Source organism: Bombus huntii, chromosome 17 (assembly GCF_024542735.1).
Source record: "Bombus huntii isolate Logan2020A chromosome 17, iyBomHunt1.1, whole genome shotgun sequence".
In the NCBI taxonomy this organism is placed as follows: Eukaryota; Metazoa; Arthropoda; class Insecta; order Hymenoptera; family Apidae; genus Bombus; species Bombus huntii.
In genome coordinates, this window is record NC_066254.1 from 4,068,502 (window position 1) to 4,556,088 (window position 487,587).

The 487,587-nt window shown below is 41.3% G+C and overlaps 11 protein-coding genes, 3 long non-coding RNA genes, 1 other non-coding gene and 1 pseudogene across 68 annotated transcripts in view; 12 read left to right on the forward strand and 4 right to left on the reverse strand.

Annotated features, from left to right (window-relative positions):
- Positions 1 to 156,090, forward strand: part of LOC126874937 (zinc finger protein rotund) — a 406,667-nt gene extending 250,577 nt beyond the window's left edge. For 16 of the 25 annotated variants that reach the window (XM_050637446.1, XM_050637443.1, XM_050637448.1 and 13 more), the window contains one exon: positions 148,456 to 156,090. In XM_050637446.1, coding sequence (XP_050493403.1) covers positions 148,456 to 149,712 — 1,257 coding nt within the window. In that variant the 3' untranslated portion in view covers positions 149,713 to 156,090. Of the gene's footprint in view, positions 1 to 29,495; positions 29,949 to 97,359; positions 97,822 to 146,666; positions 146,813 to 147,362; positions 147,429 to 148,008; positions 148,370 to 148,455 lie in introns of those variants that run through there. The other 9 variants (XR_007693127.1, XR_007693126.1, XR_007693129.1 and 6 more) reach the window with 7 other exon arrangements.
- Positions 22,381 to 29,948, forward strand: LOC126874943 (uncharacterized). Its single transcript, XR_007693132.1, has 2 exons — positions 22,381 to 23,171; positions 23,719 to 29,948. It is a non-coding gene; the product is annotated as an uncharacterized LOC126874943 (long non-coding RNA).
- LOC126874941 (uncharacterized) lies at positions 137,986 to 147,253 on the reverse strand (annotated as a pseudogene).
- Positions 156,091 to 157,455: 1,365 nt separating the features above from the next.
- Positions 157,456 to 162,089, reverse strand: LOC126874935 (fatty acyl-CoA reductase wat-like). 5 transcript variants are annotated; one of them, XM_050637441.1, is made up of 7 exons: positions 161,969 to 162,089; positions 161,328 to 161,464; positions 159,737 to 160,901; positions 158,892 to 159,411; positions 158,596 to 158,791; positions 158,233 to 158,475; positions 157,456 to 157,837 (listed from the first exon to the last, which is right to left on the reverse strand). In XM_050637441.1, exons 3-7 carry the CDS (start codon positions 159,974 to 159,976, stop codon positions 157,483 to 157,485), a joined length of 1,554 nt encoding a protein of 517 aa, XP_050493398.1. In that variant the 5' UTR covers positions 159,977 to 160,901; positions 161,328 to 161,464; positions 161,969 to 162,089; the 3' UTR covers positions 157,456 to 157,482. The 5 variants fall into 5 exon arrangements, with proteins under 5 accessions (XP_050493398.1, XP_050493394.1, XP_050493396.1 ...); XM_050637437.1 differs by lacking the exon at positions 161,969 to 162,089 and adding an exon at positions 161,617 to 161,821; XM_050637439.1 differs by lacking the exon at positions 161,969 to 162,089 and adding an exon at positions 161,617 to 161,821 and having other exon boundaries at positions 159,737 to 160,931.
- Positions 161,940 to 170,712, forward strand: LOC126874932 (importin-5). Its single transcript, XM_050637429.1, has 14 exons — positions 161,940 to 162,083; positions 163,088 to 163,237; positions 164,120 to 164,346; positions 164,435 to 164,531; positions 164,863 to 165,428; positions 165,744 to 165,852; positions 166,160 to 166,459; positions 166,536 to 166,718; positions 166,829 to 166,955; positions 167,063 to 167,425; positions 167,513 to 167,766; positions 167,844 to 168,364; positions 168,450 to 168,669; positions 168,761 to 170,712. The coding sequence occupies exons 1-14, from the start codon at positions 162,003 to 162,005 to the stop codon at positions 168,854 to 168,856; spliced, it is 3,294 nt and encodes a 1,097-aa protein (XP_050493386.1). The 5' UTR covers positions 161,940 to 162,002; the 3' UTR covers positions 168,857 to 170,712.
- Positions 164,599 to 164,726, forward strand: LOC126875297 (small Cajal body-specific RNA 8). Its single transcript, XR_007693331.1, has one exon. It is a non-coding gene; the product is annotated as a small Cajal body-specific RNA 8 (non-coding RNA).
- A 1,390-nt stretch (positions 170,713 to 172,102) lies between the features above and the next one.
- On the forward strand, positions 172,103 to 177,909 carry LOC126874940 (choline-phosphate cytidylyltransferase A-like). 6 transcript variants are annotated; one of them, XR_007693130.1, is made up of 10 exons: positions 172,103 to 172,293; positions 174,012 to 174,156; positions 174,868 to 174,975; positions 175,285 to 175,393; positions 175,483 to 175,599; positions 175,680 to 175,843; positions 175,910 to 176,131; positions 176,206 to 176,373; positions 176,718 to 176,949; positions 177,212 to 177,909. XR_007693130.1 is itself a non-coding variant. In XM_050637464.1 (10 exons), exons 2-10 carry the CDS (start codon positions 174,046 to 174,048, stop codon positions 177,312 to 177,314), a joined length of 1,224 nt encoding a protein of 407 aa, XP_050493421.1. In that variant the 5' UTR covers positions 172,107 to 172,293; positions 174,012 to 174,045; the 3' UTR covers positions 177,315 to 177,909. The 6 variants fall into 6 exon arrangements, 5 of the variants coding, with proteins under 5 accessions (XP_050493421.1, XP_050493424.1, XP_050493423.1 ...); XM_050637464.1 differs by having other exon boundaries at positions 172,107 to 172,293; positions 176,718 to 176,839; XM_050637466.1 differs by having other exon boundaries at positions 172,113 to 172,293; positions 175,680 to 175,831; positions 176,718 to 176,839.
- A 1,568-nt stretch (positions 177,910 to 179,477) lies between these two features.
- Positions 179,478 to 196,302, forward strand: LOC126874933 (protein ECT2). Of its 5 annotated transcripts, none has more exons than XM_050637435.1 (18): positions 179,478 to 180,571; positions 180,641 to 181,237; positions 182,777 to 182,987; positions 183,080 to 183,215; positions 183,308 to 183,517; positions 183,630 to 183,776; positions 183,858 to 185,138; positions 185,615 to 185,749; positions 185,809 to 186,058; positions 186,339 to 186,466; positions 186,563 to 186,959; positions 187,263 to 187,703; positions 187,976 to 188,130; positions 188,214 to 188,299; positions 188,906 to 188,998; positions 190,206 to 190,380; positions 191,736 to 191,854; positions 192,915 to 196,302. In XM_050637435.1, exons 2-18 carry the CDS (start codon positions 181,171 to 181,173, stop codon positions 192,955 to 192,957), a joined length of 4,074 nt encoding a protein of 1,357 aa, XP_050493392.1. In that variant the 5' UTR covers positions 179,478 to 180,571; positions 180,641 to 181,170; the 3' UTR covers positions 192,958 to 196,302. The 5 variants fall into 5 exon arrangements, with proteins under 5 accessions (XP_050493392.1, XP_050493387.1, XP_050493389.1 ...); XM_050637430.1 differs by lacking the exon at positions 183,858 to 185,138 and having other exon boundaries at positions 180,641 to 180,845; positions 180,946 to 181,237; XM_050637432.1 differs by lacking the exon at positions 183,858 to 185,138 and having other exon boundaries at positions 179,478 to 180,477.
- Positions 196,303 to 199,746: 3,444 nt separating this feature from the next.
- Positions 199,747 to 200,954, reverse strand: LOC126875274 (uncharacterized). The gene is made up of 2 exons (XR_007693314.1): positions 200,822 to 200,954; positions 199,747 to 200,466 (listed from the first exon to the last, which is right to left on the reverse strand). It is a non-coding gene; the product is annotated as an uncharacterized LOC126875274 (long non-coding RNA).
- On the forward strand, positions 200,327 to 201,645 carry LOC126875273 (uncharacterized). The gene is made up of 2 exons (XR_007693313.1): positions 200,327 to 200,468; positions 200,846 to 201,645. It is a non-coding gene; the product is annotated as an uncharacterized LOC126875273 (long non-coding RNA).
- A 27,025-nt stretch (positions 201,646 to 228,670) lies between these two features.
- On the forward strand, positions 228,671 to 446,318 carry LOC126875225 (cyclic nucleotide-gated cation channel alpha-3-like). Of its 13 annotated transcripts, XM_050638018.1 has the most exons (19): positions 228,672 to 229,386; positions 229,544 to 231,241; positions 272,341 to 273,043; positions 275,711 to 276,138; positions 333,678 to 333,755; positions 345,000 to 345,277; positions 348,189 to 348,427; positions 350,966 to 351,180; positions 352,261 to 352,516; positions 353,318 to 353,572; positions 354,452 to 354,582; positions 427,487 to 427,627; positions 428,991 to 429,143; positions 432,601 to 432,738; positions 435,745 to 435,783; positions 439,254 to 439,421; positions 444,153 to 444,482; positions 445,651 to 445,996; positions 446,170 to 446,318. In XM_050638018.1, exons 4-18 carry the CDS (start codon positions 275,796 to 275,798, stop codon positions 445,914 to 445,916), a joined length of 3,030 nt encoding a protein of 1,009 aa, XP_050493975.1. In that variant the 5' UTR covers positions 228,672 to 229,386; positions 229,544 to 231,241; positions 272,341 to 273,043; positions 275,711 to 275,795; the 3' UTR covers positions 445,917 to 445,996; positions 446,170 to 446,318. The 13 variants fall into 13 exon arrangements, with proteins under 13 accessions (XP_050493987.1, XP_050493975.1, XP_050493978.1 ...); XM_050638021.1 differs by having other exon boundaries at positions 228,672 to 231,241; positions 350,969 to 351,180; XM_050638019.1 differs by having other exon boundaries at positions 228,672 to 230,873.
- Positions 446,055 to 457,177, forward strand: LOC126875145 (uncharacterized). Its single transcript, XM_050637868.1, has 2 exons — positions 446,055 to 446,113; positions 446,170 to 457,177. Exons 1-2 carry the CDS (start codon positions 446,055 to 446,057, stop codon positions 447,122 to 447,124), a joined length of 1,014 nt encoding a protein of 337 aa, XP_050493825.1. The 3' UTR covers positions 447,125 to 457,177.
- A 1,465-nt stretch (positions 457,178 to 458,642) lies between these two features.
- LOC126875234 (elongation factor 1-alpha) lies at positions 458,643 to 463,179 on the forward strand. 2 transcript variants are annotated; one of them, XM_050638054.1, is made up of 5 exons: positions 458,643 to 458,799; positions 460,186 to 460,362; positions 460,559 to 461,167; positions 461,365 to 461,640; positions 461,904 to 463,179. In XM_050638054.1, exons 2-5 carry the CDS (start codon positions 460,219 to 460,221, stop codon positions 462,258 to 462,260), a joined length of 1,386 nt encoding a protein of 461 aa, XP_050494011.1. In that variant the 5' UTR covers positions 458,643 to 458,799; positions 460,186 to 460,218; the 3' UTR covers positions 462,261 to 463,179. The 2 variants fall into 2 exon arrangements, with proteins under 2 accessions (XP_050494011.1, XP_050494012.1); XM_050638055.1 differs by lacking the exon at positions 458,643 to 458,799 and adding an exon at positions 459,348 to 459,487.
- Positions 463,180 to 463,505: 326 nt separating this feature from the next.
- Positions 463,506 to 464,586, forward strand: LOC126875238 (28S ribosomal protein S14, mitochondrial). Its single transcript, XM_050638062.1, has 3 exons — positions 463,506 to 463,788; positions 463,909 to 464,049; positions 464,177 to 464,586. Exons 1-3 carry the CDS (start codon positions 463,714 to 463,716, stop codon positions 464,360 to 464,362), a joined length of 402 nt encoding a protein of 133 aa, XP_050494019.1. The 5' UTR covers positions 463,506 to 463,713; the 3' UTR covers positions 464,363 to 464,586.
- A 160-nt stretch (positions 464,587 to 464,746) lies between these two features.
- LOC126875231 (gustatory receptor for sugar taste 64f-like) lies at positions 464,747 to 475,730 on the forward strand. 3 transcript variants are annotated; one of them, XM_050638041.1, is made up of 9 exons: positions 464,747 to 470,433; positions 470,959 to 471,190; positions 471,629 to 471,764; positions 472,338 to 472,534; positions 472,607 to 472,716; positions 473,574 to 473,794; positions 475,040 to 475,208; positions 475,333 to 475,422; positions 475,508 to 475,730. In XM_050638041.1, the coding sequence occupies exons 1-9, from the start codon at positions 470,227 to 470,229 to the stop codon at positions 475,565 to 475,567; spliced, it is 1,422 nt and encodes a 473-aa protein (XP_050493998.1). In that variant the 5' UTR covers positions 464,747 to 470,226; the 3' UTR covers positions 475,568 to 475,730. The 3 variants fall into 3 exon arrangements, with proteins under 3 accessions (XP_050493998.1, XP_050493999.1, XP_050494000.1); XM_050638042.1 differs by having other exon boundaries at positions 472,625 to 472,716; XM_050638043.1 differs by having other exon boundaries at positions 470,293 to 471,190.
- Positions 475,731 to 477,382: 1,652 nt separating this feature from the next.
- Positions 477,383 to 486,822, reverse strand: LOC126875230 (gustatory receptor for sugar taste 64f-like). Of its 2 annotated transcripts, XM_050638040.1 has the most exons (12): positions 485,879 to 486,822; positions 484,152 to 484,219; positions 483,909 to 484,056; positions 483,281 to 483,399; positions 482,220 to 482,414; positions 481,554 to 481,663; positions 481,021 to 481,191; positions 480,565 to 480,737; positions 480,294 to 480,459; positions 479,587 to 479,676; positions 479,116 to 479,205; positions 477,383 to 478,347 (listed from the first exon to the last, which is right to left on the reverse strand). In XM_050638040.1, the coding sequence occupies exons 1-12, from the start codon at positions 485,983 to 485,985 to the stop codon at positions 478,342 to 478,344; spliced, it is 1,443 nt and encodes a 480-aa protein (XP_050493997.1). In that variant the 5' UTR covers positions 485,986 to 486,822; the 3' UTR covers positions 477,383 to 478,341. The 2 variants fall into 2 exon arrangements, with proteins under 2 accessions (XP_050493997.1, XP_050493996.1); XM_050638039.1 differs by having other exon boundaries at positions 477,383 to 479,205; positions 480,294 to 480,456.
- Between the last annotated feature and the right edge of the window lie 765 nt (positions 486,823 to 487,587).

The window sequence follows — 487,587 nt, forward strand, 5'->3', positions numbered from 1 at the left end:
TCGGCCACGTTGTATCGTTACGTTTACGTTTTTTTAATTTCGTTATAATAAAGTCGTTGAATCGAGAACGAAACGTCGCTTCGTGGCAGATTAATCGATTGAAATTTCGAAATCGGAAATTGTCGTCGTGGTGTTGTTTGTTCTTTAATTTTCATAATTCTATCGTATTTCGTCTGTCTTTCGCGACATCTTTCGCGAAACTCGATGTATACTTGCTCTTCGTCGATCAGCGTTATGGTATTGAACATTTGTATCTGTGTGGAAATTTCTAAATTTCTCATATCAGTAGGAAATGATTGAAATTTATTGATTTTTCTGTCACAGTTTTAGCAACGCCATATTATCGCGTTTCAATTTTTTTCATTCAGAATGGAATATCATTTTATGTCGGATTAATCGAATAAAATTTCGAAATCGTCGACCTGACATCGCGGAATTGTTCGATAATTGTACTGTCCATTTTTAAGGAAACGAAACTTCATGTAAACGCTGTATTTTAGTTGAAATTCGTTTACAAACTTAAATATGCATGTTAACGATACAAATACGTTTCGTATAATACGTCTGTCGATGAACTTGGTTCATCGTGTCGTTACTTTGCATGCTTTTCTAATTTATTTATCATAATTACAAAATATGTGAAAGAATAACGAAATAGAATTCTTAGAATAAAATTGCCAAATCTTTTACGTAACATGCAACTCTAAATCTACTTTTAAGATGAACAATTTTACCATCAATGATTTTAACGATGGAAAACCCTTGCGCAAAGATGAATCTCTGTATTAGAAACGTAACTTCAATTTTCTCCAGCGGATCAAATTTCCTCTCGATTTAAAAAATAGAATAAATCACGATTATTATCACGTTATACGATAACGTGGTAAAAATTCCATCGTCGTGAAATAAAAATTCGAAACGTATTTGATCGTATCCTTCGATGCAAGAAGAATTCTCGAGATAGTCAGCTATTTTTTAAACGTAGAAATAAATTTCTTATTCCTTTCATCGCCACGCTTTTTAAAATCGACAAGGCTGCGATCGATTTTTCGAAGCAATTAAATCGATCGCCTCCAAAGCCAGAACACGATCTTTGCTCTGAGAGCTGCGTCGTATTCGTTTAATATGAACGTTTCTTCGTTTAATATGAATATTAAATAAATAAATAAATAAATAAAAAAAGAAAAATGAAAAATGTGAACAAACAACGTAATTCATTATATCCTTTTATTTCACGCAAGAAAGGTCCGACGAACTTTCGCTAATTATATTATATAATTCTCGTTATAAGAATTGCAGTAATGAACTCACAAAGAAAAGAAACATTCGATCTTTATGCGTTACACTGTGTCATCTTTTATTTAAATAAACTAAAAATGGCACTAAAATTCTATCGCACAAAACGTATGCAAGAAATTTCACAATCAGACTGTCGGTTTTAACGCGTCTGTGGCAAACTCGAAGGTGGAAGAATGCACAAACTGCACGTAATATACGAACAAACCTAAGTTCCACCTTCTAAATTATATTCATAGAAAAATATGAATTCTGCCACGATAATCATCTTTCTCGAAACTTACTCTGCTCTTCTAAGCGCCGGATATATTTCGCAGAATCGAGCGCGGCGAAGCTGGAAAAGTCGCGTCAAAAAATCGACCAGCGAGCGAAAAGAAACAGCGAATGTGCAGGATGCCCGCGCGGTCCATTCATCAGACATTTTCGATGCGATATTAAGCCGATAGCAAATGTTTGCGTAACGTGGCGCGTGCGCCGACGTGATTCCCGTCCACGTAATTTATCCATAGTCCGCGGAATAATTTCGGCCGCGGCGGCTGAATTATGAAATTACCGGCCCCGGGGGCGGTTGCGCGCGCTCTCTCGTCTCGCGAATTTCGCGCGACAATTGGCCTGCTGCGCACTGTGCGACAAAAGTCGACAGAATCGTTTCCTTCGATTTTGATGTTCGCCGCGAGAGCCGAGCGTGCTCGTGAAGAACAGTCGGCCGGTTAAACGCGGAGAATTTCAAGGCGAAGACTCGTAGCAATTTTAATTTCCACTTGGAAAGTTCCGCTCTTTGCTCGAGGAGCGATTTTTGAAAAAAATCTTGCTGCAAGTTTGATCGTCCCGCGCCAAAAAGCCATTGTATTACATCGCTGTACGACGAGCTTCTTCAGCCACGCTGTTGCTTATTTTTTTAGCGAAATCCATTCGTAATGGCGGCTCGGTCGTAGAGTGGATTTCCCAGAACGCTTGTACCGAGAAAATTTTAGCAGTTGCGCGAAACCCGCTCTCTTTACCGAGTGTCAGCGCGATACTCGACGAAACGAAACGAAAGTAAAATGATTTTTGTATGAGCCTTAGGAAGAAATGAGAAGCTCGTTCTCTCGGCATCGCTGCTGTTGGCCCGGACGTCGCCGCGTGTGGTTAGACAAAGAAATAAACGTTGGAAATACCTCGGCCGAGCCAGGGAGTAGAAGAAACGATAAGAAAGATTTGATAAACAGAATTTTACTCGCGCTGCATCCAGTCTCCGGCAAGCTGCCTATTATGCTAACCGACATTTTCGTCGCTCTTCGCTCAGAGTCGTCGTTCGATTACTGCGTTGCTTGAAATAAGAACACGTAGACGATGGAAAACTTGTCGTTTTCTCAATGGAAAAAAACGGAGAGGAAAAGGAATATTTTAATATTTATTAAAAGAGTTGAGAGAGACCGAGAGATGTTTGCTCATGTTGGAGGAACAGGATTTTATTCGTTGGTTCAGAAAGGTGTTAATTAAAGGAAGAAATGGTTTGCATCGTAGAAAAACGAAGAGTTTGAAGCGTAGTAATAATTGCACGTTTTCACGATCTAACGAGAGAATCCTTTGAATAATTTTTGGCAACTCGATAGAAAGAAATCTGAGAGATTCGCTGCTGATACTTTACCAGAGGCTCTGGGAGAAATCGATTCTTCGAAGGAAAATTCCTCCGTATTGTGATAATTTGATAACGAGGGAATTATCTTGGCAATTTAGAGACCCGTTTCCTGGCTATTGCATAAAAATTCGTCGTCTCTGTGAGAAACCGTAGTAAAGACGAACGTCTGAAACATTCATATCGCCCTCGGTAAGCTAAAGCAAGCGAGATACGTACACATACACACGTACAGGCGACTTTGTCCCGTAACAATTGCAAAGAGTGCATCGTTCATGTGACAACTTTAGAAAGAAGAAATTCGCAGACTTTCTGTCATCTGTCAGTGGGAGCAACTTCCTCCTAAAAATCTACTGTCTCTGTAAGCATTTTTGAGGAGAAAAAAATTGCCGAACATTCGTCACGCTCGCAATCGCAAAAGGGAGATGAGAATTTCCAAGTAGCTGCATTAAAAAGTTGCAAAACGAAGCGAAGTTGACGATGCTGCGATACACTCGAGATTGGAGAATGCTTCGAAAACAGCTTGAGATCCACGGCGATTCAAATGGCCATCGTTCGAGAAGATAAAAGCGAATCTCTCGATATTCCAAATTCGTTAGGGTTGCCGCGTGATCGAAGGTCTCGTGCCATTTCACCCTCGCTCCAGACTCAGCCGATTCTGTGTGCAACGCACCTACAACCGCGTTCAGACTTTGTGGCCGCTGAAAATGCGGCTGAAGGGCGCGGATTCTTAGCCCGGCTTCGATTCGAGGGATGCAATTTTAACGACGCGCGAACAGATTGCAACGTAACGTTGAAAAATTGATACCGAGCGTGCAATTAAATAAATTGTTGGGCTTGTTAGATGTCTGAACAGAGTATGGACGTGAAAACACACGTCTACTGTTTCATCTCTCAATTCTGTCACCGGCGGAGCAGTTCGTAACACAAAATGCTTGTTCGCGACGAGTATATTCGTCGGAGACAGCCAACTGGTGAAGCAAGTCGATGCACGGCGATTGCCATCGTTTCGCCGCAACAGGAGCAGAAGAGAAAAAAACAAGGACCTACCATGGCGTTCTTCTCTTTTAATTAACCACGAGACGACACCAGCGACGAGCCTGAAAGGCAAAACTGAGATCGTCGGAAGCGAGAGCAACCTGCTGCTCGCTTTGAGCCTCGACGAGAAGAGGGCTACGTTGGACGAAGAAGAGCAAGAGGATCGGAAGCGATGCATCTGTGAACAAATCCGTCAGTCTGACTGCATTGTCCGCGTCACGGCCATTATACTCGCGGCAGCGGCAGGGTAAACAGCAGTTAGTTTTGAAGCGACGCGGCGACGACGGCGCGGTGGCACGCGTGTTTGACGAATTACACGGTTGGACGAGATGGAAAGTAAAGTTCGCGTCCTCCTCTCTCAGCTGTCGCGGCCGTCCGTTCGATGGCCTGGATTTTTTCACCGACCGCAGCGTCGCGACGCCCCATTTTTCTTCCGGTCGACAGCTTCCTTCTTGCGCCCGCGTTGCGCAATTCCACCGCGGCATTTCGTAGATCGCGCTGCGAGTAATTGAGTCATCGACGAGGATTCTTCTTTACTCGTCGGACGATAATTTATTCGACGGACGTACGTGTACGTGCGTTGAGGTGGCGAAAGGTAGGACGAAGAAAAGGAGTTGCGCGAAGGATACGTTGCGTGAATTAGCCGCGTCGAAAATGCAGACTAATCGATCTTTCGTTGTAGAATAATTTGCATAAAATTGGATGAACGAAAGAAATAGGAACGAATTTGTGCGATTTTAAGTTACGTTTCGAAACCGGTCGTTTGACCGGGCCGGGTAGGGTTAGTGTCAAGGTAAAACTCGAGTCTCGAGGCTGTGCAGGCTTGGAATTATCAAAATTCCCGGGGAAAAGAGCTTCAGCGAACGAAGATTCAATTACACTCGCCTCTCCGCGAGTTTCTACACTTTTCACGTGTTATTTTTAACAAATTTCCTGCTGCAACTCTTGGAACTTGGGTCTTGCCCAACGTCCATAGGTGGGAAAGTTAAAGACGAAGCGATTTACTTTCATCCAAGGAAAATCTATCAGCTTGCAGGAATATGCAACTGCTAACGGAAAAGGGACGATATCGAACGATTAATTTCTCGCGTCTTGCCACACGCAGCTTCGCTTCGAGTCGAACAGCGGCGATAGAAGCTCCACTTGCGGCGGCCTGACCGTTCCAAATTTCAATTACACGCGCGGAACAACGCATCTGGACATGCGGGAAATAATTGGAATTAAATTAAGTGGAAATAAGTTTGGACTGGCGCAGGCTCCCGCAGCGGAGCGCAAGAAAATGGACAAAATCATAGTCTTATAGAGGTTCTCGAGTTACTGAAGTTTACACTGTATTTAGGTCTGTCAATTTGAATTTTGACTCGATCTTTGAAACCTTTCGATAGCTCGATACAGGATATCGATTCTATATTTCGAACTAACAGCAACAAATTCTATTTGCCTCGTTGCTGCCTGGAAACCCAAAGGAAATAACGCGACGCTGAACGCAACGAAACAACGTTCCCACAAAACCGTACGATGGAATTGCGTTCAGCTAGCATTGCCAATATTTTCCTATCGTTCGTTGAAGAAGAGCCGCTGTCTAACGTAAGCTAACAGCCAAACGACCAAAGAACAAAAGATGAGGAAATTTCACGCTGCGTATTGTAAATTGAACGACCGTTAAAGAGTCAGGCGAATTCGTAGCGAGGCGTGTAAATTGGAAAAATGTGCGTTCGAAAGATTAAATGGAAGATTGCTATCGTTGGATAACGTTACGTTTAACTGAATTGTCCTTTTAATAAAATCCAACGAAGCCGCGAGATTCAAATGTTTTCGCGCGCACGCTGAAAGCAGACGGTTGCCCGAATGACGAACGTAATTTTTCGTTTAATAGCACGCGGAAGGCGCGCGGAACTTTAATCTCGCGTGGCTGTCGGGTCAAGTGTCCCATTTTCAGGGTTCGCTCGGGGGTGGAATGAATTACGCGGCGGTGACACGTGTTTATTTAGCCGCGCCGCTCACGTGGGCGGCTAAGATGAATGGTCGCGCTCGGATGCGGTTGTCCGCGATCCACTTGCGTAATAAGCGCAGGCCGATTGTGTGAAAGATCGCTGCAACCGAGCGACTGGCGATCGATACGCTTTCCTTGAACTTGAACTCGAACCTCCAGGCTCGATCGCCGTCTCAATGAGAAATCTGGTTAAATGAACTAGCGATTTTGCAGCAGAAACTAACTGCATATATATTTGCGATTAGGATTATTTATCGTACGTAGAAATTCAAAATTCAAGACGCTGCATTGGATGTGATGATGTTGCTCAGAGATACTTTGACAAAATTGACAGTAATCTTTGCTCAAACGATGAAACAATTCCTGCAGAGATTTCTGACGAATTTAGTTACCGTGTGAGCTTAAAAAATCGTTCGACGTAACGGTGTAGTGGCATATAGCTATCAGTTAGCCGAAGGAAAATTCGCGAAAAATTCGCTTTTATTGAAATCGATTATCAGAATCGTTGTTCGCGTCGACCACGACGAACGAGCCGTCTCTTCGTATTCTCTTCTATCCGAAAAAAAGGCTCGACAAACATCGTTCCAAGCAACAAACATGTTTTCCTTCGCTGCTCGTTGCTAACGATGTTCCGTACGAACCGTTCAGGCGTCTCTTCGGCTTATCAATCGACCAGCGACTGTTTATCAGCGTGGGCACCAGCTGCACGCGTCTAGAAATGTCAGTTGCCGGTTAGAGAAAGATTTAGAGAGAGAGAGAGAGAGCGAAATGGGGTGGAAAGGGGAACGCGATAGTTGTTTTCGAACTAGACAACATAGCTGGGCCAGTCACGAGCATAATGAATCTGTTGCAACACGGGACCGTGCAGAGAGTTGCTGGCAACCTATTGCTGCTACCGTTGCTGGCCTTCGTGTCCTCGAAAATCGCCCATTGAACGAGCAGACCGCGTTGTTTCACGACAAAACGTGGCTGCTTGGCCCGGTCACTAAATTATTCCGCTGTATTATGCGGCGAATGAACGAAGACCAGCCATTCCGGCTGCAACTGTTCACGTTGTACACAGGATGTTTCTTGGATGTACAGCGCAGAGAGCGCCGGTGATATCGGTGTCTTGTCGCTTCGATCGTTAAGAGACAGTAGCCTGTTGCTTTAATTTCTAGCCGAAATGTATCGTGTTGTTTTAATCGTTGAGCGATAGTCGTTGTTTCTATTTAATTTCGGCCTCACGGACGAAAGATGGACTTGGTTTCACGGTATTTGCTGAAATATCTCAACGTGATATTTAACCAAACTCACGGATACTCGTGTCTTTCCGGTACTTGCTTCGACTTCTCTTTTAACTTTTTAATCTTCTTTATTTGCTAGTCTTGTTGGCTTTGGCTACTTCCATTGTGGAGTACGAGCCAGCTAACAAACTGGAAAGTAGCTGTCTGAATAACGCGACGTGTATTCAACTCTCCTTCTTTTTCTAATCTTCGTCATTTTTTACATTCCTCTTGAGATTAAATTTATCAGAATAATTTATCGTGTTTCGTGTTATATACAAATTTATATTCCATGGTTCGTCCCGCCAAATTATTTCCGCCCATCGCAAACCATGAAATATGGTACGAGCTTGTGGTAAAAAAAAGAAACAAAAATGTTTCACAGTATCGTCACAACTGGGAAATTAATAAAAATTACGCACGATTAACCGACAATGAGAAGAGTTGGCGGTAAAATACAGAGGCGAATTTAATGTGTTATTTTGGTGGAGGGAAGCTGGCCGTATTGTAATTCTAATGCAGCAGCAGATTGGAGATTGAGTAGGCGAAGTTGCAGCTAGATGACTGCCATAACTAATCAGTGGCGGACGTTTTGATTGAAGTGCGAGACGAGGGTTTTAATTACGACTAATAACATGTCTGCAATATGTTATGAATTTAAAAGACACGAGATATAGCAGATAGGTGGGAGATAACGATAATTAAGTATTTATATTTGCAACAGGCATGTTGACAGCAATGTTTCATTGCCGGTCTATTATTTAATCGATTTGATCTGGCCTTATTTTTTTAAACCCTTCGACCATTCAATATGCAATCTCTCCTGTTACTTTAGATCAGAAATAATTGCATCGCGATACGGAGACATCAAAGATACGAATAAAACGTAATGTCGTAGAAAATATAGCACATCGTGTTTAACATCAGCATCGATACTTCAACGAGCGTAAATTACAGGTTTTTTCAGAAAACTCTCGTCAAATCGCCTTTGCAATGTTCTAAAAACCTGCTCAGCGACGAGTCAGCTTTCGTAGCAAAATAAAATCGTCTTATCGATAAAATGTTAAGCAAGCAAATGTCGATTTCCACGACGAAACGTAAGAAATTCTGCTTCTCGTTCCAACTGCTTACTTTTTCCTTTAAATATCAGCTGTCTGTGTCTAATTTGTAGCCGGACCAGCTAACAGTCGAATTATTTTTAAAACGAATCGCAGTGGCGTGATAAAAATTGAAGCGTCATTTTCCCCGTCACTCTGATTTTTCTACTCACCACGCGTGGAAACTCTACACGTTTTATTTCCACCGTGTACGAATAACACGTTAATCCATCGAATCCATCGGTCTTCCTTCTTCGTCCCATAGAATCCGACGCGTTAACGATAATTATTTCGAGCAGCGTATAGTTATGTCTCTTCCTCGGTAAAAGTAATTTTGCTGTTACAAGCAGAGACAGTGTCCAGTCGCAAAAAGTATTTCCACCGCGCAAGGTACTTGTACTACGTGGAAAAAGTATAAAAACGTAGTGTCAAATGTCCCTTTATCATTTTCATAGCATCAGATTCCTGTAATCGCGTGAAAGTACAGCTGAAGCGATAGAAAATTCAATATACCGCGATCTAATCAATTAATACGTAAACGTCGTAAGAAAGGACGATATCGCGAATATGTGTGCTTGTGGCAGATAGCGAAAGAACGTCCAACACCAGTCATTTCACCGCGACGATAGCAAAATTAACCCTTTGCACCCGTCCGTTGCGAGGGGACGTCGCAAATCTAGCAAGCAGCTCGGATTTCAATTTAATTAATTTTGTGCTACACGCGGTTGTGTAATTTTCTGCTATACAATCGCAGATTACTGCTGGTTATAGAGCGCGAAATTACTCGCTATATAAGCACAGATTACCGCCGATTGTATAGCACAAAATTACCGAATCTCGCGTTTTTTCTCCTCCAAATTTCCCTCTGCGCGCTCTACGAACAAACAGCTGAAGAAAACGCAGCAGAAACCGGCTGTGCCATCTCGTCATCTCGCCGACACCCTGCGCGCGAACAGAGTCGCGAGATCCGTTTAACACGGAAGGAAAATCAGCCGTCTCCTTTAATTATTCAACATCGGACGCAGGTCCGGAAGGCCGTGGCACGAAACGGAAAGAAAAGAGAGCGAAAAAACGCACGTCGTCGACTGATTAAATACGGCGAACGACATTGAACGAAAGCGATAGTACCGCCCTCCTCCCTTTTATCCCGAGATTTTTATCGAGGCGGCCGTGGAAATCGCACGGTTCCGCGCCCATGCGTCGCAAATTTTTCCGTTTATGGATTACATTCGTTTTGACAGGACCGCGGGGGACACAGAGCCTGTCCCGCGAACCGTTGATCGAACGACCGTCCCCCAGCGAGACGCGGACGTGTACGAGCCACGAGAAAATGACACGACGAAGAGACCGTCGCCGTGCAACAGAGACAGACGAGGGCATCCGGAATGAGGTGTCCCTTCTGTGTCTACCTGGCGTGGACATAGCGCGTACCGTTATTAACACTCGCAACACGACCATGATAACTCGCTCGTATCTATGCTGCGATGTACAGGGTGTCTCATTCCGCACGAACGTCTGATCCCATCGTGGACGTCCGCGACGTGGAGAGCGGCCACGAGGAGTCTTCTTCGGAGCATCGTGCCACGAAATAAACGACGCGCGCGCCTTTGGTTGGTTCGGTCGTTACCTCGTTACGTGTCGCACACGCCGCGGTGCTCGGCTTGCGTTTCTTCCCGAACGGGACAAGAGGAAAGAGCGTGCAGGTAAATCGTACGCAGCGCGAGAATCGCCGATATTACAGCGAGGATGCGTTCTATTATATTCTGATCGCTTTCGACTAAACGAACGTCGCCGTTCGCTCCACTGCAAAGATTTATGGCTTCTCGGTTTCTCGTTCTCGTCGTGTCAGCGACTGGCAGCTCGCAATTCCAACGGGGAAGAGGCGACAGCCAGTTGCTTGTTTCCAGCAAAACTGGGTTTTTATCTACCTCGTTAACCGACTGCGTAGGAAGAAGAACGCGTAAGGAGATGGCTCGATTCGATGGAGACGAACGAATGGAATAATCGATGGACCAGAAAGATACGTCCGTGGAAATACGGCGCTTTCGTGTGCGTTGAGCGGTTAAACTTCGTATCGTTCACAGTGTTTTACTTTCGTATGATTAGAGAAGTTGATTACGAAGATGGAATTATCGAAGCTCGTTGGAAAATAGAGGTCCAAGTGGCCGGGATCGCGCCCATCGCTCTATCTCTTGTCGCTTTTTACGATAATTAGCTCGCAACGCTTGACGATTATTGGACTGCAAATGAATGGGACGATTAGAGCTGAGGCTTGGATCAGCTCGGTTGTTGAGACGACGAACTGTCGATGGCTTTGGTGCCCGAGAAAGCTACAAAGAACAGATGTGGAGTTTCCTTGGAAGTGGTGACCACTTCAACAGTAATTGCGCGGTTACATTATCGTGATTTTTACGAATTTTTGCGTTTCGAGGAAACGATCTCTGAGGAAACAAAAGTTTGAAGTTGTCGCTGAACACCCTGTAGTATTCGGACAAATTACATTACACGATATTTATTCGTTTGTCGTTCATTTGACGTGGTATATTCGAATAGAAATGGCTTTGCGAAAGTATAAATTCGCGTAAAATATTGAGAAATTGTGGTAGGAGAATTGTCTAAATCAAAAGAGAACGAGGAGAATGGAAAAAGTCAACCTTGACAGTGAACTTTCCGCCGCTACAATCGTCCGTACGACTTCAGTTTGAAAAAACTCTACAGCGTTACCTCGTATGTTATGTACAAAAATAGTCTTCAAAATTCCAAAAGGATCGGTGCAGTAGTTTTCAAGTAATTGGGGGCACCGACTTTGAAAACGTGAGTTGTGGGGGAAACGCTTTAAAGTTTTACACACTAAAGAAATCTAGTATAAAACGTTCATAAGCGAATTTTATCGGCTTACCTCTTCACTAGCGTAGCAATTGTCGAAAAGACTAATAAAAAATCAATTATCCTATAATACCTTTCACGATCCTTCGTAACTTGATCTTCAACGGTCATTCTTATTTTTTTAGTTGACGCGCTACTTGTTCAAGTGCCTTCGTACAATTTTTCTAGTTCGATATAATCTCGAACCAGTTGATTGTCTATCAGATCTAATCACTTTTTTATGCATTTTAGTAACTATTTAACACAAACCTTAATGAAGATGGAATATTTACTCCTACACTAAATTTTGTACTCTACACTGACAAAATATACAGTACAGGTATAAGGAGGTCTGTACTTAAGTCGTTAAGTACTATAAATAGATCTGGGGGTGAGATTAGGTATTATATAGAGGAAGAAACGTCTGTGAAGTAACAATAGCACACTCGGATCGGGTAGGTAATATCATCCGACATCTATAAAAATACTCGTAACTTCGTCAATTTTGCTCCAATCGACTTGAAATTTTCACACAATATTCTTAAGATGTTATGCATTCAATTAAAAAATAAGAAAATGCAAAAAAAATTTTTAAACCTTACCCCTTACCCCTTAAACCTTAATTAGTTTTCCAACGACCCTGCGATCTTTCCTTTATCCAAACTTCTGTACGGCGCACGAATTGCCGTTTGATCCTCCGCGGATGTAACGGCGCAGCGCTGAAACTTTGAAACGGCAACGAAATCGGGTTGCGTTAAACGAGCTGCAGCCTCGTAATGCAATGCGCACAAAACATGTATACACGCGCGCGCACGTACGTCGTACGCGGCTGATTTTTCCGATAATGTGAGATTTCGCCAATTACGCGGGCCCGGTTGTGCTCATAATTGGTCGCTATGTCAAAAACGTGGATTATTTTTGAGGAATTAACGCGAGAGTACGCCGCCACGGGATAAACGCGTGCAATTCGGCAGCAACAAAGTCGGTTACCGTAACGAGTTATAATTAACGAGGTGATTCTTTTAACTTGCAGCCGTAATAGCTTGAATTAAAATAAAAAAGAACGAGCTGTGCGGCCAATTAGTCGTTCTCGTATTGTGCGTTCGATCGGCTCTAACCGTATTATCATTAACGTGGCTCGATCCCTATTTTTTCCACCCTCCAATTCTTTTTTTTTTTTTCTTCCTCTTTTCTTTCACTTTTCGCTTGTTACTCCGGTCGCTTGAACGAAACGGCTGGCCGAAATTTATGCCAATGATACGGAATCGACGTTGTCACCACTACGATGTTTCCCTGTAGTCACGTTGTATTGGATTGTCCGAGAAGTTTGTTTTGTTTCAGAAGTGAAATAACAGATGAACGATATTTTTTATTTTATATCACTTTACGGATTTACGCGCCAACTATTTTTTAACAATAGAATAAAGCAAACTGCAAAGAGATACAGAACGAAAGGAAGTTCGTTTCGAACAAAGGAACGCTGTGTACGGATTGAAACAAATGCAATTCTTAGGCCAGATCTTAGACAGTTGGACGTTCGTAGATCAACCTTGGACAATATTTTCCAGCAGAAACATGAAGAAATTGTATACCGACGATGATTCGTATGGTGAAATATAGCGTGCGTAAAAAACAGGGGAAATTAATTATTCTATAGAATTATTAAAGGATGAGGCAAAACACGTAGCCGAGCGAAACAACAGCAGACTTACCGAACCATCTCTGTAATCCCTCGCGTTGCGTTATCTGATCACACTCGTAGCACAGATTACTGTCAAGATACGCCAAAGACAGATCGTATTCGTAACAAAGTTTAATCTCAATCCCTACTTCGCGTTTGACGTATAACCCTAAGGTTTATCAGCTACAAATCACGCGCAAAGACAGTGAATAATCGAGATCGGTTTCTCCTCGACAGCCATTCATAAAGTGCATCGACTTTTTTCGCGGCGTTCGATCGCGAAAAACGGGACGCGTCCGACCAACAGCGACGGAGGAAAGTAGCGTCAAATATCGTAGGAAATACGAAATTGCGGTATTTTTACAAATCTGACAAATGAGTATCTCCGAGACGACTGTAAAATACGTCGCTCGCTCATTTTTGTGCCGCACACGTTGCGATTTAGCGGTCGAGCGGACGTTAAAATGTCGTGGCGGGATCGTTCTACCTTGTCGCTGTGGGACAACTTTCGTTTCTGTTTTTTTTTTTTCGTATTTGTTATTATTTTACCATACTTACGTGTGTTTTTTATCGTCGCTGACATAATTGCACCGATTATTTATCAGCTGAACGTGGTATTTTTAACTTTGTAAAATTCCCAGCATGGACAAGCCCCAGCAGCGATCCAATTATGGAATATTGCATATTTGGATTACTTGCTTTTTACGGGGTTTTTTTCATTTGTAAGATGTCAGGATATTCCCTTACAGGATAAGAAAAAATCAAGAAGAAAGAAAGCTGTGAGATGAAAAAATAATGGGGTGGCTCGACGCAACGAATCACTTTGAGTCCCGAGAACAATCGCCTTATTTCGACTTTGTGGGAAAACACAGCCTTTATTAATCCCACTCTTCTAAAATATGATTTTATTAACAAAAAGGAATAAAACTATCTTTTGTTCGTTTTCTGTGAACACGTAATATCCTGTGTCGGTATTCTATACTCGGGTACCTGTTCCACGTTGAGTATAATTTCTTCCTATCGTCAGCTTCATATTAAAAATTTGTTTATAGCGTTGCAAATATAAAAATGGCTTTAATTTATGCCTCGAGTAAATCTTCGATTGTTCAACTACAAAAATTCTTTTTTACTCTGATTGATTGTCTAAAGAAGATATTCGAAAAACAACGTAGCCTTCCACGTTTGGGTACCTGTTCCACGTTAAGTACAATTTCTTCCTAACACCAGGTCGATATTAAAAATTATTCATAGCGTTGCAAATATAAAAGTGGCTTTAATTTATGCCTCGAGTAAATCTACGATTGAACAACTACAAAACTACAAAAAAACAACGTAGCCTTCCACGCTTGGGTACCTGTTCCACGTTAAGTACAATTTCTTCCTAACACCAGGTCGATATTAAAAATTATTCATAGCGTTGCAAATATAAAAGTGGCTTTAATTTATGCCTCGAGTAAATCTACGATTGAACAACTACAAAACTACAAAAAAACAACGTAGCCTTCCACGCTTGGGTACCTGTTCCACGTTAAGTACAATTTCTTCCTAACACCAGGTCGATATTAAAAATTATTCATAGCGTTGCAAATATAAAAGTGGCTTTAATTTATGCCTCGAGTAAATCTACGATTGTACAACTACAAAAATTCTTTTTTACTTTGATTGATTGTGTAAAGAAGATATTCGAAAAACAACGTAGCCTTCCACGTTTGGGTACCTGTTCCACGTTAAGTACAATTTCTTCCTAACACCAGGTCGATATTAAAAATTATTCATAGTGTTGCAAATATAAAAATGACTTTAATTTATGCCTCAAGTAAATCTTCGATTGTACAACTACAAAAATTCTTTTTTACTCTGATTGTTTGTGTAAAGAAGATATGCGAAAACAACGTAGCCTTCCACGCTTGGGTACCTGTTCCACGTTAAGTACAATTTCTCCCTCGATCGATATTAAAAATTGCATATCATAACGTTGCAAATATAAAAATAATCATAAATCGCGCATTAAACAAATAGCCAGGAAAATCTATCTTTATTGCGACTGATTTCGACATTGGGAATACAAAGTGGAGTTGCGTATTTGGCCGGTTTCCTTTATCGCGACCAAAGTGCCGGCAAAAATGTTGCACCATGCGTCCCGCAGAAATTAGATCCGGCTAGAAAATGCGGCGCGTCGCTAATTAATCTCGTTTTCATCGACAATGCTCGTCACCGGTGCGTCCATTCACCCCTTGCAACGCCACCCTCTCGATCCGTGTATCCGTCAGCGTTTTACATTTTTGGAAATGCGCGCCGCGGCAATAATTACGGGCTGGATCTATTTAAAGGCCGCGCTGATATCGGCGCACGCAACCGTAGTGTCCGTGCACAGTTTATACGCGCACCACATCGACGTGGAAATTGAACAATTCCCGTTACCGCAAGGCACACAGCGCATTATTTATCCCGGATAATAATGAATTGGTTCGTCAACGAGAATACCTGCTTTCCAGCACTGGCTTCCATTTACGCGTTCCATCGCGTTTACTTCCCTTCCTTTCTCTCTCCCTCTCTCCCTTTCTCTCGCAATCGCACGCTCGCTCTTTCTCTTGCACGCCTCTCTTTTCACCCTCGTTTCAACCCTCTCTTCTGTCCCACCCTGTTCCCTCTTTCCGCGGATATATGCCTCAAACGGTAGTATAACGTTGTCCTCTCGCTCTGGTATACGTGTATACAGGGTGTTCCTTGGAAGTGGGACCAGCTGACGAATACAACAAACTCAGAGAAAGCACTGCAACTTTTACGTTTTCACGTTACGATACAGTCGAGCCGGCTACGACACTACCTGTGGCATACACACGAAATGGCATTTCGAAGATAACCTTGACTCTTTATCGGAAAAGGATTTGGGAAATCTCTTTTATCGCCACTTGCAGGGACTTGTAAACCAAGCGATTTTTGTCGCAACTTCTCGCCTGATCGACGGTGCTTGGAAAATACAGGCACACCCTGTATTATCGATGTTCTGAAATTAACAATTTCTCCAGTCGTATTTTTAAACGGAAGAACCACTTTTGGGGATTAATTCCGTTCGCGATTTTCCAATTTTTGTATCTCTGTTTCGTGTCTTCCACGAGTTTCCATTCTATTGCCGATCGTGCGAATTCTTCGTGCGCATAGCGAGTCGATCTCGAGTAATTTTTCGTTTTCCCCATATTTTTGTCTAAATTTTGCTTTGCTCAGATGAATGAAGGTAACATGAATTCCTCATGAATTTTGCGGGGTTTGTTAGAACGCACGAACCTGAAAGAAACTGCGTGCACTTAAACGACCCAGTCAGTCAACGAATAAAGTTGCAGACACGGAAGATTAATATGATTATGGTTAAATATTCTATCATACTAGTATCTCCTATATTGATATTGAAACAGTCGATTTTTATGTATATTTTTATGGGGAATTTAAAGATGGGAAGATACGTAGAAGACGCGTGATGCTTTCGTACGATGCTCAAACTTCAACAGTGTGTGAAATTGGTCAGAGATAGGCGAAAATTTCGCAAGGCAAACTTAAATTGTTTTGACTAGTGCGTCGCGTGATGCACGTGCTTCCTGCGATTCAAAGTTTACATTCCTCTTTACAAAATTACGAATTTTGTATTCTCCAACCGATACATTTTTCTCTACAAAAAGACACTGAGACATTCAGCTCCTGTTTCCAATTTCCAATTTTTTCCAAAAAGAAACCTCCGTCCCTTTGCCTTACATTCCGCGTCCCTCGTGTCACTTTCCGATCGAACGTATAAAACAATCGTCGTCAACGTGTGATCTTTCGTTTCAACATCGCGCCACGTTAATACATTTTTCTTATAGAAAATCAACTGTACGTAATTCCACCAAAAAAAAAAAAAATTGTAGCGGGCCCAAAATCCTGAAAATGTCTCCTCGTTTAATCAAAATCTGTACATTGAACGTCTCCTAACGAATCCTTCCATCTTCTACCGTTCTGCAGTTGTATGAAACACCCTGTATACGCTGCGCCGCGGGACCAACCCTCGCGACAGTTCGCCCTGTCTCGTTCTGTCTCTGTTGGTAGCACCGATGTCTGCAATTGTCAGTGTTTACCGCGTACATATTATCGTGATGACGTTGCGGCGTTATGGCGATCATACGGCAGGGGATTGAAAAACCGTGGAAACTTGCGTTCGACTGTTTGCGTCTGGACCGACCGGACGCGGATTTCCGACGGAATTATAATTATTACGATGAATCGGTGGAACGTTGCAACGTTCTCTCGTTCGATGGCCGATGCAACGCTCGACGAACAACCGTAGAGGAAACGTGGACGGTTTTTATCCATCCAGGCAATCGGCTTTGCACATTTAGCAGGGAAAATGGCTCGAAGATACCAGCAGTCGACGATAGAAGCTGCGAGACGTAGTCGTCCTTGGGTTAAAAAATGCCTCTTGCCTCTGATGCCTCTGATGTTGCTTTCATTCGACTGATAAACGAAAGAAATGCTCAGGATCTTGAGGAATCTGCAGTCAAATTGTTTAGATTGTTTATTTGCGTGAAAACCTATGGCGAAGCCTGGCACCTTCTCGCGAAATTGGACCTTTCGAGTATCGTGTGAAATGTGAATTTTTTCAAGTAGTCAGTGTCATGTAGTAGGATCTAGTATCTTCCTGAGGGATCAGCGGATGCTTGGAACGTCATTCGGAAGGATTCTTTGCCGCCTTATCCGTAGCTCGACAAGCAGACAAGTCGATTATTATAATAAACTGGTGGTGTGATGTTTAAAGATGGCCCCAATCCATGCGCCTTGTACTAACTTTGAAAAACGAACTTCATCGCCTGACGTTCCACGGTAGCCGTTCCACGAGGCGTAGAATCGTCGCGAAGTCCTTCTATTTGCCACCTTGTAGCTAATTAACGTGCTGTCGCAAGTGAGCAAATGTGCACGTACGTTGCAGCGTGTCTTATTAAGCGACAAGAAACAACGTGTATCGCAAAAGGTGGAAAGACGCAAGTCGAGCAGAAGCAAGGAAAACGGACAGAGACAACGGCGGACAGCGGAAACAAAGACGGGACCAATAAACGTCAATGGAATGAAACGTCAAAGAGAAAGAGCGAGAGGAACTACGGGTGCAGGAGAAGACGCGAGAGAGGAGCTGGAGGGCGCAGGCCACGTCGCTGGGATTCGATGCATAAGAACGAGACAGGGAAAGAGAGGATTATAATATAAATGAAGGCACCTTACCTTCGTTTCTACCTGCTCCGTCAGCCAGTTCAACGAGGTTGCGACGAAGAGATCTACCATGGGACAGGGAGGAAGAGGGGCGCGATCAAGGGGAGCGGAGAGAAGTAGAACGAAAGAAGGAGGAGGGTGCGATCGGCGAAGAGTCGCAGACAAGAAGAGGGCCTGACGAAGAGGTCGCCAGAGAGGAAGGAGCGAGAGGGAACCGGAACGAACGAGGAATAAAGACGGGGTGAGCGCGTTGGTAGGGCAAAAGCAAAGAAAGTAATGCCGCGTGTACGCTCGAAGAACAAACGTGGTTTCAGCGAGGAGAAATGCCCATCGGTTGAACAAATTAATAGGAAAACTGATTTCTACTTTGGCAACACAAATACTCCACATTAGCTAACACCGGATGACGCCAGTGCACAGTGGCTAGCGCCTTAGGATACGAACGTTCGGATACCCGGGTTCAAATCCTGACTCGATTCTTAAATAAAAAGAAAATGCAGCAACACCCACAGCAGAACACGAGAAGTAGCGCACTATCGCCACGAACTATCACGGCCTATACACCTCACTACCCTTCGTACACCCTACGCCAAAAGATGACGCAGCCGACGAAGGTGTCGGTCGTTAAGGAACCGTTTAGCGTGTTATAGTCTTTGGCAAACACCCAGAAGTGTGCAAATGGCGAAGGAATTACTCGTTGCGTGAATTAAATTCATAGGAAAAAATGGTACACCCGATAAAGGGTGCGTTAGTGGGAAATTTGTTTCAAGATTGGCATAATCTTGAGAGATGCTAGTCGTTTAGAAAGTGTGGAGGATTGTGTCTGGATGGAAGTAGTGTAGTAACTTTATAACGCCAGAACGTACCAACTATCGGTTGCCTGAATTAAATTCATGGGAAAATTGTTCATAGGGAAATTATTTCCCTGCAGGAGAAAATGGTACACCCAATAGAGTGTGACCTCGTGAGGGAAAACTAACTGGGAAAAGTACAAGAATGGAAGCTGAGCCGAGGAATCTGTCGCCTACGCCTTGAGACGCCTTCAACCGCCTGCCAATAGCTCCGGCCACTACGACCACTCTGCCCAATGATTCTCGCGAACCGAAGGTGGAAAGAAGCAGAACCGATGTCGCGTGGAAAATGATGGAAATCTGCGGGCGATGGATCGGCCCAGAAAGAGGACTAAACAAAGTGCGCAATAAAGGACAACGCCAGAAAGAGGCAAGTGCGAGACGAACGAGGGATCGAGGCTTTAAAAAAGCGGAACAAGAGGCACGCAGGGGCAGGAAAAAGGGAGGAAGATAAAGGGAGAATCGAAGGGTGAACGTGGAGGACGCGCGTGGAGAACGTGAAAGGAAGGAAGGAAGGAAGGAAGGAAGGAAAGAACGAACGAAGGGGCAGAGTTTGCAGGCTGGTTAGAGAGGATGAGAGCTGGTACCCGAAGCCGTTGGGGGCTAGAGAGGCAGCAGAGAGAAGGGAAAAACAGTGTGGCTGCAGGTGAAGTGGGACGAAGGGAGGCAGAGGAGAAAACGGTGAAAAAGAGAAAGACGCAGGCGAAGAGGACGCTGTACTGATGAATATGACAGATTATAATTTTACGGCGTGGGTGGTGTGAGAAGGAGACAGCTGGAGAAGCTGGTGGTGCGCCGGTCTAACGCTGGCTCGGAGGAGGTGGCCGTCGTCGTCGTGGCCGATGGAGGTGACGCTCTGGAGGTGGAAGTCGCCAGGCGGAATGGAGGTGCCCGAGAAGAAGGAAGGGAGATGAGATGGCAAGTGCTGTCAAAGCAAAAAGGACGGGGATGGAAGGGTGAGCGCGGGGTTAAGTCGCGCTCGTGACTCTTGACGTTCCGACGCTGCGAATGCCTCGACGCCTCTTCTACGGAGACCGTTCGTTTCGCTTCCGAGTCACGGAGCCGGCCCGATCGACGCGTATCGTTTTTTGTCGCGCCGTATCGACGATCACCGACGTCGGGGCTGGAGCGGGTCCCTCGCGCGGATCTGCTCGATCAACCCTTCCGCGGGCTGTTCGTTTCTTCCGCCTTTACGCTCCGCAGCGGCCTGTTTCAACGCCCCAGCCGGACACGAGTCGCAGCACTCGCAGCTCCTACACAAGTCGCAGCACTCGCAGCTCCTACACAAGTCGCAGCACTCGCAGCCCTCGCAGCTCCTACACGGGTCAACAGTTAGGTGAAAATGTTTATTCTTTGCTTGAAAAACATCATGGACGTTGTCTCCTCAGCCTTAAAACTTGCGTCTGTTGGTCTTCGACGGTGTTTTAAAATCGGAATTAACATTCTGACTTCGATTTTCGCCCCTAAGAGCAAGTTACGTAATTGTTCAGAGTTGCAAATATTTGCAATTATAACTTGTCGATATATTCCCTATAGAGAAAGCGGAGCAACACGGCACAGCTATTTCTAGGTTTCACGAGCTTTCTCAGTACCTAGAGCTTTTCAAAGTCGATGGAAAATTTCCTCGTTCTCTGTGATTTTATTTCATTCCTTCTCGTTGGAAATTAAAATACTCGTGGCTGAAGCTTGAGGTTTTTCTTGTCCACCCGATATAACATACATATTATACAAATAGTACAATATAATTAAGATATTTGTTACGAATAACAAAATTACGAAGACGATTCGTTTTCCCTCCAATTTTACGCACCACCGAGGTGCAACTTTGATTGCCGCATCTGGCTAATTGATGATCCGGAACTCAATTAGGGACGTAGACAATCCAGTTTCGACTGGCACGTTACGATATACGATATTGTAAACGAGTAATTACTTAACGATTGTTCTACGCCACTTTCTACGCGACATACACACTGTGTTCAATTTTTTCCTACATCTATCGGGGTTAATTCAACACAGTTGTAACCTGCTACCGACAGCCTCTGTTTCTTGCATGTAGTTAGCCTTCATAGCTAAAACAAACGTAATTACACTCTCTATATATATACTTTGTAATCTTGAATTTGTCACAATCTTTGAGAACTCTAACAAACTGCGAAACTAATTATCTTGCTAACCCAAATTTTAGTTGGCATATTCTTCGTCACCGAGCGAGTAGCTTTTCCTGAAGAAAATGAGACAACGACGTAAATAAACATTAAAAAGTATAATTAATTATCTGGCGCGAATTTCCACGAAAAAATTACCAATCGATGACTTACGATGTCTAATTGTCTAATGCAATGAATCTATAGGATCTTCGTAGCTAATTAGGATAATAAGAAGTGAAGATAAAGGAGGTAAAATACAAACAATTATTAGCATACTTTATAATTAGGTCAGTAGTTCAAGGAATTATCAGGTTTAGTAACGTCGATACCAACAAATATTGGTAATATTAATTGATAAATCATTATCACGGCTTAGCTGTAGCCGCAGTGCACGAATTGCCAGCAGTATCTTTTTAAATAGCCCTTTACCCAGCTGTGGGCGCCGTTTTTTCAAAGGGATTATTACATTTCGTAATAATTGGCTTTTAATACGCCAGAGGCCTTGGCCACGCGGCAACTACCAGCCACCCATTAGAACACCCAAGTATAAAACGGCGTTAGACACGGTTAGCACGTAATGGCTGATCGTGTGTTATCGACACACACTCGCGCACAGAGGCAATGAGGAGGACGAAATGAAAAAAGGGAATTAGCGACGGATAAGGATCTGGGACATAAAAGAGTAAAAACGCCGAAATATGGACTGAGGTATTTGCGGGACAAAAATAAGGTCACAGAAACAGGCAGAGCAAGAGAGAAAGACATAACGGAAGAAGGGAATTAAGTGACAGATAAGAATCTGGATATAAAGAAACGAAAATGACACGATATACAGAGTGAAATATTCTTCGGATAAAAATAGTCTGAGCTTCCCTCGAAGCGCCGAAGAAAAGTCGCACGCACCTACACGCACGCACACACACACACACACACTCCTTCTCTATACATGGAAACCGAAATCGAACGAAGCACACGTTACCGGTGTAAAAACGCCTTAAGAATCGCGACCGCTGAAAAGCGCGTTACACTTGATAATTCCGCTAGAAACACGAGGGGTAGCCGGAACGCTGGAATCGCGAAACGTTGCGGTTTAATGGCACGGGGAAACCGGTGACTTCTCTAACGACCATTATCACCGAGGGTCTGAACTGGACGAGCTAACAAGCGGAGCGGCCACGACGCTGGAGGAGGGTGCCGAGGTCGCGGTCGCGGTCGCCACTTCCGGCTCTTGGAGGCGCGTACGCGCCAGCTCGCAGACGCCGTGGGAACCGACTTCCTTCGCGGTATGCTCTTTTTCTTTTCCTTCTCTGGTTGCCGTGCGTGGTGAAAGTAAAGCGGCCGAAGGCGTGCGCCACTCGCTCGCTCCCGTGCTTTCCTACGTGCACGCAACTCTTCCGCTCGTCCGTTTTCTTTTCTCTTCTTTCGGCCGCTTCCACCGCCGCTCTTGCACCGGAAATCGATACACCGTTAACCTTGCCGCTTCTCCAGCAACGTGCGTCGCGATCCAACGGATCGATCTCTCGCGTCCTCCGATACAAAATTCGATTCCGCGCGCAGCATTTTAATTATCGTTCTGGCGATGTCGCGTTTCCAAGTGTCATCATCTTGTCGCGTTTCCAAGTGTCATTATGTTGTCGCGTTTGTCGTTCAGCGTAGATCAATTTGTTCTTCGCTCGAATAGTTTGGCTGGCGGTTTAGGCTAATTCTTTATTCGCCTATTTGAGTATTTTGTTTGAGTATCGATGTCGCTGTGTCTGGCGTTTGCTACGCTCTCCGTAGCCGCTGTTTATTTCTGTTTATTTGTATATCGTTAAGGCAGTGGATAAATAATAAAACGTTTTATTTTTCCCTGTTTATCGTAACTATTTACGTCTTCGTTAAGTTCGAGTTTCCCATTGCATTTTCATAAAACTCGCGCGATAACAGAATAATTACGTTGATGTAATAGTATATTAAACGATTCTTTAATTTCTGCCAAAAGCGTGCCATAATTTATTATAATCAACGGTAGATATTAATTAATACTAGCATTAATTTAATCACGGTGTACCATATCTCTTGTACTATTTTCGTATTTATAACATACAGGTGCCTTAATCGCGTTCTTTTTACTATATCGTTCCTACGTTTCCACTGAATTTAGACGATACGTTTCGTAATTTCCACGCGGTTCTCGTTCGTCGCAGCTCTCGATAAACGCAACAACGATAAACGTAACGGCCAGAACTATTTCATATCCGTCGATTATAATTCCGTTAGTGGAGGGCCAATGGACACAGAAAAAATACTAAACACAACTGGAGAAGGACCAGTAAAATCGAACAAAATAATGGAGAAGAGGAGGGCAATACAAGACGAGGAAGAAGCATAAATGAGGAAGCGTAGCAAGGAGGTAAACGCCGAAAACTTGCCATAGAGTGCATAAGAGGGGAAGGATAAATATATCAGAAAAGAGAGATAGCCAAAGAAAACCATTTAGATAGATACAAGGGAGGAGGCAAAAGGGTGATAAGGCTGACAGAATGTAAAAAGTATAACGATATACGAAACCGGAAGCTCGTCGAAAGCCGAAAGGCACGGACTAAATATTAATAAATAAATAAAATAATAATATCCTCGTATTTATAACATACAGGTGCCTTAATCGCGTTCTTTTTACTGTCGTTCCTACGTTTCCACTGAATTTAGACGATACGTTTCGTAATTTCCGCGCGGTTCTCGTTCGTCGCAGCTCTCCGCTCTCGCACTTCCACGATAACAACGATAAACGTAACGGCCAGAACTGTTTTATATATCCATCGATTATAATTCCGTTAATTGCATTAGAAACGTTTCCGTTTCGAGCCTCGTCCAAGTGTTGGAATATTCTCCGCGCGATTGTACGAGCTCGTATTTATTTCTTGCATGTGAATTGTAATTGGTAGCAACAATAATAGCGTCGCCTATTTTACATGCCGTCGGTGTTTCTGCTCGTCGTCGGTTAAAAATCGATACATCGTTATCACTTGAATACTTAATGAACGTGTATTATAATTAACAAGCGCAAAATGATGATCGCCGGCTGTTCGCCAACTGTTTACCGATTGATCGAATGATCGATCTCGATCGGGAAAATGGCCCCCGAATCCCAGCCACTCGAGTGGCGGTCGAGCATTTTTGCGGCTACTTCCACTCGTGTTATTTGGTAATAGCAGCGGCAAGAATACCGATAATAATAATAATAATAATACTATCGATTGTGTTATACCGTAGAACTGACAGCGGCGCGAATCAATAAACAGAAAAGAGAATGTACGGCGTGTAATGCAACGTTGAATTAGCGTTTCAACGGGCAACTTTGCAGGATGGAAAATTATCCGCGTCTCGGATACGCACGCTGTTCGATGGTGATAAAAACGTGGCACAAAGTGGCGGAGAAGGGCTGGCCGGAAGTAAAGTTGTCGACCAGTTTCCCGTGGAATTAAGCGTTTATCGCGTTTCCTTAAATCTCGTTACACGTAGCACGCGGTAATTGTTCCTTAACGAAATGTAAACGAGTCTCTGTCGTGTAATTATATAAGTCGCCGCTTCGACTGCGATGATTTCCATCCGAGGCCGGCCACAAAGCTACGAAACACGGATTTTTTCCACAACAAGAAAGCTTGGAGTTCAACCGACGGCGAAGAGAAACCGGGTCGGTGGTGCTTTCTCCCTGCGGCAAGTCCGAACGAAAAATCGAATATCCAAACGGAACGAAACGGCCGTAAAACGCGTCTAGTTCTTTGACAGCCGTCAAAGTCGGCTCCATGGAATACAAAACGTCACAGAGAAAAGGAAACGAACATCGCGTACTCTGCTGTTCCTTCGCGAGCTTTTCCTTCCGCCGATCTTCGCCGCGATCGGCTTCCATTGGCCAAATTCGCTTCGTTTTGTTTTCTTCGATTCGCTGGTTAACAAGTGTTTCGTACAATCAGCGATACATCGATAAGATAATATGATAATATAATCGATAATAGAATACAATTATCACGATATAACAATAGAACAATAAGAATATAAAAGCTTTATGACCAGTACAGCTGCTTTAATCGTCTAATCGCTGGAGAACTTGGAAAACGATGTCGTCGCTGGTCCGAACGGACGAACGAGGATGAGAAACACTGCCACGGGATTCTGTTGTTTAGTGCGAACGTGTCGGTAAAATCGTAGATTTTGGTCGATCGTAATCCGACAGTAACCTTGACCGCTTGCGTGAATCAGGCTTAAGTCAACGATCGACGTCATGGCCGAGATCTACGGATGATTAATGGTCTCGATAAAACGTCCGGACGAATTGAACGCGGCAAATGATTGCCAGGCTGTGGATTCTCAGTGAGATGACAAGTCGATTTGCATTTTGTCAAAAGAGGGAATAATGTTAGATGGGGAAGGAAATTCTGTAGCTTTTTGTACCTTGGTGAACACAATTTTCATTTCTGAAAAATGGCATATTTTGCATGAATAAGCGAGACGAGATATAATTTCTATGGTTCTTCTATGGTTTTAACCTTTGAAAATTGTCTCGGTCACTCGAGGCACAGTTTCGTTTTGACGATCTTTGATACTACGTTAGTAGAATCTCACTCACCACGACGAAATTTTAATCAGTAGCTGATTAAGTGAACCGTCATTGTACGAATGAAGGAAGAATGACAGGTAACAAGAAAAGACGGAGAACTTCTCGATTAGGCGTACAAATTGCAGTTATATGGACTGTTCGTTCCCTCGGTGAGTTCGAACAAACGCGACTCTGCTATCTGAACAACAAGATTTTTGACACCGTCAACGTCATTTTCGTCGAACTGAGACGAAAAGAAGATGCAACGAGAAATACGAATTTCATCGACAAGCTTCTTTCGTCGCGCGTGCACAGTGTACTCTTGGCTATATCGCAATCAGAATTTTCCTTCGATCCAATGAGAAAAATTCCTCTTTATCGGCTATCAACGATAGAGAAACCGTTATCTTAACTGTTTCAGGAACATACAACGTATTGAATTAATCGAAAGAACGGATTATACCAATGTAAATTTCGAACAAGTTTCACAACACGTACGTCTACAGTTTATGGTTACGTTAAAAACGCGCATAGATAAACGACGTTGCGTATACGCGGGATGGAAGGCGTAGAAGTTAGAAACTTAAATATCGACGATGTTAAACGCGCTAAAGAATTGTCAAAAATCGTTTGAGAAGTAACGCTGTATGGAATATAAAATCTAAAACGCGCAGAATCTCTTTCTCTGCGCCTAATAAACGAAGAAAATGTAACCTTTTATTATGATAATGACGGTAATAGGAATTCCCGAGCAAGCAGAAAGACCGAGGGAAAATCGATAGACGAAAGGAAGGATAGAGAAAAATTATGATTGAAATTATTCGTAGCTTTCGAGTGAAGTTTATTGCACCGACGAAATTGTTTCGTTCATTATACAGGAATTCCGTTGGAATTGCGAGTTAATTAATACTAATTCGGTGCTGATTCGCGAAAATTCTCGCTTAATTGTACAAAGCACTTTGGCTACTTTCGGCGCAATGAGTTTTCCGGTTTCGCAAAAGCCGGACAACCGCGAACCCGCTGCCTGCTAAATGAATTTTTATTTGGAAAAATGTACCTCCTTCGGATCCGCTTGGTCGCTGTTTAAATAACGTTCCTCTCGTCGAAATGTTGTTCGGCCATCGGGTTGCACGCAGCGGCGCACACGACGCCGCTATTTTCCAGTCTGATTTCCGTTTCTGAATATTTCCCCGTGTTTTCCACTCGAGAAAGGCTAATGCGCTTCCTCGAGTAAATATCTTCGAATTTCGGATTTTTCGCCTTCGTTTTTTCGTTTTAGCTTCCAGCTCGACCGTAAACTGGCGCCAGTCCGCCAGTCGAGAAATATAGCAGCTAGCAAATTGGGAATTGAAACTGCGTGAATCTTCGTTGCCCGATGACAAAAGAAAATACGTGCCTTGCGCCAGCTTTTAATTGTTTTGCTCATCCCTGTTAACTAGAAAATATCCAACTATTTTCATCCAGTCCACCTACGTCTTTTTCCTGTCTTCTCGCTCAACAGCGTTTCGACCAACTGTTTGCCTACTTCTTCGAACACGAGGAAACGTAGAAGACGCGTCTTGCGTCTCTTTACATTTGCCGAGTCGCGTTAGCATATCGACGAAAACGCGAAACAAGCAACAGCCAAGGCGAATGGAATGGTCGATGCTAGCTGCAAGCAATTGGTCACACTGTGTGTCGATTATTATTGTGCCTAGCGTTGTCGATTAGAGCAGTTTTCGGTCAAAGTCGATCGAGTCTGGCGTGGGTGGATGGTTGTTGGCAAAAGTTGAGACGGTGATTTCAACCAAATTCAGAAGAATTACCCGCGTAGCCGGCTATTTCGCGAGATACATATGAGACAGTTGCGTGAGAACCTCGATGCGACAAGCAAACTCGCTAGAACTGACAAAGAAGAAGCTGCAGATCGGACATTCTCACCACTTTAAGGTGAGACCGGTTGCATCGTGTGTGTTCGTTCGTTCGAGACGAGAGTTCTTTATTTTCAGTCTTTAGATATGCACAAGTACGATGATCGGGTTGACAGCGGATTCTCCTTTGCATTTAAAACTCACTACCAACAACCTATGCTTTGTATTACGTAGCGTACGTAGTAACCTAATCTCTAACTTCTGCATACCTGGGTGTCTCACGGGTACCCTGCTACTTGAGTATCACACATGTACAGTCGAAGTCCACATTAAAATCCATTAAATTGAATATTAATTGATATCAAGCGTATTAAAGTGCACTAAATTTGTATCATTTAACCGATTACCAATCTACACTTTGTACTACATAATGTAGTAGTCTAACTTCCGAAGTTATCCGGGAGCCTCAGATGATTGTTTCACATGTACAACGTTACCTCTACGCACTCATTGATTAGGTCCAAGTATATTAAATATTGTACTGTATCGTAATCGACCAGCAACAACGTGTGTACTTGCTATCACATAGCGACAGTAGCCTAATCTGGAATCAAAAAGTTTCAAAACTGTCGTGGATGTTCGGATGTATCACGAGATACTCTAGCAACTTTTGTACACGCGGTTGTCTCACGCATTATCTGGACGTCTCAGATGATCAGCTGTAGTTTTGGGTGGAGTCTTTACATACTAATTAATTAGGTTTTAGCGTATTAAATGAAACATTAATTAGTATCAAGCCTATTAAAGTGCACTAAATTTGTATCATTTAACCGATTACCAATCTACACTTTGTACTACATAATGTAGTAGCCTAACTTCCGAGGTTATCCGGGTACCTTAGATGATTGTTTCACATGTACAGCGTTACCTCTACGCACTCATTGATTAGGTCCAAGTATATTAAATATTGTACTGTATCGTAATCGACCAGCAACAACGTGTGTACTTGCTATCACATAGCGACAGTAGCCTAATCTGGAATCAAAAAGTTTCAAAACTGTCGTGGATGTTCGGATGTATCACGAGATACTCTAGCAACTTTTGTACACGCAGTTGTCTCACGCATTATCTGGACGTCTCAGATGATCAGCTGTAGTTTTGGGTGGAGTCTTTACATACTAATTAATTAGGTTTTAGCGTATTAAATGAAACATTAATTAGTATCAAGCCTATTAAAGTGCACTAAATTTGTATCATTTAACCGATTACCAATCTACACTTTGTACTACATAATGTAGTAGCCTAACTTCCGAGGTTATCCGGGTATCTCAAATGCTCAGTTGAATTCGTTCGCCTTATAGCTTCTCTGGTTAGATCTCATGTCAGAAGTATGGAACTCAGCATAGAAAAATGTAAGATCTCTTTTATCGAGGGAGTTCAACAGAAATTCCTAAGATTTCCAGCTTTCTCTAACTTGGTATGTTTATTGGCCATTGATAACTGCAATTATGAGCTCTTGATGCTCCTAATAAGCTACCGTTTGCAAATCGAAGAAAGATACGTGACGTTACTGTTATTAATCATCAATTTCCATAAACCTTCCAAGAACACAAGCAGAAATAATATTCTTCGTGTCAACAATGTACGTTCAAGATACGGCTCCTCTCACCCGTTCTTCCCTACGTATTCCCTTAATTATGTCAGTTGTTATGCTGACCGCCTCGACCCTTTTTCCTGGAATAGGGTTGAAGCGTACCTTACGTAGCCTCGCTGTGCAGGTGAAGGTTTCGCATTGCTTCCTTATTTTTCAAGTTACGTTTCTGTGATTTTCATGCGTATAATTGGTGTATAATGTGGCCTGTGGCCTGTCAATAGACGATATGATGATATATATATATAGATGTCAATCAGCGAGTTTCTTCCGACTGCATTGCATTTCGTCCATCGAATCGAATATTTTGTACTTTGTGTTTTACTTTCTTTCAGCAGTTGCGATGACGAGCTTCCCCCGTATTCCTCTCGGAGACTCGCGGAGTCCCACCCTTCGAGAGGAGGAAATCAAACGATGATGCGACGGAATTTATATATTCGTGGATTTGCTGTAATGCAGGGATTGACAAGAGGATCGTTTCACTACGTGACATGGAACTGTGCAAGGTAATACAGTTTGCTGGCAGGCCAGGAGTAAGATCGTTCTCTTGTTTTGATTAAGAATATTCAGTTTTATGGAAGTTTGTTTGGACAAGTTATAAGAATAAGTGGTGCTGATGATGGAGCGTGTATGCATATTTTATCATCCTTGAGTCACTTTACAATGCACACAGAATAAGAACAGACTTATATCAGAATTTCAAAATGGAATTATATCACTGACTCATCAATTTACATTATAAAACAGATATATGTTATATGTTACGTAACAAATATATGTTAAAGCCTTACGTTAGCACTATAATTATTCACAACGATGCTCCTGTTTCTAAGTTTCTGCCGGAAACCTGTTCCGTTATCCGTCCTGTCTAAAATTAAGAAAAATCTACTTTTCCTTCGGGAGAGAAAGTAAAATTCTAGAAAATCCACGAAACAAGATTCCCGACGATTTCCAGAAAAGTGCTGAAATACGGTGTGCCTGAAACGGTATCGTGCTCTTTCCAGCGAAGTTACTCCGGTGAATCCTTTCGCGGAATCAATTGGAACCAGCACAATGTCTGGCTGATCGAGCCATTTGCACGCGTTCTCTGGTTCACGCTCGATTCGACGACAGTGACGGCGTGACCAGGAAAAGCGTGAATTAAACGAACGTAACAGAGACGACAAAAAGAAAGTGTGCGAAACGGGGGATGGGGCGGGGGTTGGTTCGCAACGCAACCCTCCTCGTCGATCGCCACGTGTAGTATCGCGAGGGACGGGTTGCTGCATGAGGCGCGCGTACGTATTCCACGCGGGCCGTGCTCCTCGTATTAGTGAAATCTGCTCGGTCGCGCGAAATATAGTTGGCTGGCCTAGTACGGTGGATGGTATACGTCGAAAGCGTTCTCTGACGGGCACGAGCACATTTCCCGTGTGCACCGCTACCTACACACTCAGACAGCGGTGCCATTAACGCTACGATCGAGTCGTAAAGCACCACACACAGCCGCAGGCTGCTACTCCCACACCCTCGCGATTCCTCTATACGTGTGTGTACACGAAGGGAACTAAATTTCCACGTTGCACGATGGAGCATTGCCCCTCGCGTCACATACACTCACGCCGTGAAACTGCGTGGATGTGACGAGGATGGCTGATTTCGGAGAGAGACAGGATAGAGAGGGAGGGTGAAGCTGTGGAGGGAAAGGGGTACGCGTATATAGGAATCCGTATGGGTGTGGACTATCATTGGTACCTCTACGTATATACACATACGTGCATTCTATACGACGTATATACCGTATGTACTTATGTACACGTACGTATATGCTATGTGTATATATAGGTACTTACATATATGTATGTATCTCTAGATATATGTGTATATATGTATATATATATATATATATATAGTAGCCGCGTTAACACGTACGACAACCCTCCCCTATTTTCCGCCGAAGAGGGGAGCTCTCTGGCAGCACCCCCACCAGACTGAAATCTACTTGTGCCACCCCTTTGGCCCACCCTTCTCTGCTGCTCGCTGTCTCGTTCATCCTGCCACTCCGTCTCTGTTCGCCGGTAACTATATAGATCGGTCGTTCTCGTCTAGCTCGGGGAATATCGGCGAACCTCGTCCTCGTTGCTCCTCGCGTTATCCAACCCTCCTGGCCAGCAGTTTCAATTTGTTATTTTTACATCATTTTACCCCCTTCCTCTTGCCGTAGACCACCATCCACCCGCTCGGCTTGGAATCTTCTCTTTTCGTCCGTCTCCCTTCCGCTTCGCCTCTTCTCTCTCGCTCTCTGTCTCTTTTTCTCGGTTTCCACCCTCACCATGAAACCACTCTCCCCTCTATCTTTCTCGGTTTTTCTCTTTCCAGCATCGGCGTGTCCTCGTCGCTTTTCAAACCCGCTTTCTCCCCGTTCTTCCCACCCACCCGCTCCCCCCAGTTCCCCTTGTTCCTGACAAGAGAGAGTAGAGTCAGAGGGACGCGCTTTAATTGTGTAGTTATTATGTTTTCTGGAAGTTTTAATTATGTCGGCCGGCGTGCTTAGATCGTCGACACTTTCCACGCCTCGTCGATGGGCCGATTACGAAAAACTTTCACGCACACGCTACCACGAACGCGGCTATACGTGAGGGGTCGTTTTCCGAAATGCGATTTCTCTACTTGCGCAGGACCAACTGGGCCGGTTCACTGAATATTTTAACGCTCGTTCACGACCGCTTCGTGCGTCTCGTCGTAAAGCGTGTCCTGTGCTCACCTTCTCCTCTCGATCCGAAATGAGGAGACCCGGTTGATCGCAGGGGAACGTGATTTGGTGGAAGCCGAAGCGCACGTGCACTACGTCGGGGACAAAAGTTTTTCCAAATGGAACACCGGGGTGGTTCTACGTGTTACGATACGCAGAAACTCCGTAGAGATTTTTGCGAAATAATTTCTAATCCGGCAAATTTCCACCGTTATTTCCTCTTCGTCGTTGTTAGCCTACGATTTCTCCAAACACACCGACGGTACTGTAAATTTACAGTATCGAGTTGCAAAAGCTTGGTTTCCACGCGCGTGTTTGTGGCGCGATTTCCTTTCAAAAATAATCCTGGACGTTGCCAACTTATTCATAGAATCTTTCTACGGTATCATCCGGGCGAGACCGAGCCTTTGGTCGATCTACAGTTTTTCAAAAAGAAGGGACACGGGGAGAAGGGGCAACGGAAAAGAAGGATAAAAAAAGTCCGTGGAAATCCAATAGGCGCCGCCGATCCCCTCCCATCCCTTGGAACACCTTAGGCAGCAGCAACCCTTACCGTAGAGCCTCGAGCGAGCGAGCGAGCAAACGAGGGTGGGTTGCGCGCGCACGTATCGATCCATGGCCAGCAATCGATCGATCTATATATATACATGTATATATAACCCCGACGTGTACGTACACACGTAGGACACGAGGCACGTACATGCATACACGCGGCCACACACGGACCCCTACGGGTCAGGAACGTGGTCGTGCGTGAGCGTGTGTGTAAGTACGTGTGTACACGGTGGTTCGAGCGTGTCTCGTATATATCGTTGGTTCGATCGATAGTTGGTGCTCAGCCAGTCGCATGGTAGGTGCTAAAGGACGAAGCCAGCACGACCTACGCAAGGTCCTTCGAACACGTCCATTGGAATCATCAATCCTCTCGATCTTATTCCGATCGTTGGCTCCCCGCTGCGAACCGTAACAGGCAAGGGCCTGTTCGCCACCGCTGTCCCTACCCCCCTTTTCCTTTTTCTTTTCCTCTTTTCCTCTTTGCCCCCGTTTCTTTCATCACGGATCGCTCGTTCCACGGCGAATTTTTCATCGTTCCTTTTTACCCTGTAGCCTACGTACGGTACCCTGTTCGTATTGTATTCCCTTTGCAAGATTCTTCTGTTTTTCTTCCCTTCTTTCTTTCTCCTCCTATTCCCCGGATTCCATTGTTCCCCTAATCCCGTCCACCTCGTTCCCTTCCCTCTTCACCTCGTCTTCCGACCTTTCGTTTATCTCGATGCTCCGCCACTTTGCTGAATTTTACATGTTCCCTCTCGGACGCGCTCCTTTTTTCCTCTCCCTTTGCCTACTCTCCTTCGGCCAAACTTTTTTGCCCGCCGCGCCATCCGTCCTTCCGGTTCTCCGTTCCCGTTTCTCCCGGTTTAATCTTCCGTCCGCCTCGCCCGACCCCTCTCGCTCCCTCTCTCGCGCCAGTTTTCTCTCCGTGCAGTTTTTCCAGCCGGTTCTCTTTGATTCCCGGTGTCTTTTGCCGGCGCGGTCTTTCGACAGACATTCGTAGTCCCCCTCCACATCCCGCCATTTCGCGCGTCCCTTTATACACCCCTCTATCGTCGTTCTACTCCGCGAAAATGTCGCCCCTCCCGCTCTTGTCCACTTTTTCATCGTGCCGACATTTCTCTGGACGGGTCCTAACAGCGGTAGAGCGCACAGCGTATTCTCCGCGTCCTTCCAGCTTCGTTCGTCCTCGACGCACACGAGGGACGGGATTTCAAGCGTGGGTGTAGTCGCGCGTTAGAAGCGCCTCCTATAGGAACGACGGCGAAAGAAGAACGAAGTAGAAGGTATAATTCCCCGTCTCTTCTTCCGTCGAACTTCCCCCGTGCCGCGTCGTGTATCTTCTCTCTCCGGAGCATACCCCACCTTCCACTCCCAATTTAGACACGCTTCTCCCTTCTGTCAAAGCGAGAAGAAGCTCCCACGTGTATCCACGGACACACGTTAGCCAGCTGCGTGTTTCTCTATGTATATAGCGACGCTGTACCGCGCTCTATACGACGAGAGCGTATAGCGCACGAGCGCCGCACACGGCCATATATTTAAATAGATTTATGGGAATATACGTGCGCGCGCACATATAGTTCCCGGTAAGTCCGTTGATTTACATCGCGCCGAAAATACACCTTGTCCATTACGGAATCTCCACGCGTTTCGAGATAAATACTTATCCAGCGAAATTAAAATCCCTCCCCGCAGCAGCAGCCGCACCGTGGTGCACGAGGTAGCAGCGTGTAGAAGAACGGAGGAACCCGGCACCGCTGAGAACGACCAAGCTAGCTGGCAAGCAGGTAAGTGGAAGAGAGAGGGCCGCGTTAATGCTCGGACACGATTTTGCGTCCTCCACTCCCTTTTCCCTCTGTCTCTTTTTCCCCCTGCCTGCGTTCGTTCTTCCTATCTTAGACTCGCGTCGCAGAGTATCGCACTCCTGCTTTTCCCTCTTTCTACGTTCGAACGCTCCCCGTCCCACCTACCCGCTTCTACCTCCCTCTCTGTCCGCCTGTTTTTCTGTCTCCTGAAACCAGCTATTGCCGCGCGCGCGTATCTGCCGTACACGGAGGTCGGAGAGAAATAACAGAGTAAGCGAGAGGGATGAGAAGTATTACGGCCGGCTGGGGCTGGAGACGCGAAGGGGGCGACTGAGAGCGAGAAAAGCGAGTAATGGACGGATCGGGCGAGTGTGTTGGTGCGAGAGTCGAGGGAATGGGACTGGGAAACGAGGACGAAGCGATGCTTGACGTACGAGCGAGAGAAGGACAGAAGCAGGAGAGAGGAAGGCATTCGAAGCACGAACAACGGAGGGAATGAGACGAAGCGAGCGACGAGGACAGAGCGAGAACGGCTACGAAATAGCTGTGGAACGAAGATAGATGTATGGCGGAGACCTAGCGAGCAAGGGAGAACAGAGAGAAATGACAGAGGCGAAATGAAGAGGGAGGAGAAGGAGGGCGAATAAACGAGTGGGCGGTGGTGCGACAGAGATATAGACAAGGTGGATGGAACGAGATAGATAGAGACGGGAAATGAAAGAACTGGTTGGACGAGGATCGAGATCGTTCTCTTCTTCTTTGCCTCCTTCTCTTTCTTGCTGCATATTCGAAGCGAACAACGCGCAGCCTGGCTGTGTGCGCGCCCGCGCACCTATATTTCTCTCTTTCTCTGGTCTTCCAGCGTCGTTAGACAGGCTTCGCCGAAGTCCCTCTCTCTGAAATATCTCTCCGAGAATATTATAGAGACGGCGATGGCGGTGTTGCCTGGACTCCTCGAGAACGATGCTGTGCCATCGCGTCTGTGGATTATTGTATTATACGCCGGCTAGGAATTTTTTTCGCGCCACGATACAGCGTCGCCCAGCGCGTCTAGTACCTTTCTAGGGTTTTTTTTCCTAACCGTGATGTAACAACCGACTCGTACGCAACGATCACCCTTCACCTCTGATTTCCCTTGAAAGGTCGTCGTTCGACTGTTCAGCACCGGGGAAAAAAAGCAATTTCCGAGATGCTGAAAAATAACTCGGAAACGTGCCGAAGAAACGGAATAGTCATTACGTTCAGCCCTAGCGCGCAAGATACGCACGCGATGAAAGCAGAGTGTAATGTAGCGTGACATCGGATATGACGTATGCTCGTAGCTTTTTTTTTTTTTCTTTTTTTACTTCCTTCGTTTCAGAACGACTACTCGACTACTTGAAACGACTATCGTATACACGATATACATCGCGAGAATCACGATAACGTTTACCTTTCGCGAAATTGATCCAGAAGATACAGCGCGGTATGAGAAAAGATTGTGACATGTTTTTTGAGAAGCCGGCGATTTTCGACGTAAAAAAGCTCGTGTCGGACCGATTGAAAACAGGAACGTTTATGAGAATCGGGGGGAATATCGTATACTGGAGAGCTAACGAGAACGCGTGGATACTTCTGCTTCGTGGTTCCTGTGGGGGTTGGTTTTCGTAGGATACGTTAGAAGCACCGAGTGCACCACCACGAGGAATGGACCGGCAGGGGAGCGCACAGGCGTGTGAGAAAGAGAGAGACGAAAAGAGAGCCAAATGTATCCACCTAACCTACCTACCGCAGGGCAAGAACAGATGAGCGGAGATCCCTCTCTGCCAGCCATCAGGGAAAGGGAACGAGGCGAGGCTCTCTCCTCGAGTCTTCCTCTTCTCCCTTCAAAGCATCCTTTGTTCGCTTGTTCACGATCCCCCGGGACCCCGCGTCCATCGTGTTTCCTTCCAGCCAGTGCCGTACGTCAAGCTTCGTTACGACCGAACTAAACTCTTTTTCACGTGCAACAATTTTCTCTAAAACTAATTTACCGTTACTTGGCGTACGTACGTTTAGAAGTTGAATTCCCTTTTTTCTCGTACCCGATATAGTAAAAAGCATTCATCGGCGATAGATGAATTTTATCGTGCGAAAATAACCGTTATTTATCATAGGTCGAAAAACGAACGAGAAATACTCTGTCGAGTATTCTCGACTGGTTGGCAGTGGTTGTTAACGAAACTGCGCGTCGGAAGACGACGATTTCGTCGGGCGCTCAATAACTTTCACGCCATTTACGTTTCAGTTGAGATAAAAATACATCCTCCGGTATCGACGGTCCGTCCTAATCAACTTCCGGATCCATCCGAGGTCGGCCGTTTTTTCTTCGATCGCGAGCCCCCCCGACATCCTACGGCCCTGCGCCTCCGTCGCACTCTCCCTGCTTTTCCCTCATCCCGCTGGATTTCCTCCCCTCCAGTCCGCCGCTTTCCACGCAGCATCCCCCTCACCCTCTTCCCCGCTCGAAGCCGGCACGAAACCGGATTGGCCAGCCGTTCGACCAATCTCGTGGCCCCGTTACGGACTTGGCGCATTCCCCACACACGTAGTTGACGTATGTCCATATTCCTAGGGTGGGTGCGCGAAAAACGTCAAAAAGTTTTGTTTCGGGCCAGATCGCGCGTTACGCGAGAGAAACGGCGACACGTTGGAAAAAAGGACAGAGAAAGGAAGAGAGGGACAGGAACATCGTCAAATACTGATAGATAGAGAAACGAGAAATCCGTAAGAGAGAAAGCGAGATGACCAAAGACAGATAGAGAGCCACGGTGAAAAAAGCGAAGGGAGAACCGGTGGACCGTTGATGGGACAGAGACGAGTAGCCGGACAATTACATCAGCGAAAGGAAGAAAAACGACCGTGAGACGAGGAGAGAAATCGTTGGGAGCGAGACAGAGAGGGCGTGTGCCCCTGTACGCTAGCTAAATGGAGACGGTCTAACGAGAAGTCCGACTGTTACGAGGGAGATGGCGAAACGAGAAGGTTGCAGCGGGAATAAAAAGGGGAAGAAAGGAGGCAAAGGGAGACGAATGGGGGGGTGTTTCTCTTTCCTCTGCGTGTGACGACGTTGACGTGAACCGGCAACCACGTGGCTCTCCTTTCTCTCTCTCTTTATCCGTCTCTCCACGCCTGTCTTCTTCCTCCGAACTTTTCTCTCCCTCTTCGTCCCTCCGCCCGCCTTCCATGTACGCGATACGCGCGTTCCTCTGTCTCTCCTTCGCCGTTGAAAAGCGTCTCCCGCTCGCACACAGCTTTCAGGCCTCTGCGGCTGGCAAAGCCTCCGACGCCACCTCGCCAGATGCAACGCCGCAGTCCCGCACTGCAGTTGCAGCGTGCCGGTGCACGTTTCTCGTCCAGGCATTCTCGCGGTGCACAAGCTCTCTTCCGCGGAGCTTCGTATGCACCTGAAAACATGCGACGCGACCCAGCCAAGGGAGAACGGATTAATCGTAGCCTGTGTTCCGACGCTCTCCCAGCGGCCCTGTTTTTCCCTTTCCTTCCCACCGTTCTGTATCTTCTGGGCATTTTCCCCAATTTTTTTTTCTTTTTTTTTGTTCGCCCCCTTTTTGTCTCCTCCGGTTTTTCATTCGCTTTCTCAACGCGATTCGTTGCGATCACGTGGACCGCTCGCTGTGTGGCTGCGCTCGCGCGGATTACACGCCGCGCGAGACACGCGATACGGCGCAGGTGGAGGTTAGGTACGGTTATAGCAGCTCTGTGGATTTAGGTGCTTCTATGGGTGTTTTTTTTATCACTGTGAAGAGGTCTTGGTTAGTCTGGTTCTTCTTCTTTTTTTTTTTTTTTGCGTTTTGTTTCAGGTACAGGGACACGAAGACTCGCGATGGGTTTACGATGCCAGGGATTGAGGACTCAGGGTCTCAGTTTGTGGCAGATTGGGCAAGGTTCCAGGAAAGTTGCGTTTTATAGTTTTGCTGTTTTATAGTAATTGCGAAAGAATAGCATTTTCCGAAGGGAGGTGTCGAGTAATTCCTTTTGCGAATCCACGTGGAAAATATTTTCGTCGTTCAAACGTTCTCCATATACGTAAACGCGAACGACGTCGGAATACGTCCAACAAGTTGCCAAACTCTCGATAAGAGTATCAATTGATATTCGAATCTCAACACAAATCATCAATACGCCTAGGACGTCTCATAGGAAAATAATTAAAAAATTCCCCCCAAATACTCGTATGTACTGCCAGCCGATCTCAAAATCGTCCATGCGTTTGATTTCAACACGAGGTGTCAAAGACACTGAACGTCATCGGGCTAGCTCTACGATTTCCGATATTTATGGTTGCAGATTATTACAGCACAGGCTATAGGTGTAATCGTACGTGCATATTACAGGTATTACCGGTTTTTCACAAAAAGCACAGTGCAGTACAGCCTTTCGGCCAACAAGTAGTATGAAAATCGACGAGCCAGCAAAAATGTCGCAACTTTTTCACTGTTCTTCAGACGCAACTGCAACAGCGCTGAAATCATCGGCGCATTAATCAAGTCTTTATGTTAATTCACGTAGATCGTAAGTTTTATCCGCGTACGGCACGTCTGTCTTGGTTCACGCGTGTTCACGCACGCGGAACATTCGCGCCAGGGGAACAGCCGTGTTTCGCTGGTTGGCAACACGGTAGCGAGCAATCCACGCGACCGTTCCACCGATCAGCCCGGATAATTGTGCTCGATCACGATGTTTCTTACGGAAACGCGACTTTTCCCTCTGATACATAATCGCGGTGCAATCAACGCGGCCAATCAACGAGCGGGCGTCTCGTAATTTATCGAGCTGCCTTCGATCAAGTGGAAAGCAAAAGGGACCTGTTAATATTATAAGCGATAGCTACCTTGCTTCTTTAAGTCGCGCCATCAAACGCATACTTGGCTACTTATCAATTACCGGCACGTTAACCCCTTAACCGGCGCGTTATGCCCGATCGAATGCAACATTTTTGTCCCCAAGTTGCTTCCGAAGCTGGTTTTGCCGGCGTAATTATGCTTTTCCCCTCGGCTACGTGCTTATCAAAAACGATTACTGAACTTTGCTCTAGGAATTGCAAGCTGATCGGAAACCGTCGCCACTCTTCTTTTTCAGCTTGCAATTAGTCAATGCGAAGTATTCTTCTATTTACTTTCGCTTTTACTCGTTTGTTTTCGTGTCGAAGGCGGCAGATTTCCAAGTGTTTGTCGCTGAGTTTGTATTAGTGTTAGTTACATCAACGTGGAACTCTTTGGCTATCTTTGAAACCATTATACTGGAAATTATCTGAATTTATTAATACTCCTACTCGAAAGTGTATTAATTAAGCGTACAGGGGTTTTGCAGATTTTATAGTACGCGAGTGTTGAGTTTCTGAAAGAGAGTACACATTGCTACGTAGGATAAAGTTAGGGTATCTAGGTCAGCTGAGCTTGAACGTCTTAAAACTCAACCTTGAACTTTGCACAGAATCAAGCTTGTAGCATATTACGGGACAGGCCTTAATATGATAAGAAAAGAATGGCGAGATATCGTGTACTTTGAGTTTAACATGAGAAGATATCAAAAACTGAGAAAACGATGCCGTAGTAAACTTGGTTGACTTAACAAGCAGATTATATGTGAAATCAAAATTTTACATTTTAATGGGAAGAATATATTTAATTCTTCTTCTGTGTCAACAAATTTCTCAATCGTCGATTTACTAAAATTATTAGCTCTCTTTCTTTTCGATTTCCTGCGTCCTTTAAAATGCATGGAAATTTTAAACCTTTAAAACTGGCATTTCACTTCTTTGTAATAATTCAACGAAAGATGATCCTATAGAGAATACTTTTTTATCTCGCTGTGAGAATTAAAGCGAAGTATTTTACGAAACAGCTATACTGTATCTTGCTAAGAAATATTTTGTGTTTATTTAACTGGTCCACATCCGATGAAACAGTATGGAGAAAAAAAAAAACACGGGATAAGTCGTCTGTACACAGTGATTGAAGAGATTAAAGCGATATTTGCGCCGGAAAGGGGTCCAAAATCAACAGCACAATGCTCGCCACGTTGACTAGGGACATTAATTTGTCTGGCATAGCGTCAGCTCCGTTATTTAATTATCAGACCGCGCGGTATCGATAGGCTGAACAGATTGCGCGTTGCCGACAATACAGATCCATCGTGTTCATTGATACTCGATCACTGATCGCCCAACAGCTGCAGACGAAACGAATTCTCAGCATATTTATCCTTACAGCCGTCTGTGGCCTGAAACTCGGGAAAATGTTGAAAAACTCTGTTTTTCGAAATTTCGAACGCTTTAAATCACAAAGAATTAGCTGGTGATTTTATTCATTAAGTCGCTAGAAATTGGCAAATAGCTTTATTTATTCGTTCGTTCGTATAATAATCCCACACGAGTTCTATAAAACGTGGCAAGTAACGAAGTGCGTCGATCGATGCATTAAAAATTGTATGATTTTACTTTTGAAAACCTGTGTGTAATCTTCATGCCCATCAATTAGGATACTAATTAAATTACTATAGTAGTAGATAGTAGAATAAATTAGCATAGTATTAGGTGGTAGATATTAGAATTAGGTACTATATATGCTATATATAGCCATATCTGTTCATTCAAGTTCCTTACGATCGAAAGCTGTCCAAAAAATTGTTGGTTAGATCTGTACAAAAATTCAATAAAACAACAATTCAGGCCCCTTGCAGAAACAGATTAGCGACGCCAATTTAATTACTATTAAATACAAAGCCGTGAAACAATTTTCTAAACACTCGACAACGTCCTATCTCGAGTATCCCCTAAAATGTTGCAATAATTTCAAGATCATACGACGAGATCGTGTAGCAAAAGTGGCTACTATTTGCGCGAAAGCAGCTGGCTGGAACCGTACACACAAATCTATAACCGTCACGCTGCAAGGAGAATCGCGTTGTCCCTTTTTGTTCGCCTATATTCTTCCCTCTTTTTTCCTTTTTTCATATTTTTTAATCCTACTGGACACGCGAACTGAACCACCCATATATCACAAGGAGGAGGTGGAACGCTAGAACTGCGCATCTATATAGACGTTCGATTAGCTCGCAGCGTGCTCGAGGTAGGGCTGACCACCGGCGGAATCGTTCTACTGACCGCGCTACGCCGGCCACTAATCAAACGAGTTCCCAGCCGTGCAAGCTTTGCGCGGGAAACTCGTGGAAATCGCGCGACTCATCGCGCGTCGACTCGTGCGCGGACTATCTGCTGCGACTTCTGCGACTCCGCGACTACTGCGAATTATTAATCGTAAATGAGGTAGAATTAAGTTACGCTTTAGGATTTAATTAATGAGAATGGAGACAGGCTACTAATGTAGTAGATTATATATAGTATGCATTTAGTTGTTTAAGATGTACGTTAACATGTTTTGGTATACTGTATCGAGTACTGCGTGTGATATGGCTATGGAAACGGGACGTTTTAAATGGTAAGAGAAGCAATATAGAGATATGTTACGTATTCTTTATTGTATGTTGGAATATCTGCTATCGCGGTTACACGTGTAACGTGAAATTGAACGTTCTACGCCTCTTGTTGCTTTATTTTTATTTAGTTATCCATGTGTTAAAATTACCTTAGCTTTTTATGTTAGAAAATGTACGTTTTCGTTTGAATGAATTTCTATTTGTAGTTAATTTTATCTATTTGTAATTTGGCTTTGATTTTGACCAGTTGGACGCAACTGTTTCGTTGTTTTGCCTTGGAACGTGATATTTTAGAGGTTTAATTCACGTAAAATTACGTCTTTTCACGAACTGTACCTGATTACTGGTGACAGAAAATTATGTCCTTTTGCAAGATAACGGGAGGACGTAAGAAAGTAGTGTAGAAGAAGTATAAACGAAGTTAACCTTATTTCTGTAGAAACCTTATTTCGTTTCAACAATCGCTTTCAACAATTCGCTGGTTGAAAACGATAAGCTGAGAAATTGCGAGCATGGTATTTTAATATAAATTTTTTTATTTATTTCGTTATCTTGGTAACAGAAGCTCGTCGCATAAAACGTTAGATTTCTATTCTTTCCAAGGGACGTTTGATCCTGGAAAAGTGTAGAAATCGCCAACTACGAGTACGTTAAAAGATTTCGAATTCCTTGAGAATTTATTAAAAAAATAAATTACATCTTTTCAACAAAACAACAAAACAAAAATCGCGAGAACTTCGCACCTTAGAATAGCAGTAGAACAAAGATACAACGTGAAGTAATGAATTATTTAATCTCGCAGATGACTTTGACACTCCATTCTCCGCATATAAAGTATTTTTAAAATAACTATAAAAACTAGCTATCAAGGCGCGTAGTAGATACGTGCTGTAGAATTTTAAAATCCTCTGTACAGTATGACAAACATAATCCTTTGTCAAATTGATTTTTTCCCTGAAAGTTATTGATGGCCGTTTTCATTCTCCACTGCCACTTCAACAATTTTTCCATCCGCCATTGATAGTGATTGCAGGTTTACCGTAATCAAAATATCACACAACCGTACGATCTTCAGCCAGCGATATAATACGTACACAGGAAGCCATAGCACTACACCGACAGCTGTCAGCTGCCTAATGAAAAGACGCATTGCCACATCATAGTTGAACAACCGTTACCGCTTTTGGAATTTTTCGATTGACACGTAAATATTGCCAATTCAATGTTATTTTCGTTCCATTCATAAGATTCGTAAGCTTCTCTGAACAAAAATACACTGCCAGTAATTGTCCGTGTTATTGGCAATTATTTTCTCCTTCGTACTCCCTTTAACGCAACCTTTTTAACCATTCATATTTATATTTACATATACACGACGATCATCGATACAAATCCCTCGTTTCCTCGAGATAAAGCGAAGTTAATTAGGCTTTCACTTTCTACGAACAACTCTGTTCCAGTTGTTCGTCGCTAGAACCACATTTTCACAGCATATACCGTGCGTGTATCTAAAAATACAAGCAGTTTCGTAATAAGTGATTTTTCGATCATTCGTATTTGTTTTATTTGACATATACACGAGAATCATCGGTAGAAAATTCCTCGTCCAGTTGCGATAAGGCAAATTGCATTACACTTTTTCTTTCTACGAGCAACTCTCCTCTGGTTGTTCCTTTCTACGACCACATTCTTACAGCATGTACTATCCACGTATTTACGGATACATATGTACAAATATATAGATACAGGCTACTTCATAATGAGCGGGCTATATTTAAGGAAATGGATTCAGCAGTTGAAAAGAATTAAACGAATTTCCGTCGACACGTTTGCTGTTTGATCTTGTTCGCCAGACGTAACTAGTATTTCGTATCCCATCGTTTGGTTACGTACCTGATCACTTTTCTAGAAGATGCTGTGAGAACCACTTCCTTGCGTCTCAACGCACGCACACGTTGGATTTTTATTTCTGGCCACGCTCGAAGTCCGTGCACTCAGCACCTAGCGAATCTGTTGAAATTGAACAAGGGTTTCGACGAACTCGAGCAATACGATAACGTTGATACGAACTTTTCTTATCGTTCTTCAAGTTCCACGAATTCCACCCCTATGTATCGTCAACTTATTACGAAACGCCTTGTACAATTAATAATCTTCCTGCACGTGTCACAGGACTTCATTCGTCCTGCCATTTTACTTCGCATTTTAACCCTTGCACACCCAAATCTTCCATCTTGCATCGCTATATCCAACATCGTGCTTGAACAAGTGCAAGAATCAACTAATCGAACGACAAATGTATTTACAACAACAACAGTGACTGTACACACTCATACGAGTGTACGTATACCTGTTGGATTCATCGGCTGCTTGTGCAAGCGTTTAACAAGCGTCGTCCACTTGCTGCACAATTGTCAAAAATCCAAAACGAAATTACCAAAAGCAGTAGCCGTTCCCCTTCACCGACGCCAACTGCTTTCAAAACCTACTTTCTACCTGTGCGAGCGTCCGTGGGTCCATTTGGCCAGGTTGCCGAGGAGACAGAGGCGAGAGAACAGTCGGTTGCATCGACTCGGACGAGACGGGACAAGCACCGGTGGCACGGTTTTCAGATTTCGGCCGCGCCAGCTGTCCTTGGCTCGGCTTCGTCGTGCTTGCACGCTCGGCGAGAAGACTCGTGACGGTCCTTGAGGCCGACCAAGGCTGCAGGATTACATGACGCCAATGCTAAGAGACTGGAAAACCTCCTGACACGCGAGAACGGCCGGGGAATACGGGAAGAATGGCGATCGCGGCTGTGAAAATATTCATGCAGCCCGGACGAACGTCAACGAGGAAACCGGTGGCCGTGGAAAAGCGAGGATCGCGATGGCACGCGAAACGCTCGCAATCGCTTCGAATCTGTTAGACGAATTCGAACCACTTGCGACCTGATTCGAATCGTAAAGCTCTGGAAAGCGTCGGTCAGTCTTGAATCATCGTGGGTCTCGAGTCTTTTACGTTTGTCGAGTGCAGGGCTTGAAACAGTTGCGAAAATAAGTGGAAATTTCGATCGTCGTGTCAGTCGTACGAGTCTTCTGTACCAGTCGCAAAACGCTTCTAGAATCGATTCTGGTGTTGATGAGCGTTGATCGTGTTGGCAGTGCCGGAGCGGCGGGATATTCGATATTCTTGGCTCGAGAGTTTGGTAGTGGAAATGATGTTTAGGTCGTAGCGCAGGCTCGCAGCGGCTTATCTTATCGAAACATAAACAAAAGCGAAGTAGCCCGAGGAATTCGTCGATCGTCGTTCCGACGATAGAGCACGATCGAGGCTTCCACAACGATCAAGGCGTCCGAGACGTTGAAGAATTCCAGGATGGCCGAGACTCGAGACAGTTTAAAGGTTCAAGACACAAACAACAGACGCTGCCGAAACGCAAACAAAGGCGACACGGCCCAAGCAAGTCTCGTCGATCGTCGTTTCGACGACAGAGCACGAACAAGACTTTCAGGACTCGCGAAAGCTCGAGATTTGTAAGGCCAACGAGACTTTCAGGACTCGCGAAAGCTCGAGATTTTTAAGGCCAACGAGACTTTCAGGACTCGCGAAAGCTCGAGATTTTTAAGGCCAACGAGACTTTCAGGACTCGCGAAAGCTCGAGATTTTTAAGGCCAACGAGACTTTCAGGACTTGCGAAAGCTCGAGATTTTTAAGGCGAACAAGTCTTTCAGGACTCGCGAAAGCTCGAGATTTTTAAGGCCAACGAGACTTTCAGGACTCGCGAAAGCTCGAGATTTGTAAGGCGAACGAAACTTTCAGGACTCGCGAAAGCTCGAGATTTTTAAGGCGAACGAGACTTTCAGGACTCGCGAAAGCTCGAGATTTTTAAGGCGAACGAGACTTTCAGGACTTGCGAAAGTTCGAGATTTTTGAGGCGAACGAGACTCATAGACTCAAGACACAAGTAAAAGACGTTGTCGAAACGCAAATGAAAATGAGGAGCACCAAAGAATTCGTCGACACAACACGGTCAACACTTGCAAGACTCGAAGACGTTCGTGATTTCCAAGCTGAGCAAGACTCAGGACATTGTCGAAACACGAGCAAAAACGACGTGGCCCAAAGAAATCGTCGATCGTCACTTTGACGACAGAAAACGAACAAGAATCGCAGGACTTGAAGACGCTCAAGACTCCGAGATGAGTAAGACTCGAGACACTTGACAGATTCGAGAAACATAAACGAAAGATGTTATGGGAACATAGACGAAAATGAAGAGGACGATCAGGAATCATTCTGACGAAGCTCCTTCCAAAATGTCCAAGACTCGCAAGATGAGCAAAGTTGAAGACAATTTCAAGATTAAAGGAACGCTTTCAAGAAGTTTAAGCTTTTAATCCCGTTCGAAATTTGGTTCAAAATTTTCGATACAGACTCGGACGGTTTCAGATCCCATCACCGAACGACTCGCCCTGGTTTGGTTCGGCGCAACGCGCAGGAAATGCCGTGCACTTCGACCTTTTTTCTTTTTCAAATTTATCGTTTGTCCCACGTTTTTCGTTTGCAAGTTTCTCCACTCTTTTCCACTGTCTTATTTCTTCGGATTGTAATGGAATAAATAATTGCAAATGATACGCAAAATGCGGATGATGAAATAAATAAGAAGAGAATAATTAGCCGAGTGGTGGATGTATAGCGATTATAATTATTTCAGCAATGCAACGGTATTTAGAAAAAAGCTGACCATATTTCAAAATCGGATAAAGTAGATTATTCGAGTTGTGTGTTTAACAGAAAGAGAGGGGAGGAGAGAGGGAGAGAGGGAGAGAGAGAGGAACTGGTTTCAATAAGCGGTTTTTCAAATAATCGGTCTAGAAGAACTAAATATGTGATAAAACGGCCGGAAATAAAACAATTTTCGAAGGCTGCACGTTTATTGCGTGATAGTGGACACAATAGGCCGAATATAGGAAGCGAAATTAATCGTTTTTTTTTCATACAGCTGGGCTTCATATTGCTCCTAAAGTAAATATTTAAACGATCGAGAAAAAAATACAATTTTCAGTCTGGAAATGAAAACGAGCGCGTCGATTATGCTGAAAATCGTGAGAAAATCGAAAGAATGACTATCTGTAAATTACATCTAGCCGCTAATTACTCCCAAGGCTGTTATCACGGAAAGTGAATCAACTGATCAGAAGATAAAATGCCAATTACGTACGCAAATACGAATAATATAAATCTAAAATATAAATATTCATTTCTGTCCGATTGGAAAACTGAATCGACCAGGGCAGCGGCCCATCTGAAATTTTCCTTCCGTTTAAATTCCAATTTTATTAGAAGAAACCTGCGCTCTTTCAATCTTCTTCTAATCGTAGACAGAATTTTACTTCTTTCAAAATTACCACCGCTGTCGATCATTGGCTCGAACTCGTTTTCTAAATTTATAATCAGACGTAGTATTTTCCTAGTATAATTCGATACAATGTCCAATAATTTCAAGCACGACCGATCACATCGATGTTTAACGCGTTGCCAGTTTATGTAAAAAGAAAGGTTGATTGGTAGAAATTAACACGATCGTCGATACGCAACTTCGACAGAAAGTCGCGTACACGGCGATATTTTTTCCCCGTGCAATGTGTAATTCTGGCAGTTTTTTGTTCGCCGGTATACCGGTTGGAATACGTGAGTTATGCAACTTGGAATGATAATTCAGCAGGTAGGTTCCGCTCGCGGTGAATGCGTTGGGACTAAACGACCTTGCCCATGCCTAAATAGGTCACCGTGTAGAAAGAGGCTAAGAGAGAAAGGGAGAACCACTAGCCAAGGTTAAAATATTCGCGCAGAAATTCATTCAGTTCTTCGTTCTTCCGCGTTTCTCGTCCGAAAACAGAATTTATATTCAGGTACAGCCGCACCTGTTCGATATATTTTACTGATATTCTCATTACTATTGTTATTATTGTTGTTTATTTTACTTAAACTCTCGTCGACGATTCTTCTATTTCGATTTAGCGAACGCGATGGACAAAATACTGGAGAATATTCAGAGGACGAAAAGTAGGAAAAACGTATCACAAAAGGCAACTTACAAATTTATTTTGTTAAAAATAGCTTCTACATATTATGCACGCGGTACGATCAACCTGAACTTCTCCACGATGTTGAGGTTATTCGATGTGTAAACAGAGAAAACTCGTGGATAAATTGTAACAGAAGCGTAATCATAAGTAGCTGTTACCCAATAACTGAAAACCCCGAAGCCAACGTCGCCTGTCTACCGTTTGTGGTCTGTCTTCGTCGCAGTCCTTTGTCTACACGCTGTCGATGGCTTCGATGCTTGAGAAAACTAAAAGCACCAGATGTAGAGTTTTCTTAGAACCGGTGGCCACTTCAACATCGATAATATCAAATAGAAAATAGAAGAATAAAATTAACACGACACCGACACCGGAAGATATTACGTTCGCGTATCGGAGCAAGCTCGCGGAAGCTTGGAGGAATGGCGAGCGCGAAAACCGAGATTTAACTTTCCTCGAAGAAGCAAGAATAGAGGCATCTCATCAAATACCCGCACGCAATTCACACGGCAACGGTTGATCGTTGGAAACGGAGCAAGAGCGATCGGCGGTTTGATCGACGCGCGTTACGGTACTCCGACTAACGGGATGGGAAAATCGCGGGAAATTCGAGCGCGGCACCTCCGGAATTCGATGGCAGATAGGGATAGGGCGATCGGGGAATCGTCGTGGCATAGCTGGGATCGCAGAAACACCGGACCGCTGCCGACAACTTCGTTCGACCTTGACTCTTGAGGAACTTAGCCTGGTCAGAGCTGGGTCGGACCTCGCACCAAGCCACCGCCGCAATTTTCAGATTCGTTGATAGGAATCGGGCTAGTCGCGATATAAAACCATCTGCCGATGGTCCGTGCGGATTTTCCGAATACCTGCACGGATCACGTCGATTCTTCGCGTTCGTGTTCAACTACAAGCGCGTAGCTCGCGCTTCGTACGACGTAAAATTCTCGCGCGATTGTGGCACCTCGCAGATTTTCGTATTACGCTCGACGTGGTGACACGGTTCGACGGATAGTTTGGTCTTAGATTTTAGTTTCTATCGGTTTCTAATCTGTCAACCGGTGAACGTCGTCCTGCTGTCTGCCCACGAAACGTCCTTTCGTCGTTTACTTGACCGTGCGAGATATTTCGTCTCGCAGGATTGACAGGTTAATAGTCGACTCGGTAATCGTAATTCGTTTCAGCTTTTAAATAGATCAGAGCGTCGGTCGGAGAGACTATAGCATTCGAATAAATACAGCTAATTTAACGCGCTCTTTTACCACTTGTTGTCTCCTCCTAAATTTGCCACAGTGGCGAACGTCGAAATGTCGTGGCGACGAGTGACGCGAGAGGCAAAATTAATTCTTATTTCTGGCCCTTGTCTCGTTTGCAATTTTAATTCTACGATGGCAGAATTTAAATAGCGAACACAGAGATATATACGGCATGCGAATACAAACGTACTACATTTAAGAAGCGTCGATTTCCCCTCGATATTAATATTAAAGATATTCGTTAAACGTAAGACGAATATATCGTGAGATATATTTACCTCTTAATGGAAGAATCGCGCTAGGAGATAGGAGGCGAAGACTTATTGCAGCGTGTACTGCTACAGTTCATCCGGAAGTGAAAAGAAGCGTACGAGCTTCGGTAATTCATCGACTGCAACGCTGCATCGAAATAGATCGGTGGCAGTTGCAGCACTTCTCGCGATGTAGCAATCCAATCTTTTACTTCCCTATTAAATATGGAACGATTTTTATACCAGAAAACACCGGTCCATCCATCGATTACCCGAATATGTTAATCTTACAAACCGACACCGAGCGATATCCCAGGAAAACGTGAGATCTTCTCTCGCGATCCTTCCAGACGACAAACATAATCGCCCAATGTTAACCGAAACGTTCTTTCTGTGCGACGAAATTCCTCGCTACGCTACCGAAAACGTTGATGCGTGGAAATTCGATAAATTAACGTCGTTCCGTGTGCTTAGAAGCGTGGAAGGTCGACATCGACCAAAGATATCCTCTTTACGTAAGAATCGTGGCTCTTGCGCGCGTCCAATGTCCACTGTTCATTCGTGAGAGCGCGTGAGATGGTGAAAACGCATCGTAATGCCGCTTTCATTGAAAGATCGTGGCGGAAACCGAGAGAAGCAACGGAAACTCGCGAGGCAAGACATTAATCGTCGGCACATATCTGCCTACCGATGCACAGCCACACCTCCGATCTCTTTCTCTCTGTCCGTGCTCGTGGCTTAGCGAACCGTGTCGCTGCCACCTTCTCTCTCTCTCTCTCACACACACACACACTACCTTCCTTTCCTTTTCTTCGTCTCTTTTTCTCTTCTTCCTTCGCGTTTCGTTCTTTTTTTTTTTCAAAAAATCGCGCCGGTCTCCGAGTCGACGACGCGATTGGCCGGCCTGGCAAAACGAGGATAAAGAAAAGGAGCGGCGCGGCGGTGTGGCACGAGCGACAGAGGCGGAGAACGACGGCTGGCACACTTAGCCGGCCACTGTGAGTCACACGCAGTGTGTTGAATCGGTGGGCCAGAAACGAACGAGAGAGGCGGTCGACACACTTCGCCGAGAGAGCAATCGGCAACGCGTCGGCCGTAAGGCACTCCCATCGTAAAACACGCTCTATCTTTGCTCGCTCCTCTCCTTCTTTTTCTCTTCCTTTTTTCAATTTCGCGTGCTGCTTCAGCGAGTCGGCCAGTTTCCAGTGCCCGGTTTCTTTCCACCGCCGCTCCTCGAATTTTCTCTGCGGGATCGTCGCGCGAACGGCGCGTGCATCCTCCGCGCTACACGCGCACATCTGCTTAGTCGGCTGCTTCTCTGCCTCCCTTGCCGTGTTTCTTCTTATTTCTTTCAGGGGAAATCCCCTCATTCGGCTCGCTTCGCCTCTCTACATCCTACGTACACTGTCAATTTCCTTCTTCAACCAGTTGGCTGTTTTTCACGAGCGTTACGTCGTTACGACGCACTGGCGATCTTCTTGCGTTACGACCAGCCCTGTCACTGGTACAATTAAAAAGTAATACAGTCGTTTCGTCGCACTCTGATCCTAACAGCCTAACAGAGACGACTCTGGGTCATCTCGAAGCATCGATGCCAACGCAGCTTCATGAACGTATTCCTAAGCTTTTCACGTGCGATCTCATGAACAATACATCGCGACCTCAAGATACCCACAGTCAAAGAGGAAATATGGCAAAATATAGCGACAGATATAGCAAAAGAGTCAACAAACACCGAAACCCCCTAATCACTGGGCTGCTTGATACGACGGACCAGATTCGCAGGCTGAAGAGGCACTATCCGCTAGACCTAATATTCACCTATTTATATTCACTTATTTATAACACTTACTTATAAATTATACTTATCTATAATAAGTATTAACTTATTACAAATAATCAGCCATGTCACTGCGCCACGCCAGAAAAATTACTGAAAATTCTCAACGCGAGAATCGATTGTAATTTTAACAAATAAAAAAAAAACAAAAAACGTGCGATCTCAGGTCGTTGGCGAGCGAAGAACCAATTATTACTATACGTAATAATTCCTGAAGAGACTACGAACCCGCCGCCTCCTGATGGCAGCCGGACCCTACGGGACCTGTCAGATAGCGAAAGTTTCTGCGGCATTTTACTATCGGTGGAACAATACCGAGTTTCGGTTAGTAATTTGTTAATGTGCCGCGTTAGTATCACCTGTTTCTCGATTACGAAAATTGTACACCCAATATATAGACTGTAAGTGCCATAAACACAAGTACCTCTATAAAAAGAGGTAATAAAATTGTCTTTTTTTTTCATCCATAAAGGGCATAAAATACGGGGCGTAAAAAAGAAATCAAAGGCCCGTTGCGTTGTAATTTACCGACTGATAATATCATCGAATTGTTCAGTTGTAATGTACTGATTTTAAGTTACGAAATTTGACGATTTTACAGCTTGCTGTCAAACGAGATAATCGAGCGACGCGTACCTCGAAAATCTTCCCTCTAAAGCTTCCTTTGCCTTGCTTTCTCTTGCTCGGCGTTTTATTATCTTACGAGAGGATTTATCGATATTGAGGCTTGTAACTGTTGAAATGTTACACGCTTCGCTCGCGCCAACGTCGCGCTGGAAGCTGCAGATTCGCAGTGACGATATCGATAATATTCGAACAACGACGCGATATCTCGAAAGACCTAAAGAGACCTAAGAGACCTAAAGATGCCGGATGAGAAGAGGAGAGGCAAAACGTGGCTCTTGCAGTTTCTAAAATACACAAACTTTGTCCGATTGATCCAGCTGCGGAGAAGTAACGCCATTCACTGCCACTGATACGTGTCAGTCACTGACAACTACGGAAATACGGCCACTGATACGACGCAAATGTCGCACGTGTCTATGACCAAACAACGACTAGTCCAATTGTTTTGCAAGTTTACGAAAAACCCTCGAACGTGGACGCCACTCGAAATAGATAAATTGGTAATGAAACCTCGGGTTCTTGCACTTGTTTCACGGTCTGTTCAATTGTCAAGCACACGGCTGCGCAACGACAGCGAGAAAATTCGCGAATATAATTTGAACACCGTAAACCACGGTCTGACAGAAAGATTCTAAAGAAACGAAAGTCTCTGGAACCGAACACGCGTGTTGGTTTCCCGAAGCAAAACCGTGGGTCGCTGGGTCCCATAATGAGAACCGGCGGTTAAATTGAGTTTTGCAAGTTAATTTGTGAGATAATGTTCGAATTGCGAAAGAAAAGTCTATATAACTTGCAAATTGCCTGTGCAGTTCGCCCACGCCGCGGATTAAATCGGAAATGTCATTTTGGTGAACGGTAGCGATGGCGTGTAAAATCGCCGAGAGTGATTTATCATAGCGATCGTTGAATCACGATATCACGGCCGTGATCCGACTTCATTGGCGCCCGTGACCGTCATTTTTTATCTCGAGCGCATTTGCTCGTTGCCATGTTAATTTTTAAGGCCGCGTCGCTGGCGCCAATTTCACCGCGCCTCCGTCCAACAACAACAACGACAACAACAACAACTTCTCGCCCAACGTTCCCGTCTCCGTCTGCCGCCGTTCTCCTATTTTTCTCGCGGCAGCGCGCTTCCTCCTTTCCTCTTGCTTCTTTTTTCCACCGCCGGAGAGATGCCCTTTGTCTATTTGCCGATTCAATGCCACCGGCAGCAGGTGGGCTCGCTTGATAGATGGCGCGTTGTTGGAATCCCCGGTGTCGCGCACACACACGCACGCGGCCGCGTGCACCGACGAACGCGCTGCCACGTACACGAGCGAAAACGAGCTCTGGGTCAAGATCGGCCGAGTACGTAAATCAACTTTCCACTTCCAGCGTACTTCCTCGTGCGCTACGTCGCGCGGCCACCTCCGCCCGCCCCTTTCGCCCTCTTTCGTCCTTTTTCCGCCCCCCGCCGTGCTCTCGCTCTCTCCGCCGCCTTTGTTTTCGGGAAGCCCTGCCCCACTCTCCGCCGCTCCAGCCACCGGAGGTCTCTGTACGCTTTGGCACAGACGCAATTCCCCCGTGTTTCAACGACCGACCGCAGCTCCAGCTCTTTTTAACCGCGCGCCGGATATCGAGGAATTGCGAGCGACGCGCTCTCTGTCGCCAGCTTCGGCTCCGTGCCTCTCGTTGCATTCTCGCGCTAATTTCTCGCGCTTCTTTCGAAACGAAGCGACGAGCTTCGCGCGCGCTACGTGGCGCCAAGTTTGTCTCGCTGAGCGCAAGACGCGCGACGGCGAAGCTGCTGTCGAGGAAGCCGCTTCCTGGCGTAGTTTTCCGCCCGAGCTCGACGGTGTTCGCCAGCCGCCGAAGGGTCGAACGTCCGCGGGCCAGAGACACACCGGAAGAAATTCGAGCTGCAGGAAGCGAGCGAGTACGACAGAAGACGCTAAACGAAAGCTAGTCGGCCGAGCCAGCTCGCCAGTGGCAGTCGGCTGGAAATGGAAGCGGCTGGTGATTTACAGAAAAGCGGGAAACCGTGCAGGCATCGGTTAGCGAAAAAAGAGACTCGCGTCAGCTCGAAAGCATCCGCAATCCGCTGGCGAAATTTCTTACGAACTCGCGATCCCTTCGGTCTCGTTTTGCCCAAGCTATGAGCTTTGCGCGAGATATACAGAGAGAGAGAGAGCGGTGAATAAATTTGCAAGGTATAATCGTGAAACAAACCATTTTCAAAGAAATCGTTCGCGTAGTTTCATGTTCTACCAACGCGAGACTAAACCGACGATACGACGAACGAGAAGACTCTTCTTCCTTTCAAGTCCGAAAAGGACTCGAAATTTCCCCTCAAAATCGTGAAATATTATTATTATACGTAGACGAGACGCGGCTAAAAAATGAGACAAAGATTTCGCTCCTGAGAAATCGGCGATTCCGCTGTTGCATCAGGAATAATAAATACAGCTCGAAAGATACGAGGAATCTGAGAAATGTGTTGCATTAATGAAAACAAACATGCCGGATAAATCGCTGTTTCATAGCATTAATGATTTATGTAAAATTATTCACGCTGTTTACTAATGTGCTCTCATAACAGCTATCCATCTAGTTATGAAGATTCATTGGTCGTAACGAATTATTTAACGTTATTTTATGCCGATAGCTACGTAATTTACTATGTCGCTGTTTGCTATTTTTTTTTTTTTTTTTTTTTTTTTTTTAACTACGAATTCTCGGCAAACTTTGCAAGCTTCCACTTGCGCTATAAATATCGCGATCGTAATAGGAATTACTTATCCCGGATATAAGCAGGGAAAAGATGTTACACAAGCACGTGTCGTGCATTAAATAATACTAACAAGTATAGAACGTAGAAAGGGACCGGCAATGAACTTGCGCCGCTTGCTACGATAGAAAGCAAGAGTAGCTATTATGCTTCGACCTGCAAGATCGCCTGATGTCACGCTACTACACTTTTACGCGTTGGCAAGTTGGAAAGAAAAAACAACAAGTACCGAACAAGAATCCGATATGAAAAATTCATCGCGTATCTCTTTCTCTACCGTTTCATCTATTCGCAACTTTGTTTCCGCCTGCGCGTTCCAATTTCCCCTCAGCTTTATCCGACGATTTCTAATTTCTCCGCAACGTCGGTCGATAGAAAAATACAATCGAAAGGATAAATTTAAGCAAGTGCCAGTTTGGCCGGTTTTCTTGTACTTGAAAATTAAGTCGGTTGTCCGCTTGTTGTAATACAGGGTGCTTGGTAACCGGTGGTACACGGGGGCGATTCTACGCGAAAAAAGAAGCGGAAAACATAGAATGACAATTTTTCGCTCGAGGCTCCGTTTTCGAGAAAATCGACTTTGAATTTTAGCTCGGTACGCCTGCACTTTATCGCGTCTCGTTGTAACGGATCTCACTGTAGATCGTTGTCTCGATGGAGAAATTAAAGAAAAAAATTTGTATTCTATATTTTCCACTTGTATTTTCGCGTAGAATCGCCCCCACTCCGCTTGTACAACTATTACCAACTACCCTGTATGATTATTATAACAATAATCGCAAGTCTCGCTTTGTGCTCGCTTCGTAGCTTCTTCACGATGCCTCTGTATTTATATAACGTCTTTTCTCGTATCCGTAACACGTTCGTGACGCCTGAACACTCCACATAGCATGCATCTAATTTCATCTTAACGTAACTTACGATCTAGTTACTGCGAGACATTTTACGCCTACCAACATTAGGCTAACAAAAAGATCAGTCGACTGTGCGTCACCTTCATGCGGCAATAAATTTCATTAACGTTAGATCACGTCGATGTTGTTTCGCTACGCGTAGCGCAGCGCTGACAACGCAACATCGTAAAAACGTGGCGACGATACGGCAATCGTAATAAAGTTTGCCCTATGACAATCATAAAAATACGTACGCCTGACTAGATCTATCACAGTCACTCGCGTCTAATTTCATCTTAACGCAATTTACCAAACAGTCACTCCGCTCTACCTGGTCTTCATGCAACAACAAATCTCATTATCATCCGCGTACGTCCATGCTCTCGTGTTTATACATTTCAAGATGTAAAGCAGACGAACGCCGTGAAATGTCCAATCGCAGCTACTCTACAGGGCCACTCGAATAATCTGCCACTCGCGGTTCTTACGGTACGCCGATCTTCGCAAGACTACGTGAAACGTAGTTCGAACGATTCAACTACCATTGATCATCGAACGCTGTCGCTTGTCCGACAGTTCACTCGCTGCCAAGCGGTCGCCTCCGAACGCACGGAGCGAAAAGTACGACGCGCTCAACGAATAATTTATTTTCTTACGTTTCCCTAAACTCTGACCAAGGCGATGAAAAACGAAGAAAAATGAAGGTCTGCACCGTTTCGCACTTGGACGAGAATCGGCCTGGACCCTACGATCTTCGGATAATATAGGACGCTGGAAAAAGCTGCCGATAATAACAATAATAATAAAGCCGGAGCCGGCGCGAATAAACGTTGCGTTACGGCAGAAACAATTTGTCAGGAAGCGCGAGCCGCTGCCAGAGGCATCATCATCGGGTCACCCAGGTATTTATTAAAAAACGTTGGCCGCTGACGGCGCGTGGGCACGGGAGGAAGGCCGCGGGGCAAGCGCCTCCGTGCGAGTAATTTTTCACGCGTACGCACATAATCGATGCACATGCGTGGAGGGCGGCGGAACAGACGACGCCACGCTTGCGCCGGCATCTTCCAAATAGCTCGAGCCACTTTGGCTCGGTGTAACGTAGCGGCACGACGAAAACGTCGGATACGTTCCGCTTGTACGGGATGCCCTACTTGGGGGCTGATTTGCGAGCCAGGAATCCGCCGTGGAACACGCGGAACAAACCTTCTCTTCGTCTTTGTACGTCGCGCGGCCCGATCGCGCTTAACGTACGCTCGTAAACAAAATTGTTGCCAATCGTCCGTACGATTAGCCTGCGTAACGTGTTAGCTTGTTGGCTCGTGCGAGAAGTCTCTTTCGTTTTACGAGAGAATCATAGACGAGACGTTTCTTTCGTTTATATTATTTCATCGAATTACGTATGGCGCACTTTGTCCCATCACTTTCTTTTTTTTATTTATTCTCGATTATAATCAATTCTCGCGTTGAGAATCTTCAGTAATGTCCCATCGTTTGAAAATTCGTTCTGTTACGATCGAACGAAGTAATATGAAACGGGAGATCTTGCTTTTTGAAGCTCGGCTCAACTGCTGCTTAACCCGACCAGGTTCGGTTTCGATTGTACGATTTCATCGAGAAATAAATTTCATTGCGTCAGATTGAGAAACATGGAAGGCATGGAAGTCAGCGCGTTATCTGGGAATAAGAAAAATCGCGCTAATCGATACAGAAGATAAAAATCTGCTGGAAGAGATAGAGCAGCCGTTCGATCGTAAGATCGCCGGCAATTTTCAAGTGGACTCGCGTTATTCGATAATTAAAATAATAAAATCCTTTCTTCCGCCGTTAGAAAATTCGAGACTGCGCCGTGGAAAACGACCACGACACCGTGCAATGACGATACAAGCGTAGAATTATCGCGGTCGAAAATCATCGAAATTTCCAGCTACGTTGAAGCTGCCGTATGGCGCAGTTGGTGTCAAATTGGAATACGAAGATCGCTGAACTCGCTAGAAGATTTGAGAGCCGTTTTTCCTGGCTTCAGCTGGAATTAGCAAATTTTACACCGCGAAACTATTGCCGCGTTAGGTCGGTTGACTAATGTACTTTGAAAAGAGTAACTCGAACCGCTGAAAATGTGCTTAAGGAACGGCGCACATCTGCAGTTTCCAGACTCGAATTCGAGAGCACGTTGTAGTACTGGAAGTACGGCATTCTTGCCATTATTGCGAAACCGGCAAGGGACGTAAATTTCATTGAAAATTCGGCGCAGCGAGCAGGTTGACTGGAGGAGACCGAAAGATAAATTAATCGGAAAAGAAAATCGCGATTTAGACGTCGCGTTAACGCAGCAACGATGCTTCTCCGCTGGTCCAAACGAAGGTACGCGAAACGCGCGCTGTATGAAAAATATGTAAAACAGCTGAAATACAGGGTGGTTGGTAACTGGTGGTACAAGGGGTGATTCTGCGCGAAAAAAGAAGTGAAAAACATAGAATAACAATTTTTCGTTCGAGGCTTCGTTTTCGAGAAAATCGACTTTGAATTTTCGCTCGGTGCGTTATTTAAATAAAATTAAATTAAAATTGATTGAAATAAAATTAAAATTAAAAAAAGAAAAACACTTTATTCTATATTTTCGACTTCTTTTTTCGCGTAGAATCACCAGTTACAAACCACCCTGTATATAAAACTCGTTATGACGTTTAACAGGTGAAGCGAGCCTCCGCGTAAGTTCCGCTTGTTCGGTTGTGCTCGTAAAAATATAAATTTGCATAAACATGTCGGATCTGCAAACGTCTTGGTTGCTCGGTTATTAATAGATCGTGCATATTTATGCGAATTTATATCTTTGCCGACACTTAACATTGTCCCAGAGAAATGGAACTTACGCGAGGGTTTGTTTTATCTACACAATTGGAGATAAAAATAAGTGGACAATTTATAACAATATTTATCCCAATTATTTACCAATTAACCTACTCGCTGCTAGGATACACAACAGGTAAAGCTGAAACGTGACACGCTAGTAATAATTTGACAAGCTTCGTTGGTACCTGCTACCTGTACCTGTGCATTTATTTCTCTCCTCGACAGTAGACAGACGATCTTGATCATTAGGTTAATTGTAGCAAACGAGTAATGCAAATTTTTCAATGCAGCCTCAAGTTTGCTTAACGAAGAATAAGTTTGTTCAATCAAGCGGTATTTATTTATTATTTTTATCGTTTATTTGCGATCCGTGTCTGCCGGCTTTCGATGACTTCCGATTACATCTCCATTAATAGTATCTTATCTTATCTTATCTACTAGTCGCACCACGAAACCTATCTTCCTATTCTTATAACTCCACTGAATTAGAATGAAAACGAAAAGTAAACTCACCGTTCAACTCCACCTGCATCTAAACACGTTCAACGTAAACATACGTCACACCTGTTCTTCATATTCCAATGTTCCAACGTTCTGACGTATCCGTAACGATCAATCAACGTGTCCAAAACTGCTAAAACGTTCGAACTCGAGCCACGCACCAGGCGATCAACGGATTCCGTCAGAGGAAAAATGTCGCAGCGATCGCAGGACGCTGACGAAGGAGAACGTTCGGTGGAATCGATTCGATTCTACGACAAAAGGCGTCGTAACGAGTCTCATTCGGCGATGTTCCGATCGATGCAACACGCTAAAGCCTACACTCGTCTTTTAATTAGCGGACCACACCGAAAATTCACCTGGCGAGTGGATCTTGTCGAAAGACGCAGCGTTTCGCCACGACTCCAAGTTACGCAAAGCAACGACAACTACGGAATGATTTGCTGTACTCTCTTCGCTAAACTCCGAGTACCATCGACAAATTTCTGACGATCAGGCGGCTGATCGATAGCTTCGCGATAGCTGCATATGTGACGTTCGGCGCAAGGACCATCTTTCGGTAAATGCGAACGCGTCTGTTGACTGTGGGCGCGGCACGCGTTGTATATTTGTATCGATAAAAAAGAATCGATGCAACTCGACGGAGAAGAAAATCGATGGAAATGGCCACTTGCGATTAGCGGGCGAGTGCCTTGCTGCAACCACTCGCTCCAAACGAGTTTCCGGTTGCAGCGAGAAACCCGTGACTATTCATTGGCGCGCGACTTTGGCGATAAACGCGCCAACAGCCACAGCTTAACCATCCGCGCTTCCACCAGCGGATACGAAGGAACACGCAGGGAACATGGAAATAAGCGCCTTCTAATCCTTATCATCCGCTGGCCCAGTTCCGGAAGCGGCTTATGTTCGCCGTTACGGAAAGCCAGAGGCGGGCCAGGGATCCGCGCGTCAATTATCCGGGCCAGGCGCACGTGCGCGCGTGTACGACATGAGAACGAAACGTCGGACGTGGACGAGGATCGATGCTGCGACGCGTCGTTGGATCCAGTTTGCGACGATGGTTGGACGAGCACGAGGCGATACTCGGGCGCGTCGATCGCGCCGCAGGGAAAAGGAAACAAAAGCGCGTGGGCGTACGAAAAGCAAAACAACGGCCAGCTGAATGTCGCGGCAGCGGATGGGGCGGGGGACGTGGGTGGTTGGCGCTAGTATGCCGCCACGGGGGAGGGACGAGGGCGAGGAAAAGCAGATTCAACAAGTAGAGGCGACAGCTGCTGATGAGACCGGCCGAGAGTGGCCAGACTTTTATCTCCTCATTTCACGCGTACGCGAGCTCCTCTCTCTTCGTCGATGCTGGTACAGGCCGCTGCAAAATACCTGCGGATTCTTGTTGCGCGTTGCATCGCTGCTTTGTCTATTCTTCATCGCGATATTGCTCGTAGCTCGTCCACGATTTGCCAGTTATTGCCGCGATTGCTTCGCGTTTTATCTCAAAACTGCTCGGCTTAGGTTCGCGCGTAGGTAATTGGGATTGAGCGCGAGGTTCGTTCCGGCTTCGCGGACAAACCGACGGATCTGCTTCCTCCCTTAATCGTACTCTTTTCGATGACCTTCCGCCACCTCTGGCCGTGCAATTGCTTCACTCGCTACCGGGCAAGGGACAGCCCATTTTCACGGTCTTCCAAAGAAGGCAAAGTCTTATCGTTCAGGTAGTTCCGTAACGAGCAGAATGAGCGATAATCTGAACTCACGAGACCGGCAGAATGCGGTAAATGGGCTACAACATCCCGTCCAAAGTGGAATGGACCAATTTTTGTCGTCTGACGATTGTCTCAGTGAACCGTGTTCGAAGTGCCACCAAAGCGACATGAAACGAGCACTTCGCAAAATGTTTCTTCCACGTTCTACGGTTCAGTGACAACTAATCACGCGAAGTTGCGTTCAGCGTAGTCCTGCGACCCTCGGATTCCTTCGGTCGTTTCTGCAGGATGCTCCTATTTTTGTTGCTTGTTTCGCGCGGTTAAACAGTCGTCTTGCATCGTCTTCAGCTTGCGCTGTTAATGTTTCTCCCTCTGTCTCGTTTCCCTTCGAATCCCTTCAAATCCCATCGAGTTTCAATCGCTTCCTTTGATGCTCTTATTTGTTCATATAAAGGATGTTCTGATAATATGTACTCTACACTTTCTTCTTTGTACCTGTTGCACGATGTGCATAATTCCTCTCTCTGTCTCTCTGTCTCTCTCTCTCTATTCTTTGCTTGTATTCTTCTTCTTCGTAGTAGTAGAATGTCTTTTTTCCCAGCTGGTCTCGGTCGAGCTATTGATCTTATTGCCTTCGGTATGTGGCGGATATTTGAGCGGTGTAATATATGGAGAAATATTGAGGCAAAAATATTGACCATCGCTGTAAGCTTATATATATCTGATGTTATATCGTACTATATTTTTGTATTCATTCTTATCGTCTTATACAGGGTGGTTGGTAACTGGTGGTACAAGCGGAAAGGGGGTGATTCTGCGCGAAAAAAGGAGTCGAAAATACGGAATAAATATTTGTCGTTCGAGCCTTTGTTTTCGAGAAAGTCGACTTTGAATTTTCGCTCGGTACGCGTGCAGTGCGTTATTTAAATAAAATTAAATTAAAATTAAAAAAAGAAAAAAATTTTATTCTATATCTTCGACTTCTTTTTTCCCGTACAATCACCCCCTTTCCTCTTGTACCACCAACCACCCTGTATATCGATCACTATGCTTCGTTCGATTCTACGTAGAGCTCGGTAAAAATCAGTTTCGCGTCAGAGGCAATTGCATTAATTAACAATCGCCTTGTAATTACTATCATAAGAGACGTAGACTCTTCTTCGAAGCCTCTGCTCAAAAATTTACGTTTCTCAAGTTGCTCCAAACACCGACACCTGTATGAAATCAACGTACAAGTATCTGTCATAGATTTTGTGACACCCTGTACAGGTTGTACGTGTGCTCGTCTCACGTGTACCTCACCCTCTCACCTTTGCATTCGTAATATAATCTAATGGACTGTAGCTGCGTGGGTGTGTGCGTGGTGACATCGTGCAACGTGTGCAGAATCGTGCGCGTTTATTGGCAAGCGTGGCGACTGTATCGAGATTGCGACTCGAAGGCGGTTCGATACAACGTAAAGTCTTTCTGTTTGAGTTTTGACCGTTAGGCGGATGAGTTGTGTCGAGATTGTGGGAGGTTTGAGCGAATGGAAGAGCAGAGAGAAACTAGGGGAGATTGAATTTAATGAAACACGCGTCTGGTGTGGGACGATGGTGGTGTGCAGGTTTAGATCGGTCGCTGGGGGTTGCGCGGATGATATCGACACATTAAACCACGTCGATGGATTAACCGATTGTTAAAACTGGCGAGAATCGCCCGGTCGATTCTATTTTTCTCCTGATTCGCCGCGACTAAACGCATTTGAAACCGCGTCGCACGATAATTCGTGCGATCGAATATCAAACACGGTGTAATAAAGGCGATTCTTATCGCGAGGCTGTTGTTTAACTATAACAAAAGTGTAAGAAAAGTGAGAAAAGGAAGCACGACGGATGCTTTTAAAACGCCGAAGCAACTGCAAAATCTCGATCCACGTTTTAGCGACAGCTGCTGAACACCCAAGAAGAATAGCATGGCTGGCAAACGTCGTCAAACACCGTGAAAAAGAAGAACGACGAGTCTGCTTCGAAAGGTAAATCAACCGCAAAATCTCAACAAAGTTGAAGTGACAAATTTCACAAAGCGGACCTAACCTAACCCAAAGCGGATCAAGTGTTAATTGGTCGCGTGGAAGAACGAGTCGAGGAATAAGAAGGTGATAAGGCGATAAAGATGAGAAGTGGAAGATAAGGAGCGCAGGCGGTGGATCATATCGGCCGCATTAAATTCTTGGAGAATCCTCAACAAAGCTAAATCCACGAGTCTCACAAAGCAAACCAGACCCAAGTCGAACCTCCATTCACCCTCCAACCGGATCAAACGATAATTGCTGGCGCGGAAGAACGAATGGAAAAGTAGGAACGTGATAAGACGCCGATGAGGACGAAGAACGAAGGATAACTGACGAAGAGTGGAAGATCATGTCGACGGACAGCTCGCATGGACGTCTTCGGCAAGCCTCGACAAACTTAAACGCGCGAGATTCACAAAGCAAACCTAACCTAACCGAAAGCTAATCCGTGCCTAACCTATTGGACCGCTGGAACCGCATCGAGTGCTAATTGCTGGCGCGGAAGAAGAAATGGAAAGTAGAAACGTGATAAGACGACGATGAGAACCAAGAGCAGAGGATCATGTCGACGGACAGCTCGCATTGACGTCTTCGACAAGCCTCGACAAACTTAAACGCGCGAGATTCACAAAGCAAACCTAACCTGACCGAAAGCTAATCCGTGCCTAACCTATTGGACCGCTGGAACCGCATCGAGTGCTAATTGCTGGCGCGGAAGAAGAAATGGAAAGTAGAAACGTGATAAGACGACGATGAGGACGAAGAACGAAGGATAACTGACGAAGAGTGGAGGATCATGTCGACGGACAGCTCGCATGGACGTCTTCGGCAAGCCTCGACAAACTTAAACGCGCGAGATTCACAAAGCAAACCTAACCTAACCGAAAGCTAATCCGTGCCTAACCTATTGGACCGCTGGAACCGCATCGAATGCTAATTGCTGGCGCGGAAGAAGAAATGGAAAGTAGGAACGTGATAAGACGACGATGAGGACCAAGAGCAGAGGATCATGTCGACGGACAGCTCGCATTGACGTCTTCGACAAGCCTCGACAAACTTAAACGCGCGAGATTCACAAAGCAAACCTAACCTAATCGAAAGCTAATCCGTGCCTAACCTATTGGACCGCTGGAACCGCATCGAGTGCTAATTGCTGGCGCGGAAGAAGAAATGGAAAGTAGAAACGTGATAAGACGACGATGAGGACGAAGAACGAAGGATAACTGACGAAGAGTGGAGGATCATGTCGACGGACAGCTCGCATGGACGTCTTCGGCAAGCCTCGACAAACTTAATCGCGCGAGTTTCACAAAGCAAACCTAACCTGACCGAAAGCTAATCCGTGCCTAACCTATTGGACCGCTGGAACCGCATCGAATGCTAATTGCTGGCGCGGAAGAAGAAATGGAAAGCAGAAACGTGATAAGACGCGGCGATAAAGAGGAGGAGTGGAGCGTAACGAGCGCAGTCGAAGGATCATATTCACAGACAGGTCGCATTAACTTCTTCGAGAATCCGCAAGAAACACATTACCCGTGACATGATCCGATACAGAGAGGGCATGAATATTCACCGACGTGCACACGCGCACATACGCGTCCCTGTTAACAGGCGCGCGTGTTTCTGTTACCGCTCGCGCGTATATTCCCATGTGCGCACACATGTCCCTGATAATCCATCCGGGCATACGTCCATAGGTACGCACACGTACATAATGCAACATAGTACACCGCGTGTGTACACGGGGCGCACATTCACCTGTGCCGCCGTATATATCCGCGATTATTGGGGGTGAACGTGAGCGACCGCGCGCGCGCTCCAGTTTAATCCACCCAGACACGCGTCACAGGATATATACGCGGCGATATAATATGGCCGGGATGAGTAGAATCGTGCACAGGTGTGTGCATGCGGCCGTATGTTGCTCGTCTAGGCTACGTCCAGATGCAACTTGACAAAGATTCTCGCAATTAGAAACGTTTGTACGAGCAATTTTTACGCATTTCTACCTGTACGCACGCAGCTTCCAAAAGCTCGATTTCACCTGTCAGAAATTACAACCAGTACATTACACCGCATGGATAGTTCTACTTCTTTCTTCTTGGCCCGTTAACCGAGTCGCTTCTTGGCTGCGAGATTCGTGCTCAACTTCAATTACGTTTTTCACATTCGTTCATTTCAATTTCAATTACATTCAACAACATTCTTATGCGTTTACACCTTTACGCGGACAGCTTGGAGCGTGCAAGTTGCATAGAGAAGTTTCTTTCGTTTTTTGAAGATCGTAACCGGTCGTTTCAGTCGGACGTTTGCTTCATCGTTTCGCGTCTTTTTGCATATCGCGGGTGGTTTTAACGAGCAAGTTTCGTAATTGGAAAGCTAAAGAAGAATTAATTTATCGATAGCTTGCGTATGTATTCGGAAATGTATACTTCGGCGAACGTGAATGAAAAGTAGAGATTAGACAGTGATCTGTTTTCTGTATTAAGGATGCTTAAAGAATGAAGCGAAGTAACAGAAAAGACATATCGGATACAAGGCAGAAAGACGTTTCGTGGTTCTTGTTTCCTGCACTTGCATGCTAATTACAATCAAACTTACACGCCGTGCAGTCAATTTTCCGCCGTCTAAAAGATACTTCACGACAGACGACGAGATGGGACGTGGAAATGAACACGACGCGTTCGACGATCGGTCAAAAATTTTCGTACATGCGTGGTATACTATCGATAGATGTGCGCAAGGATAATAAGAAACGGCGAACAAATAAGCAGCTATAACGACGTAAAATTAGCTTTGTCCATACGTTTCGCGTGTATATTTTGTGCGAAACAGCACCACGTATTTGCCTAATATTTCGCTGTTCGCAGAGTGACAATAGTAATTTTGAACTAAATAGTATGTATCTGGTAGGAATTATGGAAACGAGGGTATCTTATTTGCATGCCTGTTACTCCATAATGCGTATACAGTACCAATAATACTACGCTAAAAAGTATCCGAGAACCGTATCATTTTCCCCGTCCCATCTGGAAAAAAAAAAAGAGAAGAGACAAAAAGGAAGAGCGAGCAATTTCGCCGAAACAAGCTGAATCACCTTGAGCGTGTCTCGATCAGGTTGATTGGCCTGCGAACTTGGAAAAACAATAGAAAAGCTGCGCGGGTAGAAACGTTGGCAACGTGAGCGTACGTCGCTGCACACGGTTGCACACGTGGAAGGATAACGCAACCGATGGTGCACACGCCGATTATACGTGGCGACATAATGTAACGAGGAGACGCGAAGCGTCGCGTTGCGGTGCGCTGCAACGAGTTGCAGCGTGTTGCACGCGGACGTAGCGGCAGCCGCGTGCCTGGTGCATAGGAGAGAAGTGACGCCGGTGGAAAAGTTGGAATGCGACCGAGCGGGCAGCCTTGAGCTGGCCAGTAGTGCGAGTCAACCTGCCGTGTGCCTGAAGCCGGGTTCACACGTACTCGAATCGCACAACGGCCGGCCCTTTAGGAAATCGCGGTCATGCACGCCGAAGGAAACGTTTCTCCTTGCAGGGATCCACGTTCCTTCTCGTTACGTGCTAACGGTGTTCTTGAAACTAGTTCTTTTTTCTAATTTCGCGTTCCAGGCGTTTAGAAATGTCGGAAATGTCCGTTGAACGCGTTCACGGCGGCTGGAAATATTTCGAGGATTTTTTCAACGCGTTTACAGCACCTGGAAATAGTTCGGGGATTCGTTTAGCGCGTTTAGGAAAGGTGGAAATATTTTGAAGATTTTTTTGGCGCGTTTAAAGAAGCTGGAAATGTTTCAAAAAATTTTTTGGCGCACTTAGAGCACCTGGAGATATTTCAAAGACTTGTTTAACGCATTTAGAGAAGCTGGAAATATTTAAAAAATTTGTTTAGCGCACTTAGAGCGCCTGGAAATATTTCAAAGATTATTTTAGCGCGTTTAAAGAGGCTGGAAATATTTAAAAAATTTGTTTAGTGCGTTTAAAGAAGCTGGAAATATTTCAAAAAATTTTTTGACGCACTTAGAGCGCCTGGAAATATTTCAAAGATTATTTTAGCGCGTTTAAAGAGGCTGGAAATATTTAAAAAATTTGTTTAGCGCGTTTAAAGAAGCTGGAAATATTTCAAAAAAATTTTTGGCGCACTTAGAGCACCTGGAAGTATTTCAAAGATTATTTTAGCGCGTTTAAAGAAGCTGAAAATATTTAAAAAATTTGTTTAGCGCACTTAGAACACCTGGAAATATTTCAAAGGCTTGTTTAATGCGTCTAAAGAAGCTGAAAATATTTAAAAAATTTGTTTAGCGCGTTTAAAGAAGCTAGAAATATTTCAAAAAATTCTTTGGCGCACTTAGAGCACCTGGAGATATTTTAAAGACTTGTTTAACGCGTTTAGAGAAGCTAAAAATATTTAAAAAATTTGTTTAGCGCGCTTAGAGCACTTGGAAATATTTCAGAGATTATTTTAGCGCGTTTAAAGAAGCTGAAAATATTTCAAAGACTTGTTTAGCTCGTTTAAAGAAGCTGGAAATATTCAAAAAATTTGTTTAGCATACTTAGAGCACCTGGAAATATTTCAAAGATTATTTTAGCGCGTTTAAAGAAGCTGGAAATATTTAAAAAATTTGTTTAGCATACTTAGAGCACCTGGAAATATTTCAAAGACTCGTTTAACGCGTTTAAAGAAGCTGGGAAAAAGGTATTTGATCTGTTCTGAAACGTGGACATAGAAATGTTTGTTAAGTCTTGTATATTATGAAAAACAAAGAAGAGTTTACATCTCAGCCATAAATAAGCTCAGCCAGAAATAAAATTTTCGTATTACCACTATCACCATTGTAACACCATAAAGATAATTGCACTATTATAAAAACAAAAAGAAGTATTCCAACTTGAACATAGATGGTTGTAACGCGATTAACTTACACTATCACTGATTTGATTCTACTCTGAAAAACATTGCTATTAAAACCATCTTACGCAGACGGGCGAAACAAAATGACGAAATCATCTCTTCAATTAAGCCTTGCAACACGCAGCACACATTTTCCCTATTCTCTATTCTTCGCAAATCGCGATTCCTCCTGCACCTCCGTAAACCGTGTAAACTATAAACAATACTAAAACTTCGAACCTCGTAATGTTCCTTCAAACTGGATTTTCTATTCTCAGACCCAGTTACATTTAATCTGCGAGGAAACATCGTAGCGTGACGGGACTACGCATTAATAAACGTTATTTATTAAAAAAAAAAAAAAAAAAAAAAGAGGAAGAGAGAGAGAGAGGAACGAGGGTGGAATGGAAAGGGGAAGATAAAAAAGAGAAAAAGAGGAAGAAAGAAAGGAGAGAATTTCTTTTTATTCGCTGGAAGCACGCGAAGCGCTGATGTCGCCGTCGCGGCGCGATCGAAGTCTCTCTTGGAAGCGTCGACGGGAAGAGATTGCGGTGCCGTGGAAGCGCGGCGGGGCGGACGCCGGAAGAATTTGATCGATTCACCTGTCAGGTGAAAACGCAACGACCGCGAATAACGCGGTTGTATTTTCGCCACATGCCCTCTGTCGGCAGGTACGCCAATCGAGGGCTCTTAAGTTCGATCGATACTCTGTCGGTCGATCGTTTTCCAGTCCTCCTCCTCCTCCTCCTCGTCCGTCAATCATGCTCGCGCGCGCGAAAAAAAGAACCGCGCGCGCTCAGCTCCTCGCCTGGCGACTTCCGCTTCGTCGACGAGCCGCCAGCCACGTGACGCGTCTTCCAAGACGCAGCTGTCGTCGTGGATCGTCGCGCGGACTTTTACGACTTTTATGATGATCGTTGTCCTCGAAGACCTTGACGAGGAAATCGGTGGAACGCGGCTGTTGGAGAAATTCCGCCGGCCGAAATTTTGCCAACGCCAAATTTCGCTTCGCGCGAAAGCTCTTCTGCTCGCAGAGATTTCGATAGGTCGACACCTGTGTCGCTATATTTGTGGAAAATAGCAAATAGAAGATCGTAACGTCGCCCTGGAGGTTCGAGTCAACGAGCTCGCAGCTAAGAGCGTTGCTTCGTGACCGTCGCTTCTGCTTCGTTGTAGCATCGTTGTCGTTGTTGTTGCAGCTTACCGAGCTTCGCGTCGACGTTACACCGTCGTTGACACGGCAATGCGCTTATCGATTTTTTATTTCGCCATTATACAGGCTGCCGGTTAAGAATTGGTTCGATTAATGGGTTAGCCGAACACGATACACGGCTGGTTACGCGTTAGAACGAGCCGATTGTTTCTACGGGCAACTTTGTCCGCCGGCTCGCACTCCGCAACGTCCGACTATCCAGATCAAATATTGAATTTTCGAATCGTTCGCGCATAAAAGCCGGAAAATATGGCGTATCGTGTTTTTCAGCTGCACCCTCTCCCTATCTGATCGTACACGGCGTAACTTCAGCGGCAACTTGTTCGAATAATAATGGCGATGAAATATCTGGCCACGATAATGAATTAGACGAAGCGATATCGCGTTAATGCGTGTATAGGAATCGGCGCAACTTTCGATCGGCTAATATCGACATTTCAAATTGCAGGCTGCGTAAATATTAATCATTTCAAGTCGGATAAATATTTAGACGCAACTTCTATCGATTACGCTTTAAACTGGCAAATTCGCCTTTCGTTGCGCTTGTACAGCAGCCGGCAAGTTTCAAACAGGCGGAAGGCTAAGGTTAATTCGTACAAAATAAGGCACGTTTTTGTGAATTATGTTTGAGGGCACAGTTAAGATCTCTTTATTAAAACCAATGGTACATTAAAGTACGACGTTCGAAGAATATTGTATAAAATTTTCACGGAGAAATATTCAAAAATACGGCAATGGCAGCGATTATTCGGAAGTGTCTCGGAGAAAAAGGTAGACTTGCGGTGCCCCTGATAACTTGGTGCTGGATCATCCGAAATCAAAAAAGCAAAGTTCGTTCGTTGGGTAACAGTTTTCCCCGGGTAACGCTGGAAGGGTTTTTCGAAATTTCAATTTTTCACTTTTCTGGAACACTTTGAAGGGAGAATTAGCCGATTTTGCGAAAATTTGTTGAAAAATTTGCGGCTAATTTCAAAGCGTTCCAAAAAGGTGAAAAATTGAAATTTTCGAAAAACCCTGCCAGCGTTACCCGGGGAAAACTGTTACCTAACGAATGAACTTTGATTTTTTTATTTCAGACGATCCAGCACCAAGTTATGAACAATTCTACTTTTTTCCGAGACACGTCCGAATAATCGCTGCCATTGCCGTATTTTTGAATATTTCTCCGTGAAAATTTTATACAATATTCTTCGAGTGTCATACTTTAATGCACTATTGCTTTTAATAAAGAGATCTTAACTGTGTCGTTACGAATAATTCACAAAAACATGCCTTATTTTTGTACGAATTAACCTTAGCCCCCCACCCCCCACCCCCTTAAACGCAGGGTCTTCGCTATTCATATCGTTTTCGTCGCTTTAAAATACGAATGCCCATTCGTACGCGTTAAACAATAATTAAACGTTATCGAGGATCGTCGCTGGTCCTTCCAAATGAAATTCGCCTCTAAGAAACGCGTACTCCTCTGTCTCGCTTACTTCTCATTTTCTTTCCTTCCTTAGATTTATCTTTCCACCGCACCGCCCACGCCGCACTATCTTCCCTCGGAATTCGTGAGTCACCGTGACCCAGTGTTCAAGCATTTTACTTTTCGAAGGGATCGCAGCAGCCAACTGGTCGATGGATCGTCCGACTGTAATTTCTTTACAACGGAAACTAGAAATAGAAGACCGATGGATAAGAAGATCGGGCAGGAATTTGCGTCGCAACGGCTTGCGGATCGCCTCGACGTTTCGATCAAATCGCAACGGTGCCACACTCGCGCAACGCGGTACAACCGCCGCGTCTTAAACGAGCGCGTTAGACGCGGAAAATAATTAGACGTTTGAAAGTGCAGGGCAGGGGACGAAGCGCTATTTTCTTTCTCGCTGTCCGCGGTACACGCTCGTCGTGTACGCTCGAAAATACAGTCTTCCCTGAGCAGACTAGACGCGTACGCTGGAATTACATTGCGGACGATGCATGAATTTAATGGTATTAAGTCTATTCCGCTTATTTTTGTGGTTTGCCGGCATCAGCTGTCCCAGCAGCACTCGCAAAAATCCTACGTGGCCGCTGTGATACGGCGAAAAACAGTAAAATGATATCGCGCGTCTGTATTCCGCTTTCCAAAATGAAACTACGTTCTACCTTGTTCTCTATACGGTTTCTTCCTTCTTTTTCCTCTTTTTTTCTCTTTTCGCGTTACCGTCTTTCCTACTTTCCTACACTTTGCTTTTTACATCAAGCGACAGTCACGATGACAAATAAATTATTTATCGCGCGTTAGATTCAGCCTGCTTTATCGCACTCGCCTTCTTCTATCAATTAATCACGTTGTCCCGCTATCTCGATGTTGTTCTTCGACAATGCCGCCAATGTTTATAATATTCAATAAGAAAGTCGTCGCAGAGATGGCCACTGATCACCGTCTGCTCTCGTGTTTGCCAATCCTCGATGGTCGATACTCGTCCGAAAAAGGTATAGAGACGCGAAACCCTACACGAAACAAACATATTAAAGAGATTGCACCGCGAAGGAAGACAGGATCAGCAGACAGGATCGTCGAACACTTCTTCCTTTTATTATTATCTCTGTCGAGGTTATTCGATGAGTAAACAGAGAAACCTCGTGGATAAATTGTAAGGCGGAAAATATATTTAAATGGAAGTGTGATCATAAGTAAGAGTACAATTTGAGCTGGTGCAGATCCGCACGCTAGCTGCGTTATCCTATCGCTGAAAACCCCCAAGTCAACGTCGCCTGTCTACCCGTTTATGGTCTGTCTTCGCAGCAGTCTTTTGTCTATGCTGTAGCTGTCGATGGCTTCGGTGCCTGAGAAAACTAAAAAGACCAGATGTAGAGTTTTCCTAGAAGTGGTGACCACTTGAACGATCTTGACTGTTATACGCAGGTGTTCTATTATCTATTTTTGTAGTAACTTTGTCAATGTTATATGTTGACAGATATCGTGCGAACGTCGTGGCAGAATAGCGTGAAGACAAAAATGATGAGTAAATCGGTAGAATTGATTCGAACGTTGGGCGTAATTTTGCTAAATACTTGTACAGGGTGGCGTGTATCGACAGTCGTCCGCGTTAAAGTTGACGCTGGTCTCTTCGTCGCAAGTTGCCAACTTATGGCGTGATGATAAATTTCTGTAGGTTTTTATCCTCGAATCTTAGCCTGCTTGCCAAGGAAACAGTGGTCACGACGCTGTTAACGATCCGATGTCAACCGCGTTATCTTCGTTGGTGGACAAAGTGCGCCGACTTCTCTCGCTTCCTGAACGTTGCAATCAGCGTTCGTGGGAAATTCCACTCTTCCCTTGCTCTACATTCATCGAACTCTCGGCTCTGTCTCTTTCTGCGTGCTGCGAAGTCGGAAAAACGCAGAGTCGTTTAACCTGAACGCGTCTTCGCGTCTCGACCGAGCTGCAAATCCGCAGTCCGATGGAACGACGCGCGAAAGCGACAACGGGCCGATTCCACGCGGGAAAATAAGGAAAAAGTAAAATTCGCTCGTTGCGTCCCTGGTCTTCGAGCAGATCGAGTCCGCGAATTCGGCAGAACGTGGCTAATTGCGGACTGAGCGGCACCAAACGATCGACGGGAGGTGGTTGTGCGCGTGAAAATAGGTGGAAAACGCGGAATAAGATTCCGCCGCGGGACGCCTCGTTCGCGAGAAAAATAAATTTGAAAATTCATCGGCTCTCCTTTCCCTCGAAAGCGAAGCCCCTCAAACGGGAAAATGTTATTCCACATTTTCCACTTGTTTTCCCACCCAGAACGATCTCCTGACGGTTACTTATTCCCGCTCGGCGCGGAATTAGCCACGTTCCAGCGTACTCGATCAATTTTCCAACTCGATTTTCTTCGAAAACTAAGCCGAGGGCGACGCCAATTTCGTTCTACGTTTTCTCCTCGTTTTTCCACAGGGGTATGTGTGTTATTTGGCTGCGAAATCTCAAGCGTTCTTGGATCTTGGCGATAGTATTTGCAAATTCCACGGTGTTTAGAATTTAGCGCTCTTCGTCGACCCTCTGTGAGAACTTTAGCTCCCACCGCGCTGCTTATGTACCGGCCAATTGATTTAATAATTCTTGTTTACCGGTTGCTCGTGCAACTTGTTGTCTCTCTGTTCGTTTCTCTGTTCATTTATCTTTCAACGGAGCCTACCAATTTTGTGTTTCTCTTTTTTTCTTTCTTTGTACCAGCACGCAGCTTCTTCAATTTATCTAGACACGCTCTTGGGAATTCCTCTTCGTCCGTGTCATACATCCCAGCTGAGTAATTCGAGACATTTCTCTGTATTATTCTATCTGTATCGTTTGCTATATTTTAATTTCCATCGTCTTCTCTGGCGTTCCCTAAATTTTCTACCTTGACGTTGCTAACTACAGCGTCGTACGAAATACGAATAAAACGGCCTCGTACTACGATCCTCCTCGTTTTGCGTCTAATAAACTCGGAATATCTTTCAGATATTCGCTAATCGCTTCTCGACGAATGTTAGTCCACTGTGCTTTTTCGGCAAACGACAGTGGACATTCGACGCAATGGAAGAAGAAACTGCAGGCAGACAGAAAAGCGAGGCAAATGAAAAGCAAGGCTCCGTTCGAAAGAACAGCGCAGCTGCGAACACGCGTTTTCGCACTTGCCAGGAAGATATTATCGCGTTTATGTAGTCGACTTTCAACCATTCGTTTCCTTCCCTTTTTTCCACCCACTTAACGTTTACGAGAAACGCGCTGACTAACGACGCGAACACCCTGTATATGTTATTTACCCTCAGCTTAACGTTACTACGTCGCGTGCCATTAAGAATCTGCAAAATTCCAACGGGTGTTCCAACAATACGTAAGCAAAGATATTTTTTTTTTATTTAAAATTTCACATTCACGATTTGTCCAATTTGGACATTTGGTAGAATCTTTTATCCGTTTGATCATCATGTGGCTGGCTACCCCCAATGGGGTACCATCCTATAAACGAAAAATGAATTTTCCCACTAAGCGAGTGAAATCGTTGGAAATACTCTTTCCACCGCTATCGTCTTGCGGTATATTATTACTCCAGCTTATGTTCGCGCCTAACGTGTCTTCTAAAGCTACGTTAACTGTGTTAATAGGATAAGAAAATGTATAGCAGGAAAAGCGAGCCGCCGTGCCGGGAAACCTCCTTCTTGCGCTAAACGACAGGTCCAAGCGCGCGATAAATTATTATTATTATTATTATTATCGTCATAGTCATCGCGATACGTTCGACTATCTCAATTATTACGTTAGACATCGCGGAAATCTAATTGGCGACCCGAGTCTTTAAACCGGGATCGGAGGGACGAACCTCTGTAGAATCGAAAAGGAATCTAATCCGCCGGCTGGAACGATTAAGCGATCCATTTTTTATTTTCCATTACGATACCGCCGTAATTTTCGTCGACGCGATTTAAAGTGGACGCGATGGTCGATATAAAAATCTCGAAGCGTGGCGTATTATCTCGGGTCGATAGTCAGAGAGAGAGAGAGAGAGACAGAATCGATATCGGATCGCTGTTCTCCGGCAATATTGAAATTAATCTTGATACTTGGCGAATAAAAACAGGCTGTCGTAGAATAAGGCGCTGTTGTGTAATGCGTTGTTACGCCTACAACGATATCGAAAACCGTACGTCCGGCGTGTTTGTCAACGCGACGTATTTTGTATCGGTGCATATCGAGGATGGAAAAGAGAGAGAGAGAGAATAAAAAAGAAAGAAAGGGGGAAAAATGTTTTACGAGCCGTAAATAAACGCAGGCCCGTAGCCACGCTTTTCACTGTTTTGATTTTGATAAAACGAGCACCCCGAAAAATATTATAGATCTTTGATAACGTCTGCCGTGTCTGCCGTACGCACAGAAGCAAAAAATGATGGCCAATGAACGTTCTAGTCTCATCTTGCAACGTGGATAAATTCTGTGAAACATTGAATAATGTGATATCGCTTTTTTCCTTTCCTTTTTTTTTTTTTTTTTTTTTTGTTTTTCACCCGATATAAATTAGCACGTGCAAAAGCGCGATTACAATTTTTAATCTTTTCGATTCACCGCGAATGTCGCTAACGAGCGATTACGCGCGTGTAACGGTGCAAAGTTGTTTTCTTTTATTCCACGATTATTTATTCTTTTCGCATAAATAGCGTTCGATAGTTTCGATCATTTGACTTGACAGAGTTTGCAGGTTTAGTTCCTCCTAATATCCCTTGGATATTCGTTGCGCGTTTTCGAGTGTTTCGTTGTACGGCGTGGCAACTATTAATTTAGAAAGAAATAACGCGTGCAAACGTGCCCATTTTTATCTGTTCACGTCATCGCCAAAGAAGAGCTACCAAAATACTTAGAAGGGAGGATGAAGTGGAAGGACGGAAACGTATTAGCAAGATTCGGATGTGCAAACGGGACCAGAGCAAGGGAATACCGGGAAGAAGAGGGAGACAAAAGATGCGAAAGGAAAGAAGAAGGCCCGAGACATGTAATGGAAGAATGCGAAATAACGGGAGGACCAGAGGACACAGAAAACATACTAAACGAGACTGCAGAAGGACTAGCGGAACTGGAAACGATAATAGAGAAGCGAAGGGCGATACAAGACGGGGAGGAACGACGATAAGGAAGCACGTCAAGGAGGCAAAAGCCGAAAAGTTGCCATAGTTTTGGAAACAGAATAATTAAGGGTGTGCGATATAATAGAGTGGATAAGAGGAGAGGTAGATATATAAGAAGCGAGATGTAAAACCGAAAGCTCGTGCAAAGCACGGACTAAGCGATAACTTATAATAAACTAATAATAAATAATATCTGTTCGCGTCTGTGTGAGCTGGTAGAATGACGCGCGAGGCACAGGAAAAATAGAATAAAAAACAAGGTAGGAAATAAATAGACAAAATGACATAAACATAGAAAATGTTAATTTAAAAGCAAATAATACGCGTCGCAGGTGAAAATGTTCCTATTTATATGCTCGCCCCTGTATATAGTAGAATGTACATACGTAGCATGGGCTAACAGAAAGATATAGAAAACGTAGGAAAATAGTGGAGGATATAACATAGAAAATGATACCAAAGATAGAAAATATGAATTTAGAAGTAAATAATACATATTTCGTATGAAAATGCTGCTATCTATATGCTCGCCTCTGTATGTGGTAGAGCGTACGTATATAACGCGGGCTAATAGAATGATATAGAAAAATACACAGGAACAGTATAGAAAATCATATAGAGAATAAACAAACAAAATGATAGCAACGTAGAAACTGTTAGTCGGGAAACAAATAACACGTATCTCGCGCAAATTATATTTTCACCGTACGCGCAAAATATAGAAAGAGTATAGTACGAAACAACATAGCAAATTCTGAATTTGAATTTAGAAATAAAATACATTTCGCATCTCGTACGAAAATACTCCCATCGATACGCTCGTATCCCTCGTGCAACGAAATTATAATTGATAGTAACTCGACAATAAACTGTACTTGAGCCGATTAGAACAATGCACAAAGCGTAGACGAACAATATTAAAAAATGATACAGCAAGTAATTAAATAAAGTGACAGAAACACGGAAATTACGTTAACTTGGAAACCAATGATACGCATTTCGCGCGAATGATATTTTCACCGTACGCGCAAAATATAGAAAGAGTAGAGTACGAAACAACATAGCAAATTCTGAATTTGAATTTAGAAATAAAATACATTTCGCATCTCGTACGAAAATATTCCCATCGATACGCTCGTATCCCTCGTGCAACGAAATTATATTTGATAGTAACTCGACAATAAACTGTACTTGAGCCGATTAGAACAATGCACAAAGCGTAGACGAACAATATTAAAAAATGATACAGCAAGTAATTAAATAAAGTGACAGAACTTAACTCGGAAACCGATGATACGCATTTCGCGCGAATGATATTTCCACCGATTTCCCTGCCTATAAATGATAATTCTTTCGCTTCCTCCATCCATCCTGCCAGTCGCCAGAGAAACGAAAACGTAACTGTAATAGAAACTGATCGCGCTATTAAAACATTACGCGTCCCGTAGATCGATGAGCTTTTCTTGGCCAAGCTGAAAGCGATTGTGCAATTAAGGTTCGTAGGGGTGTTGGCGGCAATCCCATACGCGTGTTAATGGGCTTCTGCTAAACAACCGAAAGGAGGCTCTCGATACGATCGCCCGGGCCCTGATAAACGGGTAAACAAGTAGGTAATGTCGACAGTAGTATCGGCTCGGTGTGTGGTCAGACGCACGCGTCACCGCAGTTGCATCGTGTTGCGCTAATTCGATGCGAGTATAAATTGATCTCGGCGACTCTCGTTGATCGATCGTGCGACTAGAAAAATCCCTAGTGTTCTTTGATCCGTGACCAGCGACCGTATCATCCGCCACAGGGAAATTAACATTCGCCACGTATCATGGTCGTGCAACGAGAGAGCAGCAGACGTAGCGGCAAAGATGCAGAAGGAAAAATAATAATAATCTTTCGCTGGCAGTGGTATTTCCTCGTTGTGTGAACGGACTTTCGTCCATCGCCATCCTCGAATTAGACGAACATTCGAAGCGATAATTGCACTTATTTCTGCATCACGTTGCGCTCGTTGACGTACTATTTGCTTATAATCAGCTGTCTATCGATACCGCTTATTAAGTACCTAATGCATATTATTATAAATAGTAAATAGTTTGCACTAGATGTTGACGCATGTGTGTCGACTACTGTAATAATAACTACGTGTTGATAAATACGTAGTACGCGTTGGTGTAAATGAATTAGAAATCTTGAATACTACAAGGTCGAATTGTTTTTTTTTTCTTTTATCGTTTCGTGGACTCTCTCATTCGATATTTCTCGATGAAATGGAACGTACTTGGATTAAGATGGCACGCAAACGTAGAAGAATTGGACGGCAATGTTTTCGAATTAGTAGAACGCGGCGTTGTTGTTCGCCAACTATTCGTTTTCAGAGTTATAATTCTATGCTTGTTGATACTTTTCAATGTCGCGGTATCTGTAAAATCTGCTTTTATCTGTGAAAAACTCGGCGAGTTAATTGATCGCGCTTTAGAATTCAATTGAAGATTAAAAGTAGCAATAGTTATGCAATCGTGCGATAGAAGAGTTCAATATATGATAATAACAACAACGAGTATCGTTAAGAGAGAAAGCTCTTCGATCGTAATCATTTTTTCTATCGATCAACGCCGATTTGTCAATTTCGAATAAACTTACAAATACGTCATCAACATGAATTATACGCGCGTATACAGCAGACGGATGTTTTCGAAACAAATCCGCGTTGATTGTGATCATCTCGCGTCTCGAATGATTTTTCATTTCCAACGAACCTCAACCTGTCCCACGTGTTACATAAAGCAATAAAAAAAAAAGAGAAAAAAAATGTTTACGGAATAGAAATAATGATGAAACATCATTAACGCTAAATAAACCGAGCGAACGTTTTCCAAGCGAATTTCCTTCGATCGTAATTATTTTCCCATTCGTTTCAAATATACTCTGGAAAATAAATGTTTTCGTATATAGGGCGATTAAAAAAAAAAAAAAAAAAAGACAGGAAATAAAACTAATCAAATGCCATCGAGTTATAAAATATGCGGGACGAACATTTGTAAAACGAATTCTCTTTCGTTATGTCCGTCGCTCTGTTCGTCTGAAATTATCTTTTTTTTTTTCTTTATTTCGCGCGAGCTTTCGATTTTCACTGATTGTATAAAACGGGATTTAGAAAGATAAAACTAATCAAACACCGTAGCCACTCGATTTTATTTACATATAATAAAATTTTGGTATTGTTTGCGGTATAAAAATCTGTCGCAAAGCAAATATTAAAGGCACACGCTCGTGTTATACACGGTACACGAGCGATATTGGTAGTTTGCTTATTTTAGCCATTGATTTTTACGGGTTTAAGCTGCGATACTTTATATCAAAATACGTGTACATTTACATCCGATGCATATTTGTCCTGCTTTAAGGTTCAAGGTTAGCTCCGAGTCCCTGCCAAAGAGTGCGGCGCTATTTTTAAAAAGCCCGAGGTCACCCGATATACTGATAATTTCGAAATATAAACAGATAGAATGAGTTTGCTCGAATACGATGAAACGTACATATTTTGTATAAAATATTTTCCTCGGTACAATCATAATAATAACAATAATAATCAACGCGAATTACACGTACGTGTTATTTTATACGTACCAGTTACTTTAAACAACAGTTGCCATTCACCCCCCGACGATTTTTACTATCCGCGTTAATTTTTATCGTGTCAAAGTATTTAATCGTTTTTTGCTACTAAAGCAAAAAAAAAAAAACGAAATCCTGCATCGATAACATCCGCTTTCGATAATCGTCGCGTAACGCGTTTAGGGGGATTTTCCAATCGAGTTAAACTAAAATAATCTCCGTGAAGAGAATCGATGGAAATCCGGTGGACGTAAGACGGAGAAAAAATGTAGGCAAGATACCCTAAAGACGAAAGGAAGATTCGCGATACGTCGAGTATACTCGTCGAGCATTTGCTAGACGAGAGGAATGTCCGTTCAGGAACGAATTTATCGTCCATTTCGCAAAGTTCGCGAGAATATGTAATTTTTTGCAACGACACGATGCAACTGCAATTGCCAATATCAACTAATGAGAAAATCCGCATTGCTTAGTTGCGAAACCGTTAAAAGCTGCTCGACTGCATCGCCGAGCCAAGCTGTTTGAATCATTCATTCGGCTCGCCACGCCGAATCTCCATTGAATCAGATCCAAGAAAGAAAATGAAAGATCCGTGGATGGATCTGCGACCACGTGGTGGCCATGCATCGATATCCATTCTGTGGCTGCAACGAGCTCGTGTGCACGCACACTGGCCCTCCTCCGTATAAACGTGGAAGGCATCGACCGAATAACAGTGCTCGTCGTCGTCTCTCTGTTGCTCGCGCAGCCTCCGCGCTCTTCGCCTTCCTCCGTCTCCGTCGTTCGATCGAATAAGGAACACGAGATATTTGGAGATATTTATAATGCATGAACGCGTGCGACACCCGCCGGGGTGAGGGGAGGAGAGGAAAAGCCGATGAACGAGGATCGAATGGTCGACCGGCGGGTTTCGTCGGCATCACCAGGGAAAGGAGAGGCAGAGCAAGAGACATTGGGGCAGGTCGCGCACAAACGTGCCGCCACGGAAGCTTGCACAGAGAGGAGGAGCAACAACGATACGAAGATAGAGACGGAGGAAACGCGCGCAAACCATTCCGCCAACGAGGATACAGTGACTCGCGAAAGTATTCGAACGGTTGCGGTCGCTTTTTACGAATGTACAAGCTGTTCCATTAACTACGGTACGATCGGCAAGGTGGCGATTCTACGGCGAGAAATAAGTCGAAGACGTAGATCGCAGTTTGTTCGTACGACGCGAAAGCTGTATTGCGAAATTTCTTAGCTGAATATGTCGAAGCTGGTGCATGAATTTTACTCGGCACGAGACGTTCAAGGGAAAAATGTTTATTTCTTACTGTTGTTATTTTTACTAGTTCTCTAATAGGAAAGAACAACAGTGTCGATCGTTTGTTGGAACGCAAACAGTATTTAGACTTTGATTAATATCAATGCAGCCTCTGTTTCCAGGTTTCAAATTGCATCGATGCGATCAAGAGAGTCGTGTCTCGTTATAGCGCTGATACGATTTCAATATGTTTCGCGTAACGCGAACGATACAAACAGGAAAGCTTCGTACAGTCGGTGTTGAAATACTTTCGCGAGCCACTGTACCTAAAGACCGATGCAGCGAAGGAACGAAGGAGGGAATGAGGAATGACAAGATGGAGAGGCCAGGAGAGATTAGGGGATTTTTATCGCGCACGTTTGCGTAGTGTACATACGTGATTTGTATCATGATATATCGATTGATCACGCACGTACATTGATACGTGATATTGATTTGTATCATGCGTGTACAATGTGCATTGATACGTTCATCTGCGTCATGTACGTACAATGTACATTGATACGTTCATCTGCGTCATGTACGTGCAATGTACATTGATACGTTCATCTGCGTCGTGTACGTACAATGTACATTGATACGTTCATCTGCGTCGTGTACGTACAATGTACATTGATACATTCATCTGTGTCATGTATCTACAGAAGATATTGATACATGCATTTGTGTTATGTATGTGCAAGATACATTGATACATTCATCAGTATCATGTATGTACATTGATACATTCATCTGTATCATGTACATTGATGCATTGATTTGTATTATGTATATACATTGATACATTCATCAATATCATTATGTACATTATTGCATTGATTTGTATTATGTATATACATTGATACATTCATCAGTATCATGTATGTGCATTGATACATTCATCTGTATCATTATGTGCATTGATACATTCATCTGTATCATTATGTACATTGATACATTCATCTGTATCATTATGTACATTGATACATTCATCAATATCATTATGTACATTGTTGCATTGATTTGTATTATGTATATACATTGATACATTCATCAGTATCATGTACTTACAGGACACATTGATACATTTATTTGTATAATATATGTACAAAAGGCATTGGTACCTTCATCTGTAGAATATATGTACAAAAGACATTGATACATTCATCTGTGTCATGTATGTACAGAAGATATTGATACATGCATGTTATGTATGTGCAAGATACATTGATACATTCATCAGTATCATGTATGTACATTGATACATTCATCTGTATCATTATGTACATTGATGCATTGATTTGTATTATGTATATACATTGATACATTCATCAATATCATTATGTACATTATTGCATTGATTTGTATTATGTATATACATTGATACATTCATCAGTATCATGTATGTGCATTGATACATTCATCTGTATCATTATGTGCATTGATACATTCATCTGTATCATGTATGTGCATTGATACATTCATCTGTATCATTATGTACATTGATACATTCATCTGTATCATTATGTACATTGATGCATTGATTTTTATTATGTATATACATTGATACATTCATCAGTATCATGTATGTACATTGATACATTGGTTTGTATCTTCATCTTCAAATTGGTTTGAAATTCCTCCGACATAACGAAGATGATCGTGTCTCGTGACAGTAGCGATGCAATTTCAAATGTTTTACATAACACGAACGATACGTAGAGAAAAAAGATGTTTCCTACGTGCAGAATAGTAATCGTCGAAATACTTTGGCGAGCCACTGTACCTAAAGAATGGTGCAGCGAAGGGACGAAAGAGGGAATGAGAAATGGGAAGATAGAGAGGCCAGAAGAGATTAGGTGATTTGTATCGGGCACTTATAAGGCACGGGACATTTTGTTCTCTAGAGTCGCCGGTATCGCAGTCTCGCTGCAGCACGCGTGTGCACAATGGCCCGTGTGTATATTCACCGGGGACGAATCGATCGTATAGGCAATAAATAAGGCACGGGCCATTGTACGAGCCGATTTGGTAATCGCCGTTTAAGGAAGGTGCTAATGCATTCCGATTAATTGGTTATGGTATTCCGCGTCGCGTGCGACCGGAAGATGAACGATTGTTTCGTACCGTAGTTGGCAACCACGGGACCTGCTACATCGCGATATTAAGTAGGTGAAATCGTGAGTATTTTGAAAAGAATTGTCCAAATAATCGGCGACGTACGTGCACTAAAAAAAAATAGAGAAAAGTGACGACGTTGTAAGAGTTATTCTTTTGAAATTTAAAAATCTCACCGAAACCTACGATTGTTTGTACCATCTCTCTGCGATAAATAAACTTCTGAAGGTAAATCGTTAAGGAATCGTCCGAGAAATTCGCGAATCGAATTGTCGATTGCTTTGCTTTCCGAAGGAACTCGACTGATGAAAGAATCGTTGTTGGTATAGCGCGTTGATTCTGTACCGAGATTTTTCTGCAAAAATTGGCAACCTCTTGGACCATGGAAACGAGAGCGACACCGGGTTATAAAACTCGGAACACGGCGATGAAAATCTAAACGAGATGGTTAGGAACTCTGCGCGAGCACCTCGACAAACGTAAACAGAAGTTTACTAGCAACCAAAGCTGGAGCAAGTAGATCTGAATAGAGCGCTCCAATCATACGACTCGTCCGTGTGAATAATACTCGCAGTGAAAACGCCAATTTTCGCTAATGAAGTTGATAAAAAAGAAAGAATAGCGACGAGCGTGTAAGCGCGACACGTCCCCGCTCTCGCCTCGCCCAATATTCCCGCGTCTTTGTGCTTCTCTTTCATTCAACGTGGCGATCTACCAGCGTATTCCACGCGCGGGCGCGAAATTCGAATTCCACTGCAAAAGCGCGAGAGGGCAAAAGAAGAAGAAAGAGAAGAGGCGAGAGCCGCGCCAAGTGGCCAGCAAGAAGTCGCGTTCTTGCGTACCAGGTATTCAGAGTCCTGCGAAATGCCATCACGTCCCGGTTATAATTCAATCCGAGCGAGGGGGCAAGCGTGTTTTTTGAGCGCGTCAGCGCGCAAGGATCCGCCGTGACCTACGTCAAATTTCACGGCTGCCGCGCCGCGAGACGGCGGTTCGTTCACGCGGCGCTATCACTCGAGATCGTTATGCCGGTAGCGAACAATGGGTTCGCTCGGCCCGCTAGAAAACTCCAATGGCACAAGTTGGCCCCGATTATGCGAGCCGCGTCGTTACCATCGCATTCCTCGCGTTCTTTCCACGGCCACGGCGCGTACGCGCGCGTGTACGAGCGTGGAAGCGCGTCAGAGCCGCTCTTCTAATTTTCCCTTTCTTTATTTTCATCGCAGCAGCGTAAAATTCGGCGTAAATCTCGGCCGAAGGAATTAAAACTTTGCGTCATCGCGGGAATTTTCTCCAGCTCGCGTCTAACTCGACGCTCGTCCACGGAATAAGTGGAAATGAGGATGTAACGTGGGTAAAAGGTAAACGGCGTTGCGTGCGATTAAACGCGCTTGTCCAAAGCGGAACAACGTGGGTCGAAAGCGTTTGATGCGAATATAGTAAACGTTATAGGAAGCAACGAGGGATCTGTTCTGTGATGCGCGTTTACGTCGTTGATAGAAAGCGATACGATTTCCTCGTTTGGAACAGTTGGGAGAAAAGTTAAGCCAACACGCTGTACCGTATGCCGACTACAAGTTCAATGGAAATCACCTCGCCGTATCAAAGGATCGCGCCTGCTCTACGATGCTCTAAATTACCTCGAAGGCGCTGCAAATTACCTCGAAGAATTACCACGGCTCCTGCACGAAATCCGACGCGAGGATAACGAGCCGAGACTGTCGCTGATCAGCAGCCAGGTGTCGATGCGACGCGTATCTTACAACGCCAAGAAAATCTGCTTTCTAATTTCGTTCGACGGTGTAGAAGGGTTGGACGAAACCCACGCGACACCGTGGCCGAATCACGCTGCGAGGTTCGCCCGTCGAAGGGCCAACAACGATCGAATCAACGTTGTTTCCTTTTTTCCGCAAAGCGAAAGAAATCGCGAAAGATAAGCCGAGTGATTCGTTGAACGACGACAGAGACAGCGTTGAAGCGACGTCGACGCTCGTGTCGCCGACCTACGACAAATTCGACGACACCCGGCGCCTCTTTACGCTCCGGCTATCAGTCTGGATCATTAATTTATTCCGACGAACAATGATTCACGTCGCGTGCCCACGCGACAGTGCGTACGCCGCAACGCCAACGAGTGGGGATAGAGTCCGGTAACAGGAACCGAAGTGTCGTAAAACTAATCTCCCAGATACAAATTACATAATCCTCGTCTGGTCGTTCCCTCTTTTCCTCTCTCTCTCTCTCTCTTTCTCTCTCTCGCTCTCTCTTTTTCCCCAATAAATATCTCTCTGCGGACGTATGAATGGCCGTTCGTGCGCGACGTCCGACACATCATCGCTGACTCGTTTCTTTTCACTGTTTCCCCACCCCCGCTGTGCCGTGTTGCTCGTGTCGAACGTTTGCCAACACGGATATTTAAAATACGATGTTTCTTTCTTTCCTTTCTGCCTCTTCGAACCTCGTGTAAATGAACTTTCGTATCGAGCGCCGTTGACAAGTCGAAACCGACGCCAAATAAACGCCGGTGGCCGTCCAAGTTCGATAGCCAGCCTCAAGACGCTCGTTAGCTTCGAACATTCGTTTTAGGACAGTTGATACAGCGCTGACGCGTTCAACGCGTTTTCGAACAGCTTCTCTTTGGAATTTCGCTTGGGCTGTTGGTTTATGGCGAACTAACAGGCGGAACCAGAGACGCGCGTGATACGCGAGAATATGTCTGACTCTGTGTAACTGTTATACTCGTGCACGAGCTATCGACGCTGTGAATAATTATACAGGGTGGTTGGTAATGATCGTACAAGCGGAAAGGGGCTGATTCTACGCGAAAAAAGAAGTCGAAAATATAGCACTGGCTGACGATATGGAGATCGAAGTTTATGGGCAACGATATGTTGCAGCGTTAACGGTGATTCCACCTTAGCCCACTTTCCTTGCGATTTACGTGCGCACAATGTGGTCAGGATATATATCGCCGAAGTGGATGTGGCTTCTGGTCGTTCGACTAGAAAGTACAACACGCCCCGGTAGCTTGCAACTTCGTTCGACGAGTCGTTGTGTTCTCCGCCAGCTCGAACGTCGAACGTGAACGATATTTGATGCATCTTTCGAGCAGATTCGCGGGACGACACGATCGGATGTAAGGCGAAACGGACGACCATTTTATGGCAGCAGCGCAGTTCCAACGGGCAAGTGGCTACGGAAGATTTTCCTTTTGTTATACGTAGCGTTCTACGTTCCACGTTGCTTCCACAGCGGTGCTGTTCTTCGTTGGCAACGCAGCACAGTTGGCGTAGAATTTCGTAAACCTCGGGAATCGAGGAGAAGGTCTCTCACCTGTTCGGCACAGTACGATTATCGCTGCGATCGCAGAGTCAATAGGAAGCTATTTCAAAGCGACCACAACCAGTGAAAACGACTGGTCTTTAAAGAGATACCAACAATGGTAGAATATTTGTGCGTTTATTGATTTATTGCCTTGCTACGAAAACAATCCCGTGTTACTTAGCACATTTCTCGTATTACTTACTCATCAGGGACCGTGATCCCTAAACAAACAAGAGAAGGAACACGTATTAGCAAATCGTAGAACCGGTCGTTTCCACTGGTGCGATAGTTGTGGCGTTAACGACACACCGTCGGAAAATTGGCACGAACACCGTGAGCAAACCTCGTCGCTCATCCGCGTACAGCGCTGCATAGTCCGAAACGTCTGATCGAAATCCGATCCAAGATATTGCCACTGCCGGAAGAAAGGGTGAATCATCGGTGGACAGCATCGTTGGCCGCCGTGGCATTTGGCGCGGGACGAAAGCCGAGTGCCGGCCCCGTGGCGCATCCAAAAGCGGCAAAATCGTGGCAAAAGAGCGGCTGGAGACGACGATAAAAGCGGCAGGTCGCGCGCTCGTAAATAGAGCCGCGGGTCCATTCATGAGTTCGGCCAGCTCGCTCGTGCGTACACGTTGGAAAAGTCTTTTTCTCCGTGTATTTTACGGGAGGTCAGGGTTAAAGAGGCGGAAAGAGAGGCGAGCGGCGGAGTAGGTGGAGTAGGAAGAGGCGAAGCGAGACTCTGTTTTATGGGGCTACGATTCCTCTCCTTGCGCGGTACGTCGACCCTTCCGCCGGCTCAGAATTAATTGGTACCGGCATTTAGGTGAACCCGATCCGTCTCTCGTCCCGGTTGCGCTCCTCTTCGCGCCAATTTTCACTTTCATCCCCGTTGTTCTCGTCTCGAGTCCGCGGCAAAAATCTCCCACCTGCTACGCGTTTATCAGCGTGGAAATTTCTGCTCGATAGTCGTTGGTGTGCGCTGCGCGTTGCTGGCGTGCAGCAACTGGGTTAAGGATAACACGAGCGTAAAGTACGCAGGGATGAGCGAGAGGATCTCGCGGTTAGAAAAATTGCGAGCGTTTCTCGGCAGCGAGATCGAAATCGGATCAGTTATTACGTAGCGATCGTTTTTGGTCAGTAAGAGTCAAGCAACGTGTACGTAGATTGCTTGACGTTGCGAACGCCTCGATTTCTTTAAATCGAGTAAAATTGCAGAATCTGTGACGCGTTAGGCGCCAAGCATTTATGCACACAGTTTGCTATAATGTCGCGAACACTTGAATTTCTTCGAATGGAACAAAGTTGTAGAATCTAAGCGGAAGAAACGACCACGTTAAGAGATATTAAGCGGATACGACGATTGAAATTGACTGGAAAAGATTGGAAATAAATAATCGCGATGGCGTGATGTTGGCCCTTGACGATTTAATTTTGCGAGCTTAGTTTCATGTTTAGAAACTATGTTCGTAAAACCGAGCCCGGTTTCTATGCCATCCGATACAAATAAATACGATACGATATACAGGGTGGTTGGTAATTGTTGTACAAGCGGAGTGGGGGTGATTCTACGCGAAAAAGAAGTCGAAAATATAGAATAAAATTTTTTTTTTTTAATTTTTCCATCGAGACAACGATCTACACTGAGATCCTTTATAACGAGACGCGATAAAATGCACGCGTACCGAATTCAAAGTCGATTTTCTCGAAAACAAAGCCTCGAACGAAAAATTGTTATTCTATATTTTCCACTTCTTTTTTCGCGTAGAATCACCCCCTTTCCGCTTGTACCACCAGTTACCAAGCACCCTGTATAACAGCCGCTTGAATATTTATAGAAGCCGTGATACGTATCGCGCGAAATATCGTAATAAACGAAAGAATTTCTAACAAGTGAAATTTAAAAGTATAAGAATGCCGGGAATGCATGCAGCATGCAAAACTATGTGCGCAAAATATCTGAAGTGAAATAGTCATCGTAGTATATATACTTAGCAAGTGAAATTCTCATTTAAGTCTCTTTAGTTAGTGTCAATATTGAATTATAATTTCAGTATCGGAATATTGATAACGCTCGAGTACTGTCGATATAATGCGTATCAGGAGTGAAGAAACATTTATCGTGATGGCAGAAAGTACGATGAAAAATGAACTAATGAGTTGGCCGAGAAAATACCACTTGAAGCGACCGGTGACAAGAAAAATTCAAAGTTTTTCCTATTGTCATATATAGAATGCGTGGATGAAAATTTTTATCGAGACTTCCCTATACATCGAAACCAAAGGACAGAGATATCGACGATACGAATTTATCTCACCGTGTGCTTGTTATTTTCTTTGAGACACGTTGTTGTTTAGCCATCATCGTAAAATTTATTTATACCGTCATCTTTGCCAATGACACATCTGTTTAGATTTACGTAATGCTTAAGAGTAGGTAATTGTTAAATGATCGACGATGATAATCATCGGACGAATTGATAAATTCCTATCCGCTGTGCTCTCCTCGTTCGAATTATCCAACTTTCGTACACGTACGCGCGGAAATATTTATCATACAAATATTGCGATTGAAAGCCTATAGCTTCTACACAAAACGAGAAAATAAATACATGGTCAGTGTACTATAAATTTCCAGACTTCGCATTCCTCATAACTCCGATCGATCGCAACGCAACCTCGTCGATTTGATTGATCAATAATATTCGTGTATCGTTGTTTCGAACAGCTGTTACAAAATTGTCGAAGAATTTGAAAAAAAAAACGGTGTCTTTCGGTGCGAGCGATTCTTCTTCTTCTTCTCTTTATTCTCACGCTACGTAGAAATTTTACTCAACTTCGCGTTTCATTTCTTCGATAAACGTATTCCGCAAACGTATTGGCAATCGTTTAAAGCGATGTATTCGAGATAATTTTCAACTGAAAGACTCGCCAACAATCTTATCTGCGATAAAGATTTCCTTATCATCCTTGTTACAATGATAAGACGCGATCGCGCTAGTTCTCTCCTTCGGTATAGTCCGTGCAACGTACACGTATAGCGAAGTCTTAAATTAAAGCATCAAGCAGCGGCACCGATTGATGCAACGGCGTCCAAGGTCGCACGCGGCATTCTATATTTTTCCACGGAGGCCGTATCGAATCCAAGATACGCATAAACTATTACGTTTCTAACTCGAAATTTCCAAGCTTCGTGTCCTTAAATCTCTCGCTGCGTTGTGCGATCGATGAAACGTTCACGCGTTTCGCATTTCGCTTATTTCGTTAATTCGCTTTACTTAGACCGCCGCGTTTGAAACGATCGCGTTTCACGAAATCTTTCGCAATTTTCTCTAAGCGTAAACTATGGAATAACGATCTTTTGTTCTCCATATGTTTCCTCCGTCGACTATGTGGCAATGGCGATGCTTCTTTTACTACCTCATTAACGGCCAGCTGTTAAGAATTAATTAATCGCGAAACCGCGGGGTCGTCGACAAGGTTACATAAGCGGGATCCCCGCGGAATTACGCGATCGTCCGTGACAATGAGCAATTAATGAATAATAAGTTGCATCGCTTTTATCGATAGGTACATGTTACTTGGCGAAACGCATGAATGAATGGCGGAGCGTGTACGCGCGCGCGTCTCATCGAGCCAGACCTGTGTCATGCGATCGCTTTGAATTCGTGTTACGTCGATCGTAAAGAATTAATAAATGTCTCCTATAATTATATGCATGCCGCCGCTCGTTCACGTTCAATGACACGGCCGGCCGTTCTCCTTCTCTTCTTTTTCCATATTTATTTTTCATTTATCACAGGCTGACTAATAACAGCGCCGCGTGAGCAATGGCTTATTGATTTGCATAAATCTGATACCGATCGCGAGTTAACGTAGAGCTGCATTTATCTGAATTTCTGGAACAGCAGCTCGTACGCGATAATAATTCGAACAGAGGACCCAAGTTCTTGCGCCCAATTAATGTTATTAGCCAAGTTTTCCAACTTTCAAATTCATACTTTTACGAGGATAATTAAAGGACGCGGGGTAGAAAGAAATTCCTTTCATACACTACATTGTTCGAGATCTTTCGTACGGCTGATTACACGCCATTCGGTAAAAGCAACAAAAATAGACGTTCGTAAACACACGTTCTACCTGACTTTGTTTACGAGATGAATTCTTTCCTCTTGATTTCTCTACAAAGACGAATCACGCTAGAGGTCTTGTGGTAAATTTTATTATTCTCCAAAGTGCCATATTATCCTCCTAATTGTTCGAAAAGCTCGTCCCATTCTCAAGGTACCTGGCATTTCCACATTTTCCACAGGCGAATCGATCTAAGTGTCCGTAGATGAACACCTTTGGACGTGTTCCCTTTTACATACCCTGTATGCACACGGTAATTTGTTTATGTGGGGCCATTGAACGAACAAAGAGCCGAATCCCGAGACCGGGCCTATTATGTAAACACAGTATTCACTCGGTCAATAACCGTGGCGAAGTTGCCAAGCTTCTTACCGGGCTAATCCGAAACGGTTCGGTCCGAATTAATTCGTGGCACTTGCTCGTAAAGCGGAAGGGATCGCCGGTTGAAGAGGAATGGGGGATCTTATTGCCGATCTTTATCGATACCCACGATCGGAATCCGTAATGAGGATCCGATCGTCGCTATTAGCGTGACCGCCCTTTTGAACGGCGCCGCACCGCGGGCCATTTTCTTCCTCTTATTCCTGGCTAGAGTCCTTCCGTATTAATGCTGCTGGCCACGATCCTGCATCAAATTTATAGTCGCCGGCCCACGCGCCACCTTATAAACCGTGAGAGTCTGAACCGTGGCGGATCTTGACGCCTGCGAGGAGTACAAATTTTCTATCTATTCTGGTACTTAATTGGCGTGCTTCGGCGACCAGTTTGTTCGGTCGTTCAACTTTCTGCCGATTAGCTGCATATCGCGATTAATTGCGATCTCGTGTCTGGAGGCAAGGTCGAAGAGGAAGAGAGTCTCTACGTGAATGAACATTTCGAAGATCGTCGCAGGTGCCGATGCGACGAGCAGCGGAAAGCGATCTTCGGATATTTATTTTCCAAGTTGAAAAATTCGCGCGAAAAATTCTATCTGGAACGAAGGTAATGTACGAAGTAACGACGATTACGCGTAACGACGACAGCGATAGGGAAATAAATGATCTGTTTGCATCGCTCGATTGTACTCTGTGTCTTTTACTCTTTCGAATGTACGTACTTGTTGGGCATTCTCCGTAAATTTTTCGATCGCAAGAGATACGACCGATGACCACTTGTCAGGCTGACGAGCGTTTTACTTAACGCGGTAATCTTAGGATTAACGTTGAACGTATCCATCCGTAGACTTTAATATCGCGAGATACGCTGCAGGCCATTAATAATAATTAGGGCGGGTACGAGGTATACGAAAGTCACGTGCACGCACGAGTTGTCAAATTAGTTGATTAACTTACACTTACACCTGTCGATGTCGTCCGGATGTCACCGTAGAACCGAACGTGTGTTAACAGGTGTTTTTAACTCGGCCGTGCCAAGCGCTTCCAGCTGCTGGCTACCCGCTATTGGATAACAACGCGAATTCGAAGGATTTTCGATAGATCGCGACTGGCTGTCTCAGTTGATCAAACAAGGAGCAACAGAACTTACAGGAGCACCGTGTAAACCGATACAATGGCGCGGTATGCAACCACGGAAATTTTCGTTAACCGTAAATTCGGCTTAAACAAGTAAAAAAACGACATATACCTTAATCGTTACACAAACGGACTGTGTCGTTTTAATTAACACGTAAGAGAACGTATCAACGCTAATTATCGGTTAATTATACAGGGTGGTTGGTAACTGGTGGTGCAAGCGGAAAAGGGGTGATTCTACGCGAAAAAAGAAGTCGAAAATATAGAATAAAAATTTTTATTTTTTTTTAAATTTTTCCATCGAAACAACGATCTACAATGAGATCCGTACGCGTGAGGTACCGCGCGCGTACCGAGCGACGATTCAAAGTCGATTTTCTCGAAAACAAAGCCTCGAACGAAGAATTTGTATTCTATATTTTCCACTTCTTTTTTCGCGTAGAATCGCCCCTTTCCGTTTGCACCACCAGTTACCAACCACCCTGTATGTATATACAGAGAGAGAGAGAGAGAGAGAAAGTTTGTGATGTAGGTTTTGATATGTACATAACATAAAGGGATGATAATTGGGAAAAATTTAGTCTTTCTGTTGCCCATGAGAACGAAAATCAAATACATCGAGGTTTTAACAATTAATTATGATAATTGGTTACGTAATATCGATAATGATATTATTTAATTATAATTTTATACCTTTGGCATTCGTTAGCTCGCGTGGATGCGATTAAACGACCGGATTTTAGATTTCGTTTGTCGGAAGCCTCGCTTCCCGAGTTTTTCCAGCTTTTTCGTTCGTCATCTGGTCGCGATATATTTCGATCGTTGAACATGGTGTTGTTGATTAGGTTGATTAATAAATTTAATAACAAATAACATGTGAAACATAGTCGATAGCGTATGTGTAAGAAATCCAAGTTCGAGTATTATCTGAATTTTCAAGAAGAAAGGTGTATTAGCGGAGAAGGATAAATAGCGTTGTTGTATAATATAGATAAATGAACTGCCAGCGCGTACGAGTCATATTTTAAAAGTAAAAGATAAAAAGCATCAACCGGAGAGAAATCGAAGAAGGTTGAAAAAGAGATTTAAGGATGAGAGAAATGCGGCCGAGGAGCAACTTCCGGTTGCATGGAAACAGCGGGAAAACTGTCCCGACTTTCCAAGCATCCTCGGTCGGTGCACTGCTAACGTAACACGATTTTCCTGGATGCTTTTTCGGCACACTTACATACTTCCGCAAGACTTGTAACATAAACACCTTTAAACTTGCAATTTATCAACATTCCATTGCTTTTACCTTAGAAAGTAATCGGCTGCCTGTTACTTGTAGTACTCTGAATTCAATACCATCGTAATTATAATTGCCTAAAGAAATGAACATACCTAATACGTTGCTTGATTTAATTCTGCATTAAAAGTATCAAATTATACGGAATAGGTATAAAAATTGCATTATTCGTTCTCGCAGTACGCAGCAGATCTGAAATATTACATGTACAATACGATAATTTCTAATGTGATGTATAACAGTACAAATGAATCTACGCCGTATCACTAAAGAAGTTCATTCTCCTGAAGGATGTTACAAAAGAGGTGCATATATGGATGGGATCGTACGTTCTTAAAATACAGCTCTAAAATTTATAAAATAATTTCTAATTTTCTAATATCATCCGTAACAGCTTAAAGAAAGAAATTTACGGCGTATACTGTTAAACGATTAACGTTAAACCGTACGAAAGGCGTACGAAGATCGCAGGAACGGTTTTTACAGTACAGTTGCAAAACGACGATAACACGATCCCCAATTCTCGACAAAATAATGGCAGAAAGGTCGTCGCATCAAATGGTACACTATCGAGATATTTTCTGCGGTTGCTGAATTATCTTTGCCCGTCTGCGAAAAGAAAACCGCCTGAAGGTGCTTCTAGAATCGAGGCCGGAAGTGCACAGAAGTCGCAGCTTTCGAAGACGATCGTAAAACGCCCCACGAGTTCCTCGATGTTTCCTTATCCCCACCGCGAGTACCATCAACGTCTAGTTGCCATTCTGTTCTTAGATGAGAAAGTTTAGTAATCATATCAAAAGAAAGTTCAGACCAATTTTGACATCATTTTATCATCGGTACTAAAAAGAGTCTAAAAGAGAAACCACGAAATGCAAAGGATCGTAATGAAAAGTGGGAAAACCGATACGTAAATATCAATGTCCATTGGATGAGTCATGGGCGTGATAAAATTTATTTTGTACAAATTGGATGCTCCTTCCTGCTTTTATTTTCTAATTATTTTATGGGAAATCTGTTATTTTATCCACATCGTATACGATCTATAAGTAAACCGAGGATTTGTATTAACGTAACTAAGGAAATAGAAGACCTCACTCTGTCTCTCTCGATAGATAAATACAGTTTCATTTCACCCGTTCAGTATTAATAACAGCTACTTTACTTTGAGTATTTTTGCATGTTGCGTGCATTTTTGTAACTTTAAATACCTCGTTAATAGAAGTATATAAAAATTCGCGATATACGTGCAAGATAAAATATTGAATAAAATACAATTTGCTTGAATATTCCGATAAATGTAACAAGTAGTAGCTGTTCTGACGCTAATATGATATATAGTTTTCGTAAAAAAATCTCTCCGCTACTATCGAAACATCATAAAGTACGAGCAAGATCGCAGATGCTTCTCAAATCAACTAGAATCAACTTTGAAGCAGGCGACGTGGTCTCGTAGATACGCAAGCGGTTCATAATGTTCAAATACGGCTTGCTTACGTCGTCGTGGCCTCGTCCAGAGAGCAAGGACATTCATTGGCCACAATTCATCTGTCGCGCAATGTTCAACCAATCGTAAACCCGACTAGCGCTTTACTTCCGTCGTGAAGCCACGCGTTCGACTGTCCTCAGTCCTCGTGCACGTTGGCCGTCGTTGTCGCGGCACAGGTATTACGCTTACACATACGTATATTCGTTTACATACGGCGGTGCACGCGAGTGAGCGGGTTTAAACGGTTGGTACGCGCTCGTTTCCGCGGTCAGAATCATTGGCGCATTCTCGCGCCGGCAATAAGCCGCCAGTTAAAACTCCTCCTTCCCACTCTCCTACGATATTCCCATCCCTCTCTTTCCTTCGATAGCTGTTCGTTCCGCGGCGTTAAAATCGCCCGACGACCACATCAACAATAACAAACGACATCAAGCACAACGAGACACGCGACAATTCGACGAAACGTTCGCTGGACTCTCCCTTCTTCGATCGACGTAAAGAGTATCGAATCTCGGCAGCACCAGATGAAACGAGTCGTCACGGTCGGCGGTTCGATCTCTCCGAAAACAACGATCTCTGCCTGACCGACTGACTTGTCGTCAGACTCGTCGTTGTCAATCACGAACGAGACGAGAAGAAACTTCGAGGTCTTTCTTACGAATTCTCGCTTGGAGAAATTCCACTGCCTTGATCCTCGTTCGCGAAGCCAAGGAATCGATCGAAATTCAAGTTATAGACGCATAGGGACTTTCACGCGCGTAACGACAAGTCCAAGTTCCCTCTCTGTCTGTGAAAAGCGCTGCTAACTCTTAGATACGGATATATATGTAAGTAGACAGCGAGCAACAATGAAGGGAGAAAGAAGTTTGTTCCTCCTGGCGAGGAGGAGGAAGACATTTTCACCGCGCCTTCACGGAGAAAACGACTTCGCTTAGAACTGCCTCGCCGACGGCTGTGGCCGTCGCGCGATACGCCGCCGTACGCTCCTCACAGAGCCTCGAGCACGCTCTCCCCTCGGGCTGTTTACGGAATGTCGCGCAAAATTCCCGAAATTAACCGGCCTACCGGGCAACAGCGATCGACGATCGATGCGCCGGTTTGCGCGCCGTTGTTTCGCGATCGAAGCGTCCCGATGATGCGGCCCGTTTACCCGATACCGAATAAAAATGTTCGCGGTGAATTTTCTTAGGCTGCTTGCCGTATGGAAGGTGGCGCGCGGTATCCGTGCGGCGTTGTCTGCCGCTCGTTGCTGGCTCGCAAGAGCCGAGGCCTTCGAGCGCTCTTACGCTGCTCGCCGTATACAGGCTGACAGTCAGTGGCGGGTTTCGAAGCTAACGGCGTTGGGCAGACTCCCTCGTACTCGGGGGCCCCGGTGTCTACGAGTTCCCCGTTTCGTAGCCTCGAAATCGAAATCGAGCCACGGTTTCCACTGCGTATCGAACGCTTGAATTATTTCTGTATTTACAATCGCGCTAAAAATATTACAGTTTCTCGCTCGTAAATAATTTTACACGTTCGTTATGCGACTATTGGGAAATATTTTTTACACGTATAATTTTTATATTTCTGCTTATGCGTGTACGTGATTACGTTTTAAATATTGAATCGTACGATGTGGTCGTTTTGATAAATCGCTGACTATTAGGAAATCGAGCAAATTTTCAGATTATCGTATTACAGGGGCATGGAATTGTACGATACAGTTGGATGGTTTTTAGTTAGGATTTTATATCATTCGATAGTAGTATATGATTCGACCGCAACGACGTAAGAAACTTGCTGATAAACGACGCCAGAAGTGCGAGCTTCGCGAAATAGTTCTCGGTAGTACCTATCGAATGGCCTAAGTCGTTTTGAGTTTTTGCGCTGGATCAAATTTTTCATCGTAGCTCAATCCATTCTCCCGTAACTTTCATCGAGCGAGACCAGGCTATCGTGCACTTTCTCGCGCAGAACAATTTTTCAACTTGGTGTTAGTGCAAACAGTTTTATACGAAAAAATTTCTATGAAAACACCCTGCTTTCCGACGAATCTTGTACGTAATTAGAGAAAATAAAGCTGATTCTATGAAAGAGACGAAAAAGGAATATTTAGTAAATGCAAACATACAGGGTCTTCAAATCTATAGACACAGAGACTTTAAATATCTTAATACCATACCCTCACTTTCTTTGGCAAGGCTTTAAGGGCACGTGGCCTCTTTCCCCTTCCCTCGTGTTTTCCGCCTTGAACAAGTGCGTTCCACCGATGCTAGTTAGTTTTTGCGGTTTTTTAATGTCACACACGCATCATAAATCAGAATATAAATCAGGTTATATAAAAGCATTGATCACATTTCAAAATCATACATTTAAACAATGAATTTCCTTTGTATGAGCAACCTGAATGGCATAAACAATCCGAGGATATTCAATATCAATTATACAATTAATTTACGTGGCGTGAATAGAACGCACCCTTCCGCCCGTACGAAATCTACCACCGGTCGAATGTCGACAATATGCTGTTCGCTTTTCGATGTACAATGGCTTTTAAAAATAATTTATTGAATTCGAAATCCAATCGGTCGGCGTAGTAAATCATTGAAACGCGCAGAACTATTTTAATTTTCTCACGCGTATTTTGATAGATATATCGAAACAATTTAGCTAACGCTCTAATGGATTCGTATTGTCGGAGGCGGCGCCGTTGCGCACGAAAAAAAAAAAAAAAAAAATTATTCGATGGAACATCTAAATCATCGGTATGATCGCGCGTCGATATTCATAAAATTCATTCCGCATGATTTTGTATGAACAAAATATACACAATGGCGCGTGTTACTTCGACAACACGCGGACAACCGGTAGCGTGTAAAAATAAATTCTGAAACTTTCTTCGCGAACATTAAAGTACCCGCCACGCTCCCGTTATTACAACTTTACAAGCTGGAGAATAGCCAGGACCCTTTAATTTACGTTCATTCAAGAGGTGATCTTTTCCTTAATTTTTTTTTTTTTTTTTTTCGCCGACATTAGGAAATATCAATTTCCTACGATACAATAATAATGTAACGTAAATCCCTACGCGTAGTATATACGTTATGTAACGATCGATACGAATCAAAAATAATTCAGTTTGTTTTAATAAAAGTTACGATAGCAAAAATCGGTAGGGGCAGTTTTATTTTTACGCTATTTTCCTACTTCGGTGTAATTCGTAGCGTGGATACACTGGTTTTTTAATACAGAAAAGACGTAAGTTTTATGTAAGAAGATAGTAGCAAGCGATTCGAAGATAGACACGAGGAGAAGTAAAGGGCTCGACGCGACGAGGCTACGGCACTGTGTGCCGTGCCGTCGTGCTAGAGTGCAGGTGGGCCGAAGTTCAACGGAAACAGTCGAACACTCATTCGGGGGAAAACCGAGCGGCGGTACATGACGAGAACTGTTGTCAGAGTATTCAGTAATGCTTTGCATGGCCAACCAGTCACTAGTGGGCTCGTCGGTGAGAGTCGTGTCGTTCACTCGAAGTGATCGTGTGGTGTTACTCGACGAGCTAGACAGGCGGTATTCTAAAACGTGAAGCACAAGCGGACGGCGACGAATGTATCCGCGATCGTGAGAGTGCATTTCGTGAGACTGTGAGAGAGAAAACGAACAGAGCGTATTCACGGAGCGTACACCGACGGTGGAGCTTCGATTTCACGTACTATTTCTTCACTGAAAACAAAAAACCATTGCGCTACACTGTGTATGGTACACGAGCGATCCAAGATGCTGTCGTCAGTGCTAGCGAAATAATAATGTGGTGCGACGTTAGTCAGGTGAGTGAAAAGTGCTACGTCAGTTTCTTTTTCTTTTTTCTCCACCAATTTTTTTTCCCCCTTTCGAAAACTGTGCCGGCCTGTGTTCGCCTGCCTCTAACGTTCTTGTGCGGCCAGCCAAGAGAGCGTTACGTGAACACGACATCACAGCGGCTACGAGGTGGTTGTGTGTCGCTTGCTGTGAAAAATTTATACGTTGCTCCGTTCCTCGAGTTCGGTGTTCGTTACGCGAAGGGACTTTATCCTCATTTCGCCGCGACGTTTCTCAGCCATCGAACGAGAGCCGTGTATTCCAACCGTGCCTTAGTACAAGTGGTTCAGTGTGTGATTTTTCTGTCTCGTTGACGGATACCTCGGATATACGATTCGTTACACGCAACTCTGACCGCCGAAGAGAACGTCTCGTCCCGCAGCGACGAGCGCAACTTGCAATTGAAAGTTAACTTCTCGTAACGCCTTGAAAGGCTGGCGCACACGAACGGCAGACACAGCGATGAATCTCCGTGGAAACTATTTTATCACCTAGCCTCTGCGATTTCTTCTCATCCTGTGTGTGATCGTACAAATCGATCGAAAATATTGCATCAACCGTATAATCGTACTGCGAAACCGTGTTAATCGCCCGTCGGCTGCGAGTCATTGAATCGTACCGGGCATTCTCAAGTGCTAAGAAAAACCATAAACACTCGTTCGTTGATTCTTTTTTCATGCGTCGACGTCAGAATCGATACAAATAATCGCCGCAAATTTTTTCGTCGTGTTTCGTCATCTCTCTCTCTCTCACTCTCTTTCTCTCTCTCTCTCTCTCTCTCCCTCTCTCTTTCGGAGCATAACATTAGGAAACTCTGTGTACGTGAGAATCGGCGAGGTCTCACGTCGTCGACGCTATTTCCACTATGGTGTAGAAATTGATACAGCGGCGGATCAACGTCGTGCCGAAGTGTCAGATTTGACGCGTGGTAACCTCGTGTTCAGTAGTTTGAATTCGAAGCGATCCCGCGTTTCCTTGGGCTTGGGGACGAGCGGCGGAGGGAGCAGGAGGGTATAGAGGCGGCAGCAGCAGCAGCAGCGGAGCAGAGTAAGAGGAGGTTGGGGTTGGAGAGGTGGAGGAGGTAGGACGGCGGCCGCGATGCTGGGTGGCGTAGTTAGGATGGCGAGAGGTGGGGAACGGTCGAGGTGGCTGTGGTAACGACGGTGGGTCGTGGGTCGCTACGTGCGGAGAGGGGGGCAGCGTAACGAGCGAGAGAGAAAGAAGCAGCGATAGGGAAGGAATAAGAGCACGAAGGAGAAACGTGTATATATACATATATATGTGTGTATATATATACACACGCGATATGAGAGACAAAGAAAGAGTCTCGATAAAGAGAGAGAGCGAGATAGAGAAAGGTGACCGGAGGCTCCGAGGCTGGCTGCCTCTTCTTTACTTGGCCAGCGCTGTGGAGGAAACCTAGCGTCGCCTGTGCGTCGCGAGGAGTAAGGAGAAGGGTACGACGTTCACTAAGCAGCGGGCGAGGGGGGAAGGGGCACGATTATGACCAACCATCAAGGGGGCAACGTCGTCATGGTTACCGCGACGACAACAACCCGACTCTGTTCTAAGGGATGTTTTTAAAAGCATATATTTACCTTTGCTCTTTTTCTCTCTCACCGATCGCGTGGAGGCGATAGGAACGACTAGTTTTTTCCCTTCTCACTCGCCGAATGTATGTAATGCATTTGATGGCCCGGTTTCGTTAGATCAACCGAACGACCGTAACCTCTTCCGAACTGTATTCGTCTACATTTCCAACCGCTGGATCGTCATCGAAATTTAAAAAACATATTTCGTCATGGCATAGAGAATTTGTAAAACTTGCACTTTAACCTTTGTCTTCTGGCCGCCTTATTGGTCATAGCTAGAGCACAGAACATTCAGTGTGGATCGGTTAGGTGGCTATACGGTATATCTCTGTGGTGGATTGGTTTTTCCTACAAGCTATGAACATGCTCTAAAATGCTCGGTGTTAGTGAAATGCCAATGCGTGATAGGCGTATCTCGAGAAACAGCCGCGTTCGCGTGACGACCGCACTCTGTCCGACGGTGACAAAACCGGTCGAATCTGTGACTTCAGCGTTCTTGATACCTTTATCGTTTTATTATTCAGCAGGAAGTGCGTCGTAAGAATTTCTTCGTCTTTGGATCATACTGTATTCAGAGACATCTTGGCGACGTGATCTTTCCGCAAATTTCTAGTTATTTCTACTGATCTCTGTTCGTATACGAAAGGGTATCCTTTTCACCATGCAATCCTTGGAATATTTTCACGTCGAATTTCAATAATTCATAGAATATATGAGAACTTATACACAATGTACTACGATTTTATGTATTTTTGAGGTTATACCACGTCCAGTGCGATTGAGTGTACCGATCGAACGCGTCCGTCGGACAGTGTCACACGGCAGTTCTACCAACTGTTTAATCGTAACGAAAAAATTCTCACGTTTTCGCGAATGTTTCTATTGTGATAATTTTTTTTTTTTTTACAACTGAAAGGAAGCTCTAGCAGAGATTCCAAAGATATTGGCAGAAAACAGTAACGTCTTTGCTAGTGACAGATAGTGCTTGGTACAGTTATGTAAGTGAGATATTTTCTTTCGATACGCTCGACCGATCGATCGACTAAAACTGACGCGTAATCTCGACGACGGACATGGTCAAGAAATCGATCGATTATTTGTGCGAAAGGATAACGTTTTCTTGTCGTTTCCGCGAACGACTCGGTTTTCTTATTCTCCGTGGAAAAATCCAAATTAATGGAAGAATTTTATGCATCAGAGTAGCATTTTCTTGTTATTTTCGAAGGTTTACGGCCATCTTACACCTACTACTTACTTATAAATTATACTTATGTATAATAAGTATTAACTTATTATAATTAATCAGCCATGTCACTGAGCCACGCCAGAAAAATTACTGAAAATTCTCAACGCGAGAATTGATTGTAGTTTTAATAAATAAATAAAAAAAAAATCTTACACCTACATTCGATTTTCAGACGTTACAATCATTAGTATCTCAATTCAGTTGCGATAATTCTGTGATTCTTTTTTTTTACTCAAAGTGTATCGTTATCGCTTTGGATGCAAATTCAGATGACTATTTTTTTATTTTTCCGAGGCAAATGCGTTATAAGGTTGATTATTCGTGGAAGGATTTTCCATAAACTCGTGTAATACTTATTCGCAATTATACATGCTCATCCTAGGGAATTATACATTTCGGAATCACACACCTGTGTCTCTCGACTAGCCCTTTCGTTCTCATGATAGTCGTACAGCTACATACATATTTAAAATTGCGAAGTAGAATGTTACTCTTAATCATTATATTTCATATACTCGTTGATCGTTATAACGTTCCTAGACGTCAGAATGTTCGTACGAGAGTTCCTTATTTCTCACACGACACGCAGACAAATTTCTGACATTTGCTTTCTAACCAAAATATCTCTGCAACTACTCTACGTCCATAATTAATTAATTAATTAATTTCCTCCCATTTATTAACGCAAGTGATGCAATTTTTTTGTAACAAAACACAACCAACGCGATACCTCGATCGTACAAGATACATTTTTCATAAAGTACGCAAATATTTCTAGGTTATGCGATATCGTAGATCGAATGTACAAAGATCAACGACCGGAACGATCGGCTAAAGTAACATTTCTGGCACGTGTTTAATAAAATCGGACGTGCCAAAAACTCTTCAACCTGGCCAAGATTCGTCGGGATTCGAATAGAACAGACTTGTAAGGTGATCTTGTTGTTGGTTAGCTCGAACTTAGTGCGATCACACGGGACGGAAATCTTCTTCTTCTAGCAACTACACAAAGCGACACGACGGTGTTCTATACTACATCGCTTTACCATTACCGCGAAAAGTTATCTTTGAGAGACTGCAATAACCTTTTTCTACGATAGTAGATTAATATCGATCGTTCGCTAAATGGCCACGGTGGAGCAGCAGGCGTTTTTCACGGATTTCTAACCACATCAAACGAATGTTCGATAATAGCAAGACGAAAACAGACCTGCACGCAGCAACTCCGTCGAAAAATATAGTCTGCAGTGTTTTTCGCTGTTCGGTACTACCGCGGCCAACAGGTTTTCAAAATAGCGATCTATTCGGATTATTCGATAAGCGAAGAGATTACGCGCTTGTCCGTCGTAATTGTACAGAATAAACGAACGATTCCTAATTTGCAGCGCTCGGTTAGTTATCGCACTTTTTCCGGTTCTGTGAGATAAAACGACGATCGAAAGCACCGGATGGAGACAGGTCGTATCGGTGATTTGCTTCGACCGACAAACGCCGATCGAGCGTCGAACACGCGCTTCTTCCAGCGTATTATCGCCCGATCAAACCGCCTACGGTGAACGTTCTTCCTGCTTTACTTCAGCCAGTGCTCGATTTCGCGTAATCTGACCGGCCGTACAGTCTCACTCGAGCTTAAACGCGGTCTAAGCATCGACGCTGGGTCTCGGATCGGTTCCCCATTGCTACGAACGATTCCTATCCCTAAACTTGTAAAATCACCGCGATAGGACTAGTTGAGCGACGCAAGAGGCACCTCGCTGCGTTGTCCGAAGCTGGCATACTCGAGTAACGCATCTTCGTTGTAACTCGCCGCGTCACCTAGAAATTGCGAAAGCTGAACCAGCCGGAGGATCGGTGGCTAACCACTCGGTGGAAGGTTTTCAGCGGGCAAAGGACAAAGACTGGTAGCAAGCGGGGAACACGGCGTGTGCCGCGAGCACCGGCGGCATAAAGCGGAGTCCAAGTTTCCCCCGTTACCCTCCTTGGTCGGCCTGGCCTCCAGCAGCTACTCCTCCTCCGCCTCCTCGTCCTCCTGCGGCGCATCGAGCCGCTCACCCACCATCACGGGCCATTAACGAGAGAGTTATCGACGCGCGATCTGTCAATAGGCTTCTCCCATTCATAAATTCGCCCGGCGTGTGGCGGCCGCATAGTTTTGCCGCGAAAACCACGTGGCGGCGGTGGCGCGCAACGTCCTCTCCGTCGAGCTGCACCGCAACGAGCCGAGGCTCTACTACGTGATTTACGGGCCGCGTCCCCGTTTTAAATGCATGCAGAGTAACCGTGCGTATGCACGTCCTTCTCTATCTCTCTGTATCGCCGGCTCTTCCACCTTCCCAATCTTCTCCCCTCTTTCTCTGTCTCCTGTCTTCTCTGTCGTTGCTTCGCGCGATCCGTTGGTTCCTTTGTGCGCGGATCTGTTTACGTATGCACAACGTGGCAGTGGAACCAGATCTACCGAGACCGGCTGGTCACACGCGCATTTTTCTTCCGCGTCTCCAGTCGAGTAGTTCGCACTTGTTCGGCTTGCGGAAGAATTTGGAGCACGCCGCGAGTGAAAATGCGGATCGTTGACCATTCGTCCGATTCTCTCGTAGGATCGACGTGGTCGCTTCGCCAGAATTTCGGACACTCGTCGGTCCACGTAGCAGGAACTTGAACGTCGGTTCCGTTGGAAATATTTCCGCGCGAACGTGGAAAATCGCCTTCGAAGGAAAATTCTCTTCCATCCGATTCTCGCGTCCGATCTTGTCTCGGCCGATTAGACGATAGAAACCATAGTTAACGTCGACGAAGCGCTAGTAAGAGAAAAATAATGCAAGCTGCGTTGCAGACAAAAGTCGAGCAACTCGAAGCAGCTTGTCCGACGAAAACGACAGTTGACGTTAATTAGCACGAGACAGAAACAATCGAAGGTAAATGAAAGTTAGTTGTAGGAAAACTGGCCGGTTAAGCGACTCCAAGTGTGTCTGTCCGATGTAGGTTTACGCGGTGCCAGCTAAGTAGCATCGTAACAAAATTGTTACAGGCAAATATGCAATTTAATCGTCGACGCAGGTATATTCCTCGTCTGAGCGAGAAGCAGAGAAATCACAGCGGAGAAACGTTCCTCCGACACGGTGTTGAAGATACAAGGAAAATACGAATATTTTCATCGGATTGCACCAAGTGTAGGATAACGTGCGTGGAATAAAAGGCGATTGAGTATCACACGTCAATCGCGAAACTAGTTAACACGAGGTTTCATTTCCTCTTCTCATTGCAATGTTCTCACCGAAATTCCTTGTTTCACAAATTGGTGTGGAACGCGCGCAAACGCAAGGGACGACGAAGGATAAGGATAACGCGTCTCTCGGCTTCGAGAGTCGACGAGATCGTTACAATGGAATTCGCTTCTTAATCGATGCGAAGACCGAAATATCAGTCGACTTACGTGCAACGAGGATTGATGGCGAAAAAACTGGTCGCCGCGAGGGTTTGACGTTGCGTGGAATATTCTCGAGGGACGAGGCACGGGACGTCTGCGTTTCTCGTGGAAAATTGTTTTCGCAAGTTGGACGCAAACAAGGGCAGACAGAAATTTCCTCGTAACGGATTATGACGAAGATAAGGATAATAATGGACGTTGTTTTTCGCTTCTAAATTCAAGGAGACCGACGCGACCACGTTAGTTATTGAAATATTATTATCGTTGTTATTAACTATATTTCGTTATTCTGCGTCTCGCATTGCGTAATTCGATCGTTTACCAGGCAGAAAGAAAATAATTGCCGTTTCCTCGAGATATCCATCCTGCCATCGTCTTATCGCCGCCAGTTCCTGCGACCGACTCCAAACACTTATATCGGTTTACGTTACACAGCGAGATAAATAAAATGAGTTTATAACCGCGATCGGTGACACTCGACTACCAGCGATTAGTCGTTTAATCGGTCGTCGATCGTCTCATTCATACTCGATATTCCTGGCGTTACGTTACCATGTCATTCAGTGCCAAGCAGTCTGGCGAAAGAAAACAGTCGCGGATTGCTGGAAATGCAGCCTGAACAGCGCTCTCGCGATAAGATGCTGCGTGGAAACTCGGTACGCGCGCGCCTACGTTTCCACGTACAACTGTCGTATCCCGAGAGACTTTGGCAAAAGTCGAGTCTCGAGACTCGTTGGTAGATTCGTTCGTCGGTTCTCGTCCAGCGAATCCACTCGTCGTTCCTAAACTCCTATCGCGCGAATGAAAAATCGTACGTCGCCAGAGTCGGTGTATTTTTATTGTAGCAGCTGTTGTTACGAGTTGCACTTGTGTTGTACGAGCCGGTCTAGTCGCCGCGAGTTCCAGATTCCAAGCAAATGGAGAGTTTTAGTACGCTCTATTTCTTTAACCAACCGAAACGTTGGTCGCAAGTTCAGAGCTGCGACGTAGAAGCGCGAGGAAAATGGAAATCCTCCGGCGGTTCTGTACGATATCCTCGTCAAAGCGTCGTTGAAGAAAACGCGCAAGCAGAAACGAGATAATAGGAATCGGAAGTCCGGCTATCCGCTTGGTTCTCCGTCTTTCGCGATAGCGTCGGTTTTTGGAAAAACGCGATATCTGAATTTAACGAGTGGATCGGAAGCGCCACGGGAAGTTAAATACAGAAAGAAGATTGGGAATTACGCGATACGTCGAAGCGAAGCCTCTTCGTTCCTATACTTTAGGCCTTATTTTAGCGTCAACTGATCTTTATCTACCGATACGATGGGATACTCGTTACGTAACGAGTGGAATAGGATCAATTTAATATTTCGAATTGGTCGTTGTAAGAGTATGATGATCGCAGTTGATGGATAACTCGAACGATCGATATTAGAGATACGATAAGGGCTTGCGTTTATATCGATCTAGATTTGATACGGGAATCAAATTCTATAGAAAATCGTCGCTAGTTATGCAATTTCAAATTTACCTACCTAATCGCTTATCGCGATTATCTCGATCCGCGAAGCAAATTCGCAGATTCCAATCGAATTCTACGCTCGAGCAACAGACGTTCAGAGCTGCGAGTCTTTCTCGAAATCTCGAGTTGCAGCTTGCCTGGCCGCTGGCTGGCGTGAAAATGTCAATTGAAAATGGCGAAATAGACAGCGTCCGCAAGAGATCGTATTTAGGTAGGTAGAACGACGAACCTGTGGCGCGGACACCGAGCAACGAGTTGTTGGTTCACGTGTTTCCCAGCCGACGAACAAACGCGACCCGTTGCGTTCCACTACGACTTGCGCGTGATACACGCGTTATGGAAAAAAGCTCACGAGACGAGATACAAGTATGACCTACGCCACTGTTTGGCGGCCGCTGATAACATCGCTGAATCACGAATTACGAATGTTACGTTGCGTCTGGCGTCTCCCACTGTCCCCCTTTCCATGCAAAGACAACCGTAGCACGTGGCGCGTTTGTCGTCGATCGTGTGTACACGCGCAGAGAGACAAGCCCGCGTTGCACTCTGTGTCCCGTTTTGTTTACGTTTTACCGGCGTGCCTGCGGCCGATTGAAAAATTCGCAACCGGTGGCGCGCGCGCGCGCGCGCGTGTGTGTGCCGTAATTCACGCATCGACGTGACGAACTCGGAACCGTTGGCGTGTCACGCGCCGTTACAAATGAAAACGAGAGTCGGCTTCCTTTTTTTGTCTTTTTTCCTACGCACGAAAATTAAAACCAACTGCGATTGACGCCGTATCGCTGAAATAACAGTTTCATACGAGATTTTTTCCACGCCCGTTAAACGCGTATTCTCGTTTAGTTAAGCTAATTACCAAGCTTTTTTTTTTTATCTCTCGCTCGCTTTTTAGTTCGCCAACGATGACATTCGGCGGTAATGTAATTATTGGCCGTGATATTTTCTACTTCTGAATGAAACGTTCGCCGCGTACGTGCAATTTCATTGTTCGAAGCGGCTTCCTCGTCGCCAACCTCCTCGCGAACAGTCGTCGTTAAACATTCGGCGTTCGTATGCTTCGCCGCGTACTTTCGTACGTTCGAAATGCCAGTGGAAAGTTGGGTTATTCTTCTGTTTTGTCGTGGTACATTTTACGCTGGTTTCATAGTTGCCAGACGAGCTGTGCACGTGTGCTGACGGGCTGCATCGCGTGGTCAAACGGCAACGTAGAAATTACAAAGCTACGAGGACAAATGCCAAGCCAGAAGCGTGAAGAACAGCTGAGACTGAAACACTCGAAAACGTTTAGTCGATCGAATAGTCCCAACTTTCAGCCTGACTTGCAACCGGTCCTCGTTAATTTCCGATGTAACGAAAGCTGTTGTTAGCGTGGAACGACTAATTGAACTGAATCGGCAACGCTTGGTTCGGGGCGTTGGAAAAGAAGCCAGCAATTGCAAACCTGAAGACGAACATTTGCAGAACGGTTGTACGAAAACAACTTGCCGCTATCGGTCGTCGATTTTCCACTTGATTAGCGGCATTTCCCTAACGCGGCGGAAGCTGTTACCGTCTCAAAGTAGCCAAAGTGAAATCAGAAGCGAACGTTTAATTCGTCGCTCCGAAACCGACCGTCGATCGTCGTGTCGGCTGTTAAAAAAGATGCCAGTGATTAACTGATAGAAGCGAAGTGACGGTAGCAGCGGACCAACATCGACCACGGGAAGAATTTCCACGTCGTTCGAAAACAAGCTTCCCGGCTCCGTTTCCAACAACCATGCCGCGTCAATTTTCCACTTTATTAGCCGCGTTTCCCGGTTAAGCATCCTCTCTCTCTCTCTCTCTCTCGCTGGTAGAAACGAAAACCAGGCGGAACAGTAGCGAGATTTAGCGAAGAAACGGGGCCATAATTCACGCGTCTAATTCGATTGCCCGTTGCGAAGTATTCGAAATAAATGCCGCTTGCCTGCGGCTGTATAACAACCTGCTGGCATCGGCGTAAAAAGCAAGCAAGAAAGAGAAGAAAAGAAAATCAAAGTTGCCAGCGGGTGTCTAACTTTCGAGGATTCCGGCCACGTGCCGTTAACGGTACCGGCTAGTTGCAAGTATCTACCACCGTTGTCCGCCGAAAATAACCGTTAACAAGTAGCCACACACGTACCACAGCCCTCGCTGTACGTGTACAAGTACGTACGTGTCGATTGTACGTCCTGGCGCGGCCCAAAGGTGCCACCGATAACCACGCGCGTATATCGCCCCATTGGAACTGGTGTCAGGGTGAGAGACAGCTTTGCGGTAGGTTAAGGTTAGACGCGAGAATGCCCCCTCCCTCTCTGTCTTTCTCTCCCTTGCTCTCATTCTCTCTCGTCCCTTGCTTCTTTCCACGGTGATGAAGCTTTTGTACGAGCGAATTTCACGCCCACCACCGCTGATGGTTTCGTAATTGCGAAGGGAATACACCGACAGAGGAAAGCAACGAGGCAGCAGTCTTTGCGAGACTTTCGCCTGGACCAGACTTGAGAGGCGAGGACAGAGTCTCCTTTCTAATCGGGGCGAGAGCGTCTCGACGTTGAGTCGTACGATCGTTCCGTTCCTATGGAAATTGTGGTCGACGGGGACACCGGTTTCGGTGTCTCGCGAATTTAGTTCGCCAACTTACGTCGTACGCTTGCTTTCGTCAGGTGAAACGCATCGCGAACAACCGCCCACGTTGTTGTTTATCGCGTACTCGTAGGTTACAGGGATGTTAGGGGCAGCTTAGGGGACTCGACTGGCGGAATAGCACGTCCTACGGTCTCCTGTTCCATATGCTCTTCTTCTTTTCTTCCTGTTCTTTATGCTCGATGTCTAGTATATTTCCTGGACTCGTTCGTATCGCGCGTGTTACTGCCGACGCGCCTCCAAGCACTCGCGTCTAAGAACTCGCGGCTCAACCTGCTTATTAGATCCCGCTAATCCAAAGTGCTCTAAACCGAACTACAGCTTGGGCTACTTGTCTTGTCCTTTCTCCCCGCTCTATCCAGCCTTCTCGACCAGTTCACAGACGCTTCTTCTCCTGCTTCTTCGCTTCGTGACTCCTCTATATCGCGCGCTGCTCGCCTCGCGTGTCTCTCGGAGTCCTGCGGCCGCTGCTCCAAGGTCTCTCTCCCGTAGAACACGCCTTCCTTCTTCTTCGTTCCACGACCTTTGGCTCATCCTTCCTACACCGACGTAGTGGATTTATCTGTTACTTTCATCCGTTCGACCGACGGCGCCAGAAAATAATTGGTAAAAGTTTGGACACGAGGCACCGTCCGAAGCATCGGCAAACAAGGTTAACGACCCGTAAAAATTCCCTTTGTCCAGACGTTTAGATGGCTCGATCGATATAACGAAAGAAGAATAATGCCACCTGTCCGCCAGTGACCGCTCATTGCGGCTTCCTCGTAGTAGACTCCTCTCGTGCACAAGTCAGGCGAGCAGGTGTCTCTTCTAGCAACCGTGTCACTCGTCGACCCTTGTTTCGCCAGCGGCTCTGAATTCTTTTCTCCGACTTCTTTCCGTCCTTCGTTTACCCACTGATCTCCCTCTCTTTCTCTTTATCCCGCTGCTATTCGGCCTTGAACCTTTAATCCTCATGGCGTAACCCTCCGCTATGTTTCTTCCTTCTTTCCCTCTGCCCCTCCCTTTGCCAACTCTTTCTTTCTGTATTCTCCTTTTCACTTAACCAGCAGCACCCTTACATTGTACTTTTATTGGTCTTTACCGGTACCGGCATTGTTCACCGGCTGTTCGAAATTATATCACCGGCTCGTGCCTCCTTCATTGTTTTCCGGATGAATGAAAGCCGCTCGCAGCGGTCGTTGTTCCTACGACCGAGGTGTTTAGCATTTTACGATCGTTTTCTCTCGCATTTCGATCGACTCGGTGCTTTTAATTCCCTTTGCGCAGCGATCGTTCGTTTTTCGCTTTTCCATCCGTTTCGTTGCCTTCCCCTTCTCCGCTTTTCTATCGCGATTTATCCCTTTTCGAGTATGTAAGCGCGCGGCGCCGTAGTTTGTTATTTTCTTCGTTCGTTTCTTTGGAGGACAGCCCGTACGAGGTTGGACGTAATTTGCAGACGTTGGGAGAGCCAAATCGCGTTTAGCGTATCAGCCAACGATATTTATTACGCGGTTGTTTCCTGTGACGAGCCTCTATCGAGCTGTCAAAGTGTTGCATGTGAAAGCGTTGCAAAGTGTTGCATGTACTTTGAGCGACGAAAAGTCTCCTCGCACGATAATAGTTCGATTACTACGCGCAATATGTCCTCGTTCGAATCTACTCTGTGCTGCAGCTTTCAGCCTCTGTGCTACGAAATACCGTAGCAAACGGTAGACTCGTTTCACCGGGCCGATAACGAATCGAATATTTCGCCAAATGTTTAACTCGTCGCAGCCAGCCCGAAATTTCGAAGAATCCGCGTTTTCTTCGACCTCTCGTCGATATCCCTGGTGGCAAAGCGCTGGTTCGTCGTCTTCGTGTAATGCGTTTAATCAAGCGTCGGATATTTGAATTATTCGTATGTTAAACACGCTGTGTCCAAAGGTTGTCTATAAAGTGGCGTCGTACCTGTACGCAGAAGGAATTGTCGTCGATGTGTTGTTCGTAGCGCGCGCGATCAACGCGATACTTTAAGAATATTGTAAGAAAATGTAACTGGAAATGAATAAATTTGTCTGGTTGAATGGGATATCTTTTCTTGCGCGCGTATACCGCAATTTTATATGGAAACACATAGAACAGGAAGTTGCGAACTAAAAATACGTAATTTGTGGTGAAAGGGTCGAGCTTTTTATAACTTTGCGTCTAACCTGAATCACGCGTTAGTCCTTTCACTCGGCAGCTGACCGATAAAATCGTTTAACCTCTTTAAGGGTAGTCTTATTAAGGCCAAGAAAGCATCGTCGTTGTGTTTTCTTTTTTTACTTGCAGATATTTGCGTAAGAAATATTTTGAAAATACTCGACAAGAATAATTCACACGCGCGTACCCATACGATCTTTCGGAATCACGTTTCTCATCTACACCGTCGCTGATAAATCCTCCAACGCCTAATAATCGCGCACATGGCCCGTGCAAGCGAGCAATCGCGACTATAGCGGAGAAACTGTCGCAGATCACAGTGTCGGTTGGAAAGACGAGAAAGGAATTTCGCTTAGCCGGAAATAACGCAGCAAAGTTTGAAACGATATTCTCGACGGTTCGGATAATTCCCTAACGATCGTTCGCCGGTCGCCGTACTTGCGATATTTACGAAGCAAGTTGCGCGTGTTGGTCGCCTTGGACAAGTTAAACCGATAATTCGCCAATTATTTGCCGCTTAGCGGCGTTGTTCTTCGAACCGCGCGATTCCATTAACAACCATACGCGATTCCATCGTGTAGCACTCGTCGTCCGCTAAAATCGTCTCGCGTCTCTCCGCTTGGACCTACAATTTCTCTCGCAAACAAACGCTTCCGCCTGTACCGGCCGTGTACGACCGCGCGAATACCAAGGCGAATCGAACGAGTGGAAACACGTAGAACGTAGAATGACGGGCCCGGTGGCTGTTGTATCTCGACCGCGACAGCGTCCCCGGACCACGTGTCGCCGCACATACGTATGCAATACGTTCACGGACCTCTTTCTTCCCGCCAAACGCCCGAAACGAGTAGCAGCCGACTGACGACGCGTGTGTGCTGCGGTGCACACGCGTTTAATAGAAGGCGGTCGCGCGCGTCCCCGTGGCATTGACAATCGCGCGCCGCGACCAAGCGTGTGCGTTCTCACGTGAAACTGTGTGTACATCGCCGTGTACGTCGCGGACAATGCGACGCGGGGCCATTTACACGCCGCCCGCCAACCGGATTTCTCGCGTGTTCTCCGGATGCGGGCGGATGCGTTAGGCTTGGCGTAGATCAGGGATCAGACTTTGCTGGCATTTTGCAGCTGGCGTGCGTGCTACGCGAATAATAGGCAGATTTGTAGCGCGTGGCGGCACTCCACACCACAAATACCGCCACTCGTCGCTAACTAACACCGGACGACGGCAGCGCAGTCGAAAAGTAGACTACCGAAGCGTCCTATTTTTCGGCACAGAAAAAATCAAATAAAAGCAAACAATGTAACAACAAAAAAAATTAAAACAAAAAATGTAAAACGCCGACACATAACATACTATGGCCACGCCGTACCGTCGCGTGTCTTTGCCTAACGCATCTTTCCAAAATTCATAGTCAATACCCAAATGTATTAGAATGTATCTTGGTGGAATAAACGTTATTTAAAATAAACGACGACAGCGCAGTGGTTAGCGCCTTAGGTTACGAACGTTCGGGACCCGGGTTCGAATCCCGGCGATCGGAGTCGGATTTTTCTTCCACGCATTTAAATTTAGAAAAAAAAAATAGCATCTTCTACAGCCTACAGCTACGATTATCAACACTTACACCTGAGTAGCTTTCGCGTTGATCGGACGCTGTTTTCGTTGGCTTCACGTATCTTCTTCTTCGTAAATGCTATTCTGCTCGCGAAGATCTTGCAGGGCAGAGAAAATGCGTCGATCAGCGGAATCGAAATTTGGATACCGTGTGCAGGCTTTTCTCTTTCGTTTGAACTATTATTCCGTTCACAAAGATTGTGGAATACTTTGGAAGGTACAAAAAGTACGCGAACTTTCTCCTTTCGTAGTGCAAAAAAAGAGCGGAATATAAAGAAGACAGCGGTGTTAATATCCGTCGAAATATCACGCGCATCGCGAGTCAGATAGAACCGTGGAGGACAGCGGAGTTTGAAAGTATCTTCAGCTTTCCGAAGATACGAGAGAACTGTTAACGAGGTGCGTGATTTTTCTGCTGAATTCCATTAAATAATTTCCTTACGTATTTCTCCTTAAAATATCGAGTTCGAACCCAAACCGAGATCTCAAGGATCTTGCACGTTGATCACGCGATCCTCGCAAAGTCGCTGGATTTTCCTGCCAAAAATAGACACAGCGATAGAAATAAATATTTCGTAACAGTAGCAATATCGGAATCGACGGATTCACATTTCCAATGTTTAGTTAGAAATCAGGGATACGATATCGTGGTGATCTGGAAACAGGCAGATTTGCATTTCTAATGCGGCCACGTTCCCACGAAAAGTATTTTTCACGTTCGATGATTAGCGATGAAATTTCACTGTGACACGCCGTGTGATTCGGCAGATTTATAATCTTGCCAACGTACATTATCATAATAACGCGCGATCCCGCTATCGGAAATACTTGTAAGGTTTACCGTAGATTAGCGTTGTGACGTCGACGCGATTTCATACGCCGCTCTGACGTTATACGATTCGCTAGATTTATGTTTCTAATGATGCAACGCACGTCGTCGTGTGATCCTGGTATTAGAAATACTTCTGAGGCTCGGTGGCGCATCCGTAACGTGATGTCAGTGCGACTTTGCAGCGATGACGCTGTGCAATTCGGTCGACTTTACGTATCTTGCGATGTAATTGCGTAATACATACGATCCCGTTACATCAAATACAAAGATGCCGAAACATAACGCGTCGCACCGTTAGCCTGACCGGACTGTTGTCAAAAAGCTCTCTCGCTCGACGTTCGTTTCGTCGGCTATTAATTCACCAAGACTCGATATGGACGAATGCAACTTTATTAGACGCTATCTAGTAATTAGAAACTCTATATTTCGCTCTTCACAATCCTATTGCTAATAGCGACGAGCTAATCGATAGCAATATAATCGCCAAGTCCCATTAACAGCGTCGTTCCTCCCATGCACCGGCGCAGGCCGCATCTACTTAATATTTCTCGAGCCATTGCTACGATAAATGCGCGCTTCGACCAACGAAATGGATTTTATCCGAACACCCATGTCACACGCTCATATGTAAGAATCCAGAGAAAGTATTCGAATATTTGCTCGCACACCTGTACGTAAGACAGCTTTTGCGAACACCTTTCTACCACGCGCGTTCAGTGAAACGTTTCAAAGCTTCGTCGACACCGTGACAACGGTCGACTATCGTTTCTGTCGTTGGTCGCATACGGATCAGATCTGAAAATGTACACACAAGCTAGAAAATATCGGGCGCGAGAAAAAGAAAGAAAAATACTTAAACCTGTACATTGACGGACGTGGATGCTTAACGCTGCAATATTAATTTTTTACCAAGCGCGTCTGCAAGTTGATCTGAAACTTGCAGCGCTAGCAAAATGCTAGTCGCTAGCAGAGTCGTCGGCCGACTGTTCTTGGCCGATGGGAGCGCGAACCGAGTGCCTGCGTTCTCGTGGATGGCTGGCGAGTCGACGAGAGACGGCGTGGTGCGCACCTGGAACTGGTCGCGATACATAATACAGGCGCGTAGGAGAGTCTGCACGACGCAACAGAGGAAGCAACAGCTGACGATATCGACGTGAACGAGGACAGTTTATGTACTTTCTACGCGGGGCAGGCAGGCAGGATGATCCACGTGTATGCGTGAGAGGTTCTCGCGTTACAGGGGCCACCGGTTCCTATATAGCGTAAAGTACGATGTAAACACACGTGGATGAGCGAGAGAAAGGGTAGAGAGAGAGAGAGAGAGAGAGAGAGAGGGCTAACGGCGTGGCAACATATAGGAATCGTCGGAGTGTGCGTCGATGCATTGTGATGTCGCCCTCTTCTACCACCGTCGACTCTCCCCCTACACAACGGTTTACACACACCGTGTGTATGTGTGTACATACCTCCTCCTTTCACTACCCATCGCCTCGTTCCATCCCTTTCGACCACAGCGAGATCGTTGTGCACTTGGTCGCGCGCCCCTCGCTTCTCTACATACACCCTTCTTGTCCTACAACCGGCTATACGCTTTGTCCTCGTCCATTCGTCGATCCCATTCCGATCTTCGTCGATCGATCGGCTTGGCGACTGATTCACAGCTGTTTTCAGCGATCGTCGGTCTTCCGAACAGATCGCCGCAGTGGATAGGCTTGGGAAAGCGACACTTTTGGGTAGTTTCGCAGATATTCGACGTCGAAGTCGTGGTCCCCTGCTTTTTCCCAGATTTCCTAATTTCAGGATCTTCCAGCAACCTCTTGTAAGCCTTTTCTCTTGGAAAAAGCCGACGCTCACGCGGGAGAATTATCCCTGTTTTTCCTGGCTTACGATCTTCGTCGAGTACCGCGTGTTCTCGCATTTCGCACGTTCGTATCGTCGCCTAATACTACTCTTGAAACTAAAGCAAACCAGTCGTGCAACGATCCGATTTTCCGCGTTAGGAATTATAAATGGAATAATAGAAATAATAGGAATGATAGAAAATGTTTTCGAGAATATCGATATTTACTTCCGCCTATCGCAATCGACGGTGTACGTACACTACACTTGCGCTTAATATCCTTGCTACGATATTCCATTAATGTCAACAATATATATATATATATATATATATGTGTGTGTGTGTATATATAAAACTGGGTAAATTCTAGGGGCAATTTTACTCTTCGAGAAAGAGCCGATGAAACGTACTTAGAATACTTAGGCTGCTCGCGATATAAAGAAGGTGACTCGGTATATACATACGCTCGTTGAACTTGTCGTGTTTCTCTCGGTGCGAGGGCGCGCGGAAGACTCTTGAATGTCGTCGAGAGAAACTTGCAAGGTATGTACATGCTTGGGACTCGGCTACACAGCGAACACGCCACGGTGTATGGAAGTTGACCGTGAATGAAGCCTATTTGCGTACGAGCAATAACAGGTGACACTCTCCACGGTTGTTTACCTTCCCTATCGGCAAAAAGCCGGACGTGGAAATCCGCGGGGGCGAGGGAACCGATGAAAGAGAGACAGAACGCGACAGAACGACAGGGAAACATAGAGGCAGCCAGGGACCACGTGGCGTGTGTTGTATTTTAAAGAACGAGCGGGTAGTCGCGTGTGCTGTACTTGTGTACACCGTGTGTGATCCACTTTCCCACTGATCGTCGTAATCACTTCGAGGAACGTGCAGGATCGCGTACACGTCTCAATGATTCGCTCATTCGTGCTTATGTGACTGCGTCGTTAAACCGTCTTCGTATCGCGAACGTGTACGCGCGTCCAACGATGCTTGGGACGAATGTTTGTTGTGACTTACGAACGCTCGCTTGCACTTGTCGCGCCAACGTTCGCTGGCCATCTTTCTCAAGGCTTGACGTATCAGTCAGTGTTTTAGTCGTATGTTTACGCATGTGTGTTTCGTATATTTTATACGATCGTATCGTTTCTTTGCTCGCGTGGTGAAACGAAGTTTGAGAGTTGGTACGGAGCCGTGCAGATCGTTGAGGCTCCGCTGCAGCTTTCTTCGGCGAGGCGCCCGAGTACTTCGCTTCGTGATTATTTTCCAGATACGCGATATGCGGCACGTAAATAGAAATAGAACACCTGGTTGAATCTGTGGTAAATATTTGCCGGCTGAGGACTGTCGTTACAGTTCGAAGTGTTCGACGAAACCCTCGACGACGTGGGTCTAGATAGAACGAAGCACGAGCCTTCGAGAGTTAAACACTGGATCGGCGTGTCGTAAGAATCGCGTATTAAAATAATTAATTTCTCGGTACGAATCAATTAATCTTCTTTCTTCAAATATACACGCGCAAACACGTAGCCGTGATGCTACCCATAACGCTGCTACGACTCTCGTTCCTCAAACACGAAATTGCTCTCAGCGACGTGTCAACTTTTCGAAATAGAAATAGAAATACAATGGTGTGTATACCTGCTAATTACGATCGTTCGTACGCGTGTAATACAGTTTAGAAACACGTCGAACGTGCTTGATTCTATTAACTCTTATTAGAAGAGATCGTGACTCTTCGCAATGGTCGTATAAGTCACGCGTTTACACACTAGTCGTGTAACAACGTTAACGTTACTCGTACTATAAACCCTGTAAAAACAAACGGTACAGCAACAAAAACACTTAGCTTTACCCCAAGACATCCGTGCTTCTGTACAGCCGATACAAAGTCCGCTTGTTCTTCCGATCGCCAGGAATTGGCACGCTTACGTCGGTAAATACAGAAACGTCTTGCGAACCGTATATATAGCGGCGGGTACACGTGGAGCAAGATAGATCTACAAACACGTATACATTTTCGCCAGGCTACCAACACACCGGCGCGACTCACGCTTAATCGCGTTGGCCGTATGCATCTCTCCTTGTCTGTTGCTCGGTCGGGTCGCAGCGCTCACACGTACACGCACACGCACGCGCGCACGTAGAGAAACGTGCAGGGGATGTGCGAACGTCCCCCCAACGAAGAAATGCCCGGACGGATCTCCGAAGATCACGTGCTGCGCATAACTTACATTCCCACCACTCCTTTCGGGTAGCACGTGCCTCCACGGTTCTCTCTCTCTATATATCTCTCTATCTGCTCGTATCTCTCTGTCTCGCTTCTCAGCGGTGCCCTCTCCTCCCCGTTCTTCCCCCGTCGTTCGCATTTGATTCCGCGATTCGGTTCAATCGAATGGTATACGATCTTAGACAGTCAGTCGCCTCCCGCGACGCCACACCGACGGACTTGCGACTGTACCACGCTGCCTCCGCGCGATCCGGAGAAAGCCAGTCGCTGGCTCTCTTCGTGCAATCGCGTACGAGATACACGCAGCGAATACGTACGTCGACTTGAATTTCGATAAATCGTAGAACTGCCGGTCTACATCTTGCAATTGTCGCGAAACACAGATTTTCCTCTAGGAGAATGCTCTCGCTGGGGAACAGAAATGGATGAGCAGAGCAAGACGTACTATGTTTGTTTACCAGCCGTGTAACTAGGTTTAAGTTACATCGGGTAGAGAAGAATGCCGGGCAAGATAACTCTGTTGGAGTTCGAGATTTAATCACCGCCCTATCGAATGTAGTTGTCAAATTTTATCGTTGCTCGATTCACGGTCCTTTACGCGGTATTCGATGATAGGTTATGGCTATGGTCGTGGTTGCAATGGCGAGCGAACGAAGACGCATCGGGAAGCTAACTCGATCCGACGGTGGCCGCTTTCGCGTGACAAATAGATCGCCACGTGGTTCAGGTTATCCCTTGTTTCCCCCTGCGCATCTCTCTCCACCCCAGCTTCCCCCCTCGACATTCTGGCCAACTGTAAATTCACGTGCCTACACACAGGTGGCACCGCCCTCTTGCCAAGTGCATGTACGAACTGGAACGAGTACTCCCTTTGGAGGTATGGATACGTGTGTCTCTCTGTACGCGAGGCGACGATGTAGGGGGGATAAGCGTAGCCGAGAGAGAAAGAGAAAGAGAGAGAGAGAGAGAGAGGGAACTGCTCTGTCTGTTTATCATATGTAAATTTGAGGTGGCCACGTGGGTGCGACGGAGATGGTAAAAAGAGACTGTACGGACGGAGGAGATAGGAACTCTCCATTCAGCAATAAATGCATTCCAACGGGGGCCGCCGTACCGGCAGCAACGAGCCTCCGCATGGGCTCTCCGTGTCCTCACGTGCTTTACACTTGTCGTGCTTTCTCCTATTTATCGTTCCTCTAAATTCTCAAAATCTAATTCGTAGTTGGTTTCTTTTAAATGCAACGCGCATTGAAACTATAGGTGTACGTACAGATGTTTATCCGTTGTTGTATATTCGTTCGCTGTTTAGAAAGAAAGTTAGAAATCGCTATCGTTAATGATTGCAGATGGATAGTGTACCGCTGTGAGATAGAAACGTAAGGTGCAGTAAAAGTTGCGCACAAGTTGCACAGGTTGCACAAGTTGCTTTGGAAATTACGTCCTTTGTCATTCGTCGAAAGTACGTTGTATTTTATAACGTTTAACTTTATTGCGTTTAAACATTGTATCCATCGAAGGTTATGCTAGCAAGATCCGAGACAACTTCTCTCACGTTGTAATGCACGCAACTGGATCGTAATCGCGTGCGAAAGGCCAGCCACATGCGCTAGTTCGCGCACTCCCTTTCAGGTGGCAGCACAGTACGGTGCCTTATACTCACACACGCGAACGCGTACACAGTCGATTACCAATACACAGCGCTATCTACTCTTGTCTCACGCGTAAATACCCGGATACTTGCGCAAGAATTCCTCTCGACGCACGACTCACGCGCTCATGCTCTCTTTTTGTCTCCCGCATGCATGCTTATCTACGATTTCCTCCTCTTCGTTCCCCCATGGCTTTTTCGCTTTTGTAAAGAAACGTCTCAAAAATTCAGCGAATCCCGTGAAGCGTTTCGTCTCGATTAAATTAGAACTTTTGTTCACGAAGAAGCAAGATTCAGACCGATTTACTACACATTTATCATCAACTGCTATTGATAAAGTATCAATGAGATAAACGTAAACGATCAATAAGATAAATTAGAATTTGTCTTCGTATCGTATTACATAGAAAATTTCGCAAAAGGACGAAACTCGAGAACGAATCGTGGAACATTCCATCGAATATATCGCGAATCTAACCTCGTGCGGCTTCTGCGAGACACAAAATGTAATCGCGTATATTGCTCGTCGTTTCACCCACACGAGGAACGCCTTATCGCGTAACGAGGCTACATCCAACGTAGTTTGCGCCGAAGCGCTCTGGTGGGAGACTATCACGAGCAACATGCTTTCAGCTGTGTGCTCTAGGTTACGCAATCAGGCTTTCCACCTCGGCGTTGACGTTGCCGACTGTACGTCGACGTCAACGTAGTCGTCCCCGTCAGTGTCGTTTTCGAAAGGGCGCTCGACGCTGTCGCAGGTCACTCGTTCGATAACGCTCGGCGAATAGTCGACATCGATCCTCGAGCAAAACCTGCTGCCACGCAGAACGGTCTTTTTTCGAAGTTCGAGTAGCGTGAGCAGCAGTTACGTGGCATAGCAGGCGTAGAGGGGTACGGGGAAATTGAGATTACGTAACGCCGTCCAACGTATATACTTGCAAGTGCCTCGAGATTTTTGATGTAAATGTAAAGTATATATGTACATAAATAGTTAGTTGCGAACAGTTTTTGGGACTGCGTCGCGGTATCGCTATTTCAACGATATGTTTCTTTAATAAAGATATAAAAAATGTTCGATTCTAATTTCCTAATAAAATATACCATTTATAATATGTATAATATAATTTGTAATATTTTATTTCAAAAATCAATAAGTGGACATATGAAATAATCTTCTCTTTGCCCTAAATCTTAGTTTTAGGTTATAAAGAACATCTGTAAAATTTAAGACGTGCAGCTTTATGTAATTCTATCCGTCTTTTTTCGCGCGATACGTCATACAGGAAGAAAACGCGAGAAAATTACATAATCCCGTACTCGCGATCGGTGTTGCTTCCCTTCACCTGCGACGACTTATCTTATTCGTTCGCATAATTCCCAATTTTTGCAGAAAATAACCCGCCAATTATCGATACCGTCTCTTCGATTGGTTGCACGGTGCCGCTCCGTGTGCCAGCGGGTTCCGCTCGAAAAATTGCTCTCCGCCTGCGTTCGCAAAACATAAAATCATCAAAATACGTTCATCCACCTTGAAAATGACCAGACATTCTCTCTCTCTACCCCGGTGGCTGAAACTTTCCCGTAGTACCTCCCGAAATTGTTCAGCGTTATTTTCGCTGATCTCCCCCCAAAAAACGGATCCCTACCACCGGGCCACCCCAGAGAGAGAGTCAGTGTCCTTTAAGTAAGTTAGACGCCTGCGCGAATCGACGGTGGAAATTCTCGGCCGGCAGTGGTGAGGGTGGTAGGAGGTGGTGGTGGTAGTTGGATTGCGCGGTGGTGGGGATGGAAGGCGACAAAGGGCGCGTGGGCGGATGGGTGGAGGGTTAATAGGACGTTGGCGCCACGACGGCGGCTGCGAGAAGCGCGGCCACGTGCGTTCGCTATCGAACGGGCGCCATCCCCAATCTGCCCGTCCACCCAACCTCATCCACCCTTTCTATGCCTCTCCCCTACTTCTCCCTTATCCGTCACAACCCTCTATACCCTACCCTCTCTTCGAGTTCACCCTCCTGCCTCCCCGTTATCCCCCATCGTTTCGCTTCTGCCCCATACCACCACGCCCCTAACCCTTATACACGCCGTACCGAACTATGGCTACGTGCTACGTACATATAGATGCCTACATATATACGTACATTTATATATACATATATACATATATATGTATATATATATATATATATATATATATATATATATGTACGTATATACATATAGAGGCGTATATCGCGCCGCATGTACGGCTGATTCTCGTGTGGCGCTCTCTATGTACCATATATACACACGTACACGTACGTATATACAAGTAGACTGGATGCTTTTGCGTGTAGGTGAATACGTGCGGTCGTACAGCTGTATTTCAGAATGAGCTGGATATATCGCGCGAGAGAAGTCGCTGAACATGAAGTATACAGTTTATGCCATTACCGACGCTTCAACGAATTTCAGTCTCTTTTCAGACGACAGGATAATCTGATAGGAAGGTCGGGAGACTCCGATACGCCTCCGCCCCCGTTACCCGTCTGTCGTACTTGTGTTTTCGAATTTTTCGACCGGTCGGAGAACAACGGCGGTGCCACCGCTCTTCAATCGTCACCGGATAATGCTTGCTTGTTTATCTTGCTACCGTGTCTCCTCCGGTAAACGCTTAATTTCGCGTGTTTTAATTTTCATGGCGACCCCGACGACGAGACGGGGTCGATCCTCGGTCAGGTTAAGCCGGTAACTTGTTTGCGCGCATATCTTTCGCGACCCGGTTGCCAGTCGGTATCGTGCGCGTTTTATGATTCGATTTCTTCGAAATGAACACGATATGTATATACGTATTATATAGATCGCGGTTTCAACGCGAGATAACAATATATTTGAGCAAGTGTACGCTGGCGCCTGACAAAATCACTCTCCTCGTTCGCCGTCGGCACTTCGATTATCTATCTGGAATATTTTAAGACTTCAAAAATCTTCACGTTACCCTCGTACGCGACTTTCTCGATCCTCGGTATGTGCGAATCATCGAAAATACTCGTTAAATTTGACGAGTAGGCCAGGATAAGTTTCCGTGAACATGAACCCTCTATAATAAGATCCTTAGAGGATATTCCTCGCGCGCCAAAGGAATTTTCAATCGTCCACGAGTATGCATGCGTGCGTGCATGCGTGCACGCGCGTCACATCCTTCCAAACCAGTTTCACACGGACGTAACTGATACCTCCGTCTTCCTCGTGGATCGGACGATCTCTCGCTCTACGCTCTTTCTTTCTCATTTTCTCTTCGGTCTCCCTCCCTCTCTCTCCCTTTCTCTCTCTCTCTCTCTCTTTTCTCGTAGCCCTGTCCCTTTCTCGCTTCCCTTGCCCACCACGCAAGGATACATCGCGGCTCTCTCGCGTTCTAAGGCCATTTTCGAAGTCCCGACTGGCGCGAATTATCGTGCAACTGACTTGGTCACCTCGAACGGGAGGGACGAAAGCGCCGTAAGTTTCCGATCTTTTCAAACTCCGCCTGCAAATATCTATATTCAGCGATTCGGTGTTGCCTCGCGAGAGGAAAATTTTACCTCTTCCTCTTTCGCCCGGTGCTATTTTATGCCAATTTACTTGCCGCGGTTAATTTGTCGTGAGACGCAGTATTTTTAGGAATTGTAATATGCAAATTCACATGTTTATGAATATAATTAAAAAAAAAAATAATGTAAACAACGGAGAACTATATTTTAGTTTTATGCCTTTCTACTCACTTTCTTGCCTTTTATGAATTCTACTCACTTTCAAATTTCCCATAGACGTACAAAATTTTTCAATCTAATCACTAGATATTATCACATATTATTCGAATTCGTTCGTAAAGCTATTTTCATAATTTCACATAAGCGATTATCATTGTACCGTATACTATGTAATATGGGGTATACAATTCTATAAAGAATATCGCTTAATTACCAAGACCAGTTACCTGCTTACTAACGACTTCTTGTCTGCAACGTTATTATTAAAAACCACGGTCATATAGATATATTGGATAATGCACAGGTAAAGGACATAGTTTGGACAGAGAAAAGTAGTAGCGCAATAAAGTACCCTAAGGAGAAAAGGGTCTCTTAACAGTCGAAACCAGCAAATAACGAGTAGTAGTAGCCTCGTGGTTATTTGCTTAATGGTGCTTGCTGTTGGATTCACCACGACTAGAGGTAGCCCCTCTAATTGCCGACATGATCCCTACACTCACAGGTAATAATTACCCCCAAGATATCGCACGGTACTGCTCGCCATTCATCCGAACATCAACCGGTGTTTCCCTTGGTCTAAAATCATTTTCGAATTGGAACTTTGTCGGAAATACGGCAGAGGGAGATGTTACCCGGAAACAGAGCACGCGGAACGAAATATACGTTTCTCCAGTTTATTACGCGAATAGAAGTTTAAAAGCGGCGCGCGGATTTGCCTCTTGCCCTTTATATATTCAGCCCGATGAAAGGACGCGTGGCTATTAACGTTATATTATAAAATAAATTAAAACAGGAATTAGCAACTTTCCGGGAAGAGTTCTTTAACGAGGTTCATTCCGCTTTTACCCGTAGGGTAAAGCAAACTTTTGCGAAACACACCTACGCAACGCGTTACATGATGAACGCAGACCGCGCCACGCTTGTTCTCCTCCACGCTGGTATATCGGCGGCGTCGTCGTCTCTTTCTCTGTTGTGACGCGTCTTCTCGCCCTTTTCTCTCGCTCTGACGGTTTCAGGAAGGTGCGTTTTTCAGGGCCCCCTCTCTGGAAGTTCTCTGAAAACCCAACTGTACTTGAGCCACAACGGAAAATCTATACGCCGCGGGGGGAGCCCGGAACACAGCGTGGCATTCTACTGGATCGTTCAAAAATCTTCGTTTCCGTTTTTCCGATAAGATTCATTTAGGAAATTACTAAGATGTTGATGAAAGGGAAGTCTATCTTACATCGCGGGAATAATGGAGGGCGTGCAAATATTTGCGTTTTGGATGTTTAATGTAAAAAGAGGTTAAGTGCAATGATTTGGAAGATAATATGTATATATATATATATATATATATATATATATATATATATAGATCAAGGACTACAGATTTGGAAAGATTCAGGAGTAAGTTAATTAATTTTCGTTCGTGCAACGAATGCGAAATTATACATACATTGCCACGCCCATTATTATTGGGAAAAAAGAAGCACCGGCAAAAGACTTCCCCGATTTTGCTATTTCGTTGCTCGCCGTTGAATCCATTAACGTCCTTCCATCATTTTCTGCAATTTTGCATGCGGCACCAACGACGATTTCGCCCATCGCGGAATCCTCGTTTCGAGAGCGCCCGTTATTCGTCCTCCTCGAGAAGCCTCGATATCGTACGGACTCGCCGGTCGTGTGTGAACGAGCCTGTACGTGTTGGAGCGACGAGGACGGAGTTTACAGTATGTATGAGTGCCTTGTACGTGTTCTGTACGCGTGCGTATGCGCGAAAGAGAGAGAACGAATGAAACGAGAAGGAAGAAGCGAGAAAGAGCGATTGTGGGGCCGTGCAGTAGGGAGCGCGAGAGAAAAAGAGACGGATGGCTTTGGAGGGGAAGGTAGAACGCGTCGGACAAAGAGGGACGCATTACTCGCGCGCATGGGGCGTTGCCATGGAAACCTCGGCTCGTTCCACCCTCTCGCCATATCGTCGGTGAGAACGAGAGAACTAGAGTGAAAGAGGGAGGTGAAAGACTATCGGAGGGTAAGAGCGAGCGAGAGAGAAGAAATGACAGAAATAGAGGGAGTGAAAGGTGGGCCGAGAGAGAGGTGGAGGAAGAGGCGAGACAGAGAGAGAACGACCAGGATCGTGACGGAAAGAGGGAGAGAGAAAACGATACTGGAACACGAGAGTAAAACAGGAAGGAATAGGGCGGGGAAGCGCGAGGGGTGATCGCTAGAGGAAGAGAGAGAACGAGGATGAGAAGAGAAAAAGAGAGGAGCGAGCGAGAAAGCTGCCAAACGCGGGGCCGCCAGTGCAATCAACCCGTTGGCCGCCCGCGAGGGTAAAACTACCCCAAAGTCAAACGAGGATACGTATATTGCAGAGAGAGCACCATCGCTCTGTGCGACGCTATATATATAAAATATATATAGTAACATGTATGTATACGTATCAGCACACGCAAGGAAGGATAGGGATAGGGAGAAAGGGAGAGAGAGAGAGAGAGAGAGAGAGGAGCTATAAAATGATAGCATGTAAAAAAGAAATGCTTCCCTATTAAGCACTTGATAATAGAAAAGAAACTCCGTCGGTAAAACAGTCATATCTATTAAAGTTTCCATGGCTGGGGCTCGTTTTTAATTTGCATCAAGATATCGTAGCCGATCATCTTGCATAAAATTTCCTGAAATATTTATCGACTTTTAATCTTTATCGAAGCCCGGGGAAATTTATAATCTTAAGGTAAAAAATTCAGAAATTATGTTCCACTGCAAAATGCATGCCGAGAGAAAATCAGCACCTATTTGCAATTTAATCTTTATACCGTTAACTATACGAGTCAACATTCACGAAATACAGCTTAAATATCTTTTCGAATTTACGAATCGTTTTAGAGTCTAGAATATTTACTGCGTATAATGAACAATTATATAACGTGTTTCTTTTGCGAAACGGGGAAACTTGACGAGAGAAATCCAAGAACAGTAGTAGTTGCTGTTAGGGAGTCGAGCTGCGACCCGTTGTTGAAAGGCACCTTGCGGTACGTCCTTGCAGACGTTCCAAATATTCACGAGTGGAAAGGATCACGGTATATACGGGTACGAGGTTAAACTCACGCGCGAGGGTGTCGAGGCTTTCGTTCCTCGTGCTGTTGCTGGTAAGGCGCAGTTGCTCTATTCTCCTGGAACCAGTTTTCCTCCACACGCTCAAAAGAGCGTGTGCGCGCGCGCGCGTGCGCGAAAGAGAGAAAAAGAAACACATGCTAACATGACGGACGCGCATACATGCTCCCTATACGCACACAATTAACGTACACGCATATGTTGCTACAACCATGTGAGACGGAGCACACGCGTACGCGCACATACATGTACACGTACACATACACGTACACATACACGTCAGCTAAACTAGAAAGTTGCCCCAGCCAACGTCGAAGAAACAGTGGTACACGTTGGGTAGAGCCTTTCAAATTTCAACTCTGTTTTTCAAGAAGAAAAGTATTTCGTTTAGTATTTGAAACATCTCTGTTCGAAGTATGTATATAGGCTTTTCGATAGAAACGAGTAAAATTACTCGATTAATATCGTAAAATAATTTGAATAATTTTCGTTAAAGTATCCACGTTTAATATAAAAAGTAGAAAATAAACGTCTTTGATGGATGATATAATTTCATGAGGTTAGAACTTGTAGTTAATTTTATCATCTATTTTTAGCTATTACTTCATGAAATATTATTTTATTAACCTTGAAATGTTGATGGTATTCGGTCGAAGGGGAAATTATAAATTTGTATTAAATAAGAGATCAAAAAGTGCACCCTTGATATGTTGTACGATTGTTGCGCCAACAACCCCATTCTTGCGAGTAGAAAGTTCGTGTAGAGGTATTTTGCTCGGTGCAAGAGCGACATCGTGCGAGACCTCAGAGCGTGGGTATCAGTACGGAACCGAGTCTACAACGCACTGGCGCTGCGTTGCCACGTTTCGAGGTCTCTCTTTCTCGTCTCCTCTCTTTCCTTCACGTTGCGGGTATCGCGCTGTTTCGTTCTGTCTTGATTTTCTCTGGTTACCCAGCGTTGTCGAGTCGACTGGCGGGAAAACTGGGTTTCGAAACAAATTTTCCTTCGCTCACGCGGTACTCTTTTGTGGCGAACGTTGCTACTAAAACTTTTTAATAAATTCCTTTCTGCGCAGTAATTTTATATGGTAATCCCGTTTATTACGTTTACATTTTATTCTTAGAGAATTAGCAAATTGAACGAAATCAATAAGGAATAATCTTCATCGCGACTATGTACGTACATGAAAGGAAATTTTTTAACGTTGTAATTTCCTCAGCGCTTAATATATAATTAATATCCAACTTATAAAGAAAAATAGGAACTCTCCTCGAACTTGAAGTTTTAAAAACTGGCTAACTACGTAGTTAGGGCAACTCATTACCGTGGTTTTCGATAATGGATTTTTCCATTAATGTTTTTTATCTTTACTTAATTCCGAAAGTAGAAAATTCCTCATTTTGAAAATACCGTTCGAAACGCCTACTTCACTGATCGTCCTTTCTATCGTGCTCGTGTAGAAGGTGAAGAAGTAGAGAAGAGAAGCTCGTTGCTGGATCTGGCGGAGTACAGGGAGGAAGGAGGGTAGACGGTTTTAGACTACGGACTCGACGCGTCGGCGTCGAGTTAAAAATAACAGTAACAGCAGCAGCGGGACAGAGCCAGTCTTCAGCGTCTACGTTGTCCACATTGCCTGCGTTTACTGTTGCCTATTTCTCGTTACTGTTGTACTACTAGTCGTATCATCGAGTGTCGAGCTTTATCAACGCTATTGACAACGATGTAACGCTATTTCGGTGTTGCCTTGAGCGTAAACATTGCTATCAAAAACTGAAGAGCCGAGTACAGATGCCACGATATCTGTGCCATTCTTAGAACTTCTCTATATTACCATATACCGAGATATATTGCATCGATTTCAGACTCGCATCGATACATTCGTCATATCTTGCCAACGTACGACATCGCGCGATATTCTTACTATATCTGTAGCCTATATTATCGGGACGAGAACGATAAAGAGAAGTCCAGCACTCGCACTTATCGTACTTAACTTTATCCTCGCATCTGCCGTTCGTGAAATTGCTTCTTCTGTTAAAAATAAAAGTCAGACTCGTAGGCATATGTTCATAATCTAACGAGCCTCCCTAATTAGATAAAATTAACGAAATAAAGAAGTTAAACCTTTTGCACACACGTTCTAACATCGTACACGGTAAAGATGTCTATCGCGTAGACGCTCTGTAATAGATGAACGTTACCGCTAGAGTCCGTTATTGAAAACAGTTTAATCCTGCGTTTGACGTGCGTTTATCATAGTCAACTGCATCTAATTCTAAGTATCGATCGTCCATCAACAACGAAAAGCTCGAAGCGACTAGTTGAACGCAGAAAATAACTAGACATTCCCGTAATAACCTCCAACGAAATCCTAGCGAGGTGCTTTTTCCCCGCCGGAATCACAAGATTTACGTTCTTGGCGTCACTCGTACGAACTCCCCATCGCTAATTGCCAACCAACGTCGGGATCGAGCGATCGGTAAGCAGCGGCCGAGAGACGTCAGCCGTAACGGCGCAGCCTTGAAGGAACGGCAGTGGCGGCGAGTTGCTTCGTCGCGGCGTCGAAAAAACGATGACGCGCTCACGCGCCGCCAGCTGGCGCTACGGCCGCCTCGGCTTCGCGTTTCGCTTGGAGAGAAGGCGCGCTCGCGCGCTGCCACGTTCTCTCACACGCTCTCTCATGTATGTACGCGCTTTACAAATTTGACTTTCACGAGGAGACTCGTTGGTTCGTCGTCGCACGTAACCTTGGCTGCGCCGTCAGAACGAGCCGCGAACGTCGTGCAGCGATGGGACGAATTTTATTTTCGTATCGTCGTCGTTGTCTCGTTGTTTTGCTTGCCCCTGCGCGCGTGGCTGACACGCTCGTAAATTCGAATCGTTACCAGTCGTGTCTTCTCGTATCGTCAGATGTTTCAATGATTTTCGATCGGTTCGTCTTAATTCGTACACGAGATGATGACAATTAAAAGCGACGAACGACGAGCCTGCGTGTTTATAAAATCGGAGAAATCGCATCTCAGACGCGTTTCATGTTACTACGTATATAGTTGTGGGGAAAGCGATTGGGATGGTAACACCCGTAGGTAGGGCTCTGTTTAACCCCTTCAGGTTAGCCTTCGTATTATTACGTTTTTAGCGTAGTAATCTCGAATTTCGATTTTCTATCCTATTTTTATAATCTCTTATCACTTTCTTCTGAAATACAGTTTTTTATATAATATTACGAATTAATATATTTCCGTAAATCGTACGAATTAGCACGAACATATTATTATACGACGGAAATGCGAGGGCATTTGTAAAAAGGATTTTTACTCAAACACTTATTTTCTTAATTACTCGTGACATTTTCTTACGATTTTCATTACGAGAATTATCTTGACGCATTCTCGTTAAATGCGGTGAATTCTCAAGAGGTCTGAACGAAGCTTGCATTACTCGGAGCAAACAATACAATTATCGTTACACATAAATTTTATAATTTATCTAACATTGTAAAACCAACTTATCGTGTACTCAACTGTAACCATACATAACTCTTAGACGTCTTGTTAGACGGTACCGACTAACAGATATCGAAAAATGAATATCTAAATATCAGTCTCGCCTAAGAAAATTAGTTACCGGTTTAATCGTGCAATTCGAAGTCCAGCAGCGCAACGAACGTTTTCCTCTTCTTTTCTTTTTTTTTTTTTTTTTTTTTTTTTAATTCTCACATCGACGGGACAGTTGTCTTTTTCTTTTTACGTTCATCGGCTACCGTAGACATGCTGACAACAAACACTTGGCTGGTGTCGTGTTCTTCGGGCGTTCGTGTCGACCGTCCGCCTTATGCAAGCGATTTTCGCTCCAGTCGAGCTTCATTATATCGGTGTTCGGTCAATTTTGCAGCGTCGGTCATTTTTGTTGTAAAATGTGAAAGCAAACCTGCAACCTGGATGCCATTTCTCAAATATATATCGCTTATTAGCTATTTATATAAATATATATTTTTCTATATAATACAACGATACTTGGTCTCGCGTGTGATATAACTTCATCAATGTTCGCGTTATTGACGCATACGCTGTTATCTGTACTTCGCGATACTCGACGGTCTTCGAGCCAGTATCGGAGATGTTGTTGGTGCATGTAAAGACGAGAACAAGCTTTACGCTTGATGCAAATCAACGTGTAACAGGAGGACCGTCGTGACAGAACGATCTTTTAACATCTAGGTGTATAATTAGGTATATTTATGAAAACGATACACGGTACGTGAAAACCGGAGCTGGCCGTCTTCTTTCAAAAAATAATCGATTTTAATATAACGATGTAACGATGTTGACGCGTAATTTCACTGGATAATTCGCTGTTGCGATAACCCTACAGCGAAACATTCCGAGAATGCCAACGTTTACACGAGCGTATTTCTTAGTCTGTGAAGAAATATCCACCGATGGGAACACGTTTGTTGGTCTCTTCGGAAGGAAGGCGTAATCCGATAGAATGCAAATATTTTTTTATTCTAATCAGTCAGCGATATCGCGAGCGACCTTGGGCATCGCGATATTTCCAAGTTGAATGACATAACGAAATCAAACGTTCCGAGTAGCCGAGCAACGCAACATCTACGAATCTGCATTTTTTCATCATTTTTCGGACGCACCGGCGCGATAAAACGACATTGAATGGCGAGACGAGCATTGTACCGCGTGTATTCGTCGTCATTTTCAATATCTCATAATCTCCTTAATGTAGTTGCACTTTGCTCGACACGGAGCTAGGAATAGCCGAGGCAGGATACGGGAACAGTTACGACCCGGGCCGGTATTGCTCGAGGCGATCGTGCAAGGACAGTACCGCTACAGGCGAATATCTTCCATTGGCGTTCTTCCTTCTTTCGCAGGGATTTATCACGCGGAAAGTCTGCCTTCGCCGCGATAATCCAACGTAAAGACGTACGGACCGACATGAATTGTTCAAATACACCGGTTAAATGTATACTTAACAGAGTAACAGTGTATATATCCATATCTCTGATACGCGAAAATACATTCGTAGCCATCTGTTTTATAAACCGGACCATACAGTTTACACAATTTCTATGTTTCTATTAACCTTTATTGAAATCGAAAGGCTCCTCTATCGCGTCTATGTTGGTTCGTAAGACTTTCTTTTTCCGACGAAAGCGTATTGCATAATTTCTGCGTTTAACTGGTTCTAATTAAGCCAGGAATTCGTGGATCCGATGATAGTCGTCGGGAACGATTCGTTTCTCTCGCGATTCATCGCGCTTGCTACAGTCGCCGCGAGTTGCTCGATCGTTGGTCGCCTTGGAACATCTCGAGGCGCGATTTTTGGTGGAACTCACGACGCAGCAAAAAACTGCGTATCACAGCCACCAAGGCCATCCATCGGCGTACATCTAGCGTCACTAGAACGTGGTGGCCGTGACGCTGAATACAGCGAACGTTCGAAACACACCGACCAAGCATATCCTCCTGCAAGGATCAACAGGATGACGCTTGGCGTTTGAACAGAGACGCGAGAGGTCGTTGAATCCCATTAAGCGGTACTCCTTGGATAGTTCTTGACCACCTGTACATCCGTGTAATAGACGTCGTTCTTTTCGATCGATGTCTCTCTCCGTTTTCTCCTTTTGTCCCACCTATCTCTGCCCTCTCGCCTTTCCTTCTTTTCCATTCGATGCATGTCCGAGCATCGACATCGATAGAAGAAGAAGAAGAAGAAGAAGAAGAAGAAGAAGAAGAAGAAGAAGAAGAAGAAGAAGAAGAAGAAGAAGAAGAAGAAGAAGAAGAAGAAGAAGGAGAAGAGGGGTAGTAGCAATCAGGCTGCAGGATGAGAACGATTACGCCCGGAGAGTCGGTTCCCCGCGTTTCTCCAGGCTCTGCGTATTTGCCGGTGAATATCGTGTACCAGCAGCCGGAATATCGCATTCTCGTTTTCTTGTGTAGCCAACGCGGCCACACCTTTCACCAACACCCAACCAGCCGCCTAGCTAGGCTCTCTAGCCTGGTGAACGCGCGCGATGGCTGCTGGTTGTGTGTTGCTCGGTTGGCTCGTTGGCCGGTCGCACGATCAGCTACACACAGCCGATATATATCCCGTACGAAGCTTTTGCGCTTAGACACGCTGCTTATATATACTGCGTGTGCCGGCTAACAGTAAACTCTTCCACTTGGCTTCTCCGGAGAGGAGGAGGCCAGAGAGGAGACGCGCGACGAGGACGCGCCGGCGTTGATGAGCCGCAGGCGCGCCTCGCGCTCTCCACCGCCATTTTCTAGGATCTTTTCCTGTTTCGATGCTGCCACGCGGCGTGTCGTTCTTCGCGCTCTCGCCGCTATTATGTAATCGCGATCCTGACTCGCACAACAACGGATTCCTCGCTGTCGGCTAGTCGCTTCTCTTCCAAGGCTTTTTTCCACACTCGTATCGATCTTTTTCCTGCGATTCCGCTGTTTTCCTATGAGCAACGAGCGATAGCCAACTCGATACTCGTATCGATCTTCCTCGTAGAATTTGCCTCGTTTCCTACGATCAGCCATTATTTCCAAAGTTGCCGATCGATAAGCTTCCCGATCTCGCCAGATGTCCCGAACGAACAGCCTGCAAGAAGTTAGTACAATCGCGAGATTTCTAACGGAGCTATCGCATTGTCTGCTCGTCATTATCAATCGTTTCCTGTTAACAGTAGTGGCAAGGTCGGTAAAAGTTGGTTTCCGCTCGCCGAGGACGTCCTGTACGCGCTGACCTGCTGTCATCAGTCATAGGATAGGCAGGCAGGCAGGCAGGCAGGCAGGCAGACAAGTATGGCACGGTCGTCGGTTCGCTCAATGAGGGGAATTTCTCCGTTGTCGCTTCGACGAGCCAGACAAAAGAAACCGGGACCGATAGTCGACTGGCGACCGACCCTATGCCGTATAAAAGGTTCCAACCCTCGTTTGCCTGCCGAGGGTATATACGGGCTTACCCCAAATCCAACAATACGGGCCAAAAATAGTCTCTGTGGGACTCTAAGGGACCAAGGAACAAGGTTTGGGCCCCGTCTTGCTGCTTTCCATTTTGTAGCTTGTCCATAAAATTCTACAACTATTGCTAATCTTGTTTCGTTTTCTACTTTCCTTCTTTTACGATTAACCGGCAACGTCTTGGATTTTCGGCTCTGACGGAGCAGATGAAATTTGTTGTTTTTTGGTTTGTGCGTTTGCCAGATACCAGTTTTCGCTCGAGTATTTATTCGAGTATATAATCGAGCAGCTTTAAGATAATTACGGAAATAGGAAATTTCAGTTCTGCTTCTTTAATATCGTTCATCGTAATTACGTACAATTTATGCTTCGTGCGTATACATATGTGGATGATTTACACGATGAATAAAAATTTCGTAATAGATCGATCGGGGAAAATACACTCGGTACTCGTATATTTGCTTGTTTGCTATTAAAGACGATAGGAAATGATTTGAACTCGATCAGGTTCGATCGAGCGAACTAATCGGTAATTGTTTGATTTCTAGAACTTATGAAACGTTTTCTTTTTCTCGCTCGCGGAGGGGTTAGACGAAGAATGGGTAGACAGGCTCGAGTATTCCAGTCGAATAACGGAGGATCACGAAAGAAACGTAGGTCGATTGTTGATGTTAGAGAAATTTCGCTTTCGTCAGATTCCACGAAGGTATAGTCATTGTTTGTACCTCGATGACGCGTCCCGTTACATTCAGTTCTTCGTTACTTTATGACGAATACGTGACTGGTCATGGTGCCTGATTCCTGGAGCCCACGTCGCTGTTCGTCGTTTCTGCTGGCTCATTATGTTTGCCGCAACTGCAATAATTCCGTACGATATTCGGCACAAACATCGACTTACAAAATTCGCGACACACACCGCTGGCACAAAAAACCTCGCTACCGTTTCCTTCCGCAAACCGCTCGGTATTATCTACACGGTGGCAATCTCGTAAACCCCGGCCTCTCCGGGAGCCAAAGCAATCAGGCCATTCTTCCAAAAAATCCCGTTTCCTTTCTTCGACCGATCGATCGTTCGTACGAGACGATAAAAACGGGCTTCTGCGGCAGGCCTCGTACTCGCTTCTCGCAATCGGCACGATTCATCCTGCATATTATCAACGCCGATCGAGTTATCTTCTCAACCATGTTCCTCGGATCATTTTGTCCATTTGATCGTCCGCGCGTGCCACGTTCCTCCAGAAATATCATAGATACGATAGGGATATGTCGATTCCGATCAGATGAATTCCTCTTTAAATTTATTTGGCCGAAAGATCGAAACGAAAACTTGCCCGAAAGCTTCCTCGAAACGCGAGCAATTTGCCAACGATAGAACAATAGGATCAGGTGGAAAGTGAAGGAAATAACGCAGGGTTAAAGACCTCGCAGGAATTGGCTTAGCGAGATCGCCAAGATCACCGGTCATCGAAAATAAAACGAAAACATCGTGCTCAAATTATCGATCGTTTACACCGGCATACAGCAACAGGCAGACGAACGTCGTGCAGTTTGAGAGTCACTGGCCGCGTAGCGGAACCGAAGGGTATTTCTCAAAGGGAAAGACAATGATTTCCCTGATGCGGCCCAATGTCCGACCCTCGTCATTCGACAACGCGGAGCCCCTGGCCAGGGCACGGATTTCTACCTGGTCTCAGGTACGAAGAAGCTCTCCGATGAACGGAGGACGTACCCTCATCGGCAGACGCATTTCTTCAGGAATTTTGCCTGGATAGAGAAACGAAGGGATCTTCCTGGGACGAGTCGAATTATAAATTCTAACGCGGTTAACGCGCAAAACGACAGTTTCTCGGCCCTCCATTAACAACCTTCTTACGCATACTCGTCGTAATTATAGACCAGGCCGACGAATTTGTATATAACCGGGGAGTTTGACGAACCCTCGTACTTAGTTTTACGGAGTCTTCAATAGGACTTATTAGGACTTATTAGGCTGTCCGTTTCGTTTTACATGCACAACAGTTTCCTTGTTCTATACGGTTTATCGAATCACGTGCGATCCATTTCGTTCCGATAGAACGAAATTCCATTCGTATAATTCGAAAGCGAGATAAGAAAAAAAGCAGATCCCCCATGTAAAGGAAAAAACGTTGCGCATATATGGTGCCCTTAAGAAAGGAAAAGAATTTCCCGGACAACCTAATGTCATACAACACGACGATTACTACGGGGACGTAGAACGCTATCTGACGAGCAGCTCGCGCCACGTAATCGTAGAAACGGCTAAGAAACGAGCCGGTCAACAGGTTAGGGCATTAAAGATCCTCTGCTCGGCTGCAACTGAAACGAGATGGATTCTTAATGAATCTGAGAATCGCGGCCGGGCTTAAGAAGTGGCCGAAGACGGGGATGGTGTAGAGTCGTGTACTCGATTAATATTAAACGTCGCTGGTCAAGCAACAGGTCCGATCAAGAGACCCAAGCAAACGGTACGTAGGTACGTACATTCGCTGGATCCAGATTTCCGTGCGGCGGGACATTGCATAACGCCTCTTTATCGAGCTCGTTTAGTCAGCAAAGATGTACGACGTAGAACAGATAAGTGATATGACTCAAACTGAATCAAGAAGTCTATCTTATCGGCGGACGGGTATTCGTTGACTTTCGTCACTTGCCTTTTGCACCGATCAATTCCGTTTCCTCTTGGCAGCTTGGCAGGGGCTGTTGTCGCGTGCTCGCGATGGTCGGAACTCGGAACAATGGCGTTGCCACGCGATCATCGATGTATTCCCGCCGCTTGGCGAAGCAAGGTGAATCGATCGAGGGGATCAGGTGCTTCTCGATCGTCGTAAATGCATTTCTCGCCGGTGTACACGGTGTTCCCTCGCGCGAAACATGCACGCTCCCCCACGATACCTGCTCCCAATCCCCGCGATAACACAGTTCCGTGAAATCCTAATAACCCTGATTAACGCGTAATCTTTATTCGGCTGTGTCGGCCAGCATCGCGGCTGATAATGTTCTTCTACGCAACGACGCAAGCAAGCCCCGGAAATTACACGCTTCGGGTGAAATTCGAGCCAGAGGATCGTTACGCGCTCCGTACAATGGTATATTCTCGTCGCAGAGACCGCTTGGATGGACGACCCGAACTCTTAGATCGGCAGGACGCGATGTTCGCGCGAGGTCTCTTCACGTGATCGACGATTAATTCCACGGATCGATCGATAAGGAGCGAAACATGTTCGAAAATACCAGGGAAATCGTCGTATGGGACACGAGGCACTCTCGCGACCCTCGAAACCTTCTCGTCGTCCCTTCTCCGTTTCGAAAGATCTCGTTTCGTTGGACGAAACGAGTTGGATGTCGACCCTCCGCGGAAACAAAAGTGGGTCGCTCGCGTCCAAAAACATCCAACATCTTCCGGTCTTCTACGTGTTCGGGGAAAGTTCGTACGATACTCGTCGCATAAAACAAGGAACAACCAGGGGTAGACGTTCGTCGATGACTCGTCCATCGTATCGTTCAACGTAAGCGGGCGTCGAACGATAACCCTCGTAAGACGTGCAACTTTGAAGTTGCCGCGACCCTTCTAACCGTAACACCCGTGATTTATATTTACAACACCCTGTTGCAACTTGTACGCGTGGCCCGTACGCGGAGGATTCGTCACGCGAAACCTACCTGTTCGCCACTCGGCTCGAGCGCACCTTGCGACCGTCCCACTCGCGAACTCAGCACACGAGAGAGACGCACGTGTATTATTTAGCGTGGCCGGCGAAGGCACCTGCCACGTCGTAACCATCCTGTTCCCTTCTTCTTTCACTGTCCTACGATGGCCACCTCGTAAACTCGAGCCAACGCGCCCACTCGTCACCGCGAACAGGTTCCGAACCGTACGCCGCGCTTCCTCTTTCGCCACTCTCGCGGACCTCGCCCATCTCTCGCTCCGTCTAATTATTATCATCGGGTCGATCGCGTACTTCACACCTGTGCGAATGAGCCCGCGCTCGCAGCAATGCGATTCTTATGCACGTGCTCTCGCTTCGTTTCCACCTCGCGCTCGAGAAACGCGTTCCGTCCGCGTACCAATCGGTTACGTGATTTCGCGTCTCGCGCGTCCTATGCGCTCGCGCTTTCACCCCTTTCACGCCTTCGCGCGTTCCTATCTAAACTCGGTGTCATCCAAACATACGGCCGGTAAACTTTGGCGTCATCTAAACATACAGCCGGTGGCAGTTCTGATCCTTGAGGGGCCCGAGGCTAATGATTATTTTGGGCGTGAGAGTTGAGACCGAAATGTCGAAAGGTCTAGCCAGGTGGATGTTTGTCAGATCGATAGGAGATGTAGGTTTACGTCCGCAGGTCCTTTGGCCAGTCGGAGTACGATGTTCACTTAGGCGAACGTTAACTTTGGTTTGTAGCAACCAAGATACGAACGATGCGTACTCCTGTCTCGTTTACTACCTCGCCATTTCTTGCGTCTTCTCCGTCTGTGAAATTAAATAGGTTTCTGTCGTGTTTTCAGGGAAGTTTAATCATTTTCAAACTAGAGACGGAAGTAACGAAATAATCGAAGAAACACCGACCTATGTGTCTTTCGCTGAATTCATAATTTAAAAATAGAATAAATTAGCGAATATTCGATAAAATATTGAGCATACCAGTCGGCTTTTTTATTGGACTATTTACGACGAGAAGTCCAGAGTTAGGAAATTCTACGTGTGGGAAATCGCTAAGGTCGAAGGCGAAAGAAAAACTCGTAACGCCGGACAAGTTTGCTTAATCGTCTTATATTTCAAGGCGCCAGGATCTCGGGTTTACTCTGTTACTACGAACGACCCGTCGAGTATCCCGAGGGCCATTCATAAAAATTCGTCGCAGCTCACAACGAAAATCTACTCGATACTTTTAACGCGCGTGATCCTGCCAACTCGCATAAACGCACTTGCGTGTCATTCGTTCGAATTCGCGGACAGAATCGATCAAGCGTGATCGAAGCCGATCAATATCATTAGGAAGAAGCAAAATCGTCGACGATTTTTCAATCCTAACCGACGAAGTCAAAGTACTTGACGAATTGCTATAATATTCTAACGCTTCTAGTTGTCTGATCCTCCTACGTTTATAACGCGTTAACCCTCAAATACCCTAATTATTTGCCCATCTATTTTTACTTATCGCGGCAGAAACTACACGAAACCGTAGTAGACACTGGTCGAAAGAGAAGAGAGGAAAAGGACGCATCGAGGACGACGTCGTTCGCCTCGCCTGGCGATTTCCATCGATCGAAATGGAGATCCGCGCGCGAGAACGCCACGATAATGGATCGAACGATGCGTCGCACTGTGTGCACGTGTAAGCAGGAAGATGCTGCGCGTAAAAAGGCCGGAGGGGTGAAAAAAGTGCATGAGAAAGGGAGAGAGCTCCCACACACAAGGGTGCTGGCCGTTGTCTGCCATATGGCCCCTCTTTTTTTAACCATCCCTGTACGGCTTTCTTCCCACACGACAAAGGTAGCCACCCGCGTGTGCGTGCACGTGTGTGTTTACAGCTGTACGCGCGGCTCCCGTAGTTACCGGCTTCCTCGAAAGTGAACAACCTCTTTCTTCCCTTCCTTTTTCTTTTTCTTTTTTTTTTTTTTTTTATTTTCTCTTTTGTTTGCGCTATAAGTTGTAAGTAACAAAAGTGAGCAACCAGCGGGAGAGCGTCGCGTCAGGTGAATCCACTCTCCGTACACGCGTCTCTCTATCGTATCTCTGTCTGTCTATCGTCTTCTCGCAGCGATAGACGATTTTGTCCGGATACTTTGCGCGAAAGGGATAGGAATAGTTTAACGTTCGTAGTAATTTGAAGCGGAGGGTTTCGTTGAAAATTGCAATTTCTGCTTTTAGACACCGGGTTCAACGCTTCGATTTCTATTTTTGCCGGTCGAGGGGATTGTGCGGTTTCCGCGGGGCGACGGAGAGCAGGATAGGTATGCAATGGAATAGTTTTACCGATTTAAATGAAGTTCCGCGAGTTGCAGCTCGGTTTCCAACAGATTTATCGGAACTCGTTTCCCCGTGCAATCGAAATCCAGCGATCCTGTCTGTCTTCCGACCGAGTATACGCCGTCTTTAAATATATATTGGTAACGGTGGAAAAGCGATATGATTTTCACGATTAGTCCCGATTAATGCCAGTCGTATTTTACGAATTACCAACAGCTCGACGCCGCCAGCCAGCGTCTCGCTTATCGACGATGCGTTTGTCCGACTCGCTCCTCGAACGACCAATTTGCTAGCAAGGCGCTGAAACGTTTCAGATGTTCTTTCGCGTCGAGACAGGAAGAGGTCGGTGCTTCCTTCCAACGAGCCAATAAGATTAGCAACAACCGACTGGAAACAGAATGCCTTTCGAACGTGATGCAAATTCATAGTCGATATCCTTAGCAGTAACGAACCACTGCGCTCTTTCATACAATCGCGTATCTTCCTTTCCCTTTCCGTAAATACAATAGAAGCGTCGTAGCTTCCCTACTGCTCCTGATTACCTTAAAGTTAGGCTTCCGAGTTTTGTCCCGTAATAACCGTTACCCGAAAAGCTAAGTGTCTACACAGATCATGTTTATGTTCCGCTCTCAAAGGAAACAGACGAAAGGTACCAGCTCAAAGAGGATTGCACCGATGCGTCCACCAGGTGCATCGAACTTTGCACGCTGATTCGAATATGTTCGCGTTGGCCGATGGAAAACTTCTCGCGCTTTTCTTCCACGTTTCTCATCTTAAATTCTCCCGCCTCGTTTCTCACGTTTTCCTCCCGCTCTTCGTCTTCTCCGCGCACGCTCATCCGCTCCTAATTGCGGTCAATCCGCGCACCTTTCATTCTAACGCTTCGTATCTTTCAAAGCGCCAGCGTCTTCCTCGGACGAGGCTACGTATATTTATTCGACGAGATGAAAATCGGAAAACGTAAAAAAGGAGAAAAGGGTGACAGTTTGTAGCGTCTAGCCGGAGCTGCTCCGTTCGAATCTCTCCTTCCGTTTAATTAGCAGCCAGATTCCTCGACGAAGGCCAGATGAAGGGTGCTGAAATATCGTTTCTTCGTTCTTCGTCTCTTTATTTCGACGTTGGTAGGGGCGACGTTAAGAAGCCAACTACATTTCCCTTTCTACGCTCTGCTCCCCCGTGCTTCTTCCAATTTTCCATCCCCCGTCCGCCCCCTCCTATTCTCTCTTTTTCTCCCGACGATTCCGAGTGCTCGGGGTGCCGGACCCTTCGTTTAGGGCACCGCAGATGCCGCGCGCCCCGCTAGATTACGTGCCATCGGTTCTCAACCTTCTGCTGCGCGCAGCGTAAACCTAACCGACGACACATTCGCTCCGCGCGGTGCAACCTCGCCGATTCTTCCATCTTTTATTTCCATCGGATTGTCCGAGTCATCTCCGATCTGAAAACCACCGTATTTCAATGACCAAACGTGTCGTTAGCGGACCGAGGAGTTCCACGCGCTCGCAGGAAGCTGATACGCGGAAAAATCGCAGCGAACGCGCCTAGTGCGAAAATACCTAAAACGTGCAAACGTATGGCGCTTCCCGGCAATACTCGGCAAAGCGGTCTTTCACCAAGGTTCTACCTTTCTAGACGCGCGTGAATTTGCATGAAAGTGCGCGGTCTGGTCATTGCTATTGAGATTCGAAAGTACCAGAACGAACAGCGTACGCACAATTCGCGAAAATGTATAAAATACTCGGAATAGTCTGGGAATACTTAGCGGTTCCAATGGATCGTCGTTTAGGTTCTGTTTGTTTAATTCCGTTTGGAACTTCGATCAGCGATCTAGTCGTGCGAGTATGAAATTGGAGATTTTTGCAATCCTTAAATTCGCAGGCACGAGGTTATTTTAACGATATTCCTGAGGCCCTTCCGCCGAGAATATCAGGCGTGGTGATATTTGAATAAGTTTGAACGACGCCACAGTGCGAGCTAACTGGATACTTCAGATACTTTGGCTATTCTAGCCATATTCATCTTCGCGAATTTAAATCGCACCAAGTATAATTCTACACACGTATAATTTTACATCCTATTTTTCCTTTGCTACAGTTTACTGTACTTTGGTACATCCAGGAGTTAGGAAACGAAGAAACTGAACACAGATGGCAGACAATTCCTAGAACGATCTTCCCTCGATAACAGTCGCGCGCCTCGAAGATACGTCTTACTACGCGAGCAATACCGCGTTACCCTCCATCCATCGTCTACTTTCCAAAGAGGAAATTCTCCTCCTTACCGAACATACTCTACCCAATATTCTTTCGCTTCTCCAGATACGTGGAAATGTTGGGAGAGCCGTAACGATGAACTCACGGAATACAGGCCGCCGTGGAATAACGATCAAGTGTTTTAAATCGAACGAGGGAAGACGAAGGTGGGCCGATGGGAATGAGAAAACCCTTTTTTACCCTTTACCTTGGTAGGTAAAGTTGCCCAAGTCGTGGAGTACAGGCGGTACAAAGTTAGTCCGCAACGAGCGAACGATACGTTGAATCGAACGAAGGAGAAGGAAGATAGGGGCCAATGAGAATGATAAAACGCTTCGATCGTTTCAATTTCGAATTGGTAGATACGACATCGTAATTAAGAGGGAGGGAAGATACGGTGAATAGCCTATGGTGTTTTTCTGTTATACGACGCGGTATTAGCGAGGGGTAGTGAGAACCGCTTGCAAGCAGGGAAAGCGGCAACCCTCCCTTTTCGGAGACCTTCCTTTATTCATCCCCTAATGTAGGACCAGCGCGCGCGTACGTTCTCCTCTCGCTGTCACGACCACGGTATATAGGCTAGTGTATTTATCGTGAAAGTTGTACATGCAGCGTATATACGTTTATATCGTACAAAGGATACGCGGGCTACAAGACTCGCAGGACTCGTCCGTGTACGTGTGCACGTCGGCGCGCGCTATAAATGCATCGCGTGTTTGTGCGTGCGGCGTGCAAACACCCATAGGCGCGCACCACCACTCGTATTTTCGCGGTTGCAAATGTTACACGGCGCGCCGTGAAACTGGGTCAACAATCGCGGGACTATTCTTCGGGAGCGACGTTTTTCGTGTAGCTACGATGCCGATCTTTTCTGCCTCCTTTTTTTTTTTTTTTTTTTTTTTTTTTTTGAAAAAATTTGTAGACGTTGATGAAGCGCTCGAATCGTTGTTCCAGTTGAGAGGCGGGGGAAATTTAGCCACGTTCCAAGCACGCTGTAACAATAATTCTCGCATGAAAATTAGAAGCTATTAACATCCCTTTGAGTCTACGCCAAAGCATTTTTTAATCAGAAGATATATTCGTGCGCAAATACCTGTACGTCTTATGCTTCGTTCAAATTGCTATTTTTCTATAAATTTCGCATACAGATCCGTTCATTCGAACAGAGAACTGCGCATATACGTACCTTGTTTGAGATTTTTCTGTGCAAGTTGCTTAAAATTATGCATCGTACTTTACCACGTTTATTATACGAACGTACTCTAGCATTGAATGTACACAGTATAGCGCTACTTCAAGTACAACGCTCAATGGTAATTGTAGGAAAATTTGCATTTAGAGGGTGATGGACAGATGAGCGAGTAGATCGTCATCTATCGGTGCAGACATGCATCAAAGGTAGTTTTCACCCTTTGTCCCGCTTTGTGCGACCCTCTCCATTATCAATGAATCGGGCACGTGGCCCCAAGCATAAAATGTACGTAGGATCATGTTCGCGAAGGATAACGCTTATTCATCGTACTTTTCGGCCATCTACAATAAACGTCGTGTAGATTCTAGATCGCTGCTTCTCGTATTTCTTTCTCTCATTTAAAGGTCGTAAACTGACCCCCTGCCGTGGCCTGTTTCGCTCCAGTCTAGTCGCGATATACGCTGGCTTTCGGTTTTTCGTTGGCCGGCACGCGAACCACTATATACAATTTCAGTCTTCTGTTCTCTGGTATCGATTTTCGATCGTCTTATTTAAACGCGTCGTCGTTTTCGAATCCTCTGACGAATCGTAACGATAGCGTAATAAAAATATATTCATCGCGTTTTATAACATTTTTTTCCAGCTTTCATAACGCTCTCGTTTCTGTATAATTGCCCCTTTTTACACTCTCTTTATATATCCGTCGATAACACGACGTGACAATTTTTCAATGGCATTTCTCTACAATTATGATAATTGTAAAAATATATCGCAACAATAATTAGCAATTCGAAGTGAAAGTAACGATACGCCATTTTTGTTCTGCGTGATCATTTCGTTTTATATTTCTGTTACATCGATCGATATATATGACGCAGCGATCAGGTCGTCTTTTTCTATAATTATTATTATTATTTAACGATAAAAGTAAAGATTTTGTAACATTTGTTTCTTCAGTCCGAATTTAAATTCTCCCATGGTTGATTATTTCCTGAAAACATCCGACTACTTTAAGACAGTTTCAATATACTATTCTATCCAAAGTACATAGACGAGCATATAAAAATAAAACTAGCATGCAGCATACACGTAGCGAAACATAAAAGTCAAATCTGGATGCAACACGTAAAACGCGCTAGAAATTCAAATCCGTTTCAAAGCTATCAGATTTCTTAAATTTTTTTTTTTTTTTTTTTTTTACATATCGATAAAACGAAAAAGTAAAATCTTCGCCGTCTCGAAATTCTATTTAATTAAAAAATTAAAAAAGAAGAAAATTTTCTAATTTCGGAAACGCCAGGCCCGACAATCTCAGGTTTTTCAAAGTTCACGACGATGAGCGCGGTTTACGAGTCCTTGAAACCTAAGTCTAACTGGCTTGCTCCCCGACAATCTTATCCGTTCGACGAGATAGCGTACCGCTAATCTGCCGCGGACTTTACACCGTTAAAGCTAGCTAGCGCTCAGACAGCTTCCAGGATCGTACGCGCGAAACTCGAAGTCGAATTCGAAGAAACGTCGCCGCTCGGCAAAGAAGATCTTGCGCCATATCGCGAAACGAAATTCGACGATTGCATAATTCATGGCTGAAACGAGGAACATTCTCGATTTCGAAAAATTTTCTGCCACAGCTAGATTCGACGAATGACTCGGCCGAAATGAACAAAGTCATTCCGAGCAGAGTTTATTCTCACGTGGAAGATATATTACGATTTTTCCCTTTCTTTCTATCGCTGAAATGCTATTAGATAATTTTATATCGTGCAAACTGTGAATAAATTTGTTCATAAATGTAGAGTACCGTAAATGTGTCAGATTGAGATTGTTAGAATGTAATTTCTAATATAATTCAAATTATTTGAATAATTTGCTCGACTGCACTGATCGTGGAAAATTATCCAGAATATCATACCTATAAATAATACAGCACGTCGTTGATAAATGAACGGATAAAGAGTAGACAATATCTGGCGATAATATTATTCGTTAAAGAAATGTGAAAGCTGCTCGTCAATTCTATACGAAAAACGAAAATCTTTTATCCAAGGGTACGCTCGCTGGTTTCTCATTTATTTAAATATTCCCGACGGAATTGCGTTCGATAATCATAACACGGCAAGCTATATCGTACGCGTTGTTATTTCTTGGCCCGATACCGTGGTGCGCGACGTCGTTGTCGAGCTGTTTTTCGTAGTTGGCGATCTCGCCGGCAGGCGTCGCGTCGCTCGAGTCCCCTTTCGAAAATAACACACGGCCGGTTGACGTCATGTTGTCATGACTGCCGACCGCCGGCACCAACGTTGCCTCGATGTGTCGTTCTTCTGATGGCCGAGCAGCGCAGAAATTTCGCAGCAACGCGGCTCGATCACATTTATCCACTATGCAATTTCGAATACGAGGCGGAGCAAAATTACAATGCTTCCGCGATGCATCGCGTGACGATCATTTTTTAAACCGATACTCCTTCGACAAAACATAAAAGATAATATACTGCGAACTTATTTTACGCCTCGACTTTGCTCGTATCATTATCTCTTCCCTTTTTTCTTCCTCCTTCCACATTTGAACTTTTAATGTATTCGATCGTATTTCGTTCTTTCCGCGCGCTCCTTCGAAACGATTACCGAGTCTATTGCATTTCTTGTTGGTACGATCGAGTTATTGACCTAACCTCCAAAGAAGCAGAGCAATCGACTATTTTCCGCCGCTAAATATGCAAAGCTAATATCGTACCGAAAATTCTGGAGCATTTGAATTCAAAAATGCATTCAAGTATTCGATCTTACAGTATCATCGTTCCCATGTATTTGTATATGTCTAGCACGCACACATATAACCTTAGGAATGTACGACGCCACACACTGACTGGTTTTATCTACGGGGCTCCGAGTGGCTTGAGCGGGGCTTCGTGTGTGTTCGTTCTTTGGCTGACTAGATAGCTTTGACTCGTGTAGCAAACATTACCTCATCGTCAGGCATAGCCGGATCCACAACAAACCTCCTCTACTTTTGATTCTTCTCTGGTTCTGTGCTTGCTCGGGCTGGTCGTAGGAAATCAAATGGAGTAGAACTCATTCAAAGTAAACGTATTTGTCAATCTGTTATTCAAATTACAGACACGTGTCAATTACTGTATATACGTATGCCGAAAGAAATTTCTTTATTTCCCCTATTGAAAGCAATTATTTTTACCTTTGTTTACGTTATCCATTATTCATATTTTCATTTTTCATTTCCAATCTTTTTTACATGTCAAGTGGAATTTCGCTTGATTTTACAAAGAGTGACGCAAAAGCTGACTTTATTAATCTTCTCATGCGTATGCTTTAGCCAGTCTAGATAGGCTTCACGCAGTGAACATTATCTTATTGCGAGCACAGTCGTCATGAATCTTTTCTAGTTCTGGTACTTCTCTCACGTTTATTCCATTGACCTACATTCCTGACGATAAAACAGGAATTGGAGCAAATTTGTTTATAGAAACTCTGTCATCAAACTTTCTGTGTAATTTGTCGATATAATGACACGTATTTAACGATAATTAGTCGAAGGGATACTGTTATAAAATCCGACAAATTATTTCCTTTATTTACTCAAGTTAAACGTAATTTAACAAATTTGATAATTTATTCGTCGCGTTACTCGATAAGTCGCTTAATAATAAGAATATTATAACGGATTATGATATTAGGAAATATACGCTATTTTGAACGTACTTCTATCTGATTAACCTCGAAATAACTTGTCTCTGCGAGTTAATTACGGCATTCACTGGTAGATGGCATTCGTGTGAAAAAATTCAACGTTATTTAATAAAAGTAAAAAAGCTGTTTCGAATACGAATAAAAGACGGGGAAGTGTGTTTGTAATTTTATAAAATTTTAGTACAAAAATATTTTCATTCCAAACACGTTCGTTATATTTTACAATCCAAAGCAATTTTCATTGACGCGATCGAATTATTCGAAATAGTTGCATCGTAAAAATTTCAAAGGAGAGATATAAAACGAATGAAAGCAACTTCCCGGCACTTACCCTCGGAAAATCAGTGGCACGATTCTCTAACTCAGATGAGGCTCGAAAGATTCTTCAGTTGCGAAAGTGAGCCGCGCGAACCGCAACCCTTAAATATTTCGTGAGAGGAAAAGAGAGTGGGATGAGGATGCTTCTTGACTTTGATTTATGGGCAGTTAAGAGCCGTGCATTTCTACCACACACAGTTAATCCGTTACGCGGTAACTCCCCGCAGCAACCACCCGGTGGCCGTCTTGATTCAACAAGTGCCCGGACCATGTTTCGCAAACATTGTTTGTAAGGACGTTGGTCGAATTCTTGAGCGCGTTCACTGAAATCTTCATCTCAAACGTTTCAATTAATACGGCCTAATGTAACTTAAGGAGATACAAAATCTACTGGCGACCTGAATAACACGGCTGATAAAGTAGAATTTCGCAAATAGAACATTCAGATTGGAAATTCGTCATCTTTCTTTTTTTCTGCGCTCTTCTATATCAATGAAATGAATTACTGTGTTTCAAAAAAAAAAAAAAAAAAGTATAAGATAGCGCAAGTATTCCGAATATTATATCGTAGAATACATATGGTTGTTAGCGTGACAAATAAGGATATTGGAAAAAGCATTGATCGACAAAGCGAGAATTACTTTCCTGAGAAAAATCACGTTTTCACCGTGATGGAAGGCGAAATCAAGCTTGCGGATACGAATCCGTCATTGTTTTCCCCGCGATTCCGTGAATCGTCTCTCGGAGAGCTCCGGGACTGGTCGACCCTGTTGGAAGGAGAACCTTCGCGAGCGAGTCGTATTCCAAGTAGGCCGCCGCGGCGGATGTACACTGTCGAGTCGAGATTGAGTCGTTGGCTGCTGTTGCTGCCGCCGCTGTACTAACTAGTTACTTCTAGAAATCTATAAATCGTTTCTAAGAAAGCCTGCCTTTCTTCTTCTCAAGGGTTCTTGATGATGAAGTTATTTTAATGAAAGGTAATTTAATTTCTTGTACCGATAACATCATAATCGAAAAAGATATATATTTAAACTCTTCGTTTTATTCCAAATTTCCATACTTTTGATACTATTAATCGAAAGTTTCATTAAAGAAAACGTTGAATTGCATTACTTACTTTATCATAACCACGGATATATATCATGAGCTCGCGGTATCGTCTCTGATGGCATTGCTCGTTTCCTCGGAACTTTTTTTCCCCTCCTTTTGTCACCGTTGTTCTTGCCAGTTGCACACGCGGCTCGTCGTATTGGCCGAACAACATAACGCATCGATTATCTGTTAAATGACGTTCACGCCACCGAGCATCCCCTACCCATAGGTCAGCTCTTCGTGACTTCCATTCCCTCCATTTCTGTTTTTGCTTTTTTTTTTTCTCAAATCAAACGTCATGTGCAGACCACGTGGATCCGACAAAATGACGAACGTGTCGCTAGTGACATCCCACGGCAATACGTTCAACTAACTGCACTGTCAGCGATTCTCAACCACAACCACGTGATTTTTATCTCTCGAGTTTTTCGCGTCGCTCTCTTTGCCCCTTTGGTAGTCTTGCTTCAGTAAGCAAAAGTTGAGGGAGGGAGAGACGATTAAGTAAGTAAATACTTACTTTCACCCGTACAGTCGTTAAATCGGATGCGCGCGGATATAAATCATCGATGCTACGTGCTTTATCATTTTGTTTGGGGTTTCGTCGCATGGGTCGATCAAGTTTCTCATAGTTGGTATCACTGTGGATCGCACACAAGAGATATTTATTTATATATGTGTAAGCTCTATGTATATACATATTTTATTTTCATATAAAAGAAAGTAATGAAAAATATCTAGTTCTTATAATACAGTAGTAATATCACGCGTAAGACTTAGTATTAGAGATATAGGAAAATCACTAATCAACCTCAAAATTGAAAATAATTTCGCTTTGATAAATTTAATATGTTAGTATATATGTACCTTTGAACGGATATGAAACGAAGGAAAAGGAAAACAAAGACGGAGGGAAAGATAAAATGAAGAGGAGTATTTCACAAGGGGCCCGCATGCTTGCTGATTGAACCCATGAGTAACAACACTCCCCTGTCCCCTTCGCCATTTGTGGCCCCCTTCTCTTCCATACCCACTCGATCATCCATTCCAACGATGACTTCTTCCAGGCTAGGGTAGGGAGATGCCTGACGTCATTCTCCAACGTCTGTCAGCGAGCCGACCCTCTGAGTCATGCAGTCATGTCGTTTTGCCTACACTCTTGTTTGTAACCGAGTATCGAGACTGGGCAAGGTCTTTCGCGATCATGTCACTAAGTTGTTATGAAGGGAAAATCCCTAGCCTATTCAAACTTCTCCCCGTTCGTAAAAACCTCAAAGTCCTATTTTTGTTTCCCATATAACAAGATTCGATTCTCGTTGAATATCTCTATCTAGCTTCATATTTGTTCCGATAAACGAATAATATCATCGTTTCTTGTCGTTACCTGTATAATTTTACAACGCTTACGTCCTAACAAATATTGAACTGTGCTAGAAAATGGAGACGTATGAAAATATATTATATTATTTTGAAGTATATAAAAACGAATCTGTACAGAGAGACTAATGTCACGTAATTTATCTATTTTTAGAGTTGTGCAATGATGGGTCTGCAGGCCACGGCAGGAAAACGTAAACTGGAGGGAGGTGTGGGCTGCATGGAGTTCGACATGGATATGGGCGAGAGCCCATCGAAGTTAGGCCGGGTGGAGGGTAGCTGGTGGGCGATGGAGGATAGTTACACGCCCCCGCTGAGTCAAACGCCGGCTTCTTATTACGATATGGAAGTGAGTTCGCCCTGCCTGCAGACAAATCCCTGTCAGCCGACATCGGCAAGTCAGCAGCAACAGCAACAACATCAGGCGGCACAGCAACAGCAGCAGCAACAGCCGCAGTCGTCGACGCCAACGTCAGCGCCACCGCCGTCTACGGTGGCGCATCTGCACCATCATCCGCAGCACTACTATCATCATCAGCGCGGACCTAGCAGCCCGGTCGGTAACAACGGTTACAGCCAACTGTCGAGGCCTCAGCCGCAGTGGGGCGCACCTCATCATTACGAGCCGCCAACGATACGGCGAGAAGAAAATGGAAAGAGTTATTTGGAGCTTGGTTCTAGTTATCGAGCGAACGAGAGGTGCTGCGAAGGTTCGAGGTCAAGCTGGTGTCGACGTGGTAGAGCGTGTTACAGACAAAGGCGACTAGCCGTTTTAAATATTTCGATGTGCAAGCTGGCGAGGTATCGCCAATTTCCGGATCCGAGTCTTCATCGATCGGTTCTCATCTGCAATACACTGAGGCATCTAGAACGCGAGATGGAGAGGGACAGAAGTCCGCCGCCCATGGAGCCGGTTATACCGGCACCGATTGCTCAACTTCAACCTCCTGAGCAGGGCAGGTTAACACCGTTCCCGATGCCACCAACGTCTTCGAACGAGACAGACGTCGATTCCGGCATCGGTGATAGCGACGACAGCCGTTCCATCAATTGGGGCAGCGTGCTGTCTCTCTCGAGTCAGTCGCCGCTGGATCCATTGAACAACAACGAGTTACTGGATGTCGATATCGGCCCAGACCTAGATTTAGACTTTATGCCTGGATGGAAGCTGACGCCCCTGTCCGCGGACGATATCCTTAGAAGTACGACGGCACAGGAACAGCAGCATCATCAGCATCAACAGCATCATCATCATCAACAGCAGCAGCAGCAGCAGCAGCAGCAGCAGCAGCAGCAGCAACATCTGGCGCCAACTAGCGGCAGCTGCGCTAGTAGCAACGTCGGAAACGCCTGCGTCAGCACTGGCAGTAGCAGTAGTACGCACGAATCGTTAATGTGCGTTGGATCATAGCCCCCGATTTTGACATCGATGAGTCATCTCATCGATTTTTACCCGCTGATGCCGCAGAGTAAATAAAAACAAAAAGAGAAAAAAAAAAAGCAAGCGCGGCAACAAACTCGCAATGAACCACAAATCGCAGAAACGAGGTACTCGCCCGCCTCTCCGATATGTGCGACGCCTGGTCGGCGATTCTCCAGGAGGTCTTCTTTTTCTTATTTATTACCGTTCGTGTCAATTACGCACCGATCGATTATCTCGGTTACATTCTACTTGTAGCATACCGATAACCAGCATGGGTGGTCTACTGATTGTAGGGAAGAGAGAAAGAGAGAGAGATAGAGATAAATAAAGAGAGAAAGGGTACGCGTCGCGTTACCCTGTGTTCGCAGGTGCAGCCGCCACGGAATTCATGGCCCATCGGGAGTGCTTCAAATGCGAAGCAACCAGAGGTGATTACAATTTATAAGCCGACGAGTAAACTTGATCTCGCGTTGTTCCAATTATCCACTACGATTCGACGTTTTATACCTTATATCACGTTGCTCGGGATGATTTTCATTCGAAATCGTTCGAATTAATCGAGACCGTTTTATGAAACTGTTTCCTTCAAAAGTTTTACACTTTATATATATATATATATATATATATGTATATATATGTATATATATGTATATATATGTATATATGTATATATATGTATATATATATACATTCACGCGTTTGAACGTACTAATTATATTAGAAAAATTCGAGTTTTCATAGGATGGAACAACGCGAGGTCGGGTGCTCTCCTTCGGTCATCAACAACCACCTCGAAAACGAGCATGGCTATACTATATCGAAACGATGTGTTTTTGCAGCTGCACCTGCGAATTCAGCGGCGCATATCAGTTCCCGAGTCGCTCGAAATGTCGTCACCGGCGGCACGTCAGACACGAAAGAGCGAGAATAGCGTGAGAGAGTAAAACAGAAAAAAAAAAAAAAAGAAAGAAAGAGAATAATAGTGAGAGAGCGAGAGAAAGCGAGTGAGAGAGCGACAGGGAAAAAGAGAGGTAGAGAGAAAGGGTTGGAAAAGTCTCAGAGCTTTCAATGTTCACGCCACCGGGCCGGGCGATAGGACAAGTACAGAGGATCGGTGGTAACCTTCTCTTCGGCTCCTTAAAACAACGACGATAAAGCGGCACGAAACCCCGACAGAGACCTACGTATGCACACAGAATATAATCTAATTGTTACATTCGATAGAAAAGTGTCCTTCTCTTCTTTCTACCGTATTAACTCTCGCTATTTTTGTTTCTCTTGTTTTTGGTAACATCGGCACAGCGTGATATGCGTATATCGCTCGCCTAGCCGGCTGACGTTGAGAACTCTTCGGCGACGTCCGGCGTCGTTCGCGACAGCCGATCGAAACGGGGAGTGTCCATCATCATCGATCGATGTTTTCTCTTTGGATTAGAAAGACTATCCAGTCGACGATTAAATTAATGTCATACACTCTGACACACTAACGATACACTTACACGCGTAAGACATAACCGCCGTGGCCTATATCGTACACTAATACACGTACACGCACCACATGTACACGCCGTATACGCTCTTATACACGTACATAGATACTATATGTGTACATCAGGAGAGAAAGAGAGAGAGAGCGAGAGCGAGCGAGAGAGAGAGAGAGAGAGAGAGAGAGAGAGAGAGATACAGGTTCGTACACGGAAAAGTCGATATGGTGCTAGGACGATCACACCCTGGTGCTTAATTCTGTACACACAGAGACACATGTGCGTAAGTTCGCACGGATCGCCTGCAGTCTTCGTTAAGAAGTCTAGATACGTCCTGACGTCGTGAACAGGACACACCGTGATCCAACGTATTTCCATCAGGATTCTTCGTACGAGCTATATGGCTTGTCGGTTCGGGTACCTTGCAGAGGACGTGCGAGCATTGGATGAAAATACGTTGGATGGAGACGCGTAACTGTGTTCTGGCGCACGATGCTAACAAATGTACCTGCATTTTAGAAATCGGGATAAATGTTCGGTCCCTTCGTGTCGTCGCGCGGAGGCCACTGCGCGCCACTGATCTCTCGTTAATAATTATGTACTATAATACTATTGTAAAATAGAGTGTGGCCGACGAGCAGTGAACGAAGGCGACCAATGATTCATTTGGAACGATGTGGAACGGTGGGATTATTAAGCGAGGAGAAGAAAAAAGATAGAAAGAAAACGAAAGAAAAGAGTAAAATAAAGTAAAGTAAAACTCGACGATACGCACTTCGCGAAGAGGAACGGCGATCCGCGCGCGATCTCGTCCTCAACGTCCACTAACTGAAATCCAACGGAGCAGCTATACTTAAATCGAAGATAAGCGTCGTGTAAAGCAAATCTATGAACAAGCGACAAAGCGAATATAAGAAAAAGTAATTTATAAATCGACTGATTTACCTTGCGAGATAGCGGACAAAGAAAGGAAGAAGACGGAAGACGATTCAAGTAACGAAGAAAGGGAAGCTCTAGCCGGCAACGTTTCGCCACACGAATTCATTTATACCGTAATTAATCGAGTGTTAAGCCGACGATGATGTATGACACTTACACATACCGTTACAGCAAACTCGTACGTACACGCGCGACACCTCCACCACACAAATGGACACTTTTATACACGAGATACGCTACGTACTTGAATGTATATAGAGATGCAACACTACGTGCTAAGTGTAATAATGATTAACACGAACCGTCAACCCTCGGCAGCTTTCAGTTTTTCGTTCCTGTTCCGACGATCGTTTCTTTCTTTCGTTTTCCATCATTCTCCATCGTCGTATTACCAATTTCGAATCTTTTTCTGGCTCCCGCGCGTTTCATCGACGCCTTTTTGTACTCGATTCGACGCCGTTATCCCGCGTTGCTTTCCGCTACGCCAATCGCCTCGCCTCTATCCGATTCGTTCATTCGTTCCTCGCTTATTTCCTACAAGGAAAACAACGAGCAATATTACTTGAACGGCGCGAAGGATCTAGGAGAAGAACGTGTACGCGTGCATCGATCTCGAGCTGTTCGCAAGCTTCCTTCAAAACGGCCAATGAGAACATCGTTCTTCCCGATCGTCATACAGGCCGGTGTTTGATCAAACGTTTTGTACATTCACAACTGTTTATACTGTGATCGCATTGTAAATATTATCGGAAAAACGAATATCGTACGTAATAGAAGAAAAAAAAAAAAAAAGAAAAATTGTACACGAATGAAAGGAAAGTCGTTGGAACCAAAAAGTTGAATAAAGACTGCGTCGTTTAATTTACTACGAAGGGCGATAGTAGAAAGTAACATTTTGCGATCAAACGTCGTCGGTCAGTAGATGTAAAGAAGGAAGAAGACGAGATGTGTTCTCATTAGCTTGTTGCGTCTCTTAGGATTACGAATCGCTCGAGTTCTACCATCCTATCTACGACCGCGCGTAAGATGTTAAAACGCGAGAAACACATATGTACATGATACGTGGACACACAGGCATACACAACACAGATGCACACACAGATAAAGCGCACGTTGCGCGAGATTGCGCTCGATGCGTATGTGCGGCGGAGCGTTTTCAGGGAGATGGTCGGTGTTGTTTTCTTGCATGGTGTACCAATGGGAACTGGCGTGAACGTACACGCGACGTACGTACACGAGATACATCAACGTATGCTACATCGTTGAAAAATTCGTCCATCGCGTTGATGCATCTTTCCAAATACAAATGCGCCTTTCCGTGTTTTGCGATCGCAAGCGCTACCTCATCGGCTTGGTGTTCCGTGACGAGGAGGACGCCTTACAATTTCACTTTCGATACACGCTGTACTCGCCGATAAAACAAAATTCCAGCCAATCTACCGGATAGATGTGAGAAACGGGCGTTGACTGACGTATCGAATTTCGTTAATACGAAGAAGAAAACCGCGCACTGGTTACGCGTACGCGAACAAAATACTCATGCCCCTCGATCGCAACATTTTGTATCCCGTTCGGTCGAGTTGATCGTTTAACGGAATGCCAAGCACCGCGTTACGCGACACTAGACTCGCTTCTCGAGAGTTGAAGAAGTAAAAAAGAAAAAAAAAAAAAAGAAAAGGAACTCGGGAGGCGACAAAATAATTTCGTATTTTTTACACGGAGACGCAGCATCGCTGCGTTCGAACGCGACATTAAGTTACACGCGATTACACACACAGTACATGTACACGTAACGAAGACTCGGTACCGAAGGAGTGACTGTGAGTTCGGCGTTCGAGAGTGGCGAGCGTGTTGAAGAGCGAAAGAGGACGTGAGTTTTTCTTTTCCTTTCCGTTTCTCTTCTCTCTCTTTTCTTTTTCTTTTTTTTTTCGTTTTTTTTTTCTCGTTTCAATTCGTGGATCACGTGACGCAGCTTAGGGAAAAAGGAAAAAGCGTGACCGTGCGAGAGAACGACGATACGAGTTCTAAATACACGTACGTTTCGACGAGTGCGCCGGTGTGCGTGTTAATGTTAAAACGTTTTAAGAAAAAAAAGCGATAAAAAAAGATGGATGACGTAAAATGGGTGTGCGACGAACACCTTCTTCCGATGGGAGGTGCAAGTAAAAAGAAACGAGCGACCGAGAAGGAGAAGACGTGGAAGAAAAGGAGCATGAAAGATGAAAAGTTGTAAATAGTATAAATAGTACACGCGCAGAAGTACGTTTAAGCGGAAATAAAAGATGATATAATAGGTATAATGTGAAGAAAAATATACGCATATAAGATATTATTATATATTATATATAAATAAGAAGTATATATATAAGATTATTATGTATATTTACCGTGGTAAGTGATATACAAAAAGCGGTGACGGGGACTCGCGCAATCTCGTTGTCGTGTTCGGATGATGTTGCTGTGATTCGCGGCTGGCCCACGCAACGATTTCCTGTTCAAATTCATTTCTGCTCGTAAGACGCATATCCCGCCAGACATCTCGTTCTCTTTTTCTAACCACACACGCACACACACATACACACACGAAAAAAACACACCACCACTCCGTTCTTGTCATCCGTATTTTCCCATACGATACATGCTCTTCCAGATTGTTTTCACGTGTGTATGCATCCAATGTAGATAATCGCGTCCGATCGTCGTACGCATATCGCCGCGAATTCTTTCTCCTCTCATTGTCCGTCGATCTTTCCCTTTCCATTTGTCGTCACTCGTCGCGTTTAAGAGTGATGAGCCGGGCGTAACGTATATAACGACAGCTAGATACGGACAAGAATGCAGAGCCGACAGTGCCGGCAATGTTGCGTTTCTTCGCTCCTTACGAGACAGACAAGTTGCATCGTTCTCTGCGTCGAATTTATTTATGTATACACGGTGGGTTGGTTGTAGAGCGTTTAGTATCCGGCTTTCTTCTGTGCGTCTGTTCGTTGTTAACATGAAAGGGAAAAGAAAAAAAAAAAAAGAGAAATACATACGTTTTTGTTATATCGTCATCATTATTATTATTATTATTATTATTATTATTATTACTATTATTATTATTATTTTAAATATTAATAAATGTAAATTTTATATTGTCCTACGAAGAGTTAATGGAATTGGGCTGTCGCGAAGATGTACGATTTAAGTTCCTATTACCACGATATCTAACGAAGAATCAATTAAAAGAGCAATCTACACGATCAGAGCGAACGAGTAAAATATGAAGTGCAGCGACAGCAGCGTTCTCGTGTGGGCCGCCTTGCGAACGCAACGTCCTCGAATCCTCCTATTTCTTTTCTTGTTTTTCTTTTTGTGCGATTACTATTATTATTATTATTATTATTCTTATTCTTATTATTATTATTATTATTACTACTACTACTATTATTATTATTATTATTATCATCATTAGCGTTAATACTATTAATATTATTGATACTATTAATGATCGATCGTTTTTACCGAACGCCTTAACCGAACGCGAAAAGAGAACGGTCTCTTCCTTTCTTTCGGACGAAACGCGAACGAACGAGGCTGTACGACGCCGCGGTCAGCGTTTGAAAAGCAAAAAGATAGCCGACGAGAAAATGAAAAAAAAAAAAAGGGAAAAAGAGGGCGACAGAGGGAAAAGAAGCAGAAACGAGGACGGGTGACGGCAAGCCAGAGCTAGATCGTAACGGATCTCCGAGACTTTACGAGAGTCCCGCCGTGACCGCAAACCTAGGACACGAGGAAAGAACACACAACACTGTACATTGTAAATAGTAGCGCGGAGAAGACGGTTACAGAGAAAGACAGAGTTAATTAATTAAAAGATAAAAGAAGGATAAGATGAGATGAGAGAACGAGCGAGCGAACGAGAGAGAGAGAGAGAGAGAGAGAGAGAGAGCGAGAGCGCGAGCGAGGGAGAGAGAGAGAGAGAGAGAAAAATGAAGAAAAAGATGAATTGGCGCCGGGCGCGTGAAGCGAATGCACGTTCCCGAGGGATGTTCGATTCTAAGGCGAGTACAGAATGTAGGAAATTTTAAAAAGCAAGGAATCGATGGAAATGCGATAAAGCCGTTTTCCGGTATCAGATGCGATTTTCCATGGCGAAAATGCTCCTTCGTCGTCGTATCGATGATAGGATTGCTCGAAATTAACTAGCGCCGTTAATCGCCTGAAATCGATGTATCCCGATGGGTGTACGTTCGCCATACGAGCCGCGTGTGCGGCCACTTTAATAGAGCTAGGACAAATTTTAAGATGCACGATCGTGTATCTGCGAGACGTGCGCCGATCACTCGAACCGTCTTTCGTATCGTGTCGCAAGACTGCGTTAGACGTTTTAATTTTAGATTAAAAAAGGAAAACACATGTGGGGAAAAAGAGGGGGAGAAAAAAAAAGGGAAAGTTGAGCTAACGTCGAACAAACGGAAACGCGAGAAGAAAACATACACGCTTTAGGGGAAATAAAAGCAAAGTAGAAAACAGAGAAAGCGAGGCAATAGTTGCGCGTTTCACGCGGTTAGTGGGAAACGGAGCGCAAGGACGAAGGACAACAGGATTCTTGATACAAACCGCGTGCGCGATTCGTTAGTTTGCACGCGTGCTTGCCAATTACCATGAGAACAAAGGGAAAAAAAGGAACGGAAAAATGTGATGGAAAGAGAAAAGAAGCATGAATCGCAATTACTCTAGTCCTAAGTGGTCGGCGCGTGCACGATGCGAAGAATTGCACGGTTCTCGAGTGGTTGGACACGTTGTGTATCTTTTCTTTTTTCTTCGTTCGTTTCTCGTATTTTGTTTTAAAAAGTTGTGTCGTTGTATCGCGTACCGTTTTACCAAAATATCGAGCAGCAATGAATCAGCAGCAACAGAAAAAGAATGCAAACAACAAATTGCGGCGCAAAAAAACGATTAACCTGAAGAGAAGTAAGAGGATAACGCACGATATGGACAACAACAACAAAAACTATCAAAAACAATAAAGAGTATTATTCTATATATAATTATGCGTTATATTTTACAATCCTTAAAATCCTCTACTATCCAGCAGTTTTCAAAGATTACCATTTCTGCCCATTTTAAAGACGAGTAATTTAACCCATATTTAACGTCAACATACATTTTATAACTTTATGAGATATCTAACATTATTGTTATTTATAATCGTATCAACTGTGCAAGGTCATTAGCCAGTCTAACATTATTATTTCGCGATAATACAGTGAAAAAGTGTGCGATACTTTAGCACGTGCGAAAGTAAAAAAAATAAGAAGACATGTTTAACAAAAGTCTCGTGTTGTGTTTATTATCCTATGAATGAGAAGATGTTACATGTTATCGAGTAGAGAAAGTAGAAGAAAACAAGTACAGCTAAACTAACAACGACGTAATGTAATGTCATCAAATATCGATATTTCTTCATTGTCGCCGGTGTCGGCTGTGGTGGTTCGTTCAGTAGTTTTCGTAACATGATGTAATTCTTATTTATATAACTATACCAGTTTATCGTTGATAAATCAAAACGAAATTCTTTTAAATCGGTCTCATCCATACGTGCTAAAATCTTCTTCGTATTATCTGTTTTTATATGTCGATCAGGTATTAGAAATTTTTTCCCGTCTATGTAATTTAAAAGTACCTTTTTCATCAGCCTTATAAACCTACGTGCAAACAAATACCATTTATTATTATTATTATTAGTAGTAGTAGTATCATTTTAGGATGATATTAGGTTGTCCGAAATATGTCTTTCTTTTACAGACACGTCTTTTACAACGATACATCTTTATACAAACATGAAATCTAATCGGTCGAACGTTGTGATCCTTATTTTGATAGAACAAAATGGATTATACGTAATTCGATAAAATAATATAAAACGGAAAATGTTGTGCATCCATTATTTCCTTATAAAACGGAAGAATCTTTTCGGACGATCTAATAGTATTGCCTTAAAAGGACGAGTGTACAAATAATCTAATTAAGTATACCATGATCGAACATGGAAGATGTCCTTATCTAAAACTAGAAACTGGAATTTGAAGTTAGGACTTACACTGGTTTCCTCCATCGAAATACGTAGTACGCGTCAGCAAGTAAACCAGGAATAACATTAAATAATGTAAGGAGAAAAGCGAAAATATAGACATTTTTAACAAATATCAGGAACGGATAGCGGATCATTTCGGACGATGGATATTTGCGTGCATCTGCCACTATAGTTTTTGTCAGCAGACTGTTCTTAACAGGATTCCAATCGCTACTTGCAAAATTATACACTCGTGGTTCGGACGATTCCCTTTAGAAGAAGGAGAGGTTAATAGAAATATTCATTTTCATCTTAAATGTTTCATTATGTAGAAATGAAAAATACTGTTTACTTATCGATCTTTTGGGTCATTTTAATAGTATAAAATACCTATTTAAGACGTAGTCCCATATCGCTGCTAAAAGGCCATTAGCCGTCATATCAACCGGAATTAGATCCAGACTAGAACCATTCACATCAACCTCAAGCACATTAATGAAACCCGCTCGTACTGCCCTTGCCGCAAGTATTGGACCATTCCTATTTCCGATCCACCCTACTATTGGTTCATTGTGCGCACCTATGACTATTAAAGATATAAATAATACTAGTAAGTAATCTAAATATTCTCAATCTCTGGGATACTTTTAAGCAGGAGTGTAAATACTATAAAGCGATTGACATACTGATGCTAGGTCTGTACACTATACAAGGAAGCGACTTTCTTATGCCAAAAGTCCTGACCAGATCTTCGGCGGTGGCTTTGCTAAAGGGATATAAATTTATCCAGCTTCCTGCGATATCGCGTATTGATGCCTCTGAAAGTCCAGTCTTGGTTTCTTCGTCGACTTTTATCACGTCTTTGATCAGCTTCATATCAGCCGGAGGAGGGTAAAATTTTTCTTCCATTGTTATATTATAAGGATTAGAATATGCGGTCGAAACGTAAGCGAATACCTCCAAGCGAGAGCACTCCGTCGCTAGTTCCAATAGCTTTTGCGTGCCAATTACGTTTGTTCGGAAAATATAGGACGGTTTTGCGTCAAAACGCACGTTCGATGCGTTGTGAATTATTATATTCACGTTCTCCAGCAAACGCCGACGATCTTCTGGCGATAAACCTAAGTCGCTTTCCTGTAGATCACCGTAGATCAGCTCGACCTTTTCCATAAAATTCGGATTTGATTCACGTAATGTATCAAATATCTGTAAATAGTACGAGGATATATGAATTATTTTGTAATTGCAATTATATAGCTGATTTATTTATAATTGTTTTTAATAATGTCATGCGCGTAGAAGTTATATCACAGACTAGATCCTGTGTTTCGTCTATTTTAATTTACCACTAAATAATTTCATTGTAACAGTTGTTACTTTTTGGACTTCAGCTTGAAAAGCAGGTAGTTTTAACGAATGCTACTTTTTTTTTTACAAATGTTAAATGATTTTCTTCAATATTATTATCACCCTCTAGTGTCATGTAGTTCTTTGTAGTTCTTTGATATTGTATCTCAGTTACTCTACTTACATTATTTGCAAAGCATTTTTCCAATCGCTCTTTAACTTCCATGTTCTTTTTCTCTCGAATCATAACGTAAATCTTACTGATTTCAGTACATGTGCGCAGGATTTTTTCCAAAATGATGGTGCCAAGGTAACCAGTGCATCCGGTAAGCAGTATCTGTTTGCCAGCATAAAATCTCCGTATCTGACTTCCGCAATTTTTCTTTTCTTCGCTTAGTTGTCGATTTCCTTCTCGTTTAATCATTTTTTCCCCTTTTCTTACCAATTTTATCACTTCGGCTTCTTTAAAGACGATATAGTCACACTGACTGAATGATGCTAAATTTACTTATTCAGCTTCTAATACAGTTGAATTGTATAACAGCAATTACTAATAAATAGATGTAATAATTGAGCTACGTTCGGTCACGATATACGAGGATCCGACGTGTGGAAAGATTATGCAGTGATAAAGCAATTTCGCAAATCTTTTATAGACTGTGATTTACAATTCTAATACCATAAAATGATAATAAATCATATATTTCCAGAAACCGAACAATTACAGCTATGTGTAGTGTTGCGATGTGCATATCATAAATTAAGTATCTCGATTACGTGCGTACATTGTACCGACATTTCAAATGAAGGATTTGAAAGAAACATTTCCAAAAGACTTGCAGTAGCGTGATTATGTGATCTGATCTACTGTTATATATAACCATATATATATATATATATATATATATAACCATATATATATATATATATAGTATATATAAGTTAAAATATCATAGTTAACATATCTCGTGATTATATTTAGAATGAAAACATTTCCTATTTATAGTAGTTGTGATTCCTACTGTAGTAGCTAAAATTTATACTATATTAATATATAGTACGATATCATACAGAATATTTAAGTTGTTTAAAAGTTATTTCAGATGATTATACTTATCGTTATATTAACACATTACGGACGGTACGCCGTGAAATATATTTCACCATAATTCCCGATTAGTTTTTTCAAACATAATGTTTATAAAATAAAAAACGTCGATTCATGTTTCCCGTCCTTAATATTTATGAAATGAATGTTAATTTTCATATCTGGCTTGGTGCTCTGTTTATTTCTCGTTGTTCTTCCGTTATTTCTTCTCTTCCACAATTTTTCTGATGGCATTATGTTTCTGCAACCATGAACTATTGAACTATAACAACTGAATAATAAGTGTTAGCTGTACATAGTCATCAAACTGATTTAATCTGATTTTAATCAACTTTGCAGAAACCAAAGTTCGCATTGACTTACAATAACTCGATTAAATATATATTTTAGTTGCAAAAAATATTGGCTCGCACACATTTTTCTTATTTTTCTTCATAGCTTAAATTACTACTTGAAATGTTTAGAAATAAAGACCGATCATAATTAAAGCGAGAATACCGAGATAATTTTATGAACGATGTACTTCCTCTAAAAACGTATATAAAAGACATATAACACGATAGATGCTAATAATTTGTTAAAAAATACATTTCTTGTTGAATGTCCTGCAATCTTTCACGAAATCTGATCTGTTACACATTATACAAAATATTAAACTTGTTCTTACCTTCACGTTATTTTTCTCTCCTCTTAAATCGACCTAATTGCATAAATGTTTGCAAAATTTGCAAACAGTTTCGTTATTACACGAAAGTAGATACGAGTAGGCAATTATCTCGTATCAAAAATTGTATGACCTGTTTTCTAAAAAAAAAAAGGTTTTATCGCATTAGTTATTAGAATAAAGAAATAAAAATAAATTCATCCTAATGAACTTTATACGTATTGCAACATTTTAGTTCCGTATTTATTTTTGTCTATTTTGTTATAATAGTATATTTCTTTTCTTGACTTACTTGACACGAAAACATCTATTGAACAAAATAACTTAATTGTACAATATCTTAATTTGTACATCACATTTCTATCGTTAGGATATCCAATGTAAATAATGTACAATGTAAAATATTATTTAATGTTTTACATAGAAATTTTGTAAATATTCTGAAATCATGATTTTAAATTCAATTTAGTAATATTTTCAAACAATCAAAATTCATTCTTTTCTAAAAGAACTGATTCTAGTGACATAAAATCTAGTTAGCCATAGTATCTTCAATTAGAAAAAAAATGGTGAAGTTGGCAGCAAACATTTGGGAATATTTTAGTAATTTAGTTTGGTAACATTAATTGACGATCAACTCTTACGAGTGTGCGCTGTAACTTCATTCGTTCGGCGACAATGGCGGCAGACCTTGATCAGCTTCAACAGCTTTTAAACACACTTCTTAGCACGGATAATGATACCAGAAAGCAAGCAGAGGTGCGTATATACTTCCTAATTTTCATACGCGTATTTTACGTATATCAATTTGCCGAAAAACGTAAATACTAGAAAACGGGATACTTCGTTTCTCGAGCACGTTGCCAACGTGTTGTCAGAATCTGCATGTGGATGCAGTTCGATGGTCATTGCTGTTAAATCACTGTTTTATTTTGGATTTTATTATAAAATACTTTTATGTAGCATTAATACAAACAGTTGCGTGGTAGATACGATTAGTAACTGTAGTGAATACTGACAAGTGTTTAGAACAACCTAATAAAATCCAAAATGGTGTCGCGCGGTAGCATGCACCCCTCGAACCTTTTACGTAGGTCCGTGTCACTTTCAACGTGATACGAATGCACGTTTTAACCAAAGTTTTTTACGATTTTTCACAACGTTTATATAATTTTGTTATAATACTAGGAAACAAAACAGTCTAATTTGAAACTAAATAACATGTAATATATAGCTCAATTACCTAGAAGGATTCATAATTTCTATATTTCGCTTTCCCGCCTACACGCGTTCATTTTCTACTGGAATTCCGGCATTTCTGGACCTGTTTGAATCATGAAGAAATACCTTCTTTCTGGCGAACGTTTTTAATCTTTCATGCATTTATAGCTATATTAAGATAGTTACTAAAAGTAAATTATAATATTTCCAATTTTCTTATTGTGTATTTAGCACACGTGTATATAGTAGAACATTAAAAAAACGTGTCATTATCAGGCGCCATGTGCTTCTTTTTCTTTAAAGTTTTTTTCATGGTAATTATTAACTATTAACGTATATAGCATAGGTCACTAAATAACTACCGTAATTTCTCATTAACATTAAGTTATAAATGCAGCAGTAATTATTAAACATGAATGAATATTTTATTAATATAATAAGCTATCTTTTCCTTTTTAAAGCCGAAAAGTCTATTTGTGACAAATTAGATTATGTAATAAATGTGTATACATACCTATATGTATATATATTTCATATTATAGGAGGCATACAACAACCTCCCAGTGGATAGTAAGGTGACATTTCTTTTAAGCTCCTTGTGCAATGCCACCCTTACAGAAGAAATGCGTGCTATGGCTGCCGTCTTGCTACGTCGACTATTTGCTTCTGAATTTATGGATTTTTATCCTAAAGTAATTATGCCTTTCTTGTATTTATTTTAAATAGAATATTTATTTTTTGTGAAAATGGAAGAAGGCTTGTTACATTTGAAACAAAATTTTTTTTATTTGGAATAAATACATTTTTTACATTTTTATATGAATGTATGAGATATTGTTCTACTCTTACTACTATCACATATAGCAAATTGTTGACTAAAATAATTTCTAATCATATAATACTTTCTGTAGTTTATGCCAGCAACTACTGCCAATGATAAAGTGACCTATTGTATGTCATGAACTATAAACCTATTTCACTTATTAAATCGATATTATTTGTATAAAATATAATATATATATACATATATATATTATATATATTATATATATAATGGAGCATTTAACAAGTACTAAACAGAATGTGTTAAAAGTACCTAATAAAATAATTTTTAGATGTTTACTACATGTATATAAAACTTGAAAAATATAGTTTAAATAAAACAATACAGCCTTAAAATATCTTATAACTTTTAAGTTCTAGTTCTCCTAACGAAAGATATTGAAGTTTCTATGTATGTCTTTCAGGTTTAATCTATGTTTGTTTGAATAAATGTTCCAACAACTTATCAAAATTGCAGCTAATTTCATTACAAAATATACATTGATTTGCATAAAATATTTCCATTGCTAGGACATAGATTAAATTTAAAACATCAAATAACAGACAATTCATAATATTAGCTTTAAACTTATTATTATAATAAACATCAGAAATATTTTGCATAAAGTATTCCAATAAGTAGTTACACACATGTCATATAGTATACAATTTACTTTTCATAATGTATATAACATCAGCGTCTTTGTGTACTTGTGGAAATACAGTTGTTATATAAATATATTTTTGCCTAGATTCCACCAGAAGCACAAGCTCAATTAAGAGAGCAAATTTTATTATCTGTTCAAAGTGAACAGACGGAGACTATTCGACGTAAAGTTTGTGAAGTTGCAGCTGAAGTTGCACGAAATTTAATTGATGAAGATGGTAATAATCAGTGGCCAGAATTTCTGCAGTTCCTATTCCAATGTGCAAATAGTCCTGTACCAGCATTGAAAGAAAATGCTCTTCGAATGTTCACGTAAGTTTATCGTATTTGTACTGTAAAAATAATGCCATTTTAGATTATAATTTGTATAATATAAATCATACATATTCCAAATATATAGATCCGTCCCTGGTGTATTTGGAAATCAACAAGCTAATTACCTTGATCTTATTAAACAAATGTTGCAGCAATCTATCATGGACTCTGCAAATTATGAGGTAATGTAAAACATATTTTTTTTCTGCATGTAAATGTAAGTTCATTTTATATTTTCAATATTTCATATGGAAGAATGATACACAGGATACAAATAGCTAAGTTCCTCGTCATAGTTTCTTCCTATAAGAAGATTGCCTTCTGATGACTGTAACTTGTTAAGTTTTAATTTACAGACAGATACGGGGCATACAAAAATTAACTGAAATTTTGTTTACTCTATATTATCTGTATCATTTTTTATTAATTCATATGTTATTACATAGAATCACAATATCTTTTATTTCATAAATTTTATTTCAATGGTATAATAACCAATGATATTTACTATAGGTCAGATTTCAAGCAGTAAGAGCAATTGGAGCCTTTATCGTTCTTCATGATAAAGAAGACAATATACAGAATCATTTCTCAGAATTACTACCAGCAATTGTACAAGTAATTGCTCAATCGGTAGAAAAACAAACAGATGATGCTCTTTTAAAAGTTTTGATCGATTTAGCGGAATCAACACCCAAATTTTTGAGATTACAATTAGAGACTATAATGGAAATGTGTATGAAAATATTTTCAAATGATGATATGATTGATTCATGGAGACAATTAGCATTGGAAGTATTAGTTACACTTGCAGAAACTGCTCCTGCAATGGTACGTAAAGTTGGTGGAAAATATATTGCGTCTCTAGTACCATTGGTGCTAAAAATGATGACAGATATACAAGAAGATGAAAAATGGAGTTTTTCGGATGAAATTGTTGAAGATGACAATGACAGTAATAATGTCGTTGCTGAAAGTGCTTTAGACAGATTAGCATGTGGTTTAGGTGGTAAAACTATGTTACCACAAATTGTACAGAATATTCCGTCAATGTTAAATAACAGTGACTGGAAGTACAGGTAAATATTTTAAAAATATTTTGATTTAATTTCAATACTTGTAATTATCACAGAATAGTCAGCAATTGTGTATTTCGTGCATATAATTGCGTTACATCTGTGATAGAGTAATCATCGGGATTATTCTCAATTTTGTCTATCGTTTTGATATATGAAGTTCGAGATTCTCGATGGGTGTTCTTAAATAAGAGAGTTGATAGTAATATTTCAATATTACTGTCATAGGCATGGAACAAACATTTATATTTTCGAAAATCTACTAAGTATAGCTTATGAAATTATAGTAATAAATGTTACCAAAAATTTATTTCGTAGGCATGCTGCTCTTATGGCAATATCAGCTGTTGGTGAAGGTTGTCATAAACAAATGGAAGTAATATTACCTCAAATCATGGATGGAGTTATACAATATTTACAAGATCCTGTAAGTTTGATCATAATGAAATCCTTTTTAAACGCCATGAATCGAGTCAGCAGTTATATTTAGGACATAAATATAATAGCGTTACGTTCATGGTAGAGTACAACGAAGGATTTGGTATTTATACATTGTCGTTCTGACAGTATGTTTATTAATATACTTCCTTCGAAGTTCTCGGGAGAGAGTTGGTTATTTATTATTAAATAACCATAGTCATGGAACACACACTCCATATGTAATACGTATACATCATGTTTATCTATTGCACGAGATCACCCTTTCTTGTTTATTGATTACATACTTTTTCTAGCATCCTCGTGTAAGATACGCAGCTTGTAATGCAGTAGGTCAAATGTCAACTGATTTTGCACCTGTATTCGAAAAAAAATTTCATGACAAAGTCATTCCTGGATTATTAATGGTGTTGGATGATAATGCGAATCCAAGAGTTCAGGCTCATGCCGGTGCAGCCCTCGTAAACTTCAGTGAAGATTGCCCAAAAAATATATTAACACCATATTTAGATGCTATTATGGCTAAATTGGAGTCGATTCTTACTGCTAAATTTCAAGAGTTAGTTGAGAAAGGCACTAAACTTGTCCTTGAACAAGTAAGCATATTGATTATATATAGTCAAATTAGAATAGTGCATGTATAATTGTAAACTATTATTATTTTCCTTATAGGTAGTTACAACTATAGCATCTGTTGCTGATACATGTGAAGAACAGTTTGTAACATATTATGATAGATTAATGCCATGTCTAAAATACATTATTCAAAATGCTAATCAACAAGAACATAAAATGTTACGTGGTAAAACCATTGAATGTGTGAGTCTTATAGGACTTGCAGTAGGACCTGAAAAGGTATAATAAATATGATATAATATTAAATCTATTGACAAATTATAATAAAATATTTTAATGTTACTTTTTTATAAAATTGTTATATAACTAAACCTTTTATGGTTTTATAGTTTATTGCAGACGCTAGTGAAGTTATGGATATGTTATTAAAAACGCACTCAGAAGGAGATCTTCCAGATGATGATCCACAAACTAGTTATTTAATATCTGCATGGGCTCGAATTTGCAAAATTCTTGGTATGAAGTTTAAGCTTTTATATTTTATTAAACTTCTATCTGAACTGGTAAAATGTTGATCTTAGTATGTTAAGATATATTTAAATAGTAAAAATTAATTTCTTTAGGTAAACAATTTGAGCAATATTTACCATTGGTAATGGGTCCAGTTTTACGTACAGCAGCTATGAAACCAGAAGTAGCTGTACTAGATAACGAAGATATGGAAGGTCTAGAAGATGTTGATTGGGAATTCATCTCTCTTGGTGAACAACAAAACTTCGGAATTAAAACTGCTGGCTTAGAAGACAAAGCTTCCGCCTGCGAAATGTTAGTTTGCTATGCACGTGAATTAAAGGAAGGTTTTGCAGATTATGCAGAGGAAGTAGTACGGCTAATGGTTCCTCTGTTGAAATTTTATTTTCATGATGGTGTTCGAACAGCAGCTGCTGCAAGTTTACCATATCTTCTAGATTGTGCAAAAATAAAAGGTTAATTAATAATTGTCCAAAATAATTAATTGCTCACATTATAATTCATTCTTTGTATTATAACTACGAGTAATAACTGAATTACAGGTCCACAATATCTTGAAGGGATGTGGGCGTATATCTGTCCCGACCTCTTGAAAGCAATTGATACAGAACCTGAACCTGAAGTTCTGCTAGAAATATTATATTCGTTGGCTAAATGTATCGAAACCCTCGGTGCCGGTTGTTTAGGAGCACAACCCATGGCTGAATTGTTACGTATATTAGATAAATTACTTAATAAACATTTTGAAAGAGCAGTAGCTAGATTGGAGAAACGTAAAGATGAAGATTACGATGAAGTAAGGCTTTGTATAAAGATTTAATATAAAATTTAACTGTTGATGTCAATAGCTTGAAGTTTATATTCACATTATAGGTTGTTGAAGAACAGCTTGCTGATGAAGACAGTGAAGATGTATATACTCTAAGCAAAATAGCAGACATTTTACACGCATTGTTTACTACTCATACGTCATCATTCTTCCCTTACTTTGATCAAATTTGTGGACATTTTGTTAAATTGTTAAGCCCCGAAAGACCTTGGTCAGATCATCAATGGGCTTTATGTGTATTTGACGATATAATAGAATTTGCCGGACCCGAATGTGCAAAATATCAAGAATACTTCTTACGACCAATGATACAATACGTATCCGATAAATCAGCAGAAGTAAGACAAGCAGCAGCTTATGGTTGTGGCATTTTAGGGCAGTACGGAGGAGAAGCGTTCGCTCAAGCATGCGCAGAGGCTTTGCCTAGGTTAATGGATGTTATAAACGATCCAGAATCAAGATCACCTGAAAATGTCAATCCTACTGAAAATGCTATATCTGCAGTTACAAAAATTCTTAAATATAATAATAAAGCAATCAATGTTGACGAAATACTACCTTATTGGTAAGGTTTTGATTTTCATATGATAATTTGTAAATATTACGCGTAATTAATCAAATATTTCTAAATCTCTTATGTATCACTACAGGGTCTCTTGGCTACCAGTGGTAGAAGACAGAGATGAAGCACCCCATGTTTATGGATATTTATGTGATTTAATCGAAGCAAACCATGTAATAGTTTTAGGACCAAATAATGCAAACTTACCTCGGTTAATAAGTTTCTTTGCAGAAGCATTTTGCCAAAATGTTGTATCGACAGATAATCCTGTTATGGGTAGAATTCTTAGTATTGTTAGGCAAATACAGGTATAAGCAAATGCAACATGAAGAATATTATACAAGATACATTTTTTAATGTAACATATTTACATTCTAAAAAATCTATTTTTTGTTTCAGAACAACGAGTCTATGTTCCAGGCATGCATAAATGCATTAACTGCAGATCAACAACAAGCATTGCATGAGGCACTTCGTGCACAGCCTACTAATTAGCCATTTGCTTTTATTCTCCAACCATAACACTTTAATATAAAACAAAACAAAACGAAAAACACACAGACATTTGCTTTAATAAAGTTTGTGGAGAAATCACAGATTTTAGGTAGCTACATTATACCTATGGAACAATTTCGCCAGCCTAATTATGAAGAAAAACAATTGTATGTAACTATTTGATATAACTCATATATTTGTTGACTGTATTTCACTAGTAAATACAATAGTTTCTACTACAATAATTTCGTACTATTTGGAATTATTGCAAATTACATACAAGAAAACTTGTACTTGTTATTACTTGATAAAGTGTGATACATTACATATAAATCTAACAATATAAAATTCATTAAATCACACAAGTGAGTTCGCACTGACGAAACTTTTTATATTAATTATTTTTGTTTACTTCATAAAAATAACACAAGTAACAAACGGATATGAATTTATTTTTAATATAAAAAGATTAGAACAAAATTACATTTCCCGCTATTGCGAGCCGAACGATGCTAAAATCTTTTTCTCTGTTTTTTTGCTTTTATTCTTTTTCTTAATGCTTTGTAAATTGCATAGTATCTGTAATCATTAACTCCATTTTTATTCTACGAGTATCGAAAAATTAACACTTTTGTCATTGCGATCTCTTCGTCCCAATTATTCTCGTTCTGAAACTACTTTTTTGGCAGAATAATAAAAATGCGAAAAATAGACTGGAAAAACACCAACTCATTGCCATCAAATGATGGCGTAATATATTGTGATTTAGGTATTTTTATTATTAAATTTAGGTACAGTAAATGTTATTTAATAATGATATCGATAATATTACAGCGTTGAAGTTATACGGAACTGTATACGAATGCCTTTAAATGAAACGTAATGAACTGCTTTAAGATGTTTTATGTTTTAGTATAATAAATTATTTGCTAAATTCTAATTCAATGGATTGTATTAGAATGATAAATTTTAATAAATTTAAATAAGTTTTAGTTTAACATAAAACATATTTGATCTTGTAACTTTACAGCTAATTTACATTGATTTGTTACGCTTATTTAGCTGTAATTTTACAGTTTATTATCGCATCATTTAGAAATAAAAGATGACGATGAAATCAAGACATATTACTAAAGTAAGTTCAAAGGAATGAATGCTGGGCATTACGTTTCTTTCGGTTATTGTGTAATAACAATGTGAATTAAGAACAGTGGTGTAAAAAAAAAAAAAGAAAAAAAATGATTGAGTGGAGTAATGTTACAATTTCCTGTTCTCGTTGCTATTTATTTGTACACAATAATTGTCATGGTATTTACTATTGCATGCAGATTTGCAATGGAAAATATATTCCAAGTAAAATCTGCGACTAGTTTCAACAAAATTCCTCCAAAATTTCTTTTATTACAGTATATAAGAGAATAGAATGGTCGAACATTTATTTGTATACATACATACATATATATATATATATATATATATATATATATATATATATATATATATATATATATATATATATATATATATATATATATATATATATATATCAAAGTATATGAATATTAAAACTAAGTACGTAAAGTTGAATTACGTAAATGTAATTATTGATGATTGGTAGGCACTGCCTTATTAATTATTTCATGAAGACCAACGTAAAGATCTTATGAAATAGATACAAGCAATGTGCGATTGTAAACATTTCATTAAGAATTATTGAAGGACTGTTTATGCGACATATTGTGACAAAAAAAATGTGGAAGCAAAATCGGTATGAAAAAAGTAAAATTATAATTCTTATAATTATATAGAGATTATTTTAAAGTTATTATTCATTAAAATAAATCTCAGCTTTTTAATTGATTGTTTTGCTTTACCTTTCAAATCATGTATTTTATAAGAAATAGAAATGAAATTTTTACAATGTGAAAAATAATATTGTGTGAAAATAAATCGTAAATGATAATCATCATTACATTACATTACATTACATTTGATTTATGTTAACAGAAAAAAACATAATCAAATCATTGCCTAAATTTTATACATATATAATTTATACTCTAAAATATAAGATTATTATTAGCAATATAAAAAATCAAATTTAAATCTAGATACGTATTATATAATATCATACATAGAAATGAAAACGGTGATAACGTTAATTTATTTTCATTAAAAAATATCTATTTAATTAAATACCTTTCTGTTTATATATAAATGTACTAGAAGTAAATAAACAAAATATATTCCATGTTTTTTTATATGAAACATTTTATTATATGGTATTTAATAATTATTATGATACATATATAAAGCTAAACGAAAACTTCAAATATGTCTTTGGAAATTACTTCGGACGTAAAATAATCAGATGTAAGTAATACATATATATATATATGATCTAATTACTGAGTAATTTTCCCTTACGATTTTATCAGAATTTAGATACTACGTCTATTACTTCAATCTCTTCCAAATATTTCATCTACAATGTTCCGCTTATGTAATAAATCACTCATAAATAGTATTTGAGTGACAAAATTTTTCAGGGCTGATATATTTCGACTGATGTTATATATTGGACATGTTATAAACATTGCATGACAGAAAATTTTATTAAATTCAATAACTAAAAAATTAGGAGTTTATAAAATACATGCGATAATGATAAATACAATTAAATCTTTAATTTTTTGATTACATTACGCAAAAGTTTTGTATATACGTATGTAAAACAATTATCATTATATATGTATATACTATATACGTATATGAATCAATCATTACTATATAAAGAAACATTAGACTATGAAATAAAACGAAGAGAACAGAATATTATTTTTAAATATTTGATTTTATCAAAAAATAAACGATGAATACAATGAATTTACAACAAATTTATTCATTATTCGATACGTGGAAATTTTCGTTATTTTAATTTGTATCATTTACATATGTGTTCATGAACTATATATTTACATATGTATAATATAAATAAACATTTCAATTATAAGATATCAATCCAAAATTATAACTTTTTAAATTATCCTACAAAATACATATAACTTAATTCGTAATAACTAATTATCTCGTATCGTAATAATATACTAATTTAATATTATATTCATAGATATGTATTAAAACAATTAAATTTGTCGAAAATAATTGTATAGAATTGGAAATGTATTTGTACTCATGTGATAATAAGAGTATGATTGTATGACGTTGTGATCATCCGATATTACGTCACCGTTATTCTCCTTTCATTTTCATACCGGCGTTCATTCTATCGTCAAACACGTTCGGTGCACATTTATGCATTACAAGTGATATATTTATTGTGTGAAACTGAATTCTAATTGATCGTGTTCTAAAAATTTATAATTATCAATTACTTCCTCTGGCAGTCGAGAAGTGTATAGTATCATTTTGAAAACGTATGTTTATAAAATAAAATGCGAATTATGTCTTCTATTTCTAGACCATATTTTGCGCGCATTTAAAAAAAAATATTTTGTTAAATATTTATTCTATTTTTGTATCGATAAAACTTCTTCATAACGTGATGATTATATACACGGAATGTCGATAATCCCAATCAAGTAATCAAAATTAATCAATCATAATAATATATTACAATACAATATTAATATCGACATTATATAATATTTAACAAACTAAATTGTTTTAGTCGAGAATTAATTTTTCCAATAATACTACTTAGTATTAATGAAACCTAATCAATCTTAATAATTAGATTTAAGAATATTTGACTTTTAGAAATTTGATGTACAACTTTTACGTTCGCGACAAAGATAAAAATAAAAAAGAATTCCGGTTGAAAATAATCTAGAGCATAAATTTTCATGGTTTTATTTTCGGTAATCGTGGAAACTAGATTTAAATAAAGATATTGGTACGGCTTCTTGTCCTCGTTCGTAATTCCCGTACTCTCTATTCTCTATATAGAACTCACGCACGCACAAATACCATCTCGTTTATACTTAGGGTTCATAGTACTGTTATACCGCCCCTGATTGCATACTGAAACGCATGCAATGCGCAGAGTATCCACAAGTATCGTGGCCAGCGTTTGCTGCGTTAGCCATTTAGTAGTACATGGCACTAGCATAGAATGTGAAATTTCTCTAAATATTTTTACAAATTTGTTTCTTAAATTTTGCTGTAAAAGTTACACGGAGAAACCTAACAGACCTTACGAGTTTATTAAATTTTTGGCGGAACTCTTCGATTTTTCGTCATATCCTATTCCTTATTGTATTAGTCTACCATCGTGTGTACAGAAATTAGGGCGTTGAAGAGGTTCGTTTCGTTCAATTGGAATTTACAAAAGTTTAAAAAGAGAATACATGATAAGATAGACAGTATACATAACGATGAATTCTAGAAAGTCCAATGAATAAGTTACTTATTTCTACACGATTATCATATGATTAAATTGTTAATTACGCTATAAATATTGTATTTTTGATTCGTTGTTTCTGGTTATATTTTGTTTTCTGTATTCTCCTTTTTTAACCTTCGAACACAGTTTAGCAACATGCTAGTGCTTTACAGGCATTAAACCTATACTTCTAAAATTTTCTTAAATAATAATATGAAATAACATCAAACATGACTAGCTCAGAAATAATTCGACACACCTCTAATTATTCCTTGGAGATTATACGAGTATTCATGAATATTTTATAAACATAGTGATTTGTAATCTAAAGTTATAGTAATGGTATTGACCAATAATTTTAATGTAACTAATGAAAACCAGGTAAACTTTTGTCAATTTCTGTGTAGATTATTAACTCATATCTATAAATTAATATTATTAAAAATACAGTAGTGCTTATGAAAGTGAATTCGAATAGTGCTATTTTTAATTTTGATATTACAGTTTTACAAAGTATTATCAGAAGTATGTGCAAATATATTTTTATTTAGTTCAGATAGAATATTAATGTACATACGATTCTGTGACTTTTGTTAAAGTTCATACTTATCTTTTGTTACACACAGATGTAAAATATAACATATATCATTTATGTAACATTTTACATCACTAATGGCAATAATAAGATGTACACGTGATCTATTTATTAACAATAGGATCAATAAAAATTGGCATATTTCTGTTCAATAGGTTTTGTATGGACCTAACACTGAAAGAATAAAAAATGTCTAGAAAGCGTGCTAGAGAAGAAACTATGTTGAATTCTACAACTTATTTAAATATTCAAAATGGAGAGGATGCATCTTGCTCCAAGAAAGATTCGCCTGTTTATCCTGTAAGTACTACTTAATTCTTATAATTACTTATAATCAAAATTTGTTGAAAGTGTACTTGTTCAATAAGGAAGATACAATCTGTTTGTACTACGTTATCATTTAATTGATATTTTTCCGATTTAATATAATGTTTATTATATTCAAGATTTTATATTAATATATATATATATATATATATATATATATATATATGAAATACATATCTCATATACCTATGTGCTAGTTACACATGTACATGCGAATAAAGTTTACATACAAATTCTGCTGGGGCTATGGGATTATCTTTAATCATGAAGAGATAATATAGAAGCAAAAATTATTTATGATAATGGTATGACATTATGCAAGATCATAAGCATATCTATCTTAATGTAATACCATGAATACTTGATTCTTTAAATAGTCTTATCGAAATACTTCATGAACAAGTATGTGAACATAGGTTCTGAAACATATTCTCTGTACTGAAATATTTAGCAGACAGTATGTCAACATTAAATTCAATGCAAATCTATTTTTTTAATATATGAAAAAGTTTTATATATATTTTAAAAAGTATTTTAATCTCCTAATAGAAACATCAAGATCTTTAAAATAATCTGTATTTAAAGAAATTTAACAGGTAGATTATACATATGTATACATATCTGACAAATAAATTCACTCGTATTGTTCTTTTATGGAAAATTTATTTTTCATAATATTAACAGCTAGTGACAATGACTTGGGGGACCAACAGGAATTCAAATAATGAGTCAGGTCAATTTTCGCTGAAAAAGTATAATAGCGAAATTTCTGTTTCCCACAAAGAACTTCCAGTGAGTCAAACATTTTTTTTTTTTAATAATTTTTATGTTAATATATGTAATACAATTAAATTTTTATTTTTTATTTTGTTTCTAAAAATAAATACAAGTATTTTGTCTTCATTATTATTAAAATCAAACAAATTAAAGATCTATGATTAAGTAGGCTTTTGTTACTTATTATATTCAACTTTTCAAAAACGTAATTGAAATAATGTTTTTAATAAATTTCTATGAATTTTTCTATATCCCTTTTTTTGTTGTTTCATACCTCACTTTCATTTTTATTGTATAATTTACATTGTATTGAATTTATTGCAGTCAATTTGTAAGGAGGCTCCCTTTAGTGATGATCCAGAAGCACTTGCCGAAAGAAATGCATGTGATTATAATATTCGTATTACATTGAAAATGGCAAGAAGTAGTAAAGGTTAGTAGAAATGAATTAGATATTTGTGAAATTAGGTAATAGGAATTTTTGAATAATACATATAATGCTAATAATCTGTAATAATATAGCCCCTAGGAAAATCAGAGTCTATGCAGATGGTATTTATGACCTATTTCATCAAGGGCATGCACGACAACTTTTACAAGCAAAAAATATTTTCCCTAATGTGTATCTTATTGTGGGAGGTAAAGAAATAAATTTCAAAATTTTGAGATGTAACATGAACTTTGCATAACATTAATAAAAACAATTTTTATTATTTTAGTTTGTAATGATCAGTTAACACATAGTAAAAAGGGAAGGACAGTTATGACAGATGTTGAGAGATATGATGCAGTAAGACATTGTCGTTATGTAGATGAGGTGGTTAGGGATGCACCTTGGGAACTGGATGATGAATTTCTTACAAAACATAAAGTAAAATTAACTGTAAATTATTTTTTTAAAAACATGTTTGTCGAATGTTAAAATAGTTCAACATTTAACATTTTTCAGATTGACTTTGTTGCTCATGATGATATACCTTATATGACAGATGATAGTACAGATGTTTATGCAGGCCTGAAAGCTAAAGGTATGTTTGTGGCTACGCAAAGAACAGAAGGAGTATCAACGTCAGATATTGTTGCAAGAATAGTTAAAGATTATGACATTTATGTAAGAAGAAATCTTGCGCGAGGCTACAGTGCCAAAGAACTTAATGTTTCTTTTCTCAATGCAAGTATATATTTTTTAAACGCAATATCTTTTTTAAGCAATGATATTTCATTGAATAAGTTATATATTTACAGGAAAAGAAATTCCGCTTACAAAATAAGTTTGATGATTTAAAAGATAAAGGTAAACGGGTGATGGAGAATATTGGCGAAAAACGTATGGATATGATTAGCAAATGGGAAGAAAAGTCTCGAGACTTTATTGATGCTTTTCTACTCTTGTTTGGAAGAGAAGGTAGATTGGTGGGTAGTATTTATGGATTAATTATTTTGATAATTACTTTGTACTCAGTATTAATGATATACTGTGAGATATGCATTATAGAGTTATATCCATTATAAAAGAATAAATAATATTTAAATTAACTGATATATAATTACTCTTTTTAACCTAAATTGTTCATAAGGCTTTTTTCAATGCAGTATGTGCATAAGTATAGAGGAAAATATCTTCTTTGTACATCTGTAGTTTATATACAATGGTGTCATATATATGTATTTAATCTAATGTTTTTTGTTTATTCTTAGAATAAGAAACTACGAATCGTACAAATTTTAATGAATTTCTAATTTCTTTTTTTTTGCAGTCAACGATTTGGAATGAAAGCAAAGGACGTTTGATGCAAGCATTATCTCCTCCTGCAAGCCCAAAAAGAGATGGTAGTCCGAATGGCAGTAATAGCAGCAATAATGATGAAGATCAGACAAGGTACATCACAGCATTCGAGTCAATTGACTAACATGCAACACCACTTCATTCTGTACTGCTTCTATATGAAAACCTTCAATACTTCACACCATCCATTTGCAGCATGTTATGTTAGTATATAATTTCACTGTTAAATACATTAGATAAATTTTAAGCAATAACACACAATTTAACCAATGCTTGTTGTAAAAAAATGTGTTTTACTTTCTTCCTTTTCTCTGTGTACATAATATATCTATAGTTCATAACTTGTCTGGTATTATCACAAATATTTTTTTTTTTGAGTACGTGGTAAATATTAAATATGGAAATGTTATTTACTTAATGATTAATCCAAACTAATGTAATTAATTTATATGATTTATGTTGCAGTCCACCACCAAAAAAGACTGGCCGTTTTGAATATTCACAGAGTAACTATTATTTAAGCGATGATTACAGCGATGATGAAGAAGAAAATTTGCAATCCAAATGATAATCCTTTTTTTCAAAAACACATTCTTTATTTTGACCAAAAATATCGTGCAATGTCCCAAAAAATGTTTAAGAATATTTTATTGCGTCTATGTGATTTGAAGATATGGATTATAATATTATGCTTAATAGTATTTTTATGGTATGATTTCATACTATATACGATATAAAATTATCTGTTATAATGTTTTCATTCAATCCAGCCATGGATTATTATATATTAATTAAATTATATATATGCACGAATATTGAGAAATCATACAGATAACTTAAAACATTCGTTGCAACTATTCTTGAGAGTTTCGTTATTGTTGTATTATTAGTAAGTTCCTATATTCTGAACGATACTTCATCATTCATTTTGAGTTTCATGCTATATAAGAACTACTAACAGTCAAAAGACATATTTTCACCTCGTGCAAAAAAATATGTGGTTCAAATATTCTGTCAACAATTTTTAATAATTTTCAATTCTTTTGTTACTAATTTTATATAACATTTTTTATACATGTTACCTCATAATTAATTACTTATGTACTATACATTTGCAGTGAGTACCTTCGCTGTAATTAGTATTAAATCATATTTTTATTGAACATACTTAGTGTTGTTTATAAAAAGTTAGTCTATATGAAATTAATATTTATTTATATCATAAACCTTATATTATTAGTAGAATGCCAGTAAGAAAATATGAAGAAAATGAAGAACTTGAATATGAACTTAATTTGTTGTATTAAGGGTATTAAAGAATTTGAATAGGATTATACAAATTCAAATATATTAATTTTATAAATAATTGTTCTTGTTTAATCAAAGAATATTTATAAAGAAAGATGCAAATCTGCAATTTATTTTTAATAGTAAATATGTAGTAAGATTTCGATAAAAATCAATGAATAAAAACTAATCAAAATGAATATAGGATTTTAATTTGAATAAGAATATACCACATAGAAATCATTTTGAAGATGGTGCTTTTATTTGGATATATCCAGATATAATAACCCTGGAATGGTACAACCACTTTTATATTTTTAAACCATAACGTAGTTTTATAATATTCTTATATTTATGAAATATTTGAATAAAATATTTTTTTAATATATAAATGAAATATATGATAAAGATATTTATTCTTATTTTCGGTATGTAGCATCCACAATAAAGTAATTTTTAACATGCAAATTAGGAAGTTTGTTAATAGCATATAGTTCCAGGGGTAAAATATGTATTAGATGGATTTTAGATATAAATTTGGAATTTAACATGAAATGTATGAAAGATTTAAAAAACAAGAGATGTATATAAATTCGTATACATTTAAGCGCTTCTGTTTCTTAAAGAAGTACCAATCGTGCCTGAGTTTGACACCTTTTATTTAAATGCATATAAAATAGTACATCACAAGTATGTCACAGAAGATTTTTAAGTATGTTAAATGTTTGCTTCCCAATGTAACTGATGCATAAATTAGTAACATGTAATGATATGTGATAAGATGTAGCATACTTTCGATATCTTTTTTTAACGAATACATTCAAGAATGATTAGACACGCACAGTTTTACGATCGATAAAATGAATTTATGTAATTTCGACGGTTCATTTTAATTTTTTGAAACGAAAATCTAGTATCCACATTGACAGAAATTATATTTACTTAAATGAAGATGCAAGATGTAGTAATGTTCCATATTATTTCTATAACAGAAAAAGTAAAAGTTGTTCAATGAAACATTACAAGTTGTAAGTTAAATCGAATAATACTAATTAACTATATAATATATAATTGTAAGTTTTGTATATTAGTATATATATAGATTGCTATATTGTTTAAAGATTTGTCTGATTCCAGCACTTGTATTTTTCTTTTATCCTTTAATATAAATATGTCGCAATACTCTAATTCATGGAAAAGGTAATATACATGTTAATTATATATGTATAAATGTATATTACAATATAATGTATTTATATCTAGAATAGTAAAAGAGATAAATAAAAGATAATATTTTTTATCCACATGATGACATGCACATAGATACAATGATACAACGTATGAATGTGGAAGAGCGAAGAATTTCCATGAGAGATCCGTGTCAGGTGACAGTGAATTAAACGGAAGTTATCGATAGTAGGATTGATTATCTGATTCTTAGAATGCACGTGTAGATTGATATGCACGAGGCCACATAAAGATTTGGTATTGCATAAATGTGTGAATGAAGGTAGTTAATGGTAGGAAGAGGAAACTGAATCTAGCGACGGATATCATTATACTTTTATTTATTTTATTTTATTCTATTTTATTAACACGTTAACTACTTCGGCGAACATTGAGGGCGCACGTTTTAATACATTTCTTAGAATGATTTCATAAGATAAAATCAAAGAACTGAAAGATTATCAACAATGTGAATGATTTAGATAACATTGTCAGAGAAAAGTGTGCAAATACAATATAACATTTTGCATAAATTATATGTTATGGTGCAATATATTTTAATCTATTGCGTATACTAGCGCAAAACATATGAAAATTGCGTGGTAGCACTATTTTACTATTACACAAAACTTTTACGTATTTTACGGAAAAAGGTACATGATCTCTGTCATCTTACTTACACGTACATATATATCATAAATGATAAAATGATAATAGGGCATTAATTGTATTGACTATTTTGTATTGTGTCGATCATTTTTTGTATGTTATTTCTTTGAATATTGCTTTTGAGTCGCTATAATTATAGTTAATCGTTATAGTTTTACTGTTTCAGAAGTTTAAACGCTTGAAAAATGGTAGCGTAAATTTATCAATGCTACCATCCATTTGGAAAGAAATCTAATAATGCCATAATCTAAATTACTTTTAATTTTGCAACATTTTCTTTGTTAAATTGGAATTTATATTGCGCCCTTGTCAAATTAAACATTATATAATTTACAATTTGCTGTTATTTGTGCAATTTAAGAATGCGGTAGTAAAAAAATAATTGGTATTACGCGATACGCAGTGATATATAGAGATCTAGTATAATCATCAACTTCACACTAATATCAGCAGTGTTAACAGCGCGTGTTGTCTTTAGCTGATGGTTATTGTTAGTTTTCAATATTTAAAATTGCGAAATGTTCTTACACCACTGTTTCCCATCTTAGGTTCTTTTATATACGTAATCCTTTCTGAATCTTATAAATCATAGTTTAATACCGCACTGAAATTTCATTTCAATTTGAACTTATCAATCCCTTTGTAAGAGATAAGGCGAATTTTGCATAGCAATCTGAAGTGAGTGAAATTTATTGTGTGTCCTCGTTACAGGAAGGAAAAGAGAAACAGAATCTCGGCAATCAGTGAGTAATAGATGCGAGAAGAATGTCGAGCGAGAAACGGTGATAAGTAGCAAAATCACGGCACTACTGATAATTACGTTTCTGTGCCACTTTATGACACTTGCGAATTTAGCAGAAGAACCGTGGATTATTCGACTGTTATATTCATAATGGATTTTAAATAAATGCTGATGGTAAAAAGTGTCGTTTGGTGCCAATATCCAAATATATATACATATGCTTATACATGTATACGTATACATATATAGATCTGAGGAATCTTATGTACTGTAGGGTCCGTGAAAATAATACACCTGAGGGAACCCTGTTCAGGATTTGAACTTGTGTTTTGTCTATAAGATTCAAGGGCGCTATATGCTGTGCCATCAAGCTCTGCTCTTCTTTATTTTTCCGGGTCCTTTTTCTCACTGGATTCGCTCGTAGCCCGTAGGAGGCGCTCTCAATGATCAGTACGAAGAAGAGCGTACGAGAAGAACGATGTTGTAACTAACGGCCAAAATGGAAGAGCAAAGTGTTCACAGCAGTATCAGTGATATAAATAGTGAAGAGGCAGTTAGAAGCGAGCGTAAGTTCGCTAATATTTTCATCTTTACTATTATGTTTAGCTATTGATCTACATTGTTAATCGTTGCATATACCATAGGCACCTGTATGGACTAACCCTACCTCACTCTTTATCAAAACTCACGCGACAATGCTTGTGTCTTATATCTGTCACTCATTCTGATCCATAGATAAATCGACGTATCATATCCTCTACTTCTCTTATACACTTTTATATTGTGTTTTGAATTTTACGCGGGATGAATGTCAACGGTTTCTTATAAAATTGGCCTTGACTTATTCTCCAAAATTACGTCAGAAATTTGGTAGTCCGAAATGTCTTTATGAGCTTTCCTACAGTTCGTTATATACTTGTTTTGAATTTAATTATCTTTAATATTTATCTTCGTGTCATTTTAAGGTTAAAATCATCTGCTGTCATCTAAGATACATTATTTATTATACATTACATCTTACGAATTATTTTCATTATTTACTAATAGAATATATAGACACATATTTGAAAGCAATATCGTTTAAAAATATTTTGATTAAACTTATGTTATCAGTCAGTGATTGTTTGTTAAATAAATGAAGAATTTAATTTTTACATATTAAATACTATTTTCATTGTTTACTAGTACAATTATTTATATTTTACTTATTCTATGAAACTTTAGTTATATTCACTTCATTTTTAATATTTTTTATTATTAATTATATGGATAAATAATAAATAACTAAATAAAATTCTCTTTATTATTATTTAATAACAGAATTATTTGAGACATTTTTCAAAATGAAATCATCAAAAGTATTTCAGTACATCTTTTCCAAGTATTTCTTCTGTATCAGTAGTTTATAGATATAGGGAAAATATTTACGCTTTGCATTTTCTAGTCATATTTCTTGTATAGGATTAGCCATTATTTACATACAATTATTTGTGGTTCTATTGTAATATAATATAGGATAATAGGGGTTGGTATTATATGAAATGAGATTAGGCATGAGACAATAGGGGTTTATTGCACCTTTTACCTATGGGTACAGAAGCCATTAATATTTATTGCCCTTTCTGTGTATTTATTGCATTTAGGATTCATACACACATAAATTTAGGTATTTGTAGCTATAATCACTGTGTGTTTTGACTTTAGGTCTTTAAAATATTTTAAACAGTGAAATTATTGTCGAATTATAAACAAATAAATAATAATCAATAATATCATATTAATAATTTAAATTTCATAAAAATAATTACTTCTTTCTTAGTTTTCTTAGTTTTCTTAATTTGAATTATTTTATTCATAATACATTTTGTAACTGAAAATAAATTTTTTAAATTTAAAAATAAATTTTTTAAATTTAAAAATAAATTTTTTAAATTTAAAAATAAATTTTTTAAATTTAAAAATAAATTTTTTAAATTTAAATTATTGATTTTGTTATGTAAATAATGAAATATTTGTAAAATATTAAACCTTGACCCAAAATGTTATTGGTAGCATTGTTTCATTAAATTTTACTAATGATAGCTGGAAATTTGTTTAAATTTCAGCTCTGATTATACCACGTAAGAAAAGGATATGCTTGATTGGTGCAGCTGGTGATGATCCTGCACTTGGTGCTGCTGCTCAGCAGTTTAGCGTACCTGTTCTCAAATCTGAAACTGGTTTAGAACATGTAGAAGATACATCATATTGTACTTACTTTATATTAAAGAAGTTCGAGGGACCTGAATATGATGCTCTTCATAAAAGTGCACATAGGTTTGTCATATTTAATTTCATATAATTTGTAACATGTTGAAACATAATCAAAAGAATCTGACTTTTGGTTGGTTTAATTTAACACGTTGTAGAATATTGGGACCAACAGCACTTCTGCAGTTGGCAGAAAAAAAGGACTCATTACCTAGTATTACTAGACCAATGTATACACAAGCCATGGTAGGCACAGTAGTAGTGTTTACTGGATTTAGGAAAAAGGATGAATTGGTTAGTTTCATCTTATTAATTGATATAATGTAGGTTATGATCTACATATTACGATAATAGAAATATTATGATGTTAATTTTTAATATCATAGACCAAGTTGATTAATATGATTCACAATATGGGTGGAAGTATTAGGAAAGAAATGGGTGCAAAGGTGACGCATCTCATTGCTAATTGTTGTGGTGGAGATAAGTATAGATATGCCGTTACATTTCGGGTCCCTATTATGTCTATGGAGTGGGTGACAGCATTATGGAATGCCAAAGACGATATTTCCAGTTATGGAAATAATGAAGAACTGGTAATAATTATATTAATAACTATATTCAAATATTTTACTGTCCATTTCTTACTATCTATTTTTGCCAATGACGTTGGTACATTTAATATACGATATAATTATTTTTGTGCAGATTACAACTTATAAGCTAAAACCATTTTTCGGTGCAAAAGTATGTTTCTTTGGTTTTCCTGATGAAGAGAAACGTCATATGTGTGAGGTTTTACAACAACAAGGAGGTGAATCTACAGAAATTGATGATCCAAATTGCACACATGTGGTAAGTTTATACAATACAATATTTTACATATTTCATAAAGTATAAAATATGTAAAACAAACATATGTAATACATCCTTTAGGTAACAGATTTAGGAAGTCATCAGTACAAGAAATCAAACAATACTTTTGACACGCTGCCATATACTAAAAATCCTAATTGTATTCCATATCCTTATTTAAAAACAAAACCATTTTCCTTCACTTTTTATAATCCATACACTGATACCATTCCTAACACAAAACTGATAAATTCTTCACATACTTTCCATGTTAATAATACAAATTTAACCAAAAAACTGAGTACGAGACACTTTTCACATTGTTTCTGTTCTTATGTTCCTCAACATTTTGAACTTAAAGAAAATAAGTGTGCTTATTCTATATTAAATGATATTAGTCAGGATTCAGCAATTTGTATGGATGATAATTTATATGATTACCCAAGTTTGTCAGATGAATCTTTTATGTCTGAGTTTTCTATAGGACGAGCTGATTCTGGTGTTAGTATGTCTAATGTAATACAAACAAATGACGTTAATGCATTACAAGAAAGCAATTTCCCTGTTACATCTACTATGTTGGATATGCATTCTATGTCTTTATCTTCATCATCTTCATTTCTATGTAATGATAAAAGAATTAAGAACAATATGTTTAATGCTTTTTCTAATTATAACACTGGTAATAAAAATGTGTGCACTCAACAAGGGTTATATAATTTTAACTCTTCTACATTATGTAAAAAGAAGGTTACTCAACATGTAAACAAGCAGTATTCTACTAGAAAAACTAATTTGTTACAGTTTTGTAAGAATACACAGTGTGCACGAAATTCCTTCTTTTTTAACAAAAAGATTATATCTCCTAAACGGTATATCAAGTGGCGAAAAGCTAAATCTTGTATTACAATTCATAAAATTTGTTCTCTGGAAAAATTTAAATTAAAAAGAATGCATTCTCATCCTAATTTATTAAGACAACATGATTTAGAACTTAATGATTCTCTTTTGTATGATTCATCTATGCCAATGACAAAAAACAAAGGTTTTTTGAGTACATGTAAACTGAACTCTTCCATTTTGTCAAAACTTAGTCATTTAAATTTTTCTCCAATGCTTAAACAGTATGTGGTTATTAATCCATGCAAGCAAATTCCAGAAATTCATCAACAGCAAAAATATACTCCTTTACCTAGTCCCCTGCCCATTCCTGCTAAGGTAGCAAAATTATCAACTTCTGAATATGGCTCAAGAAGTTCTTTTGCATCAGATGAAAGTTATTTAAATATGTCTTCTAAAAGTCACATTCTGAAAGATGATCATATAAAATTGGACAAACAGAAGGACAAACCATTATCTTTGGTACTTTTATTTTTTTAATGGGTATTATGTTAAATTATGGAATAACTTGCTCCACTAAATGACAAGTTGTAGACATGTAGGGATGAGGTTATTAGGGTATTTTAACACTAAATAAAAACTTATAATTAGCAAGAATAGAAATTGTTAATTTTAGAGAAATTATTTATGAATGTTTTGTTATATATAGTATTAGGATGTAGTAATTTAAGTATAGAGAAATGTTATTTTTGTGTTGTTTTTGTGATGTATTAGAGTGTGTTCCTTTAATCTGTAGTAATAACGAATTGCATAATTAGTATTTCGTCCTTTATAAATGTTTAACAATTTATATAGCATATGTCCTTGTTATATTATAAAAGAAATAAATAAAATTTGTGTATTATATGTTTCAATATATATATACGTTATTTGTTTGTATTAATTAGGCATGGTAAATATAAACAGATTAGAATTATAATAAGTTACTATTATCTTAGGTTGTAGATGAATCAAACGTAAATGCATTACCAGATTTAGCTTCTGTGAGAGCACATATCGTAAAAGCAGAGTGGTTTTGGACGTCTGTACAGAATGAGGGTGCAGCTGACGAAAAGGAATATTTATTTGAAGATGTAAGTTCATTAAAATATTTTATATATTTCTCATTCTCAATTATTTATTTTACATTTAGTATTTGGAATCCGTTCTATCACCAACTGTATCAGTTAGACGTGATAGTCAACAAGCTGCTACTCCAAGTACAGCATCTACAAGACGAAAACGTAAACGCTTAGCAGAAACTTTATCTAGTCTGGTTCAAAATGGTGCAGATTCTCCAGCATTGCATAAGAGACGATCCAGCATCAGTGATGCAGGACATTTAAGTGTTAGTGGAAGCTTTCTTGATTGTACAACGAGTCCAGACAAACCATTACTTGATGGTTAGTTGTTTATAAAACATAATTATAGATTTGATAGATGTAGTTTAAAAATATCCTACAACTAACAATTACAATTATTTTAATATTTTTTTAACAGTCCTACTAAGTACATCTTCCCTTCCTTCGTGGTTCATTTCTTTTGTTAAATAAAGTATTGTATTTTTATATTTCATTTAACACGATTATACTAACAATATACATAATTTAAATATTGATAATACCTAATATGAACCATATGAAGGGGAAGATAATATAAATTTGAATTGTTAATAACTGCCAGATATTCCAGAAGTGGAAGCTGTTAATACAGACACCTCTAGGAAAAATTTATCTCCGCGTCATCAAGTTTTCTTAGAATTAGTACAAACAGAATCTAATTATGTTGGTATTCTCAGTACAATTATGACGGTAAGATCTGTCTCATTATATATTACGCTGAAACAAACAATAAATTAACATTATACATATAATATTACATATTTGTAACATTATTTATGTTTCTAGCTGTTTAAATCTCCACTAGAAGATCTTATAGATACAACTGGCGAGTTATTAAATTGCACAGAAGCTAAAATTATATTTGGCAATTTTCCACCTATTTATGAAGTTCATAAAAAAATGTTGGAAGAACTGAGATACAGCACTACTCATTGGATGGAGGACAATAGTATAGGTAATATATTTCTGAAGTTCGCTCCCGACCTAGTCAAGGCGTATCCACCGTATGTCAACTTCTTCGAAAATACAAAGGAAATGCTCGATCAATGTGATCAAAACAAACCACGATTTCATGCTTTTCTGAAGGTTTGTCAGACGAAACCTGAATGTGGCAGACAAAGTTTAAAGGAACTGTTAATTAAACCAGTACAAAGGTTACCCAGTATTAGTTTGTTATTAAACGGCAAGTATACGTACTTATTAAAGTTATTATCTCTTCTGATCGTTTGTGGCATAGTGTTATCTCATGGTTGATACTTTTATCTAATATTTGATCACTATTAGTCATCATATATTTACGGTTGTCCATTGTAGTCAACACTCTGCCATGCATATGCATTTCATGCGAGTGAATCTAAGTCGACACTCGATTGTAGATTTAGCAATTACTGACTGTAATTGATGCTTATACCGAACGAGTTAAATAATTCAGATAGTAATAAATTTTGCATAGTAATTAATATCTTTACATATTAATGTTTTGCAGATATCCTTAAACATACAAATAAAAATAATCCAGATCATAGCGCTTTGGAGTTATCAATTAGCAGTATTAAAGAAGTTATGACCTATATAAACGAGGATAAAAGAAAAACTGAAGGTCAATTGGTTATGTTTGATATTTTTAACGAAATTGACAACTGTCCACCGCATTTAGTTTCTTCACACCGATCATTTATTGGCAAATGTGATGTGATGGAACTTGGCGAGGGTTTAAGTGGACGTGGGGATCATTTAGTTTTGTTTTTGTTTACCGATACTCTCGAAATATGCAAGAAAAGGTCAAAGGCTTTTAATTCGTTAAAAAGTCCTAATACAGCAAATGGATTGCATACAACTAAACTAAGTCAAGGAAAACCCTATAAACATATTAAGATGTTATCACTTAGTACGATAAAAAAGGTTGTTGATATTCGAGAAACGGATGGTAAGTTTATAACAAACAATATTATAAACTAATAATGAACTAAATTGTGTTTAAATATGTAATAGATATAAATTTCTTATTTTTATTTTTATTGTAATTTTTTTTTATTTTATAAGAAAAACATGATTACAAAATTTATAACACTATCAAATATTTCGTACATGTAAAGATTTATGAAATGTTTGTGAAGAGTTTAAAATGTATATGTCAAATAAAGTAAGATAGAGCAAATATGAAAAATATACTTTTTGTTTTATGTATATTATTTTTAGAATGTCATAAAGTGTTTGCTTTAATGGTGAGAAGTAATCAAGAGTTAAAGGAAAAATTATTTTCATTTACAATTACTGATGAGGAAGTAAATAAGACAAATTATTTACGAACCTTGTGTAGACAAATGGCTAATACAGTGTGTAAAGCTGATGCGGTAAGTTTTAGTATTCATCTTGCTTATATATTATTACTGTTTGCAGCTTATTACTAATAGTATTTTTATTTCTATATTTGCAGGATACGTTCCTGATAAGTCTTGATTCGCATCAACTTGAAATTGATACAAGCGATGTAGCATTAGGAACATTAAGTAAAGCATTTAAGTAAGTAGTTGAAACTTAATTGGTACCTGTCGTATATCGTTAACATCGCATACGATAGTATCTCTCTTATAACTGTAAGTCCGTTTTTTATTGTAAACAAAAATTGAAAGAAATTATATTGTAAATGAAACATTATTTAAGATAAAAACGGTGTTTGTAGATATGATAAAAATAGTACTTACAGTTTTTTGTAGAGAAGCACTTCTAAAAGATGATCTTCTCATATAAATAGATTAAAGAAATTTATTAGATATAAGAATGATAAATATATAATTAATTAGTATTATGCTCCTAGAATAGCTTAGCTTATAATATACTTTTTTGCATTGCTATTAAGTTTTGCTGAACTATAGTCCACATATTCATATAGAATCTTCTTATTATATTCATATTTAGGATATGCTAAAAATAAGATCTTTGCGTGTTCTATATCTGTATTATATGTTATACAAAAATTGGTATGAATCTATTCGATAAAGTAGACATTTTTATAGAAAAAAATATGCATATTTGTAAAGGGGAAGATTTATCAGTCGTTCTAAACTGTTTTTCTCCTGTATTGCATGTTAACAAAAAATAATGGGGCGACGACTCGTTTGGTTGCAGGAGCCTATTTCATAATTTTTACCTGGAGTATATGGACCCGTATGTGTTCCTACTCAATAGCATGTGTGAAACCACGTTACATGTCCCACTACCGTCAGTTTTCGCACCAGGCTGATTATCTTTTTTTTTACTCGCTTTGGTCCTTTGTTCCCCGCTTGTTTAAATAAATCAATCGCATTCTTTAGTGCAAAAATATAGAAAATTAAATAACTTCACAAAAAATTTCACCAGTTCAAGCATAATATTGAATATTATCAGCCTGTTTAAAATCATTAATATGCGATTAAAATATTTAATATCTATTTATTTGACCCCTCGATGATTTCATATTTTATACGAACATCAGACTTTCTACATGTTGATTAATAAAAGAATAATACATATTAGTGATTACACTGAATGGCATTTTAGCTTTAAATTGTTTGCTATTTATTTGTATGTAATCTCCTTAGGATTTGTAATAGCTTTTATGGTACAACAAAATCCTAAATTAAGACAATTGGTAGCACTACTGACTGTGATATAGCGATATCTACGATCGTATGCAGTATTTACGTTTTTCAATAGACATTGAACCAAAGTAAAGATATATTTTATATGACTTTACTAAGTTTACAGTTTCTTAGTTTCCTAAGTTTTGATATACGTAAATTGCTGCATATTAAATTATGTTTTATTAATTATAATATTGGACCAAGAAAGATATATTTTTTAGTGAGTAATGAATCTAAATAGTTCCTATTTATATAGTTAAGTTTCCATTTTTCTTAGTCGTTAAGGGGTTAAATTTTTAGCACCACCTACTTAGTGGTACAAGTTTTAGTATTAATTATGTATCATTAATGAATTATAATTACTTTTTTTATTTTATAAGCCATAAAAGATTTTAATAATTTGGAAAGACTCTGTAACCTCGCAATTAAGCCCTATATTTATTACTCTTACATTTGTAATATAGATTTATAGTTGTGATGTAATACTTTAGCATGAACAGAATAAAAAATTACTTACTATAATTCAATTTTTGCATGCTCATTAGTAACTATTATGGTGTAATATTTACTTGAACTGGTTTATTACGGTTTGGGATTTTATTTAAGTTCGCTAATTCCTTTGTTTGCTTGAAAATTTATTTTCCTCCATTTAATTATATATTAAATATTACTATATTATTGAAAGAAGTCGTTTTAGTTTATGCACTTGAGTAAATTATTAAAGGAAAATAAAATTTCAATATCGCTTTTGTTTTTTGTCCAAATGTTAAAATTTAAATGAGTTTGTAACAACTGTTTTTCTTCAGGTTCGCATCTCGTACTCGGATGAAAGTTGGCAGGGCGTTTAGTTTTAATAAAACTCCAAGCAAATTAAAGAGAGCAATGTCAACAATGATGTCACCATTCGGATCCACTAACAGCCTTACTCCGGCGAGTCAACAACTTGCACAGATGCGGCTTGCTAGTTGCAACAATATTAACGTTAGTTGACAGTTTATTATCGCATGCATCTTTCTTTATTATATGCTTATGCTATTTCTTTTTTCTTTTCTCCTTATTTACTTTCATTTCACGACAGGAGATTGTTGTCTCTTTCATATTGATCTGTTCATATTGAAATGAGTTCAGTATATTAATCAAATTTTTTTTATATATATATATAATATTAACGCGTTCAATTTCGAATTGCACGTCCTATTTCTATCGCTTTTATAGAAGTTTGCTTGAATGCATAATTGTAAGATCATTTTGCCGTTTACAATATTTTCTTCTTGTGTATATCTCTATAAAAATATTATGTAAATATCTGATATTATAACATTGAAACAATTTATTTCATCTCTTATTTTCATTATTTTAAGACATTTATGCAGATATTGGAGAAGATTAATTTATTGTATATACAACATAATACATCATTTTCTTATATTCATCTTAATTTGTTGTTCTATTTGGTTTCTTATTTTATGAGATACGTTAATTCATCCATAATGTGTGCGAATTATGTCCTTTTCACGATATTTGTTTTTTACTTATGCGGAAATAACGTTAGTGGATAAATTTGTATACTCTATCACGTAAGTATACCGTATTGCGTTTATTTTATTAAATATTAGCTAAATATTATAATATTGAAGTGCTTACTAATATTCGCTCTAGAATATATAGGAAATATTAATACAATTTAATGTCTCCTCTCGTGAAAGGGAGTAGAGAGGAGGGTTACTAGAATTTTACTTTCAACAGATAAAATTCCTTTTAGGAATGTGACGCCACACAGTGTTTCGACTGGATCAAAATACTTCGTGTCACAAATTAAATAGAGAAACTTAATTTTATGCTATTCATGATTAAGATGATTCTCTTAAAATGGATTCTAGAAAAGCTAAAAATTTATATTTTTATTAAGTTAACTTTGCCCTATTAGAGGCATTTTGTATTAACTGAGATTTTCGTTTTCTTTTTTTTTTTTTTTTTGTTACTGCTTACATATATCTATCACGTGCTATACAGATCAACAAGGCTGGAATCCTTTCTTTTTTCTTTGTTTGGATTTTTTGTAAAATATATTTGCAATGAGAAAAAAGTATGAAGTATTTTTTCTTCATGATACCTACAAACTTGCATGATGTTATTTTTCATATTAAAGTATCTTTCTTATTCTCTATTAGTTTTGCTTCCAGTGTGAATTAAATGTTTAAGTGTTTAAATTGTTTTGTTTATCCAATGTGATTAATGTAAAATCAGTATTGTTTTAATCCCTCCTGGTATTGTATATATGTACAGAAAAATTGTATATATAAATAGGATAAATGGATATTCGTGTGTCTTTCCAGGAGCTGGGTAATGGTGGTTCAGGCTCGCCATCTAGAGATGATGTTCTAGTAGCACCTATGTCGGTTCAGCCGACACGAAAGGCCAAATGCAGTTCCCTCAGTATGGCTTCGTTAAGAAGGTTGTAATTAGTATATCAGAAATGATGCAATTTTTCTTTTTTGCTATCATTGCATAACTATGTTTGATCAACTTGCCTACTGTTTATGTGCCTTAAACTCTCTTCACTTTATGTTTAGTGTTGGAAAACATTTACATATACATATATGCGAGATCCTTATACGTAAATAATATGTCATACATTGGTATGTTCATTCATGAATGTAAAGACTGGATTGAAATTTCTAGTGTTATATATATATATGTTTAGCGCAATGCAAAAATTACCATTACTAAATACAATGCATGTAAATGTGTCGTGGAAATTTCGTCGTTTCAGAAATATTCAAACGGAAATTTATGGATACTTGTTATAATTTACGTAATGGATTGAAATACTCATATTGGTTAAGGCGAGTTTTAAGGCGACCATAATGTATAGCACAATTTGCATATTTTGCAAAAACAGTGCTGCATTTACAATCACTTTGATTCTATGTTCTTCGCTAGTATCCGTGCTTGTAATGTATATATACGTTTTTGTGAAAAGAATTCATTTATATCGTTCGTTGCAGTCCATGCTGTACCAAATGTTCGCCACTGTTCCGTTCTTTAAGGCTAAGATCATTCATAAGTACCTAGTTTTACTTTAAAGTATTGTCAAAATGATACTAATAATTGTGCCTATTTAGTGCCTGTAGCATTAATTAGATGGTTAACATTTATAATGATTTAATATTTAGCTTAACTAATGCATATTTATTTAACAATAGTAGATTTTTATTCTTTACATTTTTATGCTGATTTGCTGCAGGGCAACTTCGCTTGCTACATTTTCCGATTTAGAATACTTTTATCCATTATTTGTCATCAATAATTTTTTTCATCATACTTTTCCACCAACTCGGTTAATAATATTTCGAAATCTTAGCAAATTTATTCAATGTTAGATACAATATGAAATACAAAATTAGAAGCATACTTGACTTTTATTTGTAAGAAAGAGTTAGTGTATTTATCTAAGCTTTATATATATGTTTCCATACTATAGTCTTTTTGACCTTACTTTATTTATCCTCCAGAAATTGTTCAGAGGAAGTCATGCAGGACAAATCCGATCTTTGAAGTGCAGGGCATGAGTAGTGTGCAACAATACCATACTTTTTTCTTTGGGATCAGTAAAATGTTTATGTGAAAATATAAAGTATATGAATATCGTTGCAAAGATATATCTTTGCAATATGATTTAAGTATTAATCTTCAAAATTCAGAAAATAGTAAAATGTTCGTACAAAGGGTAAATGCGGAGGAGCACATTTATAAACTTCAGCAAATGAATACAAAATTTGTCATGTGCCAATAGAAAAACCATAAGGAATTTTACAAAAAAGGAATTGTACATTGCCAATTATTCTTTAAGCAATTTTATAACCATATATTAACGATATATGTTACCTAATACCATATTAATCGTTAACTTTAATCTATCATACTTGCATAATTAAAACTCTTGTCTTAGAAGGACAAACGAAATTAAGATAAAGTAAGGGAAAAACATTTATATTTTCAGTGGTATATAACACAAATTTTATTATTATATACATTTTATTAGAATTGAAAGTACGAATATCAATTTTGTGCCATTTAATCTTGTTCTGTAAAATGTACTCAGACCTTATTGCAGTGCCTGAAGATATGTCGTTTTTAAAATTGAAGATAATTCGTCATTTTTAAAATTAAAGAAATGTAATGCTAATCTATTAAATTAATATTAATGATACATTTTTTTTGTTCAACTGCCATGTCTTGTATCATTGCAGTTTTAAACTATGAATATGAATTGTATAACTACGGCTATACTGTCTTTAGTTTATTGTGTTTGCTCTTATCCAATTTAAATCTTTCTGATTGCAGTTTCTTTAAACGATTCATAATGTCGAAATTGAATAAAACTGTACATGATATAATATCACTGGAAATGTAGAAGCTCGAATTTAGAATAACAGTACAGTATAATGTTTTTTTCTTTTTCTTTCTAAGAATATAATTGTATTATAATAAACTCAAAAGATGTGGTAAAAGAAAAGTAAGAAACGTATATCAATATATATATATATATATATATATATATATATATATATATATATATATATATATATTGATATATTTTTTTTAAAACAACAGACTTTAGATTATACATATGTTTATAAAAAGCCATAGTTTATTAGGATTAAATTATTACAGACCTGTCCACCGATAAGACGCTTAATGCTATGAGTTTCCCTCATTCGTAGTAAAGTTAAAGATTGTTTACTAGCTTTGAAGTGAAGGGAATGATGTAAAATTTAAAATTCGTTAAAAGCATTGATATTGGTCACGTGCTTTTCACATACCAGCGTTTCTTAATATAAAGCTACGGCCATCATCGTAGTTTTATAATGAAATTATGGAATAGGAAAAGTGTTTTGATACATGTATCGGACCGCGGGCAGGTCTGCATTACTATTACTTTTTTTTATCAATTTACGCTTATTGTAGTTACTGACTTTATCAAATTTATATTACGATGTATAGTTGGTTACTTAGGTTGCAAAATATGCTATTGTTTGAACTATATAAATATTTATATTCTTATCAAATATAAAGTATTACGTTAATTGATCGTAGATGTGAAGTATTTGTATAATGGATTATACATATTTTCAAGTATAACAACTTTCTATTGTGATCTGTATCATAAAGCTTTTAAAAAAAATTTCGTTTTCAAATATCATAGACATCATATAAAGACAGAGTACTGGTTCAAACATGAAAATCACGATCTTTTATGTTGCAATCTTTTAAGTGTACAATGGTTGTTTTTAAGAAACATATTGTAATATTATACTTAGGAATGTGATCTATTCGTATTATACAAAAAATATTTATAAATATTCCAACTGTGCGAGTAGTTTATGAAATGAATATCGTAAGATTTGGAAGACATTTACTTTAGTAGGTGAAGAAAGAACAAATTAATCTTGTCTCAAGTAGATATTTCTTCAATTACGGAAGGTTTCAAAGGTTCTTTTCGTTTGATTAGTTATTCAGTTACAAATAAAGGTTGTGGATAAAGTTTCTTTTCGTTCATACAATGTGTTTATCACTTTGTAATGGAATTTAGATTGAAATTTTGGTAATGAAAAGCTTATAAAAATGATTATTTTTGATATACGAAAATAAACATAGATGAGATACAAAACTATTTTTGCACAAAAATTATTGTCAATAAATAAATATAATGTAACAATATCATAATTACGAACATAAAAATATGTTTGTATCACTTGCTACGGAATCGAAAATCGATATTGTAATGAAGTATGAGCGTCAATTGTATCTAGTGCCTTAACCAATATAACAACGAATTGTATTCCCTGCAATTTTTCTTCTATCAATTTTTCAACTATCATCAGCAGTATTTCCTTATTGTCTTCAATGCTCTGGCGAAAAAGGGAATAATTTATCAACGATCAAAGAATAAATTAATCAACGAAATCTACTAAATTAAAAGTGATAAATTGCAAGGAAAGTAGAAAAAAGTCTGTTAGTTCTTTACAAGGACTTGTTTAATAAACTTCTTGCCATATTAATTCTTGCGCATAATGTCTACTCGAATAACGTGCCTTTGCGTAGAAATGATCGTTAAATACAGATCTCTCGGTGTCAAGCGAGGAAAAATTCATTGATGATATTTTTGTATTTGATGGTGTTGCATTCGTGAGTACGTTCACCTGAATAATTATGGATGCTCTGGTAGCACTTCGTACTTCGATTCTTAATTTATATTATATTCTTAGGATTTCAGTGTCATCTATTGCTTCTCATAACATAGTACATGGATAAACAGAAGAAAAAATATGAAATTAATTAAAATAATGTACTGCTATGTAAAGGTAATCATGGAAAATTTTGTAGAAGAAAGATTAGACAGTCTTTTCTATTGGCGAACATTATATAAAGTTTTTAATGATATAAAGACTCATTTTTCGTGATTTTAACATCAATTTATTAGTTTAAATAATAACTATTAATAACTAGTAAATATTGTCATAACTATCCATGGACCGTGTTACACATTCTAATCTTTTATAAATTGTCGGCATGTCTGATAAAAGTCTTGATATTCTGAATATCTTGACATTTTATGGTTGTCAAATGATTCCACGAATCATTTTGGAGCTATTAAGCGTTTTTCTCGATAAAAATGAGAGAAATTCCGCTCGCTTCGGAGCATTGTAAATATTAACGATAAGTATCGTGTAAGTGTAGTATAGTGCAGATGATGTTTTTTACTACACGCGTAAGAATATTGTAATACTTGTAATGTTGCGTATAGTCGTCACTATTTATATGATACTGTAATTGATTGTATAAATTTACTCTTTATTATGTAAATCGAAAATTAAAGCGTTTGCTTTCCTTCCTTTCCCCATTTTTTTATTTTAAGTTTCAATTACGTCATAAATTAGTACTATTCATCGATAAGATATTTATACTACTACAAAACCTCGTATTTAATTGTAATATAGTATATATAATTTATTAGAAAAAAGGTCAAATTTTTTCATGATTTATAGAATTTTGTATGAAAATAATTCGCGAAAATGCAGTATCAGGGTACTAATAGAATATAATACGTACCTGAGCTTTCTGCGCCCTGATGGCAGAAATACGAATTAAAATTTGAAATTTCATCATTTCGCGCGGTGTCGTATTCGAAAGAGGAAGCGACTGCTACGAGTTTGTCGTAAATGTGAAAAATTTAATATAAAACACCAAATCATTGCTTCAAAATGGTGAGAATCATAATTTAAACTATTCTATATTCACAGCTATTAACATATTACGGACGAATCACGTTAGTGAGAATTCTTGTGTTTATTCTAATGCTTCAAGCCGATCATAAAAATTCTCGTTATTTTGATCGTTGTCATTTAAGGATAAATTATTTAATTATATCCTGGGAATAGCTAGCAATAAAACGACTAGTTCGCAATATGTTAACACAATTTATAGAGATTTATCGTATTTCCATGCAAATAGATGGATATCGAAATAAATTTCTAGAAAATCCGAGTAATATCCGGGTACTGATAGTACGTGATACGTTCCTGAACTAAGCGCACTCTGGTGGTAAATTTTTTAATAAAAATTTGAAATTAAACCATTTCGCGCGGTGTCGTATTCGAAAGAGGAAGCAACTGCTAAGAGTTTGTCGTGAATGTGAAAAATTTAATATAAAACACCAAGTTATTGCTTCAAAATGGTGAGAATCTTAATTCATTTCGTTTTATATTTATAATGTAGTACAATTTACAGTGATTTTTCGTTTTTCGTTGTAAATAGACGATTATTAGTTTTCAATCAAAATCATTTGTATCGAGGAATACAAATCACGTATTATTTGAAAGAATTCTTTTCCTCTTTACTCCCCAATGCATTTTTTCCTCCCTTTCTTTTACTTTGATAATCCCTTTCTTATGTTTTCTATTTTCTTTTCCTTTTTTTTTCTTCCTTTCTCTGTTTCCCCATACATCGAACTATGCCCATTAATGAAATATAATTCGACAATAATTGTTTGGTAGGAAAAAGTAAATTTTACGGTAATAATAATATTATGATGTTTTATTTTCATTTTGTTCGTCTAGATTACATCAGCTCGTGTTTATATATTTTTTACGCGTATTTGTCCTTTCCAATGCGTCGTATTATTTGTTTACTATGTTGAATGTAATACGTAATATGTATAAAGTAATATGAGATTGTAACATACTTTCGTGCAGGTTCGAACTCGCCGGCGGGCCTCCCCACTCTTCCCCGCCCTTCTATCGAACACTGCTATGTCGATCGAGGCGCGCGGTGTCATTGTATCGACGGAGAACGGAGCGACCGGTCGTGCGTTGCGTATTACTGCGCGCCAGAGGTCCTTCTACAACTTCGTTTCATTAACGTACGTTTCTATATAATAATTTATTATAATCTAATTATAATTTACTATTCGATTATTTTCTTTTCTTCGATCATCTTTTTAATTGTCGTATTTATCGCTATCTCGTACAATAAACTTTTAGAAGCAATTTAATCGTTGATTCATTTTAATATAATTTATTCTCTTTATACATTTATTTTAATGTTTTGGCCTTCTTTTGTGTTGATTATTGTTTGATTACGAGAACTTGGAGCCATTAGAGAAACGCTACGAAATTCGAAAGAATGCCACGAAATTCGGATGGACGCCGCGGTGTTTGATGATCAACCTGATAGTTTTTTTAAAGGCGGACGTATTTAGTGAATAATTGATAATATTTATTTAGTATTTAATCGGTATAGTTTCTTACACACAATTCGTAATATTAACGTCATTAGTGCGTGATTTAATAGAATTAAATAATTTTATAATTCATTAAGAGTACAAAGACAAAGATAGACAAGATTAGTCACATTTTTTATTTCGAGTATCTTAAATTATTTTTTTATTTCAAACAAATTAAACTAATTGTTTTATTGTTTAACATTAACATTAAGTTTGCAAATTAATAAAGCAATTGAAGAATAAAGTAATTTTTATTTGTTAATTAAATTTATTTAATAATTTTTAATTCAATTAAATTATTAAAACTGAGATCAAATTTGAGAGCATTATCCGCTTAGATGCAAAATATAATTGTTAATCATACTTTTGGCATAGGATTTTCAGATTTAACCCTTTCCATGTTCATTGCCAGGACCCCACTTACGTGCCCAGGTGCTACTTGAGTGGGAGAAAGGCAATGAGCATGATGACTAGTTGATAAGCTTAATGACCTTTTAGCGACTGACGTTGCGTTAGTGTGTCGTGCACGACGTATTTTCCACTGTGTGTGTGTGTGTATGGTTAGGCTGTGGAATTGCGTCGATTTTACTATTCATTACAATTTTCACAAATACGTGAATCCAATTACGATTAATAGTAACAATGCTACTACATACGTACAATACATTATAAATAGTAATATGAACGTACGTATTGAATTACAATGATAATTACATTGATTAAGATACAATGATCTATTAAAATCATATCTTTGCACGATATATACACGATTATATTACATATGCGATTATGAATATTTGATTAAAATTGAAATACAAATATACATGATACTTTTACGCAATGGCCGCTAGCCATCGTCAGTCGATTTCAGGGAAATGGTACGTACATTAGAGTGTGAATGTTGTATACGAAACTCGGGTGTCGGAGGCGTCCCGGGACGTCTCTCTAGTGTAGGCCTTTTGCGCCCGGGTTATGTGTGAGAACCGTGGAGCGAATGTGTTGGTGTGTTTGTTTTGCCATTTTTCAGGTTTTAAATATAGGTTCCCGGGTAGGATAGGTAGTATATTTTCTGGTATGAATGTTAACTATAAGTAGGTAGGGCCGGGCAGGTTGGCACAGTCTTTCGTCGGGTAGGCGCGTTTTCGCGTGACCAACCTGTTTCAGGAAATTTCATTTGAAAAATCGACGGCGAAGCTGACATCACAAATGGAGCTTGCATTTGTCTTGAGCTTTGCCTATCGACTTTTCGAATATCGCGGTCGTGGTCGCGAATGGGGCATAGGTTCCGAAACGAACGCTTATCGCTCGAGCACGCACATGCGAACGGACAGCGATCGCTACGATCGTTGGTCGTCCATGCGCACTTGAATTAGCTTCCGCGATTTATATTTTTATTTCACCTTTATAAGTTATATCGCTAGAGTGTTTATGATTGAAAATACTGCTAAGATATGTTGCTTTGTAAATAATAAATATTTTTTGGCTAGAGTGGAATTCCATTCCATAATTTCATATTGTATTTTAGGAAAAGTAAAAACAACGTGGTCAAAAAGAAGAAAGAATATTTTTGTACACCATCGCACTAATAATTTATTTGAAAAATACATAAGTAAGGTCATCTTTCATACATACATAAGTAAGGTATCATGTATAGTTGGAGCACTTGTTGGATAGTTTCATCGATTTCTGCATAATCATGGACATCTACCTCGTAGTTGTTTCTTAGTAAAGTATCGTGTTCGAAAGTTATCATTCTATTTCATCAAGTGCGGTGTACGATATGTTAAATTCTACATTTAATTCTCTGTCAGCGTGGACAACTATTGTAGAGGTATTCGTATTGCAATTATACCCTTCGCAATCTCATAATGAAAATTTAATATTAATTCCATTCGTAACTAACCAACGTCGTAATCTTCTTTTATGAATCATAAAAAATTCATTAGATACCCGTCTGCGTTTATACGTGTAACAAACGAAGATTCTTTCATAGCTACTGGCTTTATTGCTCTCGATTGAGTCGAAATTAAATTGAAGTTGAATATACATTACTCCTGTGTTCTCTTTTGGCGAATCGCAGACAGCGTAAGAGCAGAAGAACTGATTTTTTCCGGAGTCGATGTTCCAGAACGTGAGACACGAAGTTCCATGTAATGTCAGATTAACGGTCAATGTATTTGCCAAATAGTCAATGATCATATCACGCAAGAGTATACAGGATAGACGTTGCATTATTCTCAGTCAGTGTGAAAACCTCGTGCCGTTAATCGAAGCTGAAACTGTTCGAAATTCTTTGAAGAAATACAAAAATGATAGGTATCGCGTAAAAAGTTTGAGAAGGTGACGCTCCCCTAGATAAAGCGTTAGCCAAGTCGAAGAGACGAGTTAAAGTGCTTATGAACGAAAGAAGACGTAGAAGAAGCGTAACGCAAATAAAGAAGCTGGCTTAGTTGAGTTTTTTAAACGAGGCTCGAAAAAAGAAGAAAAGAAATAAATAAAAATATAAAAGGAAAATAGCAGCGAAGTGGCGGTCGTGTCGTAAATTCTGTCGCTAACGCGGCTTAACGATCCCTAACTCGCAATATTATAAGGAAATGATGCAACAGATTCATATTCTAAAAATCATTGTTATACCTATACTCATAAATACACTCGCAGGATCCGCGTAATACGACGAATATTTTGTTAAAAGGAATCGAGACGCGTGGAACAAAGATTAAGCGCGTCATAGAGTATTGCTTTGCTTTTCTCTAAGAACATAAACACCGCACAAGTATCATTTTTACTGTCGATTTTTTCGATTGGAAACACCCGGAGCGTGCAATATTTATTTTTGAAACTCGAGCTCGGTTTTTGAACGCGTTTTATTACATTTTGACTTTAAAAGCGGAATATGAAGTCGCGGTAATGCGACGCGATGCGGACGATGCAATTGCAATAACGGGGCTGGGGCCATCAACGAAACGTCGACTGTTCGTCAACCGCAATACGCATCAACCTCGTTACGAGACTGCCGGACATTCTTGGCGTCGTCGCGACAGCGCGCGCGTTACCGCTGACTAAATCAGTTACTGGCGCTGTCCACGTTTCCTGCCCGGATATTCCACTTCGATATAGATCTGCTAGTAGCGTTGGTACCTCGGTATTTTGCGCCGTTTCGATTCACGACAACGGCTCTTGATTTCCGGCGTTCGCGTATCCACTTTTATTCATTTCCATATATCGATCACCTTGGCGCTTCTTCTTTCTTTTACAGGTTTACATCGTTCTTTCTTCTTCTTCCTTCTTACTTTTATTTTCTTCGGCCGATACCGTGGAGGAATGTTGGTTCGCGAACGGGATTTTATACGCTCGAAATAGAGTAGAGTAGCAGAGAGTAGATTTAGCGACAAAATGATAAAAATGTAATGATAACAGTAACAAAATGATAATAAACAACGATATAACTCTCTGGTAAAGTCTCCATTTTTCCTTTTTTCTGAAAAGAGATATAGACAGAGTATGATATATGAGAGCGTACGGGAAATCGTGTTACTTTAAAAAAAAAAAAAAACTACTTTATTGGCCAATTTGGGTACATTTAGTGACGCGAGTATCGCGATTCAAAGAACCGAGATAAATTTTCGGCGTTCCCGGTACGCGATAGCAAACGCGTGCGGCTTTTCCGCCAGCGGAGACGTTAAAATTTTTACACGGCTCGTAGTTGACATGAATTTTCAATAGCCGCAACGCTCGAACGTGGAGTGCTGCGCTACTTCTGCACTTTGCTTGTCACAATAGAGGCAGCCGCGGTACGACGCGGCACGACGCGACGTGACTCGAGCATAAAACGTAATATCCCCACGCCAGGAGACGTCGTTGCACTTAATTCTTCTACTTACAGCCCGTTCCGTTTCAGCATACGTTAACATTCCCCGTTTGCGTGCCTCTAAATGCCGTGTCAGGTGGAAATTGACGAAAATAATAGCAGCACGCGTAGGATTTTTTAACGCAGACTCACCTATTGTTTTATTATTTTCCAAAGCATCGATCTTTTCTTCTTTTCTATTTGGAGGGTCTTTGCAATTCGTACAGAAGGCACATTCGGTAAATTGTTATGGCATTGCGTGTGTTTCTTCGATAAGAAACGTTCGTACAATAGGTGCAAGTTTGCAACTAAAGTTGTGAAAATAGTAGATCGTGGAAGAAGGTTGCGGCGTAGGATTTGTAAAAGTACACTAGGTTTCGGTTCACATGAAATGTCGATTTTCCTTCGATTTAATTTTTTCCAAAACGAGGCCCTGCAGGCCAAAATTTTATTCTTCAGTTTCAATCTATGTAGAACAACTTTCTGTCAATTATTCGCATCTCTATCTCACTGGTAGTCGCTGAAATTCACGTACGCTTCAGAAATTGTAGAACTCGATTCTCTCGAAAACGGATCCTCCAACGCAAATTTGTTATTTTTGATTTTCATTTTATTTCCGTCCATAAAATCCGCCTTGACCCCATTTGTACCATGGATTACGGACCACTCTGTATAATATATAAACCGACAACACATATATCTATAATGTAGTCGATCAATGTTGGAAGCTGCTTGCAACATACTTGTGCTGATCGTTAATAACAAGTGCAACGAACACGGAAGAAGAAAATGGCAGGCAGCACGTAGGCAATAGAAATACAATCGTGAACATGTAATCGTGCGAATGAGAATGCGGAAGACGCGTTTCAAATTGAATTCTTAATTAAAATCGGCGGGAAACACGGTGAAAACGTCTGTCATTTCTGGGAATGAATTTTCAGCGAATTTCAGTGAAAATTGTTATTTATTTCTTTTGTTTGATAGTCTGATTAATACCCTTTTTTTTTTTTTTTTTTTTTTTGATGAGAGGAAGAGCGCAGCATTGCGCTGCATCAGACTGGGCAAAAATTAATAGCGTAAAAGCGATAAACGCAGAGGTGGACTTAATTCGTTTATTAATTCTGTTGTCTGATTGTCTGTTGTACGAACATTTTATGTTACTCGATTATTTCGAAAGTGTGGTTTTTCGTTCTTGCTCATTCGGAGGAACGAGTGGATAATTTTCTTCGTACAGTACGTACGCGCGGCATATTTTAGTTTTTAAATCCGCACGGTTCAAATCGTTGGATCGTAGAAAGCGTTCGGATTTCAAGTTGCGGATAATTTGAGACGATCAATTCGGAGCTTCAGAGGGATAATTTAACGACAAACATTTTACAATGTATCTATTTTATTTTCAAAGCAGACTGAAGCAGATGATGGGTAATTCTTGTTAGCAAGAGAGAGTACCTACCAATATTTTGTGGTGTCATCAGCTAACTGGATTTCATTCGTAAATCACGCAGAAATTTAACAAACAAATGCCAACGGAACATGATTGAAAGCGGAGCTGTTATAATTTGCAGAATCGCGTTTCCTCGTTGAAATTGTACGACTTTCGATATGTTCGCGCGTGTTTCGGAAATCGAGTTAACCGAATGAAGTTAAAACGAGCTGACATTTCACCGTGAAGTTTTATCGCACGTTGCGTTTAGCAAACATGATTTCCGATACTTTACTGATATCTCACTAATGACGGAATATAGAAACGCTTTTGAACAATTAATAGATTTATCTTGAATCCACGAATACACGTTTTGTTAGCAGGGGACACGAAGCTCAATGTTATTTCGCGCGAATAGTTCAACAAATCTAATATTATTTCATACGAATTCGTTTTGTAAAGGTACAGTAGGCTACAACCTAATATTTTCTTCCAACGCACATATAATATATTCGTAAAAAGATGTTATAAGCGTTGAAATACTATCGAAGCTATTGTACGTAGGTGAACAAAATTATTTAACCGTTCGAAAAATTGTACCGTCCAAGCAGTACGTGTTACAACTTGTTTGGATAGCAGGTAATGCACCTACGATTCCTACGGTTCGACGTAAATCTGAACCTTTGCACAGGTTACGAGACGCTGTACGGTGACACGACCGGCGAGGAAAGGAACCAAGAAAAAGGGGAAAAAGGTAAAAGGGAAGGAAAAACGTTATCGGAATGGTTAGTAGCGAAACCGCAGTGGCTAACATTGATTTTTACGGGGGGTTGTGACTTTTTGAAGGCCACGGATGGAATGAAAGCTACGGCCTTCAATTCCCTCTCGTTCACTCGTTTCGATCCTTTACGTCCTCGCATCCAACGTGTTTTCCTGCGATTCTTCCTCGCTTCCATGGACGCTGAGGCGTGTCAACGCGAAATCTCGTTCAATCTTCCCATCCTTTCTTCCACGCTGATCTCTCTTATTGTCAAGGAAATGAAATGACGAAGAGAGATTGGTATTTTTTAATGACAACACGTCGGGTTCTATCGATAGAGATAATACCGGGGTAGTATCAGTCGGCCGCTAAGCTCTGTTCTCTTAATATAGCCAAGACACGACACGAAATTGCTTCTCGATGGTCTTCCTTTTGTTCGCGAAGAATTTATTTCTCCTTCGTTTTATGATTTTTCGTGTAGATATAAAGGAACGTCGAGACGATCAATATTATTGTTAATATCTAACGTTCTCAACATTATCGCACGTAAAAGACACCCTCTACACTCTACCACGCTCTAGACGATCAGTATATATCGTCAATAGAATGTTGAGCATCTTAAATATTGACCATACTATCGACGATAGTTTCGATGGTTCGAACGCTTCTTTAGGTGGACGCAAGTGCTCTGTCGAGATTAATAAAAGCATAAGCAGTCTTCGTATTTTCCGTTATTTTCTCTGCGTGTATGTACCGTCCAATTAATCGTACGGCTCTACTTCCTGTTTGATCGATACCACCTCTCACAAAGAATATTTTTATTTATTTAATTCAAGCATTTTTTTGTATTTTTTTATTATTTTTTTTATAAACTGAGGGGTAAATTTCTTTTCAAGTATATTCACGTATTAAGTGTACTTTGCGAGATCGTCGCGCGGTTCGAGGTAAATCGGACACGCTGTAGAAGCGAGGAGGACAGCAGGGCTAATTGATACGAAACGATCGAAAGTTATAACCTTTGCTCGATTAGATAGCCGTTTTCAAACACGTCGTAACGCGTCGACGCCGTAATTTTGTTTAACCGAGACGCAGAAGCAGCATGTGCTTCGCCTTGGAACCAATATCCATTACCGCGTTAATACACGGCGCAAATTGTCTTTCGTCCAACGTTCGCATCCAAGTGACCTCCGTTTAACAGAATTAATCCTATAATCGCCGATGGCATTATCGTAGTAACGTTATCATTCTGATAGAGCACTTTCAAATGATTATAGACCAGTCCCTTTAAACGGTGGCTTCGCGGCTGCCTTTATCGATTGATATTCAACAGTGCATTTTCAATACGAATCCATGTTGCGACGTACGCGTCGTCCGAACAAAGCCGATGGACTTTAACGAAGTTTGCCAAGGCATTTACGGGCAAAGGATCGTGGCCTGAAGCTCGACCACATATTTCCTGCAGGCTAGCCTCTGTTTAATCCTGTATCGGTCCATGAAATTTAGTGCTTCTGCCCGAGCAATTTTTTCATTCATCTACGAAACGTTCTTTCGTTTCCACGTTGTTTGATTCGCACATTTTAATTCGTTCGTTGCTCCATCCACGATTAATGGATGATCCACGTTGCTGATCTTTGGCAACGTGTAGTCACGCGTATGAGAAAACTCAGAATATGTCGTAGCATTGTGCGAAAGCTTTAGGCTAAATGGGTGGGTAATTTAATTAAAGAAGCAGAGTTAAAGTTGCTTACGGAAATATTATTTCGTCAACTTTTAAGTATCTTTCGAGATGTTTTGTAAATCGAAGAAACTGTAATCGTATAACGTTAGCAAATTTATTATGGCGTAGTAGACGAGAAATTGCTCTAGTCAGCCGACGATGGATGTTCGTGAAACGTTCAGCGATAGTAACGACAAGTATTCGTGCGATAAACGACGAACAAATATTGTCTGCTTTATGACGATTTAAATCAGTGCATCAGAATATAACGCGAATTCTTTCTATATCGGATATAGCGCGGACTCAAACAATTACCGATATTAATCTTCTTTATGGTTTGCGATTGTAAAACCATCATTAGTTACACCCGTGAACGTTGTCGATGGTTTATCAGCTTGCATGACTACCTAATAACGCGAGTACGTAACTGATGAATATTCATTAAATCGAATCGGCATGAAAATTTGCCGACAAAACCTCACGGAAAATGAAGTTTACTCTGTTCCATTTTCTCGCTTTTATTTGCGGAAGATCGATTCACGCTACAGAGAAATCGTTGAACGGCAAACTTTTGTTATAAATTTATTAGTTTTCTAGTTGCGCGTATTAAAAGCGCAAACATTTTGTTAACACGATTTCGTTGAATAGACTTTGTTGTGGTAAAACAGTGTCAAAAATTGTAGCCTTTTCGCACTTGATGTCGTGTAAATTATAAATTGTTAACTGGCTTAAGAAAGGTTTGCAGAAAAAGTTCCAGTAAACCACGGAAAATGATAAGAATGGTAAAAATGAGCAAAGTTAAACATTTTTCGTCTCGGTTAACTCATGTAGAACCACTTCATAGGAATAGAATAAAGTTATTTCTAGCTTGAAAAATAATTGCCAACGATCTAAAAGTATTATGCTTGTAGGTTCAATTATGTTAAGAAAAATGGTGGGAAGTTTTAATGCTTTCATAAGATCATTAATTCGATCGTTACTTCGGATCTTAATTACTTTGGAACCGGCTGTAATTTTTAAATTAAGCTATTAGCGAAGTTGATTAACCAACTTTCTACGTAGCAGCTATCTACGGGATGATGGAAAAAAATATTAATTTAAAACTTTGACGAATTCGCCGTTGTCATTAGCCGGACGATACGAGAAGTATGAGATGGCTGATGAAAGAATGAAAGTCGCACTCTAATAAACACGTTACCAACGTGTGGCAAGAACAGAGTCGAAGCGCGTAAAAGTTATGCGAGCCGCTGCTGCCAAAGAATTACCGGCTTTAGCGGCAAGCGGGACTTTAAATGACTACTATAAATTATACCGGCAGGCAGTGGAAGAGTACATCGATGGTCAGACCACGCGTAGTCGTAGCAGTAGCGTTAGCCAGGAGAAAAGTCGTGTGTGGGTCAGACAGCGAGCGGCGAGAGCACAGTTACATAGTTTGCGCTGGCTATTCATTTCGAACAGAAAGCACCTTTTGGACAACGGGTTAGCGTTACGTCTACAAATGAATTACGGCCATCCTTTTACAACTTGGCGGCTGGTTATTAACTTTGATATTAACTTCCCTGTATCCACCGGTCTGTGATAATTCAGCAGGTATTTGGCCAGTGTACGTTCGCCCGCAATCGATCCGAGTGCTAAATTGCATGCATAGAATAATTAGAAGGGGAAGAAGAGGACGTGGACATTTTGTGAGATAGAAATTAGAGGTGGGAAATATAAATAATATATACAGGCTGTGCCACTATATTTTTTCCGCCACTCGCGGCCATATGACAAGAAATGTTTCGAACTTTTAATGACGTCGAGTGTACTACTCGTGAGTTTTCCTCGCGAAAACGTTTCTCGATGTTCCTCGACGGGTGCAGCGTTTAACTCGGTCTGCGTATCGATAAAATCTTGCATAATTTATCATCGTTCTTTAGTTAGGCGCGACGGGTGTATCGGCGAACGCACAAAAAGCTGCTAAATAATTTCGAAGCTATATTTGATGTTGTGTGTGCACATGCAGCGTTCCTTCTCTTCTCGAATCTTCGTGCAAGTACATTTGTGAAACATCGATTTCCTTTCGTCGAAGAAGAAACTCGTTTCAACGTTTTCCACTCTTGTCAAGTAGCACGGTTGTTTGCGTCCCGCGGCATTCTACACGTATTTCCAAATTCTGCGTCCGATATTTTGTTGAAACGTAGACTCGGATTATTACTTTATTGAAATTCAAGACGAACAATATGGCTTTCGTTGGCGTGCTTCTTTGGAAATTCGAAGAGGAAGTCAATATGTAATAAATACTCGAAGAAGTATAAAAGGAATATGGAACTAGATATGTGATATGTATGTAGAACATGAGAACTTACCGATTGTGTCGCGAATACTGGGACACCCTATGTATAATATAAGGACGTATACGCCAAACCATGTTGAATTACACAGCCAGTTTTCATCTGGCCGCGAAAAAAAGTAACGTCGAAACTTTCCGTTCGAATTAGCAAAGGCAGTGTTGTCGAGGGGCCAGAGTCCTAACTGGCATTCCCCGTGGCGCTATTAACAAAGTGGAAATGAGTTTTCCGGCGCACAATGAAGCCAGGCCACGCAGCACTTGCGAACTTGCAGATTAATCGGGCTTTCGGCCAAATAACATTTATTCTATTATCGAACATGCATTTGAAATTCAAATGATTTCCCGCCGGTCGAACAGGTGATTCCATCAGCGCGGTATTACCGCATAAAATCGATGCACCGCGTTTCGGGCCCCCTCTGTACCCTTTCAGCATGTTAATAAGACCGAGGCAACTCGCTGAACGTTAATCACGAACTCCATGAAACGACGATAAATAGGCCGAAAGTGAAACGAATCGGTCGCATCGTTTAAATAAATTGGAACAGAGGACTTGGCTTACGCATACATATCTAACTTTCGCTCGTTCTCTCATCTTCTCACACTCCCATCCTCATGCTTGTGTATAATATATCCAAAAATAAAAGTTTCCAGAGTTGTTGGATTACTTTCGTCGCTGTAGTCTAATGTAGTCTAGATACGTATGGTATATTTGCGATTCTTCCATTCGGTTTTCAATCGTAATTTTATTAGCACGTTGCGTTTTGCTTCGACAGTTTGATATCTAATGTATCTGGATAGATTTTTTCATCATTTTTCATTATTTCGTAGAAATGTGTTTTTGCCATGATTAGCTAAACCACTTATGAAACATACACACACACACATATATATATTGTTCCATGGGGAATCAGGAACAGGAACATTCATCAGGACATATACATTATTACACATACGTTCCACTTGGGTTGTAAGGGTTGTAAGACTGTAAGGACTGTAAGGGGCTGTAAGGGCTTGTAAGGGCTAAAGTGATTCCAGATATTGCTACGAGGCGATGGTCACTATCCTGTATTACATCTATGTTGTAGGAACAGATATATTTTGTAGCAGGAGGATGGTTAAGCCTATTCTTATATACTATGTATATTATAATTTAGATTTCTCGTAACACATACATTTCTGTAAGAAATTATAATACGGTATCACACGCGTATACAGTGGTAATCTACGTATGATACTCGATTACTAACGAAACAACTGATTTACTTTTCTTTGCGAGTATTTATACGGTGTCGAGCCATTACAGATTATTTCGTCATTATCCGCTGTTGAGTTTCGATAGGCGATCGAACAATACACGGACAGAATACAGTCGTTCGGTAATCGACACGCGACTATCGTTTGACCAGCGAAACATTTTTTAAATGCTCCCCATTGTTGCTGCAACGATGCGGAGGAGTGTCGATAATAGGCTGTTAAAAGCGAATACATTTGTATTTCAAGTATATGCAAGAACGCGAAGGTGTCGATACCGAGCTGTTACTGTTCGTTTGCTCTATTGTTCAGTGAACGACGGCCTCTAGATGGGCTTAGTCTCGAGCTTAATCGAATCTAGGGTGAAACGCTACGAGATGGAGTTTTAAACGCTGTCGAGCACTCAGCTACCCGTACACCACATTTATCTAGTCTGAGGCTATTTTATTCTATAAAACAACTTTTATACTGCGTTCACGTTGAAAACAGCTAGACGCACGATCGCTACCAGAATGATGAAACTTGTCAAAATGACGGGTGTCGGGTGTTTTCTCTCAGCGGTTCGTAAAAACATGCAATGTGCTTTTAGCAAAATTAACGTTGGCTTTTGTTAAAGTAGGATGTTATATACATACAAGTATATACATCGGTTGACGAAAATATTGGAACACTTACAGGAGGTATCTTCGATGTATACGTCGTATGTGTTACGAGAAACATTAAAAAATTGTATCTTAGTGGAATTGAAATATTATAAATTGATACAACATCATTATTAAAGACTCTTAAATGAAGAAGAAGTCGTCTCATTTCGAAAAGCGAATTATTAGATAAATGTTACAAATAGACTGGGGATTTTCATGGAAATTCATAGAAATCTTCGAGGATACAATTAAAAAGGTAGAAACCTGACGGGAGATATGAACCGACGTTTTTAAATTTGTAAGCGTTGAGCACGGAAGTTGTGAATCGACATTTTTCACTTCGTTTGATTTGATATATTTCTGAAAATTGCATGGGAACTGGGATAAAATTTATTTTACCGTATAACGTCGACATATGTTAAAGTTAGGTGTTATTTAATATCCTGAACTTGTATTTGTCGAGTTTGTTCGTTCCGAATTCCTCTACCTTCGTGTACTGTATTCAAATCTTTACGATTCCTCCCTTAAGCTGGACTTCTTCTCGTACGACCAATGTAATACGAGAGTTTCTATGTGGTAGTTGAAAAAGCCCCTGGACATTCTATTCACGGCATCGGTTCCTGAGATTTTCCAAGATTGCTCGACAGTGGATTTCATTTGACGATGTATCGCAACAGACATTTTTCATTCTAAATCCCGCACCACTGCACTGTGATGAAACTTTCATTTAACGAGGAAGAGGTACATGAGATTTGTTGGTTAATATCTTTTACTGTGATTAATACGTTTTTATAATCACACGTGATTTACATTAACGTCATTTTAGTTATTCTATGCTGTTGTATATATAAGACTGTGAGAGGCCGAATCGATCGATTCAGAGCTTTTTAAATTTCCCAATTTCGTCATTCATTTGATATTAGGTTTACGAATGAATAATTCAATTTTTCCAGCGAAATTCAAAATCTATTTAAAGAAGAGAATGCCACAAGTTGTTGAATCAATGTATTTGTCTTTGCGTTTTATGACTTTGAGCCATCTATCAGGCAAGTGAGATGAATTCCACCATGGAAGAATGTGTCTTTAGACAAGATCCAGGCGTCAGGACACTGACAAAGGAGAACGTTCCGTGAAATTGCCGCCTGACAACACTAGGCCATATACTGCTTCTATCACAAAAGACGTCATAATACGTCTTGCAGCAGCCAGTTTATTCACTAGGCATCGCTTCCTCGGATTACACTTGTTCCGATGCAATACGTCTTATCCTATACTCGTTCGCAATTAGTAGGTGAAATACGAAAATAATTATTTTCCCGTTAATAGATATAATACACTGTATCTCAGAGTAAAGAAAATTGTCTGATACATTGTTACTAATATCGTGATTATATGCTAAAGTTTGCAAAATATTTTTATACGCAAATACGAATACTACGCTTCCCTTTATCCGTCCAAGTAACTGAAATAACTGAAGTAAGTCAAATAGAGCAGAACCTATTATTAATATTGTCTTAAACTTTCACACGATACGCGAATGTACTTGAACTTTGGTACCTGACATGGTGTACAGTCGGGAAACACATTCGAATCGCGGAAAGTTAACAACTCGGAACAAAGTGATATATGGCTCGTAGAAGTAACAGAAGGTGGCATAAAGATCATATTAGAATAGCCTGAAATTCTTACGTTTCTCAGACAGACGTTGAAGAACAGTGAAAAGAATGTAGTTTATCATTTGATATCTGATTAAAATTGAAATATTCGTAGATCACAATTGCCTGGTTATGATAATTTGTAATTTACTTCTTTGACGTCGATGTTATTCGATATTAATTAAACGCGTAGCTATGTATCATCTGCATTCTATTTTTATTAGTATAGCGAGCTCTATTGTAAGTGTCGTAGTTGTTACACGATTTTAAACAAAAGTCATTTCTGCGGATAGAAGTGCAAACTGCACTTCAGTTATCCGCATAGGTGTTTACAATGTACATTCGATGTAACTGGTGCATATTATATTTATGTATATTATATTTATGTATATTAGGTGCATACGTTATACGTGGTGTAATTTTACTAATGGAACGTTCATTACTGGGTTAAACGAATGGAACGAACATTTCGTCACACGCTCGTCATTAAACAGAGAATAAACTGCATCGTGGAATCATAAAATTCATCTCCTCGTTTATTTCTTGTTGTCCATTGCTTATCGTTTTCATGCGAAAAATCGTATTTATCATCCGATGAAGTCTAAATATAGCGGAACGGATCCAACCACACATACACGCATACACACACGCGCGCGTATAGTAGAAAGACGGTAGAAAATTTATATTTTGTTAGGTATCTTCCGACGTTCCGTAGCTCGATTATACGATAATAAGAAGCGTGGGAAACGTAATTCATTAAAGATAAGCTTGGTCCGAGAAAGTTTTGCGCCGAAGGAAGCAGGAGATTATCGGTTTATAGAATTTTCAAAGAACTGAACCGTATATCGTGGAATAATAAAGCTTTTCTCCATAAAGTTGAAGATGACTGCAGTAAAATCACATAACGTGTTTATTTATAAGAGAAAAAAAACCGTAAATTCGTAAGCCAGAATTTTCAACAAAGCACCTTTCTCTTGAAAAACTGGAGCGTGAAGTCGACCTTTCCATTTCTCGTTAGAAAATAATTACTCTAAAATGGGCTTTTGCTCTATCATTTTCTCGAAAGGGGCATAATTTCCGCGTTTCGAAACAACAATAAGATCTTTGCATTGTGCACCCTGTTGTGCCCTCAAATTTGACTCTTTTTATCTTCCGTAGTAAATTACTTATTACTTGTTCGTTTACGATGACACACTCGTGCTTCAACGATTCGAGATATTTCAGTTTTTAAGAATTAATTCACAGTTTGGAAAAGGCGATACGTTTCGTTGAACCTACGTATATGAATATAAAAAGAGACTTTAGCTCAGACGTAAAGATATGGATTTTTGTGCTTTTGGTCCAAGTCCAGGTTAGGTTGGGTTATGCCATACTATAAACTCGTTCCATTCACAAAAGTGAAAAGTCGTCGTTGGCGTGAACTTTTTTTCTCTCTTGCAACGTGGACCAGCGAAGGAGAAGTTAGAACACAGGTAAAGACGCGTTGGAGGAAGAAGGGGCGAGGTAGAAGTTGGAGGGTAGACCCTATTTGCGCATTCGATATCGCAGTTCAATCTTTCCCGGATAAAAGATCTCTGGCTTGGTAAAAGAGCGAGCAGTAACTGGACCGAGGGAAATGGATCTGACAGCAGATTACCGCAGGTGAAAGTGAGATTTCCGAATGTCTTTATCCGCGTTTTCCAGCTAGTCGCCGCGATATCGGCAAACTGTCGGAGGAATGTTTATCTGATTATCAGTTGAAACATTTATTTCTGCGTTAGGTTACGCTGCATCGAGAGAGCAAAGAGAAGCATAAGTAGCAAAGGTTTCGATATACTTGCGCGTCGAAACATTTGAAAATTAGAGTAGTTGGTTATATGGTCGATTTGCTGGAAGGGTGACACAATTAGGAAAAATGTATTTTTTCCTAATTTCAATTTTCTTATTGCATACATTAGGTTCCAAGAATTCCATCGAGTCGGAATATTCTACACCGTTACACGAGTACGCTCATGTGGTGCACGTAACTGTAACAAATAATGGAAGAATGAAAGAATCGAACAATTGGATATCTCGTTGGCCGTATAGATATGATTGAATTACGTTCTGTTGTAGAGAAGAAGCACGTCTCGAAATACGTTCGTGCGACGGTGTATACGTGCCAGCGAAATGAGAAAGGAAAGTTAACGTTTGTATATTTTATATGTCGCGGTTTTGTTAGGTTTAAAGAAAGTCGGTAGACGAGCTAAGAATCAATGGAGCAAAGTGCGACGCTGCACGCAACATTCGACTTTATACTAATCGACAAGTTAGACTAATCCACAGGTTATACTAATCGACAAGTTAGAGTAAATGCGGCTGGCCCACGATAGTCGACAAAGTTCCTGGGATTAGGTAGCTACTTCAAGACCCTTATTCGGCATGAGTTGGCACAACACTATACAATATCGTGTAATAGTGCACCTAGTACTTAGGACCATTACGTCGAGGGAAGCACGGAAAGCAGCGTAAACATCGTTGTTCTGGGAAAAACTCGCGTGTACGTGATCCTTCGTGGATGATTGTCGCAGGTGGCTCTAGAAACTCTCAAGCTCCTTAAAACTAGAATATTTTTTAATATTGCTGTTCTTCTCAGCGCTTTATACACGCTTGGAAAAATTCCGTCGACGATTTCAAACATTACGTGACTCTTACTGCTGTCTGATGTACTTTATGAAAACGGAAAAATAGCTCGCAGTACGTAGGTTGAGACGCGATAATTGCATCCTAATTATGCTGAATCCACTAGCAACCCATAACGATCTGACAGCGAGAAAATGTAATTAAAATACCTTGAGATAAACGTAAATGTAAATATAATTTTGATAAATATGAATAGCTGTTGGAAGAAGTTGAGCTTTCTTTCTATCGCGTAATTAATATTATCTTAAATATTACTTTCTGCGAATTGGTGCTATCGTAAAAATGCAAACAATCTGCTGGAACGAGGTGGCTCGTCCCTTGCAAATTTTTAACTTTTTCCTCTTTGACATTTGGCCATAATATCGATAGATCCGCAATAGTATTCGCAATGTTAGAACATCTGCCACGAGCAACTTGCTTTAGATTTATTGTTTCAATAAGATCGGAGAATTCATTTTGCGTGACCAAGAGTGATTAGATCGAAGAGCATTAGACTGCGGATTTCTACAGCGATTCTTCAATTTTGTTGCTTAACACAGCGAAAGTAGCCAAGCAACGCCTTAAACGGTTTATTTCTCTGTATTACTTCTTCCATATTCATATTAAAATATATTAAGGGAAAGAATAGTCGTTCGATCTGTACAATTTCGTATCAAAAGACTCTCGGTAATCTTCTAGAGCTGTCCATCTGTTGGTATTAGAAGTGGTACGTGACTTCAGTTCTATATGTAACAATCCTTCAGTCCATGCTTTTGTTTGTTCAAAAGCTTATCTAACCTGCTACTCTATCAACGATAATACCTCGTGCTCCACGAAAGACACACGTTAGCTCTGCTCAACGATGATCTCCCATATTTTTTATGTTCTTATGCCTGGCACATGTCTGGTATAGTGGTCATTTTGTGGCTCAGTTATGCGCAGATTTTTATTTTGCAACCCGTTTCTTAACAAGGAAATTGTAGTAGAAATTTCTTTTGTTGTTCTTCAGTCTTTCTGTCTTTCTTAAACATACGCATGACGCTATCATCGGCAGATATTGGATTTCTACATTTACATGCAATCGCGACTCAGAAATTTGACAGAAAATGGAGGAAACAAATTATCGTTAGATATTCACGGCATGATTTTGACTACTGCCTGTACAAAAGTAATTTTCGTATTTAAACGTTACAATGAATATTATAGTCGACGATAAATCCAGACGATTCTTTACAGCAAAGTTTCTACGACGAAGCTCCACGACGAAGCATGACTTGTGCAGCAGTTTGTCTTTAACAGTACTTCACCTTTAATCGAGCAGCCATGGAAACCCCATGGCTGCGGACGTGACCCATGATAAAGGTATCAAACGGAGGAGGATGGAAACTTTCAAAGTTGAAGCTGTGAAATTTAAGTTACTCCATTTGACGTTCTAAAAATTACAGAGAACAGTTCCTCGAAGAACGTAATCCTGTAACTTGCGAGATCTTTTCCAGTGCCTTTCAATTGGTTTCGCTGGCTAAACGTTACACCATCCGCGATTCCAGTAGGAAATAACAAAAATGACGAACAAAAACGAGATAAAGGATAGAAAGAAGGGATACAAAATGTATAAAACGAAAAGAGCAGGGAAGCTTTTTCTCTACCTGGTAGTTTGTTTAATGTTTTTGCTTAAATTTGATACAGAGAGGATGAAAATAATATAGTGTATTTTTTAGTGAAATCATTTTTTAAATACCTGGGCAGTATTTAAAGAATTCTACGAATCGTCTATTCGTATCTTTTCATTAATAAACATTTTCATTAGCAGGTGATATGAAATGCGATAAAAGGAGAAATTATGCGATTATTATTTGGCATATTTTATGTCTAAGTGTTTTGATATTAATAAATATCATTGTACATTGAATAGGCAAGATACTCAAACAGGAAAAAATAGCTGTTAATTAGAAGCCTAAACGGAAAAAGTTGCCTAATTTATTAATTTTCTACGCTCTCTACCGTGAATTTTTATTGTAATTTTGGATGTGTATCGATTAGCCTATTAAAGCAAGTAATTTATGTAAATTGCCATGTAGACTGAAAAGAACGTCTTAGAATAGGAAACTGTCACAACTCTTTTCTCTATTATTGTTCTGTATCGAGAAAAGGTCAAGATGAAACTTTGTACTTACCGGAATTGTTCCCGAATAAATTGAAAAACTTAGAATGTGCTACCTGGAGGTAAGAAAACTTTACTCTAGCGTTTCAAAATTATTAATAGAATGACAGAACTCTTCCTCCGCCTTCAACCAACGCGTAGACAATTAGCCACGGTTACCTACATTTTTAAATGAAACAGTTCAAGTTAAAAACAGTAGTCGCGAATTAAATATCTTTAAACCAGAGAGTTATCAAATATGTATAGCATATCATTTGAATGTAGTTTAAGGAGGTGATCGTTGTCGCCGAAATAAGACGAAAATCAAGAATAAAAAAATTGCGTTTTCGCCTTTGTTTTTTAGTTATCGATATACGTAAAAATAAAGAGCAAACCTTCTTACACGAACGAGAGGAGGTCATGTATACACGCGTGTACATGTATATTTGTAATGATAAAAATTTTGAATTCGAGAATTAAAAATTAACAGAATCATATACGTAATTTAAAAAATCATATTCGCCCTCCTATAACCTGTTAACACCGTTTCAACTCATTCATCGCTAACACTCGGGTTAATTGACACGTTGCAATATGCATTTCCTTGTAACGAAGTGCTATCCGATAACTGGAAATTAAGCAACGAAGACAAATCGGTAAATTAAAAAGCAACGATGACGCACGGTGACGTTGACAGCAACGAGGTCGCTTTAGACAAGATTAATTTTCATAATTTTTATTAGAATCTTCCATCTCGCCGCGTGATAAACGACCTGTGGCTCAAATTTTCTCGATATCCGCGCAGCTACGACTGGTAGTAAGGTTGCAAGTAAACCGTAAACGGAGTAAAATCTCTTCCGATCTTAGAGTTGTGTTTTCTCTTCTCTGGGAAGGCGACCAAAAAATTTTTATGCGATTCGATGTGTGGCTTTGAATTTAGAGGACTGACAATATTTTTCGCACGTATGTATCGAGTCGATAAAAGTTTCATTTGTTTTATGAGAAACGCGTCTTTTACAACAGTGCATCCTTATACAAACATGAAACCTAATCTGTCAGACGTTGTGATCTTTATCTTGATAGAACAAAATGGACCATAAGTAATTCAATGAAACAGTATAAAACAAAAAAATGTGACGCGTCAATCATTTCCTTCTAAAACGAAAGAAACTTCTCGGACAAGCTGATACGTCGACTGTTTCGTTTGAGAGCGTGCAAATACTATCGCACGCTGGCGTAGATAAGAGATTTTGATAATTTCGCGATATTCGTCGGGACGCACAAATAGCGATCAACAACAAAAGGAATTTCAATCAACGCTCTCGCAAGAGAACCGCGTGGTCCGGTCGTGTTTGAATATCCATTGATAACGTGGCTGTCAGAGATCGATCGTCTGGAATGCCGTGACAGTTTTATCAGCGCGCAAGAAGAGGGTAGTCACTCCGGGTTTGGTTTGTCATGGTAAAGTGGCTGGGTGGCCACCTACGTCGTCCTTCCTTTTATTCTACCCTCCATCTCCTATTTTTGTCAGCAATTTCCTCGTCCTTTCCACCACTCGTTCCTCTTTGTCACGTCTTCTCCTATGTTTCCCTCCATTTTCATCACCTTTCCACCTCTCTACTCGCGTCTCCTTCGTTTCGATCCCTTTTGAACCTTGCCTAGCTTGCCGGTGTCTTTGGCATTTCAAGGATTTATTTATGCGTGCGGTGGTCGGCGTGTTTGTCTTAAAGACGCCAGGTCCACCGCTAATGTTATTTTCCGACGATATCAAAGGGGATCGTATCGACAGATTATGTTTCGTATCTCGCGTACAATTACGGCAGATCGTCGACCACTGTTTATAAGACAAATATCGAGTTCGTCATCTTGTTTGCTCGTGGCGTATCTGTTTTTTTTTTTTTTTTTTTTCTTTTTTTTTTTGAGATAATCCTTTGCGATACGATCTACGCGTTTTGTTGTCAATCGTTGCTTTCTTATCAGGCTCGACCAATTACGCAGGAAGACGAGCTGTTTGCTCGGTGATTTGCAACTTGCGTGGGTTGCTAAGTTCTATCGTCCATGTCGGTTGAATGGCCCAAGACGATCCAACGCTCGTATTTTTCTCTCTTATCGTCGTTTTCTGCGATAAAAGCAACGTAACAACAATTTTGTTACTTGTTTCGTAGTTGCTTGAAAATTGTCCTTTACTGCAACGTCTAATCTTATCGACTTTCTCTTCTCATCGAACTCTCGTCAGAACAAGCAACATTCAACGAAGATACACCGATCGCATTCAACGACGCGATCGTATTCACAAAGCAGAACGCAGGCTGAATCACTAGAGTTTGATAACTGTTGGAAATTAAGGACTCGTTGCAGGCGTTCGTCGGGGAATACGCTTCGTTACCTTCGATGCGACATCGTTCATCCGGAAGTCAGCCTTTGGTTCTTCCCTTTGGCCGACGATTCTTTCATCTCAAAGGAGATTCAGTTGGAAATTGCGTCATCCGTCGATGCAAAATCCAACTGGATCGGTTGGTCCATCGTCGCGGAAAGGCCTGTTGCAAAGTTGCAATTAGACTAGCATCGTGAAAGAGTCGTGATGGACGTGCGCCTCTGGCTACGAAACCGCAGAATTGCTCGGTGATTATCACTGGATGAGAAGAAGCAACTGCGCGGCAGTTTCCAACCACATGAATTTGCGGACGAGGCTGATACACGGAACAACATGCACAAGCAGACGTGAAGTGATTCATTATGAAAGAATAAGAAGAAAGTGTAGAGTAACGTTTTTCCACGTGACGCTTCGTTCCCGAGAAAATGGAGTTTGGAAATTTATTAAGTACGCTTGAACATGATTAATCCCGGACTGGACAGAAATAAATAATCGACAGGACGTTATCGTACGTGTGGAAAATAGGTGGAAAATGTAGAAGAACATTTTTCCACGAGAAAAACCCTTTGTTTCTGAGAAAAATAAATCCCACAGCTTATTATACGCGCATACTAGGCCAGTTTTTAGTTAGGCACGTTCAGACTCCATCTCCTTGAAAACGAAAGCCTAGAACCCGTGTGTTTCCGCTGTTGCATATATCGTATTCGGTTTTCATTTTTCCTCTCTTTTCGAACTTTCTTCCTTTCTTTCTTTTTATCTCTTTTAAGCAACAAGAACCGTCGAGCAAGAAGAAGATTCGCGCGAACTATTTGGTGTTTTCGATCGGGACGTTTAATGAAATCTATTCCATATATATAGTATATATATCTTACTATTCTTATCCAATTTCACGAAATATACAAGTCAACGTTTGTTGCGTAAGTAGTTTTATTTCCATCGGATGAATTTGCGAAAGAAAGTTTGGATAGAAATGTCGCGAATGTGAATAATAGAGTTACAAGTGCATCGAAAAGATGTAACCCTTGAATACGAAATTTTATCCGAAATCTTGTCGGTATACTATAGAACAAACTAAAACGTCACTTACATCTTTAGCATATCAGGTGACGTGTAGTCCAAGAATCACGTGTACTTCGTGTTAACAAGCGAAAAATTTGGGAAGAATGATTTATAACGGGGAAACGCGAGTGCGCACATTTTTGGATACTTCTTCAGGTTGTTTTTCATGGATAGAAAAGTACCCCGTGTCAGATTATTGATTCGAACACCGCTGCCTGTCCCATGAGAATCCTCCGTACTGTGTAACTGGAAAAAGGCAAGGCATAAACATCGTTGATCAGGAAAATATCAGCGTGTAATGTGATTTAATAAAGGCGAAACAATCGAATTGGAGAAGTTACAGGGAGAATACAGATTGAAGATTTCAGGCAAGAAATGTCCAAACTTCAATTTTTTAGTGCAACAAACGAATAACTCAATTGACGACTCTACGAGAAGAATACAGATTGAAGATCGTAGGAGAAAAAATGCCAAACTTTAACCTTTCGGTATAACAAACGAATAAGTCAATTGAAAAATCTGCGGGAAGAATACAGATTGAAGTTTGCAGGAGAAAAAGGTTCAAACCTCGCTTTTTTACCGTGACAAATAAATAGTTCAATTGGAAAATCTGTAAGAATACAGATTGAAGATTGCGGGAAAAATGTGCAAACTTCAGTTTTCTAGTAGTTACGACGAATCTGATAATTTCGATGAAAGTGATAAAAGCGATAAAAAGTATGGATAGAAATATGAGAGGGAAAATTGGTCAATTAGTTAATTACTTTTTGAAATATTGTGTCAGCCAATTTAAATTAGTTTTGCAGTGTGTATTTATAGGATTTACTCGGATGCGATTCTCGCTGTGTTTCTAATTTTATCAATATCTGGAACTCCGCCATAGAATTTTTTTTAATTGGTATATTGTGGATTTAAAATTTGTACACGTATCTCGACTCGATGATCGAATATTTTTAGTTGAATAATTACAAATACTCAAGGTGTACCTTTCATCTCTCTTTCTCTCTCTCTTGGTTTATTTGTTTCGCAAAATGACAAAACGCAGCTGTCATCTTAGATCAGAGTGCTGCTATAGAAAATATAACAAATTAAAAATCACTATAGACATAAGAAGTGCGCTATTAGAACATAGTAGTCTGTTTCCCAAATCTAAAGATAGATAAAATACCAATAGAAATTCAAAGGAAGAAATAAATAGATATATGTAAAAATAATTATAAATATTGTTTGTCCAATAATAATTATACCGATATTTTCTCTGCTCAAAATAGCCACATTGGCAGCAGAAGAACCGTAAGGAATTTTTAGAAACGATGACCTCGAACGCGTCGTCAGTATCTTACTTCTTTTGTAACGCGAACCAGGTCGGATACGTGTTGTGGCTTGCAAGAAATTTTTCCACCGGAGACCGAACCTCTTCTGAAAATACCTAGTGATTTTCCTTCGTACGCAACACATGCAAAAAAATCGTAGCTAATTCATAGACACCATTGTCTTGAATTAAACGCGCAGTATTGGCTCTATTCTTATAATGAAAAGTGCCGCCTATCGAACGAACTAGAATAACCACCGACAATGCTGATGCACGCTATCAGTAATCGATAAAATGATAATGAATAGAAAATAAACGACGTAGCGAGGAGGGACGATAGAAGCGTGTGTGCATATCGGATATTTTTCGAAAATTAGCGTCGAATATTTTAACAGCGGAAGAATTTATATAATTTTGTTTTACTACAAATTAGTTTTATATTCTGTATGATTTTTTATAGTGTCGTTATAATATCGCTCTCCTTGCTAATTTGTTTATAGGCTCCAATGAAGCGACTAGGAAATTTAGAAAATTCGACGAGTGGAAAATTTAGATAGGAAATGGTATAATTATACGTACAGAAATGTTGATTAAATGTGAAGAAATCTGCATATCGTTGTGTCACTTTACGGGCGTGCAGTTTGTGTAAACACCGATGTGCAAACTCTGCGTATTTATGCATTTACGATAAACGTGCAAAAACGTAGCAAGATGTACGGAAATTGAGAAATATAGGAAATATGGAAAGCAAAGCTTCGAAATGTATAATGTTCGTTGGTTCAACTTTTGATTTTCTTCGGCTAGCGTCTCTAAAAATATAAATTTGTACAACTCTAGGCGATCTACTCGTGAAATAATTATCACGAATAAATTGTGTCCCGCGGGAAGTATTTCTTCGCGAAGACAGATAGCTAGCGGAAAATTATCCGAGATTATAAAATTATACGCTCGGCGGCAATGAGAAGCTACGCTTCTGCGGATATATACGTTAGTCCGGGTATAGCGCCAGTCGTCTGCAAGATTTATCAGATTTTAATCCATGTTATTCTTCCACACGGTGCCAGGTTTATCTTCTCGAAATTAGAATGAAATCGTTGGTCGTTAAATGTTGACGATTTTATCCGCATTGAGAACTCTATCCATCGTATATCCATCGTACATCCATCGTATATCCATCGACCGAACGAGAAACATGGGGCACAGCGATCTATTTAAAAACAGGCGATCGATGTAATATTTTTATTCTGCTGACAAGATCACCGAACGAAATGCTTTGCCCAGACAGTCTATAGAATTTTTTTCCACCGTCCAGTCTCCTTTTTTATCCATTACTGACAAGCATACTTTTATCATCTGTGCCGAATGTCCTTGATGTTCGCCACTCGCCGAGGTCAGATGTCATGCAATGTTTCGGAAGAGGCAATTTCGTGGAATATCATAGTCCACTTGCTTTAATATTAGGTGTAAAAAAGAATCGAGGGCTTGCATGAATCGATCAGGATATTTTTATTCCTTTATCGTCGTTTTATCAGATTTCCCGATTATTTTATCCCTCTTGTACGTAGATACGGCAGCTTGAAAATATTTGCAAACACTTACAGAGAGCTTTGGAAGTACATGTATCACGTGTTGTACCACACGAGGCATTTTGAAGTTTCATTAACATCGTAATGAGAGTCGACTACTATCATGGTTATGTCGATAAATTCGCTTGGTCAATCAAATTAAACGACTTCCGGCTAAATCTTCCTGGTTGAGCATCCGGCTAGAACTTCCGAGTCGAGTCATCAGTTTGATCAGCCAGCCGGAACATCGTTCGGTACAGATGGAGACAATGGGCCCTGAAACCCTCAGTTTCAGCTTTGCCCCGGAGAAATAGACTGCAATGTCTACGAAACGTTGGCGTAAAGTGAAAGTGCAACAGCGCCACACGATTGCCATCGAAAAAGCCAATATCATATTGATGTATCACTATGCTGAAACTTTGGAATCTATATCGATAGAGTTTGCAAGAAATCTGAAGATATACATCGAAGCTACTAAATATTTAGAGCGAGTACATATTCCGCTGAAGTCAAAAGTATTTCTTGTTCTCCGCCTCGCAGCGCAAACAAAATCTGGCTGTAGAATTTCCCGACCAACCCGCTACCATCTCTGAAGGAGCTGTCTGAAGGAGCGTCTCGAGTAGACTGTGGATTTTTGTGCGTTTATGGGAAATTTGAAGGTTAAAGAATATTTTTTAAACTAAACGAATGGAATCTTAGTTTCGTAGAAATTTCGTTCGTCCACGCGAAACGACGATGATCGAAACAGGATTTGAACAACTGTTTATATGAACCTCGGGCAACGTACGTTTTCCAGGACTGCATCAGATTACGTTCTATTCTTGCCTCAGCGTTGCTGCAACGTTGACAAGACCGTACATACATGCATACACGTACACAACACATAGGCACAGACACAACATACGTACGGAGAAAAGCCTGATTTCCGGCCAAGACATCTTCTTTTAATTTGCTCGCGCATGGATCGGTATTGGTTTGGACCAGATTTTTTCGACCGAGCGAATCCAACGAGCAATACCTATGTGTGTTACATTACATACTTGTAGTACTTGTCAGTGTTGCAGTTGGTTGGGCCCTGCGTGGATCGTCGTCGTTGCTAGTGAAAAATTTGTCTGGACGAAGTCGTGTCTTGATGGAAACCGATATCAATTCTCTTACGAATTATATTACATAGCAAAGTACATTCGTAAAAATATGAATTTTGCACAAGTATCCTCGAGTCGTGAGTTAGTAATTTCAAAGAGCACGCGTAAGCTCGATAAACGCGATTCACGTAGAATCGAAACTGTGTAGGGCTCATCGATCGGCAAGTTGGTGGTCGACGAATTCGAGACAAGCTTGGCGGTTGCACGTTAATTACTAGGATGGTTGATGAATCGTTCGTTCGTAGATGGAGTTAGGACGGTCCGTACTCGTGGAGGACGATTGTTTTCAAAGCTTTGGCCCGTCTCGAACAATCGATAAATTTTCCGCGGTTCCCGTTGCGGCAAGTTCGTGAACCACGGTCACCGTGACGAGGGTATTCTGATTAATTACTTAAACTCGTATTGCTCGCCAAGAGCATCTCGTATTTCTCATCGGGCACCGTGTTAATTGTAATTATGTTACTATCAGCATCGCCCATTGTGCAAAGTACAATCCTGTACCATGCTGTTCAGTTGGTTAAGTATTCGTCGTGACAAGAGTCGTTGGATCGTTGTTGTTGCTGCTGCTATCGTTGCTGCTATTGTTGTTACCGTTGATTGCGTCCGATGGTTCTAACGGTACGTAGCGCGACGTCGAGTCGAGTTACTAGCGAGTATCTAGACTGCTAGAATTTATGACTGTCTCGTATGATGTATGGCTGTGACATTTGTTCCAAGTTATTCATCGTGCAAAGTTCGATGGGTCTGTAACAAATATCGTTGCGACGTGCTCGATGCTTTACTCGCATAGTTTATTATTTCTTCTGTCTATCACACAGATACGTTTGACATGGATATAATTCCTGTACAGAAGGAAACGGAAACGCGTGTCAGTCGGATAGGGTCGTCGATCGTTCAACATTCAACGGTTGTTAAACATTCCTCGCGTTTTGCAAAGAAATGCATTTTTGTAAGACGGTGGCGAGGGAAACATCATCGTTTATCAACCGAAATATTATTCCATTCAGTTTGTTCGTTGTTAGATTCTTTTCCCTATTCGCGTATTCCAGGAATATAAGTGGAAAGCCGAAGAATGTAATTCCAAGAATATAAAGTTGGAATAATCTTTATACGCACAACGTTGTATACGGTGTACTTATTACTTGGCTCCAATTTAATCGAGTTCGATATAGATTTTCATTTTTAATTACGATATTACAATCTCGACGATAAGAAACCAACATACAAGCATCACACGCCGAGTTACATATATCGAGTTATTTTTCTATGTCTACGGTATCGATTAATATTCACAGTCGTGCAAGTAACATCTTCGCTAGAAATTAAATTCCACTGACCAAGTCGAATGCAGCCACACCGAAAAGAATGGCAATGACTACGAGCGATCTCGTAGCAACTGGAAAAACGATTAATGGGGCGATACAGAAGCAAAGAAAGCGACTGCTCTCTATCGCTCATCGACGTGTCACGCGTTGCTATGTACATATTTATGTGGTCTTGGTCGTATACGTGTCGCTTACAGCCAAAATACACGTGCTCGTCTTTACGACTCTGATCGTTAGGTCCATCAGAAATAACCAATCAGACCCGCGTGTCTTCGCCTAATCGTCTTATCGGCTGTCTGTTATATCGACTGTTGCTCAATTATATCGACTGTTCTCGATTTACTGTTATGTCACGCGTTGCTATATCATGTTATTTGCATGTGACGCCTTCGGCCAGTACGCGCGCTTATCTTTATGATTGCGTCTGGTCTGTCAGAAATAAACGATCAGACCCGCGTTCCTTCGCCTAATCAGCTCCGTATTGCACCGGACCAACGATTCCAACGACATTCCGGTGTTCTATCCCGTTTCTTTCTATCCCATTCTCCATGAATATTTCATAGCTGGTTTATCCGTTGGATACAATCTAGTCGGAATCTTCTTCTTCCCTTTAATCAATCTGATCGTTGGATGCTAATCTTCTTATTAGGAGGACCGAAGTTACAGCGTCGAAGGAGTGCTTGCACCGTGCACACGTGTAACGTATGACGCATCTAGCTTCACGCGCGTTTATGTAGCGGCGCACCTGGATCCGATTATAGACATGACTTATCGCACACAACATTAGGTTTATCGGATAAGTGTTTGCGGGCGTGGTGCAAGGAATATCCATCCCCTCGGAGACTATTCCCTTTGATCTCCGACATAACAGATTTTCTGCGATAAATGCTGTTGCATTTTTTACGCCGCTTCAGCTCCCGTGTACTCGGCTAACCTACATGTCTCGGTTTACTTAGCAACAGCAACGCGTGGAATGAAAATTGGTCTGGAAGGGGAGCAGAGTAGGCGAAGCCGCAGGGACTACGCGTGATATCGGAGATTAAGCTCCTCCGGAATGGCGAACGGAGTACGATTTCGCTAAAGACAAATTGTTGTGAAAAATTGCCGCTCGAATGATTGAAAATTGAAAAACGAAAATATACGAAAATATCTGCTGATTGATGTACATTCGGCAATACATCACATTAGACTTTTTAGAGGGCGGCCACTAGTGGACACTAGCGAGAAATAACAACGAGATTCCAGTGATTGAAGGCGTTATAATGCTACAGATATTTTGATTTCTTCGGACTTTGTAATACCGTAAGATCCAGCTATTGTGAATTATATTGTTCATTTAGACGAGATGCTCAAATCGCTTTGAATAGTTTGTAAATAGAACTAGTTATCTCGCAATTTTTACGAATTAATGCAAACGACGCTTCGCATTTCGCAGAATTTCATTAAATTTAATATTTCAACAATTTCCAGAGATTTTCTATGATCATCATTAATTTACAGAATTGTAATTACGAAATTTTATAAGATAGAATCAAGCGTGTGCAGTAGCTAAAATGATTCGTTGCACACGTTCTGTAAAATGCACGGAGATTTTACTAATTAATTGCATTCGGCACGGAATGTTGCAACGAATATACATGTATATACACTGGCAACATAACAATCGTAATTAAAAATTATACGCGAAATCGTACAAGAAAGCGTAATAATAAAAGCGAAATAAAAGTCTTTGCATTAGTACGTAATTAGTATGTGTATGATTGTAATAAGATTTCTTTACTATTGAATTCTGATATACGGAGTGTCTCGCGCAAATGGGACAGACTACATTTTCTCTATTGACATTTATACTTAGATACGACGATCAAACTAAATTTCGCAAAATAATTGATATTAAAATACGCGTATTCGTAAAATGATAGATATTGTCTTGTACTAAAGGCTTGTCGTGTTTAACAATAAATGGAGCCTTTTCATTCATCGTCTATTTCTTATGGTCGGTAAAAGATCCCATTCCAAACTAATTCGATATCAATGAAATTAGAACGACGATAAAAACGCGTAAACGATAATAACAACTACATATATGACGTCGTTTCTTAATTATTACATACACCGTGACTCTTTCATGGAAATTAGAGCAAAGGAAAGTGTGTTCTAAATAACTGCGTGTGCTCGTGCTTTAAACTATGTATTACACAGTAGAAAATGCGATTCGAACCTTGTTTTTTTCCCCCTCGAATCTTCGGTATGGCTGGTTCTGCCCCCTATTCGTAACCGTGTCACGAAGCATTGGAACAGAAGGGTGCTCGCCGCCTTTCTCGCCTTATTCAACGTCGTATCGTCACAGTTTCTTATTAATATTCCTTGTCTTTCTATACTTTTTAAAATACAACTCTTGAGAATTTTCTATTCACTTTTCCTACCTTTTTCTATTTCCACGCGTATAACTCGCAATTTATTAGGGCTGTCTTCCATCTGCAGCGTGGTTCACACGTGACGATTAAACCCTTTTCACCGCGTATATCATTCGTCGCTCCGACAAAAGATACGTACATCCGCTACCCCTCTCTTCTGCCATCTCTTTCAACCTCGTGCTCCAATCATTTCTGTCCCACCTTACCGCCGGTTCCTTCTCTTCCGCATTGTTTTTTGTCCTTCACCTCATTCTCGTCGTTCCTTAATCCGCGCCTACTTCTACCGTTTCCTACTTCCTCTCGTCATCCATCTCCTCTCGCCTCCATCCTTCGTTACTTACTCTCTCTCTCTCTCTCTCTCTCTCTCTTTCTGTCTCTTTTCAGCCGGCAGCCCTCTTTGATCCCCGTCCAGTCTCCGTCCATTCTCTTCCTCCGATCCACTCGTCTATTCCAACATTTTCTCGCTCGTGCACCTCTTTTTCCATCTCCTTAACCGTCCTTCTTGGACCGACCGACTCTATCCGAATCTTCTCCTTCCCTCTTGTCAGCCATCTCTCTTCGATCCAGTTTCCTCTTCGTTCCACTTTCCACCCCGTTCTCCTTTTGCCCCTCTCTCTCAGTCTCTCTGTCTTTCAAGCCTACGCGGCTCGATCTCTGTCGCACCCACGACCAGCTCGTTCCCTTTCACCCTCGCCGCGTACTGCGTCTCTGTTCAACCAGCGCCCTCTTTCATCCACTCTGTCGGCCTGTTGGCGTCTCCGTTGGACGTAGTCGTCGCGTCGCACGGATCGGTCCTGCGCGATGGGGATGCTGCGAGATAATCGTTCCCCCTTCGGCCCGCGAACAGCCGACCCCTTTCGGACACCCCCGCGCCGAGGGAAGCAGCAGTAAGAGCCAGGCCGCCGCCATAGCCGCTCCCCGGGCAACGAAGGAGGAGAAACCGGCGTACCATTCTCTTTTCCTTTTTTCCTTTCTATTTTTCTCTCTTTCTCTCTTGCGATCCGCGAGCGAAGATACGTGTTTTTCCGCGGCGACGTTCTAACCTGCACCAGCTCTCTGCACGAGCTGTCCACTCGTCCAGCGACGCTGTTCGAGTAACATCGAAGGGCAGACGGGTGCCGAGTATCCGTCAGCGGATCATGTGACGCGGACCTGAACACGCTCGACGTTGCCCTTAAACGCGTGTGCCCGATGACAGCGGGCGAAACGGCGCTGCCGACGACGTCGCCCGTGCTACGTCTTCGATTCGCTGCGTGGAACGTGGACGACGACCGGTGCAAGTTGGTGCCAGTGCGCTAACCTCGATTCCGTGGCATCGCGACGTCACGAACCTCGCGGACTGCGTTCGCCGCTCGATCGCTAGCTCTCGGTGAGATTACGCCGTGTGCGCGGTAAAGAAAGCAGCGGGTCGCCAAGCTCTCGGACGAGATGCAAAGCTACGATGACACCGGTCATCGTGGAGAAACGACAGCCTGGAATTAGTAATCGGCCAGTATCGACTAACGGTATCGTTTGATGACTCGAAGCGACGCACGAGAACGTGGTCCGCGATGCTGTGATGGTTCTACGTCACTGCCGAACATGCGTTGCATCGTAAGCCGCTTTCAGCGATCGAGCTTGGTTGCTTGCCTACGATATACGGCTGTCGCAATCGTTCTGGTGACGTGATTCGAAAGGATCGTCCACTAGGATGGTGGCGAGGGTCGTTGAGATGGGAAATGTTGACGCACGGCATCCGCACGTTTCGCAGACTCGCTGCATCGACGTGTTCGGCCAACCAAGGCCGACGTTCTCGACGAGCTAATTGATTTATATCTTCGGAAAAGCCTGGCCGGTGAGCGATCTCGGCGCTATCGTTGGCTGCTCGGTAACAAAGCGAGAGACGCTCGACGAGATGGTGGAGAGGTCGCGCGAATGAAACAAGAGAGTATATCGGCAGAGTATCCTTCAAGGGGAACAAAGAAGAGGAACACACGTGTTGCTCGAATGCAAAACAGCTTCTTATACGTGGAGGCTGTCGTTGCGTGCTCGCCGCAGCCAAAAAGTTACGCGAGATTGTGCAACGCGCGAATCGATATCATTCGGCGGAACGTCCGAGACCGATCCGAACAGCTATCGTATTTTACTTCTCGCGCAGAGGATAAAATTCTGGCCTGGTGCGAGTTCTGTGCGCCGCTGGAATGACCTTAACCTTTGGCGTTTCGGGGGAAGAAGCGGTCGAGGGATTAGACGTCGGACAGGGATCGTGGAGAAGCGTGAAAATTCGAGAAAGAATCCCCCTGCGACGTGACGGATCTAATTGAACGTATAACTGTACGCTCTTATCGACGAGCAGCCCGTAAAAGTAAGGGATGGAAGAAAGGATGAGAGGCACGTTGACGCATTGGTGCTGGATTTTTAGGCGAACGATCGCTGCACACGTTTTGTACCGCGACGATTTCTCATCACGTACGTCACTCTGAATCTCATCGACCAACATAGTGATTCGAGCGCCGCCGAATCGTAACGCAATTACCAAGTGTCTTCTAAACGATAAGCATCGATCATCGACATCGAACGAATCTCTCCTTATTGAGAAGCGCGTCGCACCACGGAATACTTATACCGAATATTTCAACAGCGACTTATTCGATCGAATACGATCGGCAAAACATTTTCCACAACCGCATACACGCAGAGCGAGCGGACGCGCGAATAACTACGTTCTTCTCACGAACGACAAACGTACGAGCCCCCGGTATCGTCCAAGTTTCATCAGCAACGGCCAACGTCGAAGACGCTCTTTGTAAACGAGTGCAGTCAGCGTCGCATACAAACAGCTCATTTGCATTCTAACGATACGCAAACATGGCCGGACGGTTCGCCTCGGTTTGGAACGCAAGTCGGCGATAGTTTGATCGTTTCGGCAAGATCGGTAGCGCTGAAACGTGCTGCACGTTCCGCGACTTTGGACACTGTGCTTCGAACTAAAGCGTGGATCGGCGGTGTCTGGCGATCGTGTCGAGTCATCGTGTTGGGCCTGCGATGAGTTCGGTTCAAGGATAAACTCAACTTGTTGCGAGAGAACACACGTACACGAGGTGGGTGGTGGAGGAGGAGTAGATGCGTGTGGAAGTGTGTCTTGGCGTGAGGCGACGCTTTGGTGCGAATGTGTGTCGGCTGGTGTGGTCGTTGGTGTCGCTGCTGATGGTTGCATCGCAGCCAGCCGTAAAGGAATACGCTATTTCGCGCGAGTGTCGGTACCGTGGCGTCGTGGGGGTGTCGTTGCTCGGTCGACCGGTGTCGATTCCCTCGATGATCGATCGACGACGCGGCCTCCGTTTCTTTCGATCGATTTCGCGACCGTGTTGTATCGAGCGGCCTGGTCGTTCTCGCTCGTCCGTACTTTCAACCGCGTCGCACACGAGATGAGCAACGGGAGCAACGTGCTCGTCGAGCATCGGTGTTGGTGAGTACGGTCAGATGTACGGCGTTCCTCTGCCTCTCCATCCATGTGTGTTGTATGTGCGTGTGCGCGCGCGCGACTCTCGGTCTGTATGATTTACGTGTGCATGATCTACGTGTGTAGGTGTGCGGAGCCGTGGGTGCGCGCACGATAGGATGGTTAGGTACTTAGTAGCTCGTTACTGCCACCGAACTACCATCGAAGTAGTTTAATCCAACGACGTCGCTGCGTGTTGTATTAATGTCCTGCTATTAAACGGCACTAACTCTTTTGAGACAGACCGCTGCAACTAGCGCGCAAGCAGACGCGTCTTTTTCCCTATCGATAATTGGCTCTTCCGATTTGCTCGCGGGCGATATCGTTCTAAATCAATGGTTATTGTTTTCTATAGGATGAGGTAGGTCAGTCGCGACGTGTATTTAAAGACTACACGGGAAAAAACATGATAATCCAGTTTGTTGGTTTTCTGACTTCTATGCTTTTATTCATATATCGACTGCAGGATCTGTGCAGAAGCTAAGGCCCGAGGCTGGGTATTTTTCATAGAGTACGATATTGAAAGAGCGGCGTGCGAGCAAATATGAATAACTCTTTTGTATAATGCGTTTACCCGACACTTTGTGCACATCGTATCAAAACATTAAAATATTTATTTAGAGTCCGGCGGTGTGACTCTGTACACATTCGATGGGAACTTGTAATTCGTTGTTTTAGTTGGAATATTTCGTTCGTATACTTTTCAGTATTTTCTAAAGAATTTTGGAGATATCAAGACCCTCTTTTATTTTCTTTTTTATTTATATCGTAATGTTGCAGTCTTTGGGAGAATACAGGACATAAGTGCACGCAGATAGATTTGGCTTGGCGAGTAAGAATATTTTTTAATTATTTTTCGTAATTACGTTAGCTTAGCTTTTCGGTTCGTTTTGAGTGAAAATTCACTTTTACTCGTATCTAGTTGGTAGAGAAATCCATTAGACGTTAATATATTTCCTGTTATGGCCGTGAGATTTTGTCAACAGCCAGAAATCGATGGAAAAGCAAAATTATATTCGGCAAAAGAGAAGCGACAAAAAGTAGGTTCTGCCATGTATATGCATTGAAACTTTAAGCCAGTCTCTTTAGGAGACGAATCCTTTTATATTCGGATTTTGTTTCTCGGCTTTGGTTTATGTTTGTGATACTCGAGAAGAAAAATGCAGATGAGAAAAATACATAGAGAAAGAAGGGAAGTAAACAAAATACGTAGAAAGAAGAAAGTAAAATGCAATATCGTACGAAATGCGAGTATATCGAAGAAATTTTTAAAAAGTTTCATTTAAAAATTGCAACACGATAGGTACAATTAGAAAGAATATAACGTGATATTACCATAGCATAGATGCTGTTGATATTACAATGTCCAGTCGCAACGCGGTATTCCGATATATGTCGAAGTTATCTCTGTTCCCAAGTTTTACGTTTTCCACGAAAAACATTGTAAAAGTTTTTCGGTCGTCTCGCATGTGACGTTTGATCCTCTCTAACTGTATCGTTATACTTGCTCTTGGCGGAATTTTGAACTCTCGTCATCTATGTACACGCTTCTTTCGTAACAATAATTTTCAAGTTTCGAACAAAACGCAAAGATTCTTTGGTATAAAAAGTAACATAAATGAATTCCTCTTCGTAAACTGGTTAGATGTATAATGTCTGTGGATATTGCGATTTCAATGATTTAGTAATTAATACTATTGTTACTCATGTAGGAGGCATAACGAATATAACGAATATTTAACGCGTAATACAACACGAACGTAACAAATTCCCAAATCTCCTGCGTTGTAGGCAATAGGATATTTTATTCAAACAGATTGTTTTCGCTGCACCATATCGTTCATTATTTTGTAGCTGTATTTTAGGCAGGAATAACAGCTTCAATAATTTTGTGTAATTTTATTCTATAAATAATAGACACGCGTGTATTATCTGCCGTAATATTTTTCAGATATTAATCACTCTTGGCACGTTTCTTTTAATTAATTATTTATAGACGCATCGACTATTCTAATAGGATATCAGCGAATTAATTGCAATGATCGGTCGACTTTCGTCATTTTTGCGAAAGATTCGTTTTCCTTAGCGTTGTCGACGTCCGGTCAAGTGAAATAAAATTAACCATAAAATTATTTAATTAGAGAGTGAGATTAAAAACTAGGATCAAACAGCATCAAACAGCCGAAGATTAAAAAATAAGTAAGATTAAATGATCGAAAAGGAAGAATTACATAAAATGGAAGATCTCCTTCAGTCGCTGGAGCAGATATTAAGATTTTCCCCTGTCACAGTGTTCGTTTGTGCGAATGCTGGTATTGCATTTTATCGGATTTTGTGCAATTACAGGATCGGCGAGTGGGGGCAAACTGCGAATAGAGAGCGAGACGAATTAAATTTACGAGTGTCTAGCAAATATGATTGGGGTGATAAACGATAGAAAAACACAGGGTTCCGCCCATATGTGCGACGTTTATGTGACGATATTTGAGGCACGTGGCAGAATCGTAAAAATGGGGCGCCAGTTTTAGTATTACCTATTCAGAACAAGGGGAAAGACGTCGAACCCCTAAAATTTGTAATTTATAGCCTGTTTGGTTATTTTATTTGCTCAGATAGGCTTGCCTCAAGTTTTATTTCTTTCCTCGCAAAATTTATAACTTTGGTTATTCGCAGGTGTTAAAAAATTTACTCGATCTAATGTTATTCCATGCACATCTTTATATTTTACCATAAATCCACTATACGGTCCACTATAAATTAGTTGTAGAATCGTTAGACCTAGTACCTGTTTCCTCGTTGATTCACGAGGATAATTACACTTGGACGTTCTGATTGGAAATCATTTCGATCCTTTTCTGCTGCTTGCCGCACTGTGCAAAAGGGCGAAGTCGAGTCTCAAACTTCCACTTTGTTACGAGCATGTTAGAGAAAGATTTGTTCACAACGCTTTAATTTTTACTTTTACTAGGATAGGACTTTTTGTAGTTTTTTTTTTTTTTTGAGGAATGTTTAGCAACGGGAGTTGATGAGAATTGCTTTACACGAAAAATTTGCGACTTTGGTTGATTTATGGAAATAAGGGTAAACTTGGTCTCGTTGCGTAATAAAGTAGAGCTTTCGTCTATATTTTATCGTGCATGTAATACTTCACTTCCGCACAGAGTTGCCTTAAAACAATTATTTTCTAGTTGGATGATTTCCCCCGTTAGTTGACATATTCGTGAAATTTTTCTCGCTTACAGAATTCATTGACAAAACGTTATCGTTCTTTCGTAACTTTTACTTGTTATCGAGCTTTACGTTAATCCATACGTTAAACGAATTTGGGGGAATCGTAATCTATTTTGAAACTATCGCGTATTTCATGAAACTTGTGCACAGCACTTACAGTGAAATCCAGCGAGTTTAGACTCGGTTGAGTACACATGCACCGAAAAGATTTTCAAACTCGATTTTCTCGAAACTTAAATCTCAGATGAACAAGTATCTTTCTTTTCGAGTTATTTTTACAATGAATTTACAATCTTCGATGATTTCATGACGAGGAAAATGGTTTGTGATTTTGACGTCACGGTGGGCTAAAAATATAACTAGAAATGAAATTAAACTAACAGAATATGGATATTAGAGTGTAATTTGAAAGTTAGGCGGCGTTCTAGGAGACCAATTACATGACTTGTGTCCGCAAGTACCAACTATTCGCAAATTCAACGATAGCAGATTGCTCTCGTCAAAAACGTCGGAATAATTCTTAAGAGAAAACTTCGCGTGTACCACGGCTAGTTAAATGAAAGTTGAAATTGAAATGAAATTAAAGTAACAGAATATGGATATTAGCGTGTAACTTGAAAGTTAGGCGGCGTTGTAGCATACTAATTGCATGACTTGTATCTGAAAGTACAAACTATTGGCAAATTTAACGTTAGCAGACACTGTATCGATTTCTCTCACCAAAACTGCCAGCGTCGGAGAATAATGCTTCAGAGGAAACTTTTCACGTGCCAGGAAAAATTCTGCCTGGCAATCTGAGCAATCTGAGCGACGTGCAAGGTGTCTATTACTCGCGTAAAGGAATTTCGCGGAGGTATCCCGATCGGAGAACGAATGTGCCCGTAAAGTGAAATCAAGTGGCTTATTAATCTCGCATAAAGCGCGGCCGAGGAATCGCTGCTCCAACCGGAAGGAAATTCGATCGGCTGCGGCGGAAGTTGTAGCGCAGGAACCTGCTCTTTAGTCGCAGCCGCATTTCATCCGTGAAGAATCGCTTAGATTATCGTTGCTGGATTGCTTACTGCGAGATGCCCCAACTATCGGGAAAGCGAACGTCGATGGAACGTGACAGGGGATGCAGTAAAAATTCAGGCAAATTTATTAGAAACGATGGCGAAGATCTCGAAAGAGATACCGAGAGAGATTGCAGGATTGAATGAAGCTAGGTCAATCGTAAAAATTCGGATTAGTCGAAAGACGTATTAGAAATAGGAGTTTGAATAATATCGTTTTCCCTGTGAATATTGTTGCGTCAATCGTGTGATCCGCATCGGACGACCTAAAACAAACTTCTTTTTAACGACGAACTTGCTTTTATTTTTGTATCACGTTTAAACGTTTGGAATGAAAAGACCCAAGAATGATATTTACATAGAGAGTTTCATAACTCAGTTGCAGAAAAGTCCTGAGCTTTCCAAAAGTTATAATTGAATGCATATGTCAGTGATGAAAGTACGCAGGGATTTGAAACACATTTCAAACTTTCAAAAACTCGAGTTTATATACCATGGTTTAGAGATGTATGCGATTGTACGAATTGTCTTACATAGAAATTGTATTATATATTATTACGTTGCAAAAATATCGTTCAAGATATTTTTATTATATTTTCTATTACGCTGATGTTTATTGTACGATTCGACTTGGATAGATTTTTGCGAAAAACTCGAAGATACAAATATGCGCAAAATACTAAGACAATCCTCCATCTAATTTGCATTTTTTTTTTAGTTATATTCGTAAAAACATAAATTTTTCAGTAATAAACAAAACGCAGTTGCAAATTGTTACCGCAAAGAGTAACAAGCAATAGGAATTGTTTCGTCTGCTTTCGTGAATTATCGTACGGCTTATCCAAAGATGAAACAGTTTACGCATCCACACGGATAATCGGGAAGATATGCCATTTATTTCAGTTCTATTAAAACTTTGCTTTGTATGGCTTTGATCGAACCTCCAATTTTATCTGACTGGTACAAGTGGAGGCTCAAATTGCAGCAAGATCACTTTGCAACCCTTTGTATCACGAATATACCCTTTAAGTCTTTGATCCTATGAATGCCTATATGCGTTAAGCAAAATCCATTCTCTTGCTCTACGAACACATGCATAGATATATGGCTGGCTACGCGATGGAGAAAATTCCATTGCTATACGAATACACGCAAACGAAGGAAATAATGGACCAAGTCTGTGTACCAAGTTGTTGCACAAACAGAAACACACCCATACGTATCTTACAATCGCGAATTGAACGTCACTTTACGATTTAACGTAAATTGCTAGCTCTTTTACTAGACCTTCTCCAGATTTACGTACGTCGTAAATAATGTCTCCATCGTTTGCCGCGAATATTAATTAGTAAGAATATAAATTAATAAAAGCATAATAAATAGAAGCGCAATTGGACTGAAAAGTAAAGAAACGTAAAATCGAGTTGTACACTTTTATATCATTTAATCGCGTCTCAATATCAAATCTACTTAGGACACTCGTGCATATGGTTTTCACGTATGCTTTCTAAATGGAAACTATATCGTTCCGCTGCTTTGCAGCCTATCCGTTCGCATACTCTCTGATGTTGGATTCCATTCATGCGTTATTACCGCGATTTATTCATGAAACAGCCGACTCGCGTCCCACATTTATTCGACAGTTTTACAACTGTCACGCGAGCTATCGGTTCGCAATAAATACAGGAACGCTGGTGAACAGAGCGTACGCTTTTCCTTCGATATGATAAATCGAAGATAGCAACGAAAGAAAGAGAGCGGCCACCTGCAGGGCGAAACATTCGACCTTGTATGGAAATTTAGCGCAGTTTATACGATACCCATAAACCATCCAGAGCTTGCAGCTTCTGCAACAACCGATTCAACGCTCTCACGAAGCTCGCTGCTTTTTATTTCCATCGTCGGTTTCCTCCGGCTTCTCCCATCCCTCGCCTTCATCTTTCCCCTTCGTTCTTTTTGCGCGTCCCTTTTCCATCCTCCCCTCTTTGTCTCTGTCTAATTTTTCCGTTCCACCGCTAGGGCAAGCATATTTGGAATACCGGTTCGTTTAAGACGAGCAAAGAATCACAGCAGACGAAGGAATAAAACTGCGAAATATCATAGGGAAACCAATAAACTTTTGTATTATTTCAAACTCTCCGACATACTCTGAGGTTCTGGCATATTTTAACGACGGCTGCACGATTCAATACTTGTCAGAGAACTTGTGCAAATTGACGTTCTTCCACTCTGCAAATCGAATAGAAAATCCACAAATGTTGCTCTATTGCTCGCGGCGTTAGAAATTCGATAGCGTCGGTAGTTTTTCCTTTCTTTTTCCCCAAGATACTCGGTAGTTTCTTAAACGTTCCAAACTAGCAACAGCGTCTGAAATATGCTGATCGTTCTCTGTCTATTTCTCGACTTTTCTTGCTAGCGGCAAATTTATGCATCATCCGACCGACGCGATAAATCATCCAGTCACCGATTTCGTCCGAGCGACGAAATAATAAATCAGCTTCTTGCGGCGTGTCCCCCAAGGCGTTGGTTTACTCTGCCCAGCCGTGGCGGCGTGTTCGATCCGCGAAACTCGATCGAGATTTACGAGACTCGGCGGTGTTCCTTGAGCTGGGCGCGCTATCGCCACGCGCGACGTTGTCTCGGCCTGATTGCGTCACGCGTCAGAAATCGCATCCGTTTTGTCGACGCCGGCTCGAACAACGTTATCTCCGCGATTCTTCACCAGCGGAAGCGTCGCAAATTCACCCGCGGATGCGAAACAAGCGCGAATGCGAAGGAGGCTCCCCGCGGAGCTGAGAATAATGTTGAGATTTTTTAGCATGGAGCGAGGACGAGGCGCGAATGTGACAAGCGACGACGTTCGCGTGGATCGAATAAATCTCACTCGATTTCTATCTCAGAGAAAACTACGCACAGCCAACCGACGCTGCGACTCAGAGAATCGAAGACTACGACTGAGAGAACGGAGGACTATAATTTTCGACTAAAACCGGAGGAGGAAACAAGTAGTTGTAACGCACAAGTGTAACGTTATACCGCAGAAAATATTATGCTTCTATAGTTGCGTAGAAATATTGGCTTTCCACGATATACACGGATGGTCTCGAAGTACAAATGTAATTTTTCTCCAGCTTGATCTCTTATCGGAAGAAACTTTTCTCCGTATGCTGTGCATAGTCTACGACACTGCCGTGGCGGACGCGAATCGATCAAGAGCCGCAAAGTTAGAACCGGTTAAGCGGTTTTCAAGTTACAGAGGCGCGAACAAGCGTACATTAAGGCCAAACACAATGCAACCGTGTTCGTAGCGCGGTCGGGTAAAAATATCAGCATTTTCGGGATTAAAGACGATAAGAGCATTTCAAACGAGGGACTGCAGCACTGTTTTACGCAATGCAAACGACGCTGCATTAAGCGTATGGCCGCTAAAGGGGAGCACTTTGAACGCGACCGTGTAGATTTCGTGGAATGTTGAAAGGAACAATTCTCGTCGATTATTTCCGCGAGATTTTTCTTCGTGGCGCGATTTAGTAGACGCGCCTTGCAAGCATGGCGTATTTGTACGCAAAGTTTCATCGAGATCAGCAACTTGGAATCGCGTAACGCTGCTTGTTGGTAACTTACTAACCGTGCAAACTAACTGTTAGCTTACTGTTAGGTGGAAATATAGAAACGTTTCTGGCCGCAGATAAATTATCGCGTTTGAAGAGCGAAACAGGTGCGCCAATATTAGCTTCTTAACAGATTTATGCGGAGCTGAGCGTTTGTTCGTTGATTTGACGTGCAGCGCGTCGAGATAATTATTATCGGAATTATCGCAGCATAAATTTGTTTAGCTGCAATCACCGCACACCGTACTCTCAAATTATTCCATTTTTGCACTGCAATCATCGTAGCCTCGTAATTATATCGATACGTCAACTTGAAATCGCTCGATCATCGCGCCCCTCTAAACCCAATTCCATTAGCTTTCACGACGAATAACTTTCTCTGCTATAATCTTTTGTGACGGCCACTGACGGCCACTGAAAGCTTTATTTCTCGAATTATATTCGCAATTTTCAAGTACACTAAAACTGGAATATTCCTCGTTGTTTTTGAAGTCGAGCGATTAGACTCTCCGTATATCGTTATATATTTAAAGTACGTAAAAGTATGCAGATAAAATAACGCAGTGTAGAATAATTGACGTATGAACGCACGCGAGTTGTAACACGAAGCATACGACGTGTGGAAGATGCTACTATACTGAAAACAACGTGCTGTTGCAATAACGCGGGCTTTACTTTTTAGACATTACGTTCGTGATTAAAGTTGCAGGAAGCTAAAAGCATTGTTCCTATCTACATTTTCACCCTTGGCAAATTTTCTCAAGAGTTTAATAAATAATACTGAATTCTTTGAAATAATTATGATAGACGTATAGGAATATAGCTAGGCTGTATTTTTAAGACACGAAGACCACGCGATAAGCCTGTCTTTTACGATGAAAACACAACAAGTCGTTTTCTGTCGGTTTTCTAATTTTAATATCTTTCAAACTTTACGACGAAAAAGAAATATACTGGCACACAATATGCGAACGTGGGAAGAAACTGTTAGGTCTCGCCCAAGGAATCGTCTGTGAAGTCGCAAACGATATTTTAATATCTTCGATGTTCTAATGATTTTCGATGTTTGAAACTCAACGTTTTTACGAGCAATATGTTTTAATTGCGAGGAAGGTGGAAAAAAGTGCATGGTTATAAAATAATATAGAATGACAATTTCGTTGGACGTGCCTCTAATTGACAGCGCATTGAATTTTAATATTTTAAAACAGTTACTAGAAAAATGGAAAATTTGAGTCGTGTTCTTTTATGCGGAAAATACAACACGTACAAAATAGAACGCGATCGTAACCTCATAAAGACAAAATAAATTCCTATCCACTTTCCAATTTATTACCAATTTCCCATAAAAATATGCATCATCGGACTATCTATAACGTCCTTAACGTCAATTTGCATCTTCTAAGGAGCTGGCTTGCCTTCCAATCGTATCGTATTTCGTAAAGTCGTCGGCGTTTCAAGCGCTCACACTGTCATCAGAGAGACTATTTGCCTCTTTCGTGAATGTGAGGGCAGCGCGTTGTACCCGACAGACAGGAAGAATTAATGAGAAGCAACGGAAGAGAGGGGAAGTAGAGAAACTCCGACGAAAAGAACGGGGAGAATAAAATTCGTGTACCACGAAAAATTGAAATTTTCTAAAAATATGTTGCGATTAATTAACAGAGAAACGAGAAGAACGTGGGCGGAAGGAATCAAGTGAGAAAGTTTCCGCACACACGCAGAAGCGAGGCAAGGACGCTCGTTAAGCTGGATGCTGTTTCCGATCTTTGTAGCGGATTTAGAGAAAGTAACGAGGAAAGATTAGAGAGCGGCCGGTAAAAAAGTTGTGCAGCTTAACGTGGCCAGACGACACGGTGTTGTTGGCAAGGCAGGAGGTTGAAACGAGAGAAACGACGAAGCGTTCGGAGAAACAGCTGGAAAGGGGAAAGTTAATACCGAGGAAGAGGAGAAGTCGAAGATGACGATGATTTTCAGAGGAGAAGGTGGAAGCAGCTTCTCCTGTCGTAGATAAAGTCCACGCTGTCGTCTCCCGTTTTGACTTTTCCTCGAAAAGTACGATGGTGCGAAAAGTGCGTCTGTGCGGTGAGTTGGCGGTTTCGAAAGTAAGTTGGGCGGCGTTGTGGCAAATAACGAAGCAGCATTTCCCCTGAAATCGCCACAGTCTCGGCGAATAAACCAACGTGCATTATGGCTCCCAGGTCGATGCTTCCTATCGGAGCCATTATCTCGTTTTATTCGAAGCAACGGTGCAGGCGCGCACGTTGCAATCTCTTGTCGGCATCGTTTATCGGCTGCTTTTGTGATGCTGCAGCGGAACTAGTTTATCGCAAAATGCCTACGCAAAATATTGGCCGGCGGTTAGCGAATTTTGTATTCGAAGCCTGTTCCTCGAACGCCTGTAGCTTGCGTGCGGTAGCTACGGGCCAAAATGTAGAGTGCTCGTGAATCAAACGATCGAGCGATAGTAAGCATAAACGCGTCACAATTGCCTAATTAAGTATGTATATGTATATTAAATTGAGGCGAAGATTTGACAAATCTCGAAGCACCGAAGAACCATAATTTTGGGCAGCGTGGTTAACGAACTTCTCTGTTGAAGCAACGTTAAAACCAGAGAACAGAAAAGGCACTAATTCTAAAGCGCGACACTCTACGCTGTACACCTGTACGCTATACGTATTGTATAACACAGTATACCCCTGTAGAAAGTTTAACAGGAGCATAGACGCCGATTTCTCATTTCGCAAACATTCCAATTTTTGCAGTATCCAGAGAGCACCAAAAAATGATTAAAAAAGTATCATAATATATATATATATTACGTAAAAGAGCAATAAATATTAGAGAGAGACGTATAACGCGAAAGCATAAAAGATAAATGAAGGTAATAAATCGAAGATAAAGGCAGTTGAAATGAATTATTGTATGAAATGCTAGAAACTAAGGATACGTGGGTGTATCGAACGAAGAGATAAAACTGCGAATGAGAATTGATGTAGATATTATAGAAACCATTAAAGCAAAGTGTCTCGGATGGTATGGACGTTTATAACGAATGGGAAAGGATAGATGGTCAAAAAAGATATTCAATCGGACTGGAGAACAGGGAAAGAAGAAGGTGGCAGGCAGCGAGAAAGTCACGGGAAAATGAAGGCAAACGAAAGATGATGAATAAGGGATCCCAGAGATGGAATGTGTAAAATTCAGAAAATTGTTCAAACGCCTCGCTGCCGGTGTTTCCGTGATAAGAGCGTGAAATTTTACTGGCGATTAATGGAATTTTCTACTAATAGGACAATCGCTTTTCTCGTGTGAGATTTCATTCGTTCAACTAGGTAGGGATTAAGATTAATCGACAGGTTCTTGAAATATTTATGGGGTCCATGTCTCCTCGTCTGTCGAGTCACATAATTCCGTCGATACAAGCGACTGCACAGAGTTACCTTCCTTTTGTACTTGAAAAAATCGAACCTCTTTTTCGAACGCCACGAACGCTACGGCATGAGAAACCCCTTCGTCTTTGTCGCGACGAAATTATTTTATTACGTCGGCGTATTTAAGGTTTCTCTTAAGGAATCTGCGTGCTTTGGATAATTTTCAATATCGTGCTTCTGTTTTTTTCAATGTCCGTGGTTCTTCCAACGCCGCTTTTGCCAATTCCCTTGCGCTTGCACCACTTTCGAGTTGTTTAATCGTGTCGTATTTCGTTTCGACAGTCAGAGCGCTGTTAGTTTCGTACTAATTTTCATAATGGGACGTTTTAATGTTTAATCGAGCAGCCGTCAATTTCAAATACATTCGAAAGTAAACGTCGACTGTTACATATTCAGTTTCAATGCAGATATGGATTTCTCCTTTAATATATATACATAGACAAAGTATTTTTGCACTTTCGCGCTCTTAAATTTCCCATAAGCGCGTTAAAACGCTCGCTCTAGTTACAGCCTTTTCCTTAAAACGTAGTTTCACCTATAATTTTTGAAACAGAATTACGACCCGCTTTACACACTTTCCACTTAGGCTGTAATTACTAGACGAGTATAAATTATACTTGTTTATGCTAATTCTCGTTCGAAAGCTCCGCTTTGCCGCGTATTACGACGGCCAAAGGGTAGAAATTGCGGAAACACGGGAGAAAGGGTCAGGAGAGAAATCTGGTAACAGGGAAAATGGCGCTTTGGTTTTTGTCGCGCGACTATTTGCCCTTAAGCGCGGGTTACAACGAGGCTGGGAACGCTGGAAAATCACAGAAAAAGCGTTTCAACGCAGAACCTGGCCAAGCAAGGGATCGGCTTGAATTCAATGGAGTGTACCGGCACTTGCCTCACTCCGCCGCTGTTTCATGCAATTCGTAACACGAGGACACCACCGTGTTCTACATTTTTTCGAGCGTAAAGATACTCCACTACGCGATGTGCCGTAACTGGAAAATATTAGGCGAGAAACGAGATTCTGGAATGTACTTAACACGAACCGCGTTGTACGCTTGGGACAAAGTTTAAGGGAGGTTTCTCGTGTAACAACGACGAAAGCGAGAGATTCTTTTCTTTTTTCTCTTTTTCTTTTTTTTTTTTAGACATAATTACTGGCTAGGTGGGACCAAGGCTTCGTGGAATGCGAATATAGTCTCAAGCTACAAACGTAATTTTTTCTATCTTGTTTCAATTCCTCGTATCGTTCATCAACTTGTTAAACTGCGCCTCGTTTGGTAACTTTTTAATCTGACGCGCGCGATAGTGGAAAAACTAATTGGTCAATCAATTTCGCACAGACCTCATTCGCTTCGTTACGAATTTCCACAGGAACGGAACATCGAATTTTTATTCGATCGTTTGTTTACGATATTCTTCTGGACAACACGAACTCGATTTATCCGCCGAAAGAAGTGAATTTCCCTCCCGAACGTCTACAGATTTCCACGTTCTCGTGCTTTTCTTTCAAAAATAGCCTCAGTTCCAGGGTTGGCCATCTAACTTTAAGAAAAGTCACAGCTTTGGCATTCTGATGATTGCGACGAACGCAAATCGCCCATCAATGATACTTTGCAAAAAGCATTGGTAGAAATCGGCGTCGGATTGAAATTATAGTCAAACGCGTGTAAATGAACGTATTGTATTCGAGGTGAAGTAATATCTTTTTCGTTTGAGACCAATTCGATATAAAAATGACTTTTAACCTTCGCTTAAGAACAAGTTGAGATTTGTCAGGCGATATCAGTCTTCAAGTTTGTCTATTTGCATCGTAAAAAGGGATCCAGTCGCACATGTCCATTAGTTAGTCTAAGGAAAAATGCATAAAAACCACTCGATTTTATCGTTGTTACACGAGAATCCGCTCTTAATATAATTGATGTAATTAAAAGTAGTTTTAATTCGCTAATGAATTGGAGGCTCAGTCCGAAAGTAAAACTTCGTACATATATGTAGGTGAGTTACGAGGCAAGTTGGATAAGAAGAAAATTCGAAAAGAAACTTGGAACTTTGCACGAATGTAGTTCACGTGATTCTGGTAGCGGAACAATTTCTTCTTCCTGCTGAAAAACGGTCGAAGGGGTGGAACCACCCGCTCCGAGAGATTTTGACTTTTCGTATTATCGTGAATATTTAGGAAACTGTATAAAAGATGTAGGGAAAAAGTTAAATTAAAAGTTTGTTCAAGATTTATCTCCGTCATTCGTAATGTTTCCAAGTCTTATCTTTCGCTGTGACACACACGGCCTTCGAAGAGAGTATACAATCACAATAAAAAGATTTCGTACCTGTGCGTACGAATAAATTGATTGTTTCATATAATGGCATCATTTTTCTCATTCAAAAATCGCTCATCTTCGACATGTCGAATAAATAACTTTTTCGAGATGGTGCACTAAAAAGACTATTCTTTGCCTTAGAGTATCGCATGTTAAAAGCGCCAGCCTACATTTTTAACGAGAAACATCAAAACATAAAAAAGTTACAGCATTTTCTCATGAAAGTATTCCTTTTCGAAACCTACAGTGGAAAAGATCTTTTCTGAAAACGACGTCGCCTCGTCTGTTAAGTTTTTATCCTCGAAACATATTCCACCATGCTCAAACTGCTTTCTCAAAGTTTTTCCATTCGACGTCGCTGCTGTTTTTTTAAACAGCAACTACTTGAAAATTGAACCGGATCTGGGCGACCGATTAGGGCGAGCGAGATTCGTGGAAGAGGCGTGACAACCCCAGGGTTCATAAATTGCTTACCTTGATTGTATAGCACAAGCTGTAAAGTATTTCAGTATGACAAAACTCCAAATACGAGAGAGGAGAGCAGCCATAAATAACACGGAGAAAAATAGTTTATTTGTGGACAAACGCTCCATTTATTCGCTTCGGCCGATACTTTATGCGATGCTGCAGCGTCAATGCACTCGAACGTGTCATGTAAGTTTTATGTGTCTGCCAGATTAGCAAACACGAAGTCAGTTTCAAAGGTCTACGTATACAAACCGAATTTTATTGTATATTTTGTCATAGAAACAATTTATCTTACGATTCTTTTCTTGTTTTATGCATTACATTTACATAGCAGCGCGAAATACCTTAACATTTTTGCGACATATCGACGTATTTGCAGAAGGCTCTTGGAAAGACTTAAATTATTTAATTGGTGGAAATTTCGGCACGAAATTGTAGCATAAACCAACTGCAATTATGTTAGGATCGGATCAGCGGTTTCATCGATGTTGAAAGATTAAATATTGAGACGGAAGAGATTAATATATCGTTAAACTGTTACGATTTTATGGGCAATAGATTGATTTTAATACATATCATTATTTAATAAATTGATATGATTTCATGGTGTAATAAACGTGTACACGTTTTGGAGAAATTTTATTTTATACTCATTTTTGCTTTTTTCTTTTAACGCGCGTGATAATTCGCGTTGTTCCTATCTTTTGTTTAAATCAAATCGATAGGAAATTGAATCGGAAATCAAATTGATCGTTATATACATATTTGTTTCATCAGAGATCGTATTAATTTCTATAAGCTTTGGAATGTTTGATTTACAAGATCAGCTAATATTTAATATTCCCAAAGGAGAAATTATCAACTAAAATCTCCACCGATCAAAAACAATTTTCGTTAGGAATTGCATTAAAGAATTAAAAAGTCTTGCAAGTCTCTTAGAAGTTATGGTTAAGCAGCGATCGATCGATACGTAACTCAAAACGCAATTTATCTTATTTCCTTCGAAACGTTTATAACTTTTCCTTACACCTTTTTTTTTTTATTAAATAATGGAGGTTTCTTAATTTATTACGGGGTCAATGCTTACGTCCATGTATATTGCGGTTATATTTATCTCAAGCTCAATCTAAACAAAGCAAAAAAAAAAAAAAAAGATAGACCTTTGAAGCGATCAACAAAATTAAACCTACTTTTTACCTTTTTTACATTTTATAAGTTATTTTAGTCTTTGTATTTTCGGTTGGGTACATTGTCATTTTCCCTTTTCATCTGTTCCTTTTTCTGCTTTCTACTTAATTTCTCTTTTCTCTTTCTCTGTTTGTCGGGAATTGTTATTTTGCACGATCGCAAAGCACAATCGGTTTATCGCTTTCCCGATGGCTCGGATCTAACTAAAGTTTTCAACGAGATCAGTTTAAATATTATATTTAGGAACAACAGCCAACTGTCGCCTCTTCTCCTTTTCGTCCATCGTTTCGTCGTTTCGTTTCGCTTTTAATTAAACGCATTGCTCATTTTATACGCGCACGTACACCGTCATAAATAACTTTTCCTTCTTTCAATTCGTTATTTATCAGTATTACTTGTTGCTCCACACGTTTCACTTTTAATCTCGAAAAATTCACAAGCCAACTTGGAGCATCACCAAAGTACCACTCAGCCTGATGAAAAAATATCTGTTTTCCTTTCCTTCCCTGTCCTTCCATTTTTTTTCCTACCTTTAAACCGTCTTTTTACATCAAAAGCGTCTATTTTCTCTCTTTACGTCTTTCTCACATTTTTTCTTTTTTCTTTTCTTATTTTTTATTATTTTTGTTATATGCAAACAATTTAAGCATCTTCGGAAACGCCGAGTTTCGATCTCGACGGATTCAAATTACTTTAAACAAGTGGAAAATACGGAATACAATTTTCTCCAGTTCGGAAATTCATCGAGCATTCTTGAACTTGACTAATTTCAGATTCGACTAGAGTAAATAATCGACGGAAGGTTATTCTACGCGCGGGAATAAGCAGAAAATATAGAATAAAATCTTTTGATAAAACTCTCGGTTTTCCAGAAAAGAAAGAAGAAAAACAGATATGAGTTACGCTTGTGTACTAGACCGCTTCTTAGCTAAACGTCTTCAAACTATTATTAATTTCTTAATAGCGAGTCCGGGAGCATTGTGTTTTACATTTTCAACGTATCTTGGCACGCAGAACGATCTGCCGCTGATTACCCCTACGTAATCTGTAATTAGCCAAGTTTAAGCGTGCTCGACAGTTTTGGAAACTCGATTTTCTCGAAAACCGAGCGTCGTACGAAACGACGTTATTTCATTTCCTCGGCTTGTTTGCCTTCTCACGCGCAATCCACTCTGTACCCAGTTGCAGCAACAGCAGTTACGAACCACCCTGTATATATTTCGTTATATCATCGCTGCTTTCGCGATAAATTACCCGAGATCGACTACTAATTTCACGCTGCCTTTTATTCAGCTTCGTTGCAGCCTCGTTCCTCCCACTCTTCCTCTCTCTGTCTCTCTCTCCTATTCTCTTCACCCCTCCGTCTCTGTTCATCCCTTGTTTTCCTGCCTTTCCTAGCACGCGTCCTTGGGGCTTCCTTCGTTGCCGAGTAACTAAGTAATTATTGAGCTCGGTAGATCACTTAGGTGATTAAAGAAGGAAATGGATGAGCTCTCATTTCCCTTCGTAAGTATAATTGACAGGGAAGCCGGCCGTGCCACGTTACACGTATTTAAGGGAAAACCTGTACAGGGAAGTGCCTTGTGCCTGAATGGAGGCATTGAAAGCTGCAAGTAACCGGCTCGTCGATTCTTTCGTTTGTATTAATCGTCCATTGTCTCTCAGCGTTTCCTTGTGTAGTAGTAGTTGATGAAGATAAGGGTATTTAATGAAGTTTAGGTTGGGTTGTTTGGAAAGTTTCCAACGTTTCTGACAACCGAGCGCTCCGTGGAAAAAGGCACATGCAACGACGATATCGCTTTAGGGGAGAAAAGGCTCAGGGTAAAAGTAATTTTCCCAGGCAACTTGGCATTGAGTCGTTGTTTAAATGGTAATTGGGTTAGATGATCTACGACGACTGTCGTATTGCGTTAGCTGCGAAATTTATTCCCCTGACGCGAAGTTTGTACCGATTTGGCGTATTATTATTTTTTTTTTTTTTTTATTACATTTCGTTTCGAACGAACTTGTGTAATTTTTTGATACGAGTTTCCTATCGGTTTGATACATCGTCCCGTTGAAAATAGTGTTTGGAAATAGATGGAGGAATATATAACACGTAAATAATGAAAAAGTAGTAATCAGTGCAACTGGTTTTTATTTGATTTAATAGACATCGTCAACACGGTGAAGTTTTTCTTTATTTCTCGCTTGGATCACGTCTCAATGATAAATACGCAAATTTTCTACCAGTCTGTCAGCTAACTCGAGAGGATGATAACTATAAAAACACGGTTCTCGAATGTTTAATTAAATCTTGAGATTAATTTACGGACGATGCTCTGTTTTTATGCAAATTCTACTGTCTCGTTATTAAGAAGGAAAGACTATTATAACGAAGAGCGTGTGCGTGCGTGCGTGCGTGCGTGCGTGCGTGCGAATTATGAAACGCCGAACGATATCTCTCTAAAGCGTTAAAATCAAAGTATCAGAATCGCGAATGATAAAATTTCTAATTTTTCCAGCGAGAAGATCTTTCGTGTCCAAAAATTGTACGTTTTAAAAGTACCTTTTATCTGTAAAATAACATAACGTACGTTGACACGGTAAAATATCGCGTGGCGAGCAAAGAAGCTTAAGCAAAATAGACGAGCAAGAAAAGACAATAAAAAGGACAGAATAAGCGGAGCGTTTTGTCGATGGAAAGCGGCGTCGATAACTTCTTATTCAAATAAATTTGCCATGGCTACGCTATCGCGTCGTTTCGAGGTCGAAAGGATACTGCTCTATAATGGCTTCTTTAATTGATTCAGCCCTGCTTATTCTAATTATCCGGCGGTGTTAGCAACACTGACCCAGCTACTTCGTCCACTTTATTTCCGTGGCCAAGCAGTGAAATTGGAGAATGGAATTCGTGGGAACCGGCGATCGGCTTATAAACTTATCCACCGTCTGCTTTTATCTCGACGAAATGTGTGTTTTGCTAATGCGAACGGCCTTTATCTCGAGAATTCAACCCTCCACGGTCCCGTCGCCTCTTCAAATAGGGGAAATCTCTACAAAATTGTATATATGGGTAGAACCTTCGTTATATCATAGAGAAAAGTAGCCGAATATGGAACACCACTTTGTTTTTCGAAAGTCTGTCTTACGAAAACAACAACGGAAGAAGATTTTTATGGCTATTCGATCACACGTTCGTTCAACGTTCGGTTCTTAACACCATGTTTGTGCTAGTAACGCTAGGAAGAATTTTCAGTATCGAACGTGAACACCGGAAGAATAGAAATTGTACCTTACTCATTGCACATGACAATAATTGGCTCTATTCGCCAACGGCGCTAGCCACGCAGAATGTACCGGGTACCCATAAGAACACCGAAGTCAAACTGCGTTGGCCACGGTTTAGCTGAAACCGGCTGACCGTGTGCTGTTGGCACAAGAGCAAAAGAGGTAAAGAGACAAAAAGACAAAGAGAGAGAGAGAGAGAGAGAGGATTAAAAAGAGAAGGTTGAAAAGGCCGACGAAATGCGAAAGAAAGTGTTTCATTGGACAGAATAGGGGTAGTTAGTCCCTGCAAACGCCATCTCTTGAGATTTCCCCAAGAGAAAGCATAGACGCACGTATAAAAGTTACATTTGGCTGTTTTCTTCGCAACTGTACGAGACAAGTTACACGACAATGTCTATTAACAGTATCTGTCGACATCATGTTTCGGAAATTGTCAGAAATTCATAAAGAAAAATGTTAGGTTGTTGGATCTGGTAAAACGTAATTTTATTAGGTATACATTTTTATTTAATTTCCATGCGGGAAAGAGAAAAACGATAGATCAGTGAAAAGCACTGGCAAATACAATTGGTCGCGTCTGTCGTTCTTGGTCGATAATGAATCTCATTTAATGGTTCCGAATGGATAACCGCCTAACCAATCTGATTTCTTTTCTTCTAACGAACTTTCCCTTTCTAACAAATTTTCCGTGGAACTTTTTAATGGATTTTATAAGGCGACACACTGGATTCCTCGATAATTCGACTCTGTGTTCGGTTCGGTGATTTAAATGTCTTGTCAAATTTAACAAGCAGGTTAATTGAACGACCTTCTTCTGCTTCGCTTGATGTAAGTTACGGGCTTTTGGGAAAGTTTTTTACGTCGTCGCTAATTTTGCAACTAGGGAAATTAGTTCCGCCGTTTTACTGAATTTTTTCAGCCTTCGGGCTGCTTAAACTTTGTATTTTTCTTAATGGTTCCCGATAGGAAAGAAAATATATTAATTCTTATCGCGTCAACATATTGTATTATAAAATATTTACATATATAAATTTGATCCTACATTTACTAAAAATTAATTCCAACAACAATGTATTTGTAATAAATAATAAATATACAATATCGTTGTAAATACTGGTAAATTTGAAACTACGAGTGTGTGATACCAAAGATTGTAATTGAAATTGTGAAATCTATTTGGCCTAAATTACGCAAAAAGCTATCAACCATCGATCATCTGAAATTTATTTAAGTATATTTAGTTTGAAGTATATTTTATTTTAAAAAAGCGTAGCTTCGTTTCTATCGAATATATTTTATTTCTCGTCATTTACCAGCAATATTTTTTGCTCGCTTATTCAATAGCGAGTAACATAATTAATATGTGGTTTGGATCCGTACCGTATTCCGCTAATTTTTCTCGACGATGCCTAATGTTGATTTCTGCATAACTCGGCCCATTTAGTATCGTACATCCCATTTACTTGAAACGAAGGTGCGCAACAAATGAAATTCTTTGCCGGAACATTGCTCAACGACGCAATCGTTGACCGATCCTTTTATCACGAGATACATCGTGACACTGAGATCCGATTAATTAACAATTCTCCGTTGGACAGTATCGGTTCGCTGGCTGCATTAATCTTCATCGTGCACGATTTCACGTAAACGAAATAATTCAGCCGACTGGTCTTTAAAGAGCTGCAAAGGTTATCTGTACAAGGGGATTTTACGATTTAATTTTTATACACGCCCTTTGAAAACATAATAGTCATCCGCGGCCACGATTAAAATAACCTTGTAACCATTCGAGTTGCTCTTTATTGGCTACAAAATAGAATTTTCTTGCGTGCAGCGTGCGCGATACAAAGGTTAAATTTATCGGATACTTGTATATTCTATTTTAATTGTATCGAACGCCATGTGTTACACGGTTTAAAGCGTATGAAACACGACGGGCATCGTTCAAAGAATTGCTGACACGAAAGAGAACGTTACGATGCATAATTTTGTCGAAGCGTTTTCGATAGTTTGTGGTTCGCCTGAACAAATCGGACGCGTATCTTTGAACTTTATCGAACCCCTTATAAACGGAGCATTTTTTGACTATAAAACTCGTCGAAAGAATCCCAAAACGTACACCTCATAATTTGGAAGGACGATGATTAATTAGTCTATAGACTCCTGGCTGCTATTTATCAATTTCGTCCTCTTTTTATAAATCTCCTCTATTCGCGCATCAGTCTTACTTTTTCGTAGACTTTTTACATGATTTGTAGCACTTATTTCACTACCGTTCACTCGATCCATTTGTTCATTCCATTTATTCTTTCCACGTTCGTTCGTATTCGTCCTATTCGCTTTAGCCACACTGTTCTAACGCACACTGGATTGTTTGAGCGATCTAGCGGGACAAAAGTCGCGGCTCGTACATAAATCATCGGTTAACCGGAAATGTTTATTATTCGTTGGAAAAACAACATCGACGTTGCTTTATCACCCTTGAAACTTTCGTCCCTCGCCAGCCCCCAACGATGTTCTCAAAGCGAAATTCATCCTGTCAACGCTTCTTATTAATTACACGTCCAGTGCAGCTACAATTTTACGATTAGTCTGATCATAGATCGTCGTAGAATGGCACAGAATCTTGCGTAGCCATTGTGCGAGTAATCCTATGTACAGAAACATTTCCAAAGTGATGGCTCTAGGTAATCGGATGGAGTGTTGGAATTATGGATGAAGTAGCGGAAGAAACGTCTCTACTGTCTCGTAGACCCGGAAGCGAAACGAAAGCTTGGCGTCTTTGGCTAACCGAAGTTAACTATCTGTTTCTTCCAAGAATGCTCTTTTTACGCCACTCTTGGGGCTACCTACCGCCCAATCGGCGTTTTCTCCTGTCGTACACGAAGTTTTATCATTCTTCGTAGCCACGCGCCTTGCAGCATATGGCTCTTCTGTTACACTTCTCGTCTGTTAAGTAAAATGCCACCGTTAGTCCATAAGACTAGCTTTTTCTTCTTTTCTTACTACCCCGTGATGAAATTATAAACTACCGAATAATGGACTGAAGGAAAATTATAATACATGGGATATTTGTATGGGATGTGTATTTGTAGGGAAAGGAGATCGTTGCGTTCTAAGCGAATTAAGATACTTTCGATTAATTAATTACATGGCGTAATCGTTTCGCTTTGCATCACTGTACCTTTGTGCGGCCATGTTAATGTATGTAAAACTATGTTAACAAGGACATATTATCTACGCAATTACTATCTCATATGAAATTATATCAATATTCGGGTAAACCAGTCACCATCATTTTGAATAATCGGTAATTAGATAAATTAATGAGAGAAATTAATCGAGCAAAGCAAAGGCATATCGTCCCCTTTGTCGTATATCACCTAATTAAACTAATAATAAAAAAAATTGAACGTGTAATTACAAAATTCAATTAACTTGAAATTCTAGAAAATTGTCAATTTCTGCAAACGAGTGTAAGCAATTTTTGTGCCAGGCAATTTTTATCGTGTCAATATAATGATCGATATCGTATTAGTATGGCAAACAACGTAATATGTAAAAGGTGATAAAAAAACGCGGCTCGTTCCACGATCGAATTTTATTATTTTACACGGGGAGAATGGGCTCACAAGTATCTCCACGTTGAAGGTTGGTTCTCATTGGTGAAAACTGATTTTCACTTTTCCTCGTTTCCCTGCAAATTGCATTCTCTTCCTGTCAAATGGTAAAATTCGATGGCTGAACAAGCCGGGTTATGTTAGTATTACTCACCGTGTCATATTATTTCACGCGTATTCATACGCAAATCCAGAAGATGCTGACGGCTAGAGTCTCCGATAGGGTTTTCAACTTACGTGTACTTTGCATACTGTTATATACCATCTCGGGGACGCATCTGCATTTCCCTGTGGAACCAAGAAGCGAAACGTAGCTGGGTAAACATCCGTGGAATCGAAGTGAAAGGGTGCCGCCTTCATCTTTCGCTACCAAGGGCGAGCGAGATCGATAGGGGAAGAAAGACGAATGTACAGGGTGACTAGAAAAGAAGTGTGGACAAATCCTTCAAGTACACACTGCCGCTTAAAAGTACAGAGTGGCTACACTTGGGTAGAGTAAGGCGTATTCAAATAGTCGTACCTGGTCGGTGAGTGGTTTCGAGAGAAATGACTTTTAGTATCCAATAGCCAGCCGTCGATTTCACATACGTCCGAAAGCAAATATAAACTGTTGTATCTTTAGTTTGAATGCAGATACGGCTTTCTTATTTAAATATACGCGTAGAGAAAATATCTTTGTGCTACCTGGCAGCAGGTGGTGTGACTTGATTCGAACGAAAGTTGGACGTACCTCCTTTTCGAGAGGAATTTTGCTGTCTTCGATGAACTATGGCTCATGGTGTGTAAAAATAAATACACATATAAATAGGGTATATAAATAGGGAATAATAAATAGGGAATGTAATGTATATATAATGCGATATAATATCGTATAACAATATAATAATAAAATATGTAATATAGAAGTCTTCGATTTAGGACAACGTAGTGGTACAGATTTTAATTTGCACTTGCTTGTCAGGGAAACTACTTCTATTAATTGATTGATTATGATTCACGAGTAAGAATAACCTTTGATCCAGTTTTAAGCGATCTTATATTTATTCACATGTTAACAAGAATGGGATTCCCTGTTTATATTCTCGTATACACACTCGTATACACACTCGTATACACACTCGTATACACACTATGTACGCTGCAAATCGTGTTTTTGTAAGTTAATATATGGTAGAGGTTACATTAATTGGCTAAGGGTGTCCTCAGGCAGTCAATAATATTGTCAATATTATTGTCAATATTATTGTCAGTATTTCAGCCTTCTGCTCTCAACGTCACCCTATAATATTGACAGTATCGTATTCACAATACATATTCCTTTAGTTGAGGACCTTGAAATATTGACAGTGTACGGAGTACGACAGGACACGTGGGACCCACTTCGGCAGCTGATTGTACAACGAACAAAGTTCGTATAAACATATGTTCTATCTAAGTATTGATAATATACAGAGCGACAGCCACTTCGTGAGCTGATTTTACACCTACAAATAATGCAAAAGATTGATACAAACGTATGTTCTATCTGTTTTCCTTTATGAGATATACCGTGCAAGGACCGGAAAATGTCGGCAATTCGATGCTCCGCACGGGTTGGAAAAAGACGGGGTCGGATCGTGTCGGGTCCCAAAACTTTGGCCAGGCTAAGATATTAAATTCACTCACGATCGTTAATTCGAGGTTGATTTAATGAAACATCATGGTAGGGGTAGTAATGTGTTACGTTTGCTAATATTACAGTGGTAATAATATGAATCATATAGGCGATGAGTACATTTGCATACTTCGTTATTAATTATCAGATTGTAGCGTATGAAATGCTCGTTTTTCTCGATTAACATGCACTTGCGTTTACTCCTGATTGGACTAACGATAAATTTATTAACTGAAATACGCTGTCTGTCGAAAGCTATATTTGTACGACAGACTTTTACTTTCAGAAATTTTTTGTCTCGACAACATAGTAAAATGTAGACTGGATACGTAACAAGTTATCCCGTGAGATATCTAACAGACTGGATTGAATTTGCTCTCCAACCAACGATTTCAAACTTTCACGAACTTACTCTAGTTTGCAGGTTATAAATAGGATTTAGTTAAGAGAGATATTTGTGGTGTGGATAAAGTTGCAACACCTGTAAATATCTCAACTATTACACGTTTCGTGCTAAATTATTTATAGATTAACAGCAATACGTAGAATTTGAACCGAATATTTTATTTAGACGTACATGTATGACGTTTCACTAATATATTTTTTAGTCTTTTTACTTTATACACGTATGTATAAATTAGAGGCTTTATAGAGGAACAAGGTAGCTCGCAATATCCTGTAGGAAATAGCGATGGATGTAAATTTTTGACAACAGTTGATTAATTCTTCGTTTATTTATGATTAGCGCGTTTCATACCTCGGTAAATGTCCAACGATAATCCTGCGTCGAATAAAGGATGAAAATAAAATAAACGAATGATGAAATTCATAAAACAACAGAAAGCGAATTCATATACGAATATTCTGAGATTATTGCTCGCTGTTGTATCATCTTAGAAAAATTCGTAACCCTAATTTTATAGATCCTTCCAAAACGTGTTGTCAATATTCAACCTAATGTTTCCAGCCGTGGAATAACCGACATTTCGCTTAATAAACTCTGTTGCTCAGATACTCATATTGCTCTCTAGGATAACTCACATTTCAGTGCGGTTCTATGGCATTAACTTGTGGTGGAGATAGCGTAGTTGCGGTACCACAGGTACGTTGTAAACTCGATCAAAGACTTACAACCTTTGTTCATTACCAACACATGGCTGTGCTTGGTCCTAATGGCGAATTTATTGAATATGCAAGTGTTTATCGAAGGAAATGTAAGGATATGACATAGCAGAAGAAACTAGGAATAAGAATGCAACAACCTTCTGGCAATAGACTATGGGCCTAAAGTACGAGTAAATTATTATTACTATTATTATACAAAAATATCTCGTACTTTGTACGATGGATTTATCACGAAAAGATATGGAATCTTTCTTCCAACTATATCGTACTACATTGAATCATCCGTTGATTTTATCTGGTATTTTTTAATTCGTTTTTTATTAAAAAATTTTTTGAGATATTCCGGAGATAGTGCAACGCGAAATATCGTATGTGAGTACAGAATATATGACGAGTACAGTAGAAACGTCGACTATGATAAAAAGAGGAAATCATCTGCACATACGGAATTAAATTTCGTTTGTAAGCAATTTAGTGGAATTTAAACGTTTGACGTATGCGTGTCTGTGAGAGCATGACAATTAATTGTAAAGTGAAAAAGTAAAGTAATTTACGTGTACAAGGATACAACCACAGATGGAAGATGATTAAAATCGAAGGATTGCGTTTCTGCACAGGACAAAGAATAATCTGCAGAGAAACCTCTGCAGAACTAATCTCAGAAGAGAAAATGAGTTTCCATTATACGAATAAAAATGAGTGAAGAAGGAAAAGAGATTTAATTAAAAGTTATAGATAGTTGCGAAAAATCGGGCGCATTGATTATTATTTCTTTTTTTTTTTTTGCCTATAATTGTCGTCGTGATATTCGATCGTTTAGAAAACGGAATTATTTAAATGGACAAGGACGAGAAGAAATCTCGTACAGGTAGCAACATCTTCGTGCAAGCAACTACTTGGGAAAGTGACTTTATTCGAATGAACGTCACCGTGGAGGATTCTTGACTTTTACTTATCCGAATCCGCTTTGTATCTTGAAAGTCCTGCATGAAACTTTGGAAAATCCTATCTGATGGAAATCAGATAGAAGACTTCTGCATTGCTGCGGATCCTTACGGTAAATCTTGTTATACATTACGAACGTTTTATCGATTTTAGTTTGTGTTTCATATCTGCAAGAATCGAACAATCAGGCTGCAGATCTTTAAGCTTCTATAAATTTCTTGTAAATGCATAAATATCCGTAGTTTATAGTAATCGAGATACAACTGTTGGAAGAAAGAAGAAAGGAAGAGAAAGAGCGCAGAACATGTCTTACAGATTAAATAATTCGATTGCTTTATCGACAGCTGAACAGTTGGAAACTATATTTGGTTTCTACAGGGGAAAGAGTCGAAGGATCTTTTAAAATTGTTAACACGATCGTGATCGGTTACCGCGGAACACATGGAGGTTACGAACACATATATTTCAGTTTTACGCCAACTCTCAAACTATTAATTGCTTTCCAAGACCGGGTCCCGTTGCGACTACGAACTTTTAAAGATTAATGGTATTTCTCGTGGAACTTTATTCTCGATTAAAACAACTGCGAACTGGCAGCCGGTCCGTGCGCTCCTGTTGTTTCCATTTTATCTATTACACGTGCAAGTTGCTATAAGTACATACAGTCAGCCAAAGAAGTCTACACGCGTGTCTTCAACGCGGAATATTACGGTGAAAACGTTGGCTGCGCGAATTTTTCTATTCGTTAGCGCACACATTCGAAAGTAGTGTATGTAAGAACAATAAAAAGTAAAGATAAACGATAAACGAGAATTGTATTGACAACTAAGTATAGATAGTTTTTAGTTTTTAGTCTCGCGTAGGCGATTTAAATTCGATGCCGTAGAGTTTCCTCGCTGTCCATACAAGGAAGCAAAGGAAAAGATCAACAGAGATAAATTGCATAGAAAGTTATTTCCTCTTTGAAAATTCATCACTGTACTTACGTTCATCAGGTGTCTACCAAAGCATATACCACATACGTACTTGTGGTACCTGCTTTGCTCATGCGGAAAAGTGCATCAGGGAAGACGGAGGAACATAAGCACGTGGCTTCAGAGACACGAGAGGTGCATTAGATTAGAGTACGCGCCATATACATAATCAGTGCTATCAAACATACTTGCTTTCACAGAGAACATGAAAGTAATTTTAAAGATATGAATATATACTTTTTTTGGTAGAATGATAATACGATATAAAAGAGTATAAGGTAGCACAATACGATATTATAAAATTACGTCGCATTACGCAGATGTAGAATGTTTGATCACTACGAATGGTAGAATTTTTGGTCGAAGTTACCAATTGATATCAAATTGGAACAAAAGTTACTCGGCACATCGGTTCCAAAAAAACTTTCCGTTCGGTAGAAAATTATATTTATCGGCTTTTTATTCAATTATATTTATCGAACATAAGCGTCTGCACGTTTTGCGGGCATCGCCTTTGCCTTAGTCCTTTTCTTTCAGAACGACAGAAACCGATTTGGCTGCGAATGCGGAGAATCGTTCTGGCCGAATGCAAAACAATATTCTAAACTATTACGTGCGGTCGAAATACGCGATAACTATCATACGCGATAACTATCATACGCGATGGAAATTGAATTGCCCTCGCCAAAAATGAGCATACCAGTAACATAAAAAATCTTAATCGCGCTGTTTTTCCGAAAACTTTCTCCATGTTTTCCCGATTAATATCCTCCGCTTAAACGACAAACAAGTTTCTGTAACTGATGTCCCTCCTGTAAAAATTGTTAGGGCGACTGTTATCTTTCGTCCCTGCCAGGAACACGTTCTACGTACGCTAAGCTGCCAATTCGCGGATATCGTTGGAAGTAGAGTTTCCAGAGGTTGGCAAGCTTCGCGACGCTCCGGCTCTCCCTGTTAATTGATTTCGGATCGCGCGCGTATCCACCTTGGCTGCCGGCGAATGGAATTTCTCTGGCGGTGCAGGCTTTATCCTGATTAAATTCTCTGATTTACTATCAGCGTTATGGAAACTCGCGAGAAAGTGCAAGTCCCGTTTGCATAGCGGAGCGCTGCTCCGGATCGATATACGTAGGAATGCCAGCGTTTCCGCACCCGTGGCAAACTTTTGCCAACCTGTCGATTCGAGCGGCTGCCTGACGACGATGCGTCTTCCGACACTTACGCCAAGGGACTCTTTCGCGACTCGAGACCTACATCTCTGTTCGATTTCTGTAGTTGCTTTCCGGCTTGAACCGTTTTCCACTGCCATCCGTACCGACTGCTCGTCCCTGCAACGCGAGAAACTCGATATGGATGCGGTATCGGGGAATTGTTGCGTGGAAACGTCGCCAGGGATGAGTCGCGCAACATTCGATTAGTCGATGTCCCGATAATTCCCGCAATTGGAAAGTTTAAGCTCGACGTATACCGATACATCGGTACCAACGTGACAACCGACTGTCATTTACTCGTTAACACTAACTTGCTCAGCAGACCCGCTCAAACGACCGCTTCCAAAATTTAATTGAAAATTGCACGTTCGTTCGTTGTTTCTTTTATTTGTCTGACTTTACGTAGATTCCTGTGTTATTCGATCAATCAGTTTCCTAATTTTTCTCAATACAGGAATTTACATAGAGTTAGACGATGGAAAGAAGGAAGGATGAGTGTAAAGTTAGTGTCGAAATATCGACTTTGTCGCAGTAAGCGTGCAATTAGGCTAGGCCAAAGAGAGCGAGGAATTAGGTGGCATCGTTGCTTGCTAATGTACTAATCGTAGGTGGAATAATGTGAGAATAGGCGAGGAATGTAGGGCGAGATCGTAACGGTATCAGTTATTATCCGATACTCGTGTATATTCCGAATTTCATAAAGTTCATCTGAACACGTGGAGCTCGCGCTGTCCACGCGCTCGCCGCGATCATCGGTACGCTATTCACGCACGAAATTCAATAAAACGGCCAAAATAAGATAAATTTCATAGACTGACGAGTCGCCAATAGCGTGAACGATTTACGCAACATGGTCGGACAAAGGCGCGCAAATAAAATACATTTTGCAAAAATTAAACGTTACGGCGTAGCAATATTTCACCGTATCACAGCTGCCAAGGCAAAAAATGTATAAAATGCTGGCGGCAGATCGAACGCGCTAAATGCTTCATTTTTACCCTTCCGCCGAGCATAAATCAACCCCTGGCCCTTTCAATACTTGAAGCTTCGTTCCAATGTATTTTTATGCAGACGCCGGGGCGATGGTCGGGCGCGAGCCAATCGAATCTCATCGCGAGCAACACGATAAATCGCAGACAATACATTAAGACAATGATAGCTAGCGCTGTGCGGCATATCATATTGTTGGAGACACTTGGTACGTGGCACGGTCTGTTCCAAGATATACAAGAGTCCAACGGGACTGTATGCTCCTGCAGGAGAGTCGCTATGGCAACCAGAGACGTCGACGTATACGCACAGGCGCTTCTGCCGACGCCTCGAGAGACGTCCTCGTCGTCGTCGTCGTCGTCGCGTAACACTCGCTCGAAATGCCAGACAATATTGGTCGAATTATTCACCGGGTCCCTACCGGAAACGATGCAATCGTCTTGACGCGTCGCCGCGACATCCACGACACGCACGACGCTCACGACATCCACGGCTTCGGCCGTGCATGAATATCGCCATTTGATTTCGCGGAAACACTTCTGCACCGGCTGCTGATTATCCCACTGTTACCAAGCCACGAATGTGCTTCTTATCGAGCATTGAAACGTCCATACAGGTTTTGTCTCTGCTTTGTGTGAGAAGAATAACAGCAGCTGATTGTCACGTGCACGTTCGACGTTGCTTGACGTATCTTTTTAAATTTATTTATTTTACGTAAAAAGTTGCCAAAAGGTCACACGTTCGAGGGATAGATGTTCGCATTATGGCGCTAATGCAGGACAAAGTATCAACGAAGACATTTATTTACCAGTCATATTTTGGCCATTCTACTGTTACTCGTAATATCGAGATGTTCTTACGCAAAATGGTGAAAGGATTCGATTTATCCGGAAGAAAGATACATTTTCATTATAAAAAGAAGACAACGCAACTATTAAATGCACACGCGACTGCCTGCAAGAAATATATGGCTCCAAAAATGTGCTACATTTTGAATCGTTTATCATCCTTCCGCAACATTTGCTTTTAATTACACTGGCCGAACTGCACTAAAGAGCTGTAACTTGTAACAACTGCTAGATTTAAAAAATAACGAATAACTTCTAGTATATATATGTGTGTGTGTGTGAATTTTGTATTTGCAAGAACAAACCACACATGGAACGGGAACTTCGCTAAACGTAACCAATCGATCGAACGAGAAACCAATCGTTAATAATTTTCGTATCTTCATTAGAAATTTGTAATAAAGTGTTTACGACCTTTACACGCTTTTAACTAACATATTTCTCCCATTTTTAATCGTGAAATATACCGACATCGTTTGACGAGATAAAAATGAAACATTCTATATATTATACTTTGCTATTACGATACGTTATAATAATGCTACAACACGTTCTACTTAAGCGTAGAAGAAATATCTGTCAGGAATATCTTTTATACGTGCTTGCTGTCATTCCACGATCTTTTATCGGACAGAATGTGCAATCAGAGGACGCGGATTCGTCGCTCATTGCGTCTGCCCTGTGTTGTGTGAGATTGGCGATTACTAATTTACAATGCAGGGTTTCGAGTAATTAACGGTAGCTGAGCAGCAATGTGCACCACATCCGAGACCTGTGGTCTACGTGCTGACGTCAGGATTATACAGCAATTGCTATTGAACAGGCGATGACGATACCCTAATTAGTTATTCAGGTTCGTTCGTTGCCCCTTTGGTTTATGAACGTCGTAACATATCCATTTCCGATATATCGCTGCCTGCATAATGGTAGATATTTGTGTTACAAGGTGCAACGATCATCAGAGTGTTTCGAACGATTGAAAACGAGCGAACGATGCAAAGATTTCTTCGATCTACAAGCGCGATGAAAGATGGAAGTTTAAAGTAGAAAAATGAGAATGGAGTGTGTAAAAACGTATACGAGTATCAAGAAAGTTAAGTTAATTCCAATTTTCTTGAAATTTTAGTTTCTCCGGAACGAGGCTTCGTGCGACGAAATTTCGTTCTTCGTTTTCAATTTATTTCAGCATATAGAACAATTGTTAATTAAATAGTCAACTATCGATCGATATCCAGCTGGAAATTGGTCGAATTCACGTACATATGTAGTTTGTAAGTCGTCGATTTTTCCCGAAAATGCAATTGCGACGACCAAGTCGTTTTCGTCCTATTTTCAGCCATAGAATCCGCTGCTTGATCCCTTTCGTACCGTGAATTACGGGCCACCCTGCTTATCGTCTCTACGAAATAGCTTAGACCGAATTAAGAGATCGTATTTAATAGAGCGTAAAGTCGAGCTGTTTAATAGGATACAGTTTCGAAATACTTAATAGAGCATAGACTAGAAACTAATAGAACATAGACTGTTGAAGCGAACGTGGAAATTCCCACTGGAACACGTAGTTTCGGCAAGTTTCGAGGAAATCTTGACGCATCACTGGCGTCGCTAAATGCCTTAAACAATGTTACTGGACGAGAGTTGGGTACGTATCTCCGTGTTGGAGAATTCCACTTTGCAAATACCCCAATTTCGTTGCGAATCACAACGACGTCTATTTGCGTCAACTTTTCGTTCATACGAAGTCGTTCGCACACTTGTCTTTTAAGACGGATAGACATTAAACGTTCTAGTTGCGATAATCGTGCGACTATCAGCTGCATATAACTTTCCATCGGTTTCAATGCGTTCCGCGAAAGCAGTTTCCAAGGAGCAGGAAAAGAAAAAGGAAAAAGTAAGAGAAGACAGAAAGAGGGAACCAGAGCTAAACCACGATTCACTCGGTCCATCCGATTTACCTAGTCCGGAAGCGTCGTATCGTATCGTATCGTATCGTATACCTTTACAGCCTTTTCAATTCGTGGATCGATCCGTCGCTGGGCACGCCTCAAAACGTACCGCAATTTCCTTCTAATATGCCGGTTTAATTAGAGCTGATCGAATGGCTACGTATTTCAGCGGACTTTATTGCCTCTAATCCATTGATAGTCCTCGATGCGCGATACGGCGAACGCTGGAAACATTCCGCGTGACGTATTCAACCGGGCTGCGAGCTCGTAACTTTGATATAAAGTGGTAGGACGAGGTTTCGCGAAGTGGCGCGAAATGGATGGCTCTTAGCCGTAAACGGCGAAACGCTGCTACTGCCGAATTATAATCTGGTCGGTTAAATACGTGAAACAGGCCAGTAGTGGTGTAGCTGGCGCACGGGTGTGTATATGGTCCCCCATGGGCAGACTTGGACGGTGTTGAAACGCCACCTCCGAATAGCTTCATATTTGATAGCGCCGGCGTGTAACAAGGCGCGCGTACATATATAACTGTGCCACAGGGAGCGGTGATTATATTTGTGACGATGAAGAGTGATCCTCGACGGCCGGAACACCTGGGGAATCTGTTTCGAAACGCGTTCGACCGAGATTCCCGCTTCCAATCAATGACGATAGGTTCGTTGAGTCCTTTGTCATCGTTCGACGAGATTTCAGCTGAAACGCTCGCGTCTAGTTAAGGAGATGGATGCTACGGGATCTAGTATTTGCGGTATTTCCAGCGAACGCTGCATGTTCGTAGACGAACGATCTTGTCGAAAGGTTCTCGTCTTGCGATTACTCGTGCGAGCGTAAGTGTACGATTGGAAAGAATTAGGGAACAGGGTATAGTCGCTGACGAACGTTCGTCTCTCACATAGAAGGTATCAAGGCTTTGAGGATAATTAACAGGCTACGTAGCCTCAATTGCCGCGTATCTTTTGCAGCGATGGGGAAGATTCAAAAGATCGCTCGACAAGTTCGTTTCGATTTCCATTTGCACGACAAGACGCCTACAGCCAGACCGTTGGTCGTGTCGCGCACCTTGCGACCCTATCTTTGCTGGAAAATCGCGGCACAACGGTACGATTTACCATGTGTTTGGCGTAACTTGGAAATTATCGTGGACTCGTCATAACCAACCTACGCTTATCGTCGATCGGACGATCGTCTGTTATGTCGTTTCACGCTACAGCATTCTACTACGTTTTACATTTATTTTCATACATTTCCATACATTTCGGAATTACCAGCAACGAGCTTCATAAATTCAACTTTCCTCCGGAACTTCCGTATCCGTGTATAAATGGCGGCTCATTAAATCGCATCGCGTTGCATTCGGATTGGGTTATCGTTGCGATCTTCCATTAGCTGAGATATCCTGCGAGCATTACGCTCGGTGACTCCGGCTGAATACGTCGCGACGTTTTATCGACGTTTTATCGATGTTTTATCGATGTTTATACTTACATCGGTGCCAGTCGTAAAACAGCCAATGCAAAATATCGCGCAGCCGTGTAAGGCCGTGTTTACGCGATACTTTTATTGGTCGCATTAGCCCGAAGAAACTCGCCTGCGCTGCAATTTTTTCTCCGCCGTCACGGCTCGACCGTGGAATTGCTGTTTCGGCTACTTTACCTCAAAGCAGCAACGAGCAAAACTGCGTTACAAACAGGGTGGAGAGATGGTTTCAACCATTGACGTTTTTAAACGAGTACGAATCGCGTCCAGAGAGCCGGATGATTTACCGTGAAAAAGTAGCCTTTGCTTTCGTGTCTCGGTCACTGGAAATTGTCTCGTTAATCGATGCTTTCTGTGTTCGATCGTTCAACTTTTAATGCGAGCGCATAGAATTCGGGAGAAAATAATAAGCGCACTTAATTGGCGTAATATTTCACGCGAGTTGTGCGAACGAAACGTCCTTATTTATACGTATGCACGCTATTGCGTGAAAAATTGCTTTCATGGGACAATGAATTAATTTTAACATGAAACTTAGTACTGCCACATTTTTGGCCTACTGTACGCAAAGAGCGCGCGAACAGATAATTTTCTATAGCTTGAGAAACGAACGAGAATATTTTACACAGGCTATTACTTTGATTCAGACTGCTGTCGTTAGGGAAGTAATCGGTTTCTCGTGTTCCTTAATGAGAATTATACAGTTCTTGGTCTATAGTTTGACAGTAAAACTTTTAGTCCAACAGTTTATCAGCAAAAATATCAGGTTTTTTGGAGAATTACGAGGCGATGAACAAGCGTAGATAATATGTATACAGTGGGCTCATATTTTACGTATTTTCATTGAATTAACTGACGCAGCGTAAATATCAGGGGTTTTCGTAAACAGATGAGAGCTTATCGTTAAACAACGTGCTTGCAGCGCAGCGCTGCCCAAGTTCGATTAAATTCCTAATTAAATGGTCCTTGGCAGCTCTCCATGCCGCAGGAGCCACTACATTTTCTCCATGAAAAGAGTTTAAAACAATCCTTTGTTCCTAACGTAGCCGAACAAAAATGAACGAAAATCACGCATCCGTGTATCTACGGTACAGAGTAATCATTTCATGACAAAAGAACTCTATATTTCGATACAGGTTCCATTCACAGATACATTCTATCTGCTGACGTAATTTTCATTTGGAACATTGTTAAATATTGTACGTGACGACAACTTTACAATAGAACATCGTTGCATGTTATACGCGGTTGCAATTTTACAACAGAACGTTGTCGAACGTCGTATCGTTCGTTTATCAACAGTTGGAATTTTTAGGGAGTCGGCCACTGAAAAGACCGGACATCTACGAGTATGAACGATCAGGAAATGACGTTTGCAACTGTGTGGAACAGTCAGAAAATAAATAAGTAAATCCGTATAGCGTACAAAAGCGTAGAAAATAAAGGAAGATGATACGAGAAGGATTGGACGACGATGATGGATTCGAACGTATCTTGATCGGATAATAGCAGAACGAAAAGTGGCAGTGGTTGGCAGCGAAGATGTACGCCAAAACGCGCAGTCGTCAGAGTGTCAAAAAAGAGCCTAAGAGGTGTCATTCCAGCGCCGAATACTCTGAAGTTCGGATGCTGTACTAGAAATAATGTAGACAGCTATTCATTTAGACACTCGGTAGATTACTCGGAAGCGGTAGTCTCTTTGTGCTCGCGTCGCGTCCTGGAAGCCGTGACATTTAAAGACGAGTAATACAGATGCACGATCGTGAATCACGTTAGATTAAGTTGGGGTATTCAGAGCGCACACAACAGAATTACTGTGTGGCGTAAATTAATTTTACGAGCCGCCAGAATCCAATGCACGCGTTATTTAAGACTAATAATTTAGCGTGCTCGAAACTGTCACGTAGTAGCAACGGTAGTCGATAAATAATGCTTTACGTAGAGGGATGTTCCGCAGTATCTCGTTTGCCACGTTAGGAATAGAAAAGGTAATAAAACTCGTATTTTTGTCTTCCCTCGATGCTTCTACGTTTCAAAAGTATTCGTTTCGTCGAAAGATAAGCTACATTTACATCGCCGACCAGAGTAATTAATAATTTTCTTCGTTAAATAGAGTATGACTAACAATTTTCTCTTTCAAATCGGGTCCATCGAAAATTCGTTTCCTTATTCCTTTCTCGTTACTAGTCATGACGCGACAACATGGAATCAAGTAGAACAAGTACCTACATAGTCAGACATCGTGCTCTCCTACAGGCAACGTGTTCATTTCTAAGGTACAATTTGGAGAATTTCTAACGAACGAACTTCAACGAAACTAAAGTATTAAAATCACTCTAATACGCGATATATGATATTCGTTACGACGTAATCGTGAGTAATGGCGAGCACGGTATAGCCGCCTACACGTATTACCCCGAGCTCGATTGGGATTCTACTTTCAAACTCTCATTTCTACTCCCACACTCTCGAGCCAAGAATATTCGAATATCCCGCACCGAAACTCGCAAGACGATCGAGACTCGAGAGATTTTAATGGATTTTGTCATTAATTGGTATTGAAAAAATCCGCATTTCCTTAGTTGCCAACCCAGAAAATTCCATACTTTCATGAACTTTGCCAAATGGATGATAAATTGGTTCCTAAACAGATATTATTCCTCTCGTCTATTTTATGTACATTTTGAACATACTAGACGTATTAAGATTCAAAATTGATCGAGTTTTAAGACTCGAATTAGGTTCGAAGCGATTCGAATTCGTCGCCGTACAGATTCCAGGCAATTGCAAGAGTCTCACGACACGTCGGTCGATGCCTTGTCACTTTAAATTGGTCACTTAAATTGTACATTGTACAGACAAGCGGGATTCTATCGCAAGTTATCGGTCGCTATCTACCAAAGTTTGCCGAGTTGACGATTTAAATCGATCGCATCATTTCGTTTCTACGTTGTTGAAGCAGTTTCTTTTCGCCTCCTGCTGTTTCGCGTATTTTTTGGCTCCTCGTGTTCCCCAAAGTGTGTCAACTTGTGCGCGTTTCGCTCTTAAAACATGTAAATCTGAACGCCCGACCGATTTTACGACCTCGTTATGTCGCTTCCGCGTACGTACGCACGTATAACACAGCACATACTTAGAAATTTATCCGATAATGTTGCGCTTAATTCGGCGAAACCGAATGGGCAACGGCCGAGTTCGTCTCAATCATCCGGCGATAATACGAACGCATTTATCGACAAGCGAGAAACGGAAGCGCGATCCCTTGTCGCTGTTCAGTCATTTACAATCAGCGCGTTCCGAAACATTGGAACGTTGTACCTTGAACGTCTATTGCTTCGTATCCATCGCCAATGGATCGATCACGGGCAGTACGCACGTTACACGAAGCTCCTTCGTGGCCGGTTCGCGAAATTTACATTCCAATTATTGACTCTACCGTTTTCCCTGTTATCTTTCTCGAGAAATATGTATCTGAGAAACGAGCCGTTTCTAAACGTTTTTAACGTGAATGTGGGCTAAGCAGCTTCTCGACGAATTTTTCTCCACGAGAAATCGGTGTAAAATATCTTCAAACGATTCGTAAACTTTAGAAATATGGATATCCGCGTAGCCTTGGAACGCGTCGAAGAAACGAACCAGATGAAAGCACCATCGTCTTTACTTTCAATTCCAACACGAATATTCCTATTAATAGAAGCCCAATAATCTCAAAATAGTTTTCATTTATACGGTTCATATAAACGTGTGTGTACGTAACTCTCTGTTAAGATAAATCACTTGGTATTTATGGTACTCTTGGTATTTTGAATCCGAGGAATTTCCTTGTCCAAGTCACCTACGATAAACGATACATATCTGGTTCCTTCGGTTCGAAACAGATTGAGAATATCCGGTTATCTCGCGAAGAAATAACTCGGACAAAAGCGGTCGCGATTGTCGACGCTTTTCCGCTATCTACGTCGAGATATTCGCCGCTCTTTGTCCGCGGAATAATTCGATATATCGTCGGCTGGGGCTTTTGCCCGTATCACGATTGTCGAGTGTCGTCGCTACTGTCAGTGCCCTTTTTATACGCAACGCGAGAATAATAGGTGGAAATAATACGTCAAGCCAACTGAACGCGACAGCTGAATGTCCCTGGTGTTCACTGTGCTTGTCCATTCTCTCTCCTCTGTGTCCGCGATCTTCGGTGCCGGCAACGATCGTCCCCACAATGATTTTCGTTCGTGAAATGTACACACATTTTGGTATTTTCTACTTCCACTTTCAAGAACGTTATTTTGATCGGCGAATCGCGCGGACTGAAGGGAGAAACGTAAAGGCAAAAATAATGAACGAATTTGCGTGTGAGACGAAGATGAATCTACGCGTGTAGCGTAGCAACAGGATTTAGACGATTGTAGATCTTTCGTGGATTTAGCGATCATAGAAACGACGAATATCAGAAGCGTAACAAGATAGACATCCTTAAACTGCATTAAACCGCGTAAAGTTTCACAAAATTTTACACACACGAGAGTACGATACAACGATCAATGTGCAATATATGATATGAGTGTCCTCGGTACTTTCAATAAATTATAACAAATAATTACGTTAAATTAAATTAAGTTAAATAATTATGCAGGTCTACGTTGCTTGGGCCGTTTCGTATTTTTGATTTCTTATTACTTCAAGCACTTCTTTTCTTCCCCTCTTCCTCCACTCTTCGTTTTATTATTTTTGTAGAACGTTGCGAGTAATATTCTCCGTTTAAAGTTATCCTTTTGTCTCGTGTGCCGAATTTTTCGTTTTGTCTCGCGTTTCACGAAACGTATTCAGTAACTTGTTGACCACGATTTGTCATGCGCATGGACGAATGCAGGAAACTGGATAGGGAAAAAGGTGTAACGACATAATGTAGATGTAAGTCGAGAAAACAACTTGTTGGCGTTGAAAGTGGTGTCTGGAGGGTGTTGCACTCAACGGAATGAAATTCGACGGAATATGTAACGAAATTCTGACTATCTGTGAAAGACGACTCGGCAATCTCGTCGCGTGATTGAAAATTTTGTATTATTCACGAGACGAAAGCACTGTGTGGAAATATCGACGGAGAATCTTTTACGAGTCAAATCGCAGGATTTATAAAAATGCTTTGTACGATTTCTATGCAGCCTCGAGCATTTTATGCAACGCTTGATTAAACTTCTTGAATCTATCTAGTAAACGTCGCACGATAAAAAGAAAATGGAAGTAACACCGAACATAAGAAGAAACACAGTCGTGTTAACTGTCTAGGATTAAAGATTTTTTAAAAGAACAAAAATATCACAATATCTATGTATAGCAATGTACATATTATACGCAACGCATAAACTAATGCATACGTTTAGAAATAATAAATACATACATAGAAAAGATCTTTTGCACTGTAATACCTTCTTTGCAACGTTTTTTTAATGTTCCTCTATCGTTTTTCATTTAAAACGACTTCAAAGCTAAACACGTGTTTTCCCATCTGCTTCAAAAATTCTCCTGTCCCATAATTTGACCATAAAGTGATACAAAAATCAGGAACTCGACAAAAACGTACCTATCGTGATCTTCGTATTCCTTCGCTCCCCAAGAAAAAGATAGACACACTCGTACTATTTCGCGCTCTTGGAAACAGTTGGAAATTTTACGAGAGAACTTGAAGCTAACCGGTGCGCGATGTCGATGCAGTTTGATGGAAATTGGTCCACGGAGAGCAGATACTGGCGAATTCGAAGGCAGAGTTAATCGATCGGCTTATTAATGCGTCCGGAGGTAACTCTAGAATTCACCGTACCCCAGCAGAGCGTTGCCTCTAAACGAGCGTAACCGAAACCCTTGTTTTGTTAATATCAAATCACACGACTCACTCAGCCGAGTCGATTCGCTAACCGTTGCTCGGAATGGTCCTGACACACGAGCCTTCCTCCTGTCCGATCGGGGCAACGGATAATTGATATTAGCCATTTTCTCGAGGCTTCTTCTAATCCTCGACTCATTACTCGCTCATCAGCGTCGAGTATCCGATTCTGAAACGGCGGGTCCTATTAGCGTGACTTCGCAAGACCCGACCACGTAAATTTGCTGCCACAAATTATGAACAAGATATATTAGCCGCCTCTAAACGAGCCACGTGTGATGCATTAGCTTGGAGAGCGAAGGAACAGGGTAAATTTGTGAACAGCGCGGTTAATAATTGTTGGTAGATTTACGTCGTCCAGTGTTTGCCTGTCTATTCTGTTTTCTATTTAGAGGCGAATAGTTAACAATTGATGCAAGGGACGATGAATCTTCCTGTAAAACGTTTTATCGGTGAATGTGAAATGTTTCCCCTTCAAACGTAAAATTTTAATCGCACCCAGCTTCTTCGAAATATCATAAATGGTATTTGATCGAAACAATTTCCACAACGAACCTTCTCGAGCCATTGTGCGATTTTATTATTCCATAATTCTTGCAATGGAGTTCCTACAGTCTCGTCATTTACTTTGCTTTCTTTTAGCATTAAGAAACGCATTGAAAAATTGTTTATGTCCAGTTTAGGTTTTCAATAGCTAGCTTTCCATCTGGCTAGTGAGTAACACTTTTGCAGTTTGTGATCGAATGCCGTTTGAATTTGGCGCGATCGGCTATTGTATTCTATGAGCGACGTTTAGCGTGATAACACTGCGCAGTGAGTTAGTTGAATGGCGTGCGACGTGATGCAATTGAATGTACAAATGTTCAAGTTTCTTCTTTCCCTTTTCTTTTTTACGTTTCCCGTTTTGTTTGTTCCTTTTCCCTCTTTCGTGTGTGTGTGTGTGTGTGTGCGTGCTTTAATTTCGTTTCTACTTAACGAAGTACGTCAATGCAAAGCTGCTGCTGATTTTCCCTGTGCACGAAGATTCTGCCACGACCGTGGTACAGGTATAAACGCAAACGTCAACTTTATTTTCTTCTATCGAACCATACATCTTCCAATACATTAATCTATACGTCTTGGTTCGGTTATCAATCTATTTCTGTCGGAAGATGATTAGCTTTTAGTAGGCGATTTAACTCCTCTTTCGAAAAACCTTTTGCATCGTATGAAAGAGACAATAGAAGTGCTTTACGTTCTTCCGCCTTGTATACACGACACATATATATATGTATGTATATGCATAATTCTATACAATCGACAAAAATAAACGGCCAGGTAGCGAAAGTAGATATGAATGAAGTTTAATCGAACTAGTACCAGTATCATATACTTCACTTTTATATATGGCACAGTACATAGCACATAAATTATGTAGCACATAAACTGTATTGACATCTACTTCCACTACCTGTCCATTTATTTCTGTCCTTATAGTACATTATCGGTAGCATATTACCTATATCCTTATAGTGCATAGATTATTTAGTAAATAATAAAAGTTAATATTTATACCTTATAAACGAGCCGTATTTAAAAAAAACTTCATTGATACGTATTTACTCGACACTTTTACATCGATACTTTCGTCGCCGTCTACAGCTACATATACATGCATAGATAATTTGCATTTCATTCTCCCTGCCTTTCACTCTGCTGGCCAAAACCCACGTTCGACAAACACCGATCGCTAAATTTCCAAGCACAACCACGAACCTACTGCCGCTCGGCTCGATCATCGTCAGCGAATTGTCGTGCTCTAACCTGATTCATCCGCACCATTTTCAGGTACCATCGCGCTATACAGCGCTTTGACGGAAGTTAAGCATCGTGATCGTTGCGAAGAGAGCAAAGGACGAAGGGGAGCATCGAGTGGTTGGCAGCAGCAGCAGCAGCAGCAGCAGCAGCTCGTCGAAGAAGGCAAGCACGTGACACGAGTGCCGTGACCCGAGACACTTGTTGCACGGCTGCTGTCCCTTAAAGAGTCTGGCTGCACGGCGTGTTCCTTCAACGCGACAGGATTAGTCAACGTTGAAAATAAGCAGAAGGAGGAAGAAGGGAGAAGAAAGAGAATAAGAGGGAAATAAGAGGGACGTACGTGTGGTGAATTCCGTCGAACATCGCGTTTCTTGCGACGTACTCGTGGCATGTCGGCGGCGTTTCCTTTTAACGTGGTTCGCGAGAAGAGGGTCGTCCGTTGACGGGACGAGAAAAGCACGAGCGGCAATCGTGTGATGCTGTCGAGGCGATCGTGGATTCGTCGTCGGCCAGCGAGCGCACAGGCGACGCGTGGCTCTGTCTAGGATTAGTGGAATCGGAGTTTGGAGTTTTCGGGCGTAAAGAGGCAAGTGGATACCGGGAAGAACGGAGAACATGAACGTGATTCTGCGTTTAGACCGGTGACACCGGTGGCGGTTGTGTGTGCGTGGCTATCGTCGCTGGTAACTCCCAATTAGCAGACTATCACTGAGACGACGGATATCCTCGCTCGGTGAGATTACTTTTTACATTCTTTCGTTTGTTAAGTTGAAATTTCGGATGAAATTTTTGAAATAGGAACTCTTATAGTTTAATTTAGCGGACGATCTAAGAAAACAAATCTCGAGGTGTCCAGAAGATTTCGAGAAAGTCGAGCGATTTTAGAGTATTTGATAAGTCACGCGACTCTTTCAGCGGATTTAATTCGAGGAAATTATACAAGTGATCCGAGATGCTTCTCTTGTCTGTTCCATTTCGTAGACTTTACAAAATTCTGTAGCGACAACGTTCCTATTTCTTGAATGCAATACAGCGTCGAGGAAAACGAGATTGCAAAACAAAGAAAGACGACATTCGTTTATAAGAAAATGTAGAAAATGTCTTTCATTGTTTCACAACACAATGGAAGAATATTTTACGATATTAACAAGATTTATTATTTTTTATATTAATAGAACATACTTTACACATACACACGCATTGTTTATCTATTTAAAATACAATACGTACAGAGAAAAGTCAATTTTCGTTAACTCGATAAGTATGCTTAATTAATTTAACGTGTAAATACAATATAAATTAATTTAAGCGCAGATTAACGTAAAATATAATCGAAAATGTGGCTCGCAGAACATGAATTATGTACTAACTAACAATAAGTTGGTTAAACTTCCAATATCGAAATATAAATTATAGCGATTAGTATCTGCGAAATTAATTTCCATATTAAAATATTCAATTTTGATATTCCGGATTATGGAATGCATCATGAAATTATCAACGATTGAAGGAATTTAGTAATAGTCACACGTTCATAACGCACACACGATGTACATAGAAAATACGACAATTTCATTGCAAATACATACTAGCAGCCTCATTTGCATCAAAAGAATCTGTTATACGGTGAAGTTAGTTACGCGTATTAATAAAAAATCGTAATAAAATCTTTCCGAGTAAATTATTCAAATAAACATCAATTATATTGTAAAAATTATACTATTCGAACTTAAGTAACTAATCAAATTAATTTTTTTCATATCAATTACATTCCAGTTATTCGTGTGATTTCTGAACAAATAAATAAATACTGATTATCTACTCTAAAATTACTAAAATTAGCTTGGTTTCCGGATCGCGTATATAGCGAATATGTAATAAAATGTAATAATTTTTAATCAAAGATTCAGAAACATATGCATACGTTATCAAGTATACAGGATGTGCCACAGTTATCGTACCTAACGCTGCTAGTATGTTTTGTATGAAAAAGAAGCTTAAAAATATTATATGAACATAGGAACGTAGTTGGTTTGTTAAAAAGTTATAACAAAAATACGAAATAACAAGAGATTGGTTTTTCGTCTGTACGGTTTTTTAATGAAATCTGAAACCAGACTTTCTACCTGTATTGTTATTTACGAGTGCAGAAACAGTCTGATTTCTAGCAAGCGTGATCCAATCACGACGCGTATAAATTGATCGTTTTATCAAAGCAAATTAACTGCTCAAAACCGTTGTAAATATCCACCACGAATCAATTATTCTATTTGTTGTACCTTTTCTACCTTTATTCCATTTCGTTCATTAACGCGAATACACCAATTTATATCTCCAAACGAATGACGTCTCTCGAAAACAGTATTTTCGAAATTGTGCTAATTACAAATCCGCTAACAATTATCCTAATAACGAAATATGCAAAAATGGAGAGGATATTTTGCAACTGGGTAAAGTTCCAACGAAGATATTGTTCTGTGGTGTAATCTTTATCATAAAAATACTTGATTGATACTTCATTTTTAATCGGCGAAAATTTCATGAAAATTAATTTCTACGTACGAAGACAGGCGAAAGATCATTTTGAAAATTCCGCAACGACAATTCCTGATGAAACTCCGAAATACCGAGGTTTCAAGAGGCGCATGCAAATTAGTTTTTAAATGGAAAGCTACGGTAGAAAACGAGGGAACATTAGCGATCGAGTTCATAATTCTTTCCAATATTTTCACGTTAAACTTTTAATAAGAAAAACGTCAGGACTTGCGAAACGACTCGCAAACAATGCAGATTTAAATTACTTTCAAAGAAATAGTCGCGAATACACGCAAAATGCAACGAAACGTTTCGCAAACCAGTAACTCTGATGATCACCACCGCGATGTAATACCGAACAAATTAAATTCTACCTGCCCTCTCGTCTTAGCCTAACCAAATACTCGACACGTTTCATACACAAAGATAGAGCACGCGAGTCGTATGTTACCGTGTAAATGGCTGCTGCGACATGCAAGTAGAAAGAAAAGGCTGCGTAGAGGTGCCTTGTGTCCTTATTTAATCAGGCACGCACACTGACGTTGCTCGTTGACTGCGGATTTTTATGCAAATCCGTATTTTCGAGAACATAATTAAAAATGGTACAGACGCAACAGAGAAATTGCTTTACCCACCAAGTACGTAGTGTCGTGGATACATGAAAATCCGCAATCTGCTAGTTATCAGACAAGGACACGAGAGACAGAGACCTCCGTGCTCTTTTCCTATCGCTGTGCCGCTTTTTCATCTCGCTGGCGCGCACTCCATCTCGATATCTCTACGGAATACACACTGTTGTTTCGCGCAAATAAAACGAGCGCCGCCTGTAATCTAAAATCTAACGCGTGTAATTTAAAATGCGTAGGTGGATATCGTCGGGCTTGTAGACGGGGCGGGTTCGGCGAAGACAGGAAGAAGAAAAGACCGGAAGGCTGGATCACCTCCGTGGAATGTCTTCAGGCGCCAAGCGGCTGGTGCAGTCGCTTCGCGGCCGCAGCGGGGGTGGCAGGGGCAGCGGCGGTGGCCGCGGGGATGGCGGCGGAGGGGAAGGCAGCGGCGGCGGTGGCGGCGGAGCGAGCACCAGCGCGACCAGATTGTGCCATTACGATAGCGGTCACGAGCTCGACGAGATCTCGGTGGTTGGTGCCGCCATCAGGGGCAGCGAGGGCCTTCCCACCCCCACGACCCCCTGTCATTGCGGCGGCCTCAAGTATGGCAGCGGGCAAACGCTTTACAGCATCGCCGGTTTGGTGCCCCCTGCGCCCGCTGCACCTGCGCATGGAGCCCAGTCAGGTAAGTAGTATCGCTAGTATCCTATCGTTGCTGTGGCTCGTACAGACACGTTCGGTGATTTAGTAAATTGTCCTGTATGAACGTTAACATTTAATCGAGTGGTTTAGTAAAATGTTCAGTAATTTAGTCGAGTAGTGAGCGATTTAGTAATCCACTAATCACATCTGTAACTCGACTGTGTACTAATTCCTCACACTTTCGACGTAGATACTAAACCATCCTACGTATAGGTGACACTGGTAGTTACTCGACTAAATTACTTCTGTCTGTACTTCTGCGAGCCTTTATTTGGTTGTTTCAGCGTATTGCAATTTACCAGTTAAACGGAGAATTGGCCATTGTCTTGAAAATAATATCTATTTTGCTTGTTCCTAGCTCGCCCATATTTTGACGTGTCGTGCCATCCATCTTAGCTGAAGTTAATCTGTTTGGTTTTATTAAACTTTTATATCATACTATGCAGTTGATGCTAGAGAAACGACAGGTTTAGATAAAAGCTGCACTAGAACAAAATACTTGCCCGATACTTATTCCACGTAACACGTGTACAAATCTCAGGTGTATTTTGCTATTCCCAAGCTTTATTCCTACGTGTATATCGAATAATTTGAATTTTCTTTTAGAATGGTAATAAATGCGCGTAACTTGCTTTTCCAGCTCTTAAAACAAAAGAGACTGTGGAAAGAGCGGACAGACGGTCCTTTCCAATTTTTATCCAGACCGGGATTTCCATAAGCAAGTGGATCATATCGTATCAAATTCTTTTGACAATGTTGTGCTTCACAAGGAACGCTCGCGTTACAGGATGTTTTAAATCGCTTTTCTCGTTCTGTAGGATATAATCGTACCTTCGTATATCAAATTTATCCGACGGTCCTCGAAATATTTTCAAACCGATTCTCGCGTAGTTGTATGTAATTTACAGTCGATGACAAGTTATTATATATCATTGATGATATATCGAATTAGTTGCTTCTTATACAGCTTCTTCGTTCGTGCAGCAGTCGTTCTCAGGAAACACATACAAAGTTGTATATCGTATGAACTTCTTCTCGCGATGCTACTTCCTTCGTCACGTGTTTTATGCAACCAGTTCCCACGTTAATCTTTCATCGAGTAAACACGATTCCTAAGTACTTCGATTCCGTTCTTGAATCGACTGAAAGAAAAATTGAAGATCGTGTCAGTAGTTCCGATAACGTAAAATTTTTCTCCAACAAATATTTGTTCTCGTTCTATTTAATTTTTAATCGAACGTACATTTGTAATTTTAAAACACAGTGTTTCGATGGCGTATTTAAATTTCTCTCGGTAGCAATTAGCTTCTCAATTACCTGTTCAAATTTCACCGACTCGTGATACAGTTTTAAGTCTGGAATTTCTCCGCGGAACTGTATTTTATTTCGTCATAATTTTTCCTTTCGCATTTCCGAGTACCAATATTTAATAGACTTGTTCGTAGAACGACTAATGTATCGATTAATCGTAATTACTCGTTAACATCTATAACGTTTGTGCACATCCTCACTTTTAATTTTCTCCAAGACTTTGGTAAATAGTATTGGATTTTATCAGATAAATACGACGAACGTGAATGAAAGGCGCAAGATATGCAACTATGTAAAATAAATATTTACCGGCCTAAAGTCTTCTATAAATAAAATCAATCTCGTTACATCTTGATATCATGTAAAAATATACATTTGCATAAATATCTTCGCCGTTTATGAGCAAACTCTTGAATTACACACTTACAAATTTCTCCTTAATCTCGATAAATTTGTTTCACTCGCAACCGTATTAATAAACTTGCCATTAATGTGGTTTGTGATAATATTGTATCAGTCAGTGTAAACAAAATTTGATAATTCTCAATGTAATTTCCGCTGCAATATCTGATTTTATCGTACGTGTCAGCCACTCCACGTATGGCAATAATATCGATGTATACAAACGGTATAGAATAACAGAAGGGTCCATCGCTGTTAATAAATTGTGCATTAACGCTGTGAAAAGACATTTTGATAACATTGATAACATTGTACACGTATTTAACTTTAATTAACTATTATATTATATTAATGGGTCGAAAGTTTGATTAACTGCTTTAACGGTACCTGATTATCTACGCTTTCGTATTCTTTAACTTCGCTCTTAACTCACACTCTTAAACTATCGGGGGAAAAAATGAAGTTACGGTAAAGTTCAAAGCATCTCGGAGCTTCGGTCGAACGAGACTCGGATAACCAAGACACTCCGCTATACAAGGGAAAAAGCTAAACGATAGCGAGGAAACGTAGAATATTTGCATTTGTGAAACGGTTGTCACTCTTCCGTAACAAACAGTATTCTAAAATCGTGCAGCTATAGCTACGAGAAAGAACGAATTTGCTCCATTGCTCGCTAACAGTTAAATTTTCAAATACCTGGTCCCTTTGAACGCGTATCCAAGCTTGTGAAATAGATATATCCGCTTCTCGCTAAAAGGCAGTTCGCGATTCGCAAATTACTGGTCCGTAAGTTTCCAGAAATTTTTCTGCCTCTGCGTTTCCATAGAGAAACTTTCTTGTTGAACAATTCCCGTGAAAAAAGGTATGCGCCATCGTACGGTTGCACGTGCATGTCGCACATGCTCGTGACTTTCTCTGTACCGCGTTACGCGTAACGGTATAAAAGGTAGGGGTTTATTTCGATTCCCTGTCCCGTAGATTTCCATTTTTTCTGACGAATAATTCATGCAGCAGAGCCATCCTTGCCAACGATACTCTCAGTTCTTTTAATCCCCGACAAGTGCTTTATTGCGATCTTCTACACTGGATACGAATAGTATTTCTTAATTTTATTATTATTATTTATCGCTGTACATTACTTCAGTCGTTTAATTATTCCTTTTACGATACATGCTCGTTAATTAGGTATATTAGGTGTACTAGTTTCATATCATTCGGTAATACGTACGTACATAGTGTCGTGCATAGTACAGGAATAATTTGCGGGACAATTATGTAATTTAAGTAATTAATCGAACATACGGTACATCGTTTCTTTATGTTACGACATTCTGCACGGAAAATATTGGGTCAACGGAAACATTTGCCTCTCCCTATTATGCAAAGAAATTTTATTTGTTCGTAACGATAAACCATAGTACCGGTAACTAATTCATTCAAAAAATTCACTAAAAAAACCGAGGTAAAAGTTAACGATACCTGGAAATATATACTCGTCTCTCCGATAAAACGAAACGTTCTTTAAGCAATATATTGGAAGGGGTAAACATCGTGAAATTCTCATTTAGAAAGGTTCACGACCGAAATTGGAAACTTTTGAAGCGCCTCTTTTGGGCGGTTCTCGACCACTTCTATTACATCTCCGTTACAAAGGATGGCTAAAGTATGCAAGTGGGAAGTAGATGTGTTCAGTTAGGACGTGTCCGTCGGTCGAAGAATCTCGAGGAACGTGGCGATAACACTTCCGCAGAGTTCGCTGCCGTACTTGTGAGACTTTTAAAGGCTGACACTTTGAAGAGTGAGCAAGAAAGTTCGTACAGGTACCTAAGTGTTCTGTCGGAAGACACTCTGTACGAAGACATCCTCGGTGCAGTGGATGTGCATGTTGGAGAGAGAAACTCGATTTCCGAACAGATAGCTTCATTTAAGATATAAGTACCTTATCTAAGTTTTCGAGAAATCTATTTTTATCCGCACGTAACGACAGTCTTCTATTTGCGCGGATATTAATTTAATAAGATCGTGTACCAATTTGATGAAACTGTATGTTGTATATTATATTTACATCCGTCTCATAATTTATTTGTACGTTCTAACGCACGTCAGGCGCATAAACATCCGCGTTTTACGTGCGGTAATTTTTCACGTCGCTGTGTTTCATTTTCCCTTGCAAAAGCCTCCACTCGTCGAAACGTTTAACTGTGACGCTTAGTTCCTAATAAGCTTAAAACAGGACGCTTAAGAAGAGTCAGCATTTTGGCGAGGAAGTTTGAGCTAACGGCACCTAGCGTCCTATGAGCACACAGAAGTCCTGACTTTGCTAAGTATCCTGGATCCCTGTACGCCTGGACACACTCAGGCGAAAGCTGTCTTGGCTGGCTAAAACGTTTTCGTGCACGAGCCTGGAAGAACTCTGACCAAGTTTTCGGATTAAGCTTAGAAAGCACAAGGAAAACTCGGCGCATTGTGCCACTAGAAGCGAATCTCCGTTACGTAGTCAGATAACCATAGTGTCTAGTCTTACCAAAAGTGGTATTTCCTTCTTTTCCATCTCTTCCATACTCTAATTTAGTATCTTTAGTTGAGACGTTAGCTGTAGGATCGCTTCAAACGTCACAGAGATATATCTACTCACTTCCCTTAATTTATTCTCCATCTTTCCCTGCCAATCGACTACCCTCCCCTCGTTGCTTCCACGCAATACTCCATCCGTAGTACAATTTTCATTTTCTACCGTTATTTCTCCTTAATTTTTCCCTCGTAACTGTTCTCTAACTCGTGCTTTAACGTACGCCTGCCACTGTTACGTAACGCTCACCTGCGTACACAATCCTCCGACCAATACCTGTTAAGACTCACTAAATTGCCACATCTTGTTCTAGCAATTATCTTGTCACTTTCCTCTCCCTTGCTTGCCTCGAGCCGCGTATTCCACCAAACTGCCCTCGCCCTTCGCTCTCACAGTCTCTTCTTCCCAGTAAAATATCGAAGAGGTGTAATTCTTTCTACCAACGTCCTGCTAATATCCATTCCTCTCCATAAACTCGAATCTATCTTCACGGATACTCCATTTTTTCCTCCTTTATTGCGCCTTATTATTCCTCTTTTGTGCGCAGCCTTTTGTCTTTTAATATTAAAAGGAAGAAAAACGTCGAATGCGTAGCTGGCAAAGATCTCTATAGGAGATTTAATTTTTACGGCAGCAGCGCCTGCTTATGTCCAGGCATTTAGCGCGAGACCAGTGCATTCACGAGCAGCTATCAGCGAAGGAAGCTGCAGTTTGCGTTGCTGAGTGTGCACGTATACATAATAAAAGCGCGGTAATGCCCCTGGCGAGGGTCTCGCTAACACGTGCGATAAGAGGACGGCACTTTTCTCCGCAATTCGCCGCTAGATGCTATCCGCCAATTATTCGACTTGATTTATCCGCTATCGCGATATTCTAGGCCAGCGGTTTCACGCTGAACGCGGTACATCACCAGGCACCGTAGCCGCGGGTACATAAGGAGTTTTTGGCTCGTCGAAGGCTATCTTGTTTGTTCGGTTGTACGCTAGCGGGATAGGTATTTCTCCTGCCGTCGTTTAGTTTTTACGGACACACCGGAGGATCTTTGCTGCCGTGTTCTAACGTAGCGGCCGGAATTTTTTTGTAGACAGAAGATTGCGAAGGTTGGTAATAACCATCATCATCGTTAGAGAACGGTAACGACTGGAAAGTACCGAATGTACTTTTAACGAATACCAAACGTACACCTTATTGTGTAGGAGTAAGAAGTAGAACCGACACGATAAAATTATTTGGCAACAGAGGAAGACGGAGCGAATGGATTATTATAGCATTCATTATATCAATATCAATCGATCGAAGCATTAAAATCCTCCCAATTATTCACTCGCAAGATTCTCTCTTCTTTTTTAACCATCTGACAATTTACAGTTCGTCCGATACACAAACGTTAGGTAAATTTTTTATATACTCTCCCATTGGATAGTGTTTGAATTCAGGCAAGCTAATCTGTTTTTAAGACGTTGAATCGCTAGCATGCGTGTCGCGTAACTTGCTCGAGATACTTGTTCCAAACAGGCTACAGTACATAACTCGTATGCATAATTAATAATTTGCACGTTTGGATACTTCCTAAAGGACGAAACTCGTTTGGCAAATGTCCTATATCGAATAAATGAATTAGGATACAGCAATAAAGCTATCGCGTAACTTGAAATGTTCAGGTTTCACAATTCACGTTCTTAACGGCTTACCCGCTGAATTATAAAGCATATTTGTCTTATTATTTATGCAACGGATCGCGTACATAGCTTGGGCACAGGTCGACGTTGACGTAATTGATAAATCATCGATGAATCCACTCCCGGACGTTGCTCGGCAATGCGCAAGTATCCTGTCCATCTTAATAGCCTACGAGACTGCCAGGATGGTAATTAGGCCGCTAGGGAATTAGGTCTAAGAACCAGCAGACATTGCGACTCTTGATTGCGCGTCGCATCGGGAATTCATTAGATACGTGTCAATTGTTATTAACATTTTAACATACTGCCACTGCTACTGTCATGGGAATGGTAATCTGCTGGAATCGAATTTATTTCAGCTCGATGGCTCAGGAGGAAATTGGACTTGCGTCCAAGACTGCACGTGGCAATCAAAGATGTATAAAAGGCGATTTCTATCCATTTTACGTCTTTCTAAACAATTACCTTCACAAAAATACGGATTTGTACAAGCATCCACGGTTTATGGATATTTTTACGGCCTTAGGATACTCGCGTACATTAAATCTCGCGTGCATTTGTTTCGAACCACTCTGTCCCTCACAGCGGCAGAATTTTGAAGAATTTGGAAATTGCTCGCTCGAGGGGTTGCAAGAGAACTTGGTAGAGCCAGGCGTCATTGTTTCTTAATTACCAACAACAAGTCGAATAAGTTCGTTGTGTAAACGCGGTTGAATGGAAGCGTGACGTTTGGCCGTGCTGGCAAAACCCGGACGTGAAATTTTAAGGGAGTAATTAAACGAAGGTACGCTTGCAGGCATTGCTGCAAAGTTGCCAAATAATTTGCAAATTCGCGCGTTAGCACTCTCGCCGGCGGCCAAAATGGAAAACCGTGGCAAACTTGCCGCCATTTCTGTTCCACCGACTATGCTCACCGGTGTGTCCCTGTACTGTTCCTCTTACTGTTGTTACTCGAAACGAATTACGTATTTTTCTTCAGCATCGATATCTTTCAATCTCGCCAAGTTTGCGATACGAGATGAACTGGCTATCGATTGACGTTTCTCGAAAAATGTTTGACATAGAATTTATCGTATTCGATGGGCCTGATCATTTTTTGATACTAACCCGTTTATACCGAAAAAACCATTAGTTTAGCAGATATTTTAACTTTTATCCGTGGAATTTGCCCTTGTCTAACGTTTCAACTAACGGCTGTCGAAGAAAAGCGCTGTCTTTTTTATCGGAGGAGAATGAAAGTTGATAAAGAATCTTCAATTTTCAATAAATTTTCAATTAATACGAAGTTGGTTAGAAGAGCGTTAAAGAGCCGCGAAATATCGTGGCAACCGCACGTCTATTATCCTCTCATAATACTAAATACGCAAGATTAATTTTGCGCGCAGTAGCGTAGATTAACGTAATCTATTCACCAAGTTTATACGTGCAATTTACATACTGATACAACCGATTCTGCAAGTGAGTAATTAGATAGATTGCTTACGATGTTTATGCACCGCAAAAGTAATTTACATGTAATATAATTACGAAGATAACAGCGGGTAACGTTGTTAACAATTTGCTACGAGCTGCGCAGCTCTAGCGGCACCATACGCAATTGGTGGCAATGGTTAATGAGACGCGTAATCGCAAGAATTATCAAATTTTCTTTCTTCGCTCGTCTTAAAGTTGTAATTTTCTCTGTCACACGTGCATCTTGCAAGTTATCGATATATCGCGAATATTCGCGAACAAATTCCTATTTTCACCAATATAATTTAAAAAGGACGGAATAGAATAAAAAAAGGACTTAAAACAGCACGAAGAACCGCATGGAATGTGTCTCTTGTGGGTCTTGTATACTTTGACAAGTCTCGAAAAGCTAGGGTTTAGAGCGTAGTCGATATTTGACAAACATTTTCGATGATTGATCCAGACGATATCATTGACGTAAAATATTAGAGAAGATCTACGAGATTCGAGATATCAGAAATGCATTTACGCGAATGACTTGCAAGACTCGCAGGATCTACAAGACTTTCAAGACTTTCGAAAGTTTCAGGCTATCGAGTCTTACAAAAGACTTTCAGCAGTTTCGGGGCATCGAGTTTGCAAAACATTGGAGACTTTCAGTTTAAGGTGGCAAGTCTTGCGAGACTTTCGAGACTTTTCGAATTTCCAAAACCTTCAGGTGTTTATCGCGTTCCAAGTGATCGGAATTCCGACAATTTCGAGAAGCGTGGAATCGTTTCGAAACTGAGAATCGAATGCGCCCAACACTGTTCGTAGTTCTCAAATGGCTCGTCTTTTTCAACATTTACGCGTGGAACAAGGAGATACGGCGCGAAATGTGCAGGCAAACGATACGAGTCAGATAGCGTGTAATGGACGCTCAGGCTGCTAATGATCTTGTCACCGAATCATCCAGGCCCCCGTTGCTATTAACGATACACGAAGAGATGAGAAATCGTGGACGTTAATGCGATTTTGCGACAGACGCGCATTAATTCTGCACAACAGCTACGCGCGTCCACGTCCACGTCCGCGTCCGCGTGCGCGTCCGCGTCTGTGCTCGATCGAAGCGATCCGCGGACGCAAACCGGACCAATTGAAATCGACAATCGGATAATCTGGCCTCGTTCATTCTCCATCCGTTTCTTGATGATTTTTTCGCGCGTTCGTTGCGCGCCCTGGATTTGCTATTCGGTCAATTCCAGTTGCGCTTGTTTCGATCGATTCCGAATTGAATCAGCGTGGCCCGCGTCGAATAGAGTGGAATCTACAGACGAAAATGAAATTGCGATTGTTTGCGATTTATCCATCCCATATTCTAATATGTCGTCGTAGTACCGTTGACGCTCTTTTCATAAATAGTTACTAAAAATACTATCAGCTGATTATTAATTGTTTGACAAAGTGCGACAAACGATTTGAAAATATCGAGATAAAGTTTCTGAAAGTCTCCGAACACCCGCCACCCGCAAGAACATTATTACTGCCATATTCTCTATTATATCTCGTATATATCGTACGATGTTCGCAAATAAAATTTTCCCGTATCTGCGAAAAGAAGAGAGATATCGAAGCTGATGAAAATTATTGCCGCTGTACACGTTATTGTACTGCGTATAAATTTATCCGGCTGCGTGCGTATCTATAAAACACTTTTAATGGGATTGATAAAACATAATCGTATATCAGGAAAATTGTAAGCAATCACCTTGATATTCTGCGATATTCCATTTCCCGTGTAATCCGAAAGTGACATTTATCCATACAAATTCCATCGTCATTGAACTCGAAATTTGACAGTATTTCTGCATGCATAAGCGACGTCCATTAGTCTTGCCTCTCGTCATGCATGTATTTGATTAAACTTTTATTCATTTATCCAGCGAACATTTCCGCTAAATTCCACGTTGCTTTTTATTATCGAGATGTTGTCTCGTGTGTATCAACGAATCGATTAATCGTTCGACCTGTTCGGACATTCATTAGCTCGCCTAACTCGAAAATATGATTTTCGGAAGAATGTACTGTACAGAGTGAACCAGTGTAAAGTGTTAACAATCTGTTTTCAACGAAACTGTCGTGGATATCGACTTGAAATTTGCACGCGTTAAATAGTTCAAAGTGGCTGACGATTCAGAGTACAGAAAGTTGTGGCGGTGAGTTTCCTAGGCGCGCAAAGGCTGCAATTCCCCGATTTCTTTTTCATGTAAACGCATCAGGTTGTCCCGAAAGGTACCTACAACAAAATTCCTGCAGACGTGGATTCATCAGCGCTTTTTTTAATCCTTCTTTTTCTATATTCTTTCGACGTTGGCGGTTCGGTCAAAATACTACGACAGGAATAATAAAGACAGATCGGAGCACTCGAAACGGGTCGGTCTTCGTTTTTTGATTTTATTAAGTGCGTCTCTACTCGCACAAACGAACACTTAGCGCGTCTAGTTTTACTCGTGTCCGGCGATTCCGATCCAATCAAACTCGAGCGAAATTCGACGAAATGAAATATTAGTTGGCGTTCCTACTCGATAACAACCGACACACACGGAAAATTTTAACTAGACAGAAATTGGAATCGGACGCGAACCAACTGCACCAACGACGCGTATTTCGACGTGTGGACGCTTGTTTCTTGCGCGTATAAAAAACAAAAAAAAAAAAAAAATGTTGACGACGAGCGAAATAGAATAAAAAGATACCATTGCACCACGCTACTCTTCGCCGTACGAATTTGCATAAATATCCGCGCTGTTCGCGTTATAAAGGACCTCTGGTTGGCAATTTTCGAAAGGACGAGCCGCTCATTCTCTCTCCATTTCCCTTCTTCTATAGTCTGGTCGTTCTAAAATAGCTTTCTCGCCGCGGCTGCTATTGATATCACGCTAGTGTCATGTTAGATAGAAGGAGATCAATACTTTCGTACTCCGAACGCCTTCAGGAGTTGAAGGCGACCGTGAAGATTCCTTTGTAATAACCGCACAGCCTTTAACGAACGGCGATGTGCGTTATCATCAAGCTCTACTTCCTCCGCTTTCCTCATGCAGGACTGATTGACTTCCTATAGGATCGACGCTGTTTGCAATTGAGGCAATTGAGGCAATTAGAGGCGACGCGACCTAACCGCTGTCAGATATTGTTCCATCTGACTCATCCGTTACGACACGAACGTTGGTATCGCACCGAGAAATTTCTAATCGAAGGAAATTAATGGCCCGCTGTATCCGAAATATCCGCGAAATTTACGCTCGCGGATATTTCGTTTCGTCCGACTCTTTTTCCCTTCTTATCTACCTCTTCTCTTGGTTCGTTCGCTACTACGATGCCGACTAATTGTCAATTGTCAAACTGAGGAAAATTGTAGTAATTGAGATTGACCGACTGTCTTATTTGTCTTCTTATCTTGTAGTTTCTATAGATCTTTTTAACAAAGCTCCCACTTTTATGGGCAGAAAATCTTGACAAAGTTTGGCTGTTAAAGCCTGAACCATTCATCCTTCTCGCGGAGAACACGATCGAGAGGTTACATTTTGCTGGAATTCTCACTGTGACAACTGGCTCGAACGCTAAATCGCTTGGTTCCGTGACGGTGTAGTCGCTGGTTACATTGACGTTTTTCGTCTCACCTTCGTTATGCGGCTGGCCCGTAACTTTAGCGGCGAAAATAAAACCACGACGCGATCCATTCGCTTGTCGATTGCACTCTGGTACGACAAGTACCACGAACAAAACCGCTAGATTCTTCATAAATTGTACTGGCTTCGCGCCACGTGGTAGTCGATAAAATCCGCCCTACATGAATTTAGTGTGTTGCCTTGATTTGTTCGGTTTCGTACATGGAAAACCGCGCATTATATCGGCTCGCCGCTATCGTATCTCGCATCCAAAACGATCAATGTGCTACGTTTTCACAGAAGGGAACTGCCCCTAACAAAGTTATCCATTTATCGTGTTGACGTGTTCCTCTTAACGTAAGATCTTCTCCGTTTCTGTCGCTTCTCTGGCCGGCATCGTGCACCAGCCAGTTAGCCGTGTCCGACGACTATACTCGTCATCGCTTGTCTCTTGCCGCACGTTTTAAGCACGCTACAGTTTCTCGATGCAACAGCGAGGTGGCAAAAGACGGCGATTATGAAACGTGCGAGATCGGCTTGAGCCGTTCGCCACGAGGAATCTCGTGGTAACTGGCGCGAGGCCAATGTTCTTTCGCGGTTCGGTCACGTTCGAATTTGAAATCGTTACAAAGCGAACCGCGCAGATTCATAAATCTATTTGCTATCCCCGTTGAGAGAGCCGGAGACGGAGCCGCCAGTGTTTTAGCGTGGTTTCGACACGACGGTTTCTCTTCGTTAATTTCGCTAGCGCAAACAATCGTCGATGAAGAATACAGTTGCCGCTGTAGCTACATCGTCTGTGAGATTTCACGGTGCCTAGGTTGGCACTGTCGAGTTGTCAACGAGTTATTCACTCGCTCCGTCAGCATGATTTTCGTCCGCTTGCCTGACTCGCTGTTTACGCTTGCTCCATTTGTATCGTAACGTAGTCGTTTCAAGCATAGCCGGCATTGTCGCGACAACGTTTCCTCTCAACCGGAATTTAGACCGCGTGCCGTCACTCCGTCCTTTTAAATCGCTGTTACGCAAATTTTTATCCGCCCCGAGCTCCAACACAAAAGTAGAATTAAAGATATTTAACGTTAAACAAGCCAGGAAAATTCTCACTCGATGTTGTAGAACTACGCAAACTCCAACGTACCGGAAATAGGCGAAGGATATGGACGATTTTATCGTCTTGTTACACCAAATTCGGCGGAGTCTTGAGCATCGTTAAACAGAGCTGTGTTAAAGAATAGAATAGCGAGAGTCGTCGAAACAGACGATGAATTTGAATGAACAGCGTTGCTATTTTCAGCGATGCCAAAAGCGCGATAAAAATCGTAATCGGAGAGAAATTATACAGCGTTTTTTTTTTTTTTATTGTCAAGTGGCTTTTTTCATTGGTTCACTCGTCGATACGCGACGCCCTCGTGGATTTCAATCAGACTGTTTTTGATCATTTCGTTGGAAACGAAGTTTGATCTTGCGTGGTATTTTAATTTTTTCAAGGTCATTGAGATTCGATCGTTCCTAATATTTCTCGCGCCACAGCAAGCTGATTAAAAACAGATCTCGTCAAAGTCCAGGAGCGCGCCGCGCATCGACAAATTCACCTTTTCGTTCGGATTTAACAAAAATCAGTCGAGTTTAATACCGCGATATCGCATGGACGTTTCGTTGTTTTATTTTGTCACGTTCTTAATACCACGAACTTAGGACCGCGATGTCTGATACATCGTCGCGATTTTATTTCGGCGACAGAGACCACTGTTGTGAGCTTTTCAGATAGCTCGGCCGCGTACTTCTTGCTTTCCGGTAACAGATGTAGCATCTCGAACTTACAAGAATATCAAACACCGGGTGACAAAGTTGCGCGAGTTAATTCTCCCGGAATAGAGCGCACGCAACGGCCCTCGATTGTATATTATTCCCGCTGTCTGATACGGCCCTGATTTATGCAGGTCGTACACGAAATTGGGGAAATGGTCCGTGTCACGCGTACGCTCACAGTTGGCCAAGAAAGTCCAGGATAGGAAAGATTAAACTTTGGTGTTACGTAAGTGGCAAGAACCACAGGCATTTCTGAAGTTGCCGCATATGAATCGTGTAACTTTGAAACTGGAAATTTCGCGTCTTAGGAATTGCTCGACCCGGCTAATTTTCCAACAGATCCCCGACGAAATCGCAGGTGCTGTAAAATCAGCGCGCAACTCGAACCAACAACGCGGTCGAGAGGCGCGCTTGCCACGAGACGCATAAAGCTCCATTCACACCGCGGCGATCGCGGTACGTCGAATCAGGGAACAGTCAGCAGATTTTCGCTCGACCCGACTCGACTCGACTCGACTCGACTCGACTCGACCGATGACTCGTCAACGGAGAGCGGTCGTTCTCGTTGGACTACGCCAGTGGGAATCGAGCTTTACGATCGCCCACGTACCGATCCACGTACCGGTGGCAAACGCGAACGATTCGAGTCCAGGAAGCTGCCGAGCGAATATGTAAATCGCGTTCTCCGCAGCTACACACCGACGGAGGGACGTTTTACAAGGATTTTGGGTGCAGTTTGGAGCTCGGATAGCGTCCCGACGAGACACAGCTCGTTCTTCGATAAAGAGACACGCGTTCAGCCGCCACAAAAGCCCGAGTTAATAGCCCGCGTTTCACGAGCTTTATTTGGCTTACGCTTTCAATGGACCAGCCGTATTGTCGCCGATCAGCCCTGAAAGCTACCTCGCGCGGTTAATCAATCCGTTAAAGCGAAATGTTCTTCGTAAACGAGGAAGAGTTTGATACGCGGAACACTCGGATGGATTACGCGTTATAACTGCAGATGGATAATGACAATTGTCTGAGTCGAAGTTACAGGTACAATTAGTAGCATTCGTGGGATAGATATGACAGATCTTAGGATAATGGTTCGCAGACGAGCGCTTTATAATTGCCGACTGACCTACTTTGCCTAATTTTCGCGTTGATCGCGCGGCGATTCTCATTCGCGATCGTAAGACACGTTCATCTGCAGATTGTTTCAGACCACGACTCGTGCACTTTACGTAGAAAATATGCCGCGACTTCACCTTCTTTTGAAAAGCCTTCGAAATTCGAAAGCAGATTCGATAATCGGCTGGAGATTGTTCTACGAGCGGGCAAGGAAATGGAAAGCGTAGGATAAAAGTCAATAATTTTTGGCCCCCTCTGGGCTGGATATATTGAAACTCCAGGGCAAATGTTTACTCGGTTATTTCGATTAAAGCTCATCATAGAACTGGAAAAAGGAGAACGAAAGACTCAGGTCGTTTAGTCCAACTTTAAGAAAGTAATTCTGGCTTAAAGCGTGTGCCGATATTAACCTGCCACGCTGCATATTTCCTGCTGTTCTTCTAAAGATCGTTGAATGGAAGTCGCGTCGTTCCATTGGCCAACGCGATAGCCGTCGATTCTCAGAGATTTGTAAGGATATCGGGTGAAATCTCGTTCGACCGGCTGGTCGGATCAAACGAGACGCGGACATTGTGGATTAAGCGCTCGGAAACTAAAGAGTTTTTGATCCGCTTGATCCGCGGCATCACGGGAAGACCGGCGCGGAACGAAGCGCCGCTTCGTAAAGAAAACGGGAAAGTTGTGTAATCCAGTTGCACTTGCCGTGAGATGTTGCGAGCAGCTCGACAAAAGAGCTTCTTTGGAAATTGTTGGAACAGGCATCCAACAAAATCAGTCTGATCGCGTATTAAATCGTAGAAGAAACGAGAGGCAAATGGTTGAACGCGATCTTGCCAATATCAGATTTATATTTTCACTTGCGTATTCTTATCGATTGCTTCTATTATATAGATGCATTTATTTGATATATTTACATACATGTTTATAATAATTTAAGAAATAGACAAATAATTCACCTTTTCTGTCTTTATCGCGCATAAATATATTTTATTTCGTAGTACGTCATCGTCCTATCTTCGTACGTGTTATCTTGCTCGTCGTTAACTCGTATATTTCTGCGATCGATCTTCGAGTATTCTCATCGTGTATCATCTTATTCGTCGTCCTCTGACCACCTTTATATGTATCATACTATTGCCGTGGTCAGGTGGATTTATGCCGCCTAAGTTTCAGCAATTCGATACATTGAAATTAATAGCACCTTATATATTTGCCAGGCAAAATGCCATCGAATAAATTAGCTCTCTGCACCAGCCGAAGCAAATTCATCAGTAACCAGCAAATTAACACTGCTGCGAAATACATTCGGCAATCTCGCGTATTTATTCGAACAGTGACTTTATATTCTTTCCTGACGCCAATTTATTACCAAAATTTCTATCGTTTTCTACGAGAAAGCCAAGAATCGATGCCCAGAGATTTAAATAAAAGCTCGATTGTACGTCTCATACTACGATATCATACGATATATTATACAGAAGCGTCTATAGATTTCATAGTTCAACTAAAACGGTAGCAAACAACCGATCCATCAGAATTTGAATTCGTATTACAAACACAATGTCCATGCTGAAATACGTAGGCACATATCTCGCACACCGTATATGGTTCTACTACGTTTAAAAACGTGTCAGCTTTCTAATCTTGAATATTTCGTACTAGAATATTTCAAACTAGTCGTCGTGCGAAGAGTAAGAAAAGGAAATAAAAAATGACAGGATATATTCCTCTTTTGTCTGCTCGACGATATTAGAAACCTGTTGTTAACATTTCTTGCTCCACCCTCTGCTGTAATATCGCACGACGTTCAACACACACTAGAAAGAATATTAAAATGTAAAACGATTATTCTCCGGATGCCGAACGAAAACACCAACTTGACGTTACCAAGAATACGGAAATAGATAAATTCGTCGAACTCGGTTTCCCTTTTTCATTCTCCATTTATTTATTTCTCTATCTTAAACGAAATCGCCGAAGCTCGACGTTGCGAACGAAACAGTTCCGTAACATATTCCTCACCCGTAGATTCTTAACACGCATTCAAAGGCACACAGCTCGAGCACATGGATCGCTATCGACAGTGACAAGCGGTCGTTTGAACGCGAGCACACGACACGCGCAACTCTTCTCGAAAGTTTCGCATCGGGACACGGAAAACTTTATTCAGCAGCGGCCAAGTATCGGCGAAACCGATTTGCACGCGCGTAAGCTTACCACCAACGTGGTGGTGGTGATGGTTTGCACGGACTATACATAGATGGGAGATATTTTAGCTTTATATAGGCTTCACTTAGCGATCTCGCAGAAATTGCTCAAAGCTCTCGTCGTCAAATAGACACCTGCTGCGTGTCAATTCGATTTAACGTTAACGAAGTGATGCCACGGGGCTGCATTAACACGGCGTCGAAGCGAGACGCGAACGAGCCAAGCCCTGTCGAACAGGAGGGCGTCTCGAGGATAGAAAATATGTAACGGCGACGTTTTAAGAAGAGAACAGATGGGCTCTGTCGGAAACTGTTTCCGAAAGAGCGTTAAAGCCAGATTTACCGCCGCCCCGTAGCGAACCTCGTTCCACACGCTTTTTATGGAGTCTCGCTTCGCCCTCCAAACAGAAATCTCCTCGGCGATTATCGCATGAAAAATGTACCAGTTATTAGCCGTACGCGCGAGTAACGAAACTTCTTTCTAAGCGTTAAAAAGTTGCCAATAAGGCGAGAATTCAGCGCAAACGCAAGAACAGCTTGCACAGCAGTCGCAGGTAACGCAGCGAATCGTTTGGAATCGCCTGCTCGAGATGGGCAAGCTTCGGAACGGAGGAAGGTGGGTGTCCTGCGAAATCGCCGCGCGATAACGTGAAACCGCGCGTTGCTTCTGATACGAAAGACGTCGCAATGGGTCCCAGATGGGAAATTATGCATATTCAGTCGACGTTGCTCCGTCAGACTGTTACCGCTATCGAGATATAAACCGCCAATTACCGGAAGGACCGTAGAGGCGAATATAACGTCGCAGTTGGATTTTTGACTCTGTTTTGCAGCGTTTTACCGTGGTCCGTCCGTTCGACAGCGTTTCAGCCTAACCGGGTGAATTTTACGGAGAAAGTGTATAACGAAACGAGTCGAATGGCAATATACTTAGCATAATGACGTAGAAGGTGAATTGTGAGCTAAATGTTAATATACATGTTAAAATTTGAATATCCTTTGGCGTACAGCGTTGGGAGGAGGTTGATTTTTCGTAGAAAGGCGGAAAACATTTTTTTCCGACGAGATTCGCAATCTCAATTTCTGAAGTGGGGTACCCGCTGAGCGTAATTTATTTTCGAGCACTTGAACAAAATCGGCCGTAAAGCTCGGACTTTTATTAAAAGCAATCAGGCTAAAAGCAATCGACTTGAGTTAGTCGGACAAATGTCCACGGCACTCGGGTTTCAATCGCTTTAGCGAATAATTAAATCCGATAGCACGAGAATTGTTAACGAACCGATGAATCTGAAATCTATCGAGCAACGTCATAATAACATGTGCACACGATGAAACGTAAAACTCGATTCGTATCTCTGCGTACTATTAAGCAGAGTGTGGCAAGAAATGTAAATTTCTTTTTTCAAACGCGCCAGTTATTTGAAACGCTGAATTATCTGCTCACATTCGACGTGTATCACAATATTTTTCCACATTTTCCATCGATGAACGAGCCTAACGCTTTAACGCGATGGTTTCCCTGCTGCTGCTTTATCATCGAATCTTGCCAATACCTCGCGAATCGAAAATCTATCTACGACCGGATCCGATACACGACGAAATTAACAGATACGACGACATACCGTACATTAATAAATAATAGACAAATAATAAAAAAGGAACTTGAAAAAAATTAAACGTAACGCTACGTTATACCAAATCAAGACATATTAAAAAGACATCGGAGGAAGAGAACACATCTTCGATACGGTACGTCGCTTAATCTCTCGAGGAAGATTAATGGACCAGCCTAATCCTTTAACGCGGCCACGGTGTTACTCATTGGCCGGTCGTTTCGCCGTGGTAATGTAATCGCGGATCAAGCAGCTCTTTCTTCGTACGGATCCCCCGGCGAAAGGAACTCGAGCCTGGAGGATAGGAAACTAGCATAAAGGGCTCCGTAGCGCGATTAAACGCTTCCTATGAAATGTTAAACGGCTGGTCGCGCGTTCAATGGGATTGCGCGATCGTGTGCACGCGTGATTAACGCGAGCTTGCAACTTGCCTTAATCACCCGACCGATCGTCCGTAATTCTCCTATCCTTGTCCCGCTATCCACGATCGAGCGAGATGCTCGCTGATCGATTAACATCTCTATGGAAAACTTGGATTCCGCGTTGCTTTGTTTTGCCCTGCCTTTGTTCCGTTCGATCTCTGTCCGCGGGTATCGCGGCGATGACGAACCAACGACAGGGAAAATGATTGTTTCATGAAATAAACGCGCTTGATGAGGCTGCGAGCTTGAAACGGTTTTTGAGAATTTCATTTCTATAGATGTTTGCGTAACTTTGGGAAGAAAGGAAATCACGGCGATTGCGACTTCCGCGAGAAATGTTTGCCGAGGGGTGCAGAAATTTCGGCTCCGAGAGATTCCAGCGTGCCACCTCCTCCAAGCTTCTATTCTTCTCGTAGAAATTTGCAATTTTGGTCAGAAAGTTCTTACCGAGATGCAGAAAATTCCAATTCCGCGAAATTGTAGCGCGCCACGTACAACCTCCTCGCAGCTTGCATTCTCCCGATACGAATTTGCAATTTTGTCGAAGAGATTATCACCGAAAGCTGGAAATTTCATGCGACGTTGAACGTATATTTAAAAAAATAAAAAGATATTAAGAGCGTAAATGACTATGTTTGTGGAGAGTGCAGAAATGTATACATATATATATATATATATATGCGCATATTTGCATAGTGGAGAGAACGGATTTTAATTTTGGAACTTGTGAAACCACACGACCGAGGAATTCACGTGTCACGCGATGCAGCACGTGGAAAAACGTCAAAGCTGCGAAATCCGGTTGCGGGACACGCGTACAGACAGCCTGGATACGTTATTAGTAGGAGAGGATATTATAATGATTTAATAACATTAGGAAATTTGCAGGCAATTGGAAAATAATGAAATTGTAAAAATCGACTGTAGTTTATATTTATTAGGCTACATTCGTTTTAGATTCCTATCCTTCTTCTATTATTTAAGTTAATTAAAGATGAATTTAAAATATCCTGGATGGAAAAGGAGAGAAGATCAGCTACAAAAATTCGAGCCAATTATTATTACGATATTACTTTTTACTGCCTGTTATTTACTACTTGTTACTCACGTTAGCACGTGTTATTACAACGCAATATATCGATCTTTCGCGTCTCGATAACCTTCGTAAAAATATGCCAACCTCTTAGTTTCTTTCCATATAATTTTGTATTCCTTTATGCAAAATTTCTTCCGTACTTCATATATTTATTACCGCTTCCTCCATGTTATTATGCAGAGCGAACTGGATCCTACTGCATACACAAATAGGCAAATATTTAAATTGCGGCTATACATATTTCAGTCGTTGGTCGATGCATGAAAAAGTTCTTTCAGCAGAAATTTTTATTATCGAAGGGGAGTGGAACGAGAGGAGAGGGTGGAGGATCCCACGTCGAGAACAATACTTTCAGCGAGATTAATCTTTTTTTTTTTTTTGAAAAATTAAAAAAACGTAATTATTAAAATTATTTTATATTTTGTCAGAATAGAGAGAACGCGTTATTCTAATTAACCATTCGATTCGTTTCATTGGCACTGGGAAAAATGACGAATATCTGAATTAATTATACAGCGTCCTGGAGATCGGGAAATAAAGATCGAACGAATACTGAAAATCGAGACGAACGTTGGAGCAGTATATTACTACTACAAATTCGATTAGTCCCCGTGTAATGCTTCACGCATGATAGATGCTGGTTTATTACGAACTGACGAATCCATTCGTAGTTAGGCCGCGTAATTGTGCATTTTTCCGAAGAATAAATTACAGAGATGGAAACTTGCTTCGTGCACTGGATATCGCAATAAGCGCTATACCTTAAATATTCTGTATATTTTTGCATATCCTATGCGCTGTGTATTTTTGGAATCTTAAATTGCCCAAAAATGCATAAACATCCGCGGACGATGTAAACATCCTGCCTGTAGGAAACACTGCGAGTGGCACGAAACAAGTTTCCCAGCAGAAAGAGGGAAAACTTATGCATCAACGTGGTCGAAATTCATGAAGAAGAAGAAAAGCGTATCCGTAGAGAAGCCTGTGTGTGCTTCTTGTTAGTCGTGAAAGCCTTGTTGTTAGTCGTAAAGGAAACTCAGCGTTACGTTCATTTGAATAAATGGCATTCGTTTAAATAAACGAAAAGCAAAGAAACAATCGATTACCTTTACTGGCGCTTGTGCCTTTTTCTATAAAGGCGACGTTGGGACACCACTTTCTAATATTATCGATATCTATTTGGATAGGAAAATCGCGCCTCTATACCGTACATCTACGCCATATACCGTATACCAAACGATGTATACTATGCTATCTACCAATTTGCAATTTTTATACCAGACTATTTTCGTATATCGTACTCGGCATTCAGAGAATATTTTCCAGTAAGAAATTTCCAAATTTGTCCAAGTTTCGTTAGAATGTGCTCGTTAGAATCGGCAAAGTCGTCGATTATTTGGACACGCGTTTGGGGCCGGTCGCGTCATATCGATCGCCAGACGATTCTCCCCTAGACGATAGATGGAGAACCGTGTGTAAAGCCCCGTAAAGAGATAAATGAAAAGGGTTGGAGCGGAAGTGAGACGCGCGTCCGACGCTCGTCTCTCCCCTTCGGCCACTTCTCTGTCTCAAGAAGCGAAAACGAACGATACAACGAACCTGAAACTTCCGACATTGTTAATGGTTCGAGGTATCGTCGGTAACAGAGAATTTCATTAAAACGCCGAGTTTCTGAACGCGATCCAATTACTTTAGTCGCAGCTGCGCGAGCAGCCGTTTTGTCGCGCGCGTTCCATTCGATCTTCGACGAAGCTTCGAGTATTGGGTGTCAGCGTGTCTTTCGAGCAGCAGAATATATACGCTACGAGCAGTTTCAATCGCGTTACGCGACTCGCGCGCGTATTCGAACGATCAAGCCGCGTTACACGGAGTCCTGGCGAACTTGCAAACGACGAAAAATTAATTGAACACAGCGCGGATGCCACGATGATATGGTCTTCGCGTTGCGAGAAATCGCCGACCCATGGAACACAACTTTCACGGTACTGAGATACAACGTGGCAAGGAAACAGAGTGTCTCGTTGATTCGCGTGTAGAATAATAAAAATCAATTGCTGCTGCGTTCTTCGGTAGCGTTTAGAAATGTTTATGTAGAAACATTATAATACTCGAACAACTTCGCGTGTAAAAATTGTTTGTACGAATCGGGAATTCATAGAAAAGATGTTGTTTACGCTTCGAATCAAACAACGTTCGTAAAGGATAAATGTAGCAGAGGATTTACTGCGAGAATGTTGTATTCTCGAAACGAAATTGCTCGGAATTAATGCCACTGTGATTGATAGTTGCGAAGGACGCCATTATACGTGTTTGCAGAAATCCGGTTAAAGGCGACGAAAGGGAAAAATTGAATGAGGGAAATCGTTCGAAAACACAGATGGAGAAAGTTTCGCGCGGCAAGTTTGGCACACGATCGTCGTGCGAGAAACTTTTCCATCCCTGCAGTTTGAAAAAGTTAGACAGGGTCAACGAGGTGTCGCGTATTTTGATACTCGGTTCATAATAGCGAAATATAGTGTTTGCCGGCGACGGTGGGAATTTCGAAACTAAGTTTTCGTTTCAACTGCGAAAAAATTTGCTAATTTCGCGACAAAGCTCGCGCTCTTTACCGCCCTTAACTTTCATCAAGTTTCGTCAAAGACCAAAGTTTGTCTTTTTTTCTGGCGGTTAAAAACCACACAGACTACTTATTATAAAAATATAAAGGTCTATTAAATAAAAAACGCAAAAAGACACGAGACGAGAGAAACGAGTTTCAATGTTACCAACTGTTTATAGTTTGCAGTTTCTACGATACGATAGAATTTTCAAAGTTCGCTCGCAGGATTCCGCCAGTAGAAAGTACAAAGTGCAAGAAACGTTCCTTTTTTCCCCGTACCAACGACTAAAAAATTACAAATTTCTGGTTACGCGGTTGTCGCAGGAAACTAGCGGGAAACTGTGGAAAGACACGTTGGTAAACTCCACCTACGATTAACTTTCGTTCGCAGCAGAAGGAATGCGAAAGTTAACGACCAGCGGTAGAATGTACGTAGAAAGTCGGCACGATCGAATAAACGTTGGAGTTTCGTGGTTGACAAGAAGACAGGGTAAAAAGGATGACGAAGGTGTCAGAGATCTGGATGCATGCGGTTATTCGAACGACTCGCAGCCGATGGAAAAGCCGGCGATCGACCTATGAATAATGTACGTACTACGACTGTGAACGACAATGACGAATTCGTATTCGATACGTCCTTCTGACCACGCGAGACGAAGTGGATTAACAAACGAGCGAGCTGTTTAGATATAGCTGGAACCGAGGTAGATTGAGAGGGATCGAGGCTGCGATAGTTTGACTGGGGTTGGATCGTGGCGAGTCGCACAAACAAGCATTAATTCAAACCGTTACTCCCTTTGTGTTTGGCAAGATTCGGTGCTCGATAAGACGTACTTGTCGACCAACGTGGATTATTGGTCGATTCGGCCAGAAAATTGCCGCTATCGTCTCAACTTGCCAGTCAAATGGCGCGCTTCCACCGCACACAGATGCGATATCCGTTAAGCGATCGAATCTCATAAAATTTGATTAGTTCGCTGTGTTTCGTCTAAACGTAGAATATTTGCCAGCGAAGCTTGTCCTGCAAACGAGGCAATATAGCACAACGTGGTGGAACGTTGCAGCGATAAATTTCAAGCGTCTTACAGGAGTTTCGGAATGCAAGCAACAACTATTTAACGAAACAGAAGGAGAACTATGGATGCAAAAAGCGACCGGACAAACTATTCGAGTTTCTTGTACGATTAAAGCAGCTCGGTTGAGAGACATTTGGCAGACGGAATCTTTGTCATCGTAAATAGCTTCAGCAGTGTCAAACAGAATGCGATGGAAATTTAATGGAAAAGTAGATCGACGAGGAGAAACGTGTAGAACTCGTAAACGTAATTTATTTTGCATATTACGTACTTGCGTTACTTACGTACACGTCGGACTATACAGTTATAACGCAGTCGGCAATCGCAATCTCTATGATGTTATTATATGAAATATCCAATTACACGAACTCTTTGTCTTCTAACAAGATTGCGGAAGCAGATCGCGTACGCGTTTCAAACGTGAATACACTTTGCATATAGCGTTCTACCTTGAAGATATTATAATACACAGAGCGTGTATTATAATATGCGTTATAACAGAAGGAGGAACTGATATAAAATCGATGAAAGCGGATAAAATGTTAAGAAAGTACGGTACCTATAATGTACCTTATATACACAGATATATGAACAAATAGGAGATTCTTATTTAGCGAAACAATTTCAAAAATTCTCAGCGTCGTTTGCGAGTCGCCGATGGACCCGCAGCTGGGAAGAAAAATGTATCAGCGTCGGCGGAGACTGGTGACAAACGATCGTCGCAATTTACATGCCTAAACAGGAGATTCTTTGCGAAAGTCGTAGATTCTACGGACGATAGCGCCGGCCACGTGGCCATTAGCCGCGTCAAATGACTTGAAATTAATTCCTACAATCAGCCAGACGCGATCGATTGCTACGATTTCCCTGAAACTCCGGTATCGGGTCGGACCGCGCGACGTGAATCGAAAGTTTCCTCGTTGAAAAACAAATGAAACGCAAAGAAAAACAGAGAAAGGAAGCATATATACGTTTTAATCGTTTTACGCGTATCGAGACAAGTAAAAAAATTTCTAGCGTTCGATGCGCGCGCGTTTGAACATCCGAGGACCGCGGACATCTTGTTACATTTAAATTCGTTTCGTATTGCTGTTATTAATATCTGCGTTCTGCGAGCGAGAGACGTACGTACATTGTACGCATCTTTCGCACAGTATGCAGTTTCCTTCTCGGTGCAGAAATTCCGAGCGAAGAAAAATTACGTTCGCTGAAACTCGGTCAGTTCGTTTCGAAAGATACGAAAGCTAATTATGTCGTAATAAGTGTATCGAGAGTCCTGACGGTAAACACATTCGAAAGCAATGATATCGAACGTATTAATGCCGTTTACACGTTTACACTGAAAGCAATTTTAAACAATTTCATATTTTCAGCGATATTCACTTGCACGCGTGTCGTTACGATGCGCTAGCTAATTCAACCGATATCCATTTGTAACGTTAATGTCGTTCAGAGTTGCACCGCATTATACAGGTATCGAATAACAATACTCATTGTGCAACTGTGCACTGGAACAACATTACGCGAATATTACGACCGACGATTCTCTGTATTTAATCCGGCCATACAGTTCGGATGTGGGAAGACGGCCATTTTTTAAACAACCTCCAATTGCCCGATATAATCGCGCTTAACGCCAAGCAAGGCGTTAAAGATAACGATTTTTATATTTGCGCTAAAATAGCATCGCGTTATAACACAAGTACGCGTCGAGTACGCGTGCACCTGAACGAATGATCATCAGACAGCTATTTCTAATCACACCTGTGTTCGTAAATATCGGCAACGCGATTTGTTTCACATCAGTGGGAGGTTTATTAATAAGAAATCTGTAGCCGTGAGGATCATCGCGCGTCAGGCTATTCTGGTGGGTCTCTCGATCGAGATAAAATAAGACTTCGCCGTTACATGCATCGATTTTCACGCTTCTGCGGTGGTTTCAATCCCTTCAGACGCTGAGCCGTCGTTTTTAACTCGCGCTCGCTTCCATCTTTAAATATAATTTTTGATCGGAGCCAAGATGTTGTCGTATAGCCATTTGAAATAGTTTTAAAACGTTAGATGTTCTTGAAAAGATTGAGAAACCCATTGTGGATCGCGTATCGTGAAAAGGGTTTTACTAAGTCTGTTCTTCTGATACAGAAAATTTCACTTTTCATAATTATTATCGTCCTGTTGTGTCGAATCCTTCAGTTGCATAAAATTGCAAAAAAGCAGAAAGAATTGCTATAATCCAAAGAGGTGTAGTTTTCCTCTTATTCGAAATGGACTTGAGGATTGTCAAAACGAAGGGAAATTGAGTTGCACCACTTTCGAAATGAACGTATCCATAACGCGATACGAAGAAGCGGGTAAATTAAGCGGCTCCAGCTTCGTTACCGAAGACATTGTAAAATTTTAATATCATCTGTATTACCGTTTCGTATCGGTAGTAGATAACACAGCTGAAAATTACACTCGCGGGTTCGTTTTCCGCGGCGTGTCCCTCCGGAATAATTCCGCTATACCCATTACCCTCGTCGATACAATCTGCACGGCACGCGCAAAACCCAAGATACCGCGGTTCCCGCCATTGTCCGAACGATCTATATTTCTACACGTAATTGCAGCTTTTAATCGCGCCCTAATGTCTGCCCAGGGAATAAATAAACTCGTTAAGCGTTGCCTTTAGCATCGGCTAATTGGCGAACAGCGCGCGCTCGTCCAACACTCGCGGGCTGAACGATTAACGTAGCGTCGGAAATGGAAACTGACGTTTCGTATGGTGGATCGTAAAGACTTTTCAGAGACTCGATATGAATCTCGTACTCTCTCGTGTAAACGTTATCGTCGTATTTCTTTCGACGGTCCATGCGTCTGCGATACGTAGAATCCCAGCGAATGTGTCGCTTATAGAAAAATTTCGTTGTTGTTTGCGCGGACGCCAAGTACGCGTAATTCTATCATCTGATTATAACGCACTGAAATGCGTACTCTGTGCTATTTACAAAGGAAGCTTATTTCGTTTCACGACCAAATGGTCTAACGAGATCATGCGAACGTTGCAACAGAGCAGTATCATCGAAGCAGCACAGTTACTCATGTTGTTCAAACAGTATCACCGTGTATACTCATTGTCAGTATCCACATGGCACAATTGCTCAAATAGCGCGGGTATATGCCTTAATATAACGCCAATACGGGTTGTATTGTTCGACGCGTTCGATCGTGATATCGCTGACGAAGAATCACTTATTTACGATCGAAAATGTTCTATTCCATTCGCGTCCACTGGAATGGCTAAGTTTTTCGAACGATTTTAAACATTAACGCAAGATCTATCGCGCCTACGTGAATTCAATTTCTTTCGTGATAATGCTGTTACGTAATTTTTCCTGCCTCGTTTGTTCCTCCCTTCTTTGCTTCGTGTCTCGAGGTCTCACATCATCAAAGACGTGTCTTGAATTCTCAACGTTTGCGAAATTTCAAGTAAGAACCGAACATGACGTAGGAATATCAGGTTGAGGATAGAGGTTTTTCATCTCTGACGTCTCGGATACAGCGTATACTCGAATTCGTCGAATAATATCGATAATAATGCGACATATATACTACTCGTCTACATAGGACAAGTTGTTCTCGATGGAGCAAGATATTCCGCCAAAATTCTCATTCTCTACACTTTCGCTCTGTAAACGCGTTCTTGCAAATTCTTAACTGTAACTTACACATACGTATTCGCACATACACCGTCTCGCCTTTGAACTCCGACCGGGGTTTATACTCGCACGTATTTCCCACCAGCTTTTACGTTGGCGCGTTTCCTTTTTTTCTATTTCTTCATCTGGTTCGCCCGATGCAGCTATTTGTAGCATGCATTCGAGCATGTTGCCCGAAAATCCGACGTACAATTTACATCTCGCGTATGTTCGCGAGAGCATGACTTCGCCTAGACAACCTCTCCGTTCTTAACCTCCGTTTACTACAACCAACCAAATTGCCACCAATAGCGAACGCGTTAAGTCGCTGTTAGATTAGCGCAAGACGCGGCACTAAAGCGGTTCCACCTAATCTTCCTACATTCCTAGATGATCTAAGCTCGAAGCTCATTGTTAGAACGGGAGCACACGACCGCAGCTCGTCGGTTGGTTAACCAGTGGATTTCGATGCGACGCGTAATTCATAGGAGCGTGTTAATGAGATGCGAGCTGCGTCCACTCGATAGTGGCAAATATGCACGCGGCCAACAGCAATACGCATTCGTTATGGCGGTGTCGTGTGCGTTTGACAGGTATAATGGGCGTACGAGCGACGAAGCACGTTCTATTATAGTAATGGTCCGCTCTCCGACTCGGCAACCGTCGCCGTTTATAGCCCGTTACCTTAAGACGAGTTCTCGCTACGCGTATGCCGGAATTTTCTCGTCCGCTGACCGATTTAACGATCCAATTCCGCGCCCACGAAATGTTTCGTCTTCGTGAAACGCGGTCAGACCAGTCGCAGCCCTGTTTCTCTCCTCCCGGCGATTGATTTTCACAGTTTCGATGATACGCGTCGACAGGCGAAGGAAGTCGGACAGGATTAAGCGAAGATCCTGGGGAAGAGCAGGTAGAAGCTGATCCTGGAGGATCGAAAGGACGGACAGAGAATTCTAAATTCCAGCTACAATCCGATGCAGGGAAAAATCGGGAACCTGCGGATGTACAAATAGGAAGACTATGTCCAGCTTCGACCGTCGACACTCTACACGACCTAGAGGATAGACACGGAATGCTGATTCTTTGCTACGATCCGAAGCGCAAAGGAATCAAAGACCTGTAGAGATACAAATGCGAAGACTACGTTCAATTTCAGCTGCCAATATCCCACAGCACCTAGACGATAGACACAGAGTGGTGAATTTTATCCGTAGCCCAATGTACAAGAGAATCGAACACCTGCAGACACGCCGATACGAAGGCCATGTCCAGTTTCAGCTGCCAATACCTTGGAGGAGTTAGAGGACCTGAAAGATAGATACAGAGTCCAGAATTCTGACGCTTGAAGATTCACCTAGATGTTACATAGAAGCTCTCAGGCCGATCTAAGCGATCAACTATCAAAGTCTCGTAAAGTCGTACCGATAAAGTAATATAATAAATAAAGTGGGGTCGAAATCAGAGTGGTCGCGAGATAGATGGATAGTGAATAGCAACACGTAATCGTAGCTGGTGCGAGCGTGCGCGATGCAGAGGCTGCAAGAGAGATTGTCGAGGGGTAAGCTGAGCGCGATAAGAACCGCGCAACGTGGTTAAGAGAACTGGGTCGCGTTATAATTGTTTTGGGAATGAAGCGAGACGAAAGTGTTGCGGTGTTTTAAACGAACCTCAGCTTTGGAGATTTATGTTAGTTTTAAAGGAGTGAAGCGCGTGGCGTCCACGGCGTTTACTTTTCGATAGCGAAAATAAATACGAGAAATTGCGAAAATGGAAATAGAAATGTTCCATCGTCTCGGAAAATGTAAGATCGTACCGAGGTGTTGTAAAGATACGTTCGGAGATAGAAATAGGTGGACAGTTTGCATTTAAGAATCGGACATCGATGATGATTTCTTGAGTACGGTATATTTCACACTCCCAGCAAATATTAGTTCGCAGCAACGTTTTTTAACGAACCTCCGCCGGTCCAGAGAATCACGCGGTGGTGGTCAGGATGCTTTGCTCTCACCCTGTACACTGACTTATACGAATGCTACGAGAAGCAGCCAACTACACGACTAACAAATTGTCAGATGTCTCGGAATCTTGGTAATTCTCTTAGGACCTCGAACATCTCGCCAATCTTGATAACTAGAGGGTCAGCGTGCTTGCGCTGCAGACCAACAAAGAGACTAAGCCCGCGGGAAGCTAACCCCTTGTATACTAATTGCGAGTGCACCATGTTATGCCTTCACGACGCGACTATTGTTATTAAGCGTGCAGATGTCAGGCTCTGGTACTTTACACGACCCGCAGGCCTTATATCGCCATAAAGCAATCTCGAAGACCTAACTTTCAGCTCCAATGACTCGGCTATCGCGTCCTAATCTCAATTATTTATATATCTACGTATATATGAATTTACTTACGATATTTATACGGCCAGCACTTCCTGCGACTTCTACGATTCTACTACAACTCTGTTTTACGTTCTGTTTGTTACGACTCAACGGCCACCAACTTTTCTTACTACCGTGCTGTATCCGTTCTGTTTGTGTTGTATCTCGGACGTCGGTCTTCCCGCGAATTACGTCCTCGTTGCGTTCTGTCTGTGGGGAAAGGTCTAGAAGCTCTCTGCTCTGTCAGGCTGGACGGTAGTTCGGTGGCCAACTTCGTGCAAAGTTCTACAGGGTTCGAGCCAGATGGCCATCGTCGTATAACGTTTAGAAACTCTGAACTTTATGACAGGATATTTGCTACCCAGGCATAAGAAAACGAGAAAACTAAATGCATTTTGTCTGTTCGATAAATGAACTACCGAGTCACGTACCGTTTTAACGTCAGCGTGCAGACGATAGCAGCGTCGAGTTCCATCTCGTGAAAGTAGCGATCGACTCGACCGTGTCATAAAACTACGCGCGTAGTCGCGGCACTTGACAAACAAAAACGATATATAGTGCTCTCGCCACGTCATCGTAAATCATCTAGTTGCTCTGTCCACGTAGCGAGGAGCTACGTACACTTTTCCGAGGGACGGAGCGCGTTGACCGCTTAACTCGAGCCAGGGCACGATGTCTCGAGTTGAAGAAAAACGTGGTAGCAGTTAGAAGATGGAACGCTCGGATAAGAAGATCGCGGTGGAATCGTAACAAACTGTTACGATTGAAATTCCTTTCGTCTTTAATTCTCCGCATAAAATTCCATTCCGCGCTCTATTTGCTCTTTCGAGAACACGCAGGTCTCAGAAGCAAATAAAAATGTTCATTGAATTTGGAAGCGAAGAATAACAAAAGACCCGCCTGTTGGCTCTAAATTGAACGCAAAATGATAACTTTAAAGAATAACAGTTCTGATAAATGAAAGATTATTCTAACGTAACAACGTTGGCTGACAGTGGTACTGGCGTTTTAATTGAATTCCCCACCCATTTGTTTCGCATCTTTCTTCTTTTCGCATTTAACAGTTATACTTTCTTCGGCGTAATTAACGTACGGTAATTACGTGGACATTTAAAAGCAACGAGGAGACTCGTATTCCGTCAGAATGTTTCTATATACGTCGTAGTTGCGTCCGGTTTATTGGAAGTTCAAGCGGAAATTTCTTTAATTAGTTTCGTAATTGCTTCACGGTTTTTAGTATCGCGATTATCGCGTTTTATTAGAACGCTTCAACGGTCAGTCAGAGACGTAAGTTTCCACGTTTCGGTTAGGAAAGAAGAGGTTTTCAAGAAGAAAACCTTTCGTTGGTCTTTCATCCTTCTTTTCAATCGATAAACGACAAGCAGAATCGAAATATAGAGAAATTAATTTTCTACTTGAAAACTGTATCCGCATGCCAGAAAAGCTGCGCTCTCGCGTAACTAGTGGCTAGTCCGAAAGAAATTCGCAAAAATTACTTGCTGTGTCACCGTTGTTACGCGAGAAACCGCCCTTAACGATAACATCTTTACCAACTCACGCTCTTCCTTCCACTTATCAAAGGAGAAAAAAAGGGAGAGAGAGAGAGAGAGAGAGCCTACTTATCCTATAAATATCATATCCTTTCTTTTTTCAAAGATGCTGCTATAGAGGAACAGCTTTTAACGTTCCAACGTAGTTTGCGGAAAAGCGGCCGTTCTCATTATCCTCTCGTTCTCGCTTTCTTATCTGCTGCCTCCCCTTAAGTTTCATCGAAGTCACCGCCCTCCGCCGTCCCCCACCGCCCCCACGTTTCCCAGCTTAATTGAATCCGCAGTATCTTCGTAACGATTCACGGTGGAGGCCGGCGAGCTTTTATATTCACTGAAAGGGGAAGCTTTACCGCGAAAGCCAGTGGAATCGTAAAAACGAAATTCCGCCTATTTCAGCGAAGCTTCGCCTCGGGAACACGATGTTGCATCCGCTGCACGTGCTCGCCGTACATGATAACGCGTGTACTTTCGTCTTTGAATACAAAGTTAGAGTTTCGTAACCGTGCATGTTGCAACGAAACCTCGTCAGCAACTATAAACGATGTATTTCGAATAAAAGTGGAGCGGGGCAGGCAATGCCTGAAGAATATTCGTGAACGAGGATAGCTTTGATTTCCGGCGCCGCGTTTGCAACCTCTTTGATGGACGATAGTCGCTGAACGCGTATATGCGAATACGTATCGCGCGTATTACGCGTATTATGCGTCGAGTATTTCGTATGGCGAAGCATTTCCCTTATTCTCGCGTTGATCCGCGCGAAAAGTACAAATCCAGGTACAAGGAAACGCGAGAAGAAAATACACGCACCTGGTGGAAGTAAATGTATCGGTATATTCTGTCGAACGCGTTATTCCATCCTAAATCATCGTGGAATTTGATCATCGTTGCCTCTCGACGTATATTTTTACGTCGTCAGCTAAGTTTTCGTATTCATAGCTCTATGGCAAGCGTTAAAACCTAACTAAAAGCGGTAAAACGTGACTCTTGCGGTAGCTGCATGTATGTCGAAGGTTTTATCGGTACTTGCGTATTTGCGGCACGCAGGTGCATTAGTGGAAGTAGAATTTTCGAAACTATTTTCGTATGTGCGGTTCGTATGAAAATGCGAAAGCTTTCGCATAAAACTTTAAAATATCGCTTAATCCTCTTTCGGGCAAAGAAATGTACGGGAACGCACGTTGCACGTAAAATGTATACGCGTTGCTTTTTTCGTGTTCCTATCAATTTTGTACATTCCCTCTTTTAATTGTACGACAAAACCATTTCCGTGACGGTCGAGTCGGGTTTATCCTTTCAAAATTGAGCGATCGATCGTAGGATAAATGAGGATATATCGCGTAATAATTTACACGGAGAAGCTTCATTTCAAATCTCGCCTTGCAAAAGCTTGTCACTCGCCGTGATTTGAACATTTCGTACAAACTGCGTCGAATTTCCCACTTGACTCGAGCGATGAACCAGCGACGAGTCCTGTCGTTCGTAGAAAGAAACAAGAAGACGATCGAAACGATTAAAACGATGGAACCATTGACAGAGCTGGATTAAACCTTGGAGCAAACAGTAACGATAACGGCTACCGCGCGACGCGATTATGAAGGATTACGACGAAATTGTAGCCTGCAATTACCGCTAATAAGATTAAGCTGTTTCCAATTGCGACGAGAATGGTCCAAGTTATAAATATATCCCATTTGAATCCATAACGCGATCCGTGCTAATGGCGAAAAAATGCCAATCCTCCCGGCGAGTCTCAAGTTTTTTGATCAAACTTTATGGAAACCCGTAAAGTTTCTCGGTTTACAAAGTAATCTAAGAAGCTTTACTGTCCTCGCCATTTCACTTCGTTGAAAATACTTTCTTCCCACGACTTCTGTTTCTTACAGCGATTCGATTCTTATCAACCTGTTCATCCAGGCAAATGGTTCACCTCTTATTCGGACACTCGAGATGGAATTAATTAACGAAACCGGACTGATCGATAAGGGAAAATCGATGCTTCTCGAAGAGTTCGTTTTCATATATTTCCCCTTTGCAATTATCCTGCGAACATCCACCATTCTTTCTTCTTCGTTGTTCATTCTTTATTTCGATTTTCTGTTGCATTTTTCTCGCGGATTCTGTTAGGTGGTATTTCTTGTCCTATGCTGGCATAACGCAATTGACTGTAGCATTTGCCTGTAGAAAATTCCGCACGACGTATAGCGTCATCGTCCGATTAGCATAATTTAAGAAATATTTTTCCCACGATCTAAATAATTAATTTATCTTCGCGCGTTCGAGGGAAGAATATAATTTTCAACGAGTCCGTGGTCACCGCCAGACAATGGACAGAAAGGGATCGCTAAAGTCGCATAAGTTGGATGAAATTCTGATTTATCGACGATAACATTTTTGTTATAGTCCGACTCTATCGCAAATAATCAGCTTACACGGTCGTTGCTGGCTTTTGTATTTCGCTCGATGTCGTAGCTTTTACCGCAAGCTAGCTCTTTACCGAGATTAAATTCCAGTTCGGTAACCCTAGCAGCTGCCAGATATAACCTTCCAAGCTTTTCTTCGGTTTCGTCGTCCGTCCAATCGGATTTCAACGCGTCGAGAAATCGTCGATTCGTCACGGCGCACAATCTCCACAATATAATTTTATTATTCGCTGGAATCCTATTTTCTAGGCTGGCGCGAGTTGCAAATTCTTCTCTCGTTACAAGCTTTCGACACGATCGTCGAATTTACCGGAGCCGAAGGATGTGAATTTTTTTAGTTGGAAAATGTTTTTCGATTCGACGATTATACGTACGATCGTGTGAACATAGTCTCGTATAATTAGTTGATATATTTTTCGTCGGATAGACAGATTTCTATCTGAGAAATATTCAGTTCGCCTCGACGTTTTATTTTGAAGCGCCCGCGTGCTTTATTATTCCCCGCAACGTGCAACTATGTACTTAACTCGCTAACGAATCTTAACTTTCCATTTATTCAGTTTGGTTAAATAGGAATGAAGGGAAGAAAGCAGTTAAATAGGAATTAACAGGAATATTAAGTATGTACTCGACTCGGCAACGAGTTTTAACTTTCCACTTGTTCGATTCAGTTAATTAGAAGACGTATCTCGATAAATACTGGCAAGTAGACCAACGCGTTGACTATTTTCGATACTCCTTTTCTATCGCTATAGATATTAAATTAAATTTAAATTGAAACGAACGAAGTACTGGTGTCGATTTCGTCAATTTCATTTGCCAAACGAGAGCGATTCGCGTAGATTTTTCACTCAACCGTGTGTCTATTCAGCAAACGTAATATCTTTGGTGGAAAGTGTTTTATAAGTTGCTAATGCAGATGGAAACCAAATTGTCAATGGTAACTACTCGCTGAGAAGCGAGAGGAACTTCCTAACGAAGATGAATAAATCATCGACTGAACACGGACAAGGTAAATTAATAAAAATCATTAATGGAAGTTAATTGCGCTTGTGAAACGAGAGGCGAATATCAAAGGGAATATTATATCGAAATGGCTGCCGTATCGATTTTCGTATTTTCAACGATGATTTTATTGTGGAACAGCAACGCGCATCTTCGCGTCGATATAACGACAGATAGCCTAATAACGATGATTTAACCTAATGATAATTTATGACTCGAAGTCGCCGAGCTATGAGCTATGAGCTGTGTGAATGGCACGGCTGTTTGGAGGATGCGTGAAACAGTTTGACGAAGGATAATTTGATAGAGAGGCAGACCGATGGCAAGCGAGTCGACAAAGTTGCATCGCCAAAGAATGGAGAACAGAGACATTGTTTAACGCTAAACTTGCAAGGCCCGGCGAAATGACCGGTTTTAAAATTTAATTAAAAATCGCACGTTCGTCGTCGTTTCTTTTATTCGTCTGACTTTATTTCAATTCTTATATTATCCGATTAATAAATCTCTCAAGTTTTGTTAATACGAAAACGTATATGGAACCACCTACTACATATCCATTAAGAGAAGTCTCGGAAGAAGACACCCGGTAGATCTTGCCACACAGTGAAATATTACCAATAATCTATGAATCTGAGTTTCACTTACATGTATATCTTATACGCTATACGCGTATAATGTAATTATAGCGTATACAATGTATTATGCAAAGAGGCGTGGGAGTGAATGGCGCGTGAAAAAATCCTGATGAACGAACGACGGAGTACGTAAAACATACATAAAAGGAGTCAATAAAAAAAAAAAAGAAAAAAAAAGGAAGAAGGGACATGAATAGATAACTCGCTGCTGTTTATATTTTCAGAGGAAAAAGCTATATTCGCTTACGCTTCGAAGCAACGATATTCACTTGAACACAGTGGGAGGAAATATTTTTGTATTCTATCGAATCGACTCGCGAGATTTTACGAGCTCGAAAACCAGTTTCTTCGCGATTATTCTGCCGTTATTTACAAGCTTTTTGCCGTCGTTTTAATAATTGCACGACGATCCCCCTTGCTCTCTCGTCGCCTTTCGTTGTTTGGAAAAAGTCTGCGGAACGATTAGATCGTTTCCGAGGGGAAAGAAACAGCTCGAGTTCGCTTGACAACCGCACTCTGTTCGTTCCACGTAATACGAGGCGTTGCCTGACTCCTCCTTTCCTTCCAGAAATGAGAAATAATGCCTCGTGCGCGTTTTGTAATTTATATTTATGGCGATGTTTCGAGATTTTTCTCGCTTCCTATAGATTTGGAAGCTTCTTATCGCGAACTGTCTCTCGGCCGTTCTTAGCCGCGCTAATTGATTTCTTCTCGAGGAAGGATGACAAATTTCCAGCGTTTCAGTATCGAGTCGTCTCATAAAGTTGTTCGTCGTGCTCTCTTTGTCAAATGCCTGATGCGAAATTATAAAAATGGATTATCAACGCGATCGCGAGTCTCCCGTCCCGCTTTCTCACCTAAAATCTAATTTTTCTGTATAGTAAAAATGTCTAGGATTTTGAATTCCGTCGAAAGTTTCGTGGCCCAAGAGACTTTCATAAAACTTTCCATCCTCGGTTATCTCTGATAGCCTGCAACAGTCTGTACGCTGTTTAATTACCACGCTGCACTCGGACCATCATCTTCGACCAATGGAACGACCATTCTTTTCTATAGATTCTAATAAAGAAACAAATCTTTGGCGTGCAAATAAACGACGAAAATTTTTCAGCGAAGCTCCGAGTTCATTTAGAAGGAACGAAAATACCGCGAGCTGCTCGGTCAAGCCGTGTACTTGTCGTTGCCTTCTGTAACGCGCTTTCAATTGCTACGCTCACGATGGATGACTCTCTTCAAGTCACCCACCCAGACGAGTCAAGTCGCAACCGCAGCGGCTGGAACGCGCGCGAACGTTAGGAACGTCGACGCGGTCTCGTAAATTTTTCGTCGCGACTTAATCGCGAAACAGAACGTTCTCAGGTTTCGCAATTAATTCGACCTCGCGACCTGACGTCGAGGATACTAACGCGGACGAGTGGCTACGAGGAAGCCCGATAAAAGGCAGCGCGAACGAGCATCATTTTTCTCGGCGGCTGCTTGAAAATAATTTCACCGTAAAGCCGACCAAGTCGGCATTGATTTATCGACGAGCCGGGCTAATTGGCGCCGTTTCTCTTCGTCTCGCCGGCAAATTTTTCCCGCTCAGCCGTCAATTACACTCGGGACGTGACCGAGCAGTGCGTTAGCGAGAGACGCGCGTCATCTCTGCATTCGACGAATTTCAATTAGCCGGATTAATCTTCCGGTTCGTTTCACCGAATCGTTGGCGCTGTACAAAGGCCAATTGTTTCCGGCTCGTGCATCGCGAATTCGCTCCGTTTCCTTTTTTTCTTCTTTTTTTTTTTTGGCAACGTACGGAGGATGTTTCGAGGAATATCTTCTGTCTCGCGTGATTTTAACGTCGTCGTTCCGTCCCTCTCTCTCTCTCTCTCTCTCTCGTTCCTTTTCTTCGCGGTCTCGCGCCGCTTTAATTAACTTTTGCGCAATACGCTTTGGCAAACAGAGTCGAACTCGCAAACTCCGGATGATTATCCACAGAGCAAGTGTGTTGTCTGATTTGGAACGCTGCGATATCTCGTCAAGCAGCTAACGAAATCAATCAACAACGGTATTTAAAGTATTTCGCGTTCACGCTTGAGCTTCGCTCCTGATAAATCTGTCGCTGAACGCAGCTGATCGCGCGTTTCAAAGCGTATGAAAGTTTTCGAATTAAATAGTGGGATTCTTTAGCGGAAACGAATTAGAAATATCGCTCTTGTTGCATGATTTATCATCGAACGCGTTTGCTGTTGAGCGTTCGGAGGAAATTTACTCGAGTTCAATTTATCTTCTTCTTGGCGCAATCGTTATCCTTCTATCGATACGTACGTGCGTGCTCAACACTCGGAACACTTTGAGCGTACGTAGTATGGAACGCGTCAATGCCACTGACGACGATGATAGAGAATTATATGCGTTTCGTTCAATGGCGTTAATTACAAGAGAGACGAGGCTAACGAAGAATGGGTGCAACGTGTTCGGCGTCTTTGCTGCGGTCACGAAGAATGTGCTTCGGGTGCTTCATTCGCGCGTTGAACGCGTACAAGACGAAGGAAATTAAGGTGACATAATACAAGTTTAAAAAATGGAAGATATTTGTCTCCCCGGCTTTTTTATTTGGAAAGATATTCGTCTTTCGTAATAGGAACAAAGTTTTTCGACTAGGAGTTTCATACCGGGTACCATTTCCACGTTTCACGAAAGGACGGTTTTCACGTGGCATTGGCGAAAAAGTTGCTCTTATCCTGTTCCTCACTGATGGCCTTCGCGTAGCTTGACCATTTTATCGTTACATTTTTTTACCATTGCTTCGGGGCACTTGAACCTTCGCATAGTTAACTAGCGGCGCACGAATATCCGTCGATCTGGTCGCGCCTTGCCTGGTTAAAACTCGCGGAAAAGGAAGCGTTCCTTTCCCTGGGAAGCTTTTAAAATCAGCTGTTCCGTGTTAAGCGCAGTTACGTTAAACGTATTTGGCAACGAGACTGAAACTCGCAAGCTCCAAGTGGCTATTCGTAGGTCCACATTTTCGTAAGTTTCTCCATTTTCTCTGAAGTTTCTTCGTGGTATTTTCCTCTCCTCTTAAGTTTCCTAAGATTTCGCCTGGACCTGGTTACCCTTCGTTTGTATAGCTCGGCCAGGCTCTTGCCAACCTTTGTATATTCGTCCCTTGTTGCTTTAACGTTTCCTCCGGCATTTTCCATGCCAATCGTGCATTTCTCTGTCTCATCGGTTATCTCTTTCTTTAAGATGCGACGCGCAGGAAATTGATCGCGCAAGCTATAGAACTTGGTGTACGGAGGATTTCTTCGCGGAAAGACTCGAATTACCGCGCGGTATGTTAACTGAATGCGGAAAAGGCTGCGCGAGTTTTTTTATGAGTCAGACAATCTTAGTATCCGAAAGTATCCTATGCATACAAATAAGGAAAAAATACGGGGCGATGAGGACCGACGATTTAGATAAGGCCAGCTTCTTCGCTTCGCATTCCGCGTAACTCCGTTTTTCTCTCTCCGAGTTTAAACGCCTTTGCCTCTCGTGCAAGCTGCGGAACCTTAAGATCTTTCGGCGATAACCAATATGAGAAAAATTGATCGATCAGCCTACCCTTGGAATTTCCTTCGTTCGATCGAACAAATCGGCGGGCCAATCTTCGACAGCCAATCTCTTTTTGTGCATCGTAGCGTGTTTTGTGCGTCGCTTCGAACAGGAAACGTAAAAAGTCCGAAGCCCGCGTAATAAATCAGTATCATCGTAATTGAGATCTCGCGATGATCATTTTTCGCCCGTCGTTCGTTCTTTGCGACAATGGCGTAATTGATAAACGAAGGTTTCGAGGGAAACGAGTTTGAGCGGTTGGAAATTGTCGCGCATAGTATCGTGACAACGAGATGACCATAGAACTGCCCTCGCCTGGACAATTTTTCGCCACTGTTCTTTCTGCACCAGTAACTCGAAAACTACGAATTTTGCAGCGAACGAGCGATGCTATCGCTGCAGCGTCACTCGTGCGTTTAACGAGGCGAATATAATTAGTGGCAATTGGCAGATTACAAAATCCCGCCGACAATTATAAAATTAATCATTCGATTATATTGTACATTGGAAATGAACTTTTGTTTCAAGCAAAATCATATTTGTCGCGAAATTACACAAGCGATTCAATTAGCACCGCCTGCGCTGCTTCGAACGATATTTTCCGCACGCAGATCGAACTCGATAAATTGCGTTTCCGCTCGTCCCAAATTTCAAGCATATTTTCTCTCGGCCAGTCGACGCTGTGGCTTTTCTGCGAGTTTTCGCGGCGTCCGTCGTTTCCGATTCGCTCGCCTGAAATACGAAACGGACCTCGGTGTCCCAACGAGACAAACAAAACCAACCGACTCGTGATCGAATCGCATCGCTGCTTTTGCCCAAGTACAGTTACTCCGGCTGCGCTTTACGTCTGACCAGAGGTAATTTCCTGTTGCGCGAACCGACCCAAGATCGCTGCTTTGTTTCATCGCGGCGGCTGCATAAATTATAAATCTATCGCGGCCAACTTGCCTGGCCACTTTGTGGCGAGCGCGTGAAATTAAAATGGCCAGCTAACGAAGCATCGCTAGGTATCGGAAAGCTCTCGGTAGACGAGAAATTCCTCTTGCGTAAAGTCCCGGCTCGTCCCGACGCCGGTCTACGGAATTCAATTACGGCGATGCGTCAAGAAATGCAACATCGACGCGGCTCGATGAATCGCAAGTGAAGTTCTCGGAAAGATAACAATAACAACAGCCCCGTGGTACGTCAGAAATGAAGACCTTCGCGTGCATTGTTGTACCGCTGTGGAAGAATACGCGTGCCAGCGCCGTAAACTCAGACCATAAGATCGCGCGGAAACCAACTGCTGAGCTGTGAGATCGACAAACCAGCGAGAATAGGACGGCTGAAAAGAACCGACTAACTACTTTGTAACTTTGGTAACTTGGGGGGATTGTCAAGCCGGACAATAGCTCCTTGCACGCCAGATTGCCGGTTAAAAATTTGAAGAATTGCTTTTATAAACTGAAATTGTCGCTTTTTATATGGAACGTACAATCGTTGGCAAACTCGGTACCGGCTTTAACCGATTTTTCGCAAAAATGTAACATCGTCGCTTGCCTATGTACGTACATAACGTACGTGTGTGTGAAAAGGTGCACGATAAAGGCACGCGGTTGGCTCGTTGAATAAACGAGAAAGGAAGCCCGATGTTTGATACTTGGATTCCGGTACAGCTCGATCAGCTTCGATCGTTTACGAGGTAATTAATTATTGGGAAAATGAAGGAAGAAAGAAAGAGGGAAGACGTAAAGGAAACCCGTGTAAGATGGTGTGGCAAAGGGAAACTGTATGCCATAAGTAATTAAAAAAGAATCGGCAGTCATTTGAAAATTACTTCCCATACCGTGCAACTTTGTACCAGAATTTTAATTAGCGTGCTTCTAATTAGCATCGTACAAAGAAACGAGGAAGAGATCGCCAAGGAATATTGGCAAGCACGAGATTCCGCTCCGTTTTCGTCGGCTAAAATCTCAAAGTATCCTTTCATCCTAGCGAATCGTTGCTCGTGAATCGTTATTTTTATAGCTGTGTTATCTTTCGCTGCTGCATAGTTGGACGCGATAATTCCTCCGCCCTTATCCGCGCCGTGGATCGCGTCTTGTATTCGATTTGTATTCCGGTCAGATGTTGCTTTTATTTTTAAGGACCTCCGATAATTGCGTATAGTCGCGCGAATTTTTTAATTGGCTCTCGTATGCGATACTCGATAATCGAGTTCTTAATTATATTAGGAAACGATTCATTCTTGTTTGTGCTATTTTATGTCTGCACTTGTTTGTACTATTTATTTCTCGTTTACTTTTATTTTTATTTTTATTGTTTCTTTATTTGGTTAGAGTACACACACACACATATATGTAATATAGTGCCAGCTTTTCTGCGGTAGCTTTGAGTTTCAAAAAGCACGCTGTTCAATCCGTTTCCGTCGTTCGCATTAACAAAACACGTTTCCAAAGCCTATTCTCTGTTCATTAATTAAACGATACGCACGTGCGCGAGTCTCACGTCGACGAACTGGATTTCACGACGCGCAACGCAGGAACACATTCTGCGCGCAGATTTCTAAGATGCTTGTAAAGCCGAGAACATCCGCGATGTTGATCGAACTGAGATTATTCTCGGGAAAGCCGGAACGACAAAGTGCGGCTAGTAAAGGAACGAAATTTTCATTTAGCGAGAAAGCTGAAAGGAGGCGAAGCGCGAGAGCAACAATGCGGCCGAAAGAACAATTAATGCGAAGGAGAATGGAATAGGTTCCAGCGAGGCGAGTAGCCAGAAGAAATCCTCGACAGCCGTGGAAATTCTTTGACTCTGAAGAATTATCTTGCAGCTGAAGCGAAAGACAGAGGGTACGCTCGATCCTCGCAAAGTAACGCATCGTTCCACTCTGTCATCCTATTTGGCTAATTCACTGCAAAGGCTTTTTGCTTGCGGTTCGGCGTGCAAGCGCAAAGGATCCAGCGAAAGTAGTAGTCGCGCACTTTGCGGTTTGTGTTAATTTTATTTCGGTGGTTTCAAGGCGGTTGCGATGATTTTAAAAGCGAGAACGTCACGAACGAAAGAAGAAGAGTAGAGACAAAGGGAGAAGGGGAGCCTTGAAAGGCGGACGGTTTTGAAAACTCACGCGAAGCACGAAAGAGGAGGCAAAAGCGTGTCGTCGCTTTGCCGAAAAACCTTTGATGGGAAAGTCGTTGGAGATGGATCGAAAGGTGCGAATACGAGACGGATACTCGCCTAACTCGTCACGCTTCGTCCTCTTTCTCGTAGTAATCTCGTAACCCATGTTCCAGACAATTAGCGAAAAAATCGCACGATGAATCGATGGAAATTTTGGAACCGAGCAAAGTCAAAGTAAATCCATCGACAAGATCCATTGTGTTTGACTCATCGACGTACGTTTTACCTTCGAGAGAACTCGGTACGAAGAAGTGCGACGCGATCGAACGAAGCGATCTGCCTGGCCGGACGATATCGTCGACGCATCTCGAGCGAAGCCACCGCCATCGACGATTTAGTTGGATGAAATGTTGGAACAATTTCTGCTCGCTCCTCGACCGTGTAACGCTCCGTGCGACGGTTATTTTGCCATGCGCCCACGAAACAATTGCTCAGGCGGGACAAAAGATGGTTGGCAGAATGGCGGCACTTGGAAATTAATCAGTTACACATTGTCCAGCCTGTATTTTATCAACACCGTTCCCGTGGAAAATCCATTGCTCGCAGCAATTAGCTATGACTGTGTTGCTAGCGTATTCGTCAAATTGCGCTGCACGACAGGGACAGTCGCGCCAATTAAAACTTGCGAACCTAACAAATAACTAATGAGTGACGGGCGTAGAATTTCTGGCCATGTACGGCAGATCGGAGCACGATGGCCAATTGTAGGCGAACGCGCGACTAATTCGAGCCACGAAATTTTTCGCGAGAAGCTGCGATGGATATCACGATATTTGTACGTCGGATAGAAATATTTTGACGGAACGCAATTCGTGAGATATTTAGCGAGCGTGTTTTATTCGACCAACGTTTGCGATAGAAAGACGAAATACAGGAACAAAAATTGGAAGCAAGTAGAAAACAAAGTAAATGGTACAAAACGTAATGAGCACGAGATACTGGAACAATACAAAAACGCGTGACGATCGGAAATTAACTGGCTGTAACAGGTCGACCATGTCCCGACGTACGTCGCGTTAACGTAAAATTATAAACATCGGCGAAGAATCGTTTAAAATTAATCCGCTCTGATTTATCATCGGTCAACGTCTCGTCCGTGTGTCTCATTTGATGCGTCATTTTACGGACACGACCAGGCGTAAAGTTTTTCCAAGCGGAATGGCGTCACGAATGGGAAAAGTTCGAGAAGCGCCGCTTTAAATCGACTGTTGACGCTAAATGCGCGGCAACCATCTTTCAGAGGAAGTTGGCGAGCAGAAAAATTGTCCCTCCTCGTTCTGCCGAAATCGAAGAAAACTTGGCCAGGCAATTAGCGAATATTCCCACGAGATGGTCCGTGCTACCTAATTATCCGAAACGAAGGTGCGAGCAAATAATACGGCTCGTGCTCGCAGATTCCCGCCTCCCTTTGACAGCTCGAAGCTTGCGGTCGAAGCTTGCCAACAATTTCTGAGCCAACCTTCGGCGAAGTTAGAAGCGCAACGCGGCTTTCAGGCCGCCTGCAACTTTGGCCAACTTTATTTCCACTTGTTTAACGCGCGCAACCGTGTTACTCTTCGATCTGCCTGATCGTCGTAAATAGATAACGATAACATACCCTTGCGAAATTGAAATTCGCGGAAACGTTCCCCTCGGTCGAGTTAGCTTTACTCGCTTCTTCGTTGTTCGCATAGGTGAGCATTCTAAGCGAAACGAAGTGATCATTCACGGAGTGTAACTATCGTAGATATGGAGAAATTGCGGATAACGTTGGGCAAAATAATTCGTAAAAATTTCAAGTTAATCGGACGAAGAGTTGCGCAGATCTGCCGGCTGCAAACTCGAAGACGTAGTTTCGGGAGAAACGCGTTTCAAGTTTCAAGTTGATCTTTCTCGAAAACGAAAGGACGCGTTGTATTCGACGTTATTCAGCTTGGATATAACATCGTCGATTTTTAGAATCTCAAAACACCCTTTTGCCACACTTTCGTTTTTCTACGCTCATTCTGCGTTTATATTTTTCTAAAAATAAATAAGTCCGCTTTCGGATATTTATTTTTGTAGCTAACTCGTTCGTTCAGAAGCCAGCAATTTTAACACCTCGACCATTTTTTGGAAAAACTAATAGTTTGCCAGATATTCCGTGAAATATGTTTGCAACCCTTGACTTCGCGTTCCGTTTTGACCCTTTCAGCGCGAATGTCAACACGTAAAAAAGATACGCGTGAAATATTTTTTTCGAGAACTACGTGGCGCGCAAATTTCGTCGAAATGGGCATTTCACACGGCGTGTCGCTGCCGCGAGTAAGTCGACTTTTAATCGCGAAATTCTAATTGATTTGCAATTCGCGGTCGTTTCGACTGCAAATATCTCGTACCGAAATACGATGGACAGAATAGTTGGTTACTTTTACGCGTCATCGATCGCCGTTGGTTTTAATAAAATTGTTTGTCATCCCAGAGATACTGCCACGCCTGATTTTCAGTCGAATCGGGATCAGCTATAAATTGTCATATTATTCCGACGCGAATAACTTTTTTGATTTGGACTGTGGCCGAAACGATGTGAATTTTTAATAAGCACAGAAGCGAAATAAATCACACGGATCGAACATTTACAGAAGAAGGTTCTTTAAAATCAATACCACATTCGTTCCTATCCTCTCTACCATAAAAAATCCTCCATACGTTTGTCTTCTGCAATCGTATTACGTTAATTGTCAGATAGTATTTCGAAGGCATTTTTGCAACATGGTTAGTCCTCCGTGAAGATCAGCTCACGAAAGCGTGAAATATTTAGAAATGGAAAATAAGTACTCAACAATACCAAATACCCGAAAGAAAAGAAAATGATTAGATACAAGTAATTAATGGTTATCCTTTGGCCAACGTGCCAAGTTGTTTCTGGCGAGTTACCTTGCAATATTCGTATCACCGGAGATCATCCGCGAGAAAATCGACTTCCTTCGGTCGAGGATCTGACCAACGAGGAAGAAAAATGGGGCGGCGATGGCGTGACGATTTTGCGATACACGACGGATAGAGCCATTACGCGAATTGATCGATGAGCCACGGACCGCGATAACTTGCACAGGTTTCGTTAATTGATATTCACGATTGCTGAAGAGAACGAACAAACGATGTGAATTCTCGTTGTCGCCCGATGCTTTCTGCTCTTCCTCCTTTCGGATCATCGAGCCTGATGATTCGAACAGTGGCGTGTCGGCTATCGGTGTAATATTTTAGTAACAGTTTTCGAACGCCGCACTGGCTCCGCTGAAAGCTTGTTATACGATTACGAAATTTATGTTCGAATAGAACAACCGATGCGAGAATATCTCTCACGCTTCCATAATTTTTTACACGCTATACGGATGGATATATGGTGCGCGTAGAACGGCTGGCTCTTTGTTACACGTACGCAGGCGATTAAAAATTTGCATGCATGTGTTTTCGCCCTTGTGCAACAAAATCGCTGCGTAATCTGTAAAAATTGGACGCTTGTGAAATATACCTCGGCTATCTTGCGCGATCATATTTATGTCAAGCGATAACGTGGGTGGATTATATTAATCGACGATGCAACTAATGATATTCGCGAATTGACAAGTCAGAGAGTGCAGGTCGGACTTTTCTTTTACCTGTTTTTCAGTTACGAAAAACCGTGGAGCTTGTTATATGAGTACGTGCCAAGTCCAGTACCGATAACGTAACTCGCAAGATGAAAAAGGAAAAGTATCTTCGATTATGTTAATGGTATAAAATGTAATAAATAATAACGTGAGAATATAATACAGTGTGAGAAATTATAAATGAAATTGCGAGCATCTTCAAACAGGAGAATCGGACGATTGGAAAAATGATAATTTATACGTTTCACAAACGTGACTCTTTGAAATTTCCACCGCTTCGGGATTTCGTTTACTCCGCAACTCGAAACTTGGGAAATTTCGCCGACAGCAATCTCTCGGTTGTACAAAGTAATGCCGACGCTGCTTTAAATTTTTCATCGAAATTTTGTGTACACGGTAGCCGCTCCTTTCTATATCAACACGAACGAAATGTCTTTAAAGAAATCTCGCAAGAATTAATATCAGCTAGAATGACATGTACGATCGATTTGCTTTGAGCTTTCTGAAAGAAGGAGGCTGAAAGTCTTTTGAGCAGACGCTCGAACGAAATAAAATCTCTCGTGTAATTTAGAAATACACGTTACTTCTCCAGAGAAGAGTCTTACCGATACACGATCTCTGATATTCTTGTTAATAAAGAGAGATTATTTCATTAGGCGAGAAAATAGAGAAATGTTGATAAATTATAGGATTTAACGAAGGAGAGATTTCGCATTTTATACCGAATTCGTATATTCACGGGCAATGTGTAATACGATGTATTCGCCTAATACGTTGTACCTATGTAATTGATTTTATCGATTATACGAATTTAAAGGGACCAGGCACCGTGCGTCGTTGACCGCAAAATAAATCGAGTCCGCCACACCGTACCATTCTTCCGACAATAAGAATATGAGATACGTGCTCAATTTATATCACGGGAGGAAACAGTGATTTTTTACGATGCAGGATAAATCGCCTAGTTCCCCCTGGATTACGCGATTATTAATGATAGGACGATTTAAAAGTTTGCTTGAAGAATTCCACGTCGCGGCGCCGTTCCTTTCTAAACATTCGCAAAATCCTCCGACGAACGCATAATCTCTTCAGTCATATCTCTGCTCGAATCTTAACGATTGGACGTGTGAACAGAGATTCCAGTGAAATAAAGTTAAAAGAAATCGAGTCTTCGATGCTTTCAGAGACAAGTAAATGGAATAAAAATTTCACGAATATCTGGTAAATAATCGCTCGAGTCAATGAAGGGAAGCGAAGAGGTGTAGCTTAATTGAAAATTCTACGTGCTACCGCCTGGATGTTGCTTATCTGTTTGGTCGTGACGCGTTAGCGGCTTCAGTTTTGCTTGGTCAAACAGTAGCAGACAAACAAAGCGGCAAAGATAAACTCGGTATTGTACACAAAATGTATGGAGCGAATAGTTATAAATGGTTTTAGCCCTCGTTGTTAACACGGTTTATATCACGCCATGTTACCTAGGTGGAGCATCCGACAGGAGAAAAGAGCGATGGTATGGGTTTTGTAGATGTTACGAACTAACAGTAAATTATTTCTTCCGGTGCCAGTACGGATATGCGTATCGTAGATCAGACGCCTTCGAACGATCATTGCGAGAAATTCGTACAGAGACTGATTAACTGAAAGATCGTATTCACCGTTGAAAATGAAATTGCTTCTCTGGAAAAGCTGGATGGAACGGTTGATTCAGAAGAGATGGACATTCTGAGCTAGTGATCGAGCCACGACGAGCTACCGTGAACTACAAAACTCGTAATCGTACTCAGCGTAAATACCGCAGGATCGCCAGTTAATGAAATTCGATGATATCCTGTGACTTAATAAACGGAACATAGCTACCCGTATCAACCGAAGATTCAATCGCGTATAATCAGATCAAGCTTCGACAAACTGACGCTTGCACGCAGCGCTGCTAATATCAAAATCAACGAATCGATCAGAAACACCGATCATCGTCACGCGAACTGCCCTCGCCGACCACGAACACGCAAACTTCTTGCATAACTTCGCTGGGTAGCGTCGATAATCGATGCTGCCCTGTGTCGATTGATTCTCCGGCAAAGATTAAGTTGGATGGAATTACCTGACCATAATCGGTACCATTGATAACGTATAATAGGATTTCGTAGCATTTCTACGTTTCGAGTTAATGAAAAAGACACCCGAAGAAGCTATCTATCTACTTTAAATTATTACTTATTCTCCTCTCGTTAATTATTACTCAGCCTGAAAAGTTACTCGTCCTTGCTAGTTCGCCTCTGGTTAATTTGGTAATTCGGGGAAATCAAAATCCTGATGTAGGAAGACTGTGTCCAAAGTTGTTCCATTGTGCCTCTCGTTTCGTTTTCAGGATCTTCATTACGAGATGGGCTAAATCTTCCTAGCGATGATTTATACACGTGTCCCGAGATAGATCTATCATAACTTCTTTGGCTACTCGGTCGGCTCTTCCATTCTGCGCGATCCCAACGTGGGGCGGAGGATCCATAATACGTACTGTACAGTGATATTTTCTTTACGAACAAGTTCTATATGAATTTCTAATGCTCGGAGAACAGTGTCCTTACTGGACATTTTGTCGTTAATGGCTGGTAGTACACTTTTGGATCCAGACAGAATTAATGCATTACATTAGAATTTCTCTTTAGCTGTAATTCGTGCATGTTTAATTACCATAATCTCTGCCGCGAAGATCGATGCGCCTCGCGAGTCCGACTCTGGTAGTGCATACACTACATCTATTTCGTTTTTAGAACCGCCAGTGTAGAAGGCAGCGTGGTCTTGCTACGTATTAAGTGTCTCATTAGTCAGAGCGATGAACGCATCGGGCTTTTGTCTGGTTTTGCGTAAACCGAAAACTCCAGGCTGATTTCGATGCTCGGCATTGTACAACGTGGTAATTTCAACAGTGTCCCAGAGTCGGTATATCTTCTTTTCCCTAATTTATCGCCAAACTGTAAGTTGCTGTCAACTACCGGAACCAGAAATGGGCGAACGTTAATCGTTCAGCGAATGGAGGGAAATTTTGGGGGAAATCTCCAGGGGCTATCGGTAATCAGGGAATCGTTACGCGTTATGTTCCAGGGTTGTTATCGCGGAGAACTTGATATTTAAATGCTCTTTTATATTTCATATATTCCGTCGTAGAACAGTTGTTGGTGTTGCAGATACTTCGCGTTAAATCGATTTGCGCGAGGGTGGTATGACGAGGTTTGCCAGGCGTTGCTGAGATTTTCCTATCGCCCCTAATAGCTGGCAACTCCACGTACACCGGCGTCGTGCTAACCCGTGTCTCAGGAGACAAACACCATCCTCACCGTCGTCTTAACGAATTCGTCGCGCTTTTCGTTCGTTAGTCTGCCAGGCTTCTTACGCTACGAAAGCGCGAGTCTCTCGTGGTTGACTTCTCAGCGCTTCCTTCGACGACGAACGAACGTCTAGCGTGAAACAACGAGTGGAAGTAGAAGCGCTGACGTGTACGGTCATCCGACGCCAAGTCAGAAGCCACGGTGGGACTAGACGGTTTTATCAGGCAACGATTTCGGTAATTTTGAGCGTCCGAATACTCGTGGCTGTGCTCAGTTTGTACGTAAGAAATTGTGCCGGGACTGTTCTGGGATACTCACGCTGTAGGAACGATCGGTTTCCCGGCGACGATCGAATTCGACGGAATTACACCGGATCCGGAGACACAGAATCACCGCGAGGCGATATTGCCTCGTAATCGTGCGAGTTCATGGAGCAGGCAGCGTGTGCACGTACGCAGGTGTGTCTGCCACATGGATGCTCGTGTTAGGGCGTTGGTTAAACAAATCGCGGAGGTACAAAGCTCGGCGTGCTCAAAGCGTGCGGCCTCTCTCTGACGCTATTGACACGCAGCGCGCTCTCGCGTTCCCTCGTGTCGCCTGGCCGTCTCTCCGGCGTTCTCAGTGTCAACGTTGCCGCGTATAAATATTTGCCTGCATCGTATTGCCGCTAGATTCGCGAGCGAAACGTACTTGCCTGCCGCCGCATCCATAATCCACGCGCTGCTAAAAAGTGCTCGTCCAAACGCATTTCCCTGATTCTCAACGGACAGCCGCATTCGCTTCGTTGCGAATGCAAACGTCCGTTGGCTCTGCAGGCTGCCGTTTACCCGCGTTTTATGCCGATTTAGATGGACTAGGCTGTGATTCGCGGGCCGCCTTTGAGTCTCTGTTTGGCCAGCTAATTAACGCGTGACGGAGCGCGTGGTGTGCGGAACGTCTGTGATTCGTCCCACGAGTGGAATAGTTTGTCAGTGATAGCGTGTTCTGGCCGGTAAATTCTCCGAACGCGATCGATCCTCGAACAACGCGGAATTAGGGATCCCGCGTAGTCGGAAAATCGCGTACATTCTGCCCAAAGTCGAAAATCACGATCGAAAGTTGGAGATACGCTCTGAGGCTGTTACGTATACCTAAGAAGCATCCAAGATGCATATAGTCAACAGGCAAATTCCAAGCACACGGTAACTCTAACAAATATATACAGTGTGGCGACCCTCGTGTCACCATAGGGACGAACACCAAACACTTTGCTGCCAAGCCCTTGCCTGACCAACTCTTTCACACAAGTAGGTACATACGTTCTCCGACTTGATCTCTGTGCTGCCAAAATTTCATGGTAGATACGCACCGATGGTTCGCTCTGTGCATTTTTACCTGCTCAATAATTTTCCACAAATTCACGTACGATCCTCGTGGCTCTGGAATTACCAAGAGAAGTCGCTGCCGTATAAGAAGGGAGCAGACGAGGGAAGAGAAAAAAAGCGTCTACTTGGATTAATGAAGTCGCGATAAAGTGGCTAAAGCGTGGCGTTCGCTCGGCTTCGAAAAAACTCAGGGGACTCGTAAGCCGAAAATTACACGGAGCTGTCCATAGATTCATAGATCCTACGACTGTGCTGGCATTTGGATTATCATATCCCTTCGGGCAACGTCCCGCGCTCGAACGCTGTATCGAAGCGATGGAGAAACATTTTGCCATGTAATTTACTCGTTTGCCTGGAATTGGCCTATCGAGGTAATGGGCCATCCGTTGCATTGGACACCGGTTAAAACCACCGGCGACTGGTCAAAGTCAAATACCATGACAAATGCGTAGCTGTATAAGCGCGCGCCTATAGGGCTAGATGTATCGAGTGGATTTATGGCTGAGCTTATTCCACGCGTATTGTATTATGGAGCAGAACGAAACGATAGAGCCTCTTTATCCAAACGTTGGTAAGAAATTTGAAAGTGTAAAATGTGCGGAATATCCAAAGTATAGCGCCTTGTATTTTACCTTACAGCCGAGACCAATTTTCTACTTTGTCAATCGTGTTCTCGGAGCTATGAGCCATTTTTCTAAAAACCTACGGTCTAGTTATTGTCCGTTGTTGTTGTTGTTGTTATTATTATTAATATCAAAAGCTCAGACACGCGAGTATTTTCGTCGAGTGATCGTATTTGTGGAAAAGACAGCTGGACGCATACGTATGTTGTAACGCGTCAACAGGAAAAATAAAGCGGGGGGCAAAGGTTGCCCATTTTAACGAGGGCTGTCGGTATACAAGAAACTTTGTCCAAGAAGTTTGCGCACCTCCGAAATTATTTAATGTCCCGTCGACTGAAAGAACTAGCCAGACCCCCCTCCCACCCTCTCTTTGCAAATCGAGTAAAAAAACAGCCTCGTTATTTGTCGGCCGCGCGAAACGTAGTTCTGTACTACTTTGGCACGTGGCGAGCCGAACGAACGCGATTTATTACCACTCGTCCACGATCTTTTTCTCCTATTCTCTCCGTTTTTCTCCCCCTTCTCTTTCCTTCTTTTCCTTCTTCCTTTTTTCTTTTCCTTTTTTTTTCTCTTTTTAAGCTTTAAAAACCGATGAATTTTCCACCGATAGTAGGCAGATCGGGGGGGAAATGGAATCGTTGGCAGTTAAAAGTGGAATCGTTGGCAGTTAAACGAGTAAGCTTTATGATCTATGCGCGGCTTGCTTCTCCGATGCAATTTCCAATGGACGCGCTGGTAACATTCGTTGTTCCTCGGATTTGTATTTCGAATATCGCCCTGACAGAAAGGTGTAATACATCTTTTTCTACGCTTTACAACGTTTTAGTTCTATACACCTTAAGTTCGTAGCGATTTGGTTTGATAATATTAATTTAATTAATTTAATTAAGCCATTCTATAACATTCTCGATTGAACCATCGATTTTCGTATTACCATAATTCAGGAAGAGAGTAATATAGTCGGTGGGATTTCTTAGCTAAGTGCGCCGCCAGAAGCAGTGGCATAAACGATATCATCGCGATCTATCTTCTTCTGCGTGACTAGCCATTTCGAGACCCGAGCATTTGTCATCGCTTAAAGGACCATCAATTTTCGACTGGACGATTCCTCTTGAAAATATCGATATTCCACGCACATCCCAGGGTTTCGAGCTAAATAAGTTTCCAGTCATGCTTTATTCGAGGAAAAGTGTTTGTGCCTCTGCCCGAATTATTTATACGTCCCCCGTTGCGCCCTTTACTTCTCTCTTCTCTTCTCTTTTCTTCTTTTTTTATCTCTGGCTATTTCTTCTTTTCCTAGAACGCTTCGTCGTAAATACCTACCGATATCAACAGCAGAGACAAAGGGAGAGGGCATTATGCACGCGTTACGTTCGCGTAGCATTTTTTAAAATTGAAACGTCTTCGTTTACGTCGTTTACTTCACACGGATGAGTGCTTCAAACGTAAAAATGTAACACGTACATCGTTTAACGCGTTCTTCGCTTACGAAATAGTTTGATTTACGTGAAATTACCTACTTGTCGCAATCGTTCAACTGTTTGTTGCTTATTATAATAGCTACGGTGTCATAAGTAGCTGCAAAGACGTTAACAGAAAGATTAATTCAGCCCGTTTTCTGTCATTAAATTTTCCTGGTTTCTTGAAATAAAAAGTATGCCAGAGATTCGAAGACACAACCTGTGTACGTAATTTCACGCAACACGTTGAAGACACGCTCCGTGCTACTAGAAAATATAATGCGACGTCGTAATAAGAATTCGTAGCGAGCTAGAGGAATCTTCTAGCTGTGTGACAGCGTGAGTGACGCTGAAAAAATTGCCTTACATTTTCCATTGGTAATTCAGCAGAAATATAGCCACGTCTCGGATTAAAACGTTCCAAGCATTGACACTCGCTCGTAATTTAAATCGCGTACACCAACCGATGGCTAGTATCGCCATTTAATCGATGTACGACATACAGAAGATTCGTACGAAGTTGCGTTCACGTGTTCGCAAGCTGCTGGTACGTTAAGCTTCCCCTTAGAACTCGTTTTATTCGCAAATTAAATTTAGGACAATCAAAGACACGGAAGATGATGGCAATTGTGCGTTCGAAACGACTAGCTTCCATGCAAAGGGAGGACGAGGCGAGGATATACGGCTTCTGCGTTGTTTTATGTTGTTCGAGACGATCGTAACAGTTGGAAGAAAGGAGCCAATATCGAACGATCGATCTCTCACATCTTGCGACACGCGGCGTAGCTGTAAGTACGCTCGGAGTTGCAGAGCCGAAGGCGATACAAGTTGGACCTACCAGCTGATAAAGTAAATTTTATTTCGACTTCTAGAGGTTTTCACGGCGGATGAAATGAACGGAATTGTAGTCTCACAGAGGTTTTCGAATCGCACAGCTTCCACTGTATTACGATAGAAATTGTACGTTTGCTGTCTTGAGCTTCTGTTCAGCGTAGGTGTGTTATTCGTGCTAACAGTTGACGCTGTAAGTGGTAATGTAAATTAGTAGCGAGCAGAGGCACGTATAAAGGATGATTTCGTTCGAGTGTTGCGTTAAACACGTACGAGGTGATTCGAATAACGTCGGAAGTTGGTTAGAAGAGCGTATTGTTTTAAGGGGGATAACACCTGGTCGTAGCTTTCCTTTGCTCGTTGCTGGGAAGCAATTTAGTCATAGCTTCCCTTTCTGTCCACGATTTTCCCTCGCTCGTATAGCGTCCTTTCGACCGCCCCAAACTTAAGCCAAATTTATACCGTTTCATCCTTTCATCCTTGGTTTTCACACGCGGACGCTCGAGCAAAGACAACGATGAAACTGGAACTACGCAGAGAGTCGAAAATGCGAATCGATTCTCGAAAGCTCGAGCTTTAGCAATTTTCTAACCTCACAGCTCTGTGAGGTCGCGTTTCCTCGTATTTTACGAGGTGGTACAATTTTCAAACGCCAAAGTGTCGTCGATGAATTTTGTATTGCCAATTATTGCTCCCCCATCGTTCGATTTCGCCGCTAAATATTTTCACACAAAATCGCATCGATGTCTGCGCGTGATCTTCGATCGAGAATTTATCCGTCGACGTTTAATCAGACTCGATGTTGATTTCGGAAAATTCGACGCTCGTCTTTGAGTTAAACCGCGTTCTCGTCTTTCGGCCGTTTCACTGACGGCCGGATCATTCGATTTCACGTGACCACAAGCGAATCAGGAGCGCAAAGCCGATTACGCGGCCGCGATAACTATTATCACGGTTTACGCAGCTAATTGCTAAACTGCGCGAAACTTTGTCGTTTACTTTCAATTTGCTGACCGATCGTTGCAATTGACATAATCCAACCGATTGACATATCAGACGTGTAAGTGCAATTTTGTTGAGGTAGATTTATCGCACGAAAAACACCTGCCTTAAGATTGGCTTGTCCCTATATGCTCAGTTTCTGACGCTCCTGTGTAATATGGTGTCGAAAAAGATATACCACCATGGTACCTTGTTGATCTCCTCGAACAATTCCCCCAAAGCTTTTTTAACTTCGTTAGTCCTAAACGTGACTATCGGTAACATCTTTTCAAGAACACTACGTATAGTTTAACTTGTATTTATCCTACAACAAGTAGAAAAGTTGGGAAATAGAAATGGAATAGGGAGGAAGACGAGAACGGGAATAGAAATTAAAATAGCGATCGAGGTAATAGAAATAGGACGTCTATTTGCACGAATCTTTGATTTCTCCTCGGTAGAACTATATTTTCCCAGTGTAAAACATTTACACTCGCAAGGGAAATTCGGCAATCGGAAAATTCCCCAAAAATTCGAAGCTTCGAACAAACGTAGTTCGCGCGATGCCAATAGCCGAACAATTTTCTTTTCCTGCTGAAAAACAGCCCTAGGGCTGAAAATACCGCCCTGGGGTTTCTTTTTTTTTTTTGGTGGAATCCAAATACATGCGACGGTAGAAGAGGAAACATCGAAAAATTATGAGCGCTGCGGATAAATTCTCAAAAAAAGAATATATTTTTTTTTCATTTATCGCATCCGTCGTACAGACCGTACAGACGACCGCAGCTTTTAATCGAACTTTTTTCCTTCGTCTCGCGTACTTCCTTAAATATTCACGATTACACGAGGAGCGAAGATTTCTTTGCGAGGGTGTTTTTCACCCCCAGGATCGTTTCTCAGCGGGAGAAGAAAATTGCTGTGTTATTAGCATCGCGCGAAACTACGTTCGCGCAGAGTTCAGTCGGCTACGGTTTTCACCGGAAACGTCATTTATTTTGCCATTTTACCGAGTCTGTCTGTCCGGTGGACTGCACTACCACTGCGCCACGACTTTAATACACGGTTATACTACTGGCAATAATGATAACGTTTATGACGTATACAGCCTAGCAAATATACTTCGCTTGGCATCTCTGCCGTGATCCTCGTGGATATTGATTCCGCCGACTCGTAAAGCTAAATTCCCGCGGTTTCCACGACGAGCTTTGACTCTTCCCGCTTTGATATTTAAGCTGTTCAACAGGGTTGACCGACGACGGATGATGAAAGTTTGTTTTCAAAGAACCTTTGCACGTCTTCGTTTTTCTTCGTCTTTTTCCATTTGTTTCCTCTTTTCGTTTTCTTTTCTTTTCGTGTGTGTGTGTGTGTGTGTGTGTGTGTGTGTGTGTGTGTGTGTGGAAATGAAGTATTTCGCGTTTCACGAGTTTTCAATTTAAAACTTGAAACGGTCGCCAGGACTGGCCGTCTTTGGAAGGAACGCGGAGCGCATTGAATTTTTTCCAAGAGCAGAAGCACGATTCGCCAGCTTTATATTATCCTCGGGTCTTTGGAATTTGTCCAGAGACCTGGACAATCGGTCAATTGGTTTAACGATGTTGTAACCGTAGCGAGTAACCGCGTTTGTCCCATCGAAGGCACGTTGATGATAATTGCAGGAACGCGATTGCGTTGTTTGCCATGTACGAGCGAAGCTTCGAGTATCGTTGGTTCGCTGCAGCAACGACGCGATTAAAAAAAATTACGACTCCAGGAAATGCGCGTTTGAACGTCGGTTCAATCGGTGAAACCATTGGTCCCAAAATTGTCGAACTGTGAACGATTCTTTTACACGTAACACTCGCACGAACTTAGCGGTTTCACGCGTTACGTATCTGTTTTATATATTTTTAGCTAAACTGCTGCAACTGTTTTACACGCAGTCCATTACGCCCTTAACCACCATGTGTTGGATCTGGTAAAACGAAATGCGAATTATACGGGTAGATTAAACAGCTGTGCTGCTAAACTTTTTCGCCAGTGTGTGTCACGCGTGGCGCGCATTCCAAGAGGAGATGTTCCCTTAAGCGTTTAGGTATGTGCAGCGTAGGGTTCGTCAAAGGCTTCTAATTAAAGCAAGCCAAGCGGTTAATTCCAGAATCCGTTACGGTCATCCGCATACACGTTCGTCCGTTGGTCTTGAAGATGAGCTTATGACACGTTAATCGCCTACACGACGGATATACCGATTTCTGTCCTAATTAAAGTTGCAGCCTCGTCGGATCGTACGTCGATGGGCTTTCGTACGTGCAAAGTGTAATGTATACCTGTCGGTTGGCTGTTCGATGAACAAAACCTGTGGTTCCAAAGCGATTACGTTAGGGCCGACAGGAAAAGTAGCGTCCGTGCCGTTTTTAACCAACTTACTGCTGCGATCTCTTTGAAAAGCGGCTACCTAAAACGTGTAGCAGATAGCAAACGACGACGAGTATACTCGTCGAACGCAACGTATATACGCGACGAATTATTTTTTCATTTTATTAGCACAATTTTCTGCAATTGTTAAATTGCAATTTAAACGACAAATTGCGAGTGTACTGAAATGCTATCGTTGAAAACAGCTGACTGGTTGAGGTAAAGCGAGAAGGATCTAGCCAGCGAGGCAGTGGTCGTCGTGCTCAATGGTTTTCTCCAACTTTAATCGAAGTAAAAACTTTGCCGGAATAATCGTATGGCCAATCGCGCGAAATGAAATAAAACTTTGGATTAATAAAGGTCTGCTGCGTGAAATTTACGTCGTTAATGACAGAGCAGCGAATTAAAATTTCCGATAGCAAACTACTTCACAATTTCCTGATTAGTGTCCCCGTATTGTTATTCGTCTGTTTCACCATCGAAACTAAATTCCAGTTTCCAGCGACGCGTTCATCGCATTGGCCGTTGTCTCCGTTTGTTTCTGCTCTCTCGCTAACTCGCGAAATAGATGTTTAATTCATGAACGTGATTAGCGAGAGGAAGGGACAAAGCGTGTAAAGTTATAAGTATAAAGTAGAATACGTAGTTTTAGTTCTCTGAATACGTTTTGATATCGGATGTTCAACATCGATGTTTACTACTGGCGAACAATTGTTGTTAGAACAACTTTTGCATCGACGAAACGTTCTGTTCGCGTATGTACGATTAGTATAAATTCGGCTATAGCAGCTTTATTTCGAAGTGCGGTGCACCACGAAGTCCATTTATCGATGTTGGACTTTGTGCCGCAATTTCGGTCAATTATCGTCGTACAGACAAGTCGGAGAACGATGGGAAATATTGAAATTGTCCGATTGTTTCATTCTTCTGAAATCCTTGGAACGAGGTTTAGATCGGAAGGATACAATATCCTATTCCTAGAAGCTGAGCGCTCCAAACGACTAATTATTTCTCCAATAACCTGGTTCGATCGTTACCTTCCGTGCGTGGCAGGTGTCCTGATACTCACGAGGGTGTAGAATTCTACAATTAAGTTGGAAACGTACGGCAACAATGGGAAAGCGGTGTAACAGAGGCGCATGAAACATCTACGTATTCACAGATCGTACGTTGCTCGGTGTAGGACGTTTACGCGTTTCATTGTCCACTTTAACGTAGAATACTCGTAATTAGCGTGAACGGCAAGTTAGATAAAGTACGGCCAATGTGAATATGTTAAACTTTCCTGTATCGTCTGTAGGTTGTGTTATTTGCAAACAAGAAAATACGACATATTGATATAATTACTGGTAATATTACGATACATACGATATTATTGTCGCCTACGTTGAATAATTTCCACATTCGCCTTATTTTATTGTTCTATTTGTCGTCATTCGACTCCATCTGCGTGTTTGTTTTTTCGATGTTACTCGCCACGTTCGTCTTTATGAATTTCAAATTCTGATGGATTAATCGTATCGTTGATAATTTGCAGACCCTGCTCATCGAATTTGGACTACGTACGAAACTGTACTTGGCCAACCAAATTATTATCCAATGCGTAGACGCTCGAGTACGTAACAATTAATTTACTACTGCAAAATATCGCACAGCCAAGTCCGGCACGAAAACACCTAATACCAGGCAATCTACCCCTTTATTTGAATGCTGTTAACCGTGTCTCCTCCCACCAGCCACTTCTTGCGTATCCAACGTCGCATCACCCGATTTGAATTTGAAGTTTGCTCGAAAATTCACCGTGTTTCGTAAAGCAAGTCGGTAGACTGCGGATTTTTATGCGTTTCTAAGATATTTGAAAATATGCGAAATTCTACAGAATGCAACGTAATATGGGAAGATGTACGAAATAATAAATCGCGGTTCTGTAATTTGTAATTTGCATAAAAATTCCCAGGCTGCGATAAACTGTATCGTATCCTTATGTGTTTCGTGTTTTTTTTATTAGAAACGTGTTACGATAAACCCAGAGTCGCAAATTTGACCTGCCCCTTTTTGCATGAAATCGTATACGAAGCATTTCTGGAGATTACGAGAAATGGACCTGCACCAGTTTCAAATTCCTCCCTCACGAAACTTCATTTATATATGTTTGTAAATTTGAACGTTTGACTCGAACAAACTAACGTTCGAGGATGAGGGACAAACGCGATGGCGACGAGTAAACTTGGCGGTTTCGCGCGATCAGGAGTTTGCTGATCCGACCGGTCGTCGATCCGCTGCTAGCTCGCTCGCCGATCGTTTTCAAGAGACGAATATCAGCCGCGATTCGTGCGTTTCTTTTTGCAGTTGAAAACGCTTACAGCGAAATCAGAGGACATCGATCGCTTTAAAAGCCAGACAGGAAATGCATTTGCCGTTGCCGGCGAATTTCCTTTCCCAGACCTTTGCCTGCGCTGGTTTTATTTCGTCGGAGATAACGTTTAAGAGGGGAATCGTGAAATTCATTAAAATAAATTCCGAGTATAAAGTGGGCGCTCGGGGTTGGATGCTCGGAACGAGAACGTCGAAGGAGGGAAATCCTTTGGCGCGAGAAATCCCGGCGACGCCATCGGAGACGAGGAACAGCGTGCACATCTCCGAAATATTATCCAGCGAGACGACCTTCTCCGGATAGGAAACGTCAGCTAATAGTCTCGAGGCCTGAAAATTCGCGGCGTCTGATTCTTGGGCCACCATCTATACATACTTGCAGTCGAAATTGATTCCATTTCTTTAAATCGTAGGAGCAAAAGTACAAATTCTAGTTATAAAGTACGTGACTGCTTCTTACATTCCGAGCAATCTCGTTAATAAACTCGTTTCCATTCGTAAATTATTCCTCGGCTGGGTCTTATTTACCGTTCAACCGCGCGTTAAAGCTCCAACGATAATTTTTTCTAATATTCATGCATCTTGGGGGCGAAGAAAAGCGCGTATCTCTCGGCGTTATCCAAAGTTAGTACGCTAAACGGATGAACTCGGCGAGTACATCTATGTTACGGTGTACTCCGGACTAGTTCTTCCAGTACGCAATTTCACGCAAATTTCTCGTTTTCCTAGCGAATGAACCTCGCGATCGATGTGGCATCCGTGATATACTTCGCTTCCGTCGCGTAGAAAACCGACTTTAACCGTGGCGTACGCTTTCAAGCCGTATCGCGGCAGGATGCCTGTGTTTTCAGCTCGGTTGAAAATTTCACGTGTTTTTAGTACCGCGGAAGTTTATGGTGCGCACGTATTTTACTAGAAACATATTACCAAGTTGATGGAGGTTACGCGGCGTAGTCGCAACGAGGCTGAGACGAGCGAAGAAAGGAAGTGGAAACCGCGGAATATACTACTTCGTCGTGCAACATCATCGACTTAACTACTTAACCTTTCCAACGAACAAACATTCGAGACACTCGACCCGGAGAAAATAGCCAGCAAATGTACTGACAAAGATTCGATAAACGGACTTCCGCCAAGTATCCTGGGCATCTCCTGCTGTCGAATTTCAGGAAAACTGCACGTTACAGGTATTTGTCGTTGAAACGCCGCGCCGTGAAGCGCGCGAACGCGGCCAGGGAACTTTGATTCTCGTGCCGAATGCACTCGAACGCGAACAACCGCTCGTTGCAGTCGCCAGTCGGACAGGTTATTATTATTCGACGCGGGGACGTTATCCTGTCCGAACTTGTATTCTATTAATTCGCCCCTTTCGCGGACTTCCGACCGGCAGAAGTTCCTTTCGGCCGGGGAAAGCGACCGAAGTCGGCGGAAAAATAAGTTTCACGGCTCTGGATGAAGAGCGTCCGCGGAAAGCCGGATATTGGAAATACGATACTTTCATCGGGCAACTTGGAAAGTGAATACACCCTTTAGAAAAGTTGCCGCGCTTCCGAAGGAATCACGTCGAGGAAATACACAAAGTGGAACGGTGTTCGTGGCGTATCGAACCGGGACGAGCTCTGAAACGCGTTAACGAGATATCTTGCCGCGAAGTGAACAGGGCAGGAGATATTTTGCGGAAGTTCAGCCGACGAGAGCCACTCGATACACGAGCCACACGCTACTGGCGTCCTTCGAGCCTGACAAATTTCGCGTTTCTACCGTGGCTTTTTGAACCTTCGGCGCGAGCGTCTGACGTCGAGCGTACGTCGTCGATTTTAACCAAACTTACCACGCATTCTTCGACTATCGAAAACGCGGTCCAAACACCGCAAATAGTTACGCCAAGATTCAGCGTGTAATATGCGCAGGTTTTAGAAAGGTCGATCAAGCGCCGACGAAATGGCAAATATCGACGATCGAACTCGTAATACCTTCTTGCAGCATAGCCAGCTTTAAGGTGTCTGAACGTCTTAAATCTTTAATCTCCTAAACTGTCTCGAGCGACATAAAGATTATTTTCAGACCAGATTTCATTGACATTTCATCAGTATGAAAAATGAGTACACGATACATAGGCGATTATTTCTAAAAGCAATTTTTGTATCGCTCGACGAAAACCCGGATCATCGATATTGGCTATGGATATGGTTATTTAAAATATTATTGCGAATACAATACGTCACTCTATTTCGTAATTATCTCGAGATCGGGGAACACTTTCGAAATGGAATTACTTAGGATATCGTTTCAACTGACACGCTATGTCATTCCCTAATTACATAAGATAATTATTCGGGATAATTATGGAACAAATTAACTCGTTCCTTGTAATTATGCTTCAAATAATTATTTCAGAGATTGACATACAAATCTCTTTATTGCCTTGTCTTTGCTATTATTTCCTTCGTCAAATTTGTCATTGAGAGATAACGAAATAAGTGGCGTTGTTTCAGACGAGTCGATGTTGTCCGCCTCTCGCGTATAAACCCGTGACGATATCGAAAATAATGGCGCGATGTAAATTATTTCGGATAGTTATCTCTTGCTTCAACTTGGAATAAAATTTGTCCAACTCTGTTCTTCGATGTTTAACGGAGGATGAGGGACAGGATCGTTTCTGCGCCGTGATCTTCCCGTAAATTTTTATCGATACCGCGCAACGCCTATAATAAACGTTGGTATTTCCTAAGACAGCGGTGTTCGATGTCGCAGTTACGACGTATCCCATAAAAGGAACTTGGCTTTGGAAATATCGTGCATGAGAAAGGTGGGATGGATCGTTTAGCGGTAATAAATGGAAGCCGTAAATTAAAAGGTTACGAGCGATGCACTGAAATCTGGTTTCATTTCTAGATAACGCGTATAAAGGACGCGTCTCGCCGCAGGATAGAAGTCAAGAACTGGAAAATGATCGTGGCTGTTACGGTCCCTATTGTCCTGTTTAGAATTTCATTGTTTAACCGGCTATCGTCGCACGCGGTGTCTGAAACAGCATCGCGCAAAGAATTAAGCGAGTCTTTGCTATGCAACCGCTGTAAGTTTGTTTAACTCAGCGTTGTCAAAATTTGATGCCCTCGACTGGAGCGTATTTGAATTATCGTATTTGGCAGGTTGTTAATATCGTGCGAAATTGTACGTTCTCGTTATTTCCCGATAGGTTCAGGTTTTGCGATTAAAAAATCTACTGACGAAAATGGAATGGAATAGCATGAAAGGACGGCTGTCGGAAAATTACTTATCGATAAATTGAAATAGCTTCTGTAATAAAGAGGCTACTCTAGTGCGTGTATATATATACATGTTATTACATATACAGCTATTAAACTTCACTTTTCTTCTGAAAGAAATCCGTTAATTTAACTTTAATTAACTCATATTGCATCGTGAAGCAGTAGCTGTCTACTAAGTAGATAGAGAACGTCTGTCCAGTTATTGACTTCTCTACTTATCAGGCAGAAGTGAATTTAAATTCATTGATCGTACGTCGCAAAATGATACGGCATTTATACAGGATTTCGCGGAAACCTCGCGGAACTCGTTCCAAACTCGTTTGAAACAAATTATTGCACAAAATTGAAAATATATTTATATTTGTTCTGTATGGTAATAAGTAGGTATAAAAAGGAAATTACTATATTTCGATAAATAGCAAATTTCAGGAAACAGATGTTCAATGACTTGCTGCGCCATGAATTAATTGAACAATTAATTAAACAATTTTCCAATCTCATTCTTCTGTCAAATTCATCTAATCAAATTCATTCAATCAAATTCAAATCGAACTCATTAAAGAAATCTCTTCGCAAATTTTTCTTTGCAATCTCCATTTTCAAACCTTTCTTTTAATAATTTTATATACATGCAACTCGTCGGGTACATGAAAGGAACGTTACTACCGCTTAAAGCGACAAAGCGTACGAAACGATGAATCAAGCAGCGAATCTTCATCAAACTTCAACTTTCAAACAGTGCTACGAAAATCACAAATAATAGGCGAGATAAAACGATGAATTGGAGACCACGTTCGATAGGATAGTAAATTCTAGGGCCCGATTCTTGGAGGAATTATCGGCCAATTGTATTTCCTTTCCGATGACAAACAATTCGAAGTTCAACAAATAATTGGTTCACCAAGTGCTGGAGTTCAAACGCTCTCGTCGGTCCAATTAGTCGGCTTCTCGCTTTCGGATAGTCAACAGTCAGTTAGCTCGGAGAATTCTGTCGCTTTCCTTTTTCCTTCGCTGTGTGTTTCGAATCGCTGTTTCATCAGGCATCGATCAATACGACGCCAGAATCCCGCTTTGATACGAATTATAAGGCTTCCATGAGATGTCGTGAATCGACATCCTCGACCGAAAGTGAATGCTGCAGAATGCATTGGTAACGGTATATTCTGATCATTATTACTTGCAATTGCCTGGACTAGCTTTATTTGATACGAGAAACAATCGAACGAAACACTTCGTGCACGGTTTGTCTACCCCTGTTTTTGACTTTTGTTCAACTTTTGTTTAAGATATTTCTTTTTATATAGTATGGTAATTTAGGATAGTAGATAATTGGAGAAATTTCATCTTACAAGTATAGGTACGTGGTCTTCTACACGGTCGTTGAATGCTGCCAACAATAACAATACCTACATTCGGGGAAATACCAAGATAAATAATTCAGAAAGCAAAAATTACAAAAATATTTGAACGCTTTGTGTTGAGCTTCCCTCGCTTGCTACTGTGTATCTCGCCGATTTCGTATCACACGGTAAATGTATTCCCTGTGAAGTAACGATTTACTATTCACAAAGCTTTATGAATGCAAAACAATATTGGTGCTCAAGACATTCATTGTTTTCGCGTTGAAAGCAGGCAAATGCTTTGTAACGTTTCGTTGAAGATATAGGCATGTACCTTTTACTGGACATTTTACTATAATAATTATACGTAGAATATTATTTAGAGAAGACTAAAAACTATATTAATGTAATTACTATAACAATTATATATGGCATATTATTCGATGAAGATTAAAAACTTTTTTTACAGCTCTTTCGCTAAACTGTGAAAGTGTAAGAATATTTTTAACATATGTATAGGAGGTTTCGTAGCTTTCATACAAATTTTGCTATCGTGTCAATGGATAAAGCACGAAAAAATTATTCAAGTAGAATTGTTTAACGTTAACGCAATTAAATAATCTACAATAATCTACAATAATCGTCGAGAACAATCGTAGGAATTCGAAAACGGCGGGAACCCGCCTGCGCGATCGAGGTGCGCAATAGCATCGATCTCGCCGCGATATCGATAATCGATAGCATGGTCAACGGAACGATGAGGCGCGGGGTGGGGGTATTGCTCTACGCGCGACTTGTACGGGGTGAAGAAGGCCAGTTCGTATTTCGATCGATTGGCAGACGCACGTGTTTACGACACGACACGAGCAACTTTATCGTTTCTTCGCGTTCCTGCTTATACGGAATATAGTTTAATATACTGTCTTCATTCGTCGTCCAAGATGTTCGTAAGCGAAAATCCAAGTTTAAATCGCTGCCATACAAACGGATCTGGGCGTTCGCCAAGGAAGAGTCTAGAAGACCAACATGGCGTCGGAAGCAAGAACGTTATGCGCGGGCATAACGTACGTATTCCTTGTCGGACAACAGAGGCCGGTGAGAATCTTTGGAGAGCCGATAGGACAATAAAGGAGAAAGACAAGGTGGGATACATTATTCTTTATAAGAGAAAATTCTAGTAGAGGCTCGTCTCGTTCCTCCGCGTTCTTCTTCCCGCCTTGCGGCTGGGCATAGCTTTTAACATATTATTCTTTGGTTCACCCTTCCTAGTGGACGCAGAATTAGGCTATTTCTTTTTTTGCAATCTTGTAATTTTCAACGTGTTTCGACGTAAAAATCAAGTTTTATGATAGTGAGTTCACTGGTTGGAAAGTTCTGCGTATATAAAATTCAACACTTCTAACGTATTTAGTAGGTCACTTTGACGCCATATTGGCTGAAAATGGTCGACTTTATATACGCATAATTTTAGAACCAGCGAATTCAATACCGTAAAACTTGCATTTTCGGATTTTACACGTCCGAAACTACAAGATTCCAGATAAAAAAAGTCGATAATTTTGCGCCCCCCAAATAAATGCTATACGTGGACCTTTTACCTCGGTAACATAATTATTTTTGGTCGAAGGCTATATTTACTATAAGTACGTACCGAATAGAATATTAAATTTAGGATTTTTTCCGTCCAAAGTACGAATAATATCGGTTAGACTACAGTATTTTTCCCTTATGTAAGATTTTATTGGCTAAATCGATTTGAATACTGATAATAACGCGATATTTAGTTACTTCGTACACAGCATGTGTTTAAATAAATAACAAAAGTTTGTTCTCGACGATTCGATAATTTTCGAATATGTTATCGAGGAGATGATCCTAAATAACTTTTTCACATACGTATAACACCTTCGGTCGACCTAGTTTTTTCGAGACATTCGCAAAAAACTGTCAACACTAGGTGGACATCGAATCCTGCTCGTTTTGTGTATCTGTGACAAGGGCAAAAACACAAACATTGCCGACACGTTTGCCGTTTGAAGATCTCTTTACATCCATCAGCCATCGATCTCTTCGTCTCTTTCTACATATTAAACACTGCGAGTCGAAATAAACAACCTCTGTGTAAGCCTCGTTTATAACTGCGCATGCGAGTGTCCGCGTTGTCATTCAACACAAAGAAAATTATGTATAATATGTATTTTTTAATTCACTCTGTACATCTGTTATTATTTTACACGCACATTGCCAAGCGATATAATAATGTAATATAATATGATATAGTATGATTACATATCTGGCAACACAGATATATTATAATATAAATTTATAGATAGAATTTACTGTAGTGATTAACTAAATTCTATGGATATCGATATATAGGTCAATATTTTTCAATAAATTTCAATCCTCTTACAATTGAATACACGATTCGATTGCAGGCTTATAAAATTTAGTATGTTTAATGGTTTCGCAACTAAGGAATGCGGATTTTGTCATTGATTTGTATCGACGAAATCCGCATTTCCTTGCTTGCCAACCCAAAAAATTCCATATTTTCATAAACTTTGCCAAATGGATGATAAATTGGTTCTTAAACGTCTTTGTGTATTTTATGTATATTTTAAATACATTTTAAATACAAATATGTAATAGTATTGTTTTGAGCGTGTTGAGATCGTAATTTCAAACTGGAAGAAAAAGAAATACTCGGATATTTCAGAATTTAATTTTCAGTTTTTTTTTTTTTTGTGATGTAACAATTCTTTATAGAAAGTTTCTGTCGCTACAAAATTTTATGCTTCAATCGTGTATCTCAGCTCTCATTTATGCACACATGTCGCACATAAAATCACGATTTCTTCCCTCCTTTTTTTTTTTTCTTTCTTTCTTTTTCTTTTCATTAGACGATACAGGCCATAAAACGTGCCAACGAAATCGAAGCTTCAAATGCTTGCTGTAAAATTTCAATTTGAACACAGTCTTTGCTTTCCTTTTTTGCCGTCTACGCTGCCATCTGATACATAGCTCGGGATAGAGAGGAGGCTATAGATTGCGTGGGACTTGGTTCCAATATTTTTTCGTTTCATCGAAACATTCTGTGTATCACACTAGAATTTTCGTTGCAAACATTTCTTACAATTCCCCCTGCTACGATCGATTTTAGTATAGCTATATCTAATTCTGAATGTTTAACGTCTGTTAACAAAGCCCATTAAAAATCGTAAAAGTTCCTTGCGGCTATTCACGAAATAAAAGAAGCTGCGAATTTAATATCAAATTTAGTCTGATTACTTCGTATGTGTTTTGTGTATTCCTTTGAATTTTATTTAATATTATCTAGAATAATATTTGCTTCGGATATATAAATATTGAATAGATAATACATCTCTGCTAAAGAGCAATATTTTGTAACAATTTGTTTACGATATTGACTTGTAAATTCTTGCTAACTCGCGTCACAAACGAACAAAACTTACGGCTAATAGCTGAGGTATGTCGGTACCGGAAACTTGTATAAAGTTTCATATACGAGGTGTGACGATAAAGTTTCGAGAATAATCCTATTTCCATCAAAGTTGCGAGAAAGTAAGTAGACAGTTACGTGTCTCTACTGTGAAGCTTGATCCTTCCTCTACCGGCATGCCAAAGAGAAACATTGTCAATTGTTTTAGTCGTGTAAAAGTTGGTTCCTGTAAAAACGAGTCGATGGTCAATACGAAAACTGAAACGCCATTCAGAACAAAAATTCTGATAAAATTTTTGGTGGATAGCGATTAAACGTGGACAAAGACTTTCAAAAAAATTGACCAACGCTAAAGCTACATACGTCTTTTTTTCGATTGGTCAAACAGATAGATATTAATACCGTAGTAAATTAAATATCTTTTTATTTAACTTTGCATTTTTCATTTAATTAAATGTGTCCAGAAATAATATCCAGAATAATTTCTAACTTTGTTAATATTATTTTGTATCGTGTATATCGTAAGTTACGTTGCAAATACCAATTATCTTTGCAACGTATCTCGTATATTGCATTGTATATTACTTGAATTTAATTAATTGAAGTAAATATTATAAGATGCTAAAATAATTCAGCTGTATTGCTCGTGGCTCAAGTGGTACGTAATACAGAGTATTCAAATTATTAAGCTCCAAATTATTTGTTACTTTATTCGATAAAGTTGATCAAAGTGGAAAATTATTTGATCTCCGCACAAAATAGGATTAGTTAATACGACTGATTCTCCAAAAGTTTTATTGTTTATCTTTATTTCAAATAAGGTTTGTCCAAGTCTAGTGTAAACATATATCCAACACCGTTTCTTGAACTTTTTCCATTCGCGACTTCGCTTACGTACATAAAAAGGTACGCGAAATAAATAAACAAATAAAACACTAATCGCCAACAAATCCGAGAAATTTAATTTGAAACGATCCTTCGACGACAGATAATTCACATTTGAATCGAAGAAACTGCAGTGCAATTTAACACATTTACGGAACAAGTAGTTCATGAACGATGATTTCATTTTTTCTGAAATACTTACGTAAAGCGAAATTTGTTCTCGGAGATTGGGCTACCGACTCGAACAAGATCGCCTGTTGCTCGTACGGTGCAAGTCTGTATCGAATCTATTTAGTCAGAATATGATTGGAATCTCGTCGCTGTACCAGTTTATAAGCAATCTCGAGATACAGGCGATGTCACGTCTGCAGGCGACTTAGATGGTTTCCGTAGGATCCCGAACAACCTGTCCACTTTGATAACTATGTAGAAGGTTAGCAAGGTAGCGCTGTAGGTCAACCGAAGTACCAGGCCCAAGGGGAAACGATCGTCGTGCTCGCGAATTGCTCGTCTACTGCGCCAAGGCTTTATAACGCGTCTCTAGAGTTTTCGTAGCTTGCAACTACCAGAAACGCTGGTCCGCGTTGTTGCATTTTCTCTTTCGTATCGAACACGCTCGACATTTTGGATTTTATTTCAGATAGCGACACGAGGATACGTCGTAAGTTCTTATCTAGTTCAGTTACAGTTCTTGCTTATTTGCTTGTTCCACACCGATTCCTTCGAACGAATATCATCGTACCCTTTTACGTTTATCTTCTCGTCGATTGCACCTTGATACCCTGACACGCGTAGATAACTTGCTCAGGCAAAATACATGTTCCCTACGTAGTTTCAACCGAACGTCTCTGAAATCGTGCAATTACCTTTACACTTCGAGTAGAAAGCGAATCGCATTTGCGTATCATTTTATTTCTAAGACGGTGTAACGTGTTTCCTGATAATTGTTACCGATTCTGTCAACTTTGCTGATTCACCGGAATTGGTAATTCTCATTGCTTGACCTAAATACGAAAAGACAGAAAATTGTTGACCTGGATATTTGAAAAATACTTTTTCGATCGCCAATTAACGCCCGAAGCTAGCTCGAAATAAACAATTCAATAAAAAAAAAAAAAGAGAAAAAAGAAAACGAGGTAAAAGGAATATTTCCACTCGACGAATCGAATATTCCTGTTCTTCGAAAAATAAAATAGAAAACCGACGATCGCTGGCCTCCATCAGCGAAGTTATAAACCTGCTAATTATTACCCTGTCCGTGAAACCGGGAAATCCAATGCCCGACATCGATCTCGGCACAGTTATACGATGTTTGGCGACACTTTGTACGCGATATGCGATCGATAGCCGCGCTCAGTCGATTCTAATCGACAGCCCTCAACGCGTTTTTGCTCGTTAGCGACGCTGTTCGAAAGAAAAGCGAGAGAGAAGCGATAAGACGGAAGGAAAGTGGTAGAGAGAAGAAAGACGGCGGCTAGGAAGGGGAACGAGGGAGACGAGAATCAAGCGATTTCCTTTTGTTACAGGCATAATCACAGGGAGTGGCGGCGGAGGAAGAGATCGGTACAGCGGTGGTTCCGCTTCCGCTTTGAGCTGCGGCGGTGAGAAACTCCGCGAGGACAAACAAGGGAGGATGCTGGATGGCAAGACTGGGATCAGAAGAGAGAAGGAAGAGGACACGAAGAGCGCGGACAACGTTTCCAGGGGTGCTATACCTTCCAGGCAGAGCCTCCTGGAACTGGTCAGCAGCAAATGCATGAGCCGCCACACGCCCACTCATCATTATTATCATCAGCAACAGCAGGTCAGTACGACGTTCGACAGTCACGGGGCAAGATGCCCAAATCCGCCAGTTCGGAGGATCGCGAAACTTTGGCCTAACTTATACAGAGGATATACAGGGTGGGCGTACGACTAAACGGGATCGTCTAAATATCTGCGTTATTTGTCGTCGTATAAGAAACTCGAGGAGAAAGTTGCACTCTCTCAGAAAGCACGTTTGGGTACTAGTAATATATAGTTTTTATTTTCTTCTTTTTGGTGATCCCTTTTTTACGAGATTTTCAAATCACCGATATTTGGTTCGGAGATCAGACGAAAGTAACTTCTTTCGATCAGAACTGTCGTTCGGTAGAAAACTTAACGCCGTCATAGCGAATCGTAACGCAAAATTGGAAACCAATCGAATGTCGAGGGGTAATTGCACCCCCTTAGAGTGAATTTGGGTAGCAGAAAAAAAATTGCGCGATACGCGTCTGCGTATCCTCCCTATACACATATTGCCGTGAGTTTCAAAGTTTTCTGAATTTGCAGGTTGACGATGTTACCTTGTCGGTTCGTCTATTCCGCGAGTGTTTCGCTGATTGCATCGATAGTAGGCTCGACGCTAATTGCGTTATTAAGTCCGACGATGGGATTAATCCTGGTACGTGTTCCGCGAGTTAGAACCGATCCAATAATCGCGTGGCTTTTCAGTACGATCGAGCGAGTTTAATAAATTGGAGCGGTATAATTGAGCGGCTAGAGATACGTGATGCGAAGCTTCTGCAGGGAATTTTTGCTCCTTGGAACGTTCTTCTCGCGTTTTGTTAGCGATCTAGCGAAATTACATTATCAATCAAAAGTCCTGCTAAATTTCCACCGAAACGAGGAATTGCCACGTCGAAGAAAGAAATATTACAAGAGCATTTGCTCGAATAAACGCTTCATCCCCGTTAGCGTTGCCAACACGCGGTATTCGCGATTTATTCGACGTTATGGGAGCCATTTATGCACATGCGACTAGATCGTACCGCCTCGTGAAAACACGTGCAACCACAGCTGCGTTCAAACCACATGTATATTTGCAACTTGACGTGGAAACAACTGTTCTCTAATGTCAGCGGAGCATGGAGTTTATTTAGCGCGTGATATTTCTTCATTTTCGCTAGTAATAGGCTTAGCAATAAATAAACGCGTCTTTGATCATCGTATCATAGAAACGTAGTTTCAGAAACAGTTTGTTCAATTTAATTTCGCCTTATCGTTATGAAGAGAAAGTAACTTTATCAATTTACTTCTCCTTCGTGTTTCTACCTCTTCGGATGTCTTCTCGTCTCGAACAATTTTATTCGTGAAAAGCGTGGAATACACGAAAGATGGAAAAATATGAATGGAAGCAAGTTAAATTTACGTGTCATTGAAGACGAATGTTAACGAAACTGGAAACAGAGCACTCTCCGGTTGCGAATCTTGATTTGCATCCCTTATTCGAACATTCTACTTTCATTACACTCGTCAGAAATCCATCGAACCTGGAATCAACCTTTAGTCGCACCACTTCGTTCGATGCTTCCTTCGTCCGACCGTATCATGCCAGTGCTTTTCCATTCTTTTCAGCCAGCGTATTGTCTCTTAATTTCCTTCGCAGTGCCATTGTGTCAACGAAGACGACCTCCATTGTTCGTGCGAAAGCTACAGAAAAAGCAGTGCCTAAACCGGAGTCCGGGTAATCACTGGGAGAAAAAACAATTTCCCAAACGAAGAACAGTAAAAAGATAAGGGAACAAAGAAAGGAAGAAAGAAGAAAAACTCTTCCTGAAGATTTTAAGCAGACTGGCATGACAAAGGGATAAATCCTTCCGGTCGGAAGGACACACAACGGAAGCTCGTTTTTAATCAAATAAATTGTCTGTATCAACTTCTTGGAAGGGCCGCTCTAGACCTTCTCTCAAGAAATCCATTTGATTCCCATCTGCTGTTCTTAGGGTCGCTCCACCTAATAGCCACCGCTGTTGCTTCTTCCATGGAGCGGACAAAGTGGCGTTTAACTCCACTATTCGTATTTTGGGAATCGAAGACACTTTTACCGTGTACTCTGTCATTTGACTTTTTTGGCGAATGATCATCGATACGCTCAAGAAGTATACTTCAAATAAACACTCCTCGAAGTACGAAGATTGTCAGAGTGGTTCAAATGATCGATTCGTGACTTTTCATAGAGATAAATGGATGATCGACCGAGGCGTGTCTGTCATCTCTTAATTGCAAAATAATTTCTGTATCTTTTTTGGAGGATCCTTAATAGCATAGTGTTTACGGCTAATATTATTCTTTCGTTTGGACAATTGATATAGCGAGTAAATGATAAAAAGAAGGTAAACGATAGAGAAAAATTCAGATTATACTTCACTCAGCTTATAGTTTCGCCCTTTATTTAGTTACAGGTTCCGCCCTTGCAGCGAATCGCAGAACTGTATCGCAATATCCACGTTCATTTTAAGTTTAAACTCTTTCCCTAACGAAGATGAGCTGAACAACTAAAACGCATTTATCATTGTCCAATCGACTGACGTTTATTTTATTACAATTCAACTGGTGTCTTCTACCACCCCGTTAACGTCCAGAATTTGTTCCGCGAGGCTTTCCTCGGAACTCGACATTCGTATTCGAATTTGCAGAAGTTCGCAACACAAAGTAATCCCGGGACGAGCATAGGCAGCAAGAACTTTATAAGACGTGATATCGAATTTTCCATTCGACTGCACCATGCTTTTCGTTATTATACCCTCCATTTCTTGTTCCTTTCTTTTTAAATGTAACATTTTATTCTACCACTGTAAATTTTCCCTCCGTTTATTTTAAAACCAAACACTCACTGTGGAATTGCGTACCAAAGGGTTTGTATGCTCGTGAGTAATAATAATAAGAAGAAAAATCCTACGAATATGTTACAGGTGTACTCGGTACCGCAGCGATATTTCAGTTCGTCCCGCGACTCGCTTCAGGGGGCTTACGTGAATCGCGGCGCCAGTGAGTTCGACCTAAGCCGCAAACCGAAGAGGAGGGACCAGCTGAGGGGCAGATTCAAGCTGCCATACACCGTCGCGCTCACTTCCTCGCGCGACCAGTCGCACCTGCACACGCCAGCATCCGTCAATCATCTCAGCAATAGCAGCTGTAACGGCACCGAGACGTGAGTATCCGATCGCGTCGTATTCGCTCGAGACACCGTCCCCTACCATCGCTAGGATCTACGGGCACCCGAATTTTTCAGCACTCGGATACGCCAGCTCGATGGATACCCGAGTACCCGAATAAGCAATTAGAAAATGAGCTGTTGGTTATATTATATTACATTATATTATATCATAAATTTAAGCAAAGTTGGTCCCCCGAATCTATTAATTCGAGCGTAGAAGAAAAGCTTCTCGTACGTATATTTGAGTAATCACGAAAGAAAAGTCGAATCCGGATATTCTAGTACTCGGATACCTGGATCTTCAGGCTCATATCCTGTTCTTCAGCGGGAGGATAACAACGAGTTACTCCGAGGGCTTGGATACTCGGGTAATAAGGGCTGTGCTTGAAGCAAGTCAACTTGGATCAAAGCTATAGTCAATCGGCTGCTGCGAGAACTATAAACGCTTTCTTTGTCACCAAGGTTCGAACTTGTGGTACAACGATTGATATAAATCTACAACGTAACTTGCACGAAGAAAATGTGAAGTAAACGCGGAGAATTATTAGAAAATCATTAAAATATTCAAGCGTTTGTCTCATCTGTGCGCTGCGTTCTTCGCGCTCTCTCGCTCCCGTCGATACGCTTCCGCGTGACTTTTACGGACCACTCGTTCGTCTGAGCTATGTACGCGCTCCGAGGCACAGTTACGCGACTCGAGTCACTTTGACACAGCCGGATAAACGGAAAGTTAGGTGTCTGGTTGTCGTATCCAAGGCAAGTTCGTTTTGCGCTCGTGTATTCTATGCCAGGCCTGTTGTCTGCAGCACGTGACACAGACCAATGCCTGCAGTGCACGAATGCATCCGCAGCGGCGTGAAATGGCGAATGTACGGTGGTGAGCCGGGGGCGTAATTTTTGTCGGTCGTTACTCAGGCATGGTGTGTTTGACGGCAGGAAATCTAGCGTTCGATGGTAACCTGAAGTGGTAAATATCTAGCAACAAACGCTCGTGCTACGTGAAAACGTCGAGTGCACGCGTTGTGGCATGGAACAAACGTTGCAATCCGGCTGTGAGCTGGAACGAATGTTAATCCTGGTAGCATGGATTATTTGAAAAGTATTTGACTCTAACAACCATTTCTTGTAAAGCGCGCGTGCACTGCTGTCCATTACGTTAGCTACCAGCAACTCGGCGCCACTTTGTCGCGAAAACGTGGACCTAGGAATCGGCTTTGCAATCGAGTAACGTGTTGTAACGATATTTGATTTATGCGAATAGAAATTCATCGAGGAACAGGGACGTGGAGCAACATATTTTTGCAAAAGAATCGAAAGCTTATTTCTTATAATTTTTCTACAGCGTGATCAATTTTGAAGCAATTTCCAATATGCATCGCAGGCTGGTTTATACGCGTTTCACGATAATAAATTGTTCGATGTTTTCCACCTGGTGATTTCCTATCAGAACAAACGATACAGTCCCGTTCTCTTTCCTCCACGTTGGCAATACGTAGTTTATTCTAGCGAATTGCAGGTTTCTTTTATTTATCTATTTTTCGATATAGAGGTATAAAATTCATGTAAACAGACACAGATTTTCAAAAATAATATTGCCGCATCGCAGGATAAAATAATGGAATTGTGCGAATTTCTAGAAAAGCTATTTCCTCGCTTTAGTGTAACTATACTAGTAGAAAGGGATTGCATGACACAATAAAATGATGGCAACTTCAGAGTAATTTTCTATTAAAGAATATACATATATATATATTTAAAATTTATCTCCAATGAAACGATAAGATCTTTCGGCAAACTTCTGTAAAGCTTCGTTATATAATTTTGATCCAAGTTTCGTCGGCGTTGTAAAATCGCTTCTTTCAGTTCGGAAACGGTATTACATTGCTTCCATTATGTTGCTTCGTACAATAGCCTATTAAGACTTCCCCAGACGATTTTCTATGATATTAAGATCTTCGGATCTTTCTGCCCAATTTAAAACACGTAATATATCTTCTATTTATTATATTTGTATCCCTTGAGAACGCTATTAGAGAACGTTAAAAAATGGAAGAAGAAGAAAAGCATATAATCGTAAAATACTCGTATCCAGGTTGGACGCGTGTTGGAGATTCCAAGATAGCGTTCGTCTCGCAAAACGAAACTGTACATTTATTCACGCGATTCGATGCATTTTTCAATCCTCTAGAAAAAAAAAAAATATTAAACTACTTGGTTCGAAAAACGACCTAGTACGAAAGATATTTCAACTTTAATCCTGTAAAATGTCCCGCGCACTCGGACACGGAGATCATTCTGAAAGTTAAAGTACGAAATCCGATTGCGAAATTAAAAAAGAGGAAAGCATCGTTGCGCGATTACGAACTTTCGAAACCCGAGTATCTCTGGTTTCGAGTGTCCTCGTATTAAAATATTGTAAAACTTCATCGCGTGCAATTTCTTCGGAAAAGCGAATTTGCTCGATTTTCGTACCAAGCTGCTCGTTTGTCGCGTTATGTTTTCACGAGTCATTGTGCTGTTAATTTTCCATAGTAGGTATACGGCGCAGCAACAGCAGCAACAACGCGGTAATAGAGGCTACCCTGGACAAGCAGGAACAAAGGGTTTTCGTACGGGTGCCCCTAATTGGTCCTTCATCTTCGATCCCGCGGGACGTCTCTGTTATTACTGGTCGATGGTGGTCTCCCTTGCCTTTCTCTACAACTTCTGGGTCATCATCTACAGGGTCGCCTTCCAAGAGATAAACGGTTAGTCCTTTGCTCCGCGACTCGACAGATTCCATGCGAACGTTTTGTCTCGGAAGAACGGGCACATCTCGTCGAGGCGTTTTCGCCTATGTTAAGTTTACAGCGATTGACAAAGTATTAATTATATTTTTATCGCGCCTTATTTCACCCTTTTACAGCAGCAATTCTAATTGATCCCTTAGACGGGCAGCTACGAAGAAGGTGAATTTAGTTAAACGTAGATGTTTCTCTTGACAATTTTCGTGATTTAAGAAATTGGTCAGCTTATTATACTGTTCGTCCGTAAATATAATAAAAAGTAATTTGCATACGCGTGCGTTCAGTGCGGACGGAGATGCGCTGTCGGAATGGAAATATGAAACAAGTATGGAATTCAATTTTATTTATTTTTATTTTATTTTAATATTTGTTTAAATCGACAATACAATTCCATGGTACACGTAAAAGTGCGATTTTAACGAAGAAAGATTTGCTCCTTTATCGTGAAATGGAGAATAGAAGAATAAGAAAATAACTCGACTTACCGAAGATAATCCTATCAGATATATGTATGTGTAAAGCTTCGTGAAAATTATTGAAAATCATCGTAGATCAGATATTTTATTATCGTGACAATTTGAGTTTCCAGAATTAAAATTACTTTGATTTTCTCGCTTATCTCCTTAAGAAATGATTCTTAGCGATTCGCCGGTGCTGAAGAAAGAAAGAAAGAAAGAAAACGTAACATCCCATTGCTCGCCTCCAAGTAAATGCTTCACTTAGTGCAAAGCTTCGTACAAAAAAACGGTGGATTCGTAGAATTAAAAGCTTAAAAAGCTCTCACTTATAGACTTATAGGATTATGTATGCTAGTCTCGAATTGTTTAAAGAGATTAACTTGGGATTGCTTATATGAGAATATACTTTAATATCTCGATATTAATGCGAAGTATAATTCATTAAATCGATTGGACTATCACATTTGTATCTGTAATTATCTGATAGGAAAAAAGTATTATTGATATCTAATAGCGTGTAAGAATTGTATGGTTTAAAAATGCTTACGTATCTAAAATGGAAATGTGATTTTATGTTATTTAGGCGAAACGCGCTGGGTGTGGTTCTGCTTGGACTACTTTTCCGATTTTTTATACGTGCTGGACATAGTGTTTCACATTCGAACCGGGTACTTAGAGGACGGTGTCTTGCAAACGGACGCGACGAAGCTGCGAAATCACTATACAAACAGCACTACGTTTTACATGGACATCCTGTGCCTGTTGCCCCTCGACTTTTTATACTTATCTATAGGATTCAACAGTATACTTCGAGGTTTTAGGCTCGTGAAAATATACCGGTGAGTGCGAATCTTGATTTGTTGCACGTTCCACGAACAAGCCGACAGAATATCTTACGTTTAATCAACGCGGTAAATCGATTTATATTTAATCTTTAATTTTAACATTTTAACATCGTTGCGATTTAGAGAATCGCAACGATCGGGTAAGATATTTGACACGAAATTGAAACGAGAAGTCGCGCGTATCAATGGAATAATCTCTGTATATTTCGATGAAGCTTGAGACGCGTTTCGACGTTAGAGAAGTATCATTGGGTGAGAAACGATGCAAGTTTTGCTTAACCATATACCGAATAGAGGTTGCCGAACTATGCTCGTGTATTGACCACGTTCCGTTTATCACCTACTTTCCTCTCCTCGTCTTTTTCCTTTAGAAAGTTTCCTGGGATAGCGCAGAACAATCGAATGCTCAAACTTTCTTACGGCACTTGCGAGGGCACATTATTTTTGGATCCTTCGCTCGAGCTGACTCTCTCTCGCCACTTTTACAAGTCTGTCCGTATTAAACTCGAAATTCTGCGTAAACATTGTCGCTTCATGAATGACAAGAACGTAACAAAATTATACTCTGAATATCGGACGAAACAATAGCTACCCGATCATTGCCTGGAATAAATTATGCTCGAATTACGTCTGAAACCCACGGTACAGAGCGAACGTAGAATCTGATGTCTCTGAAAATATGCCAAAGCTGATCTAGACCCTTACTCGAGGTTTCCATTCGATTGACGAAGGAAAACACCGTGACGAGCATGTTGCAATCTCACGCGATCTTCTTTGTTGCATTGTCACACACAGGTTCTGGGCGTTCATGGACAGAACCGAGCGACACACCAACTATCCGAATTTATTCCGCTCCACATCCTTGATACATTATTTACTGGTGATCTTTCACTGGAACGGGTGCCTCTATCACATTATCGATAAGAACAACGGCTTCGGCAGTAAGAACTGGGTATTCAGCGACTCGGAGACGGCGGACGTGGTGAAGAAATATTTGCAGAGCTACTACTGGTGCACGCTGGCCCTCACCACCATCGGTGACCTGCCCAGGTAATTCGATTTTCCTCTGCCTGTTTCGTCGCACTGTATTTCCGTCCACGCTGCTTACCGCGAAAGAATCAAGAGCTTTGCTCGAATCCCGAATGTTATAAAGTAGAAGAGATGTTTAAAGTAGAGAGATGTTTAAAAATGGCCATTTTTGGTCCTCCTTGAGAGCGAGAAATTCTCGCAGGACGTTCTAGAGCGTCTAACGTTGCAGGTAATTCGATTTCTCCCTATTTCACTGTATTGTCGTCCACGCTGCCTTCCACGGAAGGATCACGAGTTTTGCTGGAATCTCCAACGTTATAAAATGACCACTCTTGGTCCTCTTTGCGAGCGAACAATTCTCACAGCAGATTATTTGGAAACACGTTTCAAGGAACAAAATATCTCATACTGCGATAGGAGAATTGAGAAAGATAAGTAAAGCTTAAAGACGGAAATGTTCTGTATCTCAGAGATTTGCGTTGGAATGGAATATAACCGCGGTAAACGTGCGAAGCACCTTCGAGGTGCCGATGTCGCGTGTACGTGCAGCCAACGAAAAAACAAAAAGCGAAAGACATAAAAAGAAGAGACGTAATATGAAATATTCCTGTCCGTTTAGTACACCGTTTCGAAAGCTTCTCTGCTCGTTTGTTCCTCGCGAAAGCCGGATCGTTTCTACGTTTATGCCGATCTCCTTCGATCGTCGATGTTCAACTAGCTCTAAAATCTAAAATCAGTCTAAAAATGTCTCTAAAATCAGTAGGAAGACGAACGAATGATAAAACTTAGCGATTTAAGCGATGCGCATAAAATGCTTTGGTAGTTGGCCTTGAAGAATTGGAAGACGAAAAGAAATACGCATGACGTCGTCGAATCACGCTTTTCCATTTCGCTTTGCAGGCCGAGAAGCAAGGGCGAGTATCTGTTCGTGATAGCTCAGCTGCTGTTCGGTCTGCTGCTGTTCGCCACGGTGCTGGGACACGTGGCCAACATCGTCACTTCCGTCAGCGCGGCCAGGAAGGAGTTCCAGGGTGAGTGAAAAGCAAATCCAATTATTTCGCTCGCGCTTGCTTCTCTTTCATAGCGAAAAAATCGCGCGCCACGGACTACGATCTGAATTATGCCAGGCGCGATTGTTCCGTTTTGAGAAACGTTCGTTGCACGCCACTGATTGATCGTACAAAGAGCGTGCGCCTTGTGATTTGCCTTAAACACGGGACAAAGGAGGACCTTTCTGTTCGTACACACGCGGCGGTTGAACGTATCCAGCGCGATACGCGCGTGAAAACTTGCTACGACACGTGTTCAGATATTTCGCTTAACGAGAAACGAAATAAGACGTTAAGTTGTTTCGCGAGAGTGCGAGGAACGCGAATGGGAGTTACCTAACGACGCGGTCATCCCGCTTGTAAATTAAAATTCAGCGCTGCGCAGCGACGAAGATGGCCACCGCAACATCTGCGATGGCCAGAAAGGGCCAGGAAGCTCGTACAAATGCGACGGCAAACCGCATTCTTAATTATAAAACTCGACTGCTACTCGCAGTTTCCGCCACGCTTACTCTCCAGAGAGAGGGAGAGAGAGAGAGAGAGAAGCTGGCTTTCACGAACCTGATTGCTCTGCACGGTTAACAGAGGCGGGATGAAATTTGCAAACTACACTTTCGTCTTTCGTTCGGACCGAGAAACGTGTTATTTCGCGTGCTGTGCGAGACTCGGTTAAATCGAAGTAAACGGTGCAGTTTGACGATGCAAAATAGCAGTTTCGCGAGCATCTCTGCTCACCGGGCAACTCTATAATGCCTTTACACATTGTCCTTTCCGTGGACCAAGGGCCACGATACTGCCCCTGTGTTTGGCTACCTTGTGGGGCAGCTGGAAATTTTCATGTCTTCATACCTGTCCACTAACTTTCAGTTCTCTCGGTTATACAATGCTAAACACTTGACCGGCTGGAGACGGAAATTCGCGTTTTGCATACTTCACGCGGCATCATCCGGTTCGTTGCGATTTTTAAGGAATTTCATAGAATAGTAAACTTTGCTTAGTACCTGTAAAATCGGTATTAAAGTTGAAAGAACTGCAGATTCTGAGAGAAAATAATTAGAGACGTAATTGCTCGGGGAACATTAACCGGAAAAATAATTTGCGGCGTATTAACACGGAAGAGATTCTCTTTTATCCGGATGAGGCAGCCGTAAGAGGACGAAAATGCCGGGAGACGCTTGTAACAGATTATCCACGAAAGCGAGTGTTTTTTACTCGACCAGCCGTTGATGAATCGCGAGCATTAACTATATTCGCGGCGGGAATGAAAGGAGGCGCAAGAATGAACGCGTACTCTTAATGCAGCCGATAGAACGTCGACGACAAACAAAAATGGACGTGGTTTTACGCAGCGAAATCGCCGGCAGATCCGCGCCCATGATCATTCCGAGATACAGATTGCTCGACTTTTTCTCGCCCGTTGTAAAAACGCATTAAGCAACGTTTTAGTCGGGGATAGGAACACGAAAACAACATTTGCCGTAATTGCAGCTTCTGTCTCGCTTCCCCCACGCCTCTCCGAGAGGATCATTTATGTATATAACCGCGCGATAATTTTGACCCAGCGAGTCGAAAAACGAACAGTGGAAAGCTCGGTCGATCAATGTCCAATGGAAACTTTTTAAATCGCGTGTACACTGAGGAATCTCTCAAGCTCGACCTACGGTCGCAAAGAAATATAGCCAAATATGAAATATATCTATCATTTATATTGGAATATATCAACTGTTTTGTTGTTCGAACGTCGCGCGATCGATTTAATGTGATCGAATTCGACTTTCGACTCCGATTATTTGAATGAAAAAAGCACGGCTAGGAATCTGCCAAACTCGATCTGCGATAGCAAAGGAAAGTAGTTAAATCTTACTCACACGGTCTGAATGAATGTCACACGATCGAATTCGAGTTTCGACTCCGATTATTTGAATGAAAAAAGCACGGCTAGGAATCCCCCAAACTCTATCTGCGATAGCAAAGGAAAGGTGACAAATATGATTGATAACCAGTGTGGATAGGAATCACACGATTTATTTAATACGATCGAATTCGAATTTTGACTCCGATTATTTGAATGAAAAAAGCACGGCTAGGAATCTGCCAAACTCGATCTGCGATAGCAAAGGAAAGTAGTTAAATGTTACTCACACGGTCTGAATGAATGTCACACGATCGAATTCGAGTTTCGACTCCGATTATTTGAATGAAAAAAGCACGGCTAGGAATCCCCCAAACTCGATCTGCGATAGCAAAGGAAAGTAGTTAAATGTGACTCACACGGTCTGAATAAATGTCACACGATCGAATTCGAGTTTCGACTCCGATTATTTGAATGAAAAAAGCACGGCTAGGAATCCCCCAAACTCGATCTGCGATAGCAAAGGAAAGTAGTTAGATATCGCTCACACAGTCTAAATGAATGTCACACGATCGAATTCGAGTTTCGACTCCGATTATTTGAATGAAAAAAGCACGGCTAGGAATCCCCCAAACTCTATCTGCGATAGCAAAGAAAAGGTGCCAAATATGATTGATAACCAGTGTGGATAGGAATCACACGATTTATTTAATACGATCGAATTCGAATTTTGACTCCGATTATTTGAATGAAAAAAGCACGGCTAGGAATCCCCCAAACTCGATCTGCGATAGCAAAGGAAAGTAGTTAGATATCGCTCACACGGTCTAAATGAATGTCACACGATCGAATTCGAGTTTCGACTCCGATTATTTGAATGAAAAAAGCACGGCTAGGAATCCCCCAAACTCTATCTGCGATAGCAAAGGAAAGGTGACAAATATGATATACTATTTTGTTTTCCGAGTGTCGTACGATCCATTTGATACAATTAAACTCGAGTTCTGACTTCGATTATTTAAATGAAAAAAAGGACAGCCCTTTTCGTATTAGAAAACGACTTCTTAGGGAGAACACATATTCCCGGAAAAGAAATTGTTCTTCGAAAGAGCTCGTTCTTATAAAGTAATGCTTTTTGGGGATAGATGGGTGCTATGAAGCGACGTATGTTCTTTTCAAAAAGATTTATTTCCCTTGATTGTCAGAATGTCTTGACCGGAAACACCGTTCCTCGATCGATGCGAGACTTTTCATTTTAATCATGGACAGTTAATTAGCACGATTGCATTAATGCTTCTCGTCGCGTTGCGTAGGATCGATAAAGAACGAGGCGACGTAGATTGCTTCGCTGTCGAGCATTGCCCGGACTCGACCTATTCTCGTAGTCGTTGAGCAACAAGAAAATATTATTACATTTCCATCTAGTTAATCGACGTGCCACTCACGATCGCGGAAAGTAATCTTCTTTTTTGAAGGCATTCGCAGCGTAGATCGACTTCCTTACAAGTTTCTTGAGAAATTCTGACGACACGTTATTCAGTGCATTATATTTGGCATCAATGACACCCTCTTCACGTTGAAACCTGCATGTCGATCGAATCTTCATCACCGACTAACAGCACATCCAATTCCTGCACCGATACGAGTGTCCTTGGCCGATATCGAACTACGTTCATTCGAAGATGCATCACGAGACCTAAGCGTCGATGCATACGTCGTTATAACACGCGTATATAATCTTTTAACGAAAGAAGCTGAGATATACTGTGAAATACGATCCATCCAGATGCAACAGCGTCGCTGATGACCTCACACTGGATGCAACAACGTCGCTGATGACCTCACGCTGGATGCAACTCGACACGCTGAAAAAATCTCATGGCACAAGTTTACGGATACGTCAAATGTTTTCATTGGCTCGAGGGATCGGAGATTGACCAACCCACCGTCATCTTGAGCGTCTTCCTTTTTCAAATCTCTTCGCCTATTTGTAGGCGATTGCCTTCGTAACATTTCATCCACATTCTTAACATTAATTTGTCGATCGCTTGGTTTATGCACACGCAAATAATTTCATATTAACGCGTTGTTCCGTGAACAGATGGTCGGACATTTTCAAGACGCTTGACAGCATGGGCATACCAAAGACGTTGCCATAAACGAACTTAACGTGCGCTCGTCACGTTTAATCTGTTTACACGTAAGACTTTAATTGCATTCTTCGTCCGGGATACCGGATCGTAGCAGCGTTGCTGCGATGATAGTAAAAAAATTATTGTACGCCGTAGATACGTAGATTCGCCTCTTTGTCTGTCCACATAAACGCGTCTGACGCTTATAGGAAATCTCACCTTAAGAGGATTCTCCACATTCCTGCGACATTGCGTTCGATCCGCTTTGCAGCGGCATTTAAACAGGACTTGGGTGGAACGCGCGCAAGGCCGAACAGAAGATCAAAGAGAGTGTTTGACGGCGGTAGCTAAACCCTGGGACGGGCTTCAGCGCGCCATTTTCGACGCGAGTTAGAATTTCAAAATTTTAATTAACCAACAGCCCTCGAGACTCCTGTGCGCGTCGTTAAAAAGAGGACGAAGCCAACGGGGTAAATTCGCAGCGCAAGATGCGCACAATGAGGCACTCGAACGAGCATTTGGAAAAAGGATGGAAAAATGCACACAACACGCAGTTTTCCTGGAACTTGGGTATCCGGAGACTTGTTCGCGTGGAGGAAAAAATGCACATAACGTGCAGTTTTCCAGGAACTTGGTATCAGGAACCTCGTGTTGGCGAAAATCTGTTCGTCGAATCTTTTGTTCGCGTTGCCCGTCCTCTCCGATTCGATTGAAGTATCTTGAATATTCGTTCCCCTGTCTGACGCCGCGCACAGTGACGTTTGAACTCGCAATGTCAGTGCCATCAACTGTCTCTTCGCACTTTTTCCCAAGTGTCGTATAAAACGGACGTATTTGACCAAAGAAGGATTGCTGGTTAGACGATTATAATTGCACGACCGTGTTGCCTTTGTAAGGAATATGCACTGCATACAAAACGCCCCGTAATTAGCGATACAACTGCGAAGAGCATGATCGTCCGGAGAAGGAGTGAACAGAGAAAGCACAATTTTTAGTTTATCGTGCTTAGTCTGGCTTTGGAGGAAATCGAGTTTGAGGATTTTGCTCTTTCATTTCAGCATGGATACAGATGTTCTTTCGCTTGCATTTGCATGCAACAAGAGAATCTAATTACTAACGATCTTTGATGCTGAGGTAACGTTAAAACTAAATGAGAAAAGGAAACTGAAGAATAATTGAATAAAGAATCGAACAAAGGTAAAGACATTTTGAGAACGTAAGGCGTAGTTTGATTAATTTCTGTGCTGTTTCTCGTGCATTTCACAGAGATATTTTGTTAAATAGGCAGGAAGCGTTTATCATTACCAGATCTACCCAAATCTGTAGAAATTTATACAACACTCTGTTTAAAAAAGTAAATTTGCCTCGAGAAACATTGTTTCGACGTAGAAGATTGTTACAGAAACGTATGTACATCGTACGTTCCGTGTCTCTGGACAAAGAATCTAAAAAAGGCTTCTAAAAGTACTCGTAACAGCGTACGAAACGATTGCTTGTCTGACTTGCGACAGGCCAACCTCTGTACGATATACGCTGGAATTCATCACTTGATTTACATGAGAATATTAAACATTCGATTTAGAGGAATGGAACCTGCAGTAAATTCTAACTAATGAGAAGACGTAGGTAATTATTGCCATAACTCGTTCGTGCTAGATATCTTGCGCAAAGTATTTCATCTGAAATTTCATTTATCCAACACACGATGTCGAAACAACATCGGAAAATTATTTCATTCGCTTAGAACGATAACTTACGATCTAACAAAGGATACGCTTATAGGCAAATACAGAGATACTTGCAAATACGACACAGCAAATGTATTTTAAATCGTACGACGTTGCATTTAATCGACCACGAAGACGATCGCAGTGCAATGGAAGATGTACGATTTATTAAACGGTCTGAGAAAGGCCGTGATTTTTAGCGCGCATTATTCATAAGACACCGACGCTCGCAGTCGTATTCCCAGCACGTTAGCGTCGAAAGTTGTTTGAGATTGAAGCGCTGGCTTGGCCAGCTTTATTTACAGCGCGACCAGCCACGAGCAGGTTAATATTGTAAATGTAATCTCGCGGAATCCAAAGAGAGACGCGAAACGGTCCGTGGCGATCTCGTAATGGCGGGATTTCCGTTCTACAATTTCCACTCGGGGGAATGGGGCTACATCTTGTCGGGGCGACGCTGATTGGATATAAAATTTCATTTTGCCCCGGCACACCTAAATCCACCGGTAACTCTCGATGCTCGCGATTCCGCTTTCAATAAAAGTCCCTTTATCTCCTTAATTGCTATCATCCTCGCGCAATTCTCCCAGAATCGCGGCAGATTTAAAAAAAAAAAAAAAAGAAAGAAAAAGAGGAGGAGAAACGACGTTGAGAAATGAATCGAAAATCATCTTTGGACCTCGTTCCATTCCATTCACACGTCCGAAAACCTAGTCGAACGAATAGTATGTCGATGAAGAATCATTTTACTTAGCGGGAATCGTAAGAGGGCTGTTTCAGACTGGTCTTCGACGCAGCAAAATCTGAGACGACAATAAAATAAATCGCTACGAATGTCCGAATATTATCGAGAAGCGCGCGCGGCCAGTTTTCGTGCTCTCGTTTCTCGACGCGGTTTATCAAAGTTCGCTGGAATTTACGGTCGTTGCGAGCTAACAAGCTAATGAAAATAGCCGATCGAAATTTTACCTACATCCATGCGACACAATTAGAAGTTGGTTTACGAGATATAACGCGGAAGTGGAAGCATGGAGCTAGCAGTGCAGTTGCCAGTCGGGACGCAGTCGAATACGCTCGCGGAATAAAGGCGCCGGTATAAAAGGAAACGTGGAGTCGTCGTTTCTCAGCGTGCAGCGCTGTTAAACCTCGTGGCTGTGCGACCGTATGCAGAGCAAACTCTTTGCGGATTGAACGTATATACCACAAGGTAAAGCTATCCATTCAGCTATCCTGCTGTAATGCGAAAAATCAATACCGCATTAGTTGACGGCGAATGTCAGCGACGAAATTATGAAATGTCAGCTTACGAAATTGGAGAATTTTGCTGGGGAAATTCGTATTGTTACGAATAAACGTTTAACGCGTGCGTTTTCCTTCTTTTTAATCGTACACGTCGTTATATTCTGTCGAAGAAATCAATTGCAACACGCAGCGGAATACAATGGTCAAGACGATGAAGATTTCCATGCGGATACAAAATCGTAGAAAATACGCAACTTCGGAATTGAATTCTAGGATTATATCCGGTATCGGCTATCGTAATATGAAGCTACCAGCGTACACTTTAATATTTGCTATATTTGCTAAACGAGTTCTCTTAAATCTGCAAGTTTTTCTCTCCAAAATGATAATCTACGAGCAACTATGGATGTTTTAAAACGAACAGAGTCCAAATAGTGGCCGATTTGCCTCTGACTTCAAGTACGAAATTAAATCGTTTCAATAGCTGTTCTCTAAACGATATCGAAAAATTGACGGTGAATATCGAAAGATTGGTCAACGAGTATCATCTGTGCTCTTTTATCGTTAGCAAACGGTTGTCGTTAGTCGTAACGTTAAACTTTTCACTCGATACAGCTTAATAAGGATCCAATTAGCAAGAAGCACGCGTAAAAAGCCGAGTGAACTTGGTTGCAGCAAAGGGAACACGGAGTCGTGTAATTGTAGAACAAACACCTGTGTAGGAGCAGAACGACAAGACCAAGAATTAACCTGCCTGCACAGCCGTAGGGATGTCCTTGCTTTAATTGCAAGTATGCCCAGGTTACCGCCATTATGTCTCGAAGTGCTGAACACGGGTGGCATCCTCTCTGTGCCTGCAAGTAATTTACTTGTAAACTAGTTGAGACGTTTTGCTCGCCGTACGATCGAGCAGGAAGCTCCGTGCGATAGAACCTGAAGGTAATTCGAAGCTAAGGACACGAGATCGAACCGATAAGACGAGTTCGTCTCTCCGTCGTCGTCAACTGGCTCTTTTTTTCTATATCTTTGAGAAGAAGTCGAATCGCAGCATCGTTGGCGCGTTGGAGCAGATTAGAAGACGAAGCAAAATTACCTCATCAATAGGAATCAATGAGCAGCGTCAGCAAAGAAAAATTATCAACGCAGACCGCGCTACTGTCTCGAGTATAACGGCGTACCAAGTGCGAAGAGGATCTCGTACCTACCACCACGCCACCGTAGATAATTCGATCAACCTGGAAACCAGTGTACGCGATGCATTTATCAACAACGAAAACCTCAAAGCGATATGCTTAGACATGGAGAAAGCGTACGATATAGTTGGGCGTACCAGAGTAATCGGAGTAACTGACAACCTATTGCATCTCGTACGGAATTTCCTAATAGAAGAAGGAGTAACGGTTAGAGAGAAGAACGTACAGTGCATTTGCTCGGAAATAGAAAATCATACTCGTCGAGATTCGGTCATTAGCGTGGCGTCTTTTCTTCAAGAGAAATTAATGATACTTGGAAGTAGATTGCAGATATTTCGCAGTTATTGCCATCTTCTCGTCAGTGTCAGACACGCTGCCGTAATTTCATTTACACTCGGTGCCTGTGCAACATACCTCAACCTAAAGAAGGTTAAACGTAACGCACGAGCTGCTACTTTCTCATCTTGGCGCTCATCTTTCTCAACCTTCTTAGCGCATCTTCGCTAGACGTCGGAACGACACTTTTTCCTTTCGTAGAGATGGTTGATGAACAACGTTCCGTAGGAATTTCTCCGTGAAAAAATGCCAGCTTCTCAACATCCTTCTCTGTCTGATTCAAATGGCAAATCAACGAAAGCGCGCACGCATCCCCCGATCTAATGGAATGCAACTGGACGCCGGACGAGGCGTCATCGAACGAAGGTTGATTTTACGAAATTAGCCAAACAACGCAAACCATACGCGCGGTAAACCTGTCCGTAAGAGTAACTTTGATAGTTCGTTGACCCTCGAGCTCACGTTTCGCCGCGGTGAACCACAATACGCCAGCTGGCTAACCTTGGTTGAGCCAATATTAATTTCATTAATTATGCGCCACCGTATTACGATATTAGCGCCGGCACGGCCATTCCGCTATGCGGCATAATTTCCCCGGGAACCGCACTAATTATTGCGGCAAGCCTTCTTCGAGTACGACGATCTGGTTCGAGGTCGTTCTTACTGGTTCCGAACGTGAGCGAACGAAGGTACCGCGCCGTATCGAAAGTTGCTGATATTAATTAGAAGAAATTGCAGTGAATCGTGGGAGGAAACCCCATTTCTGGAAAATGTAAAAGCACCGGTTCCTGTAAATGTTGGAGTACGCAGATGATCGATGCGTACGATACACGAGTTTCTGTCGCATTAACGCGATTTGAAAATTTTGGAAATCGCCGCGCAACCTGGTCCAAACTTATGAAAAACGAAAGTGTGTGTATCCGTGGGAGACGTGCGAATTGCAAACGAAAAGTCAATCGTCCCATTGATCTAAATGGTTTTAGACAAAAGCCAACAAATGCTGTTAACTAATTGCATGTAAATTACATGCTGCATTGTGTGCACGTGAGCCAATAAAGAAGTTCAGAACTCCGCGATTGCAATAATCGGACAGATCCGTGCAAAAAGGATGAGAATGTTCAAACACAAGCACGTCGTCATTCTTAGTTCAACAAACGTGATCTATTGGTATTTGTTTTCTCTTGCCTCCTCTTCCTTTGCTTCCTCCTTCAACTTTGTTGCTCTTTTCCCTGTCCTAGTTCTTATCTTGTCTCGTTTCGTCTCTCCTAGCCCCGTGTAACTCCCGTGTACAGCTGTCCAGACCTAATACCCACCTTATGTATGTTATCTGTATCTTTTCCACTTGCCATCTCTCTTCTTAAACCCATCCCTCATACTCCATACGCCGGTACGTTCAGCACTGACACGTGAAACATGTACGTTCTCAACTTTAAATCGCTCTTCAATTTTCTCCGTCCTATGCCCGAAACCTGGTTTAATCTAAGTTAAAACCTTTCTTAAGTTTCCTCTGTCTTACGGCTCAAATCTGGCTTGACTCGACTGAAAATCATCTCTAAGTTGTCTCTATCCTACGCTGCAACAAACGTGGCTTAGCTCGATTGAAATTATTCTTCAATTTTCTCTGTACAATGCCTCAAACCTGATTCGACGAAACATTCGCTGGCCTCTCTATGGCAATTGTTAATTTCTTGCCTCATATCCTTTTACGCGTATATTACAGCAGGTCACTGTACTTTAACGTTGCATCGTATTGCACTAGAAATCAATGTCAATTAATAGTTTGGTTGTTTAATGCAATAAGTCTACCGCATAACGTTATGGTGTTTGATATCATCTCTTTGAAGTTGCATACAAATTATAAGAGACACTTTGCGTAAAGTTGCTTAGGCGGCGAAGGCAAAGCAACTTTGCGGAGTCTCGTTGTCAGTTAAGTTGTTGAAATATGCAATTAAGCGTCTCTTAACGAGCCGTAATACAGGTTACTAGCCGTAAATCGGCTACTATTAATTTTCTGTTAATTGTTGCACATTACTATATTAACCCATTAATTTTCACGCGATAGCAGCCGCGTTGCGTCTACGTAAATTGCTGTCAGTTATTAAAATACAGAAACGAGAGGAAAGAGAGAGAGAGGGCTTTTAGGTGAAAAGAGAGCGACCGAGCCTGATCCGCTTCGTTATAACGAACAACGCGTAACTCGTGCATAATTTGAGCCTTTAAATTTATGTATTTTCCTGGATAAACGTATCAAAATTAGCATCCAAGCTACGACATACTGCAACTTGCGATTAATCATTCGTAAGGAATAACGCAACAGAACAACGATAATCCTCTACGTCCGTGTGATTTATCGTCGTAGCTACTTTTCCGTTTATTTCTTGCAACACTCTGATCTCGCCTTTTCCAATCTACAAATCGCTGCAACTGATCGTGTGTGTCTAAGAAAAAAGTCAAACGACTACGTAAATATTGCATCGATAAAATAACGTTGGAAAAAAAACGAGTAAGCCGATAAGGGACTCGACAAATTAGCGTAGGTGTTTCATTTTTGTATAATACGCGACTGTATACGAGCATAACACATAGACGTTTCGCTTTACTGTGAATCTATTTTACATAAAATTATCAATAGCACTTGATAATCCAGTGAAGTTCGATTAATTTTCCATTGAAAATTAGTCTGTAAAATAGCGAATATTTGAAGTTAGAAATGCCAATCAGATACAGATTAATCCTAAAATAATTTGTTAATATAATTAGTCCAATTATCAAGCGCTGCTTTCCAAAGTAATTATTTCCTTTCCAATTATGGCACAGTGTATCCGTTCTAGTTATTACGTAATTATAGCAATGCTTTTTTCTTCAATAAGACATACAAATTCGTTAATTTACTCAGCTAATTAGTCCTCGCTATAATATACAGAAGTAGAGACAAAGCGCAAAAGTGTCGTTTAATCGATCGACGATTGGCAATACCGCGACGACAAGCTCGAAAAGTTTCAGCTTACTTTCTCGTTAGACCTCGCTTGTCCGAAGATCCGTAATTCTTCATATCTAAAAAATGTCGAATAAATAACATCAAACGCGTTATCCTTTCGCGAAGATCAGGAAAACTCGATTAAGTTGGAGCCAACCGTAAATCCATGGCTGCGTTAAGCATCGCGATATAACCGAGAACATTATCCCATGCTTAATACCACAGAAGGAATTACTCTGGTATGCACGGCTTAAAATTACGAGCTGGGCCGTGCCTGTGTCGACGGTTTCGTTGTGCTCTCGTCAGGGTATTGAGCGTGTTTTATTCGGAAAAGACGATGTCAAAAAATGGCCACTTTCGCAGCTGCTTGCGGACGAAAAATTCCCACAGTACGTTACCTAACAAATTATCAGAGAAAATGTCGATCGATCAGAGTTTTACGTCTACGGAAAACAAAGACATGAAACGGAGAACAAACGTTTGTTTAAATGGCTCACGATATTGAGCGTACGAGTGATTTACAATTCTTAGTTGTGAAAAGTTGTAGCAACTTTTCAATGGTGTTTCGCTTTCCTTCTTTCTCTGTTCGTGCTCTAATAAGAAGTTATAATCTGATTTTCCCCGGAAAAGGAAATAATTATTACTGTCCGGTTCGTGTTTAGGTTTCCTTCTTCTTTTTCTATTCGTGCTCTAATAAAAACTTATAATCTAATTTTCCTCGCAAGAGGAAATAATTAGTATTGTCTGGTCGATGTTTAGCTTCCCTTCTTTTTCATATTCCTGCTCTAACCTGAACTTATAATCTGATTTTTCGCGAAACAGCGGATAACCAGCATCGTCCGGCTGGTATTCGGGTTTCCTTCTTTTTCCTGTTCCTGTTCTAATGGGAATTCATAAACTGATTTGCCCCGCAACAGCGAACGATCATCATCGGGCCGATCCTCGCGTTTCTTTCGTTTTCTACGCACGCTCTAACAAGAAACTGTCTGGCGATTAATCGCCGCCAATAATTTCTCGAAATTTATTACACAGGTGAGCGTAGAGGCAGTGAATTCTAAAAACTCGGAGAGCTGTTACAAATAATGCAACAAATCCTTCTGCAATTCGCCCGAACTGTCCGTTTGTTTGCACCCTTTTAAATCACGCAGATGAAAGCAGCGCGTGAACGCATCGGCTGCGTACGAAAAGCCGTCAAAGGGATTTGGAAAAGCGATTGCTATTTCTATCGATGTCTGTCATTCGTTTGAAGCCTCAAACGAATTGTTGCCGGCGTTTCGCTCGCGGTAAGTCGATACGTTTAACTAGAAATCCGACGTGTAGGCTAACAGAGACGTTCAATCTTTGGTCTCTGTGCTGACGTTGGCGTATTCAAACATAAAGCAGAGGCTGGGCTGGCCGGCTGGCGAAAAACTGTTTTCTCAACAACTTAAATCCACTCGGACAGGATCCACGCCCCTGTCCAAAACTTTCCTGCGTTTTACGTTTGCTCGATAAACACGCCGCCTCGGCTATCTGCACTTTATTGCTTATACCGGAGAACACTTTTGCAAACAGCAATCCATCTAAATAATTTGCGGCCAAAATACAGACACGTACGCGAAACGTGGCCAGGTGGTGCGTTTTACCGGCTCAAGAAATAAAACGAATGAAACGGGGCCGACTCTATCGTATCGATAGCGATCAAAGTTTCACACATGCCGTACTGCGGCAGAATTGAAAGTGTCGACGAAACTGACGACTGACTGACAAAGGCGACAGCAAAGGAAAGTTAAACAAAGCAAAACAGAGTAGGATAAAATAAGCGCAAAAAATGAACGACAGTCTACAGCGAGTCAAAGCTTTCCCCGTGGATCGACAATCGTATAGCGAGTAGCGGTTTATGCATTTTGGCTGATCAGCCCAGAAATTCGACTCGGTTGCGTGGACTGCGGAATACGTACATTGTCTTTATCCTGCGAACCTGGCTCGTCGTAAGTGCCAGAGATCACATTTTTTTTTTTTTTTTTTTTAGGGCAGCGAAGAAGCTTCTCCGATTCAACGTTAATTCGCGCATAAAGTTAGGTGAACAAAAGAAACGACCCGTTTCTTGGCCGATCCAGGTCAGGTTAGTGTTAAGAAATATCAGTGGTATTAGTCAGCCGTATCCCCAGCACAGATTTCCCATCGAACCATAAGACTAATAGACTGGCAGCTGAACCGCGATAAAATCGAACAGTCTCGCATCGTCCATTTCTCCGGCCGGGAAATGCCACGTTCTCCCTTGGTTCGCATCTATCATTCTCCGGTGTTTACCTATCTGCCTATATCAGCGTTTCCCCGAGCCCATTTTTGCCACGTTGCGCTCTCAGGCGAAACGCGCTGCTTTCAAAACGGCTCTTGTTCGGTCGTTGGCGTTTCCAACTTGCCTCGAAAATATTATCTTTAACGTAGCGGCTGACGAGGACACGGCGTTGCCGATATCACAGAACCAGGAGACTGCGAAAACATTGTTCGATGTTCTTCCATCCTCTGGCACATGTTCAAACCAGCACCATCACCACCGCCAATTCCTTCCCGCCCTGTTAATCCACCTTTTTTTTTCGTTTCTCCTTCCTTTTTTCAACGAGCCTCTTTTTTCGATACGATCGCCACCGTAATTACCATTAATGGTAATTACCTCGAAGATAATTTCCAACGAGCGCAATTACATTTCTATCGGACAGAGTGCATCGATTATCGGCGGGCGAAAGCCAGCGAATATTATGCCGAATATTCGGATTTTACGGAGCCGCGGCGAAGGAATTTGATATCAGACGAAAGCAATCGAAAAGGGTGGAATGTATATAATTGGAATATTTTTGTTTCAATGAGATGGCGATGGACGTCCCCTCTGTTATTTCGCCAAACGGTTCGCGCGCGTTGCGGTGAAATGTAATTTTCTGCGGTTTTCAGACTAGATAGACTGCGAACGAAGGTAAAAAAAATAAGAAATTTCGCTTTGAAATATGAGTCGCGTTTTAGCTTCTAATTTGACGCGTAGAACAAAAATTGTGGAAGAACCAATTGGTAGAAATTAGCATTAAAAGTGACCGACACTTTCCCCTGGTTCGGTTTTCAAATATTTTTCACTCCATCGTTTCAAAATTACCAATTGTTGGAAGGTATTTTTGTAGTAATTTCACGTGGATGAAAAATTGTTGGGAAACTATCTAGTAAACATTGGTTTTAAAAAATGATTATTCTTTCTTCTGGCTCGCTCTTTAAATACTTTACAAGGCTTCGTAGGATGTCCATGTTCTCGACATTTTTTGATTACTCGAATATTTACCGTTTAGCAGTTTAGGCTATTTTTTTCTAAAATCTAAATCTGGCAAGTTTTACGCCTAAAACAGCAACGTTCTTTCGCATCTTCTCGGTCGTCCGATACGATTAACTGCGCGCTTTTCATCGAACGGAATCGAAAGGTCCAGAGTTTTGTTATACGCAGAAAACAAAAGGAAAAATTCAAACAGTTTAATTCGGTTCAACGGTGAAGTAAAATCTGCCGTGCCTTGAATTCAAACTTGAAATAATAATTAATGGTGCTGACCATACAGAGTCATCAGTTCCCTTTCTGCGTGCTTCCTTTCATGCGGACTTGCGAGATTTATGTAGATTCATTAATCAAGCCATTCACTATTCTCGCTGAATTAAAATATGTAATAAGGGAAATGATTTATCTGAGTAGGAGGTTTTGCAACAACAATTAAAAGCTCACAGCGCTGAGAGAAAGCAACTTCTCTATAAACATTAACGACATGATTAACGAACAAAAGGAGAATATTCTTCCTTTTGCAAGAGTATTTCTTTCTTTCAAAGACTCTGTATACGTTTTCTCGAGGATATTTTACAGAACAGAGAGAATAAAAAATAATTGATTATTTGTTATTGATCGGTAATTTGCTATTCTCGCGTAAATAAAAATTAATTCACGCGATATGCGAATATACACGTTGAGTTTGCGTTGAAATTCTATTCTTCTTTCGGTTCGTTGGTAGCTGAACCGAAAGATGATGTTATCAAAAGCATTCTGCTTTTACATCGCCAATTCGTTTACTCCATTTCGCGTTTCTCACGCCTGCGTTATCAAGCGCATAGAATATACGTTATAATGTAACGTAGCATATCCCAGCATGCTCGTTCAGCCTTCCACTCGCATCGTTTTCGTTTAATTTATACGTTGTTGCGATGTTTAACCCGCGAGAGTAACTGTATGGGAATATAAATTTATAAGATTATAAAATACGTGGCCGTAGAAACCGGAATACAAATTATAAACTGTGCGTGGTAATACGCAACGCTGTGCTGAATTTTCGTTCATGAGATTAGCATTTTCTTACTGTCCAATTATCCTATTTTCTTGCGATACATCGCGACCGAAACGAATGTGTACCAGGCCTTTTAGTATCGCGAGATTTGAAACGAAAGACGAGCGCGTTGCTAAACGAGACAACGAAAACGAAATGGCGAACTAGAAACTAGTTTTCGCCGAAATCCCGCATTTATTAATAAAAAAAACAATCGTCGTTTCGTCATGCAACCTTAGAAAATTCACTTTAGTTACTCAAAATTGCCGCAAAAGCACGTCGCAAATAGACAAAACTGTGAATCTTTGCAGCTGAAAATCGGAAAGAATATTTCAAGTAAGTAAATTCATTTGCAGTTTCGTTGCATTAATATGCCTGCGTATGTGTGACGGTGCGATCAGAAATTCATAAAAGATAGGTTTTTCTCTATATATATACCAAATTGAAGTTTAACAAAATAACACGTATATTATATTTATTTATTGTATCGTGCCTGCTCTTCTTGGCAATTAGGGTCCGCAATACGCTACAACACAGTTAGAAAACCAGCAATATCTTCGCAAAAATAACGGTTTCTTTTTGAAAACAAGAAGAGTAATTTCTAATTGTAGATTAAAATTGGACAGCCGGTATAATCCACTTTGAAGAAAATCAGACAGAGTACGAAGCAATCGTTTCAGGACTCGAAATTCTCGTACTTCCTTGGCAAAGACAGTGGCAAATTTTGAACGACGAAGGCTTCGAAAATGATCGCTGGATAGAATTTCTAGGCCTATCGCCTTCACGAAATGACCGACCAGGAAAGATCGAGTCGCGATTCGACTCGTCGATCGAGTCGTCGATCGAGTCGTCAGCCGAGCCACGAACCGAGTAGAGAGCTGAAATCTCGTAACAATTCCACTACCAATCGCTTCGATTGCGATCCTCGATGCGTGTCTCCTGGCACAGGGGAAGATCCAACGCTGATCGTGCGTAGCAACCGAGTTCCTAATACTTAGACTGCGAATTTTTCGAAAATTATTTCACGTAGCACGTATCATAGAGACCAGCATACTTTGGGATATTTTATACGCAATTTCTCGTGTCACGAGCAATTTTGCATTTTCAAAATTCCTCCCTTGCGAACCAGTTGACCTTATCCTGGCAGAAATTTTTCTACCAATTAAAGTAACTATTAGCAATCAGCAGCATAAAAGAATGCAACATGAACGGGACGATATTTTTGATAAATACAGAAGTATAATAATCGGTCGATACGCGTGGTGCTCACAGTGCAACATAGTTACACACTTGTCGTAAATGTAATTTAAATTTCATCGTTGTTTCCTTCGTTCGTCTAACTTTATGCAAATCAGCTCCTCAGCTTTTCTTAATATAAGAATTTACATAAATTCAGACGAACGAAAGTAGCAACGACGAACGTACAATTTCAAATTGAATTTCGAAACCGAGCACTTGACCGAGCCTGGCAAGCTAGTGTTCCAGAGAAACGTATTTCGTGGTTCGATCAGTCTCTCATTTCGAATGATTCGGCTCTGTTGGTTCGGTGAAGCACGCTGCGGAAAGTATTTCGATTATGAAACAGACGTGAGTTCCACGAACTGCGGCGTGCGGAATATTCGGGGCGGCGCGTCGATATCCGAGGTAATTCAATAAATACCGGTGCTATCAAGAAGTTCCTGTACCAATGAGCTCTGAATAATTCCGAAAGTTTGGGAAATTGTGGAGCACGTCTCCGGCCGAAATCGCGAAAGTTCCCGCGTACGATGTTGAGCAAACCAACGTGAAATCGTCGAATCTCCTGATCCTGGGTGTGTTGCGTGGCAGGTGACAAGGACATGACGAGATTTACGCACGTTTGGGAAATAGACGTAGGTCAGTTGTAGAAGGCCGATCGTAGAAACGATGCGGGTCCAGTAGAGGCAGTTTCATTATGCTTTCGTCGTATGTCAAGTTCAAAAGTAACAAAATATGAAACTTGTGAGGCATAGGTATAAATAAACTAGAAATATTTTATACTTAGGGGCTGTGTATGTATGCTTTTACGCGACTGACGGCGTTTGACATTAAATGAAGTAACGTTCCTTGACGATAGCTTTCGAGGATTAACTATCATAGAGAATTAAAGAAAGAAAGAAAAGCACTATGCTTGCAAAGTTAAATTTTCTGGTTTAATGTTACTTTTCGTAACAGCCCATTGAATCGTACGAAATACGCGCTTGCGAGGGACGCTGTGCGACATCTAACTCTAAGAGACGATCAGAGAAAGCGTCCGAGTCAAAAGATTGTGGGTACAAGCACTGCTGAAAGAAGCAGAAGATTGGACGTTGGTCTGTGCCGAAGAAAACGCTTCTGGGTCGCGAAGATAATCTCGCGTCGAGCTGAAACAACACCTTTCTTCTTCCTCCCTTCGTAATTTTATAAAAACATTCAATTTTATCCCTAAGCTCTTTACTATAAAAGTATTTATCATACCGTTGCTTTTTTCGCTTTTACGGACTAAACTCTGAACGTGCAATTAATAGAAATGTTGAATTTAAATTGCAGAAATCGAAAGACAAGCCACGAAATAGAATTTATATCATAGTTTTATTTTAGATCTCTCGTTACAAGACGTCGATGAAAAATGCCTGTCATCATAGGATGCACGAAAGAGAACAATTGCAAAAAGCTCGCATTCTTAAAAGCCAAGATGCTTGAACAAGCTCGGGCCGCAGGTTTGCTTTATTTCACGTTAAATCTGTTTTGGCAAATTTTCGTATTTGATCAGCCTCTCGAGGTATTTATTAGAATCGTTCTTTGGACAAATTAGAACCAATATTGAGAAAACGTGATTTTAACGATCCGTCCGATTAAAGTAATCCTGAATTATAGCAATGACGACGAGAATAACGAATATAAAAATGCTATTTTGCCTTGCTTTCAAACGAGCAATATATTGGTAGAAATTTTCTACAAACGTGCAGTGTCCAAGCACTTTGCTTATTCATCGTACATTTTCAAACACGCGAGAAGTACACAAAATACCAATTATTCGCGCATAAATTTAATCTCCTGTTTACCCTATCGATTCAAACGTTTTAAGTCCACTTCTTTAAACTTCAGCGTTAAATATACCGGTAAATAACACGCAAATTGCATCTGCGCACGTGCGAGCTCATTTCCGGTTTTAAATTCGCTGAAGATACTTTCATTGAAATTGATACTATAATTAACGAAAAACGCTGTGTAATTTGCTGAAACAAAGGACACGCGTAACGTCAGAGATGGTCAATTATTTAGAATACGTCACGCCTCACCGATCTCGACGGCCTTGAAACGTGTTACTACGTTCAATAGTCTGAGCCAGACAGCTTTAGCTCCTCAGGTGTTTCCAACAAACTTCAGTTAAATCTAAGTTAGGATTACGTCGCCATTCTAGGGTAAAATAATATTAGACATAAATTCTCTGTACCTCCGTATTATCTTTAAAATTGAAACCGAACAACTGTTACATGCAGGACAGTTGTTCGCGAGGGCAGATTCTCGACTCGGAATTTGCAAAAATTATAAAATTTCGGGGATACACGAAGGACATATATTATTATTATTGCTTGGTCAGTGCTTTTCTGCTTTAGACGAGCTTTCGGATTACACCTCATTTACCTATTTCACTTCTTATATATATATATTTACCTCCCCTCTTACTCCCTTAATTATTCTGTCTTTAAAACTACGACAACTTTTGGGCTTTTGCCTCCTTACTGTGCTTCTTTATTGTCGTTCCTGCCCGTCTTGTAATTGCTCTTCGCTTCTCCAATATTGTTTTCAATTCTATTAATCCGTTTCCAGTCTCGTTTAGTATTTTTTCTTTCTCTCTTGGACCCCGTCGAGGACATGTATTTATGCATTCTTTTTTCTTGCTCAAATCCGCTCTGATGAAATGAAACGAACTCGTAAAGATCCGCCTGCTTCTCGATTCCGTCCCTCGCTACAACATCCATCAATTTTTTTACCAAACGATAATCCTAATTGAAGGGAGTAGCTGTTGCCTGTAAACTTCTTTCCTAGTTCTTACAGTTGCCAAGTTATAACGAGAAATGGAAGGGTAGCCGGGTGTTGGGGGGGTCGATCTCATCCCTCGGGGAGAATTTTGGGCAGCGAACAAAAATTGCCCGATGCATAACTCGTATGCGTATTCTCGGCACATCCGCGAAGTCCCGTAATTTTGTGAGTTGCCGGTTTGGGGATCTACCCTCGTCAAAATCATGTCCGCGACAAGATATTTCGAGACCATGGAAATTGGTGAGGTCGGTCCCATTCCGAACGACTGTCCGTCGATGTAATACCGCGAATTCGAACCTAGAGAAGAGCAAAAGCAACGAGGTGGGCGCTAGCTCGGAGGAACTCATGGAAACGCCCCTACGTTCCACCGACACCGAGTTGAATCGCGAGCCAAGAATCGTGGAACAGCTGGAGGACGAAGAAGTCGAGCAAGGACCGATCGAAGGATCCGAGGTTCCAGCTGAACTTCGCGAAACAGCTGGCCAAGCTGAAGGAACAAATAACGAGGACTCGACTGACGCCTAGGGCATTTGAAAATTCATCAGCACCAGCCAAGAATATCATCGAACAAAGGAGCGAAAAACTGGACCACAGAGCAGAAATCTTGGCAACCGATCCTCAAACGGACGCTCCTAATTTACTGACAGTTAGGTAACAATTGCTCGTTCCCTTCGACTCGAAATCTTTTGTCCCGGTTGCATCGTTAATGGTCCCATCGGGCTCCAGGAGGACTCGTTGCACGTACGACATGATATATTCATATTCTTTCACTCGCGCCCTGTCTTCCAAGTTCGACAAAACGACGAATCCTGTCCGCTACGTACGATCGAGTTCTCCAAACGATGATCCGCGGTCGTTGAGTCTCGATTTTCGACCGATTACGGAGAGAAAAGTATTTACGTATATCAGTGCTCGGTTTTCCAATGCTCTGCGTCTGTCTCCGAGTCGAAGATCTACACTTGCAACGAAACGACGTCGTTTCCAACTACGTCTCGCGCTTATCATAAATTTGCATCGTTCGAACAGAAAGCCAGCCGCCGGGAAACGCGCGGCAGCCTCCGAGGAAGAGACTCGTTTAGCCGCGTAATCACCGGAGGCGGATTAATTCGCCGACATCGAGGAGCTGTGCAAGCTCGCGAGGCTCGGCCGTGCAACGAGAGGAAAACGAGAGGCAAGAAATCAAGGGAACCTTTTGTGCTTAACGACAGCCAGAGCCCGGCGGAGTCCTTGGGTAAATTTGCCGACTCGTCCGCTAACTAAGGACGTCCCAACTGACGATTTCAGCTCGGCTATCCGACTAGAAAAGAGGTCGCGCGGTGGTTGTTCCGCGCCGTGCGCGAGATCAAGTTCCGTTGGTTCTTTGCCCGGTCATGTTGTATCGTCGTGGCTCGCTCAGGATCGAAATCGAATTAACGCGACCGAGGAATTGAAACGGGACGATCCGAAACAGTTTGGAGTCGTTGGATGTTTCTCGGAGATCGAAAATTGGTTCGTCCGAGGCTATGGAGAGCGAACCTAACGAGCGACAGGAAGCAGAAGGTATCGTAACGAAGTTAAGAGCAAAGAAAGAAATAATACGACAGTTCTCTTTTTTCTTTTTTTTTTCATCGATCGCCTCAGAAATTTGTTGCGCTTTATCGGTCAACGATGGATTCGGAATATTTTAGCCAGAACTGGAGAAATAGCGCGATCAAAATTAAGCACGAGGAAAGATCGCAATACTCTTCGTGAGATAATTCGAACAGCACGCGCCCTACCTTTAACAATTATAATCTACAACTTTCAATTTGCAATTTGCAACTATCGATGGTGTTTCAGGGCATAATTTTCTGTTTTCAATGGAACAAATACGTTTGTTAACGATACGAAACTCGCTACTCTAATATCTGGCGAGAGGTAGACAGAACGCAGTTGTTGCGTGTCTTGCGTGCGAGCATTTGAAATATTCGCGCGATCTTTCGTAGAAACTGAAGAGGCCGAGGAAGATATCGAAGAGAAGACAACGAAAGCAGGAACTTCAGACGAAACCGCAGAGGGGAAGCCGTTGAAGCAGGATGAATCGGTGCAGTCATCGATAGACGAAGAATGCCCGTCTCAAGGCTGGGACGAACACGCGAAAGAAAGTGAGACAATTTTAATTCCCCTGAGAGATCGAAGCAAGCGTCTCGACGTATCCGAAAGGAAACTCGCAGTTGCCTGTTAAAGAAAAGCGGAAATTTATTTCCAAATCCTTCGATGTTTCTGCGTTCTGCCCGCGTTGAGCTACTTTGCCGCGTACTTCTTACGGGTCCCATTCAAATCACCGACAGCAATTCGTCGACGACAGTGTTTGATCGTCGGTAGCTTTAACTGTCAACAGCTTTGCTGCTGTAGTTTTAACGATGGCCAGGACGCGTACCAAATCATTGATCCGCGTCGAAATTACGTTCGAACTTCACGCGAATTAATTGCAACCGAAGCTGCAAGTTGTTTCATTGCTACCACTCAATTTTTCTGCCCCGTATTGCGTTTGGGTTGGATATTCCATCAATTATCTGCAACAATCGAACCTACAGAAGTAAAAATCCTCTGTTATTTCCATGTGTTGATACTGCCAGTCAGTGGGAACCGGTGCCAGTCAAAATTATCGTCGGACGATGACGTTGTCAATCAGCTCCGCTGTCGGTCAAATCTGTTGTCGTTAAAAATGGTGTCAGCGATTTCAGTGGCGATTTTCGGAAACAACGCTAGGACTTAGGAGAAGGTGGCAACGAGTACGAGCTTAACTTGCGAAATTCCAAGCGGTGCGGCACAATTTCGTCACTTTCCATTCATCGTCCGCAAATTTTACTGTAGCTTCTGCGCGAAATTGTGTCTGCGACCGTCAGGAATTTCGCAAGTTATGTCCACGCCGGCTGCCAGCTTAGGCGATACCATTCTACGAAGCTGGATTCTACAAAAACTGCTGACCCGTTACGACGAGCTTATCGATTATGAAAAAGTTCGTCGAAAGTTCTGTCGTTTCTTTGTTAACGAAGGGAAACGCTTCGCGCGTGTTACCAGCCGCCTCTGTCGCCTTCCCGCCTTTAAATTCTTACGATAACGCACGCCCAATTTGTACTCTGTCGGACGAGGTATTAATCGCTCCTTTGCCTGATTAATCGTTCATTGCGCGCTTTGTCTATTCGAACTGAGTGACGAAAGACTCGTGAACACAGAAACGACAACCATACTTTCCCTTGACAACGCTCTCGGTGTTGCCAGGAACCTAACGCCAAGCCAAACCTAACGCTAGTTTAAAGTTTGTCGAAAGTATATAGAACGCATGGAACAACGCGAAGGTTTTTGGAAATTTTCTGCTTTTCATTGATAGGCTATCGGAGGCTACTTTCCGCGTGCCAACGATGATCGAACGAATGATTTCAAGTGAGCTGGGACGTGCACGCGAGGCTTTCTCGTCGGGAAATTCGTTTCGTATGGTCCGCTACGTCGATTCTAATCGGCTTTATGAAATTTCGCAAACAGCGAAGGATCTCGGCTGGTGCTGCGCTTTCGGTGAAAAGCTGGGACGAAAGATCGAATGAAATTCGAAATGCCCCGGCCGTAATCGGCTTTGTCAAATTTCATAAACAACTGGAAACTGAACTCTGCGAAAGACGAACCGAGACGTTGCGAACTGCACAGGAGTTTGAGCGAAGCATTAAATTATCGTGACTTTAACGCGTCAAAGTATCTTCTCTATTCATCTTCCTTTCTAACGATCCCGCGAGATTCTTGTTTGCGAAAGAGCATTCGCCAGTGTCGCTGGAATTTTTATCTCGAATGATACTCTTCGTTGTTTACGTGTAATTTTCTTCTTTTTTTCCACACGATGTGTTCGACGTTTATAAAAATGAAAATTTCTAAACATTTACGCGCGAATATTTCCCCGCGCGCAAGGACACACGGCGTAAATTTCCTCCTTCGCTTAAACGAAATTCAAGCGAGCAACGCTTTGGTCAAAACTCGGGGCTCACGATCGATTTCGATTCTGTTCCCGTAGGATTCGACACGGCCGTCTTCACTTTGGGCACGTGCGCTGCGGTTTTCGCTGTCTACATTTACATCGTGTACAGTTTGAGCAGTCCACCGACCGTGTTGCATCGAGTCTAACAGCGGTTCCCTAATCAAACGATCGAAAGACCGTGCAAGTCGAACGCCGGAGTCGACTGTTTGCGACAGCTGTGTACAAAAGCAGTGTATCCGAAACGTAAAATATACCGAGCAGAAGATGAATGTCAGCGGAATGTTTTCTTTAACGCACAGACTCACTGACAGACAGACTTTAACAAGCTCTTCGAGGAACAAATCATATATTTTACGTATTTATATATTTAATTACAAATTATATACGATATTTTGGAATTTCATTGGCATTTCAACGCGACTTAACTATCATTGTCGCCTTAATAATAGTTGAAACGAACCTGAGAACGTATGTAGAAATTTCCAGACACTACTCGATATCGCAAGGATACTCGATATCGCAATGATCGTCAGGATATTGGCAAGACCAATTATCGACTATATTAATAAATACCAATTTTTAGTCGGGCCATTCTTAGCGCTAGCTGTGTCTTCACGTTGCATACTAATTTCGACAATGACGTTGAACGTACGTCTTGCAACTTCTTCGTAGACTCTCGGGTCGATCTGGAATTTCGCTATTGCAATTAGGATAGTTGTATCTTCGTTACACAGCTAACCAAGTTGCACAAAGTTTCGTTCGATGCGCGTAATATATTCATGAAAAAATGTTAAGATACTCGAGAACCGTTGTCGTGATTGTATTGATAAAGTTTGAAAAGGATCCGAGGGTGTATGCACGTAGAGACGAGGAAATATCTATTGGCAACTATTTCGCCAAGACCACCAATTTGAAAGATCCATTATTCGCGACATCGCTAAGCCAGAATATTCAGCGTGATCGTGTATAACGCTAATTTTACGTTGCAGACTACTCTGTTAACGCTGCATGCTAATTTTTCACCGAATTTATGTTGCCAACGAATATCTTGCAGCTTTTATATACATCTTTGGCTTAGTTTCGAAATTTACCAGCGGAATCAGGATAATCCTGCCTCGTTACGGTATTAACGAAGTTTCAAAAAGTTCGGTACAATGTGCGTAGTATGTTCATAAAAAAAAAAATTCTATATTAAAGTGTTTGAGTGCTTTGGCGAGTCACTGTACTTTCATAAATAATCGGGCTGGGTGAAACGACGGCGTAGAAAAGTTTCCTCGTTTCCCGCTGAACGGTGAAAAGTTCTATCAAGTCAGTTACCCAACCAGTCGACTTGTTCTGTTGTAGATTAATTAATTTCTACCGCGTCGCGTGATTCAATTAACAGAGCTAATTGGATTTCATCGTTGGATCGACGCTCGCGTCAAACGGAATATCGATAGAATTTAAAAAGTGCTGATAACGTCGGAGAAACGTATCACCGCGCGCTGTCTTGCAAATGTATTTGGACACCTGTCACGGATAACTTTCTTTTTTTTCCCCCCCAAATCTGTCACTAATTATAAGAGAAGAAGGGGCCATGTTGCACGAGTTTTCGATTGTTAACGGAAAGAAAATTGGGCATAATTTGCCAGCGATGAGTTTTTACCGTCGCATTTCTTTTTAACGAGTATTACTTTGCAATACCTTTGAAAGTTCCATCTGAAAATGCATTCGGTGTTCCATTTGCAGTCAATTAAAATGTTGATGAAGCGTCTCTTATCGAATGAAACGACACGACGTACCTATTATTTGAAATAGAAGGCGCTCGCGAAATAGAGAACAGATGGAACGTGACACGACGTAGCAAAAAGACGTATCGTAAAAACGATGGAACAATCAACGAAATGTTGATTCTGATAGCCCGTAAAAATGAATTGCCATTTCGATTGAAAATCCTAATCTAATTAACCATATTGGAACATGTCGTTCCTTCGCAAAAATAATGCGTCGACGTTAACGGTACAAGAATATGTGGTCGAAGTCAGTGTTTCGGTTTTATATTACAACGCGTATTTTCTTCGACTGGAAACCCGGTTCGATCGATTTTCCGACGACCGGTCGATCGAATGGTACTTGAAAATTTAAACGGTGATTTCTGCCTGCGTGTATTTCTCTGGAACGTAACATCAAATTTCGAGAATTTCCACCGCAAACTCAACGCGTCCAAGTTTGACGTACATCCCGCTACCATTGACTCGGATTAATTAAATTTCTGGATTCCTTTGACGGAGAATGATGACCTTTCGCCTTCTCACGCTCGGTAATGTACACTGAAACTTGTCTGGGGTTGTCCGCAAAATTGCCATAAGTTACTGCGCCCCTTAAATACCCAGCGATCTCAGAAATTAGACGGAGCACGTGAAGTACAACGCGTATATACCTTCGTTCTATAACGTCTCTCTGTAAGAGATACGCAAATCTCGAAGGTTTCGTGATTTCGAGACACGCGAGAGCGAGGAGCCTGCCTTGTCCGAACTAATAAGAGGGCGGCATAATTATTCGGATAATGGAATATCGCGCATAACAGAAGAGTCGCTAGACAGAGCGGAATTTTTATGCATTTATGAGAAATTCAAAGGCGCGGAAATGCGTAGAATGCGGGAAATATGCAAAAGTATATGAAATATTCAAAGTGTAGTAGTCGTTATAATATGCAGTACGTAAAGCAATTCTCTGTCTGGCTTTCATATTCTCTGTGAATATGCATTTGCATGAATATCAGCGATCGAACAATCACTTTTCTCCTATTGAAATTGATTAGCGTGAATGTTCACGCGTTATATGAATTCTACGCGTCCTTACGCTTGTGCAAGCCTTCCACGAACGTAGCTGAAAATGCACGTTCGTAAACGTTGTCTGAGAAGAAGAAGAAGAAGAAGAAGAAGAAGAAGAAAAAGAAGAACTAGAAGAAGGCGAGACGAAGTTCTACCGAAGATGTTAAAAATTCCCTGCTGTCCGTCATTTCCTGTCCCACTGACTCTCCAGTGAAATATAGCACGAGCTGAAAGCAACAATACGACGCATAATTACGGAAGAAAAATGCAGAAGCCGCACTCTCGATTCGTATTTCTATGCGGAGAAATGGCAGAATAAAAAGAAGCGTCCCGCTGGCCTCGTTATTTCGTTGTTCTTCTCGTCTATCCGCTTTTATTTGTCAAAGAATGGATCGATGACGTCAGAGAACACTCGAAGGCTAATAGCTCCTTGAACGTGCCCCTCGAACGAAAACGACGATTTCTACGATGGCGCCCGGAATCTACAGAAACTATCGAGACGTTTGATTTTCCGTAAACGAACGTCGAAATATTTATTCGTATCTGTATATCATTTTTACATCGATACACAAATGACGACGATGAACGGAACGACCATTTAACGTACGTAAAGTCAGGCTTACGCGTTAGCCCAGACGGTGGATCGAAGTAAGATCCAGTAAAAAACTGGAACAATAGAGACATCGACCCGGTGTCCAGTCAATTCACTGGAATGTTACGATTTACTTCCACGTTAACAAATTGATTTTTATAAGATACCAATCTTATTAATTGTGCTCTAAAATCATAACCTGTAAGAGACCTAGTCTGACCCAATTTACAAGCCGCGAACCTAAGAAGACCAGCTGCATTCTCTCAACGAGTTGTTGGTATCTCAACTGGTTTGACGACCAGACGATAGACGCGTGCTCCGAGTGCTATTGTTAATCTTGAAGAGGAATAACAAACCCGCCACAATTCTCCTAGTCTGGAGAGATCACAGATTCGACAAGAACGTGATTGAATGTAACAACAGCGATGATCGCTGTAACAGACGCCTATTCTGATCCTAACACGAACCTAAGAGGACTACGTTGCATTCTTTCAATGAGCGGATGATAGTGGCGCGACGTAAATGCGGCGTAATTAGGGTGCAGTATAAAATAGAATTTACCTGTTCCTCGTCTACAGTCGAGTAATTAACGAGAGGAGCTTTCTTGGAAGAAACGTCATGGGAAAGGCGAAGCGGCACGGCGCTATGTGAAATTGCCACTTAGACCTTGTCGCGGATTGGGTTAAATTTCAATTTCTGCCACACGGGCTATATCTAGCACGGTGAATTATTGGATTACTCGGAATGTTCGACGAATCTGGTCGCGTGACGGAATGTTTCGCGGCGTCTCATTACTCGCGCAATCGAGTTTCAGCCGGCTGGCTCGCTCACATCGCGATGAATTTTCACGCTGCTCGCAACTTCCATCGCGATACTTGCATCGTGAACGCGAAGATCGACCACCCCGAAAATGCTTTAAATTGCGCTGAATCGTGCGACGCTGTGGAATATGTAAAGTAATTTTACGGCGTGCTCCGTCGCGCGAATATCTCCGCTGACGAGTTTCAACAAAAATGTGTTTCATCGAAGATCGTGCGCAGTCACGAGTGCATGGCCATTTTTTTTTGCAAAAATGACATTAATCGAATAGCGCGCGCGTTGAACAAAGGCTGATTTTTTAGAGTTCGTTGGCTTTATACGTTGAAAATAATGCGAACATTTTTTATTTTGTTTTCTGTTTCGGCCGATTATTTACAGTTGCATCGAATTACCGTACTGGACGACTATTGACTTATTTTTATTAGTCGATATCGTAGATCGAGTTTTGTCATCTTTGGAAAAAATTAGTTTCGATTGAAATTGTTTAAACGACCTTTTATAAAAGAGTTAGTAATATCTAAGTACGACGTGGCAGCAGAAGAATCGTCGCAAGGCAGGATGAAACGGTCCACCGTAATTTTTGCAAAATAATACTCGACAACGCGTACAACGTTTCCCACGGCAGCAAGTGTTCAAATACTTTCTTCGAAACGTTTATTCTCGTCTTGTAATATTTTTGTTCTACGCTAGAACCATTTTAAAAGTGTCCAGTTAGCTCCAAATTGCATTATGGCGTGACACTTCCTTCTCTTTCGCTCTGTTTATCAAGGAAACTTCCAAAATCGAAATATTTATCGGAATTTCGCGTTTTATTTTACAGTCAAATTATTAACTTCTAAAATAACATCCGAACTACAAAGTGCAATGGAAAGTCTTTTTGCAATTTATTGGAAGACACGAATAAGTATGGCGAGGAATGAATTATGACCGATCGACGAAGAGCGGTAGAAGTCAAAGGACGAAATGTATGAATTTTTGAAGTGCCACGGGTTATGTAAGGGATAGTTGCCAAGCTATTTACAATTTATCGATAGACAGGAATGAGCGTGGCGAGGAATAAATTTATGGCTTAGTTGTGAAGCAGAGCAGCAGTGGACGACTCTCCGCGGTTTCTGCTAGCGGGAAACGTGCTGTTTCACGTTGCCGCGCCATACCCATATCTCACAGCAAGACAGATTGCCCACGAAACTCGAGTTGAAATCAATTTTCTAAACGTTCGTCGAAGTACCTGTGCGAGGATATTAAGCGACTAAAACCGCAAATGCTAATCCGGCAAACCGTCGGCAACGTTGAAGTTTATTTAATGCAAAACGAAAGGACGAAAAATGGAAACGTCGGTCTTGTCCGATAGTTTCCTTCGTTAGATACGTTTTTCGTTGGATGATCATCGTCCTGTTGAAGATTTCGCGTACGAAAAATCCGTCTGCAACATAACGTCTCCGTATCTGCTTATTTCCTTTCACGAAATATTTTATCGCGTCGATAGAAAGTTATATTTCTGTACGGTTCAACCGCGAATCCGCATCTTTTTATTGCCCACGCTATCGATATTAAAACAAGACACGTTAGGGAAAAAGAAAAAAAACTGCATTCCGCGACACACTGCTGCTTCCCTTGGTTTCATGAAGTAGCAGGATCTGCGAAAAGTTGTGCACGAAATTGTATCCGGAACTGTCAGGAATTTCGCAAGTTATGCTCACGCTGGCTACGACCTTAGGCGATACCGTTCTATGAAGCTGGATCCTACAAAAACTACCGTCGTACGTTATGGCAAGCTCCTCGATAATGATAAAAACTACGTAGCAAAGTATCAGGAAAGTTCTGTCGTTTCTTTGTTAACGAAAGGAAACGCGAACTTGGGTTATACGATGTTCTTTCTTTTTTTCTTTAATTTATCGATTTATTGATTTAGAGATACGCCGACCGCCAAGGATTAGCAACGACTATAGTCGTAGACAATTGCATTCTGTTCAATGCAAGTGTGAAAAGAGAATGAGTTCAGACCACCAGTCTGACTATGTGTTTAATGCAAAATTGCGCGATTTGCTAGCAGTATATCGCGTATTATAAAAACTTTGTATCCTTTAGAAACTGCATAAGATGATTTATTTCTCCTTTCGCTTGACGCCTGTTACAGGCCGCGTCTGTCGCCTTTCTGCCCAGCTTATATCCCTACGATAACAAGGCACGCCCAATTTTTACTCTGTCGGGCACCGTACTAATCGTTGCTTTGCCTGATTAATCGTTCATTGCGCGCTTCGTGTATTCGAATCGAATGACAAAAGACTCGTGAACGTAGAAAACGACAGTCATACGTTCCCATGGCAACACTCTTAGTATCCACAGGGCCGTGACGCCAAAGCGAGGAAAAAACGACCCGATACTTATCGTCCATCGGAACTATCAAGCGGAGTAAATATTTCAACCACCGCGCAGCACTTTAGAATTGAACGATTTTATTTTATCGTCGGGATTTTTTTATGCGACGTGTCTCCCGGAGCTTCCGCAGCGGCCGTGGTTCTAGAGCTTTCGGAATAGTCCAGGCTGAAAACAGAATAGTCCTGGCTGAAAACAGAGTATTCCTGGCGGGCTAGCTGGCGAGCCTGCGGCCTATCGACGAGCGAATATTCCAAGCTATCTGTCCCCGGGGAATCAGAGATCAAGCAGGATAATATCGTGATACGAGTTGGCCTCGTGGAGATTTTTCGGGGCAAGCTCCGCCACTTGAACGTGATATCGAACCTCGCGACCCGGAAAATCGTCGAAACATCGATTAATCGAACAATGCGACAATGTCCAACGAACTGCAGCCACCGATTCGTTGCGCCGATGTTTGTGCCACATCATGATTTTTCCATTGTACATAGAACGTTCGATTCAATGTCGGCTGATAGAAGGAGCAACTTGGGACAGTCGAACATTCGGATGACGCGGAAAGGTGTAGTAGGAACGTAGGTAAATCGTAGGATAAAATCGTAGGAAGCATTTCGATAACGTTGGTAATCAATGTACGTGTATTTGGGCTTAATTAATTGTGTAGTCGTTTGAATGTGCCATCGGTTACTTTCGCGGTTTCAGACTATTTCTCTGCGCTAAAATTTCGGAAAAAAGCGAAGTTAGGATTAATTTCAAAAGCATCTCGGATAATACGGAGCTTCGGTTAAACGAGAATCGGATAACCGTGACTGCACTGTATAGCTTGCTCTCTGTAGCACTTGCTACGTAAAACAATTTTCCGCCGAGGTTCTACTTTTTTAATTATATTCTCGAAAATACGAATCTGCATAAATTCTGCACAATCCAGCCGTTGTAATTTAAAGCTCTACTGCAGCATGGCTGCACTCGTTCGTAAAAATACGATGAGGTCTCATATTCGGTTCATTTACCTATAATACGCTGTTCATCGCGTTGAGATACAGTTTTATGTACCTGTTTTGGCACTTCTCTATGATATTTTCCCTTCTATTTCCTCTGTTTCGCGTTGTATAAATTGTGACTTTATCACGGGCAGAATTTATTAATAGCGCTGGGAATATAACGCAAAAATTCCTGATAAGCTGCGAGAGGTTATTCTCTTTTATTAGCCGAGTGCTGTTTAAAGCGTGTCGCTGTACCCGAGCCAGAGGATACATTTTGCTGCTTTTTTTTTTTTCGTTGCATATTTTTACGCGTTTTTGTTGGTACTTAAAAATTTTACGCGGTACGCAGATCCAATTCGAGTCGATTATTTTTCCCATTATTTGTTGCCGTTCGTTTATCTCAACGTTTATTCTCTTGTTTTTTACTTTAACTCGATTAAATTCGACGCCCGTCCCAGCGTCATCGCAGTTTCGATACTTGGACGAGAATTTGGACGTGGAATTGAAGTCATGTTTCATAGCAACGACCTTTTCACGCTGCTCTCGGACCTGAGAAGATTTGTTCGACCTTTGATTGTCGCCTGTTGCTACGAGTCGTGTTATAAACACACACGAAATAATCATAGTTTCATCTTTTTTAGAAATCATAATGTGTAGATCGTTGGTTATTCTTGACACAAGAATGTCAAACGTAACACAAAGCATATGTAGTTGTTATGTAATTTTTTTGGCTGACCCTCGAACGATCCGCAAAAACGGTCGACTTTTGTGTTTTTCCTTGTTCCCGCGTTCTTATTTTCCTTAGACTGTTATTGAGAATAACCGTTTCGGGCGATTAACGGAACAAACAAAATTACATGAATTTTCGCTGTATTCGAAACGAGCCTGCCTCTTTCGAACGAAACCCAATTATTATCAATTATTATTTCCCCCCTTTGTCATCAATGAAATCGCATTACACGTAAGAAATAAATTTCTACCAATCTCGAAAATGTGACAGGATAATCTATGTCGCGCTGACAAGACGCACGGCAATTGGAGAGAAAATTAGCAGAAAGTAGGTTTAAAGACAATCGCCGCGTTTCTCGAGTACAACGGTGTGCGATGACGAAACAACGAGACGCCGTGTATGGGATTACGTTGGAGCGTATTTAGCAGAAACAACGAGATAGATAGTCTGAAGCGGAACGAGCTTCGCGACTACCCGAAGAGGATATCCTTCTCGAAACATAAAACGGTGATGATGACAGTTTAAGAGGCTGCAATAACCGTTCCCTCTTTAGGATGACATCAACTTTATCAAGAGGCGCAATCATAAAATCCTCATCCACTAACCGAAGAAGGGCTCCCTTCATTTTCGTATTTTTTCTTCACCGAGTCGTCTGATAGAATCAGACGCCAGAATAATTTACTTATAATTTTTAAAGAGATTGTAAAATTATTGCAAATAAAAAAAAAAGAGAAAAAAGAAAGAACTGGATCTTGTACGATAGCGTGGCTGTAAAGTCGAGAATTACTTTGAATGTCCTCGATACTCGCGATGGAAAGTAATTTTTATGGACCGTGCCAACTAAAGCCTATTCGTTTTTTATTTTTTTTATGAGAGATTATCGTTTCTAGCCATGCATTCGGAGCGTTATCAATTATTCCATGTATTCTGAAATATTCGTTTTGCGTAATTACAGTGGAGGGCTCCCTTGTAAAATCGATGGGACGACGGAATTTTCGACGATGATGAAATTACGATTCGAGTGATAAATTCGACGAATTGGAATCCTTTCTTTTATTCGAAATTTCATTTCTTCGGATACAGATCGAGATTGATCGACATAAACAATTAATATTCATCGATCCCACGTCTATTTGCCTGCCAAGTCAAACACCTAGTTCTTTCAGCATAAACAACTGAAATTATTTCGTTACGTTGGCATAGTATTTTAGGTTCTCCTATGGTCGCCAGCGTTGGATAATTTTCGATAATTTTCGATATCGTACTTTTCTTCTTTAACGCTGACCCTACCAGATCCGGTCAAACGACACCTCGTCGTTATTTCTTTCGTTCGTCTCACTTTGTCAAAGTTCTTGTTTCTTCAAAATTCGAGAAATCGAGGATAACGGTTATCGGAGATAGCAACGAACGTACGATTTCAAATTACATCTTGAAATCGATCTTTCGAACTTGCCTGGTAAGGTCGTTAACGTTCGTAACGATGAATTTTCCAGTAGCTTCTACTTTTGCCAATTCTCACGCACATACTCCATCTTTCGAGTTTCCCAATTATTTCATATTTTTTTTCCATGATCAACACGCTGTTAGTTTGACCGTTATTCGATCGAATAAAAATCCAATAGAAGACGATAAAAGGTCAGGATAGAACACACTGTATATGTAAACCAATAAAAACCTATACGTATTTGAAACAAAAAAAGGGCGTTCGTCAAATAGAAATATTATGTTGGGTTGATATAACGTGCTGTTATTACGCGTTGACACGACCGTTATCTGTATATTTACAATTTTTGCGCGTGACTTTGTTGTAGGACGCGTCGCCGGTTCGCCGGTTCGTTTCGGTTTCGCCTCACTTTCGCCTCAGTTTCGCTCCAGACTCGATCCGAGTAACACTTGCTCCTCCCGGCTTTCGGAATATCACCAGAATTTACCAGCCGCGAATAACTTAGACACGCGTCTCGTTCGCCGATCGTGTGCCCGGAGTCGTAGAAGCACACGCAGCGGAGAGATACGACGAAATCGCCAAGGAAATTCGACCTGCGATACGTTTAATTGGCACGTTGGTATCGAGTTTGCGTTGATAAAGGTGGGACGGCATTTGAAAATATACACGGTATGTATGTATGTATGTATGTACATATTTGCAAGGGATAAAGGCTTACGTTACCGGGAAATAATTATGTTCGATTAATAGAACGTTGGGATAATTGGTGTTCGAATATCCGCCGCTTTACCGTATATTGTAACGAAGCAAATCATGCTGTTCCATTGTATATTTCATCTTCGTACGGATTTCGAGTTATTAGCATATCGAACACCGTTAAATACTTGTTGTAGTATCCAGTGATTGAAACGCGGCTGATAAACCTGTGAAATGAAGCGTTTTGTATAAATTAGATCGAGGTGATAGGATACGTTTAAAATAAAGCAAGTGATAGAGTGTTCTAGGAAGTAAACGGAGAAGCAATATACAATTAGCAATTTCTGCTTTTGTTGATAGAGATTGAAAGACGATTTTGGAATAGAAATCAAAGAATCATTTAAGCTAGATTCAACGATATAAATATGTATATATAGCATAACGTATATGTATATTTTAAAAAAAATATATGTATATACGTATATCGTAATCCACATAGGCAAGTTCAGTTTCTAGGCTAATAAGATGAAACGAATAAGTTATGCTACTAGTAATAGAATTATGTACAAAATATACATGTATAATACATGTAGTAACTGATGGATTCTTAGAGTAAGGACAAGTAATAATGGTAGGTTGAAAGTTTAATGTATTTTAAGAAGTGATATTCATTAACAAGAGTGAACATTCATTAGAGTTAACATTCATTAACATTCAAGAACAAAAGGACCGATTATAATATCGTCGTACGTCGATTCACACTCTGTGTCCGCTCAACTCTGCTTCTCAACTGACTCTCTGGCCGTTGTAGCATTCTTTTGTCTTTTGCTAGGCCCACCGCACACGTGTTCCGCGTACGCTCGTAACCAGGGTCACGTAGGCCTTTTCGGCGAAGCTATTTATTTGAAGGACCCGATAACGCATCGATGGAGCCGACAGCGCCTCGGCTCTCGCGACATTGTCTATAGTTGGCTCGACGTTTCTTAGGCCCTTCTCCCCGATACTACATACATGGTTATTCGATGCAATAATTCAGTAAAATGTTACTTTTGTACGTATTAGAACGTACTAAATCGCGACTCGTATTTATAAGAGAACGCTCGACCTCATTTTCTTCGAAATTTTTCCATGGAAATGTAACGCACGATATACGTGAAATTTCGAGAATTTTCAATCTTAGGTTGCTGCTTTACGCCTCATTTTGGAGATCGATAATCGTAAAATGTTCTTTCGTTGTCCACGTTGGATAATTTATTCAGTAGGTACGAACGCGAAACGTTTCAACGTTCGTTAAAGCATTACGGACTACCTACTGGTGATACAGAAAGTTAGATTCTCATTTATCGTTGCATCGTTAACGCATAGCTTTGTGTTGGATATCATACGATCTTGCCAATGAAATGGAACCTCTCTATCTCGTTCGTAGCAGGTTAGTAGAATGGGGTAATCGTTTTACTAAATTACTGCCGGATAACTACGAGAATATAATTATAAATCGACGGGAATAGAAAGGATTTCAATAGCGGAGAGCAAAGCCCCAAAACCATCCGTATTATCCTACTGTCTATATAAACAGGATCGACAAATCGAAAGTTATATTTGGTCGGAAACCGGCGGTCAAAGGAACCTTTGTGATCGATCAAAACATACTGATTTTAAAGCAAACTCCACCGAGAACAGTTGCATCGAAGGACCAGCGATCTCGCGACGAACGACAGCCACGATTGCCACATAGTTGGCATTGATTTTCCAACGTATTCTGAACGCGCGATCCTTGCAAATTAATTAATTATAGCGTTAAAGGATTCGCCGGGAACTGGACGCGATAAATAAACGTTGCTCGCAAGTTGTGCTCGCGTTGACCGATCGAAAGGTCCTGGCGAACAAGGACGAGCGGCATGAAAACGGCAGGGATGCTCGTTAATCCGTCAACGGTATTAAACTGGTCGGGGAATCGTTTGGATTCGCGGGACGATTTTATCGGCTTTGTAAACGCCGTTATGAAATGCTACGCGAGGAGCGCGCGGTTCATTATCGATCAGAAGGATTAAGGTTGCTTTATAGCATCCTCGAGCGATAGGTGTCGCATGAAACGCCACGTCCTTTATTGCTAATTAATTTTAAGCAGTAACCTGTTAGATACCACGCGTTACGTATACGATATAGGCGTTATACTCGACGACGACGTATATCGAGAATATTGTACCGACGATATACGCAGGGCGTTCAGGGAGCAATTTGAAAAATATCGAAACTAATTTTAGGCAAAGACCTTAGGTAAAAATTACAAGAGAGTACACTGAATATGTGGCTGTCTCTGTGTATGATTGATCTTCAGGCTTGTTTCAAATTTTTCCAATGAAATTTGACGTTACGCCAGAATGTCTCGTTCGACACACGCACCATAGTTTCCTAAAGTGTTGGAGTACGTACAGCCAACGTATACATACGCACAGCTCGCGCTAGTATTTATTAGCATAAGATTTGTATTACATGAAATTTCTAAAAAACCGTTGAAATTCTTGTGCGAAGTACGGTACATATATGCTCGTACTAAATATCTTGCATTTTCTATATATATATATATATATAACATACCATATCACAAAATTCAACATAATCACGATATACTTATATATATATATATATATAAGTATAGCTACATTAGAATTACTGTAGCTCCGACATATATATATATATATGGCCGGTGAGGTTTCAATGACGAGATTGCTCGTTGTTGAAAACGTGAATTATATTTCAAATAATTAAATAAATAAATATGAATAATAATGAATTCTAGCAGTATGCTTAGAACCATTATTTTGTTGGAGGTGGAAATATTTCCAATAATCCTAATTTACGGGCACTTTCTTCAAGGTTATTTTTTAAATATTTAAATACTTATATGTCAATGACCATACCTTTTTTTCTTTTTCTTTTTTTACGTTGCTATCCTCGATTCTCACCACATTCTTTGTCTCTGCGTACAACTTTTTTATCCTTCGAATTGGTTTTTCGTCAATGCTCATTTTTCTCATTTTCTTCTCCAATTTCTCTCCGTTTAGCCTGTCGAACGCCAGTTTTAAGTCCGCAAAGCAAGCATATGGTTTCTCTTTCTCTTTACTCTACTGTCTATTTAAATATTTATATTTATCAAGTATTCGATCAATAAATACGAAATTTCCGGTGCCACTGGCAGCCACGCACCCGCACACCACGACCGATCCACCTCCGTGTTTCACTGTTTGATGTAAACGTCGGATTTACAATGCCGCATTTGGTTTTCCTCACACATAATTTTCACCATCTGAGCCAAAAACATTAAACTTTGACTCGTCCGAAAAGATGACTTTATTAATATAGATTTTTCCAAAAATCAATTTTTTTTTTTATAAATTACCGCGTTAATCGCGAGCAAGCTAATGAAATTTTAGTGTTTCCACTAATACGCACGATATATTCGTAAAAATCGTCTACCAGCGTCGGAATACGTCGTTCGTGCGAATGAAAATGCAAATACGAGGATCCATTATACATAGAAGGATTTTATTTCGTGGCCGGTAGTTGATAAATTCGTCGCATCATCGACTATCGATGATAACATTGCGGTTCGATGTAGAGCCGCCATTTAGATTTCCGGTAATCATAGTTGGTCACTAGTTACGCAGAAAATCGAACCTATCGCCGCAAATTGATCGTCAAACGCGGCCACAAGCGACGGACACGTGTCATGTAAATCAGAATCACCGACGTGGAACGTGCAACAAGCAGAAAATGTAGCATTCGTATGAAAATATTCTTCGTTTCGCCTCCGCATCGTTCCACCATTATGTTGATTAGTTGTTGTGACGAGGGTGCGATTAATTATTAACACAGCAAACGTATATTAACGTGTAGCGGACTGGGATTTCTGTCCGTAACGGTTCAAGGCAAAAATGGTAGGAGAAAGCATCCGTAAACGTAGAAATCTAACGGGCATACCGACTGGTCGGTTGGAAAATTCCAGTAAAATTGACGAGACTTGAGGGAACGGCTAATTAATAAACGATATTTCAGCGCGCGATTTAAAAGAATAGCTGGTTTCCGGGCGGAAACGACCGTGTCCAGTTTGCATCAGTTGGACGCATGGTTAAATCGTGTCCGAATAGCACTATAAATTATTTGTTCCTGCGTATTTTATGAATGCATCGAGGACAAAGCACGGCTATAAATCATCAGATACCATACGCATCGTGTGCGGTCTATTTTCATTCGCGAATTACGACGAGAGCAACGATTAATTGCCCTCGTGCGGGGTATCGTTGCTGTTATCTTACTGTTCGCGTCTCGATGGCGAACGACGATAGGAAGAACACGAGTTTCTGATGTTTTCGAAGTATCTGGAATGTGTCAGTTAGAAGAACGTGGAACACAAAATGGACAGGTGTATGAAAGCGATAGGATTAATTAATTGAACGTGCAGGTGTAAAATAAACAGAATATATATATATATATACATATATATATATGTAAAATAAACAGAATATATATATATATATATATATATATTATACAAGTGATGTGAAAAGAACGTTCGAACGTGGTCGCAAAGCGAAATAAATGAAAACCGCAAATGAGGGTATGTCTCCCTGTACAATTTTTCTTCGCAATGATTTTCTCTCGTCGTTTCTATTATGCCAGATGTTTGAGCGAGTTTTGCAAGTTGAACAAGACGTCTCGTATATTAGGATCCGCGCTCGAAGCAGGTAGTGTCCCTAATTTTCCACGGACAACGTTCGTATCCAGGATTATTTAATATCGCGGCAAACATCAGAGGCTGGGAGAATCTTTTATTAAACGGTTGGGACAAGAATGGAACGGTCTGTCGAGAGAAAGGCGAGGAGTCGGAAAAAGGGCGCGCGATCGTCGTGTGTATGCAAATCGTCGTCGTTTTCTTCGTCTCGAGTCGAACGTTGTAGCCCGAGTCGGCAAACAATTCTCGTTTATGAAAGAAGGCTCGACGATATTTCTCCGGGCGGACCTTTGGAAAAATGCTCGGCATTTCGGCGAGAGCCTGCCTCCTCGAAAAAATGCGCTCGTTCGATGCATTTTCTCCGAGTAGTTCCAACTTCGAACGCCCGTTGAAGCTCTCTCGTGTCGGAACGAGAACGAAAATGCCGCTTTTCCTCGCGGATCGAACGCGATCCGCAGCGATGAATTTTTCTGTGAAAGCGCGAGTTATTTCGGCGAATCGCGCAACAAGAATAAGGGGACCAGTTTTTGTCACTGCTCTCTCTCTGTTCTCTGCGACGAAGCGTCGAATCGCAGCGCAGAAGCTCGCGTCCTCCCATTTGTCGTCGAATTGTTCGCGTTTTCTCTTTCCTTGTGTAATGATAATAATATTGGAACCCATTAGGGCGTCACGTGTCGTTGAGAAATTGAAGATAACTGGATTATCTTTTTGACGAACAGTGTATAAGCAAACTCTTGGTTTCTTTATTTGTCTTTCCGCGCAGCGAGGGGCTTAAAAGTTCAAGCAAAGATACGTTTCAACGAAGTCTTGCACTCGTGCAGTTTCGTGGCATGTTACCTATCACTGAAACCTCGTCGTGTCTGTCCAACGTAGGCATCGAGTTGTACGTTCGATTTAGGATATGCCCTCCGTCGGATGGGATAGCCGAGTGCAAAAGATGGATAACACAGACACCAGCAAGAGGTAGTTTCGCTATTCGGAATTTGCGGTTAATGCGTTGGTAACCCAAGGGCTTGCAAATTTTATTTCTCCAAAGCGGGAAACCCTAGAAGAAGAAACCATATTCGGCTTATCTTTACGCGTTGCTCCTCCATCAGATCGCTTGTCCACGGTTTCGCAGACGCCCTGTACATAACTGCAAGCCGAACACGCGTTATATATTCTACGAACTTTACGAAGTTTCGTTTAATTTCGTTAACTTAACCTGGTCCTAACCTACACCTTCATCTTACCCTACATTCCTCGCCTATTCTCTCGCTTGTGCCACGTACTTTCTTTTTCGCCAGCGAGGAGAAACGCATCACGCGTACTCGACAGTCTGTACGAAACGTACATGCGAAACGAACGGTTGAGATATACACCGTGGACAAGTTATACCACGTTCGCTGTAATACGAATGCGATTAGAGAGTTGTGGGTTGTTCGACGTAGTATGCCGAAGGTAAAATAAAAATGTGTCGACGATAGAAATTGCGGCCAAGTAACAAAGCCATTGATCGGCTCGAATAAGAAGGCAGAATAGAGTCGTTTGCAGTGCGTATCGAATTTCCCACACGGCCGATCGACGATGTAATATCGAGACACGCTGTACAGCGCGCAATTTGAATCGAGGTTCGGGACAAAGATGAAAATGTGCGCATAACGCGCAAATTTCTCTGTAACTTGATATCGGATGATTCGAAGCGTGTGAATATGCCTATTTGCCTTTACCTTTGTCGATCGTTTAACCTATCGTCCGTCTCGGTTCAAGTAGCTGTGAAAATCTGTGTCTTTCTCTAGCCAGACACGGTAAACTTTTAGTAAACAACAAGGGCAATCTGTTCCTATTTTTTCCCAAGTTTTGCGTACAACAGGCGTATCTGTTTTCTCGTTTCGTGAGATACGTCACACCGACGTCTAACAAAGGGCAGAGTTATCGCTCAATTTCCAAAATTTTCTTGCATCGATCCGATCGCGTGTACACTCCTCGACTAAATCGTGATTGCGGATGAATTTCGATAAAAAGGACGGAGAAGATGCGGATTGGTATCCGAGAAGATAAGACAGAGGAAATAGCGAATTACTTTGGAGAAAACGTCGATGGATCGACTCGGATCCGGCAACAGATCGTCGCTCGCCTAACAGTGTATTTTATTTTATAGCCGAGCGAGAAGACATTCGCGTGCTTGTAGCGCGCGATACGAATTTCTCTTTAGATCGTTAGAGAGAAGAAACGCGGCCCGGGGAATCACTTCAGGATCGTTTCTGTCCTGGACAGAAATTTATGTCTCTATTGCTTTACATTCGGCCGCTTTATCGTCGTCCGGGGTAAACATCACGATGAATGGAAATCGATTTCTTTTACGACTCTCGGATTAAATCGAAGATATACACTTGTGAAATAAGCGTCGATTTATTGCGCTCTACGCGTAGGCGCGCGTATTAGCTGTTGGAATTCGTTCGATTAGTTTGCAGCGAGTTACGATTGTTATACAGTGTAACGATAATTGTTATTATTTATTTCTACTTTAGGCTTACAGCATATTACAAAGACGTTGTTCTTTGGCATTCTTATTCCTAGTTTCTTGCACTGTATTTTATATTCTTACACGGAGTTCTTTTGAAATTACAATGCTCGCAAGCAGTGGAAGCAGAACAAATTTAAGGGAACCACGCGTTATCACTTGAAAAGATCGGGTAGAATTAAGTTAGAACGATCGTTTGGAATTTTCGAACGTTTCACAACGTAAACGTGATGACGTTTTCCTTGGTGAATTTTCATTTCAGTTCTCGCCTGGTTAAACATAAATTATCCCACGTTCCAAAACACATTTGTACTATATTCGGTATCATTACGATTGATTGTGAAATCGTACAATACAATTTCGAATCGTCATCCGGGCCTCGACGTATGACATATCAAGCGTTAACGACAGTTATGCGATTATAGACTTGCCGCAAACGTTCGTTGCAAACGTTAAATGACAAGGCGACAAATATTTGCCTTTCGAAAGCTTGCAATTCTTTCGTGAAGTAATATTTCTCATTTTAATCACAGATCGGCGAGATATAAAATTGGAAATATTCCAACACATATTTATAGTACTTTGAAGAATATTAGAAGAATACCATAAAATTTGGAAGGGTAAAAATTGTATACATACACGCTACAACTATTATTAATTACTATAAAACTGTAAGGCGTATAACCTCCAATATTTTTTGGGGGGCAGATTTCCACAGCTTTTAGACCGCGTTTTGCATTCAACTTTTCCATCTTTCTTTCACGTAGAACGTTAATTCGATTTAAACATGCCAAGAAATGAATCCCTTCGTATCTTCCCCTTTTTTTTCTTTATCATGCTCACTTGTATGCTTCTTGGTTCCTTGAATTCAAGTGCGTCGAGCAAAACGAGTTCTATTAGGAATTGCTAGATTGTTTGAATTGCGAAAAGACGGATAAAAATTATATGCAATCGTCTGAAAAACGTTGTTGTGTATAATCGACAACATTCTTTTTGGGTTACATTTACACTAGTTGGGTTACATTAGTCTTTGGACCGCGTTTTCAACCTTCTCATCTTTGTTCCATTCAAAACTTTAATTCGATTTAAAAGCGCGGAGTAGTGAATCCTCCCATATCTTCCCCTTTCTTTTCTTTATCTTGTTCACTTTTCTGCATCTGTGTTCTTTGAATACATGTGTATCGAGCAAAACGAGTTCTGGCAGGAACTTCTAGATTGATTGAATTGCGAAAAGACGGATAAAAATTATATGCAATCGTCTGAAAAACATTGTTGCGTATAACCTCCAATATTTTTTTTGGGCCACATTTACGTACTTTTCGAATCACGTTTTCAACCTTCTTATCTTTGTTCCATTCAAAACTTTATTTCGATTTAAAAGCGCGGAGTAGTGAATCCTCCCGTATCTTCCCCTTTCTTTTCTTTATCTTGTTCACTCTTCTGCATCTGTGTTCTTTGAGCACACGTGCATCGAGCAAAACGAGTTCTTGCAGGAACTTCTAGATTGATTGAATTGCGAAAAGACGGATAAAAATTATATGCAATCGTCTGAAAAACATTGTTGCGTATAATCTCCAATATTGTTTTTGCGCTTCATTTACGTAGTCTTTGGACCGCCTTTTCAACCTTCTCATCTTTGTTCTAGGCAAAGTTTATTTCGATTTAAAAGCGCCGAGAAATGAATTCCCTCGTATCTTCTCCTTTCTTTTTTTTGTCTCTTTCAAGTTTTTGCATTTTGGTTGTTTGAATTCAAATGCGTCGAGCAAACCGAGTTCTAATTGGAACTGCAAAGACGCCGTATTTGCGAAAAGGCGGATAAAAATTATATGCAATTGAATGAAAAACATTGTTGCGTATAATCTCCAATGTTGTTTTTGGGCTACATTTACATAGTCTTTGGACCGCCTTTTCAACCTTCTCATCTTTGTTCTAGGCAAAGTTTATTTCGATTTAAAAGCGCCGAAAAATGAATTCCCTCCTAGCTTCTCCTTTCTTTTTTTTTGTCTCTTTCAGTTTTTTGCATTTTGGTTGTTTGAATTCAAGTGCGTCGAGCAAACCGAGTTCTAATAGGAACTGCAAAGACGCCGTATTGCGAAAAGGCGGATAAAAATTATATGCAATTGAATGAAAAACATTGTTGCGTATAATCTCCAATGTTGTTTTTGGGCTACATTTACATAGTCTTTGGACCGCCTTTTCAACCTTCTCATCTTTGTTCTAGGCAAAGTTTATTTCGATTTAAAAGCGCCGAAAAATGAATTCCCTCCTAGCTTCTCCTTTCTTTTTTTTTTTGTCTCTTTCAGTTTTTTGCATTTTGGTTGTTTGAATTCAAGTGCGTCGAGCAAACCGAGTTCTAATTGGAATTGCAAAAACGGCGTATTTGCGAAAAGGCGGATAAAAATTATATGCAATTGAATGAAAAACATTGTTGCGTATAATCTCCAATATTGTTTTTGGGCTACATTTACATAGTCTTTGGACCGCCTTTTCAACCTTCTCATCTTTGTTCCAGGCAAAGTTTATTTCGATTTAAAAGCGCCGAGAAATGATTTCCCTCGTAGCTTCTCCTTTCTTTTTTTTTTGTCTCTTTCAGTTTTTTGCATTTTGGTTGTTTGAATTCAAGTGCGTCGAGCAAACCGAGTTCTAATTGGAACTGCATAGACGCCGTATTTGCGAAAAGGCGGATAAAAATTATATGCAATTGAATGAAAAACATTGTTGCGTATAATCTCCAATGTTGTTTTTGGGCTACATTTACATAGTCTTTGGACCGCCTTTTCAACCTTCTCATCTTTGTTCCAGGCAAAGTTTATTTCGATTTAAAAGCGCCGAGAAATGATTTCCCTCGTATCTTCCCCTTCCTTTTTTTTTTTTTTTTTTTGTCTTTCTCATTCTTCTACATTTTGGTTCTTCTCATTTACGCGCGTCGAGTAAATCAAGTTCTCACGGGATGTGCGATGCCTTCCAAATTACGAAAAGACTACCTGCTTTTTCTAACCGTATCTTAGCACCAAGCTTCTGAGGTCTTTTCTTATAGTTTTTTTACTTGCAAGCTTCGATAAGTCGAGATCTCTACATTTTAAAGACTTTAGCCCTCCTGACGTTCGGGATACCGAGATTCGTGTTCCCCGGCGGTTTTATTCTCAAAATAAACTTCCACTGTTTCTGCGATACGCACACTACTCGAATCATTGTGTGGAAAAATAAAATTCTCTTTTGCTATACTTTGCTCATATTCAAGTAATTTCGTGTTCACGATATTACGTTACGTTAAAGAGAATGAAAAAGAAAGGATAAACTCTAAAAAATTCCAAGTATCGGAGAATTAGTACCAGAAGCAACAGAGAATAACTCACACATCGCACGTAACACGGGCTGTGTGTTGTGCATTTTTGCAACCGGAAATCGATGTCGTAAATATTTCGGAATGATATCGACAAGATCGAAGGATCTTGGTCTGGTCCACTTTCCTGGACGATTCCGTAGAATATCGTGGCCTGGTCAACGACCTGCGGTATCTCTGTACGTGTAGTATACAACGTCCTGTCGAACGGAAATCGTTCCGCTTTAGTGGTGCAGTTGCAAAGGGCCGAGAGAAGCAGTAGCAGGTCAGCCAGTCGATGCATTCTTGTCCGCCACTAAATAAAACTAGGAGAAGACGTCCTCTGCTACGTCGGTTCTTGCTTCTGAATATCGATTTTATCTCCACCCGTACGCGACAATGTTGCAGCGCGAGACAAAACGTAAACAAGGTTCTGCACGCGATCTCCTACCCATTTCCGATTTTATGTCGCTATTTTATCGCTTAGCTGATCAGCATATAACCGTCGATAAAACTGCACCTTTTTCTTACAAGGCGTTTCGTTCTTCCTGCGAAGCGAGCAGTTTTTCAATGCGATCTTCTTGTACGTTACTCTGTTTAAAAAGTTGGCAGAATTACATGGGCAAAAAAATAGAGATAATGCTGCAACAGCAAACTCTCTCGCTTCTGAATCGTTTTTTGGAATTGAATGTTCCCTTGCTTGGCTGATACAAAGCTCTCGATCATTGGGACAATGACTATAGCATGCTATAATACGAATACGTTGAACGTTCATTGTAGTTGGACTAGAACTTTAAGATAGACGAAGGCAGCGATTTCTACTAAACGATGTTTAGGGCACGAGTTAGGCAAAGATACCGGTACGACGTAGCCATGCTATAATATGTGTCGGCGCTTTAGCAGTATCGCCACAACGACGATACGAATGATCAATGTGTTTCGAATCTCTTCGCCTATTTGTAGCCGGCAAAAGTTTTAAAAGAACGATGTCTACCTTGCTCGATATGGTTTGCGAACAGCCTATGTGCTTCGGAATGAAATGTACGTGATAGAACATGTATAACAGGTATACGAGAAAATATGGAAGAATGCACTCGGGTTGAGCCGTAGTTCGTTTCGTTGTTACCAAGTTTCAATGGCCCAAGTTAATCTCAATTTTCTTTAAAATCTTAACGACGTCGGGGCTAAATCTGAACTCGTCTCGCGAGCTGTGTTACGCGAGCCATAACATCGCGGTGAGGCGAAAGTTCTCAGCGAGAGAAGTTGGCCGAGTACTCGCAATTTATAATGTTACGATGGATGGACGGATCTGCACGAGCTCCGGCTACCTTATTGACTTTCTTCCCAACTCGCCAGCAACAGACGGACGACATCGACTTACGGGAAACGGCGATCCTCGAGGACCTTCGACATTCCCAAGTGCTTCTTCTCCAAACGAATTCATCGCGCAACTTTAACCGAGTACCTGCTACTAATAGAAATCCACTTTACTAGTTCATCAGCCGCAGAGCCTCTCGTATCCGCACGGATAGAGTGACGAAAATAATGGAGTAATGGAACAACCGCTTTCGTCACATCGACCAGTTTCGTTTGTTCGTACAGAGACGACCAGGATGTCAACTGTAAACGATAACATATCAAGAAATTACACGGGTGGAAGAGTCGGTTGCAATAAATTATTGCGTGTAATTGCGCACCCCGTTGTAAGAAACAACGAACAAAGAAACGTAGAATCTGGTCAAATGTGCGTGATGGAATATTGGGTGTAGCGTAACACGTGAAGTGGAAGGTAGCGATAGTTGTAGTTGCTGGATGTCCGACGAAAGCTTTCATAGTGATATCTGCGCTTCCTTGCAGAAGCTGGCGACAAAGAACGATCCTCTTGCCAGAAATTGTGCGTTACGTTTGCATCGTACGACGTACCGTGATACTTGGCTGCTGCAGGATGCATAGGTCGATTACCCTAGCGTTATAAGAAAGCGCACCTCCGCGTACGAAGACAGACTGTTTCAAAGAATCCTGCGACACGCACGCTATACACCTTTCTTATTTCTCTATTTACTCTGTGAGGTAATAATGGTAAAACGAAAGGACAGGTCCCAGAGCCACGTTGTTGCATTAGCACGAAAATGAGTTAAATCTAGACACAGCGATCTAAGCAAGCGGAAGTAGAACTTAAAGAATAACCAACTCTATTATCTCTAGAAAACAACGAGCGAGTCGAATATCGTTTCTCGCTATTTCACAGAAAACGTGTTCGAATAGCTGGTCATAATAGGTCAGAAGAAGGGCCCCGGATGCACACGGTTAAATATCGCGGACGTTGTAATTTGCTACCTGTTACTGGCTTGATCTCCGCGGTATCGATTATTCCTTTGCGTTATTGCGCATTCAATTTCAAGGATTCCATAAATAAAAATAAGATCGGTATTTCTCCGATTAACAGAAATATGGGATACGGTGATAAAAGTAAGGGAATTTTCCAATGACATTCGTGCAACGATGGACGTAAAAGAAAGAAGAAGAAGAAGAAGAAGAAATCCGTCCGGAACCACTGTGTCGACTGTGTGGACGCAACGGTCTTTATTCCATCGGATCAGCTGTATCGTTAAAGAGTTCCGCCCACCGTAGCCAAGCTTCTTCTATCAGAGGTCCGATCATTTCGATGATTGGAAACTGAAAGCCGGAGCGAAGAAGAGGATGCAAAGAGTGCTGACACGTGGCGCGTAAAAAGCATCAGGCTTGGTCGGAGCGAGTGGCACAAAGCGCGCGATTCCATATAGCGCGCCTCGAAGAAAAGGGAATTTCCCATTTTCTGAATTATCGGTCCCGATCAACGAACGACCGCCCTCCTCGTCCGCTTTCTCTCCTTTACCTCGAGTCGCAAACAATGATTTTCCTCACGTGCCGACCCCGTTGACCCGGCACAATGCGGAAAATTGCAGTGATTGCCGGTTCCGTACAACGCGAACGCCGCCTTATCCCCCCGACCCTATCGGGGCTCTGGGCCAAAGCAAAGAATTCTTGAAAGCGCGGCTGCCTCGGCCGTAATCGCGCTGTTAGCAACGTCACACGCCGCATTCTCAACGCCAAACTTGCACCCTCGAACCGCACGTGGTATTCGACAGTCGTATAGGAAATAAAATATTAGAGCAAAAGTGGACAACTACTGGATCGTACATTTGGTCATTAGTGGTCGATGCTGAGACCACTCGTGCACGGAAAAGGACAAATATAATAGAATATGGCGAAGCAGTAACAGGTATGAGAGAAGGCAACAAATTTGCACAGAGTGAAAAGTTTTCGAACAGCAACAGAGTGAAACGATCCTGCCACGAGATTAACGTTCTCTCGACCGCTGAATCGTTGTCAAGTTTTCCGGATGTTTGTCAGATTTTTTAAAATATCGCTGGTCCGTGTTTGGCTATTTTCCTCTATCCTTATCACACGCTTTACAGTCCACGCTGTAATAACAGTTGCCTTTTATTGCGTCAAACCAACTGCATTGCACTGCATTGTGCCGATGTTAGGATTAGAATATTTTTTCCGCTCCTGTATTTATACGTACGTAATAACTTTCTTGAAAGATATCGATAGCTCAGATATCACGCGTTCTCTGTTTGAATGTCGGAATATAAGCAGCTTCCTTTTTTCCAGGAGTATCGATTCGCCATCGATAGGAATAACGTTGCGTATGTATTGCCACCTGAACGAACGAATAGGTTCCCTTTCTTTTGTCTCGGTTGCATTTGTCTTTCTTCTTCGTTCTCCTTTTTTCATTTCTTCCTGCTTTTAGTAATCACGGATCACCGTAAAGAACAGGCGCAACGTGTAATGCAAATAGAGAACGTACAAAGGAATAATCAATCGCGAAGATAGAACAGACACATAAATCGTATCTGCGTATCTCGGTCGTTCGGCGTGAAGAAAAACTTTTTCCTTTCCTGCCTTTCGGGCAATGAAAAATGTCGAATTTGCTATCGAAACTGCTCGTTTTTTAAACGCATTCATTATCGAAACTGCTGCTTCACCTCGACAAATCTGACTGTGTTAATAGACCATGATCAGTGGAAACTATCACGTTGCAAATATATTTTGATGTAATTTCTGCTTTTTCGATTCGGATAGATACGTGAAAACGATTAAGCTAAAAATTGATCGCCGCCTCTAAACGGAGGTTGGACCGTGTGTATCCTGCAGATTATTTATGCATGAATATAATTATTTCGCATTTCACTTGATACGAAATATTTAAAAGTCTCATTTGCATATTGAAATAATGCTGACACGATGAATTTAAATATTTAATGAAACGATCCCCGCTTTTTTTTTTTTTTTTTTTTTTTTTTTTTTTTTTTTAAACATCACCGCTTCCGTGAAGATTATTTCGTCGTTGTGGTAATGGTAGTTGTGGCAGTGGTAGTTTATTGCCTCCCCTATGGGGTTACAAGACTTTCTCTTTATATATTAACCGTGCTTTGAAACCCAACTACGTATAAAACAGAAAGCAGGAAGAAAATCCGCCTTAGGTACATAAACTTTGCATAAAATCCGGTACAAATTAACGAAACGAACCAGGAGCTTTCGCAACACAGTACGCAAATTTAAACCCAACGATGTAACAAAAATATAACGAAAAAGAGAAACATCGTGATACCTTATGAATAAGGTGACCTATAAAATTCCATACACGGAATACTTCACAATTGAACCACTACTGGCGGGTGTCCATGTTTGGAATTTGAAAGAAAAACGTTCGGTAAAATAACAGAATTTCGATTTATGTGCTTATTTGACCGGTAATTGTGTATTTGGCTGCCTCGTATTTTACGAGTGACCAAGGCTGATTAAATTGTCAGACCGGCAGAGCTATAAGGCTAGCGATTTCAACTGATCATCTGAGATGTCACTACAAAGATAGAGATGAAACGTAAATATAGAGTAGATAGTTTCGTCGATATATATCGTCCACTAGATCGAATGGGCATTATCATTGAAAATGTAAGATGGAAGTCGTCGTTGGCAGTTGGCAGAACCCCTGCCGTTCGACCATTCGACGCTTCAGTAGTTTGAAGGACGATATTCGCCGACAGCCCGGGTAGCTTAATTGGGGTCAGATTGACAAAGCACTAGCGTGGCAAGCGGCAGATCCGACTTGCAATCCCGGACTAGCAGTACGGTCGGCCAAATATCTTTCTCCCTACAAATCCAATACAACTGTTCTCGGAAATAGCAAATATTCCGGTCCGTATCGTAAACTTTGGGAGTCGCGTGGATGACCCGAACACGTATCCTACCACTGCACATATCGCTACAGCGTCGCGTGACCGAAGCACCGATGGAACTCGCATGACCCATGTTTGTTCGAACGTTGCACCGTAAAACATCGGAAGTGCAAGCGTATACGTGATTCCCTGCGACACGCCAAAACCCTGTAATTCCCGAATAAGGGGTCACGTCTGTTATCCGTGCGGATGCTCGTCATCGCAAGGCACACGACGACCACCGGCCGATTGTCTATCAGCGAGGACGAGCGAAGCGAAACGTTTGGAACCGCTGCGATCTATCCGTAGAGATACACGTATATCTCGATCCCTGCTTGTCCATTCGTCGGCGTCGTTCAATTTTCCGTAATGGTTTCTTTCGTCGAATGACGTTTCATGCTGGGCGCGATCGAGAACCCTCGCTCTTCGTAATGTCTCGCGGACCAGCCGGATTCGAGAACCGATAGACCGTGTTACCTTCGAAAGCGTAATTTCTAGCGAGTTCAAACTGTTTTCTTTCTTTCTGTGATTATCGTTAGCGCAAAAGTAATCAAATATCGCGCTAGAGCAGTTACAGAAATATTAGGAATAAAATGTCGTTGCTCGGGAGTATTTATCGCGTGAAATTACGTAATCGGTTATGCTTAGCGGCTTGAATTTTATCGCTCGTTAACGAGCGATAGTAATGATAGTGGAGTATGTCTGATTTTAGTATAAATAGTATATATATGCTATTACTTCGGTAATTATTAAAAGCGAGATAATGTTCTACGTGAAAATCGTTTCGCTTTATGGGGCAAGATTAACGAAATATCTAATGCAACTTTAAATAAGATAGATATCGAAGTTAGTATGTATTTCGTCTAATTGAAAAGTATATAGGAGAAAGGAGAGAGACAAATTGAATAGACTGTAATTGAAACTTGAATTAATTAAGACGAGTGCAGCTAAAGGGATTAATCTCAATTTTGAGCATAGCCGTGCCAGGTGGATTCGACGTCTTTAGCAATAAATGATTCTGATGCATATAGACTAAATAATTAATCTCTAATTTTCTGCTAATATTTATTGTTGTCCGAATTAGTACTGTTTAATAGTACAGACTGCGAGATTGAACCCTACACTTTTAATAATAAACGAACCGAGTTGTGTAAATTAAACAATTCATTTGTAGCATTACTGATAATATGTATGGCTACGTAAAGTGGACAATTTGGTAGCACAAAATTTGATTCGCGAACAATTCACGTTGTAAAGAAACACAGTTTGGTAGATCGCCAAAACTTGTTGTTCCTATCCCGACATTTTTTCCACAAAGATCGAAGTAACGAAGCGTTCGGCCATTTAAATCTTCGCGATTCACTGATTCCTTTTTTATCTTTTCTTTTCTTTTTTTTTTTTTTTTTTTTCGTCAACGTGAATCGATAGCGTAGTTTTAGTTCAGCTCGTTGAATCTGTCGTTGCGTCGCATGCCTGGCCAGATACGGCTATCTCCACTGAAACGTAACCCCGAATAGATTTTCTATTTAATTACGACATTTCTTTCTATCGTGCGCCCCCATTCGTAGCCATTAGAACATGGTTGTTTCATATAAAATTTGATAATCGACCAAAATTATCGAAGAAACGTTCATTCGATCGAACTCGACCGATCATGCGTTTTAAACCTTCGCGACAGTGAGGTACTTCGGTATTGACTTTTCTACGAAACGTTCATTCAAACTGTAAGTGCAAAGTGCAATTGCAAAATCCAAAGCGACAAAGCAAACATAGTTTCGACAGCTTCGCGATAATGTTCGATGCTTGTCTCATTTCCTTCAAACGTCGCGTGGTGTTGGATATTGTCAGCATTGAGGCCAGCAATGCAAATCGAACATATCAAATACCCGGTCACGCAGAACTTGATCGAGGCTAGGCTACTATAGTATAGTATAGTATAGTATAGTATAGTATAGTATAGCCCACATATATCAAGTACAATATTTAATATACTTGGAACTGATTAGTTGATATGAAACAGTTATAGTAAGCACACGGTGCAGTACCTGTAAAAAGCAGAAGCCGCCGTTTCTTCCTACTTTCTTTCCTTCTTACTTTAGTGATGCTATCATGAATCAGACTGGTTGGAAACTTTGCCGATATAATTACGTCGATTAGGTGTCATCGCAGAGCTAAGGCGATTTTCAAAGCGCTTAGCACAACACACACTTAATACGTTCGCAAAAGTTGCCGACGAGTACGAATGCTCTGACGAGCCACTGTGTAACAGTTGTCGCTGCACCTTGGAGGCTGCACTCGCTTATTTCTTCGTATAACGAAAATTCGTATCGAAAGCGCGGATACCAGACGTAGAATACCGAACAAATTGGTCCGTCAACCTTCTAATTCGGCTTCTGATTGATGAACGTTTTAGATGAAAGTCGACACAGGCTTACAGAAAGATCCTTCGAAGACGATTTATGGGAATGAAAGTCAGTGAGGACGTCTCCTCCTTGGAGGGTCGTAAGCTTTCTCGATCGATTCGTCGAAAACTTTTAAAAAGACCAAGAAGCTGGCCGCGTATTTCTTTGAAACAGAGAAGCAACGACTCGAAGCAGCCTACAAGGTGAATACAGCCAGCCGAACGATCCTTGGAGGATGCGTTTGCGCATCGATCATAGAATTCATTTTCTGATTTCCCAGCAGACGTACCCCAGGTGTGTCGTAGCTAATCTCTCCAAAGTTGGTCGCTCGTTGCTGAAAACGCTTTTCGGCTCTATAAGAGCACTTTCAGGCAATTTTTCCCACACAGATGCCTGATATCTGTTTCGTCCCAGCTAGAGAAAATACTTAGGTAACGTTTAGGTCATTTAAACAAATTTAATTTCGTTTAAAAAGTGCAGTTGAAAATTAAATGAAATTGCATTAAGTGTAACAAGCGTACGTATGTACAGTGAAGTTTAAAATTCATAGCTGTAGATAATAAAAATAATTACATCTTTTACCATATTAATGACAGTATTAAAAAACGTTTAGTTTGTAGACATAGATCATTGCCTCTATCTATAATTTATTCGCTCTTGTCAAATGTAATTCCGTTTCCTGAAATTATGTTACCATCTTGCTACCACTTTTGTGGCAAAGACCTTCTCTAACCTGGTTTCGCACTTTGACCAGTCGAATGGACTGTGAATGGATTGCATTTGAGTCGAAATTAGTAGACGTAGTAGGTACGAGCATTAATATCTGCAAACTGAATGCAATTAATTTGCAACAAAACCGGATCTAGTTAACATATTCGCTGACATAATTTCCATTCGCGTCGATTGAATTCTATGGTGAAATGAACAATGGAATACGTAATTCGATTTCTACTACTGAATTCTATAAAATACTATACGCGTGCTGTACGTATATTCCTTTGTTGTTGCGCTCTTTTTGTAATTGTTATGCGGAATGATAATTTCGCAGTTGCAAATTAATTAATTTCGTATCGTACGTAAAAAAAAAGAGAAACGTGCATTGCACGTATGTTGCTTCGTTATCATTCTTTTCTTTTAATTATTACGCAGAATGATGATTTTTCAATTGAAAATAACTAATATTGTATTGCGTGTAAATGCATATAATGATGGACGAGATGTAAGCAAAGAACTCTGTATTGTTTCGTATAATGATGATCGTACGGGTGAATGTACAGAGCACTGGCGCCATTCGCGAAGCACCTGATCATACAGGATGATTGCAGCAACCGAATTAACACAGCTTTGCTCCAAGCAACGTCGGACAAAGATTCTGCAAGAACGTTTGTGTTCGACGCTTTTAATTCGATTTCAAAAATCGTGCGATTTACTTCTTATTATCTCGTGCAAATGTCGCGCTTCCTCGAATCTTTCACGCATTTTTTGCAATTTATCATCTCGTACTAACCGATTGCTCGCTGCTGGATCGGCGTTCCTCTTGTTCATACAGCTGACCGCTGCATAGAACGAATTAACAAATTGTAGCACCATGTACCTGACTCTGCCCTAGCTCCCTAAGGTCCATTAATCTCACGCCATTACGGTCTGCTAATCTCACACGCAATCTTCCGGTGCTCAAAGCATGTAAACTTTAGCTTCTGACCGATCGCACGATCTCACCGTGTCTGCTAACTATATCTCTACGAGTTCGTACGAGAGCGTCTGAACGAAGAGACGACGGAGCAGCGCGCACGCGTTTCACGCCGGTCAACGTGAGCCACCCACTTTGCCACCCACTTGGCCACCCTATCCCGTTCCATTCTCTAGGTCAGGAGGATGAATGAGTCGAGTGAAGCACCCTCTAGGGATGTCACCAGCTTTCCAATCCCTCCGACGCCCCTTCCCAAGCGGCCGTGGTGCAGACTACTCGCGCTCTACCCCCTTCCGCAGGGTTAAAAATAGCCGGATCCGCTGACGTCATCGATCTGTCGTCGCCGGACCAAACTATTCCGACCAACTCGTCCCTGGGAAAGTGGCGACCCGACGCCACTAGAACGGCTGGTAGCTAGCGACGGGATCAAGTTCAATACGTGTTCAATTATAAATCGAAATCCAATACTATCAGCCGCAGTTCATACAGTTCTCATAGTTCTCGTAGAATTTTTGAATGGCGCTTGTAAGGTTCAGTAAGATTATTTGAGTCGCCGGTTGAAAATATTAAAATGCGATCTGAAAGTTCGCGCAGGAAGGTGAATTTCCTGTACATTGCGAACAAAACTTCTCGTATCTCTTCTTGATTTTCTTTGGTATCCAATCGAGACCAGTTTCAAAATTTCATCAACGCTACATGGAGGTACGCTGTTTTTTCCACGAAAAGTGTTCGAATTCGAAATAGTTTCGCGAGCCATTCAACTTGAACCTATCGCTGCTCATCGCGTTAATAACAGGTGCAGCGCAGGAGTTTTGCGAGCGTCGCGTCTCGCCAACCTCGCCGTACTCGATCAATCGCGCCGATGAGGTTTTTCCACATGGACAGCAGACGTTCGTTTGATTCACTGGAATTCTCATCGCTGCGAAATTAAGCGGTCGGACGGGTCGCGTTCCTGCGGATGTTTCACCAGAACGCTTCTGCTGGCTGATAATTTCGCGGGGTTTAACCCCGTTAAGTAATCCCACTCATTTCCGTGCCAATCGTATTTTGCTGTCATTAAGCTCTTAATCAGGGAAGATGAATCGCCTCGCCGTTCGTATTACCAATTCCTTCGACACAGTGATCTCTTCGTTGCATTTCTGTTAAAAAAGATAAATTACGTATGTTATATCGATACTACTTGCAAATACTAGAATCGACCTGATTGAAATTAGTTTATTCTAATACCTTATATTCGAGAGAAGTACGACTGACTATAACGCTCATCAAATGCACCGCAGGGTACTCGTATTGACTGTTAAACACACTATCTCGTACAAATTAATACTAGTTGTCTGTCTACTTTTTTCTCGGTAGTTTTGAATATTTCTATATGCGGGTGGAATTTTACGAATCGTAGAGAGTGAGCCGAAAGATCGCCCATATTCAGACCGTCATAGAACTGAATCTTGTAGCAAATAATACCGTACGATGAGAACGCAGGAAATTTTCAAGTTGAGCCGGCAAATGATACCTTGTTGACGAGACATCGATCGATCGATCGCCTTCTGAGATACAGCAGATCAAAGAACTCGAGATTCATTCGTGGACTACAGCCCTAAACCTCGAATACCAGGTTCGGATTATGCAAAATATGGGATTACAGTCGAGAATCCCCCATTTTCAGTCGAGATCCCAATGGAAAGGATCACCACATTTTTACAGAGTATCGATAAAGATAAATAGTTGGCTGTTGCAGCCACATTATCAGACAGCTCCTCGGATATTGTTAACATTGGGGCTAGCGATGTAAATGGAACATTTGAAATATCCGGTTACACAAAAGTTGCCCGGCCATCCGGGCATCTCACGAGACACCTGAATACACGAGATATTGAACAGTATTGGTACCCTCCGAGGTTAGGCTACTAGAGTACGTAGCCTACGTATATGAAGGACAACATTGAATATACTCGGAAGTAATTAATTAATACGAAACTGTTATAGCAAGCACACGGTACAGTACCTGTGAGACACCTGGGATTCTCACGAAGTTAAGCCACTAGGCAGTATTGCCTTGAAATAAACAACGATGGTCTATGAGTTATTCGGAGTACCGCCCGCTTCTTGCAAGTCAGCTATACCGTTCGATTTGACTGTACTTCCGAGCGGGACAAGAAAGAACACGGAGAACGAGCTTCGAGCTACGGTCAGTAGCAATTCCTAAAAGTGATGGACCGAGGGACGTATCACAGAAATTTGTGGCTAATGGTTTCCATAGGCTTCCTACCTTGCCACTTGGATACACGTTGTTGGTAGTCGCCTATATGACACAACGTTTGATATACTTTGATGTAATCAATTAATATGCGACTGCTATAGTAAGTACACGGTACAATACCTGTGAGACGCCTGGGATTCTCACGAAGTTAAGCCACTAGTCAGTTTTGCCTTGAAATAAGCAACCGTCCCCTGTCAATTATTCGCAGAGCTGCCCGCTTCTTACAAGTCAGCTATACTGTTCGACTTGACTGTACTTCCAAGCGGGACAAGAAAGAACACGGAGAACGAGCTTCGAGACAGTCAGTAACAATTCCTAAAAGCGATGGACCGAGTAACATATAGCACGCCAAGATCGCTGACAATTGTATTACATTCGTCTTCTACCGAATGACGTTGTCGTTTGTTCGACGACAAAAATTTCTGGCTAATCGTCTTCATGGACTTCCTACTTCGCCACTTACTTGGATACACGTTGACGGTAGTCGGATTTAATATTCCAAAGCAAAAGCCGCTGTCGACCGAATTATGCTATATGTACATATGTGAGAACTGGAAGAAAAGATATCTCATTCCTGGAAGGAGTCGCTTCGAAGTTGTAATATTGTGCGATCAGCAGCTTCTTTACGATTTTTTAGCCACTTTGGCTCTCGTATCTAAGTCCTCAAATATCTCACGTATCTGGTGCATCTCGTGAGTTACCCGGCTGTCCGGCTAACATTTATCTCACAAGTGAAATACATTTGAATAAGTAAATACGACTGAAATTATATCAAAATGTTTGATCAAGAATAAAAAAAGTTGCGCTCGACCGCAACGGACCGTAGAGCTTCCCGATGCGTAGAGGAGAACCTGCAGCCGCAAGGTAGCGATGAAGACCGGGCAATTAACGAAAGGTTCCTGTTCTGCAATTATCGCGTGGTTATGTGCACGATCTTGATTGCCATCGCCATTTTTGGAAATCCAGATGAGGAGAAACAAATATCGACGTGGTAGATGGTTTTTTCGATATATCATCCACCGTATTGAATCGACCATTGTTTCTGAAAATCTGAGTTCAAACTCGTTGTTGCCAGTCGATAAAATCCACGGGAACAATTTCCAACGTTATCGGACTGACGTAAAGTCGAAGCGCGTGGATCGACGAGGTTATAAATTTGGAGATCTTTGATCTCCCATATCTTAGAAGGTAATCGATCGATCGATGTCTGTTCGCAATGTATCGTTTGGCCCAAGATTCAGTCGCGAGATCGTGGGACGTGAAAGATGCGCGAAAAATCCTCTCGCTTCTTAAAAGCTAAGGTACACCGGCGGTAGAGATATTCCGCAATTGCGGGGTGAAACGGCTGAAACGTAAAATTCGAGGGAAAATTCACGGGAACGCGGCGCTCCGATGAACGATATATACACGACGTTTAAAATAAATGCAATTATAGAATATAATAAGCGGGGCCGGTCCGCGTGTTACGTCTGTCGAGTACTCTGCGGCTTGCAGATAGCTTTCTTAGGCACACAACACTACGAACTGGGTCGACGCGGGGATCGATGTGACGTAAATGAACGAAATTCCGCTTGGGACGAGTTATTACATCGCGATGGTGCTCGTTCCTCTTCGTTTTGAGGTAAGATTGAAAGGAAATCAGAACGAAAGAACGAAGAAAAGGACGGGCAGAAATATAAAAGATCTCTGTCCCGAATGATTTTTTTTTTCTCTTCTGTTTTACGTTTTCCTCCTTTTATCGTTCCCCGTTTTGGATTCTGTCTTTTTTTCATTTCTTTACTACATTTTTCAATGTTTCCTTTCCACCTTGAATACGTTTGTGACGCGATAAAAGACGATGTTGACTGAGATGATAGATCGCATGGAAACGACTATGAAAACGACACGAGATAAAGACAAGTTACGTCTCTCGGTTTCTTACGAGAGATAACTCTAGAATGCAATACACGATCGTTCATTATCGTACTGAAATTATTTGGTTTCGAAAAAATACTATAACGATAGAAGTTGTTCGCCTCTCGTCGATAGCAAGTAGCGTGAACGTCAGAAAATCAAAGGTAGACTCGTTGTACTCTTTTCGACAGTGCTTATTCGCAGGATCATATCATCTTCTGTAGATATTAGGAATTACGAATGGAAAAGTCCGAGTCCGCCCGTTTGCTACAACCTACAGCGAAACTAAACACCAACGACCACAATCACAACCTCGTACTACGAGTACACGAGAACCGAACCACAAAGAACGGAAACGCAATGTAAATCCGGACCCAGCTGTAACATGGCAGAACCACGTAAGGCACGGTGAAGAACTAACGCGTATTTGACGCGCATTAAAGCTGAATTTTCAGAAACGCTCTAAACGTGCAACGTAGGTGGGCGAGCTATCGGTATCAGTCGTATCTTGCAGATGATACCTGTAGAAGTACCACAAAATCTCTGTTCGCAGCTGTTGAAAGCTCGGTAACGCGTTTAAAGCGAGCTCGTCCGTGCCGGGTTAGTTGCGCGTGTTCGGCTGCCGGGTCCGAGAGTTAATTCGTCAAACGAAGAAGACAGAGAGACTCCTCGTCCGATTTCAACGTCGGCTTTCCGCCCTACTTCGCGCACGGATCCACTCTCGCGCAGCGTCGTTCAAAAGTGTATCGTTGAATTATTCATGACGCGTGTTCTTTTGGACTACGTTAGCGCCGACCACCGCCCACCTCGCCGAGACTTCTCGTTAAGACGTTTGCACGGTGAATACAAACGCGCGATCCCGGCAGAAAAATAAGCGCGATCATCGAACGCGCACTCGTTTCCCAGCCGCTTCCCTTTGTAAATAAGAACACAGCTTCTTCCCGTAGCTAATGAAACGGGGGAAAAAACAGCAGGGAATTGCCGTCCACTCGTACCAGGGGACACTTATAATACGTTGATTGAATTTCACCAGTCACGCGCCACGCGCTTCTCAGGATAATCCAACATCCAATCCAACATTGTCAGTTCCGCTTCTTTTACGGTATAAAATTCGCGTGACGTTAGCGTCTCTCTGTCGGTACGGAACAATTCACGCGCACCGAATCCTTCCGCGTTGGTCCTAATCGCGCCGTTTGTTGGAACCAGTGGCCGATATTCTCTTTGATATTTCGACCCGCACGCGAGACGCGAAACGGCCGGTCGACGGTGGAATATTACCGACGATCGATCCGCGATTATGCATACGTGACGTTATCCTATCAATCGGGATTCGTCGGTGGTATCAGGCCAGCCACCGTCACCGCCAACGAAGAAGCTCGCGCTAATTCTGCCACGGTTTGCAGACGACGTCCATGCTCTAATACCTGATTACGTATGCGTGCATCCGCGTACACGTTGGTCTACCGGGATTAGACTCTATCCGGACAAACGGCACCGGTCTGTTCCACTCTGGTTTAACATTGAGCCCTTAATCTGTACGTTATACCTCTTATCTGGCCGACTAGGCCACGCGGAATCGGCCGTGCCACATCGAAAATTCGCTACAGCTATTCATTATGGATTATCCGACGCAGCTAATCAGCCAGCCGGAAGACTATATTTCGGCCAGGTTACCCGGACGCACCGGAGGCCGGCTATCAGCCGTACGCCCGGTTAATTAGACATAGTCGATCCGGAGAACGATGATCGTCGATGTTCGTTATACGGCTATAATATTAGATAGTTGATTAGACGGACGGTGTCGCCAGGCCGCTAGACCGTTTGCTTGGAAGGCAGTTAATTAAGGGACAATCGTTCCGCGGTTATAGCGTTAATTAGCCTGTTCGTGGGCCGCGCAGCGTCCGACGAAGAATCGTCGTCGTTTTAGTTTTACAACTTGCTCTGTCACTCGTCCAATAACTTGCTTAGTTACAAGATAAGTGTCTCGTATAAGTATTAAGGCACAATGAGGGTAATACGAAAGACGTTTTCCATGGAGGATATATGAATTTCTGTTACTTGCGTGTGAACAATCTTGTTCGAGAATAGGGTTGGGACGAATTGGTTTAATTTCAAGTGTTTAAGATACGATAATCGTATGGCCTTGACGGTATAAATGTCGATTAATTTAAAGGGTCCCCTTTTACATTTGGCCCGCATAGATCACACGACGAACAGATCTGTTCTTCGTCGTAAAAAGAAATAAAAAGAAATAAAAGTAAATCGTATTTGGCAAAGACCAATTGAAATTGAGCGAATAGTACGATTAACGCGTGGTTTTCAAGTTCTCTGCAAAATGACTACGAGCCTAAAATGGAACTGTGACCTGTCACTTGTAATAATTATACAATGCGTTTAATTAATTTTGCATCTTTTTAAGGATCGCTAGATCTGTCCGCACGACTCGTGGCTCAATTAGGTTTCGAGCTTCGTCCGATTTCGACCGCCGATTTTACGATATCGGCACCGATATATCCATCGACGATTCAGTCAGAGGAAACTCAGATCACGTTGGATATGGGACGTCAAATCGTCCACTGGAACGCCGACGGTGATCGAAATTAAATATTCAATCAGTGCTGAATGGAGTATCGAATGAAGCGGAAAGAAGAGAGCCAGAACGATCAGGTGGAGGCAGACAATGCCTTTATGAAATTACGTTAAACGATAGCCGCCATAAAAACGTCAAATCTGTTTCCATGGATCATGTCGCAGGGTAAAATCCATTTCTCTTTCTTCTTCTATTCCGTCGTTATCGTCTCTGTAACCTTCCCTTGTCCGGATATCATCGCGCTTCCATCTTGACTTTTATTCGAAGGTAGGAATATCCCTGTTCGAACACGCGCATCGCTTACATCCGTCGATATTCCCTGGATCTTTAATCCCTTTCTGTTTTACGAGAGACCGTGAAGAATTGAAATAAACATTATCGATTGATATATTTATATTCTTGGATATATATATATATTGGCTTGCTCGGAAAGTAATCTCGTTTCTCGCGTGGAAATGAAAGAGCATTATTTTCTTTTTATAAAAAGAGATAGCTCCGTTCAGTTATGTAAATTTATATCAGCCTCGATTGGCCTTACACGGAGTATGGCGCATATTTGAGGTCGAAATTACCAGAAGCAAATTTAGCATTGGCGTTCGATCAACGCATCCATTCCATACACGACGCGTAATCGTCTGATCAACCCAGAAGAATACGAAGGAAACGTTCGACTGGAAATTCTATTTCGATTACCTGCGAATTCTTCGCAAATAACGCGGACGCGTCACAACGTGCGGATGTTCGTACGACGATACTAACACTGTCTGTCTGTACCTCGAATGTATTGGTAATATTACTACCACTGTCCAAATTTGTCCACGTTCAACGATTGAAATAATTTCTGATATATTCCACAGGTCCCTCGAATCTACCGTTCAACGAAACTACTATTCAACGATAGTGTCGCTAAAATCTGTCATTGATACACTAACGTTGTACCTGAAATGTGTGGATAACGCGCCAGACACCCAACGATTACTCGAACCGGAAACGAATAAAAGAGAGAAGGTTACGCGTGGTCGATGCCAAAACGTATTATCCGTACGAGAACGATTAATTCGGCCAAAGACTAAACTAGCTTCTCATAACCGGTACTATACCTGAAGTATCGTTGGCGGTACGTTCAGCGGCAAACGATGCGAAACCGATGTGGCGCGCGATGAAATTGAAGAAAGACGAGGCGACACGACCGGGAGAGTTGCGGCCGTTGGAAACATAGTAGGAGGAAGAGATTCTGTCGAGAACGAAGCGGAAGAAAGTTGCGACTGGCACGGACGTGGGGTTGGTTTCAATCGGAAATGGGCTTCCAACCAGCCGAATAAACGACAACCGAGTCGTGATAGACGGTGGTGGTGCAATTTAAACTTTCTCGTTCTCGCCGGCTTATGGCTCTTTCGACTCACGAACGAACCGGCCCAAGATAGTGGCTGACAGCTCGGAAGAAAGATGGCAAAAGGCGGCACCGATAATATACCTAAACCTCGGCATTCGCCTCGGAACGATCAAAGTATCGGCAAGATTTCGACAAAGATCCGAATCACGGCGTTTAACATTCGCCGTTACAAAAGGCAGAGAATCGTCGGATCTTTTTCTTCTTTCGTCTCGCTGTATTCGCACTGTTACATTTAACTGACGCGTAGATTAGCAGCGACGCAGCGATGAACCAACCGCTTGGTCCAACACTGGTCTATCTTGCAGAGACCAACACCCAAAAAGAAAAGAATATCGACGTTTCGCCAGCATTGCAGTCGTAGTGTGTATCCAGAGTCTTTCGTGGTCTGGATGTTCCGAGATGGTAACGAGAGTGTCGCTCGGTTGAGAGTCGCGGGTGAACGATCGACGCGAAGTCGATTTTCAAGCTGGATGATCGGCTAACTCTGGTACTCTTAATTGGACGGCTGATCAATTAAAACAGGAACGAACGGAAAGTACGCTGTATAGGGTGGAAATGGAAAAACCGGTATCTCGGTTGATGTACTCGAGGTGTCTCGTGATCTCTGTTCCTTTCCTATATTTCTTCGGCAAGTACCCTTTGTTCTTTGCTAAGACAAACGTCTTTTCAAAGAGTATCTTATACCCGGTAGTTAGTTGGTGTTCCGCTACCGCTGACTCTACGTACTTCAGTCCGGTGCACCTCTCTTGTTCCTTGAGCCGTGTACCCAAGCTCCTCTCGGTTTCGCCATAGTGACACTCGAGGCCGTGAAAGTCTCAAGACTCGCTCAAGTTTCTCGATTTGTTATCCGTATTGGATTACTTGTCATGGATAGGAGCAAGTTAAAAAGTGGCCTTCTTCGGACCTCCACGCCGGTGAAAAATGCTTGCAGGATATTTGAGAGCGTCTCTCGAGGAACAAAAAATGTTCCATTTAGCCGAGATGCGATGGGAAATTCGAAGGAAATGAGTGCAGAGACGAAAGTGATGGAAGTTTGGAATAGAGCAAATGCCAAGTATCACAGCATGGTTGTTGGCCATTGTTCTCGTACGTAGCAACAGTCCGCTCGTACTGGAGATTTTCTCGATTTCAAGTTGTCTATAAATGCGCGGAAACCGGAGGTCTAGTCGCAAACTACGCAGGCGAAACAGTCAGTGCTTGTTAACGTGGCGAACATGGAATTTTGTTCATTTAATGACGCGGTACGATCGACTATTGCCCTGGCTATCTTCTCCCAGCCCTTAGTATACTGAGAAGACCTCCAAGGACACCAGTAAACCTTTTACCGATGCTCTTCGACAACCGGTAGAAATACAAAAAGTACCAATTCTTCGTTACTTCGTATTTTTGTTGCAACATTTTTATCGAAACATTTATAAGTCTACCTCTTACCGATAGAATATGTTTGCCATTTGGTAAACAAAATTTAGGATACCTACTCTATATATATATATATATATATATATATTAATATACATACGTATATATATATGTATATATTAATTAAAAAATTTATTATTTTTTTATTTATTTATTTATTCTTAGTCCATACCTTTCGGCTTTGGACGACCTTCGGTTTACATCTCTCATAATGCCCTTGCATCACATATATTTCTTTTACTCTAGCACTTCTATTATTATATACTGCTTGTACCTATCTATTGCATCTTCTTTGATCTATCTCTATGTACTAACTTATATCTAACGCTTATAACTAAGTGCTCATTCCGTCTTTGGCTTTTGCTTCCTTGCTGCCCTCCCCCCCTGTCGTTCCTGCCCCTCTTCTGCTATTCTTCTCTTCTCTTCTCTATTATCGCTTCTAGTTTCGCCAACTCCTACTCCAGTCTCATTTAATACTTCTACCGTGTTCCTAGCTCCTCCTGTTATCTCGCATTTCTCTACTATATATGTTTCAAGTCCTCCGCGATTAGGAGGAATTGATTTTCTCGAAAATAAAATCTAATCCGAAAAAAGATTCCGCTGTCCGATCACACTCTGTTTTATTTGACTTTACCGGATAACACTGTGTGTTAGGACTAATAGGGCTGCCAGGTTGAATTTAATTTTCACCGACCAGTTCAAATAATTACTCAAAATTAATCACGGAAACGCAGAAAAGAGCACCTCCTTTTGGGACAAAGCGAACGGAAAATCGACGAGTCTGCAAACGGAACAGAATGCTGCGATGGTCAATATTTGGAATAGAAAAGCGAATTTTACAGAGAGCGATCAAAGCGATCATGAATACTTTGGTACATTTCCAACGAGCGGGGCTCGAAGCGGCACTTTCGTTATATTTAGTTTTATTACAAACATGGACGAATGCCGTTTATGACGATTGAAAAATACTTGTCTCAAAGAGTATCAAAAAATTAACATCGTGATAGAGCGATTTCCTAATTTACGAGCGAGTTTTCAACTAAAAGACAACCATGCAATATATTGCAACACTATCTTCAAAATGCTGGAAACACTCGATAATTGCTCGGAATGAGGACTCAAGTTTCGCAACCGTAACATCACCACCGCCTGACTGACTCGTCCAAATGAACGTTCGAATGTTCAGCTCAACTCGTTCGAAGTTGTACCGTCTGCGAGTCCTTTTCGATCATCGATGGAATATTTGCGGCAGAAACGGCGCCACAAAAATTCACGTAAGATCGTCATCGTGGAAACGAGCTTTCCTCCGCGTCTAGTCTTTTGCCTGTCACCGTAATTGATAACTAGTCGCAGCCTAATTCGGTACTCGCCGACAAATTCCATACTATAATTTGCTGTTTTGTGGGGATGTTCCACGGCAGCAAGTTCAGCCTAACTTTTACAGCAGACCCAGTCGCCGAGGGTAACACGTTCTCTTCTAATGAAAGTCGCCACGATCATGCACTCCACTATAGAGTAAATGCACAGACTGGTCAACGAAATAATACTAACACTAGAGAACAAATAATACAAAACAAACAAAATTATGGACATCGAGAAAGCACAAATGCCAAAACAAGATAAATCACAATTGCCTACTTCAATCAAAAAAAAAAAAAAAAAAAAAAAAACGATCGTGCGACGATCGTTAGGTAAGTGACTTATCTACCGACCGATTCATTTTCAGCTTTTCATCCTCGAGATGGCAGCAGTCCTTGCTTCTATCAGCGCGAGTAACTGACCCTGATGATGGAATACTCGATGAATCGCGCTTGCATGAAATATCCATCGAACGCGCGCGAGATCAGTTAATTAGGTTCAGTTGGAAATTCATGAATTTCCTAATTATCGGCTGGACGATACATCCGCGCGAGATGTGTACCCGTATCGTTTCCACGTAACTCGACGCTCAAACACTGGCGATTACGTTAAAAACAACCTTTGTCTCGTTTCAAACGATCGTTCCAAACAACTTGGTTTCAAGTTTCACTCAGACGTACGTACACTTGCCCATAGCAGCCAATTTCCTTCCACTTAACCGAGCGGATTGAACAAAACTTGGCTGGCGCTGCGGACAGCTACGTACGCGGCACAGAGCCACAAAGGAAAGGACCGAGCTCTGCCGTCTCTTTGTTCCAACAAGTCCCGATAATTGTACATTCGTATCTTTGGTCCTTCTCCTTCTGATGATAAAATCGGGAATTGTTGCTGCATCTGTACAGGGGTCCGGCCAAACTTTAGTGCCTTGAATGTGTCGTACATGGATAAGCGATATGGTTGTATTTTGTTAAGTATTTTATTGTACACGCTTACTGAACACGATGGTACGGAAGCGTTTCAAAGAAAAGCGTTCAGAGTGTTGGGATGGAGAAATTTTCCGACGAGTAACGTTTTGAAAAACGTTGGAATATGCGAATCGCTCGTTGAATCAGGCTTGTAAATAAGTCAAAGAAATTGCAGACGTATTCCCATAAACGTGAGCAAATGATAAGTTTGAGGCATCTTGCTATTTTGTCGACTGTCCTCTCGTATTAAACGGCAGATCTCTTCTCATAGGAGATCAACAAGGTAAAAAAGAAAGCGAGGGAATTGAGGAAACGTTCTCGCAAACGAATCTAGATAATCCCGGAGCTGAGAAGCTCGGGACAAATAGGCGAAAGAACACGTATCGTTGGACATTAAGCGTTACGTTTAATAAGGTACAAAAGCGTGTTTATACGACGCGTAAATCATCTGCGCTGCATTTGCCGGGCAATTCGTTGCCGTGTTAACCGTAGTATTCATATATTCCGCATCTGTAGTCGCGCGCTCATGTAAATTACATAAAGCTTTCGGGGTGCAGTGTCGCGAACGAACAAGTTTTGCATCGTTGTTTGCTACATCGAACCGAGTTCACGCTACGAGCAGAATATGTCACTTTGAGGACATTATGCTCCGAGGAAGTTACCGATTGAATTCAAATTGCCACCGGCCATAAATCAGCCACCAGAGCGAAGCTTTTCTTAAAAAATCTCTATTTTTCAGACAATATATAAGAAGCTCTAAAAGCGAATTCATGATAGTCCCATTTATAGCGTGCGATGCACATTCGCAAAATGGCAAATTCGTCAGGTTTTGCTTTGGCGTTTATGGCGACGATTGGACAAAGAACCTACCCTCGGCGTCGCAGTCACGCAGATCAGAGCTTTGGAAGGGAGTCGTAGAACCCAGGCAATTGAGATCCACACCATGCGGATGAGGGTTCAATTTATGGCACTTCGAAACGTTGACGACTGCTTTTCCTTTCCATGGCCGAAAGTGACGAAGGGTCAGACGGTCGTCCCGGATGATCGAACTTGGCCTTCTCTTACAAATATTTTGTAGCTTTCAAGATGCACTTCTGCGTGTATCGTTGTCTTATATGGAAAAAGCAGATTTAAATAATATCCAATTTGTACAATGTTAAATGGATATAAATCGATGGATGTAAATAAATAATGATACAAAAATGACAAGCAAAGAAGTCTCTTTAGTGTATCCCATGATTAATCGATGTAATCGTTTGACGAATCTAAAAGATATAGTTCGAGCGAAGTCACTGGTCTCTCCCTCGTTGATAAAGTATTCAGAATTCAAATATATACTGTAAGTTATCGAAATTCGTAAGAAAAAAGAAAGTTAGCCAAGATGGTTTGCGTCATTGTCAGTAATTTACAGAAACAACGAGTTGCATCTCCATATGAAAAGATAATCGAACGTTAGACTACGCCAATCGACGATAATCCAGACCTTAAACGATAGGACGACAGTTTCCAAATTATTTGTTTATCCGGTGCAATAGTTCTCGGAATAGTAGAGTAAATAAATAAAGTAAATTCGAGAGTTATAACTGGGATCCGAGTTATCGGTTTGACCAGCCAAGAGGAACGTTGCTCGATGTAAAGGGAGACACAGCGGGACCTGAAACGCTCGGTTTCAGGCCCCTTCCGAAGAAACGGACTCCAATGCCTGCAAAACGTTGCGTTAGCGCAGAATGCAAGTGGAAATTGCAAGTAAAATGGCTCCCGGATGACCAATCTCGCGTTATCTCGCCATCGTGAGACTCGAAGACCTGAAACGTGCACTTGCGTCGTTACCTCTCCCCTGGACAGGTCGTCCGGTCGTCAAAATATCATTTTCCACTGAAAGGGGAATCGCCTTTTATCCTCCTGCCACTTACATCGTTTACCGTTTCAACCGTGCAATTAGAACGATCGTGGAAGGTGGTGAAACGTGACGTCGCGTGGCAATCGATATTTCCGGTTGCAGCGTTCCCGAGTCGGTTGAACGCCGCTGTTGGCGCGTTCCGCGAGCCTCTTTGAATTCGGTGCAGTCGGTTTTTACGAGCGCGCAGCGCTCGCAAAACGGCTCTCGGCTACGAAGACCACGGACCACCGATGCCAGGAAGCACGTATCGGTCGTTAGTCCTCGCAACTCGCAGCGCTTTTATTCCGCAGCGGACGCGGAACGATGGACATTAAAATGCCAGCCGGGTGAAAAAAAATCGTACGTTCGGGGAAATTCGAATCCGAGCGAATGGCGCGACCGACGAAAAGGCTGCACGAAGAGAAAGCTTTTAAATTACACGCTCCGGTCGTTAAATAGCTTTTTATGGAAACCTCGGGACGAGCCTGTTAGAAGATAACCTCCGTTTTCTAAATCTCGTCCTTTCTTTTTCTCTTAATGATACCCAAAGCAGGCAAGGACCCACACGAAACCAAATCCTACTGACCAATCTCGCTACTCCCGATGTTCTCTAGGATACTAGAGAAAATAATTTACAACCGGGCAAAACCCATAATAGAGAAGAATCAACTAATGCCTGATCACAAATTCGGATTCAGAAACAAACACTGCACAATAGAACAAACGCACAGATTCGTCAATGAAATCTTACAGGCGCTGGAAACAAAACAATACTGCACTCTACTCTTTACTGCTACTCTTTATGCGAAAAAAGCGAATTTCTTATCAGCCTGCGTTTTTTTGAAAATCGCGTCAAAATATCGTTGCAAATATCGCTACATCAATGCCACGTTTTTTTTTTTTTTTTTTGGAAGAGGGAAGTACGTAATTTGAAAAAACTGTACTCGCGAGGAAATGGACGTTTCTCTTTATTCTAACAGAGACCTGGAATGGCCGGACCTCTCTATGAAATACGCTAGTTTCTGTAACCACACCGATACACTCAACTGTACACACCACTAGATTAAATGTTCCTGGAGGAACAGCATCGCCTCTGGATGCTGCGGTGGCTAGAAATGTAAGGCTACCAACGAAACGCGATTTTTATTAACACATTTCCTACCGGAAAAATATTTTATGATGCTGCCTTTACGTCTCTTAGGACCTATACTACACCTCGTTTTATGGCAGCCAACAATTTTCATCAAGACAAGGACAAGGTTTACGGAAGGATGGACCGGATCGTGTCTAACCTTTTTCTGTCTTTTACTACGGTTCCTGGTCATCAAATTAGAAGTGGAGGGATCACGGAAATGGAGCAAATCGTGTCTATCTTTGTTCCGACACCAATTACGATTTCTCATCGTCAAATTGGAAATGATTTACAGAAATAGGCTGAATCACGTCTACCTTTGATTAGGCAAAGCGAGTTCTGCCCGAGCAGTCGAGCTATGCGGACGTGAAAATTAGTGCCTCCGTAAGTGCGACAAGAATGAAAGAAAAGGGACGTGTAACAGAACCAATCGATAATGAAGAACATCCAAAAATACCAACAATAAAAATATTAAACAAAGGAGAAACATACGCCATAAACAGGGCGGTAGACCAACAGAGCCCAATGCTATTCTTTCTCTGTATCTTCTTGCACTTCTGTTAATCTTTTCCTTGACCGTTGGTATTCCCAGGTCTTTCCGAATGTCCTCGTTTCCAACGTACCATGACGCGTTTGCTATTGTTCTGAGTATTTTAGATCGCATTGCCTCTATTTTGGTTATATGGCTCATTGCTGCTGTTCCCCATAGCGCTATTCCGTATGTCCAGATTGGTTTTATGACCATTTTATATATTTTTAGTTTGTTTTCTATGCTTAGTTTGGATTTTCGACTTGTTAGCCAGTACATTTGTCTCCTTGCCATCTGTATTTTCACGATGATGGCACCCCGCTGGGGGTAGCCACCCACATGTTATATTAGTATACCGCTATAATATTTTACCAAATGTCCTACTGGACAAATTCAAATAAATAAATAAATAAATAAATAAAAAAAAATCTGTATTTTGTCTGTTGTTGCCAAATAAACCAACAAGTGAAGTACAAGATTGCTCAACTACAAACGAAATAGTGATGGAAGAAGTGATGGAGAAGAATAATATTAACAATGATCTACCACAACATAACGAAAGCTGGAAGAACAAAAATTAGGACGTCTACCTTTGATCTGACTCCAATTACAATTTCTCATCGTCAAATTGAAAACGATTCGCGGAAATTAGTCTGATCGCGTCTACCTTCGTTCCCGCTCTAAACGTACTTGCTGATCATCAAATTAGAAGTGTTTCGCACAGCTCTTGGCCATGAGATTAGAACTACCCGTAGAAAGTATCAAAGCTCTTAAGAATTGCTAATTTGGAAAAATTCGTTGATTCTGTAGCCTTGGTTTCGTCGTTTGGCATCGATCCACGCGATGATAGGTCGCAGATTTTTCACTGCATGGTGAAAATTAAATATTTCTTTCGCCTATGTACGTCGATCACGTTCCTCGATCATTGGATCAGTTTTCCTAAATCGATGGATCTATCGAAAGGAAATATCCTTAGCTACGTAGAACTATAAAGTCGTACAGACGTCCAAAGTCTACGGTTACGATAAAAATTTGCATAATAGATTCGCGATTATGCTGCTTAATAAACAGTTACGGAAAACAACAGTGAAATCGCATTTGAAATGGTATTTTTTACCATTTCCTCTACGAAACCTAATTTGCTTTACAAATGGCACGTACATACACAGACGCCGCGCGATATTTGTCTTTTCTTTCATTTCGGTTTTCATAAATCCGTGTCGTAGAAACGTCGACACGGTAGGAACCGGCGAACGCGTAGAAAGCATTCCCAAAAACATTTTGGAACGTGACAGGTATTTTTATCCAGGAAGAATTTGCGGAATTTGCGATAATCGTCGCTTGTCATCCACTTGTTTAATTTTCATAAATTATCGTTCGCCTGTATATGAGTGTTTGCGCGTACGCATGTAAAACGTAGCCGATAGAAGATTTTTCCAAGTGAAACGTTTCAATTTCTCCAATTTCTATTAGAAACGTATTAATAACAACAGTTGCATAGATCACGTGGGCGTAAATAATTTTATGGCAATATGAAATATAGATAGAAGATAAACGGAATTCGCTAGATGTACGTAAACTTTCGTGATTAACTGTGGAATAAGTTGATCAAACGCATACATTTCTCCGGCATATTTTTCCATTTGGACGTCGCTAATTAATTCAAACATCAAACGCCAGTTTCGGGCAAACACCGCGAAATATCCGTGCGTGAAATTTTCAGTTAATTCCGGTTCCCGTTCGTGCTGAAAACGTGTCCGTGTAGCTATTGTGACCGAATATACAAATACTTTTTAACCAACATTCTCGTTATAAAAGCGGCCGGTTGAACAGTGGAACGTATGGTTTAAAAATGAAATAAAGCGATCAAACAGGCGAGGTACCCGGTAACGGATATCGCGGCTTTCGGGATTTTTCATGCGATTCGGTTAAAAAATGTTTCAGCAAAAGACACGCGAGCGTGTTTCATTTTTCAAAATTCGTTTTTCACAGACCAGTAAGTTTGGATTATTTTCTCGTCGGTCGAATTATGCCCATGCACCGAGCCATCTACGACGCCAACGTTCGACGATGATCGAATCAGATTCGACAAGATATAGAAACCGTAACCTGAACCATCGAAATAATCTGCTCAACGATTTATCAAGCCAGCACGCTGGAACAAGACTCGAGAGGACTTGTCCGAACGATCTCTCGAGATAAGCTCGGTTAAACCATCGATGGATGGATGGTTTCCGACTCGAGTCACCCAACACCTAGCAAATTTACTCATTGATTCGCACTGATGACGAACAGTAGTCCGGTGATGTAATGTTCAAAAATTGCCAGTGTCTTTTAGTATGAGTACGGATGAAACCGAAATGTCGTGTGGCGAATAGAGGAAAAAATATATCGCGAATGAACATTAATAAATCATGCGCCTATTCGAAGCGGAAAAGGCCATCCGTTAATGGGAAACGTTGATAGAACGTTTTCGTCGCGTCGATATGACGTACCGTATGTTTACTCGAACGCTCGATTCTATTAAACGGCGTAGAGGGAAAGGTCGTTTCGTTTCAGTCTCGTTCTGCTTTCGTTCGAAGCAAGAGTTGCCGAATTTTCACAGCGTCGCGTCTATTTGCAGCAATAATTACGAATTTACGAATATGCGGATACGCGTTTCGTTGGCGGAAGTTCTAGAAACGCGTGCGATTAACGAATATGCTATAAATAATTGTACAAGTTTATGAGGATATAATACTCGATAGTTAGTGGAGAGAAAGAGAGAAGTTTGCATTAACAAAGGCGACCGACACTTGGAAATACAGGCGTAATTATGTGTAATTATTTTACGTTTCATGTTTTTGCTATGACTTTTTAACCAACCATTTGCCAACATTTTGCTACATGATTGTCAGTCTAATCGTTGCCCTATAGAACACACTGGCAAAGTTCGCACACTGTGTATACACGTATAATATTTAGAATAGAATTTGAAAATTTCGCATTATACAGTAAAGAAATTCTCAGCAAAGGATTAACTGATCGAACGAATAGGATTTCGTTTAATTCTTGTCGATATAATAAAGTAGACTAATTGGCAATTATCGATAAAATTGTAGATAACTAATATGTTAATTAGTGATTGACATTGTACGATTTCATACCTTTTATCTTATATTATTCTACATTACTATGGACATATTAATCGAGTAACACGCTTGTTAATAGCACAGTACTGAAAAGTGACGCGATATAACAGACTCGCGACTTGTAATAATCGCGATGCTTTTTTTTTTCTAATTGCAGCGAAGCTGGATGGCGTGAAAACGTACATGAGAATGAGAAGAGTGCCGAAGCATCTACAGGTGAAGGTGATCAAATGGTTCGACTATCTTTGGTTGACGCAGAAATGCTCGGACGAAGAGAAAGCTGTCAGCTGTCTTCCAGGTAAGCGTTTTCCACTTCTCCGTTTGAAACGTTCGTCTCTTTGTCTAATAGCAAGTCAGAATATATCGTTTATTTACTTGTACTAGAAATTTATAGTTCTTGAGTTATTGCTGCAAAAGAAGCAGCTATTTCTTGTACATCGTTCCACTGGCAAAGTTGTCGTACAAACAAAATGACGATGAAAGATGAAGATTTTTTTTTTTTTTTTTTTGTCAAAGATGACGTGAAAGATTCGTTCGAACGTACAAACTCGTTTCCCCTAAAATCGTGAATATAAAAATCGTCGAGCAAAAATTCATGTTTATTTAGAGGAGAGCCAGTTATATCGGTAAGTCGCATAGAAATTTCTCAGAAAATGAAATGACTAAGAGAAGTATTGGTCTTTTTGATCTACTACGAACGGGTTAATTTTGGTTATGGTATCGCGTTTATCGCAAGCTAAAATATTCACCGACGTCCTATTGGTGATTTGACGCGTTCGCGCATCGACGAAGGTTGCTAGAAAATGCATCAATTTGCTCGTGTAATTTTTTCCACGGCATTTAGCATCGCACGATTCGCTTTTCCTCTTCGGTAATTCCTCCTCTTCCTTGTTTCTTCTCGTACGTACACGTGAATCGCGTATCGAGGTTTATTCCACTGGATTTACCTTAGTCATAGCTGCAGCAATCTTATTTCATCCCGCAGTAATATGACGCACGTAGAAATCTTCCATCGTGATTCTCATTTAGCCAGAATGATGGACGTCGCTGGAACATATTTCTGCGGGATAGTTCGTTAAATCTGCCGCCGAATCTCCATCCCGTAAATATTTTTGAAGCATTAAAGCACACCGGCTGTAGCCAAATAACATGCGCATGGCCAGTACGTGGTGATTTCTCGTGAAAAAATAAGAAGAAAACATGGAATAGAACTTGTTTTCGACGTAATCGAGTTGCAGGATGTACAGGCTATATTTCCAGGCTACTGTGATCGTAAAATTTATAATCAGAATATTATCCGAAGTAAAAAGAAAATCCGAAATCATCCTTAATATAGCTTTTCTGGCGTCTCTCTTAAGCTAAGCGTGACGCTGACGGACAATTGTCCGCAGCCAATCGGCATCCGTCTTTCGTGCAAGACCCGCAGATTTCGCGGAAGATTCGCAAAAAGACAGATCCGCGGGTGATTGGCTGCGACACGTGGTTGCGGACAATTTACCGCCAGCGTTACACTCGGCTTTAAGTCTGTCCGTTCGCGAAGAAATAAATCGTCCAAGCCGAATTTATCAGCGAGGAGACCTTAAGATCTCGCGGCAAAGAAGCTGAACAAACGAAAGCTGAAAAGTCGCCGTCGTTAAATTAATCCCCTTGGAACGTTGCAGACAAGCTGAAGGCCGAAATTGCGATAAACGTGCACCTGGACACGCTACGGAGGGTGGAGATCTTCCAGAACACGGAGGCTGGCTTCCTGTGCGAGCTCGTACTAAGACTGCGACCAGTTCTTTTCTCACCTGGCGACTATATCTGTCGCAAAGGTACGCGTAATCTTCTCCTCATTTTTTTTTCTTTTCTTACTCAGTTACTGGAATCGCCTGCAATGTCCAGTGCTCGTAGTGCGGTGTATCCATCGCCACTGCAGAATAACATAGACATGGACCGATTTCCAATCAAACCGCTGCACTATAATCGCTTAATCATAGATGTTATTAGATTTATGCTCTTGGGATGTTGCGTTTAGGTCAATCTGTTTATCAAGTCAACGGGTGGCGTGTTTCTTTCTTTTTTTTTCTTTTTTTAAGTTCGACTGGCCTCTATTGATTTATTTGATCGGATTAGTTAAGAGGCCAGTGTGGGTTTTCACGAGACGTAAATCGCTTTCAAGTAGCTTTTGCCGAAGTTTGTGATTTCTTTTCTGGTCGTAAATATTTCAACGCCATTGTGAAATATTTTCTTTGACATGTACCACGATACGTTGCATATAGTCCATAGGGCGTATAACTATTTCTCACTTGCAATTTCTTCCTTCCTTTCATCCTCTGCTCTCTCCTCGTTCTTCTTGCTTGCTTGCTTGCTTGCTTGCTTCCTTCCTTCCTTCCTTCCTTCCTTTTACACATCGCCACACGTTTTTCCTGACCGGGATTCTCTTGGAACGAACAACTGGAACCTCGCCAAAATATGTACCCTAGCTGGCAGAAGTTTCAGAAGCGATTGCCTACCCTCTCCACTTGGCCTGGTTGCCAATAGCGTACCCAGAAGGCGCAGTTATGAACGAAATACTTTATTCCGAGAAATAGCTAACCGTGTCGCGGATCGAGAGAATCATCCGCGTCGGATGACTGCAGCTTGCTGTGAAAATTCTCTCCCGCCTCGCGCGGAATCTTATCTTCTCCGGCGTTCCTCGGCAACCGCAGGTTCGTTCAAAGAAGAAACGTCGTGTGTTTGATAATGGGGCGCGATTATTTTCGCCTTGCTCGAACCTTTTCTTTGTTCTCTTTTCTTTTTACGCGGGCAAATCCTCGTGGACACCCCGCCGCTCTTCAGCGAAGCGAAGAAACTTTTCGAGAAATCTTCCTATCGCGGTCAGCAGCCAGATCGAGGTCGATCGACTTTCGCGTGAAACACCTTCCCGCGAGATTATTGGAAATGCCAGAAAAGTGGCGAAGTCCTCTCTTAGACTGTGCACCGCGTACATCTTCGAAATTGTTGGACCACTTTTTATCGTCCTGCGAGTGGCTACGATATTCTACGAAATAAAATGCAAGAAACATGTAGTTGGCGATGAAAATCTTGGACCCGTCAAGCCACTCCGCAACACCGACAAACAGAGCGAAAAGATTTGTTGCCGAGGGCAAGTGAATAAAATCGTCGATTTAATTAAAGGCAACCGAGCGTGGAATAGTTTTCGTTGGATACGTCAGCGATCGGTCAGTATTTCTTCGATGGGTCGCGCGAACGAACGTGACCAGCCAGCCAAATAATTTTCTCTTCCCCTGGGAGAGCAGAGAATGAGAAACGAAAGCGAAGGACAAGAACACAGCCAGTGGACAGAGACAGGCAGTGCGTGTGTGTGTGTGTGTGTGTGTAAGCGAGGTGATCGTCTTCTCTCTAGCCTCTTCATCGCCGCGGAAACGACCGCCGCATGACCGTTGGTACGCGACTACAGCCGTTTTCTAGCGCCCTGGATGCTTCTGTTTGATGGCCGACTATACGTCGAGTGGATCACTGCTGCTGCGGCGCAGTTGGCGACTTCAGCCTGACTTATGGCTTACCCGTTACTACTTTAACTACGCTAACGTCGTCTTTACCGTGGCTTTCTCCAAACTAATCGCTTTCTGTCAGTGACTCGCACGATTTTACACACACACACACACACACACATGTACGTAGGTTGGATGAAACGACGACAGTGTTGGAACACTCGTAGGCGTCTTCTATACGAACGTATTATGCGTATCACCGGAAATTATTTGACTAAAAAGTACACTCGCTGTATGTCCATTTATTAATATTTTGATAGCCACTTCGTCCGAAATAATATCATCCGAATAATAATATACGTATTCGTTAGCTTCTTCGATATTTAGCTTCATCGACGAGACGAACATGGTTCTGTGTGGTGCGTGAAATTTTTACTCCGACGTTTAACGTAAATTTTCAGATTTACTTTAAATATATCTATCTCTTTATTCTCGCAACAGCTCTGTGAATGTTAAATTTGAAGCGAACTCGGAAGCATAAATTTTCTATGCTGGTACCCTGACTTCTTTAAAATTATTCAACGATCTAACGTCTCACGGCAAACAGTTTAGCAAGTGTACGTTGAACATGCATGGAAAATCGGGCTTTGACATCGCTTGATGTGGGTTTAATCCCCATAAGTAGTGCAATGAATAGGATGGAACAGGGTTAGAACAAGGCCGAACCGAGTAGAACAGAGCAAACATAGGATGACGAAGCGGTAGCAGGCACAGAAGTGCAGCACACAAGAAGATACCAAACTGCTTGTGTAATGCAAGTAGCGACTATGCTCTATTTCCCACTAGACTGCTAATGAAACATTATCGATCAAAATTTAAGAATGATAATACACGGCGGGTGAAACATCGTAGCGGTGTAAGCGAGAATTCGGAGAATTAGAATTTATTCCTATGAATTTGGAGCAACTACGAGATAGGACATTAATGAATTTAATTTATCTATCGAATCTCCGTATCTTGCATATGATACGAGGGAAAGTAACGTTCGCGTGTTATCGTAGAATTTTACATTCTTGGCAGAAATTCCTGGTACGCGTTTGCTCTCTATTCGTCGTACATTGCAGCAAACGTTTCCGACAGAACCTTCTGCAGGAAGATTAGGCGAAACCTCCCCAAAGAATCTCGTTTCCAATGACGTATTTGTGGTTCCTCGAAATTCGATCGTGTTTCTGTTACGGTAGAACTCCATTTACGACGAACCTGTCGGGATCAAACAATTTATACAATCGCAGCTCGTAGAATAGCGACTCGTCCTTCTTCCTCGTTATCTGCTAAACGAGATTTTCTTCCCTTTAAAAATGTCCACCATTCGGTCGTATGCTAATTCTTCCGTCGGTCGAACGCATAATACTATCTTCTACCCTGTCATTAACCTTGGCATTTAGGTACGCTGGACAAAACGATTTCCAAGAGAAAGCTTAAAATTCCGACCCTCTTGGAAAAGACGAACGTCAAACTGCGCCTTTGTACGAAGCTGCTTGCTTTACATGGAATTTTCGTTTTGTTAAATCTCTTTTAGCCGGAGATTTCGATAAGTCGAAAGCTGTATAACTGGAAGATTTTAGCTCCTCCCTGGAGACTCGTGCTATCGAGGTCCGACCGTGCCGGTTCGATCAAACTACACCGATATCCGCTCCCACTACTCGCACGCTTACTTCTGTCCTCGATTCTATCCGTTGTTCGCGCGAATGGATTTCCATTGTGTTAACTTTCCTTTTTGAAACGTGTGTTGCAGGTGAGGTAGGCAAGGAGATGTACATAGTGAACAGAGGCCGGCTGCAGGTGGTGGCTGATAACGGGAAGACAGTGCTGGCTACCCTTAAGGCTGGTTCCTACTTCGGGGAGATCAGCATTCTCAATATGAGGACTGCAGGTAAAGAGTGCGGTAAATATTCCAAGCGGACCAGGGGCCCGTGAGCTGTCCCCCTCGTATTTCACGATCACGTTTTCACGATTCACGTTCTTACTACTCTGTGAGAGGGCGACCCGCCGAGCCGGTATGAGCCGATCTTCAAACCCAACTTTCTACTAACGATCGTCTTTCTTTACTCTTGTAATTTCTCTGTCACCGACGTTCCTATTGTCGATTTCCTCCTGCCACTTGCGCTCCCGACGACCACGCAACGAACAAACGCGCGTTAAAGAAAGATGTTGTTGCGTTGAAATCGAGTGCTTTAGGTAGAGGGAAGTATCATCTTTTGAATGGACCTTTCAATGGTTTCAGTAATTTGCAGACCAAGTAGATACTTTTACTGTCTCAAACCTCGTTGCACTTTATTGCACGTTACTGACTTTTAAAAGATTTTTGACAAGTTTCTGCCGATCTCGGGGTGATACATTTAAAATTGTTTTTTTTTTTTTATTTTTTCTTTTTCAAACATACATTTGCGAACAAAGCAAACAGAGTTTTCGTTACGATAGTATCGACATCACGGCTATTGTGCGTTCAACGAATTTGAATAACCAACACACAACACTTTGTTACTTCGACGCTTGGACAACGCTCTTTGTTCTTCTATTTCAATATTTTTCGTTTGTTGTTGCCGAACAGATATAACAAATCTGGTTGGGCTTCCGTTGAAATTACGAAAAATTCGCTCGTAATATAGGTCATGAATATTCGATCCATTGAGAGAAGGAAACGCGTATTGTATCTGCAGAACGTTTAAAGTATCCGATGCAAAATATGAAATCTAGAAAATCGGTAAAACGATTAGCTCGTGTCGAGTCATCGCACCGGTCAAGAGATTTTCACTTGACTCGATCGAACCACCTGCTGCGGATGAACATTAGCTTCCGTTGGATCGCGTATAAGCGATTTTGACCGGTGCCTGACCTGACGTGACCTGGCCGTAGCGTGATCGCTAGCGCGAATCAAGGCTTAAAGAAAAATCGATAGGGCGAAATCGTTGCGAGATCGTCGATGCGTATTGAACAAGGCCCGTGACACGTATTGCCCTTTAGCCTTCGACCCTCTGTTTTTATCGATTATTGTCTTCCAGCCGATAAACCAACACAACCTACTGAAACGTAATAGATATCGTACGAAAATAAATGATACTATATAACACTGGGGCCTCTGTGCACGGCCTCGGCCGTGATAAAAATACCGAGCGTTCCGAAAATACGAGAGACAAGGCCGAAAGCGGGAGAAAATCAATCGTGGGTCGTGTCGGTCGATCGATCCAACCGGACAAACATATACAGTAACTCACGAAAGTATTTGGACACCCTTTAAAACGGAATAACTTTTTTAATATTGGACCGAACGACTTGAGCTTTTTTCGAGAAGTTGGATCGACCAGTTGGTAATTATGCAGAAAGAGGGGGGCTTCGACTACAGTTTCGTTGAATTTCGGATATGTCGTAGGCTGCAAGTTCTTGAATAACGCGTGCGCTTTGTCCGAAACGCGGAACGATCGCGGTTCGAAAGTTGCGAGAAGAAGAAAACGGCAGTTGCGTTACATTTGTCCCGATATAAGTGGCTAATGACGAAATTGCAATACGCGTTTGCGTACGATTGCAGTCCTGATAGCGGTAACTTGTGGTTGAGTTACGTTAGGTTAGGTTGGATTCCATGGATAACCTAACCTAACTTTTGATCGCCTAGAACAGAGTGCATGTTACTCGGAGCTTTCCCTTCAGTGACGCATTCCAAGGGCAAGATCATTGAAGTCAAGGTCCCCTTTCCTGCATAATTACCGATTAATTTAATCGATGACGTGTAAAAAAAAAAGTCGTGGAAAAATTGCAGTACCTTGGAATCGCGAAAAAAATGACGAAGGTCGTTATTACAATCTTTTCGGCGATACAGGAAAGGACACGCTTTCAACGATTTCAACGAGGTTGAGATATGTTGCCAAGGTCCTAATACACCTACTGCTCTAACCTAACCCACGACACGTTCATTTTTACGTACACGATACCAATCTCTTCCGTTAACGAGTTAAATTCCGGTTGGATTGCGTAAAAATGCGACCACCTGTTCCAAAATGAAGTATAACCGAAGTGAGATAATTCGAAGTTCTTTGCAAATACCGCGGAACCTGAGATCCAGCGGCAGGAACGTGCTTAGGAAGAAGTTGTTCAGAATGTTGACCTTGACAACATATTCTAAGCGGTGAGATGCGTCCTGTTCTGTATGCTATAGTGTCCGAATACATGGCAAATACATGGATCGGGACTCGTGCTCACTCCACCGTGCTCTACCGTGCGTGCATCGAAGATAAGAGCGAGAACCACTCGCAGTGCGAGTGAAACGGAATAGATAGAGCGCAATGCCAGCGATTGTAACCATAACCCGAACCCGGTTCAACTCTTAGTAATACGATACCGTAGAGTCGGCTCATTTCTTACTCCCGATCACATATCACATATTTTTTTAGTTCAGTTAAAAATTGTTGCTCAAATATAGCCATATCCGGTATCATTTTCATCGTACGAGTCTCAGTAATCTGACTAAGGCCATCTCGTAACGATACGATAGAAGATAAAAAAGACTTTTCTCATTCCGGTAATTCGATATCGAGTTGAATTACGTCGATACGGATCAAAGATATCACCGAGGCCTGCCTCGTGCCAGCAGTTCCAGCAATCGGTGAGGATAATTTGCGGCTGTGTGTGCCGACAAATTTTTGATCGTATGTCCGCAATTTGTCGTCGTATGTACGCAATATAGACTGTAACGCAGATTTGGAAAATACATTTGGTAGATTTACGCCAGTAGATAAACTTCTCAGCATGTACCACCTATACGTAACTGGAATTGCAATTTTTTTTTTTTCAAGCTTTTTTTACATGTCATCCAGTAAACTAATCGAACTTCTCAAAAGAAACTGAAATCGTTTGGTCGGATATTAAGAAAGTTATTCTGTTCTAGTTGGTGTTCAAATAAAAAGGTCACATAAAAGGGTGTTTCGTGAGTCACTGTACTTTTTAGTCACTCCTGTTTTTATCATTCCTCTTTAGACACTCCTGCTTTCGTAGTAACATTAGAATACCTAGTTTAGATTTGACCCATTTGGAAACTGGACATGCTCTTTCAGCATTCTTTCGTCTTCTTTCTGGTTACGTTTGCCGATCGATTTGCTTCTATGACATGCTGAAACATACATTTTACCCGTGATCTATCTGCGCAAGGAAATATTTGCGAGTCGTCTCTGCGAAACAGGCCATTTTTTATCCATCGTTCGTACGAGCAACTTTGAATTCCAACGAACGTCAATTATCGAAATTTTTTCGCGAACGTCTCGCATCGTTGATCATATATACGTTTCTGACCAACTGTTTAATAAGTTGCAGGATAATTCAGTTTCACCAACTTGTATCCATCTCTGTCCTCCGTTTGTGATATTTTCATAAGGATTTAATTCTAACAATAATCGATATTCGTACGACAGTCTAATTATAATCATCGATATAACCGAAATATAATGGTCAACGATGAATAAAAAATGTTGTGTTCTCGCGTAGAGACAAGGGGGAGAGTGCATAAGTCGAATATATCTGGTAAATATTTTCTTCGCTCACGTTCATTTCCATATTTTTCTACTTTATTGCCCATATCAGTGCACTGTTTAATTACCTATATCTTATTATCTTATTATATTTTTCACGATTCTTCTCTACCATTTTTTAACGTAGTCTCTTAATAATTATTGTAACTTATTGCTGCAATGATTCGTGCCCACGGATGTGACTAATTTGCACTGGAAAATTACATTACCTTCTTATATATGTCCGTATACTAATTATCGTAGTTAGTTTCCTGTATATTGAACGATCTACTGTGGAAAACAAATTTTATATCAAACACTTTTCGCTGGGAAGAATAGCCGACAGCGATTCTCCAACGTCGTCAGTATTAGCAAGCATGATTTGCGGAATATATCATGAATATATTATGCAGTATCGATCAAACGAACAATCTCGTCTCGTTAGAAACTTTTTAAACCACGAGCGGGGTAAATATCGCGCAAAAGACCCAACAAATTTTACAAAAGCAGTGTAGCTATTGCAACGTACGATTCGAGAAGGAAATTAATCGAATTTCACTCAAATCGCCATCGGTTTGTATCGTCGTACGGGCGATACTCGCCATTCGCGTTTCAAAAATATATATTTTTTATCGGAGCAAATAAAACATTTCGATGTATGATATCGCGTACATTACGTGTACGAACAAAAGTATATTTGCATTTCAGTCATCGATAGGACATTCGTCAATTAGTTTGGAAATAAATACATGCATTTCTCCGTGTTTACCAACGTACAATACAAATAGGTACTTTGCATGTCCGAACATTGTGTACACACCCGCGAATAAATCGAATTTTACCCCTCTTAACTCTAGCAAATAAATTACAGTGAATTATTCCCTTTTACCATTTTACCAATTAAATCGCACTCAACATTAATAATTAATAATTGATATGCAACGCATCAAAAGTTGTGTTCCCATTTCTTGAACATAAATGTTTCATAATTAACAGTAAAGGAGCGACATATACATGTTATGTGAAAAAAGAGATTATGCGCGAATGAACCGTGATTCGAAATTCACCATTTTTTACGATGTGCATCGTCAAATGGCAACCTTTCACGCTCTTAGTCCGAAACGCATTAATGCTTCTAAAATATATATATATTTCTTTTTATTTATTTATTAAAATTACAATCAATTCTCGCGTTGAGAATAAAATATATATCTGACAAGAATTTTATACTTTGCGATACAACAGTAGCTGCCTTCGATTAAAAACTCTGTTTAAGACGTACAAGCATTTGCACGACACTTTCGAACGGTTCCAGTTTCACAATTTTCTCATTATAATATTAAGAATAAAGAATCAGATTCTGAGAATCAGAGATAAGTGACTCGTCAAAGGAAATGTTAAGCGACCTGTTAATACAATTGTGTAACAATTAAAAAGTTAGGCAAAGAGATATGGAATATTCGTCTTTCCTTGTTTTTACGCGTATTACGTTGTTTATTGCATAAAACAAATTTTTATTCCGATGAAAGTATACACATAACATATACGTATCGACACATGACGCTCTTTACAATGGCAAGAAAACTTGATCCCACTAAAGCACACACACACACACACAATACATAGATATGAAACATCACGTAGTTTGTCGGTTTTCAATGAAATTTTGTCGAGCATGATTTTTACGGCTTATGAGCCAAGGTTATGCTTTGATATGGTTTCCAAGTTGTATCGTTGGGTGACATCGACGTGTAAAGCAGCCTTCAGCATCGTCATATTCACAACTATCGCCCATTTAACGACACAGCACCGGCACGACGTTCGGCTGTCCACGAGTCAGCAATGATACATTTTGCTATTATTTAAAGAAAATTACCGTAACAGCGCTGTTGCTCGACGAGGAGGCAGACGATAGAAAAGCAGGAGAATCTTGAAATTCGGAACGAGCAACAGCGAATTTCATGCGCTATGTGTCTAAACGATTAATCAAGGATGAACAAAGATTCCACCTTGGACGTCGATGATCAGATATTTAAAAAAATTAGAGCGGCAAACGCAAGACCAACATTTCATCTACGATGTTATTTATAGTGGTTGTAAAAGCTCGGAGTAATGAAATTAACGATCGTAGAAGATTGAAACGATCAGCTTTGAACCAGTCGGACGATAGGATCCGAAACAGTTCGAATCGCTTGGAATCTGCATCGTATACGCGACGACGATTTTTCGGATCGCTCGAGGAACAGGATTCGAAGCTTAAAACTCTGGAGAGTCTGGATTCGGATCGCCAATACCAGAATGAGAGAGCGTTATACGTATACTATTCGTCTTCTGCCGAACGACGTCACTGTTCGCTCGATCGCAAAGATTTATAGCTTCTTGCTTTCGCGAACCTCTTTCTCGTCTCCGGATCTCTCGCTCCGACGACCAGTCGGAACAGAGAAGAAGCAATAGCGAGTTGCTTGTTCGAACGCGGAAGCCAGTCGCGTGTTTCGAGTTATACGCCAGTTTCTTCTTTCGAGTCGAAAAGCGGCGATTCGTTTGGAGGCAAGTCTCGCGAGATACCCGGGTATCTCGTAAGTTAGAATCCCGTTTCAGATCCCATTACCACGATTATTCAGGATTGCCATCGAGTCGGCAATGAGGAACGCGCGTCAGTGCTTGTGCTGTTGTCGTCGAGTGGACGCACTTCTGTTAATTAGAATACACGCAAATAATACGAGTACGTGGATACCGGTCTGGCGCCATTCAGGCCACGTGCTGTTGATCGGGCGACGAGCTTTACACGATCGATGTACGATAGCGGAACGATCGGTCGATCGATCGGTTCCGAGCGGATACAACGGAAAGCTTGATGCATCTCGATAACCAATAAATGGCTACATCGACGCAGGTAACCGGCGAACAGCCAGTGTACGTTCGGTGGGCTACTCGGACCTCTTCGTCCTCAGCAAGAAGGACATGTGGGACGTTCTGAAGGAGTATCCCGCGGCTAGGATCAGACTGGAAGCCATCGCGGTGAAGAGATTGGAAAAATACAAGAGGGCTCCTCTCGAGAAAGGTAAGAGCCTCTAAACGCCGCTTAATTCTACGACTCGAACGACGTTGAGCTTCGTCGACTGTCTGCGACGGCGATTTTCAACCGGCAGAATTCTCGAAAAGCGCAAATATTTCAGACCGCCGCGAATTCCCTCGAACCGAACACGTACGCGTAATGTATCTTTCGGTCTACCGCGGAATTCCAGTAATGAGTGTGCGCGTGCCGTGAGATGGAAACGCGTTGAAAATCGCTGCTCTATAGACGGAGTTCTCCGTCTGCTCGTCGCTTTGCTTCTTACGATTTTTCATCCGAGGTCTGCCGATTAACGAACGACGTTGAAAGATCGTTCAGCTTCGGTATAATTGACCAATAACGCAACACTGATCCGTTCAACGATTCGAGTCAGTCGAGGTAAACGGGACATTTGCCTGCTAGGCACGTGATAGACGCAAGGGACTTGGACTGTTGGCTGGCGAACGTTCGGTCGAGAAGCGGTTTACGTGGTTTATTGTTAGGGTTTGCTGTCGCTTCCAGGGTCTGCGATACAGTGTCCGAAGCCCGTGTACCTCCACCGACTCGATTCATCGAACGCGCTATAGCAATGACTAAACAAGTCCGTTAATGACTAAATAAGATTCAGCGTGTAACATACGCGTACGTTGACGGAAGAATACACAGCGTTTGTCGCAACTATACGGGATGAGACTGGCAACTGGCCCGGTCTATGGAAGGAAATTGTAAAGGACAATTTTGCATTGTTTATCGAGAGGTTTGGGTTAGGTTTGGGTTAGCGCAGCGCGATTTTTTTTATGGAATCCTACGATCTTGTTCGCGTCGATCGATTCCTCGTACTGTTCTCAACAAAATGTATGATATTAGGATAGATACAATGCTGGAAAATGGTGGCGACGAAGACTTCACGTGGTTCTTTTGTTCCGAACGTAACAATGGGACTGATTGACAATATACCGCGATTTTTAAATCTGCTCTTCCGTGAAAAACGAGAAATGTTGCCGAGTGGAATAAAACGACGACACTCGCGTCCTTCCCCTGTATTCTTCGTATCACGCTTCCGCCAGTTAGTCGCAGATCCACGGCTGAACACGTTCCGCTCTCGCAAATTTCATCGATCTAAGATTCTCGCAAACCACATTCGAGTCGTCGTGATCTTGCAGCCGCGAAACGTCGCTGGAACAGCAACACTTCGAATCTGGATAAACATCTTGTACGTGTGTTCGCGTGCACGTGTATCGTTGACGAATGCAAACGAGTTGAAACGTAGCTCTGCATTACCAGCAATTCTAACCGAATCTGTCTACCCGCTTAACAGCAATTACATAGTTTAGAGCGAAAGTTAGCACGGAGATGCGATTTACTTATTAATTTACCCTCGTACACCGAGTATTCTGCAACAGATGGTAGAAAATTTAGCAGCCGCCTCTGCAAGCCGAAATTGCACGAAAATGAGGAATAAATATATCGCGTTTGCGGCTTTGTCCGTTAGTTGTTAAGTCTTTCGTCGTTCTACTCGAACATCGCACGCGACACGTCGAAAACGGTAAACTTTAGACTCGTAACACACGCGTTGCTATCGCGATACCTGGTGCCTACTTCGACCAGTGGGCAATAGGCACAAGAACGACGTTTATTTGTATGAACATTCTCTTCGTACGTTTCCACATCCGAAAACGCGATATACCGAAAGGCCTGCCTCGGCTGGGTAAATAAACTACGGAAAGAAAAATGTTACCAGTGGATGTAATAAATATCCACGGTCGCTATAACTGTCAAAAATCCTGGCCCGTAATACGACCAGTCACGCGTGTCGATTCGGACCTTTTATTCTATGACGTGATTGAGCGACCAAAGGAACAGAAGTACAAGCGATTCATGGTTGTACGTATGCAGAGAACGAACGCTGCCATCGAAGCTACAATAGCTCGGAAAAAGGTTATCGTAAAGGCAGCTATCGAAGAAGAATTACACGTATATGGAAGTTCGCGAAGGAAGATAGAATCGTTGGTCAACTCGCGCAATATTATAATCTGTTCTTAAAGGCGCGCAGTGTGGATAGTTTGAAAAGTTTGAAACAAGCAACGAAGACTGGAGATCTCTGGTAAAATTTAGATTCCGATAAACTTTGATAAAAATCGTAAGAAAGAAGTTCGATATCCAGACATTGAAGGACTAATTTTTACGAATTTCCGATTTCGCTGATTTTTCGCTAATCGTTTCTCTTCCTCGTATTTACGTATTGTTTAACTGAAACTTTAGCTGTTTGAACAAGATTATCTTTGATATTTGCAAAGAAGGAACAGCTCTTTCACGCGTTGAAAAAGTATACGTATAGAATTAGGATAAATCACGCGACTCTAACCCGTTCGTTCTTACGGCACGAGCAAGAATTGCCAATCTGTGAACAATGTAACGTACCGACAAATATCAAGCGTGTCGTGTAAGAACGCCAGAATGAAACGAATAGGACACCGCGAGAAGAGTAAGAAATCTGCCACGCGATACGAACGGTGTATTACGTTCCGAGGAGAACTATAACAAACCGCGCGAATCGTTATTCCCATCGAAATTTCACCAACGATTGCGAGTTATCAAATTTCTAGCGAACGATTTCGACAAAATCGAAGCTCTCTACTACACGCACGGCTTTGCTACCGATCGGGCTGCGGATGTTCATGCATCTGTGAGAGACGTAGAGAAATATATCGATTACTCGACGCACAGCGTTGGACTCGATGGACCAACTAAACTACCTGAATCTTGGCGTCATTTCTTCGCTCTCGTCTGTAAAAAAAGGAAAAAGAGAAAACAGATTTGCATAAATATCCGCGGCCCACTAACGACCTTCTTCCGTGCGTTGCGGCCACGTTGAAACCAATTAGAAAAAGCGCCAAAGTACAACAAAACTACTTTCTCGCTCTAACGATACACCGTGGAAGCTCGCGGAGGACGTTTAAAAGAATCTTTTAAAGGAACGAAGCAAACGGCCAGCGGGTACGTGAAAGGCGTCGCGAAGAAATTCTCGATCCTCGGTGTGTCGCCGACGAACGTGGCCTCTCGATTAACTAATTCGGAAGTTGAAGAGCGAGCAAACGCGCGGCTCGTCGTTCTGTTCGCCCTGGCGTTGTTCTTTCGCTGAAAGAAAGTTGCCAGTTGTTACGAACTTTCGAACCGGCGAATCGCATCGTTACTTACGTGTACACGCGTATGTAGCTCGAGACGGCCAAGCGCCGTATATACACACCGACACAGGCACACACACATGCGCGCGCGCTCGCGCAAAACTCGACAACCGCAGAGGCAGCACCGCTGCACTGCCGCACTGCTGCACAATGAGAAAGGCGGTGGCTTAATTAAAGAAGCTCGCCGTGGTGAAAATGGGAGGCGGTTAGGCGGCATTGGCGAAGCGCGAGCAGATCCGCGAGGCCTGTTCTCGAACAAAGGACTCGAACGCGGAACACAGCGAACGAGCTTGAGACGAATTTCGAGAGGAAAAAAAGAATAGGAGAAAAAGGAGATCGCACTTGTCAAGGCAACTCGACGTAGAGTAACGAGGATGTTGTTCGCGTGTTTGCTTTGTAGTATTGGAAACACGAAGTTGCGTTTCAGCTCGCGGAAAGCTGTCGAGCTTGCGACGGACCGCGCCTAGTGGAAACTCGTGTACATCTCTGATCGAAGGATTTACGATTAGTTAGCGATATAGCGGCGGAATTACTTGGATCGCTCGGATTTATATTTATATTACTTGGATCGTTATATTCGACTTTCGTTTAGCTCCGCGTCGTTGATTATTGTATAGCGGCCTTTACTCTGTAAGAGGAAATTCTATCTTTGCGAATAATGTAGCCAATTAAAGTGAAATCGAATATTATTAACGTTATAACGAAATCCATTGTACAAGCTCGATCGATACGAAGCGCGTTCGTGAAAGCTGGATTCGAAGGGACTACCGTTCGCGATGATGTTGCGATTGTAAGTTCTCGTTAATTTTCGGAAAAATTGTATCGACGTGAAATGGAAAAACGTAATTCGGTTGATTAGTGCAGACGTTTTAGAAGCTTTCAGCCTATGCGAATTTCATACTTGATCGTACTTCGACGAGTCTTAATCTTACAGATGTTAATGGGACATTTATTTGAGTACACCAAATATATCGGAACTCTGTAACATGCGCCAACTGGAAGTAAACTTCTAGTTACGACAATGATCTTACACATCTCCTTTCCAAGTAGAATCCATTTAATCGACGAACTGTCTTACAAAACGATCGATCTACGTAAACCTTGAAAAATACTAAGAAAAAAAGAAACCTTTCGAAACCAACTACAAGTCTTACCGAGACCAGAAACAACACTGTTACTCGCACATAGCAAAACACTGTCGAAATAAGAACACGCAGAATACAAAACTTTAGAAAACTTCGTTTAAAATTTATGCGAAAGTATCAAACTGGCTGCGCATAAACTAAGCAAAACTCCAACCTCACGCACACCTCCTTCTCAAACAGCTTTCATTTAGAACGCTCTAACTGCGACTACCTCACAAAAAAAAAAAAAAAAAAAAAAAAAACAGTCAGTCTACGTAACTCCTGAGAAAAAGAAAAAAAAAAAATCTAAAAGACACATTTTCAAACAGACTACAAGCCTTTCCAAAAACTAAAAGCAACACTGTTCCTCCGACAACCGAACTTCATACTTGTGGCATGTGACGTTTTACGCCCACGATACGAACTTTCAGCTGCAATGGGACGATGCCAAAGCACGCCAGGCCTCGTGGAGTCACGAGGTCGTATACCGTTGGAGGAGATGTGGGTTTCACCGGTGGACACCAAGTCCACTCACGCGTACTCGGCTGGCCACTCGTTGTTCTCCCCCAGCCCTAGTCCGGTGACGTCGCGCGGCTTGCCCAGCACCGCCAGCAACGTCAACGCGAGCAACGTCGTCGCGAGGAGCATGGATAGTCCGATGAGTGCCACCAGCAGCGGCCACAGCAGCGAGGATCAGACCGCCAGGGCACCGCAATCCGCGGCCGCACAGCCATCCGCCGGCAGACAGTCCACCCACTCTGGCAAGTATTTCATCTTGAACGCCACCGACTGGAAATATACGCCCTCCTTCTGAATTCTTCGACCCCGATTCTCTTTCTTAACTCTCGGACCTTCGGATTGAACGCATTTTTCCTTCGTGATTTAATGGACGTTAAATCACCAAGGAATCTTCTTCCTCTTCCGTTGGAATCGAAGCTTCCACATGCCTGATGCACAGTATCCTTTGATTTACTGGTCGGTTCACCTAAAAGGCTACCCATCGCCAAGAAAGAATTTGTAAGAATATCGAGATAAAGGGAACGAACGTTCGAAAGTACGAATGAGTTGGAAACTCGTGATCATTTTCCGTAGGAGCTTTTATTTTTCCGGCTGACCGTGCTACGAAAGCTTGTCCGAATATATATGCGTTTGGTATATAGAGTTCGAGTACGATTCGACTGTGACGTTCAAGGTCCGGGAAAATTGTTACTTGGGAAGGAAGGAACCACTCCGACGCACCTGTCGTTAATTAGGATCCACGCACCGCAGTAGCGATTTTTCTGTCAGTTGCCCGCTGTTCGTAGAAGGAATCGTAAAGAGTCGTTTGTCCGGTGATATTGCGAGATTTTAATGGACGATCCAAACTTAACCTAAACTCGATTTACGCAGATAGAAAGAAATTTGTTCGATTTTTTAGCGGCAGAATAAACTGCTTACGAATAGCATGAAATATTTTGTTTAGTCGAAAAACGATTTATGAAACTCTCCATCTCCTTTAGAGTATCGGATTATTTATAGTCGTTTTCACGGTCTTACGTAATATGTTGTGATATTAAAAGTTCATCGAAGATCGAACAGAGACTCGTTACCTACTAGCAATTTATTCGTGACGTTAGCACTCGTCCGTTGTAAACGGGTCGCCGTAAACAGTTCAATAAGGAAATATTGCCTGAATGAATCCAATGAAAAATGAAGTCATTCGTCTAGAACAAGTACGTTTTAACCGAGGGAGTTATACGCAAAATGTTGAAACAATTTGCAAGTAGAAAAATTTCTTAAATAGACGTTTCTTGCCTTGCTTTTGTCAACAACGAATCAATCAGATACATGTAACAAATGATCGGCTAACGCGATACGAACAAATTAATTAATCATGCTAATATTGATCTACTTGATCGATAAGACGATATACGTTTTTTTTTTTTCTAGGCATAACCAGCAGCATGACGCATTTGGTGAGCGAAGGTGCCACGCCACTTTTAGGCACTAACGAAGCTTTATTGGCTGAAATTAAACGTCTTCGGGAACGTCTGGTTTGCTTGGAGTCTGAAAACGCGGTAATGAGCGCTAAACTGAATCAACAACAGTGGGAAGTTGAGAATCGATTGGCTGAAATCGAGATGCAGATTTGCGGTGCCAGCTCGTCGTCCAGTTTAGAAGATAACAACGAGCGAAATCGAGAAAGTATCATTTAACAAGAAACAAGGCCGCGAGAGCGCGGCAAAACAAAGATAGCGCGAATACGACACTATTTGGCTGACGCTACAGACGACAGGTAAAGTTGTTACCTTACCGCGGTGTTATCTTATTAAAGATGACGAGTATTCGATCGAATGCCGAAGCATTTGTCTCGAAACACCGTTGCTGAGTTTCCAGTCGAAGCAAATTCCGTGTAAAACGTAGCGTATAATTTTTATAATCTCTTCATGCGTGTAAACTTTATTACAGATACGCGGCAGATGACAGAGAAGAACTGGAAGAAACTAGAATCTCCGGTAGATCCAGCGATACGAAATCGATTGGTAGCCTCAGTCAACATTTCTTCGAAAGCGACGAAGACGAGAAATATTACGGCACTTGCAATGGTTACGCTTCGCAGCCTGGCAGCAAGTCAAACTTATTGTTATGCAGCGAATGTGATCAGAAAACCCGTACCTGCACGTACAGACCACAAACGCCTGGCTCCTATTCTAGTAGATACGTCGAGGAACGTTTCGACGATCGACTTCAGGAACCAGGAACTTCCCGCACATACAAAAGCCCGATTCATATGTCTTCTCCTCGGTCGGTATGTCACGATCAAGAGCATAGCGGTCAATCTTCCTCGCCTAGGTCGTTGTATCGCGATCAAGAGTATCGAAGAGTTTGGCCCAAGAAATACGAACAGGAGCATGACCGAAGGGACTACGAAGACAGAGATCTAAAGCAGGACGACGACAGTCCTGTCTGCGAAGTCTGTCATGGAAACGGTCATGTGGTTCAATGCGAACATTGCGATTTTTCCAGCGAAGGTGATTTAATATGCTTCCGATGTCAGAGCGACGAAGGTTCGTCGAATGGTCAGAATTGTCCTCGTTGCGAAAAAAATGACAGAATATTATCGAGCAGGGTAGGATCACAAAGGGGAACAACGTCATCGAGCGACGAAGGAAAGTACCCGGTAGATGCTGTAGTCAAAATCCAGGTTAACGATCATATGATCGACGTAGACTCGGATGAGACGCCTGAAAGTGACTTATCAAGTAGTCATCACCACCAGAGGGGTACGATGGACCGACTGGATACTATTGTCGAGACAAAGGGAGACACTGCCAGTGAAAACGACGAGGAAAACGGCGGTACAAAACTAAATGGAACTAACAGCGCAAGATATCTCAATTATATGATCGTACTGTTTCTGTAAATAACATGGTTACGGTAGCTGCAGTTGAGCTATGGATCATGCTGGTAAATGGAGAGTGTTGTTTCGTTGAAATTAGCAGTTGACAGATGACAAACATAGACACACTTGTAATACTTTGCAAGTTTTAAAGCTTCAAATGATTTCATGATATCTATATGACATTGATACTGCACTTATTATAATACTGTTATAATAACATACTATTTATATGCTAGTACTATCGATAGTATACTATTATAACATACTATTACACTCTGTAAAAACAAACCACTTTCTAATAGTATTTCGCTATACTGCATTTAAGCTAAAGCGATATAAAGCAAAATAGAAAAAATATATATCAGAATATATATGTATTACAGGTTCCAATAATTATTCTTTTAACAATTTTTTCACGATACAATAACAAACCGCTGTGTTTGTTTCGAGTAGAATTTTCTAGCAAAGCAAAGTAGTTAACGCTACCCTGCTAAAATCATGTTTCACCTCTATTGATTATAACTCTGTAATTATTTCTATTTCGATTACGAAGCACGAAGTAAATATAAAATGAAACTTGGAACGATTCGCTATGTTAAAATTATGATTACCATGAACATTCTCGAGATGGATAAACAGAAACGAAGGAAACGTTAGATCGAAACATTTCAAGGCCCCTTTTATACTCGTATACTATTTGTAAACGCTCTGATGAACGATTTTTAAGGAACATTTGGCGGATCGACTCGCTAATATCCGCAACGACACTCTCCATCCAAGACGAAGCATTTTCAAAAGCGCTAGTTCGCTACACGAGAGAAAAGAATCTATTGATTTTAACGTGTCTCGCGACTTTTCAAAATGTTCCGTGCTTCACAGGTTGCTCGACATCGAAATTCGTTGCCGTATGATATTTTCGGCGCCGTGGCTCAACTCGCATGTAAATAAACTGCCAAAGGAACATTCATCCGTATATCGTAGGGCCGTATAGGTTAATAGATAACTCATAATGTTTAAAATGCTACTTGAGAGAATGAGGAAGAAAGAAAGGAAGATCGAACGAGAGAGTGGAGAGAAGAAAGAGAGAATGAGAGAGGGAGAGATGTTATATTACGTTCGACACGCGCAGCGTTACCATAAGCTGAGATCCATAATGCAACGATCGACACGATTCCATGCGCGACTTTTACAATGGGTTTGTGCAGAAATCGTGCTCGTTTTAACTTGTGTCTTTATCGTCCTTCCTTTTATAATTCGTTCCTTTAAAATGTTTTGTACCAAATTCGCTTTATTTCCCTTGAGGTAGGTAATCTTCATCGTTGGTATAGAAGATACAGTTACAATGAACGATAAAGAAATTAGTTGATTTATTATATATCGTTTGTTACGTGCAGTTATCGAAACAAATGGAACGTATTAATTGGAGATGTGTGATCTGTGTTTGACATGTACTTCGAATCTTTCATTTATCAACCGATAGAGATTTGTACACAAACCTGAGTAACTCATGTTCGGGACCAACTAAAGCCACCATCTGCATCACTGCTTCCGATTTCTGCTTTCATTTCTGGTCATTAGATTTCATACTTTTTTCTTTTTCTTTCTTTTTTTTTTACATATACGGAATACGAGAATAGCGTAGATAACTCGTATATGTTTCACTTATGGAAATTCTACGGAGTAATTTCATTTCAATGATACGCGTTGGTTAAAGAAAAGGTTTATCAGAAAACTAGCGCTGAAACGTTGGCGAGATAATTTACACGATCAAATTGAATCTCACTACCACTGTACGTGTAATTTTATTTTTTTACACATCTTTCCTTTCGACGTGCCGAAACCAAAACACATAGGAATTACGAACGTGAATATATTTCAAGCGGAGCAAAGCATTCATAACGAGTCGTATTATCAGCTTGGAAAGTTCCAATTCGGATGAACGACGATAGAATTACTTGTCCTCGTACTAACAAACCATTTCTCCTCGAGGGCCTCAACAACGGGACCGAATTTCTCCAGATTCGAAAAATCGAAACGGGATCACGACCCTTCTTCCCTGTTTCCCCCATGTTTATAACATCATGTTATGTTCATAATATAATACGATTTCGCGATCGACATTTTTCCCATTTATTCGGCTCGCTATTTTTCATCGCAGATCGAAATAGTATCGACGATAACTAACATCGCGGAAATTATTCAAATGTTGCTTTAAACGTTTTTCTCCGAGTCTCCAAGAAAGAGTTATTTTTCTATTTTTTACTTTTCAATCGTGAACGCATACGGAGTTTCTATTCGAAGTTTCATATCCATTCTAGTCGCGATCCTTGATATAGCGTTCGAGGAACAAAGTTGACAAATATCTTTCCTCGAGAATTATTTAGATAACATAAAGAGGTGCAAAAACAACAAAAAAAAAAAACACCACACTCATTAAATATCCGTATTAATTGTGGGGGAAATAATAAACTGCAGACTCGCCCGTTTGTATTATAGAGACAGCTAAGAAGAAGGCGGTGTAAATCCTTCGAACTGCGAAATACGAAACGATTTGTAATAAGGATAGCGACTTTTTTAGTATTTATAAACCATCGAATAGACTTTAATAGTTAAATACATTTTTTTAACGTTCACTTACCCACTTTGTAAGCAGAGCGCACGTTTACCGCTTCAACCGACGAGATTTCCATTTAACGAACGAAACGCGTAAATCCGCTGAAAGACGAGAGGAGAAAAGCAGCCACCAGGTAGAGAAGAAACGCGCAAAGGGGTATATTGCATAGTCATCTAGCTAGCTTCGAACACTATCGAGGGACGTATTTCATGCGAAAGATTCCGCGGGATTAGACTTATATCAATCTACACATGGTATTCACAGCGACAGACATTATCAAGAATACAGCGCAAAGTCCAAGCGAATAATCGTTAAGATACACCAGTATCCGAAAACCTATCTTACCTTGAAGCAAGGGCGTAATAACTCGAAGGGTGGAAGAAATTATATATCGTATTATCAGGATGTTTAAATTCCGCAAGCGACTAAAATTAAATACCTGTGCTGTGTACATATCGCGAACACGGATTTTCTCCATTCCTATATAATTGCGTAAGCAAAGAAATTTTTAAGAGTTTAAGAATCGATCGAAAGAAGTAGCGGTTAACCGCGTTTCAAGAAAGATATTTGCTTCTCTTAGCATCAGAGCTGCTCTCTTCCTTTGTAATTTGTTTTACATCGTTATTATGGAAAGAAACTCTTCTGGTAAATAAAAAGTAATAATATATCGATAATGTTACTAAATGGTATAATGTTTAAAGGATTAGAGGGTCAGAGTAGGTCGAGTTACTTCGTCTTTGCGACGAGGTATCGGGTGTACTATTGTTCTACTGCCATGTTCTAAAACTAGGAAGAACATTGAAATCATTGAATACCCTAGTCCTATGCATCGTCGTAAGATCATTACACAGGAGACACTGGACGATTAAACTGTCTCTCTCTCTCTCTTCGTTTTATAGAAGTTTTGCACGCGATCGCGCTTATTTCCGATCGAGTGTCGATTTATCGGCGGGGCGCAACGCCGTGAAAATCCATTTTGATCGGTGGATGCGGTTGAAGATACAACGGTATCGCTGGCGACTACGATAAAACGAAGAGAGAACGTTGAATCGCATTCGAATAGGACAAGAGGAGTGCGTTTAATCAGCAGCCTTACTTATACAATTATTATCTACATTATTGTACTAAATTTATAAGCATGATTTGTGTACGTATATGTATGTCGACGTACTTTTGATTATAGCCTTGAGAGAATGCTGTGGACAACGATAATCTCTGAGCAACGTATGGCTTGGTGTAGTACGTTTCCGGATAATTATTGTACCTTCGGTTACGAAGAATACGTTCCGTTTATTTTTGTTGCTCGATACTCGTACCATTGATAAATCTAAAATTCTAGGCTATTTAAATGGCTGTGATACGTGTACGTTCGTAATTTATTACTCGTTGCCAAATATGTACTTGGTACTTTACTCAATACGATGATTTATTTGTATCGTTTGTATCGTTTGCGTATAACAATGTATTTCTAAGCTGTCTCTACGGATACGTTAGGAAACGATACCCTTCAATTATTTAGCCAGTTGCTCCGAGTCACGTGTTATTTCATAGTGTAAAATATTCCAGAGCACAGCATTGAAACTGCTGATGAACAATTTGCGACTTTACCCAATATTATAAGCCTTCCGATATCTTATCATGTATCAATATCGTTTCAGAGATACTAGATTTATAGTTGAACACTTTAAGCTCCATCTTCGACAAAAGTGTCTTACCTATAACACGGGCGAACAAAATAAAACGATAACCCTATTAGTGTAGCTGCTAATTCGGTATTTGTATACACTCCTTTTTGTTATTTATCGATTTACCGAGACCCGTCTAATTAATTAAAAGCGACGTTCGTCGAGAAACGCGTGTGTACATATACGTATATCAGTTTCATTCGCGACGATAGAATATCAGGATGGCGCGGTAAAGGGAAACAAAGATGAGAATGTAGTGTCTCTGAAACCTTGGAACGCGGGCGAGGAGCGAGTTCGACGATTCGCGTGATCGAGCTCGCTTCTGCTCGCCTTAGTTTTTATTCGATTTTGAGAAACTCGAATTTACACGATCGATAGAACTAACTCGGATGATCTTCGCGGTATAAATCTCCTCACGACTGTTTGCATGATATTGATTTTATTGAAGATGTTTATCGGTGTTACAAAAGAGCTGAGACGCGCGTGAATGCACGAGTCGTTGGATGTGGTCGTCTCGCATTGCAGCGGGCACGATTCGTGAAAGTTTGTTGATAATCGATCGACGTGGTCCGATCGGCAGGTCGATTCCCGTTATACTATCCGATCGATATCTTATGCATGGAAACCTCCCAATCGCCTAATTCATATTGTTACGCGTGTTGTATGATTTCGTTTGAGCGAATATTGGACAAAATGCACGGACACTCGATGGAACCACGTACGTTCGGGATCGATGGTTCGAAATACTTCGTCGGCTAGCGATCCTTGCGAGAATTTCTCTGATCATTTTGTGGATCATCGTCCTCTTGCGCAATGATTTGCAACTTGTGCCAACACGATAACACGACCGTCTTCCTCGCACTCCTCTCGAAGTATATATCTGTCGATGTTCGCCAATCCTTGTCGTTGGTTACTAATTTCGTTTTTACGTCGTGTGTCTTCGGTTGTTTCATTGGTACCGATTAGTATCGACAATTTAGCAGATAATAACGAATAAGTATTTACGAATATTGTTTACGAATAAGTGCCAATATTATACAGGAAGTATATTTGTTACATGTATTCACGAGATTTTATAAATAAGAGTATTAATCGTCAATTACAAATACAATTTAACCATTTATTTTATATCGAATGAATGTTTATCTACTTTACAACCTACAATCTTGCTTCTATAGATCCAAGAAATTCGTTCGCATTTAAATCAGAAACATTTCTCTCGCCGCAGTTTTACTCGCGTGATGCGTAGATATTTTTGAAATTCCTAAAGTTTCTCGATGTTTTCTTTCAACGATATACGTACCGTATCGTGATACGTCCGTTTTCCACAAAATGATTCAGAAAATTCTTAATTTATTAATTCGGAGTTTGCGTAAAGTAATATATTAGGCCAGTTCATATCAAGCGATTAATTATGTGTAAATAGTTCGAATAACGTAAAGAATATTGTTCGGAATTAAGTGAAAATTATTATACATGTTGGTAAATTAGAGGTATTTCGATTATTCGTTGTGTTACACGTATTCGGCTCATAATTCGCATGGGTTTCGACAACCATTGAATCTCTGAAAAGTAGATGATACAAATTCGGCAAACGTTACATGTAACGCTATCAACACCCTGCTATTCTTTCCGGGACTATGTGATCCGAAATGAATGTTACATTTCGATGGATACTATTGAAATATAAATAGTTTTTCGATGTTTGATTTCGGTACTCTATATAGTGTTACTACCTTTGTGTATCCCGCGCTTTTTACCAATGAAATATTCCAATGAACGAAGACGTAGAGCCGAGGAGAACAGCAGGGTTAAACTCAGTTGAAAGATCGTTTTAAAACGAGCAGCGTAACTTCGTTGGCTCGCAAACCAGTGATTTTTTAATATATTATATAAACAACGATTTTAAACGATTGTCATTTTCTTCGATATACGATTACTTTTGTCATACGATTAAAGATATCTATCGGTTTCTTGAGCCGAATATGTCCGAAAGCACCGAAACGTTCGAGTCTAATCGACTTCGGCTTTCGAATGAAATTCTCAATAGTTTATCCGTAATCGGCTCGACTTAAGTATCGATTAACCATTGAAAATTAAACGTGTTTCCGTATTCGTCATCTTACTACCTCGGTTTCTTATCGCGGCGCTTTAGCGTTAAAATAAGCTATCCGATAAAAATAAAAGAGGGGGAGGGGGGGAGAGAAAAAAAAGAAGAAGAAACAAGAGGCGAGTCTCTTAATGAATGGTCACTCAGGAATAAAGTTATAATGTAATAACAGTTGCGATATTGAATATTAACATTTAACGAACAATTTTTTGTAAATAGGAGTATAATTACAAATAAATATAGATATATGATGATGAATATATATGATAATAGTATGAACACGTATAGAAGCTGCGTGCAGGGTTATACAAAAGGTGTCGTGCGATCGGAGTGTCGTTTCTTTCAACAAAAAGTTCACCAATGTACAAAAGGGAAATTAGTGGAGAAACCGATCGTTTCTCGAAGCGAGGAAAGCGTATAGCGGATCGTGTGCGTGCCAAGAAAAATAGTAATCGTTGTTTCAATAGCCGGAAAAGAGAAAAGCAGCGTTAGTGTACGAGATACTCGTTCGAACTTCGTTGGAACCGTTTTCCCCTTTTTCTTTCTTTTTTTTTTTTTTTTTTTTTTTTTTTTTTTTTTTTTTTTTTTTTTATCGTAACATTTCTCCGATCTAACGCCTGAACGATGTCATCCTGCGCAACTTTACGATTGCCCCAATAAAAGATAACAAGCCTGCGAGATAGTAATGCGTGAATGAAGCGGTATCTATATGTATACGTGTGTACACGAGGGACGAGGTAAGAAAGAGCGGGAACAAGAAATAAGAGAGAATGTAAACGCGTGGAAGATACGTTATGCGAGAGAGTCTACTTCCGATTACAAAGAATTGACCAAAACGTCTGCATTAAGGTTAGAGCGCGACATACGTTAAACGATCGTGACTGTCAGAAGGGAGACAACAATCGAGCTAACGGAAATCACAAATAAAATTTAAAAAGAAGAAAAAAGAGAGAGGAGAGAGAGAGAGAGAGAGAGAGAGAAAAACGAGAGAGGAGAAAAAGATATCACGGCGAGAACACGACTGTAACCATACAATTATCAATTAGACTCGTAACGAGTATACATTGCGTGTATCATCGACTATGTACTGGAACATGAATTATGTCTACCCGCGCGATTACGCGTGAATTTTTGTCCATTTCTACACGTATATCCGTTTCCTCCTCGACGATAGAAGTTATTTTTAAATTTTCGAAACTTAGCTACGCCGCTCCCACGTGCGAGTGTCTGTACGATCGGATGTCAGTAGGAATTCAGAAATATAAATAGACGATTGAAGTTGGCAAGATGTATCCTTCAACAAACACCTCTCTGCCTATATATGGCAAAAGATTCTCACTTTTCTTTTTCCTTTCTTCTACGCACAGTTGCGACGACCAACGTCCCTTTTTTCTTCCCTATCAGTATATACATATGCAGTATGATTCACAGTACGATTTGCTATCTGGACGTTATATCGGTACATTATTTAATTTGTTTGCCGGCTCTAATAGCCATAGGTTTCTGGACTAACGGTACGATTATAGTCCCTTTCTTTCTTACTTTTCTTTCTGTTTTATTACGGCGCGTCTGTGGCGAGATCGATCGAGTATTTTCTATGTTTCAGTCAGTCTTCCTGCATATCTGCGTGCATCTGTAATATATATAAGGTTTGTATCGGCTTATTTGTGGTGCAACATCAGAAGAATATGCATCTCTCGAAACCATTCAACTTTCATTCGAGTCATGAAACTCGCAAACCAAATTTATTGCCAGATCAACAGTTACATTTTGATAATATCACAATCGTTTATATCGTATTCGGCTGAAAGGACACGCGTCGGAAGAAATAATTATTCATCGTCTTTTATTTGTACTTATTGCTCGATAGAATTTCTAGTTGTAACGTTTCGAGCGAAACATTCGATTCAAAATGAATGAATTTTAATTCGTAAGTACACATTCTTCCGGAGCAACGCTGACCATGAGAACGATCGAATCTCTTTCCGCAGAATAATGGATCCAGGAAACAGGGATCTCCCCTCTTTCGTTGCGCATAGCAACATCGAATACCAAGAGTCAATAAAAACTGATGCTTTTCTTTGTCAAAAATTGATCGATACGAACTTTGAAAAGCGATTTCGTTTCGTTTGAACATGGCTACACTACTCACGTTTGAACTTCGTTCTCGTTCCGAAACATATCTTAACGTATCTTTGTTAGTTGTTTTATATTCGCTCTGTAATCTTATAACGTTAACACGATTACGCATATAATTGAAATTGATTTTTAGCTGTCTAAAACGAAGAACGTAAGTGTAGTAAAAAGCTGGAGGTAACTAAGGACGAAAAGCTTTTCCAAGATTTTATCTTTTCAAATACCTCAAAAATTGAATTTTACTGTCCCCTGACTCTGCCTTTGCAAACTTCTAGTATGATTCATGAACAGTATTAGCGTAGTATGAAGTTCAGTACTCGCGTACAAAGCAAATGATGCATAATGAGTCGTCCGTTATTTTCAATGATTCATTCACCGGTTTGCAGAGAACCTGATTACATAACATGCCGTAACAAACAATAATTCTTTTCTCCATATCGGTGTCATAGGATACTTTTCATGCTCGAAACTAAGCACGGCAAACCCCCAATTGGATATGTAACGCGTATTGTTATTAAATATATTAATAATTTAGAAATAAAAAAAAAACAATGGATTAACAAGTATACCTTATATAAAAAATATAAAAATCGTATACCTTATGTATTCATTAACTATATTACGCAATTAATGTATATTCAATATTAATTATGTCGTATAATCTCGAATCATATTTCACGATAAAAGTAATAAATATTTTGTGATTAATAATTAACATTAAAATGCGTATGAATATTTTCAGACGACTATTAAGTCGCAATTTCCAAAGATTTTACAAAGCAATATATGAACGTAATTATTATTATATGTATGTGTTTGTAATACTCGTAGATTTGAAATATTATAGCACAAGGGAAAAATATTATAATAAATAGAAAAATATAGTGTGATAAATGAAAAAGTTTAAGAAAGCTATGTTCTATTGTCGCCACCGGAAAGGTATTGTAACAGCAATCCAGGGCTGTAACAAGGTACCATCAGTGGCCTTGAACGTTTATCCGAGATTCATTTTCATGCTTTTCACGGCGAATAATTCTTGAATCATCGATATTGAAAGATTCAAAGATTAAGGAGAAAAGTATAGAATCACAAAAAATAGGTATCGCCTTCCATACCAAAAAATAAATAATTTCATTATTTAACAAACGTTAATTTCATATCGAATATTTTAGAAAATTTTTGCTAAGAAGAAATAGAAAGTCTTATTACCAAGAAAGGCGTTTTTGCAGGTAAAGCCATAAAACGGGCATTCTCGAACTACGGATTACAGACCCTTGCCATTGTAAAAATTTGACCTGCTCCAAAGTATTCTCGCCATATGCTAAGACACTAAGATACATATCGAAAGGCATTGCAGTTTACAGTGCTTTGGAACTGTACTTATATTTTACTTATCTTTATATATTATCTCTCGATATATTATGCAATTTATTTTCCAACATTTTCTTGTGATATCACCGTTTAATCTTTGTTATTCTATTTAGATAAATTTTTAACTTGTCACAGTAAAAAAAAAAAAATAATAAAAACACTGTTACTTAGAAATTTATATATATAAAAAAAAGTTAATAAAAATGCGCGTGCACATTAATATGCTTATATCATCGAATACCGATTGTATCGATAATTATATCATAAAAAAGTATCTTTGAAGTATGATTTATATATATATATATGTATGTCGGAGACGAAAAGACATCGGGATCTTTCTTTTGGAATGTTGGGGAAGGTCCTTGATACTTTAGTCCAGACTTTTTATCATAGCTTTTTTTTTTTATTTATTAAAATTTATAATCAATTCTCGCATTGAGAATTTTCAGTAATTCGTGCTTAAATAACAAGACCAAGAAATAGTTGTTTATGATTTAATGCAAGCATGGGTGCCCGAGATTTATGACAGTGAGCTTAGGCTCGAAGTGACATAACGGGTCGCTGAAGGTAGCCACGGTCACGGAAGGGACGTGTATCTGACAAAGGTACGGAGTAATTAAATAGCTCTCTTTAAAAACAAAGATTAGCCCGAAGGGTGCAGAGAGGTACGGAGAGGAGTATATAAGGGCAGTTCCACTAGGACTGAGCTTCAGTCTAATAAGTTCTAGTTGTGCTGGAGACAAGTTGTGCTGTACGTTGAGATACATCCGAATCTTGAATCGGTAAGTTGAGTTCGACTTAAACTGTGGCAGAAATCGCATTGCTCGTCCCGTTGACCGTGGATTCGTTATCGAACCTAAATTCATCGTCATCAACATCTCGATTATCTCATCACCGCTATTACTTGTTAAACTCTGTAGTAATTTCATTTGTATCAGTAAGATATCATCTATAGCGCGTAACAACGATGGCCAATTCACGGGAAGATTCATTATACGCCCCTAACTCTAACGATAACCCGACATATACATATGTATTAAATATAAAATATTGAATTCTTTATTATTGGTTAAATTGGTAGATTGTAATATATCTATATTGCTTTTGAAATGAAATTGCATTGAACTCGTCTAGTCATCGCTTATAGAACACCGTGGTAAAAGAAGAAGGTCGAAGAAACTCAAATATTGCTTCGTATTATTGTTTGATATTGTAAAATTTAGCAGATTCGGGGTTGTGATATTAATTTTACTGTTACGAATACATTAATGCATCCCCGAATGTAGCGTGCTAACATTCTCTTGCTTGAATATCCCTATCTTTTTCTCAATTCTCTACTCACACATATGCACGCATCCCAGGACTATCTATACATACATATATATGAGTCTCGGCACGCCTGTTGTTGCTGCGTAACCGTAATCTCAAACCCAGCGCTTCGTCCTCTTAAAAACTCCAATTTCACTGGTTATTAAAACCGATAATTTTTTACAAGCTTATGAAAACCGTGTTAACCAATATTTTCAATAATTCAGAAAATCATTAGCTGTACGACAAAAAAGATAAATAATACGGAAAATAATGGTATATCGTTTTGCAAATGATCAATATGGTGAGGGCGCTGGCTTCGAGGCTATAGTAGGAAAGCCGTATGCGCATGTCACTTCACTTGGACGATCTCTTTCTGTCGTAGCATCTGGAGGTGAGAGGTTGTACGAGGTTTACGCACAAGAACATAATCCGTCGATTTTCTTACCGGAAAGGTAGCATCGGACGTCAGGTACGGAATAAAACGACGCACGAAATACGGGCGAAATGTGTTGTGATAACAGTTTCTCTGAAATGTTATTTTTCTCGGTGAATTACAATATTAAAAAATGGGCGCGTGGTTGATCGTTATATTTGCCGGCTGTTCAAATACGGACCACATGCTGATTTTCGTTGAAATCGTTCGTCATATCTTTCGGGGAAAACGCGTCGAATCTCGCGATTGATTGTTTGATCGTACGAAACAATTCACGCGAATAAACGAATAACTAGTTGAATGTGATTTTTAAATTAAAAAATTAGAAAAACTCCAATAACCGGATGCAGTATGGCGGTCGCTTGTCAGGACTGGAGTTACGGTCACGAGTTCGAGCATTGCTGGAATTCCGTTCGTGATGTAAAATCTTTTCTAGTTCAGGAATTTCTAAAAGCACCAACGAAAGTAATTTTACATGTATGATCGAAAAGGAGCTGTAATTGTGGCTTCAACATTTCTCTAAGTACGGTATCCAGATACGTGATGCGTATACTGGAAATCGTGTGCAATGACGACATTGTGGGACGACTCTTCGCCAACAATGGAGTTTGCTTGCTGATTTCCAGTGTGGTGGATCGTTAAATCAGTCAATTTTCTTTACTGTTGCGAAGTTCATAGCTGTGTCAAAGTGATAATAAGTGGAAATTATATTGTGCGAAACTTGGTAATTGAACAGTATATCTGTATCAATTTATCGTACAGTAATTGCATAATATACAATTTTGTAACGCGTTTTTTTATACATAATTTTCCAAATTGTAAATATTTCTAACCTTTTGTATATGATTAATTAATATTAATTTCGTTTTCGACACGATTAAATGCTTTTGAAGTTACCTTATTGATACTGTAAAGCAGTTGTTCACGTGTAATTAAAATATATATTACTTTTAACGGAAATTTTCAAATAATTAGTAAAGTTTAAATATATATAACATAGTACAGCTTTTCTCATTGGGAATTATTGAAAGTAATAAGTAACGTAGCATTGTGCAACGCCAAGCGTCAAGCAATTCTGGCAACGTTGCAGCTCTTCTCATCACGTACAAAATGGCTGCCAGTTCCGTTCTCGAATATTCAGATACCGCCACGTGGACGTTAATACGGACACCTGCTGCTTTCTCGATAGAGAAAAAAAAAACAAAAATCGCCAAACTGTATATTGTTAACAAAAATTAATATTTTTAAATGAAATTTTAAACAATCGAGAAAATTTTTAATCGTAAAATAAATTTGAAATTTGTTCGCACGCATTGTATAGATGTGATCTTTAATTTAGGATGATTTTTCGTTTACAGACAATAAAATTAATTTTGATATTTAATTGTTTTAATGATTTTCTGATATGTTATTTTGTTTCAGAGTTAACCAGTAAGGTTCTACAAAAACTCCATAATGGGTAAAGAGAAGATTCATATTAACATTGTCGTCATTGGACATGTCGATTCTGGAAAGTCAACCACCACTGGTCATTTGATCTACAAATGCGGTGGTATTGACAAACGTACCATTGAAAAATTCGAGAAGGAAGCCCAGGAAGTAAGTAATTAATGCATATAGCGATATTCAGAAGGAAACAAAGATTATATTAGTTACAATTACTTTTAAAAATTTAGCAAGGCCTTGTCACTGGTAATTTGTTTCCTTAGTACAGTGATAATTAGATATTGCTTTCTAAACAAAACAGCTGGTTACTTGTTACACTTTTTAAACGTAAAGCATTATGAAATTTTAGATGGGCAAAGGTTCCTTTAAATATGCCTGGGTATTGGATAAACTGAAGGCTGAACGTGAACGTGGTATCACTATTGATATTGCTCTGTGGAAATTCGAAACTTCCAAGTACTATGTTACTATTATTGATGCTCCTGGACATAGAGATTTCATCAAGAACATGATTACCGGTACTTCTCAAGCTGACTGTGCCGTATTGATCGTTGCTGCTGGTACTGGTGAATTTGAAGCTGGTATTTCAAAGAATGGACAAACCCGTGAGCATGCCCTGCTTGCTTTTACTCTTGGTGTGAAACAACTGATTGTTGGTGTTAATAAGATGGACTCCACTGAGCCACCATACTCTGAAACTCGATTCGAGGAAATTAAGAAAGAAGTATCATCTTACATTAAGAAGATTGGATACAATCCTGTTGCGGTAGCATTTGTGCCAATTTCTGGCTGGCACGGAGATAATATGTTGGAGGTTTCTGCAAAAATGCCTTGGTTCAAGGGATGGACTGTCGAACGCAAGGAAGGCAAAGTTGAAGGAAAATGCCTCATTGAAGCTCTTGATGCCATTCTTCCACCTACTAGGCCTACAGACAAGGCTCTTCGTCTTCCCCTTCAGGCAAGTCTCCAATTGAATTTCATAGCTGAATTTTTATTCGTTTTACATGATGATAACATTATTCGCTCATTCGCGGTTTCCACCGGAGAATTTTCTAATTTGATGACGGTTAGAGACGTCTGACTAAATCTAATCTTTCAAAAATTATTCCTGTCTTGAAAGGCGGCATATGGTAATGTTATTAAATATGATTGTAGGATGTATACAAAATTGGTGGTATCGGAACAGTACCAGTTGGTCGTGTTGAAACTGGTGTGTTGAAACCAGGTATGGTTGTCACATTCGCTCCTGCTGGTTTGACCACTGAAGTTAAGTCCGTTGAAATGCATCACGAAGCTTTGCAAGAGGCTGTTCCTGGTGATAATGTCGGTTTTAACGTAAAGAACGTGTCCGTCAAGGAATTGCGTCGTGGCTATGTTGCTGGTGACTCGAAGAACAATCCACCTAAAGGAGCTGCTGATTTTACTGCACAGGTATATATATTTGATAATACGCTAAAAACTAGAAACCAGCTTGGGCAAATTATTATCGATTAATTTGCACGATGATGAGAACTTATTTACTTCATTCGCGGTTTCCACCGGAAAGTCTTTTAAGGCTTATTGACGGCCGAAGGCGACTGAGTGCAATTTGTTAAATACTTTTTATGTGAATACTTACATCTATTTACCTATTTTATACCTACTTATATCTTAATTCTAAACAAAATTAATTATGTTTCATATGTCTGTTTTAGGTTATTGTGTTGAACCACCCTGGTCAAATCAGCAATGGATATACACCAGTGTTGGATTGTCACACTGCACATATTGCGTGTAAATTCGCTGATATCAAAGAAAAGTGTGACCGTCGTAATGGAAAGACCACAGAAGAAAATCCTAAAGCTATCAAGTCTGGAGATGCTGCCATTGTTATGCTCGTACCAAGCAAGCCTATGTGCGTTGAGGCTTTCCAAGAATTCCCGCCTCTGGGGCGTTTTGCTGTTCGTGACATGCGTCAAACGGTAGCCGTCGGTGTTATCAAAGCTGTCACTTTCAAAGACGCTACTGGCAAGGTCACCAAGGCTGCCGAGAAGGCCCAGAAAAAGAAATAACTAGTTTCCGTACATGTGTATCGCCAGATGGGCTTGGGCGTATAGTAGCTGATATAGTTTGCTTCCTTTCTTCACGTTCCTCGCATAAGAATAACGTCGTTACGTTGTCGCCATTGGAGACTGCAATATTTTCTACGAAATCGCGACCGATAATTAGAGATAATAGAATCGATAAAGAATCGCGACGACTAGCATTTTTTGTGCATGTAATTGCATACTCGCCACATTTTTTTGATATTCGTGTATTCCATTTATCAAAATGGTTACTTCGTCACTTTTCTCATCGCAAAGAATTTCGTAGGAAAGGTAAGCCAACAATGGTTTGCAAGCGGATGTTTTTCTCGCCTGTGAGTTCCGTGAGAAAAGAAAGTAAACTATAAAAAGTTACTTATTACCTAGTCAGGTAACTGGGAAGTGATAGCAAATAGGTCACATTTTCCAATCAAATTTGGATTGAAATTACCAGCTGGTTTTACGATTACGATTTGTTTCCGAATTTCTTTGTAAAATTCCATTGAAGAAACTTAGAAATTTTTAAAGCTTTTAACTGAGTCGCGGTGCATCGATACAAAATAATCGAACAGTAACTGAAAGGAAAATGATAATTTTATTACGAATTTGAATGGGTGATGAAATCTGTTTTTCTATTACTTTCAAATTGCCTGGCTATAGGTAAGGAATTGAACTATAAAAATATATATACACAAAACACTTTTCTATGATATACGTCTTTACAAAGATTTACCTTATCTTTTTACACGTCCTCTATATTAAAAAGAAGTATGTGCGGAAATATGATTGCTCTACACAATGGTGCAGCACTTTTAGCCATGATTTTCTGATTGAAATTGGTTTAACAACGGTTTTGTGTACATACCTATAAATAACAATAATAAAAATAAAGGAGATACGGAAACTATTTCATGTATATAGTATTTCAATACACCATTACCCTTGTATTATGGAAATATTTTATGTCTTTGACAATATTAGTTATAAAATATCACATATGCATATAAGAATTATATTGATCAAGCATTTGAAAACAATTTCAATAGACCAAAAGCTTAATTCTTATTTATTAATGGATCATAAGGTCGATTGAAGTTTACTTCTGTTGCAAAATATGTACTCAGATGTGACTTAACGATTTATTTTCACGAAATTAGTTGTAAAGTGCATTTTTTATTCAGATGATATATATCTGTGCAAAGAAAATATGTAATAGAGTCCGGTCGAACATTTTCAGAAACAAATTGATAGTGGAATCTGGTTCGGAGCGATATTTAGCGACCGAAACAATTTTCCTCTGGTGTTTTTTAAACAAATATCGATCGAATGTAGAAAACAAGTTGGATAAAGAGGAGTGGGCGATCAGATCTTCTGTTAGGCGAAGATAGTAGTAGTGTGCGGCATGGATAGAGAATACGAGCGATGCTAGAACTAGGCAAACATGGCTGCTCTAAGGAATGGTTTGTTGTTATGTTCGAATTTTCTTTCAAGTAGCACAAAATTTGCAGCATGCGAGGTAAGTAGAAATAAGTTTTCAAGTTTTTCCATATATAATATTTTTACTTCGTGGTGTAATATATTTTAGTAAACCGTATTGTTTCCAATAGATTTTCTTTTTAGTATATTCTTTGTTTAGTTCCAGCAAATACGTAACAAATATGTTGGTCGGTGGATGATTCGTGATCTTAAACGAAGAAAAATGGCAAAAGACTATGCGGAAGAACGACTGCGACTTTTAGCTATGAAAAGAAATACCATTTTGCCATTGGAAATTCGTGTACGTCATATATACTTTATATAACCTCAAAGTGTGATATAAGCATATGAAAAAATTTGTTACGTTGAAAGGATTAGACGACTACAGCTATTGGTTTTTGTTTATTAAATCTACTTTGCTATTTCAGGAAGAAATTAATCAACAATTTGATAAGATAATTCCACGTCAGACAGCTTTAAGACAATTAACAGCACGGTGTGTACTAACTTCTCGTGGACATGGTGTTGTCTATAGGTGGAGATTATCAAGAATTATGTTCAGGGAGTTGGCTGATTCTAACAAGTTATCTGGTGTACAACGTGCAATTTGGTAGAGATTATATGTACAATGGTGTTTCAGTTCTTTTGTTGAAAAAATGTGAAATAAATACAACATAATTAATGTATTAGCTTGTAAAAAAGAACTTCTGATAAAGTAAGAAGAAATTCTTTTTTATAAGGAGCTACTACTAAAAACACTCTTAAGAGATATGTTTCTAAAAACATTTCATGGTATAAAGAAGACATTAGCCCAGTAAAATACTTTAGGATTAGCGTATGTTGTGATTTTTATTTACCCATACCATGTTTCAAGAAATGATAATTTGTCATAGCGTTACAAATATTTTAATCTTCTCGAGCTTCTCAAAATTTAGAATCTGGTCAAAGACATAAACAGTGATCAAACAATTACCGTAAATTGATTAAAACGAAGATTGCAAGTGATTAAAGGCTATAAGGCAATGTTGGTTTACTTATTTGTTGCAAAAGATATTTCTTAATGAGATAAACTCGCGAATTATGTTGTTGCATTCGAAATTACATTTATTATTTTTTACTCATTTGCTCTCGTTTATGAAAGTTCCAGTAAAAAGGTTTTTTAATTTTATCAGATTAAATTTATATATACAGTAAAATAGAACGCTTGTAACAGCATGAAGCATCAGTTAACTAAAATTCTTCTTTCTTTTATAACCGAGTGACTCCATAAATAATAAATGCAAGCTTAAAACTTTTACGATAACGTCGAAATAATAACTGGTATGTAGAAAGAGTTCTACAAATACAATTAACGAATATGTCTATATTCTACCACATAGTTGATTTATGCCAAGTAAGCGCGCGAAAAACTAGTAGTATAAGCGTTTATCTGATCAGGCATGCATGGCGCAGGTCCGAGTCTCTAGTTCACTTCTCCTAAATCAAGGAATTTTTTACGAGGTAGTAACACAGTGGTATACTCGTGCAGAAGGATACTCTTTTGTTCTTGTTAAAAGTCGACCTGTTGCATTCTCTTTCTTCATTTTCCATAACGCAGGACGTCGATCATATTAGAATTACATAGATGGCCGATTTAGTAAGTATTTCGATTATGTAAATTTCTTTAAAACTGGACTTTAATTGGTGATTGAGACTGTTAAATTATTCAGACGTTCTTCTATCATGTGCACGTAAAATGATATGCATTTTACACCATTTCTAATAATATCGTACACACGTTAAATATCTGAAGCGAAAATTGTCGAATTTACAAATTAAGAAACATGCTTTGCGTTGTAAAATTATAGAGCGAGTCACTTTTGTTTAAACATATGCAGATTTTTTTTACCGTGAACGAACAGCGTTTTATGCTCGTTTTTTCCAATTTCTCGTAATTTCATTGACTCGACTTGGATTGTAAAAACAGGATAGAAAAGAAAGAAGAATGAGATCACACGCTTGAGGGACGCGCGTTTGATTTTAGCGAACTTGCGATTTTCTTGCAGCTTATTAGTAATCAATCGAACTATTTCGTCGAGTATTTGGAAATTAACGTAGTTACGAATACCGTGGAATGATTTGTTGAAAAAATAAATAATTTAACTTGTATGAAACTTGGTAAGGCACGATATCGGATTTTTGTGCAGTTAGATTGTGCTAAAGATTTCCTTGCGTGAGAATAATAGCTTCACGATCTATATTAACATATTTCCAATTTTGGAGAAGCAGTCAAATGATCGTTGTATAAAGTGTTAAATGAAGTGGACGATTTATGAAAAGTAATCGGTACGAGTTTATGTGTACCTTGGTAAATTTTGTATGAAAGTTACGAAAAGCATGCATTGAATATTTGTCGGAATTTAAAAACAATCGTTTTCACTTAATCTTTATTTTGAAGAAAATTATAAAATTATTTGCCAACTGGTACAAGTTACTAAAAGTGAAATAATTTGTAAATTATTTTTGGCTAATTAGTTCGCGATATTTTTCCATTAAAATTTGAAGGCAATCAAGGGCGTTTCTATTACTTCCAATAGTGTGTCATACTTTTTTTTATTATATATCAAAGTGGATAATCTAGACGATTTCAATGTCCTCCATCGCGAGGTTACTCGTCCATAAATAAAGGAGTAAAACAAGGAGTCTTACATTACAATAAGTATAATGCACGTGTATAAGTGTACAATGTCTCTTTGTCTTATATCACGTGATGTTGTTGGCTTTTCCTGGCTCACAATATCTGTTGATATACCCCAAAGATGTAACTCGATGAAATGTTTATTAGAAAGATGTGTTGATATTAGGCGTGTAAAAAGAGAATGCTAAATTTAGAACGTCAAGCGTCCGGGGATGTGCTACCTACGCCTCTTATCAATTCCTCTGTATTTTTTCCGTGTCGACAAAAATTGTGTGTACACACATATAACAAGGTAGAGATAAGAAAAGGAAAATCGAATGATCCGAGATGTTAAAAATCGGCCAAAGTACCCCTGTACGCGAGCAAACCTCCTTACACGAGCGAAAGGAGGTCAGCCTGAGCAGCGGGACGCACTGTGACGGCAATTTACCTCTTGCAAATCGTAAAGAAGACTATGGTAGTCAGAGACGTAAACTATGATCTTAGATAGAGGGTAGCCATTTCGAGCAGCTTCTACGGAGCCAAACAGTCGCGGATTATTGAAAGAAAAAAGTGGCTGTAATTTGAAGATAAAATTAGACAGGACACATTTTCGTATGAGCTTTTCTTCCTCCTTGAAGCGATCCCACGTATCACAATACATGTTGTATCGTTTCATCGGTTTCTTTTTACCCCTCGTGTAGCATAACAATTTTGTAAAGAAACGTTTCTTCGTATTTCTAAAAATAACTTAGAGATTCGAGTTATCGAATGGTACATGTCCTTGAGACACTGTGTGGCATGTATTTCTAGGTGTCTATTTTTATCCGTATCTTTATCAATGTAAGTCTAATATCGGCGTGCTATTGAACTTATTTGATAAAGGAAGCAGTAATTCATAAACCTAGATTATACCGGTGTAATAATAAATATCAGTTATCTATCCGTACGGTGTATTGTACTAACAAGGGTACGTCCCTTATCGTATCGTTATATTTACATAACATATTTGTGTTAGTTTCGTGGCATTTCTCAGTATAACACGTCGGGGAAAGTTAGTACAATAACCTAGAAGACCGTGTGTAGCAATAGTTGGATTTTCTACATTCCGATGAGAATTATACAATTAATTAAATAGTACACGTTCAATGGTTTTATACAAAGATGAACGATAATCTCGGAAATAAGACGAAAATTAAGAATAAAAACATTGTTTTCTGCTTCGTTTTTCAGTTACCGACAATTAAATATCGGCCAGAATATCCCTGCACGCGAGCAAACCTCCTTACACGAACGAAAGGAGGGGTCGGTCGGTCAGGGCAGTTTTATCTTCCCATAAAAATTAAATGATAAAACTAAAGAAAGGAAGAGGGTACTAAATAATTCATCGTTTATTCTTCGACAAAAGAGAAAACGTATTAAACAATTCTCCACTTTGTGGTTAGGAATAGGTAACCGAAACGTCTAGAAATTCTTTCAATTTTCAACAGAACGTTTCTGTCTCGTAATCCAATTATCTTCTATAATAGCCTTCTTTGAAGGAGACGAACGAAACACATCGGAATAGAAAAGCCGCAAATTAACAAGACTTTACAGTGTCAACACGTTGTTCCGCATCCTAGATAAACATGGGTCACCTTTTTTCCCTGGAATATAACGCATCATTGGGATCGGTTGTCCCGGGGCGTGCGTCACCACACAGAATGTCCACGATGCTTGGCAATTAATCGAACTACAGCGAGCTCTACGAACGATGCCACTTTCACGTACGATCTATCGAAATTTGTCGCGTGTCTCGTTAACGTTAACCGCGGCTCGACGTGGATTGGAAATACGAGACGTTAGCTCGTGTTTCTGAAACGGCGAAATGTTCTTTGTCGGAGGACTGATAAAGCGTGAAATATTAGCACGATTAATACTACCACGTATAGATCGATGACACGTGATATCAAAGGTGTAGACCATAAAATATCATTTACTACCGTTCTTGTTCCATTCTAAAAGATGTATTTTCATTTAGCTTTGAAGGGGAAACTTCTTGTCTTCTTCATGTCTTGTCCGCCAATGAAATTTCGCTTCTCCTTTGGATTTCGCTAGCAAACGAACGATAATGTATGAATGAATAATTTGTAGCTTCGTCTCGTTCGTTTCATTTTGTACAATGAAAAATTCGCCAAATTAATATGGTTCTATATATGCTGTTTTACGTGCACGTCTACGTACAATATAACATCAATTTCCATGTTATACTTTATACTATAGTCAAATGTTAGATTCAAATTATAAATCTGTAAATAACAAATATTTAAAGATGCAAGAAATAGCAGTCGGTCGTGTGTGTTAAAATACTTTAACAGCAAGTACACTGATAGTCCAGTTGGAGAGAAATCGATGGAATATAAGTCTAAATTTAAATGTGCAGACGAAATCAAATGCACGAACCTTTTAACAAACGTTGTGCGGTTTTGTCGATCGGAACATTGGACGAGCTCCACGATAAGGGTCAATTCGTGTTTGTCAAGACGTGCAGGAAGTTTGCATTTTTCGAAACGAAACAGGACCACACATATTACATAAATTCATCCTTTACCTTTCATCATTCTCGAACATTTCTACTGCTCTATAGAATTTTGAATCAAACGTTAAATGTACTCGATAGAATTCTAATTCCATTTCTAAGAAATCGACCAGACGGGGAAAACCAAAAAAAAGGTTTATCATCCATATTATCTAACATTTTCATTGATGTACATGAATTTGAAATACGTTGAACATATTCGACAGAATTCTATCTTATCCTGCACGAAATTCAGGCAACGAAGCAGCAAATAGGAATACATTAATTATTATTTGATAAGAATTACGGAAAGTGAGGCTTGTCAAATTTTTCAACTTTTTAGACAAATATGTATATGGTGTTCGGTAATTAGAAGCAAGTCTTGCAATATGCTGGCTTATCGATAGCATCGAAAACGATCTATTTGCGTCTTGATTCACCCATTGTTGAATCAAAATGAACTGCTTCTACAGAGGCAACATTTATCAAAGCTTCGTCAAGAATGGCTCTCGTTAAACGACTAGTGCTATATTTCCCCGTTTTTCTTATTGTCAAGATTGATAACGGAATATCGCTGATTACCGTCCAGACGACGTATCAAAACGATTTGAATCTAGTAACAGCAGCGGGCAATATTGATATTTTTAAGAGTTCCACGCGTTATTTGCCTTTCTTTATTTAAACCAGGCATCGTCTTTGATGCCTGAGCTACGTTGTTTAACGAATCGTAATTTGAAAATGTGCTTCTCCAAAAAGCAACCTTAGACACGTGGTACATCCACAGTTTCATCGGATATCCCGTTCCCATTCAACTTCGTTTAATCTAACACAATCCTCCTGCTATGCGATTAAGGATAATAGGACAACCATCGTGTAATATGATCGATACTTTGTTGAAAACAATTGAAAATTAAATATATCAGAGCGTCACGTATTTTGTCGGCTCGGAAAATGCCAAGAGTCGATAGATGTTGTCTTTGATACGAGCACGTCCATTGAAACAGCAATCGTAGAAGCTTGACGTATAAAATGACGAAACTTGCGCTTATTTTTATTTAAAATACAGAAGAGAAAACGTAGAGATATAAGAACGTGGCGAGGAAAATACGGGATAAGGTTATCGAATACGAGCGCATCGATTAGTTGGTTGAATTACATTGTTACTACGATACAGTGCTACTATTATCACTGCATCATCGTCTAATAACTGCGCTATTACTTGGACAGGATCACCGTTACACGATGTAATAGCGATACGTAAAAACATGCAGGAGGATCAATGCATGATGTTAAAATCGAAAGGTACGGTGTGCGATGTACCCGTTAGAAGCAAAGCTTCCAGTTTGAGGGTTTGGTCCTCTTTCACGTATCGCAGGAACGACAACGACGTCGCTGAATTAAGCACGAATCAGGAAAACAACGTATCCGTTGGAAGACTTCGAGACGGACGAAACTATCCGGCGGACTTCAACGTGAGACTCTGCGTATTACTCTCGAAAGAGAATATGCTCAAAATAACGAGAATTATGAAACGAAAATTATAAGAAACGTTACGAAGAAGCGAATAGCTTCGTGTAAAATTCATTTTCTCGCTTGATAAAAGATATAAAAAGAGCACGCTTTTATATCAACTTTTCTTCGTTGTTTTTTAGGTTCACCCTGTATAGACAATTGGCAAATCTTTGACCAGATGGCAAGCCCAATTAAAAGAAGTAACTTTTGCCCGAGAACTTATCTTTTTTATCTCTCACAGTTTGCGAGTTGTAACACAAAATCGGAAAATAGCCGAATTTTCAGCGGTCAGTTTCGCAGTTTACGGTTAGAATTTGAACAGCGAAAAGAATTGCGTACCTACCTACGTATGCTCTACGTATCCTGCAAAGTTTCATAATTTTCTGAGTTTTCGGCTTGAGGATGTTCCATATCGTAAGAGATACTGATTCGTGCAAAACGAGAAAGACAGAGGAGATATTATCTATAAGTTTATTCTCTTACAGACGATAGAGAGCTTTCATTGCGCGATCGGGCCTGTTTTAAGCATAGCCCGAGTCTTTGGTTTATTTCCAGTGGCTGGAGTCCGATCCGCGTCACCCTCGAAACTCCAGTTCAAGGCATTTTCCTTCGTCGCGTTTTATTCGGGTCTCATAGCCTCGATGATATTCTTTATGACGATCGTATCGGTGCTTCACATGGTGAAAACTCTTAACGCTAATACGATCCAGACACGTGGTAAGTGGACACTGTTTATTACTCTGTTACATGGTCGAACAATTTTTGGAAAAATAATTTACAGGATTATCGCGTGCAACTTTCCACGCGTTTCACAGACGCATTTCCTATTTTCTAATGATTTATTTCTCGAAGCTGAGCTCGCGTCGGTCCGGTAGCGTTTCGGTGCACCGATCCAACCCAGTATTGGATCGTATACTGCGGTATACCGTTTGGCATACTCGTTCCAGTGCCATTGAAAAAGATATCGACCTAAATCTCTTAAAAGCAAGAACCAACTTGAAGTAGCTTAGTTTTATCCCGCGAAGCGTTCACGTACCGTCGCAAATAGGCCAGATACTCGGCTCGATCTCGTTCAGCCGGCTTCGAGGATCGTGTTAGTTGTCGAGGAATTACGTTGGTGGCGAGATAAACCGACGATATTGTATCGCGTTGCAGGTGGCATAGCGTCGGCGACAGTTGGCGCGGTGTTCTACGGGAACAGTCTGCTGGGCAGCATCTTATTTTTCTGGCTGTCGTCACGCTGGGTACCTCTTCAGTCGGAATGGAGGGCCATGGAACGATGCATAGACAGGTCGATATCTCGACACTCCTGCCAGGTTCACAGCTTGGCACGATTCACGAGTTTGCTAATCGCCTTGTTTGTCGCTTGTCTGCCGTGCACGCGAGCTTCGATACACCTGTTAATCGGCACTGCACTCGCAAATTACAATTGGTTCGTCCTACCGTGTAAATGAGATGCCAATAGATTCACTGATAATCCAATGCAAGCTTTTTTTTCACGATAGAATATTCTTCCGCGTGTTTTACGATTTGTTGTTGGATGTCGTCTCTCTAATCGTCGATCGATACCGAGCTTAAGGTTGCACTGGATCAAAGAAATCGTTAGAAAAGACGGTGACTCGCTCTGCGGCCTTGCCAGAGCCGTTTAGGTTTCTCTTTTCTTCTTCTATACGCGAAGATAAGTCGCAAATGCGGAATAGAATTTCCCTGTCCAAGGTCTCGTTCTCGGCAACATAAAGTTCGAACGCGTTCGAGTTACTCGACGGATCGTCAAACTCGTCTCTGTCAGACGCGAACAAACTTGCTCGGTTTGTTCTCTGACCGCGACGCAGCTTCCGTCTATTTATCTCTTTACGATTTGCAGCAATCGCATAGAACCGACGCGGCTGCGATGGAAATTTTTCTTCCTAAGTTCCGTGATACTGGTGTTGGCTCTGGTCGAGCACATCCTAAGCATGTTCAACAACGTGGACGGCTACGACTGGAACGCGTCGAATTCCACGTTTCGCAGCTTCCTGGAGACGTATACTCTACGCTCGCATTCCTTCATCTTCGACACATGTGAGATTCTACCACTTTAAGCGGAAAAACCGAATGTCAAAGGTTACAAAGGCAATGACATCCTTTAATCAGCATCACGTTCGTTTCCAGTGAATTACAACTTTGCCTTCGGATTGTACATTTTCGTCGTTAGCAAACTGGCCACGTTCAATTGGAACTTCACCGATCTTTTTATCATGCTGGTAGGTAAAAGTGGTTACTCTCGATACGAGTAATTTTTAGTTATGCTTTTAGTTCGAGTAACCGCATCACGCACGGCTCGCATATTTGTGGTTCGTCCGGTCTCGATCGCGTTTTTATCGATTCTTTTCTAGCCTTTCTCCGTCGAAGAGAGTATTCTCGTTATTTTTAGTAGAGCGTCGTTGTTCTGAACCTTCTTTGGAATATTCTTCAACGCAATCGGAGGACTGATTCGTACCGATTCTTCCGTATACACAGTTACCGTTGCTTGGAATATATCTTTTTCGAGCCGAAATTTTTAAAATTGTACGAGCTGTACGAACGAGATCTTTTTAAGAAGAAAAGCGTCTTATTGGCCGAAACGAATAAAAACCACGCTACATTTTCGTCGGTTTGAACGTGGCTATGGCGCGAACCGGAATAGACAAGATACCTTACTATTTTAAGAAAATGACTGCACTCTGCAGTTTTGATTTTCCAGGCTTTTCTTTCGCTCTTGGCATAGCAAAAGATCAGAAAACAGTCGAGGTTTATCGAATATTCAGGACCGTGCGATAGCTGCGAGTCTGCTGAAGATTCTCACCAAATTCCAAGCGTATGGTACAAACAGATCTCGAGTTATCGGAAAATAAAGTTGCGTTTAAAGATTAATAATTAACGAACGATAACTATTTTATCGCGGTACGAAAAAGTGAACTTGCCTGCGACTCCAATTTTCCCCTAATAATTCATTCGCAATTTTTTCAAGATAATTCACACGAAGGTTCAGATTACTCTATTATTACACGACAAAGCTGAATTAGCAACGTATTGCACGATGTTTCGATAAGATTGATCCTGCGTTTCTCTAATTGTCTAGGTTGCCACCGCTTTGGCTGAAAGGTACAAATCTCTGAACAAGAAACTGGCAGTGACGGTGACAAAATATCGGCCGATATTCTACTGGCGCGAACTTCGCGAACACTACGCGATTTTGAGTTGCGTTGTTAAGAAGGTGGACGAGCACATCTCTCCCATAATCCTGTTATCCTTCGCGAACAACCTCTACTTCATCTGTCTTCAGCTGTTGAACGGACTATCGTACGTATACTCGACCCGGAAGGCACGAAAATGCCACGCTCTTTTCCACGTTTTTTCCCAAAGAGAAATTACAACTGAGAAACCCGTCCTCCGCATAAACTACTATTTTTAATAATCGTGAAAACGATCTAAATAAACAATTTCAATCTCGTTCGATATCAGCCGATTCCACCAGGAAGACGAATGTTGCTTTTTCAAAATTTGCCAGTCCGGACACTATAGCGATTGTAAGAATGCCAATTAACCTTGCAAATTTTTCAAACGTAATTACTCCGGTGCCTCGCCTTTAGAAATGCCCTACCTATCGTATCTTGGATATGATGGATTTGAATAATTATTCGAAAGCATTTTCATTTCGCCTAATGACATCGGTTTTCCAGGACTTCGCCGCTTTGGTGTTACGGCTCGCCCCAATTGGGCGAGGCATTTCGTATTAGAGAGAAATAAATGTAACGCGCGCTGATAAAAGAGTAGGCCGATACGTGTTCATTTAGACGATATATTGTCGTAATTGGCAGCACGTATAGTCACGTTCTATCGACATCAAACCGTGCTCGGCTTTGTAAAATGTTAACGAAGTAGCAAGTTTTTGATTGCCGGTAATCCGCCAGTTTAGCTGATTGCCAGATCGGTAAAATAAACACGACGAGCACGGGGCGAAGTGAGAGCGAAGGATCGATGATACGTCAGCTCGGTTGGCAAAGTAAGAAATGTTTATAATTTTTGTCTTTCGCGATAGAAAGAATCGCGCCGGGGCACAGCGTTTCTCAGTTTCTCGTGGGAATTTCCAATTATTTTATAACGCAAGAAGCTGAGCAATGACGCAGTCTTCTCGTTAAAATCACTTCGAGTCCAAGCATTCGATATAACTTAGAAGCTCAATTTACGTTTTAACATTATCCGTAGCTGTTTAATTATTTGCAAAACTAATTATATCGTATCTTTACAGATGATTTCAAATCACACAATGCGTATTTATTACGATTAAAGTAATATCGTTATTTTACTCGTAATTGTGTACTTGTAGCGGTCCGTGTGCCTTCTAAACGATCGTTTCTTCTTCCAAAGAAACACTCACAACGTCTACGATACCTGGCCATCGATATATTCTAAAGTTTAAACAAATTCGCTGCGCGATTAACTGCATATATATAGCTCAATGAAGAGCATAGAAACGAGGAGTTGATCGCGTAACGTTCTCAATCAACTCGTTGATTAACGTTATTATCCCATCTTTGTTAAAAGCATAGCAGAAAAGAGCAGCCCATTGAGCGCGGTGTACTTCTTCGGCTCTTTCGGCTTCCTAATTATTCGCACCTGTGCTGTCACCTTACTCACCGCTAGGATACACGATCAGAGTAAAGTGGCCTTACCTTATCTGTACAATTGTTCCACATCCAGTTATGGCATTGAGGTAACTATCTTTTCTACGTGCGTACTCAATCCCTTGGAAAGTTCGAAATATCCTTTCGTACCTTTTGGACCTTTTGGTTTACGTCACTCGCAATGAATTAAAAATGTACATTATCTGTTCAAAGGCGCAGAGATTGCAGCATCAACTGGCGACAGACGAGGTAGCGTTAACTGGATTACGTTTCTTCTCCATCACGAGAAATTTTATGCTTGCGGTAAATCAGTGTCTCTACGTACACCCGAATATAATCTCTAAAATCTATGGTACAATTTATTAATGGAAAATATATTGGTATACAGGTGGCCGGAGCAATCATAACGTACGAAGTTGTGCTTTTGCAATTTGTCGATGGCAAATAAAGCAAAATTACAGTGATATCTATTCTACGCTACTATCGATCCGTTTATAATTATATTTTTGATAATATTGTTGTTACTACGTATGCAATTCGTGTTTTAGCCTATTTCTGACGACATTACTTGTTATTTGTACATACAAAAATATATAATTACTTTATTTAAACGCCACGGAGGTAGTCACTCGACCGGTTTAGCTAATTTCTCTTTTAATTGGAAGAATTAAGGGCCAAGTGGACGAGACGTCGTACTACGACAGATACGTGGGATGGATGTCTCTCACTCTTGGATGGATTGATGTAATGACAGACGTTGACATTAAACACAATTTCTCACATTCTTTTCATCCTCTTCTTTATTTTTTATAAACGATAAAACGTGTGCGTTACAACTACATACACCTGCACATTTCCAGAATAACAATTTCAACCTCGATTCTTCGAGGAATATCGAGCAATTACATAGTTACTTTGTTGCTCTCTCCTCTTACACTTAATGTCAAAATTACGAAGCTAACGGAATAACAAACATTAGTCACTCTTCCCTGGTTACAGTTATCGTATTTTTTATTCCCAAGTGATAGCAAACGCAAGATTTGTTGCACCAGTATCTTTTATCGATATGCTTTACAAGGAAGTTCAACGAATGACCGAGATCACGGTGTGCTAGTGTGCTCCAACGAGATGAACTTATACCATGGAAGAAGGATCCTGTCGAAACATAGGAGCATTTAGTTAATTCCACTTGTACGTCAACTGGGACGAACAATGTTCGACATTCGTAAATTAAATTATTCATTATTATACATAAGAGTAATGGGAAGCAATAGTCGATAAGAGAAATGCACGTGACTGTTGTGAATATGGTAAAGAAAAATCAGTGCAAAATATTTTTATATACAGAGGTAGTATCGATGTAGCGTAATTATTGTACATAGGTATGAGCTTGAAAGTTTCTTTCGCGGTCCACTGTGCTTCTGACGAAGGAGGAGATACGATATCGTCTGTAATTCGAAATGCGGGCTAGCTATATTTTATCGTCGATAGCGGCGCGAATGCGTTAAAGAATGACTCAGACAACGGATTGATAAGCGAAGTTGGAAAGTATACGCCGAAGCAAGGAAATTATACTACTTATAATACATACGTACATATGTACATATCTACATGTCGTAAATTTCACGCGCAATATAACGTTTTTATAACGTGGATCTCGCGAAAAACCATATTCTTCGACAAGTGAGTTTTGTCTTCGAGCATTTAAGACGCGTTTATGCAGGGCTCCTAATACATGTAATACAACGATATAATACAATACGATACAGTAGAAACCCTGTTACATCGACCAATTGGCAAGCTATTCTTTGATCAGCATTCAGTTCGACCGAATACCTGGCATAAATCGAAATAAGATGAATACAATTTGTCTGTAGGTGACAAAATCGAGGAGACAATATCGTTCAATCCTGCTTCTTTCCAACGAAATTAACAAGATCAAACCTATGGCTGCCAAGTATTTTTGGCAGATGGCAGATTAATATTATGCATTAATATAAACGTATGTATATTTTAATACTTAGTGAATAATAGTTCATATAATGATAGATAATATTATACATTGTGTTATAACATTTTTACCACTGAAAAGCTTTACGTTACTGTGCTACATACAAGCATTTATTAATCATTTTATTCCTAAAGAGCCTTATATTTTTGTACTTTTTATTCCATTATATATTTAGTTCGTTCAAGTTACAGATTAATTTTATAACATAACGATTTTGTTATCGACTGATTTTTAACCAATTTGGTTTGGTAATTTCGTACTTACCCAATTTAATCGATTGTACGTTATCTCTACGATTCCAGATGATCCGTTTCAATTCTTATCGCTGAACAGCGCTAAAATTATACTTGAGAAACGTTATATATTACAAGATAATATATTCAGTTTATTCAGTATTCCGTGACACTGTTAACAATCGAGTAATGCCCTTATTATCTACTCAGATTATACTCCTATTGTTTCTCGTGTTAATGTTTCGTTCAATGTACGAAGCATTATTTCGTGCAAAAAGATTTTGCTTACTGTTGCGAAGCTACTCGATAAATATGAAATGGACGTTGCCTAATTTTTAGAGAGGAAAATTGTTAATTATATATAACGCACGTTAACTATACAAAAGTCGGTTTTCAAAGCAGCACTCACGGGACAATTTTCCTACAAATTACTACAATATAAATCGTTATAATTAAAAAATTAAGCACGTATGAAACATAAATCATAAATCACTCGAAATGTTATATTGTATGTACAATGTATATACATTGTGATTTTTCAATTATCAAGCTTCTTAAACTTCTTCCACTCGCCGTCACATTTTGCCCCGGCGAAAATTTGACGCGATCCCAATTATATACACAGAAAGGTAGATAAAATAAATATACAAACGAAACATTAATCGATAATAAACGAAGGAAGTTTAATTTTAAACAACTACTTGTTATGTTTCTAACTTTACCACGCATTATCACTTACTGGGACAAAGCTAAATTCCAAGCAAAGGTCCCTCTGAACGTTTTTTTAAGCTGCTGTTTAAAGCTGGTGTTTTATACTTGTGTCGATTAATAACTCGGCGTATCCCTCGTGATCCTTCAACGTGTGGTGACTAACGTGTCTCGTTTCAGTGGCGTGTGGCAGCTGGAAAAATTTTCACGACCCCATAATTCTGTTACGCTACCCCCTGTGTATTGGTCAGTGGTTTAAAAGGCCCTGATCTAGCCCTGAAGAAAAGAAAGAAAATAAGAATGAAACTAAATCAAGGGGAAAGTAAATCGACGAATAATTGTATGATGCAATGATCCGAAGCAATTAAATGTTCTACCAAATTTAACGAAAATCGTTTAAGCAGAACCATCCCGATGTCGACGTTTTATCATCCGGTCCAGAGCCTAGACTTACATCTTGTTACGATGTCTCGTCTCATAATGCCTCGCTGTTCTCAATTTCGACGGAAACAGCCACGTTGTTGTAAGATTTAGCGTGTAGTCGCAAGATTTTTCGAAACGATATTTATCGTCAGATGCGCAGATTTTTATGCGTTCATACGACGTACGAAGATTCGGAAAATGCGTATAATAAATAAGAAGACGTACAAGACGTTCGAGCAAAATTCTCGTTACAGTTTCGAACGGAGGAAACGAATCTTCGCTCAAGCTCTATCTCCTACTATCGCGTTTGCCTATAAATTTTAATTCGCATAAAAATCCGCGGTCCATCTAATACCAATTTCCAGAGAAGTACATCTCCTTGTAGAAGAGAAATTTCGTTCTCGATGTCAACCTATCTCTGGGACAAGCGTAGCTCGCTCGACGTTCTTCACACTGTGCACTTATATACAGCAGATTAGTCAATAAGCGCTATTCTACTTAAGATATGGGAATATTTATAATGGGGAATCGTAAAGCAACACGTTAAGGCTGGAAGGCGATGATTTAAGTGAAATTCCTCGTAAGCGCGTCGAAAGACGTTTTAAAACGTGGTTACTTCACCTCGCACACGGTACTGTTCGACACTTCACTTTGCTGCGTCGTGTTGAACTGCACCAGCACCAGTTCGTACGTCACTATGGTTCCCGCTACCTGAAACAAATTTTCAATCATTTTGCGAACGCTACGATCGCCGACAAACACGTGCTGCATATTCGATAATCTTCTCCAGCGATCGTCGGTGTCAGACGTGGCACGAGAATCAAATCCACGCGAAGCGAAACTGATTCGGCGTTATCACAAGATTTTCGCGAGTGTTCGGGGTATTGTGCAAGAAAATGCCTCGGGTCAGCCTTCCGCGAGATTCGCAGTTTATTTGTAAATTACATGGAATACGATACGCGTTCGTCTATCTCTGATTCTCAGGACACAGCTTGTACGAGGGACAAATGTGTTATATAATATTATAAAATGTGTTATATAATATCATTATATTATAAAATCGTTATTTTACGTTATATATTTTGTACGTACTGTTAATACGAGGCTCCTGGTCACCGAGAAGAATTTCATGCCCGTCAAGCAAATGTTATCCGTTGTTACTTGCGCCAGGAATCTCATTACCTGCGAACACGATAAAATTATTGCACGCACGACATGGAAAGTTAATTAAACGGTCTGATATAATCATTAAACGGTAAATTTAACGATGAATCGTTAATTATTCAGAAAATTAGCAATGCTTTTATTCCGCGTTAGATAGCAACGACTAGCTTCGGCGCGTGAACGTTTTGCTCGTAGCTGCTGTCTCGACTCGTTGATCGGACACCGAGTACTTGAACAGGTATGGACATACGAGCAATTAGGCACAGAAAGGGTAGAGATCGACGAGAAGGATATAACGAAAGACGCGGAAAGCAAGGGACAGAGGCGACAAAACACAAGCGTTGATTGCAATGTACAAGGTACAAAATGAATTACACAAATGCGTAAGATGTACAGACAGACCGAGGTGCTTGGAGGAAAGGGGAGAAAGAGGAAGCGAAAATGTGCTGGTAGAAGGAAGGCAGCGATTTCTGGAGAGAAGAGCGAGACAGGCTACGCAGCCAGCTGCAGTGGACTGCAGAAATTTCGTACTGCGACAACGAAACGTACAGACACGAAACGTACAGACTATAGCGACGATCGACGATTCGGCATCGAAATTTTCATTGTAGAAACGGATAGAATGGGAATCTTACTTCCGTCGAGAAACTGCTTCCAGAAACGCTGTATAAGATCGGGGCCGGGAGTAACGACTCGTCGTGAATCGTTGCGGCACACAGGGAGACCACTGTCGTTCTCGCCAACAGGAATCCAAAGGAAAAGCCGAAGTAGATTTTCTCGATGATGCCTCGCATCGGACTGCTTTTTAAACGTTCGATATTTAGTTAGGATACACTGTCGCGGCAGAACGCCGTTGCATATCGAGCGTGCGATAATATAAAAAGAATGACATTTTGTCGTGCATACGTGAAAGAGAAAAGCAGTTGTATGCAGATGAAATACAGATCGGTAGCGAAAGAGAGGAGAACCATAACGGAGATATGGGAGTCCAGTTGCCTCGTTAGCGTTGCCAAGTGATTGTATTCGCTCCTTGCCTCGGCCCACCACCATTCGGGCATTGCCTTAACAATGAAATGATGCTAAGGACCAACATTCGTTATTAAAAACTGTAATATTTTCTGCGCTACTTAATTCAGTTAACAGTATAATAATAACGATCAACATTATACACATATATGCACGATATTTCGCGTAGTTTTCTATCGAACGATATTCTGTAATCTGCAAAATAACAGTAATTGCTTAATTACGTGAAATATTTAATCTCTTTCAAATAATAAGGCGCTTAATCCGAGTGAACGATGAAACTTAACGATGAAATACTCGATTATACCGTATAGGAGAATATTCGCAGTCGCTTACCTTGCCCCTTATAGAATTCAGACGACTGTTCAGTTGACGAAACTGATCCGTCAAGGCGATGCTGATAAGGATGAGAAACAGGTCGACGAAATTCCACGAGAACGTACTGAGAATATTGCAGATGTCCACCAATACTCCTTTCCACAAACTGTACTGTATCCTTGAAAATATCTGGCCAACACACGCATTTCTGTTTAGAATCTTCTCGACCGATCGAGTTTCGACGAAAATTTTGCAGTATGCGTTTGCGCATCTAACGTAAACGAGTCGTACGAATAATATAATAATATGCTATTCGAAAAATTAGCAGAAGGGTGAAAGTGGTGATAAGAAAGATACAGGAACAAAGTAGCGCAGAATATGGGGAATATAAGGAAATAGAAACGTGGATACCATAGAGTAGCAAAGGGACGTTGAAGGCTCTTCAGCTTTCGCGGATGCAACTTTTGTGGGAATAAAAAATAATAACAAAACACGGCACCTTGTAAAAAAAAAAAAAGAAAAAATATCAATACAAGAGAAATAGGCGTTACCTGTGGAAACTGCATCTGGAAATACACACCAAGTATATCCTCTTCTGCTTTGTACAGGGCGCACTCTTTAGCTTGGATGTAGCCGTGGATTATCGACAAACCGTGTTCGACTGTAACAGCAAATCGCAGTCCATCGATTAAGAGAAAGCAGATCGAATGTTAGAAAAATCGCAGAGGTAGAACTTTCGGTTCAGGTGAACAACGATGTTTGGCGGGGCAGAGGCTAAAACCGAATGATACGGTAAATGCTGAGGAAAGGGGAGAATTCATGCGAAGGACTGGGCCAAGTGACGAAGAAATGCAGCAGACGAGGAGCGTACGTAGAGAGGCGGATGAAGTCAACTGCGAAAGAAAGAGACGAGCAAGCGTCAAGGGATGAAAAATGGCATAGCAGAATAAACAAAAGAGAGTGTAACAAACGGTACAAGCTTACCACGTGTTTCGGTGTATCTAAGTAGCGAACAGAGGAAGAACGTGAAACGAAACGACGGTTCTCGTTTTGGGGAAAAAGAAGTAGAAGAAAGGTGGTAGATTTTATGCGAGATGAGAGAAGCTTGGAGACTTTGAAGCGCTGGTTTGCAGGATTGCACAAACTGTGACTCCTTGGATCAGGTTAGAGTTACGCAATAAATAAACGAATAAATAAAATAACGATAAGATACTTACCTAATGCAATCATCATCACTACTATGGTCACGATACTGAATTTCGTGGCCAGGGTGATCCTCGAGATTTTTCTATGCCTGTGCGAAAGCTCTTTCTCGAGTTTCTCCCAAGTTACCATCAAACAGGGCCACTGGATCGATAACTTTAGGAACAGCAACGAAGCGATCAAATTCGTCCCATTGAATACGAACGTGGCTTGCGTAAATAAACAATAAATTATATCACTTACGTTGTAACGATTAATGCTACAATAATTATGTTACAATGATGTATAAATAACGAATTTAATCCACCCATTGTGTTCGGATTTATCACGTTGTTTACGTACGAATCAGTAGCGTTTTTAAACCATTGTAATCTTTTTCTATCGATCTTAGCGAAATAATTCTAAATTTTGATATGTAAATATCTTGGAATATTCGAACGAAGTTTTGACTCGAAAGAGTCGAAGGCACGCGAGTATTTTTTCACGAACGCAATAGGAGAGTCAACAGTGAGACAAAGCAACCCTTTAGCAACGATTTAATTACACCAATTGCAGTGAGATTATTTTTACGTTGTATTTTTAATCTCATCTTTCTTGCGACCTTCTTTTCATCGTTGCTGTGTTTTTTAAAAATAATAAAAAGAAGGAAAAGAATGGACGCATTAGTCATCGTCCTTCGATGTCACGCGGCGTTTTTGGTGGAAAGCTTTTCTTAGTTTTCGCATTGATATACATAAGTTGTTGTTCAAAGTTTCAGCCGAGGATATGGCACGTGAAAATGATCCTCCTGTGCTTCTTTTTCCTTCTTCCACCTTCTAAATATACTTTTCGAACACCCGACGTCTCGTAAATCTACTTAGATAACAATTGGAAATCCTCGATCCAAAAATTTTATTTGCGTAACAAATTTTTATTGATAGTAATAACTTAAAATTTCTGAATGTCGAAAACTTGACGAAATAGAACACTCGTAAAATAAAGCTTAAAGAAAGCGCGTTATACTTCCTCTTGATCGCTGGCGTAATTGCTACAGGGTTGCTTTTACGCAAATGTAAAGTATCTTGAAAAATCTTACTCATTTTCGTGGAATTTACTCCGGTCGTAACTATTCTCAAAATGTTGAATATCGTCATTATCGACGAGCCAAAAATTGACATCGCACAATATACGAATTTCGGGCTGCGCCAGGTGAACCTAGACGTAAGGAGAATCCCGTTAATAGTCGTAGTCGACGTCTCGGCCATTTGTAACCATTTTCGAGTAACATTACGTATCGAAATTAACGCCAAATATTTGAAATAATCTTCCAAGTAAAAGTGATTTCAATTCTCTTGAAACTATCCGAAAGCTGTCGGCCCATCCGTTTATTTCAGGTTTCGTTTCAACTCTAATGCGCGGGATTATCGATTTCAACAGATTGCTTGGAATATATACAATTCCCTGTAATGTAGCAACCGAGAGCTCGATGTAAGAATATATAACTATAGCGTAGCAGACCGGGGGATAAGAATGCAACAACATTCCCTGTAACAGGCTATGGGACTAAAATACGAATAAATCGTTTGGTGTCGGTGAAATCTGCCTGGATGATACGAAAGGGGTCCGATCGTCGTCTACCCGGCGGCTATCTCCTAAGTTAGAGGCGCAATGGGCGCAACGGACACAATCGTGGAGGACACGTGGAGTTTCTAACGAGAAATTACCTGAGATACGATGCATCGGAGTTGTTAATACCGGACACGGGGAACAAGGAGAAGCATTGCGCCAACATGATGATCGGCCTCATAGACGCGTGTAAGCTGTCGGTCTTTGGGTTGAAGGCGCTGACGGAAGCTGCTACCGGCTCCAACACTGAAAATTTATTTTGCAAGTTCAATTTCGAGATTCGTTGGACCCGCGCTCGATCATATAGGCTTTTTGTTATATAAGCAATCCTTAAAACTTACTTCCGATGGTGTCTATCTCCGGCTTCAGATTGTCGAATTTGCCAAACTGCGAGCTACTCTTGGGCGACCTGAAAATTTCGTTACTCGCGTTAGTAAGAAATACAGCGTCGACTATACGCGCCGATTCCGACAATCATGCTTGGTCGTATCTCTGTATCGAACGTAATTGAAGAACATCATAGATGAACATTCCGTGGCATGAAATTGGTGCAATATATCGTAGACTATATATCTATTATATATCTAGATATATAGATTATCATAGATTATATATCTAGTCGCATATACTTTTGTAAAATTATTACTTTCTTACTTCTATCCGCGACCCACTTGTTATCTAAGTTTGTAACGGACCAAAGTCTAACACGATGATAACGATAGTGTGAAAAATAGGTAGCTCCGATATATTAAATCGTTAATTTCACATTCACTCGAGTCGATCGAACGGCACTTGACACAACGGAGGAACACGGATATCCCGTCCACGTAAACAAGCGACTTATTAAAAAGGCGAAATTAATCGAAGCGTGATAGATTCACGCGCGGTGTTCGACCGTGTTGGCGATCACGACAAAAATGATAAAAACCTGCTGCGCGAGGCGTCGCGATCGACGATGTGCACGCCGAAGGATCGCATGGTGAACAGAAGATAAACTCGTTATTTCCCAGCTTTATCATACGTCAAAGGATAGGCGGAGGGTGTTTTATAGACAGTTCTAGGAAACTCAATAAACGTCCGGTTGAACAACCATTGGAAAGTTTGTTCGTCTCAATGGGGCTAACGCGAGTGTTGGCAATTGTAAAAATCCCCGACAAAGAAGCGATTTATTCCCCTTTCTTGCTCGTCCTGGTGTAGGAAAGCAGGATTCGTATGGTCGAAAGCTTTTTTAATATTCGTTTCACATCCCCCTTGACATTCTTTCGCTCGATATTCTCGCGATATCGTCGGAACTACTGGCACAATTTTCGCGAATAATCGTTTTTTTGAATTAATAATCCTTGCCAATATGCAAAATGCGATATGGATGCAACAGGATCGTAAAGTTCGCGTCTCGATAGTGAACGGTGTAAAAGGACTCTGGGTTTGCAAAATTTTGAGAACGTCCGAAAGTTAGCTACAAGAATACGTAACGAAAAATGGAGGAAAAATTGGCGCTTTTTAACGCCATTTGTTCGCTTTCGCGACGTTAAAATTTATTGTACGAGACACGTTTATATCGTTGTAGCGCACTTAACGACGCGAGAGGGACTCCAAAGCGAAGTTAAAAATATGTGTTGGTAGAAAAGTTAAAGGAACGAAGTCTCTGTAATAGCAACTTGCAGCTATTTCCCGGAAACGATAGATCAAACGATTCTAGAAATCTATAATGGGTCGAAGCTTTTTTAGAAAATAAGAAAGGCGGAAAAAACTGCGAAAGAATTAGACGAAAACGTTCGAGTTGAAAATTCTTTGACAATGTACGTTTCTTAATATTGTAATTAGCTACGTGAAATTATTTATATTTCGTATAAATAATTACGTACAATATTATACTATTGACATCATTGTTACAATTATAGTATAATATATAAATTTTTAATAGAATATTACTTCATAATCTAAAGCGTTTTAACTTGCATATTTAATAACGTTTAAAAATTACAACAAATTAACAATGAATTAAAGACAACAAATAAGATCGTACTAGTCGATGTTTAAATAAATACACAAAGTTGCAAATACTTACCTAACATTGATCAATAACGCGTTCTGATATTTCACAGGTGGCAAATTCAGCGGCCGCATCTCGTTTACTTTTTTCCCTGTATTATCGTAATTCGACATGTTATTCATAGCATTTCGTCAAAAATCATACATCTCACACGATACGTATGCCACCGATCCGCACTAACTGCAATTCCAACGTGTACGATATCAGCGTGCCAATGTAAATACAATCGCGGACACTTTACCACCACCAAACATATTTATATACGCGAAACAAAGGTGTAGTTGATTGAAAAGCGCAGCCAAATACCAGCAAACACTATACTGTAAGCGAAACACGCGAAATACGCGCACGTTACGTACAATATGACACGACAGAGTTGTAAGAGCCGACTAATTGGGTTACGATCGTTGCAACTGAGCTACGTGTAATCGAGAAATTGTGGAAAAATTGAAAGGGGAGGATTACAAACGCGGGGTATCACATGACAAACGTTACTCCCTTGGTTGTGTGGAACGTGTCAGGAAATGAACTGAAAGATATACGAGCCGCTGGCACGAACTATATATCTCATAGTTTATACATATAGATGGTGTATAAAACTGTGACAGAGAAATAACAGATATGCACTACTGGCTGTGTAGGTCTATGTATGGGCGGACATTTGACACACTCGTCGTAAATAGTGCTCGATGCTCGCTTATCCTACCCAGTTGCGGGTACTCAACTTTCCGACTTTCCCCGCTCACCAACTTCCTTCGCGTTTCGTCCAAATTACACGAATTCCACGATTACAGAAACTACAAATTACAGAAATCGCATCTTCGGCTTGGCCGATGTTCGCCACCGTTTTTCACTTTCCAGACGAAATCGCCACGCACCGCCGCGCTAATTGGCATTATCATCCGCTTCTGCGCAGCAATTACATCCCCGTTTTGGCTGATGTTGCTCGCCGCTTCTCAGTTTCCGGACAGAATCGCCACACTGCCGCGCTAATTCGCCTATCATCTGCTCCTGGAGGTTCGACAGGCTCGCTGCGAACAGTGCTCGCTCGTCCCAGCGAGGGTACTCAACTTTTAGATTCTCTTCGAATCTCGCCGTCCTGTTTCCTAATTTAACGAGAATTCCTCTTTGAACAGAAATTTTACATCTTCGCTTTGGCTCGTTCCTCTTCGACTTTCAAACAGAATTCCAACGCTATCGCGCTAATTCGCCTATCGTCTGTCCCCTGACTTCCTCGAAGACTCGATATTCGATCGACTATCAGGTGAGCAAAAGGAAGAACCATGGACTTTTGTTACCTTCGCATTTAATAGACGCAAATTCCTTGCTCGGCACTTTTTATTGCGTTAGACGTTGCAACGATAACGTTAATTGGCAGTTCAGTGTTTTTGAGCAAAATTATCGATTCATCGTGTTTCTCATCGTCGATCGTTATTTCATCGTTTCACGCGTGATCTGTTCGATATGAAATCCCTCTATTGGAAAGTTAATATCGTAGATAAGGAAGGATGATGACCGACAAAAATTCGAGTGTGTGAATCTGTCTTTGATAAAACAAGGAAGCCCTTTTTATGAAAAGATAGTGGTAGATTTTATATTTTAATATGGAACGTACCGTACAAAGCAAACTTAATAAAATTCGACGGTTGTACACGGTTCCCTTGTGCAGTATAGAAGTCGCGAAACTTTGCAATACGATTCTATTCCATCGTGAAGCTCGAGAT

Excerpts from the sequence above, each read along its gene's own strand:
- LOC126874935 (XM_050637441.1), bottom strand. The coding sequence starts at position 159,976 with ATGATTAAACGAGAAGGAAATCGACAACTAAGCGAAGAAAAGAAAAAT. Across the intron at positions 158,792-158,891 it reads AGTGTACAGACCTAGCATCA|TCATAGGTGCGCACAATGAA; the intron begins GTATGTCAATCG and ends TATCTTTAATAG. Across the intron at positions 158,476-158,595 it reads TGGGACTACGTCTTAAATAG|GGAATCGTCCGAACCACGAG; the intron begins GTATTTTATACT and ends CTTCTTCTAAAG.
- LOC126874932 (XM_050637429.1), top strand. The coding sequence starts at position 162,003 with ATGGCGGCAGACCTTGATCAGCTTCAACAGCTTTTAAACACACTTCTT. Across the intron at positions 164,532-164,862 it reads TGGACTCTGCAAATTATGAG|GTCAGATTTCAAGCAGTAAG; the intron begins GTAATGTAAAAC and ends TATTTACTATAG. Across the intron at positions 168,670-168,760 it reads GTATTGTTAGGCAAATACAG|AACAACGAGTCTATGTTCCA; the intron begins GTATAAGCAAAT and ends TTTTTGTTTCAG.
- LOC126874940 (XM_050637464.1), top strand. The coding sequence starts at position 174,046 with ATGTCTAGAAAGCGTGCTAGAGAAGAAACTATGTTGAATTCTACAACT. Across the intron at positions 174,157-174,867 it reads AAGATTCGCCTGTTTATCCT|CTAGTGACAATGACTTGGGG; the intron begins GTAAGTACTACT and ends TAATATTAACAG. Across the intron at positions 175,394-175,482 it reads AATGGCAAGAAGTAGTAAAG|CCCCTAGGAAAATCAGAGTC; the intron begins GTTAGTAGAAAT and ends GTAATAATATAG.
- LOC126874933 (XM_050637435.1), top strand. The coding sequence starts at position 181,171 with ATGGAAGAGCAAAGTGTTCACAGCAGTATCAGTGATATAAATAGTGAA. Across the intron at positions 185,750-185,808 it reads AGGAATATTTATTTGAAGAT|TATTTGGAATCCGTTCTATC; the intron begins GTAAGTTCATTA and ends TTTTACATTTAG. Across the intron at positions 188,999-190,205 it reads ACGTTACATGTCCCACTACC|GTTCGCATCTCGTACTCGGA; the intron begins GTCAGTTTTCGC and ends GTTTTTCTTCAG.
- LOC126875225 (XM_050638020.1), top strand. The coding sequence starts at position 275,796 with ATGTCTTCAGGCGCCAAGCGGCTGGTGCAGTCGCTTCGCGGCCGCAGC. Across the intron at positions 353,573-354,451 it reads ACCATCGGTGACCTGCCCAG|GCCGAGAAGCAAGGGCGAGT; the intron begins GTAATTCGATTT and ends TTCGCTTTGCAG. Across the intron at positions 354,583-427,486 it reads GGCCAGGAAGGAGTTCCAGG|CGAAGCTGGATGGCGTGAAA; the intron begins GTGAGTGAAAAG and ends TTCTAATTGCAG.
- LOC126875145 (XM_050637868.1), top strand. The coding sequence starts at position 446,055 with ATGCCGAAGCATTTGTCTCGAAACACCGTTGCTGAGTTTCCAGTCGAA. Across the intron at positions 446,114-446,169 it reads CCAGTCGAAGCAAATTCCGT|ATACGCGGCAGATGACAGAG; the intron begins GTAAAACGTAGC and ends ACTTTATTACAG.
- LOC126875234 (XM_050638054.1), top strand. The coding sequence starts at position 460,219 with ATGGGTAAAGAGAAGATTCATATTAACATTGTCGTCATTGGACATGTC. Across the intron at positions 460,363-460,558 it reads TCGAGAAGGAAGCCCAGGAA|ATGGGCAAAGGTTCCTTTAA; the intron begins GTAAGTAATTAA and ends ATGAAATTTTAG. Across the intron at positions 461,168-461,364 it reads CTCTTCGTCTTCCCCTTCAG|GATGTATACAAAATTGGTGG; the intron begins GCAAGTCTCCAA and ends ATATGATTGTAG.
- LOC126875238 (XM_050638062.1), top strand. The coding sequence starts at position 463,714 with ATGGCTGCTCTAAGGAATGGTTTGTTGTTATGTTCGAATTTTCTTTCA. Across the intron at positions 463,789-463,908 it reads CAAAATTTGCAGCATGCGAG|TTCCAGCAAATACGTAACAA; the intron begins GTAAGTAGAAAT and ends TTCTTTGTTTAG. Across the intron at positions 464,050-464,176 it reads TTTTGCCATTGGAAATTCGT|GAAGAAATTAATCAACAATT; the intron begins GTACGTCATATA and ends TTGCTATTTCAG.
- LOC126875231 (XM_050638041.1), top strand. The coding sequence starts at position 470,227 with ATGCAGGAGGATCAATGCATGATGTTAAAATCGAAAGGTACGGTGTGC. Across the intron at positions 471,191-471,628 it reads TAATACGATCCAGACACGTG|GTGGCATAGCGTCGGCGACA; the intron begins GTAAGTGGACAC and ends ATCGCGTTGCAG. Across the intron at positions 475,423-475,507 it reads CGAGAAATTTTATGCTTGCG|GTGGCCGGAGCAATCATAAC; the intron begins GTAAATCAGTGT and ends ATTGGTATACAG.
- LOC126875230 (XM_050638039.1), bottom strand. The coding sequence starts at position 485,985 with ATGAATAACATGTCGAATTACGATAATACAGGGAAAAAAGTAAACGAG. Across the intron at positions 482,415-483,280 it reads AGTAAATTCCACGAAAATGA|CCACGTTCGTATTCAATGGG; the intron begins GTAAGATTTTTC and ends TATTTACGCAAG. Across the intron at positions 480,738-481,020 it reads TGAATTCTATAAGGGGCAAG|CATCATTTCATTGTTAAGGC; the intron begins GTAAGCGACTGC and ends GTTGGTCCTTAG.